The sequence below is a fragment of the Panthera uncia genome, chromosome D2, assembly GCF_023721935.1.
Source record: "Panthera uncia isolate 11264 chromosome D2, Puncia_PCG_1.0, whole genome shotgun sequence".
Lineage (NCBI taxonomy): Eukaryota > Metazoa > Chordata > Mammalia > Carnivora > Felidae > Panthera > Panthera uncia.
In genome coordinates, this window is record NC_064818.1 from 53563659 (window position 1) to 54122953 (window position 559295).

The 559295-nt window shown below is 43.0% G+C and overlaps 8 protein-coding genes, 1 long non-coding RNA gene and 1 pseudogene across 15 annotated transcripts in view; 4 read left to right on the forward strand and 6 right to left on the reverse strand.

The window, feature by feature from the left end:
* The window catches only part of BLNK (B cell linker), a 75159-nt gene extending 55844 nt beyond the window's left edge, over positions 1-19315 (reverse strand). Inside the window, exon 1 of one of the 2 annotated variants that reach the window (XM_049646459.1) lies at positions 18998-19315. In XM_049646459.1, the coding sequence (XP_049502416.1) occupies positions 18998-19044 (47 nt within the window). In that variant the 5' untranslated portion in view covers positions 19045-19315. The remainder of the gene's footprint in view (positions 1-18997) is intronic. The other variant, XM_049646460.1, reaches the window with a different exon arrangement.
* Positions 19316-45940: 26625 nt separating this feature from the next.
* DNTT (DNA nucleotidylexotransferase) lies at positions 45941-76288 on the forward strand. The gene is made up of 11 exons (XM_049646465.1): positions 45941-46158; positions 57335-57506; positions 58446-58571; positions 60066-60236; positions 60545-60616; positions 61807-61930; positions 63792-63924; positions 64983-65091; positions 69496-69741; positions 73914-73997; positions 75873-76288. Exons 1-11 carry the CDS (start codon positions 45956-45958, stop codon positions 75957-75959), a joined length of 1527 nt encoding a protein of 508 aa, XP_049502422.1. The 5' UTR covers positions 45941-45955; the 3' UTR covers positions 75960-76288.
* Positions 76289-77226: 938 nt separating this feature from the next.
* On the reverse strand, positions 77227-89886 carry OPALIN (oligodendrocytic myelin paranodal and inner loop protein). Of its 2 annotated transcripts, none has more exons than XM_049646468.1 (6): positions 89499-89881; positions 86785-86820; positions 82970-83005; positions 81817-81936; positions 80392-80448; positions 77227-78003 (listed from the first exon to the last, which is right to left on the reverse strand). In XM_049646468.1, the coding sequence occupies exons 1-6, from the start codon at positions 89499-89501 to the stop codon at positions 77827-77829; spliced, it is 429 nt and encodes a 142-aa protein (XP_049502425.1). In that variant the 5' UTR covers positions 89502-89881; the 3' UTR covers positions 77227-77826. The 2 variants fall into 2 exon arrangements, 1 of the variants encoding a protein (XP_049502425.1); XR_007460949.1 differs by lacking the exons at positions 77227-78003; positions 80392-80448 and adding exons at positions 82734-82877; positions 83748-83909 and having other exon boundaries at positions 81856-81936; positions 89499-89886.
* A 3620-nt stretch (positions 89887-93506) lies between these two features.
* TLL2 (tolloid like 2) lies at positions 93507-215717 on the reverse strand. Its single transcript, XM_049646453.1, has 21 exons — positions 215249-215717; positions 190080-190190; positions 163368-163445; positions 147895-148050; positions 145013-145130; positions 140534-140712; positions 139421-139526; positions 132030-132154; positions 129430-129545; positions 124012-124114; positions 117059-117175; positions 115904-116049; positions 115289-115484; positions 107760-107885; positions 106863-107023; positions 106050-106230; positions 105054-105179; positions 102617-102744; positions 99422-99635; positions 96808-97058; positions 93507-95238 (listed from the first exon to the last, which is right to left on the reverse strand). Exons 1-21 carry the CDS (start codon positions 215454-215456, stop codon positions 95104-95106), a joined length of 3081 nt encoding a protein of 1026 aa, XP_049502410.1. The 5' UTR covers positions 215457-215717; the 3' UTR covers positions 93507-95103.
* Positions 215718-220023: 4306 nt separating this feature from the next.
* Positions 220024-289609, reverse strand: TM9SF3 (transmembrane 9 superfamily member 3). Its single transcript, XM_049646456.1, has 15 exons — positions 289318-289609; positions 278063-278258; positions 267961-268083; positions 264669-264829; positions 263363-263440; positions 257024-257155; positions 255301-255467; positions 249948-250042; positions 246494-246624; positions 235836-235975; positions 233189-233257; positions 230069-230215; positions 229474-229557; positions 229069-229145; positions 220024-224131 (listed from the first exon to the last, which is right to left on the reverse strand). Exons 1-15 carry the CDS (start codon positions 289414-289416, stop codon positions 224064-224066), a joined length of 1767 nt encoding a protein of 588 aa, XP_049502413.1. The 5' UTR covers positions 289417-289609; the 3' UTR covers positions 220024-224063.
* LOC125933598 (uncharacterized) lies at positions 286376-286532 on the forward strand (annotated as a pseudogene).
* Positions 289610-294989: 5380 nt separating the features above from the next.
* PIK3AP1 (phosphoinositide-3-kinase adaptor protein 1) lies at positions 294990-413209 on the reverse strand. The gene is made up of 17 exons (XM_049646455.1): positions 413083-413209; positions 404320-404736; positions 354300-354436; positions 351466-351610; positions 349349-349491; positions 348835-348967; positions 346708-346904; positions 343894-344083; positions 327245-327340; positions 323886-324083; positions 321531-321596; positions 319278-319483; positions 314964-315036; positions 307537-307692; positions 305463-305533; positions 303444-303562; positions 294990-296468 (listed from the first exon to the last, which is right to left on the reverse strand). The coding sequence occupies exons 1-17, from the start codon at positions 413093-413095 to the stop codon at positions 296411-296413; spliced, it is 2418 nt and encodes an 805-aa protein (XP_049502412.1). The 5' UTR covers positions 413096-413209; the 3' UTR covers positions 294990-296410.
* LOC125933421 (uncharacterized) lies at positions 359788-367627 on the forward strand. Its single transcript, XR_007460954.1, has 3 exons — positions 359788-359875; positions 366945-367076; positions 367553-367627. It is a non-coding gene; the product is annotated as an uncharacterized LOC125933421 (long non-coding RNA).
* Positions 413210-461255: 48046 nt separating the features above from the next.
* On the reverse strand, positions 461256-461798 carry LOC125933416 (selenoprotein K-like). Its single transcript, XM_049646464.1, has one exon. It carries the CDS (start codon positions 461759-461761, stop codon positions 461477-461479), a length of 285 nt encoding a protein of 94 aa, XP_049502421.1. The 5' UTR covers positions 461762-461798; the 3' UTR covers positions 461256-461476.
* Positions 461799-506853: 45055 nt separating this feature from the next.
* LCOR (ligand dependent nuclear receptor corepressor) overlaps positions 506854-559295 on the forward strand; it is a 156369-nt gene continuing 103927 nt past the window's right edge. For 2 of the 5 annotated variants that reach the window (XR_007460946.1, XR_007460945.1), the window contains exons 1-2: positions 506854-507005; positions 508036-508109. The gene's annotated coding sequence lies outside the window, so the exon portion shown is untranslated. Of the gene's footprint in view, positions 507006-507450; positions 507746-508035; positions 508110-559295 lie in introns of those variants that run through there. The other 3 variants (XM_049646443.1, XM_049646447.1, XM_049646444.1) reach the window with 3 other exon arrangements.

The window sequence follows — 559295 nt, forward strand, 5'->3', positions numbered from 1 at the left end:
CCCCCCCCCCCCCCCCCGCTCTTTGCTGTGAGCCTTTTAGTTGTGCCTAAGTTAAGCAAATAGAAGCTTGGGAAAAGTTCTCAAGCATTCAAGGGTGAAGTTTCAGACAAATAAATTGAGTGGTCAGTTCAATAACTTAATTTGGGTGTGGGTTTTACTAGACTGTCCCTCCTCTGTGAGACTCTGGACTTTTCTCTGTGTGGATTTAGACTACCCCATGCCTGTGTATTTTTATTTATTTTATAGTCACGTGCTTTCTTCCTGAGCCATAGTTTGCTAAAGCAGAGTATCAATGAAGGGGGTGCAGGACAGACACGCCCCTCACATTTGCAACAACGTAAAAAGGGACTGGATCTGCTTGGCACAGAGCCACATGGCCAGGACCATTTGGTGACGTTGGGACATGACTATATCCCTGTCCCTGGCTGTCCTTGCTGCTACTCAGCCTGCAAAGACTCTAATCCAGGAAGTGAGGAAAATGAGGATATGGTATATAGGCCTTGGGCTTTGCTACTGGATGTTTCCTGTCTTCTGGGGCCTCCTGGTTGTTGGTCCCTCTACAGGTTGACCTCTCCAGGGATTTTTATAGTGCAGAGGTGAGCTGGCCCTTGAAATAGTCTATGGCTGGGAGCAAAGCACGGAAGACCTGAAGAAGGATCCAGGAGGCTGAACGAAACCTTGTCTAGGAGCAAATATAAATCGTTCTCTGTGTTGTGCTTCCTTCCGTTATTCCCCAAATTTCAGCAAAGTCTTAAATATGTATAACTAAGTCTGTTAGGATTGTGGGGGAATGAGGAAAGGGTCTGTGGCCAAAGGTGAAAGAGCCTGAGAAATTCACATGGTGCCTGGAGGATGCTGTCTGCTCCACAGTGGGGGGAAAATGACTCCAAGAAGACGGGCTCATGGATCTGGAGACAAGCAAGAGCCAGTATGGAGCAGTGTGGGATGTGTATGCAGCCCTGGGAGTCCCAGAATGCCAGGGGCGGGAATAGGGGTACTGTAATTTGAACGGCAAAGAATGATGTGACTTTTTTTCTTTGGAGTCACAGGTAAATAGTGACTGGTCACATAGGTTGTACAGTTTTTAATTTTATAACTTTATTTCTGATAAAAAATGTAATCTATGCTAAGTGAAACAATCCTGAAAGCCTGAAAAGGCTACATACTGTATGATTCCAACTAGACTCTGGGAAAAGCAAAACTATGAAAACAGTAAAATGATCAGTGGTTGTGATTTCAGGAGGAGGAAGGAAAAGATGAATAGATGGAACAGGATTTTTCCGCAGTGAAACTATTTTTGTATGTCACTATAAGGGTGGCCACATGTAACATGTTCATTGTATCAAAATTTGCAAATAAAACTTAAAATGTCATTCTTACTTCCAACCCCCACTATTAACATTTAATTAAATAGCCTTCTAGGGGCGCCCGGGTGGTTCAATAGGCTAAGCGTCCAACTTTGTCCAACTTCGGCTCGGGTCATGATCTCATGGTTTGTGGGTTCGAGCCCCCCCCCCCCCCCATCGGGCTCTGTGCTGACAGCTCAGAGGCTGGAGCCTGTTTCGGATTCTGTGTCTCCCTCTCTCTTTGCCCCTCCCCTACTCGAGCTCTATCTCTCTCTCTCCCAAAGATAAACATTAAAAAATCAAAAGCCTTCTAATGTTTTACTACACGTGTATAGTATGTATAGATTTTACATAATTAAGATGATACTTGACATTTTGTAATCTGCATTTTTCACTTATATCTCGAACATTTTCACGAGTAGGATCCGTAGACTTTGTTTGCTTAGCTAGCCAGTCTTTATCTGCAACTTTTCTCCTCCTGCAAACTGAAAGGGCTTTTAATTAGCTGAAACTCTGATCTGGGTGGGTGTGACAGGGAGCAATGAAATGTCAGGACCCCCCCCCCCCCCACAGCCCATGTGCTTGAGGGAGTGGAGAGAGAAGACCAGACCAGACCTGAGCCCAGCACCAGCAAGAGCTGTTGACAAGTCCTGGATGCATGGGGGCGGAGGGGCAGGAAAGAGTCCATCTCAGGTTCAAACCCAGATCACTCTAAAACAATGTTTCTAAACGCTAGCATCTGTTAAATGAAGATATCTACCTTGCAAGGGTTGCTGTGAAGATAATAGACAATGGATGTAAGGTGCCTGCCCACACAGGAAGTTTTGGTCCATTGTAATGGCTCTTCTTGCAGAAGACCCTCGGGACTGGTTTGGACCAGGAACAAAACTCAAAATCAGTGCCCTCTGCTAGAGGGAAGTGGGGGTGGGAGGGCGTTACCACCTGGGTTGATTTCCTCCAGGCCAGAAGGTGCTCCAGAAATGGGTTTGGTTGTGGGGTGTTTTTGTTGTTGTTCTTGTTTTGTTAGTGTTTTTTTCTGGGGGGGAGGTGATGGGTGGTTGCAGGGAGAACGCTCCCAACCTGGTGTGGCTGATTGGTACCAACACGTGGGAATCATCTACTAACCACAGTTCTGCATAAAACCGGGCATTATGTGCCCTGACCGGAGTGGCATTTTGATCTCTAACCTGCAGGAATACCTTTGCAAAAAGATGAATTATTTTGGGTTCTTAGGGTGCCTTTAGTCCCAGCAAATGCTTCCATAGAGCCAGCTGTATCCAAGTGTAAGAAGAGAGCATTTTAATCACCACTAAGTTTAGTACAAGGCAAAATAATGTGCCTGCTAAAAAAAAAAAAATTGAATTAAATTAAAAACAAAAATTCAGATTGCTGGGCTTGCACCATCTCAAGGTAATAAAAAATCCCAGGTGGGGCCCAGGAATCTGCATTTTAACAGACTTCTTGGACTGGTCATTCTTATGCACACAGAAAGCTGAGAAGCTTTATTAAAAGAAGCAAGGCAGATTTATCTGCTTCTAGTCTAGGCTTAATTGCACAGAGCACAAGGGAAGACCCCCAACTTCCATAGTATTTTTGCACCTGCCTGCATTGCCTGAAATTTCTTTAACAGAAAAGCTTTACTCCATATTGGGATGCTGAAGGCTTACCCAGACACTCTCTCTTCCCAGGAAAGGAACATTGGAGTTTTAGTCAATAGTGTGATGTCTGCTTGCAATAGGGGAAAAGAGCAGAAAGAATCAGATGTGGGTGCGGAGGGCCAGGCTCTTACCTTCACCTATGCTCAGATCAATACAAATTTGACACAGAGCTACTTTTCATCTGCCTGCTCTCTGTTCCCTGGCAACCGGCACCAGAGCAGGGACTCCCAACTCCAGGAGCTGAATACAAACAGCCCAGCCTTTTTCAAGGGGTATTTTTTTTAATTGGAGTTAAGAGCTTACATCAATGGGCAGTCTCTATACGTCTTCTTCGTAGAGGAGGTAGTCTTGATTTGGGCTACACATTAGAGTCACTTAGGGTGCTTTTAATAATCCTCATACCCAAGGCTCCCCACCAGACCATTGGCTCCCAGGTGATTCTAATGTGTGGCCGAGGTTGAGAACCACTGGCCAAATTATCACTGTAGGAAAGACCCACGGCCTAAGAGAGCACGGGAGAAGAATCCATAGATGCTGGCTGCCTTTCAGAAAAGTGTCTACAGGCTGAGAGCAGCCCTGGGATGTAGAGGGACAGAACAAATCCAGAAGGGTGGACTGGTGGACACAGAGCTCCACCAGGGCCAAGGGAGCACCGAGAAGGCACTGCACATGTGTAGTTTGGTCCCATCATCAAAAAGTAGTCCAAGATAATTTTGTATCTTTTACAAAATATCTTTCCAATAATTTTGCCAAATACAGGAGATGATTTCAAAGATGGTATTATCTGGTATTATTTTTAGTAGAAAAAATAAAAGGATCAGAAAACATCTTGCTTTCCTTTCAGCTCCTTAATGCACTCACAGAGGACCATGAAAGGCAGGTTTTAGCAGGCTTTTGCACTTCGGTCTTTTCCAGGAAAGGTGGAATGCAGAGCAAGTTAATCAGAGAAAATCCATGTTTGCTTTGGGTTTAGGAATGGATTGAAGAGGGTCTCAGATGAAAGAGACTCTTTGCAAACAAAAAGAGCAGATAAATCCTTCCTCCTTCTTCACCCCCCACATCTTAACCACGGTCCGATCCGGGTCTAGAATTTTATTTTGTCAGTATCTGTGGGGCTGGTCCTCTGTGTATGAGGGATTTTGTCAGGGCCCTCGTCAGCTACTGTTCCTAAACCCCAGCTTTCACCAGGCCACGTCCTCCTTAAGAGTCTGCAGCAACTCCTTGGGTCTCCTGAATAATCCTGACTTTTCCTCTTGGCTGAGAGTTATTCACTGTTGCCCTGAGCTCCTGGAACCCCCGCTGACAGTGGGCTTGGATCTGTGAATTATCTGCATCTACTTGGCTGGGTACCTTAGAACATCTGCACTCTCCTCATATCCGGCTGTTTCCTCCAACATATATGTTCCTAAGATCGTCTGGAGTAACAATCTCTCTAACATCTTCCTTGGTATATATAGAGAAGAAGACATTCATTCTCTTAATTCCTTTCCACCATGAATGGAGTTTTAAAAATGTAACAATCATCACTGGGTCTGGCGATCCTTCATCTGACTTCCTCCTTTCTGAGGTATTTAAATGATCTTCGATCATTGAGTCTGGGTTTCTTTTTAAGATGCTACTCATCATTTTTATAGTATGTTTTATTTTTGTTGTTAAATTTCAATACAAGCATTGTGTGATAGAAAGTTGAAAGCTTCTGATACGAAAGAGAATAAGAAAACAATGGAATTTATAATCAGGTACCCTTGGATGCTCAGGCTTGAGCCTTCTGGGCTTTTTTTGACCCTCTTTCTCTTTGACTCTTCATCTGCTATCACCAGTTCAGTCAGTTCACCTCCAGATGATCTTTCCTGTCTCTGTTTCCTCATGCCCGCTCCTTCAGCCACAGCCACTATGATCTCATGGACAATGGACAACACCAAAAGCTTCCCATCTGGGTCTCCCTACTTCAGTCCCTCCCTTCCCCCAAATTCGTTTTCTTAAATTACCCCTTTGCATCATGTCACCCCACACGTGAATGTCTTCAATGTCTCCCTGCTTCGTGCATGATAAAGGACAAACTCATTTGCTTGGCATTCAAAGCCTTCACAATTTGGACCCAACCAAACATTTTAGACATAATTATGATGCCCACTGTTATGAACCCACAATTGTTCTCCTGAGCCCAAGGCCCAGCTTAAGTGGCTCCTTTCCCTTTCCAGATTATTTCTTGGGCTCAGGAAGGAGGTCACTTAGGGAAAGAGCACTGGAGCCCAGAGAAGTGGATTCTGCTCTCATCTCTGCTGCTTCCTGGCTTCGCCAATCTGAGCAATCCCCTTCATCACTCAGTGCCTCATTTTCTCTTGTAAAACGAGAAGATTGGATTACAGGGGCACTGAGGTCTTTTGGAGCTCTGCATTTTATTTCTGTATATCCTGGATTTATAGCACTTCCAGCAGGACTACTGATGGGCCATTTAATCTCCAGGGTTGATAGCAGTTTGTGAACTGTTACTTGGTTCGTGTGACATCTTTTGTATGCTGTATCTTAAACTTCGTTTCCTAAACTCAAAGTAGTTTTGTTTCTTCATTTTATGAAAGTAATACATGCTAATCCCTAAAAATCCATATGATACAGACACGTAAAAGGGAAAACTCCTCCTTTGGCCATAGGGAGGATCAGAGGGCTGTGAGGGCCCCTGAGAAGGGAGTGGCTGACCCGAAGTTTTGAGATGAAGTGTCCTGGGAACTGGGTCCTGATGGGAAAATCCAAATTCAGCAGGCAAAAGAGTGAGGAACAGGAGCCAGGTGGCAGAAACAGCAGGTGCCAAGGCCCGGAGGTGAAACTGGCTGGGATGTTTGGGGTCTGGTGAGAAGCTGAGAGCAGCAGGATGTGGGGTGGGTGGAGGGAAGGGGGGAGTCATAGATGAGGCTGGAGGGTGGGGTCAGGCAGCAAGGGCCTTGTTAGTCAGGCCAAGGAGATGGGTTATAGGCAGCAGGAAGCCCCTGAAAACCTTTCCTCAGAGGTGTGCCCAGGTTAGGGTAGAAAAAGGGAGGAGGGGACACTGGTGGCTGGGAGACCGGTATGAAAGCAGCCCTCCTGGGCCCCAGCCCCAGTCCACGGTAGGGAAATACTAGAAGGATAACATCAAGATGCCCTTTAGTACCCCAGCTGGGCAGGTGGAAGAACTGATGGCTGCACAGTGGACCATACTGGGGTCTGAGGCAGAACAGATCCGCAATACTGGTCCTGTCTTCATTTAAAATGTCAATATTTTGGGGCATTTGGGTGGGTCATTCAGAGAAGCATCTGACTTGTGCTCAGGTCATAATCTCACAGGTCATGAGTTCCAGACCTGCATCAGCGTGGAGCCTGCTTAGGATTCTCTCCTCTCTCCTCTCTCTCTCTCTCTCTCTCTCTCTCTCCCTCCCTCCCCCACTCTCTTTCTCAAAATAAATTAAACAAAAAACAAAATAAGTAAATAAATAATAACATTTCAATTTTTTGTTCATCGTGAACTATTTTTTTTTGCCTTACTTTTGATTTTTAAAGCATTATCTTGAAATACTATTTAACTTACTGATGGGTGGAGGATTTCTTCTTAAAGTTTAATGTTATCATTTTTTTTTTTTACATGAAACATATATTTGTCTTCTTTAGTCTATAAACCCTGGATGAGTGCCCACGCTGGGAAAGTCAGGTGCTGGACACAGAGCTAACTAGCTTGAGCACAAATCCTTCCCCCTGGGAATGCAGGAAAAAGGTCCTGCCACCCCCTAATCTCATGACAAAAACCTTCTGGTTTATGTGAAACCAGAGGACAAACACAGACAGAGACTGGGGGATTCTCTGATTTGCACAAAATATCTTCCTTTTGGATAATTTCTGTCTCAAAGCTGAAGTCTCTGGTTATGAACCATCATCTTGAAGCAGAATGCCACTTCTTAGTGACTAGTCTGCTATCTGCATGCGGCGGAGACTGTCCCATCCCATTGGCTGGCAGGCTTCCCTCCTCTGCCTCTCCAACCCTCTTCTAGTCCTGGCCCAGCTTCCTCATGTCCCTCCTTCCTGTGGCATCATTGGTGCTATCTTTAGATTTGCAAATTCAGCAGCAGAGGGGCCCTCTTCCTTCTAGAAAGTGAGTCCACACTGGAGATGGCACAAAAGTTTTGACAGCCCCTCTGTGGTGGAGGAAGCCCCCCCAAGGATGAGTTAGCACCACCGTCCCATTTCACAGATGCAGATACCAAGGCCCAGAGAGATCATGACGCTTGTCTTGTCTCGGACCACACAGCTTGGAAACCCTGACTCCTAGGTTTGCCTGTCATTAAGGTAGTCACAGTGAGAGAAACTTTAGTAACATCATGGATCAATTCCCTCTTGTTGTAAGGGAGGAACTAAGTTCTAGAGAAATGTTGCCACTGCCCCAAGATTGATTAGCAAAAGGGGCTCTTGGGTGGCTTGGTCGGTTGAGCATCTGACTTCGGCTCAGGTCATAATCCCAGGGTTCGTGAGTTCGGGCCCCACATCGAGCTCTGCACTGATGGTGCAGAGCCTGCTTGGGATTCTCTCTCTCCCCTTCTCTCTCCCCCTCTCTCTCCTCCTCCCTGTTCGTGCATGCTCTCTCCCAAAATAAATTTCAAAAACTTAAAAAAAAAAAAAGATTGATTAGCTAAAGATTCCCCCAGCTCTTTCCATCACACCCTGTTCTTTCCCTTTCCACACATGGCTCGGGTCTCCTGCCAGAGGCTCAGCTTTTCCGTTGTAGGGACTGCGTCTTCCACTTTCTTGTGCCACAGCCCAGAGCCACCACGAACAGTCCCTGCTCAGGAAGCCATGCCGGTGGTCAGACTCAGATAATCAATAGTTCAATAGTAAAAGCTGGCGCTTAGTGAGCCTGTGTTATGTGCCAAGTGCTTTGCATCTATTACTTCACTTAACCCTCACGACCCTCTGAGGTAGGTCCTATTATTATCCTCATTTTTTACTGTGATTAAAAATAACTACACACCAGATTTATCATCTTAACTACCTCTAAGTGTCTAGATCAGTAGTGTTTTCGCCTACACGTTGCATATTCACATTGTTGTGATTATCCCAGTTTTAATACATGAGAAAACATTCACTCAGAGAAGTTGAGTAATTTGTCCCATGTCCAACACCTAGTTGAGGACAGCTGGGATTCAAAGTGGGGCCTTTTGACTCCAGAGCCCATGCTCCCAACCACCCGTGAATAACCTATGCTCGCTTGTTTCAGCCTGACCCTTACCAGGGCAGGAGGGGCCATCACCACAGGCTTCTTTGGTCACCTCCATCTCTGTCCCTGGAGAAGGCATCCGATCCTTCCACCAAGCAAGCAGTCTTTACTGGGGACACATGTGCCCCCACCACCACCCTGCTGCTGGTCCTCAAGAGCTGACTTGTTGCTAGAAGGAAGCATGGGCTCTTAGGGGCCTGTCTCTATCTTTAAGGAGGGGCAGAAAACAAAGAGGACGGGACAGATGGCAGGAGGAGAGGCAGAGGGTAGTGCAGGCAGGTGGGGAGTGGGTAGGAACGCGGTCCAGGCCCTCCGGGGTCTGGGACCTCCTGAGAAGCAGGGTGGCTGGACTCACGGAGGGAGACCAGGGCACCACGTGCCCATGTCTTTTCACGGCATCCTAGTGACAAAGACTGCCCAGGAGTCCTGGCGTGGAGGGGTGCAGGCAGCTTAACTGTTAGCAACTTGTTTCTGTGGTTCTTAACCACCATTAACCAGAGAAATTAACTTGCAAGTTTCTCCAGACACTCTACCATTTTTCTTTCTTTTCTTTCTACCGCGATCTGCAAATGCTTTGTGGTTGTCTTTGGCATGTCTGAAGTGCTGATCTGGGTTATAAGTCCAACTGGGCTGACCTGCACAGGCAGGAGTAGGGATGATCCTATGAAGGCCCTGAATCCTTTTTACAAATCCTGGCACGCTTTACCCTGTCAGAGGCAGTTAGGCACGGGGCACAGCACCCTGAGACTGATGAGGTGACAAAGGAAATAGGCTAAACTAGACTCAAGAAGTTCTTAGATGATTTGCCACTTGCTGTGATAGTTTCTACTGACTTGCGGGGACTGCAGGGACACACTTTCCTTCCTCCCAGCACTGAGGAGGCCTTGCTGGTCCCCTCGCTCAGCCACTCACGCAGCAGGGAGGGACTGGGGGGAAGGGAAATCTCTTCCAAAAAACCATACATACATAAGCAGGTTGCAAAATGCAAAAAAGTTACAGGAGGCTCCTGTGTCCACAGATGGCACAGACTGTTGGTTTGGAACGGTCCCCAGAGGTCATGTTATTTAATCCTGTCACTGTGCTTGGCTTTGACATGCTCTTTGTTCTAACAAGGTGCAGACAGCTGACATTTTGCTATGTTCCCGGCCTCTCCTCAACCGGCATGAAAATTGCCCTGGGGAACTGATGATTCCCAAACAACATATTTGTAAGACGATGATGTGATGCATAATTCTAATCACATTTCAGAACCTTCCGAAAATGTAATTCTGTGTAATTCTAGAAAAGGAATGTGTTTTTAAGAATTTAAGCATGTTCTTTTATTTATTTATTTATTTATTTATTTTCACCGAGAGAGAGAGAGAGAGAGAGAGAGAGAGAGAGAGGTGGAGGTGGGGGAGAGAGACAGTGCGTGTGAGTTGGGGAAGGGCAAAGAGAATAAGAATCCTAAACAGGCTCTGTGCTCAGCAGGGGAGGGGGACTGGGGCAGGGGGAGGGGCTGACAGGAGGCTTGATCTTACTACCACGAGATCATGACCTGAACTGAAATCAAGAGTTGGATGCCTAACCAACTGACTGAGCCACCCAAGTAACCGAGCATGCTCATTTAAATTTAAAAAAATTTTTTTAAAAATGTATATATTTATTTTGAAGGAGACAGTGAACAGGGGAGGGGGGGCAGGGAGAAAGAAAGAATCCCAAGCAGGCTCCATGTTGTCAGCCTAGAGCCCAATGCAGGGCTCGAACCCATGAGTTGTGAGATCATGACTTGATCAGAAACCAAGAGTCGGATGCCCAACAAACTGAGCCACCCAGGCACCCCAAGCATGTCCTTTTAAAGATTAACCTTGATAGGAAAAAAGGACTCTTGCCTATGTCTACATTGGCACAATATAATATTGTCACCCACTTATCTGGGCATCCCATTTTGATAGTTAAAAGCAAAGATATTTTCAGAGAGTGAAGAGTGATTTTGAGGAATGATATTTCTAGTACGTTGAAAAATTCGGCTCAGTTAAGCTCATTTCACTGGGATCTGAGTAAAAAACCCTATTGGGGAATATCACATGTAGGGATTGAAGTGGAAAGAAGCCTTGTAATTCTTAAAAACCATCCAAAAATGCTTATTAATAATACGTGAAAACACACTTTGAAACAACATCTAATTGGTGAAAAAAAATATAGCACGGGTCCCCAAGTATAATATTTTATGGTAAGTACAGAAAATAATTTCATTGTCACTTTTTTCTATGGAGGCGAAATACACCGTGTAAAATTCACCATTTCTACCGTTTCGAAGTGTGCAGTTGAGCAACTTCCTGACGGGGTGCAGCCACCACCGCTATCTAGTTGCAGAGGTTTTACATCACCCCAAAAGGAAACCTCATTCCCACAAAGAGGTCATTAGCAATTTTAAAGCAGATTTCCCCCCATTTTATTTGGAGGTATTTACACAAATACCTTTTGTTTTAATCGTTTTAAGAGGTTGTTTTCGGCATGCATCAGGTATATTAGGCCCAATCATCTGTGGCTGGTTTGCAAATGTGATAATCTTTGAATGTGGAGAATGGTATGAAATGAAATGAAAAGACTTTCTATTTGTAAAAAAAAAAAAAAAAAAAAAAGACTTTGACCCTAAACAGGCTGTAAAGACTGCTTAAAAGGCACAATAGTCACAGATAACGACGAGGATCTGGTTTTCCAAGGATTTGGTATTTCATTTGCCATTTTCCTTTTGAAAGTGTATTTCCCAAGTTTGTATTTTATCCCACCATCGTTATTTGCACTAAAATAAGATGACTTTCCTTCCAGCCAGGTACTGAGTGTGGACACTGATATGCTTCCTGTGCCTAAGAGATTATTCTTCATCCCATAGCAGTTTACACTTTGAACCCAGTGAAGTTGTAAAGTAAACAACGACAACAAATTGAATGGGGGGGGGTGTCTCTAACCCTGTAGGGAGCATCCTTAACCACAGCCCCCCACACCCAACTCCCTTTGCTTAGGCGTGGTCTCCCTCCTCCAGACTTTCCCTCCTTATCACCTGTTCTTTCCTGAACAAAGTCCCATTCTTTCAGCTAACAGCTGTGGACTGAGCCACCTCTGTGCGGGAGAGAAAAGCCCAGCTATCTGCCCTCCAGCCTCAGGGATGTTGGTGACAGATAGTGCCTTAATGCCTTAACCTATTACCCTCAGTGAGCTTTCATTTTGAACCAGGACTCTGAGACACTGCCTTATCCCGCATGGATGCCTCTTTAATGACACAATTTGGGAAAGCCCCGGCCAGGAGGGACTTGGGGGAAGGAAGCATCCACGGATCTCTTCCTCTCTGTTTAACATATTCACTGCTACAACACCCCTGTTATGTTATATGTTATTATAATAATGTATGATATTACTTTCCAGATGAAAAGGTTGAGGCGAAAAGGGATTACATGACCCTTTCAAAGACCATGAGCTAGTAAGTACAGAGAAGTATTCAAATCCAGGCCTGCCTGATTTCAAAGATCCTATTCTTTCCAGTATGGCAAAAACACCTTTCTGAGCACTTCTTAAATTATACCACGTTGGTCCTGTATGCTCGGTCTGTGCGTGAGACCAACTCTTCTCTTTATAATTACAGCTCACTCTCAGACTACACAAACGACTGTGGGAACGTTCTTGGAAAAACATGTATCCGTAGATATCAAATGTGCTGGGTCAGCACAGAATTCAAGTGCAGACCAGGAAACCTGTAAGAGCCTGAAATACTGACGGGCATGGTTCTGTAGGGGTTTCTGGGGTTTCTCACTAGTAAATTAGTTCTTTTAGTTAAAAAAAAATGTCTAGGGGCGCCTGGGTGGCTCAGTCGGTTAAGCGCCCAACTTCGGCTCAGGTCATGATCTCGCAGTTCGTGAGTTCCAGCCACACATTGGGCTCTGTGCTGACGGCCTGGAGCCTGCTTTGGATTCTGTGTCTCCCTCTCTCTCTGCCCCTCCCTCACTCACACACTCTCTCTCTCTCTCAAGAAATAAATAAACATAAAAAAAATTTTTTTTTAATATCTAGGGCAAATACAGAATATAGACTAACCTGGACCAACCTCTATTGGTCAACACCTGACACAGGGTAAAAAAAAAAAAAAAAAAAGAGGGAGTGGCCTATGTACTCCCTTCTCCCAGCAGGCAAACAGAGAGCTACGGTTCTGGAGAAGGATCGGCTGGCTATGTGAGCTCCGACAGTGACTTCACCTCTCTGGGCCTTAGGTTTCTTGCCTCAGAAATAAAGTTGCTAAAGAGACGGCCTCCCAAGTCCTCGCCAGGAGACCTGTGTGATCTGGATGGGGGCTTCTCCGCTGCTGTCCGTGTCCTTCCACAGAGAAGGGGGAGCAGGCTCAGCTGGCGTGGCTCAGGGAACCTGTGACCAGAACTGACTACATCATTTCTAGGGGCCCAGGAAGTCCAGCAAGCGTGTGCAGTGAGAACACTGAAGCTGTCCTTGAGGCTTAGACATCAACGGCCCTGAGCAAACAGAGAGACACAGGGCCACCTTAAAGAAGCAGAAAGGCTGACACAGAAGAGGGGCTGGCAGAGGGGAATCACAAAGCAAGAGACACACGCGTCCGATGGGGAGAGAGTGGCAGCCCCTCTGACCATTATCCAACAGAGACAGAGTCTGGTTAAGCAGACTCAGATGGTTTCCCTGGCAAGGTCATAGCCATAGTGGGCAAGGGCACTGCAGCCCTTTGGCTTGGAAGCAGGATCTGGGGTCACCCATGAGCCTGAGCATCTGACACTACAACACGCAGCAGCCCCACACCAGCCTGGACCCCTTGCACGCATACCCTCTCATCATTCCCAATAGTGTAAGAGGATCACACCAACTGCTCACCTCTGGATAAGGCCAACACCAACTTAAAGAGTCATGGGAGGCTGGATAGAGGACTCCTTTCTACTAAAGCTGGAATAAACTCTTTTAAAAAAAAGTTGCACCCTCAAAACCCAGCCATCAGTTTCACAAAATATACACCAGTGGCCATGGGGAGATCAGGCAAGAAAGGGTGATTGTGCTGCAGAAACTATCCAAGGTGATGGCAGAGTTATTTGGATCCGTGCCTCACAGTGCTGCAGCATCTTCACATGGGACTGAGAAGACATTAAAGGGTGGACCGATACATAGCGTCTCATCCCCCACACCTCAACCTGTCTTTTATCCCGAAACATTCTACCCATGGACCTCAGGGCAACGCATTCTGCTCTAGGACAGACACAGCATACCCACCTCTGTCCGGTTTGGCTATAGGATCAGATCTATAAGCCCTTGGACTTCCTAATAGCTATGTTACCACTTAATTGGCTTTTTATCCCAACTCTAAGGATTTCCACTCATGGTTTACCTGGTCTGCTTACAGAGGTAGAAACAGAGACTATTCCAAGATGACCTTATGCCTGGAGATCTTTCCTGCTCTCGTTTCTCTGGAGAGAACAACATATACCCCATTGGTGCATATCATTTGTGGAATCTAGTTTTATTTGACCCTAAAATTTTTTTAAAATAGTAACTCATTGAAATATAGGCCCCAGCACCTCTAGCCCTTCTCCTTGGCAACCCCTCACCCAAACCGTCCCAGATAGAGGAATATCAGAAGGCTTATCAATTGCAAAGATATATATTCTAAACTTTAAACACATACCATCTCTATAAGAATATACAAATGAAGAGGGGCTTCCTGTTCGAGACAGAATTCATTTACTTGGCCTAAATCAGTTTCTCAACAGCAGCTCTATTGAAATTTTTGGCGATTCTTTGCTGTGAGTACTGCTCTGTAAGTGTAGGATGCTTACCAGCACCTCTGGCGTCTACCTGTTGGTGCCAGCAGCACCCCCTCCACATTTGTGATGATCAAGTGTCCCCTGGGGGACGAAAGTGCCCCTGGTGGAGAAGCACCGATCTAAATGATGCAGCCAGGCCTTCGCGGAGGGCAGCAGAAGGAGGCTTCCGTGGAGTCTCTAAAAAGCCACAGAGACCTTTCCGTTTCCCTGCTACAAGCTATCATTCAATTTTTTTTCCTATTCATATTCTTTGTTTTAAAGTTTACTTATTTATTTCGAGAGAGAAGTGAGCAAGCATGAGCGGGGGAGGGACAGAGAGAGAGGGAGAGAGAACCCCTAGCGGACTCTGTGCTGTCAAGGCAGAGCCCGACACGGGACTCCATCTCACAAACCATGAGACCATGACCCGAGCCAAAATCAAGACTTGACGCTCAACTGACTGAGCCCCCCAGGCGCCCCTCCTATTCGTATTCTTTAACCAGCCTAGATTCCTTGATGCTGCTGCATGTGGGCAAGAGGAAGATCCTCTTTGAAAATGAACCAAACAGTAAATTCTCCACTGAACAGATGAGGTTCGTCATCCGTGGGGGAAAATCAAGAGACTATCTAAATGTCTGCCTGAAGTTCTCTGGAGAGACCTACTCCAGAACTACTCTCTGGAGTAGTACCAGCCCAGTCTCCTCCAATTCCGTGATGTAGGAGTCTTGGCTGGAATGTAATTGTGGTTCAATCCTTGCGAACCTAATTAAGTGTATCACAGCCCACTTCGAGACCAGTTGCGTGAAAAGAAGGGAGTTGTTCAGCTATGGTACCCTGGCGATCACTGGATCCAGGACAGAGGGTGCTTTGGACACGTGGACTCTGGTTTAGGGTTTTCCTGGTACAACCATGCCCAGAGTGGGTGAGAAAGAGTGCCCCGAGTTTCCCTAGCCAATGACCCTGAAAGCTACAAATACTAAGCAAATTCTCGTAACGTGGCTCCAGGGTAGCTTGCCCACAAGGAGAAAGAGGCCTTGTCTGAGGAGTCCATCCATTGGTGTGACACAAGAAGTCCCAGTTGAGCAGTTTCTCGGCTGACATAATGCAGATGGGCAGTGTGAAGAGAAATACTTCCTGGGAAGTCTATCTTGTCTCTACCATTAGATGCTGTGCCTTCTTTTTCCTTCCCTCACGAGCACAGGCCTCTTCCCTAAGCTTATAAAGAATGAGAAGAGAGATGCTCCCAGACACATGTATGTTCAAGAGTTGCTCTACCCATCATGAGGCCCTGGGCACCTTCCTGCTCTGCTTGCCATTCTAATTCAAGGGGGTTGGGTCCATTACCGTGAGGAGAAAGAGAGACCGCAAATGGTCACTCATGATATGTGGGTTGAAGTACTGGCTATTGTGTTTACTTTTTATTTACTTGTTATACTGACCATGAAGCCAATGCCATTCTTGGCACGTCAGCCCATGTTGTCTTACTTCATCTTCACAAAAAGGCTGTGAGGAAGGCATCTCTAGTTTTGACACCTGAGGAAACTGAAGCTTACGGAAGTTGAGTGACTTCCTCAGGACCCATATGCTAGCAATGGGCCATTGAAATTCAGCCCTTTTGAGCTCCAATTGCATTGTCCTTCTAAATACGTCACAGCAACCTTCTAGGTGACCTTGATGGATGCTGTGTAGTTGTGTTTTCTGACCTCACTGTTTAGGGATGGACAGCTTTCAAAGATGGATGATTCAGTCAGGAAACGTCTCCTGAAGGCCTTGGGATAAAATCATTGAAAGCTGTCTATCTTTAAACAGTAGGGTCAGAGAATAGTCTCCATGCCTAAACGATCACACGGCATTAGAGCCGAGAGGGGCTTCGGGAATTGGCTCGTCCAAACTCGGCATTTGCAGATGGGGGACACAGGAGAGGGGAGGACTTATCCAGGGTGGCGTGGTAGAAAAGCCATACATGGAATATACGGAAGCTTCATTAAAGAAAGACTACAGGGTGCGGTAGGTGAATGGGGGTGCAGAGAGGGATGAATTAGAGTTAGGGTTGATGACGATGCAATTGACGGAAATAGGGAGGCTCAGAGATGGAGCTAGTGGCAGAGAGGTGAAAATAAGGTGAATTTCTTTCCTTTTTTAAAAAAGTAATTTCTACACCTAGTTGTGGGACTTGAACTCACGGCCCCAAGATGATGAGTCACATGTTCTACCTACTGAGCCAACCAGATGCCCTGGTGAATTTGTTTCTGAAGAATTGAACTTGAAAAGCCAAGTAACTGGAAATTCCAAGTGAAGATTCCAAGACCTGAGGAGAGAAGTCATGTCCCAGAAGCTGTGAAATTACATCTCCAAGTGAGAGTCCTGGCAGTGAGATCCGGACACCCAAGACAGGGCTCTGCTGTGCTCGACAGATTTTTAGCCACTCAGGTTAAGGCAGAGGAAGGGTGTTTGTCACATCTACAGTCCTTGCAAAGCTAAATGCCACACGTGTCACAATCAATAGGTAAAATAACCAAAATGGCCACAAAGAAGAACTGAAATGAACATAAACTTTACCTAGGATCAATGCAAAGTTCTGCGTTTATGTTCAGGAAATCAGTTGCACAACTACGGAATTAAGAAGAAAGAATAGCAGTGATATTAATGACTGCCAGTTTTAATCTAACAGTTATTATGTTCCAGGATCACTATGTGTCCTTGATGGACACCCACCATCTCTCTATTTTTGTGGCTAAGAGTTTAGGCAAAGTCTCATATAAATTTTGATAAACCAAAGGATATAAACACAGCTCTTCACTTATACTGTCACCTGGTACCAAATAATTGCAGTTAGGCAACTTTCCGAATCGGTGTCAGTCAGGACAGAGGCCACAAATCACAGGGATCAAGTATTTCATTTCCCTATTCTTTGACATCCCACCTAATTACAGAAAAGATTTAAGGTGGTGCTTCAAGTCCATCATGTTTACAATTTCCTGTCTTTGAAAAGCTCCGCGTCGGCAGTGCACATTTTACCAAAACAGGCCAATTCTGTAAAGACAACTGAGTAACCAAGTGGAAAAAAATTTACTTCTGCTTCAGCGGATGAGTGTAGTGTATGATTATCCACAATATAATTTTGGTTTCCCGCCCTATAATCTATGGTTGTATACTGCCTATTGACCACTCACTCTGTGATTAAGCTGGACTTTGTCCCAGGGGGCAGAGGGTGGAGCTCATATGATGATTCAGGTTCTATTCCCTTTCCTTATTTAAATTCCCATCTGGATTTCCTAAAAGAGGTTCTAAGGCTTAGCGTAGCTCCAGGTTATGGAATGTCTGGAAAGGACTATATAAAACCCTCTTGCTCATTTGAGAGAAGCCCTAATATCCATGCCTTGTTGGTTTCTTTGGCATGTCTTTCCTACACTCTTTTCCTTTCACTTCTTACTGCTGTGCCTCAAGTCCAGGCCTATGGCACTAGATGCTTAGGCTGCTTAACTGGCCCCATTACAGAGTATCCCTGCCCCCTATTACATGCTTGCTGTCATGCCATTTCTATTCCTGTAAACCATTCTCTAACTCCCTGTGGTTAGAGCCCTCACTGTCCTTTGTGAGCTGACCCCACCCTACACATCCCAATTTACCAGGACCTTCTGGTTCCATACACCCTACTCCATAGTCTCTGTTGGACAGAACACTCTCATCATCCCACCAATGGACTGTGTTCAAGTCCAGTTCCAAGTTGCGTTTCTCTATTTCCTCCCTCCCGGCTCATTGTTTTTCCTCCAATTCTCACCCTACTTTTGTCTTACTTGCCTCTCAAACCTAGCTCTTGAAGCATTTTCTCCATGAAATCTTTCTCAGCTACTCCAATTCCCTTCTTATCTTCATTTAGTCTCTTACTACTTTCATTGATTCATCTGACACCCCCCCCCCCCCCCGCCATGAGAGTGTAGTGACTCAAGACCAAGGGAAAGACTGAGGTACCTTCTTGGCCCCTGTCAGTGCAGGTCAAACCAAAGTACCCAACAACACACCCTTGAAATGGCTGACCGTGCTGATGGAGCCTACTGGTCCCAGATCAGCAGTTCATTTCAAAACACCATTTACCGAACACCTAACCGGTATAGGATCCAAATTCTCACTGTGAAGGGCGGTCACTCTGTAAATTCCAGACTCATTTCTCTTAAATTTTGTCTCAAAACCTCTAATTGTCTAGCTCTTTATTATTTGTGATAATTTACTTGTTGCACGTGTCACATCACCCATGACAAACTGAAGGTCAAAGTGGTAGTCAGAATATAAAACACTCACTGAACATTTAAAATTTCCAATCTCCAACAACCATGATGCTGTTACCATGAACTAAAAAGATCTTCAAAATAAAAAGCTGGGATACTGTCTTTTCCACAGCTCAGAGGAGTTGTTTGATTCCTGCCCCTTGGGCCACTTCTGGTTTTTAATTTCTAAGTGGCTTTTTATTAGATAATTGCTATAGTGACAAAATAACACTGGAAAAACAGATCTCATGTCCCCACACAATTGTGATATCCACCCACAAAATAAATAAGAGACAACTGCAATGAATACAAATGATTACAACCATCTTTAAACATTAAATAGTAATCCACAATGAAATGGTTGAGATTCAGATTAGACAAATGCATCCTTCGAATAATTTGTTGTATTCAGGCTCTGAAAGCTGAACTTCAGTAGAATCTAAGTCCTTGGATTTTCTTTTTTACCGTCTCCCCAGGGCTTCCTACATGCATCTTTCAATGACAAAAGCCAGCTAGAATAAGCCCACTTGTTCCTACATATTTCTTTAAAAACTCAGGGTACTTCTCTATAGCAATTGCCACCCACTGCCTTACAACTAGCAAAGTATTCCAGGATTTCAGTTTTTCTCAGAATCAGTAGATCATTAAAAAAAAAAAAAAAAAAAAAAAAGGAAGGAGAAGTATTGGATGGGGAAAATCTTACCTCAACTTCTGACTGGCAGGGACAGTTATTTTGTTAAGCTTGTCCATTCTTTTTGTTAATTATAAGAGCCACGAATAACCGTCAGTGGTAAGGTCAGCAGTCACTGGCCCTCCTAGGGAGTAGCATGGTAAGCCTTTGATCTCAAGGGTCCCAGTCACTTGAGTCTGATTTCCGAGAGAGTGCAGGCTGCTGGCAGACACCTACGCTAGGGAGAAGTAAAACTTGCTCGAGCACATAGTCAAGTTTCATGTTTCTACACAATCATGTGATCTGGGTAGCCAGCCAGCTCGGCTGATTACTCCACGTTGTGTAAACTTTAATAGTGAAACCTATTGGACATGCAAATTTCTTTCCAGCTGCTTTCTTTTATAACCAGATTTGTAATCAGGTCAGGACGGGCTTCTGGCTGGTCACTACTTCCTGTTGTCCCAAACACATATAGTCCCTGTTTTCAGCAGGTGTCATTCTGTCCCCAGTAGCTTCCTGGGCTCAAGAAAAAGCAGAATAATCAATTCTCAGGTCTCTTTGGGACTTTCTGCTCATTTGCATAAATTTATGGATAAACTTTTCCACTTAAAGAACCATGATATGAAAATAGCATTTCTGTACTGTCATTTAGCGAGCAGAAGGCAGTTTAAGATCAGGGAGGAAGAAAATGAGAGAAACGGTTCCTTTTATGCCTGGCACGCTTCCCTGTAGCCAGCAAGCACACCCTGCTCACCTTGGTGAGGAAGGTGCACATTTACCACATTTGCCCAGGTGACCAGTCCTCTTCTGGGTCTGAAGAATACAGAGAAAGGACAGAGTAGAGGTTCCAAGTTGCCTCTTCTGGTACAGACCCCAGGTCTGGCTGAAGATAGAGGGGGAAGGAGAGGAAGAGAAGAACTGAAGGAGATGGGGTGGGGGAGTGAAGAAGAGAAGGGAAAAGAGGAGGAGGAAGAGGGAAAGAGGAGGAAGGAAGGGGGAGAAGGTGGAAGGAGGAGGGGAGGAAAGAGGAAGAGGAGGAGGGGAAGGAGGTGGAGGAAGAGGGGAGGGAGGTGGAGGAGGGGAGGAGGAGGAGGGGAGGGAGATGGAGGAGGAGGAGGGGAGGAGGAGGAGGGGAGGGAGGAGGAGGAGGGGAGGGAGGAGGAGGAGGGGAGGGAGATGGAGGAGGAGGAAGGGAGGGAGGAGGAGGAGGGGGAGATGGAGGAGGAGGAGGGGAGGGAGGAGGAGGAGGGGGAGATGGAGGAGGAGGAAGAGGGGAGGGAGGAGGAGGAGAAGGAGCAGTGGTACTGGCAGAGGTGGAAGTCGTAGGTGGATTTCTTCCCTTCTCTACTTCTTCTTTGTACAAACAGAAGTTCTGTATTTCTCTAGGTAAAGCTTGATTATTCATGTACTACCTCTGAATTTCTAGTTCGACCAGATGATCAGGAGCAGAATCCTCAGAGCTATTAAAGGGTGGGGCCCTTCTGCTTGGCCAAGCCACTGAATTGGCCAGGCTAGCAAGGGAGCAGACGATCTTTCACAAGAAAAATGCAAGCACTTGCGTCTTCCAGTTGTTTATTTTCTCCAAACAAGCAGCTCAATTTGCTTGCAGTGTATCCCGAAAGAGCTCTAAACCCACCCCTGCCATCCTCTCTCCATAGTTCTTAACTGAAAGAAACTAGTAGACCAGGATGGTGAAGGCTATTGCATCATCAAGGATTAAGAAAATCAAGCTTCACTGAATGGGATGATGATAGCCTGTGTCTTCTAAATTACTGTAAAGTGCACCCCATCAGCCACTTGACTTTTCTGTCAACCAACAACTCTGTTTAGCACCTGGACTGGCAACTTCTTATTTCCCCAGAGAAAAAAAAGCAGGGGCAAGAGTCACACTTCTGCTTTTTCTTTTTACAGCCACTTGTCTTTCTTCTTTTTTTTACTGTATTTGGTCTGACATAATAAAAATGAGAGTCTGCTTTTCCAGACTGGACATTTTGCCCCATGTAGTGTGTAGTGTGACGGCCATATTGTTCCAGGCTGCCATTACTGGTCTGTAGCTGCAACCAGCTTACGCAGAAGATCAGTGAAAACATGGAAATTGAGGATACCAAGTCTTAGCTGATTACTTGTGAAAAGAATGAGGCCACACATGGTTTCCACAGCACACGGAGAACAACATAGCATAATAAACAGTTGTGACTTGCACAGCACAGTGCATATGAGTTTTAATCACTAGATGAACAGATGAAAAATGGATAGTCCCAACCAACTTTATTTTTATTTTTTTTTTTAAAATTTTTTTTTTCAACATTTTTTATTTATTTTTGGGACAGAGAGAGACAGAGCATGAACGGGGGAGGGGCAGAGAGAGAGGGAGACACAGAATCGGAAACAGGCTCCAGGCTCCGAGCCATCAGCCCAGAGCCTGACGCGGGGCTCGAACTCACGGACCGCGAGATCGTGACCTGGCTGAAGTCGGACGCTTAACCGACTGCGCCACCCAGGCGCCCCGAGTCCCAACCAACTTTAAAGAAAATTTGGAACTCTAACACACTGTTGATAAAAATACAAGTGGGTGCAATCACTCTGGGAACACTTTGGTATCACCAAAGCAATTTAGATCATAGACATGATGAAATAGTACGAATATACCATGTACACCAAGGTCACATGCAAGAATTGTCACAGAAGCACCATTTTTAATAGAAAATTCAAAAACAGTGGAAATAACACAATTGCCGATCAATGGGAAAATGAATAAATTAATTGTGGTCTATGGATGCAATGGAGTACTATTCAACAGTGAAAATGAGTGAAGTACAATTGCATAAGTATGGATAAATAACAAAATAATTTGGGCAAGAAAGGCAAGTTAAAGAAGATCACAGACCTTGACCTTGGGTGAATCACTTATCCTTGACCTTGGGTGAATCACTTAGTCTCCCTGACGTCAGCTCATCTTCCGAGGACAGAAAGCGGATTCAAGGAGAGCTCAGACTCCTTCTTGGTATCTGAACACTGGCTCATGTGCACAGAAGTTAGATTACACCAATCGCAACACCCTCATGGTGTCCAGAAGAGAAGCTTCTGATGGTCTTTGCCAGATTGCTTCTCAATGACGCACTAGATGGTTGTGGCACTTTACAGAGCCTTGGAAGTAGTCCAAGTCTTCACTGGAACGGAAAGTTCAGCTACTCTGCTCTGCCACCCACCTGCTGATGGCTTTTCCCCTGCCAGGGCTGGTTTAGACACACCGCCAGAGTAGGCAAGGGGTGATGTTGGCACTATGGTTCTGCGGTTCTAGCCGTAACCTACTTCCATGATGGTCAGCCTCACAGCAGCTAGGAGGGGGCTAACTGTTTATCATTCCCATTTATGATGTGAAGTCTGAGCCTCAGAAAGGGACATTACTTACCTAGGGCCATCTAGTCTTCCTGCCCCCTAAGCCAGGCCCCAAACACCCAAACCATTCCGTCTTTTTTCCTCTCTTGTGCTGGCCCTCTTTGTTGGGCTGGAGTGGGGTGGGTGTCTTGTAGGAACAGTGGCCCTGGTAGCTTTCTGACACTGCAGGCCAAAGTAGCTGTTGGTCAGACCTATGCCTAGTTAACTTGTGAATGTTAGTTAAGGGCCCGGATGGAAGAAGGTTTGGGGGGAAGCTAAGGGAGGAAGCCTGGCACACAGAAAGCAAGTGGAAGAAAACAGCAAAAGAGGCCAGAAAAGGCAGAGAGAGAAAAGGAAGTGTGGCAGATGCTGACAGTCTGTTCCCCTCCTTTGCGGGGAGCAGGGTCAGAAAGGAAGAAGAGAACACATCTGTGACTTGAGCAAATGGGCAAAGGCTCTTTTCAGCCCAAGGTTCGCTTTTGGTGAGACCAGTCTGCTCCCTATTTTACCTATTCAGTAAACTCAGAATTCTGTATGTCAAATTGGCCAGGAATGCAACATCTGTATTACTAGGAGAATAGCTTGGATGATAATAGCCTTCACTCTTGTATCAGTCCAAGTCCCCGGTTGGAAGGAACATTAGAGTAGCCTATTGTCAGGATGGACAACTCTTGGTCAATGTGCCATCACCTCTTCCCTTACCTCCAGCCCTCAGAGCCAATCTGACGACAAGATTCTTTGTAGCATGTGTACTGTCACCCTGCTCTCATGCCAGCCTGGGCCCTTGCTGGATAACCACTCAGCCTCCTACTGCTTCTTTGTAGCCAGATCCACCCTCATTCTCATTCCCAGCCCACGTTCCCAGCTGATGACTCTTCTTAAGGACTACAGAGGCTTTCGCCTTCTTCTAGAACCAAGTACGAATGTCATTCATGCCCCTCTGCAACTGAGTCTCCGCCTAGGAACCATCTTATTCCTCACAACTTCTGGGCAGGTGAGCATCCCTTTGGGGGTCTTCAAACTCTTTTCTCCACATCAGTCACACAGCCCAACCACGAGCCAGGAGCAGGGTGGGAGGCAGATATGTGGAGTCAGAGGCAACTAGGAGGCCAGATTGTTCCCATCAGTCAGGGCCATGATGAAGCCAGAGAATAGGCAAGGGTAGAGGGTGTGGAGTGCTCTCTCCAAGGAATGGGAGTGTCAGAGATGCGGAGAGCCAAGGTAAGGCTCACTGCCTCTAGGGGTCGAGGTCCTGGAGGCCAGAAGTCCTTGGTAGCAGATGCTCTGATTGATTACAATTTTCTGTTATCTTCTGTTGAGTGAAGCTTTACTAGTTCCTAGTCTTCCTACCCAGGCAGTCCACCTGGATTTAAAGGGCTGCAAAACAAAAGCAGACTTGAGCAAATGGGGAGACATTCCGTGTTTGTGGGTATGACTCAATATCATGCAGGTTTCCATTATCTCCAATTTAATATATAAATTCAATATGATGCCAAAAGATAAAACTAGATTCAAACCTCAAACCATTTACCAAAAACAACTCCTAATGGATCATAGAGCTAAGTGTAAGAAGGAAGAAAATATAGTTGAATTTGACAACCTTCTCTATGATTTAAAATCCAGAGGTAATAAAAGAAAAAGTTGATAAATTTGACCTGAGAAACATAAAGAAACTTTTTCACAGCATAAAAACCATCATAAGCAGCATCAAAAGACAAAGGACAAATTGGGAATAAAGTGTTGGATAATGTATCATAGATAACAAATACAGAGATGTCTAAAGATAATATTAGTACTATGTACAGAGCAAATAGAGATATGTATCTCTAATAGGTAAAAAGCTCCTAAAATTGAGATGAAAAAAATAAAATCCAACACAAAAAGTGGCCAAAACCCATGACCATGAAAGGTAAGAGGTCTTTGAGTGGATGAAAAGATGCTCAACCACACTCCTATTAAAAGAAAGACTATCACCACAATAGTAAATATCTCACATATCAGATTGGCCAAAATTCAAAAGTCTGATGCTAGGGAGCTCTGAGGACACAGACACCCTTTGCTTACAACACAGTACAGTCCTCATGGAGCGCCACTGGACGTCCCTAACAAAATTGCATGAATTTACCTTCTGGCTCAGCCACCTCCCTTTTAGGACCTTACCCTGCAGATACACATGCACACACATGCACATGCAACGTCTCCACACAGTTATTTATTATAAGTTTTTGCCTGTTTGTTTTTTGTTTTTTTGCAGCAGAAGATTGGGAAACCTAAATGGCTATCAATGGGGTCTGTCTGGTTAAAGAAATTTTGGCCCATCTTTATAGAGGAGTTCAGTGTAACCATACAAAAAGGTGTGAATTCCAGGATTTGGTAATAGAGTAGACAGCTATTTTTTTTTAAACAAGAAGGCAGAGGAAGTTTATACACACACACTTACTCTGAAAAAATAAACAAACATGGGAAGGATAAAACCAGCAGCTAATGAAAATAGTTACCAACAGGAGGCAAAAGGGAGATGAAAACAGAGCAGAAGTGATAAGGTTGGATATAGATTCTCTGGATCTTTTTATGGAGTTTTGACCTTTTTTTTTTTTAATGTTTGTTTATTTTTGAGAGACAGAGACAGAGTGTGAGCAGGGGAGGGGCAGAGGGAGAGGGAGACACAGAATCCAAAGCAGGCTCCAGGCTCTGAGCTGTCAGCTCGGAGCCCAAAGTGGGGCTCAAACTCACGAACTGTGAGATCATGACCTGAGCTGAAGTTGGATGCTTAACCGACTGAACCATCCAGGCGCCCCTGGAGTTTTGATGTTTAAACTAGGCTTGACATATCTTAAAAACAAAATTAAGGCAAAAATTTTTAAAAAAGGCAAACCTTACATATGTAAATAAACAGCAACAAATGAATGAAAGGTAACATCACAGAGAAGAGGATTATCTTGACTTTTGAACGCAGTCCTCTGTATACGCTCAATAAAATATATTCTAAGAATGGAAATAACTGCAAAGAATTCTCAAGTTCCACTTACTACTTTTACTTTTAGTAATAAAACATGCATTGTTAATTTTTAAATACTATCAAGCTCTGAAAAGGCATGGAGGGACCTCAGATTACTAAGCAAAAGAAGCCAATCTGAAAAGGCTACACGCTGTATGGTTGCAACTATGGAACATTCTGGAAAAGGCAAATTGGTGGAGAGAGTAAAAAGATCAGTGGTTACCACTTCTATAGTCGCTTCCATATTGTTTCTCCCATCCCAGTTTCAAGTCTTATCTATCTCCAAATAGATCCCTGGCCTCCCCATGGCTCACCAACATTTCCTTTACTGCTATCCCTGGAACAGTTCCTCTGGATGACGATATCCAACTGCAGGATAGGGCCCAGATTACCCAGACTGCAAGGTGCCTTGAAATTGGATTACATTTCAACCATAATTTGTCCGGTCTGGAATAGGCCTTACACAGCGAGTTACCAGATTTAGCAAGTAAAAATATAGAATTCCCAGATAAATTTTAGATAACCAACAGATACTTTCTTAGTAAAAGCATGTCCCAAATATTGCATCATGTCCTATATTTTACCTAGCAACGCTAAGATGTGGAAATCAAGGACCAGAGGGTGAAATGACTTGCAAAAGTCCATTTTAGAGAAAGACCCCAAACCAGAAAAAAAGCAATAGCAGAAAGAACTAAGATCTCCTTACTCCCAACCAATGAACGGCGTGTTCTGTTTTGCAAAGTCAACAATGTCTGTGGTCAAGACATGTTGAATCAGAGCAAGGAATCAGATTGCTTACGAAAAAATGTATAGTGCCTTTCTATTTATTTATTCTATTTATTTAACCTAAAAATTTTGTCCCCAGAGCAAAATGGCTTAAAACTCCAACGGCAGGTTACCTGAATGGAAGAATTCCAATTCCCTTTTTAGAAACCGGAAACATCCAAGCATGCGTGTGCCAGCCTGAAGTCAGAATGAAAAAGTGCAGTTAGATCACTATCATCCTCCCAGAGAGTGACTTCTTGTCTCATGTGATTTCAACATTTTGCTCTTTTGTAAGTCAGAGGACCCTCGTGTAAAATGTAACAAATATTTATAGAAAGCGACGTTCTATAAAGAAATCTTCCTAAATGTTCTGTAACAGCACTAAAGAGATCTTTCAAATCAATAAGTAAATGGCTGATCCCCCAATAGAAAAGTGAGCAGAGAGCACAAAAAGTCAACTTACAAAAGGAAGGGTGCAAGTGGCTGATGAGGAAGCTGGCGATCTCACTAAAGCAAAGAAACAAATTAAAGCAAGTATAAGTACCATTTTCTTTTAACCTATCAGATTGGTTCAGCTTTTAAAAAGTGATTGGCTTCAGGTTTGTCAAAGGCATTGTTAAATGGGTACTCTTGTGGCTGACAGGGCTCCAGATTGAAAGAAACCTCCCAGAAGACAACTTGGTCATGTGCATCAGGATTCTTAAAATGTTGACATGCTCAAAAGAATAAAATAAAATTTTAGAAAATTTTCCCAAGTGGAGAGTTATTTATAATAGTGCAGGATTAGGAATTGTATACTCATCTAACAATAATGTAGTAACATTATAAATTATGGTATGTCCATAAAATAGGATGTTCTGTAGCCACTAAAAGCACTATTTTCAAGTAAGTTACAATGATACAAGAAAATCTTCATAATGCATTGGCAAAAAAATAAATGAATAAATAAAAGTGTGACCTGAAACTGTCCATACAGCATGATTCAGGTTTTATAATTACACGCATACAAACAGAACAGACTGGCATATGATTATCTCTGGCGATCATTGCATCCACTTCAAAAATGTCCCTAAATTCTACAATGGATCTTTGTTCCACTTAGAACTAGGATAAAGAAGGAAAAGATGTTTGTTAAGCAGGTAAAATATTGCTACCTTGTATTAGCTTCCTAGAGTTTCTGTAACAAATTATCACCCATTTGGTGGCTTAAAACAACAGAAACTTATTCTCTCGCGTTCTGGAGCCCACAGTTCAAAATCAAGGTGTGAGCAGGGCTGTGCTTCCTCCGAAGTCTCTGGGGGTGTATCCTTCTTTGCTTCTTCCAGCTCTTCGTGGCTCCACGAGGTTCTTTGGAACCTTGGCTTGTGGCTGCATAACTCAAATCTCTGCCTCTGTCTTCATGTGGCCTTCTTACTTCTCGCCAGGTCTCTCCTCTGGGTGTCCCTGATAAGAACACTTGTCATTGGGTTGGGGGCCCATCCAGTTAACCCAAGATGATCTCATGTCAAGATCTTAAATTTAATTTCAACTGCAAAGACCTTTTTGGGAAAAGGTTCACAGGTTCCAAGGGGTAGGGCATAGACATACATATCTTTTGGAGGGCTACCATTCAACCCACTATATACTGTAAGTCAGTTTTACTTGAATTATAAATGTGAAGTATGCAAATACGAAAAAAAATTTGTGTCTCATGTAGGACTATTTCAATTACAAGTAACAGAAAACCCAACTCAGGCTGGATTAAGTAAGAAAGGAAATTGTTGATTTACCCAACTGTCTTGGGCTAAGCAAGCTACAGATTTCAAGGCCCAAACACTATGGTTAGGGCTGATTGTCACACTCTCCGACCCTCTTGCCTAATTCTTTCTTCCAAGGTGACCAGGTAGCTCTGGCTCAGTGGGTTGCTGGATCTAGCTCATACCAGCTCTTGGAAGACAACTAAGCTTTCAGAAATGTTGTGAACCTATTGTTAATATAGCCATTATTTGAAAAACAAATATATAAGCCTATAATTAAATAAGTTATATATAAAACCAACGTAATAGGTATTCAAAACTCATCTCATCTCTTCCTGGTTATGTTACTACATTTTGCTAATATCTACATTCTTGAGTTTACTCACATTTATGGTATTTATCTTTTATTTTATTTTATTTTATTTTATTTTTTGCCACTATATATCCATTCCCAGCTCCATCTTCAGCCACACTGTGTTGGAGCTTGAAATCAGTCATGGTGGAAGTATTTACACCGCAGGAGTTGGCAAACACTATAAATCAGGACTGGTTGAGCTTTTGTTTGGAAGGTAGTTATTAAACATTCACCAACACACCATCACTCTAGCTGCCCCAACCTCAGGTTCAAGAACAACAGGGTGGTGACAGCATCCTCAGAAGTGTGAGATCCATCCTGATTGTGTATTTTGGTCACATCCTTGAAGCCAACACCAAGGCCAAGGGGAAAGTGATACCCTGTCCTCTATCTTGGAGTTAGTTCAAAGACCGACACCTGATCCCCACGTGAAAGTCAGGGGCTGTCATTGGAAGGGAGAATGGCTACCAGAGAAACCTCACAATATAGCCACCATAGCTTGTAAAGCAGCAGCTTACTCTTAGTATCTAGGTCCCCTAACCCTCCTCAAGGTCTCCTTCTTCCATTCATCTTGGACAAGAGGACAAGAGGTTCTGGACTAGTGAAACTCCTGGTAAGTGGGGAGAGATGGGTAGGTTCTGACCTGAGACCTCTTCCCCACAGTCTTCAATCTTCCCCTTTGGTGACACGATGTCCCCATTATCTTTCCCTAGTCTGATTTTTTACTGTTCACAGCTTGCCCCAACATATACAAATGAAACACATTCTTCTGTAGGTTCCTGAGATTTTCTTAAATGAATTCAAATTATTTTTTCTTTGAAGTGTTCCTAATCAAGTGGGGGAAACATACAAACAATTACAAACAAGGTGAAGTGTGCTTTCAGAGAGAGAGACAGAGAGAGACAGAGAGAGACAGAGAGAAGCTGTACTAGTGGAAAGTTAGGAAACCAGGGGCAGCTCCCGAGAGAAGAGGACCTGTGAGCTGGAGCTTTCCATACAAACAAGAAGCTTGTGTGGTGAGGGACTTTCTCTCCCAAGGGAACAGCATGAGCTATGGCACCGCAAGGTCACCCAGTTTCATTTGCCCTCCTTTTCCAAAACTCCAGATCCCTGAAGAAAATTTCCCCTCCTCTCTTGCTTTCCTTTCCATTCTGAGCCCAAAATAGAACTCAAACATGTGAGTCACACGAAATCACTCTGTGGTACACCTTTGCATGGAGGATGAAGAACACCCAGGCTTTAAAGTGAGTATACAAAGAGTCTGGGCCATCAGAATGCCCCACAGCCACCTCGGAAACCTCCAGCTGCCCCTGCCACCTCCTTAGAGGAAATCCATTCCTCTTCAAGTGTAAGCACTCAAAGGAAACAAGTTTCTTTAGCTTTTCTCTCGGGCTCAATTTTTGTATTGCCACAAAATCGTTTTCTGTTTTCATCGCCACGGTAGACATTTCTGCAACAGTCTTTTGAGCCTGGGGACCAAAGCCCCATTTATAGCTTTGCCTCTTTGGGAAAAGTTCCAAAGCTTTCAAGTTCCAAACAACCAACTTACAAATAAATGATTGAACTCAATGAGCTTCCTGTGATGTTTTGCACACTTCAGTGCTAAAGGCTGGTGTGTGTGTGTGTGTCTCAACATTTCTAAATATGGGTGCCAGGTGTTACATTTTCAGACCAACCAAGTGTGACATTTTTTTCTCTCTTAAAGCAACAGAATCATTTCATGGGTGAACCCATACCCGTTTAAGAGAAAACTTGGCGGAAGAAACGGCTAGGGCCAAAAAATAATAATAATAATATAGTAATGCTGAGAATCGAGGGAGAAATGTATGTATTTGCAGAGTGTAAGAAAAGAGGCTAACTTATTTTTTCACTTTATTATCACAGGTTCAGGCAAAACGGTAGGGCCCCTCCAAGCACATAGATAAGTGTCAAAGCCACTGGACAGCTGTTTTTCTTTGGGTTCAGAGATCACCAAGATGAGGTTGCTCATTGGCTGCAAAGCAAATACAGACACGCCAAAATTTCTAAACCACACAGTGAAGAGAGCGCACAAGTCTGTGTCCCTGAGAAGCCAATATCATCAGATAATGCACACATCAGAAGGGGTGACCATGCAAATTGCTTTTTTTGCATCGAAAGAAGACTCTTGGGCTCAATACTTGATTCACTTCATTCTCCCACCCTTGCTTCCGCTCTCTTGGCTACACCTTTGACCTTCTCTGTTCAGCCTCTATTTCTCTCTCACTTCCTCTAAATAGAGGGGATGACGCGGTGAGAATTAATGCTCCTGAACCAAAGAAATTAATTCAACTATAGCTCTTTTTCCCTTTCATAACTATTTATTTACTGCTGTTTATTTGAGATTCATACCTTTGTCTATATATTGGCATGAGGAAGTATTTTTCCCTACAAATATCGACATGTAATCTTCTACATACCTGAGTGGCAGGCATTAAAAAAAAAAAAAATACTGATAACTACCAAACTAAACATTAAAAAAAAAAAAAAACTTCTTTGCCCTTTTGAACAAGGTCCAATATCTCATAGTGAGCAGGACTGGCTATACATTTTGTGGGATCCAGTGCAAACTGAAAACGTGAGGCTCCTTGTTAAAAAGTTATTAAGAATTTCAAGACACTGGGGGATGCCTGGGTGGCTCAGTCGGTTAAGCATCCAACTTTGGCTCAAGTCATGATCTCATAGTTCCTGAGTTCGAGTCCCACATTGGGTTCTGTGGTGACAGCTCAGAGCCTGGAGCCTGCTTTGGATTCTGTGTCTCCTTCTCTCTGCCCCTCCCCTGCTCGCTCTCTCTCTCTCTCTCTCTCAAAAATAAATAAACATTAAAAAAGAAAAAAGAAAAAAAAAGAATGTTAAGACACTGGTGGGGGAACATTGAACCAAGGACAGGACTCCTCTGACGGTGGGGCCCTTGGTGACTGCACCAGCCATGTGTGTGCCCACAGAGCCTGCCCTGCTGGAGGGTTTTTGTTAACGAGAGCACACACACACACAGACACATTCTATAGGCTGGTATAGGATTAACCAGAAATTCAAGGTGAAAATTTAATAATGTGACCTCACAAGAAAGTGCAAACCTCCTGTGGTGGTCTCCAATACCCTTCCTGAGAATTCACTCATTTACAACGACTGACACAGAGAAAATATTGTAATTCCTTACGGCACCTGGGCCAACTGATGAAGGAAGTGTGTTAGGGGACTGTTTTCAAATGTTTAGAACTTAACAAAATACACTTAAGATGTGCTAAACATGGAAGGAATTTTGAAGTTGCCTTTCCCCTGGGGCTGAAAGCGTCTGTAACAGGTATGTGGAAGAGGTGGGGATTGTGATCGCCTTAGCCACCAGGAACTGATCATCAGAGCAGGTCAAGCCAGGTTTATACGGCTGAGAGAACTCTGTAGAACAGGTTTCTTGGGTTCGAACAAATCAAATCACAGTCACGTTGCTCTTCACAAAGTGCCCCGCACCTGCAGCCCAAATGGTAGTTTCATTCTCTCCTGGTCCTTCTGCCGCTGGTCTCACGGACAATCCCCCCGAAACCCCCGCCAAGTCCCCACCAGTGTCCCCACCCCTTGTCCTCCAGGGCAATCTCTCTTCCCCTTGTGACAATGAAGTCATTGTCCCATGTCCTTTCTTGCAAACTTGGCACGAGAGCAGTGGCATCTTCCTCTGCCCAGACTTCTGCTGGTTTCAAAGTGGGGACAGGGAAGGTTGGTTGCTGGGCCTCCAGGTGCACCTGTCTCCAGCAGGATTGCGTGCAGAGGAAGCAGATTGCATTCCGTGGGGGCACTCAAGTCACCGTCATGAGATTTACGCTTTTTCCTCAGTTGCCTATTCCAGCCCCCAGTCTGGTCTCATGTGAGCATAGGGGCTGCATTTTTATGAGTGTCGCCGCTTCAGAGATGAGGAAGCTGGGGACGTTAAGAAGACAAGGGACTCTGACCCAGCATTCCACTGCCTAACATTCAGCCTTCATTCTGTACCACCCACACAACTTTGCTGCAAATTAAAAAAAACAGCAAATTTTAACATTTCCTAGGAAATAATTATATTTACAAGATGAGCTCGTAAATTAGCTTGTTCACTCTCCCTCTGGTTTTCCCTCCTTCCACCAAATCCGTCCCCTCCCCCCACTTGCTGATTCACCTCCTCCCTCAAAACCCAATGGGTGATCTAACTTCCCAGTCTTCTCTTCCTTCCTCCACTCCGATGCTGTCAGAAAACAGACAAATAAGCAAAAAATCAGCAAACCCAGAACACTCATCAGCAAGGAGAAAGAAGCTAACCATCTCCAAAGAAGTTGGAAGGATTTCCAGAAAGTTAATAAATTTAAAAATCTAGAATTGTATTGCCTAAGTTAACCGGCAATGCTGTACCGACTTGTAAAACTTCAAAAATGTGCCCAGAGACCTTTGTAGTTTATAAAGCTCTTTCACATATATTAATGCACTTGAACTTCACAATACGGTATGACATAGATGCTATTATTAGGTCCATTTTACAGAGGACAAAACTGAGGCACAGAGCAGTTAAGTGACTGGCCCACAATTACTCACCAGAAGAAGTAAAGTCAGGTTTTCTGACCTGGGAGCCCATGTTTTTTCCACTCTCCCACACAGTTGGTTGTTGAACTACATTTTCAGAACAATGCACCTGCATTTCGTTTTCCAAATGACGAGAGGCACAACTCAGAAAGAGCTACAAACCTAGTCCAAAGTTCTGCAGCTTGGACATCCTCCTGCTGACAAATTTAGAAGTCTCTGACCTTCTTTCAAAACTTAAGTAGGTTTGAAATCAGTGGAGAAAATATGGATTATTTAATAAAAGAATCTAGGACAACTAGGAAGTTACTTGTGTGGGGAAAGAAACTTGGATCCAGTACTTCACTTTGTACACAAAAATAAATTCCAAGCAGATTAAAGATGTAACCATGAAAATAAAATCATTAAAGAAAACTAAAGGAGGACACAGATTTTGTTTTCATCTCAGAGTCTCAGAATGGGAAGGTGCTTTCCAAGTCTGGCACAAAGCATGGAAGTCATGAAAGAGACAATCAATCTATTGGCTACATTAAAAAAAAAAAAAATCGTATGTTTAAAAAACACCACCATCACCACCATTCACCAAATCAAAGGTCAGAGGACAAATTGGGGCAAGAACTTGCAACCTATATGCAGAAAAAGGGCTAATTTTGTAATAGGGAACCAAATCCCAGAAACCACTAAGAAAAACACAACACGCCCAGTGGGAAAATAGGCAAAAGATAGAAATGGATGGTTTGCAGAAATAGAGCCCTTCGGGAGATGGAAAGACGCACAAACTCACTCATATCAAGGGAAATGCAAATGAAAACTGAGATACCTTTGCCACAAGTCAGATTGGCAAAGATCCCAAAGTCTGATAACGTACTGGGTGTTAAGAGGGTGAGGACACGGGTTCGTTCCCACCTTTCTGTTGTATAATCCAAGTGTGAATTAGCATATCCTCAAAGGGGAGCAATTTGCAGTTGGGCAATGTTTATACAAATTTAAATGCACATATGGAGGATTTCAGCCAATTACTTGTCACCAGGGGTGGATAGTGAACCTAGACTCGGCTCCAAGCCCTATGCTGTTGCACGGCCCAAAAGTTGGAGGAGGCCAAGGCCGGAGCAGCCCCTGTCTACACACTAAGTAGACATTCAGTTAGTACCCGTGAGTGCAAGTAACACCTAACTTTCATGGTAAAGAAGAAATTTTATAACATGCCTGTTTTATGTATGAGGAGACTGTGGCTCAGAGAAGTTAAGTTTCTTGCCCAAGGTCACACAGCTGCTAAGTGGCAAAGCCAGGCTCAAAGCCAGAACCTGCCTCTTTCCCTACAGAACTTCAGCCTCCGGCAGCCTCCTCTACCCCATTTGTGCTGCCATCTAGAATCTCTAAGCTCTGGAAAAGGAGGGACCCGTGTTACACAATGCTGATCCTTAAAAATCTATTGATCCGATGAATGAATGGTGTAATCCTGTGCTGGCCTTTGCAGATAAAGAAGATGCTGCCCTTTCTGAGCACAGAGGAAAAAAATTACCAAGCAGGAAATGAAGGGGTGAATTTCAGGAAAATACAAATATTCAGTCCATACCAATGGGCAAAAAAGAAAAGCAAAGCCAAAAACACTGTTTGCTTGGTACATGCAAACATTTCTACATAAATATTTGTTCTTGGGGTGCCTGGAAGGCTCAGTAGGCTAGCATCTGACTTCGGCTCAGGTCATGGTCTCACAGCTCATGAGTTCGAGCCCTGTGTGGGGTTCTGTGCTAACAACTCAGAGCCTGGAGCCTGCTTGGGATTCTGTGTCTCCTTCTCTCTCTGCCCCTCACCTGCTCATGTTCTGTCTCTCTCTCTCTCTCTCAAAATAAATAAACATTAAAAAAAAATAGATACATAAGAATTTGTTCTCCACTGAGAACTCTGGTTCACATTCCTAGCTACACAGTACAACTACCTGAGTTTTTAAAATGTCAGGGACCAATCTCCATCCCAAATGGAGGCTGCATCTCAGAGGGCGGTGGTGGGGATGAGCATTCAAGTTCCCACTCCCCCCTCCCCTGCACCACCATTGCCCTCCTGTGCTGGCAAGGTTGAATACCCACAGGAGGAATATTAAACATTTTTTCCATAAAGTAATTTATTCACAACCAAATGCTCCAGACTTTCTTCAACAGGAACTTTAATTTTTACCAAGATAAAAAAATTTTTTTTATGTTTTTATTTCATTTTTGAGAGAGAGAGGCAGAGTGCAGGTAGGGGAGAGGTAGAGAAGAGGGAGACACAACACCTGAAACAGGCTCCAGGCTCCGAGCTGTCGGCACAGAACCTGATGCGGGGCTTGAACTCACGGACTGTGAGATCATGACCTGAGCCGTCAGGATAAGTCGGACACTTAACCGACTGAGCCACCCAGGTGCCCCCAAGATTTTTTTTAAGATAGAAAATACTGACACCAAATGGTGACAACTAGAACTTCCAAGTATGGGGCATCCATCATTGGAAATGAAGCTCCCCCGTCTGGCCAGCTCATGGAACTACAGTGGTTCCCAGGCAAATTGGCTTGTTAACCGCACCACTGAGGGGTTTTATTTTGCAGCATTTCACATACGTGTGTGTCAGGATTCGCCCCCAAGAAGCTGGTATTCCTTTTCCGAAGCCAGAATCCCACACCGCGCTAGGGGCTGCCCACAGCTGGCCTGTACTTCTAGTTTCTCGTGTACACGGCCTTGCCTTACCTTGCCCTGCAGTGTGGACGTGTATACACACACAGGCATAAGTTCATGTATCAGGATGCAACATCACTTACCTCATGTGTACAGAGAAAATGTGAGCTTTGTTATCTTGTCTGTAGAAGAGCTGATTTTCTTTCTTCTTGTTGGAAGGTGGGAAAAGAACTAAAGTTTAGTCCCGGGTAGCCATTTCAGCCCAATCGAAATCGTCCCATTACATAACCCACTTTTGGCTCACGTAACTCCAGGAAATGTACTACTCCCAAGGTGGCTCCTGGGTATATGAGAGAAGCATGCGGTCCCGTGCCCTTGCGGCATTGGGGAGCACTGTCTCACATGGTGGTGACAAAGCGGAGCTATGACTCAAAAGGTGACAGTGCCTTCTCCCGAAGCCCTGCGTGATGCCACCTGCTAAGCGCTGAGTGGAACGAGTCCGAGTTGTCCAGAATGTTGAGAAAAACATTAAACAAATTAAAAGTAGTGATTTCATTTAACAAGTGCAAATATCAAAAGGAGTAAGAAAGGAATCTACGTCTCCGTATCTTTTGAGCTTTATCTGAAGGAAGACAAACGAGAGTAGCGATGGCAGCTATCCACAATGACCGCCCACAATGAAATCCTAAGCCAGGAGTTGCATCAGCCTCTGTTTGCCTGGGATGGAGACTGGTCCCTGACATTTCAAAAACTCAGGTAGTTGTACTGTGTAGCCAGGGATGCGAACCGACGTTCTCAGTAGAGAACAAATATTCACATAGCAGTGTCTGCAGGTAACAAGTCAACAGTGCTTTTTCGGTTTGCTTTTGCTTTTTACCCATTGTTGTGTCTCCCCAAAATTCACACGCTGAAGTCCTAACCCCCAGTGTGGTGGTGTTTGGAGGTGACGCATTTGGGAGGCCATTAGGACATGAAATGGAACCCTCACGAACAGGATCAGGGCCCCTCTGAGAAGAGACGTTAGAGACACCATCTCTCTGCCACATGAAGACACGGTGACAAGGCAGCCATCTCTGCAAACCAAGAAGCGGGTTTTCACCAGGAACCATATTGGCCAGCACCTTGATCTTGGACTCTCTAGTCTCCGAACTGTGAGAAATTAATTTCTGTTTTTTGAGCTGCCCCGTCTGTGGTATTTTTATTATAAGCAGCCCAAACTGACTAAAACACCCACTGTGCCCCTGGAGACTCTAACATCTAAAATTTAGGGCATTTTCCTCTCAGAGCTGTTGGGCTCTTCTTGGATTTTTCTGGAATTCTCCCTCTTCTCTCCCCATGTTTTCCTCCTAAGCTGTCTGAAGCAGACTTCAGCTGTAATTCTTTATGCTGGATCCTCTTCTGCCTTTTCTAATAGAGCTCAGACAGGTTTAGTTCCTTTGAGACTAAGTAACCCACTACCTTAGAAAACTTTGAAAGGAACCACCACAATAGCATAAGGTTTGTACAAGTTAAAACATCTTGGTGAAATATAATCACATCATTTGGCACACGAGGAGAAACTAAACCATTGTGTCTCTAATTTTAAACATTGAATATGAAATTTTTCTTATTTTTAGAAAGTAAACAAATGCTCACAAACCCTTATGAAAAAAGATTACTATGTCTTTTAAGCGAGTGCCTGCTCCCCTCCCCTCCGCTTAAATTATTCTCTTTGAGAAACACACATTCAACAGAAATTTCTCATTGTTACATCCAACTCAGAGCTGGGTTTCATACCATATTCACCGATGTAGGATTGTTTCTACTGAGCCTGAGCGGTTGAACCCCTTTTTCCTCCCAGGTGCTGATAAAAGACTTTCACTTCCTGGCAGGGAATAGAAGGGTTTTGGCCGCATCCCCAGCAAAACCAGCTTTAGAGAAATGGTTTGGCACGAACACTTGTGGGCCTGAGCTGTTCTCTTCTGTGCCATCCTCAGGATTCTCACTGGCCTCTCTGGATGGAAGCAGAAAGCTTCTTAAGCCTGTAACTGAGGACAGTCGCCTGTGTGCAAGGATGAGTTCTACAGCCCCGAGGGTATACAAAGGGGTCGAGGATGGTCTCCTGTATCATCACGAAGGTTATGACCTAGGTAGATAGTTAGGCAGTTAGAAGACAATCAGAATCCTTAAGTGTCCAAGGTGTGTTCTTAGGACGAGTTCCCGGGAAGCTGATCCTGAAATGTGTGCAGGGAGCCGATCGGGGATGCCCGTGGGATCCACATCTGTTGGAGGGGAAGGAAATGCACACCTCGAGAGGATAGTTGTTCCCCAGTGCAGACACGACACAGGCCTCAGCCCATCCCACAGGATGCTCTGGAGCTGGGACGGGGGGCTTCAGAGTTGTCACCCCTTGAGGCAAGATGGTCTGGCCTTCGTAACCCCCCTCCCATGTGGCTGTCTCCAGGGAGGGTCCTGCCCGCAGGCCAGGTGGCTCCCTTTGGCAGGGAGCCATCAGCTCACAGCACTCCCTGCAGCAGAGGAAACGCGTGCCTCTGAAATAAGGGGGGGCTTGTAGGCAGCACAGTCTGCAGCCACGACAGGGGACATCTGCGACTGTGGTAACGTTGGTAGCAGGAGGGGGCAACAGTTCATTCCTAAGGGACAAGGAGCATCAGGGAATATGAAGCATATTGCTGTCCTCAGCCTCCGCTGTTCCTTTCCCTCTAACATGAGACCATCTCAAACCCCTAGAGTTACCAATACTATGATAGCGTAGAATTGCCCCCATAACGTCTGGTAAAGGCACCTGGGTGGCTCGGTTGGTTGAACATCTGACTACAGCTCAGGCCATGATCTCATGGCTTGTGAGGTCGTGCCCACATTGGGCTCTGCTATCAGCACAGAGCCCGCCTTGGATCCTCTGCCTCCCTCTCTCTGCCCCTCCCACACTAGCTCGTTCTCTCTCTCCCCAAAAAAATAAATAAGTAAATAAACATAAAAAGAAGAATAACTGAACAACTCAACTGACTCTCCTCAAACCATAAAGGACAAACACATTGCAAATTTGGTTTAATTCTGTATTTTTACAGTTTTGGTTGTGATCCTATTCTCCAACTCAATGTCTAAATAATTGCGAGATTCTTTTCAATGTTGTTTCTTCATGATTTACCTCTTTGCCTTGGCCCCTTTATCCCCAGTCTCTATCCCCATGGCCAGTAGCTTCTCTCAGGCCTTTGCCCAAATGTCACCTCCTCGGTGAGGACTTCTGATCATCTCTGTTAAAATGGCCACCCCCACCCCACCCCATCCGCTCACTTTCTTTCCATAGCACTTACCATCACCTGGCCTATTCTAGTTCATTATTAATTATATGTATTGTCTGTTTCCCTTTAACAGAGTATACATTTCATGAGAGCAGGGATAGTGTGTTTTATTCCCTCTGTTTTCTTAAACGTTTATTTGTTTTTGAGAGAGAGCATGGAAGCGGGCAAGGGGCAGAGAGAGAGGAGGACAAAGGATTGGAAACAGGTTCTGCGCTGACAGCAGCGAGCCCGAGCCTGACGACGTGGGGCTCGAAATCACCAGCCGAGAGATCATGACCCTAGTCAAAGTCAGACACTCAACCGACTGAGCCACCCAGGCGCCCCGCACTCTGTTTTCTTATTGAGTACAAGAGTGCCTGGAACATCCTATAGCCACATGATAAATATTGGCGAATGAATGAATGGCTCCAGTTTAAACTTTTGTCAGCTTTTCCCCTGACCGATCACAATGGTCTCCCAGCGGGAGTCATAGCTTTGGATCTGCACATGTGTGAGGCGCCCCCTCCCTAACCACTCTACGCCTCCCACCAGGCTGACTTGACCCTGCCACTGTCCCGCTCAGAAGTTCTCCAGTGCCAACCCAGTGCCAGCTCAGGTGCTCAGCACTCTCAGAGACCCGGCCCCTCCCTCCCTCCCTCCTGGCCCTGGAGCAGCGGGCTCCCTCCTCTGTGAGCATCATTCCTGCCTCTCCCCTCCCCTCTCTCCTTGGAATTCTGCCAGCAGGAGATCAAAAGAGGTGTTGAGGACTTCATAAAGCCTGACACCCTTACAGATGACCGTGACTGCTATTCCATCGGTGTACTGTGATCATATCATAAACTTCTCAATTTTAAATTCTAGGTGTCCTGAAGGTAGGAGCTAAAGAATCAAGCTAAATTTTCCCCTTTACTAGAAATGAAGCTCATCTAGTGACTCAGATCACACGGCATGGTGGAGCCGGCTAGTGCCCGCTGACAAAAACCAAAGGCTAAATGTTCTGGAACTTTGCCAGCCAGTGTCTAACATTCACATGCTCCCCGCCGCCTGTCTGACCCCTGGGCTTCTTTGTGGTGTATCATCTAGAGGGGACGGAGAGGTTACTAGTTATCTCAGAAACCCCATCAAGTGACAAGCAGAGAACTAAAGGGGTCTGGGGAGAGAAATGAAGGAGTGATTTGGGGAGGGTGGGCGAGTAGTTTCTGTTTTAGGCATTTTGATTAAGACCCGTAAGAGGAACCTGAATGGGCCTGGCACCCCAGAGAGAGGAATGGGCTGGAGAGAAAGATCTGGAAATCACCCGGGCACTGACAGTACTGGAGGACTTCCCCACCAGGTGTCCAGGGGCCATAAATGACCCCAGGGACCCCACCCAGCGGCCACCAGCGCAGTCATCAGCTCCTGTCACTCTCATTTCACTCAGGCTTCCTTTGGCTACCCCAGTTCAGTCTTCGATCACCTCACGTCTAGATTATCACCATTTTCTCCTAATCTCTTCCCTTCCACTCATCCCATTCATGACTGCCTGATTAATTTTCCTAAGGCCCCAATTCTTTGCAGATAAAATCCCAGCTCTCTTTTCAAACTCTCCATTGAGGCAAGTACCTGTGCTTTCTCCCCTCCATGCCTGCTATGAATGCTTTCAGCCACCATTTTGTGCACAGCTGGAGTTTAATAAATAGTTTTGAATAAGGACTAGTCACAGAGTCACAAATAAGCTGCGGTTTCCATCAATTTCCTTGTTCTTGCCATCCTTTCTCACCTTGTGGGGAAAGGTGAAACCCCAAGTCATAACTAAAATGTAGAGTTTCCTTGTATTTATTAGCATGAAGGATCCATAGCTACAGATTGCTTCTCAGTGGTAAGAAGCAACGTTTCCAAGATTTTTGTCATGCGAGAAACTCTATAGGTTTTCCCAAGGAGGCACTTCTAAGCTCCAGAAAACATTTGCTGCCCCCAAACCAAACACAGCTGTTCAGGCAGCAGAGGAAGCTGGTGCTCGGTAAGAAACCAAACCAAAACAAAACCCTGCCCGCACGTTTGGGGATGGCAGGTTTCCCAGATCTACAGCTTGAAATGAGTACATGATACAAGATATTTGGTATATAAAAGAAAATAAAACTACCGGAAGCAGAAGTGTTCTCTCTCAAACTGAATTCTTCTAAAGCACGAAAACAGAGCAACGGGACTCCCAGGGACAAAAATAATGTTGTTGATGGGAAGAGACTCACTTCTCCACCAAACCAGGGAAAATATGCAACCCTCTCCCTCTCCCTCCACTCATAAAGGTGTCTAAGAATGATCAGAAGGATACCAAGAACTACCCAAAATGGAAGAACAAATCAACATTAAACTAGAAGGGCAGCCATTGCATAAAAGTGTGACAGTGGCAGTCAATGACAAGAGGTGCTCCTTCAGGTAGGCTGGCACTACCTACCCAAGCCCGGAGCCCAGGGCGTATCTGCCAGCACCTGGGAGTGGCAAGGTGAAGGTGAGCGTAGAACAGGGCCAAGTACGCCCGTAGGCCAGGTGGGTGTGTTTATGTTCTCTTGTTCCTCACTTACCATGTGATGAAGTTGGCACCGTAATTGCCATTTCACAATTAATCGCATGGGTTAAGTGACTTGTCCAAGGTCACATACCTGGTGAGTGGCAGGTGGTTACTAGGCCTAACTCCAGGCCCCAAGGCTTAGTACACATGGAGCCGTCAACACTTGCTGTGTTTGACAAGATTCCACAGGTGTTCTGGAGAACGAACAAACAAAAATACAGGCAACCTGGGAATACATCGGGCTAAACACAATTTAAGAGGTTTCTTTACTGCAAGTCTTCTTGAAAACGTTAATGTTCTAACACAAATTGTATAGTTCGTCTGGCTTTCCTAAACTTAATTCACTACAGAACTTTTTCTGACCATTTATTTATTTTGGGGACAGCGCAAATGGGATAGGGACAGAGAGGGGGGAACAGAGGATCCAAAGAGGGCTCTGTGCTGACAGTCTGACAGCAGTGAGCTGGATGTGGGGCTCGAACTCACCAACTGCGAGATCGTGACCCGAGCCGAAGTTGGATGCTCAACTGACTGAGCTACCCAGGTGCCCCTAATTCACCACAGAACTTTTCGTTTTGCCCAGAACACTTCATGAGACTTGTGTTCCTTGGAACCCATGTTGGGCATCATAGCAGGGCACCCCTTTGGTCTCTGAGATCCTGAGTCTGTTCTTGAGTGGGCCTGACACCACTATTGAAAGAGTCTAGGGAAACCAAAAGGCCAGAGGGAAGTACTCTGAGAAGATACCTCTCAAGTGTATGGGGACGCAGAGACAGGACAGAGAGGGACAGAGGAGGGAAGTGGAACAAGAGGGCTGAGCTGTTCTACTCACAGTGGACACTTCTGAGGACTTGTTGCATGCCAGCACTCTTTGAAGTGCTTATTCAGTCCCCATAATCACCGCTAAGATAGAAATCATTATAATCCTCATTGCACAGATGAGGGAATTGAGGCATAGAGAGGTTTGGTAACTTGCCCGAAGTCACACAGCTCATAAATGTCTGGGTGTTGAATTCAGGCAGTCTGGCTCCCTAACAACTATAGTATACTTGCTCATTTTGGAGAGACATTTAGTTGGGAACTTCTAGGGTGGAGAAGGGCGGTCATGGCAGAAGATTCATATCATAGTTACCCAAACAGCATAGAAGCTTAATAGTAGTAATAACATCAACTTACATTTGGTTTCTAGCTTATTCTACACTAACTGGTGCCTACTGAACAAGGTGTTGTGTTAGATGCTGGGGACTCAGACGTGAATACAACCTATATGACTCCTGCCCCACTGGACTATAGTAAGTCCAGGTACACACAGGGGATTAGAGTGTTGCAATACAGAGTGACACATGCTCTTATGGGCAAAGTGGCCCAGAAGACTGGGCAGGCAGGGAGGCACCTGATCCAAATGTAGGATAGCTTGGACACTTTATAAAGGACGTCCCTCCCTATATGCCACTTGAAAGGAGGAACAGTTGGTATGGAGGTGTTTTAGAGAGATCAGATCTTCTTGTCCCCAGGACCACACCAACAGCTTGGAATTCAAGGAAGGCCCTAGAATGGCCTGACCACTGTACAGTGTGGTCCTTCTCTTGAGATTCTCCTCTAGCAAGTGCAGGGCTCTCGTCCTCCATAAACTCTGCTGTGGCTTTAGTGCAGATGCAGTAACATCCCCTTGCTAGGGAGTCTCCAAAACTAATCAATACCTTGATCCTGGGCGTAGCAGGAACAGGAAAGCTGCCCCCAATTCCCCTGTGCCCCCCTGCATTTCCAAGCCCTGATGCATTTAGGTGGGGCCATGTGACTAGTTCTGACCAGGGCTATAAACAGCAGTCATGTATATCATTTTTGAGACAAAGCATTTAATTGCTAATGCAAGACCCCCAGTGCCCTCTTCTCTGCCACGGTGACCAAGACAACCTCATAGTCCAAGTAGTCCAGGTACAAAAATGTGAAGCTTCCATCAGTCTGAGTCTTGAGTGAAGGAGAATCCTCTACCCAAAAAATGTCATTAGAGAAAATAAACTTGTGTCGTGTTAAGCCACTGAGATTTGGAGCTGACTGACCCCATACACTGGACCAAGGGTGTGCTCAACACCTGGTGCAAATAGTTCCAGAAAATGATGGTTCAGTAAGAAGAAATTAATCAATTCTTGCCGTTAGCAATGCCAGTGAGAATAACAATAGCAATTGACCTTTGTACAGTGGTTCATGATTTCCCAGGCACTTTCGTGAGCATGATTTAATTTAATTCCTGAAATGATGAGACTTTGGTATGCTCAGCCCCGTTTTAAGGTGAGGCTAAGGGGCTTCACGCCTCCCTTCCTCCCGCCATGACAATGGCCTCAGCTCTCATAACTGTCATCCTAGCACGGGTTACATGATACCCCTGGAAGGGACCCTCAGAGGCAGGAAAAAGGACGCAGATGCCACAGATCCCCTCCCCAGATTCAGCTTCAGTAAGTTATCTAAACCAAGCAGGATAACACAGCCCCGTCCATTCCTCAGTGGGGTCTTGCCTGGTAGCGAGATAGGATTTTACACAAAATGTAAAAGCGTTTGTCCCTCAGCCCTGTGTGTAATTAGCAGAAAACACAATCCATTGCCATTTAGCTTACTCTGAGCAACCTCCTACCTTTGAATCATAGCTTGCATAAGGCCACCTGGTATCAACTCAAGGTAATTTTTCTAAGTTGTCTGTGTTTGTGGTGGCAAACGTGACTCATGTTTATTATAGAGAATTGGTAAACACAGAAAAGCACAAATAGAAATCATGCATAAACCCTACAACCAGCGATATCTACTATTATATTAAGCTTGCCATATACTTCTCTAGTCTTCTCTTTCAAAACTGATGTCATACAGTAACTATTATTTTATACACTGATTTTACAATTATTAGATTGTGAACGTTTGCCCATGTTTTACAATATTTCCTTATGACATGGTCTTAGTGGCTGCGTAGGGTCCTGTCATACTTTATCACCTCCTGCTGTTATTGGACATTCATGGTTTGTTTGTTTTTTTAAGTCTTCTCTGTAAAATGTTGTGATGAACCTCTTAGTGCATTCATATTTATGTGTCTCTCTTTCTCAAAAAAATGGAAATGCTGGCTTAGGGGATTTGGACGTCTTAAAGATTTTTGTTGTTGTTGGAGTTCCTTTTAGAAGGAGTATACCTCCAGCAGTGTAGGTGGGTCCTCATTTCCAGTGCCTCATTTAATTGGACAGTGTATCAGTTAGGGTCCAGCCTTGGACTTAGTCCCTCTAGTGCCTCCTACTGGTAGAGCCTAGCAGGGAGCCCGCTGACCTTGAGAAATGGCATTTACACAGTCCCACCCCCAACCTCATAGAGCCCAGGAGAGAAAGGTGGATTTGGGGCTGATAGACAATAGCCTGATAACCAGACAACCATCATCACATTTAAAATTTTTGCTGGTGATCTTTTCAATACCAGTGATTCAAAGCAGATTAAATAAGACAGTGGTTAACATCATATTTTGTTGATTTAATAGTTTTATAAAACATATAGATCTGATTTCAGATCGAACTGGTTCTTCTCTAAAAACAAAACCTCAAATTACTACCAAATGACATTTATTTGAAGTGCTTCCTCTGTGCCAAGCAGACAGATCTGAGTTCAACTTAGCTTGATAATTTCCTACCCATAACCATTTATTAGCTCTGTGACCTTGAGCAAGTTGTTTACCTCACTGGGGATGCCAACACCTACCAGGCAGTGGTATTATGAAAATTCAATCAGCTAAGGCTTATAGATGCTTGCCCTGGCCACTTGGTAGATGGTCAAGAAATGAGATTTATAAAGTATATTGATGAGAGACACTAATTTTTATTTTGCACATAAAATTATGAAAATGTCGTTTTATGACAGCAATCTCATTTAAAGATCATCCCGTTCCATCCCAAAAGATCCAAGTTTAGAGTTACATAATAGACTATTCTCCAGGCAAACTTAATCCACTGAAAAAGCTGAGATATATAACATTTGGAGTCCGAAAACCTGAGTTCAAGACCTGGTTCTGCCTCTTTACTCTATGATGTTGAGTCAACTGAGACTTGGTTTCCTCACTTACAAAATGCATCAACATAGCTAAAGTGTCCATCATGAACAAATTAGCACATAGAACAACATGGAGGGATCTGAAAACATAGTTTTGAATAAAAAAGTGATCAGCAGAATGAGAAACTTAGCAATGCCATTCACGTAAAATCAAAACAACTGCGTGCATTGTATAACATCCACACAACCTATAGAAATCCAATGTATTATAATGATTGCCCAAGAGAGGAAGAGAACCAAGCAAGTTGGAAGGTTAAAAAGGAATAGACGACAAAGACAAGAGGGGCCCGAATGAATAAATGAACAATAAATAGATAGGTAGATGCTAACATGGGAATAATAATGCTTCCCTACCTTCCTCACAAGGTTACTCTGAGGATCTGGTGAGATTATACATAGGAAAGCAAAGTTAACTTACTGTTTCCATTACGATCTCCACATTGAACAAATGAGTTGAACGGAGATAAAAATTCTCCATTGCTCTTCAGCAGGAAGCTATCACCAGGGCAGGGCCCAGGAAACCCTTCCCTGACATCAGAGTCTGCCAGTAAGATGACATCAGAGCTCTTCATGAAGGAGGGCGGGCTCTCCCTCACTTCTGGAGACACCGATCGATGGCACAGGCAGAAGCATCAGAAGCTTCTTCCCATGGATCCTTTGCAAATGGCCCACTCGAGCCCTCGGAAGAAGAGGCCCAGGCAGATGGGTGCCTCAATGGTCTCTCCTCCGCATGACATCAAGTTTCAGGATTTGGTTCTCTATATTTTGGAGAAGAAAATGGGAACCACCCGCAGAGCCTTCCTCATGGAGCTGGCACGAAGGAAAGGATTCAGGGTTGAAAATGAGCTCAGGTAGGACCTCACTGATTTCATTTTGTGAATAGGCAGGGTTTTTGTGAATAGCTTCTTTGGAACCCAAAGAACCTGTGTCTTCTTCCACATATAGAAGAAGTGCTATTTCTCCTGGGAAAGTAGGTTTGAAATCAAAGAACACATTCAAGCCAACTAATTAAAGGAAATAAGATGTATAACTGATACAATTATATTGAAACTAGTTGGCACCAAAAGATAAGGTGGTTTCTTATTTTTCTGTTCTTTTGTTTTTGCCTTTCACCATTATGAGATGAGGTATCCAGGGATGATAACAGAAATATAATTGGAAAATTTAATGCAGAAACCACTCAGTTTTGTTCCTGACCAAACTGAACAAAACGCTATTGAGTTCAATCAAAAAATTCAGCTACTCACGGCACCTGGGTGGCTCAGTAGGTTGAGCATCTGACTCTTGGTTTCGGCTCAGGTTGTGATCTCATGGTTCATGGGTTCAAGCTCCACATGGGGCTCCGCACTGACAGTACAGAACCTGATTAGGATTCTCTTCTCTCTCTCTCTCTCCCTCTCTCTCTCTCTCTCCCTCTCTCTCTCTCTGCCCCTCCTCTGCTTGTGCTATCTCTCTCTCTCTCTCTCAAAATAAACAAACTTAAAATTTTTTTTAGCTACTCTGAGGCAGAAAGGATGGTTTGGTTCTTTGACAATTAAGCTAAATATCTGGCTGTGGTGAGGTGACCAGTGTCTGTGATGGGCTAGGATGAGTGACTGCAGCTGGCTCTCCATAGGCACCCAAATGTGACCTTGATCATGCTTTTCTGAAGAGCAGTCCCAGCGGGGTTCACGGAGCTAGGGGTTCTGGTTAAAGGTTCAAGGACAGCTCTGTCCAGGGCTGCTAGACATGGGGCCGAGTGATGAGGTCAGAGCTCAGACAAAAGGGCAACTCTCTGGGTCATCTACACTTGTTTGCTCACAATCCCGTTCATTGCAGCAATTAGCCTTGTGGTTCATCTAACCGGTCTCCACTGGATGGAAGAGAAGACAAAACAAAATCCAGAAACAAATGGTATTAAAACCTTGAAATGAGTAGCTCCAAACAGAACGGCCACGGGGCTTGCAGTGGGTAAAGAATGACTAGCACAGTTGGCTGGCCTTGTTTGTCCAAGGAATAGATTGACCACAACTTACCTGGGAAAAACTGTAAGAATTCTAAGTGAAAAGAAATGTTTTACTTTAAAAATAGACTTTGATATTTAAAAATAAAGCTGACAAGCATTTCCTGCTGAAGAAATGCCAGCTTCATATTGCTAGAGAAACACAAGACAAAAGTCAGTAATAAGATACGGTAATTTCCAAAATACTCATAATTCATATGAAGAGTCAATGTCACAGAAACATTTTATTTTATTTTATTTTTTACTAAAATGCCCTATTCAGAAATTCCTGAGTCTCCCATGGTCTCTCTCCCATCTGATTTCTCTTTACATGAACTCCTTTCCCCCCTCTGCCTCTTTTTTTTTCTTTTTAGCCCCCTATCTCGTTTGGGATGTTAAGCTCCAAATCTCAACACTCCTTCCATGAAATTGTAGATTTCATCTAACTGTTAAGTCTACCCAATCTTACGGACTTACATAAAATGTTGGAATTGGGGGAAGAAAAGATGACATAGTTAAAGAGGGCAAACCCCGGAAATTAAAAAAAAAAAAAGGAAATTGGAAAGCAGAAATGAAAAGCCTTTGCAAATATGGAACTGCTTTTTGTGGTAAAGAAATTTGACAAGGGCCAGGCAGGAAGGCAACAGCCAGATGGTCAAGGTACCACTTACATAGAAAGCTCTCTCAGTGGAAACGGCCATACTTCCAGCAAGGGCTAACTAGTCATGGACACAGCTACGAATACAGACATGGTGGCTCGGGCAGGTAGTTGGGAAGACACAGAAGGCAGGTTTCTTCTTTTGGCAACAGAGCCAGAGAGGCAGTTCTGTGCCCCCAGATGCTTGCTGCCAAGGACCAAGCCCGGCTGCTCAGGCAACAGAGGAAACTGTGCAGGGTGAGCTAACTGCTGCCAGGCATGTGATGGTGAAGCTACCAGGCTGACAGCCCAGAAGACACGTTAAATGCAAACGTGTTCTATGGACAAAAATAAACCACAGGAAGTAGAAGTCCTAGCTCTCAAACGGAATTTCTGTACAGAGATACATAGACTGTAATTGGGAGAGACAATAGAAATTATGGCCGGGGAACATCTCTAGATAAGAAATCTAGAGAGCTCCAGTTCTGGCTCTGACCCTTTCCAGCCACGTGGTGGGGAGCAAGACCCCCTCTCTCCTCTCTGCCCTTGGTTTCCTGAAAAATAGTCTGTTCTATCTGAGGTAAGCACCAAAAGTGATGATGGATGTCAATGTGCTTTGGTGAAACAAAACAGTTATACAGATGTGAAGTGTGATTGTTTTCTTGTTAATTGGCTGGATCCATTGACAGTAAAACCCTAAGGAGAGGAATTGAACTAGGTCAAATGATATAAACAAAGAGAACAAAGACAGGAAGGAAAACCATCAAAATGTTGTGATTATCTTGTGAGGAAGGGTATAGTAGGAAGGAATTATGGTTGCTTTTATTTTCTGTGTTTTCCAAATTTTTTATGGTAAGCATATATTTTAAAAATAAAGTTAGTTTCTATACGAAAGGATACTTCTCATTAGTGAAGCCTATCCTTTCTCTTTCTAGTACATAAGATTCAAAGAAAGAGAAGATGTGTGTGTGTGTGTGTGTGTGTGTGTGTGTGTGTGTGTATTATATATATTATATATATAAGGAGCAATCTCCATAGTTTCTAGCACATTCTTTGGCTGCCAGGAGGATTACATTCGAGGAAACATCTGATTCCTACTTTACCTGGACCTGAACACATAGCTTAGAAATGGTGTGCCTCAATCCACTGAACTATCTGGAGCTATTTCATTCCCGAGCATACGTGCACTGTATCCTTATATATGGAATGAGTTCCACTAATATTATATCTTATATTAATGTTATATTTCAGAAAACATGCTATTCAACAACCATTCGAAGCTGGATCTTAAAATAGAAATCAGGGGAGATGTCAAGTCATTTGACACATTTTGCACATTCATGAAAAAGATACTGAGTTTTATTCCATAGTCAATATCCTAAATTTTAGAGCAACTTCATAATCCTTACATTATTTAGGATGAGCCAGAGAAGGATGAGAATCCAGTGCTTGTCATGTTCTTATTTCAGTCCCTGGTTCTAATACTTTGAGCTGTTTTAAAACTCTGTCTTCGACCCTCCTCCATGAACTCATTAGTTAAGTTTACTATGTCTTGACCTAAATCACTCATGTTGAAGAAGAAAGGGCTGTGGCTAAGGAGGGTCACTTTCCGGGATGACACTACCCAGTAGTTTAACACTTGCTCAGTTCTGCTGTTGGAGCAGTAGAAACCCACCGGATGGCACTTTTGTCCTGCTTAAACATCTTAATTTGTCCACAAGGGTATCTTTGGGAAGTATTGTCTGTTGAAAGCAAGATATACCCCAACCTTGAATCCCTCCTCCCTACACCTCTCTGCATCCAAGACCGAAGACCCCTGGAAACCCTCCTAGAGGACAGAACTTCCTCCCCAGAACATGGGTGGGATCAGTGGTGAAGGGTTGGTCCCAGCTCTGCCACTTGGCTTTACATCTTATCCAATTACTCCTCCCTGGCTCCATAAGGGCAAGGGCATCTTAGGGGCTATCCTGTAGCTCATTCTCAGAACTTTGACAGTTTTCTGATACACAGTGGTTTCAAGAAATATTTGCTCAGGGGCACCTGGGTGGCTCAGTGGGTTAAGCATCTGTCTTTGGCTCAGGTCACGATCTCACGGCTCGTGAGTTCGAGCCCCGCATCAGGTTCTGCGCTGACAGCTCGGAGCCTGGAGCCCATTTCGGATTCTGTGTCTTCCTCTCCCTGTGCCCCTCCCCTGCTCGTGCCCTCTCTCTCTCTCAAAGATAAATAACAAAAACATTAAAAAAGAATATTTACTCAAAGAATAATTTGACAAGTATAAAACCAGACAAAGGAACTTGTGATTACCAAGATTAATTGTTGTAATTAAATTATTTTTCAATGATGCACCAGTATTACTTTTGTAATCAGCAAAATAATAAAAACTTTATAAATTCAAGGACATGCATTGTAAGCTCCAGCCCTTCTCTGGTCCAGATTACCTCATGTTTCAAAATCTGTGGATTTTAAATTCATGTTCATAATTTCATTTAAGGTGGGATGAAAAAAAAAAAACCCAAAAACAAAAAAACAAAACAAGGCAAGACCCCTTCAGTCTTAAGTATATCAGGGCTGGAAATAGAAACCTATCTACTGGTGATAGTATAAGTGTGGAACAAAACCAAATAAAACTGCTTCGATTTTTCTGTTTCTGGGATTCTGAAACAGATCAGTTGCTAAGGGAAATTGGCAGGAGGGTTTTTAAGTGGTATTTAGCTCAGTTTAACTGTAAATTACTATTTAAAGTCATTATGTATAAGATAAGTCCTACATCAGATGGGAAGAATTGGGAATGACCTCTCTGGGGAAAGAAAACAATTTTAAAGACAAAGATAAAAGCAGGTGACCATCCGTGAAGACTGTGGAAGTCAGAGTGGGGGTCAGTCTGTCTCCAGGCCAAGAAGGAGGGCCACCTCTTTCTTCATGAAGCATTTTTCTAATTATACTCAGAGGCAAGACCAACTAGGAAAAGAAAGATGGGAGCAGTGAGGAGGTAGATACCAGAAAAAAAAAATCAGAACCAAAATTTGTGAGTGAATGTCCTAACTCAGGGCTTTCTGAACATCTGAGGGTCACATTCATGATTGTTATAATCATGTATGTTTTACCACATATGTTACTATATACTTAACGTGTTTCTTCTAATTGCCCCTAAGATGAATTGTTAAAAATAATTTAGCCTTGGGGTGCCTGGGTGGCTCAGTCGGTTAAGCGTCCGACTTCGGCTCGGGTCATGATCTCACGGTTTGTGGGTTCGAGCCCCGCGTCGGGCTCCATGCTGACAGCTCAGAGCCTGGCGCCGGCTTCCAATTCTGTGTCTCCCTTGCTCTCTGCCCCTCCCCCACTCACGCTCTGCCTCTCTCAAAAAAAGATAAACATTAAAAAAATTTTTAAATAGTAATAATTTAGCCTTGTCCTAAGGAATAACATAAAACCCATGAAACTCATAAAAAACATGAGTCTGATATGCATAAATTTAAACATGTAGATATAAACACATATGCCTTTTCAGTGTTCAGTTGTGTACCCGCTAAAATTCTCTCACGTACCTTCAGAGCAACGAGTACCACGCTGGGAAACTCTGGTACCATGGAGCCCAGAGTCTAGTGTGCGGGAAAGAGAGATTTTCTCTCCAGCACCATCTCTCAAAATGCGGTTCTCAGGCTGTGAGGTCGTCTTAGAATGTGGTGGCCCCCAAGGAGAGGCAGGGACGATTTTCCCTTTGCTTGCATCTGAGAGGGCTTGTGACTGCTTCAACATAGTGACACCGCGTGACTTTTGATGCTGGGTCATAAAGGGCCCTGGGGCTTCTGCCGCTCCCTGGATCTGCTAAACAACCTCATGTAAGGAGTTTGAGTCCCTGGTGAGAGGGGCCACGCGAGGGTGCTCAGGCTGATAGATGCGGCCCAACCCACCTCCCTGCCATCCTCACCAACGTGCCAGATGCACCGAGCCACAAGGAGCATCATGCCTCCACCGGCACCATACCCAACAGCTGCCTGAATTCTGAATCCTTGACCCCAAATTGTGAGTTATAGTCAAAGCGTTGCTTTTTTTTAAAGCCTCAAACTTTGGCATAGTTGGTTATGCACCAATGACTAACCGGAGCTGACTAGGCCAGAATTACCAAGGGAGCACATTCCCGGGCTCTGGGTAAGATTTACTGAATCTGAATCTCTGCTCATAAGGCCCAGGCATCTGAATTTTAACCCCACTTCTTGGATGTCTCTGGTGGACACGAGTTCAGTTCCTTTAGAGCTGTGGATAATTAATTCATGAATTCATTCCACCAATGGTCTGTCTATTGACTGTTCCCTGTGGCAAGCTGAGGGACAAATCCTAGTTCAGAATTGTTATAATTGGTTCAAGCCTTCCCAAACTTAGTCCAAGCCATTAGTGATTGGCCCTGGCTAAGGAACTAGGTGTACTTAAAAAACTGAATTCATGGACATTTCAGGAACAGCCATCTCAGCAGAACCTTGGAGTCTTTGGAAGGGGCTGGGGTCACTGCCCAAGGCTTCCATCACTTTTATTTGTTTATTTTAAATTTATTTATTTTGACGGAGAGAGCACGGGCAGGGGAGGGGCAGAGAGGGAGAGAGAGGATCCCAAGCAGCCTCTGCATTGCCAGCTCAGAGTCTGACGTGGGGCTAGAACTCACGAACCACAAGATCATGACCTGAGCCGAAACCAAGAGTTAGTCGCTTAACCGACTGAGCCACCCAGGTGCCCCCTCCTGTCACCTTTTAGTATGTGAAGAAAGCCCAGGACTCTGGGGCCCAGGCAGGTACCACCTCAGTCCCAGTGCCAGGTTTTGGCCTTGAAAATGACATTCATGTGTATTTTTCCCCCCTTCAGTAGAATGTGATGATAGAGGGTTCATGACAGAAAATGGGAAAATATAGAAAAAAAAAACTTGAACAGCACCTCACTCAGGGGTCTAACCACAGTCTAGTGGAACGTTAAGAGATTGCTTGAGTCATGCACAGCTGGGTTTGAATCCTGGTTTCACGGAACCTCCACAAGCCTTGGTTTTCTCATCTGAAGTTATATATCGCCCACCTCGTAAGACTCTTGTGAGGATTAAGTAAGAATATACACGTGTGTGTGTGTGTGTGTGTGTGTGTGTGTGTGTTTATTTTTTCTAATGGTCTGGAGTATTTCTCTCCAGTCTTTTCTTGGGGGTATGCCTGTACATTATATTCTTTGTGGATCCTTATCCAGCACTCCTCCCTCCGCGTCCCCGGTAGAGGGACTGTCTCTGGTAGAGGCAGGGCCGTGTCCAGAGACATCCCCGGTGAAGAGACAGTGGTGGTGCAGGAGGGATGGTCAGGGTGAATGGTGAGGGGCCCGAACTTGGAAGGTGAGCCCCGGGGCTCCACCTCAGCATATCCGCCTCTCTGCGAGGTTTAGGAAAACTCAGAGCTCAGAGAGCCTGCCAGCCTCCCCGTGGCTTCTCCATGTTGTTGTGTAGCTATGGCAACTGTTCTTTCAGATTTTCTGGGACAGTTCTGCGTGTCTTGCAGTCTCACTGCGGTCCATATGCCGTTGGACGAAAGGCACCAAACGCAAATTCCGTGTAGCAGCAGGGACACTGTGGCCAATAGGAACTGGCCTACAGAAAGTGTTATTGCCTCTCTGTTTCTGCCCTTCGGAGGGAATCAGGGTTTTTTATTATGATGCCACCCTTCCAGATGTTATTCCTTCTGTGAAAAGGAGCAGCACTCTCTACAGCCATGGAAAAAGCACGAAGTCACAGAGGGGTCGTTCAGTTTAGTCCTGCACACGGGCTTTGGATTAAAATAGAACAAAACAAGGGTCTAGCTAATCCTGCTCCACCAATCATCAGCTGGGTGAATTTTTCATGTCCCCAAGGTCTCTTCTCATCTTAGATGGGGGTGAAATTACCTACCTCACAGCATTGTTGACAATTAAATGAGGGAATGCATGAAATGTGCCTGCCACGGTGTCTGGCCAGTAATATTCCAATATTATTAATATTTCCAATATAGGCATACTCAGAGCAGAGAGAAAATTGCTCTACCAGCAAACAGACAAAGAGCTGCCACAGCACAGCACTGAGAAATTGTCAGCAGAACACATAGGAGGCAGTGGCTCTCCCAGGAGCGCTGATGCCACAGGCTCAGAACTGACAGTGAACAAACACAGTCAGAGACGGTGAATGGTCTGCGAAGGGCACGTGACAAGCCCAACACAGGAAGCACATTGTAGTCCAGAGCCAGGTGGCCACGAGGAGTCCATCGGCCAAACTCAGGCAACACAAGAAGACAGGGAATGTAGACTGGGCTAGAACAGACAGTATTCTCTAGACAGTGTTCCTTAAGTGATTTATGGTGAAGGACCAGTTTTCAAAAAATTCACCGCAGATCAATGTTTTTATCAACAAACAAAAAACAAACAACGAACAATAAGCTACTGTGATGGTGTCGAACTACCATTAAAGTTTCTAAATGCTGACTTTCGATTTCTGTGCTTACCTTGTGGGAACCAGTGACAAGCAGTCCCGAACTCTGAGTAGCTCTGTGTGAGTGGCTGAAGAGGTCCTATTTGATTGTGTGCGTGTGTGTGCTCTATTGTTGTTGTTGTTGTTGTTTTGTTTGCCAATTGCTTAATGAGCAGGGGTTGGAAGTTTAAATCAGTCTTTTTCCATAGGATGTTTGGCCTGTCATTTGCAAATATGCTTATATTAACTCTGTAAGAAATGCATGTGGTTCTCATCCAATAGTGTGAGCTCACACATTACCACATGGCCCCAAGGAAAGCAATAGTGGGGGTGGGGATGATAGGAGAGTGGATGGTGAGGGGCTTGAATTTGGAAGTTGAGCCCCAGGGCTCCTCCTCAGCATACCCTTTCCCCTTGAAGTTTAGACAGAGCCTTAATAATAATAATAAAAATAAATATTATACTACAATTAATAATAATATAATAATGAAGTTTCCCTCCAAAGGGCAGAAATCTAGATGGAATAACACTTCCTTTGTAGCTCTATTAATCCTTTTGTTGTCTTCTTAAAGTCTTCACATAAACGATCTTGCAAGAAGCTTGTTATAAAGAATTTTTGGAATGATGTGGACCTAGAATAGGGATGCAGAGAGTTGCCTTCTCCCAACTCTTGTCAGATGTGGTTTCACCACGACGTACTTCTGCTTGGCCCGCTGCACATCCTGCCATCCAGATGGTCTCAGCTCTGGCCCCCAGCCCCCAACCCTCTCCCCACGTCAGACTTAGATTCCAACTGTCAACCGGACATTTTCACTTGGACCTCTTGCCATCCTTCAAATGCAGCATGCCTGAAATAAATTTCATTTCCACTGTCCCCCAAAGAACCGCAACTTCTGAAATCCCTATTTCTACCCAAAGCGCTCTTACTTTCCTGTATAAATACGGGAGAGTAATAGTTGACTCTGTTCTCCACTTCAGCTCTTGCAGGTGAACTGAAGCCAGAGGTCCCTCTTATCTCTTTTGCCTTCCTTCCTGGTGCTACAGGAGCCAAACTGGGTGAGAATTATCCAGCTCCCAACCCTCCCACCCATCACTCTCCCCTCCAAACCATTGTGTGGACCAGATTAGTTTTTTTTTTTTTTTAAAGGGGGACAATTTATTATTTTTTTAATTTTTTTGTAATATATGAAATTTATTGTCAAATTGGTTTCCATACAACACCCAGTGCTCATCCCAACAGGTGCCCTCCTCAATACCCATCACCCACCCTCCCCTCCCTCCCACCCCCCATCCAGATCAGTTTTTAATTTATTATTATTTTTTTTACTTTATATAATAATCTGTATTTTTTTCAATATATGAAGTTTATTGTCAAATTGGTTTCCAAGATTAGTTTTTTTAAATAACATAGTGATACTATCACTGTGTCCTGCTCACGAAAGCTTTCACTGGTTCCACAACCCCAGAAAATAAGATCCAACCTCCCAAACGAGGCTTCTAAGACCTTCTGTAACCTGGTTGCCCCAACCGACTCAGCCACATCGACAACTACTTCCCAACATAAACTCTTCACTCTGATCCAGGCCATTCCCCTACTTTTCTTCTGGCCCCTGAACCTTTTCTTCCAGGAGGGCCCTAAGTTCTGCCATCTAGGTGCCTATCCCTCCCCATCCATCAGTGGACACAAAACCCTCCTTCCACAAAGCCAGCCAGCCTCTCCCAGCTCACACCGGCTCACACCAGCTCTTTTCCTTCTCTGCACATCACTTGCAGATCTTGTCCATGCTTTATGCCTTGTCATAACATATCGTTAACCATCTGTCTCACATAAGATACTAATGTCCACAAACTTCCCTTTCCTTCTTTGGAAACTCCAACTTCTTACCACTGCCACTACAAGGAACCTGGGCTGTGAATACAACAGCCAACAAAAAAATACCCAATGCATCTATGAGTCAATCAAAAAAGGAGAAGGAGCAAGAGGAAGTCAAGGAAGAGAAGTAGGAAAGAGAAAAGAATTCTATTTTTCTCTTGGATGCCCAAATATGCATCTTGCTATCTCCCAGATTCATAGATTATTTGAACTGAAAGAGACTGAAAACACATTGGTTCCAAGGATATGATGCTGACCGTGAAGACTTATTAAAAACTAGAAATAACCTACTTGACCCAAAAAAAGACAATCAGAAAGGATGAAGGGCATTTACTAGCTGTGTGGCCTTCAGAATGTCCCTTAAACTCTGTTCTTCAGTTTCCTCGTTTTTGAAGTATGAATAACATAACACGTGCCTGAGGAACTTTGTGAGTATCAAATGAGATGATGGGCGTAAGGTACTTGGATGGTGCTGAAGCATGGTTAAGTGCTCGGTGATTATTAGGCGAAAGCTTCCTGCCTACCCTCTGTCACAAGATTGTGCTTTGAAAAAACATGTAATACTTCCCCAAAGCTGGTCACCATCTATTAATGGGCTGTGAGATCAATTTAATGAGATGTTAGAAGCATATCTACATGTATCTATATTTTTATTTTAGGTCATAATATAAAACGTATTTCTAACTGTGGGTCATAGACAGTTTGAATGACACTGGACTGAAGTCCTCTACAAATAAATACGAAATGGCATACCAAAGCCTCCTGTGGAATGCTTGGTGCTACTTTAAGAAAAATTTCATCTTCTGTCATCTCTGGACTTTGGGTTTCCATTGACACCACAATTCTGTTAATGTTTTCTTAATTTTTCTCGTGTCTGACATGTAACATAGACCACTGTGGCTACACTAATTAATGTAGAATTCCCTTCCCTGGAGGCCTAAATTGTCTGTGCCTATGGTCAGGTCTAGTATGCATCTTTCTTCATCAGATGGGATGTTCTGAACACCTCAAGGTAAGAGGAGCCCTTCTCCTTTTGAAATCCCCCTCAGCTGATAGCTTTTTCTTGCATTCTGCAGTGATTCCGTCACCCACATTGTAGCAGAAAACAACTCTGGCTCAGATGTCCTAGAGTGGCTGCAGGTACAGAATGTAAAAGCCAGCTCACAGCTAGAGCTCCTGGACATCTCCTGGCTGATAGAATCCATGGGAGCAGGAAAACCAGTAGAGGTGACAGGAAAACACCAGCTTGTAAGTGTTACGGTTGATCCTCTTTGCCCTTTTCTTGACGATTAGGAACATGGGCTATAGAATCAACAGACCTGAGCTTAACCCCCAGGCGGTCTGCCTTCTCCCTGTGTGACCTTGGGAAAGTCACTCGGGTTTTCTGAGCTTCAGTTTCCTCCTCTACGTTATAAGACAGCAAAAGAAACTACCTCACAAGATGGTTAGGGAATTAGAGTAACATACGTGTAAAGCACTTACCACAGAGCCTGATCTATGACAGGCAGCTGATAAATGGTAGCTGCTTTTATGAACAACACTATGCACAAATATTTCAAAATGTGGAAGCCTTGATGTTCTGGTAACCAGAAAAGTAGAGGCTTCCTATTTTTTTTTTTTGACTGTCATCATTCATAAAGAAAAACTGATGAAAATTAATCTCTTAATTCCAAGTCCTTCACCATTAATGCTAGAACCCGCGGGAAGAAGGTTCAGACCATGAGTACCTAAGTTCGTGGAAAAGGAAAATGGTACTTAATTGATGGTTCTTTGCACGTTTGTTTTTCTCATTGCAAAAATAACACATGTTGGGGCACCTGGGTTGGCTCGGTTGGTTAAGCCTCCAACTCTTGATTTCAGCTCAGGTCATGATCTCACAGTTTGTGGGATGGAGCCCCATGTCAGGCTGTTCACTGACAGTATAGCACTTTCTTGGGATTCTCTCTCTCCCTCTCTCTGCCCCTCCCCAGCTCAAAACAAACAAATAAACTTTAAAAAATACAATACATGTAAACCGTAGCAAATGCAAATATCAGAGACGTGTGTAACATAAAATCTGACTCTCCTATAATTTTATCCTCTTCAGGGACAATTGCCATCAAACTGCCTCCAATTTTTCTCCTTCATAATATCTATGATTATGACTATTGATTGCTATTAAAAACGGATGCTTCCGCATTTGTTTAGGTGAGAAGAGATTATTCAGCTAGCCCAAACCCAGAGCTCCAGAAGACTCCGCCACTTGTAAAAAAGATCCCTCTGTATGCATGTCAGAGAAGAACCACTTTAAACAACTTTAACCACGTATTCACGGTAAGGGGCTCTACAACAACCCCTAGAGCAAATGAAGAGCTTGCAGCGTCTTTCCATGGATCTGCAAATTCTTTTTTTTTTTTAAATTTTTTTTAACGTTTATTCATTTTAGAGACAGAGAGAGAGCATGAATGGGGGAAGGTCAGAGAGAGAGGGAGAGACGCAGCATCTGAAACAGGCTTCAGGCTCTGAGCTGTCAGCACAGAGCCCGACTCGGGGCTCGAACTCACGGATCGCGAGATCGTGACCTGAGCCGAAGTCGGTCGCCCAACCGACTGAGCCACCCAGGCGCCCCCATGGATCTGCAAATTCAATTGTGTAATTTTCTGAATATCTAGGAAAATTACCCCCCACATTCACTCGCTCCCCCCCACCCCCGGCCTGATCTCTGGTTCTTATTTCAGTCCAGAATGGATCTACTTCTGTTGTAGACATGGACAAATACAATCAGAAATATATTTGTATTGTTTAGAGATGGTAAATTACTATTTGATGAGAATTGTCACTTTGGGGCACAACACTTGTGAAAGGCAAATATTTGGAAAAACCAAATACTGTAATTAGTCCAAAACACAGTAAGAGCAAGTTACAAAGAAACAGCACTAATGCATAAACAGCCTTTGCTGGGTAACCAGGCAAGTGAGAGACAGCAGGCCTGGATTCTCACCTCTCTGATCTTAACTAGCTCGGGCAAGTCAGTTCCTCTCTCTGAGCCTCGGTTTTCTCACCCGTTCAACTAGAAATTAGCCAGATTGTCTCCAAAGCCCCACCCAGGCCTGAAGTTTGGCAGTTGCGTTTCAAATGACCCTCACAGGTCCACAGCTGCTCGTTCTCCAGCCTAGAGAAAGTAGTCAGGTTGTTAAAACATGTGGTAGTGTACCAACTACAAAACTTCTCATTTCGAGACCTCCAGCCCCACATCTGCCAGGAAGAACAGGAAACTGCAGTACTGGGCACGGAAGCATGATGCCACACAGCTGTAGCTACTTCCTCCTCTGCTAGAAATGCAAATGCGCCCTACCTGAAACAACCCGCCTTGGGTCCGTGTCCTGTGATCACGCCCCTTTGTTGCCATGTTAAGTGCTGACTGTGTTTTACATACAAGCCGAGAGATGAAGGTGCCCAGTGATCCAGGCAGAGCCCTGGACACACGCTGGTGGGGAAGCCTGCAAGGAAAGAGGGCAGGGTCATGCTGAGCAATGACGAGTGGGGGTGCAGTGAGCATGCGATCAGGTTTTGGTTGAATCGCTCCTGAATATCTAATGGCAGCAAACTCAAAGTCTCCTTACGAAGCACTCTGTGACCCGTCTTTTCAGTTCAGCTCCTCTCATAGCAAGGGAGGGGTGCAAAGACATGGGAGACCCCATCCCACCCTTCGAGGAGACTGTCAGGAGGTATTTCAACACTCAAGAAGAGCAACAGCTGTTTGCAAGTGACTACTAGCTCAGGGGCTCGGAACAGGCCGTGTTTGGCTCACCTGGTTTTGTTCTTCAGGACGCCTTCGAGGTGCTGGCTGAAAACTATGAGTTTAAAGAAAATGAAGTCTCCTCTGCGACATTTATGAGAGCAGCTTCTGTGCTTAAATCTCTGCCATTCACAATCATCAGTATGAAGGACACAGAAGGAATTCCCTGCCTGGGGGACAAAGTGAAGTGTGTCATAGAGGTAAGGGTGAAATGTGATTTGTCCTGCTTCCTAATAGGAGGCAGGAGGGGGAAGGGAATGCAGTTAATATACAGATGTGGGATAGACAGACAGACAGATAGATAGATGTTATATAATGTCTATGGAAGGGGCAGGGAGACGGGAGAGAGAGAATCTCAAGCAGGCTCCGTACTACCAGTGCAGAGCCCGATGTGGGGCTCCGTCCCACAAACCGTGAGATCGTGATCTGAGCTGAAATCAAGAGTCGGGTGCTTAACAGACGGAGCCACGTCAAGTGCCCCTAACAATTTTTTCAACTATCCATGCAGGAAATTATTGAAGATGGAGAAAGTTCTGAAGTTAAAGCTGTGTTAAATGATGAACGATATCAGTCCTTCAAAGTAAGTAATTTTACAGGTGTTGGCTGAAAATGGTTTTTCAGTTAACCCCATTACTTAATGTAGGTGGTTTGTCAGCTTGGGCTGCCATAACAAAATGCCACAGACTGGGTGAGTTAAACAACAAATATTTATTTTCTTACAGTTCTGGAGACTGGAAGTTCGAGATCAGGGTGCCAGCATGGTCGGGTTGTGGTTAGGGCTCTCTTCCTGGCACCTTTTCAATGTGCCTTCACATGACGCACAGAGAGAGAGCACAACTCCCATGGTGCCTCTTCTTAGTAAGGCACAAACCCCATCATGAGGGCCCTACAGTCATGACCTCATCTAAACCTAATTCCCTCCAAAAGCCTCATCTCCAAACACCATCACAGTGGGGGTTAGGGCTTCAACATATGAGTGGAAGGGGGCACGATGAGTCCATAATAGTGGTCTAGGAAGCAGAGGCCAAAATAAATACGGGTGCACGAGCGTATTGCCATGCTGTGGTGAGATCTTCTAGGATCTTCTAGGATCTGTCACTCATGGGCACAAATAGCACTGGGACACTGGGAGCATGGGACAAAACAAACCTGCTCTTAAGGAGCAAACCTGTGTTGGAAGCTCCCCACTGTGTCCTTCTCTACTTCGAGGCAGGGCTTGGTTCCCCCCAGTGTTCCCCACCTTGGAGTTCAGGGTGGCAGAGATTTCTGCCCGTCCCTTTGGTTCCGGAGTGATGCAAAGGCCTAAAAGCTGGTTGTGGGCAGGAGCCCAGGCTTGGAGGGCAGACAGCCTGGATTTGAGTTTGGGCTGTGCTGCTTACCAGCTGGGTGACAGCAGAGAATTCATACAACCTACATGAGCATCCCTCTTAAAACCGCAGAGCATGAGTGTGCGTAAGGGACCCCTGGCCAAGGGGAGTACCTGGTAGGGAAAGCTGTGGTCACACGTGGACGGAACAGGCAAAGGGTGGTCAGATTACACGGAAGCCTATGCAGATGCCAGCCACTGTAATACCATAGGTCAGGAAAGGACCCCCCTGAAACAAAAAGCTCTGTAAAAAGTTACCATCACCCACCCACTTGTCATATTCAGGAGAAACGGGGTCAGAAGTATGCTTACACTGTTTTCCTAATCCCTTGACCTTGAAAAGTGTCACTTCATTATCATAATGGTCATGTCAGAAACTAAAGGCATGCCTTTCCCTGTTTCAGCTCTTTACTTCTGTGTTTGGAGTGGGATTGAAGACATCTGAGAAATGGTTCAGGATGGGTTTCCGAACTCTGAGTAAAATAAAGTCAGACAAAACCCTGAAGTTCACACAAATGCAGAAAGCAGGTAAATTGTCTCTCCTACGGATCTCCTGATGTTGCCATGGGCTGGCCAGGTTGCGGTAGGGCTCTGAGTTAGCTGAACTTCAAGTCCAGTCTCAGTGAGCTGGGTACCTTGTTCGTCCTCTTTTTTGCACTATGGTTAAAAGCACAAGCTTTTGGAATCAGACAGACTTGGATCCAAATCCTGGCTCCAACATTCTGTGGCTGCAAGATCTCGAGCAAGCTTGTTCAAGTCTTTGATCCTAAGTTACTTCATCTATAAAAGGGAGGTAACACTGGTAGTTAATGAGGAATAAATCAAATAACGTAGGCAAAGTCCTTACCACCTTGCGTGGCATAAGCAAAGACGCTTTGCATAGCGGCTGTTGTCATTCCTGCATCCAGATGTCAAACAGGGTTGTGCTGTTGATCTACTTCGTACTGAACTGGCTCTAGATGTTTGGGTCCTGACTGTCTCCTGTGGGTGAAAGGAGGAGTGGAGGAGTCATGGGCACGAAAGAGACATGAAGGTTGAGGAGTCAAAAATATTTCAACGAACTAGAGTCATTGCTGGAATAAATGTGGATCTGCTTTAGAAACTGTCAGATACCAGGAAATAGAAGGGAAAGTATGAAAATCTAGACACAGGGCTGACCTACCCGCTCCTGACCGACCAGCCGGAGAAGAGAACACTGTGTTGAGACAGGCAGCTGACAGCCCGGTAGGACCTCCCGCAGGTTGAAGGTGGTGGCTTGGACGCTTCCATTTATGGGGGGGCTCTGGTAAAATGAATTTGGCATTAATTGGCATGAATGAAGAAATGCCAATAAGGGGTCAAAAATTGTACACGTTTTAAACATTTATTTTTAACATGCAATATAATTTTTAACATGCAATATAATTATAACAATATAATTGGGATTCGAAAGAGCAAGACGCATCCAGCAGTGTTGGCTGTAGCCAACTTGCTGTACATGCATCCCTGGTACTTACTTATCTTAGGACTGGAAGCTGATACCTTTTTCCGATCACCTTCTTCCAATTCCCCTTCCGCCCGCACTGGCCTCTGATAACCACAGATCTGATTTCTCTTCTATGAGTTTTTGTCTTTAGATTTCACACATAAGTGACGTCATACAGTATTTGTCTTTCTTGGACGTATTTCACTTAACGTAAAGCCCTCAGGGTCCATCCATGTTGTTGCAAATGGCAGGATATCCTCATTTTAGTGGCTGAATAACCCTCCTATTTCCATGCGCGTGCACACACACACACACACACGCACACACACACTACAATTTCTTTATCCACTGACGGACACTTAGGTTGTTTCCATGTCTTGGCTATTGTGAATAATGTTGCTATGAACATGGCGGTGTGTATATTCCTTTGACGGTGTTTTCATTTCCTTCAGATGTATTCCCAGAAGCAGGATCGCTGGATCACACAGTAGTTCTATTTTTAATTTTTAGAAGAAGCTCCCTCCTTGGGTCTGTGGGAATAACCAAGTCATTATAGCAAGTAGGCCTGAGCTTCCATCGTAAATCTTTATGCATGATCTGTAAACAATTATAGGGCACAGTTTATGAAGAAGGCTGGTTCTTCAATAAGGAGCTATATTTGAACAGCTTGGTTTCTAGAGGGATATGAAATATAGTCTCTTTCTTAGTCAGGAAATTGTAAGACTCTTACAAGTCAGAAAGCGAAGAGTCATCATTACCATGAAAAATTCACAACCAAGAGAGTAGAGATTTCCCATCTCTGTGGAAACAGTTTGTTGATGCCTGTGGTCATGTTTACTCTATTTGGGGGCGGAATCACCTCCCACAGAGGGCTGGTCATCTCACGTGTCACTCTCTCCATTGACCTGTCCAATGGCCCCTCAGGATTCCTCTATTATGAAGACCTCGTCAGCTGTGTGACCAGGGCAGAAGCAGAGGCAGTCGGTGTGCTGGTTAAAGAGGCCGTCTGGGCGTTTCTGCCTGATGCCTTCGTCACCATGACAGGAGGATTCCGGAGGTAGATAACGAGGGCTGCTTTTGCCTCCCCTGCTCTAACACCTTCAGTGGCTCCCCACCTTCAGAAGTTCAGTTCAGTTTTAAGCACGGCACAAAGGCCTTTGGTGATCTGGTGACAGCCTCTCTCGGTGGCCTCATCTTCTGTAGCTCGGGTTTCCACTTCAGCAACCCCAAATGGCTTGTCTTTCTTTGCACACATGGAGCTATTTCACGCTTCTGTGACTTGCCCAGTCAGACCCTTCCGTGTTTGCACTGGCTTTCCTCAAATTGTCACCTGGCCGACTTTTCCTCATCTTTTATGACTCAGTTCAGGTGCCATGCTCAGCCAGGCACCCCTCCTCAGTGCTACCTGTCAAGTAATTTGTTTGTATGCATGCTTTCCTCACACAGTTTGTAGAAATTAGTCCTCTGTGAGAACCCGGTGCCTGGCACAATGTAGGTGCTCAAGAAATACTGGCTGAGTCGATGAATGAATGAACTCTTCACAGAGATGTGTGCAGTTGTTGGATGTTGAGGCCTCCTTTTCGGAAAGAAATTCCTTCCTTCCCACCCCTTCCTCCAGGTCTCCCTGTGGCCCTCTTACCTGTTAGCTATTGGCCATCTTGGCAAGCCAAGTTTGAAGTGAGGGAGCAAGCGGGAGAGGAAGATCAAATCTAAGAAAATGCCTTCAGTCAATACCATGATTTGGAGAGCCCTCTCTCGTATTGTGTGCATGCAGCTCTCGGTTCTGGTCACCGGTTCTGATCTGCTAGTCTGTGTGCACATGTGGGGGTGGGTATGCACATGTGAGTATGCAGAAGAGATCACTTCCTGTGTTATTTTTACCCACACATATATAATCATATACGTACTATGTGTGACTTTTTCTATGTCATAAATTTATCTTGCAAGGAGTAGAGTTGTCCCATCAAGGATATTTTGTTTAAAAAAAAATATCACGAGCATTTTGTGTTGCAAACGTTGAGCACAGGGCATAGAAACAAAAGTGAGTTGTAAAAATTGAGAGCTAAAAATCTAATTGATTTCCATTCTATACTTTTTTTTTTTTTTTTTGGTCAGGGGTAAGAAGATTGGGCACGATGTTGATTTTTTAATTACCAGCCCCGGATCAACAGACGAAGAAGGGGAAGAACTTTTACCTAAAGTGATAAACTTATGGCAAAGGAAGGTAAGAAGAAGGATCACAGGTAGATGTTTGGACACCCAAACATTACATTAATACCGTTGAATTTTGCACACTATGTATCTCGTCTTTGTGTCATGACCACATACTGGATTCTCAGCGATTTGCAACAGCTTACACATGCCACATAACACACGATAAGACTTACTCGCCTGGGGTCCTAGAGTCTGTGTTGTGAATATTTATCTTATTTATACACACCTGTCCTGTGTCCAGGGAGCGAGGGCTGTAGGTCTCGGTGTCCGACAGGAGGAAGTGTTACCGCCCCTAAATGAATGGGGCCCATGTGCCCTACAGACCTGGGAGGTGTGAGATGGGTGGTAGCAGGCTTAGGGGTGGGGCGGGACCACGGGGACTGGGATACTATCAGCCAGGAGATGTCGCTCCTGCCTTGAACTCTCTGCGGGTCAACAACCACCTTGACTTTGTGCTGAGATGGGAAGAAGGAAACCAACGAGGACCAGCTGGGCTCAGAAGCCCCCACCCACTGCGGAGATCAGATTCGCCTCGGGCTACCTATTGCCCAGCAGAGGAAGCTGCCAGAGCTGCCTGCAGGGCCCCGACCCGCGCCCCACTCCAGGAAGAGCTCCACTTCCCAAAGGGCCCAGAGGGAGCCACCCCAGGGACCTGTGGGCCTGGCCGGCGAGGATGCTGGGGCTAGTGTTTTTCTGGCACAGCTTCATCCTTCCTGAGTGATCTAGCCTCTGCTGCCCGTGGGCCAACCTTCATGATACGCCAGAGGGAGAGAAACCTCAGATAAAGTGAAAATGAGATCGGGGAACACACGATCCTGGAGCCAGGGGCACCAGAAGTGCGGACCCAACATTGGAACCAGATCCAGATTCACCTGTGAGGCCATCCCAAGCCCCCTCTGTCCTTCTCAGGAGGGTGGACCCCGGGACTGCCAGGGGCCCTGAGAGTGAACCTCATTGGCCAAGCCAAGGGAAGGCAGGACAGGGAAGAGTCAGCCCCACCTACACGGGCCCCTCGGCTCGGCTCAAGCAGGAAAGGTAGATGGTTCTCACGGATAGACAGAACAATTCATGGGCCTGCTAGCCAAGGAGCCAAGGCCGGGGTGGGGACAGCAAGACCTGGGGCCCTGTGAGGGTGGGCCTGTTTGACCTTGGTGTTTAGGCACCGCGCTCCCCAGGCTCCGAGACTGTTCCAGACTAAGATGGAGATGGTGGTGTGGGACATGGAGACAAGGACCCTTCTTTCCTTTCCTCTTTCCTCAGTTTGAGGAAACCAGACCTCTGGCCTCCAAGCAGAGAGATGGGCAGGCACGGGTGGAGGCGGACATTAAGCCCCGGGGGGTTTTATATGGGACTTTAAAAGCACAACCCTGCAGCTTACTGGCTGCATGACCTGGGCCGCTTTGCTTAATCTTTCGCCTATAAAACAGGGATAGCAAGGCTGTCTCGCTTCATTAACGGAGAGGATTAACTGAGAGAATTAGATAAAGCACTTGATGCTGTGCCCGGTAATGGTAAATGCTTAATAACCAGTGGCCATCAGTGTGATGGCTCCTGCACAAATACTCACTGAGCTCTGCGGGAGAGCCGGGCCCCGTGCCAGGTGAGGGCACCCAGGAGCCAGCAGGTGCACCTGCTCCTCTTGCGGACAAACAGGACCTCAGGGAGGAGACGCCGAGTGGCAGTTGGGTGTCCCAGCTCTGCCTGAACCCCTGCAGCCCCGGACCTGCCCCCACCACCTTGGCTGTGAAGTCCTCGTGGGTAACTTCCGTTTCTACCTCGCTCCTCAGCCCTGACATTCTTACCAGAGCTCGCATTTTCCAGGTTATACAGATGATATCCCACGCAGGACAGGCATGAGCACACTCACACAGCACGCACGTGTTACGTGAGCACGACAAACGGCCCGTAGGCGTCGGTTTGAGCCGCCCATCCAGTGAACTAAACGTGAGCCTTGGAGAAGACCCCTTGGTCGGTGGAAAGAAAAGGAGGAGAGGGAGCTTGGAAATACTGATCTTTGGTGGAGGTCCCCATCTCGAAGACTCCTGCCAGCCTGAATTCTCCCTGGTCACCACAGCTCAACCCAAAGAGGGGAGGGCTCACTGGAGTGGGGTTCACCCCTGGACTAGGGTGGGGTTGACCCCTGGTGGGTGGGACCTTGCTCGGGGCCGCTCACTGTTCACCAGGCTACATCCTCAGTTCCTAGAAGGCTGACAGACTGAAAGTATTAATACTTTAGAAGAGAGAACATATTCACTCCCACTGCAAAACAGACTTGACTTTGAATAGGGGATGTGGAGTCTTCCGAGAAGGGATTGGAGGAAATTGAAACAGAAGCGTGGATGGATCCTGGCTGTCAGAAAGGGAGAGGGCCTCACCCTCCAGCCTTGCCACCCTCCCTCTCTGTTGGGCGAGCCTAATACTAAACGTGGGGTGATGGTGCCTCCTTCTTTGTGAGAGGCAAAGCCGAGGGCTAAGCACTTCTCTCCCACCCCGTGTCATGTACCTGAGAGTCAAGTGCTCAGTCCCCGGGGGAGGAAGGGAGGGAGGAACAGGGGAAGATCCTCCCTCCTGGTCAAGAGGAGTCCCTTCGTTTCCAGTAAGAAGAAAAGAACATGCTGATAGGAAGTTTAGTCAGCTTGTGCTTATCGATGGCAGAGCCCAAAACTTTGAAGGAGTTTTCAAAGAAGAGAGAAGTCACTCAAAGGGAAATGGGGACCAACAAGGAAAGAAACGGGAGAAGACAGAGATGTCCCACAAACAGCCCAGGCCAGACGGCAGGAGGCAGAGTATCAGGGGTTGTGTGGGTTGTGTGTGTGCGTTGAGAACTGTGCCCCTGCTGCAGAAGGTGTCTGAATATGCAGACAGGAGCTTTTTATTCAAGGCATGCATTCCCAAACACCTCGCAAGATCCAAAGCAAAACCCTACAAAATGGCCCATTGTCTATGACCAGCCAATGTCACCACCATGTGGCGATAGGGTAAACACAGCTTTTTAGGAAGACAGCTTTGTGGATTTTGGAGGGAGGTGGGTGTTATTGCAGATTTAACTTCAGGGAAAGACTTGTTAATATTTTAATAGCTCACTTTTCAAAGGTACGTGATTCAAGTTTACAAGGAAGTCTGCTACGTTGTACTCATTTTTGTAAGTTTCATTAAAAAGCAGAATTGTTTTCTTGAGCTGGTTATTAGACTATTCTATAGCAATACTTGACCTCTCACCAAAAGGGTCTTCTCGACATCAGTGCTCCCCTCCCCCCCTTCAGAAGGTGTGTGTTTTCCTAATACCTTTCCTGGGGGGGGGGGGGTTGCTGAAGGGCTAGAGTTCCCTCTTTTGAGATCAGCAAAAGGAAAAGTTATCAAAGTCCGGTTGAATTGAACAATATCTCCCGGAGGGCTACAGAGGGAATGCAGAGCATTCCTAATAACAAAATTAACTGAACCAAAGTGCTCAGAGTGTGGTCCCTGGACCAGCAGCATCAGCATCTCCCGGGAACTTGCTAGAAATGCAAATCCTCACCCTTTCTCCTTCCACTGAATCACTCTGGGGAGAGGCCCCCACAAACTGCTGTGACAAACTTTCCAAATGCTTCTGATGATAAAGTTGGAGACCGGCTGACCTGAGGAATGTCTGATAACAGATCACCTACCCGCAGAGCTATGACTGAATTATTGTGAGGTTTTTTGCTTTGTTAGTTGTCACTCAAGATTTAGCAGTTGATTACACGTTTCTTTCTCTCCCTGCCCCACATCTGCCCTGTGCTATGAGGAGTTCCCACGGAGCAGACAAATTGGAGGGTCGCTGAGCACATCTTCGAATCTCTTCTTCTCGTTCTGACTCAGCATCACTGGGGGAGATATGTGTCACTAACTGTATCCCAGTCCCCAAGGCGGACCCAGTGACAATCTTAAAATGCAACCTAGAGGTAGTGACTCGTCCTGCCCAAAAGCGGGGCTGAGCCTCCGGCCACAACCCTTTGGGCCAAATAAACCAGGTCATCTATATAATATAGAGGGACACTGACTCAGAGCAGTGTCCCTGCATAAAAACAGCATAAAACTGCATAAAACAGCAGGGATTTTGTTCATGATTGATTTGTTCTCAAAGCGGTAAGGCAAGTTTCTGAGCCCTGACTTGTGATTCGGAAGTAAGGAGAAGGATTCTCAGGCAGCTTTGCCATGAAGTGGCCTTGGCCTCTCTAACTGCTAAGTTCCTCTGCTACATAGGCTAATACACCCACTTCCTGGCTTCCTCTCCCAGGGTTACCAGGTGGGCTTGCATGGCAAGGGCACAACATGCCCACCTTCTGCTCAAATCTGTAAAGCTTCTGCTAAGAGCAGTCATTAACAGCCCAGTATCAAATTGCAGACCTTGTCCACCGGGGACTCTTCCTGATGTCTTTCTGTTTGCTTTCAGGAATTACTTTTATACTACGACCTTGTGGAGTCGACATTTGAAAAGCTAAAGTTGCCTAGCAGGAAGGTGGATGCTTTAGATCATTTTCAAAAGTGCTTTCTGATTTTAAAATTGCACCATCAGAGAGTGGACAGTGGCAAGTGTAGCCAGCAGGAAGGGAAGACCTGGAAGGCCATCCGTGTGGACCTGGTCATGTGCCCCTACGAGCGCCGTGCCTTTGCCCTGCTGGGCTGGACTGGCTCGCGGGTAAGTGCTACACAGATCCAAAAGAAGTAGGCTGGGTCCACCAGGGCCCAGGAGAGAGACAACGGCAGTGGGACCAGGGAGACAGGGAGGAGTGCCCAGAAACCTCCAAATCTGGGCATTCTACCTGCACGAGGTCAGTGACACAGATTAATTTAGAGCAGTTGTTATTCTCAGTGTGGTCCCAGGCTGGCAGCATCAGATCACCTGGGGGCAGGTTAAACACACAAACTCTCCACCCACCCCCCCAAGACCTCCTGAATCAGAAACTCCGGGGGTGGAGCCCAGCAATCTGCTTTCGAAAAAAGCCCGGCAGGTATTTCAGGCAGGCATTTCGGATGTAGCTGGAGAGGGAGGACCACTGAAGCAGAGAAAGCAGCAAGGTGGCTGAGGACACAGGTTTGGCTTTTCCGGGACCTGTCAGGGGCCTCTGTTCTGCGCCTCATTGGCTGGGGGTCTCAGAGCTCCCTATGCCCTTGAAGACTTAGCTTTCCCGCCAAGAAAGTGAGGGCAAGGACTCTGTCACCTCCCTGGGCTGCAGGGGTGGGTGAGATGAAGCCGGCAAAGCCCCCAGTGCCACGCCGGCACGTGATGGGTGCTGGCCAAGAGGCGGTTCTCCCTCCCCTCCAGTCACATTCACAGCGAGGGTGCCCAGGATTCGAATCTCATTAGCACGAGCTTCCCCCCACCACCCCTGGTGTAGTAAGCACTGCCCGCTTTCATCAGTGTCCCCAGGCAGCTAGCTGTTGGCTTGAGTCTTTAGCTGTTACTTGACTCTTTAGAGGGTTTTATATGGATGAACGACATGACACAAATTAGTTGTCCTCAACCTTGAGTTAAATGTCTGGCGTCTTTGCTTGAGGCTGCAACTATTTCAGCAGAGGGTCTCGGCCCTAGAATTCCTCACCCTCATCAAAAAATGTTGACTGACATTTTTCATTCATAAAAGTTGGAAAACCTGATGAAACAATCTATCATAAATGCAGCTTGTTTGACAGACGAGAATCTTTGGGAGCGCAGAGTCTGATGAGACCGGGGAGAGTTCCAAAAACAAGTCCGAAGTTATACAAGATCGGGCCAGTTAGGTATCACTGGCAGAAACGGTGGCCTTTTACCCATTTTGTTTGAAGACAGGCATGTTTTCAGCACATTTTAGTCTCTTCTCTCGGAGTTCTTGGAAATTGCTTCTATGGGTTCTGCAGGCGCTGATAGAACACTCAGCGTTTTGCTGACTGACTTTAAACTAGTTCACCTCTTTGAGCCCCCACCGCCCCATCTCTATTGTGGATAATAGTGGTGCCCACCTCTTATTGTTGCCATTTGGGTTAAAGGAGAGGCTGCGTGCTCAGCATGTGGTAGCTACTTGTGTGACTATCTTCACGCCCTACCTATGTAACCACTGAATATGGTGTGTTTTGTCTCCGGGGGGATACCTGTTGGTGGGTGACCAGGATTAGATTTAGTCTAAAGTTTTGTAGGTGAAAAATTCGACTTCACCTTTTTACCCAAATATTTCAGGGCCCGGGAAGTGTTCTCAAGACAATTCAAGTCATCTATTAATCTCACCTCAATTTGGGGCCTACATTCCCCTATAGGAAATGGTGCCCTCTAGAGTTCTGCAGTGCACAACTTGCACAACTGTATGCAGCAGCCGTTGGCCAACTTCTGAGGTCGATTGTGACCGATGATACAGTCAGACTGTAGTACCAATGCCCCTGCCCAGTGTTCAGCTTCCTTCATTTGAAACATAAGACATCATCCTTGTCATGCCTATTTCGCAGGGTCATTGTGAGAAACTAAAGAGGGTTTAAAGCAGAAGGCTTTAAACTTGGGTAAAGTGCCTGAGTCTGGGTCCCAGCTCTATCATAGGTTGTGTGGCCTCGGGTGAATGACTTAGGCTCTCTGGGCATCCTTTCTTCACCTGAAAAATGGACTAACAACAGCCCCACCTCACAGGATTGTAATGAGCATTAAATGAGACAATGCCCTCATCTCAGCACAACTTCGAGTACAACTATGTACATAAAACTGTTCTCCTTGAGGGGTGCCCGGGTGGCTCAGTCGGTTAAGCGTCTGACTTCGGCTTAGGTCATGATCTCACAGTTCGTGGGTTTGAGCCCCGCATCGGGCTCTGTGCTGACAGCTCAGAGCCTGGAGCCTGCTTCGGATTCTGTCTGTCTCTCTCTGCTCCTTCCCCAGTCGTGCTTCCCCCTCCTCAAAAATAAACACCAAAAAAATTTAAAAATTAAAAAAATATAAACATTTTAAAAAGTCTAATAAAAACAACTGTTTTCTTTGAGGTAATTAAAGAGTCTTTTAGACTCTTCCAGAAGCTGTTAAATGTCAGCGGTAATAGAGCAGATCAAAAAATTAATATAAAGCAAGAAGTGAGCCCAGTGCCTGCACAAGGTGAGCTCTACGTAAATATTAAGAAGGATGTCGTTGCCTGTTTCTGGCCTCGCCTGGTACAGCTGAGCGATCCCCCTATAACATAAGTCAGATCAGGTCCCTCCGCAGCTCAAAACCTTGCAGAGACTCCCCCATTGAACTCAGAGTAAACGTGGGGTCCTGCCTGGCTCATGAGACCCTGCTCGATCTTCCCACCTCCTTATCCCTCTGAACTCCTCTCCTACTGCTCTCTCCCTAAACAGGCCAGGCTCGCTCCATGCTAAGGCTGTGTTCTAGCTGTTCGTCTGCCTGGACGGCTCTCCCCCCAGAGTCCACTTGGCTGACACCCGGTCCAATTCCTTGCTCAAACCCCTACCTTCTAAATGAGGCCTGCTCTGTATACAACAGTTACCTTTCCTCATACCGTACCGTTTATTTATTCCATTATTGTGCCTTGTCTGTGTCCCCTGCTCGAAGGCAAGCCCCACCAGGGCAGACATGTTCACTGTTGTATCCCAAGCACACAGGACACACACGGCACACAGTAGGTGCTCAGTAAATACTTGAGTAAATATTGTTACTCTCCAAATAAAAGACATCATTATCATTTCTTGCAGTCTATGGGGAAACGTTCTCAGGTTTCAGCAGAGGAGTCCAGGAATATATCTTTCACCACATAGAGCTGGGGAGCCAAGGGCAGCCTCTCACTGCCCCCCTCATCCCCATCCTCTCCAGCCTTTCCCAACACCCTGGGAGCAGCCATCGCTCTAAGTGCTGGGGAGTAGGGTGGGAAGAGAATGTCCCAGGGCTGGCAGGAGGCATAGTGCCAAGCGACGCTCCCATATTTTCACAGTCCAACAGCTACTGTACCCAGAACCTGCTACACCCCGATTTGTCCACAACCCTGGCTCCCCCTCTGCCACATTAATAAAACTTCTGTTTGGAGAGCCTGTTTTCTTACACAGCGGGCCGTGTTGGGAGAGGTCCCAGCCCCAGCCGGCTTTCCGAAACTAGGAAACGGCTCCTCGCCGCTAGAGGGCGCGATTATCCCATACTTTCCTCCGCGTCTCACGAGGAAAGATCAACGTTTCTAGATCTGTGCTTCACCTCAACAGCAGCTTTATTCACTGTCCTCTATCTTAGCCTTCAGTTTTCACCCCCTGCAGCCTCAGAGCCCACCCTCGATCGTAGGACATGCTATTCTGGGACAGGTGGCTCAAACCGTGAGTTTTACAGACTCTCATCCAAGAGGCTGTTAGAGCCAGAAGGGACCCTACTTCTTACGTACGGACTTTCTTCATCCTCCTGTCTGACCAGTCAAGATTCAGAGAAACGGGGTGGCTTGCCAAAAGAGGCACAAATAGGGACAGAATCCAGGCTGGAGTTTGGGTCTCTTGACTCCTCAGCTTCTTTTGGCATAATGATACTCCAAATAAAAAAACTATTATTTATCCAGCATTTGCTTTGGGACCAGGTATTATCCTGGACACAATCCTCACAGCATTTATTTATTCACTCAACAAACACTTGCTGTCCATCTTCTGTGTGCCAGGCACTATTAGAGAAGGGAATATGGTTATGAACCAAGCCAGCCAGGCTCCTGTTTTCAAGGAGCTTGCATTCTAATGTGCCGTCACAGAGCTTTGCCCTCGGAGAGAAAATTGCTTTCAGAACGTTCACTGGAGGTAAATAGGTGTTTCATTATAGGGACTTAGATATCTCTAAACGCGTAATACTGAAGACATTCTAAACTTACTAGTAATTTATTTTAATTATATCTCGTCCAGCAGTTTGAGAGAGACCTCCGGCGGTATGCCACGCATGAGCGGAAGATGATCCTGGATAACCATGCTTTATACGACAAGACCAAGGTAGAGTTGTCTCCCCAAGATGGGCTGCTCTGATCCTCATCCCTATGGCTGGCTCCCTGAGCACTTTTCCTGAACTGATGTCTGCCCTGAGTGTCCTGTTCCCACAGATCACACAGTTGAGGGCAGCTGGAAAGATCCTGATGGGAGCACGGTCCCCACCTGGCCCAGAATATACCTCAAGGGCTTTGGGCTCCAAGATGATGAGCTTGTTGGGTCTTTAGAACCAGTCCAGCGTGAACATTAATTGTGTTTGATATATCTTTGGTATTTGGAGTGAATAAGTCCAAAGAAAACCAAGGATTCCCCAAATTACAAAAACCACTCAAGTACCCCTTAAATGCGTGGGCAGTTGCATTTTGAGTGACCACTTGGGTCATTAATGAGAGCATACTGCAAGAGGGAGAGCCACAGAACTGCCCTGAGATGTAGATGAGCGGTCAGTGAGGCTCCCTCACCAGCTGTGTAACTCACTTGGTGTGCTGCACTTGGCACTGGTCAGGATCCAAATTCGTGCCTCGGCAAAAGGATAAATTACTGCATGAATTATGAGGAGTTAAATATTCATCTGTTAAATCTACATGCCAAGGTCTGCTGTTCTCCCAGGGGTCAAGGACATTAAACTAAGCTCTTAGGGGAATAAGACATAAAATAACCAGAAGTTATCTTTACCCTCTAAGAGCTCACAGCCTAAATGCGCTGTATTTGGTTAGAGCTGTCTCAGTTACAGGTGTCAAAAACCCAGTCCAAGGTGGCATAGCAAAAAAAGTATACTTGGCTTATATACTGAAGCATCTGGGGGTAATACTGACTTCAGGTATGTCTGTATCCCGGTGCTGATTGCAGGTTTTCCTCAGTGTTGGTTTCAACCTCAGGCATGGTTTTCCCATGATTCCCATCCATCCAACTTAACAGAGAAGAGCCTCTTTCCTGATAGTTCTAGCAAGAGTCCTAGTTGATGTTCATTGGCCAGGCCTGGGTCATGTGCCCATCCCTTATGGCTCTGATTGGCCAGGCTTTGATCGTGTGGCCCTCCTTGGAGATGGAATTAGCCCCACCTGATCCTCACAGACTGAGAGTAGGGAAGGGTGGTTTCTCAGAGGAAAATCAAGGTACTGCTGTCAGAGGAAAGGGCCATAGATGTCAAGCATGTGAGTGGAGGCAGAGTCACATAACACAGCGTAGGAATGCTTACAAATTAACACATACTAAATAGTTTAACATAACTGAGTGCGTCTTAAGGGTCCAACACTGTGCTATAGGCAAGAAGGGGATGAGGGAGAAGTGGTGCTTGGTCTAAAAGAGATCATGGGGTGGGGGCGGGCAGGCGAGGAAGGTCAGAAGGAGAACCCAACATATACAAGTATCCCATAATTGCCTCTCGTTACTTGGAGCAGGAGTACATAATTCTGGCTGCCCATGAGACTTACCCAGAGCCTTTACAAAGACTGGTGACAGGACCTCTCCTGAGATTCTGATTTCATTGAACTGGGGTGTCGTTCAGGCTTCAAAGCTTTTGGGGGTTTTTGTTGTTGTTAAGTTCCTTTAGGTGGTTCTAATGAACAACTGTGGTTAAGAACTACAGACCCATTGGAAAAATACCAAATGCCTTTAGCTAAATATGTAAGGCCGTCATAATTTTGTTAATTTATCAGATACCATGTTTTGGGGGCAGGAAAATAATAAAATTACAGAAGCCAGTCAATATTTAAAAAAAAGAGAAGTCAGTTCAGATGATTTTTTATACTCAGAAGCAGGGAATTATGTTTTGGTAATAACCCACTCTGCCAAGACAATTTACAAAGTAAAACTTTCACTATGTCAGGATCAAGATGTTTAAAAATATCTGAATGCACATATTTCTTTTTATGCTTTCAGAAAATATTTCTCAAAGCAGAAAGTGAAGAAGAAATTTTTGCACATCTGGGATTGGATTACATTGAACCATGGGAAAGAAATGCCTAAAAAAAGTTGTCAACTTTTTTTCAGTTTTTTTTTTCGGGTTAAATAAATTATGCTTCATATTATAGTAAAGATGCCTTAAGAAAATATGAGACTCTTTAAGCCTTATTGAAATGCAGATTGCTTTTAGAAATAGTTTTGGAAACATGATAAGGCACCGCCACCTGGTAATGGGTTAGGGTCTAATAGGCCGTTTGTATGACTGTTGCTTAGATTTCACAATGCATTTTTCCATAGAAATGTTGTAATTCGTGGCTCATTTCCAGCATAGCTTGTCGAAGCCCATAGTGTAGCTGAAATACTATATATTTGCAATAAAAATAGGAGGAATCAAGACGGTGGAGTCTTCTTTTTCACTCAAACACTATAAAATATTCTAAACAAAAATGTGACAAAATGAAAGAGTGAAGAGTTTAAGATTTATCTTGAGGAGAGAAGATTCTGGAGGGGGTTCTGGGTCCCTTCTGGAGGAGGGGGTACTAACTCACTTTGCTCAAGCCATTGTCTGCTCCTTCTCTCAACCATGGAGCTGCTTCCCTGGGCACCCAGCACAAGGCCACACACGAGATGTATTCCCACTGCTTTCATTCAGAAGTACAACTTCTTAAACGTCAAAGGAATACATCCCCTATTTTCTATCTCTGAGTCTCTCTCTGGATCTTAGTGGCCCTTTTCCTCTCAGGGAGATACTCTTTCTTGGTCTTTTCATCTTGGGACACTCCCCAGGTAAGAGAGGCAGCTTTGAAAGCACATGTTGGCATTGGCAGTAACTGGGTTTGTAGAACCTGTTCTTAGTTATTTGAAGAAGAGGGTCATGTTTCTGAGCAATCAGAGGCCCTAGGGTGAGAAAGAAATGTCTCCACAACATATCAGAGTGGAATTGGTGGATGGATCCTGAGATGCCGTGGACTCAGGCTCTCCCATTAGGAGACCCTGCCTGTTCACCAGCAATGGCCCCGCATGGCAGAACCAGGACTCCCGGAAGCTCCATCACAGAAGCAATGTTGAAGTCCTGGCCTGAGCCAGCTGATGTGTCTTCAGGCTTTCCTCAGATGGCAAGCAAATTGCTACTTAGCCCATCCCTTTGGTCCTGTGTTCATCCAGAGTCCTCTTGCCCTCTCTTCTTGCCAGTGAGTTTTTCCCCACGCAAGTCCAAGGACGTGGGCCTTTCTCTCCATTCTCACAAAATGGATATAGCCCTCATTTCTAATCTCCTGGAACGACCTTTGCCTTCACTCCACCCTATTTACCCTCAACACACACACACACACACACACAGGGAGAGAGAGTCTACTGCAGAATTGCCTTCCTTAAATACTCTTTGAGCACAGACACAAATGGGAGCATGTGCTACCCCTGTAGTCAGGGAACATATGGCTCCACAGGATTTCTACCTTGAGATGTTCAGAAATAAGAAACTGCTTCCCCTCATAATCCAATTTAAGTTTTATTTATAACCCAACTTGCACCATGCTGACCTTGGCCAACCTTCCCACAGAAGCCAGGTCTGATGATTTTTTTTTTTTTTTGAGAAAAGAGATGTGAAAAAAGATAAGGCAAAACACACAGAAATCAAGTCCCTTCCCCAAAATCATAAAGAAAAGAAAAGCATAGGTCAAGAATAGGATCAAAGGGCTCCTTCTGGGCCTCACTTGGTGCTTCACTGCTTATTAAACAACAAGATCCGAGTGTTGGAATGAACCTTTAGCTCTGTCACCTACAGAGACAAACCAACCTGAAAGTTTTCCAGATCTACACATGAAATTTAGATAGGTTAAGAAGCAGCTTGGCATCTCTCCTCATTCCGAGCAAAAATCCATGGGTTTTCAGCTCTGTTCCAGCTCCATATCTTCTCCTTGACTGAAATGCGTCATTCCAGGCTCAGTCTGGGCATAAGCCACCACAATCCCCTTCTTCTCTCCGTTTCAACAGTAGGACGGTAAGTGTCATGCATGGGTTCCTCACTTCCTGCTACAGTCCTCACATATATGTGGGCTTCTTCTGCTCCCGTAATATTCTTCTCATGTGTGGGTGACCTCCTAGGATTCTTGAGAAAACAAACAGGTTTTCAAAAATAGAGCAAAGAAAGACCTCTGCTTCTGGCCAAACAGCAACCAGATTTACCCTCCCGCCTGAACAACCAGAAGTCCAAAAAAACATTTAAAACAAGTTTTCAAGACGCTGGACATCAGGCAAGAAAGGATGTGATCCTTGAGAGACAGAAAACAAATGAGGAGAGGCCTATAATTGCCAAGCTTAGTGCCTTGGTAGGTTTTTTTCTGGCCACTCCACTCTCTTTTGTTTCATGTTAGCGTGGTGTTTCTTTTTCATTCCTTTCACCTTTAATTTATTAGTGTCTTTATATTTAAATTGAGTTTTTGCAGGCAGTATTTGGTTGGATCTTGTTTTTATATTCAATCTGATGTAAATTTTGATTTTTATATTTCTGCCTTTTAATTGGGATATTTAGACTATTTACATTTTAAAAAATATTTTGCAGATCTTTTTTTTTTAGAGAGAGAGAGAGGAAGAGAGTGTAAGCAGGGGAGAGGGGTAGAGGGAGGGAGGGAGAGAGGGGGGCGGCAGAGAATCTCAAACAGGCTCCATGCTCAGTGTAGAGCCCAATGAAGGGCTTGATCTCAAGACCCTGGGATCATGACCCGGGACAAAATCAAGAGTCAACCAACTGAGCCACCCAGGTGTCCCTATACCATTTACATTTAATGAACTCACTGATGTGGTTGAGTTTAAATGTACCATCTTCCTATTTGTTTTCTCTTCATTCTGTCCATTCATTGCTATTTAAAATTTTTTCCCTGCCTTCTTCCATACAGGTTTTAGTAGCCTTTTACTGAGTTCCCTGTAAAAAAATCTGTTGGGATTTGTATTGGAATCCATATTTATCGTATAGATTGATTTGAGGTTGTTTGACATCTTTACCTCTTGAGTCTTTCTATCCAGAAGCGTGGTATGTAACTCCCGTTATTTAGGTCCTATTTAATACCTTTTACTGAAGTTTTATTATTCCCCATAAAGGGGTTACAGTTTTTGTTAGATTTATTCCTTAGCAGTCTACATATTTTTAATACCTCTACAAAATGGCATTTTTAAAAATTACTTTTTCCATTGGTTGTTAATGATTTTTAGAAATGCAAATTGCTTTTGTATATTGATCTCATATCCAGGCAACTTGTTAAAGTCTTTCCTTAATTCTAATAATTTATCTGTAGATACTTTGGCTTTTCTATGTAGATAATCATATCATCTGGAAATAATGACATTCTGTTTCTTCTTTTCCAGTCTTACAATTTCTACTTCTTTTTCTTCTTTATTCTATTTCTTTTTTAGTATTTATTGAGGTATAATTGACAAACAAAATTGTAAGATGTTTAAGGAGTATGATGTAATTATTTGATATATGTACACATTGTGAAAGAATCTCCCCCTCTCAAGTTAATTTCTACTTCTTTTTTTTTTTTTTAATTTTTATTCATTTTTGAAAGACAGAGAGAGAGCACAAGCCGGGGTGAGGCAAGAGAAAGGGGGACACAGAATCTGAAGCAGGCTCCAGGCTCCAAGCTGTCAGCACCAGAGCCCGATGTGGGCTCGAACTCATGAACCACGAGATCACGACCTGAGCCGAAGTCGGACGCTCAACCGACTGAGCCACCCAGGCGCCCCTCTACTTCTTTTTCTTATCCTACTGCATTGACTAGGACCTAAAGTACAGTACTGAATAGAATTCAGTATTGAATAGATCATCCTTGTTTTGTTTCCAATCTTAAAGAGAATTCATTAATATTTTACCTTTAGATCCGTTTGCTGTAAATTTGTAAAAAGATGTCTTCTTTCAGGTTAAGGAAGCTCCTATGCTAGTTTCAGTTTGCTAAGAGTTCACATCACAAATGGCTGTTTAATTTATTTGGACTGTCTTCTGTTGAGATGGTCACACAATTTTTCTCTTTTAATTTGTCAGTGAAATAAATAATATTGATTTTCTTTTTTTAAAGTTTATTTATTTGTTTTGAGAGAGTGTGTGAGCATGAGTGGGGGAGGGGCTAAGAGACCGATGGAGAGAGAGAGAGAGAGAGAGAGAGAGAGAATCCCACGCAGGCTCCTTGCTGTCAGCCCAGTGCCTGACGCAGGGCTCGATGTCACAAACTGTGAGATCATGACCTGAGCTGAGATCAAGAGTCAGACACCTAACTAAGCCACCCAGGTGTCCCTAAATTGGCTTTCTAATATTCAATCAACCCTGAATTCCTGTCCAGCCAATAAACACACAGTGAGAACCTCCTTTGTGCCTGAGCTTCCCTGGGCCACCTCTTTTCCACACGTGCTCACACGGTACTTCTCCTGTACGTGGACGGCTTAAAAACCCTTAGCTTGCTTACTGTATCAATGATCTACAGTGATTTTAAACAAGAGTTCTTACCTCAGCAATCTTGGGATTGTCATAGATTTCTGAAATTTCACATGGCCTCTCACTTTCCTAAGTTGGTAAAAATACATTTAAAAGGAAAGAATAAATGAAGGATCCCAGCATTCGCCCATGACCATGATTAAAACCAATGGTTCTTAAACCCGCACGCACATAAGAATCATCAGAAAGCTTTAAAAACAAAACAAAGTAAGCAAACAGATAATAACCACCCCCTCAAAAATTCCATAAATGAGAAATATCATTGTAAGTTACTTCGAAAAGAATCCCAGGTTGAGAGTGGGGAGAAGTGGGTGGGAGCAGAGGTCAAACAAGATTGGCCACGTTTTGATAATTGAGTTCATTATACCATTCTCTTCACCTTAGTATATATTTAAAATTCTCCATGCCGTAGCTCTATTGTCCAGAGGTGCTAATTTAATTGGTTTTGGTGATTGGTATTTTTGTAGCCTCCTAGATGATTTTAAAGTGCATTGGAGAAGCTATGATTTAAATATTAACAACACCACCAACAACCATAATATGTCTTAATATGTTTAAAGTTTACAGCTTGTCAACACATCTTTACAACCATAATCCTAGTCCATCTTGACAACTTTGCCTACCTCTTAAAATAGGGAAGGCAGTTTTTCTGACCCCTATTTTGGAGTAGAGCGAACCAAGGCACAGAAAATGTGGAAGCTCTTGTTCAGGATCATATAACTCATAAAGTGGCAGAGCCCGGGGTAGAGCCTCGATTGTCTATCTCACGTTAACGTTTATTAATATGAGAACAACCAGGACTGTTCATAAATAGAGGACGGAATTAGAACCCAGAGTCCACACGACACCGTTGTATTATAACCACGGAAGCTTCTTGGATAGTGGTCTGGGGGGGGGCCTTTGAATTCTGAGCACGGTCTCCAGAGCAATCCGGCATTTGGAGGGGTGGAGTTGGTAGATTCCCTTGTGACTGATGTGTGCTCAGATGTACAAAAAGGGCAAAGGGCAACAGAGCCCCATGCCTGTGGACATGTCCTCACCATAGACATGTCGGCACCTGTTCACCTCCTATCTTTCCTGAGATTATTTCCACTCTCTTTATGAAGCCCGTGCCCTTTAGTTTCTCGACTTTAGAGAACACACCCACGGTACAGACGTGTGTTTGCCATGGCAACACACGTCCCTCTCCACTGCCACTTTTTGCCACCCCAGATACTATCCTTGTTGCCACAGATTTCCTGAAGCGAAGGTTGTGTGACACATCAGCTCTGCCTGGAGTGTACTATCTTCAGTCTGCGATAGAAATGGAGGGACAGGAACGTTCACCATCGTGTCCCCAGAAAACAGATTTGGATTCTGACACCCTCAGCCCAAAGCCAGTTCACTGAAATACTGATTCCTGCTACTACATCTAGAACCAAAGAAGCTGCTGATCACCTCGGCGGACTCCTTGCTGCTGCTTCTTCGGCGAATCAGTATAAACAGTAAAGCCACCAGCAAGGCTGTGGCCACCAGGGACGGGATGCCGGCTGCTAACCCAAGAGAAGGCCCACAGTCCTGGCAAAAGAGAGAAGGGCAGAGTCAGTTCCTCCAAGAATAAAGGGAAAGTTCCGTTGATTAAAAATAAAACAAAGCAACCCCCCACATGGCCTCTAAGTGTCATATACTAAATCAATGGAAAATAAAATACTGTGAAAAAGTGTTTGCAACATCCATGACAAATGACTCGTGGACTTAATTTACACAGTTTAAACCAATGGAAAAAGGGTGATAATCAGGTAGGAAAATGGGCAAAGGATATGAACAGGCCATTCCTATGAACAGAGGTACAGATGTCTCATCAACATAGCAAAAGCTGAGAAACAATTCAAAACAGCTATTAGATACTATTTTAACCTATCAATTTGGCAAAAAGTGAAAAGTTATATTCCACATCATTCGGACGTGAATTTTTAAATTCATTTACAGTATATGCATTAAGCAATTAATTTTCAAATGTCCATTTTGCTTCAATCTGAGTGGAAACAGCCATCCTTGTATCCACATAAGTTTTCAGATTTATAGATTATCTGGAAATATCAAAGATGATCTGCAGAATCCCTATAAACGCTCAGCTCTCATATATAACATGCATACAGGAAACTATATAAATCATAAATATATAGCTGGATGGCTTTTCGCATGATGATCTCACACAGGTAACCAGCACCCAGATGAAAACACAAAACACTGCTGGAAGCCCTGAAGCCGCCCATACTCCCAGCATGTGTAACCACTATCCTGAAATCCATCACCATATGTTAGTTTTGCCTCTGTATGCCCACATCATCTAGATGCACATGAAACGTATGTACTCTTTCGTGTCCAGCTTTTCCCGCTTAACACTTCGTGAAATCTGTCTGTGACTTTTGCATGCTCTCCTTCATTTTTAAGCTGAGTTGGTCACAAGGATAATTGTTGAGCCGCCTTCTGTGCTTCGTGACGTATCGAACTTTAATCTTTAAAACAAAGGTAGGAAATGGCTGGAACATTATTATTTCCTTCTTATAAGTGACCAAACCAAGGCTCCATAATTTAGGGATATACTTACTGCTTCTTTCCCACCTGTAACAACTGGGGAGGAAGTCTGCGTGAAAAAAGAACACACATCTTAAAGAAACAAAATCTGCACATCATACAAGACAGTCCATCAAAGGTTAAGCGATCATGCCTAAAGTTTACCCCTTTGCTAAACTTTCTATTGAAGATAACATATGGCAATAACTGCCAAATAGAACCTTTCTTGGTTGCTTTCTAGGTAAGAAGGAATGAAATTTGGCTATAAGGAGAGAGAATTCAGAAATTCTGGTGGTGTCTTTCTTATTCACCCTGTGGATGTGCAATATAGCGTTTTACAACTCAAAAAAGCTTTCTTCTGTCCCTAGCCCCCACAGCCTTTCCATCAGGCTTTGGACCACTTGTGCCCATTGCTAGAAAGGAAACAAATATTAATACTGGTGGACGCAAGTTTCTTTAAGGAAGCCTTACCTGTTTTCAAATATGCAACAAAGCAAATAGCTTTGGGGGATAGCTGAAGTTGTGAATCTCTGTGAATACATGTGACCAGTTCATAGCTCCACTCAAGTGGGGGAACCAGATTTCATCCATTTATGAGATATTTCAGGTGAGAGTCTTGCCCAGATCAAGAAATCTCAAGGGACAGAGTTCCACGTTAGCCACTAACCGGCGTAAACTACACTAAGTTGTGCCCTGTGAGGTTAAAAGCATACGTCCCTGGCTCACACGTGTCCAGAGTTAAATGGTGATTTCTCAACTCATGCGAAGGGGCCTCATTTCTTCATCTTCAAAATAAGGATGTTAGTACCTACCTCTAGGGCTGTCATGAGGGTCCAGTGAGCACCAGAAGTGTATGCTTTTGTCTTTCACTTGAACTTGGCAAAGTTCTGGTCAGACCTGTTATTTACTTCATCATCAACCTCAGTGAGCACGGTGGAGTCCCTGGGGCCTGGGCTTTTACTTACTGTCTCCATCTTGCAGAAAATGAAATAGATCTTAGAGAAGTGATGGGTCTTTTCCAAGGTTCCAGGGGTAACTATAAATCGAATCTCACTTGGGTGTTTGAATTCCAAGCCCAGGTCTCTTTCTCAAAGAGCTCCCATCAGAGGGGGGGATTTATACTTAAATGGTTACACTTTTACCTAAACACAGACTCCACCCCCGCCCCGCCCTTCAGTACCACTTTAATGCTGCTATCTGCCAAAAGTGTTCTGTTTCTCAGAGTGGTGGAAGAGTCCAATATTGTTTCAGGTAAGATGTTCTGTCTTTAGATTTTAGAAATTCACTTGGGCTGGCTTTGGCAAAAAGAAAAAAAAAGAGTTACCTCTAAAGATGCCGGGATGCCTCGTGGAGCCAAAGGCCAGCGGGCATCTGGCTTCTCTGGGGACTGGAGCCATCCCTTGTGGGATCTCTCCATCTCTCCTGGGCATCCTAACCTTTCACATGCACTCCTCTCTGCCTGTTTGCTTCCTTCTTTCTGTCTCCAGATGGGTTTTTCTGCTCTGCTAATTGTGCCCGCTAACAATTAGGGAGAACTAAATGCCTGTTCAAGTACTTCTCCTGTATTGGCTCATTTATTCTTCACAACAGCTCGTGAAGAAGGACAATAATGACTCCCGGTTTACAGATGAGAGGAGTGACGCACAGAGAAGTGAAGCCACTTGTGTGAGGTCACACAGCCCTAAGTGGTGGGTGCCAGGTGCTCTGGCTCCAGGGTCCATGCCCTTAACCGCGGTGCTACACTGCCTTCCATGACCAAATGCAGCACCCCAACCCAGTGTTTGTACTTGACCTTCCAGTACTGTTCAGCAGAGACCGACTTGCGTGTGTGCCCTGTTCCAAACCCCCTGCAGACAGGCTCTGATGAGCCAGGTGTACCTCTCCCCTACCTCCCGGGGCACCGGCACTCCGGGTCATTCACACCACAAGTGGAGCTCATGCAGGAGAATATAACTGCTGGGTAGGATGACCAACCACCTGGAGAACTTGCCCAGGATGTAGGACATCCGTGCTGAAACCAGACAGTCCCAGACTAACCGGGATGGTCGTTTGCCCTACATAGGAGGAGGGGACAGTCCTCAGAGAAATGGGCTACTAACAAAGAAAGTACTACAAAAGGTGACGACTAGCATCATAAAGGCATCCACCCTACCCCCCACTCACCACCGCTGCCCCAAGCAATGGCCTCTTTCTTCTCTGAGTTACCTTCATAGGCTAAGCCAAGCCAGGATTAGACAGAACCTGGGGTCTCTATACACCTGCTGATTTCTCTGGAGGAAAAAGCAGCTGGGAGAATGTTCCAGCGGTGATCACATTACAAGGTTTTGACAGGTGAAGAAGGAATAGGGACGTTTGTGTGAGGACAACAGGCAGAGGCTGAAGCAGGGAGCAGAGCAAGTCAGGCCTCTGCCAGAAGGGCAGGGTGGGTGCCCGGGGAGGTGAGGTACAGAGATCCAGGGCGGCCGGGAGCGGGTACCAGAAGGCAGGCCGTGAGTCACAAGGTGGCACCTTTCCACTGCTTTCCGGGCTGTGCCCCTAAGTTACAGTAAAAACGAACACTGGCCGGGGCACCTGGATGGCTCAGTAGGTTACGCGACCAACTTCAGCTCAGGTCACGGTCTCACAGTTCATGAGTTCAAGCCCCAGGTGGGGCTCTGTGCTGACAGCTCGGAGCCCGGAGCCTGCTTTGAACTGTCTACCCCTCTCTCTGCCCCTCCCTCGCTCGTGCTCTGTCTCTCTCTCTCTCAAAAATAAATAAACATTAAAAAATTTTTTTTTAAAAATGAACCCTGGCTTAGGCATCCTCCAATCAGGTAAATGCAGTTTATTCTCTTTGAATCACCATGTAACTTACCAGAAAAGTTTGGCACAGCTAAACCCACTAAAAATCTGGGCCGGGAAAGTGCCTAGCTCCATCATGGCAGCACCACTGGTCAGAAAACAACCCTGGCTGCGTTATCTCCACACAACAGGAGGACAGAAGACAGAAGAGCGGCTATGGGCTGAGACTCTACGCCATCATCAACCGACAATCTCCGTTTGACTTGCAACTACAGGCCAGACTCGAGAGCCATAAACTGTTCATTCTTGTCGCCCCAACAATGCCCCTTCTAGAACATACACTAAGGAAATGCAGACAAGGATTTAGCTATAACAATTTTTATGACAAAATTATTCCTAATTGTGGTTAATCGATTAAAGAGATAATTCACTTGAAGGAATACCATGTGACTATCCTCAGTTACGGTTATAAAGGCTGATGGAAAATTTTTATCACAGAATCTGTATAAAATCATGCGTGGTACAGAGACAACAAAAGTCAAAATATACGTAAAGTCAAACAGGACTAGAAGGAGAAGCACCAAGGTTTTCCTCTGATGGGAATTTAGGTGTTTTGATTTTTTTTCTATTTTCCTTTTAAAATGTTTATTTAGGGGTGCCCGGGTGGCTCAGTCGGTTGAGCTTCCAATTCCTGATTTGAGCTCAGGCCATGATCCCAGAGTCATGGGATCGAGCCCTGCATCAGGCTCTGTGCTGAGTGTGGAGCCTGCTTAATATTCTCTGTCTCTCTCTGTCTCTGTCTCTCTCTCTCTCTGTTTCTCTCTCTCTCTCTCTCTGTCTTCCTCTGCCCCTCTCCCCTGCTCACACTCTCTCTCTCTAAAAAAAAAGTATTTATAATTTTTATAATTGAAACATTTGTCTCAGTGCCCCCCCCCCAACTATTCATAAGTCCTCTGACAACCGTCCACTTATCCCCTGGCGTGAGCTCTGTGTGATGTGCTCTGCCCCCCTCCCCACCCCCAGTCAGATGTGCTGACTTGCCTGGTGCCCGGGGCCCGCTGCACTTACCGTGTTGGTCGGCAGTGTGAAGTTCAGTGAGAAACTCTGGAGGAGAGAAGGAAATATTAAGGCTCCAGGAATGGTCAGTCAGGCTCCAGACCCCCTACCAACTGTCACTCACCTTGGTGGGTCACAAGAAAACTTACTAATTCCACAGGCTCAGTCACCTCCCAATTTCTGCTCCCAATCTCCGTCTCCAAAGACAGAAAGGGAGCAGAGGAGGCTGGGATCGGGAGTTCCTCCCTCAATATCAAGTCAACCTCGACCCCCTCTCCCCTCCTCAGATCCCCAGCCAAGGTCAGATTAAGGGGCCAGCCAGTGATTGGCTGAGGAGTCCCAACCCAGAGGGCAGCAAAGACTGTACTAAAAATTCAGCAAAGTGCTGAAAGTTGTTTTTCCCCAGAACTCCTTTTAGGGAGGGAATTGTGTGAGTTTTTATTTTTTTACTTGAGAGAGAGAGAGAGAGAGAGAGAGAGCAGGGGAAAGGGGCAGAGGGAGAGAGAGAGAATCTCAAGCAGGCTCCATGCCCAGCCCAAAGCCCAAGGTGGGGCTTGATCCCAAGACCCTGGGATCATGACCTGAGCTGAAATCAAGAGTCAGATGCTCAACTGACTGAGCCACCCAGGCGCCCCAAGGGAATTGCATGAGTTTAAAAGCATTTGGTACTTTCTGTTGGGGGTAGGAAGTAAGACCCACAAGGGTCATGCTCCAACAAAAACACCTGCTCCTTAACCCCATTCCCAGGAGGCAGAACCTGAGAAAGACAAGGCTTTAGTTTGTGCTGGGTCTCAGGCACAGGTTGCGGGCTGAAGTGTAGCTACTCAGGACAACAGAGGAGAGGGTAAACCCTCTGCACGCCCCCTCACTCAGCACCCAGCCTCACCTCTCCCCCAAATGTGGAGCCATACTGAAAGACTGTGAGCTCACTGAGGCGCCAAGTCGTGAGCCTGCCCAGAGCCTCCAGCAGCTGCTTCCTCCTCCCTCTCCCCATGCTCTGTCACCGCAGCTTGGGCTAGCCAATGCCACTCTTTCAGGCTGCTCTTTACCGAGACCAAGATAGACACTCTTCTGGGACAATGTTAGAGCAAGGGGAATATCTGGGCCACCTTAGGTCGGGGTCTTCTTGCTCAAGGCTCCTAACCACTGCCCTTCAGGCCAATACCAACCAAGCCCAGAGATGCTGCAAGGACTCTCGGTGGTCACGGTATTGAACACAGCTGCCCAGAGCCTTATCTCATCAGTGAATACTGGGTACTGATGTCAGCAGGCCCAAGACAAAGCTTCCTTTGGGGGGAAGCAAAAGGGGGGGCAGCAAGTGGGCCATTGCATGTGCTGTTTATCAATATCTGGATGACGAAGATTTTGGCCAATTCCAGAAAGACATTCATATTTTGTAGAGACACAGTACGCTGCCCTCGTGGAAAGAAAAACATCACATACATTTGGGGGGGGGGGGGGGAGAATCTGACACAGTACCCTTCAGAGAGGCAGCTGGGTGGGCTGAGGCTTGGAGTCTCCTGATCTGGATTCCAGTCCAGACTCAGCCACTTAGTAACTGTGTGACCTTGGAAAAGTGACTCAGACTCTCTGGTCTCCACTTCCTCCCAGCAACTTTATTCTCCCAGGCTCAGTTTTTGCATCCTTAAAAGAAGGATAATGTTAACTCGCCCTGCCCATCTCGCAGGATAAGCCCAAAGGAAACAACATCTGTAACTGCTCCTTCCAAACTGTAAAATACTCTAGGTGTGTAGGGGTGGGGGGAGTCACGCGGTGTCACGTTCTTTAAGGCCTGGCCAGCATGGAGCAGGGCACAGGGAAGCCACTTGGGAAGTTCCTACTGGATGGAATTGCATGCATAGATTAGCAACATTCCAAGTACAGGGATTTGCCACAATACACTTATTGCTGGTCTAAGCACCATACAATATTTTCAGATGAAGGCACATTAGGAGCTCACCGGTCAAGTGTCACTCATTATGAGTTTGCCATTTGTGAGGGGAAGGAGGGAGAGACAGGATATACTCACTGTTATTGAGGGGACACTGTGTGTCAGACACCGCATGCATAAGTGCCCCATAAGGGGAAGGCCATCGTCCCTACATGGTGAGTGTGGGGACCGAGACCAAGATAGGTTGCTGGCAAGTGGTCTGGGTCTGGTTAGATCACAGATCTTCCTAACTCCAAAGCCAGAATTCATCTCCTTCTAATAACCTCTTTAATAAAGGAGCCACAGAAGCCTCTTCTAACTTAGCAAACTTCTTTTGATTGAGTCACGCCCAAATATGTGTCACAAGTCAGTAAGAAAATCAGAACACTTCCAATGCAACTCGCCAGTATCTATGTTGCAGATCACATAACGGAAGGCGGACTGAGCAAGTGAGAAGGGTGGGGATCACACCCCCTGCTTCAACTGGGAAATAAATTTAGCTGAAACATGTGCTTTGCGCCCTTGTTGTGTGTGTGTGTGTGTTTGGGGGGGAGGGTTTAAAGACAAAATGTTAATATTAAAATGAAAGATGAGATCAGCAAATATTAGAGGAGAATTGATTTAATGATTAGTATTTTGCTTATAGGAAAATAATAAAACACCAAGTCCCTTGAAGTCACAGCACCTAGAGTAGAGTCACGTTTGCAGTACGAGATGTGAACTTTAAATGCCTGGGAGTTGTTTTTTTATAGTGAGGAAGGAAGGCAGGGTGAGAAAAGATGCTAGCCTTACTCACCATTTCTGACAGCCTCCCAAGAACCTTCTCCAGACGCCGCCCTCGGCAAGCTCCTTTCTTGCTGGTGTTACTGGCTTGTGTCTCACATCTGTAGAGCACCCAGCTGGGAGGGCAAGGGTGACACAAGGGGTGTGTCCCCGTGAGAGCTCTGGCCAAGCCTTGTATGGCCAGGGGAGTAGCCGAGTCCTCCGCCCACCCGTCGGGGAGATGGCGTCCTGCTTCATGGTCACCGTGTATGGCCCGGGTCAGCCTCCCTCTTTGTTTTCATTTTCTCTCTTACTTTCCAGGCTCGTTCCTCAGCAAAGAACCCACGGCTGGCTTGAGAGCTTGGTGGCTTCTGCGGCCAGTGGCTCTTTATAAACAATGGGTTACACAGGCCGAGGCTGGCCGCACCCTCCCCTGCTGCAGGCTTCGGTGTTGACCGCTGTCCCGGCAATGATGGGGTCAGCACCCCACCAGCATCAACGCCGAGGATGCCCGTGTGACGGTGTTGGAGCCTGCTCTGTGTTCGAGGGACTGCAGTGAACACACTCCCTGGTCAATGAGCTGCCTGGTGGGGAGTTTGACCTCGCCCCCCTTCTGCTCTCACGTGTTGAGTGGGGACCTTCCTAGAGCTGGAGGAAGCCGCTGACATGGAATGCTTTATATTTTGTGTGAGTTCTTTGTTAAGAGTTTGCTTCCTTAAAACACTGACAGAGCTGGAGTCCCATGCCAACGAAACAACACAATTATGACCAAGACATTTGGTCACTTAAATGAATGCATTCATCATGATTCAACAAATCTTTTTGACAGCTTCTGTATGTCGAGGGGTTTTCTGGATATGGTTCTGGGCCTTGGTGATAAAGACAAATGAGGCCCCAACTCTTGAGGAATGTATGTTCCAGCAAGGGCAGGCAGACCCCAATCGGAACAAGGGAGACCCCCTAGGAAAGGAACAGACGAAGTGATCGGAGTGACTGGTAAACAGTTGTTCTAGATGGCCCTGAGAGGTGACCCTTAGGGTGCACGTGAAAGAGGAGAAGACGGTCCCAGGGAGCGGGAACAGCATATGCAAAGCCCCGGGGCTGAAGCAGGCACAGCCTGGAAGGAGGTCTGTGTGCCTGAAGCAACATAAACCAGGGGAGTGACCTCAGAAGGAGGAAGACACAGTGAGTTACACAGGTGGAGTTTCCGAAACAAAAGAAATAAACAAAGAAAAAAAGAGACAAACAAAAAAAACCCAGAATCTTAAATATAGAGAACAAACTGGGGGTGGGTAATATAGGTGAGGGGCATTAAGAGTACATTTATCACGATGAGCATCGAGTAATGTGTAGAACCACTATAATGTACTCCTCAAACTAATGTAACACTGTGTGTTAACCATACTGGGAATGAATGAATGAATGAATGAATGAGATGTCTTAACAACAGCAACAAAAACAACGACAAAAGACAGAAAGAGTAAGGGGACGGATTGGGTGAGCATGGCAGGGCTCGGTGAGATTTCCGTCGTAGAGCAGTGGAAGTCTTTCAAGAGTTTAAGGGGGAGAGGAGCACTAGCTAAGTGATGTTGACAAAGATCGTCTTCTCCGGGAGGTCTGGATTACAGCAGAGGAGTATTTTCCCGGAGACTGGCTCGTAGAGTGCAAAGAGCAATGAGCACCTTTCAGTGCTGGTGACTGCAAAAGACAGAAGGGCCCTAAAACCCTGACACTCCACGTGCAGCACAAGACAGTCGCATGAGCGGTTTGGCATTTAAGTCATTTTGCATTAAGACCAATCTGAGTGCTTTAAAAAACGTGGTTCCTTATGACCCTTCCCTGATGTGACCCAAAAAATTCCAAAACTACCCCAAAGTCTCCTCATCTGGTCATCCCGAGAAGACTGTCCTCAATTAGATGGAACCTCTGTCTTTGGGCTAAAAATGACCCTGCATCACAGGAAATGAGACACTCAATTTGCTCTGTTTGAAGAGGGCTTATTCAAAGGACCATTTGTAAAGATCCCCCTTGGGGGATAATGCAGTGCCCCAGGATTACACCTGCAGAGTGTCATCATCACCCCTGGGCCTGAAGAGGGGAAGAGAGCTACCAGCGCCCAGAGAGACAGGGCCACTTCATAGGAGCTGTGCCCTTCAGTTCTAGATGCCAGACGTGGTCCTCAGGCACACAAGCAAAGTAGAGACAGGTGCTGCGGGACAAATGGTGTCTGTCTACCACATCTAGCTCGGTCATCACAGCACCCGGCTCCACAACAAGCCTGGTGCCAGATTTCAAGCCTGTTTGGGTTCAAGAAACGTGGCAGCTTTGAAGCCATCTTGAGCTTCGCTCCTGACTTTCTGGGTCCGATAGGGAGCTCTGCTCTTGACCAGGCACTGGGTATTCACCTGAGAATACAAAGCCACTGAGATACTCCCCCTTTTCATATGTTCAAGTCCTGGGACATTGGAGAAACTATCATCAAGAGGACCAAGCTTGTCTGAACTAGTAATACAAACCCAGGACACATCAATGAAGCCACATTCTTTAATGAGACCATTCTTCCTAGACAGACATGTTAGCTCCTCTCTGCTTTTCTCTTTGAAACTAACATTTCACGAAATGTAAAATTACACAAAATAAAAAATACAATATATTTATAGAGTGCACTCTACACAGTTTTTCTTTTTTAAAAAGAAACCTTTTAGGCATTTGGGATTATTTTTCAGAGGTTCTGTCTATCAAGGGAACTTGGAAAACAAGGGAGTGGAAGTCAAGGGAACATTTGTTCGCAAACTGAACGACAATACCACGAATTATTATCAAATGGACCAGATCAACAGCAAATCCCAGTGTGAATTTGCTAGTTAACAGGGTTCTTGCACATGATTTAAACAAGCCGAGTGTTTCATGAGTAATACGAAAGTTAGCTTTAGAGGAAAATGGGCCTACGGTGAATCAATGCACAGCCTCATTTTCTCTGTTTGGAGAAACTCCACAGGCTAAAGTTAATTCCAGACCTTTTCCCCACCCTGGGATTCAGGTTCTAGCTTCTGCCAGAGAAGATCACACCAGAATTGGACCAGGCTGATGACCCAGACCCCACACATTTCATTAGGTCATCAAGGGAATTCTGTGAACAGAAGGAAGCAGGTCTCGGAGCTCCAGACATCCCCAAGGCCAAGCCCCCGACTAAAGGACAAAGCAGGCTGTAGCAATGTCCCCCTTCAGCAGGGGGCCTGGGTCTTCCTGCCCAGTGGACCTTCTCTCTTGAAGCCAGTGCGTCAATCCCCTTGTGAGCTCCCAGGGGAGCGGTCTGGCCGGCCCCAGCTGAATCAGGGCTTGTCTTGTCTGGGAATACGTCACTCACAGAAGGCCTAAATAAAGGTTTTCATAAGAGTCCCATTGTTTCAAGTTGGCCAAGTTGTGTGTTTTTGAAAATATTCATACTAAAGAGATAAAAATAAGTACCATTGTTTCATGAGGCAAATGCTGAGGCACAGCCAACTCTGTTTCTCATTTGCTCCCACTCTTCCATGGAATTCGTTGATCTTGTGTAGGCCTCTAAAGGTCGACACTACAGAATGCTCATGTCGTAGGAAAGAGACCTCTAACAGCCACCTTATATATCCTGATTTCAGTCCCAGCGTTGACAGATAAGATGAGACAAGGTAAACCCCCAGAAAATACAAAAATCTGAGAGATGGGATCCACCCTAGCGGGCGGGTTGAACCACGAAACAAGGGGCTCCCTGTTGCTGAGTCGAATTCCGCTCCACCACCCCCCCCCCCCCCCCCCCCCCGCAGGGTCTGTGATGCACCAGGATTTGAGAATGCGGGCGAAGAGAATGCGGGCGAATCTCCTTCCTGAGCCAAGAGAGGGTGTGGCGAAGGAGACACAGAAAATCAGGGCTGGTCCAGGAGGGCCCGCTCAGTAAAGCTACGATCGGCATTTGTCACACTGCATTGATTAAGGCTCTGACAGCTGATCCTTTACATACATACATATATACAGACATATATTATTATTAATAATAATACTTTGCATTTTTTTCTGTTTTAAGGAAAAAAATATATTTCCATGCATTTCTTCTACCTTTCTTTGTACTATCCTTTGTTTGTTTTACTCCCAGCTATCATTTTAATTAGGCATAGTCCTCTGGGGACATATTCTGATCTTTAAAAAATATAACTTTTTAAGATTTTACGAACACTCTGTTTAAAATGCCATTGCCTCATCCCAAAGGAATTCTGGAGCTTGGGAGCTATCTCAGGTCTCACGGAAAACACTCTCTGTGCTGTCCTGTGTTCAATACCAACCAAACAGGACTTACGGTTATGTAAACATTATTTAAAAATGATTCCAACATAAATACTCTTTTAAAGCTAACATACCACGCTTTTAGCTCATAATGCCCATAGATGCCTTAATGAAATGCCATTCAAAACTACCTCACTGTTTAAAGTCCACCTGGAGGTTCTAAAATTATGTAAACAACATTCTCTACACTTCTCTAGAACACGTGCCAATGTGGTGAATTCTGATTGCAAGTTGGTGATTGAATACTAGTTAGCCTGAGCAAAGTTACCAATGCACTCTTTAACCTGACTGCTGACAGGAAGTTAGTCACAAAGTTGACTTGTCCCACAGATGATGATTCTTACATAACTTTTAATTAACCAGTTTTCAACAGTGTTCACCCCACGAGGGACCTGAACTGGTCCTCCATAGGCTGTCTTTGCACATCTTGCAAATGCAGTTTGAATCAGTTGTCAAGAAGTCAAGGTCAACCACAGGAAGTGCCTTTAAAGCTGGAGGAGGAAATGGTCTTCTAGGCCCATGGAATCCCAAGCATGGGTGGCGTCTTCTCAAAGTCAGCCAGTAAAGGAGTATCAGGAGGATCCAGGATGTTTTCTTCTCGGCAAACTGGGGTCTCTCACCGGCAAATATGTTGCTGGAATTAATAGTGGATGCCTCAGCCTCCTAGTGCAGTTAGGGATGAGGGAATCCCAAAGTGGCAAGGAATGCCAATGACACAGACCGAAGGCTTGATGTCAACTAGTTTTGTGATGACGATTCTCATACTCAAGCTCTCTCTGTGCACTGCTTACTGTGAGTCCTTTTTTAGTCCTGACATCCATATTCTCAGGTTTCCTGGTTGACATGTCCCTGGCAGATAGAAAGCCAAAGTCTCCAGCCAAGCCGGTGAGTAACAACTCAGCCATGGCCAAGCTCTTATCCTCACTGCCCGGTGTAGACGGAAAACAGCCTGAGTCTTCGGGACACAGTCACGCTGCCTGGCACCTACAGAAGCACATCCAGAAATAGAGGAATGACCAACCCAAAGGCCGGCCTCTTGCCCCAGAGGAGCATGGGACAAAGGGAATGAGTATGACCAGGCGTAGCTTGAATGGTAAGTAACTTCAAAACCTTAATCTTAAGAGCCCATGACTGATAATGTTGTAGCCAGAATCAAAAAACATCTTCCCTCTTCCTTGTTGGCCAAACTTCATCAGAGACAGACCTCCAACACTAGATTTTGAGTTTTTGAGAAAAATACTATACACCGGTTTAGGGCAGATTCACAAGGTGCTATTGTTACAAAAAACATTCTCAGTTCCTGTCTTTCAAGAACATCGGCATTATTTCTTCATGTGCAGGGCATCCTGGAACTTGGTGCTAGTGTATCGGGCGTGAAAGCCTTTCTTATTGATGGTGTCATCCGTGTGGAATTGAATCATTAGAGAATCTCCTGCCGAGTAGATCTCTTCCAGTGGCTGAGGGAAGGGCAAGAGAAAACCAGGGGGACTTTAGGTCAGTTGGCTGTGGTTGGAGTTTTAAATACGGAGGATGAGACGGAAGTTACATGAGAACATAGGAAGGCCAGTGCTGTCATGAGGCGTCCCTGGCATTAGAGACTCTGAAGGGCATCAAAACAAGCTCCTTTTCAAAGGAGACCATTGCCAATTCTGCTCCTAAGAGCTCCCCAGGCCCCACTTTTTCAAGACAATCCCAGACGCACAGCTCACATAGAATCTACTGGTTATTACGGGTACAGATGGGCCAGGAACTGCTCTAAGTACTTTCAGATCTTACCTCATATATAAACCTTACGACAACTTTATAAGGTGGTGTGATCTCCACTTTATACTTAAGGAAACTGAAACTCAAGTTCATACAGCTAGACAGGACCCAAGCTCAGGTCTGACTGTGAAGTAGGTACCCCCCATCCGCCAGCTCCTGGGTCACGTTGTGATGTGTCTCCCAGCAGACCAAACACCAAAGCCCACGGATTCAGCCTATGTCCCATCCAAGGACAAAACGTCGGAAGGAGCCTCTACCTTTGTTAGAAAGGTTTGGCCAAGGGGGTCAATGAACGGGAACCAGGTTCCGAGGCTGCTGTCTGCCAGCTCACAGTGGGACCAAACTGGGCTACCCACACATCTCACTGTTCAGGACTCTCCAAGGTTTTCCTCCGCACACGGACCCCATAGTTTCAAAGACTTTATTAAAGGCATGGCATTGGTTACGTCCACTTTGCCATCCTTTCTTTTTGGGAGGGTGAGGGAAGATAACGGGAAATTATTCAGAGACTGATATAAATGCCATTTTGAGGTTCCGATCAGCAAAAGCAGCACTAGTGACTCCTAAATGATCTGATGCAATTTCAGCCAATAGCAAAGAAGTTTGTACAACCAGCCCTGGAGGCAGAGACAAGGAGGGGCGGGGCCAGTGTGAGCACGCCCAGTGTGGTGCAGCCAGAGAGTGACCGGGGCCCTGTACTGGCCCCTGCACACACTCGCACTAAGTGCCAACTGTATACCAGGCTCTGGGTCAGGTGCTGGGGAAATAGTGAACAAAACAGGCGTGCCCCGTCCAGGGTTGGAGGCTGAGGAAAGAAAAGGTAACGAGAAGAATGATGATGATCTGGAGCATAGCTCTGTGCTCACAGGAAGAGTGATTCGGGATATCGGAGGAGCTTGGAGTTGCTTGGGGAGAGAATTGTGAAAATACGGGATATACAAAAGCATGATTTAAAAAAAAATTTTTTTTTAAGCCTGAAGGCCAAATAAAAATGAGGATTTGGGGGAAGGGAATCCTTTGCAAAAATAGTAGGAAAATCCTCCAGGAAAACGCTCTTACATAGCCGACATTGGTGTGAGGCCCTCCTGATCTGGTCCCAGGCCACCCCCACCCCCCTCCTCTCCGACTGCTCTCCCTGTTTGTATCCCGCTGGCTGGTGCTAACGAGTGGCAGGAGTGGCTGGGACCCAACCCCGGCGCCCGCGGCACCTCACGCTCTGAATCGTCATGCTTGGTCCCGGGCCCCGCAACCGGGGCGCTCACCCCGGAGCCGCAGAAGCGGCCGAGCCTGGGCGCGGTGCTGTCGTAGCCGTCGTAGGCCTCCATGTAGTCGTAGCCACAGTCAGCCTCCTCCTCCACCTCGAAGGTGCGGAATATCAGCTCCACGCCGTAGCCGTCCTCCGCCACGATCACCCAGTCACAGCGGGCCTGGCTCGGGTAGTTGTTGTCCCCAAACTGGGCGTGGGAATACAGCTCTTTGGTGTGCACTTCGGCCTTCAGCCTGCCCCCGCACTCTGGAGCGGAGAGAGAGCCACCACGCCTCCTTGGCACCGAGAACCGTGCGGCGCCCCCACCGCCTTCCCAGCCTGGGCTTTCTCTCTCTCCACACCCGCATGCACGCAGGCCAGCTTTCTGTACGAGGCCTCGCCAGTGCCCTTTAGGAAAGTCTGGCAAATTTCATCATCCCATTTTACAGAGGCGTACATAGAGGCCGAAAGGTCTGAGTTTGAGGGCTTACTGTGAGGGTCCAAATTGGCCCTTACCAGCCAAGATCCTATGTTCCCAGGCTGGGCCGCATAAGGCCTCCGGGAAAACCCGAGCATGCTTCTGGAAAAAGCTGGCTGGCTGGATCTTTACCACTTAATAATCACCTGAAAGTGCTAGAAGCGCCTGAGAAGGGCTCCGGAGCCCCACCTACTTACTGTAATTTGTAACTGTTGCCAACAGAGGGCACCAAAAGCACATCAGACCTCCAGGTGAGCTCTCAAATCTAGAAACCTCAGATTATGGACTGACTTGCTCGTGCATCTGACAGGGCTGACTATAGCTGACTTTGAGGCTTCTGGGGCGGGGAGGGGAGGGCGCCCACAGATGAGCTGGACCGCATGCTTTGGCCTTGTATTCTGTAGCATTGGCTTCTGGGTTTTTGACTAGGATGGTGACTCTGGTTGGCCTGGGTCCCACACTATCTTGTCTAGGCCACTGGAGACCACATAATATAAATGGATACATGAGAGTGGTCAGAGATTAGAAAAAAAGCACAAGAAATTCTGAAGGTAAGTTCCTCCACTGCCTGTCCTCAGGGTGCTCCACACCCCAGGGTGGGGGATGGGGGGGGGGGCAGGCAGCTCCTGAGGGTGTGGCTGCTGTACTGTCTGGTAACACTCGCAGGCCCAGCTGGCCCCAGTCCTGCCAGACAGCCGACTCTTAACCCTCCCTGTGCTCTTGTTTAGAATTTCCTCCAGGTGTGAACTGTCTTTGGGAAATTTCGAGTCCCCGATGTGACATAGGTGGCAATGAAATGAGCGCAGCGCAGGGCAGGATGCCTTCTATCCGCCTTGCCAGATCTTCTCTCCATTCTTCCCCACCTGTTCCAGGCCTCCGGAGGCTGACCTCTAGGCCCACATGGACTAGCCCCCTTGCCCTCCGCCTTCTGGGTTGGGTTCAGCCATGGGGAACACCAGCAGATGAGAGGAGGGAGGAGAGAGGTCAGGGTGTTTAATCCCAGGCTCCCTCCCTGCCTGGTCACCACAGGTTGTGTTGTTCAACTGAAGGGCACAGCTCCAGGTGGGGGGAGGGGGGTTACTCTGCTTGCATACTCCCTCCTTGGGCATCCTGGCCTGGGGTATCACCCCCTGCCCCCACCCCCATGTAGTTCCCGGTCCTGGCTACTGCACTGCTCTTTATGGTGTCCCCACACCCTGCCTGCCCCTTTGTAAACAGTCCCTTTTAAAATTCTCCTCAAATAATGATTCATTTCCTGCTGGGACCCTGACCTACTTTTTCTGTAGGGACTAGAGGGTAGAGTCACCAGTCAATGGCTTTTAACCTTCCCTAGGGGAAGCTGGAACCCTCAAGGAGCTTGAAAGAGTTCTGCAGACACCAAAGTGTTTTCTAGGTGGGCAAGCTAAACCACCTAAGGGTGCCGGGTGTCATTTTGTTTTTCCTGATTCCTATTTTCTGGCTCTGAAAATAAACTGGGTGGGGTGGGGGCTGTTAAAGCTCACAGGGTCCCAGGATCATGAGCTCAGACTCCAAGTGGGCCACGGGCAGTCACTGCTTTGGCAAAGGGCCACAGTCTAACACCGGGATCAGAGAGTCAGTTATTTCTGTGAGTAATGTTTTAATGGCTAAAGAGCAGAGCCCGTTTTCTTACTGACATTCTTCTATTTAACAAAATAGATGTGTTAGTTATACGCATATACATTTTCCTCCAAAGGACCAAATAGAGCTATTTACATTTTAAGTGGAGGAAAAATAATAGATAAAGAACCATTTTCCATTTTCCAGAACTTGTCCTTAGAGGGTGAAAAGGGCTGCTCCCCACCGCTCAGCTCCCAGACTTTCGGATTTCACAGACCAGCCAAATTACAGATAAATTTTGAAAAGAGGATGGGAGGAAGGAAGGGAGAGAGGAAAGAAATGTGACACCAGCAACGGGATTGCCCACTTCAAATGCTGTCGATTAAGGACATTAAGAGAAAACCACCCTTCCCCTCATGGTTGCCCACGTTTCATTTTTGAAGGGACATTTGATCACACGCCTCCTACCCCCCAAGAGTCAGAATGAAAGGCAGTTCCTTCCCTGCCGCCGTCACCCGTCTGTCTCCAGTCTACATGGACATCAGCGGGCGGCTGGACATCCTCGCTCACGTACCTGTGCTGTGCACTGCCTGGAAGCCTTTCCTCTGCACAGAGGCATCCGAATAAAACCTGAGGAACAGGCTGCTGCCTGAAGCCACCACGGGGTCTGGTTTCTTGCTGCCACAGAAACGGCCAAGGATGGGCGCCAGGCTGTCGGCTCCGTCGAAAAGCTCCAGGTGGTCGTAGGCACATTCTTGGTGCTGCTCGATCTCAAACTCGTTAAATGTCTGGGGAACGGGAGAGCAGAAAGTGAGGCAAGGGCCTGGCACTCAGCTGGGGTGGGGGCCGCCTCTCTGGGGGCTGGGAGAGGATGGGGGGAGGCAGGACACTCGTCTGCCCCCACCAGCCTCGTAGGGGGCATGGCGCCCAGGTGAGGACAGCGACATCTATAGCGAGAGTCTCAACTCTGGGCCCTCTGCTGGTCCCCAGGCACCTCCACGAGGCAGTTACATGAGCGATTGCTGCTGTGAGCACTTTGCGGGTGAGATGGCTGGGCTCCCAGAGCTGAGATGCTTGTTGTCAGCCCCAACAGCAGCAATGGCCAAGTGCTCACTGCGCCGGGAGCTGTTTTAAGCGCTTCACAAATATAACCTCGCATAATCCTCACGCCCCTGTGCTGTGTCTACAACTACAACCCCCATTTTACAGAGGAGGAAACTGAGGCACAGAGAAGTCAGGCGACTTGCCCAAGGTCACCCAGTGGTAGAACTGGGCCAAGGCCAGGAGGTCTACCTGCAGAGCCCTTGCCTTTAACCTCTGCACTATACTTGAGCATGAGTGATGTGGATGAGGCTGTACGAAGTGCTCGCTGCTCTGTGTCTGCACCCTCATAGTGTCTGGCATTCGAGGAGGGTTTTTTCCATGCAGAGTCCTGTGCCAAATGTTCACGAACATTTTCTCACTTAATTCTGATGGTGCTATGAGCTAGTATTACACCCAATGTGCAGAAGGGGAAATTGAGTCTTAGAAAAGTGTCTTGCCCAAACTCACGCAGCCAGAGTAGGAGGGAGCTGGACGTGAGCCCAGCCAGCCTGACTCCAGCCCACACTCCTAACCATCACCAGGCTATACTGCCTACCTCCTCCCTGCCCCCTGAAGACCGTCCCCCAAAGCTGGCCAGAGGAGCCCCTCAATTCTAGGCCGTGCACCAGGGACTGGGCAGCTGAATGACTTATGGCCTGCCCATGGCTTCCAGGGAGATGGGACAAGGTGAGAGGGGACAGTGTTAAATGAAGGCGTGAACCAAATGGCAGAGCAGGAAGAGAGGACTTGGGGGGATGGGGTTGGTAAGGAGGGTCTGAATTCATAAGAAAGTTTCTGGAGAGACAGGACAGGGATGGAGATGGAGAGGGGTCATTAGCAGTGTGGGCTCTCGTAGGAATGATAAACACAATAGGAATGAGCAAAGCCCTTCACACCTTACAGAAAGGGAGCTGGGTGGAGGGTGGTACAGAGACAGTGGGCAAGAGCAGGAGGGGGGACCAGCGGCATCAGGGTGGGTGAGGCAATGGGAGGGACACCCATGGGACACCTTGTTGCGGTGCCCATACAGTGAAACACCAGCTTCTTGGGAAGTATTTGATTCACATTTTCTGTGTAAGCAAAAAAATGTGTAAGCATTACATTTTTACGTAAGCAAAAAGATAGAGCATGATCAGTATATCCACCATGCACTTCCCAAGGGAGTTTTTTTTTTTTTTTTAACTAGAAAACTTGTAAATTTGAGATCTGGCCTAACTCTGGCCACTGGATCAGTTGCTTTAGTTCCTTAGCACTGTAAAGAAGAGGAAGACGTTTAGCAACTGCTAAAATCTTGTGCCCCTTAGAAGCACGACTTCCAGTTGTGCAGGCTGCACATTCCCACCCCCAGGGGGCGCCATTCCCCAGCCCGCAGCCGAGAAGAATGTTGTTGGGAACCTTCCCCGCAGAAGGCAGCGTTGGGGAAGGAGTGCCTTACTCTAAGGCACTCTAGTTCACCCTCACCCAGATTCAAGGCTGTTCTGACACCCAGGAAGGCCGCCGCCACATTTCCCCCATGGGCAGCCATGCACATGGGGTGCCCGCTGTGAGCAGCCTGTGGTCATGGGCTCTGCCTTCGCCACCCCTCACTGCCCTGGGCCTGGCACAGACAGACACCAGCACCTGCGCTCTGTTCTGGGGGCCCATCGCGAACCTGTCCTCCCCTCTCTCACCTGCCAGCAAACACCCTCGAAAGTCCCCGGAGCCACTGTCTGCTTATCTTCACGACCTCCTTTGTTCTCTCCCATTCTCCCTGCATTATATTGGCCCATATTTCAGAGGAACATCTATGTGCCTTCTGAAGAGCTCACAAACCTCAGAGTCAGAAAGACCCTTTTAAAAAACGTCTGTCTGGAGTATACCTTCTCCAGCTAGCAAAAGAGTTTTACACTCCAGGATCTGGGGTACTCTGGGGGCTGAGAAACGAGATTTGTACCACAGACTAGTTTCTCCTTTGAAATAACCAAGTATGGTATGCACACGTACAATCAAATGCACGAGGGACTTTAAGGAAATGCCTGGAAGATACATATTTTTTAACTCAAGAGAGAATTAGCACAAATAACTTAATCTCTTATTGTTAATTTTTAAAAATGTAAGTTCTAGAGAAATACGGATAATAATAAGCATCCACTGGAGAAGTCTGGGCAAGAAGAAACATATATTTTTCCCATGCATGTACATACACTATTGTGTATGCATAGGAAATTTCTGGAAAGATTTTCCAAAAAGCGCTCAGAGAGGTCATTTCTGGAGTGGGCATGGGAGATCTAGAAGCTTTTGATTCCCACTTGCCAACGCTCTGTACTGGTTACTTTTTTTTAACCCTGAGAATGTATTGTTTTGTCAAAAATTACAACTGGAAACCAGCGAATCTGAAATAGCTCTACCGATCTGTGCCGTGAATGTCACCTCATACCGGTACCGCTGTGAACAGGTGCTCTTTAGAGGGCTTTTCTCACCGCCGCCCTGTGCTGAGAGCTGTGTGTGTGTCCTCTCTTAATCTGCACAGCAGCCCGCGAGGGGGGGTTCATTAGCATCCCCATTTTCCAGATAATGAAACTGAGTTCTGGAAATGTTGAGTAACTTTCCCAAGTTTCAGAGCTGGAAAGTGGCAGCACAGAGACTCACAGCCACATGCCTCTGAAACCAAAGTCCGTGTTGTCCATAAACTATGAAAATGACTCACGAGTTTCACCCTGTGGCCCGCGGTTGAAGAGATGTTCCAGGTACACTCCCTCCGACTGGGGTATTTGTCAGGCCAGTTGGGGCTCGCCAGGGTCCCCTCTGCACTGCTGATCTTGTGCGCACAGCCAGCTAGGGGCGATGGGGGGACACATGCAGAGAGAAGCAGTTCACTTGTGGGCAGCACCAGAGGCCCTCTGGGGGAGTCTCCATCTCTCCTTCTTATTTGTCATGTGGTCATTACCAAAAGTGGGGGCAGGGGTCAGCCCGAATCAAATGTCCCCTGGCTAGAGATTTGTTGACTTATTTGGTTTCGCTGCCTTCCTGTGGGCTCAGATGGCTCATCTTTCGCACTATCACCATTCAGGTCGTGGTTATCATTGGACATACGGTAGTTGGTGGTCAAGACCACAGGCACCGGCTCAAAAGGACTCGGTCCCACTGCCTTCAAGCTGTGGGACTTGGGGCACTCACCTAAGTCTTGGTGTCCTTATGTGTAAAAGGGTGCCAGCTTGGTAGGGGGATACATGGATTAAATGAAATGATACATGTAAATGGTTTAGCAAGTACCAACAGAGGTCTTCATCACTGTGCTTTCTTTTTTAAAAATTTTTTAAATGTTTATTTTTTTGAGAGAGAGACAGACCACAAGTGGGGGAGTGGCAGAGAGAGAGGGAGACACCGAATCTGAAGCAGGGTCCAGGTTCTGAGCTTGTCAGCACAGAGCCCGACGTGGGGCTCGAACCCACAAACTGCGAGATCATGACCTGAGCCGAAGTTGGGCGCTTAGCCAACTGAGCCACCCAGGTGCCCCCATCACTATGCCTTCCGCCTGTACTTCTTCCAGATTTTCAAAGCAGTTTCATTTGGAGACTACAGAGGTCGCCCTGGTTATGGTGCAATTAGCAGAGACGGGTTCCACGACTTGCTCAGTGTGTAGCATTTCGGTCAACACTTGGAATGTGTCTCCTCTGGGCTGGGCACTATGCCAAGCATTCTGAATGCTTTCTCTCATCTGATCCTTCTCACTTTCCAAACGAGAAAATAACTTGTGGGGCCGGGGCGGGGGTGGGGGGTGGGGGGTGGGGAGTGACTTGCTGGGGAGGGGCGGGGCCAGGACTTGAGCCCAGGCCTGCCTTTGCTGTAAATGGTTGGGGAACAGAGGGAGCGTGTACCACCCCTGCGTAGCCAACCAATGCCGCCCCGCCCCACGGCTGCTGGAGGGGGCAGTTGAGGGGAAGGAGAAGGGGGAGGGGGCAGGCATCAGAGGGAGGGGGTTTCTGCTCATTGCTGCCTCCACTCTGCAGCCACACAGACAGAGCACAAATGCCAGTAGGGACAGGGACTCAGCTTCTGGAACATCTGCTGCCACACCCCCCGCCCCATAGGAAGGCAGCAGCTGTTCAGTTGACGTGGCCTTAGTGGGGTTAAATCCCTCCTGGCCTCCCCCACACCACGGGAGGGAAGCTTGGTTCTGACCCAGGCCCACCTCACAGGAATCTGACAAAGACTTTTAAGTTCCGGGATGACAGGTCCTTCCAAGTTCTTCCAACCTGCCTCCCAACCAGCCCACTACTGCCCATGTCTGTGTCACAGAGCTGGGCTTGGAGGGTGGCCTGTACCCTGCTTCTGAAGCTGTCTTAGCTCATCCTGTAACATGTCAGGTAGGCCTGATCAGACTCTGTGCACCCCAGGCAAATCTCCTACCTTGAAATGTTTGTCCCGAGGGAACAAACATTCTTCACATCTTCCTTCCTCCTGATGCCCTCTGTGGGGCCCTGTGCTGGGGCCAAGGCCTAGAGGCCTGGGTGCTTATCAGAGATGCCTAAACTCCCTTCACAAGGTGATAACAGAAGGAGGCTCTTTCCAGAATGACTGGACATTCAAAGGCATCTGGCCCTGAACTCTGAGTAGTAAATGGAGCAGGGAGCAATCTTTTTCCAATTCCGTTTTATTATTAGACCTGCATATGGCAACTACTATTATGACATAGATGGTTGATATGCATTGACACTTCAAGTGCTTAATAGGTGCCAGACTGTCTGAAGTGCTTTCTAGGCATGCTTTCATTTAATCCCCATACACCTTTAAGAAGGGGGTATGTTTAGTCTCTTTTAGAAGAAGAAACTGAAGCTCAGAGAGGTTAAGTAACTTGCCCAAAGTCACAAAGCCAGTAAGTAGCAGAGTCAGGGTTTAAACCTAGATGGTCTGATTCTAGAGCCTGGGGGTGTAACCACTTTGCAATAATCACTCCAGGAGGGCCCCTGAGGGCCCCTGCAAGCCTCCTGGGGAAAGCCACCCTTCAGCAGGAGGTCAAGGAGGAGGGAAGGCAGACGCTGAGGGCTCGGCAGACCAGAAAGGCCCCTCGCTCTCACTCTTACACATGTGCACACCTTGGCGGCCAAGGTCAGCCGTGCCTCCCAGCTGCGGTCTAGCCTTACCTTCTTTACAGTCGTGCCCATTCTCGTGGAGCCGGTAACCGTTTCTGCACCGGCACAGATAGCTCCCAGACGTGTTGACGCACTCGTGCTGGCACCCGCCGTTGTCCTTGGCACACTCGTCCTTGTCTGAGGAGATCAACAGACTCTCCTAAGGGGGAATGCCAACTTGGGAATGTCCCTCCCACCTTAGAACTCTGCTCAAAAGTAGCCTCCATCAGGGAGCCTCCCCTGTGTATATATATATATATATATATATATATACATATACATATATATATACACACACACACACACACACACATATATATATACATGTATACATATATTTATTACCCCTGCTTTTTACCCCTGCTTCCTGCCAAAACAAGGAACTCCTTAAAGGATAGGCTAATATTAATAATAGTAACAATAATAAAAATAACTGCCATGTGTTGAATATTTATGTGATGGGCACTTCCCAAAGCACTTTCTGATGTTTATGTATTTTTGAGAGACAGAGAGAGAGAAAGCATGAGCAGGAGAGGGGCAGAGAGAGAGGGAGACACAAAATCTGAAGCAGGTTCCAGGCTTCGAGCTGTCAGCACAGAGTCTGACACGGGGCTCGAACCCACAAACTGCAGATCATAACCCGAGCCGAAGTTGGACACTTAACTGACTGAGCCACCCGGGCACCCCAAGTCAATTTTTGACTGTCTCTCAAAAATACATAAGTCAATACACCTTTCTGGCCTCTGGGACTGACTGGGAGAGATCCCTGTGACTTCAAGCCACCCACTTTGTGGCAGTTTGTTACGACAGCCCAGTAATAATATAACCACCAATATAAAAAAATAACAAAACAAACAAAACCTGGATCCGGGCATGCCACCGCCAAGGCTGAAATACTGTGAGGGCAGGGGCAGTGGGCAGAGAGGGGGTGAGCAGGTGCCCCTGAGGCTGAGAGCCTACACAGCCATGTCCCCCTCGGCCTGGGACCTGGCCTCCAAGCCCCCACACCTGAAAAGAAGTGGGCCCTGAAGCCCCGTTTGGAGACCGTGTTGTCTGACTTGAACTCCACACGCATGTTGTTGCTCTGGGAGGTGATGACCTCGGGCATCTCGGAGCCGCAGAACTTGCCATGTAGCCTGGCGTCGGGGGACAGGCCGCTGCGCACCTCCACAAAGTCGTACTTACAGACCTGCAAGGGAGCGCCACGGGGAGCCGCCCGGTCCTCCCGAGGCCCCACCCCACAGTCAGTGCAGGACCCCTTCCTGACAGCCACACCCTGCCTAGGGGCCAGACCGGCTCAGCCTCATCCAGAAGAAGGGAGGAGCTTTTCAACTCTTACTGGGGTCCCTCTGGCCCAACGCGTAGGCAACATGGGACTCTCGCGACTAGCACTCTGGCTGGAGGGCTCTACCTGGGCCTTGGCTGACTTGGTCATCCCATGACCACTGCCCAAAGGAGGAGACAGGCAATTCATACCATCCTGGTCCCCGGGTGCGTCTCACCCTCTCCGTTACCCTCAGTAGGACGCTAACCCCCAGACTCCTACCCCAGGGGACATCCTTGTCTTGACCGCCTCCCACCCCCAAGACCTGCCTCCTCCACTCTGGTCCTGATTCTCCTTGGGTCCGTCAGTGACAAGAGGACCAAGGCACCGTGTCTGCAGAGGACGAACAGATGAAACCGCCACACCAAACGCTCCCAGATTCTGCCCCGCAAAGGTTGTATGACTATAGGAAGCTACGTCCCTGCCTGCCGAGCCCCTCGCTGGTCTGCAGCCCCGAGCCACGTCCCCACACAAGGAATTAGAGCGCAGAAGCATACATCATTGCCTTCCAGTTCAAACACTTCAAACTGGAGGGAGATCCGGTACTGAGCAGGGGCCACCACCTGCCAGACGCAGTTTTTGTTTGTAGGATACTCCTTCGGCCACCCAGGGCTGGTGATGGTTCCGTTCAGCTTGGTAATAAAACCGCCACAGGCCACTGCACGGGAGAAACAGAAGCAAGACTCATTTGGTTTTCGTTCCAAGTGACTGTGATTTCCCCCAAGCAGCAATAAGCGGGCTGTTCTTTAATACAAAAGAAAAAGAAAGAAAGAAAAAGAGAAAGGTTGACAATCTGAACTGATTAATCCAGCAACGTTTCTCCCAGTCGGCTTCAGCTGAGCATTTGGAGGGATGAAGCTGAGGACAAGCCTTTACCGCTTTTTAAAATGATGACAACACACGCGTGCTTACCTGTCGCTCAGTGGCATAGCCGGGGACTCCACATGACTTGGACCAAAGGAGCCTTGGCAATGTTTGTACCGAGCTGTGCACTTTACCTGGCTTACACGAACAAGCAGGGTCAGCCAGGTGGGCAAGGAAAACGGAACGCCAGGCAGGTAGAAATGGAATGAGTGAAATGAGCTATCAGCTGAGTCACACCTAAGGGCGCAGAGTTTTTCTTTGCTTTTCTTTTTTATCTGATAATCATGTGAAGTGTTCACGGTCACGGAAGAAAATGAACCCGTCAGCGCCTGGGATGGAGTCCTCATAATTTGGGCAGCCCCCTCGCACGTGGGTGACTTTGTGGAGCTATTTTTCGTTCCGAGAGCCGGGGACATTACCCACCACAGATCATGTCACCTCACAGCCAGCCGGCTTCCCCCTCTCCTCCCCACTTCTCCCAACTTGTCCTTTATCCTGTCTCATTCTAGCGTGGTGGGTCCAACACCAACCTTCACACGTCTTCTTATCGGCAGCCAGCTCGTAGCCAGGGTCGCACGCGCACTTGTAGCTGCCCAGAGTGTTCACACAGCGCTGCTCACACCCGCCGTGATCTGGCCAGGAGCACTCATCCACCTCTGTGGGAGAGGAAGGGGACCCCGACTAAATCACCACAGAGCTGCCTGGTCTGTTCCCCATCCCATTCCACGCCCCAGGGTCCCTGGCAAATGACCTCTAAGAACAAGAATGGTTCCTGGTGACCACCTCCCAGGGAGGCTCATGCCCACATCTCAGACACTGGCAGCAGCCATAACCAAAGGGGAAGTCTCGAGAACATAAGAGTAACTTGTTACCCAGAGGGAAGGCTCCTCTGGAGGAGACCAAGCTTGGATGATTTTATTCTTTGAAGGGTTCAATCAGGGAATACAGTGTGATTTTTAAAAAATCTCAAAGGTTCCACACCGGAGACTCAATCAGTTTTAATGCCATGGAATTGAGGTTCCTCCCAAATATGGCACTTCTCAGGGACATTAAGTGGAAGATAAGAACAAAGGGACACATTTCTAGATGAAGATATAAAATATTTTCTAGAGACAAAACCAGAACCTGTGATTTAGCGTTTTATAAATAATCTGAAGAGGTGTGCTCAGGGAGATCTTCAAGATTACAGAAAACACTGAGCTCTCAGGTTAGCCAATACTCCCAGGAGAAACTGGGGGAGGCCACAGTGAGACTGAGTTAGCAGGGGAGTCAGATGGGATTCAGCACTGACAAGTGTCTGGTGATATGTTTGGGGCAATTAAATAACAGCAAGCAGGATGCCAGGAGAGCTGTCCTGAGGAGCAACACAGGAGTCACTGGAGAATCTGCCCGGAAATGTCAGCCCATGCATCACTGGAGAAAAGAAAAAACCCAGGCAGTGGGCATCGCCCGGGAGAGGATCAGAAATAAAAAGAAAAACTCCTGATTTTCTGTTGCCAGGCTGCGATGCATCTATCCCCGAGAGGGGAGGTTGTGGCCTCACTGAGCCAGAGAGCCCAGAGAGGGCACAAGACACGGAGGCATCTTCAAAAACAAAACAAAGCTGAACAAGTCCAATCTAGGAGGAAGAAAGGGTGGGGGTGGTATGGGCTCATAACATCATGGAACGTAGGAATAGAGCAGGCACGGTGTTGTCCACAAAATCCTCAAAGACGGCATTACACGTAAAACGAGAGAAACCAGGACATCTTGCAGTTAGTTAAGTCCTGAAAAGACCCCCCCCACCCCCAGTCCTGCCCTTAGGCGGCGATCCTTTCAGTAACATTTCTTACAGATGGCTTTGCAGGTCCTGCTTGAAATCCCCCAGAGATAGGACTCTCACTGCTTTTCAAAAGTATTTCTTATCCTTTGGAATTTGAATTGTCAAAATTCTGGCTCCTTGCAACTTCCAACCCATTGGTCCTGCAGAACATGCAAACCCTTCAGCCGTGATGTGTCCCTCTGAGCTGCTATTTTCTGACTCAAATAGACCCATTTCCTTCCAGTCTTCCTTGCCTACGATGCACAAAACACTCATGCACCTGCCCGCTCTTCACTGGGCAAACTTAGGTAATTCTTAGAGTGATGCGTTGTTGGGCTCAGCCAAACTTAAGTAAGTTGGTCAGTAGGGGGACTGAGTTCAGGAGGCATGCTCTAGATAGGGGTTTGAAGTTGTCCGTGGGCTCGAATAAATGCAAGCATTAAGTATGCCAAAATAGTAAGCATCTGGCAACCACTCATTCCTTTACAAAAGGCAAAGTACTTTCTTTGACATTTTCTAGAAAGTATAGGAGAAGAATCAATGATAAGAAGAAATGGAAAGAGTCCAGTGTTCTAGAGTGAGCCTCACAGACCTCGGTTGGATCCACCACTGGATCTTACCCCAACCGGTTGGGTGATTTAATTTTTCTGAGTGTTCCTCCTGTTTTAAAATGAGAATAGTACCTACTTTTAGGGTTGTGGGGGTTGAAAATGAAGGGTGTGAAGTACCCAGCATACAGACATCTGGTACGGAGTAGCGCTCCCTACAGACAATAGCAAGATTGCTTTTGAAATCCCAGTGGGTGGACAGATATGCTGATGAAGGGAGTGGAAAGGATAAGGTTACCTGAGCACACCTGAATCAGGTGAGAGCACAGTGCAAGCCTGAGGAGAGGAGTGAGACAAAGGTGTCAAAAGAAGGACAAGGTGTCAAAGACTGGCCAGTGATGGAAGAAGAGATGGGCAGGAAGGCAGCACAGCAGAGTCAAGAAACTGGCAGGTGAGCGCAGGGGGAGGGCAGAAAAGAATGATGGAAGAAGCTCATCAAAATAGACCAAGACAAACACAAGACCTCACAGCTGGGGGGTGAAGGGAGACTCTGATGCCAGAAGATGCTATTGGCGATGGGCAGGACACACGTTTGTCATCGGCAAGAAAGGGAAGACCACAGATGAACAAGTCTCCTGGTGCAATCTTAGCCATGTGGAGGGAGAGAGGCTGGTAGATTGGATTTGGGCTGAAGGCAACAGGAATATAGTTCCTCCAGGGACTAGAAGGGTAGGATGTTTGTTGAGCCCAGGAAGGCGGGTGAAAGATATAGGGTTACATCTGAGCTCCCTCCAGCTAAAGCAGTGGGATGTTTGGCCATTTTCAACTGTACTCCAGCTTGGGTGGATGGTGTGGAAGTGTACCAGGGCCCCACTCTCGGTGGGACACTGGGTGTCCTTGGAACCACTCCCACACTTTGATGAAGCAGCATCTGCTCCAAGCCCACAAGTTCATGCTTGCTCTGGCCTACCGTGGTCAAGAGCCAAGCCTCCCCCAAGAATCTGGGAGGCTGTGGGTGTGGGTAGGAAAAAAAAAAGGCTGAACTAGACAGGGCTCAGCCATACAGAGTGGTAGCTCTGTCTTCCTTGCTTTCTTCAAGCGGTAGTATTGAAAGAAGGTACCATTCTATGCTTAGATCATGAGATGGCTCAGAGAGGATGCCAACAATTGTTTCAGAGAGAGTTGAGGAAAGAGGAGTCAGGGCACCTCCTTAAGCTTTTGAAGAAGCACCTGAAGGAAACCAGTCCGCCTCATCGACATCCCATGGTGGTCCATTGGCACTGGGACAGAGGAGTATGGGGATCAAGGTGGGAATCATATTCTTTATGTGAGGAGTATGGGACCAAAATGGCTCTGCCAACCTTCAAATGCTGCTGCCATCTCCCAAAGTAAGCGGAGATGAGCTCTGCCTGCTGCCAGGCCAGCGGGCTCGGAGAGGACTGCCATCTGGCACCGAGAGAGGGATGCAAAGGCCAACTGGCACCCTGGTCAGTGCCATGCGCCAACTGGGCTCTGGGCAGAGGCTCGTGCCAACTGGCACCAAGGCAAGAGCTTCTTCGGCTTGGTCCAACTCCTCTGGGTGGACTTTGTAGTTAGTCTTCCAGTTTCTTTTGGTGGAGGAGTCCTGACACACGCGCTGGGTGCTGTGTGTTCCCAGGACACCCTACTGATGGCTTCTCTGGAAAAAGGCTGGGCCGTCCAGTCTCCAGACCTGCACTGACCGATGTGGTCGCCACCAGCCTGTGTGGCTATCGAACACTTGAAATGTAGCTAGTCCAAATTCAGGTGTGCCGTGAGTGTAAAAGATGCCGGATTTCCAAGACTTAGTATGAAAAAAAAAAACCCGAAAATGTTTCGTTAACTTTGTGTATATAAATTACATATTAAAATGATAGTATTGCATGTGATGGTAAATGATTATAAAATTGATATATTGGGTTAAATAAAATATATTCAAATAATTCCACCTGTTTCTTTGAGGGGGGGCAGGGTGAGGGACGAGGTTGCTACTAGATAGTTTAAGATTACATATGTGGCTCACTTTTGTGACTTGCCCTCTTTTTCTGTTGGACAGCACTGCTCTAGACTGCGGTCTCACCTCATTCTTTCTCCTGGGAACCCCGAAAAGTAAGCAGGGAAAGCAGCAGGAAGCTCAATCCACAAATGAGGAATCTAAGCCTCATTATTCTTTCATCTATTCATTCCCTGCCCAGTGAGTATTTACTGAGCTGAGTGTGGGCCAGGCGCTGGGAATATAGTGGAAAACAAAGCAGGTACGATCCAGTCTCAGAAAGGAAAACTGACCTGCCTGAGAGCAGACACCTACCTAATAAGGAATGAGGGCGGGATGAAAAGCCGAACCTCGGACACTAAATCCAAGGCCCCTTTCCCCATATTCCCATGGTATTAAGGGGGCAGAAAGGCGACAGGTGTCAGAATCAAGCCACAAACACGAATGAGAAATTCAAGCCCCCTGACTTTCCCTTGCCTGAGACTGGCAGGTCTTTGTAGTGGGAAGAATGCACTGGGGACCCTACAGAGATCCGGGGTCTGTTCTGGCTCCGCCAGTTTGGAATTTCAGTTTCCTCAATTTAAAAATGGGGGTAAAAATAATGCCTACCAAGGGGTTGTTCTGAAGACAAAGTGAGATATCTCATGCAGTTTCTAGCATACTCAGTAGACCTCTTTTCTTTCCCCTCCAAGAAGTGTTCTGAGGTTTCCAGCAATGCTCCTGCCCGTTTTCAGGTTCAGAGTCAAGTCTACTGACATCAAGAAGACATCAAGCCAGGCCTGTGCATTAAGTCAGTGTAGACGGGCCTCAGTAAACATCTTCCTGGGCATCTAAAAAAGATGTTTGCGAGCTGAGAAGTGAAATGCCCTTGAAGTGTGAGGTGGGGCAATGTGGCCCTGCCCCCAGGCTGGGGGCCTCCCGGGTCCACACGTCCATGGTCAGTGTCATCACCCATTTGCCTGCAGTTCTCTTTCACCACCTTCAGCTCCTGAGGATGACTGTGCCTTCCTGTGTCCCCAGCCCCCAGCACAGCACCTGACACATGGCTTGATGGCTGCTGAATGATGGCTAACTGCGGAAGAAGAAGAAGATGGGATCTTCTAACCAGCAAACGGAGCTGGTTATCGTGGGTACTGAGAGCGAGCCAGCTCGGTCCCCCACAAACCAGTGCAGCATCACAGAAGGAAGCACTCCTTTCCACTGCGTTGATTGGCATCTCAGGAGGGTTGCCACAAAAAAAAACACAGGATGCTCAACTACCTTTGAATTTAAGATGAACGTTTCTTACCATTTCTCAGCAAGGTATGCAATGTTTGGGACATGCTTATACTAAAGGATCATTCTTTATCTTATATTCAGATTTAACTGGGCATCCCCGCCCCCCATTTTTGGTAAATCTGGTAACCCTACACTCCAGCTTTAGCTGGTCCTCTCAAAAACATGCCTCACCGAACCAGGAATGAGGTGTGGGTGGGTCGTGGGTTTCCGACTCCCCAGCACCCAACTTACAGAGCTCAGGGTGAAAGTCAGAGGAGGAGAAGGACAGAGGTAGGATAAAGCCTCGTAATCATTTGTGACATGGGGTGAGCAAACTAAGGCCTCCCGAAGCTGTCCACGTCCCAGTCCCTGGAACCTGTGAATCTGTTACCTTACTTGGCAGAAAGGGCTTTGGGAGTGTGATTAAATTAAGGATCTTGAAATAGGAGGTTATCCTGGGTTATCTGAGTGGGCCCACTGTAGCCACACGGGTCTTATTACCGAAAGAGGGAGGAGATCAGGGTCAGAAGAAGAGATGTGACAGTGGAAGCAGAGGTCTGCGGTACAGCAGGGGAAAGACCCAAGTGGCCAGTGCTGGCTCGAAGGTGGAGGGGCACCTGAACCAAGAAATGCAGGAAGAGGCAAGGAAACCCGACCTCCAGAACTACCAGATGACAAGCTCGTGTTGTTTTAGGCCACCGAGTTTGCAGGAATTTGTTACAGCAGCAGCAAGAAAATGATACCTGGCAAGAAGAAACTGTCATGTCATTTTTGCCGGAGACAAAAATAACCACTTCAAAGACTCCTTCTTTAGCAAAGGCAGCACATGGGTCTAAACATTATACCACATGCATTTGCTTACACTGTTACATTTTCCCCTGTCAGCCCTGCAACAACACATCTGTAGAAGTGGAAGATCTGGGGCTCAGAGAGGTTGTGTAACTTGCTTAAGGCCACCCAGCGAGCGGCGCTGCTGCTAAGTCACACGCAGTCTGGGACAGGTTGGGTACCGACTGCGAATTTCCAGGCATCTCAACCACAAGCTTGAGCTGCGTTTGAATTATACCTGCTGTGGCCTGGGTTTTTTGCTTGGGAAAGAATTGATTAAATTTTTCCTCCCATTATTGAAAGCATTATGATTCTTGTTCTGTTTCTGCTTGGGTTTTGCTCTCGCAGATGCCTCAAGACAAAAGAAAAAGAATCCCACTTATCTGTGCGGATTCCAGCCTGTGGAGTCTCTCGACAGCTATCATTTTGTTGGGGCTTCACCACTGGTTAGGTAAAACGGGCAGATTTCTTCCCCTTGTTTGACAGAGAACAAAACTGAACTCTCAATAAAGGACAAAGAGCTGCCTGCTCAGGGGTGCACGGCTTGAAATGGGTTTTTCTGACACCCCTCCACTTATACAGAATCTGGGAGAAAGGGCTAAAGAGGGGGCAGATGGAGAGAGTGGGAGTAAGAGAGGGACCGGAATTTCTGGATTGGCACAGCCAGGAGTCCTTGGAGAGGAGGGAAGGAGAGGAAAGCAGCTTCCTACTGGATGTGAATAGTGCCACGCATCAAGGGATCTCAGGTGTGGATTAGATAACACCATTCAGTGGCTGCTGGTGTGCTACCAGGTGCCCGATCACAATGTGCTGGGGAGTATCCATGCTTCCCTTTGAGAGTGTGGTCTGAGGGGCTTCCAGGAGGTCCCCGAGAGCAGAGAAGGAAGACCTGCCCACACGAAGGAGTCCTGAGAAGCCCATTCTGCTGGGGCCAGGAATGCCGGTCTTCCCATGGCATTCTGGGTCTGCTTTCATGAAGACTGCAACGCAGCCATGGAGGTCTGTTCCCTGAGCACCACCCCCTCACTGTCCTCCCCACCCTGACCCACTTGAGGGTAGACTTGTAGGCTGGGGGTGGTGCCTCGGCTGCTGAAGACCGAGGCTGCCTCTCTGGCCCACACCGGGGAATGTAAAACAATGCTGCAGAAAGAGTTGGGGCTTAGGGGTCAGACTGCGCTTGGATTCTTGATCAACCACTTAACTGAGTGACCCAAGCAACCCTTCTCGACTCTAACCAAACGTGATCCAAACCCAACTCAAAGGGTTATTCAATGACATCCTGTAAACCAAGTACCTTGCACAGTTCCTGACACACAGTAGGTGCTCAATTAATGAGACTGACTGCACAAATATTTATTCTTATCAATGCTCATTCCCTAAGGTTCACTAAGTTGACCTTGTAAACTTACTAAATCTAATTTCGACGCCAAGGCTGCTCCTGCTCCTGAGTCCCTGACGGACTTTGTTAGAGGCAGCTCCACTATGGGTCACCGCCTTCTCCCGGCAGGGAGCCTTGTTTGACGCTAAGGTTCCATATGGGTTTTATGATTCTTAGGCCAGGGGGGCAATACCTCTTCCTGTGACTAAAAATGGAAACAAACTGCTAATTCATACCCTTGAAAAAATTGGCTGCAAAGCCCGCTTTATTGATAGAGCCATCGGACACAAACTTCATCCACATTCTGTTGGAGCTCGATTTCACATCTTCTGGCTTCTCGTAGCCACAGAAATGGCCAATCAGGGCACTCTCTTCCGTGGGGCCGTCGCGGATTTCCAGGTAGTCGTATGCACAGCTGTCATGCCTTTCAATCTAAACAGAGAAACAGAGGCAATGTGAAAGGTGACGGATGGTCTGGCTTTAAGGTTTTTTATGTAAGAAGGGAACTGAAATAGCACTCTCAAAAATCTAGTCTAGGGTGGACCAAATTGTGCAGACTAAGAGGTGATAAGTAGGGAAGAGCGATTCTACAAAACATCCTGGGATCCCCTCCTAGACTTTTACTTCCCCCCATCTACCCAGGCAGCCATCAGAAAGGCGGTGGAGACAATTTCAAAGCCTGCAAAGATTTTGATATCAAATGCCCAGGTACAATGCACCATGAGCTTGAAACGGACTTAGATTCCTGTTTTCAACCAAAAAAATGGAAACCCGTCTTTATAGAGCACAGAGTGTCTGGCAGAAGTTTATGTTTACTTCCTCCTGGGGAAGAAACCCTGAGCAGTACTCACCTCAAAAGCTTGGAAGGTAAGCCCCACGTGAAACCCTTCCGAAACCGTAATCCTCCAGACACATTCCTTGGAAGGTCTGTAGTCATCCGGGTAGTTGGGAGATTGAATCTGACCAGCGTCTTTGTTAATATCTCCCCCACACGTAGCTTTAGAAAGAGAATCGGGAAGAGAAGGAATGGGGTCCTTGGTCAGACCTTTAGGAAGGAAATTCATGGCCACTTATCACCACTAGGTGGCTCCACTTGGCAACATTTTCATTTCCAGCCAACCAAGACTGTGCCTCCGGAAAGGCACGATTTCGTTCGTTTGCAACTCTGAATTTTTTTCATATAAAGAAAATAACCTTGCCTTTTCTGTGCATCAAACCTTTTCTGTGCCTCTACCTTTTCTGTGCATCAAAATCACCCGGGACATTTTTTGAGCTGTGGAAGCAGGGGCCATGTCCCCAGAAATTCTGATGCAAGTGTGTCTGGGGGCAGGGGGGAGGGGGGTGCTCCAGGTAGCTGTGATGTTTGAAGTCCCCAAGGGATTCTAATGTAGAGAGTAGAGGACTGCTGGTGCGGAGGGACCCACACCTGCAGGCGTGCGTGCACGCGCACGCGCGCGCGCACACACACACGTTATTTCCTTTATAAAAACAAAATTTTGGTGTCTGCAAAATTGCAATTTACCCAGTAGGTGGGACAAACTGAAGCAGAAATGCCCTGGTGGCAGCCGCCTAGAGCCCAGACCTATGTGTTCCCACAACTCGATCACCAGGGTGGCCTCAAAGGCCCTTTCAAAAAGTGTCCTTGTAAATACCCTGATATTGTCCAAAGTCTTCTTTTCATAAATGAAACAGAGGCCCAGAGAGGTCAGGTTCTTTTCTCGGGCTCACACAGCTATTCAGAGGCTGCTTTCATTTCCCCAGGGCTCTACACCAAGGACACGCTCCCCAGCCCCACTGGAGTGGAGTCCAGCGGGTGGTAACAGGTGGACGACACCTGTCGTGACGTGAGCACAGCTGCGGACCTGAGGATCCTCAGCCCGGCCCCTGCGGTGGTTGTCCCTACCCCCCACGGCTCTGGCGGCTGCCACGCGTGCGTGGGTGCAAGAGGGTCAGCGGGCCGCGTGGGAAGGTCAGAGGTGGAACAGAGCCCCCTGCCGTGAACAAACCTTCGTACACCGCGAAGAAACCCTTGCCCAAGGTGCTGCTGCTGCTCCGGAACTCCACCCAGAGCCGGCTGTCCGTGGAGGTGAGGGGCTCCGGGGCCCTGTCACCACAAAACCTGCCTGGGAAGTGGAGAAGACCGGTCAGGCCGCCGGCAGGGCGGGAAGCAGCTCCTTACAGACACGTTTCTCCAAACGTCCTCAAGGTGAGCGGTAACCCTAGCTGTGGCGATTCTCCTGCAGCACATGCAGGAGTCACAGATGGAAGGAAGCAGTCACCCGGCCTGTGCGTCCCCCTTCAGGCTGACTTCAAGAGAATGCCAGACTCCAATCAATCCAAGTCCCCGGAGTGTAGCTCAGGCACCCCTCCTCTGCCAGGTGGGTCCCGCCCAGGTGCTGAAGGTGTGGCGGATAATGGTCCGAGACAGTGATGAGCCTTTCCTCCCCTGGTGTCTCCCACTGCATATATGGCCCTTCTTTGGGGGCAGAGCATGCCTTTAGGAAGACATTCTGCTTTACTCGCCCCAGAGAAGAGATGCCAGAGAACACATGACAAAACAAAAAAAAAAAAAAAAATCAAACCTTCTTGGCTTTTGAACTTCCCAAGCCCAGTCACAATTACTAAGACTTGGGAGAACACACGATGTGCAAGAGCACATGTTTCCATCCTGGTAGTCTTAGAAAGATTCCTAAAATAGATGAGTGAGGGAACTAGGGAGGAGAGGGTTAGAGAGGGCACAAGGGATGCTTTGGAAGGACCCTGTGCCCTGTCCCACCTTGAGCTAAGACCCTTGATGGAAAAGGATGATAGAGACCTCAAGTGGGTTTGAGGGTCTGGGAGAAGGACAGGACTGCGCCCCCAGTCCCTGGGCAGAGCCTGGAAGGGCGACAAGATCTTTGATCCCCATGCCCCACCGGGGGTCAGAACGGGAGTGTGTACATGGCTCATCCAGACATTAGGCCAGGAGACAGGCATGCAGAGTTCTTCAGGCAAAGGGATATGGAAGTGAACTTCCCATAGTCCAGAGGATGTGGGGAGCCATAGGACATCACCCACTGAATGTCTTCTAGGGAGACATGGACTTGGCACCAATCTGAACTGGCCTAGAATTGAGACAAGAAGGAGGCACAGCAGCCACTGAGGATTCTTTGCTCAGATAGAGGACCGGAGACCAGACAGGCATGAGGACACTCAGCGATGCCAACTGAGATGGCAATACGCATGCCCCCCCCGCCACCGTGCCGTGGCACATGTATACACCCCTTACTGGCACCCCCACCTCAGGGGAAGAGAACACAAACTGACCAAAATTAATTTCCCCTACCTGATAGAGAGGGGCTCATAATTGCCGTTGAAATTCTGCTATTGAAAAATACAAATACATGTGTATTTCTCTGACACTTGGGTATGAGTCTGATGCTTGGATCGAAGAGGCGGAAGGCCATGACTTCCCAATGTACGGTAATCTTTGGCCCTATAATTCCCAATGTCGTGTAAAGATGGCAGCCATGGCAAGGTGGGGATGGGAACAGGGTGTGACATGGGCTGGGTTGTACTGATCAGTTCACAACACAGACCAGTCAAGGTCTATTTGGACTGGAAGCCATGGTTCTCTCAAGCACCGACTGCGTAGGTCGCTCAAAAATCCATCTGATATGGGGGAAATGGGAGGCCGTGCCTGTTAACGAGTATGGGTTTTCTTTTGGGTGATAAAAATGTTCTACACTTGATTATGGTGATGGTTGGTTGCACAACTCTGTGAGCATACTAAAACTCATTGACCTGTACACTTTAAATGGTGAATCATATAGTATGTGATTGATATCTCGATATTTTTTATGTCTATTCAACAGATATTTAGCGGGCGCTCTCTTACTGCCAGCACCATATGAAGCACTGCATCAACCACTTGAAGTTATAATTCTGCTTTGCCCTTCTGAGAAATGGGGGAGTGAGGTTGAGGGAGGAATAAAGGCTACGATGGATGTTTCCTGATGGCCAACTGTGGACACGTTCTTTGGGGAGACTTGGGGTAGAAGTTGCTAATCTCCTTCTGCTTCCTTCCGACTCTGGCCACCTGCAGCTTTTTGGATTTGATGAGCTTAATATCAAGTGAGATGAGCTGAGACTTCTGCCAAGAATTTGGCAAGGAAAACTCCATCAGAAGCCTATAAATTTTCAGTAATGGTTACTCTGGCATGGCCAATTAGTGTCAATTAATTCTTGGAAAACAACACATAAGCATGGGCAAGTAAGTACTGCTTACCAGTGAGGAGACAGAGCTGCTGAACAGCAGTTAAACAATATGGGATCACAAAAGGAATTCCTTCTTGACCAAACTGACTTTCAAGTCCAAATTTCTCCTTTTAAAACCCCAGCTGTCACAGCCACTGGGGACTGTTTCCAAAAAAGAGAAGAACTTCCCATGTCTGCCTTGCTGCCTAAGAACGTAACTGGATGAGATGAACCACCCACGGCTGGGCCACAGGACAATCTGGGTCTACTCACTCACTACTCTGGAGGGGGTTGGAATTACCGCTTTGGCAAAGCCAGGCTTGGTTGGGTAAGTTACAAATATTCCTAAGTAACTTCTCTCCCCAAATCACCTTGTAATTCTCACCTAGAACCCTTTGCTTTGTCCCCTGCCCATTTCCTTAATATTCTTATCTTCGCCATAACGGTCCCGATGAAAGCCCCTTTTTACTGAGCATGACCCTCTCCCCAGCGCTTTGCGTGGATGATCTAACTGCTTCCCCCTACCCTCTGAATTAGGGACTGTTTATTATTCATCTCATATATGGGCAAACTGAGGGTTGAAGAATTTGAGTCGAGTTACATTCAATTTGAGTGATACTCAAAGTTGCAAGTGAAGTAGGATTTGAACCTTGGCAGTCTGAGCCCTTGACCTTCATCATCAATTTCATCTTCTTCATCACCACTGCCACCATCATCAAGAGGAACTTATCGGTTAAGGTGTGATTCTGAACACTGTACACTTTTGGGTAAACAGACATGAAATCTGCTCTCTGGGAATGTAAACATCATTCCCAGTTTAGACACGGACACTTAGAAATGATAGATCAAAGCCTCCAACCATAAAGCAAGTCTGTGGTGACGCTGGGCTTGGCTGTTTGACTCACGCTGTCATTTCTGCTCACTTGAGAGGCTGCCCCTGCCCAGGGAGCCCCGGTGGTAGGGCCACGCGACACTGATTGGCCAGCCTGGCCTTTCTGAACCTCCCTCCCCACTTCAGGGAAAGGGGGAAAAAGGGCTTTTGTGTGCAGTGAGGTGGTACAGAATACTCAAAGACAGTTCTGCATACAAAAGTGCATTGTCAGAGTAATTCCTCCTGCAGAAATAAGGCAGGGGAATCCAATTAGCAGGACAGTATTTAAAATCACTGGGTAAATTCTCTCTGTGGCCACGTTCCTCCCCACTTCAGGTGCAATCTCATAAGTAACCCCTGAAACTGAAAACTCAATTTGATAGCTCTAACTGGCCATGACATGCTCTCATTCTACTTACATTTCTCTTTAATCACTTTGTGAAAAAGTGGGACCCAAACAGCCCCTTTCCAAGAAAACTAACAGGCTGGGGAGAAATTGGACTCAGAAAAGGTGTCAAATTCCTCAACGGAATCTGGTTCCCGGCTTTGGAGGAGGAGTTTAATAAGGATATCAAGAAGAGGAAATGCAGATGAGGACACTACAAGTGGGCTCCACGGGGAGTCATAAAGGGTTCATTCATAAAAAGTTATGCATCCATTATGCCTGGGTTTTCACACACTGCCCTGGGAAAATATGCAACGCACAGTTTTTCAGAGCAAGATGCATACTTTCACAATCCGCCCTAATCCGCTCTCCCTCCTGCCAAAGGGGCATTGACCTGCCTCCTCCCAGCAGATTTCATGGCACTGACCCCTCCCAGGGACCAGTTCGGCCCACACAATGCACTTGTTCCAAACACAGAAGTGCACTAACGGCTGCATTCGGAAACATCAGAGCAGGCCAAATAGTTGGCAGAGGAGAATTCCCGCAAACGAAGAATGACGGTTACAGGCACCGGGCCATGCCTTGGCTGTGGCACTCACACACACACACACACACACACACACACACACTGCGAAAGTGTGTAAAATATGAGCCCCCAAAATAACCCAAACAAAACAAACCATCACTGACAACAAAGAGTGGCAAAAAGCCCATCTAATCAATGAAAGTGTAGCCAGGATCTGTAGTGAGAAAATTCTTGTTTCAAGTTCAAGAAAACGAAATCACTGGAAATTTGTCTGCGAGTGCCCAGTCTCAGGAACGTGTCTCAGCCCTCTCTAGGGAACTTCAGTAACTGAGAGCTTCCTTCTCCTGAACCCTCCGAGTCTACTGCGTTCCTGGCGGGGTTTAGGGTTGCCAGATTTCGCAAACAAAAGTAGAGGAAAGCCAGTTAAATTTGAATTTCATATAAACAATGAATCATGCATTTTATCTGACGGTCCTACGGGGATATCCTTCTCAGATTCAGCAGTCCCCAGTCCCCACTCCCCAGGACCAGGGCATCTGAGTTCTGGTCTGATCTCATCTGCTAGCCAGCTGTGTGGACTTAGCAAGTTGGTCCACACTCGTGGAGCGTGTGCTCTCCTGGTGAAGGTGTGGGATAAGGGACTCTAAGATCCCTGCCAGGTTAAGGGGTCTGTGATTCCATGTTGTCATCCCAAATCCTCCCACACAGCCCCTTGAATTATCTTAATTATAAAATTCTACCCGAGTGCATTCTTGTAAAAGATGTAGAACAATCCAGAAGTATACAAACCAAACCATTTCCGGGCTTCCTTTCTCAGAGGTAAACACCGTCCCCCTTGCAGTCCCTTCTCTATGTGTGCTGTATTAAACAAGTGCACACGCACATACACACGCACATACACACGCACATACACACGCACATACACTTACAGGGAAGCAGGAGCATTTCCTGACCCAACACATGGGGATTCTGACTCGGTAGTTTCCCAGGGATCTGTATTCACAGAAATCTGCCCAGCAGATGCTGATGTTCAGCCAGGTTCGGGAACCTCTGCTACCCAGAATGCCCTGCTCTCTCTCTCTCTCTCTCTCTCTCTCTCCCCCACACACCCAACACCCCCCGCCACACCCAATCAGAGCTACCTGTAAAGCCACACCTCCTTCTGGCTGCTGGCATACCCCGCATCTGCTCACAATAGAGAGGAAGCAGGAGTGCAGGACAGGCAGCCTCCACCCTGCCATCGGGTGACAAAACCCATTTGTCCTACAATATACACGCTCGTGTCCATGGTTGGCTTGCCTACCTAGGCTGTGCGCTCCCCGACTGATTCCTCCTAATGGGGGTAACCTGGTACCCCTACTCAGAGCCTGCTTTCTTCAGCACGAGTAGACACAACTTCCTATCCATCTGTAGCTCTGGAAATTTCCACTCGTGGTCCTCTGGATAGAAGGGGCGTGTGTGCTATTCCCAACGAAAGCTGGCCTGGCTGAGACCTTGTGGCCATACAGAGCCTGGTGTCTGCCAGGCCCCTCAGACCTTCTGCTCCCATCTCTTCCGACCTACCCGGAATCTGATGTGAAGTCAGGCTCGGTCTGGCCGTTTAACTCCCCAACTTAGCTCTCCCCCTTCCCTCCTGTTTCCATCTCTGGTCCGCTGTCCCAACAGCAGCTCACGCCCAGGCCAGCCATTCACAGCATAACCAGTGTGGCTGTTCTGCCCACATGAGGATATGCCAGGGACAAAGATCTCACTGAGGGCTTAGCCTTGGCAACCCGGAAGCTCACCTGGGACTGCTCTAAAAATGAGAACAGCCCCACTATCAGCCAAAACCCTTCCATCCGGCTCCTTGCAAATCTGCTTCTCTCTCTGGCTCCACCATGGCTGTCATTTCTGAGTGAGATGAGTCCCTCTGTCCATTCCCAGGACACCGATGCCATAGGCTCTCTATACACTCGTCTTTCTGGGTCACCCACGGGACATTGCTCTTCTGTAACCAGTCCTCAATGAACTGACCTTTCATCTTATGCCACCTGCCCACAGCCTCCCACTGAAAGGTCTAAGCTGCCTTTTCACGTATGAGTTCATGCACTGTGCATCTCCCAGAAAGGATACATGCTTACTGTAGAAAAATTAGAAAATATAGCTAAACCAGGAACACAGAATAAATTTTTAAAAATATACTCCATCATCCTGAAATAACCACTGTTATTTATTTACGCCTATAATTCCACTTGATATTTATACTGTAGATCACAAAATGGCTTCCTCCAGTTGAATCCAACCTACACATGTTTTAAATAATTTTGTTTTGAATAATCTGGGTCAAGATATTCACTGTCCACTCCGCCACACTCCCCACCACTCCTTATTTTAGTATGCCGACCCCATCTTACTCAGGTGTGCCTTATTTTCAAGGGCATCTGAGTTTGCAAAGCCTGCAAAATATACATATGAAGGTATTTTTATGAAAGTGGAATCCAATGGCATTTTCCAGTTGGGAACACCTTTTTGTGAAACAATGCACAGCGAACACCTTTCTGTATCAATAAGTAGTCACCTCCAACTTTATTTTTAGTGGCTGGATAGTTTTCCACTGGAAAGATGTGTCGCCAGTGCCTCAGCTAACCCCTACTGGTGAACATTTAAATTGTTTTCCATTTTTCCCGCTCCAGTGAACATCCCCATCGCTAGAACTTTGCACACTTCCTTCATTGGTTCTTTAGGATAAATTCCAAGAAGTAGAACTGCCGGGTTGAAGGGCGGTCTCAGTCCTAGAAGCTTTTAACGCGTGCTGCCAGGTGGAGTGTTCAGAGTTTTACAACGACACGGGCTCTTGAGAGCTTCCTGTGACTGCTGTCAGGACGGGCCCCTCCGCACATTAACAGCGTCCCACAGAACAAGCCGATCACCCCTCTCCCAGGGCTTTCTAAAGTCAACTCACCCAACAGGGGGGCTTTTCTCCAGTAACCATCCCGGACCTCCACATAGTCATACCAGCACAGGCGGCTTTTAAACAAATCCATGGAGGTGAAGGTTAGGACGATCTGTAAAGAGTTACCGGAAAAGTGAGTTGTGGCCGTGGAGCCCGAGGAGTTTTGAAGATACATCTTGCATGCCAGTGTTCTCACATTACCCGTTAGCATACAGCGCTCTGAGACCACAGAAGGAATGTCCTCACGAGGACACACTCACAGGAAACCTTGTGACGTTAAATAATAAACCGTAAGCAGGATGGGGAGTAAACAGAGGAGATGGGTCCTCTGGTTCTGTCTGGGGAATAGCTTGAGCTTTTGAAGTCACTAGGTGGTTTATAGAAAACAGGATGCATTAAAAAGATGGGCCAGGATGCCTTGAGACTGGGGATTTAGAAGGAGGTAAGGGGTCAGTGAAGTTCAGAGATACGGAAAGATCTTATAACATCATCAATCATTCCAAAGGGCCTGGGGTTAGCCTGAGTACATCTGAGCACCACTGTGAGCAGTGTCCCCTCGGCCATGACCTCACTCTCAAATAGCCTTCTTATAGTTAGTCTGTTCGTTCGTTCGTTCGTTCATTCATTCATCTCACCGTTGTTAGCTGAACACCTACTATGTGCCTGTCTGTGTTGGCTGATTGAGATAGAAAGATCAGCAAGACAGGGTTCTTGCCTTTAGGGAGCTCAGAGAGCACAGATGCATCAGGCCAATTAGAGCACTCTTGAAAAAAATGTTGAAAAGAGACGGATGGACAGAAAAGGGAATTCTGTAGCCCCAAGGAGGAAGACATAAATGCTGCCTGGTGATACTGGAAAAGGCATCTCAGAAGAGGTGGCATTTAACCTAAGGGGAATAGGGGCCCAGCGGACAGAGACAGGACAAGAGGGCATTTTGGTGAGAGGGACTGACATGAATAAAGGCAAGAAGACGTCTGGGGAACGGTACTGTACATCAGAGCAGGTTGTGGTTTGTGTGTCTGGAATGAAGAGGCAGGGGGGTGAGGAGGAGTGAAGGCCAGGGAGCTGGGGCTTCAGATGGACTAGGAAAGAGGTTTCAGCTCTTCATGGACATGGTGAGCCCATTCAGTGGATGCCCCCGTCCACAAAGAGTGGAGGGAGTTGAGTGGCCCTGTGGACTCAGCACACAGGTGCTGTTCCCACAAACCTGACACCCTTCCAGCTTGGGGCGTCCCTGACAGATGGCCCAGAGCAGAGCTCAGGCGTGCCCCCCCTTCACCCCCATCAAGCCCCGCCATGTAGGGTGTCCGCACCATGTCTGCTGTGCTCAGAGTGTCCCTGCTCCATCATTTCTCAGCTCTTTTCGCTCACTGGGGCCCCACCCTGGCTGCTGCAGCACTGACCCTGTGCCTTAGCCCATTCGGGGCCCTCATCCTTAGCCAGTTCATCTCTCTCCCCCATCCACCGGCCACTTTCTTTCACATTTAGACAGCCCCAGGTCCCTCTGTCTCTAAGCAAACCCCCTAGACTGGAGGGCTGCAGGTCAAAGGTTCCGGTGCCCTCCCAGCCAAATTGAAAGGACTGTTATTTATGGGCTCTGTTCTCCGTGGCCCCTCTGCTTTGAACCTCCTGTCTCTGGGTTTCACCACACCTGCCCTCTCCCCGCTCTCTGGCCTCAGCTGGCTCCTGTCTTCCCTGCTCCCCAGGGACTGTGAGAGCACCTCAAAATGGCATTTCCCTTCCAGCTTCCCTGTCCCTAAGTGGCACCGGTCAGCCAGGTGCAACCCTTCGCGCTTATCTCCACTTCGCCCTATTGTTTACCCCCTATGCCCACAGACGTTCTTCCCTTAACTTGTCTGTGTCCCCTGCTGCAAGCCAGTCTCACTGCCCCTTCAACACCGCTGCCTGTGTTGTACCTGCGGAGAGGATTCCTGAACTCCTCCCTGTCGTGCCCTGAGCCATTCTTCACAGTAGGGCTTCTAGATCCATCCTGCACTAGCATCTCATATTTATTAAACCTCTCCTACTCTCAGAAAACTTCAGTAGCTCCCCATGCCCTCATCTCATAAATTAACCTCTCTGCTTACCTTCCAGAGACCCCAGAGTCCATCCTATGGGACCTCATTTCCCAATGTGCGTTGGCATATCCATGCTAATGGAACCTTCCCCAGGCCCAGCTCAGGGCTTTCTGCCTCCTCCCGGAGTCCCTCTCTGACTGCCAAAATGGACATGGCCTTTCCCTCCTTGGGACTCCCCCCTCTCCCTTTCATAGTGACTGCAGGGCAGGTGTTTTTAGAATCAGGAAGATCTGGATACCTCAGCTCTATCACTCACTAGCTCTGGGATCTTGGGAAAATACTTGCCCATTTAGATCTTTAGTTTCCTTATCTGCGAAACAACGTGCACACCATTGGTTACCGAGGGGGCTGCATGAGAAACTGTATACTGAGTGTATAATGAGGTCTGACACATAATAGGCACTCAATAAAGGCACTTTTAAAGAATCAGGCCTTACTGAGTGTATACTTAGTGCACCACAAACCAGACACACTAAGTGCTCTTCACAGGCTGCCTGTCTTAATTAGCCTTGCGAGTTTCTCCCCGAGCTTCCTTTGGGCCAATCCCTCCCAATGTTCGGGTCTCAGAACAAGTAGCACCTTCTTCCACAAAACCCTCTGATCTCCTATGAAATGAAGAGGCAGTACCAGAAAATAACAGGCCAGCCCACCTCCTGTATTGTACAGTGTGTGTGTGTGTGTGTGTGTGTGTGTGTGTGTGATGTCACTCTTCTTTCAAACTAGACCAGTGGTTCTTAACCCTGCTCATGAATTAGTACCACCTCAGAAGTTTAAAAAATACTGCCCCTTCTTCAATTAAATCAGACTCCCTAGAGGTAAGGAGGGACCTTAACTAAACTCTAAGTCTCTTGAAGACAGGGACTGTAAATTAGATTTCTTTTGTATGTCTCACAGAGTTCACGTTCAGGCAGAGGACTCAGTAATATTTACTAGCCGGTTGTAATATAATTACTTAGCTTTTTAAATTCTTCAGAAAGAAAATGTTATTACAACTTCCTTGGTAACACATTCAGGATCAAAATGAATGGGGTAATTATTCAGGTTAATTACTTTAAATATGTTAGGGAACCATAAAGACCATAGGGGAAGAGGTGATAAACAAGAGGTGATACTTGAACCAATCAAGTTTGCTAATTACTAGCAGCTCTGGGGAAGGCTGGGAGAAGCAGAAATGGAAATAATTGGTACAGGAATTTCAATGAGGTATATTCTCTCTGCCCCCCAGTTAGCAGTAATAATTAAGACTTGATGAGTCTTATATAGTTCAAACATATCACATAGCCTCTGCTATTTAGGGAAATTCAACAATTTGGGGCTTTCTGGATCACTTCCTCCTCCTCCTCCTCCTCCTCCTCCTCCTTCCTTCCTTCCCCTCCTTCTCATTAATGCCTCCATCAGGCACAGGAACAGAACATGCACCTGAGGAAGACAAATCTGCAGTCTCTCAGGCTCAAGATGATAACCACACTGTCCTAAATTCTTAGAGCCCAGAGGAAGAGTTGTACATGTGGGTATTGTACGTGAAAATATACACACGTGAGCATGTGTGTGTGAATGCATGTTCAAATGCCTATTAGCCTGACCCCTTTGTGGAATAGTATAGGATGATGGCTAAGCATCCAGCTTCTCACCTGGATTCAAATTCCAACTTTGCCACAAACTGAGTAGCCTTAGGCAAGTCCCTTTCCTTACCTGAAAAACTAATGTGGGAATAGCACCTATCACACGAAGTTGTGAGGGTTAAAAGATAATCCACATAATAGGCTGAGAATAGAACGCAGCCCATAGAAAACATTTAAAGGGATGCTTTTTAAAGTTATGAATTAGGCATACCTGAGGATTGGCTACAAGCACCTAACAATCCATCACCCCACAACACAGTTGCAGATTTCTCACTTGGCCACCCACCCACTCACATGCCCATTCAACAAATACTTTTTGTGTGTCTATGTGCCAGGGGCTCTGTTGGGTGGCTGGAGACCTAGGGGTGAACAGTCTCTGTCCTCAATGAGTTTAGGTCTTAGAAGGCAGACAGCCCAATAAACTAGCAGTCACGATATTGTGGAATAAGTTATGGCAGGTATGACTAGAGGGAGTTAGGAACACGGGATAGAGGGGGCATCTCAAAGACAGCTGCACTTGGTCTGAGACAATCTGAAAAACCCTTAGATTTGTAGGGAGGCGTAGTAAACACACACACACACACACACACACACACACACACACACGTTTCAGGAATGCAGAAGCCCCAGTTCCCAGTTCTATATTTTACTGTGAATTTGGTCAATTTTTAAAAATGTCTGAGCCTTGGTCAGCTGAGTGGCTCAGTCAGTTGAATGTCCGACCCTTGATTTTGGCTCAGGTCATGATCTCATGGTCATGAGATCAAGCTCCGTGCTGAGCATGGAGCTTTCTTAAGATTCTCTCTCTCCCTTTCTTTCTCCCTCTGTGCCTCCCCCACTCATGCTCTCTCTCTCTAAACAAGAAAAATGTCTGAGCCTCAAATTCCCTATCCATATAATGGATATCAGGAGATGCATGTGTGGTAGGGTTGAGAACATACCACCCTTGGACCAGGACGAAAGAGGCCTCTGTCCTGACCCAGCTCTAGGGGGAATATAGAGGGTATCATGGAATCTTCTGACCCAAATGCTTGTGCTCACTCAGAGCGTGCATAGCTCCTAGACCTAACTCCAGGTGCCCTGGATCCTGGAGTCCCCCGTCCAAATAGCCCCGAGCGCCCTTCCAGAACATGCAGAGATCTCTTCCCTGAATCCATCCTCCCGAGGGCAGACAGCACACCTAACCAGTCCACTTCTGCTGGAGGGGCAGCCAAAGAATAGCTGTTTGCAAGGTAGGAGTGCAGAATGTTCAGGAGCGTGGGCTGGAGTTTTGCCACGGCTGCTCCTGAGATGAAACCGGGGGCTGAGAAGAGAAGGAGGGGCCAGCTGTGGGTTGAGGGCTAGCTTGCCCCATATTGCTACCTTCCAGAGCAGCATTCTGAGGTGTCGAGGAACCCTACACTGGACCCTCGCCTTCCGAGGCATTCTGATGGTGTATTTACCAGGGGAGAAGGACACAGTCTACTTTGATTTACAGACTGTTCGCTTGATTTACAACTCATGTGGACATTTAGCTTAGAGGCCTCCATTTGTATGGGTGATCCTGGTTGAAAGAAAAAAATAATAAAGAATTAAGAAATAAAGAACTAAAGAATGTTAAGCAACCTAGCACAGCACCTGGGTGCTCACAGCAGCTGCTATTACTACGGTTAATAATAGTACAATCCCCCACACCTCACACAACCCAAAGAAAGCTACGTCATTTCCTGAGGTGGTTTCACACCTACCTTTTCCCCTGGAGTGACCGATATCCTCCAGACACAGTGGGAATAAGAAGGATAGCCATTTGGGAAACCAGGTGCGGAAAAGTTTCCTGTTGTGTCCTGCAGGGTCTCCCCACACGCTGTGCAAGCAAAACAACAACTGTGATTCTGGCCCACACACTCCCCACCTAAGCAGCTCCCTGCACCAGGCCACTGAGAAAACACACCGCTTGACCAGCCAAAGCCCTTGGAACGCATTGGCGAGAAACCGGTCAGGCAGATTGATGATGTTTTCTGGCTAATAAAAGTGAAAATAGGGTCCGGGACGAGAACGTAATACCCAGGCGTTTCTTCTGAGGCTCCCAGGATATGGTGGGCAAGTTTCCCAGCCTTGCTGGGCCTTAGTTTTCTTACCTGTAAAATGGACAAGACCTGCCTGGAGGGTTAATGAAATGGCACATAGTGAGTGGTCCACACATAGCAGCCATTATATTATGACTGACAGGGGCGCCTGGGTGGCTCAGTCAGTTAAGCCTCCGACTTTGGCTCAGGTCATGATCTCATGGTCTGTGAATTCGAGCCCCGCGTCAGGCTCTGTGCTGACAGCTCAGAGCCTGGAGCTTGCTTTGGATTCTGTGTCTCCCTTTTTCTCTGCTCCCCCGTGCGCCCCCCGCCACCACCCCCCCCCCGGCTCCTGCTCTCTCTCTCTCTCTCTTTCTCTCTCAAAAATAAATAATAAACATTAAAAATATTTTTTTTTAAAGTACAAATAGGTGAAGCGACAAGAAAAAGAAAACACTTTGAAACACATTTCAGGTATTAGTTTGAATCTGGCCTCTTCTTTTTTTGCTACCTATTTCTGAACGAGCAACCAAATAAATAGTCAAGAAAACAGAAAAATGACCAGAGGTATGGGAAGCTGGGCTACTCTACATTAGACCATCCCACCTTTGAATGTTGGAGGGTTGTCTGGTCCTAAGTCTAGAAGCTAGTTCTTACGTATGTGAAAAATATTTCCTCCAATTTGTCCTTAAAAAGGAAGTATCTGTAGGAGTAAGCTCGGGACCCGTGGCTTCCTTACCTCCTGCCCCCTCCTGATTCCAAACCCAAACCCCTCCTCCTATGGGGTTACCCCAAAGTGTGGAAACATATGCATCTCTTCCTACATGCAATTCACCCTCCACTTGACAACTACCCCCCCTTTCAGTTACTACTTGAAATTACTGGAAGCTGCAGTTTTGGAGCCACAGGAAGGAATACTGAAGAGAGGCCCGTCATCAGCCTCAGGAAATCCTGGATATTGGGGCTTCGATATCATGTTACTGAACAACTGCCAGGCATCATGAGGATTATGCCCGGCAGTCAACACCCCCAAGGGTTCCATGGAAATTATTTTAGAATAATCATCAACATTCTGCAAGAATAGATGCATTACTATATGGCTCCATGGTATTTACCAGCTGCCTCCGATCCTTTTGGGAAGTAAGAGCCATATACATTATAACTAAATAAATACTATGGCATTTCCCAGGGAATGCTATAAGGTTTCTCTTTCAATTCAGCAAGGTTATATGATACGTGTGACCTGCATTTCAGCCCTAACACCCCCCCAGATGACTAATAGCTGGATGGACATATTTCTTAGAGTTTTGTGATGGACCAAACCCCACCCGGCCCTTTGCGTGCCCTGTGATCCCACTTAGCAGGGCAATGGGATAGCCTAGGTTTTCTAATATGGCGCCTATTTTGAACATTCTGTCCCATGATCAGACCGTGTGTCTGGTCTGGGGCATTTGGAAAATGTTACTGGACCTGTTAGCAATGAATTTCCTTCTTCCTCCCCAAAGTGCTGAATTGAATTCTCTCCGCTCAGTGGTAAAAACCTGGCTGCTCTAACTAATGCTTTGCACTGAAGCTCAACAACTTAAAGGGTCAGTGTGAGCTCACTTCCAGGGCTGCAGGCTGGGGGAGGTGGTGGTGATGCTGAACCAAGGGTATGGAAGGCAAAGAGGGCAGATTCAAGAGGAGGGGCCTTGCGGATGAGCAGAGAAACAGACGTCTCCTCAGACCCTGGTGTACTGTCCAGTCTTTGCTGGCAGATTTCTAGCCGATGACCAGAACCCTGGGAAGCCCCCAAGACCATAGACGTAACCTCATTTACAGCACTGAGTATTTGGGAAGCTGACTCCCACCCTCCTTCATTCACTGTCTTCCTGCAAAACCCTTGGTTTTTGTTTTGCCAAACCCACATCCCCTATTCCCACAGGAAGGAGAGGAGATTTTGTAGTTACAGGGTACGCACTGCATCAGGCCCCCATTCACTGTTGTTCCACTATCCTTCTTCCTCTTCAGAATATCAGGCCTTTGCCAGAGAATTCTGAGGATTCTGACACATTAAACTGTGAGCTCCAAGACCTATTATTCATGTCACTACTGACAGTCACCTCTGCACGTGGGCCTCCTACACTGTCTAAAACCTCCATATAGTAGATACCAGAAATTATAGCAGCCTCTCCATGTTCTCCAAGCTGTTTTTCCCAGCAAGGGGGAATGTTGGCAAAGGATGGCTGAGTCATGCTCCGTGGGTGCAACAGAGGCCCCGGGACTCCCCGGGATTCAGTTACCTGGGCATTTGTACAGCTTCCTGGCTTGCGCTATGTCTCCCTGACTGAGCCGCACGCGCTGACCAATGGTTGGCCTGACGCCATTGTCGTCTCGACGGGGGAGGATGGTGTCTAAGAAAACTCCTCTACAGGAAGAAAAGAGAAAGAGAAAGGAGAAAGAAAAGTCAAGGCTGGCTGGCTGGCCGGGCTGGAACTTACAGTCTTCATTTCCTTGCCCATAAGCCCGTTGACATCCCCAGCCTCTGGATGGCCTCTCTGTAGGCCAGTATGACTGAAGACGTTGCTTCACTCGTCCTGGCATGTGGGTATTCCGTTTCATGAGCGGCTTACTCACTTTCCAATGGGAAAATGACTCTGCCAAGCTTGCCAGTCTGCCCTAGTCCACTGGCTTAGGGGCTTCCTTACCGACACGTACTGTGCATTTCCACAAAACCCCTGCCAGGTCCAGGCCCTGGGGCCGCCACATCCTACAACTTCAGGGAGCACCATTCAGAGAGACTGAGGTGTGAGTGGTGCCCCCCGGAGTTGTGCAACAGGCATTACTGAGCATGGATAAGTCTTGGAGGGGCCCCACAGGGAGCCTGGGGACCAGCACAGAGTGAGGCTCTCAGGGGCTGGTCAGTAAGTGCTGCTTGACGGGCTGGTGAATAATGGGAATCAGAGTTTGGGGGCCTTTCTGGCAAAGGGGATAATCAGATGGAAAGTGAGATGAATGTAGAGAACAGAGTTGAGAGAGTCCTAGTCTAGAAGTTTCTATGTAAGGCCTGGCTCCGCCACCTGGGTGAGCTTAGACAAGCCCCTTCCCCTCTCTGAGCTTCAGTTGACTCCTCTAACAGTAAGACAGTGGCCTAGACAGTCACAGCAGCCCTTCCCAGCTCTAAGCATCCTATTCTACTCCCACGTGAATGAAGTCTAAAATGACCAAGTCAGGATGCCCAGCTGAGTACTGGCCCTATTTACATCTCCATGATGTGGGTGTGGTTGACCCCTTCCTGAGCTTCCCTCTCTGCTTCCAGACCCCCAATGAGGGACCCCTCCTGGAAGGTAGGGTCTCCCTTCAAATCAGCTCCTTCTCCAGTTACCAGTTTCTTCCCTCCCTTTTAACCAGGTTTCTGGAAACAATGGATCCCATTCTCTGTCTAGCTGCCCACATACCATTCACTTTTCAATGCAATTGCAATCAGACTGCACCAGCAACGGTCAGTGGTCACCAACTAACTGACAACTCGGATGGACACCTGTCAACCCCCACCTGCCCTCTTTTACAGCACTGCCACTTTTCTGCTCCTTCCTTCCTCAGACTCTCTTCCCCTGGTGTCCAGGGCACCACTGTCTCTGTGCGGCAAGTTAGCATCCAAGTCTGCTCCCCACTCCATGCTTTCCCTTGGGAATCTGCCCTCTTCCTCTCTCCCTTCTCCTGCTCCACCTGCAACTCTGGGCTTTAGCTGATGCCAATAGACTCACAGAGAATTCTCTGATTCTGACCCCAGAACCATCTGCTAAGCCCCAGATGCCTGGCGACCCCTCCACTACACTGTCATGTGGGTCTCATATCCATGTTCGTTCCATGACTCTTGTCTCCCAAGAGTGAATCTGAAGGCACCATGGCACCTTCTATCGTGCCTTGAATCTATGCCTTCCTCCTCATTCCAGAACACTGCCTTAGCTCAGGCAAACAGCATCCCCTTTCTGCATTCTTCCATAGCTTCTTACCTGGTCTCCCTCCCTGTAGACTCAGTCAGCTCTATGTTGCACCCACAACAGTGCAACGTGATTGTCCGGAAATGCAAGGGCAGCCTTGTGTCCTCTCCACTTAGAAGCCTCCACTGATGTCTGATCACCACCTGGATCCCCAGGCCCTTGGCTCACTGGCCTCTACCTTCCTCTTCAGCCACTTCTCCTGATACCTCCACCCCTCTTGGTAGCTTAAGCAACACCGAATCTCTGATAGCCCCAAACATACCCTTACGCAGGCTGTCCTCTGCGGAGGCTGCCCACTGCCCATCTTCTTGTCCACTAGCAAACTCCTGTTCATTCACCAAAACCCCATCAGATGGCTTTCCCTCTTAAAAGTCTTCTAGAACCCTTTTTATCCCTCCTTATCCTGAGTTATTCATTCCCTCCTCTGGGCTACCTCTTGGCCTTATTTGTCTAGTCTCTTCTTATCATACTGTATTGTCTTTTTTGAAGGGTGAAGATATTTGTCATCTCTGCTAAATAGTAAGTTCCTCAAGCAGAGAGACTGAGACTTTCATCTTTATGCCCTTAGGGACTGGAGCACAACAGGTCAAGAAATACTTTTTGAATTAAATTATGTAACCAAGGTAGGGCAGTGTCTTCAAAAAATTTTGCAAAGTAATTTACACCCAAGGGAAATGCGACAATGCATGTTACCTAGTTATTAGCTGCACTGTCCCTTCTCCTCCCTCTCACTTTCTCTCTAAAACATTTCCTTTCCCCTCAATTCTGCACTACTTTGGAAAATATATATTATTCTTATATCTTGCTGGTGGCATGTGTTACTATCTTTCTGGTTTTACATATATGTTTTCTAAATCAGACTTCAAACCCACTTTCTTTCCAACATAAGCAAGCAAGAGCCTAGATCATCTGCCGATTTCCTTTTAAGTATCCCCATCCCCAACCTTTAACCACCTGGCCTGTCTTTCTCGATTTCCCATTGCCTTATCTCTGGGTCCAGAGCCTTCTAGAGAAACTTTAGGGGAATCCTCGTTTTCCCTCACTGACTTTGCCAAGTTTTAAACTACAAGTAATGACTCTACATAAAATTCTAAATCCAATCACCTACTAGATCTAAAAGGGGGCACTTCTGCCCTATAATAAAATGGGTCCATTTGTAATTTTTTTCTTGATTCCCCTGAAGGAAAGAAATTTTCCTGCACAAAATGCAAAGCTCACCACCATCCCTTAGCAACCCAGGCCAACCAACCTTGCTGAAGACCACTGCATATAGGTGACTCTGCCAGTGTGGAGAACGTGTGCTCTCACTGAGCGTTCACAGGACCTTCTTATGTGCCAGGACCAGGCCTGAGCACTTTACATGCACCATCTCATTTTGTCCTTGTAACACCCTAGGCCAGTGCAATTATTAGGGTCTCCTCCCCACCGGTGAGAAAAAGCCTGCAGAGCTTAAGTGATTCTCCCAGAGTACAGAGCTAGTAATGGAGAGCCAGCCCTGGAACCCAGGCAGGCCAGAAGCCCATCTCCCGGCATCCTCCTCCTTCCAGCCAGTGTTCTCACTGCCCAAGGAACAATAGGCTTTAATGTGTGCTAGATAAATGATAGAGTTAGGAATGTGAGAGACTTCAAAAACTGAAACAGCAGGAACAACATCAGCCCACACTCAGATAGCTCTTTGGGGCTGGGACGCCCTCCTTGACATGTCCCTGAGCTGCCAGCAAGACGGAAGGCTCTGGAAAATATTTACTACAAGAGGCCTCCCCCGCATGAACCGCTGCAGTGACATCCCTCTTTTATGTAGGACAACTCTTAGCCCTGACACTCTGCTAAACTAAGAAAAGGTTTGGCAGATGCTTTAGGGAATAAAGCTGTCAGCTCTGAGCTCTCCAAAGATGCCCCTGTACCACAGATCTCTCTCCCCAGCTCCTGGACCCTTGCCCAACGAAACCTCCAAACACATCACTCTCCGCAGCCGAGGTCCAACCAAGGGGGAGAGGGAGGGACTGCAATAAACCAGAAAATAAAGTGGGAAGGAGTCAGATCAATTGTAAAGATACACAAAGATTGGGTTTCCCATCAGCTGGAAGAGTAGTTGCCTCCAGATGAGCAAATGTTCTATAAGCCATTTTCTGCTCTTTTTCAAACTCAAAGACGATGCACAGGCTGGCTCCAGGGGATATGTGGCCAGGAGCAATGATGTGGATTTAAGGACTGGGAAACTTGACAAAAAGTGGGCCAGGAAAGACCATTAGTAAGGATGCCACTGTTAAATGTCCCACTGAACAAAGTAGTTTCCTGAAAATCCATGCAGAAAGTTGACAGAAAAGACGATAAAGGTATCCACTTGCTACAAAATAGCTTTGCCAACATCGTTGTGAACCCTGAGGCAGGGGTGAGAAGATAGCTGTGGTAGATTGTTAAAATAATGGGAGGCACCTCCTAATGTCCATAGCCTTCACCTTGTACCTTGCTCCGACCACTGAAATGTGACAGAAGTGATGTCCTGCAAGTTCTAGAACCTGGGTCTTAAGAGTCTTGTGGCCTCCCAGCTGGTCTTTTAGGAGCTCTGAGTTCCAGTGCAGTGAGGAGCCCTGTCCAGCCTGCCAGAAGTTGAAAGGCCACAGGGAGGAACACCGGGGGGGCCCCAGTGCACAGGCAGCACAATGGCCAGACATGGCACTGGCCATCCTGGACTTCTCAGCCCAGTCACTTTGTCAAATGACTACTGCTGTGGAAATGATCCCAGGCAAAACCAGAGAAGAATGAGCCAGAGTGACCCACAATGTCACAAAAAATAAATTGCTGTTATAAGCCATGACATTTGGGGGTAGACTCTTCTGAGGCAATAGATGACATCATGGTAGCAGAAGGAGAAGTCTGCCTCCCTTCCAAGCCTTCATGGGAGCTGCTGTGCTTCTACCTAGCCGCCGATCACACCCATGTGCTGCCCCTCGCCAATCTCCCTCTGAGGGCTTCTGGGTACTCTTGGTGGGGAACTATCATTTCATGGGTTTGGTCCATGGGCTTCTACTGGTCAATGCTGATAAACTGCTCCACAATGACAACAGTGTTGTTGATGGTTATCTCTTTGAGGGGTGACAGGGATGGCATTATGAGCTAGAGATCACATGAAAAAAAAAAGATTTTTCTTAAAAGAAAAACAAGAAAAGAAATGCTGGTCCCAGAAGACACTGCATTCTTGCCTTGGCCTTTAATAACTGGCACATGGCAGGCACCAATAAGACAGTGCAGTTCCTATAGCCCATTGGAAGTAATTCATCCCCAACCCCCCCTGAACAGGAGACGCCTGTAGATTCTCCTTATGAAGTGACCACCACATTTGTGGATATGTGGACAGAAATGCAATGACGATAATGGAAATTTCTTCCCTCACCGAGTCCAGCATTGCAGATCTCCCTGTCTCCTTTGATCCACCCATTAATTTTTTCACTTAAGAAATATTTATTGAATATCTACTCTGTGCTAGGCTCCGTGGTAGGTGCTGGAGACGAGAGAAGAGGATGCCCTCAAAGATCTCAGTCTAGTGAGCCAGAGGGGGATGTAACAGGTACATAGGATTAGATTAATTTATAAGAATAATTAATAGACAACTTATAAAGCAATATGAAGAGTCATGACAGCTATGGAAACAAGACCCAAAGTACAACCTTCTCACTTGGGCCAACTTGACAGTGATTCTCTACAAAATCAATACTTTGTCTCTACTCAGCAGCCTGCCATCTCTGGGGCTGATGTACTGTGGCCCAGATTTTCCTACACCATTTCCCAAACCCTCAAGACAGCCCAGCCCCCACACCCAAGCATCCCTGCTCTGACCTTTCATGGTGGGCTGTCATCCTGCCCACCCATTGTCTCTTCGACTCCCCCAACAAACCCCCAGAGTAGGTCCTTCGAAGTCTCCTTTCCCAACATGGAAGAGGAAGCCTCAAATGTCCACATGGCAATGAATGCAAACATCTGTCAGTGCCTTGCCCACCTGCACTGATTAAGAAATTACAACAGGAAATGTTTGAGCTGGAAGGGGCTCAAAGAACATTTAGTCCAACCCTCCTATGAGGAAACCGATGCCCAAGGACGTGGAGATTTGACCCAGCACAAAGCTATCCCTAACTACTGTCTATAACTCCCTCAATAGCACAGTGCATGAGAGCATGAGGCCTGGAACCTAGTCTTTGACTCTCAGTCCAGTGGTCTCTTCATTTCATGGTGCATCTCATATCCTCTGACAAGGAGCCAGGAGAAGAGTAATGAAAACAGGGTCAGTCACTCCCATGCCAGTTGTTCAAAGATGCTGACGTTGACAAAACTCTACCTATTAGAGCTCTGGAGAGATTCCCCCTGGGTGCAGGATGGTGACCATAACTAAATCAGCTGTGTGGCCAGAGGGACAGCACCACCTTCCCGCTACAACTGGGAACATGGGATGCTGAGGTTTGGATACTCTCTCCCACAGTTCCATGACTTCATCAACAGCATGCTTTCAGCAGGCTTACCCAAGAGCCAATGAGCCCTGGGTACACTCCCAAGAGCTGTGTGTCTCCTGAAGGAATGGTTTCTTTTGATCTTTATGGACATGGCGACTCATGAAATGGATTGTTTCCTTCCTTGCAATAACTGCTAAGAAGCACAGGGCAGGATTTGCTGCCAGTGTGACCAAAGTGTGCATGACTTTCTGGCATATATTCTGAACAGGCAATTGATTCCAAGCTTCCATGCAGCTATCTACCCTTATTTTCCCCTCCCCCATCCTCAAGTTTCCTCATTTACTTGTTTCTTGTCCTGTGTACGTTCTGGAAACCCAATCGAACCTTTTGTTTTTGAGTAATTAAATAGATAAATAGAAAGCAAACAAGCTGGTTTTAAGACGAAACTGAGAAAAAAGTGGCGAGTGAGAGAACATATGCCTTGTATCTCCTCTAACTCAAGAGTGGAAACACCTACAAAACTGGGATTCGTTGGGGGACACTTCTATATACAAAACACGCATATGGTCTAAAAGCAAGGGAAATATTGGAAATACTTCACACCCAGTCCAGCACAGCAATAACTCATCAAAACAGATCCTACCGATGCCGACTGTAAATCACTGGCCCCAGCCATACTTGGGTACACCAGCTCCCATCAAGTGTGACCAGCAGGCGGGAAACCTGGACCTTTGTTCTCACTCTGACCCCAGCTACCTGTGTGCCCTCGAGCTGGCTGGAGCCTCATTTTCTTCACCTCTAAAATGAATCCACGATTTACAACTCCCCCAGCTCTCATATGGTCTAGCTTTCAATAAACCACACCTCTTTAAGGGAACTGGTTAGCACCACCAGGCTTACATCAAGGACGTGCTTTGGAAGACTCCCCCACCCACTGGAAATTTTACACAGAGCCCCTAAGTTATTATCCCGGCCAACCTCTAGATAATTTCCCCTTTCCAGTTTGCTGCTTGTGACATTAGGGCATGATGGAACACCAGCTTCACAATGGGATTCAATCTTATTAGCGGGAACCTGATTAGATTATATTTCACTGCAGCCCAGAGGCCACTGTATTTCAAGGACAGACAGGCCAACTGTGCTAAGAGCATGCAGAGACCCACTCTCTGCAGACCTCCAGGAATCCGACCCGAGCCTGCGGCAGGCACAGTAAAACACAGATGAGGCATAAGCATAGATTCCGACCTTGAGAAGGTGTTCCGGGCGTAGTGCATGATGCTGTCAAAGTCGTACGTTTCTCCCAGAGAGCTCACTTCCCCAGCTTCCATTTTTAAGAAATTATACTCCTGACCTGTGACACAACACTCTGTTAAGGCCTTTGAAAACCAAGGCAGGTACCTGAAAGGAGGCAGAGGGGGGAGAAGGAGGGCCCATAGCAACTTCTGAGAGCTCTGTTAGCCCAAATAACAGGGTTGTGGTCGTTCTCATTGTTTTTAACAGACTGGAAATTTGAAACTTCAAACAGCCCTGTTCTTCCAACCCACCACCCAACCCCTCCCCAAGTGCCCCTGGAAACTCTTATACTAAGTTTGTAGGCAGGTTCGATATTAATCTGATTGTTCAAAAACTTAGAAAAAAAAATCTCTGATCTTGCTACTAAAGAACAAAAGAAAAATCAAAGAGTTAAGTTCAATCCCAAATAGTTCACAATTCAGACCCTTGAAAGCATTTTAAGGCAAACATATTATTCAACCAGCTACTTTCATGTTCAACATAGACTTCTATATAAAATTATTTAATATAAGAAGTGGGGTGTTTTGTTTGTTTGTTTGTTTGTTTTTTTTGTTTTGTTTTGTTTTTAGTCTAGACACTAGACCTGCCTTGGGGCAGAACATTTCCAGGCCAAAATACTACTTTTACATGTATTTGTGTCCTAATTGTATTTCAGTTTCAAAAGGATGTGTTGCTGAAGTCAGCAAAAGTGACTCTTATAAAAGCAACCAGGAGAACTCTTTTTTTTTTTTTTTTTTGGCTTCTCAGCCTTGATCCTGCAACAGTTACTCTGGTCCATTCTGTTCCTTTTAGGAAATGGAGTTGGATTTCATTGTCCTTTTACAACATGAAAAGTCATTTGGTTTCTGCCGTAACCCACAAGCTATGGCAGATGACCTCCCAGGAAGGCCCACAAATAACAGTGGCAGTGCTAGCAACAAATGTCTGCACAGTAGGGCTGCTGCCTCCTTACTTAACAAATGAGCATTCGTCGGGTCCCTGAAACCCCTCTCCTTTAACCCTGCCTGACCCAGGGGATGCCACCTTCCTGGCCAGTGGCTTCCAGACTCGATACTGGCTCCTTACCTGGCTGGATGTTCTCTCTGATGATGGTGACATGCTGGTCTCTGTCGGGCCGAGTGTGTTCATGCCAGAACCCAACCACATGGCCCAACTCATGTGCCACAATGCCAAACTTGTCACAGTTTTTCCCAATGGATATGGCCTGCGGGCCTCCTCCTCGACGCCCAACATAGGAACAACAGCTGGACAGTGGCAGAAATACCCAGGTCAGCCGCTCAGAGAATAGGAAGAGTCTAATGCCCTCCCCCATGCATGTGATTGTGTGTGTGCGTGCACATGTGTGTGTGTGTGCGTGCACACACATGCACGCACGCGCACACACACGCTAATCTAAAAGAAATAGATATTCAGAGCTGAAAGCACGTTCATTTTCCAAGCTACCTCCCAATACAGAAATTCCCTCCAAAAATTGTTCTCCTTTTTGGTGGTCACGGATCCACTTGAGAACCCAAAGAAGATAAGGTTTCTCTTCTTGGAATAAAGCCCATACCCTCCCCAACCCTGCACCCCCAAGTCTCTCCTGCATCATCTCTGATGACGAAGAAAGGAGTCAGCTGAGTTTCTGTAAAGCATGGTACCCTTATCAGAGAAGCCTTAGAAATGACTCCCCTTCTGGGCAAAATTGCTTTTTCAAGTAACATTTATTCCTAACATATTATTATATGTTATTCCTAATATAGAAAGGTATAAGAAAAGAAATAAACATGGCCCACAACCCCACCACCTCTATCACCCAGCTAACCTCTATCAAACATTAAAAGAAATATGTGTTCTGGGGCGCCCGGGTGGCTCAGTCAGTTAAGTATCTGACTATTGATTTAGGCAAAGGTCACGATCTCATGGTTCGTGGGTTCGAGCCCCACGTTGGTCTCTAGGCTGACAGTGAGGAGCCTGCTTGGGATTCTGTCTCTCCCTTTCTCTCTGCCCCTACCCTGCTTGTGTGCTCTGTCTCTCTAAAAAGTAAATAAACATTTTTTAAAAGTATGTGTTCAAAAGAGTCAAGTATTAAGTCTCTCACCCCCATCTCTAATCTCTTCATCCAAAAATAACCATTGTTAACAGTTTCTTGGATATCCTTCAGAAAAATTAGATACGTATACTTTTTATTATAAAATGCACTATGTACATCATCCTTAATTTTTACCTTTTTTCCTCCTTAATGTAGAGATCTTTTTATAACAATGCATACAGACTTCCTTCATTCTTTTCAAAGCAACAAAGTACTAAATTTTCTTTAATCTGACTCCTATTAATGTACATTTGGGCTGATTCCAATTTTTATTAGTTAAACAAAGCCTTATGGGAGAGGAAGACAAAACAAACAAATAACAACAAGCAAAACAAATAAATGGTTGGACTCCTGTTTGTAGCATTGGGATTGAGAGATAAACGGGTTCACACATTTGAGATTTGATAGATACTATCAAACTGCAATCCCCAAATGTTGGGTCTACTTATATGCCCACTAATGATATATTTAAAAGCCCTATTTCCACACAACCTGGCCAACACTGGCTTTACCAGATTCTTTTTGTCAGTTGGATAGGTGAAAAATGGTATTTCAGTGTATCAAGATTGGATAGTTTTCCATGTTTTCTATGACATTTGTATTTTTTTTCTTGTGAGCTATGTGATCACCTCTTTTCCCCATCTTCTTTTGGGCTGTCCATCTTTTTACGAATGATATATAAGGACCTTTTGTGAATTAAGGAAACAAGTCTTTTGATTGTCAAATGTATTGCAAATATTTTTCTCACTATTTCTCAGTTTGCTTTTTTGTTTATGTATTGTCTTGGTTTTGTCTACACCACATATAATTTTTAAATTTCAATGTATGGAATGTCTTCACTTTCCTACATCCTGTTGGGAAAGGCCATCTACCTGCCAGGATCATAAATAAAATCCACTCTTGCTTCTCTCATAATAAAATAATAAAATTTTCAAAATAATTTTTAAATCTCTTTTCATTTCTTTATTTTTCCTTTTAAAAATGTTTACTATATTTGATCCGGCTAGAATCATTTTGATGTAAGAAGTGAGGTAGGAATCCAGCTTTATTTTTTTCACAACAAGCTGTCCATCTCAGTATTAAAATATCCCAAATGACTAATCCAGCTCTCACTCATTTAAGATGCTACCTAAATTCATGTATAGGCATATGCACTTTAAACCCTTTTGTTCCGTTCCAAATGGTTTTAATTATTACTAACTTCATTTGCATTTTAAATCCTAGATGTTTGAACAGACCATCAGACCACTCCCCATAATCCCCTCTGTACCTCCATCCCCCTGTCCCTGTGTCCTTTCTCTCTCTCTCTATGCCTCTCTCTATATATCCCTCTATTTTTCTCTTTCTTCTTATTCTCTCTCTCTCTCTCTCTATATATATATATATATATCCCTCTCTCTGCCTCAGTCTCTCTCTCCCTCTCTCTGTCTCTGTCTCTCTCCTTCTCTGTTGGTTATTTCTACATGGTTGTTCCTCCAGATAAACTCTAGTGTCATTTAAGTTGTCGAAATATATATACACATATGCCCACATATACATAAATGTAGATGTCTGAATCCAAATGGCATGCTTTTATAGGTTATTTTAGGGAGTTCTGCATCTTTACAATGTTGAATATTCCCATACCAGGAAGTGGTATGCATTTCCATTTTTACTTTTTTTTTAAGTGTCCTTAGAGTTTTAGCATTTTCTTCTTACAGGTCTGGAGCATTCTTGCATTTTTATTAGGTTTATTCTTAGAGATATTATTTATTATGTCTCTATTAAAGTGATATTTTTCCTATTACAGAAGTGTATCAGATTGTTTCATTATAAGGAAAAGTAATTTTTTGTTTACTACTTTTGTAATGAGTCACCTTAATAGGGTCTCCTTTTGTTTCTAGTAGTTTCTCAATTGCTTTTCTGGGTTTTTAGACACGGTCATATTAACTTCAAACAATGCAAACATTGCCTTGTTCCTGCTGATACCTGTCATATGTATTTCCCTCTCTTATTTAACTATATTAGCTAGTATTTCCCAAAATACGCAGAATAATTGTGGTGATCATGAACACCTTTGCCTTGTTCCTGATTCTAACAGAAATGCTTCTAGAATTATCAGTTTAATTCAATGTGGGCTCTTGGGATACACACACACACACGCGCGCACACAGACACACAGGTTTAGCCATAGCTCTTTAATTTAGAATTGCAGGGCTTTTATTATCTCGACATCTTATAACATCAATCCTGAATTCTTTATGATCTAAGAGTTGTAAACAAAAAATAGAGCTTTTCATTTACTAGGTAATGCAGGCGTGTTCATTCTACTTTTTGTTATTATGTCTAGTTTCATTGCTCTGTAATCAGAGCCTATTTTAACGCTGTTTCTGCCTTTGAGAATTCACTGAGGTGTTATTAATGTTTAATAGATGGACAATGTCTATAAATGTTCAACATGCACTTACAAAGAAAAGATGTGTTATCAGATTGCCGAATCTGATAGACCCATAAGATCAACTCTTAATTACATTTTTCCAGTCCTCAACAGATCTCTACTTATTTTTTGGTCAACTTGACATTGATCTACTTGAGTTGACAGAAATGAAATAAAGTCGCCTGCTGCTGGTGTTTCTGTCAATTTCCCCTTGCATTCCCTGGGGCTTGCTTTATGACTCTTAATGCTATGCTATTTGGTGCATAAAGATTTATGACAGTTATATTCTCACTGTAGCTTGTACTCTTTCTCATTATAAAGTGCCTCACCTTTTTTTTAAAACACTTTCTGACTTTAAAAACAAAACAAAACAGGAATGAAACAAAAAAGGCCTTGTCTATAACTAAAATTATGATCCCAATGTTCTTTTTGTTAGCATTTGCCTGTATGCCTTCTTTCCTTTTACATGTAAACCTTTCTGGGTCATTTTTCTAGTAGTCATTTCATGCATACGCCATGTAGTTGGGTTTAAGTATTTGAACCAGAACGGGAAACTTTTTCTTCCAGTGAGAGAGTATATCACACTTACATTTATTGGCATAACAGATAAGTTTAATCAAAATCCAGTCATCTTATTGTGTGTTGTGTTTTCTGGAGGAAGTCTGTAAGCCCACGGAGCCCATAAAATTACCCACAGAGTTTTGCATAAATGTATACCTGTCATGAGGAAGCCCATAGCTTCATCAGGTTCTCAGTAGGATTGCTGACCTCAAATTGGTTCAGAACCACTGCTCCATACAAAACACCCCCAATTCCTTCGATTGCTCCCATGACAGGAGATCCAGACCCCTTGTCTTCCTAGAGTCTTCTTCTTGACCTACCTACTTTGTCACCGGATTGTGAGTTCATTGATGGCAAGGGGAGTTTCTGACAAACCCTAGATTGCTACTTATTACAGCTCCTTGGAACGATTTGGTTGTACAGAGAAAACTCAAGACTCACAAGCCATCTGTCTGCCTCTGATTCCTCTGAGACGGCCTTGCTTTCACTTACTTACCCACACGTTCTGTAACTGAACACAATAAAGCTCTCTTCATCAGTCCTTTCTATGAAGGTCACACAGGTGTGCTTCTCCCAGTGTCTCATAGCCTGCTTAAAAATGGCCCTCTGGCTTCCTGAAATGACAGGGCAAGGCTCATCACTTCACTGATAGGTCCATGCCTTCCTTCGATGCTGTAAGGCGTGCTGACTTACAACACTCGTTCCAATGATCAAAAAAACTTGTTGGGGTGACACAGGATAGAAATGCACTAGGAATAAGGATTGCTCTTGCTAAAGATATAACTTTCCTGAATCACCAGAACTCAGTAAGGGCTTATGGATTGGAAAAGAGAGTAAAAATAGATGGTCAGAATATCCCAAGCTCCCCAACTTGTCCTGTGAAGGGAAAGTACTTAATTAAGCTTTAGAAAAATCTTACTCGGGTTTATTCAATTTGGAAATTTTAGGCTTTTGAAGGAGCTCACCAGTACTGCATTCTGCAGCCTCTTTTTATTTTATATCTATAGGAGTGTATGTCCATATGCTCTAAAAAGTTTATTTTCATGTACATTCATGCTACTTTTGCATGGGCGTGCAGTGTCTTCTGGTGGATCCTTGCGCCTCATTTTCTACAAAGCCTTTGAAAACAGATGGATTTCATACTTTCTCTGAACATGTCCTCATAGTTCCTTGAACGGAAATGCGTTGAAAAGTAGAACAATAAGTAAATTGTCTGGGAGCAACAACAAAGTAGCTGTAAACTGTGGCTGATAGTTACTTGCCGTCGGTAAGTATTCTTTTAAAAAAATCTGTCAGCCTGAGATAAAGAAGACTATTTTGATTTTGCTAGAAACAATGAGAAGGATCTAGAAAAAAATAGTGGTTTGGAGAGTACAAATGATGATTAGGGGTGGGTTCTGAGTTCTAGAGTGACCTTGTTGCCAAAAGCAAACAAACAAAGCACTGGGGAGGCTCCCGTCATAGCCTGGAAGACATGGGGGTGGGGGTCAAATTGTTGTCCCCCAAAGCACACATATAGAATAAAGAGTCACCTAGCTGTCCATTTTTTTTTTTACATCTTGACACTTTTAGTTCAAATTGTTTATATAGCTCAAGCACTCACCAAAATAGCAATCCCACTAATTACAGAATAACAAAAACCACCACATAAAGAAAATTCTCTTTATAAAATTAGCTGATTTTGATGAAGGTTATATACATCTTTGGTCAGAAAAGCACACCAGCTCTGAAAGAACACAGGTAAGCACCAGAGACCAAAGGTGAGTAGCTGGTCAAAATTCCAACATTCAAATCCATTAGGCATGCTCCTTTTCTCCCAGTAGGACTGGGAGCTCCTGGAGGTAAAGTCTTGGCCTTTTTGTCACCAGCACCTACTTAAGTATCCGGCAAGCATCCTGGGTTACTGTCTCATGAGTGACGCTGCCAGGAGAGAGGAGGGGTGGCCCGGAGGCACTCCGTGCTCTCTGCCAGCTCCCAGGTCCCTGTCATCTACGTCTTCACCGTGCCTTTACCCATCAGTGGTTTTCAGTGGCTCTGGGACAGCTGCCTCATCAACAGCCTCCCCCAGAAGCCACAGAACCGCAGAGAGGAGGCTGACTTGTAGGTGCTGGCAGAATCGAGAGCCTGGAAGAGGCAGCTCCGTGTGGCTTTCCACTCAGGCATTTGACTAATACTGGCCACAGGCCTGCTATGGGCATAACTGTTGAATGTCTACTACTGTTCTGTTCTAGGTGTTGCAGATACAGGAATGAAAGCAAGACAAAAAAAAAAAAAAAAAAAAAAAAGATCCCTGCTCCCACAACGATTGGGCAGAGACAAAAAACAGGCAAACAAAATAAAAGTCAAAGCATTTCAGGTAATGGGAAGTACTACAAAGACTAGAAAGTGGGGTGCTGAGAGTGAGTGGCTCGTGGGAGTATTGGGGGTATCAGGGAGGCAAAGAAGGCTTTTGGGGGGACATGCCATCTGATCTGAGGTGGCGGTGATAAGAGGAAACCATGAGAAGGTCTGGGGAAAGAATGTTCTAGGCAAACAGGGCAAGTGCAGGTGTGCTAGGGCAGCCATGAAATGGGCATGTTCCAGAAAGGAAAGGTGCCTGTGAGGCCAGCACACAGGGACTGGGGAGAAGAGAGGAGGAACAGGGTAGGACACCGGGTGGGACAGGGGGCAAGGGCTGCCTGGAGGAGGGCCTTGGAGGCCATGGTCAAGAGTTTCAGCTTCATTTGTAGTGATGGGAAGCCACTGGCTGACATACATATTTTAAAGATAATGATACCAATAGCAAATATTACTATGTGCCAGGCACTATTCTAAGTGCTTTATCTAAATTAACTCATTTAATTCTCAAAACAACCCTATGGATTAGAAAATATTATCATCCCCATTTGCATAAGAGGGGACTGAGGCATGGAGGGGTTAAGTAACTTGCCCCAGGGTGTACTGTTGGCAGGTGCCACAGCCCAGCCAGGGTTGGCCACTCTGGTTACCGTGTGGAGTGCTGCAGGGGTGGGGGGAGGTCCAGACTTCTCATCCAGGCAGAACACAGGTAAGCCTTCCTGTGCAGCCGCTCACAGCTTCCTTCTGTCTGGAGGGCTTTGCTCACATACCCATTGTGCAACCTCTGCCTATATTTCAAGAGCAGGGCCCTATGTCACGCCCTGCACGAAGCCTTGGGGACCAGGTGACCACCTCTGAAGACACAGCCCTACCAGAGAGTGCAGCTTCCCCAGGCTTAGTGCACAATGGAGCATTAGCAGGTAGGACTGCTGTGGTCCCAGCGTTTGCTTCATTCCACCTGGACTCTTCCTGGGAGAACACCGTCAACCTAGGGAGACAGAGCACCCAGCCTCAAAGGAGGCCTCATCTGGGACCACTGACCAGTGAAGTTCCCTCCGATGACGTAGGGGATGACCCCTCCAGGCCATATCCTCTCTGCCCTCGAGGTTGTGGCTCTTCGGACACGTGGAGAAAAGGTCTCAGCTCTGGCATTTGAGGTCCCGGGGCTCTGTAGAAGCATAGCATTTTCCTGGCCATCTGCAAGAGAGGCATGCTGCCATTTACTTTGCCTTGAATTCCTTCTGTACATTATGATTAAGACTGTATTATTCATGAATCCATAAAAAGGGGTGTGTGAAGAACCTGTGTTCTACAGGGGGTATTTGGTCTGTTGAGGGTTTTGAACCCCTGGGTGTTAGTAAGGGTGCCAGGCCTCTGAGGGAAGCAGGTCTGGCTTGTTGGAAGCATTGAACAGGCCCTGTGGGGCAAAGGGCAGCCAGAGACCCTCAGACTCAAGCTGCCCGGACAAGGCATCCTTTGGGAAGGAGCCGAGTTAGGGGTGTGCTCTCTTCTTAGCACTGGGAACACCCGAGGAAACTATTGAACCAGTCCCCTGCCCTGATGAAATACTCATCAGTGTTGGAAAGTTTGAAAACGATTTGGCCAGTCTGACAAACAGAGTGAACCAGTCTGTGATGCTGGGAAAATAAGCTCTTTGCAAGATAACCCCCTGGAAAAAGCCTCAGAAAATCCCCAACTCCTCCCAGTCTCTTGGCACAGCTGGACCTTTCAGAGAGAAACGTGCAGAAGAAATGGAGAGTCTGTTAAGGTCCTGAGTCCAAGGTGTGGCTCCCGGAAATAGCAGAGATAGACAGGTGGGATAAAATCGCTCAAACCTATGGCAACCAAAGAGCTGACTCCACATTCATTTTCTTGGTCATTCAGACAATGTAACGTTTTGTTTTCAGGCTGCTTGCTCAGATTCCCTCATGATTCTCACTTGGAGCATTTGCTCTCTAGTTTCTGCATCGTTTCCCTAAAAATCAGCTTTTCATTTTGTTGGTCCCTTTCATTTTTTATTATTTCATTAATTTTACGTATTTTATTACTTCCTTCCATTTTCACTTATTTTATTCTGATATTTCCTTTCTATCTTCTTCTCTTTTTTAAAAACTGGAGATATCATCCACACACCCTAATAGACACTCTTTGAAGGTACACGACTTGGTGGTTTTTTGTATATTCACAAAGTCGTGCAACCATCACCACTGCAGAACTCTACCCTTTCACCGCAGCAAAAAGAAACCTACTAGCAGTCACTCCCCATTCCTACCCTCCCCCCAACACCCCGCCCAGTCCTTGGCAACCAGTAAATCCACTTTTTGTTTCTATGGATTTGCCTATTCTAGACATTGTACATAAATGGAATCATGCAGCATGTAGCATTTTGTGTCTGGCCTTCTTTCACTTAATAGGTTTTCAGGGTTCATCCGCGTTGTAGCATCGATCAGTCCCGCATTGTAACTTACGGCTGAATAATATTCTATTGCGTGGATATACCACATTTGTTTATCCGTTTCTCAGCGGGTGGGCATTTGGGTTGTTTCTACTTTTTGGCTATCACGAATAATGCTATTATGCACATTAATGTACACGTTTTTGTGTGGAAGTATGCTTTCAGTTCTTTTGGGTATATGCCAAACTCTGGAATTGTTGGGTCACACAGTAACTTTATATTTAACCCTTCGAAGAACTACCAGACTGCTTCCCCTCAGCAACATACCAGGGTTCCAGTGTTTCCACATACTTGTCAACGTTTGCTATTGTCAAGCTTGCTGATTTTAGCCATCCTAACGGGTGTGGTGTGGCGTCTCATTATGGCTTTGATGTGCGTTTCCCTAATGACTAATGATGCCGAACAGCTCTTCATGTTCTTATCAGTCGTTTGCATATCTCCTTTGAAGAAAAGTCTTTTCAAATCCTGTGTCTATGTCTTAATTGGATTGTCTTTTTACTGTGTTATAATTATTCTTTATATATTCTGGATACCAGACCCTCATCGGACATATGATTGATAATTATTTTCTGTAGGTTGTCTTTTCACTTTTACAGTAGTGTCCTTTGAAGCATGAAAGTTTTAAATTTTGATGAAGTCCAAGGCATCCATATTTTTTCTTTTGTTTCTTATGCTTTTTGGGCCATATCTGAGAAATTACAGCCTAATCTAACCTCACTAAGATTCATATCTATGTTATATCTATTTACACCTACAGTTCTACAGTTTTGGTGCTTATATTTAAGTCTTTAATCATTTTGAGTTAATTTTTGTATATGGTCTGGGGTAAGGGTCCAATTTTATTCTTCTGCATGTGGATATCCAGTTTTTCTGGCACCATTTGTTGAAAAAATTAGTTTTTCCCCTACAGAACTGTCTTGGCACTCTCCTAACAAATCAGTTGATCATCCTTTTCTGGCTTCTTTAGGTCAGTGTTTGGCACATAATTTTCAATCCTTCTTACATTCTAATACTAACATTTTAAGGCTAAGATTTCTCTGAGTTCCCCTTTACCTGAATTCTATCATTTGACATGCACATTTCAATATCAGACATTGATATATTCTGTTAGCTCCATTTAGACTTTCTTCTTTGATCTTTGACTTATTTAGAAGTGTGACTTTTAACTTCTAAACATCTGTTTCTCTGTGGGTGTTATTAATCTCTAACATTACTTTGTGTTCTAAGAACCCATTCTCCAAGGCAGGGGCGGGGTGGGCAGCAAACTTTTTTCTGTAAAAGGCCAACAGTAAATATTTTAAGTTTTGTGGTTAATATATTCTCTGTTGCAACTATCCAGTTATGCCACTGTAGTGTGAAAGCAGCCATAGACAATATGTAAATGAATGAGTATGGCTCTGTTCCAATAGCAGTTTATTTGCAAAAACAGATGGCAGGCTGGATTTGGCCTCCTGGCCATAGATGACTAGTCCATGCTCCAAGGTATCAATTCTTTGGTATTTTGACTCTTCCTTTGTAGCCCAGTATGTGATTGATTTTTATAAATGTTCCATATGTCCTTGGGATAATGCGCATCAATTTCCATAATTGATAGTTAAGGGGTGCTACATATGTTGTTCACACATTCTGTTTACAAATATTTTGGCTCCTCGGTGTATCAGTTACCAAGAAAAGTGCTTTAAGCATCCCTGACAACTAAGATTGTGAATTGTCATTTTCTCTTTTATTCTTAACTTCTGCTTTATATTGTTCAAGGCTACGCTTTTTTTTTTTTTTTAATGTTTATTTATTTTTGAGACAGAGAGAGACAGAGCATGAATGGGGGAGGGGCAGAGAGAGAGGGAGACGCAGAATCGGAAGCAGGCTCCAGGCTCTGAGCCATCAGCCCAGAGCCCGACGCGGGGCTCGAACTCACGAACCGTGAGATCGTGACCTGAGCTGAAGTCGGACGCTCAACCGACTGAGCCACCCAGGCGCCCCAAGGCTACGCTTTTTAATACAAGTAAAATATTGTTAAAGGCTCCTGGTGAATTATTTATTTCATCATTAATGACCCTCTTTATCTGTAATAATGTTCATCCATAACAAAGATTCTTTTGGCCGATATTGATATTACTGTATCAGTTTTATTTTGATTAGTGTTTGCCTCATATAGCTTTTCTCCACTCATTTATTTTTGATCTGTGTAATTATGCTTTTTTTTAAATGAGTCATTCACGTTATTCTGTGAATAAATTACATTTCCCACAACAAACAATAAAATAAATTTTGCAATGGTCATAATAGTGAGGTTCTATTTTTTTATTGTATATGAAATAGTTTTTATAAATTGAAACTTTTATTGAGATACTTGTAGATTCACATGCAGTTATAAGAAATAATAGAGACAGATTTTGTATATCCTGTGTAACTCCATTTCCACTGGTAGTAACATTTTATGAAACTACAGTACAGTATCACAACTCGAATATGGACATTAATGTAATCCACTGATCTCAGTCTGATTTCTCCAGCATCACATATAGTTGTGTGTGTGTGTGTGTGTGTGTGTAGTTGCACGGCATTTATCACATGTATAGGTTTGTGTATCCATCAAGATACTAAACAGCTGCATTACCCTAAGGATCCCTCATGTTGACATTGTATAATCTTATTTCCCTGCCCCTCTCCTATCATCCATCCCTAAACTCTCAACTCTAATCTATTCCCCATTTAGAAAATTTTGTCATTTGAAGAATATTATATAAGTGGAATTTTACGGTACATAACTTTGGGAATTGGCTTTTCTTGCTCAGCATAATTCTTTGGAGATTCATCTGAGTTGTTTTATGTATCAATAGTTTCCTTTTATTGCTGAGCAGTAGTCCATGGTATGCATGCACCACAGTTTGTTTAACCATGCACCTGGTAAAAAGCATCTGGGTGGTTTCTTGACATTACAAATAAAGCCATTATGAACATTCATATACAAGTGTTTGTGTGAAGATAAGTTTTTATTTCTCTGAGATAAATACCTAAGAGAGGAATTGTTGGGTTATATGGTGTGTGAGTTGATTTCTGGGTTCTCTATGTTGTTCCATTGATCTCGGTGTTTATCCCTCTGCTAATATGACATTGTCTTGCTTAGTGTAGTTATACAGTAAGCCTTAGAATCTGGTAGAGTGATTACTCCCATTTTTAGGCTTCTTTTCCATGATTGTTCTAGTTATGTTTTCATATAAATTTTATGTCTGCCCATATGGATTTTAGAACAAGTTTGTCTGTGTCTAAAAAAAACAAAAACCAACCCAAACCAACAAACAAAAACAAAAAACATGCTGGGATTTTGATAAGAATTACATTAAACCTGTAGATAATTTGGAGATAATTGGCATCTTTACCATATTCAGTCTTCCAACCCATGGACATAGTATGTCTCTCCATTTACGTAGGTCTTTCTTGGTTTCTTTCATCAGCCTTGTGTAATTTTAGTATACAGTCATTGTACATGTTTTTTGAAAGTGTATATCTAGGATGGAGTGCCTGGGTGGCTCAGTCAGTTAAGCATCTGACTCTTGATTTTGGCTCAGGTCATGGTCTCACGGTTTCGTGAGTTTGAGCCCCATGTCAGACTCTGTGCTGGCAGCACGAAGCTTGGTTAGGATTCTCTCTCTCCCTCCTTCTCTCTCTGCCTCTCCCCCACTCGCACTGTCTCTGTCTTTCTCAAGACAAATAAATAAAACTTTTAAAAAGTGTATATCTAGGTATTTCATTTTCTTTGAGTGCTTACAAATGGTATTGTGTTTTAAATTTTGATTTCTGCATGATTATTCTTAGTATATAGAAATGTAGGGGCACCTGGGTGGGTCAGTCAGTTAAGTGTCCGACTTCAGCTCAGGTCATGATCTCACTGCTTGTGAGTAGGAGCCCCGCATTGAGCTCTGTGCCGACAGCTCAGAGCCTGGAGCCTGCTTTGGATTTGTGTCTCTGTCTCTCTATGCCCCTCCCCCACTTGCTCGCTCGCGCGTGCGCGTGCGCGTGCTCGCTCTAAAAAAAAAATAAACATTAAAAAATATAAGCAATTTGGGGGTTTTGGCCTTGTGTCTGCCATCTTGCTAAATTTGCTTATTAGTTCTAGGATTTGTTTTTTGTTTTTTGTTTTTAGATTCCTTCGGATCTTCTACACGCACAAACGAGTCATTTGGAAATAGAAACAGTTTTATTTCTTCCTTTCCAATTTGCATGTCTTTAATTATTTTTCTTGCCTCACTGCAGTGTCTATAACTTCCAGAACTATGTTGAATAAGAGCATGAAAGCAGACATCCTTGCCTTGTTCCTGGTTTTAGAGGAAGTATTTAGTCTTTTACTTTAAGATATAAGCTGTAAGGTTTTGGCAGATGCTTTTTATCAAGTTAATTTCTCTCTATTCCTAACTTGCTGTGTTTTTATTGTAAATGTCAGATTTTGTTAAATGCTTTTTCTGTATTCGTTGATATGATCATGGGATTTTTCTTTTTTAGCTTGTTGATATGGTAAGGTTACATTGGTTGATTTTCAAATATTGAACCTTGCATGCCTGGATTAATTTCATTTGATTATGGTGTATAATTATTTTTTATACATTGATGGTTTTGATTTATTAATATTTTGTTGAGGATTTTTGCATATAAGTGTAATTAGATTTTAGTTATGTCTGTTATAAACATCAAATAGCTACATTTTTTTTCTTATTGCTCAATCTAAGAATCTCTCTTTTTTTTTTTTAATTTTTTTTTTTTTAACGTTTATTTATTTTTGAGACAGAGAGGCAGAGCATGAACAGGGGAGGGGCAGAGAGAGAGGGAGACACAGAATCCGAAGCAGGCTCTAGGCTCCGAGCTGTCAGCACAGAGCCCGACGCGGGGCTTGAACTCACAGACCGTGAGATCATGACCTGAGCCGAAGTCGGACGCTTAACCGACCGAGCCACCCAGGCGCCCCTAAGAATCTCTCTTTTAACAGGTGAATTAGACTTATTTTATAACTGATATACCTGGGCTGACTTCCTTCTCTCTGTGTGTGGTCACTATCTGCTATCTTTTTCTTTGCTTCTTTTTATTTCTCCTTTATTGCTTTTATAGGATTAAGATATTTTTCTATATTTACTTTTTATTTCCATTGTCTCCTTTCTATTTTAGTATTGACTTTTATTTTTAACATTCATACTGGACTTAACAAAGTACAAAGAATTAGTGAACTATAAGGTAGATCTGAAGAAATCAGAATCTCCATTTTCATTCTGAGAATACAAGGATCTTAAAGTATTTTAATTTGTAAACAGAACTTCCAATTTTTCATGTTATTGTTTACTTGCTTTTAAGACCCCAAATTAGTCACTATTACCAGTGATATGGTTGTTTGCAATGCAGATTTATATCTGCCTTCATATACACCATTTCTGTGCTTACTGCTACTTCTCACATCTCAAATCTTCCTCGTGGAAATGCATCTTTTATTATTCTCTCATGATGATCATACACTCTCTCAGTTTATTTTATCTTCAGTCTATTTCACCTTCAATCAATTTATTTTATCTGCACCCTGGAAACTAAGTTTAGCTGGGAAAGTACAGAATTCTAAGCTGAGAGATATTTTTCTTTCAGCACTTCAAAGATAGCATTCCAATGTCTTTTGGTCTTTATTGTTACCAACAGAAGGTATCCTTATAGTTTAATGGTCATTCCGTCACCTATCATTGTGCCTTAGGTAATCACAGGCAGCAATGTGGCAAGTGGAAGTTTGCTATTCATTTCCCATAGTGTCTTCAGTAAGTCTCTTAATTTTCTTCTGCTGCCAACTCTCCTGTGGAGAATGGGCAGAAATAATTCTCTATTTGGGACCAACACTAAGACATACCTATCTAGTAGCTTCCTAATCTGCCTGTTTTTTTCCCCCCTCCCTACTATAGTTTCAAATTCTTCTGTTGGTTCTTTAGACACGTTACATATACTTATTTAATCTCCTTCAGACTGTTCTATTATTTCTGTGTCATTGGGTACTAATTCACCAATTTATTATCTCTGCTGATTCTCCTTCATAGATTAACTCTTTGTGTATCTAATGTTTTTATTTAAAGTTCACTTTTAGGGGAGATCATTTCTATCTGAAGGAGCCCTCGATGCCATCAACTATGAATGTGACCCTATTTTTCATTTTTTCAGGGCTGTTGGGATTCCAGGGTCCTAGATCAATTTTTAAGTTAATTTCTATGTTTAGGGTTTCCATATTTAGGAAATGTAATTTGAGAACTTACACCTGTAGAGGGAACAGGCTTTCAGATTCAGTTGCTCATAGAAGATTTTTTTTTTCTTTTTTTTAGCCACACTTAGAGCCTAGGAAAGATAGCAAGATTTCTTACCACTCCTCTTAGCCACTGGGCAGAGTTTTCTATTCTCTCTCTCTTTTTTAGTGAATATGAAGCCCTTTGACAGTGCTCATTTTATGCAAGATCTTAGTATTCACTTTCTGCTTCACATGGGACCAAGCCCACATCTCCTTTATTTATAGGCCCCTTGTTCCCCAAATCCTAGCCCAGTTTGAATGCCCTCTGTGAAGTCTTACCACCATCTGAGGCTTAATTTTATGGGTTTGTGTTCCCTATTTCTTCTGATCATGGAAATTTCCCTTTCTGTCCTTTGATCTTAACTGTGTATCTTTTATTCAGGAGGGTGGAAAGGTTTACATACTATTTTTAGCAGTTCTGTATTTGTATAGGGGTTCCTACTAATTCAGTTAGTCATATAAACAAGAAGGTTGGCATATAATACATTTTTAAACCTAAAAATAATTGTTTTACTGGTAGAATTTCTAGATCAGAAGTCACACACTTGCAGCTCTTGGGATAAACCCATCCCGCAGATGTGCTTTGCTTGGCTTGGACACTCTTGGCCCACACTGTTTTTTGTTTTTTTTGTTTAATATCACTTCAGAAGCCAACTTTTAAAAATCAAGGGATTTCACATAAGAATACAGATTTTCATGAAAAACAGAAGGATGTGGCAACACTGGGTCCATGTCCCCTCATTTATAACCCACTCGAGTTCTGCAGTACCTGCTCACCATAGCCAAGACATGTTTTCCTGGTTGTCAGAACGTCTCCCCGCCTTTCTTTGGTCCCGTCTAGCCCACTTCACCCATTGACATTACCTGCGAGGCCTCTGCAGATACTCTAATCGGCTATCCCAACCCTCGACTACAAATCGCAGCTAAGTGCCTTCAAATTGAGTTGTCCCCACAGGCAGGAACTGTGGCTGGCTTGTCCACCACTCTATTCACACCCAGCACAGTGCCTGGTTGGTGGTAAACAGTCAGGTGCTTTTGTGTTTTGAATGAATGAATTGGATGAGTTATTCTAAAAATAAACAGCCCTACAGTCCAAACAATTCTGCGGCGGAAACCCCTCCAAAATGTCGGCAGCCCTAACGCCCTTAACGTTTAAATCCTGAGAATCATCGCGTCTTAAGTAATCACAGGCAGCGATGTAGCAAGTGGAAGTTTGTTATTCATTTCCCGTAGGGTTTTCAACAAGTCTCTTAATTTTCTTCTGCCGCCAAGTCTCCTTTGCAGAATGGGCAGAAATAGCTCTCTATTTGAGGGACCAGCACTAGGACATCCCATATTTCTCAGACAAGCTGTGCTATATATACATGTGACCTCGTATTGCTAGGGCCGGTATGCAGCCGAGTCAGCATGGGCAAATCTTAAGTGCACCTGGAAAGAGACTGGGGTGTAATTTCCAGAGATGGGTTATTGAATGACAGCATCCCCCCTCGGTCCAGTGAGAAATTTAATTTGCCGAGGACTCAACACAGGAAGCATTTGCCGATTAAAAATATGTCTAAACAGATGTTCTGCTTAGCCTGGAAGAAGGATCTTAATGCAACTGTCATTATTGGATTTTCTTGGATTACTACTATCTGGAATTGGAGTCCACATAGAAGGATGTAATTATTTATTATGGCCAAGAGTCCTACATTTGAAGAGAAGCTCAGGGGCATCTGAAAGGATTTAACACACTGGGGGTTGGGGTGGGCTGGGGGATAAAGTCCATTTAAATTATCTGGCTCTGGGAGTGGACCCTATTCTCTCTGAAAAAGCACAGCGGCCACAGCCATTCAATGTTCCATCTCCAGAAGAAGGCACAGGTGTGCCATAAACAGAACCAAGCCTGACCCAGCCTTCTCAAGAGAGGAACTAGGAATTTTCGATTTTTTAACTGGCCACCCCCACACTGGACGCAACCATCCCGACAGCCAAGCCATCTGCATAACCCCCACCCCAGGGTGATGGGCAAATTCATACCTTGCCTGGGAACCTTGGAAGACTAAAGAGTAGCCCCTCGGTGAAAGCAGAGACTGGATTATTCTGCATGATGGTTTTCAAACCTGGCTGCACGTGTGAATCAACTGGGAAGCTTTTTAAAAGTTCTGGTGTCTGCCCCCTGCCCTGAGGTGGCAACTCGGTCCAACTACAGTGGAGTCCAGGCATGTGAGATTTTAAAGCTCTTAGTTCAAAAGCACAGGGACGTTTGAGAACCACTGATATAGCCCAAAAGTTGAGAGCAGGGGGTTTTAAGTTGGGAGACTTAGGCTCAAGATAAATGCTGCCATTTGCTACTTGTGTGGCCTTGGATAAGCCACTCTTCCTTCCTTCTGAGTCTTGTTTCCTGCTGCATGGTGGTGTTGTGGGCACTGAACCAGGTAATGAATGTCAAATGCCTGCAGTCGTAAAGGCTCAGTGCGAGCTTCAGTAATCACTGTCAAGGTCTGCATTCGGGGACAGGCTAGAGAGAATGCCTACAGTTAGGTTCAGTGGCTACACCCAGATATACTGACATTAGTGACATTCAGGGGTCCGGGAGCTGAGTGGTGCTTTGCACCCACGTTTGTGGTCTCCAGTGCAAACAAGATTCCATTATTATTTCCTGCAACACAAAGCCCTTCGGAACCGTTACTGAAAGTGAAAGGTTCATTCTCTTTTATGAATATGGTTCTGGAAATCAGGCTCTATCAAAACAGTCACAGCTTCATTGGAGTAGCGGTTACACACTCCATTTCATTAATCCTATTAGCAGCCCCAAAATACATGCTGAGCTCTCATTGCCAGGGGAGGGAGACTCCTCGGACCAAACGGTCTGCCAGGGGGATGCTGAGTGAGCAATTCTCTGAGCCCCCCAGCCCTCCCCAGAGCTGGGAGCACAAATCCCTGCCGTCAGGGCTGAGGGGAGCCACATAATGCCAGGAAATAAACCTGCTGCTGAAGCCAGGGGGGCCGGGGCAGGGGGGCTTCCTCAGATCCTTTCTCCTGCTTGGGCGGTCTTTTTCTGGGGGTGGTGGGAGGGGGGCAGGCTGTGATTAAAGGGGAATCTGAGATTGACACAACTTATCTTCCATTCAAACAAAAACAAGGGGCACCCCAGGCTGGCGCCTGACAGAGCCCTGGAAAGATGGAGCTGACGGAGGGAAAGCTGGGGGGGACGGGCTAGAATAGCCTGCCTTCAGCTCACCTTTGAGGGTGACGAGGGTCTCTTTCCTCGTCAGGCTTGCCCTGGATGCTTAAAGACCTGCCCATCTGCTGCTGCAATACAGAATGGAGAAACTGGCCTAGCCTTGACATTATCCACTTCCAAAAGCCCAGGGTCATTGGAGGGTTTGTGGACTATGGATTTAGCCTATTTTAGGGGTATGAGGAGGGGTGGCTGGGGGAGTATTGTCACTGTCCGCCTTAAAAACCCCAAGAAGATTTCTTGTGCAGTGTGGGTACCATGCACAGGCCAACCTGCCAGAAACAGAATTTTAACAAACCGCAACAGCCTTATTCTTTCCGGTCTCCTTTAAATGTATTTCTGTGCAGCTGTTGAACAGCTGTGGAATCCCAGTCCAGAGGTGGATGATATACTTTAATGCTGGATAATATTATTCTTGGAGGTGGAGGTAGGGAGGAAAAAGTAGACGAGCTGCATTCAGTGAGCACCTCTTAAATTCCAGAACCTGGCTGTGCACTTTGCATAAATATTACCTCTAAGTCTCCCCAAACGTCGTATGTGGAGTTTGAATACTTATCTGAGGTCCTAGCTACTCAGTGGCTAAGCTGGGATGCAAACCCAAGTGCATCTGACTGTGGAAGTTTATTTGGTTGGGTCATTTTACACCAACAACCTAGTAAATACTAAGACCCCTGACAATGCCTGTTGCTGGTGGGCAGGTAAGATGCAGCGAGAGAAGGTAGGAGCTGGTCTCTGAATATGGCCACAGCTCTCATTCCTGTGAGCTCATGCTGTTTTTCACATTGAGGGGTGGAATCTATTTTCTTCTCCTTGAAGCTGGTTAGGCTTGTGTCGACCAATAGAATGTGGCAGAAGTGGCATTCTGGGTACTCTGAGTTCAGGCCTTAAGTGGACTGGCGGCTTCTGCTTCTTCCCCCTGGGAAGCCAGCCGCCATACTGTAAGAAAAATCTCAGGTTAGACAACTAAACGAAAGTCCATGTGGAGAGAAGAGCCACGTGGAGGCACATGTGACTATAGCTTTTTTGGACCTTCCATCCGGGCCCAGCCCAGCTGCTAGAGGAATGCAGTTGGGTGAGTGACCCGGCTGATGTCAGCTAAGGAAACATCCCACTGAGCCCAGTCAACCCACAGAATCGCGAAAGATAGCAAACCACTGTTTGAAGTCACAAAGTTTGGGCGTGGTTTTATGCAACGATAAATCACTACGGAAGGAAAAATTAGGTGTGGCGTCTATGTTACTGCAGGGATAGCAACCCCCTCGAGTTGCATCCTCACACCCTCCGCTCAATTGTTAGCGCTAAGTGCTGGGTTTCTGTGGCCAAAATGAAGTGCCACTAAGATTACCAGATGTCTGGAGAGTCTGAGAAAGCACAAGTCAAAATACTTAGAAAAAGCAAAGCAGGAAACCACAGATTTTTAAAGGGAGCCCCGCACATGGTCCCAGAAGTAAATATCCTGTGAGATACAGAAACAAATGCACATTTGTCACATGGTCGGGGTGGGGGGAGGCGGGGCACCTAATGAATCTGCCTTTCTCTAAAGGAGGCCAGACTGAAAAGAGGGGGATCAGCAACCCAACAGCAAAGTGAGCAGAAGACAGGCAGGAAGAGGCAAATCACAGAAGTGCGCCCCCAAATCACTGGCAAAGTCAGGAAGAAATGTTGAAAGTCACCAGCAGTCAAGGAAATAAATATTAAGTAATAATAAACCACTGTTTACATTATTAAACACGCGGCTAGTACCTGGTGCTAGAGAGGATACAGTGAAAAAGGCACACTCCCAAGTTGCTATGGAAACGTGAATGGTTTTACCTTTTGAAATGTGTTCTAGCAACACCTGTTAAAAACAAGAGTGTGAGGATGTGTGTTCAGGAATGTCAGTGCAATGCAGCATTGCTCACGAAGGCAAAAACTTCGAATGAAGTGAATGTTAATTGACAAGGGAATGACTGGATCAATTACAGTCCATCCATATCAGGAATATTTTGCAAAATATTCAAAAGAATAAAGTTATCACAAATGCATTAGAGGAGTTTCTCATGAGGTGTTGCTGAGAAAAGTATGATTCATAAAAAGCATGTATCAAATATGATCCCACTTTTTAAAGCGATGAAGCTTGTATTTGAATATATGTTTATATCTCTACCTAAATGTATATATGAATACATGTGTGTGGAAAAAAAGTATGGAAGGATGCATACAACGTCATCAAGCTTGCGTGACAGAGAAAAGGGTAGGGGGCGATACGTGAAAAAAAGAAGTGAAGGAGGTAGCCAAATTAAAAGGAAAAGAATTTTTTTCTTTAAAATTTTTAATGTTTATTTAGTTTTGAGAGACAGAGCATGAGCATGAGCATGGGAGGGGCAAAGAGAGAGGGAGACAGAATCCAAAGCAGGCTCCAGGCTCTGAGCTGTCAGCACAGAGCTCTACGCAGGGCTTAGACACACAAACTGTGGGTTCATAACCTAAGCTGAAGTCGGACGCTGAACTGAATGAGCCACCCAGGTGCCCCAAAGGGAAAAGAATTTTTTTTTATTTCTTTTTAATGTTTATTTATTTTTGAGAGAGAGAGAGAGAGAGAGAGAGATACACACAGAGTGTAAGCAGGGGAGGGGCAGAGAGAGAGGGAGACACAGAATCCAAAGCAGGTTCCAGGCTCTGAGCTGTCAGCACAGAGCTGGACGTGGGGCTTCAACTCACGAACCTCGAGATCATGACCTGGGCCGAAGTCAGACGTTTAACCCACTGAGCCACCCAGGTGCCCCAGGGAAAAGAATTTTTAAAAACATTTAAAAAAGGATATGATAGGGTCACCTGGGTGGCTCAATCAGTTAAGCGAGACTTCAGCTCGGGTCATGATCTCACAATTTGTGAGTTCAAGCCCCGAGTCTGGCTCTGTGGAGAGCTCAGAGCCTGGAGATTGTTTCGGATTCTACATCTCCCTTTCTCTCTGCTCCTCCCCTGCTCACGCTCTCTCTCTCCTACAAAAATAAATAAACATTCAAAAAAATTTTTTTTAACTTTAAAAAAAGATATGATAGGTGTGCCTGGTGGCTCAGACAGGTAAGCATCCAACTTTGGCTCAGGTCACGATATAGCAGCTTGTGAGTTCGAGCCCCACATCAGGCTCTGTGCTGACAAGTCAGAGCCTGGAGCCTGCTTCCGATTCTGTGTCTCTGTCTCTCTCTGCCCCTCTCCCACTCACGCTTTGTCTCTCTCTCAATCTCTCTCTCAAAAATAAATAAATGTTAAAAAATATTTTTTTTAACTTTAAATAAGGATATGATAGGGGTGCCTGGGTGGTTCAGTTGGTTAAGCCTCCAACTCTTGATTTTGGCTCAGGTCATCATTTCACAGTTTTGTGGGATCAATCCCCACATTGGGCTCTGTGCTGACAGCCAGTGGAGCCTGCTTGGGATCTCCCTCTCTCTGCCCTTCCCGTGCTCGTGCTCTCTCTGTCCCTCTTAAAATAAATAAATAAAATTAAAAAAAATTATTCCTTTTGACTGGCCAGTGGTGCAATGGATAATGCATTCGACTACGGATCAGAAGATTCTAAAAATCATTCCTTTTGATACTGTGTGTCAACTATACTTCAATAAAAAATTATTCCTTTTGCTCCGCATTCATTTTAGGCAGAAGAAACGCCATTGCCAGCAGTGAGCCCTCACTCCTGTAGGCTGCAGGCCAGCCCAAAGCCCAGCAGCCTCTCTCCTCCAGCACAGCTTCCGAACGGGAAAAACTCCCCCAAACTGAGATGCTTCTAGCGAGACACCCCCACCCATAATCTCCAGGCTAGAATCTCTAGAACCAGGAAAGCACACTCCTGTGAGCATTAGTGTGCAGATAGACAGAAGTAGCACCATCGAGGCAGAAACGTGGCAGGTGGCCCTGGCCACAGACAACCCCCCCCCCCCCCTCCCCCCCCAGTGCACACACAAGGTCTCTAGTCTACACCCTCCTCCCGAGCCCCCACCCCAGCTTTATCTTCCCACCTTGCCTCCCATGCCCACTTGTTCCCTCAGATACCCAGTTCCCAAAGCCTCACGATCCCTCCTGTCAGCCCTTGGGGGCAGCAACTTACAAGCCAGGCACCAATGAGAAAGGTCAAGCCCAGAAAGCAGAGTTTAACTGAAGACCATACAGTCCCTGAGCAACCAAACACCACCCTTCTACGGCTTTCTCCGGCAGCCAGTCCACCCTCAGTAAGAGGACACACTCCCTCATGGCCACAGACCTCGGTGCTTCTAGTCTACTGTGATAGGAAGTAAAAAGTGGAATAAGAGGTTTCCAAAGCCAAGGGCAGGGGGTAAGGGACAAAAGAGGAGTGACTGCTTAGTAGGTGTGGGGTCTCCTTTGGGATGATAAAAATGTTCTGGAACAAGATAGAGGGATGGTTGCACAACATCGTGAAGGTACTTTATGCCACTAAGTTGTACACATTAAAATGGTTAAAATGGAAATTTTATATTCTGCGAAATTTACCACAGCTGAAAAAAACAAGGATGCAGAGGCCTGGTGGGGCCTCATATTACCCTTTCTGGCTTCCTCGCTGCTGGTATTCATGGCTGTAGCATTCTGCCAGCTCTCGAAAGGCTGCTCCTCGAGCCCACCTAAAGGAATGAGGAAGAAAAGAAGCATGAGGACACATTAGCCTTCTTTGTAGGAGCACCAAGAAATGAGGGAGCAAACCTGGTCACCTGAGGGATGACCAGAATCCCTGGCAGATCAAGAAAGATTTGATAACAAGGGTTGATTGGGCACCTATCACAGGCTGGGTACTGTTCTAGATGTTAGGGGCAAAAAAGAACCTGCTTTTCCATAACCACGCACATGATTCACAAATTATAAACGGATTACTCTCCTTGACCAGTTCAAGGGTATTTGGAGTCAGATACACAAAGTTAACAGGCAAATCCCAGAGTCAACCTCGAAGTCAGCTTTCTCACCCTCACCTCCATCAGGAAGCCCAAATGTAAACAGGACACAGCCTTCTGGGGTCCCCTGGTGTGGAATGCAGGGAGAAATCATCAGTGCTGCTTTTAAATATGTGATGTGGTCAGTTACGACCTTGGCTTAAATAAGTATTTTGGTTTTCTCTTTGGAGTGAGCCTCATTTTAAAGTTGCTCTGTCGGGTGCCTGGGTGGCTCAGTTGGTTAAGTGTTAGACTTCGGCTCAGGTCACGATCTCACAGTTCGTGAGTTTGAGCCCCGTATCGGGCTCTCTGCTGTCAGCACAGAACCCACTTCAGATCCTATGTCCCCTTCTCTCTTTGCCCCTCCTCCGCTTACACATGCATGAGTGTGTGTGTGTGTGTGTGCACACGTTCTCTTCCTCTCTCTCTCTCTCTCTCTCTTAAAAATAAATAAATAAATAATAAAATAAAATAAAAAGAAACTGCTCTGTTGACTTCCAGGGCGCCTGGGTGGCTCAGTTGGCTAAGCATCCGACTCTTGATTTCAGCTCAGGTCATGATCTCGTGGTTCCTGAGATTGAGCCCTGAGGTGGGCTCTACCCTGATGACTCGGAGCCTGTTTAGGATTCTTTCTCTCCCTCTCTCTGTCTGCCCCCCTCACCCTGCACTCACATGTGCGCACTCTCTCTCTCTCAACATAAAAAAATAAACATAAAAAAAAGAAATCCCTTTTGCTAGCTTCATGTATTAGACTCCGCAGACACCGCCTTGGTCAAGAACAGTGATCCTTGTATTTGTTTGCTAGTGGCCATTGGGTATAAACCTCGTTCACACCTGTCTTCACCAGGAACATGGTCAATCAGCAAATATTATTAGACCCACAGTGAGCCGAAATTGTGTGCACCGGGCGATCGCCAGGCACCAGGTGATCCAGCAGTGAACAAGACAGACGGGTGACATGGGTGGCTGGACGATAAACACAAAGTAAGAAAACAAAAGGCCACAATCGTTGTAGGTTCAGAAAACCTGAAGGTCAAAGGCGGTATGTGGTGGAGCACGGTTGGGGCAGTTGCTCAGAAAGGGCCTTCTCTGACCACTGGAGTCAAAGAAACTGACATAGAAGTCTGGGCCAGGATCAGGAAAGAATCTGGATGGGGAATGAGCTTGCCACGTGGAGGGGCTGACAGTGGTGGGCAAGGGGGAACAGACAGAGAGGGAGGCTGGATCCACAGGGATATAGTTGCAGACAGGGAAACAGGGAGGCTGATGAACTAGATACGAGGGACTGAGAGGGGCCCCTAGTGACTCCTACATTTAGGAGTTGCGAAACTGAGTGGGCTGTGACACCAGGGAGCAGATATGAGGGCAAAGCCTATGTCCAGGAGAGACTGTTATATGTATGAAACCACATCAAAGCGACTACAGGACAATCTACTTGGGCAAAACTGTTTCCTGCATTTGTTTAGAAATTTGCAGCTTGCAAAGCAGTTTCCCATATCTCCTTTGACCCTGATTAGAACCTTCTGTGGCAGAAAGGAACCCCATTTTCCAGAGGAGAAAATTGAGACACAAAATGCTTAGCCCGGGGTTGCCAGCCCGTCAGGGAAGCTGGGGGCTCAGGACACGGTCTCCTGGTAGGAAACCTGATGATCTTTGCTGTGCCCCACAGCTCACAGGCTTCCAACAATGCTCGAGGTAGGGTCCCAAACACGCAATCCAATGACCTGGCCCTGAACAAGCAAGGGAGACGACCCTGTGGTCCACCGTGCAGACCGCCTCTTTCCCTCTCCTGACTATGACACCGGCAGTGGACCAGACGTGCGCTGACATTTTTGTGTGCCTTCGCCCTGTTCATTCTGCTGCCTTTCTGGCCAACTCGGAATCCACTCACACACTCCCTGCAGCTGCCGGTGCATTCGCTGCCAGCTCCCAGCCCTCTGGGTATTCTTCCAGTTGCGATATCATTTCCTCTCGGGCTAAAGGTCAGGGGAAATCCTGATGGTATGAAAATCGCTGGCCAGCACAGGAATGTGGCATGTGTGGAGTGAAGAAGAGGCTGAAGCCAAAGATCTAGGACTAGCTTAGTCTTGACTGCGTAACTGCGGATAAGACCTTGGGCGTTTGTATTTTTCATCTGTCAAATGGGCTGTTTGTTTTGAAGACCAAATGAGGTAATGGGTTTGTTTAGGCACTAACTCATTCAACAAATATTTATCCGACACCTGCTACACGCCAGATGCTGTTTCTGCTGCTCAGGATACAACACGGAACAAACTCTACCCTGACCTCATGGAAATTATATTCTGATGGAGGGTAGGGGAGAAAACAAAAAAACAAATAGGCAACTAAGTATTTAAGTCAGTTGCCGATAAGCACTGTGAAGAAAATAAATGAGGGTGAGGGGAACAGTGGGCACTAGGGACAAGGGGTTGTTTCATGTGAGGTAGAAAAGCAGAAGCCTGAGGAAAGTGAAGGAGAGAGTCCACAGATAATCTGGGGAAGAACATTCCAAATTGAAAAAGCAACAGGGGCAAAGGCCCTGGGGTGGGAGTGTGCTTGGCGGTAGGGAGGCAGGATGATTTGTGAGGGGCAGAGTAGCAGGCAATGAGGCCAGCGGGCAGGGGAGGGTCTGGAGGGTTAGCTCATGTGGGGGCATTTTGAGGATCTGGCTTTCATTCTGAGGGACACGAAATGACAGCCCGGGGACACGAAAAGGGCTTTGTAACTGCACCGAATTTGAATATGACTGGGGTTATTAGTAGTGGTCAGGAGGGGGACTCAGGGGCTGGCATTTGAAAGGAGATTCCACATAGCACTACCCCAGCATGAAGGGATGGAAAGTTTAGACATGCTTGGCTCTTGCAAAAGGGGTGGAGGGAGGCCATAAATAAATAAATAAATAAATAAATAAATAAAATAACCTGTAAGCACAGTCTGGGTTCAAGGTTAGCTGTAGGCTGTGTATGAGGGAACAAAAGCCAGGAGAGACTGATACTCAGCTCTGCATCAGGCAGAGGAGGGCGGGGGTCAAGGACTTCTGATCCATTGGCCTCCAGGTGCTTGGAGCTATAATAGGAGCAAAAGCTCTGGAGTTGAGGGCAGAGCGGGTGCCCCCCCCCCCCCCCGTAAATAGAGGGGGAAAGAATCAGTGTTTCCTAAGTGGCAGTTATGGAGCTGACCATGCGCTGAGAACAGTGCTAAATGAGTTTCTTGTATTGTGTTTTGTAATTCTAGCCTCAAAAAGACACAATGACAAAAGGACCATAAACATCCCCACTTTACAGACGATGAAACAAGGCTCCAAGAGGTGAAGTGACTTGCTTGTCTTGAGGGTACAGAGATGGTTAGCAATGGTGATAGCTGGAGGTGGGGCCAATCTGACCCCCAAACCTGTGCTTCTTCCCCTCAGCCTCAGGACCAGAAAGAACAAGTGGGGTGCCTGGGAGAGCCTGGGGAAGGGCCCCAAGGGACCCACGGCATTTTCCAGGAGGCCTATGAGAGCTTGGAGCCCTGGGCAGTTAAGAACACAAATCCCCCCTCTGTCATCCTTACCAGCAAGAGACTAGAGAGTGTCTTTTTTTCTCAAAAGGGCAGCAAATCTCATGCTTCCAGTACAGCTAAGCCTGGGATCCACCTGGAGATAATGTGGTTTGGCCACTCCCCGTGATGAAACCCTTCCTGAGGCTCTCCACTGCCTTTGGGATGAGTTCTAACTCCTGAAAGGATTGCCTGGCCCCTGTGACAAGGCCCTGCCTGCCTCCTCCTCCTGGGGCCTTGAGGCTGCTACTTTCCCACTCCTACCCAGCCACCCCAAGCTACCTACAGCACTTTGATTTCTATTGTCTTCAGCCACACCCACGTCTTCACCAAATCCAACTGGTGCTTCAAGTGTCAGCAGGGACACTGCTTCTTCTGGGACACTGACCCACTGCTTCTCCCAAGTTTCAAGCACTCTGCTCTGTGCAGTCACAGCCTGGGCTGATTCACATCCCTTACCACAAGGTATCAGCACCTCCTGTCCATTCAGCTGATCCCTCAGTTTGGTTTCTAGTTTCTGGCATCTCAAAGAAAGGGATCTTGTCTTGTCCAACAATGAACACCCAGCACTGTGCCTAGCACATAGCAGACACTCAATAAAATATGAGATGGATGGATAGATAAGTCAGGTAGGCAGTGCTTAAAAAGAGAACTCAATCGGGACACCTGGGTGGCTCAGTCAGTTAAGCATCCAACTTCGGCTCAGGTCTGATCTCACTGTTCATGAGTTCGAGCCCCGCATTGGGCTCTGTGCTGATCGCTCAGAGCCTGGAGCTCGCTTCAGATTCTGTCTCCCTCTCTCTCTCTGTGACCCTCTCCTGCTCACACTCTGTTTCTCTCCCTCAAAAATAAATAAACATTTAAAAAAGAGAGAGAGAGGACTCAATCATTTCTAACGCAGCCTAACTGATGGGAAAATTTGTCTTCATCAGTTTTTATGGGGAGAGGAAAGCAGATATTCTCAGAACAATGGTTTTCAACCTTCAGTGCGATTTGGGATCACCTGGGAAACTTTTTAGAAAAATACTGATGGGGCGCCTGGGTGGTTCAGTCAGTTGAGCATCTGACTTCAGCTCAGGTCATGATCTTGTGGTCCGTAGGTTCGAGCCCCACGTCGGGCTCTGTGCTGAGAGCTCAGAGCCTGGAGCCTGCCTCTGATTCTTCTGTATCTCCCACTCTCTCTGCCCCTCCTCCACTCATGCTCTGTCTCTCTCACTCTCAAAAATGAATAAATGTTAAAAAAAAAAGTTTTAGGAAGAAAAATACTGATGCCTGGGTCCCACCCACCAGGGGCTTTCTTATTTAACCAGTCTGGGCCTGGGCTGGGCCTTGGGATTTTCAAAAGCTCTTCAGATGATTCTAAGGTACAGCCAAGGTTGAGAGTGACTACTCAGAGAACCTGTGAGAGGCAGTCTCATTTCATGATATTTTCTCACAACTAAACTCTTACTCCCCAAGCTTACCGGTAATGAAAGACGTGGGGCTGGAAACAGACATCAAACATTTAAAAAGTCGCTTCTCACATCTAAATCAATGAGAAATGTTGCTCTCTTTCAGTAAAAGCTAGCAAATGAGTAAGACAGGTGTGACTGTGGTTGGAACTGCGGGCATGGGTACCACAGAACAGGGAAGAGAAATACAGCCTGACACAAAGATTGGGGACAATGGGGGAGGGGGCATAGGGTGTGGGGATATATTCTTCCTTGGGTGTAATCGCAAGACAAAAAATATTTGGAAAAAAAATATGTATAAATGCTCATATTTGATCTTTGGTTAATTACCTCTTTAGTGAGAGGATATGCAAAGACCTTGTAGATTTCATTAGTCACAGGGGCTTATTCAAACGTCTCCTTTGCATAAGAAACCCAGGCTTACAGCTGGTCTCTGGGAAAGAATGCCCTCCAGGCCTTGAAAAGAGAGCTACAGGCCTGTTCACGCTCTCACTGAAACACAGCAGAGGTCAACGGCCCATGATGCATGGGGCCAGGCTGAAATGTTTCTATCCAGCATTTGCAATTCAATCCCACAGTTTCCTTTATGGAACAATTCACTAAATTCAGAGTTGTTCTTTTTTCTAATTCACCATATAATTCACCTCCCAAGTTCAATTAAGAAGCAATCTGTTAGCAACTTTGGGAGCAAGCTGCTTTTCTTTGGAAAAGCCCAATTTTCTTCCGTTCCCAACAAACAGTAGCTTAATTATATGCATCATATGAGACATTGATGTATACACAACACTCCTCCACCATAATTAATGAAATATTAACTATATACATCCAAAGACATCTAGGCAGAAAGAGATGGGCTTGTCCAAAGCCCAAGAGGACAGTCTTGTTCCATAGATCAATATTGCTCTATTGAATATATGCTCATGCATAGTGACTATGAATTAATATTAATTAATATGCTAATTATAAACAAAGCTTTATATTAATTATTCCTTCTATCCCTCATTTGTAGAGCCTAACATTTTTTAGTCCTTGGTTTTCTTAAACACCAGAATAACTACCATTTTTAAAGTGTTGACTGTTTGCAGGTACACACCTACGTTAACCTGTTTCATCCTCAAGCTAACCCTCTGAGGTGGATATCGTTCCCATTTTACACGCAGGGTAACTGAGGCTTAGAGCAGGTAAGATATCACTGATGACACAGCCATTGAGAAGAGAGACTGAGATTCTCTCCAGATGGTCTGGTGTCGAATCCTTTCGTATACATCACACGCTAAAGTAACCGGGCCGGGACTACCTCTGCTGTCCATTTACTCACTTTGAAGACACCTGTATTTACAGCTCTGGCCCGCCAGAGGTAAACTTACTATCATGCATCTGCATTGCTTTATTCTAATAAAAAAAAAAAATCTCCAGCACAAGCTCCTACAAACCACTTCATTACTAGTAACTCAATAACTCAGTAACTCAGTAAACATTGGTTGAGTGTCTGCTTGGGGTAGCACTGTGCCGAGTTCCTGAACACAGGACACACAGGACCTACCTTTATGGTGCCTTCATGGCTCTGGCGCAGAGGATAAAAATCAACAATAAACAATGAGATTGTTGCACAGCAGGATTAAGCACTTTGAAGAAATTACAACAGTTTTAAGAAAGAGCAGTGGGGGGATGGGAGCCCAGGGGAGGCCTCTCTGAGCAGATGGCATTTGGCCTGAGACCCTAAATGATGAAAAGGGGACATCCATCTAGGGACAGTATTCTAGCAAAACAGGCAAAACAAAACCAAAAAAGCAAAAACAAGTAAACAAACCAAAACCCAGCAAGTGACAATGTCCTGGGGAAGGAAAGTGAGTGCTGGAGCGTGGCCGGAGCCAGGGCTGAGGGCACCATGGCGGGCACTGGTGCCTGAGGAACGCACAGCCAGCTTGTACAGGGCTTTGGAGTGTTATCCTCACAGCTATGTCTTAAGCAGTCTTACTTTGCCATGCCCTTTGGTCATATGTAATATGCACAGCAATCCCATGAATAAGTAATATTATTCCTCTTTTACAGAAGAGAAAATGAAGGGTCATGAGTAAGTTGTTCGAGGTCACCCAGCTGGTATGTGACTGAATTTGCATTCCAAGTCTGGCCTGTCTGACTCCAGAATCCATGCTCCTAACCCGTGCCCTCTACCCCACACCTGTACAAGTGCGGTATCAGCGAGCATCTCAGGCAAGGCAGACGGGTGAAGTATCTGCACACCTCCTCTCCGTCAGTGCAAGAAACACCTGCTGAGCTGAGGTTTTAATTATTCATTAGAAAAAAAAAAAAAAAGAGGCCAAGCCCCCTCGACAGGCTGATTTAGGAATGAACTAGTCAACCACTATGGTAATCAATGTGTAATCCTAAGCAATTCAGTGCCAAGTACATTTTATATCTATGCCAAATTTCAAATGCTACAGAAGGGAAAGGGAAAATGAGTTAAAAGATCATTGCCAACATGTGTTAATGAAATGATTTAATATCAGCATGTGTATAATAAAAAGGGAATTCTTATACACTGCTGGTGGAGGAGGAATATAAATTGGCAACATTTTATGAGGTAATTTAGCAAGGTGTACCAAAATAGGCAGTAAGATGACTTTGACCCAATAATATGACTTCTAGATATTGGCACTAAGGAACTGATTGGCCGTAAAGACAAAAGACTATTCATCTCAACATTTTTATAATAAAGATTGTGATAACTACACCCTCAACGGGAGGCGGGGGCTAAAGTGAAATATTATATAAAGGGAACACTATGTAACCTCATAAACTGTTTTAGAAGGAAGTTTACCAGCTGGGAAAAATGGTCATATCGTAAGTCAAAACACAGATAAGGAAATAATGCCCAGGGTGATCCAATAGAACTGGGTATGATCCCGTCTTTTCTGAAAAAGCAGATCCAAAAAAGATGGGAGGGAAGTGCTGGGTGGACATACCCACAATACCCATTGTGATTATCTCTGGTTGGCAATTTGGGGGTGAATTTTATTTTCTTACATACTTTGTGTAATTTCCAAATTGCGCTCAACAGATTACTTTTACAATCAGGAAATAAAGGGATTTCCAAAAAAAAAAAAAGATTACAGCACATACTCACCTATGAACACGTGCTCTGCACTTTGTAGTGCACACGCACACACACATATACACACATAACGCACACACACACAGGCGGCTGCCCGGAAAACCTTTCTCCACTGGGAATGCAAGAAACGTAGCCGTGTTTATGCAGATGGAAAAGTTGTGGTCCCGTCATTTTTCTCTGTTCTGACCATGGAAAGAAAAAGTAATGAGTCCACACCTTGGCAAGATGGAGGCCAGGAAACCTCATGGCTGAGAAGGTGAGAGGGCCTGTCAGAACCTTCCCTGAGACAGTGTTCGGTGGGCAATTCTGAGGTCTGGCCCTCCCTTCTCCAGCCAGTTACCTGGCTCCCACCTGTGTCCAAGCACTGGCTGGTGAGGCCTCAGAATTTGCTCCTGCCCCAGGCAGAAGCTCATGGGAGGCTTCTTAATCATGCAGATTTGAGTGCTGCCTTCCCAGAGCCTCCAGTCAAACATCCATTTTGCTTGGCATTGGACCCTCCCCCAACCTTGAATGGCTGCACCTGCATTTTTCCTGGTCCCTGGTTATTGTTACGGCCATGCCAGATCTCTTCTCAAAGAGAAGTACCTGTGTTCTCAAAAGATCTCTTCCTTAGGTGAGTTCTCAAAGCAGAAGTACCTGTTGCTCACCTGGCTTCAAACTTCCAGCGCTCTCCTGAGCCTGGACTCCAGGCACTCTTGTCACTTGGCCCACACCTTTCATACCCAGCCTGGCCTTGGCTTCTTCGAAGGCTGTTTCCATCACTTATTGCTGCATAACAAACTATCCCTCTCAACTGAATGGCTTAAAATAACCATTTTATGCTTGCTTCTGATTCTGTGGGCCAAGAATGGCAGCAAAGAACAAATGGCGCTGGCTTGTCTGCTCCACAGTGTCTGGGGTCTTAGTTGGGATAGCTCAAATGGCTGAGGGATGGCTACAATGGCTCACGTGGAGCCATAAGTCTGGGGCCTTGGCTCTCTTCCATGCGGCCTCTACACACAGCCCCCTTGGGCTTCCTAACCGCAGAATGCTTCCAAGAGGCAGCCTTCCAAAACGATGAGTCCCAACGTGCCAGTGCTTTGTAAAAGCCTCCGCTTACATCATGCTTTCTAGTTCCCCATTGGCCAAAGCAAGTCGCTTTGGGCTGAGCCCAGAGTCACTGAAGGAGAGGATGGTACCAGCGAATTGACTGTGCCAGGTGAGGTTTGTCAAGGGAGCACAAATGTAACAGCCTACCTACTACCAACCTGATCTCGGTGTATCTGAGGTTCAGGCAAATCAGGTGGTTTGCTAGACGGACCCTACGGTGCAAGGTCCAGAGTCAGAGTGCTTACCGGCAAAGTCTTAGCTTTGCTACTGACTAGCTGTGGGACCTCAAACAAGTCATTTAACCTCTTTCTCCTTCAGTGGCCTCATCCACAGAAGGAGGATTCACCTCATAGGGTTGTTATAAAGATTAAGAGGGATAATACGTGCAAGGCATAGAACAATGCCTGGCCCCAAATCGGCACTCACTGAGTTAGCTGTTACTACTATTACGACTATTACTACTGACTCTAAACAACTCACCCTCCTTCACAAAACCCAGATAGTAAGAGGCAAAACCCAGATGCAATCTTAAGCCCATGTGCCTCCACTGATGGCCTCTATAATAAAGGGCTATTTAGGGCTTCTCCTATACATAGATTTCTAGAAGCTTCTGAAGAGGTGTGCTTCTAAAGCAGGAAGTGGTCAGGTGTGACAGCAGTGGGGCACTAGAGAGGCATGGGGGTAGAAATTCAGATCCACAGTGTTCGGGGCTGCTGGTGAGGCAGCAAGAACCGAAGAGCATTATGGGGCACCAATTAAATCCTTCTTTGAGATGCTGAGGGCCAATCTTTGGGCTTATAAGCTGAATGCATAAAAGGAAGTTTGTGGAAGAACCTCCTCCGGTCCCATTTCTTTCAGGGCTCACTGAACATTATCAGCAATGATCTTTTTTCTGTGTTTGCATGTTAACTGTCTGCATCCATGACACTCTCTAAAACACAAAGCTCCAGCTTCTTCAGTGACGTAACCCCAGGCCTGGGATGGGCCTGGAACAGAGGGAGGAAGGGAGGAAAGAACACACTGGACATTGAGGTTGGTCTCGCAGCAAGAAGTGACGACATCCTGAAGTGGGCGGGCCACAGCAATGGAGAAGAGAGTGCCTAGGTGAGCTCTTTAGGTGATGGCACAATCATTGTTCAGGGTGCAGCTGGATATGAGAAGGGGGGTGGAGGAAAGCCTTCGTCTGCTCTGAGATGTGATAAAGGCACTCCCTTTCGTGGTCATCATGCTGAAATATGCCAGCGGAAAAGAGCATTACGGACAACCCACCAGAACGGTCAACGTAAGAGATTTGGGGCAACTCTAACAGGAAATGTGTATAACTGCAATAGGAGAATTACACATTTTATTGCAATTTGTAAAAATAATAGTAAGTGAAGAAGACACATTCCATGTTCCTGGGTGGATTGAGTAAGTAATATAAATGTGTCAGTTTCTCCAAATGAAGTTATGGGTTTAATGCAACCATGACTCAAATTCTAAGAAGATTTTGTTGGGATCCTCTTGGAGTTTTGTAGGAAAGTGACCCTTACATTCACCTAGAAGAATAAACAAGTGAGGTTATCCAAGACATTTCTAAAACACAAAGAGCAAGGGCAAGGGGGAAGGATGCAGCTCACCAAATATTAAAATACATAAAGAAACTAACATAAGAAGATATATAGATGAACAAGGCGCAAACACTAACACTACTTACAAAAACACACACTATGTGATAGAGGAAACATCCCCAAACGACCAGGAAAGAATATGAAGTAGACAGTGTTGAGATTATTATTCAGAAATTAGGGGGAGAGGGAGGGGTGCCTGGGTGGCTCAGTCAAAGAGCTCACAGCCCAGGCTGGGAGAAAAGGAAAAGATTTAGCCATTTGGGTGCGAACCAGAGAAGGGGTGGTGGAGCTTGAGGGAAAGGCAGATGGGGAGGGGCAAAGACTTTGCGGGCCCTGGGGCAGGAAAGAGGACAGCTTACGGGAGAGTGTCCTAAGCCCTCAGCCCAAGTCCCACCAGAGTGTGATCCCAATGTGTCCTTCCAGCTTCTCTCCCCCACCTGCCAGCCACCCTGAACCCCTTAGTTCTTGCTGCTAAGCTCCCCCTCCTATGACTGCCTTCCACCTGCAATGCACAACCCTTCCAACTACAGCCCTAGCCCAAATCCTTCGAGGCCCAACTCTATTTCTTTCACAAAGGCATCCTCCTTCTCTGTGCTTCATTTACATCTCTCTCGTGGCCTTTTACTCATTCATTTGTTCATTTGTTCCCTCATTTAACAAACTCTTATGGGGCACCTCTCTGTGCCAGGCATTGTACCAAGGGCCAGAGATAGAAAAAGAGACCAGAGGTAAGCCTTCCTTTCAAGAAGCTCCTGGGCCCGATCATACCATGCCCATAGTATTTGTGAACCAAGGCTGTTTTCCCTAATAAGACACTTAACTCCCTGAGGACACAGACAATATCCTGTATATTTCCACCGTGCAGTGTTTGTAACAGATGCTTAACAAATATGTGCATCTGAGTTGGACTGAACTGGGTTGGCTAATGTTTGCATATATTATCCCAGCCAATATTCACTGCACCTGTGTGGGCCAAGGTATTGTTATTGTTGTCCCCATTTTACAGATGAGGAAACTGAGGCTCGATGACGTAAAGCCCTTGATCTGTGGTTACCAGTTGGTATGCAACAGAGCTGGGAGGATCTAACCTTGAGTCTTTGGTCTTTGTCTCCTTGTGTGACAGGAGAAAAGAATGAGGGAAACCCCCAGATAATGGAGAAAAGGTCATCTGGACTCAAGGATTAGGATTCTCACTATGCAGTAAAAAGCTCTTCAGAAGAGGCACACGTGTCCTCATAGAAAATCTTAGGAGGGTTTTACCACATGGCCTTTGCACAGATGACCAAATGACCAATCAAGATTTACAGATGATAGTCTGTAATGGTAATCTCCAAGGGCAAGCCCCATGAATTGGGTCACAGAAGCAGTAGCAAGGAACTCAGGAAATCAAAGAAAGGAAGACCAACCCAAACCCTCTCCAAAGACCTGGAGGAGAGAAGCAGAAAGAGGGTCACGGAATTCCATAGCCTGTCTTTGACCTTTCTGGACAGAAGTCAGCTCAGTTCAAGGAGAACTGCAGAGCAAGGGTTCCACCTTAAAAAGATAATATAGGTAAACAGAGGTTAAAGTGACTAGGGTTTTTCTGGGTGATGGCCCCACCTCAGTGAACCGTGATGGCCCCTTTGTTTCAGAGAGGTTAATATCTATGAATGGTCCTGTTGCACTGATTCACTAGCTCAAAAAGAATCTGTTCCGATGCCAATGCATTTGCTGGGCCATAAACTACCCACCCCCCAACACACTGAGTACCCTGTTTGCCTTTTTTGTGCTTTTTTCCCCAGTGCCATGCAGAGCCCAGGACATGGCATGCTGTATTACAAGGAGGTGCCAGAGACTGAAAGTTCAAGGAAGAGAAGAAGAGAGCCTCCAGAAGAAGGATCTTCTGTCAGATGACCAGGTGGTAGTTGACGTTCTGACCCTCCTCCCTTGACAGAGAAGAGAGAAGCCGCATGGCCAGTGCCATGGGACCTGATTTAGGGTCCAAAGATGGTGTCCTTTCCCCACTGGCCTGACATGCAAACTCAGATGCCTGGAGCTAGGAGGCCAGGCAAGCAACACATTGGAGTGAAAGAGGCTGGGTATGAGAGATAAATAGGGGTAGTGGGGTCTGTGGCCAACTGCAGGGCACGTGCCCCCCCAGAGTTCAACCCATCATTATGCAACTCCATTGATTGTTGCCATGTGGAAATGCCGGACCAGCATGGCCAGATCTCCCAACTTTTCAAGAGAAGCCAGAGTTCTGGATTTTTATGAGAAATCTGATTTTTTAAAATGTTGGCAGTAAGTTTAAAACTGTGAGCACTACAAAACAAACAAAACACATCTGCAGACCAGATTTGGCTGGTGGGCTGACCGCTTAGGGCCTCTGGGCTGCAGAGAGAATGGGAAAGCCATGCCTCTAGGGGGTGCCAGTGTCAGGAAAGACAGGATCTCCTTCCTCAGGCAACAGCAGCCCAGCACTAGGGGTGCAGGAGGCTGGCAGAAAACGCGGGAAGCAGAAAGCAAGAACCAATGGAAGCGAGTTAGAGGCTCAGCGCCAAGACCAGCACGGCTTTTCTCTCACAGTTTGTGGGCAAACAGCTCATTAAATGACACCAAAGAGAAAGAAGATGACCAGAAGAATGCAGGGTGAGATTCCACTGGCAACTCTACCACCATCGTCACCTCCTCTCTCTGGACCTCCTTGGAAGCCACAGATGTAATGACCCGCAGACCTCGATGTGAACAGCCCCAGAAGAAATGTGACTTTGCTCCAGCCATCCCGCACATCAGCCGCAGGTTAGCACAATGGAAGGGGGAGAGGAGTCTCATCCCAGACTCACACCGGCGGGATCCCCTGCTGCCCCTCAAGCTGCATCTCCAGCTCGCAGGGTGTGGCCCACTTGTCACTGATGCTTGTAAGACAGCCTCAGCTTTCCTTTCTCTCTCCTATCACTGTTTGTTGTCATTTTCTAAGATAGGGCAAAGGGGGCCACTGCCAGATTTCTGCCAATCTATATGGGAGCCCGTTGGAGGGCCCCTGGAAGGTCCAGGTTAGATGCAATTTAAGTAGAACATTCTGAAGTTCCATGAGGCATCAAATGAAGGAGAAGCCAAAGATACGGTGGTTCTCTAATTAGCTGTGCATGTAGCAGAAACCACACATTTAGTCTCCACACATTTATGGATTATCTTTGGCAAAAGAACCAGGAGACTCATTCTTGGCCCTCAGGAAGCTTAGAGCTTTTATAGATAAGAAAACAGCCTTTACAGATAAGAAAAGGGATGTCCCATGAAGTGAAGTGACATGGCCAAGGTCTGTGTGTTGTGCAGTGGGTAACTCTGAAGGGCTGGGGCACTGGTTTTGTCCAAGAACAAATGAGTTCATCACCATGCCCAGGAAGAAAATACTTGAGTAGTAAACTGCATTTGTGACACAGGTCTGTCTCCATCTGTACCAAAATGCACACATCTAGAAGAGGCCAAGAGATACAAAAGCAAAGGTGCTTAGCATTAAGAAAACTAAAATATTTAGGGGGTGATTACTTACTGGGTAAAAGCATCCTTTAATTCATCAAAAAGGATTCACCACAGGGTTCTCTTAAGTCACGGTGAGGAGTATTTTTTATACCTAGGCTACTGATATTAGAATAATTGACTGGAAGGCAGCATAGGTAAGATTGCTTTAAGTATGGTTTATTGCATTTCATTCTGCCTTAGAGATCAACTAACATTTAAGTTAAAAACAGGAAACAGAGAATTCCATTCAATAAATACAAATGAAAACATACACAGTTAAAGGGCAGTGAAAGTGGAATCAGACTAAGAAGAACCGGAGAGGTAAGGCATTATCTTTCTGTCGGCCAAAACTGGGAGGCAACGACTGGGTCCTCATCTGACACAGGCAGTCCCTGGCTCTCAGGAGACTGTGTTCCCAAATTCCATGTATTAAGATGGCTGATGGGAACTCATAAAGTATTTTCCCATGGAAATAACAGAAATGGCAAAGTGGGTGTGAGGTCCCCAGGCTTGGCCCCAAGACCAAGTTAACCTGAAAGGGACTGCTTCCACACCTCCATGCCTGGCGGGTCTTCACTCACCAATCAGCTCTTCAAACCGAAGGCTGCTCCATCACTCATTCTTCTCTGGAGCCACAGACACAGACCTGCCACCTGCCTCCATCATAACTATGTCTCCTCCTCTTACCTCCCCGGGGTTCTGTTGTCAGACCCGTGGTCAACTCATGTTATACTCTCTCCCCAAGAGATTCCTTCCACGCTTAGGATTTCCACAGTACCCCTACCTAGGGAGGTACTGTGGGTACCCAGCAGGGGACACTCGAGTTGAGGATCATGATGGGAACTCAGGCACGGTGGCCATGCCATGATGGGTCAGGTGTAAGAAGAGGCAAAAGCAAAAATGAGATATTTTATGATCCCTGAGAAGAGAGGCCAGCTTTGCTCCTCTCTCTCCAATTCCTAGTCCAGTCCCCAAGAGGCCGGATCTCCCCAGCTTCTGTGTGTTGGCGGCCCAGAGAATATATTGTTAAGTAAATTCTTCACTTGAGCTATCTTGAGTAGGATTCTGTATGTTGAAACGGAGAGAACTTTGCCTACAATGCCACGTACTAAATCCTGTCTGTCCGGGCTTCTCCAGCTTATCTCCCAATTTTGACTCAGGCTCCCGGATTTGAGGTCCATGAGGGGCCCAGGATTACAGCTCCCTGGATGAATCCCTGAGGGTGCTCACCGCCCCTCACTCACCCAGCTCAGGCTCCAAGTGGACTCCCAGCCCAGTTTCCGCAAATTCTGAGAAATGCAGTCATAACAAAAATCAACCTAAAGGTGAATTTACTTTTCCTAACACTTCAAGTTCACAGTGAACTCTGGCTTCAACCCAAGGTATAAGTCAGCCTCTGAATGAGGCCCCAGGGAATGAGATGATAGAATCCTTATGTTGCATTCTTTTTTCCTTCCGAAAGAACAGATGTGCATTTTATCAGATGCCTCTTTATCATCTCAAATCATCTTCCTAAATTGAAGAGTTTATGGGCAGAATAGCTGCCAGGCCTTGTCCAGTTCCCGCCCCACTGTCCTTCTCCCCTACCGGCTGCCAGCTGCGGTCTGCGGGCTGAGCCTGCCCCAACGCTGTGGCCAGCCCGGTCCTAGGTTGGGGAGATATAGGGAGTATAGACTCAACACTGGAGGGTCTCCACAGCACTTCACCTTTGACCCAGTTTGGATCTGTGTGCTCCTGCCTAATTTCTGACCCGTGTCTTCATGCCAAGTCTCCAGCTTATAGGCCCTCCCTAACACCCACACCCCAGAAGGTTCAGGGGTCCTTGCCTTGTTCTCTTGAGCTCACAGCATAAAACTGGAACTCCCCATGAGTTCTACTAAAGGTCCCTCCAATGCTATTTGCCTTGGTCTCTGCCCTGGCCCACCCAGTGGCCCTGCTCTGCCCCCTGGCAGGCCCTGTGCTCCAGGTTGGACCCCCAACACCAACTCCTGCCTGGATGACAACAGTCACCTGGGGCCTTCCCTCTAGGTGGGGGTTCTGCCTACTGGACCACACCTCCCCTGGGAGGTTGGTGGCCACCCCATACCAGCAGGGGCTTTTGATCCCAGGTACTGCCCTCCAGGCTGCCCCATTCCTCCCACACTCCAAAGCATGACCATAATCACATCCATCACTAAAACTCCATCTCTTGAATGGCAAGATAGAAAGTGGGTACTGCTGTATCCTTGGTGCTGAGCACAGAAGAGGACCCGATTAACATCTGTTATCTGAAGGAAGGAAAGAGGGAGGGGCAGTTGGTGTCAAAGGGTCAGCAGAGCTGTGAAGCGGACACATGCCAGAACAGGAGTTCAGCAAGTAAAGATCAAGGTCTCCACCACGGGAGCCAAGAAGAATTCTCATAGGAGGGCAGAGATGATTGGAGCAGTCAGCTGGGGTGGGGGCTGCAGGTCTGGGGGAAGAAAGGATGAAAGGAGCCCTGGAGGAGTGAGCAGGAATGCTGGCACTCCCTCTCTGGCATGGCAAAGACCTAAGGACTGCATTTTCCATCTGGGAATCTATGTGAAGGGCCCGGGAAAGATAACCTATTGACCACTTGGCTAAAGGATGCCTTTTTCAGACATTTCCTGCAAGGTGATCAGGGCTTGCTCAGCCTGAGGGTGCCACCCCCTAAGCATTTCTTTCATTGCTGGTCCCCACTCCCAGCTGGAGTCTGAGGCATCCTGCATTCAAGCAAACAGTCCTAACCCCAACTGGCCTCTTGGGGGGAGCAGAGGAGCAGGAAAGAACGGAGGCCACCGAGCACTCCTGAGGCTCATAGCCCCATCCACAGACCATAAGTGTTTGTCTGGCATCTTTCATGTGTCTAGCCTGATGCTGGAACGAAAAAGGATGAGCCAAGACCAAAGATAAGTCATGGCTACGATAGGCTGGGGGATGTAGCAAGGCACACACTGAATGCGACCTGAGTCAATGGAGGGCATGATGAGGTGTAGCCCCCTAAGTGCATGGAACTCTTCCACATCTTTCTTCATCACCTCTCAAGGGAGGTGATGGGGAGACCAAGTCTCTCTAGCTCAAGGGGACAGTGTCGGCAGTGATGCTGATGCCAGCAGCTATTTCTAGAAGCAATGGAGCATAGAGGGCAAAAGTAGGGCCTTTGACATCAGAGTTAAGTCCTAATCTTGGCTCTGCCTGTAATTGGTTGTGTTCGTTACCTACCTCTGAACATTACCTTTTATATCTTTGGCGACAGTACCCACCACATAGAAGTGTTGTACGAAGGTTAACTGAGATCACGTATTTAAAGTATGCGAGACGTACTCGGCCAACAGCAAATGCTAGCTAGTATTATTCTTTTTGTTGTTCTTAGAGAAGAATCAGCACCTAATCCACTTTCAGATCTCTCTCTGGCTAACTTCGTGATCCTGGAGTTTGACTCAGAACGACCAGGGAAGGCTAGGGAATTGGGTGGGTAGGGTCTAAACCCAAGGACCTGCTCAGATCACAGTGGTGCTGGCCCAGCTCCAGAGACCCCAGGGAGGTGCTGCGGAGTACGCACAGCAACAAAAAAGAATTTAGGGCATTTGGCAGTGTGGAGTCTGAGACAAAGAGGTGGGCCAGAGAGAAGAGAAGACAGAGGAGCCAGCACAGGTGTGGCCATGGCGGCTATTATTTATCAGGTGCTTCCCAGGTGTCAGACCCTGGCATAAATGCTTTACCTATCCCACTTCTCAACGCCCCTGCAAGACAGGCATTAATATCCTGTTTTACATATAGGGAACGAGTCACCCTAAATTCCCCAGCTAATCAATATGGAGCCAGAGAGGCAAACCCAGGCCTGCCTGACTCCACCATCCAAGCCTCTCTGCACTGAAGTCCTGCCGGGGCCCGGGTGTCCACATGAGGAGAACCTTTCCAAGAGTGCGGAAGCACTCAGAAAAGGGAGACCATGGACAAGAGCTTCATAACTTGGGATCCATGGAGTAGTTAAATCTCTTGAAATTCCAAGCAAAATTGTGTGTGTGCGTGTGTGTCCTTTTTTCTCAGAGAAGTGCTCATAATATTCATCAGACTCTCAAAGAGGTCTATGGACCCCCAAAATGTCAAGTACAATGTACTTAGAGAAAAGAGGTCACCAAGACCTTATTCTCTGGGCACTCCTTCCTTCAAAGCTCTGGAGGAGACGGTGGAGATGATGAGTAGATTGCTCTCTGACAGAAATATAAATCAAAACCACAATGAGATACCACCTTGCACCTGTCAGAATGGCTAACATTAACAACTCAGGCAACAACAGATGTCGGTGAGGATGCGGAGAAAGAGGATCTCTTTTGCATTGTTGGTGGGAATGCAAGCTGGTGCAGCCACTCTGGAAAACAGTGTGGACGCTCCTCAAATAACTAAAAATAGAACTACCCTACGACCCACCAACTGCACTACTAGGTATTGATCCAAGGGATACGGGTGTGCTGTTTCGAAGGGACACATGCACCCCCATGTTTAAAGCAGCACTATCAACAATAGCCGAAGTATGGAAAGAGACCAAATGTCCATTGATGGATGAATTGATAAAGAAGATGTGGTATACACATACAATGGAATATTACACGGCAATCAAAAAGAATGAAATCTTGCCATTTGCATCTACGTGGATGGAACTGGAGGGTATTATGCTAAGTGAAATTAGTCAGAGAAAGACAAGTATCATATGACTTCACTCATATGAGGACTTTAAGAGACAAAACAGACGAACATAAAGGAAGGGAAACAAAAATAATATAAAAACAGGGAGGAGGACAAAACATAAGAGACTCCTAAATATGGAGAACAAACTGAGGGTTACTGGAGGGGTTGTGGGAGGGGGGATGGGCTAAATGGGTAAGGGGCACTAAGGAATCTACTCCTGAAATCATTGGTGCACTAGATGCTACCTAATTTGGATGTAAATTAAAAAAATAAAAAAATAATAAAAAAAGATTGCTCCCTGACAGCCTCTTGTCCCTCTTCAGCTTTCTGAATCAGTAGTGGCACCAGGAGCAGAGGCCACCAGATTTTGCTAAGACAGCATTTGGCATTGCATGATGCTGGGAGACAGACTTGAATCCAACTCACTGCCCCAGCAAGAGTTTAACCTGGCATTCATCCATTACTCAGAATATTGTCTCCTCTACAAGATGTCACAGGGAGCCACCCACTGCCCCACTTCTTATCTGGACACTCCCACCTCCAATAAAGAAAATCAATGAGATGGTGAAGCCATGTCTACAAAGTTTAGGGAATGTCTCCACAGGAATGGAGGCTTTAAATCACAGCCTGTCGATGGGGCTGCTTAAAACAACCCCACCCACAAGCTCTCTCAAGAGCCTCGAAGCTAAAAATGTGTTGGGAGTAGAGACATGTTGGGTCTCCTTTGAGAGCTTCAAACCTTGGAAGGCAAGGAGAGAAAGAAACCCTATGAACCCAGAAACTCTATGAGCCCAGAAAGCCTCAGAGTACATGTGGGCATCTCATGGGTATGCATTAGCCTTGGATGCCTAATTGTGTCCCTCGATGCCCAATGGCCTTTGCACCCCCTCTTTTCTCTGGCCTGAAACACCAGTGTTTAAAGCTACGGTACGGTAACATGTGCCACTAAGTCTAGGAGCTGAAGGGTCTGCCAGGTGGGTGGGCCCTCAGGGTTCAGAGAGGAGGCCCAGAGAGGGGAGGCAAGTTATCCAAACCCATGTTTCACTCCTGCTGTTTCATTCTTTTGAAGTCAGGGGCTCAAACTCCTGGGCTCATGCAGACACTCACACAGATGGCAGGGGTTTAGGAACCGAGGATTTAGAGGAAGGATGGTTTCTTAAATAGAGCTGGACATGGCCCAGTGGCTCAGAATAGACAAGGCGGGAACATCAGCTTCCATTAGAGCCAATAAGTCATCACAACCATTTCCCCTTTCCGAGTCCTCCTTACAAAGACCAAGAAATCAGATCCACTATCCGGATGGAGATAATGCAAGGCGATACTTCTCTCCAGGTTCCCAGATATTTGCGAAGATGAGAATGCGCAACACTGGCTCCCTGGGAAGATACAAACAAATAAAAGTCCAAAACATCGACCACACTGCCCTCCACCTTGTGTGGTTAGCAGGAGAGGTGTCTCGGAACTCAGAAACAGGGCCATCAGGCTTGCACCATCACATGGAAGAAGATGCAGGAGGGCCGGAGAGTGTGTGTGTCCCGCTAAGTACTTCCTTCAGTACACAGCTAATCCGATTAGCAGCTTTAGGAAACTCTGCAATGTTAATTCAAGGGTCCCATTCATGGAACAGCTTGGCCCATGCCTGCTCAGAGCTCCCATTCTTCTTTCTGCAAATGAAATGCACACAGAAGGACTTTCTCTCCCTGCAGAATGCACTCTTGCCTCCTTGCCCCGCACACATCCAAGATGCTGCTGCCGCTTCCTCCGGCAGCTCCCGTGGCAGAGGCAGGGGCCTGTCTGAAAACGGCGAGAAAATAGAGCTCTTTCAATCCCAAGCACAACACGGGCTGATTTTAACAGCACCGTCAACCCAGGTGGCCTCCCAAACTGGCGGCCATGCCGAGTCGCGAAAGCACACCAGTTGGAGGGCCCTGGAGGAGTCACTGGCTTTCTCGGGGCCTTCCTTTCTTTCTCTGCAGAATGGGGACGTGGGGTAGAGGGCATAGCTGGGACAGAAGGCTGAAAGGAGGGAAACCGGGGGCTTGTGCAGACAATGTCATTATGTTTGGCTGGAGGACAAGGAGAGGGAAGGGGGCTGGATACACAGGTGGTAGGCAGAGTGTGGAGGGCCCAGACGAAGGTCAGACTAAGGAATGTTTCTGCTGGGTGACAGGGAGCCACGAAGGGTCTTCAGCACCGCAGTTGTGTTAATTTCCTGGGACTGCTATAACAAACTACCACAAAGTGTGTGGGTTAAGACAGCAGAAATCCATTCCCTCCCAGTCCCGGAGGCTAGAAGCCTGAAGTCAAGGTGTTGGCCGAGCCATGCTCCCTCTGCAGGCTCTAGGGAAGAATCCTGCCTCGCCTCTGGCTAACGGGTGACAGCTCTGTGGTGCTCCCTGGCCCGTAGATGCTTCACTCCGGTCTCTGCGGTCCTCTTCACACGGCCTCCTCTGCGTCTGTGTGCTCCCCTCCTCTTATAAAGACGCCAGTCACTGCATTTAGCTCTCATCCCAAGACCCTTAATTAATTACGTCTGCAAGTCCTCTGTTTCCAAATAAGGTCACATTCTGAGATCCCACGTAGCCATGAGTTTGGGGGACCCTTGTTTGGTGGTTGCAAGGTCAGGGCCAGGAAGATCACCTGGAAGCAGGATGGGGAAGGAGGGACTAGAGGCAGGGAGACTGACTGCTTTAAGCAAACAGCGAGGGGGCTCCTGGCTGGGGGTCCCAGGGTCCTCAGCAGCTCTCTTCTGTGGCCAGTGCAGCACTCTCATTGGGCTCCTAAACCAACCCAGGCACAAGGTCTTTGCTCACCCTTTGGCCCATAGAGGCTCCAGCCTACCTTCCAAGTGATGGCAAAGGAATGATTGATTACACACACCTCTGCTGCTCTCTGTTCCTTCTGACTGGCAACACGGCCGACAGGTGGGTGCAGGGGAGGACGCCTGGAGGTACAGGGGAGGACTCCCTGGCCTGGGAGTTGGGAAGCCTGGTTCCGACCCCGGTTCTGCCACTCACTGAATTTAGGACACTGGGCACATCTAGAGAATGAGGCCAACTTGGTCACTTCTAGGGCAAAGATACGGTTTCATTCTGTAGCCAAGAGACCAGCTCCAAATTCACAGGATGAACCAGGGAAAGAAGCCTTCTGGGGTTACACTGCAAGGTTCCGAACCCTCCCTGCTCTGATCCCCTCCAGGGATTCAGCGCCCCTCCCCTCAAACCTCCTTCCCTCCCCTAAAACACAGGAACACTAACCAAAGCTTGGAAATGAAATAACCTAAATCTAAGAATACATCTTTTTGCACATTGGAAGCAGGAAGACGGAGTGAAAGTGTGGTTCCTTTTTATTTAGTTAGTTTTTTAATCAAAGCAAATGTTTAAGGATCTATGCACAAAGTTGTTCACAGCCTCATTGTTTCTAATAGGAAAAAATTACCAGAAAAAAGAGGGAAACAATCTTCATGCCCATCTGTACAGGATTAGCTTGATGAATGGTGGCAGAGTTGCACATTAAATGTGATTAGACCACAATGTACCGCGTGAAAAGATGTCTATGAGGTGGTGTTAAATGAAATACACAGGCTGTACAAGACGGTGTTGAGAAAAACCCTTTCTAGGTTTTAAAAATACCTATATGCACATGGCCTGAGCCTGGCAAGGCTGGAAGTAATCCAGCAAACCGATAACAGCACGGATCCCTGGAGCTGAGAGAACAGGAGATTTTTACTTTCTATTTTCTATAATTTTGAGCTATTGGACTTTTTTTTTTCCCAAACAACTGGCAGTATTGGTTTAATCAGCAAAAACAATAAAAAGTATTCCCATTCTGAAAAGAAAACAACTATTCTAGATAGTTGCAAAGTACTATTGGCCCGCAGAGAAAAGAGATTAGGATAAAAATCACTTTCCCATAAAAACACACAGAAAAAAAAAAAAATTCCAAGCTTGGGAAGGAGGAAACACTAGGTAGGTACATGTTTCAAAGGCCTCAAACCCAAGCTGCCAAAGTTCCCTCCGGTACATTGCAAAGTTTCCCCACTCTCCATTTTAGCCCTACACCCTCCAGGTCAGTGGGCTTTCTGTAAATACTATTACTACTAATAATGAAGAGGTGGCAGATTTGATATTTATTGAGCTCTTATTATTAGCCAGGCACTGTGCTAAGCACTTCATACATATTCTTTTTGTTCTTGCAGCATTACTATTCCTATTTTATAGATGAAGAAACTGAGACCCAGCTCAAAAATCCAAGCCCAGATGGTCTGACCCCAAAGCCCATGACTGTAGTCGGTGCTTTAACCACCTGTCTGGAAGCAAAGCCCTATTGGAGATCTTGATTGTCTAAGCCCCTAGGAGATGGTTCCAGGATCTGCTGATCTCCACAGCCCTCTTCCTTCTTCCTCTCTCACCCATGTTGACCAGTGCCTTCTAGGTACAAGGGACTGGGCCACCTTCGAGGGATCTGAAGGCAAATTTGATGTGGACTCTACTTCTCTGAGTTCACAGGGAAGAAGGAAAGAGAAGATCCAAGTTCTTAGACCAGGAGGCTGACCATGCTGGCCTTGGGGAGTGCTATGAGAGAGGTGAAGGCAGGGTTTCCAGGCTTCCCTGCACTGAGCATCGTAGGCAACCTTCCAGGCAGGCAACTCTCCAGGAGCTGGCCCACATGGTGGCTGGCCACTCCTGGACTCTCTCTGGGGTCTCCCACTCACATCTGCCAAGGCTGGGCCCCCGCGCTGTGCCATGGCAGGTCCCCCCAGGACCACAAAGGATCACCGATAGGGGTGACCCTGAGCATTTGTGTTCGTGGACAAGCATCAAGTAACTGCTGTGCTGGCCCAGAGTGTGTGAGAAGGGTCCCCAAGCCAAACAGCTCCAGCTCCAGGGTCCTCCTGGATCTTGCATGGTCACCGCTCCTGCTTTCCAAGTCAGTATGTACCACACAGAGTGTGCATTGGTGCAAGCACTTTGGAAAACAGACGGTATCTACTAAAGCTTACGTACCACGAGACCCAGCAATCCCACTCGTGCTTGCCCTGTGGGTACCAGTGCTTGCGCCCATCCTAACATATGTCTAAGAATGTCAGCAGCAGCTTTACGGATCACAGCCCAAAACTGTGACCTGTCTAAATGTCTGTCAACAGAAGGATGACTTCACTAGCATTCAGTCACACAAGAGAATACCACATGCAACAATGAGAGACAAACTGCTTCACGCAACAAGGTCAAAAAGCTGAGTGAAATAAGACAGACACAAACAACGCATGCTGTGTGACTCTATTTATGCAGGTACAATAAGTCTGTGTGACAGAGGCCAGGAGAGTGGGATGGGTACTGACTGGGAGGGGGCATGAGAGAGCGTCCATGGTTCTGGAAATGTTCCATGCCTTGGTCTGGGTGGCGTTTATGTGGACATATGTAAAAGTTCACAATCCTGTGTATTTGAGACATGTGAATTTACTATTTTTAAGCAATATTGCAAAAAGAAGTTTAAAAAATGTTAGCCACACAGAGATGACAATGAGGTCAACTTCTCTAGGCCTCCAGGTAAGAACTGGTTAGTTGCAGTGGTAGAATTATGGAGATGCTTCCTTTTGTGAGAGCCCGATTAAGGTTGTGTAAATTGGTGTGAAAAATAATTTGGTTTGTAAAAGTCCATTTAAAATTCAAACAGATGGGGAGCCTGGGTCCCCTCCTCCCCCAGCCCCTGGCAGGAGCTTGGACTTGGCCAGTCCCAGTAGTTGCTTATATTTGAGCCATGGGAGTTGCCCCCTTACTCTGGGCACATTTCTACCCACCCGTCTGACAGGCATCCTCACCATCTACCCTGGCCACCCTTTCCAGGCGCATCTGTCTACCACAGCCTACCCCAAAGAGCCACCCTCCAGGGACTCACACCTTACCGCTATTCCCAGAGTAGAGATAAGCCCTCTCATACTCCCCACATGGCTTCCCCACTGCCCGAAATGTCTCTTCTCAATTCTTGACTTCAGGAACTCATACTCATCCTTCAAGACATAATGCAAGAGTTCCCATTCCCACAATGCCTTTCCTGGCCCAGCTGGGTAGGCTTCTTCCCCTCACTCTTGTCTCTTCCCACTGCTCTTGGTTCGTCAGAGCACTTGCCGTGAGGAACCGCCCTTCAACTATTTATCTGACAGCCTCATTCCACTAGACTGGGAGCACCTCAGTGATCATATCTGCCATTGCCTGAGAACTTGCTATGTGCCAGGCACCAGGCTGGTGCATTACCCTGGACTCCATCCTCCCAACCCCCTGTGGAGTGAGTGCCGGTTTCATCCCCATTTTGCAGATAGGAAAACTGAGCCTTGGAGATGTTGGACAGCTTGTCCAAGTCTAAACCCTGTCTGCTTGGCATGAATGGTTTCCTTGAAGGCAGGAGTCACATCTTACTCCTCTTTTTCCAGCACTGCATTTGGCCATGGCAGGTGCCTCCCGAAAAGGGTACAAAGCTTCAGTTATACAAGATAAATAAGTTCTGAAGATCTGCCATACCACACTGGGCCCATAGTTTATAATACAGTTTGTACACTTAAAAATTTGTCAAGAGAGTAAACCCCTTGGTTCTTACCACAGTAAGTGTTAAAAAGTCTCAAGAGAAAGGAAAGAGGGTGGGAGGAGGGGCTGCAAGTAGCAGAGGTCGTTTGGCAACAGGCATGTGTGAGTCCTGGTCACCAAATAGCAAGCCATCGTGAGCCACACCGGCCCATCAGCCTCACAGCACAGCCTCCCCTTCTGCTGCTTTTCAGAATGGGGATTCCCCGGAGCTGAGGCATCTGAGCCCAGTGGGCAGGGCAACTGAGAACTCAAGACATAGTCCCCCTACTATTCACCCGAGGGTGGAGGCAAGGAGGGAGAAGAGTACCAACGTCAGAAGCCCCATTGTATTTCCTGGTTTGTCTGCAAAAGAAGAGCACAGCACCCCACGGGCAAACATCTCCCCCCAGTGCTAAGCATTAGGAGCATCATCAACAAACATGCCCTAAATGGAGCCCATGCAGTAATTCTCTCCAGTCTGGGAAGTGCTGGACCCTGAGGCTAAAGTCCTGAGAACCCACACTGAGCTCAAGTCTGAACCCTCTGAGCTGGAGTCTGAACCTTCAGATAAAGAGGCAAATGGATGTTCTCTTACAAGGATCAGCAGATCGGAGGCTCTGGCTCCATAGCCTGTAGGGCAGAAAGAGCGTCCCTCTGGTTTTCCACAAACAGGTGTGCATGGGACTGACAGGTCAGATACTGATGTCTCATGGTCCACATCTACCCTTGCTGGAGTCCCTGACCCCTCTCCCCAGAGAAAGAGAAGTAGGGGACACAGTACTTACCTGTGCTATGTCCCCTTTCCTCTACTGACTGCTTGATCCAGTCTCTGGCTTTGTCAATATGAAATAACTTCAGGTCCTCTTCGTCCAAGGCAATGTCTCCCCAAAAGACAGCTGGGAAGAAAAAAAAAACATAAATGGGTCCATTTAAGCTGGAGATCAAGAAAAAAATGGATTTATGAATGTTTCAGAGGACATTGGATGTTGAATGGAAAACTCTAGAAATGAAAGTCCATCCAATCAAATTTCTCCCTGAACCCAACACATAGGGCTGGCAGAGACAGAGGAATGACATGTAATAATTCTGTGTATTAAAGTCCTAGGACTAGGGTCAACCACCTTGAAGATCAAAGGCCTAGGTCTGTAAAGTATTTTTTTAATGTTTATTTCTTTATTTTGAGAGAGAGAGAGAGAGAGAGTGAACAGGGGAAGGGCAGAGAGAGAGAGAGAGAGAGAGAGAAAATCTCAAGCAGGCTCCGCGCTGTTAATGTGAGCCTGACATGGGGCTTGATCTCATGAACCATGAGATCATGACCTGAGCAGAAATCGAGAGTCAGACCCTTAACAAACTGAGCCACGCAGGCACCCCCTAGAAATGACAGTCCATCCAATCAGATCTTTCCGTGAACCTAACACATGGGGCTGGTAGAGACAGAGGAATAACATATAATAATTCTGTGTATCAAAGCCACAGGTCCAGGGCCAACCACCATGAAGATCAAAGGCCTAGGTCTATAAGGTATTTTGAAAGGACACCCTGTCTTACTCTAGCTGTGAGCAGCTCTGGGCAAAACTACCACATAGAGGCAGCTGTTTCTTTCTTTGCCAGAGTCTCCAGGATATTTAAAAAAAAAAAAAAAAAAGCATAATGTGGTAAATGATACTACTGTTCACAATATTTGCTGCCTTTCCCTGGGGAAGATTATCTGTCTCTGTCCCATTAATGTTAGGACTGGCCACTTCACCTGCTCTGACTAATTAAATGTGAGAGGAAGCTTTAAGAGTTAGTGCATGATTCACACGCCCTCTTTTCCTTTTACCAAAAGACAAGCAACATTCCAGAATGCGGTGACTCTATCACCCTGGGTTCTAGAGTAAATATGATGTGGAGCAGAGATATGGCTGATCAGGATGGATACGTGGCATGAATAAGGAGGATAAAAACTGCTATTTTTATAAGTCTCTGAGATTTGGGGCTATTTGTTACCAGAGCACAATATCTTCATCCTGACTAATACAGAAGTTGCTATCAGAAGTAGTGTTCTACTGTAACAAAAATAAATTGTGTTTGGGCACAAGGCAGTGGATGTCAAGGAAACTGTTAATTAAGGCTGGAAGGAGGTGATGTATGTTACGCAGTGATAAGGTACCTGGTAAAAATATTGCCTGCATTAACTTGGAAGGCAGATGATAAACTGAATGAACTATGGCTTTGAGTGGAGAGATGGAGAATCAGAATGTTAATAGCATGCTTTGGTTGCTATTAGCTGCATTTCATAAGAAAGAAAAGAGTTTCGGGGCGCCTGGGTGGCTCAGTCGGTTAAGCGGCCGACTTCGGCTCAGGTCACGATCTCGCGGTCCGTGAGTTCGAGCCCCGCGTCGGGCTCTGGGCTGATGGCTCGGAGCCTGGAGCCTGCTTCCGATTCTGTGTCTCCCTCTCTCTCGGCCCCTCCCCTGTTCATGCTCTGTCTCTCTCTGTCTCAAAAATAAATAAAACGTTAAAAAAAAATTTTTTTTAAAGAAAGAAAAGAGTTTTATAGAGAATTAGGCAATTTACAGTGGAATGAAAAGGAATAGGGAGAGTGCAGAAATTGAGGAAGACCCAACCTATTCTCATTACTAATCAATGAAAGGAAAACTGAGAAGGTCTTTGAGTAACAAAGGCTAATTCAAACTCAGCTTTGTGGTGTAGAGAAATGGGAACCCTCATCCATTGCTAGGTGGAATATAAGATAGTATACTACCTGTAGAAAAATCATTTGGCAATTTCCTAAAAACTTAAACATAATCTTATCAAAAGACCCAGAAATTCTACTCCTAGGGAAACTTCCCAAGAGAAATGAAAACATATGTCCACACAAAGACATAAATTCAAATGTTTATAGAAACCTTATTCATCAATGGCTCCAGACTTGAAAACAACATAAATGTCTATTGCCTGTGGAGCAGATCAGCAAAAAGTGATATACATATAAAATGGAAAACTATTCAGCAATTAAAAAGAACAAACTATTGACACATGCTACAACATGTATGAATTTCAAAAACATCTAGCTAAGTGAAAAAAGCTAGATGCAAAAGATGATTCCATTTATCCTGAATGTCTAGAATAGGCTAATTTATAGAGTCAGAAAAGTGATCGCTAAGGTTGGGGTCAGGATGGGGACTTGACTATAAATGGGTATGAGGGAACTTTTCCAGGTGGTGGAAATGTTCCATAATTTAATGGTGGTGATGGTTGCACAACTATGAACTTACTAAAATCATTGAATTGTACACTTACAATGGGTAATTGTACAGTATGTAAATATACCTCAAGAAATTTGTGTGAGACAAAAAAAGAACTCAACTCTATAGCAAGGGCCAGTCAAGATGGTGCCCAGTACATTCTTTCAGTGTGAGAAGCATGGTTCGGTACAGGAGACCAAAAGTGTGGTTCCCTCACAGAGGCCTCATAAGTGCAAGGTGCCAGCCATTACACCAGACAGAGAGGCATGTCTAGGAAATGACTGTGGTGTGGCTATGGCATGTGGAGCTGAATGAAATAGGAAGACAACTCACATTTCAGAAAAGTATTGTGCGCAAAACGCCCACTAGTATGGCCTGCAAAAGACCTCAACTGTTTGAGATTTAAAATGACCCCTAGTGATCCTTGGGCCCCCAACCTTCTATGGGGAAGGAAGTAGGCTGAAAAAGATGTCCTCTTCAGATAGTGCAATAAGAATAATGAAACAGAAAAGACAGGCCTCCCTGAGTGGGGCCATAGAAGGCCATGGAGGAGAATGACTGGAGAACTACTCTCAGGAGGTGGGATCAAGGCCCTCCCCTGGGGAGCACACATGGGGAAGACACCTCTTTTCCTGCCACTGCATCCTATTCCATCTCAGGAACCAGAGAAGAGCAAGGCACGAAGATGTCAGTTTCAAAAACAGCAATAGTTCAGGGAACAGCAAAGAGTGCTGTGATTGATTAGTGATGTCTGCCATGGTGAGTGTGGGAGTAGCAACCATCAGGGATATATTGGCCCTTCCTGCTTTCATCTTTAGGAAGATCTTTAGGAAGAGAATCATCTTTCATCTTTCATCTTTAGGAAGAGAATCAGGGTAATACTGTTGCAGAAAATAAACCAGAAGTTTGGGTAAAAGCAACTGCTCTTCCTAGAAATTTAAAAGAATAAGTTGAAAAGTGTTCCCAAATAAAATAAGATACTGTAAAAACACATAAAGTCAACAATACCACTGGATCAACAATGGATCAACAATACCACTATACAGCTGTGCAATAGAACTTTCTGCAATGGCGGAAAAGTTCTATATCTGAGCTTTTCAATAACCACATGTGGTTACTGGGCACTTGAAATGTGGCTAATGTAATTGAGGAACGGAGTTTTACATTTTATTTTATTTTAATTAATTTAAATTTAAATTGCTACATGTGGCTAATGGCTATCTTATGAATATAAATAATATAAAATAAAATTTTATATAATGATATAAATAAAATAATAAATTATATTTAAAATAGCAAAGAGCACCACATTTCTAGAAATAACCTTGATATAAAAGTGTGATACTATGTCAAGAATGTAAAATTCTACTAAAAGCTATAAAAAGTGACTGACATGAAAAGAAAGACATGCTATGTTGATTTTTTTTCAAATTAATGTGTAGGTTTATTATGCTTCAATCAAAATCTCAATGTTTTTCTTATTAAGATAAGGTGGTATTAAAGTTCATCTGCATAATTAGGTGATAACAGTCAAGAAAGAGCACTAAGGGAGGACGGGCCTCATCAGACATCAAAATATGTTTTAAAGCTACAACAACCCTGCAACATGGAATAGTCCAGAAGTGATCTCTAGTCTATATAAGAAAATTCATATATAAGAAAATCTCACAAATTTGTGGAAAGAGGGGGACTAAACTATGAATTATGTATAGACAAATGGGTTAGCTATTTGAGGACCTTACACTATACACCAAAATAGATTCCAAATAAATAAAAAAAATATTGGGGCGCCTGGGTGGCTCAGTCGGTTAAGCGTCCAACTTCAGCCCATAACATGATCCTGCAGTTTGTGAGTTCGAGGCCCGCGTCGGGCTCTGTGCTGACAGCTCAGAGCCTGGAGCCTGCTTTGGACTCTGTGTCTCCCTCTCTCTCTGTCCCTCTCCTGCTCATGCTCTGTCTCTCTCTCTCAAAAATAAAAATTAAAAAAATTTTTTAATATGAAAATTTAAGAATTAAGTCAACAAGTTGGCTGAACAATAGTTAGAAGCAAATGAGCTAAGTCTATGCATTCAAAACACACAGCTTTTGAATTCTTACCAAAAGGCAAAACATGGCCCATGGCCATCTCCTAAGAGAAGCTCTCTGAGGATTCCTACCATCTGGGGAAAGTTTCCCTCACCAACTCTGGCTACTCTTAAGTGTAATCTGCAGACGAGCAGCAGCATTGTTGTCTTGGAGCTCGACAGAAATACGAGATCACAGAGTCCACACCAGACCTGCTGAATCAGAAGCTGCATGTGAACAAGATTCCCATGAACGTGTGCACACTAAAGTCTGAGAAGCACTGACCCAAGGCACCAGAGGTTGCTTCACTCAACCATGTCCCTGGGGGCACAGGCCCCCCTGCACCTCTCTTAGGCTTGTCCTGGCTATAATGAAGAGGTCAAGCAGGGTAATCTTTCACAGAAATGTTGAACTTGAATGGAGAGGCCAGAGGAAACATCTAAAATGCCCATCGGTGGAAATACCATCTGCTCCAGTCCTGGCTGAGCCCACTGGAACTCCAACCTGCAATTTAGGGAGTTGTCACAAGGTGGTGGTGTTTTGTTACGAAGCTCTGGCCAGTAACTATGTCAGGAATAGATCATGAAATACAATAGGAAAAATGCTTTCCAGAAATCAAAAATAGAAATCTTTAAAGTAGTCAGATACAATTTTAAAGTTTTTATATAAGAAACTTGCAAATACAAAAGACTACTTTCGAAGAAATACTTTCTAATGATCAGTGAGTGATGTGCTGATAATTAACAATTGGCTAAGGGGAGGCGAGAGCCCTGATTTGGCGCGTTTGCTGATTTCCCTGGTGTAAACACTCCCACCCTGGCTGATTTCAGAGTTACAGAACGTGGAATTGGGAAAAGGAGCATACAATGGGTTCTCACGAGCTTACAGGTGAGAGCCAGCTCCAGCACACTACTGTGATGAGTATCTGTAAAGTTATATTATGTTCCCCATCTGATCCCATGTGTATACCTGACCCTCAAGGCTGCAAAAGATGACCATGAGCCAGCCTTGCCTTGCAGGAAAAGGCTCCCATTGAGGAGTCTCACAGCATCCTGTCCTGCCTGCCTTTTCCCATCTACAACAGAAGCATTTAGCACTCTGTCTCAGGTACCAGGCCAAATGCATTCTACACATCAACCTCAAATAAAGGCCCAGAGAGGAGTTAGGATTCGGTCAAGGCCATGCAAGCAGGAAGAGGCTTCAGAGATGTTTTAAGTTAACTGAGGCCTCCCTGATTCCCAAGTCAGAACTCTCGCCAACAAAGCCAAGTCTTCCCAAAGTTTTACCTTTTTTAAAAATTTTTTAAATATTTTTATTTATTTTTGGGAGAGAGGGATAGAGCATGAGCAGGGGAGGGGCAGAGAGAGAGGGAGACAGAATCCAAAGCAAGCTCCAGTCTCGGAACAGTCTCTGTCAGCACAGAGTCCGACACGGGGCTTAAACCTTCAAACTGTGAGATCATGACCTGAGCCGAAGTCGGGGGCTCCACTGACTGAGCCACCCAGGTGCCACCCAAAGTTTTAAATTCTAATAAGAAATGTTGCATTAAACAGCTTCCCTTACTGCAGGACTTCTCAGAGGCTTTACAATCCTAACAAATATCACGAGTCTCCAAGAGAAAGAGAATGCAGCCTTTCCCAATGTGGTTTGCCCTGGCATCTCTTTTCACTGAATCCTGTCCTAAGGAACACCTTTTGGAGACTGTTGCACCACTCAGCATTCCTCCAGGAATTATAGACTCTGAGGGCTAGGAGGGGCCCTACTGGTCATTGGGCCCAACCCACCAACTGATGCCTGAATGGCCTCTTCTCACACACTTCCAGTGACACAGAACCCATGTCCTCCCAATGCATCCTCCTTTATCTTGGATCAGCCCTCTTTTTCTCCCAAATCTGATGTTTTAGTTCTTCTCCCAGGAGCAAGGCACTGAAGAGAAAGGGATTGATCATTCTTGAGCACCAGCCAGATGCCAAGCTCCTTTGCTCCTCTAACCCTGCCAATGGCAACTCCACGCAATACACAGCATCATTTTTCAGATGAGAAAAGCAGGCTCAGGAGGTAAGGCGATCTGCCCTGGGCCACCTCTCAAGTCCACTCTCAACTGCCATCCATCTTTGCCTCGCAATGATCCACGCTGCTCAGGGAGGGAGACCTACAGAGGAGTGACTGATGTAGTCATGGGGGTGCAATCAGGAGAAGCCTCACAGAGGGGGTGACACTGGAGGAGCAGAAGTCTGTTGAGTGGGCAACGAGAGGAAAGGGCATGTGACCGACGGAGCAGTGTAAGCAAAGGCACTGTGGTGAGAAGCAGCAAGGCGCTGTCAGGACAGGGGCAGAAGGGGCCCCATGTGGGGGGGCCCAGTTGACGCAGGGGACCCATGTGTGTGGACCGCCAAGGACAGCAAGAACAAGGTAGAACGTGAGACCACAGGAACCAAGGGAAGGCTCGGACTCCAGGAGCAGAGCTCGGGGCGGTTAGAACACCCATGGTGTGGGAGGCCACAAGGAGCCCCTCAGTTTGGTACAGCCCCTCACAGTCCCCTGCACCTGTTGTCCCCACCACTCAACCCAGCCCACAGCTCAGTGCCTGCAGAGCATTTGCATAAATGAACGAGTGAAGGCATGCTCCTCTTTGAAGTCACAGGGGACAGCAGGGCAAGAACCGGTCAGCCCCATGTTATGGGGGAAGTAAGACCTAGGGGAGTTAATGACCAGCCTACGTTTACAGCCTATGAGAAGTGGGTGGGGCTTGAAATCAGACCTTTTGGCTCTAAACTTGGAGCTCAGTTCACTGCCTGGCACAGGACCCAGTTTCTCAAATTGGGACTCCAGGTGGGGGCTGATCTCATGGTCAGCTCTGTTCCCAGAGGAGCTACTTGCAAGGGTGCTTGGAGGGGTCAGAGTGCAGGAGGGGACGGCCAGGGGGTCCCGAACACCCTTTCCTACCCCAGATTCTGAAAGTCTGGTTGGGGGATCCTGGGGGTGGTAAGTGGCCCTTGGTTTGGGGGTCGCAGAGCTGGGAAGCCCGTGAGCCAGGCAGAAGCCCAGCCAGTCAGAGGGAGACCGCTTTGACTCTGCTGTCACCCTCTGTCACCAACCACACTCTCCCCAGGACTCTGTTTCCTGGCACCCAGAGAGTAGGAGGACAGGCGGTGGGGGAGGGGCTGACATTGCTTGAGGATACCCCCAACTATTTCCCAGTCTATCCTGGCAATAGGCCCCACCCTGGGTCTCACTCCAAAACCCACGGAGACCTTGATCTCTCCCATGAGAATGACCTCCAACAGGTACTTACCTCCACTTCTCTTCCCTCCCCTCCCCCAACAAGGCTATGGCCTCACCTTCACATCTACACTTTCAACTTGGGCCTGTGCTGAGAGGTGGTTTATATTTCAATCAGCTTCCCTCGTATGGACTTCATCACAAATGTTCCACAGTAAAGCTGCATCTCAGGACACAACAGCCCAGATTAAAGCACTATGGAGCCACAGGCTTCAGCTGTATTGAGGAAGAGGGAGCGTGGATGCTGTGTGTGACATTGGACAGACAACTTTCCCCTCTGGTGGCATTTTCTTCACCCGTACAAGGAGACAGCTGAACCGGCTCAGTGCTTCCCAAGTCATGGTCCACAAACCACTTGGGTTCCAAATGTCTAAGGAGTGTCTTGCTGTGATGATCCCCAAGCTCCAACCCAGATCTGATGAAATCAGAAACTCCAGAGACAGAACCCAGGAATGTGCATTTTAAATTCATGCCCTGCCCCCACACAGGTGACTCATGCTCACTGAAGTCTGGAGACCAGTAGAGTCTGCGGCCTCTGAGGTCCTCCAGCTCTAATGTTTGATTTTCCTACAATTTCTGTTTGAGAAATAGAGGGTATCTACCCACCCAGGGCCTGCCCTTTGTCATCCCAATGACAAGCCACGAAGGAAGGATCTCGCTAGTGCTCCGTAAGGGTCGCCTAGAGAGAAGCCGAGATTTTCAGAGGAACTAAATACGACGCATTCTATAACCATCGGAATTCCTCCCGGGAAACAAGGCCAGAGGCGGAAGAACAGTTACAGGGAAATCCTACCCAGAGACACATTTAGTTCACTCCAAGTTTCCAGCAGAGGGATTGAACAGGTTTAAAGCAGTTTTCTGTGAATCTTTGTCAAGGGAGTGTATGTACAAACAAACAGGGAGGGGTATTTTTTTTTTTTTTTTTAGTAAAAAGTTAATCGGCTTAAAGTGTGCAACTAAATAAGCAAAGCTTACATTAAAGTGACCCACAGAGAAAGGACCCCATGGAAAGAAAGTTCTAGGAAATACAATATGGCCTCTATGTTCTTTTGTAGTTTCACACTATAAATATTCATGGGGCGGTGTTAATGGGGTCCACAGCTCTATGCAACCACAATAGTTTTTTTGTTTATTCTCAGGACCATGAACTTTGAAACCATGAACCTAAATTTCAGGACTCTGCATTCAGGCGCGTTTGCAGAGCACGAGGGGAGAGGTTCGGGCTCTCGGAGGACAGAGGAGAGGAAGCGGGGCGAGATGAGAATCACGCCTCCTGGATCTTTTGGTTGAGATTAAAGAGTAAGGTCTGTTTAGTATGGGAGGCCTCCTGTCTCAGGGTCTCCAGCTGCTCCAGCCTGGGGAAATGGCCCTCGCAAGGGACAGATAGCTTAGTTACTCAACATATGGCAGAAAGGAGTGGGGAGCTGGAAATATTTTAATTGGATCAGATTTGTGGCAAGTTTCACATTCTTTATAAACTAGTCTGAATCATGGAATTCCTAAGCTGGACAGAGTTTAAAAGTCATCTAAGCAATGTCCTTCTTTTCCTGGTGAGGAAACTGAGGTCCAGGAAGGTTAAATGATGTGCTCGAAATAGGTGCTCTTTCCCTACACCAGGGGTGTCAAATATGAGACAGGCACGTGTTCCCCTCTACCCACGGCGATATCCCTAATCACGGTCCTCCTGTCTATCAAACATGGACACTGCCTCCAAGTCCATCCCAACACAGTGCTGCAGAGGGCCAGCACAAATTCATAGAAATGGCACATGAGCTGGGGCCTATGTGCCATGACACCCTACACCATGCTGGCAACGTTCATTAACCTATTATTCATTTGCTCTAGCTAAGGGTTTCCTACTCAAAGCCACTTACGGTCTGAACTCAGCAGTCTGAGAGTGCACACCAAAAACACAGCAAGGCCTTAGAATCCAGAGGACTCCACATTAAAGATCAGTCAGGACCGAGGAGAGCACCACATACAGCCGGCTATGACAGAGCAACTGGGCTCTGAAAGCTGCTGATTCCAACTCAAGGGAGTTCTGCCTTGGTTGACACCATCCTATTTTACAGATGAGCCAAGGGAGTCCTCCTAGTGCCTGGGCTGGTGGCCGCCTTGCTCAAGGCAGATACGGCCTCCCGCCTCACCTCTTCATCTACATCACAATATGGCTGTATCAGTGCATATCAGAGCCACGCCACATCTTGGCTTTCCAAGCAGGACTCACTTGGCTTAAGAAATACCCATGCAGCTATTTCCCAGAAAGAAAGGATTACCCACTAGATTGGCAAGAGCAGGCAGGTAGGCCATACTTGCAAGGTTATCTAAGTCTTTATAGCTCAAAATAGGTCTCATCTTACGTACCATGCCCACTCAGTTGGTGATGTTTCTTTGAGCGCTGTGAGGTGACTTCTTGGACCCATGGAAAAGAGCTCCATGATCCATTAGCCATGTCTGCCTTTGGCATGGGGGAGGAGTGGCATCATAGTGCCACACATTGGCCATTTACATATGTATTTTTAAAGATACTAAAAGTATTCCCATCCTTGTGAAAGAATATCTGCAGCAAGTCCTGAGCTGTGATTAAAGTTATTCTTTCTGTACTTCCTCTCCACCCTCTCTGCCCTGCTCTGTGCCCGGGAAGGCTGATCCTATGGATTGCATCCGCCACGACCCCTGTTCTCTGGCTTCTTGAGGTACTCAAGCAGGAGGAAGCCTGGCAGATGAGATGGAAGGGGAGCGAGAGACACAGGCCTTTCTTCCCATCTTTCTCCCTCCTTTGGTGCTGTCTCTCATAGCAGGTGCATCCCTCGGCCACTTCCCCTCCTGCTCGGTTCCAGCTCCAACAGCACTGCTCCTTCCCTGTCCGTTCAGCCACAGGGGTGGCTTACTCGCCTCTGGGTGCCTCATGCTTTTCTTTGTTCCTTAACCCTGCCTCTGTAAGTAGTCTCTTCATGAAGGTCTCTTCACTCGAAACATCTAGGGTAAGGTCTGTTTCCTGCTGGGACCCTGCCTCACATCACTGTGCTAAGAAAATCCTTCCGTTATGTTATTTCCATAGCTAAACAGGACGGTGGCATTCAGACTAGTAAGGTGATTGGCTACTTTGGCCTAAGAGAACACTTTTCACCGCTTAATTCCAGCAGAATATGACCCACTGCTGTCTCACCTTGCTATGTTCCCACAGCCTGAGCTCACAGGCCTCCACTCAGTATTGGAGAGAAGGGTGCAGTTTAGGTCCTTAAAGCCAGAGCTTCTTGGGCTATAATTTTGTATCTTATGTGCCTGATTCCGGGACCAGGCATATCTCATAAGCCCTAATATCTCCACTGTGGAATGATCTTGCATAGAGCCACAAGTTACCAGCACAATTATGTAGGACTCATTCTGAAGACAAAGGCCCCCTGGAGACCCCAAGTAGTGCAGAGATTGGAAAGAAAGATATGCTGGGCAGAGGGTAGAGAGACCTGGCACCCACCTCCAGGCCACAGCTGCCGGTAGCTGTCCGTGTGAACTTGGACAAGTTACTGCCCCTCCCAGGCCCTCAGGGTTCTCACAGGAAACGTGAAAAATTTAGAATAAATAATCCCAATGGTTCCTTCCAGTTCTAACATTCTACCAGATTTTACTCTAAGAACTTACCTTGTGTATCTGGCTAATGTTCAACAATGAAAATGAACTTATCATCATTTTGACTAAATTTTCTTCATAAAGGTCTAGCAAGTTTAGTCTATCATGGCAGAAATTGCTTATTGTCCACCAATACCTTTTCTCACTTCTTCCATAATAATGGAAACTCTGATTTTCAGTTCCAGGCCTTCCAGAAGAAATATCCCCCAGACTCCATATAGCTATCTGTGGCCCCGTGACCAATAAGATAAAGCCGAAGTGGCAAATGGCATCTCCTGGGAAACTTTTTCTCCCACATCCTTTGTGCCTTTTTCTTTTCCGTGTCTTCCATGTCTAGACTGTGTATGTGATGGTTTGCGCTCTGGCTACCATCTTGGGCCAGGAGGACAGGGCCTCAACCTCGGGAGAATGGACGGGCAAGTTGTAAAAAGACTGCATCCTGGAGCATTTTCTGGAGCAGAGGCCATATTGGCCCTGCACTGCGGAAGCTCCAGACTTTGATGCGACGAAGAAACTTCTAGCTTGTTTAACCAATGTTCCAGCTACCAATATCTTGTTTCTCAGCTGTAAATCTACCCTTTCTTCTCATGCTTTGTGATACTGGAGTTGCACCCTGGAAACATTCCTCCTTTGCCAGCTGGCACGACAATCGGCTTTATCAGTAGAGGGCACTAGAGGGACAGAGCAAGAGGAAGGGATTTTTCTTCCTAGGCCAGTGGTCTCATCTTTCTTGTTCCTATGGAGTGGTTGCCAGCGGTGTTCAGGAGACTCACCCATGCCCACCCTTCAGAGTTTTGCCCAAACTCCAAAGGGCGATTCCTCACTCATCAGTCTTTTCTTGTGGCACCTCAGTGAATTTCTCCAACCTCCACTGGACCAGGGCCACGTTCTCTCCTATGAAATTACAAATTTTGTCTGGGTGGGTGGGTGGGGGTGCACTTTCTCTGAAGTTTACTCCTAGTAATTACTCCCCACGTCTGCTGGTTCTGTTTTCCTTAGAATTCTCCAGTAACCACTTCCCTTTTGCTAGTTCATAATCCTTTATATTAAATTTTTGAATTACTTCTCAAATTACTGGTATGATTTTAGTCTCCCAACTGGACCTTGATGGACACAGCCAATTAATGTTGGGTCCACTACTAGCAAATTCAAAAGCTTAGATGGTACAGCCATGCAATTATCACCACGGACAAAGGGAATGATAAGGTACAGAATAAACTTTCTGCTTTTTACAAATCTTCTCCCCTCAAATTATTTGTGACAAACATGACAGATAAAAGGTTGAAATTCCTAAAATTTAAGTTTCTACAAAATGTTAAAAAAACGACCATCCAATTAGCAAAATGAGCATGAATAAAAGAAAAAAAAACTCAGAAGAGGAAAAAACACAGGAAATAAACACAGCATAAACAAGAAATGCACATAGCAAAAGAAATGCAAACGGCCAAAATCAATTGTTAAAGGTTCAACATCATTTGAAAAGGAAATATAATTAACAATATAAACACAAATTGGAGAAATGCAAATCATTTTCTTATCAAACCAGCAAAGATTTTTAAAGATTTTAAAACTGGAATACAGAAAGTTAACCTTAGTGGAAGTTCAAAGGAATTAAAAAAAAACCTTAAAGGGCAATTTGAATTTTTTTTTTAACGTTTATTTATTTTTGAGACAGAGAGAGACAGAGCATGAACGGGGGAGGGGCAGAGAGAGAGGGAGACACAGAATCAGAAGCAGGCTCCAGGCTCCGGGCCATCAGCCCAGAGCCCGATGCGGGGCTCGAACTCCCGGATGGTGAGATCGTGACCTCAGCCAAAGTCGGATGCCCAACCGACTGAGCCACCCAGGCTTAAAGGGCAATTTGAAAAGAAGAATCAGAAGCTCTAAAAGCATCTACAGTTTTGCCTCGGCAATTCTACATGTAGGGATTTTTTTTTTTTCTAAAGAAATCATGTTAGGAGCGCCTGGGTGGCTCAGTAAGTTGAGCGCCCGACTTGTCTCAGGTGATGATCTCACGGTTTGTGGGTTTGAGCCTCGCATCGGGCTCTGTGCTGACAGCTTGGAGCCTGGAGCCCGCTTCAGATTCTGTGTCTCCCTCTTTCTCTGTCCCTCCCCCGCTCACACTCTGCCTCTCAAAAATGAATAAACGTTAAAAAACATTAAAAAAAAAAAAAGAAATCACGTTAAATGTACATAAAAATCTAGCAACAAGGATGACTCCAGCATCACTGTTTATAAAAACAGAAGAAAAGATTGGGGAAAATCTCTATGTCCAACAAAAGGGGATTGACGAAACAAATTATGATGCATCTATACAGTGATGTACAGAACAATTTAAATTGACATGTATTACAAAAGCAGCTTTATTATCATGGAAAGAAGTTCATGGTGCTAAGTGAAAATGAAATACCAGCAGGTTCAAAGCAGTATGTACAGCATTTAAAGAAAAAACATTATAAACATGCATGAGAATTTCTTTGGAAGAATATACAATAAAGGTTAACAATTACTTCCAGGCCATGGAATTACTGGAAATTTTTACTCTTGCTTGCTCTTTATATTTTCTAAATGTTCTCCAGTGGATGTGTATTAGCTGTGTAATTAAGAAAACTGTTTTACGTTAAAAAAAAAAAGTGTCCATTTCCTGCGCATCTCAAGGACACCCCAATGTTTACTGAGCATGCCTTGATGAACTCATTCATGTGTCAACTCTGATTTTGAGACGCAGCTCAACTTGGGGCTTCTCCCACACACAGATCTATGATCTCCCTCCCATCTTCCCTTCCTTTTCATTCCTGAGGTCACAGCCCAAGTCTGGTCCTTATGCTCCTAGGCCTAGAGCTCCTGATTGTCCTCCTACTTCCTGCTTCTACAGACCCTAAGCATATATGTCTTCACTGTAAGAGTGCTCTGCTCGAAAAACATCAATAGCTCCCCATTTTTTAAGGGACATGCTTCAAATGTCTCAGTTTGATATTCACTGTTCCAAGCTTCTTTCAGTCTTATCTCTACTGCTCTGAAAAGCAAACCAGAATAATTACCCAGCTCCAGATACATCAAAAGCATTCCTGTTGCCTCACCAGGACTCAGGTTGTTCTACCTTATGTGCCCTCCCCTGCACCCACCTCCTTCAAATCCCATCTATCCTTCTAGGCTTACTAGGAGGAAGCCTTCCTTGATTTTTTTTTTTTTATGGTGATTGCTACCTTTTCCAAATCCCTATGGTATCTCATTTGCTCAGATTCTCATTTGGCAGATACTGCTTGAGCACCCACCATGTGCCAGGCACTGCGCTGATGACCTGGAAATCAAAGGAGTCTAGTTTCTATGCCTTAGAGCTCATTGTCTCATATGGAGATAGGCAAGGAGCAAATAATCACACCAATGACTATACCCAGTAACAGATGGTAAAAGGTACCATGTAGGGAACCAAAGGTGATGAGAGATTTAAGAGATGAGATCTGATCGAGATCAGGGCCTGGGAAGCCCTTGGAGGGTCAGGGATGGGGGGAATGATACGTAAGCTGAGGGTCGTAAGCAGATCTGATTTTGTAAACATGATCAAACATGAGTTTCAAAAAGATCACTCTGCCTACAATGTGGAAAAGAGACTGCAGGAAGGAAGCTGGGCAGCAGGGGCATGGGTTCAGGCACTGTCGCAACAGCCCAGCTGGAAGCCCACCTTAGACCAGAAGGTGGCAATGGAGATGGGAGGGACGTGTATCAGCAGGGCTTGGGTTGGACTGCATGAGAGAGGAGGGGAAAGACAGGCATCCAGGATGGTGCCAGAGCTTCTGGGTGAAGCACTTGGGTGGACTCTGGTACCACATGGTACCTGCCTCCAGGGGGCTCAGCCCCAGGGAGCAATGTGAGTCCAGGGTGAGAGGATGGGAAACCACCACCAGCTCCATGGGGAGAACTGACCCAGGGACGTGAAAAGGTTTTAGGGCGGAAGGTAGCCTGCTCCTGTGGGAAACTGGCTCACACAGGACTCACATCAACTCAAGGCCAGTAACCCAGGTGGGAGGAAGGGGAGGAGGCTTGGTGCAAATTGCAGGATGAGCCGAGAGATAAGTGGCCCAGCTGGCGGAGCGGGCAAAGGCTCAGGTCTGAACGTCAACACTCAAGTGCTCGTGCAGGCGAGCTTGAGAATATTTATTGGTAATTGACAGAAGTGGTTAGAGGGTGGCGTGATCACAGATAGGTCTGTAACCAATCAGCAGGAAAGCTCGGTTCCTGTTGCTATGTTTGCATCCAGGCAGAACTGTATTATGAGCAGGCTAAGAGGATACCATGAGAAACCTGCTTATATGCATTTGGTTTATCTGTCATCCTCCCTCTGCTTCATGGATGAGAGCAAGCGAGCTGTGGAGCAATAAATTATCACTCGCCACATGCTATGGATCCCAAGAGAACTCTTTGCAGCCCTGAGAGGGAGAGATAAGCCTACACAGGCCACGGAGAGATTGTCACTTCTGGGGAAATTCTTAAATGGGGAACAGTAACATGAGTAATAGTAATCACAGCAAGGAGAAGAACTAACAATAACTGCTCACAAAACACTTCTGTTCGCTGCCTCATTTAATCCTCAAACAAACCTACATGATGGGCTTTCATATCGTTCCCATTTTCCAAATAAGGAAGCTGAGGCTCAGAGAGGTAAAGAACTTAGTCAAAACCACACAAGTAATGAGGACAGAGGCAGGCTTCGTGACATGGGCTGACTGATGCCAAAAACAGTGTCTTAAACATGATGGTTCACTGACCTGCTCTGCGACCCGGATGGCCACTCACCCAAAGCCTCCTTGGGAAACATGGGCCATCTAAGTCCTCTCCCTCGGGTGAGGAGAGTGGCTGGGCCCATCATCCTCAACCGACCTGACACCATGCACTGCCCCGGGCCTTCAGGGAAACGGATGGAGGAACAGAGAGGGACAGATGCCTTGTACCATTCTCCCCTGTGCTTTGGGACTCAGGGTACTTTGAAGGCCAGAACTGTCTCATCTTTGTTGGAGTCCCAGCCAAGGATAGAGAGAAAGGCAGAGAGAAGGTGGTGGGCTATGGTGCTCTGGGGAACAAGTGCACCAACGTGACCTTTAGACCAGGCAGCACAGAGGTGCTTGTTGACTGTGTGGAAGGGTTCAGGAGAAGGGGAGCAGCTCCAGGTTTGGAGCGGCCATGTGCTTAGAGAAGACAACAGGGGTGGGAGGCCCTGGCCCCACCGCTTACAAGTTCAGTGTTCCATGTAGGCCCCAGCCCAGCCTCTCCCGCTGTGTAGCACCCAGACCACATCTCCCAACGCCCACAGGATCATAAGAGCCCAGATCATCTTCTGTGAGTGCTCAGATCATCTCCTGGCAGCTTGAGAGACCAATGGAGAGAGGAGAGGGAAAAGAGCTTTGAAAACCATCAGGTATGGATGGTCCAAAGTTCTAAGGCAATGTTGTAACCACTGTGAAGATTAATATAATTGTAGTTCTCCTCTTGAAAAGTACGGTGAGAGGTAAGAAGGCAAAAGTTTGGGGATCAATGAAGTTACATCCTCTATTCAGATTGCTTGAGTAGGTGTTCATGGCAGAAGGACTGTGCCACCATCAAGTGTGGTGTGGTCCCAGATCCTGCTTGCTACTTGAAATCTGGAAGAATGGATGCTTTTAGAAAGAAGAGTGGCCAGAGAGAGCCACTGGCTGAATGGGGGCCCCAGCCAATACCATTCACCAATCTCTAAGCAGTCAGGGGCGGACTTCTCAGTGGGGCCTAGACACCTGGTTGGCTTGCAGGGCATGAAACCACACCCCACTCCTAACATCAGGGAAGCCAATGACCTTCACGGCAAATTTGTTTTCAGACCAAGGTTTTTGGATATGGAGGAACTATCAGCATCAGCATCATCAGGAAACGTAAAGCTCTGGAAACATCATTGTCTGGCATCAGTTGTTCAAATACTCGTTTTCCTACCATTGGAAACCTTGCTAAGTTTCTGTGGGATGATAGTAATAAAAACAATCTTTACTGAATATTTGCCATGTTCCAGGCACTATTCTAAGGCTTTGTCTATATTAACACATGTCATCTTCATAATAACCCTATGTGGTAGATATTAGTATCCACAGTTTATAGACCAGGAAATTGGGGTCTAGAGGGCTTAAGAAGTTGCGTCGGGTGCCACAGGCATTAAGTGGTATAGCTAGGATCTGAACCCGGGCAGTTTGTCTCTCGAGTCTGCTCTCTCATAGCATGGAAGGTGGTGGTGCTATTCACATGACTCAATTTAATCCACACACTTTTTGCACATGGCAGGCTCTCCAGGGCCACAGAATTACTGTAATATTTCATATTTATTGAATGACTCCATTTGCTAAGCACAGTATTGAGTGCCTTTTTTATAACAACAAGCCTGCAAAATAGGAGTTTGTATTAATCGCATTATAGAGACGACGAAAACAAGGCTTTAAAGACCGTGAGACTTGCCCAAGGTTTCACAGCTATTAAGTGACAGAGATGAGAAGGAAAACCTAAGTCAGCCTGTCTCCAAAGCTTGGGTGCAGAGCCAACAGGCTGGGGAGCAGCCCGCCCCAGCCGGTTAGTGTCATGAGAGCGGCTGGAGAAGCAGTGAGAAGCGACGGTCCCAAACTGACCACAGGAGGTGCTACTGAATGCTGCTGACCTTTCTACACCCAGCTTCCATCCGCAGCATCTTCTTGCTGAGGAGGCCATGCCCAGCCCTGAGCTGGACGCTCCCAGGGACAGGGCTAGGTCCAACTGACACTTAGATCACCATGCCCAGTGCGTGGCCCTGTGCTTGGTGGGTGCCCTGCAGATCCGGGGCTGCTGCGAATGGCTCCGTGGGTCAACTACTGCCCTGCTCCTCCTCTCTGTCTCACTGGACAGAGGATTAAAGGGCACGCTCCCAACCCATATTGCCATTCCAGAAGAGGGTGTGAGACACCGATCACTGTACAACTGGCAAGGACAAAGAAGAAAACAATGGGTTCCACTGATGTCAGAGTTGGGGATCCACCTTGGACGATGCCACTGAGGACTTCTCTGTCTGCAGAACTTGAGCTCTGTCTACAAAGACAACGCTGGAAGTCACAGGACCATCGAAGGTCTGGACAAAATGCACGGTTTCTCCCTATGCAAAATGGGAACTGACACAGCCACCTGTCTATTCCTGGGGCCAGGCTAAAGATCAGTGGGGTGGTCTTCTAGCTATCACTCAACTCTTGGAACATGATCATCCAAACGGGGCCCCTTCCTGGCCTCCCTCTCCCAGATGCTGCTTGCCCCAATCTGAGTCTTAGCCACCGTTGGGACCTCTAGGTTCTGTTGGGCATCCGATGGCCACATTCTCTCCGCCTGCTTGGTTGAGTTGCTGTGTCTCTGTATGACAGTTACTCAGGGGCCAAGACAGTGCCTTTCCTCCCCCAACTCTGCCCTGGCTCGTCCTCACCTTCTCTACTTTTTAAAGAAATCTTTGTTGAGCTATAACTCACATACCGTAACATTCGCCCTTCAATTACTTAGGAGACACTGTTTATCAGTAATTATCAGATCTGACCTTAAGAATCCCTGACTATACCACCTGAATTAAATTGTTCATTTATTACAAAAATTCAAATTCCTCTACAGCATGTCAACAAAAGAACTCAAAAACTAGCTGTGAGTACCACTCTGTGCTCTAATAATGTATACATCAAACACTGAACACCTGCCTGTACCAAAAGCTAAGCACTTGACAAACACTGAATCGCTTAATCCTTGTAGCAACCCTAAATAGTGAATATTAGCAGTTCTTTTCAAGTGAGGAAACTGAGGCACAGAGAGGTTAAGTAACTTACTCAAGGTCACAGAGCCCTGCATAGGCAGCAGATTTTGAATCCGGGTCCGTCAGGTGTCAAAGCCTATGCTCTTAACCACCTCAGGCCCTGCCCCAGTGCACTTTGCGGGGTGAAATATTAGGAACAGAGATGAGCTATATATCACTCCTGCATGGAGAAGTGGGAAAATTAACTTTCATTTCGATACAGCCCTGAAATATTTTGACTCCATCAAATCAGCACCTGCTGATAAAGGGGCATCGTGACAAATAGGAATGAAAATAAAGTTGTAAAAAGGCCAGGTGCCCTCCCCTGAGTGTGGCCCATGGCGGTGGGAGCCCGACAGGAGAGAGCAGGGGTGCCAGGGCGATGGGAACAGGGTCTGCCAGGGAGACAGGCCTCCAAGGCACCACGGAATCCTCACAACTGTGCTTAAGAAACCAGGGCACCTGCCTCTGCCATGAAGGATGGAGGGGAGCTCTGGAGGGGAGCACTTCCCAGGACCCCACGATCCCCCAACTCCTCCCCGAGCACTTTTAGGAGGGCTGCAGCCCACTGGGCTGGGTCTGCTTCACTACTTCCCAGGCGGACAGTGAGCTTGGAGGTGCCTCCAGCCGTAGACCCAATCACACAGGGCCAAAATCATCATTCCCTCATTCAGCAAATACTGACCAGCACCTACGACGTGCCAGGCGCTGCTCGAGGCACTAGGCTTATGGTAGGGACTCAAGCAGACAAAAGTCCCTGACCTCACAGACTGTGACATTCTGGCCTCGCATCAGTAATGTGAGGGCTGCTGGCAACAGCTGCCCCAGAGTGTACTGTCCTCGAGGGCTCCGGATGGCCCCGAAAATCAGGGCCTGACTGGTACGGCCACTGTGTCTGGGAGAGAAAGACAAGGTAGAGTAGGGCCCCACGTTCCGAGCAGAGGTGAGGTCTGAAAGGGTGGGGAGGGGTTGCAGGCTTCCTCATGAGGAAAGAGTAGCTCCCAGGCCAGCACCCTCACCACTGGCTCCTCAGCCATAAGCCATCAGGGGCCACTGACTATATTTATTTATGTAGCAATATACATTTTGCCATATGTCAACATAGAGCCGGGAGGAAGGCGCTGGCATTTATCAAGCCACCGGCTGAAAAGTAAAGCTGGCTGCCAGCCAGTTTCCTTGGGTTTAATAAATCCAAAAGGCTATACGGCACTTTACAGTTTACAAAGCACTTTCCCACGGTTTGAGCTTCACGTAGACAATTCTGGCGATCTGAGTCACGTACCCTCAGCTTAACTCGAGGCAGCTCCATGCATCGCTGCATGCCTCCCCACTTTTCTGCTTAAGAACTTGAATCTGTCTGACCGCGGCACTAGCACGTGCAGACGAAGGCTGGCCGTACCGGGAAGTTAATGCCTGGAGGAGCGTGGCAAGTCCTATTTTCCCAGACTGGCTGTGACAATAGCCTGCATCCCACATGCTCTTCTAACAACGTGACTTTGATACTCCTCCCATGGAGAGGTGGGTCTATGTCCCTGCCCCTTGAATCTGTGAAGGCTGTGACCATGGCAGAAATGATGATAGGCGGTTTCTGGGGCAAGGCCACATAAGGCAACACAGTTTCCATCTGGTTCTCTTGGGATGCGTGCACTTAGAATCAAGCTGCCATGCTTTGAGGAAGCCTAACTAGCCCACACGGAGAGACCACTTGTAGGTGTTCTGGCCAACAGTTCCACTGAGGTCCCAGGCGATAGCCAGGCTCCAAGCACCAGCTGTGACCAAAAGAGGCTCCAGATGATTCCAGCCCCTAGCTGTCAAGTCACCCCCTTCCCCACTGCCAACCTACAAGTATTCCCAGCAGAGGCTCAGACACTGTGGAGCAGAGACAAATTACCTCTGCGCTGCCCCTTCCAAACTCCTGATCCACAGAATCACCAAAACAATAAAATGGTTGTTGTTCTACACCACTGAGTTTCAGTGGTTTTTTTTAACACAGGAATCAAAGGAACAGGGAGCAAACGGTGAAGGACAGCAGCCTTTGGAGAAAATGTTCCAACCCCCTCTTGAATGGGTAGGAAATTCGAGGAGACTTTATGGAAGCTTTGTAGAGGTCCTGGTGCGTGCAAGACTCCATCAATGAAAGCAGTTACCTTCGCTGGATTTCCTCCTTCCTTGTTCTACTCTTCCTGCTTCTTGGGATCACCTCCCAAATGAACCAGCAACACACAAGTCCTTGTCTGAGGAATCCAGCTACAAGTAGCCTCAGGTCTGCCCTACAAGGCAAGTGGTTTATTCCCATCCCCATTTTGCAGATGAGAAGACTGAGGCACAGAGAGGTGAAGTGACTTGCTCAAGGCCACACAGAGAGTAAAAGGGAAAAGGACCTAGGCCTTCTGGTTCTGAATCCAGCTAAAGAATTGTAGACGAGGGCAAGCAGGCAGGGAAGTCCTCAGAAGCTTTGCAAAGGTTGTTCTCAGAAGCATGGTGGCTGAGAGCATGTCCTGTAACTCACTATCATTTGAACCCTTGGCCCCACTTACAGTTTAAGATGAAAAACAAAACAGCAGAGCCAGGCAGAGACCATGCCCAGAAAGACCAGCATACCTCCCTAGCCCCAGGCCAGGAGGATTGCACACACTCCCACTCCACGGGCATCTGATTTGAAAACATCCTTTTTTACAGCATTAGGTAGATTGTTTATTTGTTAAATGTTACAGTTTCAAACTTGCTTTGAAGGTCCACAGGAAGATTTCTTTCAAGTTTCTAGAAAACCTGTCTGTAAAGAATCTAACTGTAGGGGTGTCTGGGTGGCTCAGTCAGTTGAGTGTCTGCCTTCCACTCAGGTCATGATCTCACAGTTCATGAGTTTGAGCCCCACATTGGGCTCTGTGCTGACAGCTCAGAGCCTGGAGCCTGTTTCGGATTCTGTGTCTCCCTCCCTCTCTCTCTGCCCCCTCTTGGACTTGCGCTCTCTCTCTCTCTCTCTCTCAAAAATAAACATTTAAAAATTAAAAAAAAAAAAAGAATCTAACTGTATAACAGGCACTGTTTTAAGCATGTTAATCTATTAGGAATCATCCTCATTTATAAATGAGGACAATAAGGCACAGAGAAAATATGTGTCTTGACCAAGGTCACACAAGCTTGTAAATGGCAGAGGAAATGATAAAATTCGTAAATGTTAAAAGGGTAAAAATGTTTTTGAAAATGTTAAAAGCAGTGACATGGAAAATAGTAAAATAGTAAATTGTGAAACACTTACCCGTTTGGTCAGCCTCTGAGAGACTGAGCTGGAAGCAAAAGTCACAGAACCTCAGAACACTAAGTAGGAAGGAACCAGGGGCACAAATTCAAATACCCACAAGGTGGGAAGTGCACACAGGGCAAGACAGCTTTTGTGGACCAAGAGAACCAGCTCCCTGGGACTGTCAGTTTGCAACCTTAACAAATCTAACCACCTTGTCCTGTAGGTGAGCAACTGAGACCCAAAGAGGAGGGGACTTGTTTGAGGTTAACTCAGCTCCTGAGAGACCAGGATCAGATCCAAGACTCTCCTCTATGCACTCTGTGTCTGCAGCATAGTGGGGACCCCCACTCGAGAACAGGAAGGTGGGAGGTGTTTTAGATTCAAAATCCTGAAGCCCCCCTTCTTGGCAGAGGAATCAGGAGGTTAGGATTTGACTGGGATAGGGTGAGAGGCCGCCCCTAATAATTTGGTTTAAATGTGGACCCAGGAAATGCAGTGTGCCCCCTTGAGCTGAGAGGCATGTCCTTTTATTGAGGTCTCAATGCCCTGGCGAAATGCTTTTTGTCCTTCCAGAGGGCTTTTCCTAGATCAGGGAATTTCCAGGAGCACGGACAGCCAGAGATGCGACCTTTTCCCCAGGTCTCCCTTGCCATCGCCCTCTTCTGGCCGCTCTTAGAATGAGTACAGCTTAAGGAGAGGCCAAGGCAAAGTGAAGATCAAGGATGGCTGTGGAACATGCCTGGAGCAGGCTGAAACCAAGCTCCCAAGATCCTCTACTTTCCAGCCCTGCCTGCCCATCCCATCCTGTCTGCAAAGAGTCACGGAACACGCATGTCCTGGTTATCTGGCATTTTCTACAAAATTATTGGAGAAAAATGAGGCCCCAAAGAGGCAAATCTGCCTTAGGGTTATTCCACAAGGCCGAGACTGGGAGCCGGGGAGCTCTCACAGACAGACCCAGGCCTGGTTCACCCAGATTTGCAGCACCCAGATCAGCACCCAGCATACCAGAGGTGCTCAGTACATTCCTGAGCAGTCTGATGGCTTCCCCAGTCCAGGCCCCAGACGCCCACACCCATATTGCCTCCCAGATCCCCCAGCACACATCCAGTAGAGTCCAGGATCTGACAAGTCCAGGGGATGGCTGATTCACCCATCCCATTTTCACAGCCTCAGTGTCTCTCTCTTTTCAGGGCAAGGCCACCACCATTCCACCGGTGCTCCAGAGCCCCTTCTCCCTGGTCATGAGCTGGGTGGCGTGAGAACTGAGAGACCTCGGTAGGGACATGCTACCTGCTGATATGTTTTCAAATGACCCAACGCTTCTGCCCACCTTCCTAACTCAGAGGCCCCACCAGGTACAGGAATAGGTGGGAATTCTGGAGGGGTATTCCTGCAGGGTAAGACCAGGGCCCTCAAGCCTGGTTTGATCTTCAACCTTCACGAGATTCTCAGGTCTCACAACCCCTCGGCCCTCCAGCCTCCTAGTAACCTGGTTTTCCCCAGACTTCACCCAGTGCTGACCCGTCTGACCCCCAGCCTAGCCCACAGCCGCTGTAGTAACAATACAAATAATTACAGGACCACCTCATTTTTCCATTTGCAGAGAATTTTCCCATAAATCACCCGAGACCTCCTATAATTACCGTCCCCAATGAATTGAGGCTACCAGAGGTCTTCAGGGAGTGAAAGAGTGGGGCCGCTGGCCACGGTGCCCCCCCCCCCCCCCCCCCCCCCCCCCCCCCCCCCCCCCCCCCCCCCGCCGCCGGGGGGGCCCCAGCCCCGGCCGAGCACAGCGCTAGGAAAGGAGGGAGGCCGCGCTCTCCTTTCCGTGCGCTCATCTCTGCGGGCCGCTGGCCGCTGGCCGGCGGCCGGGCCTCCGAGCCCATCTCTCAGGAGAGTGAGGACCGCTCTGTCTCGGCGGCCGGAGCTCCCCAGACTTGCCGGCTCCCTGGAACCTGCGCTCTGGCCCCGGTGGCGCTGAGGCCCCGAGCGCTTGGGCTCGGAAGCCACGCCCCTCGGGACACACGAGCCGGCTGGTGGCTTCGGGAAGGGAGCTGCGGCGCCCGAACCAAACGTGCGCCAGAAAAGACCCGCGCGTCCCGGGGCGCCGCTTCCTGAGGGATTAGAGCACCTGCCGGCTTCCATCTCCGCGACCCCCAGGCCCGGACCACGCTCAGGGGGCTACAGGGAAGTTTTCGGCAACTCGGGTCACGCGCGTTCTTCCTCGGCCACCACTTTCCCTTTGCCCGCTGTGCAGCTTTCCGGTTTTTGTTTTTTGTTTTTTCTTCTTCTTCTTCTCTTCCCAAGAGCAGGCACGAGATGTCGGGAAACTTTGCGCACAACTTGCAAACGCGGGGAAACCGGGGCCGCGGCTCCATCTGAGCCCGGGAGCGGCGCGCCCAGCCCCGCGCGTCCGGCAGCGGCTCGTGCGGAGCACCTGGCTGTCAGACGGCCGGGGCGCCCGCCCTCCTCCGCTGTGGGAACGCTCCCGCGGCCGTCACCCGGGGCGCGCCGCAGGCCCGCGGCCGGGACGTCCCAGCCGGAGTGGCATTGTTTTCCCGGGGAGCCGGGGAATCTCGGGGGAAGGGGAGGGAGACCCGCCCCACAGACGGCAGCGCAGGCTGGCCCACCACTCATTTGCATTTCAAAGGCAAACTTCTGCCGGACTTCTCCGGCGGCGGCCGCGGCACCTACCGGCTTTGCACGGGTCGTGGTAATGCTCCAGCTGCTGCTCCGCGCCCTCCTCGCCTTCCAGCGCCGAGTAGTCCGGGGCGGCGTCCGAGCGCTCCGCGAGCCCCCCGGCGCCGCGGGGCAGCGGCGGCAGCAGCAGCAGCAGCAGCAGCAGCAGCGGGAGAGGCAGCAGCAGTGACACCAGGGCCCCGAGAGCAGTCGCCCGGGGCATGGTTGCGAGGGGCCGGCGGAGACCGAGGGAGTTGCTTGCGTGCACGGAAAGCTCGGCTCGGGCCAGGGACCGTGCACAGGGTCAGGTCGGCGGCGGCCGGGGCACGGAAATTACGCGCGGCTGCCCGGCATGGCTCGGGCGCGGAGCGAGCAGAGCGCGGCGCCCGGGTCCGCGTCGGGGCGCCCAGCAAGCCGCCGCTCAGAGCTACTTGCCCGGCGGCCGAGGCTGCGGCGGCTGCGACTGTGGCGGTGGTGGCGGTGGTTGGAGCAGTGGCCGCTCCGCCCCTCTCCACCCGGGCTGGACCACACAGCCCTCGCCAGGGGCCCCGGGCAGCCAATCACTCGGGCGCCCGAGGCGAGGCCCCTCCTCTTCCCGGCACCTCCGCAACTTCGGAGGAAGGGGAGCGAGGTGAGGATGCTGAAGGCAAGGGCCCGGGGCCCGCCGAGCTCCCACCGAGCCGAGGGCGCCCTTCTCCGGACGCCACCGCGGCCTCCGGCCCCGGAGAACGCTGCTTCTGACGATCAAGGCTGGACTTCCCGCCTCGTTTTAGCCTCACAACTCACTTTACAACTCCCCGATGCACACGTGGGCGAAGGCAGGCAGCGGCGGTTAAGGCTCCGAGCACACGAACCCGATGTGAGCGGTCCGCGTCGCTACCAACTGGCTGGGTGCTTTCGGACAATCGTTTCTCTGTAAGAATGAAGTTAATCTTCTGTCCGGGAGCTTTCAGCTCAGAGGGGGGAAAAAAAATCACAGATTGCGATTCTCTCAGCTTTTTCAACATCCCTCGTCCGGCCATGACGGGCGCTGGCTGCGGCACCCCACCTCACCTAACAGTAGCGGCTGGTGATACGGGTGCCTTGGGGAAGAATTATTCAAAATGACAGATTTCCCCTCTTGGTGACCCTATCCTTTAGCAAAACAGTTTAAGATGCTTCATACAGGCCAAAAGATTGACAAATGAACAGCTGTACGTGCTATTTGTGTTGAATTACTGACATGTTTTTATTAAATAAGCCACTCACCATTAACTTGATGGAATAAAAATGACCAACTCCTCAAGTCTGGTTATTTTTTTGCCAATTAAAAACATATGCCCAAATAATTTAGGAGAATAATCAAGAGATATTTGAAACCCAATGCCACATTATACCTTAAATGTAAAAAAAACTGTCAGAACTGAGCCATTGTGATTTATAGACATACAAGGTACTATTATCATGAGGCATTTCAAAGACCTTTTAATGCAAGCAAAATTGGCCTAATCAAGAAGTAAAACACACCAATGTGTAAAGATTTTTCAGCATCACACCCAGTAGAACCTCACTGCGAGCAAAAAAAAAAAAAAAAAAAAAAAAAAAAAAAAAAAAAAAAAAAAAAAGAACGCAACTTCCTTTGAGGTTTTCATAGGATTTCACAGCCACTAATGGCAAAATAGCTGACAGGGAGCCCAGAGCCAGGCTTTATACAGGACTATGAATTTCCTGCATTATGGTAACCTGCCTTCTTATCTATTAACTGGGATTACAAGTCCTTCAAACCAGTAAAGGTGTAGAAATGAACCACTGTATGCGGGCTCTTGGATATTTTGTCTTGGCCCTTAAAAAAGAAATCCAAGCTGACCCTGCTTCATCATCAAATGGGCACACACAGAGAGGAGCCAGATTGGCCAAGAAGATCTAGTTAGGAACTCACAAGTGGAAGACATCTGGGAGGAACGCATGCTACCAAATGGCAGAGAAGGCCAAGTGGCCATTAAACAGGCAATAGGTGTGGGAAGGGGTTGAATGGCATTTCTGCCTGAATGCTGGAAGGAGTCAAACCCAATGCCATTGTTCCATGCTCCCAACACAGTGAAGGTCAGCACTTGTCAATAGATGAGTCCACAAAGTCAACATCTAAGAAGCCTCACAAACTTCTGCGACACTTCCAGGTCTCCAGATGGCACTAGGCAAACAGCCAACTGGCTTCCTCATTAGCAGGAATTCCTCTGGAAAGTAGACATTCCAGGAGACCTCTTGTGCAGGCCCTGAGGCTGTGAGCTTTTATTGCTTCTAATCCCCACCCGGTGAGTAGCTAACAGGTCTCCTCACCAACACTCCCAGTCCAAATAGTTTGAAGACACTGGTCCTCCTGGATGGGCCTGCCGCACAGTTTTAGGTCAGAAGGCTTGTCATGATGCGCCTATGGCTGTCAACCAACAACTAGCAACAGAACATTTGAATCACAGTATTGAAAGGTTAGATAGGAACTGAAAAGGGATGGTTAATTTTTCTCAGTTCTATAGTTCCTGACCTCACTCACTACTCTTATAGATTCAACTCTAATCTGGGTTCACACAATGTTTAAAATATACATACTTTTAAACTTAAATCCCATGGGAAAACTAGTGGTAGATTGAAAATAAAAGGTTTTACAATAAGCTAAAGCTGCCCAGCTTAGTTGCATGGTCACATTCCTAATTATTTGTGGGTTTCTTCCCCCATAGCTCTGGTCCTGTGGAAAACCTCCAAGTGGATACAAGTTCCTGCGCACCCCCCTGCCCCCCTTGAGTCAGATGTCTGTCCTCCACCCAGCTCGTTCCCTCTACTTCTGTACACCCAGAGCAATCCAGTTCTCTTGCAGCAGCTCTCAAACCCCTCCCCAACCCCCAAGTTTTAGCCTCAGCTACTCCACACAGGCCACTTGCTCATTTTGCCATTGTAGGCCACTACACATCAACACCATCTCCTCCAGGGCAGGGAGAGAACCTCCAGAATAAAGCAGCACTCTTATCTGGTGGCTCACTCCTTCACCTACATCACTGACCACCCAGAAGGCACCTTTGAGTTCTTTGGAGGTTATTAAAAATGTTACGATTTTTAGCAGCTGTTTAAAATCCCTTGTGGCCCTTCTCCAAAATCTTTACCCGAACTCAGGCACACCACACCTTACCATCCACCTTCAGGCCTTCCTTTGGCTCCTGCCACCTCTGGCTGCCCACCCTCCACTCTTGTTGCAGTGAGCACCTTGCAGTCACCCTAACAGGGCCTTGCTGCTTCACACCTCCAGGTCTCTGCGGGGACAACTTGATAACCACACAGCCTGCATCCTCGTGCCAACACCTATTATATAATAGCTACCACACTTATGACACTTACCTATTTCTGTCTGTCCTCCCCTACTGGTCTATAACCAACTCCAACTTGGAATCACCTTCCATGTTTCACTCTCTAGACCCTCCCTTCCCGTCAATGACCTTCAAGGTTAAGTCCCATAATCTTAGTGGCTTAGACTGAGCCACTAAGAATAACCATGACACTGGCCAGTTAAAATGACTTACATCAACTTCTCCCTACAACTGTCTCCTCCATTTTGTAAATCTGAACCTGTTATCACCTTAAACATGCAAAGCTTTGAAAACAATTTAAAATGTTTAGACTGTATCACCACTGACTCCACATGTCCCACTGTAGGCACACTCCCCCTTTTTCCACTGTTAAACTGTAAATTAACTTTAATAAAAGTTCTCACTTTGAAATGCAGAAGCTGGCTGTATAAGATTCCTTTATCCTCCTAATTTTCCAACCACAAAGTGTTCATTAGTGATCAAAAGGAATCCAAATTTGTACCAACTTCAACTATTTGGCTAACAGGAATTTGTCAAGTACACATATTGACTGAGGTAGCTAATAAAATCAGGGGGAGGAGAGAACCAAGAATGTTGACAAGGATTTAAATAACTAAAGCTGGAGATGAAAAACAGAAGTAAAATTGACCTGGAGAAATTAACCTGATTTTGATGTAGCACAACAAAAATAACCTCTTCCTTGGTAGAGAACACTCATTTTCAACATGATGTCTTCCTAAATTATCTGCTCCACAGACTGGAAAGGTAATGTCCCCATTTTACAGTGACAGCGGCCAAGACAACAGGACCATGATCTTGATTACTTCAGGCCTAAAACAACACACTCTTTAGCTGTTCTAGCTTTTTTTCTATAATACGTAGTGGTCTACCCTATCAGCTTCACAGAATGGTTGTGAGGGAACATATGTGACAATGCTTTGACTAGACCATTTATTATCCATCGGGAGAATGACAGGCATGGGAGTAGTGGGGTTTGAGTGTAGGAGTCACAGCTTGTATCCAGAAGTCAAAAGAATGATAATAAAAGAAAAATAATTTTTAAATGACCTTATTTATTGTACCATTCTTTCGACTTTCTGTACATTTAGTTTCTTTTTCAAAATAAGAAGTTGGGAGAAAAATCAAATCTTAAATCCTTCATTTCAGGGGTGAGCAAACTGTGGCCCACTGGCTGTTTTTATTGTCATACCGGAAAACAGCCGTGCTCATTGGTTTATGGACTGCCTACTATGGCTGTTGTGCTACAAAGGTAGAGTAGTTGCGTCTGGCTCTCAAAGCCTCCATATTTCCTATCTGCCCTTTACAGCAAAAGTTTGCTGACTCCTGTTTGTGGAAGGCTATCAGTAACCCTTTATATCCATACCGATAATAATGAGTTATCCTCTATGTTTGGTTCACTTGTTTCAAGAAGGAAAGAAATAAAGCATCCAAGGAAAATACATTTAACTTTTTATTATTTTAAAAATTCAACTTCAGTTAGATTAACAGACTAGATTAGAACCTCAAATGTATTTGATACAGTATATACTGGGTATCTAGTACTAAAAAGCCAGTTGGAATATAACCTACACAAACCAAAGGTGTGTACAAAATGGAAGTAATCATCAAGCAATAACTGTTTCCTTCCAACTGGTACTATCCGTGTTCTGCGGGGATTTATAGCTTCAAATGTAACACAGATGAAAAGCCCAAGTGGGACTGCTTTTCCGCATATACTGTTATCCTTCAAAACAGAATTCCATGTTCTTTGTTCCTTGCCTTAAGATCTTACTTTCAAATGACCTAAACTGAGGAACTGGGGTAAATACACAAAACTCTGCCTTGTCAATTACCTGCATGCCCAGCTCACCTATACTCATACATAAGCCGCTTCCATGACAGTTCCTCTATTCCCATTTCCTGATACAGTAAAATAAGAACTTAAGTTTTACTTTTGTCCTTGCACAATTCCATCTACAGCTCCCATAAGACTGTCAAATCAGACGGCTCTCAGAAGACGCTCGTAAGAGAGAACTAGAGTTAGTCCTCACGCTGCATTTAAATCTTACAAAATTTCTACAGCTCTATGTTCGTTTTCTGATCTACCTTACCTCTAAATCTCATCTATTTCTGGACACACTTCCAAACAATCTTTATAAATTTTCACTTCTCCCATCTATTTAACATCTTGATTGTGAAAATACAGCTTCATAACCATGGAATTTTTAGGAAGATACAAAACATTAATGAATACTTGCATTTTCATACGTCACTGCTCCTATTTATTACATGTTCCCATAAATCAATAGACTGAAGCACTAAGACATGCTGAAATCTAAACTTAAAACCCAGATGGAACTGCAGGGTATAAATTACAAATAGGTTTTTCTTTCCTAGAATTCATATACAGAAGCCCTTCAGTATGTAGCTTTTTCTGAACAAATTACATTAATACATTTATTTTCTTTTTAACATTTGTAAAAATCCAAGAAATCTTAAAGGAATATTATTTGCAAGACATTTGGCATAAGGTGGCTAGTAAACATTTAGGAAACAAAACCTTTAACAAACTGAATATAATCTGTGGCTAAACCCTAAATAAAATGGGAGTTTGGAAGAACTGGAATTTGCAGCAACCACCTTTTGTAACCACTGCCAATGGAAAACACCCAATGGTACCATTCACTAAGTTGAGATATCAATCACAGTATAATAAATTCTAAGAGGATGGGGCTTGATTTGTCAAACACAGTACAATTTAGGAGCCCAACAGGATATACCAAAGAATACTTTACCATACCTCCAACTGTTCTATTTCCACCTTATCCTGGCCTTATATAAGGATAGATGAATAATGATGTTAATTACCACTGTAGCTAAATTTCAGAAGCATGCTTATAGATACAAGGAGAAAAGTTCACCCTTAGATTTTGATAGTGTTCAAAGTGTTGAGCAAACAAATGAAAGACAGATACACAGCATTAATGGAGTGTAAGAACCTCACCCTTTAATTAACTTAAATAATATTCTATTTCACTACTCTATAACCAAGAGCTAGGGAGCTAAACTGTTTATGGATTACATCTTCTTCAAGACAAACATATAGCCAGCCCCTCCATGAAGGCATAAACCAAAACAAATTTTCTAAAGGACTTTCAAGGCAATTCATATTCCTTTTAATGACATTCTTAATATATTTAGAAATTAGAAAATTATTTTTCACTGAAGATTCCAAAGAACTTGAAATAGGGCTCAATTTAGTAAAAAGAATTGGTATACCTGAAAGCAGCTAAAGCACTCATTTTCTTAAATCCCTACATCTTACCTGCAAGATTCATGAGAAACAAATTTCATTTTATTAAGACAAAAGCTTGCTGTCCAATTTATATGCCATCAGATAAGACTATACATTGTTGTAAGTACTGTACATGTAGTAAAAACTTACATAAGCCATTAAATACTGACTTTCAGTTTCTTTTCTTATAAGATCTTCAAGGCAGGTGAGAAGGAAGAGAAAATGGAAGAACCGGTAGAGTGTATTTAATATAACATTTTGGCTTGAAGAAGGATTTACCTACAGCCTCTGATCAAATTCCTGTTTGTTCAGGTCAGCCATATGTAAACGTAAGAAATCAAACTTTTCACTCTTTATAGTCCTTACATACCACATTATAGGATGCAGAGTCAATTTATAGAAATATTTTGTAATGAAAACATCTTATGTAACTATAAATGGCATGAGTTTCACATTAAAGTTTAAATACAGCGGTTTTGAGTCTTTCTAAAAATACCAATATACAGTATTGTTTTAGGTGGTCATTTGCATAGCAAACTATTAAACTAGAAACTCAATGGTTCTAGGAAAACTTCACATTATGGATAGTTCCAGAAAGATGTATTCAAAATTAAAATCAATTCTCTTAGAAAACTGTAACCTTTATTTGCTCATCCAATAGTAAGCTAACCACTTTTACCCCATACTCACTTTACACAGTACATCAACCTGAACCGATTTTTGTGCCACAATTTAATTCAAAGGGCTTATGATTTACTTTATGACTATACTGGATGATCTAGATGTAAGCAAGTTTGGGGATTTTAAACTGTGGGTCTCCTGTATTAGAAAAGCATAGCTTACAGTGTATTAAAAAATTGCATTCAGTAATATTGCCTTTTGAAAAGATATCTTCAAATTGCAAACACATCTATTTTCACAAAACAATTTGGTCAGGAAAGTTTATTTTAACATTCTAAAGCAGTAATGCTTTAGATGTTACTTAAGTGCCCCAGACAGGATTAACAAAATTAAATGTTTCTAAATTACAAATTTAGCTCCTGTAGGAGTCTCAGAAAAGAAACAGAAGAAAACAATCCCCCCTCCCAAAGGAAGTATGACACACACATTTTGAAGGAACCCCAATGTTTCATGCAGTGGTAGGCAAGATGTAAAAAGCCACCCAAATTCACACATTTCTACACCAATCATCATCAGAAAAAAGTACTCCGTAGTCAATCTGTACATCCAAATGCATTTGAGAATCTACACCTACGATACATTATTTAATGTTATATACATTTATTACCCACCCCCCTTGTTTTTAATAATTTCTTATGTAAAACCTTCATTCAAACCCAAAAAAGATGTAAGACTAACCTGGGGGAAGGAAAAAGATAATCACTTTAGACATTCAGTTAAAATGTAGTTTATCTAAATCTCAAAATGTTTAATAAAAACAAATATCTTCTCCATTTAACACTTTGCTTTCTAACTGTACAGTAAATTGCATTGTAGAGAGTACACCTCTATCTTCAGACTGTATCTTCTTTGGATGGAATTAAGAATGAACTGAAGTTTTAAGATAAATAAATGGGAAGTTGGTCCAACTAAGATGACAGCAGATATATTACATGCAGGATTTAATATTTCTTAATTTTCTCTTTTAAAAAAAATGATGCAGTTGAATTGAGGGGAAAAAAAAACAGGTCAAAAAAGAACCCAGATTCAATATATAAAAATGTCCCACAACAGGTTGACGATGACAGTAAAAATAAGAGAAAAGAGTAATCTTTCTGGAACATCATTTTTCAATAATGTAGAAACACTAAGTGCCAGGAAGATTCTATTCATGTAATTTTAGCATCCAAGTTTCCCTCTATTTATTTTATTGGAACAAATGCTTTAAATAAACTATTTGTCCTCTTCACTGAAGAGAGCTGGTCTATTTCATCTTTAATAAGCTAGTTTTTGGGAAGATTAGCCATGTACTGTAGTAATGCCTACTGCATAAAATCCAAGCATTTGCTGTGAACAGTTGGAGAAAGCAGTCAGTAAGAACCTAGGATCAATGGAAACAGATGTTACGTTAAGCCATCCACGAAAGAGAGACCCACAAAGTACCCAGTGTGAAAGCCCAAATCTCTTCTTGCGCTTTTTTTGCTGTGCAAGTCCCACCCCATGAAAGAGAAATTGATCCGAAGTTCCAAGTTTTCTTGGGTCTCTAGTCAATTTTCACATTAGTATAGATTTTTCGGACAAAGGCACTTGTTCCCATGTAACCAATTGCTCCTGCAAAGATAAAAGAAGATGTTTTGAAGTAAATACATACAGAGCAGTATCCACCACTCATAAATACTAAATGCTCTCTGCTCTGGAAAGTTAGTCTTTTTTCAAGATTACATCTTTATGTTAGTATTCACTCTGAATTTATTAAAGTTGTATCATTTGTTTTGCAAATCACCTGATACTGTTATACACCAAGTTAGACCTCATGTGATATTTTTAGAATTATCAGTTATTACATGTCTAATTAATAGCTATGAGTTAAAACACATCACTTATAAAGCAAGAATAATTTGATAAGGACAAAAATTTGTTAAATGGTTTAAAAAAAGCATGTCTTTTTAAAATTTGAGCATATATTATCCTAGGTCATTTAAACCATTTTAACATGTTCCCCAAATCATATGACACCTGATGGAAGTTAAGAAGTGATGGGATTTTCTGAGGAAAGGACCAAGAACCATGGTTCAATGGTCCGAGATTCATATCAGAATAAAAGGGGGATAAAGTGGGAATATGAGTAAGACAAGAGAGGTGGTACATGGAGATTCACTATATATAGTGAATTCATTTATATACATGTGTATATATATATGTGTGTGTGTGTATGTGTATATATATATGTGTATATGTGTATATACATACATAATTGTCCTTCTTTTTGTATATATTTGAAAATTTCCCATAACTGAATACTAAATGTATTATTTTTGAAATTAATTCTTTTTAATGTTTATTTTTGAGACAGAGGGAGAACACAAGCAGGGAAGGGCAGAAAGAGAGGGAGACAGAGGATCCAAAGTGAGCTCTGCACTGACAGCAGAGAGCCTGATGTGGAGCTCGAACTCACAAACTATGAGATCGTGACCTGAGCCGAAGTCAGATGCTTAACCAACTGAGCCACCCAGGCATCCCATTATATTAAAAGCATTCTTAAAACCCACCAAGTAACAAAGCAAACCTATTTCCAACTAATTATGCAATTAATAGACATTTATTTTATAATATGAATTACAGTACACTTGAAAATAGTGATAATTCATTTTGAAATAGTTATAAAAGAAAAGTCCTTACAAAGTAAGGGAAAATATCTTTTGCAAGTATAAACCTGAATTCTTAAAACGTTAAAAATCTGTAAAGGTTTAACTAGAAATCACAAATTTAACTGGCATAATAGAACACTAGTCCAATAACCAAATCTAATACTCCAGACTTATAAAACATTGTTCCCCTCTGAGCAGAGATGTGCTTAAAAGCAAACTAGTATCAACCTAGAGAATCATTTTTCCTAATCTTACGAGTATCTCAAGAATAAACTTATAAAAATATGACTTTATAAAAAGGAAGATACTAAATATGCACTCTAGAAAAGAAAATGTCTTGAGAAGAGATACACTTTTAAACTTAATTTCCTTAAAACTAAAAATGCTATGCTCAAAATGTGAAAACTATAACAATCTAATTATTTCTACTTTAAGTCATTTTTCTCCTGTTAAAAAAAAACAAATATTTTTCTTTCAATTACTGACTGCAAAAAAGCATTTTAGCAATATAACTTGATAAACATATATAATTTTTGTATTATGATGACATTTTAACCAGCTGATCTGAACAGCTTCCCCTGCCCCTCAAAAAACAGATTAGCACTGAAGGCACACAAACCCATTAAAGAATAAATGCTGGGACACTGCCAGAACAGCAGGGAACTATAAATGTGCCCAGATTTTCAGCAACAAGATGAAATTTCAACAGGAAAAGCACTAAAAAAACTAGCTAAATTCATTTTCTTTGTAAATGTCAAGATATTATCTCTCTAGGTCTTCCTAAGATCACATATAGAGGAAAGAAAAAAAAATCTTAACCCTCTGTATAATCCCATGATTCTACACATCACTGAATGAAAATAGTGATAATTTATTTTGTAGAATTTGGGGGATAAAGTGGGAAGATGAGTAAGATAAGACTAGCCATGAGTTGATAATTACTGATGTTGGGTGGTATGTGGGGATTCCCTATATATATATAAATAATTGTCCCTTTTTTGTATATATTTGAAAATTTCCCATAACTACATACTAAATGTATTCTTTTTTTTAATTAATTTTTTTAATGTTTATGTATTTTTGAGAGAGAGGGAGAGCACAATGCTGAATTGTGCATGCTGGTGATAATCAAGAAAGATCTCAGATTAAATAAAGAGGGATTTGAGGAACAACATTCTGAAAGAAGGCAGGCTAATAACACTAAAGGAAACTTCTGATTGATTGCCTAGAGATACACGAGGATGTTCCCATGTGATACATACCTAGTTTTAACCTTCAGTTCCTTTCAGTTCAGTCATCTTTCCCTCAAAGTTGGTTAACTAGTTAAGTATCACAAGGAAGGGTTATCACAGCAGCTTTAGTATGTGACCATAATATAAAGAACTGTCTCTCCTTCTGGCTTGTGGAGTTAGTTTTACTGCTTTACAGTCAATGTCATATGTGTTTGTGTGTGTGTGTGTGCATGTGTCCATGATCACGTACATGATTATATAAAAATGGGACAGATTTGGGGCGCCTGGGTGGCGCAGTCGGTTAAGCGTCCGACTTCAGCCAGGTCACGATCTCACGGTCCGTGAGTTCGAGCCCCGCGTCAGGCTCTGGGCTGATGGCTCGGAGCCTGGAGCCTGTTTCCGATTCTGTGTCTCCCTCTCTCTCTGCCCCTCCCCCGTTCATGCTCTGTCTCTCTCTGTCCCAAAAATAAATAAAAAATGTTGAAAAAAAAAAATTAAAAAAAAAAAAAAAAAAAAATGGGACAGATTTTAGTTGACATAAAACATTTGTTTTCGTTCAAGATGTATAATGTAGTGGTTTGATATGTGTCTATGTTGTAAAAAATAACCTCCACAATAATTTTTTTAAATGTTTTTCATGTTTATTTATTATTTGAGAGAGAGAGACAAAGTGTGAGCAGAGGAGGGGCAGAGAGAGAGGGAGACAGAGAATCCAAAGCAGGCTCCAGGCTCTGAGCTGTTAGCACAGAGCCCAGTGCAGGACTTGGAACCCACAAATCATGAGATCGTGACCTGAGCCAAAGTCGGATGCTTAACCGACTGAGCCACCCAGGCGCCCCACCTCCACAATAAATTTGATTAACATCCATCACCTCACATAATTATGATTTTTTTGTGATGAGAGTTTTTAAGATCTAATCTCTTGGCACCTTTCAAAAATACACGACAGGATTGTTAACTTTAGTCACCATACATGCCCAGAACTTACTCATCTTATAACTGAAAGTCTGTACCTTTTGACCACCCCCACCCATTTTGCCCATGCCCCTAATCCCCCTGCCTCTGTTAACCACCCATCTTTGGAATGGATTCTTTTGACGGAGGAAGAAAGCAATCTTGGCACACCAGAGGTCCACAAATGTCATACCAGAACCTAGCTTTTAACAAGATTATCATATCTTCCTTATTCTATTGCTTACTCTATAGCTAAGGGTGGAATTACCAAAAGTCAATGGCAAATAAAAGAGAAAGGAGAAGGGTATGAATTATAAACTATCTGGAAATGTTTCCACAGTGATTAGTCCTTAAGCCTGGCATCATTCCTTATGAGGTAAGTAGGGAATTAGCCTCATTTATCAAGTGAAAACCTGAACCAGAAAAAAAGTAAGTTACTTGTATGCGTTTTCCTTAAGGTACCACTATTCATGAAATTGTTTGGAGGTCAAAACACAACATGTAGAAGCTTGAACAAACTACAGAAGCAGAGACACAATCCCAGAACAGAAGGAAGCCCAAGGATTTTTAGCTCTTGTCAATATAGTAACCACAGCAGCCACCACTCACTGAGCATCAGTCTCATCGACCTGTTTACCCACATCTAATCACTGAATCCTCATCACAACCCTTTGAGGTAGGTGTTGCTTTTGTTTTGCAAATGAAAACACTGAGGAAGAAAGGTTAAATAATTTGTTCAGAGTAACATGGGTATTAAGAAGGGGCACCAGGATTTGCACCTAGGACTGACCCCCGAAAGCCCCAGCTCTTCCCACTCCCTGCCGTGTCTCGAACATAACAGGTTATCTCTTAATACTTGATAGCAGACCTGCATTACACTTGTGCTTTACACATGATACTATTACAGATAACTACTCTGAAAGATATGCCCCTTTCACCAATGAGAACATGAGATTTACAGACCTCCATATGACTTCCCCTGGCCACAAAAAAAGCAGCATGGAGAACTCATCTGGGTCTCTCAGGCTCTCAAGTCCATTACTTTTCTATTTATCATGCTACTTCCAAAAGTTCTTTATTTTCTACAGCTATTTCACACATGCTAGAGACTCTATCATATGGTAATAACTATTACTTCTTCTATTTAATGGAAGATTGTGACAGACCCAAAAAACAGTGGTATTACCCTCATTTTACACAGTTTGGAGAGCTTGCAGAATTGGATCAAGGTACAGAACATACCTGGCACAGCCAGAACTTAAGCCTAGTCTGCAGGCTCCCAAGCTGTGTACTTATAACCCAGATACTACCTCCTGGACCCTGTATCTCCATGAATGGTCCTAGAAACTTCCAAACATTCAGTCAACACCTTAATGTGTTTACGTCATAATCTTTTCCAATGAGCCTAAGTTAAAAAAATACCAAACTTCAATGTGAACGAGAAACTGTGGTACAGAAAACAGTGCTATACAGAATTATTAGGAATAAAATATCAAAAAATAATCAATGATGAATTTTTGAGGAATAGTCAAAAGGGAATCGGTGACAAGTTTTTTAGGAATAGTCAAAAGGGCTGAAATCAGATTCTTGAGTCTACTTTGTTGTTCCTGATCAAGCAGAAGAATGTAATTTCTTAATATCCAATTACTGCATTTTTCTGATTCTAAAAATCTCAAAAATTTACTCATGATATTGCAAAAACTTCAGAACTTACCACACATTATCCCCAAGGCTGTGCTAAATACCGCCATATATCCAAAGTAAAACGATGTCTGAAATAAGCCATACATCCTAAAATGAAACAAAAAACATATATATAGTATATCCACCTTTACTTTCAACACAGGACCTTAAATTCTACTACTTATTTAATTGTTTTTAAGTTGAAGTATAGTTAGTTGACACACAATGTTACATTAGTTGCAGGCGTACACACAGTGATTCAACAAGTTCACGCGTTATCCTGTGTTCACAAGTATGGCTACCATCTGTTACCACACGACGTTATTACAATACCATTGACTATACTCCCTATACCCGACCTTTTGTTCTTACATTCTAGTATTTAAACGACAGCTTTAGTTTCCTAAACACAAAATGAGAAAATGTCTCCACTTACTTTGTTTTGAAAAAATAGTAGTAAAAGGAATACATGTAAACATAGATTGCAGTTGATGCAGCAGAGAGAAAACTTGTCCATTGCCTGAAAAAAAAGGTGACTCTTTTGAATGAATGGCACTGAAACAGATTTTAAAGCAAAGAATCTTATAAGAACATTCTCTAAAATTCTGTATGTTTAAAAACAAATGCATATAGATGGCATTTAAATATATCATCAAGGAGAAAGCCTAAGAAATGGGAGAGACTCTGAATTCTGTCAGATTCCCTATTATAAATGACCTTAAATAAACCACTTCCTTTCAGAACTGTCTTCTTTTGTTTAAAATAGAGCAATGCTTCCTCATAATGTTCTTTCCACATCAAGTACTTTGTGAAAATAAGTAAAAGAGTGACCATTATGAGCACAAAAACTTTTTTTGGCTAATACTACTTTTCCTCTAAAATCTTCATCATTTTTACATGAAAATTTCTTATACTATCTTAGGTAGCAAAATTTCTATACAGATCTCTTACTCTACCTGATACACGTCAGACGGCATCTTATTTAAAAATATTATCGGCCCCTGAGGTTCTTCCCAGATAGAAGTACTTACCACCTGTAATCCTCTGCATTTAGTAGAAAGTATGTGCACACGATGGTCACACAGACGGTCACAATGCACAGGATGACCAGCACCAGCATCATGAAGCCATAGACATAATAGATCTTATATGCCCAGAAAGATGTGAAGATGAAATACCTACATAAAATGCAATAAAGACATAGTTTTGTCTTCATTTTTGAAGCTCACCCCTTTGCTAAGCCTCACATCTCAGTTCTCACTGTCATCTAACTTACATCTCAATTATTTTTTTTTAAATGTTTATTTATTTTGAGAGAGAGAGAGAGAAAACACAAGTGGGGGAGGGGCCGAGAGAGAGGAAGAGAGAGAATCCCAGTCTCTGCACTGTCAGTGCAGAGCCCAACGTGGACTTGATCTCACAAACTGTGAGATCATGCCCTGAGCTGGAATCAAGAGTTGGACGCTTAACCGACTGAGCCACGCAGGTGCCCCTCCATTATTTCCTTTCAAGTAACTTCCAACAGTTTGTCTTACCCTTTTTCATCTGTTCAATCCTCCAAATATCTCTCAAAAATATTTTTTTGGATAATCTTCCAAGAACAGATTTTTTAGTAGGGCATCCATCTCTAAGCAAACTGAATACATTAGAAGCTTAAAGGAGTAAAATATGGCAAAGAAAAATGAATACAGCTAAAAATTCCTATCTGTCGAATAAAGGCAATTCTCTCATTCTTTCGTTTTTTTTCTAGATACAACACTGTTCTAACAGTGTATTTTATATTTTATAAACACCCTACTAAAATTTTTAAAGTAGGTTTGATAGAGTAAAAATGTATAAAATTAGGAAAATAAAAATAATCAGAAAAAAAGAAAGCTCAATGAAGCTTCCTGCTATTTTTGGAGGACAGCAAGACAAAGGGCATTAACATTTTAAATGAAGAAAAAGACCCTTCACTCTAATTCCATTCCCCAAGTCATCGTTAGAAAAGGAGCCTTTAGCCTCTTTTCTTTTTCTTATTCTCTCTGTTTAGCTCACTTATTTGTCACTCATGCTTCCAATAGATATTTGAAGGCCCTACCACAAGAAGCAGCGAGAACAGAACTATGAAGATGACAGTCTCTACCCTCAAGGACACTACTGTAAAGTGGGGAACACCAGTAAGGAGGCAGTCCTGATGCACCACGTGCTTTACCAATGCAACCTAAGGGGGCATCTTGCCAGTTCCGTTAGGTGGGACTCTGGGGAGGAGTAATGAGAATAATAAATAAGGCATATGGGGGTAAGGGGAGCCAGAAGAATGTTGCAGAAATAGGAAGAGCAAAGGCAAAGCTTACAAACGAGGGAATTCACTGTATTTAGAAAAGCTCAAAGTAACTGAGTATGGCTAGAACTGCAAATGAAGGGGTGAGAGCTAAGAGATGAGGCTGGAGAAGCGAATGAGGCTGTATTACAAAGGTCCTTACTGGCTATGTTATAGCATTTGGGGGACCTTACCTCAGTGAAAATGAAAAGTCTTTAGCAAAGAAGTGACGTGATCAGACTGACACCTTAAGAAGATCACTGTGGCTGCCAAGAGGAGAACGCATGAGGGTCGTCAAAACAGAGAACTTAAGGATACAGCAGAGAGGCTGTCTAATGGAACAAAGCAGGAAGAGAGGTGATCCAGAAGGTACTGGGAACAGGGGTAGGAGGCAAAAATAGAGGTCAAGTCGGGGTGAGGACACAAAGCAGTGTATCAGCTAGAAGTATAGAAGAGGTTCCTGAACTGGCTTTATTAAACCACAAGCTAGAGTGACGTGCACTCCAGTTCCTCTAAGGTACTAATGCCCACAGCACATTCACAGCTGGCAGGTGACCAGCACAGGTGACCCAAATCTATGTCAACTGTACTTGTTAGTATAATTAGATAACTTAATTGAATGTTACATACACCAATAAATATGACAGCAAAAAGGATGCATGATTTCAATGAACATTATGTGAATGTTTTGGAGAAATTCAATAAGGTGAGTCACTTAAAAAACAACAACATGAAATTAGGTGTGGGCGAGATAGCTACTAAATTCTGGGGAGAGAAATGTACAAATCTAGAGAGATTTTGCACTTAGAATGGTTGAGACAGGTCTTTATGTTCTTGTCCCCACTTTTAAAAGGCTGGAAACACAGAAGATGCATTATGACTGTCAAAGGGAAAATGACAGAAACATCGACTAGATATAAATCAAAGACTCTGGTTCTATATTTTTAAAAAACGAGTGAAAGATGTACCTTCAGTTGTTTTAAGTTAAAATAAAATGTTATGTATGGATCTTTTTTTAATAAGCCTTACATGAGCCAACTTTCAATTAACCAATTATCCGATCCAATCCTGTCTGTTAAGGAGGTGTCCACTGTACAGGAGACAATCAGTAGTGGCACATTTGGAAAAGTATAAGGGAATTCTGTGCAGTCACAGTGACTGGCATTTTGTGGGCAAGAGCCCGAGGTGTATGACTGCAGTCCCTGAGAAAGTCCCACACAAAGAACTATCCTGCCTAAATAAAAATGCCAGAGCATTCCCATCAAGCAACACCAGAACACAAGCTGAGAAAAGACTTCTATTTTGCAGTGGTGACCAAGGATGCAGGTACGAAGCACAGTAACTGTGCACAAGGTGGCAAACCTTCGACCCCTAAACACTTACACATTTTCCAGCACTCCTGCAGGCCTCTGTGGAAGAAGACTGGAAATAACTACGTACTGAAGACATCAAGATCTACCAGACTGACTGGCAGGTAATGTTTTACTAGTTCCCTGGACCCTCAAAAATACTTCAAAAATATAATAAAACCCAGCAATTCCTTATATCACGCATGTGATCAAAGGCTAGTCTAGTACTCTTTGGTATGCATCCTGTGATTTCTAAGATCTCTTGTTAGGTAAGAAGGGTCTAGAACACAATACAAAAACGTATAAACTTCACCTGAATATTTGAAATCACAGGAGGAAATACTTTCAGATACATAATGTTAGATCCCTTTCTGGGAGCCATGAAATTAACAGACTAACTCTATTAGATGCCTTCCTGATGATTCTACACCTACCCTAACTCCTACATTCTCTTATTAAAATTACATGCCTCAAAACATAAATGCATTGCCACAACTTACATTTCAATAAAGATTGAGCCAAAAGGTAAAATTCCTCCCAGGCAAACAATAACTGCAGGCTCCATGAACCTGGAAAATATTAACATTAGCAATAAACTTCTAGTGTGATTTTCACATTACATTATATAAATCCAGATAACAGAAAGCAGAAACTTGGCACTTAAAAAATAATCTAAGGAATAGAAATAAACCAGTAAAAAGAAAAAACAAAAATTCAAAGAGGCACAACATAGAGGTAGGACTTCAAATTAGCCATAGGTTATAGTCAAAATTCTTTCCGGTAATAAAGGTCAAGATACGAATTCGGGGAATACAAATTCTTGCTACCAACGGAACTCAGGAAAAACTCTCTTAAGTGTTTGCTCCTATTCTGTCTGCATCTCTCAATAACTTCTAAAAATTTCACAGGCATTTATTTATAGAAAGCCATAGGGAAAAGAAAAGTCTTGAGACCCTTCTGTGAAATAATGTTTCCCAAATTGTAGCCTTGCCATCTCTTTGCTCATGCATTCCTTGGGTTGGCGATTCCCTTCCTTGTGAATTATACAATTATAGTATTGTGAGTCTTGAGTTATAATGGAGCCAAGAATGGATAAAAAATTAAATCCAAACCTCATTCATTCACTCAACACATACTGATGCAACTGGTAATTCTTCACCTGGAATGCCTTCCCTCGTCACACTTCTTCTCCCGCATGCACTAGCTCGAGTGTTCTCCCCATAAAGCCCTTCCCCAGTCTCCCAGAAAGAGGTGGGTTTTTTCCCCGTACTTGTACTGCCTCATGAACATAACTCTGGCAGCACTTACCTCACACTATGTGGAACTGCAATCATATACATATCATACCTCACTAGATTAGTACTATGCTAACTCTGGCAGGCAGAAGCTATTCATCTAGGTATTCCCAGCATCCGGCACAGTATCTGGCATATAAAAAATACTAAACTACTATCTCTGGGATAAACAAACTAAAAAGATGAGAGGAAATCAGTATGTGAAAGCTGGATAAAAAAAGAAAACCTTAAAAAACATTTAATCTAGTCTTCTTTCCTCCTTTTATAGGAATCCAAGACCCACAGAGGTTAAAAAACGATCTTCCTAAGATAACAAGTCACTGAGAGCCAGATCTAGTATTCAGATTTAGTGCCCATGTAACTTTATAAAGAAAATAAAGATACACACGAGCCTTCCTCCACCTGTGACCCAGGGTGTGCAAGGTCACGTGTTGTTCCTTCCTCTCCTTCACCAGTCCTAGTGACCTAGAGTCTAACCTTGATTTGAAAAAGAAAACGGACTTTAAAAAACAAAGCACGAAAGTTCTCATAATCACGATCTAAGGAAAAAAAAGAACACGGACAATCCTAACACTCTAACAGGTCACCCTCCCTTATAGGTGCTGTTTTATTCGGCCTCCATTTCAATGTCTATATACCTCCAAGTCTACAAAAGATTGTATATGTAAGTCTCTGAATATAAATTATGTCTATAATGAGGTAAACTACCTAGGAACAGAGGCTTTTCAATGTATGAATAGACAGAGTCTACTGTGCAGTTCTTTCTTATGCGATGGAGAATGTGACAGGTGTCCATACAGCAAGACTGCTCTACTTTTGTCTGCTAGTAACAATCAGGAAATGAAGAATGCAGAATAGCATAAATCAGCACTGAAACATCCAATTTGCTAATTTCAAAAGGCAAAGTATTTAGTTTTTTTCCAATGTGAATCACAAAAATTAGAAATATAACATACTAATGACATCCCATTTCATGTCCAAAATTTGAAAAAAAAAAAAATACAAATTATCTCAAGTTAAAAATCCATTAAGAATCGTAATTTCAAAGTTGACTGGTCAAATAAACTGTAAACTATGTTTACATTACTGCAGTTAAAGAATCCCTTCAGTTGCTTAACAAATACTCATCATCCTTTGTCAAGATTAATCTTGAATTCTGGGGGTTCTTAAGAACCCATTTTAGCCATAAAACAGAATGTATTTGAGAGATTCTATACTATCCCAGAAGTGAAGATAAAGAACATTAAGTCGGTAAATTATAACCGGTCTTAATCCTAATTCATCTTTCAACTGGTACAATGTATGTGGCTACAAATGTGTGTATTATTTAGAATAACAAAATATCTGGAAAGGAAAATCAAATTGTAAGCCAAGCGTTGGCAAACTTCTTCTGTGAAGTTTCAGACAGTAAATATTTCAGGTTTTGCAGGTGACAGGGTCTCACTCTCTGATGCTGCAGTGTAAAAGCAGTCCTAGATCTGCGAATGAACAGGCATAGGTATGTTCCAACAAAACTTTACTTATAAAAATAGGCAGCAGGTCAATTCCGGCCTGTATACTACAGTAAATAAAACTGTTGCAGCTCTAGTTCCTACCCACCTCTAAGCACCAGTGTACTTATCAAAGCATTTAAATTTATCTGTAAATGGCACCAATATTCAGAAAGTGAAATAAGGGTATAATTGATTACTACTGCGAACAATATAGGTTGAAGGAAAAAGTTAAAAAGACAAATTCTTAAGACAGTCATTCTTAGAAATGCATGCCAATTCAAAAAGTTATATATATAGAATAGCCTTAAGAATTTCTATATTGTGAGAGACAATGATATAAGATTTAGCATTCTCTTTACCATTTTTTCTCCGGTATGGGACGAGGCACAGCATTGACACGACAAGGAAAGTTGGGCTGACCTGACAGATTTCGGCCAAGTATTGTACCAACAAGATTTAGAGGAAGAATAACGAAAAAACAGATGCAACAAACAGCCACCTGTAAATTAAATTAAAATGTGTGTGATTACTCAGAAGAGCATTTATAAAAATAAAGGGGACACCTAAAAATTTAAACACAATTTGACCACAAAATAAAACGTTCAAGTTCAATACAGGTTAAAATTGCTTAAGATATATACAAACGAAAAGAGGTGAAGAATGTGCATTGAAACAGTAGAACTGAACTAAATACAAGCTGAACGGTTTCCCGCCTACTGCAGCTGCTCACATTCCCCACCCTCCCATCTGGTGTCTGCTGCAGCCCTTTTTCCTCTCTTGATTTCACCTTTAGCTGTCATGCTTCTAACATATCCTTTACCTACTGTCACTATAACCAACTTATTTTATTGAGCTCCTAATATACACAAGGAGCTTTACATGTTATTTCCCTATGGCACAGATGAAGAAAATGAGACTTAGAGAGGCTAAGTAACTTCCCACGCCCACACAGCTGGGAGGTGGCCAGACCACCATTTCGGTTCAGTCTCAGACACCATCCATGACCGTTTCTCCATTTCACACCGCCTTAGGATCGATCTTAACAGAAGCGGATCTCTATTTACGTATCTATGGGTCATTACTAAAATGGCATGAACATTTTTCTGCCCATCAGTGGTTCAAAGTCCAAAGTTGCAGGGAAGACCATATGAGATTCCAGAACCAAAGCAGTCAGGAAAATAATTATTTCTGTGCTTTTCTTCTTTATATAAATCTGGGTACTCAAGGACTCACTCAAGCTCTTTTCCAGCCAGCATCTGGTTAAAACCACTTCATTATGAATTCCTACAAAATGGAAGACTGAACTGCATCTAAGATCTCTTCCAATTATACATTTTAGGTTTCTAATAAAAAGTAAAAGTGAGAGAAAAGATGAATAAAAATTGTGAAGAAACGAACAATGAAGAGGTGGAGGATAGAAAATCCACAGTTACCACACGAGGGGTCTATCTTTAAGCAACATGAGTGCAAACCACATCATTCTACCCACGTGCGTGCGTGCGTGCGTGCGTGTGTGTGTGTTTTAAATAAACCAAAGGGCAGAATCACATCCCTTCCAGGTAAAACTTGTATAAACGTATGAAAGTTACGAAAGCCCTGGAATTCGATTTTAAAGATCAGGCTTAGGAACTCAAATTATTGGTATCTCAATTTGGACCTATTAGTAATATGAATTTATGCTCATATAACAAGAATATGTGAAACATGAAAAATAAGGTTATATTAGAAAACATTGCAAATTATACGTTGTCTCATACATATCTGGGAGGATGAAATTTTGTTTATTTTTGGGAGAGAAAGAGAGCATGAGCGGGGGAGAGGCAGAGAGAGAGGAGGTGGAGATCCCCAGCAGGTTCTGTACTGTCAGCGCAAACGAACCAGATCGTGACCTGAGCCAAAATCCAGAGTCGGACACTTAACCAACTGAGCCACCCAGGAGCCCCTGGGGGTATGAATTCAGTCTCAATTGTTGCTGTTGACTGCTTTCTTAATTATTCATTTGCTATCATTAAGTATACAGGACTCATAAATGTTAATACACTGTAGTAGAGACCTATATACTTTCCTCTTATTTTCCCAGGACTGTAATTTCAAATAAGAATTGAAGAGAAGCTGAAGAAAATAATTCCTTTGAGGAATGACATGCTCTAGGACAGTGGTTTTCAAACTATTGCACAGAACCCTCAGGTCTTGCTGAAGAGCTTCAGGAATTCCACAAGCATTTAATTTGAATATCCTTTGAAAACAGTGTTTAAAATATTCTGAAGTATAGGGCTGCTTGGGTGGCTCAGTCAGTTAACTCTTGATTTGGACTCAGGTCATGAGCTCATGGTTTATGAGACTGAGCCCCATGTAGGGCTCCTGCACTCACAGCACAGAGCCTGCTTGGGATCCTCTCCCTCTCTCCCTGCTCCTCCCTTGCTCGTGCACTCTCTCAAAACAAATAAATAAACTTGAAAAAAAATAATAAAAAGCAAAATATCTTGAAGTATGATTAAAAAAAATAGATTCAGAGGAGTTCTGTGTCAAACATTAATACACTGAAGCTATCATAACCAGATTAACTCATTTTCATGCAAACCTGAGAACAGTTTCTCCTGATGTGTCTGCATTTGGATTTCTCGTAAATGTGTTATTGATTAGGAAGGTTTGTAATGCTACACTGGTCTTTTGTTCTCCCTCCCCTCCCATTGATCCCATTCGGGCCTGTACATATTTGCTATTTATTAGAGTTGTACAAGCAAATGTACTATAGCACATATGCGTGGCAGGCAATTAAGTGGCAAGCAACACGAGGGCATATATTGTCTGTGTGCTCATTCAAAGCAAAACGACAATAATCAATAAAGGAATCTATAAACAGTCTCATCAAGACATTATCAACTGTTTGATATCTGTTTAATTTTTCCCCTTTGCTTGTCTGTTTTCTTATACATGACAAAAAACGTTAGTGGTTTGTTAGAACTGTTAGTGACTGAACTGTGAAACCAATTTCCGACTCCTTTATGTTCAAGTTCTGGATGAGTTTACTTGAAGAATTACTCTGAGACTGTAAGGCAAGCTGTTAAAAAAAAGCCACATGAATCAAATCATCCGTGAAGTCAGGATTTTTCTCAAGACTGATATTTAGCCAAATAAACTGGTTACTGAAGAAGATATGACTGAACTCTTACTCATACTCCTTTACATTAGACCTGTATTCATCACAACTTTACTGCTTCTCATTAAATATAGAATGTTACGATACTGAATTTGCAAAAATTTATTTATACTAAAGGATTCATGTTGATATCTATTTTCTACATTGGGCTTCCACATAGTTTCATTTTAAAATGAAATTTAGCAGTTAAGACTTAAAAAAAAAAAACAAAAACCCATTAGTCTACTACACCCATGAAAGCTCTGGGGCTCAAACAGAAACAGGGCCCTCCCCTGGCCTCCTAGCCACCGTGCACGGACTAACAGCGAAAACAGGTAGGGAAGTGCAGGGGTTGGGGGGGGTGGGGGACTTACTCAAGGCTGAGGGAGTGATCTACACTAAGAGCAAGTTGGAAACAAGTACTGCCTATCAGCACTTAATACCCCAAAGTGTACCAACTGGTCAGCTCCTCTAATCTGTCACAAACCAAGAATGTGGCTAGTACTTATTCCAGCTCTGCTTCCAAAGTGGCCTTTTATGAAATCTGTGTTGTAAATGGAATGAATGGAGAGGGAAAATGCATCCTGAGAGGAGTTGTTTTGGAATTCTACAGAATATAAATTTTATTTACGGTGATAGACAATAATTGCTTTTAGGTAAGGTGATTCTCAGGTAATAATATATTGTCTTACCAGTCATTATGTTTATGCATTTCTTCACCACACACTCAGACTAGACAATTTTTATCACTCTTTTTCTACTCATACATTTACGCCTTTATGTCTATAAGCATTTCAGTAATAGGAACTAATAATCAGAGTACCACTAGCTCAAACACAAAAGACTGTAAGAAGCCTTTCTATTTTATGAGATTATTCTCAACATGCTAATAAATAACTTCCCATTCTGCTTTTTGAGCTATGTCAGTACTCTAACAGAAGAAACATTGGACTTGAAGTTAAAAACTTATTTGATGAATCTAGCATCATCCTGATAGCAAAACCAGAAAAAAAGAAAACCACAGATCATATCTTTCATAAATATAGATGCAAAAAAACCAAAAAACAAAAAACCCGACAAATCTTAGCAAATGGAATCCAGCAATATACACAATAGATAATACATCATACCAAACAGGTTTGTTGAAGGAATAAAAAATTGGTTTAAGATTCAAAAGTCAATATAATTCACCATATTACCACACTAAAAAATAAAAATCATAGATTATCTCAAACGATACAGAAAAAGCCACTGCAAAATCCAACTTCTATTCAAAATAATTGCAACAAAAAACTCTCAGCAAACTAAGCAGAAGAGAACTTCATCAACTTGATGAAGGGCACCTGCAACAAAAATACAGGTAACATTTTACTTGATGGCACAAGACTGGATGCTTTCCCTCTAGGGGGAGGAACAAGACAAGAAAGTCAGCTCTCACTGCTTCTGTTCAACACTGCACTGGGGGGTTGTAGCCAGTGCAACATGGCAAGAAAAAGAAATAAAAGGTATATAAAGTGAAAGTGTCTTTATTCACAGACCACATGATTATCTATGTAAAAAAATCTTCAGGAATCTACAAAAAAAGAAATCAGAATAAGTAACTTTAGCAAAGTTGCAGGATGCAAAGCCAGTATACAAAAATTAATTATTTTTCTGATATTTTAAAAATACCATTTACAAGTAGCATGAAAGATATGAAATACTTAAGGGTAAATTCAATAAAAGATGTACAAAATTTAAACAACAAAATTTACAAAATGTTGCACAGAAAAATTAAACTAGGTTAAGAGATATAAGATATACTGTGTTCAATAATTAAAAGATTCAATATTGTTAAGATGTCAGTTCTTCCCAAAATGATCTATAGATTCAATACAATCCCAATCAAAATCTCAGGGTTTTTTGTATAAACTGACAAGGTCATTCTAAACTTTAGATGGAAATGCAAAGAACCTAAAAACGCCGAAACAACACTGAAAAAGAAGTGATTTCAAAAATTATAAAAAACTGCAGTAATAAAGAATGTCACACTGGCATAAAAACATGACAAACTAATCAATGGAAGAAAACAAAAAGTTCAGAAATGGATCCACCTTTATATGGTCAGTTGACGATCAACAAAAGTGCTAAGGCAATTCAGTAGAGAAAGCACATTTTCTTTTTAAGAAATGTTCGAACACTAGTCATAAGCAAAGCAAAGCAAAACAAAACCCTTGACCCTTTCTTTACTCACGCAAGATACAAATTACCAAAAAGGATCACTGACCTTAAATGGATCATATTTAAGAGCTAAAATTATAAAATTTCTAGAAGAAAACACAAGAAAGGCTAACTGATCTTTGGTTTGGCAAAAGGACAGAAAAGCACATATAAAGAAAAAAAAATCAATAAATTACACTTAATTACGTTTGCTCTTTAAAAGATACTTTTTTGGGTTTTTTTTCCCTGAGGGATAAAGAGCTCCAGCAGGGGAGAGGGGCAGAGGGAGAGAGAGAGAACCTTAAGCAGGCTCCACGCTCAGCACACAGCCCGACACAGGGCTTGATCCCATGATCTTGGGATCGTGACTAGAACAGAAATCAAGAGCCAGACGCTCAACCGACTGAGCTACCTAGGAGCCCCATCAAAAGATATTCTTAAAAGAACAAAAAGACAAGCCACAAAGGGGGAGACTAGATTTCCAAACTAAGACAAAGGTCAAGTACGTACAATATGCAAAGAACTCTTCCACTCAACAAGACAAATAACCTATAAAAAAACAGGCCAAAGATTCATTAAAAAAAAAAAAAAGATAGGGATGGCAAATAAATACACAAAAGAGCTTGAATGTGATTAGTTATTAAGGAAATGCAAATTAAAACCACAATGAGACACCACTATGTATCTCCTAGAATGACTAAAATTAAAAAGACACATCAAGTGCCAGAGATGATGTGGAGTGACTGCAACTTATCCTATACAATACTGGTGGGAATGTAAAATGACAAAATTGTTGTAGAAAAGTTTAGTGGTCTCTTCTTTTTTTTTTTTTTTTTTTAGTATAGTCAACACACATTGTTACAGTTTAGAAGTTTCTATTAAACTATATTGTATGACTCAGTCATTCCACTGTAGTTATTTGTCCAAGACTACTGAAAATATATCCAACACAAAGGCTTGTATATGAATACTCATAACAGTTTGATTTATAATAGCCCAAAACTGGAAATAATGCATTAATAATTGGGATCAATAATCCCAAGAATGCATTACTGGATAAATGGGTAAACAATTGTGGTATATCCATGGAATACTACTGAGCAATATAAAGCAATAAACTTTAATACATGCAACATCAATGAATCTCAAAATAATTTTCTGAGTGAAAAAGGACAAAAAAAAGAACATATTATGTGACTGTATTTAGATAAAATTCTAGGTAATGCAAACTAATCTATGATGACAGACAGCAGATCCATGGTTACCTGAGGAGGGAAGAAGAAGGAGGAAAAAAGGGGTGAATTACAAAGGTACACAGAGAAACTTCTGGACTTCATAAATACCTTCTTTTTTTGACTCTGGTGATCGTTTCCTAAATGTATACACATATCAAAACTCAACAAACTGTATACTTTAAATACATACAATTTATCATGTATTAATTATATCTCTACACAGCTGTAAACACACACACACACACACACACACACACACACACACACACACACACAAAAGGCATAACAGATTCTACCTTCACCAGTCTCAGCATAAAGCTAAAATTCCTTTTGGCAGAAAAGAAGGAAAGAAAATAGACAAACAAAAACAAATCATCACCACAGCACAACAAACGAAATGTGATTTGAGTCAGTTACTCTGCAAGAGTCCTGGGCTTCTGCTCTGTATGACAGGGATAACACATGTCACTAGCTCTGCCTATCTCTTTGGGTCCTTCTGAAACCAGATAAGGTAAGAAAGAGCTTTTGGCAAACTACAAAATGCAACACACATGTATCTCTCTTTATTATAATTCGTCTGGTCAAATTTGGCACATCGTTTCAGTCAGGTGAGACCGGTTTTAGATGTTGTCTTCATCATTCCACATTCCTAGTTTTCTCCTTGATCTCATGTCCTTTTTCAACTTAATCTACAATTCATTACGCCTTTATACACATCATTAACAATCATCTGAATTGGTCAAAGTCTACTCTACTGAAAGACATATGTGACATCTTATTAGTAATATCATTCTATTTCTTTAATTCTATAACTATTTACACATCTACCTGATTGTACTATTCCACCTATATTTCTCTATCTTGTCCAACAAGATCAATACTTTCCAATCTTTTGTTCTTATCTACTAAAACCTACCAAAAAGAGGAAATGAAGTTATTCTAGTATTTTTGTCTTCATAAATCCATAATAGCTCCCAATGTTTATTATTTCCAGGATTTAAAAGACAAATTTTAGTAACATTCTAGTATCTTGTGTTTCATCAATTCACCACATTTTGTAAGGCAGAATCCACTTTCTTCCTTTCCCTTCTGGAAAAGTAAATTTGCCAATGTCCAGTTTTACAATGCTTCTGTTCTCTTACAGTTATTCAGACATCGCTTATCAGCATGATCTCTCAGTATGTCTAAAAGGTCACTTACATAAGCAGCAAACTTACAGCTAAGGTAGCTGTGGAGTCCTGTACCAGGAATCCCCTTCCCTTTCTTAGGCTTCATTTCCCCCTTATCAGGGATTATTTTCCTCTTACCTTTTCTTGTTTAAAGGTTATTTTATTTAATGAAAAAGAAAAAGAAAAAGAATGGGTTAGAGCCATTTTTTCTTCTACTCTGTCACATCACCTGATCCCATGTAATAAGCCTGTGGTCACACTAGGAAAGTATCTTTACAAAATCCCAATTTGCCTTAGCATTTGTCAAAAGTTCAGGTTAGGTAACAGAGTTTTGTTTTTGTTTTTTTATATATATAGATCTTTATTATTCCTTTACACTTAGGGATATTCTACTTTCCTCATAACCTTTGAGAGATCTAAAATAGTACCTGTTCATTCGTCTTGGTCTCCATTCTTTACTGCGGTAATTTCTGATCACATATCATGAATTTCATTTTTGAGATATGATATGAGCTCAGATTATTATTACTACCCTCTACTTACATTTATCTTTATTAAGCCAGGAAGATTAACAATTGTTCAACAAGTTTAATCTGACACGGATTTAATGGCTTTTATGTGTAATTAGGTACACCTGAGCAGAGAAGTTGGGGTCTGAAGACAAATTCTGCTCACTTTCAATCTTGGGCTAGTCCTGGTGACAACAGCAGTATTCTGACAAAATTCCAGATCCCAAGTTGGCAAAACCCTATTATGTGGGTGCTTCTATTAAGGCAGGCAAAAGCCTGAAATCACTTTCACCAAAGTTGGATTAAATCCTTAGCTACAAAGTATTTGAGAAAACAGAGAACTAGAGAAAGATCATTGAGAAAGGGCTCAATGTCCACAAGATCGAAGGAATGGGGGACAGAAACAGCTAAGGCCAGGGGAAGAGCATACAGGAGTATCTGAAGACTGATTTTCAAACAAGGGTGTCCAGTTAAGTAGGAGCACACAGCTTCTCAGAAACATATGGCTTGGGAGCCTTTCAGCCGAGAGGTCCATCTCCAGATGCTGGTAACCAGAATCAGGTAAACGCTAGTGACTGGATTTAAAGCAAAACAGATTAAACTGGCTTAAGACGAAGCCATGAGCACTGAAATTACTTAAATTCCCAAGGATTCTAATGTGTACCTAGGGTTGAGAGCCATGGAGATTTTGACACTGTATAACCACTTCCTTCATAATATCGACAAATAACTAAAATACAAATTTCATTAGTTAAAATACTGAATGGACAGCTGGGTCAAACATTCATCTCAAGTTCTTAAATTTCATTTTCTAAACAAATTTTGATACTTTCTAAAGGAGAAAAAAAAATGTTAGACTACACATCTGATTAAAACTTGAGGGGGATGAATGTCCTTCATTCCGAATTTGGAAACAAATGAAGAACAAGGTACTTCAGGTGCCTGCTCGGCATCAGCAGCCAGTCTTGCAAGTGCGAAGACCACTTTTATCAACCTGCTTCGGCTCAGTACAGAGTCTGAAACTGTATTCTAATAACTAGTAATCATTAAATTATCTAAAGGCAAATTACACTGAAAATTTAAAACCCTCTTTACAAGCGGTAAAATTTAAAATTTTAGTGAAGCAAAGCAACTTTAAAATATAATTTTCACCACATCAATTCAAAACTTTGAGGAAAATTATAGCAGAATCTGAATTTTAACTTTTAAAGCACTATGAAAATAATTAATTCAGCAGATGATCTTTAAGAGATAGTTGAGGCCCTATAGATACTTTCTAATGGCCTGTAACTATTATGAAGCAAATTCTTTTCTAGTTCTGAATGTAATTAATTATGTTACCCTTTCCCAACTATCATCACTCACTTTGGATTGCAAAAAAACAAAAACAAGAATGCCAATTTTGAAGCAATTTTCAAAAATATTTCCAACTAAAAAGTATCAAACATTTAGTAAAAATGTATAATGCAGGATCTTTGAGAAACCCAGGTTATAAAACAACGAAAATCACCTGGAATTTTTATGAAACCATTTGACAGAAAACCAAAGATCAAAATTCAGAAAGAGATATGGGTCCAGTTACAGTTCTGCCAATATTTGTATGACCTTGACCAAGTTACACAGCCTCTCTGAAAAGCAGTAACCATGGTGCACCTTGCATACATGTGCATAAGAGTGTGCACATGTCTGCACAAGCGTACATTAAAAATAAGTCGGGGCACCTGGGTGGCTCAGTTGGTTGAGTGTCCGACTTCAGCTCAGGTCATAATCTCACAGCTCATGAGTTCGAGCCCCACGTCGGGCTCTGCGCTGACAGCTCAGAGCCTGGAGCCTGCTTTGGATTCTGTGTCTCCCTCTCTCTCTGCCCCTAATCCACTCTCATTTTGTCTCTCTCAAAAATAAATAAACATTAAATACATATATATATGTATATCTTTAAAAACAAAATAAAACAAAACATTGAAGTCTGCTCCAAGCCTAAAATTCTGTTTCTAGTAAAAAGGTAACAACAAGGGGCGCTTGGGTGGCTCAGTCGGTTAAGCGTCTGACTTCAGCTCAGGTCATGATCTCACAGTTCGTGGGTTCGAGGCCTGCGTCGGGCTCTGTGCTGACAGCTCAGAGACTGGAGCCTGGTTCAGATTCTGTGTCTCCCTCTTTCTCTGTCCCTTCCCTGCTTGTACTCTGTCTCTCTCTCAAAAATAAATAAACACTTAAAAAAAAGGTAACAACAAGAACAATTTGGAGGCTGTGGGTTACCTTTGTAAAGCACTGGAATATATCTGTGTTTTAGTTTTAATGTAGTTAAAAGATCCAAAATATTTCAAAGTCTGTGATTACAGGTAAGATATGAGATAGGGTTTTAATGTTTGTAGCATATCAGTATAAATGTTTTCAGTGTATACTGAAAAAAGAAAACGTATTATGGAGAAGCTTCACTTCCTACCACTACCAACGCACCCACCTATCACCTTAAAACACCCTCATTTTTTCGTATGTCATTATTCTTCCTCTATAATATATTCACTAGTTTCTCCCATCTCTGATAAAAAGTATAGTATTCTCTCATCACACTTAGAAGTCGGACTTTCACTTCACTGGTTCACAGAATCAAGAAACAGTTTTCTTCATCTAACTTTCTGTGACTGGTCAGGGACTGGCTGCAAATGCCAAAATTCTTCTTACTAAGAGGTACTTCAGAGAGATAGCAGGCCTCATATTAGAATGCTTATACTTTTCCAGCTTAAAAGCAAGATTCAAGCAACTTACCATTGTTCCAAAAGGAATGGCTCTTGAAGCATGGTAATAAATGGCTATAAAATTGATGAAGAAGGCAGTGCCACACACCATAGCTGGGATAAGAAATGCCCCAATAAACATCTGCTTTATCCATCTCCTTCCTGAAAGAGAAAGGAAATAATGAAAATCGGAGGTGGGGGGCATATATTAATGTTCATAAGGCACCAAATTATTGTTTCTTTAGTGCCAAAACATTTATTTAAAATTCTCATGTAAACATCTTAAAATCTGACACTCTAATAATTGTTTCAGGACAACAGCTATTCAAGTATGTCTAATGCAAACAGCTTTTGAAGTGGATGCACCAGAAAAGAGCAATGGACTAGTCAAATGTCCTAATTTTCTGTCGTGATATTGCCACTGAACTGCTGTGAATTTTGGTAAGCCACTCAATATTTCTGGGCTACAAGTCGGCCTACGTAGGCGTTTTCCAACTATTACTTGGAATTCGGGAGCTTCTTGGAGGTGCCCATGAAGTCACTGGTGAAAGAAGAGCCCCAAACCCTGTTTTAACCAGAACAAGTCCATTTTCAACAAATTTACACAATGGAGTTCATGTAAGCTTTCATTTGAAAAGAGGATTACACTGCTTAAAAAAAATTTTTTTTTAAATCCTTAAAGTTAACCCAAATTAAATTACCCCTAGTTAAGTTGAACTTACCCCAAATTTACTTTTAGCTGTAATTATGATTATAAATATATATTTAAATTTGTTTCAAAAGGGAAAAACAAAAGAGTGTGTTTCATGAGCTCTCTCTCTCAGCAATCAGAACCACAGATTTTAAGTTTCACTATTTCTTTGTACCTCTTTGTACTGCCAAAATTCTATACAGTGAACAACTGTTATTTAAACAGTCAAAGAAAGGAATGTTTAAACTATGTAATCAAAAATTTTAAATCGTGTGCATATTGATCAGGAGAACAAGGAGCGATCTTTCTAATACAGCAGAGTATACGAGCAGGCACACTGCCAAGAAAGCACCTGCATACTGCTTAGGAACAAAACACAAAGATTTCATACTGGATCGATATTACAATTCAACTCCACAACCAAAAGCAATCAGGACCCAAACAGAAAGTGCTATAAGTGGGGCGCCTGGGTGGCTCAGTCGGTTAAGCACTGGACTTAGGCTCAGGTCATGATCTCACGGTTCGTGAGTTTTAAGCCCCACATCGGGCTCTGCGCTGATGGTGCAGAGCCTGCTTGGGATTGTCTCTCTCCCTGTCTCTCTGCCTGTCCCCCACTCAAGCGCGCGCGCGTGCTCTCTCTCTCTCTCTCTCTCTCTCTCTCGCGCGCGCGCGCGCGCGCTCTTTCTCAAAATAAATAAAAACTTAAAAAAAAAAAAAAGTAAAGTGCTATAAGCAAAATAAGCAATACCCTAACTTCTGTTTTCTTCCATGTGAAGCTCTTTCAAACATCCATCTCATAGAATTACTATCCCAAATCTTGACATTCTTCCAGAAAAACTCCTTGATTTTGAAGTATCACCTCTATATACTCTATAGTATTTCTTTCTCAGGTAAGTTTCAAGGGCCCCTCCTTTCCACACACAGACTCAACATTCAGCATTTTAACACAAAAACAACACAAAAAGGGTGGCCATTAATTAAAGTATTATTTTTCCTATTTAATTCTCTCTCTTTCTCAGCACTATCTTTTCCTACACTTTCCATTACCTGCTCAGATTCAGAACGTGTTAATAAATTCCATATTTAATTCTCTTACTCCCTTTCCCTCCAACAGTCACAAAAAATCCCACACACATTCCACTGGGTACAATCAGTAGCCCAGGCATCTACACTGTGCTTCCTGCTGGTCCCCTGCAACCTTAGAGATTCTGGTCAAGTTCCAGGCTACCCCTAGTTTCAAACTGAGTCTAGAGGATTATCCAGTACACTGAGGACAATATGCAGACCTTCGCTGTAGTGCAATGAAGTAAGTCTGAAAAATTCTCAACTCTCTGGGTTGACTTCTTACATTAACCTGGCTTTTAGGGATCGCTCGGACAAAATTATCAGTACACGATCAGACCTCCTCAAGGCACTGTCAATCAGAAAATAACCTTTAGATTATACATGGTAACATCTGATACTCCTAGGTTTGAGTCTGAACTCTGCTTTCAAGAGTTAAGTGTAATAAAGAAAAGTGTAGCTAGGTGTTCTTAACTTGCAATCAAACTAAAAGCAAATTTCTGTCCAAGAGTGAATAAATTTCCTGTTTTAAATAATGTTTCTGCTGTGGAGACTTTTCTGAAGGTCATAAAATGTAAATTTCTTAGCCTAACTAGTTTTCACATCAAATTCAAAGCCAAAGTTGACTCAGGCATCCTGATTTCCTTAGGATGGTAATCAAGTTATGATAAGACTTGTTTCCTGTAGCTAAAGGTATATAAGACATTGAACAGTTAACAAAAATAATTAGCAATCTATGATACTCCCTCAGGCAATCCAAAGAATTATTTACACTGAAGGTACAAGTCACATTAAATCTAGTAGGACCAATAAAAAGAGCAATGGTAAACCAGGATATACTGGAGGAATTTTAAATGATCCTATGCATGCTCAGAATGCCAATAATCTATCTATAAGACGAGTCGACTAAAAAGCAGGATCCCTTAATGCTGACATTTTTTCAGATGAGCTGGGAAAATCACATGAGAAAGTCTCTATCCTTAGGAATATAATTTTAAGGTCTTTCAACAACCCTTCAGTCATAAACTGAAATACGCAAATCTACTTTCAGTACTTTTCTGGCCCCAATTACAGGGAAAACAAAAAAATGTGAAAACCCTTGAATGCTACCACAGAAAGAAACACCATGGAGCAGTACCTTTGTATCATCCCTGTATCTCCCATCATTTTCAGGTCACAAAAGTAGAGAAGCGAGGGAGTATTTAAGATGAAGTGCTAATCTTAGCAAAAGATTTTGACAAAGAATAACAAAAATCTTAATGCAGGGTCCTTTGATAAATATTTCAGAGTCAATAGAAATAAACAGCTCTCTCCTATTCTCCTTCCAGTCCAATACTTTATCCAAAAGCCAAAAAACATGCCTTTATATTCAGCTGTAACACTATATACTCTATGTGGAGGCCTCCCATGGAGGACATTTAGGGAGTAAGGCAGCTCAAAGCAAAGTAATATCAATAACTTAAATATACTCTCTCCTACATGTTCCTCAGGGCTAGCTAACTTCACAGTGAACAATGGACATAATCTATTAATTATTCCTAATTTTCAGAAATAAAATGCAAGGATTCCATAAAAGCAAAGTAGATCCCATAGCAGGTTTGGTAGACATTATGTGAAATGGGAACACAAAGTATTTTACAATGGCTGTACTATCCATTTTAAATTCCAAATACCCCACAGTAGAATATTGGCATCTATAATTAAAAATACAAAGAGATCACTTATAAGTTACCTCCTTGTCTGGCATATAAACTTCCTCCAAAATAACCATTCACTGGAGACGTAGCAGCATAGACAAATATGGCTGTACTGAGCATTGATCCCCTCCTGAAAAGGCAAAACAACATATATGGTAAGTTAAAACCAACAATTTAAAGAAAATATCATAAAGCCTATCACATTAAGGTCAGTGTAATTTCAAAGATAAATTTAACAGGAACACAAAAATATCATCCTGGACTATAAAGGATCTCAGAAGGTTGCTGAGTGAATGAATTTCTAGTTAAAACTGCACAGGCTAATACTAATTTTTTTAATCTGCAGTTAAATTTCATAATATATTCTAAACAAATATTTCACATTTCTTGGCAAAAATGTTAGAAGCTGGCACTAAAATTGTTTTGCAACCCTGTGAACCAATCACATCATATGGATAAGGATATTCATCTGTTAAGAAAAATAATTAGAATATTCCTCTTTATAAATTGATTTAATTGCTTAAGATTTTTGCCCACTGGCAAATAAAATGGAAGTAATGTAACCTATATTAGTGCTATTACTTTAAATGGTATAACACTGAGACTTTTCTTAGTTTTCCTTATACTATTAAAAAAAAATTTTTTTTTTAAATTTTTTTTTTCAACGTTTTAAATTTATTTTTGGGACAGAGAGAGACAGAGCATGAATGGGGGAGGGGCAGAGAGAGAGGGAGACACAGAATCGGAAACAGGCTCCAGGCTCCGAGCCATCAGCCCAGAGCCTGACGCGGGGCTCAAACTCACGGACCGCGAGATCGTGACCTGGCTGAAGTCGGACGCTCAACCGACTGTGCCACCCAGGCGCCCCTAAAAATTATTTTTTAAAAATCCATAGGTCCAGGGGCGCCTGGTGGCTCAGTCAGTTGAGCGTCCGACTTCGGCTCAGCTCATGATCTCACAGCTCGTGAGATCGAGCCCCACATCAGGCTCTGTACTGAAAGCTCGGAGCCTGGAGCCTGCTTTGGACTCTGCGTCTCCCCTCTCTCTATCCCTCCCCTGCTCACACTCTGTCTCTCTCTCTCTCCTTCAAAAATAAATAAACATTAAAAAAAAATTTTTTTTTAAATCCATAGGTCCACAATCAACATTAACTCAGATCAACAATTTCTAATCTCTCCTTCCACTAATTGGTATCTAGGAAATTCAGATCAACCCTCCTGTTGAATAAAGCTGAACAAAATATTTTAAATGCCTAATTGCAAAGAGAAATATTAAAATGATAAATGACAGTATCATTTGTCATAATATAGAAATGTGCTTAGGGCACCTCCTGGGTGGCTCAGGAGGTTAAGGGTCTGACTCTTGACTTCACCTCGGGTCATGATCTCGCGGGTTCATAAGATCAAGCCCGCCCTGGGCTGCAGTTATAGCACGGGGCTTGCTTGGGATCTCTCCGCTTCTCCCCTACTCACACATGTGCATGTGCACACACTCACTTCCTCTCTCTCAAGATAAATTAACTTCAAAAAGAATGTACTTAAACTACTAACAATAAAGACTGTTTTTGAAACTTAGCATAACTAGGAAGATAAAATAAAGTCTGTAGATAGATCATATAACCTTGTCAATCTGAGCTAAAGAATATTCTTTTAAAGAGAATTTACAAGAATACCACACGAATGTGTGTACTGGGATGATATACAATTTTCATAAACTAACCACCTTCTCGGTAGTAATTATTATGTTTCACTGTCCACCTATATAGAATACAAAAAGATCATAAAGTCTTGAAGTATGTAGTGCTCCTCTGCCCGAACACCAATGCTGAATTTCTCAAAGTGGATGCACAGTAGTTAAAACATTACAGTATTCAATTTCCATCAATACATAGCTAGATACAAATGTGGTAGTAATATAAGAATATGTCATTCCCATGTTTAAAAGACTGTGGGTCAGGGTGCCTGGGTGGCTCAGTCAGTTAAGCATCTGACTTCGGCTCAGGTCATGATTTCTCGGTGTGTGGGTTTGAGCCCCACGTCGGGCTTTGCGCTGACAGCTCAGAGCCTGAAGCCTGCTTCCGATTCTGTGTCTCCCTCTCTCTCTGTTCCTCCCCTGCTTGTGCTGTCTCTCAAAAGTAAATAAATTTTTAAAAACATTAAAAATATTGTTTTCTTAAAAAAAGATCATGGGTCTCCAGGCACTTGGCTGGCTCACCACTCTGTATCTCAAGGTTATGAGTTCAAGACCTCATAAGGTCTTACTTTAAAAAAAGTAGAGCTTACTTTAAAAAAAAAAAAAGTAAACAATCGTGGGTCTCAAAGTGTTTAAAATCAAAATTTGTTTTTTTCAACAACTCAAACACTCTAAATACTAACTTTTTCCTTTCAGATTATCATTAAAAAATCTGACCCATTCTCTGTTTGTAACTAGGTATGTGAAGGTTGACAAAGGCCTAGCAATACTGAAAACCAAAAGGCTGCTTTGGTCTAAGACCAGTCTATTACCAGTCAGAAGTTCTTAATGTTAGCAGAGAGGGTTCAAAAGGATTGCTCATGTGACTGAGGGTCCAAAATGCCTACCAGGGATTTAAGCTTGCAATCCCCAGAGACACTGCACTAAGTGAAGTGTAAGTATCAGTCATGGTTTTAAAAATCAGACAGACCCTTCATCTCTTCGTTCATAAATATTCTATGGGCATTCTCCACCCAAAATACACCATTTTCATCTACACTGCAAAATATGCTGAGGTAGGGAATTGTCCTCTTTGTTCATCTCGCCAAGACTGGAGGGGGGAAACATCTAAGGAGCTGCCTTACACTTGTCAACTCACCACTCTCCACCCAAAGTTATAGAGCAGCTGTATTTTTCCAGACTTTTCCACAAGTTCTCAAACACTATGCCTTCTCAGGAGTTATATCACACTCATAGGCATCCACATTGATACTGATCCTCTATCTACCTAAATAGTTTTTCTTCTCTGATTGCTGTGGTCATCACCAACACAAAATAATTTTCACATGTTACATTATCTGCCTTTCATCTTTTAGAATCATTCCTACTCTGAAGTGATTCTTACAAATTTCATGTGCAAGGTTTTTCATTTTCTCACTTTATGCTTATTATAATCTCTATTTTCATTTCCATAGCACAGCAAATTAAGAGACAAGTTGTGGCAAAAGACATATCCTTATCCATATGTAGGTTCAAATCCCAGCTTACGAACATCCCTAACAATCATTATGATCTCAGCCATGTTACTTAACCTCTCTGAACTTTACTTTTCTAATCTGTCGAATAGAGAAAACCCCTTCAAAGGATGGATGTGAAAAGTAAAAAAGCACCTAAAGCATCAAGCACCTAATGGAACACCAATAATGTTAGTCACTTCGTTATCAAAATAATACCACTTTAATACGAATTCTATAAAAAAAATATGAATCATATAATTAAGTGTGTTCACTTCAAATTAGCACAATACAGGAAAAACATTAATAATGAAGAACAATGCATGACGTGCCTGCTAAGAAAGTTTCTTATTTCTAAAGTTGAAGGTCTATAAACAAAGAGTTTCTGCAGTAAAATGAATTGTCAAAATGGTAACCCTGACATCTAAGAAGGAACAACGCAAAAACTTGAATTCTAGGAGAGGTTACCCACTCGAGACTGACTGTGCAGTGTCAATTCAGTCAGTGAGTGGGGATGAATTTAACCCAGTATTTGATGTAAAGCATGCCTTCTTGGCAAATTTGAAATGCTTTTCTTGTATTTGGGATTTAGTTCATCTGAAATACATTATATCCTAAAATATGAACTACAAGTCAGAACACTTAAGTTTAGGTTTTGAACAATTATTTTAAAGCTTATATGGTAAACAAATTGCAAAGGTTATATATTAAAGAAATATAACAGAAACTACGGAGAAACCACCTTGTTGATCAATATATTCACTTGAGTTTAACAAGCACTGAGTACCTTCCACACATTTAAGTAGGTACTTTGAGAATTCAAAGATAAATGAATGAAGATCCAGTCCTTGCTCTCAAGGAGCTTAAGGTCTAGAGGAAGAAACAGTAATTTAGTATTATTAAATATTTAACATAAAACTAAAGAGCCATTCTTTCAGCAACAATTTATTGCTTGTCCACCAAATGCCAGGCATATATAAGAAAGAATGCATTATGTGGGGCGCCTGGGTGGCTCAGTCGGTTGAGTGACCGACTTCTGCTCAGGTCACGATCTCACGGTTCGTGAGTTTGAGCCCCGCACCAGGCTCTGTGCTGACAGCTGAGAGCCTGGAGCCTGCTTCTGATTCTGTGTGTCCCTCTCTCTCTGCCCCTCCCCCACTCATGCTCTGTCTGTCTGTGTCTCAGAAATAAACATGAAAAAAATTAAAAAAAAAAAAAAAAAAAGAAAGAATGCATTATGAACTGAAATAGAGATAAAAGATCTAACTGGAAACAAGTGTCATTCTGATAGAGAACTTCATGGAACAACGTCTGAAATGCCTAAATTTATAATCCCTACGACCCAGGCTCAAAGTGTGTCTGCTTCACTCGTGGCTTTCTGAGCATAGGTTATAGGACCACTCAATAGGGATGTGAGATCTGTGTTAATTTTCTAATAATCCAAAGACCTCAAATCAAGAATTTCTTTTTTTAATTTTTTTTTCAATATTTATTTATTTTTGAGAGACACAGAGACAGAGTGTGAGCAGGGGAGGGGCAGAGAGAGAGGGGGACACAGAATCTAAAGCATCAAATCAAGAATTTCCTGCAACCAATTTTGTCCTCAAAGAAAAAATGTACCAAAAACCATGTACAGGTAAGACAGATACCCAATTATTTTTCTAACCTCATGTGCCTTTTCCACTGCTCTTTTTATTATTATTTATTATTTAACAGTTATATATTAAAATTAATAAATTGAATAAACATTAAGTATTTATTAAAGATTATTTATTATTTTTCTTCTGTTCTGTAGACAGTGTCCCAATTTGGAAGGTAAATACGAAGTACTAATTCAGAAACTGTAAAATTCTTGTGCTTTTTACAAAGATCTAATTGGATCTTCGGCTTTCAAAAAAAATGCCTATTCATTTTGCCAAACACCACTGGCTCATAAGTAACTCTGTTCATACCTCTAAATGGAACACAATGTTTATAACCAATGAAAATGTTCAGTAAGGTTAGTATGTTTTAGCATGTCACAGAAAAACATACTTATAGCTGAATATTATTATTAATTATTTATCTGCAGTAAGAACATTTATGCTATATTAAATTCTAAGATAATAGAAATAAGCAAATATTTAATTATAATTGACTTAAAATGGTCCAATGATTAACACTATTCAAGAACAAAAAAATAAAATTAAATACATGTACTTACTCTGTATATAAATCTTCTATCATTGCAACAATAATAACAATAAGAGACACGGCAAATATCTGACATCCAGAACCAATGAGAGAAGAAAAGATCAGTGGGTGACTTGATGGCCTAAATACGTCTCCATGCACCTGCTTCCATCCATACTCATCTCCTAGGTCTCTATCCTATATACACACATATGGAGAGAGAAAAGAAAAGCATTTGGAATAAAATTAAAATACATAAAGTAGGTGAAAAATTACAATTCCAGTTTTAAGTTCCCTCCTTCCAAACTTACAGCTATTTAAAGGGATTCAAAATATCGAGAAAAGACATTTCAAATTTAACATAATCACTGCAAGGGCTCCTGGTGACTCAGTCAGTTAAGCATCTGACTCTTGATTTCAGCTCAGGTCATGATCTCATGGTTCAAGAGATCTAGCACAGAGCCTGCTTGGGATTCTGTCTCTCCCTCTCCCTCTGCCCCTCCCCTACTTGAGCTCTCCCTCTCTCTCTCTTTCAAAATAAATAAACTTTAAAAAATAAAATAATCACTGCCTTAATAACTTATAATGTTAAAATATTATGGCATTTACTGAGGTTCAGGAAGGTGGCTCCCAGTTGTGTTCAGAGAATATCAAAAAATGGAAAAGAAAAGGTCTAGGAGCAAACACAAATGGTCAAAATGGGAGAAGAGCACACCAGCTCTCTGAACATTCTTATTCTTGTCATTTATATCATGCCTGTGGCTCATACATAATGAGGGGCCAGGTGGAGAATCAAACAGAAAACAAAGATTGAAACCAGTACTTAGATGCCCCAACAATGCAGAAATGTCTTTTATAGCCTGGAATCTAAGAAAATATATGAGGAAATATCAGTTAAATATTATCTGTTAAATATTAGTTAACTGCCTACAGCACTTTTGAAAAAGGATTCAATTCTTCCTTTTCAACCTGAGTAAAGAAGTATCTAAAACATTATTTCTTAAATATCAGTCCCTTAAGATAATCTGGCTTTTTGCCTGGGGGTGATCCTGGTCAGACATGTCTAAAAAGCACCAAATACATAATACACATTAACATATTAATTCAGTTTTAACCTGTGTAACTCTTTTCCAAACTTATTTAATGATGGAATGTATCTACATAGCACAGCCATTAATATTTTACAGAACACACTTTTGCTCATTTACAACATTGTATGTAATATAGTAAAAGAATTTAGAAAGTGAACCTGCCCTCTGAACCTACTAAACCAAATGTAAATTAATCCTTTCACCCACTCCCTGAATTTAATGCAGTATTTAACAGTATTAGAGAGATGTCAATACAGGTCTACAACTTCATAGCTACAATCCTGAAATCAAAAGCTCTGAAAACTGGAAGCCTGCTTCAGAGTTGGACACCAAATTAAGAAATTTGGTGGCAAAACCTGGTGCCACCAGGTGCCACCATTCTTATTTGGTGGCAAAAACAGTGAAGAGGTTATTTGTACTGTATACTTATCTCACTTAAGGTGAACATTCAACGTTTTGCTGGAAAAAAAATTAATATATTTGATTATGGGGCATGTAATCAGAATATGTAAAAACAATATATTTGATTAGAGATCCCTCAGCAACTTTTACACCTTTCTAAAACCTGAAAATTCTGAATTCTGACACTCATGTGAATTACATGCCAACATTCAAAATAAGAGTTAAATCGTTTTTATAAATAAATGTAAAACGTTTGCTCACCATATCATCCATTTCTTCTTCTTTACTGTACCTGGCATAATCTTTTCTTAGAGTTCTCATTAAAATCATTGAAACTAAGCCCACCAAGAAGATAACCATCATGAAAGAGTTGAAAATTGAGAACCAATGAATCTAAAATAACAGAAAATAACACATTACTGACATGAATTATTAGTCACAAAATTCATAGGCTGCATGATGACAACAGCATGTTAGTGCAAAAAAAAAAAAAATAATCTTTTAAAACTTTTACATAAAAATCCAAACTTGAGACTCACTGGGGATGAGTATTCACTATGCAAAGAGATCGGGTTTCTTTACAGTAAACTTCAGATGCATTAAAAACATGATATTGTATACGGATTTTCACAATCAATTTTACTGTACAAAGTACAATCTGACCCACAGCATATGCTAGTTAGCATTACACAGAAAGAACACAGACTTTGGAGTCAAACAGGCCTCGGTTTTAACCCAGATTCTGCCGATTTTCTAGCTATGTGACCCCAGTTCTCTATATCAAAAAGGAAGCCAATAATACTATCCTGATTTGTATGGTTTAACAACATGTATAAGAAGTATGATACCATGTCTGGCACAGAGCAGCAAATATTCAAAAAATGTTAGTTCCCTTCCCTCTAACTGAGCAACAACGTGAAAACCTCCTTAGGACACCAAGACTGAACCATCACAGTTGGCTGCCCTGGATTTAGTCCACCTTCCTGAATGTACGCTTCACTTGCTCCCAGTTCATCTTCTCCACCCCATCACCTTATCCACTCCCTTGTAATGCTGCTACCCGCGGGAGAGAGAACGAGATACCCCATTGTGTCCCGATGTTCCCAAGACTCTTGACTTTTATTTCACCCACACATCTGTCACAGATTTATGTCCACACTCTGCTTTTTAATCACAAGGCACCACTGTATCTCTGAGTGCATCTCAGAACTCGAAGCATCTGACTTCAAATTCCTTTATATTTTAATTCCCATAAGTTCCTTAAGGATGGCTTCAAAATTTCACCTCTCTCACCAAGGCCCCCATTTCCTTTATTTTTCTGCATTTATCTTCCTAGCCTTTCACTCCTTCCATCAATTTCCTAGATGTTGCCTCCTCTTAAGTCAAGCCTTCCCCTAAGCTTTACACCTCTTTCATTCCTTGAGGTGTTTTTGAGGTGCTTTGTGCTCTCATCTTGCACCCCTAAATTTGCACCTTTCTCCACCATCAGCAATCTCCAAAAGTCCCTATCTATAATGCTATCTACTCCCTGGTGTGGTTATATGGCTCAAACAAGGTAATAAATGTAAAGCATATAGCTTAGTGCCTAGCTCATAGTAAAACACTGAAAAAATTGACAAGCTGCTATTTCTATTAATATCTTTTAAAGTGCTTGTTTGATCTTCTGTCCCCTCATTCTTCCCATCTTCTTCTTACCTCCCTCCTTTCAATGCCAATACTTTTCAAATGAGACGACACATACTACTTCTCCCCTCCCACCCAGCCTCCCCCAAATGATAGAATCTCACCATGTCCCACAAAATGTCTCTTACAGGCCTGCAATGAACTTTTAAACCGATTCAGCAGTCAATGAGCTGTCCACTCTCCCTGCCACATCGGACCTCTACTGCCAGTGCACCATCCTCCCTGACTGACTGCCCCTTCTCCTCTTTCATCTTCGGTGCGTGCTCCTCCCACCTTATGAACGTTTCCAGAAGCTCCAGTCTTGGTACTCTGCTGTGACTTCTTCAGACTCTCAGAACCTGTAACTAGTGTTCCAATGATGATGGTAACACCCTCACCCTCAACCCCCACCGGGACCCAAATCTCTAGCCTTCTTCCTCATTCATGTTTCGCACTTGTACTGAACATCATCGCTTTTAGTTCAATGTCTTTCTGGAATTTCAGACTTAGACTGCCCTAAAGTACACTCATAATCTTCTGCCTCACATATAACTTGCTTCTGATTTCTAACTGCTGCTAATGGTACTAACACTTGGCTTTGAAAGTTTAGAATCATCTCTGCCTCTTCCTTCTCCTTAATCCTTCCTAAGTAATAATTAGTAAGCTTTTGTTTTCCTTTGATATGTCTCTTGTATATCTATCCCTTCCTCTCCATTCCCATCCCATTACCTCACACCTGGAAGTAGCCCTAATGGTTTCCTAATTAGTCTTCTTTAATCATGGTCTCTGCCCTTCCTTCCAATCTATCCGAAAAAAGTTACCCGATCTTTCTGAAACATCATTTTCATTTACCACTTCTCTATTTTAAAACTGATGGTGACATTCCTTATTTTCTCACATATCAAATCTAAACTATTTTCCCTAATATTCTGTACCCCTTGTAATATGGCTCCCTCACCTTCTCTAGCCAACCTTTCACTCCACTGCATCCTACATTCCAATCAGGCCTATCCTTCTTCAGCGACCCACAAGTACAGCACACTCGTGTCCACCTGTATCCTTCTCATAATTTCTTCTCACATAGGATCTACTTCTATCCACTTCTGTAAATTCTATCTACTGTTTAAAGCCCAACTCAAAAACCCTCCCTTCTATAAAACGTCTCATCTACATATCCCATTAGTCATAGATGTACTCCTGCTCTAAACTCCTACAGGTACATACACAGAATATTTAACATGAAGGATGTACTGTCTTGTACTTAGGACAGATTTTAACTTGGGCCAGTATGCTGAGTATGCGCACTAGGGTGAAGGGCAGCCTTGGCTCTTTTACCCACCCTGACATTTCAGGCAAGTGACACACTCTGTGGCTCTCCCTGAAGAACAGGAAACGGTCAACTGCCTCTGCCTCTTCATAAAATCATTTTTTCCTCCATTTAATAATTTATTTATTGAATACCTACTAAAATTATAAAGGAAATAATGAATGTATTGTTTTGAAATATGTGCAATAAAGGATTATATAAGATTTAACATAAAAGTATCATTCAAGATTTTTTTTTTTTAATTTTTTTTTTTCAACGTTTTTAATTTATTTTTGGGACAGAGAGAGACAGAGCATGAACGGGGGAGGGGCAGAGAGAGAGGGAGACACAGAACCGGAAACAAGCTCCAGGCTCCGAGCCATCAGCCCAGAGCCTGACGTGGGGCTCGAACTCACGGACCGCGAGATCGTGACCTGGCTGAAGTCGGACGCTTAACCGACTGCGCCACCCAGGCGCCCCTCATTCAAGATTTTTAAAAGGAGTCTGCAATTATAGGTTTCTCCAAAGATTTGATTTTCTTCCACCCTGAGAAATTAATGACCCAGAAAAGGACAAGAGAGAAAAATGATACAGATGTTTCATATCTTCTTTCAGTCAATTTACCAAATTTTTGAAAAGAAAAGAAGTTTTATGTAGTTACTATTTAGTAGTAAGAAAAATACACCTAAAATGCAAAACTTTCAACAAAGCTCCCTGCTATTTTCTTATCTAAGATACAAATTTTAAACCAATACCTATTAAAATGTACTATCAGCCTGACATTTTATAATATTCTGATTCCAAAAACTACAAAATACTATTACGATTTTGAAATTATTGTAGCAAGAGAAATATTTCTTAAAAATAATAAAGAAACTAGGGGCACCTGGGTGGCCCAGTCGGTTAAGCATCTGACTCATGATCAGATCAGGTCATGATCTGATTGGCTCAGATCATGATCTCACGGTTTCATGGGTTTGGGCCCTGCATTGGGCTCTGTGCTGACAGCGTGGAGCCTGCTCGGGATTCTCTCTCCCTCTTTCTCTCTGCCCCTCCCTAACTTGTGCTCTCACTTTCTCTCAAAATAAGTAAGCATTAATAAATTTAAAAAAAAACAAAAAAACTAATAAGGAAACCAGATGTCACAAAGGGGTTACTGTGAACGGCTGACTCCAGCACCTCCTATTGTTGCTAACCCTAAAGCAGCACCCCAGGTTTGCCATAAATTTTATAACACTGGAGAGAAAGAACTAACTGTACCCCAGTACTACCACTTATTAAGCACCTGCTATGTGTCAAACACTGAACTAGGTGCTTTATATGCACTATCAAATGGACTATCACAACTCTGCACACTATGACGATCCTTGCTTCATTATTAAGGAGACAGAGCTGAGGAACTGAGTAATGTGACCACAGTTATAGTGGGTGGCAGAGACAGAATGTGTATCCAGCTCGAGCTCCTAAGCCTGTGCTTGTAGTCACTGTCCTGGAAACAATCCCTGCTCTTACACAGTAGATCCTACCCCTCCCGCCTACTGAAGGAACATACTGCAGTAATTCTCCTCCCTCTTTGCTGCGCTGTTAGCTTTGCACTCACTGCTGAACACTTCCACGCATGTTTCTCTTTATCTCAAAAGAAAATCTCCAGACTCTATCCTTCCTACTACTACACCATTTCTTTGCTCCCTTTAGCTGCCAAACTTACAGTCTCCAAAACCTCTCCTCCATGCTCTCTTATACCAGCTCTGTTCAGATTTTGTCCCACCCCTATACCAAAACCGCTCTTTGTCAAGTTCACTGATGACTCCAAATGAATTCAACAGTCACTTTCACCTTACCTGACCCAGCAGCAACAATCCAGAACCAATCTCTCTATCCTCCATGATACACTTTCTTCATGTGGCTTCCAGAACACCACACAAGCTTTTTTTTCCTCCCTCCTCTATTGGTATCTCCTCAGAACCCTGAGGGGCTACTCCTACTCTTCCCCTAAGCTTTTCTTACTGCCCCCAGGACTCAGTCCTTGGCCCTCTTCTATTTATACATACTCTTCCTTGGTGATTGCATCCAATCTCACGGCTCCTTCAAGGTTGTACTCAAATGTCCACATCAGAGGCTTACCCCGAGCACCATATTCAAACCACAACTAGCCTTGCCTGTGGCATTCTTGCTCACTGCTCTTTTCTGATGGACATATCTTTGAACACACTATAGCCTTAACTTACCATGTTTATTACATGTCTCCCCCTACTAGAAGGGTAAACTCCAAGAGGGTGCAGATCTTTGACTTTCATTCTCTAATGTATTCCTCTTACTCACTGCTGTGCTTGACACATAACAGGTGCTCAATTAATAACTGCTGAAAGGAGAAATATGCTACACCGCTCTACTAGTGAAAATGCCAAATGGCGACCTTTCCCCCAAGTTACCAGTACCCGATGGCACGAGAAACAAGGCAGGCTCAGGCGTTCCAGTAGGGAATGTTAGTTGAGAGCCCTCATATTTTCAGATATTATCTAAACGTTGAAGTTATTTGTGCCTCTACCTTCAAACATGTTCAGAACTACCTAAACACTGTATCTGAAAAGAACACACCAGGAGTAGGGAAGTGGAGATTGGGGCGGAAATTTTAGGTCCAGGAGTAGCATGCTAAATCATTCAGCAATGACTAAATCCCAAATAGCTTAATTTTTTCTCCTAGGACCCAGACGAAGATTAGAAGTAGTGACAGGTTCTGGTGAAGTCTGGCAGCAATGATACAAATTTCAAACCACAAAAGCTTCGGAGCCATCTCAAACACAGATTACTAAGAAACTTCAGAATTCCAAATCTAAAAGATCAGGTCACAAGGTGTAAGCTGCAACTCAGGAAAAAAGTCAGGAGAATGGATACATCTCCTTATATCATGTTGTCCTTTCATCTCCATCCTTGAAGGAGGGAACCACTAAGATAAAAACTTTTTTTCCTGTAAAAAACCAAAGCTACCACCTGTACAAAACCAGCCAACAATGCCACTGGACTAGACTTACAATCTGAGCTCCATCTTGTATGTACTGGTGGGGGATGAGGGGCATTTCTTCCCATTCTTGATGTTTCTTTTTGTGTGGAAAGATTTCCATCAGCAAAAGCTTTTGGTCTTACTCCACTCTCATCCCTTCCTTCCTTTCCTAAAGGATACACACATTCTGCTCTGTTTCTCCAAATTTAAGTTTCCTAAGGGCAGGTGCCCATATACAGAAACTTGCAATAGTCCAGCACTAAGTGCGAGAAGAGGGTCTAATTCTGAATTTCAACATTAAGAAGCCCACCTGTCCAAAGACAGAAGTCACATTTTCCAATATTAGCCTCATTAATAATAAAAGTGATATCCTGGCTTTTGGTATGTTGTATCCTTCCCTGGGGTTACTCAAAATCAGTTTAAAGCACAGGCATGATGAAGAGGGCTTTTGACTGCTTCCCTTCAACTCTCTGTCACCCTAGGACTCTAAGCTCACCTGTGAAATCACCACTAGCCCAATTTTGAACTCCATGGCCTTAGCACAGTGCCTTGCATATGGCAGATGCTCACTAATGTTTGTTAAACTGACTGAAACACATAATGAATGTCTTAAAAGATACAGTTTACCTACCCTGTGTTGAAAAAAGGATGGATCAAGATATTTGTCAAATCGATCCTCAAATTTTACATCTGACTTTTTCCACTTGACCTGAAAAAAATTTTTTCACACGAAAATAAAAGCCAGTAAACAAATTAATAAGCTAACAAAATTCTGAGCACAATTAGGGAAGATTTACACAATTGGAATAGGAAACTAGAGAAATGGTGGAAAGTTACTGCCAATTTGAGAAGCTGAAACACGTATGATAAAAAACCAACTTTCCTCTCTGTGTATTAAAACTTCCAACTTTACCTAGAGGGATCATTTCAGTTCTCAAGGACATTAATATAAGTATTTGCTACTTATATACTCTGACCTGATAAATTGATAAGAACTGAATCAAGGGGTCCCTGGGTGGCTTAGTCAGTTGAGCATCCGACTTCAGCTCGGGTCATGATCTCACAGTTCGTGAGTTCAAGCCCCGCGTCAGGCTCTGTGCTGATAGCTCGGAGCCTGGAACCTGCTTCAGATTCTGTGTCTCCCTCTCTCTCTCTCCCTCTCCCACTTGCTCGCGCACTCTCTCTAAGATAAATGTTAAAAAGAAGAACTGAACTAATTAGACCAATTAAAATAAGAATCCACCCACCTTTGACATTAGACTGCATTAGTTTTATTACAATTATCAAACTTCTTTATAAGTTCAGTTCCGGAAATATCATTTGCACTAAGTACATATGCATAAGCTTAAAAAACTTAAAAACTGGCTACTACCAATGGACTCATTCCAGTTATCAGGGAAAAAACCTGGCAAAGAGAGAGGCTACCTACATCAGATTTTTCTTCTTTCCACTATTTTTAATCCTAATGGAACAGAATTAACTTGACAGTTGCAAAGGGCTCTGACAAGCTCTTACTCTGCAGGAGTATCTTATTCCAACTGATAAAGCAAAACATGGTAAACTATACCCATCCAGCAATTTTCAATACAGCATCATCTCTATCTGCAACAGTAAAAAGGAAAGAGAAACAACAAGGCATACTACAATCTAAAAATGTAACCATGAGAATACATGGCTGGGTTAGCTATAACTGCTCAGTTATAATGGTAAACTCTGCCATAGCCAATGAGAAGTCCTGCATATGCATACCTCTATCTCATACAGACCTGAGGCAAATCTTCTCCCTGCTTGTAGGAGGCTTACTTACATGCATTAAGGAAATAGTCTTAATAATATTCTGTTGCACCCTACTTTCATTTACTAAAGTAGTAAAACACACTTTACTGTTGCTATCAGGTCACAAACACTCATTAATGTATAATTATTTTAATACTTACTGAATATGACATCTGGATTTTAGTATTGGGAACAAGTTTCACCTTTCCTTCACTAGTTAGATTAACATCAACAATTCGATTTCCATTAAAACCTATTTCAAGTTTTTTGTAGGTCCAAAGATAGTAATCTTCTCCATTTTCATCTGCTTCACCAACAATACCTACAAAAGAAATAATACTTTATACAAGGTAATATCACTTAATATTTAAAATATATTAGAGGCTAAAAGCTCATAAAAAAAGTTCTTATAAACGAACAATATTTGAGGAATATTACCATTATTCCTCATGTTTAGAAAAAGGCAAAAGTATAGGCTGGAATTCTACTCTTTGTTAACTACTTGGCAAACATAAACCATAGCCACACCATGAACAGTTCAGCATAACCTGTCACTACTGATACTCAAAGTTCATGCTTTGTTATGAGTATCACCTTCATTGTAATAATTATCACCTTACATGTATATACTTCCTAACACCTGAAAATTTCAGGAAGTACTATGTCATCATCTGGCACAGTCATCCAGTTAGTAGTGGCCAAACTAAAATTAAGTTTCAGTTCCCCAGAGGCCCAATCCAGTACTTTCTCTAATAACCTACACATTCCTCAATAAGCTTCACATAGGTGTTTATGGGTACCAAAACTTAAAATGTCTCTTCTTTATGCTTCAAGCACTGGCCCCATCTCTGGGAAAACATCAAAATGAAGAGTGTTGAAGATAAATGCTAATGAAGCACAGTTTAAAATGATCATTCTGATCACAATTTCAGATACTGGAGGAAGACCCGAACAGTGTCAGGGCAATAGGTGGTAGCTAGGGATCTCTCTCGTGTGCCCTCATACTGTCAGCTATTTATCTAACGTTCCCTACCAAAACCTATATACTTCCCAAGAGCCTTATACTCTAAAAGTGACTCCTTTCCTCTATGGTTAATGCATCTCATTAAAGTAGTAGGGGAAAAAAAGATCCTTTCTTATTAAGGAGTATTTGCTTATTAACCAAAGTTGTTCTCTCAAATTGATACAAATTCAAGGAATATAGTTTCATTGTATTTGGGGTTGCAGAGGGATAATGAAATCCTTCTAATAATTAATTTCATCAAGGTTTATTTACCTAGGTACTCTGAAAACTCTGGGGTAGAGACAATTACACCAAATAAGCTATTCTCTGAGGGTTGGTTTTTTTTGTTTTTTGTTTTTTTGAGAGAGAGAGAGAGAGAGAGAGAGAGAATGTGAGTCGGGGACAGGGGCAGAGGGAGAGAGAGGGGGAGAGAGGGGGAGAGAGGGGGAGAGAGAGGAAGAGAGAGAGAGAGAGAGAGAGAGAGAGAGAGAGAGAGAGAGAATCTCAAGCAGGCTCCATGCTCAGTGCAGAGCCCAACATGGGACTCAATCCCACAACCCTGGGATCATGACCTGAGCCGAAATCAAGAGTCAGGCACTCAACCGACCTGGGTTGAACCACTCAGGCACCTCTCTCTAAGGGGCTTTAAAAAAAGATTGTGAAATACTTACCCCAAGAAAAAGCTAAATAAGAATTTTTTTCTGACAAGAATTTTTGTAGTTCAGACGTTCTAGGACACCCAAACGTATCTTTCCTAAACACGACAGACCCTGGAATCCCAGGGCTAAAAAAGATTTATTTTAACAGGAAAGCACAATTGCCATGTTGCTAAGGAAATCCACAGAAATGACCAAAAAAAACTATGGTTCCATAAAAGAAACCCAAAAGCAATGGAAAAAGAACAGGAGAGGAACTTGCTCTCCCACCAAAAACAGAGAAAACCCTGACTAATGGGTTCTTCTGAACTACAGGCTCACAAATCTTGAGCGACTATTCAGCACATCTTCCTGCTACCCTCAGAGCTGATCACAGAAATGTCTGTGTTAATGTAACGCTAATTATAGTCATTAATATGAAATGCTTACTATTTATACCTAATTAACATGCAACAGAGTAGCAATGATGCATACAATTACATCTTGAGATTGACTTTCTTACAAATTTCATCTTAGAACCACGTTAGACTCTGGTCTGATATGTTCAGTATTTCAGTTTGCTGCTCAAGAATATAGTGGTCTGCCAACAAATTAAAGAATCAGAATGTTTATTATATATAAGAACAGGTGTCCAAAGGGGGAAAAAAACCCACCAAGAGAATAATATGATCAAACATGCTGGTTATCATAGCATAATGATTTAATTTCATCATATTCTTAAGAAGTTCACCACCTTCACGTAGCTCAACCAGCTATGGGACTCTCCCCACCTCGTCAGTAGCATACATATCTGGCAGAGCTCTGTGCCTTGCATGCTGTCATTCATATGAGACACAAAGGGACACAGAGCAGCTGTGGTCCCCAAATGCCCTGCCAATTGCAGTAAGTACTCAACTACTCTTTCGAATAGTCACTTCCCACCCTCTTTAGAATACTCACTTACTTTATACTGACTTGCAATACTAACTCATTTCAACAGTACATAGATGTGAATTCCTTTACCTAATACTGATGTTCTCCTGCAAAGCTGCATGTCAATATATCCTTCAAAGAAAAAAACCAACTAAAATAACCTAATCAAGCCCAGCACAAGCAGAGTTTGGATTTTGTATAGGTTTATATTAACTATCCATCAATACAGAAAAATAAGAGCTAAAACACTAAAATGTTTTTAGGGGTGCCTGGTTGGTTCAGGCAGTAGAGACATGACTCACGATCTCAGGGCTGTAAGTTCGAACAGGGTGTAGAGATTACTTAAAAATAAAAATCTTAAAAAAAAAAAAACATGAAAAAAATTTTAAACATACAGTGTTAAGAATCTGCAAAACAAGTCACTCAGGAGACTGTCTTATCTAAAACCATACTACCACAGTTCCACATGAGAGAAAGCCCAAATAAAACTTCAAAATCCTATTTAGTTCCTTTGATTATATATGACAGAATAAGTTAAAATAAGATATACAAAAATGGGGGAAGGGAAGATATTTCAGATTGTTCAAAATGCCTTTTAATTCCTTAAATCTGAAAAGTTATACTATATAAAAGTTGTATTTTGAGGGAGTATCATATAAGGTTTGGCAACGTTAAAACCCCTTCAAGCAACAGGGATCATAAAGAGTCATAAACTGTATGATCAACAAGGGATCATAAAATTGATGTTAAAATAATTTCGTGGAAAATAATGAAAACTCATTTACTGATTCAGTGTACAATCAATCACCTTAAGAGTCATTACATAAGTCGTGCTTATTATGCAAGTATGCCCAAACTTTAAATGGAATATATAATACCTACCCCATATTGGTAAGTCATCTATGTACATCTGGTACCAGTAGTGATTTTTAATAGCATACACAAATGCATCTCTCTTTTCTTTATCTAAGTCAATTTCACAGTAAGTGGCTGGCATCACATCATCTGCATAAAATAAAAATTGTGAATTAGCACACTGGTTTGCAAAATAGAGGAAAAATTACACAAGGAAAAGCCAACATTTCCTTAAGTTAAAATTTGTATTCATAACAGTTGAATTTGGATGATAATTATAGGAGGATTCATTCAGTTGATAATTCTTTCCTTTTTAATGAATGTTTTAAGATTTTTCAAAATAAAAGAATTTAACCATCTTTATTTTCAAAGACTATCTAATTACATGAAGAAATTTTCCCTTGTATAAAGAAAATTATACAAAAACATTTACAAAATAATTTTAAAATGAACAATTTGCTTTTACAAACAAAAATAAAAAAGCTTACAATACACAGGAAAGTTCTCATTTAATGTACATAAAAACTCAAAAATATGATCCTAAATAGAACAACTTCTAGCTGTAAGATCTCTGAGATAAATATTCATTTTAACATTCTTGGAAATGCAAGTCACTGGAGGCCATAGATTCTATGAGGAATTCTAAAGACTCTTCATAATTAGAAAGATTAAAATACAACCTCCATCTAGCAGGTGTCACTGTTTATTAATTACCCAAAGGTCCCATAGAGATGAGTCCTTTCCACTTGAATGCTTTAAAAAATACTGCTACCACAATACTGTTCAGATGGTCTCTAACCTATAAACCTTTCAAAAATGTGCTTTCAAAATGGGCTTATAAGTAAGTGCTAGGGATACAACGTACAACATGATGACTATAGCTAACACTGCTGTATGACATAGGAAGGTCTTTAAGAGAGTAAATCCTAAAAGTTCTCATCACAAGAAGAAAATTTTTTTCTTTCTTCTTTTCTTTTTATCTATGTGAGAATATGGATGTTAGCCCAACTTATTTGTGGTAATCATTTCACAGTATGTGTGAATCAAACAATCATGCTTGTATGCCTTAAACTTCTACAGTGATATATGCCACTATTTCTCAATAAACTGGAAAAAATGTGCTTATGGTCATTAGTTTCTAAACAAAATAAGACCAAACCCAAAAAACCTGCAAACACTCTAGATGTCCACTTAAATGATTAAATTGTTTTTGTAGATTACTTAGGCAATTAGAATAAATGATAAATCCTAACAACAACAACAACAACAACAACAACAACAAGAAAGCACAGTTGTTTAAGGTCTCCTGTATTGTATTATATTATTGGTTATTTTGAACTTGAAATGCAATTCCCCCCAAGAAACAATGTTAAATTTCTTAAATCTTGATTAAAACTTCTTAAACATAAATTGCAGCTGAACCATGATTAATAGCCAGCTATATTATTTCCACAAGAAACAGCAATCTGAGTTATGACACTAGCAACATGTCTTCCCAATCCTCAACAAGAAAGAACAGCTTTCCCTTATTAGAGCTCAGTCCAGAGTGGGTACCCCAAAACCATAACACCAAGACGGCAGGAAACACTGAAGTCCATGAAAGACAGATAGGGAAATACTCTCACTCCCAAAGTAGAAGAAGAAAATTGCTGTCGCCTCCAACAATGGCTCCCACACAGACTCCTTTCCACCGAGGCCCTTTCAGGCGGCCAGGAATTTAGGATTTTCATAATGGCAAAAACTGAGAGCAGAGAAGGGCGGGAGGGTTAGGACCCGAGATTGCTAGAAAGGGTTCCTACAGCAGGAACTAGAAGAACTGGTAGCAAGAGGTCTCCAGATTTCCAGAGTGTGATAATGCACAAAGGGCAGCAGGAGACTACCGCAATGAGGGGAGAAAGAACCACAGGAAGGTGCAGGCTTGGGCAGCAGCAAACAGCTGTGAGAGACCTCACAGCAAATACTGCGAAGCCACCAAATTCCTTGCTGTTAAAATCAGACATTCACAGATAATCTCCATTAACAGTGTGGAGGTCTTATGCACGAAGTTCTGAGATATACAAAATGGCATTTACCTGCATAAAGCTTTTAGGATTCCTCACAGTCTGAACTTCAGTTCAATTCTCTCTTGCCCAACTATCTGTCATCTTCTCACCCTATACTCTAGCCAAACCCAACTACCTGCAGTTTGCACACATCTTGTGCTCTCTTGGCCTCTGGACTTTCTGGCCTATGTTGGAAAGTCTACTACAAATGTCTATCCTAAAATTTTTCCCATCTCCTACCCTCTCCTCTGTAGAGTAATCCTGAATTCCCCACCCCTCACACCTCTCAAATACCAGAGCCCACCCCTTTCTGTGAGTTCCATGGCTTTCTCCCCATACCTCCCTATGATACCTAAGCCTATACCACTTACAACCTCATACCAGTATCTTACCTCCTCAAAAAGACTGTCAGGCCTTGAGAGCTATGTGTATACTGATTATATATCCTTTTTATCCCCACCTATGCCTGTTTCAGTACTCTACACAGAACAGGCACTAAACAAACAAACAGAACATTTTAGCAAATTTTAAGAGCATGCTTTTACATTTATTCAGCAAAGGAAAACATGAAGTATATGACAGTACGCACATATACACTCATTTGTGTATTAGTGTGCGTGTGTGTGTGTAAGGAGAAAAATGCCAATATAAACAAATGAAATTTTTGAGTGGAGTATCTCAGAATGATTCACAAAGAGGTCTTGAAGAGTATCTTTCACTGATGTAAAATCTAGTAAAGAAATGGGTCAAAGGGAAAACCTATCTTTATCGTGGGCTATAAAAAGGACCATGTGAGGTCATATTTTAATGAAATTCCTCTTGCAGACATGTGGGCAAATACAAACATCACAAATAATTGAAAAGTCTGGTTGCTCAGCTAAAACAGCACTTCTCTCAGGAGGGAGCCGCTTTGAAAATAACTAATGTAAAGTGTCTAAATGTGCCAAATCATTGTTCAGCATTTAATTGGAAAACAATTCTGAAAAATCTATCACCGTAAGTCACTACTGTAAAATTATAAAAGGACATACCTTTTTCGGATGAAATACACACCTATGAATTCTGAAGAGGAGCCAATTAAGATTTCACCAATGTAAACACACATTATATGGCGGGGATGGGGGGAACAAAAGCAAAGTTATAAAGTGGCAATGTTAATACTGACTTTTCAAGCAGACAGCAGGGGTAGATTCTGGAAACTACATACCAGTATATCTGTCATCAATTCACAACAACACCCCAAACTAATAACTGAATGGACAATGAAAACATTGCCAAAAGAATATGGAAACTATTTGAGTTCTCTAGGAACCTATCATGCCTAGCTTTATTAGCTTTCTCTTTTGATAGCATTACTTAACTGGAAATCACAAATGCTCTAAGTCAAATTCAGCAGCACTTGGCAGTTTTTCATGAAGTCACCATAGACAAATTTATAGACAGAAACTTGAGTTTTAGTCTGGGTTCTACTATTTACTAGCTATGTGAATAAAAGCCAGTCATTCAACCTTTGCAAACCTCAGATCCCTCACCGGTAAGAAAGAGATAACATCTATGCTATCTCTTTTCCAGAGTTGTTTTAAGAATTAAAAGTGTCAATATATTCACAGTGTTTCCTTGGGCCACATATCCATTTGAGAATCCAATGAAAGTGGTGTCTCCCTTGTCCCCCCAAAATGCACATTCACACAAAACTAAATGTACAATTTCAGAAAACCCATGGACCCCTGAAGCCAGAGTTTCTGGTTCAACTTTGTACACCCAGAGCCTACTGTAGTGCTGGAAAGCACTAAACACTCAAAATCTGCTGAATGAAGAAAAAAAAAAAGATCTGGAAAAACTGGTATAGTCACAGTTAATCAGTATATATATCGAAAGCATTATATTATATATTAAAGCATATATATATTAAAAGTATTGATTAACTGATCAAACTATCTGGAATGTAAACTGTACAATTTTTTCCTAGATGACTAATTGGCAACATATATCAAGATTTCCCTTTGGGGCTCCTGGGTGGCTCAATCAGTTGAGCATCCGACTCTTGATTTCAGCTCAGGTCATAATCCTGGGTCATGGGATTGAGACCCTTATGTTAGGCTCCGCACTGAGCATGGAACCTGCTTCAGATTCTCTCTCTTCCCCCTCTCTGCCCCTCTCCCCTTCTTATATGATCTCTCTCTCTCTCTCTCTCTCTCTAAAACAAAAAGAAACAGAGAGAGAGAGAGAGAGAGAGAGAGAGAGAGAGAGAGAGAAAGGCCTTAAAAATGTTTATATCCTTTGATTCAGTAATTCTAAGAATTTACCTTAATAAAAGATTCAGAGATGCATTAAAATACTTAAGTGCTAGGGTAGCCAAATGCATTATTATTTCTAATAGAAAAAAAAAATCAAAAAAAGCAAGGAGGGGGGGCACCTGGATGGCTCAGTTGTTAGAGTGTCTTTCACTCAGGTCATGATCTAGCAGTTCGTGAATTTGAGCCCTATATCAGGCTCATTGCTGTCAGCACAGAGCCTGCTTTGGATCTTCTGTCTCCCTCTCTCTCTGGCCCTTCCCCACTTGTGCTCTCTAAAAAACAAAACATTAAAAAAAAAAAAAAAAAAAAGCAAGCAAGGAAGAAAGAAAACAGAAAGGAAGGGAAGAGAAGTAAAGGAAAAAAAGAAAGAAAACAATCAGAATACCTTATCATCGGGAAATGGGGAAAATTATAATATCCAAGTTATAGAATACAACATAAACACATTTTTAAAAAAGTAATTAACAGGGGCACCTGGATGGCTCAGTTAGTTAAGCATCTGACTCTTGATCTCGTATCAGGTCATGATCTCATAGTTCATGAGACTGAGCCCCAGGTCAGGCTCTGCACTGACTGTGTGGAACCTGCTTGAGATGCTCTCTCTGTGCCCCTCCCCCACTCACTCTTTTTTTTCTCTCTCTCTCTCAAAATAAATATTAAAAAAAAGAAAAAAAAGAAGAGTAAAAACTATACATAACTTATTAACAGTAAGTTAAAAATATTATGTATCTGACACATAATAAACACTATATGTTACACAATTTTTTGAAATCATATATATAACAGGAACCCAATTTTTTAAAATTCTAAATAATGTGGGTGAATGCAAAGAAAGAAGGATGGAAGAAAATGTTAATGATAATTATATCCAGGTGATTTTTTGCTTCTTTATATTTCTCTGTAGTTTCTAAATTTTGTACATTGATCCTGTATCATTGTCAAAATCAGAAAAAAATATATACACATACATTCTTTTGAAAAAAAAAAAAAGATATCAATCTGGAGTAGAACAATGTTATCAATGGTTTGAAAAGGAACTTATAAAAAGCCCAGGCTATTCAAATTTGCAGTCAGCGCAAGGTTTAAGGAACTGCTAACACCAAGAATTCAAAATACCTAAATACAAGATTCAGTACGAGATTCAAATTATTTGGTCTGGCTAAAACACTCTGGTTGAAACCAACAGGACAAAATATGACATTAAGTTCCCAGACTTCCAATTAAACAAGGCAGATTAACCACAAGTATGTGTCCTTTCCCTCCTGAAACTCCATTAAAATGTCAATAAAGGAATAAAAAGGATGTAGGTACACAAGGACAAAAAGAGGACAGTAAGATTTCAAAGCATTTTTGGAACGCTGAAAATTAACAGAAGATGGTAAATGACTAACAAAGCAGAAGAAACCATAACAGAAGAAAGGGGGTTGGTGTCACAGAACACAAGAGACACTTGAGATTCTCAGGACTTGAAAGGCACCACACACGTCAAAAATTAGGGGACAGGATCTAGGGCTGAACACATAGAGGAACTGTATAAAAATATGTTTATGGAAGGCTTAGATGCCCAAGTTCCCTTTTCCACTCACCACAAAGCTAGATGAATAACCTCAATCCCCCCTCTCCAGTAGACCAGAGGCACCTTCCCCTAGAGAACTCCAACAAAAAGGCTGCACAATTAGGGAGAGTAGAATCCAGGGACTGAAAACAGGGTGGGGGGATTAACTTAAGTAAAAATCTTTAGGCAGAATGAAAGGACCTGCCACTTTTCCAGACTTTTCCCCAGTCTTTGGCAATCAGGCCCTTACCACCCAGACAGGTATCTGGAAGGACATACTGCACTGTGGTTAAAAGCTCAAACTCTAGCCCTTCGCTCCCTAGGTTCAAATCCTTACCCTGCCACTTTGCATCTGTGAACCCTTGGACAAGTTACCCAACCTCTGGGCCCCAACCTCCTCACCTGAAAAACAAGGATATACACCTCATAACATTGAGGATGAAAACTGTCAAGACTGAGAATCACTGAATTAGAAATACACAAGACTCAGAGTAGCCTTTGGCATTTCCCTTTATCTGTAGTTCTCTTATCATTTCACTCTAGAGAAGCAAAAGAAATACTTCTATTTCTTTTATAATTTCATCTCTCTGTTAAGTTGGGATATTCAAGAAAAAGAAAATTCAAAAGAAGATCAATAAAACAAATGGGAGGAAAGAATCCTCTAGAAGCCATCAATTTTTCAACAATATCCTTCATTATGCTGTAAGAATTCTCAAATGAGGGAGAGGGGGAGTGGACAGTGACCTCCCCTGGTTAGGAATTACTATTCCAGATCATCTAAAGATCATAGTAGAACCAATTATCATAAAGAACAGATAGGCACAGGGGTGCCTGGGTGGCTCAGTCCATTAAGCGTCCGACTTTGGCTCAGGTCATGATCTCACAGCTTGTGGGTTTGAGCCCCACGTCCGACTCTGTGCTGACAGCTCAGAGACTAGAGCCTGCTTCAGATTCTATGTCTCCCTTTCTCTCTATACCTCCCCCACTCTCACTCTGTCTCTCTCTCTCTCTCTCTCTCAAAAATAAACATTTAAAACAATTTATTTTAAAAGAACAGATAGGGAGCGTCTGGGTGGCTCAGTTAAGCATCTGACTCTTGATTTTGGCTCAAGTCATGGTCTCATAATTCGTGAGATCAAACCCAACATCAGGCTCTGCACTAACAGCACAGAGCCTGCTTGGGATTCTCTCTCTCTCCTATCTGCCCCTCCCCCACTCACAAGTGCGCTCTCTCTCTCTCTCTCTCAAAATAAATAAATAAACTTAAAAAAAAAAAAAGAGCTTACGTCTTAATAGCTAAGGATGCAAGAGTGAACAAGAATGCCACTGTCCCTGCCCTAGCAGAACTAACTAAAACTACTTAGCAAGCTAGTACAATAGTTTGAGGATAAATCAAACCCTATAATCAATAAACTAATTTAACATTTCATAATTGCTAATACAAAATTAAGTTGGAACTACAGACCCACACTATGTGTGATTAGTATTCCTATCAATGGCCATTTTTAAAATGTAAACTATGTATCAGGAACTTTGATAAATGCTCTACACAAACTACCTTATTTAAATCAAACAATTCTGTCAAGTAGATATCATTTCCTTCATTTCACAGATGAGGAAAATGAGATTCAAAGTGTAAGAATAACTTGTCCATGACTAAACAGGTAGGCAGAGGTGGCACTGGGATGCATCAAGTCTCTCTGACTCTAAAGCACATGTTTTCTCTATTCTGCAATGGCAGGGTTCCAAGTGGTACCCTCTAAAATCATAGGGTAATGCATTCAGGCCTGGTTCAAAGATACCCAACTTAATTCTGCCCTTCTATTTTTAATCTTATTTAAATGTTCTTGGTTCAGTATTTTGTCTAATGGTAGTATATAACATTATTAGGAGGAAAAAAAAAGCTGTACATAAAATCTCAAGTGAGAGGCATCCTACATTAGACTTAAGACTGTCACTCGTTCCCTAAAGGTCAATTTAGTGACCTTTATGATATAATACCAATTCATTTAACCTGGCAGAATCTACTAAATTTTTAAAAAGGCACGTATATTTATCTGTGTGTGCATGTATGTGTGTGTATATATATATATGTACAGTCTTTTCTAGTTTTGAAATATTTCCAAAACTTTATGTTCTTATTTGAATACGCCTTTAAGAAGAACCTTTAAAAACCGAATACTTGAGAGATGAAAAGATTAACAATACAAATGTTTCTATAATTCACATAGGGACAGAAGGCTCGAGTTTCCGTGGCATTATTAGTATGCCACGATACGCCTTGGGCAAATCATTTCATCTCTGGGCTTCACTAAGGGGAAATCAGATGACAATCTCTAAGGCGCATCCAACCTTTAAAATTCTATGACACTATAAATAACAACCAGGAAACCTAGTAAAACATTTCTCAAAGCATGATCAACTATGTCTTTGAACAGGGCAAGCAAAAGAGAAATCTAATCAGCATTTACTTTTTCATTGGGACCACTTAATTTAGCAGCTCCCTTAGCAGCACATCCGCCTGCGTTGGAGGTGCAGAGCTGAGAAGACTCCAAGGAACCGCCAACTCTCCGGGAAGAACACCTGGCCAATCCTTGTGCTTTTCATCAAAAGGTGCTTAGTCGGAAAGGAAAATAAAGCCCACTTTTACAGCCAACGAAAACGTTCCCCTCTATCTAAACAATCTACCCATTTCAGCCTCAAGGAACGAATAAAAGAGGACAAGTGAAAATAGCTGAAAGATTACTCTTCTTTAGTAAACAGGGTGAGGACTTCAAAAAGTGATCAAATATGTCCACGGCAACAAAGCAGGACTCAGAGTTTTTGCCTATTCTCTCTCTCTGGTTCCTCCTTGGTACACTAGAAATGTGCACCAAATATGTAAAAGGAGAAAGTTATGTGAATAAATGTAGGATTGGAATAAATGTAGGACTGGTGTTCTCAAAGATCCCACATGCCAGTCCAAGTTTTCTCCTTACTTGCAATTAAGTAGTTAAGTTGCCTGATTAAATTAAAACTCAAGCCTTAGGGCATGTTTACAATAATTTATAAAGTTACAGGCAGGTCACTGTGGTTTAAATTTACAACTTAATTTTATAATTAAGCCCCAAAGAACACAGTGTGGGGAAAGGGTGGGGAGAAGAATACAAATATGTACACCTATTTTCAACAATAACAAAAAATATTCTGAAAACAAGAATGAAATTTAACCAGTCAAAATTAAACATTAAAAATCTCAATTCACATCCGTTTCTCAAAAGTGCAAAAATAGCAGCAATTACGGTTCATTTTACACTTGTAGACAATGAAGTCACAATTAGAGTAAAGAGCTTCAGTAAAATCAATGCAGTAAAAAACAGGATTAAAATTCAGAGTTCCTGATTACAAGATCCAAGCTCTATTCAAAAATCAGGACACCTAATCAAAGATCCTGTAAAAACTCAATTGCTCAAGCTTCTGTTCACTGGGTTAAAAATGTCTATGCAGGAGGAAATATACTCTCTGGCTAATTTCACAGAGAAAAATTAGAAGTTTAAACACTTTAAACTCAAAGGGCCTGATAAAATAGATACCTGCATAATAAATAGATGAGGATTTTTTTCCAATTTTAACAAGTCTTTGACCTAAAATTTAAAACCACACTATCTTACAAGAATTGAAAGAGTAAACTAACACCCACTGATAAATACATTCTGAGCCAATGGTACAGGTCTGAATTTGAGGCTTTACACAGAATTTTAAATATCCATATACCCCATGACATTCCTGCACCTCCAGAAATTATGAAATCTCCTGACAGCCTTCCCTAACCACATATGTCCAATAACTAGAAGGTTTACTAGAAATCACTTTTCAGGAAGAAATAGGTTAGGGAAATAAAATTTTAACAAATATTTACTTTATTATTTTACAAATATTCAAAATAAACCTTTGTTACTTACTAACATACTTTTCTCAATGCAACTTAACTTACAGATTAAAACATTTTTTAGAGTTTAAAGCAGTGGTTCTCTAAGGTCAATCAGCAATGTCTGATGACAGGTTGGATTGTCACAACTGGAAGGTGCTACTGGCACTTACTGGGTAGAAGCCAAGAACTTTGCTAAACATCCTACAAAGTACAGGACAGCCCCCCACAAAAAAGAATATCTGGCCCCAATGTCAATAGTGTCAAAACTGAGAAACCCTAGTCTATAATCTGACTTGTACTATAAGGACTATTAAGGTTTACTTACCTTTGAATTTAATATCCAGACCACTAAATTCCAATTCAACTCCTTGAAGTGCTTCTCCCAGAGTTTCATGGTAATGACTGATACTTTTTTTTGACCCCACACAAAATGGAAGTGAAAAGTACTTATATGTCTCTTGGCGATTATGGTAGGGCCCAACAGTATTCATCCATAAGACAACTTCCTCTTTATCATGATACTGAAACAAACAAACAAAAACAAATTATAAATTTTTTAATCTAATTTAAATTAAGGGAATATTTGTTATATGATCTAAACAAAAGTGTACTGTGTTTGGGAAGCTATAAAATACTGGAAGTTTATTTTATTTTAATCTGATGATCAATGTCCATACCTTACAAAGACACTTGTTGAATATTAAAATTATATCTTCTGATTGTGATCTCAGGCAGATCCATCTTTTCTAAACTTTGTTTTACAGAAGGTATTGTTTAAACAAAGTCCAACAGCACATGAGAGTTCAACAGCACATCAAATAATGGTGAACCCAGAACCAGTATTATTCACCATGCTAACATGGACAAGGAAGGAGGAAAGAAAATCAATAGCTTACCCAGAAACTCATGCTAATCATTAGAAACTAAAAAATCTAATGTTGCCAGCAAACGCAAATAAAATTTCATCTCCTTTCTGATCTTTTCCGTGGCCATTGGTCAAGGTACTAGAAATGACTAAACAAGAGGAAGAGAATCCCATGCTATGGAAATCTCCACAGTCCACTCAAGCCATCATTCTATCTTCCCCCTTTACTAGCCTGAAAGACATGTACTGTATAAATACTTCTTTGGATAAGTAAAAATGGTTCTCGCCATCAGTAAATACCATCTGTAGCTAAATCTGGAGTGTGGTCCAATGACTGTGGGTAGGTGACTCCACCTTTCCAGGGTCCAATTGGGGAATGTGCCAAAGATTTCTAAAATCTTAAGTTTAAAATTCCAATGATTCTATGAAAAGCAATTACCCATAGCAACATAAACTGAAGACAAGATAGGATACAATTTAAGTCAACTAACAGTGCAGACATTAAATCACTGATCAATTATTTACCGAGTGCCTGTTACATCCAATAATTGTGTTTATAGCTGAGGATACAGCTGTTAACAAGACAGGTTCCCTGCCCTACTGGAGCTCAGAGCCTAAAGGGAAAGATGGACATTGAACAAGTAATTATAATAAAGTAGAGTGCTAAGGAGCATGTACTAGAGAAAGCTAACCAACTAACCAACTACCAAATTCTTCCCTCCAAAACTAATATAAAAACATTTTTTAAATCAAAATCCAACCTCTCCAAAAACAAACTCATGCCACCCAAATCTACCCTTTCATCTTTGTTTTTTCTAATGGTATCACCATTCACTCGCACATGGAAACTCAAACCCCAAGTCTCTCTGCATTCCAAAACCACACTGACTTGTCTACTCTTACCCAAAGCATCTACATCTTCCTTTTGATTCACACCACCAGCATCCTAGGAGTTAGATATAATCACCTCATCTTCAAATATAATAAATGTCTCAATGTCATATAAAACATCGTTTAGGTCATTAAGAAAATAATAAACTATCTTATTTTTTGAATACATGAGACACGTACCAAGCATAGTGTTAGGTGTTAAGGACACACAGTTGACCCTTGAACAATGCAGGGTTAGGGTCACCAACCCACCATATAGTCAAAAATCCATACGTAACTTTTGACCACCCCAAAACTTAACTACTAATAGCCTTGTTGATCAGAAGCCTTACCAACAACATAAACAATCGATTAACACATTTTTGTATGTTATATGTATTATATACTGTATTCTTACAATAAAGTAAGTTAGAGAAGAGAAAATGTTAAGAAAATTGTAAGGAAGACAAAGTACATTTGTCATACTGCACTGTATTTACGGAAAAAAATCTGCATGTAAGCAGAACTATGCAGTTCAAACCTGTGTTGTTCAAGGGTCAATGTACAGATAAATAAAACACTGTCCTTTCCTTTAAGTTCACAATCTATAGTGGAAGACAAGTAAATGATTAATGATGAAGAAATAGCGTTAAAACTAAGGTAATAAAGGGCTATCATAGCAGCGACAAAGGAATTATTAATTCTGCTTTGGCAGAGAAGAAAATTCTCTAACAATATAGAAAATCATAAACCATTTCAAGTGAACTCAGAAAAACAACTATAGATAATCTTCACGTATGAAGGAAGGAATCAAAGGTCTGAATATATCCATACATCCCCATTCAGCTGACAAAGCTATTAGGCCACCACTCTTCATCTGATGCTCATGGTCACACAGCACTAATCAATCAAGGCACTCCTTTACAGAGCCAGTTATAGCATAAGAATTCTCAAAACAGTGCGCTAAACCAATCAATGATCAACTGACCACAGCTGGTATTAGAATTGAAACCTGCTCACTTGGCAGAAACCTCTCTGCATAGTATAATCTACACAAAAAGTATTTAATAAATACAACGGGAAAACAATGAAAAAAAACACACAAAAAATGCTGAAATGTAAAGTTCATTAACAACTTACTAAAAAAAAGTTTGAAGTATGCGTACTGACTGATATGTGCACTGATTGCAATAGTTCCCTTTTAGAGAAAAAGGGAAGGTAACAAAATACATCTATTTAAGATTAGAATGCTGAACAAGAGGACCTATCAATGAGGACCTTGTCATTAATCCTGCCGAGTCCGCAGAAATGTTTAAATGTTACTTGGGAAAATAAGCACAAAAATATTTTTTCTATCAATTCCAATACTCATAATTCCTTTAAAAATAGACAAAAATTTGAACTTAAATACTTATTTAAAAAGGGCATTCTTTTTTTTATACAAACTGAAACATAAAATAACTAAAGGGTCACAGCGTGTGTTAAACGACACATTCCGAAGTCACTTATTTTAATCATTCATGAAACCTGAATGGGGCAGTACAGCTGTGGCCACATGATGGAAATTGCACTGTAACAAAACGTACACCGCTCTGTAACCCTTCTGGGAAGAGGACTGAAATAATAATTAGAAATACATATAGATGTGAGGGGCGCCTGGGTGGCGCAGTCGGTTAAGCGTCCGACTTCAGCCAGGTCACGATCTCGCGGTCCGTGAGTTCGAGCCCCGCGTCAGGCTCTGGGCTGATGGCTCGGAGCCTGGAGCCTGTTTCCGATTCTGTGTCTCCCTCTCTCTCTGCCCCTCCCCCGTTCATGCTCTGTCTCTCTCTGTCCCAAAAATAAATAAAAAAAAAAAACGTTGAAAAAAAAAATATTAAAAAAAAAAAATGCTTCTTTTCCTTTACATCACTCCTTATGCAGACCATGATCAATATAATGAACTTAATTAAAATGTTACTTTTCTTTGCAGTTCTTGATTACCCCTGAGAGTAAGTGCTCCCAAGACAAGGTCAAGACAAGAGTTCTTTTTCAAGAGAGAAAATGTGCCTTAAAAATATCCTGAAATTAGAAAATATCAAAAGGAAGACTTTACACAATGTTTTTTAAGAGAAAAAACACTTTTCCTTTCCCTAAAGCTGCTGAGAAAGTCCCTGAGCTCCACCAATCCATGAGCAGAAAGCAATAGAGGGAAGGCTCTTCTCTCTACTCTGGCCAAAAGGCTAACCTAATTCACTTTCAAAACATTCCATGAAGTCCCAGCAAGCTCATTTTAAATCCTTTCCTTGGAAAAACTATGAGTAGGCCAATGGCACTGAGAAAGACAGAGATTTGCAACTTACCTGCTGAGTGTAACCAGGAGAAGGGGAGAAAAAGCAAGGAAGCATAGCAGGGGACCAGGGGACCCTTGAGCATGGCAGTAGTAGTCCCTTCCGTGAGGCCTACCTGGGAAGTAGCCAAGTGAGAGGAGGCCAATCCAGACCACCTGCATTCTTCACCTCACCGTTCTGTTCATTTTCCAGTTCTCGGAAGAGTTTCAGTTATACTAAATTTTTGAGCCACCCCCTCCAGCCCAAATGGTTTATAATATTGTCTTCCCTTACTTTCCTTCTCCACCTTGTTTCTCATGCCATTCCCCCAAATCTATAATGCCCTCCTTCTCTCCACTTTGTCAATTTCTACTTATCCTTCAAAACTACTCAAATCCTTTCTCAAACCCTCTAATCCTCAGCTAAAGCCTTAACAGATCAATCCCTAACATGATCTCGCCATCTTTTCTGATTGTATTAGCTAACACTTATTAAGCACATACTCTGTGCTAGGCAAACTAAGGTCTTTACATGAATATTTAATCCTCTCAAAATTTTATTAAAACAGATGCTATTATTTTCCCCATTAAAAAAATTTTTTTTACTGTTTATTTTTGAGAGAGAGACAGAGCGTGAGTGGGGGTGGGAGGGGGGGCAGAGAGAGGGGGAGACACAGAATCCGAAGCAGGCTCCTTCAGGCTCTGAGATGTCAGCACAGAGCACAATGCAGGGCTCGAACCCACAAACCGTGAGATCATGACTTGAGCCGATGTCGGATACCCAACTGACTGACCCAGAAAGATGCCCCTATTTTCCCCATTTTACACATTAAAATAAAGAACAAAGATGTTAAATAATTTGTCCAACATCATATAACTAATTAGTATCACATTTACAAGGTTAGGACTACACTTTTGCTAATCCCAAGTCAGTTTCATTAACTAAAGAGCAAAAACTAAATGAAGAAAATATGATAAAAATACAGCTGTACAAAGCAACTAAAGACAGTTACTGAATACTGAACAATTTTTTCATTTGAACCTTTAATCTGCCTTAAAGAAGAAAACCTTCCTAAGAAGTGACTTGTGTTCTAATTTCAAAAGGCCTGACCTTTATTCTCAAGATGTCACCAATGTTAGGCCTCTCTTAAATACTGTTTATGTGCTGGGGAAGGAGAGACACAGAAGTTTCTCTCCTTGATAGAAATCATGAATTAATTTTTCTTAGGAAGAACACTTTAAGAGATAGTGTTACTGATGTACTCATGTAAAATCTGAATAAAGAAATGATACTTTGGGGGAGTCTGGGTGGCTCAGTCGGTTAAGCATCCAACTTCAGCTCAGGTCACGATCTCATGGTTTGTGGGTTCGAGCCCCATGTCGGGCTCTGTGCTGACAGCTTGGAGCCTGGAGCCTGGAGCCTGCTTTGGATTCTGTGTCTCCCTCTCTCTCTGCCCCTCCCCTGCTCATGCTCTGTCTCTCTCTGTCTCAAAAATAAAATAAACTTTAAAAAAAAAAGAGAGAGAATTTATACATACAGGAGAAGGACTAAGGGCTCAGAATAAGCACCCAAATGCCACCACTTCCACAGAATGAGGTAAAATATACAATGTTTGCTTTCTTTTTTTTTTAGATTGAAGTAGAGATTTGGGGAAGATTTTTTCCACTCTTTATATAAATATATTATTTTAAAGAGTTGCATATTCAAGAACAGGAATCTGAGTATGACCCACACCCAGATAAAATTAATAAAAGCATAAACTTTGCACCATTCTTCAGGTAAATTCACTTAAGTGCCTTAAGTGATCTGAGAAGAAATTGTGGTTGAGCCAACTAAGTAGCCAAATTTCTGAGATGGAGTATTCTAGTAATGTATTTCATTGAGTTTGTATATATACTATGCACACCCTTTATTATACATATATATGTATAATATATGCATATTACACATGTTTGCTTTAAAATACGTATCAGAGTGGGGTGCCTGGCTGGTTCAGTCAGAAGAGCATGAGACCCTTGATCTCGGGATCGTGAGTTCGAGCCCCACGCTGGATATAGAGATTACTTAAATTAAAAAACAAAACAAAACAAAAAAAACTTAAAAAAATTTAAAATACATATCTGAGAAAGCAAAATTTAGTTCTCAAAGTGTTTCAGAAATCGTAATTTTTGATGCCTTTTATTTATTTAAAACACACATCAGATTCTTAATATAAATAAATATAATTATAAAATACAGAAATAGATTTTTAGATAATCTCTTGAGATAACTGTGCTCTCTATCTCCCTCTCTCTCAAAATAGCTTTGTACCTAAATAAACTTTTAGTCTACCACAGAGTACAGCCGAAAATAGGACAACGAATTATGGCATTCCTAAAACTAGATCTATATTAAAGCACTCACAAATTCACCTGCAGTAAAGTTTATTCTCTTTATAAATCTTCAAAGAAGTTTTAAGAGTTCCCAAACTCCCAACAGAGACGAAGACAAGAAGCTGCCATTTGACAAAGTAAAGCAAACAAACAATTTCTGAAATCACTCGGTGGTGTGCTAAGTGTTTATAGCAGAGGCTGAGTGTATGCTACCCTAGGTACAGATTGGGCCCCTCTAACATCACCTACCAGAGGTACAATGGGCCACAAAGAAATGCGATTTTAGATTAGTTAGGGCCACTAAGTCATAACAGCATCCCAAAGACCATGCATCCTACATGAACAATGGTCTGGATTTGTTCACTGTGCTTTAAGCAATGGGTTTCATGCTTCCAACACTGCATATTTCTTGTCTCTAGCAGCTCCCTCATCATTCAAGTCACTCAACAAGCACTGATTAAATGCCACTGTGCCAAGCACAGAGCCTGGGTATGTAACAGACAACAAACAAAAACAAAAACAAAAAACCTGACTTTGTGATCCTGAGGAAACAGAACCCATAAAATTTCAAGGCTACAGTATAAACCATAAAATGCATTGAGATTCTTGAGCCCTTCATTATTGGTTTTTGGTGCTGACATCTTTACATATTATTCCTGTGGAAATTTTACTTACAAGATAGGTAGAAAAAGGAAGAACTAGAGAGTCACTAGGCCTCTTCAGGCCTTAGGAAAATGAGTGTGTTGGATTAAATGATCTCAAATCTTTCCAGTTCTAAAATTCTGGTTCGCAATCTGAAATATTTTTAACAGAGTCCTTTGGAATCTGGGGAGACATGGTACTCTAACTGTAGACCTTTCCAAGTCCTCTTGGTTTCAGAAAACAAAATAAGCACAAACCACACCTTATACATCCTTCACTCACTCTGAAAAGTCCTTTTTATAATCCTTGAATCACATATTAAGTGCCTTTCAGGGAAGTTTTCTTTAACTTTTTATTCCAAACAGTATGCGCTGCATATATGATTCAACTTTAGAAAACTGAAAAGACACATCTTTATATATTCTAGATGTGTACATACTTTACAAGTCAACAGCACATTTCCTTCTCATTATTCTTATGAGAATATTAAAAGGACTCTGCATAAATAAGCACTTAAAAAATAACATGACAAATAGTCAGCTGAATCCTAATTTAGTAGGTAAAACGAGAAATAAGAGGCTTTGTGAAACTATATAAACTAGTTACCCCTTCCTAAGACCAGCTATATAACTAGTGGGGCCCAGTACAAAATAAAAACGCAGGTCTCCTTGTTCAAAAAGGGGTGCCTGGCTGGCTCAGTTGGTGGAACATGTGACTCTTAATCTTGGGGTCGTGAGTTTGAGCCCCATGTTAGATGTAGAGATTGCTTTAAAAAAATTATTAAAAATTTCTAGATGGTGGGGCATCTGGGTAGCTCGGTTGGGTAAGCATCCAACTCTTGATTTCAACTCAGATCATGATCTCATGGTTTTTGAGTTTAAGCTTCGCATCAGGCTCTGCGCTGACAGTGAGGAGCCTGCTTGTGATTCTCCTTCTCTCTGCCCCACCCGTGCAGAAAGTTTTCGCACTTTCTGTCAAAAATAAATAGGGGCACCTGGGTGGCTCAGTCGGTTGTCTAACCGGCTTGGGTCAGGATCTCACAGGTCGTGAGTTCGAGCCCCCCCCATCCGACTCTGTGCTGACAGCTCAGAGCCTGGAGCCTGCTTCAAATTCTGTGTCTCCCTCTCTGTCTACTCCTCCCCCACTCACTCTCTGTCTCTCTCTCTCTCTCAAAAGTTAAAAATAAACTTTAATAAAAATAAATAAAACACTTAGGGTTTTTTTTTTTCATTTTTTAAAAATATTTATTCATTTCTTTTGAGAGCAAGCGCATGCCTGAGCAGGGGAAGAGTAGAGAGAGGGAAAGAGAGAATCCCAAACAGGCTCCAAGCTGTCAGCGCAGAGCCCAACGTGGGGCTCAATCCCACGAATGTGAAATCATGACCTGAGCCAAAATCAAGAATCGGATGCTCAACCAAATGAGGCACCCAGGCACCCCAAATAAATATTTTTTAAAAATTTCTGGATAGTAACGGCAGAGCATCAAAGCAAGCACAGTATCCACATGCTTGCACAAGTTACTGACTGCACAGGTCAAATGCCCGTTAAGGGGACCTTATCTCCCTTTAATGCTAAGCAAACCTAGCTTTGCGCAGTGGCAGTATCGTAGCCAATGAGGTTTATCCGAGGCGCGATTATTGCTAATTGAAAACTTTTCCTAATGCTAAGCAAACATCTCCTCAGTAACAACCCATTATGGAGTTAGACTTACACAAAAATTTCTTTAAGCAGCTAAAACTACTATCAATACAGACAACTACTCAATTTAATACCAAGTGTCTGTCCTATTTTTAGGATAAAGGGCTGCAGAGTATATCCCCTAATAGTGTAGAGGATGATTAATTTACACTGCCTGAGCTAAAATCCTACCTCCATCCCCACTGGCTGTGTGGTCTCAGACAAGTAACTTAAACTCTCTGATGCTGGTATACTCATCTATAAAAAGGGTATAATAGGATCTTCCTCACATGATTATTTATATTTAAAGTAAGAGTTAATATACGTAAAGTACTTAAAATAGTGCCTCACACATTGTTGCCACAAAAGTTCTATTAATTATTATTCCTACCTGGAAATTGTCTTCACAGAAAGCTAACCTAAAGGGCAAACTTTAACTTCTGAAAATTGCTCTTTAATTAATAATTCAGTCCCACAAATTTTTATTACACAGCTACTCAGCAACCTTCCCTTGGCAATTTTTCTCTTCCTTCAGTATCATTCTCTCTTACTACCTACTTCTGCCTTCTTGGTGGGAAAAAAAATTCACTTGACTATAACTTTTCCCGTATTTTTATCTGGTTAAGGTGAATGACCAGTTTCAAGAAATATTTTCAAGACACTTAAGAAAAATAAAAATTTTGGCTAATAGCCAAAAAAAAAGACACTTATCTAAATTCTATACTTATAGCTTAATGCTAGTCTTCCTATACCCTTTTTGCTTTTTAAATAATGTATATTAATAACAGGTAACCAAGTGAGACCAATTCAATGTAGATATGAATAAAATGAAGTAGATTCTAAATTTTTTGTCCAGCAATTATCTCACACATACTATGTCCTCTCAAAAACCTTTTCTCATATATTTTATATTCAATTACTGGCATAAAAAATTGAATTCTCCGCAATGAAATTTCAATGAAATTTGTATTTGCATTTTAAATCTGCAAATTAAACTCAGGCCTTTTTATATACCTCCAATTTGTGAAATTTTAATTAAGTTTTCCCTATTTATAGCAGTTTATATAAAACACAAGATCAAAGAGGAGGATACTCATCTTAAATTTGTATGCCGGTACCGTGGAACTATAGTTAAGAGAGAGTTTTGAGTTTTTATTTGGTAACTTTCCTTAAGTGTTCAAAAAATTGGAAAAATATTAGTGACAGTACAATTGACTAAAAGGATGCCCACTGCAAATGAACAGTTCTTACACTTCAATATGTTACCTGACAGAGAAAATGACAGGAAACAGTTTTTCAATTTAACTGTTTAAACTGTGAACAGGGGCGCCTAGGTGGCTCAGTCGGTTAAGTGGCCAACTTCAGCTCAGGTCATGATCTCGCGGTCCGTGAGGGCTGTGAGTTCGAGCCCCGCATCGGGCTCTGTGCTGACAGCTCAGAGCCTGGAGCCTGTTTCAGATTCTGTGTCTCCCTCTCTCTGACCCTCCCCTGTTCATGCTCTGTCTCTCTGTGTCTCAAAAATAAATAAATGTTAAAAAAAAATTTTTTAAAAAATAAACTGTGAACAAAATTATCTTAAGGTGAAGTCACAAATAAAACACAAAAACATGTCAATGATTTCAGATGTGGGTCTCTAAAAAAAAAAAAAAAAAAAATACAGGAAGTTTCTGGCTGTGACTGAAGGTAAAATAGCCAAAAGCTTAGCGCTTTCATTAGCTAAATTAAAAGCTCAGCCAATCCAGCAACCAGAGAAAAGAAGTGTGGTTAATTACAAATAAAATCTAAAGGACGGTCCACTGAATATTTTAAGAATGATTGCTTCACTTCTTCACTTATCAAAAATGACAGAAGATTCCCCCCAAATCTTTCAGATTTAGGACATACACAACCTCTCACGCAAAATCATGTCATTACTGAGTTACAGAATTAAAAAAAAAAAAAAAATTACTCCCTAAGCAACATCTCTATTTACAAGACTTCCTGCGTGGCTCACAGCTACCACTCTGAAAACCATCGAGTTACAGCCCTAAGTGAAAGTCACTTTTAGAGTCGTTAACATCCACGCTTTGATGTGAAAAAGCCAGTTAAATAAACAGCCAACCAATTTTAAGCCAAATGCAAAAGGGACTATCCCCGGCCTACAGGAAGCACGGGAAACTCAAGACCCTTACAGCCAGAAGCTGCCTGGAGACCACCGGGATGGGAGCCTCATCCAGGGGCTAGAAGGGTGAGCAGAAAGTTACAAGAAAGGCCCAGAACTGAGTGCGTGTAGACTGAGTGCCCGCGTGTACACGTGTAACCTGCTCTTCACCCCAAGTTTATCAGTGCTGTCCCCACGCCAGGGTTTTCATCCGGTTTGGGCAAGAGAGAAAATAAAGGCTGGTGAGGACCATAAAAGTGGTGGATATTTCCTGGTCGGTGTATGACGGGTAATCGTAACGCATCCATCTTCCGCTGTGTCGCAGACCCCAGTAGCCAGAGCACAGCTCCCCTCCCTGGGGGCACCAGCCCCGAGCCCCGCAGCCCGCGCCCCTCCCCGGGAAAGTGAGCGCCGACCCTCACCACGCTCCCTCCCAGACCCCCAGACCTCAGAGCTTGGCGCCATTTAGGTGCGGGTAGGGGAAGGAGGCCCAGGCACTCGGGAACGGAGTCTTGCCCGGGAAGCGCACACAAACGCCTCCTCCCAGCTCCCGGGGTTCCTGCTCCACCAGGCCCAACCGGAAGGCGCCCTCGGCGGCCGCGGGGCTCTGCCGGGCCGCCCAGCCCTCCAGGCCGCGCCGAGCCGGACGGGGCGGCGGGTCGGGTCGGCAGGCCGAGAGCGGCCGCGCCGGCCGGGGGCCCCTCTCACCGTGTGCTCGTGCTCGTCCGCCCGGGCCCGGGGCAGCAACAGCAGCAGCAACAGCGCGGCGGCCGCCGCCACGCCGGGAGCGCCCGGCAGCGGCCTCATCCTCCGCGCTCCCACCGGCCCGGCGCCGGCCCACCGACTCCTCCTCCGCCGCCGCCGCCTCCGCCTCCGCCTTCGCCGCGGCCGATTAGCATCCACGGGGCGCGGACAGACGCACGGGGCCCGGGCCCAGCCGCTGGCTCCTCCGCGCCGCCGCCGTCACCGCCCGCTCCCGAGCCTCCCCCGCCCCCCGGCGCCTCTCAGCCTCTTCCTCTGACTCAGCCACGTCATCCGGCCACCCCGGCACACGCCGGAAGTGCCTCGCGACGCGGGGCCGCAACCGCTGCCGGGCGCCCCACCCGGGAGGCGCGAATTGCGGCCTCCGAGGGCCACATCTCCGGTCACCTCGCGCGCCGCCGGGTCGCCCGGCCCGCTCGGACCTCCGGGCCGGCCTCCGTTGGGCCTCGGCAGCGGTGGCGCGCACTCACGGCCTCGGCCTGGCGCCCCTCGCGGGTGCTGGACGCGCTCCTCGGGCCGCTCCGGGCCGCATCCCGGCACTGGAAGCCGTGTGACCTTGGCCAAAACGTTTTAAGTTTTCCTGGCCTCGTTTTCTTCGGCTGTGAAATGGGGTGCGACCCGCAGCCTCTGGAGCTTGGAATCCGTTAAGATACCCCTTGCAAGGCTCCCGTCCCCCGCCGTGAATTGAATGACTCACGCGCTCCCCTCATCATCATCTTGGGGGATTGTTGGACAGGGGTAGATAAGTGTTTTAGAGTCACTTCATATTTGTCGGGCCCCTACTATTTCAATCTTGTTGAAATTCTTGTTCATTTGTCTGCCCACTTATATTGTTGGTGTCCCGTCCACAGACATAAACACCTCCTGGAATCTAAGTCCTTTTGTAAGCAGGGAACCTGTGCGCCGCCGCCCTAGTTTCTGTGCCTAGACCAGTGCCAGACCTGTAGTAGGAACTAAAAAATTGCTCGTCCTAGGAATATGGATCCACCATCTACACAGTCCTCTGAGCCAAAAAGCTGGAACTTTAGTCGGATGTCTCTATCTTTCAGCCATCAGCAGTCAACGAGTGTTAGCATTTGGTATCTTAGAAATGTCTCAAAAACGTATTTTTCCTTTCTTTCTTATGCCAGTAACAGCTAATCTCCATCTGACTACATATTGCAACAGCCTAACAGGATCCCTGCCACCAATCTTCCCTCCCTATTTATCCTCCCCAACAGGTGCCAGAGTGATCTTTCTAAAAAGAAACCCGATTATATCATGCTCTTGTTTAGAACACTCCTTAAATATTGTTTAAATAAATCATGGAATCAGAGCTAAAATTTTCAACTCCCAGGCACTGTTCCGAGCACTTTACACGTGTTGACTCTTAATCTTCACCAAAACCCTATGAAAAGGCACTCTTGGTGTGTTCATCTTACAAGTATGATAACTGAAGCACAGAGGAGTTAAGTGGCTTGCTGAAAGAGCAGTTCCAAGCAGTTTTGTTCCAGAATCTTACTACTAATGGACTTCTATCTGTACAACCATTTCTAAAACTGAAATAGGCCTGTTTGTACTGGCATGCAATGATATTAACAGATACTCTAAATAGAAAAAGTTGACAGAATATAATCCCATTTTAAATGGTACTATATTAGTCTACCCATAGCAAACGATCTGAAAGATAGTAATTCAAACCATTGACACCAGGTTCAGTTTCTTCTTTGTACATGCCTGTAAATATTTGGATGGTTTTTACAATGGCCATGTGCTATTCCCATGTCATTGGGAAAAGTTTCTTGCTAAAGGAGAGCCCTGTCAACATGCAGCTGCACAGACCCCAGATTATCAGATACCAACTTTACCTTCTACCAATCTCTATGCCCTGGCTTCATTCCTATATTTCCCAAATATACCTTTTTTTTTTTTTTTTATACTTGTACCTTTGTCTAGAATGCAAATAAGTGGACGATTAGATACTCTCCTTCCAGGGCTAATTGAATGATCACCTCTTCAGTGAAACCTTGCATGACACCCTGGGAAAGCTGAGCAGCCCTTCTTCAGGATTCCAAAAGCATTAGGCATGTTATGTCATAGTTACCATCTTTCATCTCCTCTTCTGTAATACATTCTGACCTTTTTTGATGGCAAGGACTATCATTTTTTCATCTTTGTATCTGTCCCAGCTGCTGGAATAGTCATTGTCACATCATATACATTCAAACTATTTGCTGAATGAACAAATGAAGACATTAATAAGTGAAAAGCCAAATAGCATAGAGGATTTACACAATATTTTCTAGCCAGTCTAAAAGACATCACAAGGCAGTACATGATTAATTGCTGAATGAATCCTACGCCAGTGATTGCTATAGAAATCGGAGGGGGCGTCTTATACATCTTTGTATATCCCCTAGAGCACCTAGCGCAGTGACTTACTCATAGTGAAAGCTCAGTAAATGCTCTGTGAATGAATAATCACTGCTTTTGAATCAAGTGATGATGTGCAATTGAAGAACAAGCAGTGTAAGTGTTGAATTAAGATGGATGAGTAGTTCCTTGCTTAAACATCCATCACCAGCCTCCACAGATCTGAGGCAGTGAGCATTTGCTAGGTGTTGTGGGGAGCACTGGGATGGCAATTACTTAGGGGTGGGGAGGACACAAGAAAAAGTAAAAGCAATCATTTAGGGAGTGTAGACTTAAAACCAGGAAATTACACACACAACAGAGAATAGGCATGACAGTGTAAAAAACAGAACTGCACAAAATGTGACCAACTGTGCAAATGTTCAAGAGGCAGTAAAAGCAATGGGCAAATAGAAAAGAGGAAACCCTATTTTGGTGGAGAATTTGGAAAACTTTAATGGAGGGAAGAGCATGTAGGGTCATTAACTCAACAACTATTTATCAAGCATCTACTATGTGCCAGGAATTCCAGGAGGCACTAGGATATGATGATAAATGGCTTTAGGTGATAGAAGTCTGATGATAGGTATAGAAAGAAGGAATAAGAGTTAAATAATAGGCTGGGGGGGGGGACTGTAGCTTCAAATATCTTTGGAAACTGATGACCTCAAAGCTAAAAAACAGAACTCAGGGGCATCACCCAAATCAGGGCTGTTCTGGTAGACTGGAGAGTGAAAAACACTGATGTATCTTATTGCACCAGTTTCTGCATCCTGATTAGTGACCTCATTCCCTGACACCAAAAGGCATGGGAGAAAACATGCTAGTGAAAGGAAATACCTACCCCCCCCCCCCCAATGGCTATACAGTCTTTTTTGTGGTAGTCCTAATAAGACTCAGTTGGTGAAAGGGCTTATGACTAGTAAATGACCCAGAAACCCACAATTTCCATCTTTATTCTCATTCTTGATAAACATGATCTTCAAAAATCGTGCTCTATAAATAACAACATATCTTCTGACTTCCAACCTCAGCTACTGTTGGAGAAGGTAACTGAGAGGATCTGACTGCTAATTGGCCCTCGAGCCAGCCTGAACCCTGGCTATTTGAGGATCCTCACCCCCTTCCCTGTTTTTGGAATATGTACTCCGCCCACCATTCCCAAAGTGGGAGCCATTCCAAGGACATAGCCTTGAATGAGTAAGGTGTTGTTGAGATCATCTGGACAGTGTATGTGACTGTACCCAGTTAAGGCCTCTCTATATGAACTTTTAAGATTCTGGCAGGCAGGTGAGGAAGATCTACTTGCCTTATGACCGCCCAGGACAAGCCTTGTATGTAAATTTCCTTGCTTATTAAAACTGCTACCCTATCAACCTGGAGTGGTCTGCCTCTTTCTTCACTCTCCCTGCCTTCTGTGTACAGTGGCCGGTTTCAGATCACCTTTTCTTTGACAGTGTATTCCTTCTTTCTACTTTGTTATGTTGTCTTTCTAGTATTGACTTCCGGGGTGGGCCAGTCCTTCCATTGCTATTTATCACTTTGCACCTCTATCTTTTCTGTTTTTGCTTGAAACGTTTTAATCACCGGAAAACTTTATAATTGTTCGAAGTTCTTTCTTCAGGAAGCAATCACTTAAAACATTTGGTTCTCAGACTCAAATGAGTCGGTATTAATGCTTCCTCAGCCAACCAGCTGCAAAACCATACACTATTCTTTGACAGAGAAGCACAGAAAACCATCTTCTTTTCTGGTGCGTATGGGAGAGGGATCTAAAAATCCCAACTACTGAGGTGATATAGGATAGGCTAAAACCTCTCTTTTTTAGCAACAAAGCCAGAAAAATGGAGATGGAGAGTAGGTACTTAGCTCGACTTGTAAAACCACTCATTGAAGTAATTTACATCCTATCACTTTGCCTAATTATGGCCAAGCATTAGGGATTATTCACATCATTAAATACGTCAAGTTAAATGATTTGATTGCAACACCAACCTCTTGTTCATAATCTTTCATTCTTCATGCTTTGTTGCTTATATTGTTGGGTTACCTGCTCTCAGGTTTTCATACAAGATGAAGGAAGAATACTAGCCTAGGAACTGGATGACAGCATACTTTGCACAGTTAGAAGGAGAAGCAATGGCAGTGAATATGACTAATATGACTAATAGCTTCCCTTTCTATTGAACCAGCTCATAAAATCTTGGGGAAGGATGGTGGCAGCTGAGTTGTCTCCCAAAGCATCACACAGAGAGCTTTTTAACAGTCTCTTTGGATACCTAGTTACAATCTAGTTTCTGATCCTCACTGTATTGGAACCCATGATTTTGTTACATAACATATTCCTAAAAATGTGTATAAATGTTGAGTATGGAAGGTGAATAAATTCACGTCATAATGGGTAGTACTGTTTCTAAAAAATGCAGAATTTCACATCAACATTAGAGACATTCTTTGATAACATGGAGCAGTTCAGATGTGCAATGAACTCTGGACCATTTCCACCCGTGTCTCAAGTGTGTCATATTTATCAGACCCAAGTTTCTAATCAGCACTTTCAATTTTATGTTTTCCACTTACTTTCACAGAAGAATAAAATGTAATAAAATATTCCAATATTGCACAAACAGTGATGTGCACACAAAGATGCTAACACCATTAGCTGGCAGTAAGTTCTGTCATGTTATTGATCAAAATGCTTATTAGAGGGGCGCCTGGGTGGCGCAGTCGGTTAAGCGTCCGACTTCAGCCAGGTCACGATCTCGCGGTCCGTGGGTTCGAGCCCCGCGTCAGGCTCTGGGCTGATGGCTCGGAGCCTGGAGCCTGTTTCCGATTCTGTGTCTCCCTCTCTCTGACCCTCCCCCGTTCATGCTCTGTCTCTCTCTGTCCCAAAAATAAATAAAAAAGAAAACGTTGAAAAAAAAATTTAAAAAAAAAAAACAAAACAAAATGCTTATTAGAGAACTATAAAAATCTAAATTTGGCAATCCAAGAGGGAGCTTAGAGATATTGAATATAAAAAAGTGTAGCTTTTATCAAAGCCAAGTGTGCTTAAGAGACCACCTATAAATAAGAGAAAAGACAACAATACCAAAATTATAATTTCTTGTTCTCCTTTTATCCCACATTACCCTCTTTCTCCCAAATAAGTGACAAGGAGAGTAAAGGGACCACTGCAGAATGGCTACTATGTGCCAGGCATTGTGATAAGTGATTTGCACAAAGACTGTCTTAATGGCCACGGCCAATAGTGTATTTTATGTCAGAAAAAAGACCCACGACCCAGAAGCTATTAACTCCAACAAGAGTCCTCGTTTGCTGGACTGATGAATGAAATTGAAAAAGAACCTCGAATCATTAGAAAAGGACACAATAAAACTGTAATTAAATAGATCATTAATAGTGTGGCTTATATATGTCTTTCTGGGACAAAGAATATATTTCATGAAAAATCACCAGATTTCTGGTATTTTTTAAAGAAATGTGTCTGATACTAATTTTACTGTGTGTTTAAGTATCAAATTAAGGATCTGTGCTTTGAAGGTAGATTTCTGTACCAGTGACTCAAAATTAATCACATATTAATGACATATGACAATCATGATATACTAATGGCTCTCTATTCTCTGCACAGATTTCCTAATCCTAGTGGTAATATTACATTTATAAGAAAATATATAACTGTTTCGATTTTACATTCTTCCTTTCTCTTCTAACCTCTTGGCAGAGAAAAAGTCAAGGATCCTTCTCTCTCCTTATGGCCTGAACTTATAAGATCTATAAAGACTGCAGAACAATAAATGGGGTCGCTGGCATCCCAAGCTTCCGGTTCCCAACCATTTATAGATGTTCCTTGGTAACATCACTGTTTTGAAAGCATAGTGAAGTATAAGTGCCCAAATTGAAAAAAAAAAAAAAACAAAACTTGATAGTCCCATGCCCGGGAGATATGGAGGAAGGATATTTCTAGAAGGTCAACGGTCAGTGACTGAATTTCTACATGCGGGCATTTCTTGAGGGAGAGTGACTGGCTATCTAGAGATGGTTCCGGACTTCTGTGGAACCTCAGATTTGTATTCCACATACAAGGAATTAGGACTAATCCCTCTCTAAAGTCATTTTCGGTTTGTCTTGTGTGACCAGCTCCAACATTTAGACACCCTCCTGAATCTACAGAAAAGTTGAAGAACTATTTAAAAGTCAGGACATATCTTCTTACTTGAAAGCTGTAAGTCTTAAATCATAACCACTTCTAGAAGTTATGCTGGACTAGCAAATAAGTAAGGCCTAATATAAGTGCATTTCAGTAAAATCACTCATAAAGTACATTTCTGATCAATCTTTTCAGGCTTCTGACATGCCAAATTAGAGGTAAGTATTCCCATTAAGTCTTTATCCTTTTGGCAAAGAAGGATGTGGATCAATATACTTGGTGATGGTGAATAAAGTCCTCAGTTTTTCACTTCTTCATGCCTTAATAATATCTTCTTCAAGGAAAGCCCAAACCAGCAGGGCCACAACAATATCAGCCATGAGAGTAGGTCTTAAGGTCAATACTCATGCCATCATACTCAACACGAAGACATCATTAACAGGCTGAAACTGCAGGTCTCAAAGTCCCGAAGTAGGCAGGTTTTAGGAGGTGGAATCAGCGACCTCTGGGTGGAATAGGTGGAGGAGAATGGAAGGTCTCCCTGGTTGCAGGCCTGAAATGAAAGATAAAGGTCACTATTTTAAAATGAGTTTGATTAACTAGTTCTCAGGCATCCATGGTCTGTGGCAAACTTGGTAAACTATGCAAAGAACACGTTCCTTAGTTAATGAAGCCATATGGACCTCAGGAGGACCTCAGCATCCACAGTGCTGGCTGTGGATCACAACCTTAGCTGCACATTAGAATCACCAGTGGACCTTTAAAAAATACCAATTCCCAGGCTCTCTCCTAGACCCATTCCATCATAATCTCTAGAAGATAAGGCTCAAGCATCACAACTTTTTAATAGTGTCCCTCCCCCAATGAGTTATATTAACCATGTCTTTCATTTTCTGATGCTTTGACCCCCAGAGACTTGCTGATCCTGGAGGGAATGCCCCTCCCAAGGTAAACTAGTTCCTAGAGATAGCAACTTACTAAAGAGCGGACCTTTCCTATGCAAACTAACCAATCCCACCCTATACCCTTATACTACTTTCTTCACGGTTTCTCACATTTGGGCCACTACCCATCTGCCCTAATCACTTCAGGACCAGGTACCAGACAACTAAGGACAGCTAGGGACTTTTGCCCCAGAGCCCACTGAAATTATTCAAACTAGCCAATCCTAAATCTGCCTACCCTAGTTGTACCCTCCTGCAGAAATCACAGTAAAAGTTCTTGCCCACTTCACTGCCCACTCCACTGTTCCCCCCCACTTCACTGCCTTTCTCCTGACTAAACCTGGTGCTTCCCAGTGAGCCCCCAGAGCCACCAGGGCATAATGTGCCCCCTCCTCTTGGGATCTAGGAGTACACCAAACTATCTTCTCAAGAGCAGTTGTCTTCTGATCTGTTGACCTTGCCGTATCTAAATAATAAAGCCTATATTTTAAGACACCAGTGATTCAAATATGCAGCCAGGCAGGAGACATATTGTAGTAGGTGGTCCCTTGAGAAAGGAGTGAAGAATTTCTGAAGTCTGCTTCTCACAACTATGCCCTCATGGGATCACTAAGTGTGTTATCCCAACTCCACATTTGCTTTCCTAGAAGCCCCCCTCCATGTTATTCTGGATGGTTTTTAAACAGTCCTAAATGCCATTCCAGATAGACCTGGGTGAGTCTATTTACAGAGAGGTTCAACAACGGTGGATGGTATTTCCACATGTGTGCTGTAAAACCAATATTTAATTCTCTTGGAAGCAAGTCAATAAGTCAAGAAAGAGGGCTTTGTCAGGTGCCATAATTGAACTGTGCTATCCTGGAGTTGCACAGTCAAAGATTGAATGAATCAATGATTAAATATTTACTAAATGTCTCTTGAACGCAAGTTTTGCATAGGTCAAGGAAATAACAAAAGAGTTGAGAAAAAGAGGGGCCATCTCAGGAACAAGATAGAGAAGCAGGAGTAGAAAAGAACAACCACAGACATCCTCAGAAGGTCCTGCTATGGCCCCTGGGAATAGATGGCTTTGTGTGGTTGTCTCTTTATCCAGAAAAAAACAAATGGACAGTCTCCTTCCACCTCCCCAACCTGACCTATGAACCATGGGCTTATAGAAGAAGGCTGAAGGCCAGTCAGCCTTACTTATTAGCTGAGTACATTTAGGCTTCCCGGCTGCCTCGCTGCCTCCCTCCCTTCCTTCCTATCCATCTCCCTCCATCTCAAAAAACATTTATCTACTATGTGTCTACTCCTGGGTATGACATATAACAAGTAAAATGGGAATGGATTCAGCCCTCACAGTGCTGAGAATGTAATGGATAAGACAGACAACAGGAAAAATCAGTAAACTGCACTGTTTGGACAGGGGAAGTTCAGAACCTATGGGAACACATAGCAAAGGCAATTATGCACACATCTGAAGGACAAGTTCAACTTCTCTGAATGTGTTTCTCACCTACCAAACAGAAGTACCTACAAACACCTACATTAGAGTGTTGTGTGTTGCTTGGAAATGACAATTGGTAAGTGGGTAGCACTGTTTCTGGCCTTTACTCTAGAAGTAAAGAAGTACTCAAGAAGTACAGCTAATAATTTTAGCTTTATTATGAATAAAGATTTTTCCCATGTATGCCCCATGAGCCTTACAATTTACCATCCACCACAAAGATAGTCATGATTCCCTCTTGGACCCTCTTCCTCTCTCTGCTGCCCCATTCTGCATTTGGGGTGGGTCTGCAAGCAAACAATTTCTGTAGTTCATTCTGATGAATAATCCCAACCGAGGATTGGAAGTCCCATCTCAGGGAAATGGATTTGTGATTATAGACATATCAGAATCATGAAAGTAAAGAGTATTAAATCAGACTCAAGGTGTGGTCTGTGGGGAGACAGCCTCTCCAGGAATCTGAGAAGCTGGAGTTGGGAGACATGAGTGCCCAGAGATACCTAAGAACTGGCTGCTTTCTCCTCCCTGCTGAAGGTAAGGTCTTGCTGCTGATGAGTTTTGTTCAAGAAACCAGCAACCTTGGGGCGCCTGGGTGGCTCAGTCGGTAAAGCATCAGACTTCAGCTCAGGTCATGATCTCATGGTTCATGAGTTCTAGCCCCACATTGGGCTCTGTGCTGACAGCTCAGAGCCTGGAGCCTGCTTCAGAATCTGTCTCCCTCTCTCTCTGCCCCTCCCCAACTCGTGCTCTGACTCTCTCTCTCTCTCTCTCTGTCAAAAATAAATAAAAACATTAAAAAAAAAAAAAAGAAACCAGCAACCTTGATGTTGATTAATGTTCTTTTAAAGTAGGACTATGGGGGGCGCCTGGGTGGCTCAGTTGGTTAAGTGGCCGACTTCAGCTCAGGTCATGATCTTATACTCCGTGAGTTCGAGCCCCGCGTTGGGCTCTGTGCTGACAGCTCAGAGCCTGGAGCCTGCTTCAGATTCTGTGTCTCCCTCTCTCTCTGCCCCTCCCCTGCTCATGCTCTGTCTCTCTCTGTCTCAAAAATAAATAAAAACATTTAAAAAAAATTTTTTTTAAATAAATAAATACATAAGGTAGGACTATGGAGCCCCTGCGTGGTTCAGTTGTTTAAACATACAACTCTTGATTTCAACTCAGGTCATGATCTCACGGTTATGAGATTGAGCCCTGTGTTGGCTCTGCTGACAATGTGGAGCCTGCTTGGGATTCTCTCTCTCCCTCTCTCTCTCTGCCCCTCCCTCACTAGCACATGCTCTCTCTCTCTCTCTCTCTTTCAAAAATAAAAAATAAATATTAAAATAAGTAGATTTGTTATTATGCTTTTGTATGATCACAACATTGTTGAAAATATTTTTAAACTTCCCTATTAATAAATAGCCTCTGTCCCAAGTACCCTTACTCCCTGACCACTCCAGCCCCTCCCAGGGACTTCACAGACCTCTTTACAAGTCTGCATGTACAGGATCAACTTCTGGCACCGCAAGAGGCCTCTAGAAGTATGTTCTGATTACACAGGACCTTGGCTATGCCTTAAAGGGGAGTGTACAGATTGCTAGTGATTGACAAATCATTTGTAAATGGCAAAATATGTTTAAAAACAAAGCAGCAAAGGCTCAGTAAGATTTGGGGTGTGTTTTTTGTTTTGTTTTTGTTTTGTTTTGTTTTGTTGTTATCAATTGGCAGGACCTTACTTGTGAGGAACGTGACATTGTCAGCTGCCCACTCTATAAGGACTAATGCCCTGCAAGGAAAATGCCATACAAAGATATAATGCATCTTCTCCTGTTCTTGTCATCATTTCCTTTCCCTGACTTTGAAATACATTGGGAACTTAAAGGTGGGAGAGTGAAACTTCTTTCCACTAATCTATGAGCTACCTGCACTGTGGAAGATGACTGATGGCTAACTGTTTAAGAGATGGGTAGTCTAACACAAGCAGTACCAATCTCTCCATCCATCCATTAACTCACTTACGTGATAAATATTTATTAAGTTCTTACTCTGTTACGGCTATTATACTAAGCACTGGAGACAGTAGAAAAAAACTTTTTAATCAAAAATGGTCTCTATTCTTTTGGGGCTTAAATTCCACTTGAGGAAACAGATGTGTAAAGAGGGGCCATAACATGGAATGAATTATAATAGAGATATTTGGGGAGCCACAAGAAGTTTCATCATAGGAACATAGGAACATCAGGGAAGGCTTCATAGAAGAGGTGATGATAACTAGACCGAATCCTAAAGGATGTGTAGGAATTTTCTAAGAAGAGATTGGAAGGGAGGAGGGAGACAGGCATCCCAGGCAACAGGAGCAGATTGAGCAAAGACACAGTTCCAAATGGCACAGCCCACTGGGAATCCTTAAGGGGTGGTGCATCCGTGAATACAGGAGAGGGTGGGACTTGAGGCTAGACAGGGCCACAGCGTGCTAAAAACCACAGCATTCAGTGGGAAGGCTTTTACACCAGGAAGTGACATCATCAGCAATTTGTGATCTAAAGTGCAATGTGGCGGCAGCGTGGAGGAGGGAGGTGAGTGTGGGTCTACAAGGATGAATGTAGGCCCTGGCAGACGGAGAGGGGGTGGATCCGAGAGCTGAAAGGGCAGCAGAATGGACAGAGTCTGGAGACACACTCTGTGGGAGCTGTCAGGGAGGGAGGGTTGGAGGATGACGCCTGGGTTTGGTGCTCTGGGAAGTGAGAGAACGGTGCCCTTATCTCAGGCTGGGAACTCACCAGAGGAAGGCAGTTTGGGACAGAGAATGGCAGACGGGATGAATTCAGTTCTGCACAGGCTGTTTGAGACATCCGTGGGGCATCTGGGTCGAGGGCCCCCAGCAGAGAGTAGGAAACAGAAGGCCCAGGTGGAAGTGGAGACTCGGGAGTCCTCACTGCCAGCTCAAGCTCTGAGGACGGCATGTGGAGTGAGTAGAGGAAGGGACCAGGACTGGGAGGGGGTGACAGGCATTGTAGCCCTAGTGCTGTTTGGGAGGGGGGCTCAGGAGACATGGGCAAAGAACAGTTGCTGATTCCCAGATCTGGAAGTGGAGAGGAGACCCTCAAGGTTGGCCTCCCCTCCTGTCCGTCAGTGGGTGGAGCACGGAAGCCATTCAGGAGACAGACAGGCCTGCTTTATTATTTGCTCAAACATCTCCTCGTTTTATTATGCAAATTGCATACATACTTACAAAACAATCACATATTTGCAAATCTTTCTTCACACCAAAAAGGCACCCAAATGCCAGGCTCTATCAATTACAGATTTCCTTGCAAATACCATTTCTTTAGTAAAAAGTGTTTTCCTCCTGTTTGCTCCCATTTTTATCACAACATGCTTCCAGACTCCCCCCAGAATTCATTTGCCATCTCTGTTGACACATTTAAATGCAGCCCAATTTCTATCCTTTAATTTCTGGAACCCGTTTCCCTGGCTGTTCTCTTTTTCTCTCCCATTAACAAAATCCCACAGAGTCTTGCAGCTATAGTTTTCAAGCTTGACAACCCTTTCATCTTGATGCAATTAGTTAACTGCCCCCAAACTCCTCAATCTTCAGGATTAGCAGGCCTTAGGTCTTGGATCTCCTCCTACTGATACCTCGACTTTCTTGCACAGGTGTCACAAAATGACTAAGACACTGGAGGCCTCGAGTCAGGCACAACCAGGGTTGCCACACAGGGTAAGTCTCAATCCAGTCCAAGCCCCAGTGCTTGGAATAATGGGATAATCCTAAATATCTAACTCTTAGAGTTGTGGATGGAGTTAAGTGAGATCCTGCATTCACTGTGTTTAACATACTATCCAGTATATAGTAAGCGCTCAGTACAGTTTAGCATTTATTACCATAATCATTCTCCGTAAACACCCCTCCCCAGTCACCAACTATATGATTTTGAAGCAACAGAACATTATGCCAATTCAGGCAACTGGACTCGATTATCGCTACAGGTCCCCCCAGGATTAGTATCCTACTATGTGACCTCTGGTCTATACCAAGGAAACATGCCAGTGAATGTGACACCGTCTGCGATCACAGGAGGTCTGTGTAACAAGTGTCAGTATGTGAATGTTACTGGGAGCACACGCAAGAGTGGTAAGCAGCAAAGAGAGAAATGGAAAGACGCCTAGCTCAGAGACAGCTTTTCTTTCCAGAAAATCAGAAGAAAGGCCTCCTTGTTGCACTTTCTCAACGAATCGCACTGATGAGATTCATTTGGGTTAAAAGTTTCAATATGAAACAACAAAAAAACCAACCCTGGTTGAAAAAAAAGCTTCCACCTTTTAATCATTTTCCCCCCACATTATACTTTAGACATCAAAGAATTAAACGCCTAAAACAAGCCTAGGCTTTCATTCCCCAGGCCCCTTTCTGCATGAGCAGACAAGTGAGCTTTGACTACTTTTTCTGTCCATGAGACCTTGAAAAAGTTCCTACCAGAGGCCTGAGTACCATTATAAACAAAGACAGACATCAGACTCCTTTGCCTGATGTCCATCTCCAAATCTCCATCTGCTCAGTCTTGTCCCGAATAAGAAAAATCACTCATTCTGTTGAGCTCTTACTATGGACCAAAACTCCACTCTTACGACTCTGTGAGGACATTCTACTCTTATCCCCATTTTACAGATGAAGAAATTGAGTTACATGAAAGTGAAATAATTCATCCAAGTTCACTGCTCCCAGAGAGTGTGGCGCTAGAGCCATGTCTCCCACCTTTATTTTCATCCCCCAGTCTTTCTTATCTCCTGGCCCCCAAAAGGCACTGTCCCCACAAAACAGCCAAGGGAATTACTATTAGGGAGCTGAATTTTAACCAAACATGACAATTACTAAAAAAGTTGATGTTTACCAATGTACTTCATTGATGAAATACTGCAATTGCTACTTAAAGTATTTGCCCTCGAATAGAGCATCAGTTAGCAAAGAGTCCACATTAAAACACATCAAAACTAGGCATTTCAGTTAGCTCTGCACGCATTCTTAGGTCATCTTAGGTGCCCCCAAATCCTACTGTCTTCCCACGGGAACTCAGAGAATGAGAGACACATTTCTTGTCAGCATCAACCTTACCTCTGTGAGGCAGCTCTTGGAGGTACCCTGGGGGGCCTCTCAAGGGGCACAGTGGGTGTTCCGTCCACTTGTGGGGGGCATGGGCTGCGGCTTCTGGTAACCTCGGGGACTTCATTATCCTACAGGAAAAAAGATGATAAAGAAAGGTGAACGTTTCTTTAAGCAACCACCATAGTTGGGCCCGGTGAGCCCAAAGTCTCCCAGGCTTTGCTGAAGGTTATTCACAAACGGAATGAAGCCAGTGGGGCGCCTGCATGGCTCAGGGTAGGACTCCTGATTCCAGCTCAGTCATGGCCTCGCGACTGTGAGACTGAGCCCCATGTCGGGCTCTGCTCACCATGTGGAGCCTGCTTGGGATTCTCGCTCTTCTCTCTCTGCCCCTCCCCACACCAAAATAAATAAACTTAAAAAAAAAAGAACAAGAGTGAAACCAACAACACCAGGGCAGCTTTCTATCGATTCCTAGAGTCACTGAGGAGACAACGGGGCCCAAATTCTCATTAATGCTCCTTGTTACTCAGAGCGTCCTCTGTGGACCATCAAATTAGCATCACCTGAGAGCTTGTGAGACCTGCTGGATCTCAAGCTCCTCCTCAGACCCACTTGGTCAGAACCTGCATGTTAACAAGATCCTAGGTAATTATTAATATTTTTTTTAAGTAGGCTTTACGCGCAGCATGGAGCCCAACACGGGGCTTGAGCTTAGGACCATGAGATCAAGATCTGAGCTGAAACCAAGAGTCAGACACTTAACTGACTGAGCCACCCAGGTGCCTGGGATCTTAAGGTTCTTATGGATCTTAAAGTTTGAGAAGCATGCTCTATTTAACCAGGTAGAGCCGGAGAAATTTTGTTTTTAAACCAAAGTCCCTTTTCGGGAGAAGAGCCTTGAGTGGCCCTCAGTCAAGGGGTAATGAATATAAGCTGTGCACTGGAGGGCTGGCCCACCTCAAGGGCCCTATCTCAGGGTCTCCCGGGTTGGCAGTGACCCATGTGACACCTCCTGCTCATCCCAGCCACTGGATTGGGGTAGACACCCTGACCAAAATTGGGCTTCAGTCTAAGGCAGCAGCTCATCCCCTCCTGAGAGGCCTTTTGGGACTCTTCGCCACTATAGGGACTATTCGCCACTATACATGCACAGGAGGAGAACAGGTCAGGGTACAGTGAGACAAGAAAGCAGGTCCACACAGGGGAAAAGAGACGAGAGCATATGGCCCTGGGGAAACATGGAGCACTGGCCTTGGCTCCGGCATTTCTCACTGCTCCTGATCCCGGCCCCAAGATGGGATTTCTACCCCTGGATTCCCTGGTATTCATCCAGCTCCTTCTCACACATGCCCTTTATGGCTTAACTAGTCAGAGCGAATTTCTATTTCTCTCTCCCTCCCTTTCTCCCTCCTTCCCTCCCTTCCTTCTTTCCTTCCTTCCTTCCTCTTTTTATTGAGGAGAAATTCATATAAAATAAAGTTAGCCATTTTAAAGTGAACGATTTGGGGCGCCTGGGTGATTCAGTCAGTTAAGCGTCTGACTTGGTTTCGGCTCAGGTCACGATCTCACAGTTTCGTGGGTTCGAGTCCCGTGTCAGGCTCTGTGCTGAGGGTGTGGAGCCTGCTTGGGATTCTCTCTCTTCTTCTTCTGTCTCTGTTCCTCCCATGCTCACGCTGTCTCTGTCTCTCTCCGAAGTAAATAAACTTAAAAAAAATTTTTTTAAGTGAACAATTCAGTGGCATTTAGTTCATGCACACTGTTGCACAACTACCGCCTCCAGCTAGTCCCAAAACATTTCCATCACCCCAAAAGGAAACACCGTACTCCCCATTTGCCTCTCGTCCCAGCCCCTGGTATCCACCAATCTGTGTTCTGTCTCTCTGATTCTACCTATTCCGGATATTTCCCATAAATGGAATCCTGTAATATGTGACCTGTGTGTCCGCTTCTTTCACTTGGATTTCTATTTCCTGCAATGAAATGACCCCGTAGGACAAGCCATATGGGAGTGGAGTCCCCAGCTCTCACCTCATTGTCCCCCTCCATCCCGCTGCTCACACTGAGGAGGCTCCGAGTGCTGGATCGGTTACTCGTGCTGCCTGAAGGGTACGAACAAAATTAGCTGGGCTGTGGATTCTCTCAGGCTAAAATAAAATGCAGAACTCTGGCACATACCTTAATTTTAATAGTAGAAGCAATACATAAGCTGTGAATATGGGATCTTCAAAATGCTACCATCTTACACCATTTTATTAGAGTTTAGTTTTTTTCTTTCAGCATAAAATGAAATGGTTCACCTTTTTATTACCTATTTATTTATTTATTTATTTATTATTTATTTATTTATTTTTCTGTATAGCTACCATTTACTGAGAGCTTATCACACGTTACATGCTTTAAAAACACAATTACAAAGGGGCGCCTGGGTGGCTCAGTCAGCTAAGTGTCCAACTTTGACTCGGGTCATGATCTCGCATCCGTGTGTTCAAGCCCCGTATCGGGCTTATGCTTTCCATTCTGTTTTCCGTTTTCACCTCAAGGTAAAACACACACAAAAAATCACTGAAATTAATCTGAACCCGAAATAAATGCTTTGCATTTGTCTTGTTACATTTCCCCTCCTCTCCACACCGGAACGCACTGCCCTCACCCTGAAACGATCTATACCACTTCTCTCCTCCACGACACATCCGAGAGACTGCCACCTGCCTCATGTTTCCTCAGCCACCTGTCATCACTGGGAAAATCTCTCCCATTTTTGAACTTGTCAGAATTCTCTAAAATGCCTCAAGAGGGTTTTGAATACACATTACCACCCCCATTATTTAAGAGAAATTTTCTCCTCTGCCCTGTCTAGACTTTCCCTGTGGTCGGTCGTGAGACAGGCTTGGGGTCTGTTTCAACAGGTAGTGGTGGCAGGAATGTTGAACCGAGAGAAGAGCAGGGCCTACTCCCACCTTTCCTTCACTGGCCAGGTGACCTTGCATAAAACCCTTTCCTTCTCTGGATCATAAATACCCCATCTATAAAGTCAGAAGCGAGACTAGTGCAGGGTTGTTGACCTAAGTCCATGGACGGGAAAAATTGTATGTCTATGTATGTACACATACACGTGCATTTTTCTGGGAACCACATCCAGGGCACACATCAGATTCTCAAACGGGTTTGTGATGCAGAAAAGATTAACCCCTGGGTTTAGATGACCTTCCTGGGGGCTCTCTGCCTGACATTTAAGGAGACACGCGTCCTAAAATTCAGCCAAGTCTCCCACTCTTTCATGGCTCTCCTAGCTGTTTTGATAACACTAAAATGTGTGAAAGAAAAGAAACTCCATCTATTCTGCTTGTGAAGCCGGTGTATCCGAAGTCAGCTAACACCGCCCTGGATACGGAAACAAAGCCCCCCACCTCCTGCGTGTACCTCAGCGGGTACTGTCTGTTGCAATCAGACTCTATCAAGCTCTCAAGCCAAAATGTCTTCCACATTTCCTAACTAGATCCTCAACTCATCTATAAAGTTGGAATTCTCAAATTTGAGTCCATCGTTTTCTAATGTTTCTGACTTCATGCTCTTTCCTTCCCCTTACCACGGTTGAGGAAGCAGAAAGAATAGTCTGGGCCCTAGATCCAGACTGCCTGAGCTCAAATCCTGACACCACCACTGATTAGCTATCTTACCTAGGGCAAGGCACTAAGACTCCAGTTTCCTTCGCAGTGAATACAGGTCGTAGTGCCTATCCCATAGAGTTACTGTGAGAATTAAATCTGAGATTCTATAGAAGAGGCTTAGCATACAGTAAACGATCAATAAATGTTAACTAGTGTTATTACTAGGTTTTTCTATTTGTAAAAGGAACAGTGTAATAAGGTGGTATGCAATCTGGCTTCAGGGGATATTAGAGTAAAGGATCTTCGGCCCTCTAAGAAAAGGCAAACTTCACAGGCTAAATGTTCCCCATGTCTTACACCTCCAGACCCAAATCAGGCTCCAGCTGGGATCTGCTGGGCTCACAAGAGAGACTGTTCTCAAAGCTCCAAGGCCCCAGCTGGAGTGCAGATGTGAAGACACCGCCCCCCACACACACCCCCTACCCCTTGCTCACTTGCGGTGCTGGAGGTACTGTCTGTTTTCCAGTCTCCTCGCCGTAGCTCTGTCCTTGGGGGGAAGACGCTTTTCCTAGGGCCACTCTCATAGACTCCAAACTCCACTTTCCCTGGCAGGTGCTGTGAGTGCCGAATTGGGACCGTGATCTCCAAGTCTAGAATCAGAAGAAAGAGGGAAAATCTTCAAGGCACCAGACTACAGCCCACCAAACTGCTCAGGCTGCTCCCGCTCCACCTGCATCCCTGGCCTGAACCTGGCAGGGAGAGGAGGGAAGGGGAGGGGAAGAGAGATGGGTAGGAGCGGGGAGGGGGCTCTGCTCAACTCAGCACTGAAACTCCACAGACTCCTGTGTAGCCATCGGTGGGTGACAGACGAGAGGGACGGAGGCACAGATGCTCCACGTCAGGCAGACAGCCTGAGATCAGGGAAAGGTCTGGGGCTCTGCCACTCCCCTGCTCTGGGACTTGAGTCAGCCAGTCAACCTCTCTGCATTACTTCCCTCTCACACGGCAGACTCGCGAGTGCTGTTGATCCTAATAACTGGTTATCCTGTGCACCAAGTGGGGTTCCACAAGCTTCCCAACACCCATGGAATAAATACTATTATCTTCATTCCCAACAGAAACTATTACAGAGAAGTGAAGTAGCATGCCCCCGGCACACAGCTGGCAAGTGAGACAGCTGGGATTTGAACCCAGGCTCCGGAGTCCAGGTGCTTAACCACTACTCATACTGCCCCTGAATCCCTCAATAAATGATGGATGCTGGGTGCATGGTCTGTAACTGACAGAAGTGACCCAGACTGGTAATGAAAGGAGGTCCATCAGCCCCATGAAAGATTTTGTGACTTGCAAGGCTGATCAGTGGTTTTGGACACCACAGACTTAAGAAGTGATGCCTTTGCCCTGTGCAGCATTAAACTGGTCTCTTTCCTGACTTAGCCCTGCCCAGTAGTTGGGTCTTTAGTCCTCCCTAGATTTCCATCCCCGGGGTTCCTGAGCAGAAAACAACCCCTGCTGACAAGCAGAACAAAATATCTGTGGGTGTCCATACCCACTTTCTCCCCAGGGAAGTGCAAACACCAGGTGAGCTCCTGACACAGGGCTCCCTTGATGCCTGGAACATTCCCAAGCCCAGGGGCAGGGCCTCTGGAAGAGGTGAAAGTTCCGTGTACTGTTGGGCCACGTGCTCCCATCTTAACAGCACCACTTCCTCCTCTGACTCTCCTCTTCTATGGGGTGGGTGTGGCGAGAAGTTCAGGGAGTCCAGGACCAGAGGTGGCTCCGCTTGCCAAAGCCAGAGTCCGCTGAGAAGGGCGAATGGGTAAACCACAACAGGAGGAAAGAAGTTCAAGGGCAGGGTAGACTGAGTGTATGGTAAGCACACAGAAGATGTTAAAGTTGGACTGGGTGGCTCAGTTGGCTAAGCATCTGACTCTTGGTTTCAGCTCAGGTCATGATCTCACGGTTCATGGATTCGAGCCCTGCATCAGGCTCTGTTCTGACAGCATGGAGCCTGCTTGGGATTTTCTCTCCCTCTCCCTCTGCCCCTCGCTGGCTTGCTCACTTTCTCTCTCTCTCAAAATAAATGAGGTTTAAAAAAAAAAAAAAAAAAGGTTGGACTGTGGTTTACTAGATGCCACAAGTGCCTCACACTAGAGACTGGCTCCAAGGGCAGTGTTTGGTCCTAGTATTAAACCACCTTTCTGGGTCCCTGTGTAGCACAGACCTTTCTCACACCCTCAGGCTCTCCTAGTGACAACTGAGCAGTGCAAGCAGCTACCCGAGCCCGCAACTACTTGGGCAGAGACCAGCCGTACCTGCATGTGGGCGTGGGCCCACAGTTGGTCTCAGAGCCCAAACAGGTGTAATGCTTTTGTTTTCCCCCTCAGCTTTGACCTAGTTGTTTTTTTTTTTTTTTTTTAAACAACACTCTTTTAAAGGGAGGTTCCTGTCTGCTTAACTCACTTCAGTGAGTCAATTTTCTACCCTCAACTGGTTCTATGAGGAAGGAAAATAAAAAACACATGAAAAAAAATTGGGAGTCAAAAGTTCAAAAAATCAAGTAGAGTGAGTCTACAAAATCCTGATATTCTTGGAAGAAAGGAACAATGCTGGGAATAGTAATCATCATTAGATCGCACAGTACTTTCCCCAAAGCGTGTCCACGTGGGTCATTATACCTCCTTTGAACTTCCTTCCTTCTCCATGAAGTTGATTAGTCAGGTAAAACCATGGATGAGGAAACTGAGGCATAGAGTGGTTAAAGTCTTGGATCACAAAGTGATTCAGTGACGAAGTGGGGATTGGGACTCAGGTTTCCTGGCACCCTGCCTGCTCCTCTCTGTCCTGCCCCAGACTAGCCCCAGACACACCCAGAACACAAATATTGACTGCCTTCTGTTAGGGTGTTTTACAAGTCACGGGCTACACCAGCTCCTCTGACTTCCTACACTATCAAAGTTCTGAACCATCTCAGCAAGAACAAAACAACTCCCCGAAGCTGAAGAAAGACCAGTGAGTTATTATGAACAGAATCTTACTTTTTAATTACCCTTGGTGTTATAACCCAAATTAAAGCAAAATAATCATCGTTTCTCTTTTCTAAGGCAAGTGAGATTTCTAAATAAATAGTCAGCCCTTATGTTTAGAATGGGCTTCATTCCTAGAAAAGGTCCTTTAAACAGAGATGTCATTTGTCAACCCTAATTTTCCTACAGATTGATGTTACTCTGTATCAATGGGTTCCAAATGCTTTTTCTTTTTCTTTTCTTTTCCTTTTTTTGGAAGCAGAGTTCTTTCCTCTGTTGAAAACAGAAGCTCAATGTGGAAAACAGATTTTTTTTTTTTTAAAGGAGTTGCGATGGTCAAAGAGTAGGTTGCCCTAAACACTGTCCCGATCTGAATCTACCTCCCCAAGTGCCAAACCTCTACTCCCACAAGCACACATACAGCAGCACTGAGGCTACTCAGTGTGAAATGGGTAATTACAGGTTAGTACGTCATTAAATATACAATCGAGTTTTATGGAGTTAAATAATATGCTATATTTAGTCAACCATAAAGATGCCCACTCTTCGGAAGATGCTCTGATGCCCTTGGGCCTCACTATGTAGTACAGGGCCCCACTCCCAGACTACCTGAGGCTTTCTCTGCTAACTGGTTTACAAGCACCCTTCCCCCAACAGGCCTCACCCAGACATGGGAGCTGGGGAAGAAATGGTCAGCTCTCTGGCCCCTCGGGAGGGATCACTCTTCCATAGTGTTCTCCATTGACCGCCAGAGTCTCCAGGGACATAAAGTTCCATCTCTACAGTGGTGACTGTACTTTGCTGGCCACTTTTCCTTCCCTCTCTCACTTCCCCACTCCCACTGTGTCCCTGGGATCATGTCCCACATCAGCTACTTGCTCTCAAATCTTTGTTGGGGAAGAAAAAATTCTAGAAATGGATTGTGGTAATGGTTGCATGATATTGTGGATGTATTTAACGCCACTCAGTTGTACATTCAGGTCCAATGATAAATTTTATGTTATGTGTATTTTACCACAATAAAAAACAAAAATGGGGGTGTCTGGGTGGCTCAGTCAGTTAAGCATCTGACTCTTGATTTTGGCTCAGGTCATGATCTTACAGCTCATAAGTTCAAGCCCCGCATCAGGCTCTGTGCTGACAGGGCAGAACCTGCTTGGGATTCTCTGGCTCCCTCTCTCTCTGCCCCTCCCCAACTCGTGCTCGCTCTTTCTCTCTCTCAAAAAATAAATAAATAAACATTAGGAAAAATGTCCTGGGGCTGATGAGTAGAACTTTCTCTCTATGGTGGTCCCCAGGCATTCTTGTTTCATGTCAGATTATATATAATTTAATCTTTTGATAGTTACGACATTAAAGCTCCTAATGTAAAAAGTAAAAACACTGGGGTGCCTGGGTGGCTCAGTCAGTTAAGTGGCTGACTCTTCATTTCAGCTCACGATATGATCTTGTGGTTCATGAGTTTGAGCCCTGGGGTGCAGAGCCTGCTTGGGATTCTCTCTCTCTGCCTCTCTCTGCTCCTCCCCACTCATTCTCTCTCTTTCTCTCTCTCTCTGTCTCTCTCTCTCTGTCTCTCTCTCTCTGTCTCTCTCTCTCAAAATAAAAAAAAAAAAAAAAAGGAAAAGTACTTAACATTCCCCCCCATAAAATTCCTAGTCAGAGGGCCTGCTTCTTGAAGAGTAGAGGGTAAGGGTAGGGAGGGCATTTAACCATGCTCCTTTGAAAAAATGTAGACATTGACCACTCCAGTGCAGAGCATAAACACTGGTGGGTATCACTTGTCCAGAGTCTGATTAGCTTTGGGTGAACTTTGGAAAACATTTCTAAACCCAGGATTTCAGCTCTGGATCCTGGATGGCAAGTCCCAGCCCAGCACATGCACCCTGGGTGGTCCTGCCCGAGAGGTCACCAGCTGCTGTATGGGTGGTTTTTAAAGTGCTTCCATGTGCCAGGCACTGTGCTAGGTCCCAGCCAGAACTTAACTGGTTCAATCCTCACAGCAACCCTAATAGGGTAGGCACTTTTATTTGTGTCACTTTGCAGATGAGGACTGAGGCTCAGTTGGGTGACTTATCTTGTCCGTGGTTCCCAGCTAGTTAGGGGTGAGCAGTGGCTAGGAACTTGACCCCAACCCTGACGGCCTCAGGGCCGATGCCTGTACCCCTTTACTCCTCAACATGTGTATGTCTTGCTTCAATATCTCCATTGATTGGATGGTAGAGTTGTCATGACACCCAGTGGGTTCAATTCTGGAGCCCAGCTGCCCAGCACTCATGACTTCAACACAGCGACACCCTGGCCTTCAAACACCTCATGTACCACCAAATCACAACTTTCTTGAGGCTGCCTATGTGTAAAAGCGTGAAATGTTTCATTTAATCAAGAGGCTTCTATCTTTGGGTTCATGTGCTCTAGTTTTAAAAAGCACCTCATCCCTTTTACCACCTAGAACCTATTGTCTGACCCTAAGATGACCATGCAGATCTTGAACCAGATTTTTTGCCTACTCTCCTTTCCCTTCCCTTCAGCCAGGAGGGCAGACAAGTGTGAGCTTGGGTAGTGAAAGCATACATTTAAAATCTAGTCACCCAAGCAGATACCTGCCCTTCTGCCATGGTTATAACCTCTTTATGCCTCTTTTCCCAAACAGTCAAAATCATTAATATTCACTAAGCTAGTACCATATGCAAAACACTGTGCTAGAGATTGTAGGGCAGGCTCTAGCTGGGAAAATCAGACCTACACAAATAAAAGACTAATTCGTAAGCTACTAGATGGTGAAGATCAGGCCTTATGGGTCTCTGTATCTGGCAAAGAGCCTGGTGCTCAATTAAGTATTTGTAGAGTGAATGAATGATGTTACCAAAAATTTTCCTGAAATCGACCATTCCAACGGAGATTTCTTGAGCCCAATCAATGTACTGTCTTACATGCGGGGGATTCAGCAGAGCACAAAACATACAAACTTTTGCCCCCATGGAGCTTGCAATAGGAGGCAGTGGGAGGATGGGCCAGAAAATACGGAACAGAAACTTAAGGTAATTCCAGTGTGTGTGATGTGAAAAGAAGGTAAGCAAAGCTACTCTGGAGAGAACGCAGAGAAGGCCTCTCTGAGGAGGAGAATTTACAGCCAAACTCCGAAGGATGAAAGGACAAGTCAGTAAAGATGTGTGAAAAGTGGAGGGAGGACAAGTGCCAAGGCCCTGGGGAGGGCTGCTCTTGATTTGTTAGAGCAAAAAAAGGGAGTCCTTTGGTACTAGAACTCGGGGTTGAGGGGGAAAGTAAAGGTGAGCTCAGAGGTCAGAGGTGAGACCATGTAGGGACTCTCAGACCACAGTGAGGAGTGTGATTTTACTCTGGGTAGGACAAGAGCCCCTGAGGGTTTTGAGCAAGTGACTGGCACCATCTGATTTCTTATTTTTAAAAGGTGATTGGCTGCACTTTGGAGGATTAACTGTAGAGAAGTAAGACTGGACACAGGGAGACAATGGAAGAGGCTCTTGCATTCATCCAGGAAGAGAGGATGTTCGTTTGCCTGAAGCTGTGGCATGGGAGATGGTCAGAAATGATCAGATCTAAGATGCATTTTGGAGACAGAACCTCGGGGAATTGCTGATGGTTTGAATAAAGGAATGAAGTCATAGCAATCAGAGGCAGCAAAAGAGAAGTGCCAGATGGGAGGGATAGTGGTTCTACAAATGCTCAAATGAGGAAGGGGTACAATGGCCTTGAGTGGTCCAGGAAGGCCTCACTGAGCAGGGGCTGATGGGCTGGGTCTTGCAGTCCTGTAGTTTTCATGCAGGTGAGAAAGAACAGGCATGAGCAAGGGGCCTATGGCAGGAAGATGTCCTTTTTAAAGACTGGGGTGTTACCAGCTTGACCAAGGTCATGAGAAGTCAGGCTCTTGGCGGCAGCTGGAGACAGACTATGGACGTCATGCACAAGCTTAGTCCTTTATTTAATGGGGCTCTACTCAAGATTGCAGAGCCTCTGAAAGCCTTTTATTGTCAGCTCCACTTAATAAACCCTGGCCAAAATAAATCACAGAGACCCACCATGCCAGAGGCTTTCGGTGGGAATATGCAACATAGGCAAATGCCTATCAACGCTCAAGGGTAGTGGTGCCGAGAAGCCTGGTCCTCAGTGTAAACACTGGAATGCATGGCCTTGCTATTGGACTGCCACTACACATGGCAGGAGCCCTGCTATACCTGGAGTCCTGGCTTCTGAATCATTGTATGGTATAGACACCAATGACACAGTTCCCTGCTTCAGTGAAAAACAGATACTATGTGAATGAGATTTTCTCCTTTCTCTGCTCAAAAAACATGTCTTCCTGGGGCACCTGGGTGGCTCAGTCGTTTGAGCATCCAACTCTTGATTTCTGCTCAGGTCATGATCCCAGGGTCGTGGGATCAAGCCCCGTGTCAGGTTCAGCATGGAATGTGGAGCCTACCTAGGATTCTCTCTGTCTCTGTCTCTCTCTCTCTGCCTCTCGTCCCCCCCTTTCTCCCTCTCTACCTTGAAAACTAACAAACAAAAGCAAAAACAAAAACAAAACAAAAAACATGTCTTCCTAAATGCTAAGGGGAGAGTCAGATGCTTGGGGAGAAAGTTTGATCATCCTCTTTGAGTGAGAGGATGAAGGGATGCAGGGGTCAGTCCATTTATTCATTTGCTAACAAGTCTTCTGTGCCAGGTACTAGGTATGCAGAATAAACAAGACAAAGTCATTGTCCCCAAGAACCTCACAGATCTGGGGGACCCAGATCTGTAAACAGGGTGACAGGCACTGGGCAAGCTCTCTGCCCACTCAGGCCGCAGCAGAAAGGAGGGTCAGGAACAACAGATCACAGCAGTATCCCACAGTGAGGCACCCCCAAGGAGCTACATACCTGCCTGCTTTCCTGATTTTTGCTTCTCTCTCTGTCTTCGGGTGATGCTATCTCTTAGCCGTTTAAGATTTTCCTGGAAAAGATTTAGTTCATTTTAAAAGTAGATACCAGAAATATACCCTCTGGACATTAGAGTTTCTTTCTGATTTTATGCTGTTTGCACGATGTATCACGTTGCAAAAACATGCAAATGAGGTTGAATCCATTTGCAATCAGCCCCCAGAGAAGTTCAAGTACTCTTAGAAGTTGTGCCTGAGAAGAAGACATCTTTCCCACAACAACAAAGCGTCTCCCCTCCCCTCTGTTCCTAGCTCCTTCCCAGCCTTAGAACTCACTGCCCTCCTTGTGCGTTCCTTTAGCCAAGCCAGTCTCTTACATGCTAACAAACACTCCGTGCACACTGCCTCTGACATTGTTTTCATACCATTCCTCTGACTGTGAGGGACAAGGATTCCTCTCCATGAATCTGTTCTAGGTCTGGGTCAAGGCTCACCTTCTCTGTTAAATCTCCCCCCAGTGCTCCAGTCCTTAGTGACCACAGGTGCCATCTGGCACTGAGCTATGCTGCCTTGCCCAGCGCATTTGTGTGTGCGTGTGGGTTTGAATATGTGTGTATGTTGTCTCTTCAGAGGTACTGTGCCCTCTCAAAGGGAAAGACACCAGGTTTACACCTTTCTGAAACTGTGAAGTCTGGTCTATCGCAGTCATTCAACAAATGTTGAATAGACACATGAGAGACAAATTTTGTTGCTATTTAATTTATTTTTAAAATTGTTTAAAGTTTATTTTTATTTATTCTTGAAAGAGAGATAGAGAGCAAGTAGGGGAGGGGCAGAGGGAGAGGGAGACAGAATCCCAAGCAGACTCTGTGCTGTCAGCCGTGAGATCATGACCTGAGATCATGAACTGTGAGACCATGACCTGAGCCAAAACCAAGAGTCAGATGCTTAACCAACTGAGCCACCCAGGCGCTCCTGTTGCTATTTTAGTCAATAACAACTACCTCAAAAGTGTGTGAACATTCTAGAGAAAGTGCTCCAGGGACTAACATCCAGACATCTGGAAGGGTCCCATGAAGGAGCTACAGGAGGCCAGACTGGGAGGGTGTTTGGGTTGTGACCATAGGTGAGACTGAGCTGGGTCCAGGAAGCACCAGGGGAACACTGGAAGGTATGGGCTGGCTACAGCTTTAAGGTCTGACAGAGTGCAGGCAGAAGGAGTTGGCAGAAAAGAGACCCACCTGGAAACTAATGCTAGGTTAGATGAAGGTGACAGAAGCTGGCATGGGGGGAACGGAAAGAAAGGAGCAGATGCAGGAGGAAGAATGTCACAGAGCAAGGCCAGGCATGACATGCAGCTCACTGGGTACAGGGAGTGAGGAAGAAGAGCCTAAGAGATGTCTGTCTAGCCTCACTGTCTGGAAGATAACAGTGCAGTGAACAGAAGCAGGGAGCCGGGGAAAGGAAGCAGCCTCAAGGTACAGTTTGTTGCCGGACATGAGGCGAGTCTTGGGCACCTCAGAGGGACACACCCAGCTGGTGGCTGGAAAGGTGGAATGAGAAAAGAGACACGGCGAGCCCTCCGTTGGGCTCTGCAATGACAGTGTGGAGCCATGAAGCCTGCTTGGGATTCTCTCTCTCCCTCTCTCTCTCTCTGCCCTTCCCCTGCTCATGCTCTGTCTCTCAAAAATATATAAATAAACTTTAAAAATTTGGGGGGTGCCTGGGTGGCTCAGTTGGTTAAGTGTCTGACTCTTGATTTCAGCTCAGGTCATGATCTCATGGTTTGTGAGTTCAAGACCCGCATCAGTCTCTGTGCTGAGAGTGAGAAGCCTGCTTGGGATTCTCTCTCTCTCCCCCTCTCTCTCTGCCCCTTTCCTACTTGTGCTCTCTTTCTATCAAAATAAATAATAAACTTTGAATTTTAAAAAATTAAAAAAAATTTCAATCTCCAAGTGGTCTGAGATGTGGCTTGGTGATCTGCATTGGATAAGGTATAATGGTCTTTTCTTTCCCTCTTCATCCAGTGCCCTTCCAGGGTCAGGGAAGAGGAAGAGAAGTATAGAGAAATACAAATAAAAGTATATATTAAAAAAAAAAAAGAGAGAAAGGAGACACGGACTCAAGAGTCACCTGCACAGAGAAAAACATAACGGGAGCCTGGGTAGTGCCCACTCATGGGAGGAGAAGTGAAGGAGACACAGGGGTGGACAGTGGCATGGAGGAAAAGGAAGATGGGGCAGCCCCAGGAATGGTCTTCATGCCCACCGGTCGCTGGACAGGGGATGCTCTGGAAGTACCAAGAGGCTCTCAGAGCACAGAGTAGTGTCAGCTCCCATGGATCCCATGGATTCTCTGCCATGTCAAATATGAACCCCAGTTGTCTGCCACACCCAAGAGTTCCGGGTAAGCTTATGCGACCAGGAGAAGCCTCTTGGATACAGACAGAGACAGACAGCTAACATTTGTTATACATTTATTGGGTGCCAGGCATGCCAAGTCCTTTACATGGTTTACATTGTCCAGTGTTCTCCCTTCACATGTGAGATGGGAAACGGACACACAGAGAGGCCAAGGTCATCCAGCCCCAAGCGACAGAATGAGGATGTGACTCAGACTGCCTGGCCCTAGGGTCCTGGCTGCTCTTAATACTGTGCTATGTGGACACGTGACCTGGCTGGGAGAAAGAAAACCATTGTTTGCCCAGGGCCAGGCTGTCCCAGCAGGACTGCAGCCCTCTGGGGCTCCTGAATGCGGAGGACCCTGGGTTCCCATACTCAGCACTAAAGAGTGCCTTCCCAGCCATCAGATCCCCAGGAGGAGGGAGGCAGTCCACCAGAGTGGATGACCCTGTTTTAGGGAGCACTAACAAGGCAGAAAGTATAGTGAAGGGAGCACAGGCTCTGGTGTGAGAAAGGGCTCATTTGAATCTGACTCTGCCTCTCCGCCCCTCTGAGCCTCAGCGTTCTGTAAAATGGGAATGGTGATACTTCTCTCGCATGCATGCTGTGAGTGCAGAAGCGGTCAGGTCCATCCAACACACTGCTGCACAGCTGGACAATTACTGCCTGATGGCTCATTTCCCCACTTGTCGCCACCGACTCCCCCTCAAAGAAGACACGACTCCCATCTCAGTGTTAGGTGGTGCTGCTCCCCACCCCACCCCCTCGCCCCCAACAGCAGGTGTGTCAGGTCCTCTGAGGACAGACGTTAGAACACACACCTTCTGGGAAGTACTGTGGGGAGGTGAAGAGAAAAAGCAACGACTCTGTTCCTACCTTTCCCTCCACTTACTAGGTGAGTGATCTGGACATGTCTAACACCCTAGGCTCAACATCCTCTTTTTTTTTTTTTAATTTATTTTTTGAGTTTTTGTTTTTTTTTTTCTTTATTTATTTATTTTTTAATTAATTAATTTTTTTTTTTTTTTTTGAGAGAGAGAGTGTGAGTGGGGCAGGGGCAGAGAGAAGGGGACAGAGGATCCGAAGCAGGCTCCATGCTTACAGCAGAGAGCCTGATGTGGGGCTGTGAGATCATGACTGGACTCGAAGGCAAACATTTAACTGACTGGGCCACCAAGGCACCCCATCAACATCATCTTTTTAATATGAAGGAGTTGGACCAGGGATATGCTTCCTAAGGTCAAGTTTGAGTTCTCCTCATCGCTTTAAATTACATATGAAGTACATGTATGGAGTTATAGATTCTTATATATAAATAGCAAGAGTCTCCTCTGACAGCCCAGTCCTCCAATCACCGTCTCTGAGTGGCCACCCTTCGGATGGCCATGGGGTGGCCTTTCCTCACCTTTGCCTCTGCATTGGTACACATGCGTATAGAAATACAGTTTGTATGTGAGTGTGCTTTAACTTGCATGGTTTCATGTCTGAGACTTGTTTTGTTCTCTTAATCATATTTCTTGGAAACTGTCCAAGTTCTCTGAGTTCAAAAGTGTGATTGTTCTGTGGGAGTTTTGGCACTAGGAGTAGAAAGAGGGACTCAGAAAAGAAAAAAGCTGGAAAGCAAAAGTATAGGGCCATATGCAGAGGGAAGTGGCAGCTGAAGAATCAGGGTTTACAGTCATGTCTTTGTTCCTGATCTCTAGCCTCATGACAACCAGCAAAGCCATCCAGCTCTTGGCCAAGGAGCCGTGTGGTTACAGACTACAGGTGACAGATATACATACACATCAATCCACAATGACACTCAAAAACCCAGTATCAGGCCTGGCTCCAGGTGCTCAGTTATAGGACCCTGCCCTCCACTTTGTTCAATGGAGAAACAGACATGAAACAGACCATACAGAGCCGATTACCTGCTGGAAGCGGAAGGACTCGGACCGCTTCTTCTGGTTGAGCTGCCACTCTTTGAAGTGGAGCACAGCCTCATCCACATTGACGATGCCCAGCTTCACCTGCTCCTGGAGGGTAATCAGCTGCCGCTGGCCTGGTGTTTTCATCCCAGCAAAAGGGTCATATATACTTGACTGGGGCCTGTCCCTCCACGGTCTGACGAGAGGCTCTGGAAAGGATGGCAAAACTCAGTGTGATAGCTCCCCAACTGGGAAGGGCAGGCAGAGGAGGGGGGTTAATGTGGCTGGTCATGGGCTCAAGAGGACGTGTCTCAAAAGAAAAATTACATGTGGAACTAAGAAGGGAGACATATGACATGGAATCAAAGAGAGGGAAGCAGCTAATAATTCCAAAGCCTATTACACTAAAGTAGACAAGGCCACAACATCTTAGGAAAGCATTTTATGAATAGCATCCACTGGAATCAACAGAATCCCTCAAGCCTGAATTACTGAGAAGCCATTGACCAGCATTTCTCAACTTAAAACACCATTGATGTCTTAGACTGGATAGTTCATCTTCGTTGGGGGTGGGGGGTTGCCTCATACACTGTAGGATATTTAGCCTCACCCCTGACCACTATCCACTAGATGCCAATAGCATCCCCTACCTCAGCTGTGACAACCAAAAACATCCCAGATATTGCCAAGTATCCTCTGGGAGGACTGGAGAAATCGCCTCCAGTCAAGAACCACTATATTAGACTAAAATCCACTCCCAGAAAAGAATATACAGAAAATTCTAGGCAGGCTGCTTCTCCCAACACACTCCATCCCTCCCTATTCTCCCTGCCTCTGAGCAGCATGGGCACAATGGCTGTGGACCCAGGTCATGAAATGCCCAAGAATACTGGAATGCCAATGGAACCACGATCTAGCTCCAATGTCACCAGGTATACATTAAGGACTGGGTCCCAACTAGCTCTCATTGGGTTGTTCCTGTGCCAACTTCTCCTCCACATTACAAATTTGTGGTTCTCTGCTCTGGAGATTCTAAGGAAATAAGAAGGCAACCCCTCTCTTTCTCTAGGCTGTGACTCCACTAAGTTCTGTGGAGAACAAGCTACTTGCAGAGGTGATGCGGTCACTGGGGGCTTGTGAGGACTTGAAATTTTACTGCTCATTTCATGGAGATCTATCTTAGATTCTAAATTTCTCCAGCAGGACCCCATTTGAGCACCGTGACTTAGAGAGAAAGCAAGATGGACAAAGAGAGATGACTTCAAAGTTTATCTGTCATTCTTAACACCCATTCACTCGTCTGTCTACACACACCCAAAATGCTTTCTTCCAGATTTGCCTTCTTCAAGGCTCTCTTTAATTGTGTTGGAAGAGGGATTTTGGGGGGAAAGCAAAACGCATAAGCCATCAAAGCCTCTCTCCTACTACCTAAATCCTTGGAATGCCTTCAAATGCTTAGATGATGTCATGTCTCCTTTTCTTTTCAATTTTTTAAAAACATTTATTTATTTATTTTGAGAGAGAGAGAGACAGAGAGAGAAATCAGGGGAGGGGCAGTGAGAGAGTGAGAATCCCAAGCATGCTCCACACTGTTAGAGCAGAGCCTGATACAGGGCTCAAACCCACGAACCCTGAGATCATGACGTGAGCTGAGATCAAGAGTCAGAAGCTTAACTGACTGAGCCAGCCAGGTGCCCCTCACATCTCCTTTTCAAAAGAATCATCAGTGGGATAATACTGAATGCCTCTCTTTAGCAGAAGGAAGTTAATCAAGAAAAAAGGAGTACTGATCTCCTCAAACTTCCTCAAAAGGAAGAAAAATGTTACCCAATGGCAAGCAAAACATCTCTTAAATAAAAGTTGAACGAAAGTATAGTTTTCTAATACAGATAGGGTAAGTAAATAACATGATCGGGCTGTGCCATTAGGTAAAGCCTGGGTGCCAGGCCACCCACTTTCATCCTGTTGGCATCAAACTCGGTATTTACGCTGTACTTTTGTGTGCTGTCGCAGACACTTCCCCGTGTGTTCATGTCCTCGGTATGATCAATTTGTACACTCTTCTCAGGTACCCCAATTTCTCTCTTCTCCTCTCCCACTCCCATTGGTACAGCACCACCTAAGGTATCCCCTAGACTTCTCTCTGTCTCAATGCTAAGGAGCTGTTACACCTGAAATTCAATGAAACATGCATGAACACATCTACCTCCCGGAAGTCCGGGTCATACAAAAGGAAGCTGTGGACGTGTGGCTTACCTTTCCTGATGCTCTCTGAGGAAATGTAGAAATTCCCAGGCCGCTCTTGACTTTTTTCTGCAAAAACTATGAGATAAAGAATATTCTAGGTAAAAGTCAAATCAGATCTCTTTCTAAGGGGCTTTACAATATTTTATTTATTTACCAGGAAAATTACCAAAATCTTGTACAAAAATATAAGGGATGGATCGCACCTTGGACCACTGTCTGCAGTTCTGTAAATCAAAACTCCAGGAGGCAAATAAGGAGCTAAAGCTAGAGGGATTATGAAATGAAGACAGCCCAAACAGACAAGGTCTCAAAAGCAGAAAGACAAAGCCAATCAGAGGACACGGTCAGCACTTACAAGATCATTAAAGAAAAGGGTAATGTGAACAAGGATGTGAGCTGGATCCCAGAATACCTGAAGCTAGCCGTGGAACACCTTGAAACTTGAGAGTAAAAAGAAGTGCCACTTAGCATGCCAACAAGTGCCATAAGACAGAACTCAGAGTGGAACAGATACAATGTGTGCACAGCTCCAAAGGGACTTAGATGAAGTCACTCATAAGCAACAGACCCCCACCAATAGTGCATCCATGTATACATGTATTATTATGATACCCATTTTACAGATGAGGAAACTAAAGCTAAAGAGAGTGAAATGACTAACCTAATGTCCTAGGCTGTACGGTTGGAAAATGCAAGAGCTGGGACATGAACCCAGGGATTCTGGCCTCCAAACCACGGTCCTTTTTGTCATCTCCTGCCTCTCCCTTTCCTTTGCTTCCCCAGTTTCCTAGCAAGTCCTTCAGTGATCTTTAGGAATCACCTGTGCCCCGTCCTAGCTCCCCAAAATGAGCCATGCCACTGACACTCTCTCCTCCCCTCCTGCCATTTAGGAATTATCAATATTTGCATGCTTCTTCATTTGGGTTCCCTTAGAAGCAGTCCTGGAGACAAGGATCCAGATGCAAGGAGTCAATGTGGGGGGTGAAGGAGGTGAGACAAGGAAGTGGATAAAGCAGAACATGGTGGGTGTCCAGTAAGTTCCAGGGTGGGCAAGCTGGAGAGCTCTGGAAAGCAATGTAGAACACGCACCTTAGAGTTCTCCCAGCAGAAGGGCAAGTACGCTGGGGTACTCACTCAGCCATCAACCCATCCGTCACTGGATGAGGGCTCAGGAGTGTTCATCCCCCAGCTCTTCCAATCTGACTTGCAAAATGGCAGGGGAGACTGGCTGCCAGAGAAAGTGGTGAGACCAAGAGACACGGGTCCTGACAGGCAGGGTCCAGCCAGTGGGCACAGAAATGTAAAGAGGTAGGGGGATGTGGCCAGGGTACCAATAGTGTCTGTGACACAGGCCGAAGGACATGTTACCCAGGGGAATGGCAAAGCACGTAGAGCACTTGGCCAAACATGATGTCCCTCAACTGCATTTCTACCTGGCTTAGGGTTGCCAGGCTTAACAAATCAAAAGAAGAAAGAGAGTGCAACTTTGGGACTTACACTAAGAAATTGTTTGCTTTCTGTCTGAAGATCATGCTTAACTGGGCATCCTATACCTGGGCTCTGGTTGAGGGCTACCTTCTCCAATTTGTGATCTCCTTTTGCCACACGTTTTACAACTTTCTTATACTATTAAAAATGGAATGGATGTCAGGCACACAGATCTGGCAATTCTTAGCTCTTACAGTATTTGTAATCATATCAATACAATGGGGTCCTGAAAGAGGGTGAAACTGATAATGCATCAGCATCTAACTGATGTCCTAGGGATCACTATGAAGATAGTGGTCACCAGTTTGTATTAGTGTAGGCAGGTAGATAGCCTGGCCTAGGGGCTGAAAGCCAGAATTGTGGAGTTGGATTCCTTGAGTTCAAATCCTGGCTCTGCTATGTGGTAATAGAGTGACCTCTGTAAGTCTCCTTTTCCTCATCTGTACAATGGGGATGATAACAGCCCTTACCTAACAGATTACTGTAAAGATTAAATGACACGTTCCAGATGGAGTACTGTTGGTAGATTTCAATAAATGTTAGCTCTTAAATAATAATAATAATAATAATAATAATAGTTTCAGGAGATAAAAATGTACCAGGGTTCTGGCCATTTGGAGGAGAGGGAAATCTTGTTTACCTCCGTCTTCGTACTGCATATGAATGCTTCCAGGAATGCCAGAACTGAATCTGATCTTTGTCCACGGTCCAGCTCCAAAATATGCCCTGAGCTCTAACCCCATCTCCTGGCACTGGTTAGATACCATTCAAAAGCAGACAGTCTCTGAGCAATGGTTTAGAAGTTAGGAGGAACCAGGGAATTCCTGCTGAGAAGCCCTGAAGACCCTGCTGAGCACCATTCCCTGCCATACTTGCCTTTAGAAATGTACGGTTCATTGTCAGGCAGGTAGTGAGTGCCAGGAGCACTGGCCTCCGGCCTGGGCACTGGGATGGGGGGCCTGTTGGCCAGGTCCACGGAAAAGGCCTCATCATTATCCACTGTGTGATAAACATCTTCTGCCTGACCACCAGGGTGCAGGTCCCTCTCCGGACTGCCCATCCCCATGCTGTTACCTAGAAACACAGACAAAGGTGTCTGAAAGCAGTGGCCAAATGAACTGGATGACCGACGGTCGTAAGAGCAGAGAGCGGGACCATAGCTTATTTGTACAGTACTGCCCTTTGGCAAAGATCTTTCCTCTACAGTATCTCTTTTATGATCTGCTAAGGGATCACTGCAGGCAAAGCAACTGAGAAACACTGATGTCACCTTCATTTGCCACCCATCATGGTAGCAAAAGGGAGTGAGCACTAGGCTCTATCAGCTTAATTTTATTGCTAGGATTCAGTTATTCATCCCATTAGAACTAGGGAAAAAGGAACATAGCCCCCAAAGCCAAAGGACCCTTAGAACCACCCCCTGGTGCTGGGGAAGCAGTGTGAGAGTGGCCAGGAGTCCTCACCACCAATGGCCCCAGCATCCTCATCCCCAGCATCCAAGTGACTACAGCAAATCCTTCCCGTGGACTTCCTCTGTGCCAAGGACTGTTCCAAGAATATTACCCACATTATCTCCTTTGATTATGTAACGACATTGTGCAATAACTACAATCATTATTCTCATTTTGCAAATGAAGAAACTGGGTCCTTGGGCATTTAAATAACTTGCCCAAAGTTACTTAGAGCCAGACTGGCATCCAGGAAAGCTGGCTCCAGAACTTTTGCTCTTAACCTCCATGCTCTACTGCTTTTTTACAACCTTTGCTCCCACTCTGCTCTCCATCGACCAGAAAGATAGAGGACAGAAGCCTGCCTCTCCCCCTCTGTCCCTGGAGACCCAGAGCCACCATGTTTTCACTGCCCCCTTCCTGGTGACAGGGTGCAATGTTCTCTGCTGGAACCCAAGTACAGCATCCCCTTGGCTTCAAGAATCTCAGCAGACTTTTGTATGCGATCCGCCAATCATATACGTGAGCTGTGGTGACCTCAGCCATGTTATACAACCTCTCTGAGCTTGATTTCCTTCTGAGACCTGCTCACAGGAGTACTGTGAGGAAAAGCACCCAGCTCAGTGCCTACACATAGTAGGTGTTCTTTCACTTCCTTCTTTTCCCTAGCACCATTCAGTCAACAAATCTTTATTAAAGTCCCGTCTGAGATACAGGAATGACTAAAGCTTAGGCCTTCTTCCTGCAGAATTTCCAGTCCAGTGACTTAATGGAAAATTTTTAGTTGCATCTTTTCTGAGCTGCAGGGAGACTACTCTTGGCTTCCCTGTGTCCTGGATCCAGAGGACTAACTGACCAGAGAGTCCCAGCTCATCCAGGGGCTCAGAGTTCCAAGGCTCTGCCCTTGAGAAACTTCCCAGTTAGTGGAGAAGTTCCCATCTGTTCATCTTTAAACACAAGGGCATGATGAAATTCTGGAGAGGCTCGTATGATGTTAACAAAATGAGGTGTCCTGAGAGAGCTGCTGGCTACTCTACCAGTGACAGTGATCCCCACAGTGCCTGCCCCCGTGTGAGTACACACACAAGTATGCAATCCTGCTTTTATAGTGTGAAAGCAGCTAGAGAAAATACTAAATGAATGGGTGCAAAGTGTGCGGATAAAACTTTATTTACAAAAACAGGCAGCTGGACAGGCTATGGTTTATCTACCACTACACAGAACTCTCCTTTCTTCTTCACTGTCAAAACTACTTCTCCCACCCTGAATCCCATCCTCTTAGCATTCTGCTTCCTATGCCTACTTCATCAGCAGACCTCCCCGCCCATTAATTATAAATGATTGGACAGAGTGAAGGAATTAACCACATAATTTAACACCCTCCATCTCTGACCTTCAATAATAATAATAATGACAACAACAACAACAATCATCATAAACTTTTATCACTTGCTCTGTGCCCAGCCCTGCTCTGACGCCCACTGCACAATAACTCATTCAATTCTCCCAACATTCACCTGAGGAAGTGGAGACAGAGGAGTTGAGAGCTTGTCCAGCTAAGTGAAGGAGGAACAAAATACAGATCATAGTTTATGTTCTTAACCATGATGCAACACAGGCTCAACTTAACGATGTTTGTGTGGGGCACCTGTGTGGCTCAGTCGGTTAAATGTCCAACTTTTGGCTCTGGTCATGATCTCACAGTTCATGAGTTCGAGCCCCACATCAGGCTCTGTGCTGACAGTGGGAAGCCTGGAGCCTGCTTTGAGTTCTGTGTCTCCCTCTCTCTCTGCCCCTCCCCCACCCCTGCTTACACTCTTTCTCTCTCTCTCAAAAATAAATAAACATTAAAAAACAAAGCAAAACAATGTTTGTGTATATTCCTCCATGTTCTCCTCCTTCACCAGAAAGTCATCTCTTGAGGGGCGCCTGGGTGGCGCAGTCGGTTGAGCGTCCGACTTCAGCCAGGTCACGATCTCGCGGTCCGTGAGTTCGAGCCCCGCGTCAGGCTCTGGGCTGATGGCTCGGAGCCTGGAGCCTGTTTCCGATTCTGTGTCTCCCTCTCTCTCTGCCCCTCCCCCGTTCATGCTCTTCTCTCTCTGTCCCAAAAATAAATAAAAAATGTTGAAAAAAAAAAATTTAAAAAAAAAAAAAAAAAAAAGAAAGTCATCTCTTGAGAGCACTGGTCACATCTTATTTTTCTCCTTGTCCCCCAGCCCAACATCCAGAGTAGCACTTTGCTCATAGTCAGTAGTCAATAAACTTTGGCTAAATAAAAATAAACATATGCATTTAAAAACAGGTCTTGTTGGGGCGCCTGGGTGGCTCAGTCGGTTGAGCGTCCGACTTTGGCTCAGGTCACGATCTCACGGTCCCTGAGTTCGAGCCCCGCGTCGGGCTCTGGGCTGATGGCTCAGAGCCTGGAGCCTGCTTCTGATTCTGTGTCTCCCTCTCTCTCTGCCCCTCCCCCGTTCATGCTCTGTCTCTGTCTCAAAAATAAATAAATGTTTGAAAAATAAAAAATAAAAAATAAATAAAATAAAAACAGGTCTTGTTGAAGGCAGCTTGTTTAACCTGAATGAGTGACTCCAGTGGTGGGAACTTCTGGCCTACCTGTAACAAGCTGATGGGGGAGCTCACGGCGACAGAGTGCCTTTAATCATGCCATACACCAAGTATATGGCAGCCCATTCCTTTAATGGATCAACCATCATATGGAACCAGGGAACATCTTACATTTATTTTTCTTTCCCTCTTTTTGCTTCCCTGCTCACAGCTACAAATTACCTTCCAAAAACTTGCGGATCATAGAGTCCTTAGTAGCCCGAGGGAAACCATCTCCAGGGATTGGATTAGATGTACTGGCCTGAAGCATTTCAACATCTAGAAGAAAAGGAGACTAAGAGTTTATTTGTTGTTCTTCCACACAGGCAAGGAGACTTTACAGATGGATGTATAAGGTTTGAGGAATCAAGAGATCTTGAACCAAGAGATTCAAGAATTCATTAATCCATCTACCTTCCCACCCATGCATCCATGCTTCCATGGATTCAGGCATCCATCCACTCATCCAACTATCTATCTACTTAATAAGGACCCCTGTGGGGTACCTGGGTGGCTCAGTCAGTTAAGCTTAAGCAGGTTAAGGGTCCAGCTCTTGATTTCAGCTCAGCAGGCAGCACAGAGCCTACTTGGGATTCTCTCTCTCCCTCTCTTTGCCCCTCCCCTGCTCACACACATGCTCACTCATATACTCTCTCTCTCTCAAATATAAATAAATAAACATAAAAAAAATAAGGACCCCCCCCCCCCCCTTGTAAGTGTGAGGTATGATAGAGGGCAACACTCACAACTCTCAGGCCCTTTCCTGGACCACAGGACTCAAAAGGTATAGATATTATGCTTATTTGCATTTGAAATAATGGGTTTAATTTTTATTTTTTTTAAATGTATATTTACTTTTGAGAGAGAGAAAGAGAGAGAGAGAGACAGAGGTCAAGCGACAGAGGGGCAGAGACAGAGAGGAAGACATAAAATCCAAAGCAGGCTCTAGGCTCTGAGCTGTCAGCACAGAGCCCTTTGTGGGGCTCAAACCCACAAACCATGAGATCATGACCTGAGCAGAAGTTGGACGCTTAACCGACTGAGCCATCCAGGCACTCCAGGCTTAATTTTTAAATGTATAACCATAGCATTGTTTATGACAGCCAAAAAACAACTAGAAGCAAAAACAATAAAGAATAGATAAAACTGTGGTTTACTCAAACAATGGAACAGTATGTAACAGTTACAAAGAACATATTGGAGCCAGTTTTATCAATATAGTGCCACCTCAACAACATAATAGGACCAATTCAACAACTTAACAAGAAGAACCCTAGTTCTAGGTTACTAATGGAATTATTTATAAGGAAGAAGCATATTGACCTTTGTTTTTCACTTTTAAACATAAAGACCCATAAAGACCAAAACTCTGTGTGAAAACCATTCAGTTACCACAGCAGCTTCTAGTCTAACCCAAGTAAGCAACATATTACTTTACGACTCTCAAGTATGCTTTTGGGAGCAAAATTTCAGCCTTGTATTAAAAATAGAGCTTTGATATTATCAAGAGATTTCACTTAGTAATTCTTATCATACAATTATTGAGTACTTATTTGCTTAGGCAAAATACATAGTTTGAAGTTGAATAGTATACTTTGAGAAAAAGTGGTTTGAATTTAATCAATATACACACATATGCCATTTCCTTACTACTGTAATCTTTGGGGATCAGCTGAATACATCCTGGTGAGTTTGTATGAAGACTTCTATGCAACTAGAATATTCACTGAAAAAAGGTTATGGTCATGAAGTAATGATAAAGATGATAAACTTCATATGACATTACCCTAGTTTTGAAACAAAATATTTGTATATACATAGAAAAAAAGACTGGAAAGAAATACACGAAAATGCATATAGTGGCTATTTCTAAAGTAGTACAGATTATGAACATTTTATTTTCTATCTTATACTTTTCTTTGTCTTCCAAATTATCCCACGGTGACTTGTATGGCTTTCATGAAGGAGAAAAATCTTATTAACACTTTTTTTTTCAAAAGATCTAGGTAGATATGATCAACTATGTACAATTAGATTTTCAAAGCAAAAATAATTTCAGGTTATTAAAAAATAAACTGTGGCTCACCTGCAATTCCCAGATTACTTGATTTTTTTAAATACAAAAAATGACTGATTTCAAACTTTCCAGGGACCAGATATTACATTATTACATAGCATAACTCTTACTGGACCTTGTTTCAAACTTCAATAATCCTTTGACAACCAAAATATAAGTTTTGTGACCATAAACAAAAAAAATTACATTGAATGAAAAAATTGCAGACTTTTCAGTATTTTCGGTATTTTCGGTGGCATATTGTGTATATAACGTTTTAAGGCCTATAAAACAACATCACATGCTGGGAAGTATAAATGTTGAATTCATGGTAATGGTTACTTCTGGAGAAGGAGGGAGGAAAATTGGATTCCAGAAGGGATTCATAGGGTGCTATAATATGTAATTAAAAAAAACCCTGAGACAATTAAAAAAGAAAGAAAAAAGAAATACATAGAAGTGTATTGATGAATCAGAATCTTTAACAAATACAACATTAAAAAAAATCAATATAGTATCAATTGCCCCAAAAAAGGGGAGAATAAGGTTCTATTTTTATATTTGCTTATATATGCAAAAAGAAGCATTGGACATAGATGTAAGAAATTAAAATCACTTGGACAAAAAAGATGAGGGACAGGAATGGAGAAAGATATTTCACTCTTCACCCTTTTATAGTTTAGTTTTTAAGGCTATTGAAAAAAATAATATAAAGAAATACGGGGCTTGGATTATGTTTGTGTCACCTTAAATATTATCCAAAAAAGAAGAAAAACCAACTACTTTTTTCTGCCTTGTCAGTTTATTGTTTCCTTACACAGTGGAGACATTACACTGACCATAATATGCCTTGATACTCTAGTCCAAAGCCCTACGGTTCCAAATGAGGAATCTCTCCTGTCACCGCTGAATTCTATAAACTGCAGAGATTAGGGAGACTGAACTGATCCTGAAACATACCTAGAGGTGTTTTAATTTTAAAAATTAAATTTCTGAGGTGCCTGGGTGGCTCAGTCAGTTAAGCATCCGACTTCGACTCAGGTCGTGATCTGATAGCTTGTGAGTTCGAGCCCTGCACAGGGCTCTTTGCCGACAGCTCAGAGCCTGGTGCCTGCTTTGGATTCTGTGTCTCCCTTTCTCTCTGCCCCTCCCGTGCTCACACTCTGTCTCTGTCCAATTTCATGTATCCAAATCCAAAAATTTCACATATTTTTTTTAAATTCAAGACCAGAAAAATTCCACTTATTTGAGATTTCCTGTTCAATTCACTTAGCAGTGTTGTTTGTTGTTTTCTTTTTTAAGTTTATATATTTTGAGAGAGCGTGTGCGTGAGCAGGGAAGGAGCAGAGAGAGAGAGAGAGAGAGGGAGAGAGAGAATCCCAAGCAGGCTCTGCACAGTGCGGCGCCCAACATAGGGCTCAAACCCACAGAACTGCAAGATCATGACCTAAGCAAAATTCATGAGGCAGACACTCAACCAACTGAGCCACCCAGGTGCCCCTCACTTAGCTGTGGTTTTATGGAACACTTTCCCCATAGAGGTAGAAAATTGGAAAGAAAGGTGTTTTCTACAGATGTGTGCCTTGCCAGGAGCAGGACCCTCCCCTATCTGATGAATACCCTGTATTAATCTCCCTCTAAACACCCACACCACATACCTCACCCCCCGCAAGCCACCTGACGCTGACCCAGCCAACTTTTGAAACCCCTCATTTAAACAACAGTAAAGCACAGAGGAATACACCCCAAAGTAAAGACTTGCTTGAATCAAACACTCCTAGAGATGAGGGGAGGGAGAAATTTCACAGGTCTGGTGCTATACCCTCCAGGAAATCACATCCCCCTCAGGTTCCAGCATCTCCAAGAAGCTGGGCAGAGCAGCGCCAGGAGGATTTCAATCACCAGTAACCAAATCTCCCAGGCAGGCAATGCCAGGGTGCAAGTTTCAGTCAGTCACCCCTGCTGACAATGGTAAATGGGTCATAAAACAGCCTAGCTATTTTCACTAACAAAGGTCAATTTGAGAGAACTGATTTTCAGGTCCAAGAGGTAGATGCACAGTTAAAGAAGCTACAAAGAGTATTAGAAAAATAAAATGTGGAAGAAACAGGGAGCGGCAAGAGCGGCCCTGGCTGGCCCTGGAGTGCTAACATACTAAGAATGCAGGCAGCTGCCCCTGGTAACCAAGGGGGTCTTAATATGCTGTCTTAATATGCTGGGGTTTTGTGGGTTAAAGAATTTAAAAAAAAAAAAAAAAAAAAGAATGAGCACTAGAAATAAGACATATCAATATCAGGATCCCTTGATACAGTGCACCGAGGAGGACACAACACCATTTCTATGGTATTCTTGCCAAAAAGTTACCACCTCAGTCCAATCACAGAAAACATGACAAACCAAACCGAGGAGCAATCTATAAAATAACTGATCAGTGCTTAAGTCAAGGAATGACTGAGGGACTTTTACAAATTGGAAGAAACTATGGGGCACCTAGCTGGTTCAGTCAGTGGAGCATGCAACTTTTGATGTTGGGATTGTGAATTTGAGCCCCGTGTTGGGTGCAGAGATTACTTAAAAATAAAATCTTCAAAAAAAAATTGGGAGAGACTAAGGAGAAATAACTACATGCATTGTGGAATCCTCTGTAGGCTCAGCATCTAAGACCCCATCAGCATCTAGCATCCTACCTACAGGGGAAAAGCTGAACAAGGCCTAGAGGTCACTTGGTGGTATTGCACCAATGTTAATCTGGCTTTACTAACTATGCTTCAGTTGTACAAGACACTGATATCAAGGAAATCTAGATGAAAGGTATACAGGAGAACTAGCATTTTTGCAACTTTTCTCAGGTAATTCAAAATGAAAAGTTTTTTTAAAAAAAAAGGAGAAGGAGATGGAAGAGGGGAAAAGATTTGAAAAGCAGAGGAGGAAATGCAATGGGAAAATTACAGAAGCACAACCCCCAGGAATGACCTACACTGACCCTTCCCTGTCCCCCAATGCCACCAAATCACCTTCCAGTGACACCTGTGAGCCATACACATTGGGAATTATGATCAACGTGGGGTTAAATGAGCCACCAATGACAAACATATCTTTTTACTTTGTAATCACGTCTTGACCAGATCTGCTAACTATCAGTCCTGTGGTTTCTTAGTAGAGTTATTTCTCCTCCTTGAGCTGTCCTAGCATCAAAATGCGTAAGTCCCAATTTTGATTCTTCTATTCCTGGCTGGAGGACTACAACACCCACGGGTCTGACACCAGACAGACTTCTTAGATCCACCTGATTATTCAGGCTCACAAGATGACCATGGTCATCTATGCAGGATGGATGGTCTGTTCAGGAGAATGTAGGACACAGGCCAGGAGGACACTGCCAGGTGGCATCCTTCCTCAAGAGCAGTCTTGAGTCCAGTCCAGTAGCTCATGTGCAAGGAGACAAGACCCAGGTCAGGCAGGTGGAGGGCCCCCCCACGGAGTGAAAAGCCTCATGGCCCACAGGAGCGGTATGTCTCGTGACAACCCCTAAGGCATCCTTCCAGGGGTCCCCATGAGCATGTCAGAGTCAATGCTCTCAGGGAAGCCCAGAGTGTGCTGCCCCTTTCAGGTACTTATAGTCCATATATAGCTCCTCCCAGTTCCAGATGCAATTTACCAACCAATTAGGGGTCATTTTTATCATAGGCATATGTTGCCTAGAAACACAGTTGACATTTGACTCTTATCAGGTTACCAGGGTAACAGCTGGGAAGTCAACCGAAGGTCAAATTCTCTAGCAGAAGGGGAAACGATAGCTGTTACATTAACTTCACTCACAATTATCTTGGGTCAAGTTGTTTGAATCCTCTCAGCTTCTCTTTACTTGTCTGTAACATGGTGATGGTAGCAGTATGTATCTCATAGGTTTGCCATGAGTATTAGATAAGAAGCTGGCCAACTGCTTAGCAGAGCGCCTAGCTCGGAGAAAGTGCTAAATAATGCTAATTGCTATTACTATTAGTATTACTGTTACTAGGACTATCATTACTGTGGTCTTTATTATTAAATTATATATCCAGGCTAATGTCCTAAGCAGAGACCAGTTTTTTAAAAAGAACTCAATTTAGGGGCGCCTGGGTGGCTCAGTCGGTCAAGCATCCGACTTTGGCTCAGGTCATGATCTCATGGTTTATGAGTTCGAGCCCCGCGTCGGGCTCTGAGCTGACAGCTCAGAGCCTGGAGCCTGCTTCAGATTCTGTGTCTCCCTCTCTCTCTGCCCCTTCCCCCTCACGCTCTGTCTCTCTTTCCTTCAAAAATAAATAAACATCAAAAAAAATTAAAAAGAACTCAATTTAATTGAGGGGACATTCAGGGGACAATCGTAAGTCCGAGAAAGGCTGCCACTGAAGCCAGGCAAGCAACAGAGGCGAGGACACCAGTCACTGAGCGACCAGTGCAGGTGGACATCATGGTCAAAGGTGGCAGTTACCTGCGTGGACTTTGGTATCCTGGAGAACTGGGTTCAAGCCCTGGCTCTGACTGGCTCTATGTCCTTGGGAAAGACACCTGATATCACTAAGCTTGTATATCTCCATTTATAAAGTGGAGATAAATAAGAAAACTGTAGGGGCCAATGGAGACAATGCTTATAAAATGTTTAGCAATAGTGCCCAGCACTAATATTAATGGATACTATTATTATATTGAAGCAACCTAGATAGTGTATTCATATTTTATTGTGCTGTAAAAAATTATCCCAAACTTAGTGGCTAAAAACAACATAAATTTATTGCCTTATAGTTCTGTAGTTTGAAAATCTGAAAAGAGTCTCACTGGCCTAAAAATTTTGAGAGGACCGCCTTCTTTTCCAGGAGCTCTAGGGGAGGATCTGTCTCTTTGCCCTTTCCAAATTCTAGATGCTACATGCATTCCTTGGCACTAAGCTCTCTTCCTTATTTGAAGCCAGCAATGTCAGGCAGTGAACTTAGCTGAATTGAGTCCTTCTCATGGAGCCATCTCTGGTCTGTTTTCTGATTCTTTCTTCTACTTTTTTTAAAAAAATGTTTAATGTTTATTTATTTCTGAGAGAGAGAGACACACACACAGAGTGTGAGCAGGGGAGGGGCAGAGAGAGACAGGGAGACACAGAATCCGAAGCAGGCTCCAGCCTCTGAGCCGTCAGCCCAACATGGGGCTTGAACTCACGAGCCATGAGATCATGACCTGAGCTGAAGTCAGATGCTTAACCGACTGAGCCACCCAGGCGCTCCTCTTTCTTCTACTTTTAAGGATCCACCCCAATAATCCAGGACATTAGCAACCTTAATTCCATCTACAACTTTCATTCTCCTTTGCCAGATCGTCTAGCCCATTCACAGATTTAGGGGCTCTATTCTGCCTCCTACAGATGGAAGCAAGCATCAGCACAGTCAGCCTGTCACAAACTTCCTCCCCATTCTGGGCTGACAGGGGCATTAAGGGTCAGGGATTAGGGCCCATGCAAGCAAGTCCATCGTGTCCACACTGGACCCAGCAGCCCTGGCGTGATGGAGGCATTGCACACTACCGTAAGTGAAGTTACCCAAAAATGACTTTCTTTCCATTTATATTTGAAGCAAAATGATTCTTTTTATATGTAATTGAACATATATGGTTTTCAGTTAGACCAAGAACAGCAAATATATACATCGGCCCCCGTGTCCCTATTCTGTACTCAAGGCAAACATCACTAGTTAGTCATAGCATTCTTTGTGGTCTCACAATTCTCAACATAGCCCCCTCAGGCACTCAGTACCAAGTAACTGACACTGGCATATGAAATGATTTTTCAAACACTATTTGCCCTATCTGTATTAGGCAGTAAGTCTTAGCAGTAACGATTACTACCTTCCTAATGATAAAAAAAGAAAGTGTCCAATTGTTTGGAGCTCATAAGTAAAAAGACCCTCTCAGACTCTAAATTTCCCAACCCTATGTGTGCATACAACTCAGGTATACAGTGAGCACCACATGAGGGGCTGAAACACATAGAAAATTCTGGAGGTGAAGGCAGTGTGCTTGCAGACAAAGGACATTTTGTAAAGAAAAGCAGAACAACAAATCCCTGCATTCCTGGATGCTCAGTGTTTGTACTTCAGATTCTAAGCACTTAACCTTCACCACGTGTCAGTTAAAAATAAACTAAAAAGCCCTGAGACCTGCGGCTCTAAGGAGAAAGTGCAAAGTGCTTTCATTTCAGCAGAGACAAAAAAGAAAAAAACATAAAACAAGAAGACTCAGGGGCCACGGTCCTCAGGGAAGAGCCAGCTGTAGAGTTACACTGTACTTCATTTAGGGAATCAATCAGAAAGAACCCATTCCTGGGAAGAAAGAAGCTTGAACAGATGAGAGAAAGCCTAGGCAGCCACTTAATTAAGGAATGAGTCAAGAAAAATAATGAATTTTCAAAGAAGCCCATACGATACTCCTCAGGGGACATAAATCTAGATCGCTTAGCTGCAGTGGAAACTCTATCTGGATTATGTGTTGCTAATTTAATATAAAACCTAATCTGAGAATCTAATACAGTAAAATGTCAGATACTAAGAGGCTATTCTTCTGGAAAGGCTCTCAAACCCTGAAAGCGGTCCAAAAGTAATTTTTTTTTTTCTCCAGCAAGTATTCTTATAGCCAAAACAGACCCTTAGAGCAAGGAGCAGCGTGGTAAAGCATCTGATGACCTGAAGCCCGGTGTGCTCCGTATGCACTCAGGTGGGATCAAGTGCTTTCATTGGCCATGTCTGTAGGGCGGTCCAATCTCCCCATACCTTAATGGAGAAGTGATGGAAAGGAGGGAGACACACACACACACACACACACACACACACACACACACACCCACAGACTGAGAGACAGAGAAAAGGAAAGTGGCAATCCGAAATTACAGCAGCTAAGGAGAGGTGGGCAATGAAACGAAGGGGCTGGGGCATCCGGGTGGCTTGGTCGGTTGAGCATCCGACTCTTGATTTCAGCTCAGGTCATGATCTCACGGCTCAGGAGTTCGAGCCCTGCACCGGGCTCTGCGCTGGTGGCATGGAGTTTGCTTGGGATTCTCTCTCTCCTTCTCTCTCTCTATCCCTCCCCCACTCGTTCTTTCTCTCTCAAAATAGATAAATAAACATTAAAGAAAAGAAAATGAAGGGGCTAAGGATGCAAGGGTTAGGCAGCAACAAGTCTCACGGATTTCTTATGCAGACAAGTGCCTCCTTGCAGCACTCCTGGCAAGCACACAGACCCTCTGCAGGGCAAGAATCAGTCTACGAGATGAGTTCACAGTGGGATGCGGTGGGTACCACACTTCCTCCTCCCCTCATTCTCCACATCCATAGCTGCCCTCTTGGGGCACCGTGTCCTTTTCCTCCATGGCACTGTCACGGTTTTGTAGTTATATATTTAGTTATGTGGCATTTTTATTTAATATTCAGCTCTCTTGCTAGAAGGAGGGCTCTAGGAGGCAGAGATCATGCCGTCTTGTTTATTGACTCTCTGCCACCTGACACGGTGACTTAATCACATGAGAGGTTTGATTAATATTGTTGAATGAAGGAATGTGTGAATGGACAAATTAATGAGGCATAAACACATGAATATGAACACGAAGGTATCTGGGCTTAGTGAAGGAATCTGGGCATTTTCCACACTGAGAAAAGAGAAGGGCGATCCAGGCAGCAGGAACCGCATGAGCTAATGTAGAGGAGACATGAAAAGAAAGGCAGCCCCGAGTGCCGGAGGAGTCACTACTGCCGGAGATGTCCGCGCTCAGGGACGTCTAATAGATGTGTCGCTAGCACCTATCAGGAAAGGTCTTTGCACTGGAATATCAACCACTCCACCCCACCAAATCCGGGATGACTTTCTATTTTCTGGTACTCTCAAATTCAAGAAATAGTTGAGCACCTATTGTGCACATCATTATGGATGACACATGCTTCCTAAACTGAGGTAGGAGCAGGTCATCAGAGAAGCATATACACAAACCAGGGTGCAGAACGATGTGGTTGCAGTGGCCCCAGGAGAGTGTGAAGCACGGCTATACAGGTCCAGAGGGGAGCAAGGTCACTGCTGGTGGTGGGGATTTTTATCTTCTTTGCTTTTAAAAGTCTCAATCCACATGCTTTCACTAAGTGCCTACATCCCTGACACAGTTCCTGTACATCTGGAGGAACCAAAAGCCACAGAAGTCAGGAAGTGCCTTGAGCCTCCCTTTGCCCCACTGGGTCACTTTCAGCCCTCAACAGCACAGCACCAGCCCTACCCAGAATGAGCTTCTTGCTGGTAAGGCCCCATGACTTACCCTAGCCCCACTGCCCACAAGGCATTTCTTGGCTCCCAGCCAGTCTTTCCTAGATGGATTAACAGGAGGATGGCAGTCTCAGTAAAGTCAGGAAGGAAGACTCCTGAGAGAAAAAGGTGCAGGGAGGAGAGGCAGCATGTTCCAGAAGCAAATCGGTAACTTAACAGCTTTGCTTACAAATGGTCCTTCAGCTGGGCTCAGAGCTTCCCTGGCTGGGCTGCAAGGCCCCGGCTCGGAGGGGACCCAGATCACAGACAGGGTCACAGATGGAGGTGACCTGTACAAACATGCCAGCTAGCAAGGAGGTTGCTAAGGGAAGGCAGCAAGTTAGCTGGGGTTGAGTCCGCTCTGCACCATACACAAATTTGAGCCACAGAACCAGGCAGAGGGAGCAGAGGCACGAGAGAAGAGTGTAACACAGGAGTCACCTGAAGCAGAACAGCCTTCTAGAAGGGATTACAGACTCATATGAGTTTATGGTTTCCACTCTCAAGATATTTGCCTTTCTCTTTTGGCTCTTTTCTCCTAATAGAAGACGAGTCTCTGAGATTTTTCTTTTTAACATGTATTTTTTTCTAATTTTTAAATTAAAAACATTTTTTTAAATGTTTATTTTTGAGAGAGAGAGAGGGCGAGCAGGGGAGGGGCAGAGACAGAGGAAGACAGAGGATCCAAAGCAGGCTCTGCGCTGACAGCAGAAAGCCCAATGCGGGGATTGAATTCACAAACCGTGAGATCATGACCTGAGCTGAAGTTGGATGCTTAACCACTGACTGAGCCACCAAGGCGTCTGAGCCTCTGAGACTTTTAAGCAGAGTTAAATCCACAAGCAGATCGTGTTGGAAACAAATGGACAAGGGCCTCTCAGGAATGGCTCCCAAAGCTTTAGAACCCAGAGTCTCAGGGAGGTGACCAGTCCCTGGGAGAGGCTTTCCATATGAAATGTATTACCTAAGTCAGAGCAACACTAGGACTACAGTGTCATTCTCTGAAGGCAAGGACAGCGGCAAAAGAACTGAGAAAAAGATTGGGTGATAGAGAAAACACCCAAGAGAGATGTGCCTTCATTTCTATTTAGTGTTTGCATAAGCTTACCCTTAATAGAAATATTTATTTCTTATATGGTAAAGTTAGGAAACTGATGGTTTAATTCTGTCTCGAACAAAAAATTCTCAGGAGTATTGGGAGCAAAGTTGAATATCTGATATCAAAGGCATGCAGTTACCACCTGGTGGCAGCATAGCTAAACTAAAGACCATGAGTGTGAGGGGTGTGAGTGTGTGTGTGAGCACGCGTGTACACCCAGGCAATTCCAGGGAAGGAGAGTCAGGAGTGGAATCATAAAATCTCAGGGTCAGAAGCCAACATCACTCCCCTGCCCCACTTCATTCAACACGGCGAGTCTCCCTCACAAACTTCCTACTTAGTGGTTGTTTGGGTTCCTTTTGGAGAAGGAGTTAGTAATGATACTATCCCTTCTCCAAAACTCAAGTCAGAAAGAGGCAGATTTGTCCCAACACCGTTGATGACCTCCACTGAAAGCCTTCACTCCATACTGCTTGTCCTGTGACTGAATGAACACAGCCCACAGTCCTTAATACATTCACTTTCAGCTTCTAGGGTTGAATGGTAACAAAGGTGGGGCACTGATAAACTCGGCTACTTAGACATTTAGAAATAGCTCCATGTCCCTTCTGTCTCAGTGTCCCTTCTGGGGCTGGCAAATGCAGATCCTAGAAGAAGGGCAGGCCAGGAGAGTCCTCTATCCCAGTTGGGGGGCAGACAGACTTGTCCCCGGGAATGTACTGACCCAGAGTCCTGACCCAGTTCTCCCTCCACGGGATTTAAGTAGGCTACTAAATCTTGGAGCCTCAGTTTTCTCCCCTGTGAAATGGAGGTAATTCTACCCACCAAGCCCAAGGACGATGGGACGAAATAACAGATGAGATAAAAGCAGTCTGTTTGTCTGAAAGGGCTGTCGGATGGTACACCTTATCACTGTGCTGGGTGCTATTGCAAATACGCATGTTAGATTTATGTTTGTCCTGCTTGTTTATAAACTAAACCGCTTTCTCTCCTAGCAAGTCACTGGTAATAAATGAATGGTTTCTTCCCAGTGCGGCTCCTTGTGGGCCAGCAGGTAAGTGGTCCTTCTCAAAATTAAACCACAAAGACAGAAACACAAACCAAATCATGTCTAGAATCAGAAAATTCAGAGCTTATGTGATCTGGCAAATGAAAAATACAGTGGGTTTCCTTTCCCCACCCACAAAGCAGCCAAATTCTACAGCCAGCCTATTGTATTAGTGGCCTCCTTCTAGCTCCAGGGCAACCAGAATCCCCCTGACCCATGTAACTTTACAAGTGGCCAAGGGCCACAAAGCAGACTAGTCCCAGAGCACTCCGCTGCCTTGGGCAGTGCTGGAGAGGTTCACTGTTCCTGCTGTGGCTGCCTTTAGCATCCCCTGCAGCTTTCTGCTGGTGTGAGATTTCTTGTGTTGGAGCATCCAGGGGGATAACAGGTGTTAAGGCTCTCTGTCAACACTAAACTGCTAGTTAAGTGGGGGACTCGTTAACTGTTCAATTGCCCCATAACAAGGACACAGGCAGACATGATATACACAATCTCTGGCTTCCCAAGTAGGCATTGGTTTTCCTCCAAATGTTCTGTGTGAATGGGTCTCTGTTCCATACTGGAAAGGACTGTGTGTTGGCCCCTCTTGTCTCCCCAACACCCAGAAGAAGAGGCAAGTAGCTAAAACATGTTCCAGTAGATGTTCCAGAAATGCTTGTTGTGGCCATGGAGAGACAGATGGATGTACATGTGCAGAGGGTACCAGAGGTGAGCTGACATTTGTTTGGTGAGCTGACATTGGGGCAATGGCTGTAGCTGCTAGATGGCTTCTTTAGAAGAAACTAGGACTAAAATTTATGGCATTAGATGGAAAATTCAGACAGAAAATAAAGACTACGATCCTAGAGACAGATTTGAGCTCAAATGTGAGTTCTATCACTTATTAGGTGTGAGACTTTGGGAAAGTTGCTTAACCTCTCTGAGCTCAGTTTTCTCATTTGTAAAGTGCAAGTTAATCAAAACATCCTTATGCGGCTTTAAGGATTCAGTGAGATAGAGGATGTGGATGTGGGGGTGATGCCTTCTCTCCTCGCCCCTCTGCTGGGTCATGGCTCATTCGGCAAGAGCTTCTATCAGCACTTCCAGGCCTCTCAGTTAGGCGTAGGAAGGGAGCTTCTACTGAGCTTTCCCTCATTCTTGCTGCACCCCACAAGGGGCAGCCATTCTAACTACCAAGCACCTAGTAACGACTGGACCACAGCTTCCAGGTGCTGGGGGTGCCTTGTCAAAGGCCCTGCTGGCATCAGGGTCTGCCTCTGGCCACCGACCTGTCCACATCCCCTACTCTAAGGCACCTTCTTGGCACCCGCTTTTCTGTTCATGAGTGGGAAACTCAGGGTCACTTCCCCTGTCGTCTTCTCAGACTAAAGGTTGGCAATACTCGATCTAGCCCATTCCAGAAGCCCTCCATCAATAAAGCTGATACACTGATAGGAATTTGTTCTGCCTTTCTTTCTTTCTTTTTTTAAGTTTATTTATTTTGAGAGAGATTAAAAAAAAAAAAAAAAAAAACGTGTGTGTGCACGGAAGCAGGGGAGGGGCAGAGAGAGAGGGGGAGAGAGAGAATCCTAAGCAGGTTCTGCAGAACCCAACATGGAACTTGACCCACACACCATGAGATCATGACCTGAGCCAAAATCAAGAGGCGGTCACTTAACCAACTGAGCCACCCAGGTGCTCCTTGCCTTTCTTGAATCTATTAAATAGACCAGAAGGAAGGAAGGTAAGCTTTAGGCAGTGTTTCAGACTGCTTAGCCTTTGATAGCAAATGGTAGTAACATATTAAGAAAGCTCGTTGAGGGCCCCTTGCATGTTGTCCTGCTTCAATACTGCTTTGAAGTCCAGGGCTGGGGTGCCTGGGTGGCTCGGTTGGTTGAGTGTCCGACTTTAGCTCATCGGTCCATGAATTCAAGTCCCATGTCAGGCCCTGTGCTGATGGCTCGGAGCCTGGAGCCTGCTTCGAATTCTGTGTCTCCCTTTCTCTCTCTCTCTGCCCCTCTCCCGCTCATACTCTGTCTCTCTCATCCTCAAAAATGAATAAATGTGAAAAAAAAAAATACTGCTTTGAAGTCCAACATTATTTAGACCAGTGAGTCTCAAGGGCAGTAACACTGCCCTCTAGGGGAGGTTTGGAAAATCTAAGAGGGGGTTTTAGGTTGTCATCATGATGCAGGGACACTATATTAGTGCCCCTTATCCTCAGAGATACCTTCCAAGAAGCAGATACCTGAAACCACAGATAGTACCAAACCCTGTGTGTGTGTGTGTGTGTGTGTGTGTGTGTGTGTGTATACACAGTATACTTTCCCTACATACACACATACCTATAATAAAGTTCAACTTATCAATTATAGTAAGAGATTAACAACTATAACTAGTAATAAAAGAGAACAATTGTGACAATATAGCATAATAAGAGTTAGGTGAACATGGTTTCTCTCTCCCTCAAAATATTTTATGGAACGAACCCTTCTGGCGATGACAGGAGATGATAAAACACTACTTGATAAGATAAATGACGTATGCACTGACGTAGCATTAGGCTACCATCTACCTTCTGAGCCTATGTCAGAAGGAGGATCATCTGCTTCTGGGCCACAGCTGCTCATGGGAAACTGGGGAAAGTGAAATAAGTGAAATATCAGATAAGGGGGGACTACTGTACTGGAATTTAGCAGAAGGGAGAAAGACGTAGACACCCTGCAGTGTACAGGGCTGTCATGGGCAATGGAGTGATTTGTGCCCCTCATGACTTCTAAATATTTCACTAGACACACATATAGGTTAAAAAAAAAACCTGCTTATGACATGTATTTACACATATATGTGCATTTGTACATATCTATATATTTATGTGTGTATATTTCTCAATTTAATATCGGCAGGTACAAAGAAAAATATAGACAAGTATCCCAAACTATTAGGAGTGCTTGGGGTAGAGTCATATGGACTTTTAATAACTCAGTTATACATCTTTATTTTGTTTCAAATTTTATAAGAATGTATTACCGTTGTTACTGGGAAAAAAAATTAAGGTAACCAAAAACTAGGCAAAATTTGTTAAGCAACTTACAGGAAAAATCCTGTCCTAAAGATATTTTAGAAATAAGTTTATTATATATTAATCCATTAAAGGTGGGTTAACAAAAAAATCTGCTTATAATTTTCTGAGCCTGGAAACTAACCCCATATCGGGCTCTGTGCTGACAGCTCAGAGCCTGGAGCCTGCTCTGGATTCTGCGTGTGTGTGTGTGTGTGTGTGTGTCTCTCTCTCTCTCTCTCTCTGACCCTCCCCTGCTCATGCTCTGTCTCTCTCTCTCTCTCAAAAAATAAAATAAAATGTTTAAAAAAAGTAAAAAATAAATAAATACAACTTGTATTTCTGCATGGTTTTGATATGTACTGAATTTTCCAGGAATTCAATTACTATGAAAATGGAAAGGAGAGTGTGAAAAATCATTTACCACTTAGGAAAATCCATTGCTGCCGGTATCCGAGTCTCCCATACAACAGACACGTATCGGTCGGTCAGCATGTGAGGCCATGACATTGGTACTGATTCTGAGTGTAGATGCCTGCATCTGACTATTTCATTATGTCCTCATGTGCAGGCAGACTGAGCTGTTCCTTTCCTTTTACTTCTCGTTTATATTTCATTTAGGGCATATATTTGATTTCTAAATTTTCATATGTAATGGGGCGCCTGAGGGGCTCAGTCAGTTAAACATCCGACTGTTGGTTTCAGCTCAGGTCACGATCTCATGGTTTGTGGAATCGAGCCCCATGTCGGGCTCTGCACGGACTCTGCAGAGCCTGTTTGGGATTTTCTCTCTCCCTCTCTCTCTGCCCCTCACTCATGCGGGCACATGTGCTTGCTCCCTAAATAAATAAATAAATAAATAAACTAAAAAAATTTCTTTTAATTTTCATATGTAGGCAGATTATATTGTATATAAGTGGCATGTCAAGGTACTAAAGAGAAGCATTATGAAATGTTATAAGAAGGGCTCGTTGGGACTGATAGGGTTGAGAGCCACTGATTGAGCCTCTCAGATCACAAGACGATGCCTCCATCAATTCTGACCTCCAGGCACTTGCCTACACTTTTCAGTCGCTCAGCAGTCACAGCGGAGGAAGTCTGGAGAAGGACTGTGCTTGTCACAGCACATGATGACAAGATCTAACTTGTGTAAAACAGGATCTTCATCTCTTTGGGGCAGAGTGGGGGTAGGCGAGGGACTTCTCCCCACCCCCACCACCACACACCAGAGTGAAGAAAGCTGTGTGTCAGCAGAAGGATGGAAGCAGAACTGGGCTGTGCTACTTACAGAGGTCTTCGGTGGCAGCTGGGACAAAGGCAGCCATGGACTCATATAGCTCCTCGTCACAGCCGGGGTTGAGGGAGCACTTCATGAGCAGGTCTGTGGAAAGGTGGGCCATGGACTCATACACGGCGTCAGCCTCCTCCCCTTGCATCAGTTCCTCTTTAATGTGACTCTTCAGCATGTCCACAGTTTCCTGAAAGAGAAGACGGGAGTCACGGGAACCCTGAGACGGCCTGGCCCTCTGGGGACAGTTAGGCCCTCAGGGGCTCGTGACAGGCAGAGTAAAGGTGCACATGGGTCAGGGCTCAGCTGTGTGTCTGTCTGTATTTCCCACCAGCCTGAAAGCTCATGGCCAGGCTCCAAGCCTTCTTCTGTTTGTTTTATATTTTTTGTTTTAATCTTTCTATCTTCTCCCAACACGAAGCAGAGTCATGCACACAAGAGACTGTCATTAAGCATCCGATGAGATGCATGTATCCACAGGAAACAAATTAAAGACTTTCTCGTGAGCACCTATTACGGGTCAGGTACGATGCTGGGTGTTTGCCTATACATTCCCTCATGCCATCCCTTCCACAACGGCTTGAGAAACTTGTAATATTCCCTAGTTCAAAGATGAGAAAAACACAGCTCAGAAAAACCCAGTGCCTTACTCAGGGCTGTGCAATCCTACCTTCTGACCTTTCTACTACACCCTGGTTTCTACTTAGGGAAGCAAGTGACACCCAAGGGTGTCACTCTTGCTGACCAGCCAGATGGAAATCCAGATGGGCTAAGCAGGGCTGCAGCTAAGATGTCCTTGAGCTAGCATGCAGTCAGACGTCCCTCAGATGCTCGGGGCCTCGTCCCTGTCCCTTCTAGCAGGCTGCTCTGAGGTACCTCCCTTGGTTTTCTACCCTGTGTGCCCGACACAAGAGGTGGTCTTGGATGAAGTGCCCTGCAGTCGGACAGGCGGCCCTCGTCATTCTGCCTGTAGGTGGTGGTGAAGCCGGAAAACTGGCTTCCCTGAAACCTCCACACAACTTTCCTGGTAAGAAACTTTGATGTTTCACAATCCTAGTTCAGCACCAACCCGCAAAAATCCTCGTTTTCATCATCACTACCCCAAGAGAGCTAATCTGCTATTGACACAATGTGTTCGTTTCCTGATGAGACCTAAGGAGTAGCCCAGGTGACAGCTGGGAAGTGGTAGAGACTCAAGGTCTGGCATTTGGTTTTGATGTGGTGGAAAGAGGAAACAGGACAGTTCTTAGAGGTCATAAACAACACGCGGAGGCAACCTCTTGGTAGCAATGCTGAAGATGCATCGGCTGAAGGTGATTTTTGGTCGGAGAGCTAAGATTGGAGAAATGTGAATCAGATGAATTTCAGTGCGAACTGAAAAGGCATCTCAAAACTTCCCTGTTACACAGACTAGAATAACAAGCCCCGGAATTAGCATCAAACTAGGTTTGCATCCCATCTCCACCCTTACTAGAGTGTGACCCTGGCACAATTACCCTGTCTTGCTAAGCCCTTCTCCTCATTTATTAAAGAGAGATAACAATACTGCCAACTTCAAAGGATTGTGGTGATGATTAAATGAAACACTGCCTTTTGCCAATCAAATAAATTCAATAAGCAGTAGTTATGACTATGAACACAGTATGTCCCCAATAAAAACTGTTGGCATGGAAATGAAACCCTGCATTTGATACATTTGTGACTTCAAAGGAAAGCCAAGTAAACAGTCCTGGACTGCAAACACCTTTTAGCCTTATTTATGTAGACCGTGCCCCAAATGGGCACTCATGCTATTCCACTCATTCAACGTACTTAATCACTCCCAAACTGTGGAGAGCCCCCATACATGCCTCAGTGAGTCACTGACCTGAAAACTGTCAAATACTGAGCACAGAATTAAGTTTCTGGGGAGGTGTAGGCTCACCTCTGTATGGAGACAGAGAGTAAGACTAGATTGTCTTTGTTGTTCCTTTTGAGGTCACAGCCCCACGAGAGAGCCTGAGAGTCCCAGCTGTGACTCATGAAAATGAAGGAAAATCAGAAAAGGGTCCAGTCAGGAAAGGTAGGGGCCTCCAAGACAAGAGAAGCAATATTGGGGCATGGAATAAGGCCCAGGCATGGATGAGATTACACTCAAAGAAGGACCCAGAAGTCAGTGATCAAGGAGGACCTGGGGGTCTAAAACCAGATGAGCAAATAAACAGGGCCTATGTCTCTTAGACAGAGGCTCAGAAAGAGAGACAGGCCATTGGCATAAGGTGGGTCCTCACAGGTGGCCTCCCCAAAGCATCAAGTGCAGAGCTTTGTTGTGGTCTCTGCTAAGGAAGAAACCAATCCTAACAGTTCACAGTGGGACCTGACAGTGGGAGAGGCAGCTGGGAGCATCCCATCAAAGTGCCTTGGAGGTGGAAGAAGAGGGATCAGCATCAACCTCTAGCAGATTCACTCTCTGAATGTCTCTGTAAATTCTTTGAGGGTAGACCTCAGTGCTTTACATACATTATTTCCTTTTATCCTGAAAACAACCCTATGAGTAGGACTGGTGTTACCTTCCTTCTGCATCTTAGGACACTAAAAGAGAGAGTATACATGATCTGTCCATGTCATCCACTGTGGCTGACAAGTGTTGGCACAGGAATGTGGACTCAGGTCCATATGACTCCAGGGCTCAGTTCCACACACACTGGCCCTGCCAGAGAAGAGGCACATGAGCCCCTGCTAGAGATGAAATCCAACCATGTCTCGAGTGCAAAGGCAGCCCTTGGACCACACAGTCCATTTCCATTCCTGGGGCCTCCCCCGCCTTGACCTTACCACATACTCATCGATGAACTGCCGCAGGTCTCTGAAGCCATGTTTCTCAGCAATGGTGTTGGGGTAGTGGCCATGCTTGTTTGCCACACTGTATGCCTGTAGGGCTCCTGGGCAGGTGAGCAACAAGGCAGTGAGGTTCTTCAGTCCATACTTCGCAGCAAAATGCAACAAGGTGGGCAGCTCCTCGTCCCTCTGATCTGAATAATTGTTAAGGAAAACAATGGACAAATGAAAATGAAGGCAGAAGCACCCTTATTCATAGACACAAAGCTGGGAAGCCTACCATGGCATCCAGCAGGCACTCAATCAATAGTTCTTGGCTGACTGACCTAACATCTGGCAGCTTCCTTTGAGGTACCACTGAAGATTATATGCCCTCAGATGACAGAAGAAACATGTTAATTAATTTGCAAATCTAACAGTTAATATCCTACCTTTTTTCTCTAAAAGGATCAAAGAATCCTGAAAAATAATACTAATTCAAAATATGCTGATCTTCTAAAGGCTTAAGCAGCAGCTACAAAGTACAATGGGAATCTGGTTTTGACCTTCTCTGCAAATTTCATAGCACTTTAACACAATTTCTTCGTGCTGATTAAAAAAGAGAAGTCCATCTTCTTAGCTCTTACTCCAAATTTCATAAAGTATGCCAAGTAATCCTAGGTATGTTAATTAGCCTTTCCATGGCCCTTAGTTTTGAATGAGGAGATATTCCCAAACTATCTCAAAAGGGCTGAGAGGATTAATAAGAGGGTATTCAGTGAGTTCTTTGTTTAGGACAGGTTTTGAATGTTGGTATTAATACACCTGAACTGCAGGATGTCCATTAACCCTCTGATTCATGGGAAACAAAGTATTCCTTTGGTCACTGGATCCCTATGACCCCCTCCACCTACTAATATCTGGATGCAGCAAGTTAAACTCTACCAAGAAAATAGACAGTTTGTGTTGTGGAGTTGGGGACCAATCTTTCTTTTGTTTGTTTTCATAAAAATTGATTTCTTTTTTTTCTCAATGTTTATTTCTTTTTGAAAGACGGAGAGACACAGAGTGTGAGCAGGGGCAGGGGAGGGGCAGAGAGAGAGGGATACACAGAATCTGAAGTGGACTCCAGGCCCCGTGGTATCAGCACAGAGCCCAATGCAGGGCTTGAACTCACAAACCGTGAGATCAAGACCTGAGCCAAAGTCAGACACTCAACCAACTGAGCCACCCAGGCACCCCATAAAAATTGATTTCTAAACCCAATAGTGATAGATAGATAGATAGATAGATAGATAGACAGACAGACAGATAGATAGAAAGAAGGGTCAGACACAGGTAGAGGGTAACTGGGTTCTACTGGGCCACATGATGGAAGAGTGGTGTCCACAGAAGCACCCTAACAGGCACCCTGTCCAACTGGCCAGTGACCATCGCCACATAAGCAGTTCATGTCACACGTGCACACAAGACTGTTCCTCCCTCACTGAACAAATGTTTTGAGCCTTTAATTAGCCACCCAGGCACTGCCTCTGCCCTCACTGAGCTGACAGCCTAGCAGAGAAGACAGACACAGCTGAGGAGAACTAGCACAGAGGACAGCTGACATGCCAGGGGAGCCCCTGGCACCTAGATGGAACACCCTGCCAAAGGTTCGGGAAGGTCTTCCTGAGGAAGTGCTACCTAAGCCGCTGCAGGGGGGGAGAACAGAGGGCCACCAGGTGAACGGTAACCAATGAGGAGAGGAAGAAACTGTATTCCCATAAGTTGAGTTGGCAAGAGGCAGGGCAGAATTTTCATTAGGTGAAAGAAGCTCATACTTTCCGTAGAGCAGAGCCAAGGGATAGAGTGGAGAGAGATAAGGGCAGAAATGCAGCAGGAACCCCTTGGGAAGTGCTTGCAAACATGTTAAGGAGTTTGAACTTGATCTGAAGGCCAATGGGACCACAAAGGGTTTTTAGCAAGGGGTGGAGGTATGCAGATTGACAATTTGGAAGACCAGCTAGCCAGTGAAGGAATCATTCCCCAAGGATGAGCTGCAGGGAGGGAACCAGCGAGGTTTGAGCACAGGCTGACTGGATGCTGAAATCAACAGAGTGGAGTCAACCCACGGCTGGTTTCCTGAGGTTTGACCTTTTGACTTACTTGTCATCATATCTTCTTCTTCCAGTTGGTTAATTCCAAAGAGGTGCAATCCACTCGCAGGGATATTGTTCTTCAGAGACTCAGTTAGCAGTTTATCAAGGGTCTCTGTGTTGTAGGGCACAATTTTAAAGGCCTGAACACAAAAGGGAAGAAGGTCAGACTTTAACCCCAGCTATCTCCCATCCAGCAGGTTAGAAGCTGAAGAACCATGAGCAGAAACTACACACCCAGGGGTGCCTGGGTGGCTCAGTCAGTTAAGCATCTGACTTCAGCTCAGGTCATGATCTCGCGATTTGTGAGTTCGAGCCCCACGTCGGGCTCTGTGCTGACAGCTGAGAACTTGGGAGTCTGCTTTGAATTTTGTGTGTGTGTCTCTCTCTGCCCCTCCCCTGCTCATGCGTGCTCTCACTCTCTCTCTCAAAAATAACTAAAAACATTTTTTAAAAATTTTTAATTAAAAAATGAAAAGGAACTACGTGCCCAGAAAACTCAGGTTTCCTTTCAACATCCTTACCTGACACATGAACTCCACAGGATTTGCAGCATTGGACAATAAATTCCCAATTTCTTCCATGTCAGTATAGTAGCTGATAACAGTTTCACACACCACTAACTCCCCGGAATAGATCTTTAGAGAAACATTCCCAGATGAAAGGTCTAAACAGAAGAAGAAGAAAAAAAAAAAAAAAACAAAAACAAAACACCACCATGAATGCACCCAGGAAGAACAAGGTTTCCAGGGAAAAGTGTTCATGGATTCGCCTTAATGGTAAAGAAATTAACTGGGGGCTGGAAGAAAGATTTTGGAGGTAAGGTGGAGGACAGAGAAGTGAGGGGAAGGGGAGAAGTAGGAAGTGAGCAGACCAGTACTTGGGAGGCCTCTGAGTCAAAGGAATTGTCCTCACTGGGTCTGCAATTGAGTTTTTGGAAGATTTTCCTCTGTTTTATTCACTACACTAGGCCCAGTACCATGATAAACAGGAAGAGGAGCTGAGTTTAAAGCACTTTATACAAAGGTCAGTGGTTGGCACAAGGTGGGATAGATCCTGGCAGGTGGAACTCTGCCTCCACGACACTGGGCCAGGAGAATTGATTCACTTGCTCTGTTGCTGTCATTACTACGTCCTCTCTCTCTTCGGCACCACAGGAAGGGGTTTTGAGGAGGAAAGAAAAAATTAAAAATACACCAACCACAAAGATTCGATTCACAAAAGAGGAAATGCAACAAGTACAGAACATGGAAAAATATTCAGCCTCTTTAATAATCAAAGAAATGCAAATTAAAACAATGGGCTACTCTTTAAAAAGACATCAAATTAGCAAGGATATTTTAAATGATAATGTCTAGTGTTGGTGATGATATAGCAAACTTGATAGAAGTAATATTTCAGAAAGCAATTAAACCCTATTTCCAGGATCCTTAAAAATGCCCATCATTTCAAGGGATTCCATCTTGAGGAAAAAAATCCTAAATGCATGCATGAAGATGCTCAATATATCATAACTTAAAAGAATAAGAAGACAATAAGAAATCAGAAATTATGCAAATACAGAACACAATGAGGAAATGGAAAATTGAAAGATGACACTTCTTTTCAATGGAGTATTATGCAGCTTTAAACAATATGGATTATAAAATATAGGTCCAACACAAGGAACTGGCTTTAAAAACTATGATACATCTGTACAATGGATTACCTCGTAACCATTAAGCATCATGTTGCAAAAGAATATTTATTAACATGGGGAAATACTCAAAGGTATTTTCCAGGTAATGAAAGTGGCCGATGAGACTGTACAAAGCTATGTACACAGGGGTGCCTGGGTGGCTCAGTCAGTTAAACATCCGACTTCAGCTCGGGTCATGATCTCACAGCCTGTGAGTTCGAGCCCTGCGTCAGGCTCTGTGCTGACAGCTCAGAGCCTGGAGCCTGCTTTGGATTCTGTATCTCCCTCTCTCTCTGCTCCTCTCCTGCTCATGCTCTGTCTCTCTCTGTCTCAAAAATAATAAATAAAAACATTAAAAATAAATAAATTAAATAAATAAAAAAACAGAGCTATGTACACAGATTCAGAAAAATACAGAAATCACTGATTTCCTTTGAGGTGGGCATATAGGCAATTTTCTATTTACTTTCCTTTATGGTGGTTGTATTCCTCAACTTTTTGGTACTGAGCTCACATTACTTTTGTAACAGAAAAAGTATGTTATAAAATGGTAAGTTACAAAGTCCATGTAACAGCACAGGGTAAAAGAATGCTAAGAGAATAAATATAAGATTATATAAAGAAAAACAGAATATTGAAAACAACTGTTGTTAAAACTTGTGAACAAAGGCCAAAAGACAGTATAGTAGTCTGATGACTTTTTTCTACTTTCCTCTAGTTTAAAAATTTTTTAATATGTTTACTTCATAAGGATAAAAATTTTAATAGATCTATTTTTTCCCCATCACACATGTACATTTCTGCAACTTCCTTTTCCTTCAAATAGAACATGACAACCAAATCCAAATGTTGGCTGTCACTTTTCTCAATTGCTGAATAAAGACAGGACAAGTAAAAGAAAGTAAGAGTGGGCCTCTTCCTGAACAGGATGCCTAATTTCCGGAGGTAGATGGGGCTACTTACTGGGGGCCTTCACGGAAATGGTGTACTCATTCTCCAGCTTGGCTTCCACCCTTAATGAGGGAGAATCCTCAGGAGAAAATTCCGCTTCTGTGGTCACCCTCTCATCCAGCTTACATCTCACGATGACGTAGACAGTGGTTTCCGCCTGGAACAGGAGACCAGTCAGTGTCCCCTCTTCCTCCTGGGTACCCTATTAGGGTGCTGGGCAGAGGGTCTCCTGGCTCCCTGATCCCCAGCTCTATCTAGAGAGGCTGTCCCAGAGCAGGGTGGGGTCTGGAGTCTAGCACTGGGCACAACTGCTGTGGGTCTCAAAAAGACAAGTTACAAAGACCGAGAGTGAACATTTATAAGCCTTTACGGCAATTTGATGGAGTAATTTTATGTCTGTTGAACTTAATGTAATAATTTAAAAACCTGGGGCTTGTATTTCATACATACTTTTATTTCATTTTTACAGCATTTCTTTTTTATTGTGTTTTATAAAAGCATTAGCCCGTGGCAGATTTAGAAAATTTAAAAAGCAAAATAAAAAGGATCTTCACAGATAGTTTAAGAAGCACTATTCTGAGAGTAGGCTGGCTACTCAAAGTGAGGCCAGCAGACTAACAGCACTGGAAATCACTAGAAATGCAGAATCTCAGGCCCTTCCTGGATCTACTGAACCATCAAAATCCGAATTTTACCAAGACACCCGAGGTGACTCACATGCACCTCACAATGTGAGAGGCAACAGCCAGAAGAAGCCCTCTTGGCTTCTGCTCTTTATGCTGTTCTTGAATGGGAAAAATGCCTTATTGGAGGACTGATTTTCCTAAGGCATGGAGCAACCTATGAATAGCTATTTTACCTTGCTTTAAGATCTCTTGCTGGGCCAGCCACATACGATTGTCTTGTTTTACTGTGCTAGTTAAGTGGGTAATGGGCCTCTCAAAACTTGAACTGGTAAGGATAGGCCCTCCAAAGAGAAGCAGAGAAAGAAGAGATTTCCAGTCATTGCTAATCCCCAAGTGTTCATCCTAAGATTCTATTATAAAGTCCTTTGGGGCACCTGGGTGGCTTAGTAGGTTAAGTGTCCAACTTTGGCTCAGGTCATGATCTCACGGTTTGTGGGTTTGAGCCCTCAACCGTTGGTTGAGCTCTGAGCTGACAGCTCAGAGCCTGGAGCCTGCTCCTGATTCTGTCTCCCTCTCTCTCTGTCCCTCCCCCTCTCACACTCTGTCTCTCTCTCTCAAAATGGACAATAAAATAAAATAAAATAAAATAAAATAAAATAAAATAAAAGTCCTCATAGTAGCCCTTCATGATGAAGGCCACTATTTCACAACAGGTGAAGGAGAAGCATGGTTCTGGTTTCTGGAGGCTGTTGAGGCTGAATGTGGATGTGTTTGTGGTTGACCTGGCTCTGGCTGCAGCCAAGGCCCTGTCCCACCTGCTCCTTCTCCCAGGCAACATGGGGAGTCAGAGAGAATGAGTGTGTTCTTCTCTGTTGACAGTCAGGACCCAACCCCAGTCCAGCCACCCCAGAATCCAGAGACCAAGGACAGGCCACAAGGAGAATCCTGGAGGCCAGGATGGGAGAAGGAACAAAAGTCTGGAGAATCAGGGAGGCATGTCAAGGGCACCATTCTTCAGTTCCAAATGCCTTCACCCACAAGTGTCCACTAGCCTGGTCTCGGGAAAAGACCACAGGTCTCAGGACGAGAAGAGTGCGGGGAAGACAGGCGGGCATATGGACAGCCTAGACGCTGGAATGCCCACCAAGAGCTAGCCAACAAGGAGGAAGCATGAAGTGGGCTGAGAATAAAGAAAAGTGAGTGGTGGGAACAGTGGACTGGGGGATACATGCCCCATCTAACGGGCTGCTAGGCCCAGCCACTCACCTCAGGCCTGGTATTACCAGATTCTGATTCAAAGGAAGCTGGGAACAGATTCTCATGCCTAATTGCTAAAACACTGTGCAATCTAAACCAAACATGTCTATGAGCTCAAGCTCACCCAAAGCAGGGGTTTGCAATCTCCACGGAGGGAGTCCTTGCTCAACACCTCGTGGCCTCAGGCTGCACGGAAAACCACTCACTGGTGCAAGGAAGCTAGTACTTCCCACTGCCAAGGCTCACACACCCTCTTGTCTCTAGGAGACCATGCTGGCAAACTTAGCAAAGGGCTTGTATCCACAGGGAAGTATTTTACTGCCCTGAACTAATTATCACATATTTTCCATAAGGAAATAAAAAACTACCAATAGGATGGTAGGATTCAAAGGACAATGGACTATCAATTGTGCCATCACATTCAAGTCACCTGTTAACACATGTCCCACCCTGAAAACGTGAGTCACATTATGCTTTGGCATTTATCTTATCCCTTTAGCAATCAGCCTTGGCAAGTTTCAGCCAGCAAGCTTCAAGGGACTCATGTGGGGCACAGCAGTGGTCGGTTGATGGAGAAGCAAGCTCGCAAAATGCCCCTCATCTCCCTCCTCCCAGCACTACCCTGGCAGGAATAGACCCAGGCCTCTACCTCCAGGGCTGGCATAAGTGTCCGGTAATGCTCATGTGTGCCACATGCTCTATCTTTTTGATCTAGGAACTCACAGTCTTAGATCGATGGCACATACATTCCTGAGCTCACCTCTGTTGGACTTAAAGGAGTGAGTTGTGCTCAAGGCCCAGGTCCTGGGGTTCTCAGGGCAGCTCATCTACAGAGGAATCCCAAGGGAACGCTGGGATTACACTGAGGTGCACCAGGAAAACCCCACTCCTTTCACTATGACAACTGCATCCACTGAAAAGGCCATGTTCTGACACTGATCCACCAGCCCCAGGAGCGCCTACCCCACAGCGAATGCGGTCCGGCTGCACCACCATCAGGTTCCCAGGTGAAGTCTGCGGCGGTAGGCTCTGCTGCTTCAAGTAGGAAGGCCCCTTCTCGTCTTCAGCCTCTGTGTCAGTGACTGAGTCACAGCCAGAATCTATGGAACAAAGGACACCGCTGAATGGGAACACAAGGAAGGAGAACTATTGGGCACGTTCCACCCCCCGAAATCCCCGAACGTTACCAAATAGGAAATGGCTCTGAACGTCAAATAAATACAAGCTGAAGGGAGTGACTCAGGAAATCATGAAAGAGGACCTAATGAGGAAAAGCCAATGACCTGGTAGGCCACAAGGGTAGGGTGACAGCAAGAGGAAGACTGCTGAGAAGAAGGCCAAAAAGTCTGAGACAGGCTGCTGCCCAAGGCTGGCAAGTCTAGTCTCAACCGGTGGGCTTCTGGAAGCTTTGCCTCCAGACTTCCTGCACTGCTGGCTTTAGTGGCTGTGAGGAAAGGAGAACCCTTCTCCTCAGGTGGGGTCAAGCATCAGCTGTCCATTTAAAGGCCATCTTTTGAACATCAGGTAAAAACTGTGCTGTCCAGGAAGCCACTATTCCTCAGGGTTACGACGAGCCGATGTGCCCACTCTGGAGTAACAGTGACAAGCATTCATTTTCAACAAATCTCCGGTCAGTGTAACCGGGTTCCAGATAGGTGCCACAGCCAATACCTCTACTGTGCACGGGCTCAGGCAGGTGAGGAGGGGTGTCCTGGTGTGTGGGGCATGGCACAGAGTGAGATGATGCTGAGATGGTGTAAGTGGAACCTACCAGAGCTCTAAGGCAGGGGCTCTTAACCAGAATCCATCAATTGATAGGCTGTGTGCAAGATTTTTATTCGGGGGGGGGGGGGGGGGCGTGCACGCACATGCGTGCGCACAGGCCTATACTCTCTGGAGATAGTCCAAAGCTTCTGTAAGATCCCAAAGAAGGACAAAATGGTTAAGAATGGTTAAGAGGAGAAGGAAGGCTCATCCAGCCCCTTTCTTGGGCCATCTCTTCTTCACTCCTAAATCACTTACAGAGCAGCCGAACATGTCAGGCACTGAGAGGACATGAAGATGAATAAGATATCGATCCTGCCTGTGGAGAACCCACAGTCTAAAAGGGCAGGTACAGTGAGAGGTAAGGGTTATCTTGGCTGATTCCTGCAGGCTGACCTCCCAGGGAAGGAGGTGGCCTCTCGCAGAGCTCACGGCAATCAGTCCTAGTAGAATGCTGGGCTGGTACATCAGGCCACTAATACGTCCCACAGAAAGCTCTACCCACGGGCTTGCATGCTAGACCTCAGGTCATACAGGGGAAGAGGCTGTGCTCCCACAACCGCGAAGGCTGAGATGGGGGAGCTGGGTTAGGGGACTAGGCACCATCACGTCCTACTGCTGCTAACTGTGGGGCAACGACCTCCAGGACCCGCTCAGGCTGGGCAAAGGGCTGAGGTTTCCCAGATAGGCAGCTTAAAAACCCCACAGCCTTGGCCAGCGGTCTCATCCTAGAGCCTGACATCTGTGCTGACAGATGTCTATGCACGGCCCCAGACTGTGACAGTGAGGCAGATTCCTGCTGCTCTTCCCCTCTCTGTGATTTCTCTCAAGACTCACTATTCCACAAGGTCTGCCGGAGGCGGCCAGATCTCTGACCTTGCTTGCACAACAGGAATCGAAGCAGAATTTAGTGCTGACAGACGAGGCAAAGGACTCTGGGTGTTTTAAGCGGGGTGGGGGGGTGATACTATTTTTCACTAGCCATCAGAGCCAACGATCTTCTGTATCTCTCCTGTCCTTGCCAATCCTACTGACTCCCTTCTCAGTGCTAATTATCCTCCTCCAAGGCTAACTGAAGTAATGTCCCTGCCTCCCTGCTCTCCAAGACCCATTAACTCAGGCTGCCATTTTCTCCACTGGATCTGCCCTTCCTGATAGCCTTCTGTCCTTGATCGGCTACTTCTAGAACAGCCAGGACCCATTCCCATGAACGGAGTTGTACATGCCACCCAAGCAACTCTCAGCCACCAAGGGACCTTGTGAAGGAAAGAGCCGAAAAGATCAGTGATGATTAATATTCTTCTTCTGAGTAATTATATAATATCACCTCAAGCTTCAATATTTTATTATTAGATGCCTGAACCATCCCATTTTTTTTTTCATTTCTGAGGTTCTTCTTGGAAAAGAAAATAACCTCATTGAGTTAAAACACTCAATCAGCTACTTTATTTTTATTATTATTATTATTTTAATATATATTTATTTTTGAGAGAGAAGGAGAGTGCAAGCAGGGGAGGGGCAGAGAGAGAGGGAGACACAGGATAGAAAGCAGGCTCCAGGCTTTGAGCTGTCAGCACAGAGCTGGATGCGGGACTCAAACCCAAAAACCTGGAGATTGTGACCTGAGCCGAAGTCGGAGACTTAATGGACTGAGCTACCCAGGCACCCCTCCAATCAGTTACTTTAAACTGCAAGAAGCTCCCCAGAATTGCTCCAGAATTATTTAGATGCTACCCTGAGCGGCCGAGTCCCAAGCACCAACTTTTGCCAATTCTCTATTCTAATTTACAATGCAGGTACAAGCTCCTTGGGACAGACCCATTGTACAGTCTACCAGTGCTTCAAGAAAGAAGAACATGTCATTTCTCCCAAATTACTGATCTATTATTAGCCAGCTAGCCAAAGAGTCAGAGCTCTAGTAAATAATATTAAGGAAAGAGCAGAGAAAATACAAATATGCCAATGAGAAAGACAGGATAATAAAAGATATGGAGAATTTTAGAAACACACTGATGTGAATTCCATGCTAAGAATTTTTTAGATTTCAGTACAATTTTTATAGAAAAATATTAATTGCCAAAATGGTCTTAAAATAAGAAGAAAATCTGACTAAATCAATAATCATAGATTATATATGTTTTATGTCTCTTACTAAAGTTAAAGAAACAATAAAGTGTATTCCTATTTTAGATTACATTTATAAAAAAAAATTAAACAGCAATTAAATTCAATGGATAACCCAAAAATCAAGCTTCATTCTCATAAAAACTTAATATGTGATAAAGAAAGCATTAAAAATCAGTATAAAGAAAATGGTTGGTGAGAAGAATGACTCAGGAAATGGTGCTGGGAAAATTTAGCTATTTTGGGGCGGGGATGGGAAAACAGAGGGACTATTGCGATGCTTTCTAATTCTCACATACCTCCAAATAAAGTTTATATGGATTATAGACTGAAGTGAACAATAAAACAGATTTTTAAAATTAAAAAGATGAAAATATGGGTGAAAATTTAACATTGGCTCGAGAAAAGACTTATTAATCTTAAACAACAAAAGAAATACAATCCAAACAAGCAATAGGGTTGGTATGAATTTAAAACTTCAGTAAAAAACATTTTAAAAACCTAAAATCTAAATCATATTGTTTTGGTGGCATTAGTCATAATAGTGAAATTGGAAACAACCCAATTGTCCCTCAGCTGATGAATGGATAGACAAAACATGGTATATTATTCAGTCATAAAAAGGAATAAAATATTGACATTGAAAACATACTGAGTGAAAGAAGCCAGTCACAAAAGACCACATATTTTTTTATTCCAAATATATGATATGTCTACAATAGGCAAATCTATAGAAACAAAAAGTAGATTAGTGGTTGCCTAGGGCTGGGGGCTTGGTGGGGGCTAGGGAGTTGGGGGAGCATAGCTAAGGGGTATGTAGTTTCTTTTTTGAGGTAATGAACATATTCTAGAATGAATTGTGGTGATAGCTGCAAAAGTCTGTGAATATACCAAAAAAAGCCTCGCTGAATTTTACACTTTAAATGGGTAACTTGTATATTATATGAATTACGTCTCAATAGAGTGTTACCAAAAAATCCAGTGGCAAGTCACAAACTGGTTTAAAATTAGAAATAAACAAGCGAAGGGGATAATTTCCTTAAGATATGAAGAGATCACAGAAATGTCTTTTAAAATACCCAATAAGTAGATAATTCACCAAGGAAAAAATACAAATTAACTCCCCATCTAAAAAGAAATAAACCATCATTCATTATCACTAATGATCATGAAAATAAAAATAACATTTTACATTTACTGCTATTTTACCTTTTCAAGTTAGGAAACTTTTGAAGGTGAGGTAATATACTCACTCTCATTTGATGCTGAGGGAAGTATAAACTGGTAAGACCTTTCTGGCAAGGCATGTGTTCATATGCCGAGAAAGAGAAAGGTTTTGGTTTTGGTTTGGTTTGGTTTGATGTTTTGTTTTGTTTTGAGAGAGAGAGCATGAGCAGGAGAGGGATACAGAGAGAAAGAGAATCCCAAGCAGGTTCCAGACTCAGCGCAGAGTCCAACACAGAGCTCGATCTCACAACCAGATCATGACCTGAGCCAAAATCAAGAATCAGACAGACTCTCAATTGACTGAGCCACCCAGGCGCCCCTGAAAGAGAAAGTCTTTAAAGTGTTCATACCTTTGGCCGCATAATTCTACTATAAGTCTCTCTTAAGGGGGAAAATAAATGTTCAAAATGTAGAGAAAGACAATGAACAAAGATGTCTGCTAAATCACTCTTCGTATCCATGAAAAGTGGAAAACAACCTAACTGATGAAAGAACATTTAAAAATATCATTTTAAAAGAGTTTTAAGTATGGGGCCCCTGGGTGGCTCAGTCGGTTGGGCGTCCAACTTCAGCTCAGGTCACGATCTCGCGGTCCGTGAGTTCGAGCCCCGCGTCGGGCTCTGGGCTGACGGCTCAGAGCCTGGAGCCTGCTTCCGATTCTGTGTCTCCCTCTCTCTCTGCCCCTCCCCCGTTCATGCTCTGTCTCTGTCTCAAATAAATAAATAAATAAATAAACGTTAAAAAAAAAAGTTTTAAGTAGAAGCTTATGATATTATGTTAAGCAAAAAAGCAGGATATAGAATCATATATCTTATAGTGTCGGATATCAACTATATAAAGAAAAACGCATTTAAAAGGTCAGAAAAAAATCTGTCCTTGGATTGTGTATGGCCCCTCTTCCCTCCCTCCCTCTTTTCCTCCTTCCTTCCTACCTCCCAACCTTCCATGTGTTTTCCTATTTTATACAATGAGAAAGCACTTGGATAATGGGGGTTGGGGTACAGAGAAAAGCAGTAACTGACTCCGTTGGCTAATCGTGTCACTAGCTTGGCATAAATGAGATTGACCCTAACAGTGCGGCACTTGGCAGATATTCCCCAGCATTCAGATGGGGCATATAAACAATTCCTTCCAGTAGGTCTATTCATTTAGTCACCTGAAATGAATTCACTCCCAGCAGCTAATTCACTTCAGGAAGTCAGGCAGGATGCCATTCATTCTGCCGGCTGATTCTGGAGCGGCTGATTGACAACACTATCGCTTGCGTTTCTTCAGCCACATCTGCCTCTTCCACAGCGTACTACAGACTGGGCCAGGCCAACCACTTCAGCAAATCCAAAGTTTCCTTTGAAGGAAATGCCAACCCAGACATAAGCACCCCTGAAACCCACCTGACAGAGTGACATGGCACCAAGCTTTGCCACGTAAGTATGCAGATCCCTTGTGACCCCCTCCCCACCTTGAAGATAATACCACCTTTTTTTCTAACGTTTATTCATTTTGGAGAGACAGAGAGAGACAGAGCATGAGTAGGGGAGGGGCAGAGAGAGGGAGACACAGGATCTGAGAGCCTGATGAGGAGCTCGAATCCATGAGCTGTGAGATTATCACCTGAGCCGAAGCCGGATGCTTAAACCAACTGCGACCCAGGTGCCCTCATAATACCACCTTTGCTGTCCTGAGACTCAAATAATAAATGTTTGAGTGAAGGCATTCCGAAAACCCCAAGGACCCCCCCACAATGTAAAGTACTATTAAGACACCAATAGTATCCTCACTGCTTTAAAATTGAACAATATTTTCTCAGCTTTTATGAGGTCCACAGGAACTCTGGAGAAATCATAGAAAAAAAGACTTCCTTTGTACATCTGCCCCCCTACACACACACACAAAGTCTTATCTATAAAGGATCCATGTGGCAAATACTCCTAGGATTCAGTGGCAGGAAAAGTCTGTCTCTTCAGAGAACTTGCCTGTTTTCTCTTACTAGACCACAAGAACAGGCTAACATGGTGCATTTCACTTTTTGCCCTTACTTCCAGACAGTTCGGTCATCATTTTAGTTCTTAACTGCTGTTAACACTCTCACCCAGGTCCTTGGTCATGCCTATTTGTCTTTAATATTGTGTTTAATTTTGGAGGCTGCTCCAAATTCTTTGGGGATCTAGGGAGGATGTGAATCAATGTTTCTCAAACTGGTATCTGCCAGAAGTCCTCCCCTATAGTCCTTATGAGAATCTGTGCTTGGGCTTTAAATTTAGATGATAATGTCTTTAAAGTAAAAGGCAAACACGTTCCAAGTTATCTAGATGACCATGTTATAACTGGGTCCTGCCATAGGATTGTGGTGTCTGTGTGTGTGTGTGGAGGGGGTGGGTTGCAATCATTTTGCAGCTAGATTGTGCTATTCTGAATGTCAGAGGCTAATGAGCAAAGAGGAGAGGGGGCAGGGCAATGTGCAGAGGAGGCATTTGTGCCACATGAACACCAGAGGGTCTCCCTGTACACTACTTCATATAGAGAAATGCAGTGGGAGATCCAAGTCCCAAAATAACACAGGGGAGCTGCAGCAACCCCCTCAATGGAATCAGTGAGCACCACAGCCTCGTGCCATGTTCATGATGCTTCCTCAATAAACCAGCATCGTCTGATGAAATAAATATAGTCAGTATGCCTTTTATTTGTTTCATACCTATATTTGTATCTTGCCCATGTTCTGCTTTCAGAGTTGGGAAAGAATACTAAGCGTAAGAATACTGAGCCTAAGAGTAAAGAATATGTTAATACATAGTTAAACAACATCAGAATAATGGGTTTTTTTCCCTCTGTGAAGGAGTCTATACATTATTTGGGTCTATAAACACCATGAGTTTTAGGGGCACCTGGGTGGCTCGGTCGGTTAAGCATCACATTTTTGATTTCAGCTCAGGTCATGATTTCACAGTCATGAGATCAAGCCCTGCCTTGGGCTCCTCATTGGGCCTAGAGCCTGCTTAGGATTCTCTCTCTCTCCCTTGCTCTCAGCCCCTCCCCCACTCACACATGCTCACACATTCTCTTTCTCTCTCTCCAAATAAATAAACATTTTTTCAAGCTATAAATTTTAAATGAAATGCATATATGTATTCACCTGTACCCCCACTGCACCACGTGGAGCCACTCATACTAGGTCAGAGGATTGATTGGTGACAGACTCCTTCCTACTAATAATAACAATAAAAGTTACCATTCATTGAATACTGTGGTGACTGCTTAACAGTCTTAATCTCATTTAATACTTACAACAACACTAGGAGATAGGAATCAAGACCCTATTCTCATTTTATAGATGGAAACATGTGCCTGAAGGACTCAAGTAAGCAAGCAAGTGGGAATTCACCCCCAGGGGTCTGTGTCTGGCCTCGTGTTTGGATGGGTCCAAGGCAGGAAGCAGCTGTCACCTGCTATTCCTGGTGTGGGGTTGTGGCTGCAACTCATGAGACACAATGTGGGCTTTTGCTCACCAATGCCTGGTGATGCTGTCTTGTTCTGAGCCATGCTGCCTTGGGTTAGGTGTGCTGTGACCTGCAACCGGGACCAATAGGCACATCCTGAGAATGGGGTTTAAGTCAAGAGACACTGAACATCAATGGAACCAGCCAGGATCCTGCAAGTTCAAGGGGTCTCTGACGCAAGGCTGCACTCTCTTACTTCCCAATTAAGTTTTCAGACCATTAAGTTTGCTGTCTTTTTCCTGCACATTGTCTGGCACTCAGTCAGGACTACGGCATTTTGATAGTCTGCAGGAGGGCCAGAGAATGATGTTTGCTGATCTTGGAGAGTTTCTTCAGAATACACAAGCTAACTTTTCTTTGTAAGGTAATGCTAAACTTTGGGAGAACTATAAACAAGGATCATTCTTAAAAATAATCGCATTTGGGGGCACCTGGGTGGCTCAGCCAGTTAAGTGTCCAACTCTTGATCTCAGCTCAGGTCATGATCTCACTGTTCATGAGTTTGAGCCCCACATCAGCCTCTGCGTGGATGGCGTGAACAAAGCCTGCTTGGGATTCTGTCTCACCTTCTCTCTGTCCCTCCCCCACTTGTGCTTTCTCTATCTCCCTCTTAAAATGAATAAACTTAAAAAAAAATACACATTCGTTGAGCATTTACTATACGCCAGGAACCAGGCAAGACCCTTAACATATAAGATTCCATTTTATCACAACTAAGAGATTGATATGACTCTGCCCATTTCACAGATGTGAAAACTAGGGCACGGAAATTTAAGCAAGTTGTCCAAATCATTCAAGTGCTTGCTGTGTGAAAATTTAACCCCCAAATCCATGCTCTTGTGCACTTTTACAGTGTTTTCCACACTGTGACCCACATAACCTGGTGTACAGGAGATGATTCCAAAGTGAACAGCAAATATTCAGTGACACTGAACCACATGGTAGAAAGCAATCCCCTTTCAATTCTTTCAATCCCACTATATCAAGAAGACCTGGTATGATAAGAGGATGCCTTTAATAGCTCTTTCACATGCTTTTCTTTTTCTCCCTTAGTACAATGGTGAGAACAAGGCCTTAACCCCACAGACTTCTGTAGGCTCAAGTATCCAGTAAAACTTAATACCATTGTTTGATTTTTATTGTCTTTATTTTTAAAGTTACCTTTTTCAACATTAAAAGATTCTGGTTTTTCAATTATAGTGGCAAAGCTTCATTTTTTTTTTTTTTAATCGATAGAGAGAGGGAACAAGTGAGCGAGGGCAGAGAAAGAGAGGGAGAGAGAGAGAGGATCCCACAAAGGGCACAGAGAGAGAGGAAGAGAGAAAGAGAAAGAAGTTTGGCTCACCCAGTGTGGGACTAGAACTCACATAATGACATAATGACCTGAGCTGAAGTCAGGTGCTTAACTAAGCCACCAAGGCACCCCAAAATTTCCTTTTAAAATAAATTTACATAGGGGCACCTGGGAGGCTCAGTCGGTTAGGGGTCTGACTCTTGGTTTTGGCTGGGGTCATGGTCTCGAGGTTCATGGGTTTGAGCTCTGCAACAGGCTCTGTGCTGACAGTGCAGAGCCTGCTTGAAATTCTCTCCCTCTCTCTGCCCCTCCCCTCCTCATGTTCTCTTTCTTTCTTTCTCTCTCTAAATAAAAACTAAACTAAGAACACCCTTTTTAAATAAGATAAGTTTACTTAAAAAACATGAAATGACTCAAAGACAATATTGGGGTTTTTTTTGTTTTGTTTTAAAGTAGGCTCCATGCCCAGTGTGTGGCTTGAACTCATGACCCTGAGATCGAGTCACATGCCCTACCAATTGAATTGGCCAGACACCCACAAAATAGTGTTAATAGTACAATGGAAATAGATAGCGGTTGAACATTGTGAATGTCATTAACGTTGCTGAATTGTATATTTAAAATTGGTTAAAATGGCAAATATATATCATATTTTGCCACATTTAAAAAATTGATAATGTAATATACCCAAACCAAAAAACCCATTGAATTTTACCCTTTAAATGGGTGAACTGCATGGCATATGAATTATATCTCAATAAAACTGTTGAAAAAGATAAATCAAAAGCCATGTTGATAATTCTCACGTGACTGAAGTTTGAAGAAAGGTGAATTATGCTGTACTGCTCCCATTTTGTTAAGCTAAATTCATCAGTAATTTTTAAAATAAGGTAAAGTAAAGGGAGGAAGAGAGGAAGAAGACCTGAAGTATGAACATACTGAATCCAAGTTTTGGATGAGAAGGAAAAAGAAAGTGAACAAAGAAAGAAATGAAGGCGATACATTTCAGCAGAGAATGAAAAGCTTTCTACCAATATAGCCCCAAATGGCATGAAACAGAAATGATCATTAGGGCGACTCCAATTGTGGTCACCGGGGAATGTGTGTCCCTGGGCTAGAATGAAATAGGAGAGGATCGTCAGTTATGTCCAAGATTTCCAGTGCAGCTGTTAAAAGAAAAGAGTGAAGAAACTCAAAGATTTCTTGGAAGGATGCAGACATGAATAGCCACGAAACCCAGGTAGCGGGGTCCGGGAATGAAAGCGGCCATATTCTCTCTGCATTTGCATCCTGGGTCAGGGACGCAAATTTAACCATCACACAGGTGAGGCAGGAATATAGAGAGTTGCCTGAAGTCTGGAGAAACTTCCAGTGGCTTTTCTAATGTCAGGATGACATTTCTCAACTATTATGATTTTCACCCGTCCTACCTAAGCTACAATGTTGAAACCATAAAACGACTATGCCTGAAAGCCTGACATAAAGCTTTCCGAAGCCTGAGCTTCCAGATGACCTAGCAAGCACCTACTGAACATGTTAGACATGGGTCCCATTGGGGACTATACAATGTGTCCTCCACAGTCTTGGCCTTCAGCTTACAGCTGAACTGGGAAGAGGAAGCTCCATGGGAAAAACATGACAGAACTATGGAATCCCTTACCAGCAAGCAGCAGCCTGTGTGGTGAGACCATAACCACAACAACATGAAGTAAGTTATATTTTAAGTGTTTAAAATGTGCTGGTGCAGGAAAAATAGAACAGAAGTTTCAGAAGTTGAGAAAACCTTCCCGAGGGATGAAGAAGGCAGATTAACTTTCTTTAATTGATTCAAATAGTAGCTGGATGCTGAGATGACTCTTTGGTGAAGAAGGTACATTTTCCATTTAAATTAATAAAATAATTCATAATTCTTTCCTTTATTCCTTCCACATATAGTCATTGCCTATCAATGAATAATAAATATTCAAAGCATATCTTAGGACCCCCAAGAAATGCAGCGGTGAGAACATTTCTGTCTTCCCTGGCAGTGGGGGGATCACACAGGCAAAAAACACAGGACAGCTGCTCTCAACCTCCAGAGACAAATGAGAACAGGAATAACTTAAAAATAAATAAATAAATACATACATACATAAATACATAAATACATAAACCTCATGAGGGAAAAGCAGGAATTTATCAATAAAACACAGTTTATGGCCACTAGAGGATCAAAGCAGAAAGGACATCCCCAAAGAAATGACAGGTATGGAGTTGAAAGACACAGAGAATGCGGACATGGGGGCAGGGGAGTCAGGGCGACTTTCCTGGCAGAGGTAAAGGCATGATTAAGGACACAAAGGCTTCACAGCAAATGATGCGTTTGAGCTACAGGAAGCACTGTGGGGGTACCTTCTATATGGGGTAAGAGGGGAAAGGGAATGAGAGGGCCCTGAATGCCATTTCAGGGACTTTGGTTGTGTATCAAAGACCTGTCAGCAACACTACTCAGGAGAAAAGGCCATTCTGTAAAATACAGATTGAAAATATAGTTTCATTTTTCTAAAAGTGGACGAACTTTGCTTGTTTTTCAAAATAATTCCAGACACACAAGCAGAGTATGTCAGCTCTTTTGTAAATCTTGGTCAGAATCAAGAAGGGGAGTGGCTGACCACCCAACACACAAACAGTGTGGAGCAAACAGTGCCTCCAAATAAATAAGAAAACACAAACTGGAGGCTAACAAACTGTTGCCAAGCCAACATCCTGCTCTATCGCTTTCTCGAACGAATGAGATGCTATAATTAACCTGATGTCTGAGAATATACCACAAGCATGGTTCACAAAATGCTTACAAAAATGATTCTCAAGTAGACTAAACATTTCTCCTACCATGTATTTTGTTTCTACGCTATGAGCTTAGAAAATTAGGGTTATGGTTATTATGTCCTTAGAAAACGCAGAGGGAGACCTGAGGCCTAGCCTCGTCCCCAAGTTCCAAATGTGTGCATCCAAATAAAGGAGGCTTTGCTCCCTGCAAGAGCATGTGGATTCTGGGGCGAGGTGAGAGGCTTGTAATGGCGGGACTCAGGTTCTGGGTTTCTGTAACCCCCCGCTTCCTGGCAAACATCAAGAGGGCTTATTCATTTTAGTCATCACCCATGGGTCTTTCTCCCCACTTGTTCACCCACCTTGGTTAGTGGGTACTGAATTTCCTGTCCGATGAACCCCTTTCTCTTAAAAAGCTCCCAGCCCAGTAACAAGTATACCCAAGCTACAGGTCACCAACCCCCCGACAGAGTCACATACAGTCATCAGTCTGAATGGCGGTAGGAGGAGTCGGAGGAATGCCTTACCCACCACATATCTTACTGGCATTAAAGTCGGGTGGGGGGAGGTGACCATTGTTTAGAGATTATTTAGAGTTAGAATGAGTTCATTAAAGTGATATCAATCGTTGGCCATGTCGCCTTCATCATCTCATCCTCGTGATGTTAAAAAGGGAAGGCAGGGAGTCCTGCAGGCATATCCCCAACTCAGACTTTCAATAAACTCATGGTGGCCACTCTGCCTCCCTGGAAACAAGGAGAAAGCAATAGAAAGGAGGAGCAAGAATGAGTCCACTCCTCCCATAAACCCAGGCTGACTTCCTGAGGTGGTCGGTGTTGCTGACTTTCCCAACACAGGCCAGCTCACCTGTCGCATTCAACCCGCTTTGCCATCCAGATGTTCTGTGCCAGCCGCAGATTCCTGAGGTGGCCCAGGTTCATTACACGCCGGTGGATATGCAGTGCAAGGTAGAGGGTTCTGATCAGGACTCTACTGTACATCAACGCCAGTCTTCTCCAGCTCACATAGGTAAGGAGTCCTTGTTCCTTCCTTCACCAGGTTAATTCCCCTGGCCCCCCTTCAAGTTCAGGATAAGGGTGCTGGACGGGAGAAGAGGAGACCTCAGGACTCTCAGATCTCTATCCAGCCCCCACCCAGTGACTCTAAATGAACTGGTCAAAGTGTTAGTTTTGTTTTGCTTTAAAGCGAAAGATGACGGCTCTTTCCTTCCCCTCCCCAACACACCCTACCTGCTCTTCAGCTTGAATAAAAATAGCCCCACAGATGAGGCTGCCATGACAACCAAAGTGAGCTTGACAGCCTCTCCTGCCCCCCAGCCTTGCTGGGCCTCTCCAGCCCTCTCCCAAGTTCAACCTGCAGGAAACCTCCCTGAGTACCAGACCCAAACTGCTCCGCCCTCATCCAAGAAGCCAAGGGTTATTTGGAGTTCTCGCACCAGCCAGTGCCTCAGAAGTTTTTAATTTGTTCTCATTTGTTCCTTTCAGTGTCCTCAGCTACCTGTGCCAGACACGACTGTCTCCACCTTGCAGATGGAAAACGGAGGGCACAAGGACATGAAATGACTCGCCCTAGGTCATCAGCAGTGGGTTTAATGGTAGAACCAGATTTAGAACTCAAGGTTCCCGTTTCCTAACCAGTTCTCAGTCTGAAGGAACAATTGATCTCACGAAAGATGACCCCAGGAGAGGAATAATTCCTCCGGGGTGAGCTTCTCCCTGGCCACAGACAGAAGTCCCTCAACCAGTCTCTGAGATAAATCTGGGAAGGGTTGCAGAAACCCACCTCTACCCTGGATCCAGCATCTCTGGGGATGCTCCAAGCACAGCTTTCATGGGCCAAGTTTATCAAAATCCTTAAGAAGCGTCATCCATACCTGCATTCCAAAATCCACCCCTGGGGAGAAGGCTCTCCACCAGGAGGGCTCTCAGGGCTGGAGGCCTGTAAGCCCCTGTTTCATCCTTCAGGAAACCCCAGTGTTGCTAACAAAGCAGGAGGTACCACAGCCCCCATGAAGGCTTCCTCTTTCTTCACCTCTTTCCGATACTTATAAATGTGCTTCCTCTCTCTATGTAAATTTCGTTCAAATGGCAGGACATACGCTTGTAATGAGGCCATTAATAACTACTCTTTAAACAGCCTCTTCTGAGTTTCCTGGTTCAGAAATCAATTCTAATCTAAACAGACATTGATGTCTAGATTTACTGGTGTGAGGACAGACAAATGGGCTTTGTCTGGCGCAGGCCACAAAAATACAGTTTATTTTCACCCGGCCAAGAACTGGGAGACCAAAGGAAAAAAAATTTTTTTTCATGTTTATTTCTTTTTGAGACAGAGTGTGAGCTGGGGAAGGGGCAGAGAGAGAGAGGGAAACACAGAATCCAAAACAGAATCCAGGCCCTGAGCTGTGAGCACAGAGCCCGACACAGGGCTAGAACTCAAGAACCATGAGATCATGACCTGAGCCGAAGTCAGACATTTAACCAACTGAGCCAGCCAGGAACCCCAGGCAACTTTTGCTAATAGAAATGAGCTTAGGAAATTGTGAAGAAAACTCCTTTTCTTTTTTCTACCATTCCACTGTCACACTTGCAGGAAAGGCTGAGGTGAGGTTTACTTGCCCCCACTGTGGCTGACAGCGTCCTAACCAGCTAAAACTGGGAAACTGGACTGGTCATTTTCACTTTCCGTTTTTAGGAAGGGTAACTTTCTCTCCCTCCTCACCCCGAAACGCTGCATCTGAACTCACAGTAGGGTCAAGCTGAGGGGGGCGCATGCTTCTCAGCGATCAGCTTTACAAAAACTACACGGGGAGCCTGGGTGGCTCAGTCGGCTAAGCATCCGACTCTTGGTTTTGGCTCAGGTGTTGATCTCGTGGTTCATGAGTTCAAGCCCTGCATCGGGCTCTGCAGTAGAGGTGCACAGCCTGCTTGGGATTCTCTCTCTCTCCCTCTCTTTCCGCCCCTCCCTCCCTCCCTCCCTCTCTCTAAACAAAATTTAAAAAATTTAAAAAAAAACAACAACAACAACAAATGGGCCAAAATAGAAACTCAGCCCAGGGGCTGCTGTTTGCCCCTCACCCTAGTAATTAAAACCTGTGCTACTAAAGGCATGGCTCTATAGATATTATATACTATTTTCTAGTAACATAAATGCAGCTGCTGGTGGGGTTCTGGAAGAGTGTAGTCAGCAAAACTGCAGGGGCCTAGATTCAAGTCCCACTGCTCATTGCTATCATTGACTGGGTAATCATGACTTTTCTAAGCTTCAATTCCCTCTCCTTTAAAATGAAAATATTTATACCTGCCTGGCCTGGGCACAGGCTTATTGGGATTGACAAACACAGAAGCCCTTAGAAAACTGAAAGTCCTAGACAAAGGTAAGTATTTGTTATTTTTGTTACTACTCATTTACCGAATGAAAGTTCCTACAAAACAAGTCTCCATGTAGAAATGAGTAGGAGTGTTACCTCTGCATCTGTCCAGAGCCAGACAATCAGATGTGACCCAGGAAGTGAGTGTTAGGTGGCCCAGGGATACTCCAGGTAGCCAAGGAGACAGGAAACAACAGAGACTCAGCTACTCCCAGGCACGGGCAGCAAGCCATGAATCTCCACAACAGAACAGGCATCCTGCACCCACCAGCTTGCTCATGAGATTGTTCTCACTGTGGTGATCGATGGAGATTTTTTATTACGGGGGGAGGCCTGCGCTCCCCAGGCATGGTCACACTCTCAGAACAGGTGGTAAGGTCAGGGGCAGGTGTAGCAGAGGAGTGAGTGCAAGGGCTCTGCTTGCGTTCAGACCCCAACTCTGCCACTTCCCATCTGCCACTTACCTCTCTGTGCCTCAGCTGTCGCATGTGCAAATGGACAAAATCATACCACCTACTTCACATAGTAATTATAAGTATATGATTTGATTCATATAAAACGCCTAGAGAGTGCGTGACAGAGAGTAAGCACTGGAGAGTCATTAGCAATTAATGTTGTTTATCTGTTGACCAAATTGTTCTTCTACTAGACTGTGATTCCTTTGAGGGCAGATTCCCTGACATTCATCTTTGGATCCCCAGAGCCTAGAATATAGTGAAAATCAATAAATGCTTCTTACATGAATGGATGAATCAATGAATAACATAAGATTGATCACCTAAGTAACTATCAGGGGGAAAATACAGCAGGGAGGACCAATACAGGGCTTTGTGCCATGGGGCTTTTAGTGTGGAATCTGGAAAAACAGGAAATTGTCTGCCCCCACCCCCACCCCAGTTTATGCTAGCAGGCTGAACCAAGCTGCCCTGAAAATTCGACATGGTACACTGTGTTAGTCCAGGTCTTCTGAGAAACAAACACTAAAATGGAATTAAACATGCAGGGAAAGTACCCATGGCAGAAAAGTGGTGGCGGGGAGGGGGGGGGGAGGGCTGGGAAAACCGTCACATGGTCTGAGCCCAAATAAAGATGGAGGAGGGACGGGTGGAAGCATCCTAGACCACTGAGCAGTCTAAGGAAAGTTCTGCAAGCCTCTCAAGGAGTTCTTGAGCTGAAGGTGGCCACTGGAAGAGTTCCATGTCTCCCAAGAGCCAGACTGCCATGCTCAGTCATTGGCTGGGAGCAGCCAGTGGGGGAGCAGAGCCTTGGTCAAATGTCGTGATGGGTTCACGATGTAGCCCTGGGGCGCTTGCTCAGTTGCACTCAGCTGGAGGTCTGCCAGGTGTGTTCTCATGGCTGCCACATATATGGTAGTTCTTAAGAGCATTGGATTCAGGGTCCAGACAATCCAGGCTGAATCCCAGTTCTCACCTGCTGGTTACCTTAGGCAAGTTATTTGACCTCTCAAGGCCTCATTTTCCTTATTTGCAAAATGGAAATTAGAATTCCTATCTCTCAGGATTGTTACTGTCGTACATGGTGCCTGACACATAGCAAGTGCTTAAGAAGAGGCAGCTGCCATTTCCCTATTATTACTATTAACAATGAAGTACTTCTATTTACAATTAGGACATGAAAACAGCCCCCACTGTTGCATACTTGTATTTGAATCTTGTGAGCCTACTATAAAGGACGAGGCACATAAGTCTAGAACCATGGGTAGGCGGAATCACAATTTAAACAACCAAACCAGTTTGTCTACAAATGAAAGGTCACAGGGACTTCCCCATTTGGCTATTTCCTGGAGGGGAAGCCAAGATGGGTTGTAGCGTGCCAGAATCCATCTATAGCCACACACCCCTCTCTTCTCTTCCACTTGCTGTGGTTTGTCTGCAGTGTCATCCCCTGTCCCCTGCCAGCTGTCTGCCCCTAAAGGAAAGTATGGCTAGCATACCTTCTCCCCAAGAACAGGATCACCCCGGGCTCTGAGAAACATGACTCTGCACTGCTACATACATTCTGAGCACCTGTTTGGGGGACTCCTTGCTTGCCTTTGACTCTGTGATCTTAATTGTTATCTTAAAACCTTGGCCAGCTTTCTGGTAGTGGTCATTGCCTGGCTACTGCTGGTTTCTGGCCCCTACATCTGATTGGGGTCACAGAGTGTCCACGTGTTGGGCTGTCTATGACCTAAGCACATATAGCTGTTGTGGCCCCAGTCCTTTGGTCTCTCCCAACCTTGCTGACCCTTGTGCCTTGGTGGCAGTAACAACTAAGAACCAACAAGGAAAGGAGCCCCCAGACAAATAGGAAACCACCCTCTTACTTCTGCCACCACCACCTCAGAGGTCTTTCACCAACTCCTATTTCCCAGAAGGTCACCAAAACCACACATTAGGATTTCTGGGGGGGTTTGTCTTTGACCGCATGACCTTCAGTTTTTCTAACTGAAAAGAGTCAAAGTTAAGCTAAAAAGATATTGATTTTTGTTTAATAATTAACAGTGTGATACAGCTGATCAAACTGTTATGTTCCAGCATGATAAGTTTCTGTTTTAAAGAGACTTTTTCAGGAAATGTTAAGTTTCTGTGTTGGAGCTAGAATCCAACACAGCTGTCTTGTTTCCGCCAGAGGTTGGAAAGTCAAGGGTGCAACATAAAGGAATCATTGAACCTTCCCCACCAAGACGAACTAGGCCTTCCCATCTGAGGGGAGGGAAGGTCACTCTCTGAAGTGGAAGTAAAGAAAGCCTCACAGCAGTAAACAGGCTGGCCACTTGCTCATATGGCCTCCAACATGAACACTGAGCCCAGCTCTGAATGTGGCTTCTTTCTCCCTTCTGGTTCCTCAGCCAGAGCTACAAAAGTGCTGGGCCAACCTGGCACCAGGCATACCCAATGTCCAGGACAGAGAATTCCCATCATCAGGAAAAAAATGCTGGCTGGACCATCTTCTGCTCCCATTACACATAAAAATACTTACAAGCTTAGTAATTAGCTTCTCCACATCATCTTTGGCTCTTGCATTGCCTTGATTGCCTTTGCATCGATCACTCTCATCAACTGAAAAATCAATCAGATTTGGTGTCCTTGCAAATCAAAATGCTTAAAAAATGATACCCTGAAGTAAAACCTGGGCATTCTCACACTTCCAGCCTCAGATCAACGATCCATTAACCACCTGGCCCCAATGAGTCACATTCGCAGTCCCAGTTGTCCTCCTCTGTGTTAAGACAGAGGAGGACAACACAATCTGATTTCAGGGGCCCTGTCCAGAACTGACACTCTGAGTGACATCCCACCGGCCTTGTGGCCCTCTGACCCCCTGGGAATATTTCTCCCCCACAAACCCAGTCTGGATAAGTGCAGTACGAGGTATGCAGGATCAGAACACACTTCCTGGTTCAGAATCACAGGCATGAGTGCAAAAGTACAGTTTCCACTCTTATTTTATATTTAATTATAGGAACCACTAGAAACCTAATCAACACTGAGATACGAATCAAGAAAAATCTACCCAAGTGATTCACATCTCCTCAGAGGGGAGACAGGAGTGTTTGCAAATGGCCTGCCACGGGGATAAATTCAAATGGAGAAAGTGTGTTGCTTTTAAGGCACAGTCAATCTTCTATTACAACTTTTATGTCAAAATAATAAAACTATTATTTTTATAATATGGACTACAGAAGGTGGGTGTCAAAAGGGGTTACAACAGATTGAAACTGCTTCCCTGTAATCCAAACACCCTTGTGTCCACCACTTGGCTATGCCCCTCAGCCTCTGTGCCCCTCCCACCGGCAGCTGGCAAGCCACCAGACCCTGCTGTTTTTTACTTTTCCTCTCCATACTGGAGGCCCTTTGTATGTTGTGCTTTGCAAATCCAGCAGTCACAATATGGTTTATTTCCCCTTTGGTCAGGGTTCAGCAATTTTCCAAAAGTGGGGGTGGCAGACACAGACCCCTGTAGGGGAAGAGAAGAATGCTCACTCATATGAAGTGGGCAAGGAGCACCTGGAAGGTTCTCATGCACAAAAACCTCCCCCACCTCCACATTCTACTAATAAAAACTTCATCTGAGTTATCACACTGGGGATAATGCAAATGTCCTGAGAAAAGGTTCAGCTTCATGGTCACTCACATCTTACAAGAATTATTTTTGAATCTTAGATCATCCACATTTGAAAGACACTAAAGAATCATTTAGAGCAAAACCCTACTGTTTAAATAAAGGATTTTTATTTTAATTATAGTCATCCTCTATTTAAATACTCACAGTGACAAATACTTCTTGTCTACTCCATCAGTGGGCATTTCAAATGATCTATGAAATGATCTATGATCATCTATGAATGATCATCCTTATCTTCAGCACAACCCTGCAGAATCTGTTAAGATGGTTCTGCTGCATGTAAAGGAAATCCCAACTCAAAAGGCCTTAAACAGGTAAGGACATTTATCTCTCAGTAGAAAGCCCAGCAGTTTGGGCAGATTTGAGGGTTGGCTGCCATAAGAGTTATGTCACATCATCAAAGCCCCAGGTTCTTCCTATTTCTCTATCCTATCATCCTTCAGCATGAGCTTCATTCTCAGGCTGGTAGCATGACGGCTGTGGTGTCTGCAGGTTCATTTCAGCCACAAAAAGGTCCAGAGGAAAAGAGAAATATTTCCCCAAGCATGGGATATAAACTCTTCCCTTCACTCTGACTGTTCCAACTGATATCATATGCATAATAACCATCACCAAGAGAATGCCATCCACTCATGGGCTTCACTAATCATCCAGGGTGGAAAGAATGTTGGAAATTCCACCGTAATATTCATCCCTCCTGCCAGGAATTTCTACCTCAAATAGAGTTCTCCCTTACGGGGCAACTCAGAACACAGTCACAACCCCTTCCACAAAATGGCTAATCCACGTTTCTAAACCCCAGGCTTGTCCTTTGCTGGACATATTCTAGTTGGCCAGTTTCCTCCTAAAAGGGTGGCACCCAGAGTGAAACACCATTCTTGGCGGAATATAGCGAAATTACAATATACCAAGACTGGGGAGCTGTAGGACTGTGGCTTAATATCGTAGTAGCTTTTAATGGCAACATCATACTGTTGCTTCCTAATCAGTCAAGTGGTCAACTGTAACCAGCAGTTAATTTTCACACATTGCCACGCTGGATTTCTGCCAAGCTGCACTAGTTGAATTTTTTTTATGGACCGAAGTGTAGAACTTAAGATCATCCCTACTGAACTAGACCAAGATAATTTTGAATAATGCTTCTGCCACTCAGTGTAATGACTACCCAGACATCTATACATGTTATCTGTCTATAAATCTATATTAGTTTGTGTTCTGTGCTGGTCTCAGACTATCTACAGCCATGCTGTCAGCCAGAAATGCCTGGGGGCACTCACCTGGGCCCCGGGAGGGTCCCACCGACCTCTCCCTTTCCAAACCAATGTTACAATTAGATGGACTCTTACGGATTCTATTATGATTGCAAGATGCCCTTCAGCAATAAGCATCAGGAAACTTTGAAAAAATGAAGTTTTATTACTTACAAGACCTGAAAATTACTTAGCACACCTGTGGCCACACAGTGAGGTCATGGGAAAGGGGAGAGAGAGAAAGAGACAGCACAGACCTGGGGTTCTGCTTTTACTGGGGCTGAGGGTGGGGCCTTGGGGTTTTGCAGGCTTACTCTTTAATGGTGAATTTAAAACCTAAGAATGGAAATTTAAAGCAGGAAGAGAAAAGACAATGGTCAGTTATTGAAATCAACCAAGATCTTTAAAACAAAGGAGACTCCATGTGGGGAGGTGGCCTGGCTCTTCATCTAGTCCTGTGTTTATTAATGTGTTTATTCCAGACAGCTATCTTTGAAATGGATGCCATCTTTGAAATGGATGCCTCTGCAATCAAAGCTTAAAGCAAGCACTTGAAAAACTGTCAGAGCTTACATTACAGTTTGCTAGGACTGACATAACAAACACCACAGACGAAGGGGCTTAAACAACAGAAATATATTTTCTCACAGTTTAAGATCAAGGCTAGAAGTTTAAGATCAAGATGTCTGCAGGTTTGGTTTCTTCAGAGGCCTTTCTCCTTGGCTTGCAGATGGCTGCCTTCTCCCATGTCCTCACACGGTCTTTACTACATGCATGTACTTATCTCCGTCCTAATCTCTTCTTCCAGTCATATTGGATTAGAGCCCATCCTAATGCCTTTACTGATGAGGGAGCATAAAGCAGGCTGCAAACACCTCCCTCACCCCCAGGTGTGATATGTGTGATATTCCTCCGGCAGTTCTGGCTGCCCAAGAACAAAGGAAAGGGGAAAAACAAATGGTTAACTGATAGAGATCTTAGTCTTGGACCGAAGTCTCCATCACCCCTCAATAGTGATGTGGGGAACAAAGGCAGAAGGAAATGGTAGACAGAACTAAATTTCCTTATAAACTGCAACCCATTGACAAATACTTGAGGCTGGCAGAGTTCCTCCAGGAACTCCCTAGGGTCTTAAGGCTAATGATTTGCTGGAGGGAAAACAACCTTCACTTGACAATAGCTAGGCCTCCACTATCCTAGAAGTCTTCTTTAGCATATGAAAATCTCACTGGAAACTTCCCCTGGACTTTACCTTCTCCCAACTCCATAGTATAAAGCTAGTCTCTCCTCTTGGTCCCAGGGCAGTTCTTCCTGCCCAAGGGCCCTGTCCCCATGCTTCAGTAAAATTACCTTTTTGAACCAAAGACATCTTCAAGAATTCTTTCTTGGCCTTCAGCTCCAGACCCCACAAACCCTACTGCCACCCCAAAAACCTCATCACTTACTTTAATTATTCCTAAAAGACCCTATGTCCAAATACAATTGTATTATGAGCTACTAGGGGTTAGGATTTCAATAAATGAATTTGAGGGGAGAAATAATTCAGCCCCTAACAAATTTGATGTCTGTATATGCCTCCAGGTCAGAGAAAAATTAGACAGGAAATCTAAAACCAGAGGCTCTGGCAATCTACTAGCCCCTCCTCCAAAGAGGACCATTAAAGAACAACCATTAGAGTGCCTGGGTGGCTCAGGTGGTTGAGCAGTTGGGCATCTGGCTTCAGCTCAGGTCATGAACTCACAGTTCGTGAGTTCAAGCCCCACATCAGCTGTCAGCACAGAGCCCACTTCAGACCCTCTGTCCCCCTCTCTCTGCTCCTCCCCAGCTTGCTCTCTCTCTCTCTCTCTGAAAAATAAATTAAAAAAAAAAAAAAAAAAGAACCATTAATTCAGTTACTTTCTCATTTTGGAGAAAGGATTTTGGGTTTTTTTTTTTTTTTGATGTCACTATTAATATATGAAATTTATTGTCAAATTGGTTTCCATACAACACCCAGTGCTCATCCCAAAAGGTGCCCTCCTCAATACCCATCACCCGCCCTCCCCTCCCTCCCACCCCCCCATCAACCCTCAGTTTGTTCTCAGTTTTTAACAGTCTCTTATGCTTAGGCTCTCTCCCACTCTAACCTCTTTTTTTTTTTTTTCCTTCCCCTCCCCCATGGGTTTCTGTTAAGTTTCTCAGGATCCACATAAGAGTGAAACCATATGGTATCTGTCTTTCTCTGTATGGCTTATTTCACTTAGCATCACACTCTCCAGTTCCATCCACGTTGCTACAAAAGGCCATATTTCATTCTTTCTCATTGCCACGTAGTATTCCATTGTGTATATTAAACCACAATTTCTTTATCCATTCATCAGTTGATGGACATTTAGGCTCAGGAGAAAGGATTTTGAAAAGGAATGTCGAAGAGAAAGATTGTTCTAGAAACTGGAGCATTTCTAGTTGAGCAAAAAGAAGACTCTACAAGGGTGTTTACACAGTCACAATGGGTGACTTTGGATATGAAGGAGCTGTATCAAGGGACTGCTGATCAGAGTCATCATGGAGAAGGTTGAAGGAAAAAGAGCCAGAAGGTTATCAAAAGGCAAATTCAGTTATCTCCCAGTTTCACTTAGGACACGCACAGCACTAACTCCAATCAGTACACTGAAAATGACCGTGAATGCCCACAGCATAGATTGATATGTCTGTCTTCATTATTTTGGTCTGCAATTAGCCAGGTGGGCAGCAATAACTTGGCATTTTGCCCAGGGACTTGATGTGATGAATGGAAAGCAACTGGTATGCTTTCTCAATCTTACCCTCTCTAAAAATTATACACACACAATATAAATCACAAATGAATATATGGAAGGGGTTACTATTAGAGCAACTACACATAAATACTAAAGAGTTAAGTAGGTAGCACTAAAGAATAAGATTGAGAGAAACAAACTAGTTTGTAATCAGCTTGGTTACTCACCAATCCATAACTGTTCCTTCTTAGATTAAATCACTTAAGTGGAAAACCGCCTGCCTTCCAGGTGGATTTACAATTCTAATGCATGAAAGCTTTAGGGTAACACGATGTGATTAACCTTTCTTCTGTTTTTTTGTTTTGCTTTGGTTTTCATTGTTGTTGTTGCCTTTTTTCCCCTTCTTATTGCTGCGTACAAGTACTCAAACATTGGAAATTGAGGCTGGAAGGCCTGCAAAAGTCATTCCGCCCAGCTCCTATATCTGGTGCTTGAATCTCCTTTCCCACAAATACCTACTTAAAATCAATGAAGCAAGCACAGGGGAGCTCAACTTTGCAAGAGCTGCCTCCTCTCTAAGGACTCCCTCGGAGAAATCATCAAGGGAGAAGAGAGGCACGATTTTTTGTTCCACGCTCCAATTTGTACCGCCTTGCTCACAGTTCAGAGATTAGTCAGTGACTGGATACCTGGGTGGGGAACGAGCTGTGTGATCCTGTCTTTCCCTCCTCCCCCTCATTAATGGATGCTTTTTAGCCACTTCACCAACTGACACCAAGCCTCACCTCAGGTCTCCAATCAAAACCTTAGCAGGGTTTTACATAAACTGAAATTTACATTCAATCATCACCATGGCAACCATCACACAGCATTGGATGCAACTTTTTCCCCTCTGATATAATCTTTTTTTTAAGAGCTTTTCTCTTCAGTTGCAAATCCAAGCTATTCGAAAAATAAACATTAAAAATCTATTTTGAAAAACTACATTTAAAGAGACTGCAACAAGGCTCCGAGAACAGACATAAATGGTTTCTAGACACTAAGCACCATATGCTTTCTACCTCAGCTGATGGCTGTACATTGAAGTCCCAAGGATTCGGCCCTAAGCTGAGAATTGTTAAAATAGAAACAAGGCTTCACTCGTGTGGCAAACATTCCTTGAGAGATGCCCCAAGATAACAACCATGAGCTTGGGCAGAAAATTCTGCTAATTTCCACAGGGATATGTGTATTGTGTTTAAATAAAACAAGGTTTGGTTTGACTATACAATGTGCAATTGGCAAATCTGAAATTTTTAGGATTCACATGTTGACTAAAGAACAATCACTCAATTAGAAATGGGGTTCAAGGCCATGTGAGAGAATGCAAAGGTACTAGAGACTAAGCTAGAGATTACAGGATATGTCCCCACCCAAGAGGCCTAATTTTTCTTATTCTAGAGGACAATGCCACAAGAGGCCCTGAAGATTTGCAGATGTCAGAAATAATATTTCAGATTTAGAAAAAGATAAGAAAAGAGACTTTTCTGAAATTTTACTAAGACAAAAAAAAAAAAAAGCTGACTTATGACACTAGCCCCACTAACAAATTAGTGAGCCTTCACCTCACCACTCCTATATATCTTATTCTTTTCTACTTACCGTCCCAGAAAATGAGCAACTCGGATGTACTGACAATTGAGACAATGAAATTAAGTCATTTTCCAAAAACCAAATAATGTGATCTTGTTTATTTAAAGCCAAACCACAAAGTATGACACTCCAATCATTCATTGACTCATTCATCAAATATTTATCGAGCACTAGATGCCACCATATGAGAGCTGCAGCTCATAAAGATGAGTAAGACTTTGTCCAAGACCTCAAGATCTTTACTTTTCTAATTCCATAGTATGGCAGATGGTTTAAGCCAAAATGTCAAGGAAATCTTAACACATTTTCTCAAAAGGAACATTCAAGCTTGTATCTGTATATAGGAGGTGATGCCATCCATGGCTGTGCCACTCATTTTAATGACCCCAGTGTCTGGACACAAGAAACAAGGCTAACGGTTAATAGTTGATTTTATGACTAAGATCTAGTAGAACTCACCAGAGGACATTAATTTTAACATTTCTGAAAATTCTGTGACTTTTATTGAATCTAAAATGATGCAACTTGGGGCACAGGGTGGCTCAGTTGGTTAAGCATCTGGCTCTTGATTTCAGCTCAGGTTATGATCTCACAGTTCGTGAGATCGAGCCCTACATTGGGCTCTGTGCTGAGTGCGGAGCCTGCTTAAGATTCTCTCTCTCCCCCTCTCTCTCTGCCCTTCCCCTGCTTGCTCCCTCTCTCTCTCTCTCTCTCTCTCTCTCAAAATAAATAAACTAAACTAAAATAAACTAAACTAAACTAAACTAAAATAAAATAAAATAAAAATAACACAACTTCGTCATTCAGGAAATATGGCTGAATTCTACCCCAAATGATAAGAAAGCTCCCCCAGATGCTATTAAAAATCAGATGTGAAAGGGAAAGAAAGGCAACTCTTGAAGGTTCTCAGTCATTCTTTTTTCATGCAAGACCAATGACATAGCTAGTTAGGCAACTTGAGCAAGAGGGAAAATGGGAGTTAATTTTCAAATAGTTGCTGAATATTTTATATGCCTAGAAGCAACAAATACTACATATTAAGGAAGAGAAGGTGTGGGAAAGGTACTAGAGCAGGAACAGGATACTGGTTTCATCTCAAGTGTCAACTCCAGTGGAATGAGGGTGGATGCCTAGAACCCTGGGTAAGGACAATGCTGAGTCCAATCCCAGCTCAGTGAGAAAAAATACCTTGATCCTTTAACAAAGTCTGATCTGGGATCAGGTAGTCTGCATGGTACAGTATGTCCCACTCTATGAGACTATGGGAAGCAGGGAGCCTAGGCTGTGCTGGAGGGCAAGTGGGGAGATATATGCCATTGAGTTACCTGGGAAAATACATAGAAACAATAATAATTTTAAAATCCCAATGCATTCAAAGACCAATGAACCTGTGTCAGAAATCTTTTTTAAAAAAACTTTGAGGCACAATTGGCATAATTTAAGACAGAAGAATGGGTACCTTCCAAATGGCTGACAAAGAGCCAGTCAAGTGCATTCCATATTAGAAAAAAATGTGCCAAGGAACACGAAAAAAGAAAAACCTAAACATGATTACAGAAATCAGAGATCAGAGCATTTGAGGTGACACCCTGGGATAGATATGCCGTGTTGCCAAGTAACAAGACAAGCTGAGAACAAAGTAAAAATCCTTTGGTGAAAGTTAAGGAATCTAATCAATATATGCACGGCAACCAACACAGAGTTCTTGGCTTGTCATTTGTTTCTGCTTTTTTAAAAGATCAGTAGGAAGATCACAATCTCCCTAACACAACCTCCTGGTAATGACGTAGACATGTGGCTTCTGTGGTCAAAGGAAGCAAAGAATGTCATTTTGAGTATCTTAGACTCACTGCTTTTGAAAAGTATAAATAAATATATCCACAAAAGCCACAAATTCAGCTTGTGAGCTATTTATGTCTTGATTTTTTTCAGAGTTTCTTAGATGACCAGCATCGAATCTAAAATGATCCCAGTGTGGTCATTGAGGGGTCATTCCAGTGGTCATCAAACTCAAGATGCACAAACCTATAACTGATGTGAATTAAGCAGAGAGAGAATATCCCCAGTCGCCCCCATTCCGTTCAGGTCCTTGCAACTGGGAGAAGCAGAGGCTGCCAGGTATTGGTTCATCAAGAAAGGATGCTGACTGTCCTTACCTGCACACGTCCCCTGGTAACACTTCCAAAGCTAGACTGATGGCAAATGATGGACCCCATATCATGGGCGATGGAAATACCTGCATCTCTTCTTTGCCCCAATTGCAGACGGAATTGTCCTACCTGATATACTTTCTAAGGATGAAAAGTCTATTGAGCATTCCTGGTGGGCCAGGCACTGAGCTAGATACATGAGACGACCCACCTGGATACATTCTGTTCTGCAGCTTGTTTTCTATCTTAGCTCATGAACACAACTATCACCTACTCGGTCTGCTTGCTTCAATCCTCAAGAACCTCACAGTCTTTGGGTCCTGGAGATCTAAACATAATAATAACTCCAGAGCAAAGAAAAAAGGTCAGCAATAGGAGAATGCCCAATATGTTCACCATCGAAAAGGACAGAAAAGCAACGAAACTGAGCTCTTCAAAACTGGCTCTCCAAATGTCCATGTCTGAAAAAGGGCAACTTAGAATCTGAGTGGGCTCATTCAAGACATGTCAACAAAGAGTTAATAAGCTTATGAAATTCATTTCCTCTAGGAAAGAAGGTTAACAAAAGGCTCCCAATAGTTTTAAGTATTGCATTGCAGGCTCATAATGAATAAAGAGAAACTGAGAAGTGTGCATACATCTCTAACTTTTTCAGGCTGATCTCAAGAAAGACCAACATGCCTTGAGATAGAATATGAAGTAGGATAGAGAACAGGGCTTGTGAGACAGGGAAGGGTGCCTGAGCAGGCTGGGATCTAGAGGCCCCCACATAGGTACACATCAACCCCAGGAGCCCAACGTTTATCTACTTAATATATAGGGGGTATACATAGGTTTTGTTCAGAGGACAAAAAGCTTCTGCCACTAACGACAACAAAAATCTAAGAAATACTCCAATCAATTTGCAAATCCACTGGGGCTAGATAGTAGAGAGCTTTGAATTGTCACGTGAAGGAGTTAGGACTTCACCTTATAGTCAAAGATTCCCCCATCTGGGTTTAAGGAAAACCATTCTGGCATTTTGGTGGAGAGGTATGAGATGGAAACAAGAAGCCCAATTAGGAGACAGTTGTGTATGAGCTAAGATAAAAGGCTAGCTGCAAAATAAAATGTACACAGTAACCTACTTTATGAAAAAATTCTCATGTGTGTATATGTTGTAAATTCACAGAAAAGGATTGATTGAAAAATCAAGGCGCAGAAAAATATGTACACAATGATTCTATCTAGAGTGGAAAAATGTCTCTGTGTGTTTTATAAACTTATAAAAATATACACACCAAAATGCTTATGGCAGTTACCTCCACAGGAGTGAATGAAGATTTGGGGAAGTGGACCGAGATTGATACATTCAAGAGATTTCTAAAACTTAAAAAAGTAAAAGATTACCACAAAATAAAAGATGTAGTTTCTGTGACAAGAAATGATCAGGACTTCAAACTAAAGCCATAGCCATGAGAACAGAAAGCAGGGAACAGACCCAGCAGACAGATGCTGACAGCACGGCAGACGGGAGCCTGAGTGACGCAGGTCAGGAGTGAGGGAGGCAGATGGGGCCATATGTTTCTGTTCACCTTCTCAGTTACATTTCCTGAGAGTCCTGGGAGGTGGGCATTTCCACCACATCTTAAAGACAACAACGTGGAGCCCCCGAGAGCTCAGAGAAACTAGAACTCCCTCTCACCTGACGCTGAAACAGATTTCCTACATGTCCACAGCCCTCTTCACTGCCTTTTCTGCACTCAAGTCCTGGTCTGATGCAGCCGTAAGGAACTAGGGAGCTAGCTCTGACAACATAGGGTGGGTCATGGGGAGACTGGCAAGGCTGAACCCTGTGCCCATCTCTGTTGAGTAGTAAGTCCCAGATGCCAAAAGTGACCCTTAACAGACGAGTGCCCACTGGCCAATTTAGCTCAGGAGGATTCTCCAGACAGGACCTATATTCTTGTTTCATTTTGTTTTTTGTGAAAGTAGCCTTCACGCCCAGCATGGAGCCTGATGCTTGGACTCACGACCCTGAGATCAAGACCTGAGCCGAGATCAAGAGCTGGATGCTCAACCAACTGAGCCAGTCAGGTGCTCCAGGACCTATGTTTTCTACAGAATCTGTAATGCCTCTGCAGTGCCTAATATAGCACAAGTCCTCACCAAATTCACTGAGAGTTTAATGCACATATGTATTAATGGGAAGACAGCAGGATCACCCGAAGTCAATGTGAAACTGCATTTAAGCCCTCATTTAGATCATGAGTGTTCTGAAAGCATTTTTTCCCTCAACAATTCAGGATGTAGGCAGTCAACGCACATTTGTGACAAATAATAATTGTGACCCTACTGAGAGAGAGCAATTTAGTCACTGTCATAAAGCTCCTTCAGCTAAAAAGTAACTATACTATCTGTGCTCCAAGACTTCAACCAAACAGCTGAACAAGCAAATAGCACTTACTAAGATCTCCATGTGCCCACACTGTTATAGGCACAATGCAGAATCCCATGGAATGATAGTCATGGGCCCTTTTCCTAAAGAATTTACACACTAGCTGGAGAACCAAATGCAAATTCAGGAAGCAATTAGATAAATGAGTGTAATCTATGGATGTCCTGCAAATGAGTTCCACAGGAGTCCAGAGAAAGGAGAAGCCATGAATACTAGAATCTAAGGAAGAGGGACTTGGCCTGTGGGGTGAAGGATAGAGACAAAAAAGACAAGGCTTCTCCCAGCCTCCTAGAAATATAATGATTCCACAGTATCCATAAAAGCACCCATACCTTTTCAAGCTATTCGCTCCCCAGCACAAGTGGTTGCCGGCCAAGACTGTTTCATGCCCTGACCACCTCTTTCCATGTCTGTGTTCCAGGGAGCTATTGCAAATCTAGGGACGGCCCCACTCCACCCCAATACCCCTTAGCATTTCCACTATTTATTCAATAGGCAACACTGCACATCAGGGTCTTTGCTCATTCTAGCCAGCCATCATTCCCCACCCACACCAGAGATGAGGCCTGTTATAAACACACCACCTGACATGTCTAGGGGACATAACTACTAATAGTAAAGGGGGGGTTGGTGGTAAGAATCAAAAAGTGAAGATAAGATGTCAGAGGAAATTAGGGGCGCCTGGGTGGCTCAGTTGGTTAGGTGTCTGACTTCAGCTCAGGTCATGATCTCACAGTGTGTGAGTTCAGGCCCCACATCAGGCTCTGTGCTCACAGCTCGGAGCCTGGAGCATGCTTCGGATTCTGTGTCTCCCTCCCTCTCTGCCCCTCTCCCCCTCATGCTCTGTCTCTGTCTCTCTCTCAAAAATAAAAATAAATATTTTTTTAAATTTCAGAGGAAATTAATGCTTGACACCATCTCAATAAAATACTTTTGCGAGCCTACGGAAATTTACTAATATTTCATCAGAAAATCAGGTTGTAATAGGGGTTCCATTTCCTTTTTAAGTAGGATCTATTAACATTTAGCTCTACATCCAACAGACACTGGGGAAAAGACTGCCTCAGAAACTAGGGTCGGCCCTTAATGAAGGAATAAGCAAACAAAAAGCAAAAACAGACCTATATATTTATCCAAAGGATATAGGTATGCTGTTTTGAAGGAACACACGTACCCCAATGTTTATAGCAGCACTATCAACAATAGCCAAAGTATGGAAAGAGCCCAAATGTCCATCGATGGATGAATGGATAAAGAAGATGTGGTATACATATACAATGGAGTATTACTCGACAATCAAAAACAATGAAATCTTGCTATTTGCAACTACATGGATGAAACTGAAGGGTATTATGCCAAGCAAAATTACTCAGTGAGAGAAAGACAAATATCATATGACTTCACTCATGTGAGGAATTTAAGATACAAAACAGATGAACAAAATGGAAGGGAAGCAAAAATAATATAAAAACAGGGAGGGGGACAAAACATAAGAGACTCTTAAATATAGAGGACAGAGGGTTGCTGGAGGGGTTGTGGGAGGGGGGATGGGCTAAACAGGTAAGGGGCATTAAGGAATCTACTCCTGAAATCATTGTTGCACTATATGCTAACTAACTTGGATATAAATAAATAAATAAATACAGACCTATAAATAAAGACGGCAAACTGATTGTGGCCAGAGAGAAGGGGGATAGGGGAATGGACAAAATGGGTGAAGGGGAGTGCCTTCCACTTATGGAAAGAATAAGCCATGGGGATAAAAGGTGGAGCATAGGGAATGACATCAATGGCACTGGAACAGCGCCGTATGGTGACAGATGGTAGCTACACTTGCGGTGAGCATGGTATCACATATAGACTCCTCCAATCACCGTGTCGTACACCTGAAACTAATGCAACATTGTGAGTCAACTGTACTCCAGTGTAAAAACAAACAAAACAGTAGGGTCAGTCCTTTAGCTGGGCTGAGCGATCTCTCCAAATGTCATTTTGGTCATATTGCCGCCCCAAGAACAAGCCCTCAAGACAAAAGGGGCAAGGCTCTTCATACTGATGTCGAAGGTCCTTATCCCACTGACTCAAGTTGATCTTTGTAATATTTGCCCCCACTGTCCCTCCCCAACCACTTCTTAGCCCAAATTCAAACACATCCTGTGCTTTCCTACCCCTCTGCCTTGCCCGCAGAGCTCCCTCTCTGGGATGTCGCTCCCTCCCATTCTCACCAGTTCCTCCTAAAATCCAACTGTCTGTCTGTCTGTCTGTCTGTCTGTTTATTTATTTATTTATTTATTTATTTATTTATTCCAAGTTGGAAGCTCAACAGACTGAGCCACCCAGGCACCCCTCCAGCCATCTATTTCAGTGCTATCTCCTCCATCAAGTTTTCAACTGGCCACCTACTGAAAGTGCTTTCTTACTTTCGAAAGTCTATATGCAGACATCTTTCAGTCCTGTGTACTGAACTCATGCACTAGGCTACTTCCTCTCCCTCTGCTCCACAATCAAGCACCAAGTCCTGCTGCTTCTGCCTGCTTTCTGCCCCTCCAGGATGTCCCTTCCTCTTCATTCCCACTGCCTCTGCTCTGCTCAGGCCCAAATCACCTCTCCCCTGGAAGATGCAGTCACCTCCAGCCCAGTCTCTAGCCTCCAGCCCTGCCCACACAGCCACTGGACTGAATTTATTGAAGATGAATTCCTGTCATGTCAAACCCCAACATTCCGCCCTTCAATGTTTCCCCGTAGCCTTCAAAGCAAATCTCAGCTGTTTAGATAAATATGAGAATTTTCAGCATCTGATCTCCCCTCCAGCCTTCCCCTGAAAGCTCTAGACCAGTGGTTCTCAAACTTTAGTACCCACCAGTATTAAAAAATACATATTCCCATGGGGTGCCTGGGTGGTTCAGTCGGTTGGGCGTCCGACTTCAGCTCAGGTCATGATCTCGCGGTCCGTGAGTTCGAGCCCTGCGTCAGGCTCTGGGCTGATGGCCCAGAGCTTGGAGCCTGCTTCCGATTCTGTGTGTCCCTCTCTCTCTGCCCCTCCCCTGTTCATGCTCTGTCTCTCTCTGTCTCAAAAATAAATAAACGTTAAAAAAAATTAAAAAATAAAATAAAATAAAAATACATATTCCCAGTCTATCCCACACAGACATTCTGGTTCATTGGGTAGCAGGGAGGGCTGATATACATGAATATTTACAAATAATATGAGGTTCAAATATATGGGGAACGTGACTATTTATAATGATATGAGGTTCAAAATATTTGGTTCTTCATCAAAACCAAAAGTATATGGCTCTGGGCACCTGGGTGGCTCAGTCAGTGAAGTATCTAACTCTTGATTTCGGCTCAGGTCATGATCTCATGGTTGTGTGATCAAGCTCTGCAATGAGCTCCATGATGAGTGTAGAGCCTGCTTGGGATTCTCTCTCCCTCTCTCTCTGCTCTTTCCCCACTTGGGTGTGTGCGCTCTCTCTCTCAAAATAAATAAATAAACAAACAAAAAATAATGGTTCTGATGCAGATATTCTGAGCATCACATTTTAAGAATACCTGAAAGAGGGGTGTCTGGGTGGCTCAGTTGGTTAAGCATTCGACTCTTGATTTCAGCTCAGATCATGATCTTGTGGTGTGTGAGTTCAAGCCCCACAGAGGGCTCTGTGCTGATAGCTGACAGTGTACTATCTGCTTGGGATTCTCTCTCTCCTTCTCTCTCTGCTCCTCCCCCACTCATGCTCGCTCGCTCTCTCTCTCTCTCTCTCTAAATAAGTAAATAAACTTAAAAAAAAAAAAAAGACTACCTGAAAGAGGCATTGTAAAAATGGAACTGGAAACAAATAGTTTTTAAGAAGCCATTGAATACAGGGGTTAAGACTAGAAGTTTGGGTGCAAACCTGAAGTTCCCACATGCCTCTGGGAAACGATGCTTCTGTGTCTCATTTGCACAATGAGACAGTAATAGCATCTCTCTTCTAGGTTTAGATTAAATGAGATAACCACTGTAAAATGGTTAGCACAGTATTTAGCATTGCAAACATTCTACAGCTGCTGGACACTGAAGGAAAACAGTAAAAAGCAGTGTAGTCCAGATCCAAGTTTGTTATTAAAGTGTCTCTGGGTTGGAAGGGACTTTAGGGATTCCTTCTTCAGCATCCTTCTTCAGCAGATGTTTATGCAACTTGAGCCTGAAGGGTTCCAGTGACAGGGCCTCTGGCCACCACCTCCTGGGACAGCCTCCTCCTTTGTTAAGCCTGTCCCGGAGTTAATGTTCTTCCTTAAATGTAGTAGAATTCTGCTTATCAGTCAATCCTGTCCACGAATCCTAATCTGCCTCTGGAGAATCATCAAATACCTTTCTTATTTCCACATAACAGTCTTTCAGATGTTTGAAGGTAGTCCTCATGTCTTGGTGTTTTCTCCTTTGGGAAGATAATAAAGCATGGTGGATGGAACTCTGAGTTCAGTGCTGGAGGCCTGGGCTCTTGTCTCTAACTGGCTGGATGGCCCTGTGCAAGTCATCTGACAGTGCTGAGCCTCAGTCTCACTCCAGCCCCAAATTCTGTAATTCTATGACTAAGCATCCCCAGTTTACTCCTACTCATCAGGCATAGGTATGTTTCCAGATGCCTTGGTGTGCCAGTTCTCTTTCATACTGCTGGACAAGGACAGGACAGAAATCCCCCCTGGGGAGAATTCCTGATCCATTCCCTCTCACCAAGTGGTTTGAATGGAAGCTGCCCAGCTCCTAGAAACCCCACACCCCAGGCTATCAACATGGGCCATTTAGAGTCCTCCAATCCCCTGGCCACAGATCATTGGCCTCGAGTTAGGCACCTGATCCAAATTCAACTACTTAGTCCCTAATGTGGGATTTTTAAATTTTGGACCATTGAGAACAAGTATCAGTTCCTCTCTGGAGTTGGGGTTGGAAGGAGTGAGGGGGGACAGCTCCTAGGGGCTGCACTTCTTCCTGGAGAGGACTCATCAGAAAATGACACCCAGATGCAGAGAGACAGAAAGGTGAGGTGAAGAGGTAATATGGAGTTCGAGTCCTTGGTTCTAGGCTATCTCTGAGGACCAACTGCACTCTTGCCCTTCCTCTTTGTTAACTCCTCTTTTGCCCAAGTTGGGGTCCTCTCTGTATAAACAAACAGGTCCAGAACAATACTCAGCTTTCTAAGTAGGCCTTCAATGAAGATAGTTCTGGCTTATCTGTTCTCCCTATACCGTGCCCCCCCCCAAACCTAACTGTCCACTTCCCCAACCTTCTGCCAACAGCTACTCCAGATGGGTAACTAGAGTCTGTGTATAAGAATGGCTGTCACTTCTTCCCATCTGGCCACTGTTCAGAAGGGTAGTTCAAGACTGCATCTTAAAGCAGTCGTGACAACTTGCTGATTCACACAGAGCACGTGGCCACCTCAAACCCCCAGCTTTTTTCATGTAAACCAAGGAAGCCAGGATTTTCTCTCTGCCATGCCACAATTGAATAATTCCATTTGTTTTGGTGTGTGTGTGTGTGTGTGTGTGTGTGTGTGTGTGGAGGCGAGGGAATGGGGAAGGGATGAAGTTTGAGACCTAATTGCAGATAAACACTTAGTCTTGTCAAATATTACGTGTTAGCTTGGGGCCATTGTCCCAGCCTGTCTGTGACTGTGGTGACTCAAGATTCCATCATCAATAGCAAAGCTTCCCAACTAGTCTACCAAATGGAATGGGTTACAGATGTGCCAGAATATTCATTCCCTCAGTTCTCTGCTTGGTGGAACAAAGCTTAGAGCTCTGAATCCATGTCAGTGGCTTTCAACTCTGACAGCTTTATCATCTTCTGAGTATTCCTATTTCAAGTCTCCATAGTTCTGGGGCGCCTGGGTGGCTCAGTCGGTTAAGCGGCCAACTTCGGCTCAGGTCATGATCTCGCAGTCTGTGAGTTCGAGCCCCATGTCGGGCTCTGTGCTGACAGCGCAGAGCCTGGAGCCTGTTTCAGATTCTGTGTCTCCCTCTCTCTGACCCTCCCCCGTTCATGCTCTGTCTCTCTCTGTCTCAAAAATAAATAAACGTTAAAAAAAAATTAAAAAAAAAAAAAAGTCTCCATAGTTCTGGTAACACAGGAAATTAAATTTTTCATAAAATAAAAGTATTTCCTGGGGCTGGGTGGCTCAGTCAGTTAAGCATCTGACTCTTCATTTTGGCTCAGGTCATGATCCCAGGGTTGTGGGATCGAGCCTCACCTAAGGCTCTGCGCTGAGTATGGAGCCTGCTTAAGATTCTCTCTCTCTCTCTTTCTCTCTCCCTCTGCCCCTCTCCACTGCTTGCTCTCTCTCTCTCTCTCTCTCTCTCTCTCTCAAGAAAACAAAAGAATTTACTAACAAAATGATCATTTACGAAATTGGTCTCCATGTAAACATCTCTGCTTGCTTAATCACAGTATATATTTTTATCCAGTAAGTCATGTCTTTATTGCTTGTTCTCTTCCAGATTTAGGATTTCTCTACAACAAACAATACATGCAGTGTGATTTGGATATATAGGGTTATTCTAGATTTTGGAAAAGATACAGAAATTTATGAGGCTGATAAAAGTAATGTTGGAAAACTGAATCACAAGTAAAGCCACTATCCATTGGAAAGGTTACCAACCGAACAGGAAAAAGTCCATAGGAATGCAGCCTGATAATCAAAACTGAATTATAGGAATACATAATGATTGAGAAGAGGCTTTGAAAACTGTAAAAGTCAATTATATTTCAATACAACTGTTTTTAAAAAGTCAAATGTGAAATAAGGAATGTTTTCTTTTGTTAGCATAAAACTGTCACAAAAATGCACTCAACCCCTCTTGCATAAAACCCAGCAACAGCTGATTCAGTCTTTGTATGGATTAAGAATTAGCATACAGCTGAAATTATAATCAAAACTGTATTATGCAACCAAATTAACTTATTTTCTTTTTCTTTTTTTTTAATGTTTATTTATTTATTTTTGAGAGAGAGGGAGAGCACAGTGGGGGAAAGGGAGAGAGACAGAGAGAGGGAGAGAGAGAGAGAGAGACAGAGAGAGAGGGAGAGAGAGAGACAGAGAGACAGACAGAGAGAGAGAGAGAGAGAGAGAGAGAGAGAGAGAGTGAGTCTGAAGCAGGCTCCAGGCTCCAAGCTGTCAGCACAGAGCAAGATGCAGGGCTCAAACCACGAACTGTGAGATCATGACCTGAGCCAAAGTCAGACGCTCAACCGACTGAGCCATCCAGGCACACCACAATTAACTTATCTTCTTAATGTTTAGTTTTGCTTTTCAAATAAAGCCCAATTTTTTTAACTTTTATTTTATTTTATTTTTTTAGTATTTACTATGAAATTTTGACCCCTGCTTAAGAATATCCACTTTCCCTGACCTTTCCCCAGGACAACCTGTCTTTAAATTATGAACCAAACTCATGTTATTGCCGTCACTGCAACTTTCAGTCATGGTTCCCTGCTCTGTCCACCACAGAAACAGGGAGAAGTCCCACCCCTCTGCTTTATCCACATGACAGGCCTTCCAAACTTGGAAGACAGTTTCCACGGTTCCAGTGAAACTTCTTTTCTCCACAAGCTTATTTCCTTTAAACATTTATCATCTGACAGAATTTGCAGTTCTCTCTTTTACTCCATTCAGTCATTCCAGTTTCCTGAGGGCCTACTGTCTGTGAAGCATTGCTGTAGGAACTGTGTATACAGCAGTGAACAAAATCCCCACTCTCCTGGGGCTCATGTTCTATTGAAGGAACAGTAAACAAAATGATTGAATGGATGGATGGAGGGATGGATGGATGGATAGACAGATATCCTTATATGCCTCCCATTAGAACAGTAAACACTTTTCCAGATAAGCCGACTAGATGCAGGGTAGAAGAGGAGCCTCTCCTCTGACACCAATATTTCTGTTCATAAACCTTCATGTGGCATTAACTTTTTTGAAGGTGACATTGCTCTGTTGACCACGTTTAGCTTACCTCCAGCTAAAACCACTAGATCTCACAAACCCTACTCTTAAAATATTTATTCCTTCACTGTTTCATACAACTGTTTGATTATTTTCTTGGACCCTGTGCTGAATTTTATATTGATCCTTATTAATTTCCAACTTATCTTTAGCCCATCCTTCAAACCACACATTTAGATGAACTAAAATGTGAAACTTTCAAATTGTGGGAACATATTAATATATACACCCAACATCACTGCTTGTCCTCAAGTTTAAGGAAGAAGCAAAATGCTCATTTTAAAATTGAGTGCTTAAATAAAGCTACTCTCAAATTTTAGACAGTTCTAATCACTACTCTGAGAAAATGACTAACTTGCCTAAAAGCCATGGTTAACTTGGGCTCTGTGTTAGCATTAGGTAATCATTTGCACAACATTTGCCATCAGTGTAAGACACACATTTTCTCCTCTTTTCCAAGATACATCATTCTTTCCTAATAGATGCTGTGAGGAACTATCAAAGGGGCCCTCAGGATATCTCAAGTCCCCTTTATTATTCAAAGGGAGCTCCCTGACTTTGGCCTCATAACACTGGACATGCCTGGCATTAAGTAATTAACAGGACAACTGGCTGCTTAATGGCTGTCTCCTAGGACACATACATTTTGCAAGGGCAGGAAGTAAGTTTACTTTTTCATCAAGTCTCCTCAGGACCTTGCAGAGTGCCACCCCCAGGACAGGCACTCCATAAACTCAATACATGTTCATTGAATATAAACATAAATTGGCTCTCATCTCCTTCACTAACTGTGTAACATTGGGTAAGCCCTCTAATTCCTCTGGGTCCTTTGTTCATTTTAAACTAAATGGGTTGGGCCAGATAATCCCAAAGTTCCCTTTTCTGATGTTAATATTCTATCTCTCCATCCTGTGGACTCCATGGCTCCTAATCCCTGTTGTCCCATCAGAGATTCTAGATTGTTTCCAGAGGATGGGCAAGTTGTAACCACATGAACAACCTGGACCGTGGAAGGGACAAGGGAGGAACAATGTTGAAGGGTTTCTATAGCCTCTGGGACTCTGATTTCAAGGTGAACACTAAACAAAAATAAACATTTAGGCTGCCAAAGTAGCATACAATCATTTCGGTATTACATTTTTTCTGAAAAACTTCTAACACAACAACACTTCACAATCACAGTCAGAGACCGCTGGCTACAAACCAAGGCTTTGAGAAATGATAGTCAGAAAGTTCTAGAAAATGAAAGGGGGAATTTGTTTCAGAACAAATAACAACAGGTAGACTCTGTCTGGAATGCTAAATGCCATATCCTGCAACAGAAATGTTTTCCTACATTTTACATGCTCGAAAAAAATGAGTCAATAGCTAACGTTAATATTCTTCTATATGCTAGCATTGATGGGTGTCTTAATGCAAGCCTTAGCTACAACTATAGCCTCAAACATTAGCTGTACATGTAAAAGGAAACTTATTTAGTCCAAATTTAAAATTAGAGCACTTTCATTTCATCATCAGCCCCCCATCCGTTTCCTGTGTTATCAGATGTTAGAGAGCGAGCCAGCAGTCTGTTTGTGAACCTGGCAATTTGGCAGACAAAATATGCATGTTCAACCAGCATTCTTCTCAATAAGAACCTGATATGAGTCTAGCCTTGTAAGAGTGATAGGGAAGATACATACATGCAGAAGGCATAAACCCAGAAGAAAAAGTACCAAAGAATTTCCAAAATGACTAAGTCAATTCTAGAGGTCGCTTTTGAACTCTCCAGATGTCTTCACTTTAATGATCTCCTTTAAACAGGACACACCCAATTTAGTCTCTGCTGCAAAAAGACCCCCCACACCCCCCACTCATGGAACAAACAATTCTCATTGTTAGTTTCTATAATAGCATACTGATTCTTTCGTGGGACAGGATGTCATACCTGGTACGTTTTTAAGTATGGACACAGTGAAAAAGACATACTCCATCATCCTGTCTTGCTTTGAATCAACTCAAAGTTTCTCTTTAGATGCATCCTGACTACATGACACAAGACAAATCTGCTCCACGGAAATGGCTGACAATCCAAATGACCCCAGCAGCACAGACCGCTAGGAAGGATACTCTCGAGAGGGGTATCTTTCTCTCTAACTGGGGCATTCGAAATGGGCCCAAGAGTAAGGAAAATGGACAACAATCCGCGGACGCACCTTACACAGCCAGTATCCATCCACCCACCATCTATTAGGCACCTGCCACACATAAAACAGCGTTAGTGGAGACCAGTATTTTCTTTAAAAACATAAACACAGTGAAAATGAAATAGCCTCCAAGGGTTTTTTCCCCACAGAAAAGGCAATTTTATCAGTTTTTGATTTTGCTTTACTGTTCAGTGTCTTGGAAAACCTTCAACCACTGTTTGTCTAAATTTTACTAAAATTGCTAAATTAGGAAGTCTTCTGCTCAAAAGTCCATATGACAAGCCTACTGTGGTTTCAGTAATTTCTCCAAAGTGTAAAGAGTCATTTACAGCAAAAATCATCCTATTTCATTGGCCGTCTCAGACACACTCTCAGTCATGTGAATGGCAGTGGAAACTAAATTGAAAAGCTGTCAAAACACCCTGTAATAATAGGGAAATTAACAAACCCATTTTGTCATGCATATTTGCCCTCATTTCCCCTGTCCCATTATCTTCCTATAGACTCACATTCATAAATTTGCACATAGACCATAATAAACAGTACATGTAAAATGTTAGATACACACATTCTTTCATTCCCACGCATATAATGGCATCATGTTATATTCTCCTAAGACTGAACTTGGGGTACTGTCCACGAACAGAAAGCTATTATTATGTCATTTAAGGTTCTGTTTAAAATTCTGTTGTGGGGCGCCTGGGTGGCGCAGTCGGCTAAGCGTCCGGCTTCAGCCAGGTCACGATCTCGCGGTCCGTGAGTTCGAGCCCCGCGTCAGGCTCTGGGCTGATGGCTCGGAGCCTGGAGCCTGTTTCCGACTCTGTGTCTCCCTCTCTCTCTGCCCCTCCCCCGTTCATGCTGTGTCTCTCTCTGTCTCAAAAATAAATAAAAAACGTTGAAAAAAAAAATTAAAAAAATAAAATTCTGTTGTGAAGGAGAACTTGTTAGCTGAAATAAAACACTATCTTGTAATGGGGTTTTGAAAACTATCAGCAACGCAATGTAAGCCATGTAAAACCACACACAGTAAAACCACATACAATTTCACAGCCGTAAAAGTCTCAGATGCCAACGTGTACTCCTCCCAGCTTTTTAAAAAGGACAAGAACAGATGCAGAATGACCTGCCCAAGGTGGCAAAAGAAGTCAGTATCAGAGTCTGTGAAATATACACTCATATTCTCTCACTTCTTGTCATCAAAATTGTAGTACCCTAAGACATCAATCCAAATTTGATTTGACAAAAGTTAAAATATGACTCAATGAAAGTAGCAGGCATTAGCCCATACAGGGTGAGTGAAGGTGCAGACATCACAGAAATAACACAGACCAATACCATAACACTCCCCCTAATCCAGAAGATCAACCCAATGAAGCTGAGAAAACGGGCAAGGAGTTTATATAAAGGAATTTAACCTGAAGTCCAACCTGTTTGGATTAGCTGGGTACAAGTCCAACTCCTTCCTCTAGATCCATAAAATCCCCATGACTCCATCATTTTTCTCTTTTAAAATGCCTAACTGAAAGTAAAACATGAACATGGTAGAAAAATGGAAACATGGGAGAAATGTCTGAGACAAAAAACCCTCCATCCACCCAAAAGCAACTACTATCAAAAATTTCTTAGACAGATACCATATGTTTTCACTCTTCTGTGGATCCTGAGAAACTTAACAGGAACCCATGGGGGAGAGGAAGGAAAAAAAAGAGAGAGAGAGAGAGAGAGAGAGAGAGAGAGAGGTTAGAGTGAGAGAGAGCCAAAGCATAAGAGTCTCTTAAAAAATGAGAACAAACTGAGGGCTGATGGGGGGTGGGAGGGAGGGGAGGGTGGGTGATGGGTATTGAAGAGGGCATCTTTTGGGATGAGCACTGGGTGTTGTATGGAAACCAATTTGACAATAAATTTCATATATTTAAAAAAAAATTTTCTTGGGGCACCTGGGTGGCTCAGTTGGTTAAGCGTCCAACTTCGGCTCAGGTCATGATTTTGCAGTTTGTGAGTTCAAGCCCCGGAATCGGGTTCTGTGCTGACAGCTTGAGCCTGCTTCAGATTCTGTCTCCCTTTCTTTCTGCCCCTCCCCTGCTCACACTCTGTCTCTGTCTCTCTCAAAAATAAATAAACACTAAAAAAAAAATTTCTCATGTATCCTTCTAGGAAAAAAGCTCTCTATGCATATATGGGTATAAATATAACTTTTGCTTGTAGATATATATATATATATATACATACATACATATATATACATATATATATACATACATATACATATACATACATATATATACATATATATATACATACATACATATACATATACATACATGTATATATATACATACATATATAGAGATAGATAGATAGATATATCTACAAGCACCCTGATTTGATTGTCTTCACAGAGGCTGCCACAAGCTCATTCTCACTAGTCCAGATGATAAACTGGTCATTTCAAGGACAGAAATCCTGTTGTTAATCAAACCTAATGTTGTCTTAAATGACACTGAACTTCTGGAACCTGGGAATACAGCTAAATAGCTAACACAATGTAGAAATGGAAGAAAGGAAATAAAAAGATAAAGAGGTGTTGTATACCGACCAGCACCTGGCAGATAGATGCCCATTCAGTACTTTCTGAATGACTGACCAAATATATGAACGAATGTTGAAACCAGGATAGGCATGTTGTTGATACATACGACATTCAACATATTAAAATGTTAACTGATAGGGCCCTAAATCTCCAAAACATAAGCACCCTTCTTGATCTATACCATCCAATATCGTAGCCACTAGCTACAGGTGGCTATTGAACATTTGCAATGTGTTCTCTAAGTGTAAAATATGCACCAGATTTCAAAGACTTAGTACTTTAAAAAACTATAAAATATCTCATTGATAATATTTATATTGATTATATGTTGAAATGACAATATGTTAGATACATTGGCTTAGGTAAACCATATTATTAAATTAAGTCACCTGTTTCCTTTTATTTATTTCTTTTCTGCTGCTACAAGTAAACCTTAAATGTTACGTGTGGCTCACATGACACAGTTCTTGGATAGCACTGCTCTAAAACATAGGCACCATTACAACAGTGACTAGGTCCATCCTTCCCTGCTTTATCCCAGCACAGGACTTTGGAAATAGTAGATGCCCAATAAATACGTACCAGGTGAAAAGCTGTTTATGGTATGTAGATAAGGACATGAGTAGGCCTTGGACTACATGGCAGGAAACCCTTGCTCTCATCCTAGTTTTATGGACAAGCAGCTGTGTGACCTTGGGCAAGTCATTGAACCTGCCGAGGCCTTGTTTTGCTCATCTTTAAAAAGGACATGATAACAACGTCTTCCTTATAGGAAAATTGCATGGACCAAATGAAATAGTGTCTACCAAAATGGGTAAAAAAGATGTCAGGTCCCTCCTAAGTTCTAGTATTCTCTACTACCAACAGTCCCAGGAGAAGCAAGATGCAAAAAACACGGAAAGAACAGGTTAAGAAACTAATGGATGAAATTCCTGTATCTAGCATTTCCATTCTGGCACATGACAGAAAATCGAGACAAAGACAAGTGCAAACAAGATTCTCCCAGGAATGGAAACTTGAACATATATCACTCCCTCTTCACTGCATCTCACCAACCAACCACGGCTGACAAAGGGACTTGCAGATACATTCCTCAAGAGGCCACAGAAAGGCTCATGAACTGGGAGGAGACAGCCATCTCTGGGTGGCTGACGAAGCAGCGGGGTGGCCAATTGCCCTATGCCACATGGGGCTCACAGCTCTGTGGGAAAATTCATAACCCTGGGGGGGGGGGGGGGCCTCACAGGCCTCAGGGGGAAAGTTCCATGGGCCCAAAAATCTATTAGTCCTCACTAATTGCTTCAGGCGTAGCTAGGGGCATGAACTTACCTTTTTCTACAAGGCAGTCAGGGTACCTGGCAAGGGAAATCCAAAGGGCCCTGGGACAGGCTGTGGCTTGTTAGTGAACACCAGGATGGACTTCAGCTATCCCAGCCGGGGATCTTCTTCCCCAAATCAAAGATTATTGTAAAAAGGGAAGACTGTATTGAAGAAAGCATCCTTCTGCAGGAGGCATTTAAGGAGCGTTCAGGAGCCAACTGCAGAGTGGTTAACCCACAGCAGAGAAAGAGCAGTCCAACCACCCACAGCCTTGAGGCAGAAGAACAGCAGAACAAAAATAGTCCATTTCAAGAGGCCAAAGGTCAGTTCTCCCCTCAGCCTCTGCAAGGAACCACAGAAGCCCCAGAAGTAAATGACTTACCATCAGTAAGGCCACCGCACTGAGGAAAGCAAGGAGGGTGCAGTGACTTCCCCTTAGCTACAAGGGTCTGACTCTCCTCCCTTCTCTAAGGGCTGCTCCCTGTGACGCGGAAGCGAGTCTCGCCTTGGCCAAGCTCTGAGCTCCTGAGACGTGTGCCCTGTGACTTGCCTCGAAACAACCCACAGGGCCGGAGCCGCTGACTTCTCCTCTAACCAGAGCACTAACAGGGCACCAGGCATGGAGCAGAGCCTCCAGAACATGGCTGTGCAGCAGAACCAACGGCAAGGCTTGTTGAAATTCACATTCTAACCCCCCTGAGATTCTGGTTGGGCAGCTCTGGGGTGGGGGCCCACACACGTGCACTTTAAACACAGCAGAGGGGCAATGCCAATACCCAGCCTCACTTGTGAACGTGTGGTCTAGCGAACTCTGGGAAGCTTCACTGTCCCTGATTCTTCCACAAGCTTTCTTCATCCCTCTTGTCTCCACGTGGAAAAGAAGGGTGGTGAGAGCAGACTTGGGGGAAGGCAAGGCAAAGTGGAGAGCCTGAAGGTTCTAGAGTCTGAAGGCCCTCAGTTCCAAAGAGAGCTGTTCTTGGTCTTTACGCAAGTCAGTTAACCTCTCTGAACCTCAGTTTTCTTATCTGAGGAATGGCAATAAAACCATCTACCCACTCTGGGTCAGGGGGTTGGTGCACATAAAGTGCCCGCTGTATTACACTTAATAACAGTCACAGAAGCATTCGTGTTATTATTAGCTCTTTCAGTAAGGGGAAGGAACAGTGCATGGCAGCTCTCCATGAGTAGCTCTGCAAGAGAAACTGCACATGAAAATAACTGACTTAATGAGGCATAAAGGGAAAGAAAAAAATTAAACTACAACAACAAAAAACTGTAATAAGAGGAGCCATGGATTCAGGTCACAGGGAGACGCACGGAACAGGCATGTCGTCCCATCTCTGGGAACTCGACAGAGAGGAGACTGGGGACATCGACAGAGACTCATGAAGATTTGGGCACAAGGCTGCAGGAAGATATACTGCAACATTATTTATAAAAAGGGAAAATTGGCAATAACCTACAGGCATTAAAAAAATTTTTTTAAACATTATGATGAACATATGTTACTTCATTTCAGAAAAAAAAAGTTCCTTTTTCATTTTAGGAGGAGATTTTGGAATCCGCTTGAAGAGCTGAAAGCATTTTTAAATACCCAATTGTTTTTCTTTTAAACTCCAGTATAATATTCAGATTAGAACATTCATATCAACAAAGGAAGGCCAGAGGTGGGCATCTAAATTTTCCCCGTGGAAACAAAAGGCAAAATACATTATAATTTTGGGTACCATCAAAACTTCTAAAGTACGAACAACATGAGGACGGATGGGGAGAGGCGAAAAGAAAACAATGCATATAAAGAAGCAGATAAGGTCTCTGGTGGAACACTGGATAATATTAGAAGAATTAGGTTTAGTGCTTCCCTTCCCTCTACATGCACACACATACACACATGCATGCAACGATGAGGATTGTGGAAATAAAACTCAGTATCACCTATCAAGCCCTTTCCCACGCAGACTAACAATCTATTTTTATATTCCAGTGAGGTCTGCAGCAAAGAATAAAGCTCCAGTTAAAAGAGGAAATAATTTCTGTACTGTACCTACGTTTTCTCACTTCCTTATTTTAAAATAATCGCCCAATAAATCAAAAAACAAAATCCAGAACAACAGTCCAGTGTTCTATGCACTGGGTATGTATCACTGCAGACATTTTGGAACTACACAAAATCAGCTCAAGTGTTCTGAGTCATTTGCCATCTTCCTGGAAAACTTGTAATGATATATTACAGCACTGGGGGCTGGAACAAACCTTCCAAATCATGTGGTCCAACCCCATCATTTTACAGATGTAGATCTTGGGAAACAAACTGGCTGCTCCAACACACCAAAGGCTCTAATTAAAACATCTGCTCAATTTTAAGGTGGCTGACAAATTTGAAGAGAGGGGTGGGAAATAAAATAAAACCTCCAAAACACTTTTTTAGTGGAATAGTAATGATGATCAGCAGGCCTATTAAATGAAGAAGCGGTAAGGATTGTGATGGAAGTGTACCCCCACTCCAACGTCAGGACCACTTATATCTGGAAAACTGAAATTAAAAGTTGCCAGAGCTCACACATCACATCTGTGAGTACGGGCAGAGGAAGAGAACTCCAGAGCTCTGCCCTGAAGTCTATTGGCCTAAGCACCGAACACTGACCTAATTTTATACTTAAACTGACAGGTATCCAGGAGTCGTCCTCATGTGATGGTGCTTCTATTTACAGAAAAGTGAAGATTTGAGAAAATGGCCTGTGCACAACGGAGGGACATGACCACTGACCTGGCAAAGGAAGCGGGGCTTGGACCCTTGCTCACATACTCAGTGGACCCTAGACCAGCACAGCATCACTTGGGCACTTGTTAGAAATGCAGAATGGTGGGCCCCACCCAGACCTCCAGAGTCAGGATGTGCATACTGATGAGATCCCCAGGTCCTCCCACACATGTTAAAGTTTGAGAATTGCTTATTTAGATAACGTGTTGGCAAAAGAAGTGTGACTACCTATAACCCCATTTAATCTAAGTTTCTAGAATAATTACCTTATTACCAATTCTACTCTCTAAAGCTTTTGATCTTTAAGCCTTACTTTAAATTCTAAATGGTCTAAATTTTAGCCTAAATTTCAAATGGTCTCAGCGGATATCTTAGCAAGTAGTCATGTTTTTTTCAAAAGGCACACATGCTGGGAGCTTTACCATTTTTAAGGATTACATTTTAAGGATTATAAATTAAGGTCTTTTCTTCCTGCTGTTTTCTGCTGAGCTCATAGTAGGAACATGACCAGTATTTCTTCAGGAGGAAGTTAGAAACCTTGGGGAGACCTGGTGAGGAGGAAGACTGGATTCAGAACAGAAATGTGTTCCTGGTGAAAAAGAGGAATTTCATGTAAGGGAATTTTATGGCCAAGAGGCTGTGAAGGTCACATGGTCCAACCACGGTTCCAAAGCTGAATCCCTTTAGGCCACATCTGCAGTCTCCACTCACATACTTCCAGTGATGTGGAACTCACCACCTCCAAAGTCAATCCATTCCATCTTTGCACAATCTAATTGTTAGAAAGGTTTCCTGAAATTTCTCTCCCTATAGCTTTCAACAGCCCTATAATCAGTAACCCCATAATTATGGTCCCTACCATCAATTTAATCCCATTATCAATTTTCCATTACAGTTCCCACCGGGATTTTTCTTTCTTACACATTTCATATATTTATTTCTATGAGAGTAGAGTATGTGTAGTAGAGGGGTGTATGAAAATTTTATTTTTTGCTTTTATTTTGAGGCACCTTAGGAAAACCTCATGTGTACAAGAGAAGAATTAAAATAAATTATTTTGGGGTGTCTGGGTGGCTCATTCAGTTAAGTGTCCAACTCTCAATTTCAGCTCAGATCATGGTCTCACGGTTTGTGAGATCAAGCCCTATGTTGGTATTGATGCTGACAGCACAGAGTCTGCCTGGGATTCTCTCTCTCCCTCTCTCTCTGCCCCTCACCCACTCACACATGCATGTGTTCTCTGTCTCAAAAATAAAGAAACATTTAAAATAACATAAATGATCACAAGTTATAGAGAATATAACTAAGGACATAATTATATAAGAAACCTAGCTTGGGGTAGTACTGTTCTTCAACACTGTTTTAACTGGAAGCTTCCTGAGAGTCAAAGCAGGTATGAAATGGGATAAGAAAGTGAATGCTTCAAAATGTTTGAGACTTTTGCCTGGGTGGCTCAGTCAGTTAAGCATCCAACTTCAGCTCAGGTTGTGATCTCCCAGTTTGCGAGTCCAAGCCCCATGTCAGGCTCTGAGCTGTCAGCGCAGGAGCCTGCTTCAGATACTGTGTCTCCCTCTCTCTCTCTCTGCCCTTCTCCCACTCACCTCTGCCTGTATATCTCCCTCTCTCTCTCTTAAAAATAAACATTAAAAAAAAAATGTTTGAGACTCTCTGGCCTTGGGGAGTCCTAGATTATTAACCCTGGAAAGTATAGTAGATCAAGTCTAATTCTGCCACTTCTCTGCCGCTTATGGAGAAGAAAACTGAAACCCAAAGAGGGTAAGTGATTTGCCCAATACTGGGCATCCAGTTAGCAGCAGAGCCAGGCAATAGGGTGTCCCTACCCCTCTTCATTGTCCTGTTTGGCATACTGCCAGACTCTGAGTCTTGAGTCTGTTACAGAAGTTTTCCCAGCATAAAAATCAGAGCACCACATTACTGGGCCAAGCAAAAGGCTAAGCGTACCTGAAAAGCAAACCCAAGCCATCCTGCACACACAGGATACCTCAAATCCCAAAGCTCACAAAGTCTAACACCAGATCAGAAAGTTATACTGGAGCCATAAGCCATCCTCCTTCTTTCTCTTTCCCAGAATTCCACTTGTCCCTCCATATCCATTGATTCTGAACCACAGAGTTGCCACTAAGAAGCTTATTTTAATCTCCCATTAAAATAATCTCTTTCTGATGACAGGTTAGTTGTTCTCAGAACAGAAACACCACTGTGAAACACGTCATTTGTCCTGAAACACTTAAAGCTAAAGGTTCATAGCATACTGAACCAGAGTCATTAGTAAAAAGTAAATGATTATAGGCAATCAATTTCAGGCACTACACATTGGATGCATTCAAACAATGTTAAAAGAATCCTTTTTATCATGTAGTTTTTAAAATAACACCACTGGAATTTTTATTTATTTATTTATTTTTAAGTTGTTTCTTTATTGAGGGGGAGAGAGAGAGAGAGAGAGAGAGAGAGAGAGAGAGAATGAAAGTAGGGGAGGGGCAGAGAGAGAGGGAGAAAGAGAATCCCAAGCAGGCTCCACACTAGCAGATGCAGGACCCAAGCCCACGAAGCCCATGAGATCATGAGCTGAAACCGAGAGCCAGACGCCCAACCGACTGAGCCATCCGGGCGCCCCCACCACTGGAATATTTTAAAGAACCATCTGTTAGATCACGCAGCATGAGATGCCAGTGCAGTGCCAATACATCCATGGAGCTCTGAATGACTGGCCTTCCCACGAGATCATAATGGAGCACTGCACTGACCTAAGCACATCCACAGAAACAACCATTTGTGTTTCAGTTCTTTGGTAAGTGTAGGCAGATCAAAAATCCCTCAAAGGGACGACCTGCAATCATGCAAGATTGAATTATGTGCTTTTTCTATCATTGTGTCCTTCTGAAGTCAAGAAAAGCAAACCCTAGAAGGATTAGTTATCCAGGCCCCAGGCATTTCAGGTGAGACATCTTTCATATTAACACTAGTCGTATTACAAATTAGCCAGGATCCCACGATGCTGAAAGATCTAGTCCTATTTATTGGTTTAGAGCTAGCAGCTTAGTCCTAGATAAAAAGTATCTAGGAAGCTATATTAGCTTTTTAAGGTCACTGAGTATTAGTGAATTCTTGATTCAGTTCATCGAATGAGATGGGGTGGATGAGCCAAATTAATGCCCAAGTCATAGCAGGGATAATTGAGCATAGTTAAATCAGCCCATAATTTTCCAGGCTTCTTGGCTGGCCTCAGGTATAAGAGATCTCAAGTGGCAAGAGAACAGAGATAAACACAAAGCCCACTCATAGCCCACAGTGGGGCAAAAATAGAAAACAAAAGAGGAAGAAGAGCTGTGACAGGCCTCCATCCCAGAGCACGTCTTCCGTTACTGTTAATCGGAGTGTATGTCACACTTCCTGGGGCCACTGAAATCATTAGCCCCGGCAGAGAGGATCGGAATTGTCCCACCTTAAAAGGAGAAACAGGGCAAAAGACAGAAGCTAGGCTAGCGGGAAACTGAGAAGGATATTTCTCTATAAACATGTTATCCGAAATACCACATTTTCAACAAAAATCTTAAGGTCGGTGACAATAAAATGGAAGTGGCTTACAAGCAGGAAGTCTGTGTCATCTGAAATGTCTGGTGGTGGGGGGGCCTGGACTGGTCATTGTTTTAGGGCTTGCTTATCTTTACTTGAGAAGACACCCTTACCTTCCGAAATGGCCTTCTTCACGGCCGCCACGTAGGTCTCGGGCTCGTCCTCGCAGGTGAGCTCCTGCCAGTGCGCCCAGTCTGGAAAGTAGTCCAGGAACTCCTCGCTGTCCTGCACTCCACAGAGCAGGCGCACCACACGGTGGGGGGGATGGAGGGCTCTCTGCAGCAGGGGCAGCAGGGCCGGCCGGCAGAAGCACTGCACCAGCTCCGCGGACAGCAGCACCACGATGCAGCGCGAGCTGAGGAAGAAGTTCAGGTCCTTGGCCGAGAAGGAGGCCTCGGGGCTCAGCCTGTAAGTCAGCGACTTCTGGCTACGGACCTGCCGACTGGACAGAAAGAGGTCCTGGAGGTACTGGCACCATTCCTCGGCATCTGGGCTGTAGACGATGAGGATGTCACAACTTCCAACCGCCCCTGAGCAAGAACGAGGCACAGAAGCATGTTGACATACCTGCTCCTTCTAGGGCTCCCATCACTCGCGACATAAACCACCCAGACCGGGGTCCTGGCACCCACAATCTTTCATAGTCTGCCCCTGGCATACCTGTCAAGCCTCTTTCCCTACTTAGAGCCTGCGTTCCGGCCCCGTCTCTGCCCAAATATACCATGCCTTTTCAGATCTTTACATAAGCCGTCACTTCTGATGTGTGCCCTTCCATCCACAGCCGATGCAGTATAAGATGGTGACGAGGAGGGGGAGGACGACAGCAACAGCAAGCTCTTTGTACAGAGCTTACTAGGTTCCAGATGCTCTTCTAGCACACTGCCCAGCAAACTCATTTAATCATCACAGCAACCTTGTAAGGTAGGTAATATCATTAGCCCCATTTTACAGATAAGAAAACTGAGGTGTGGCAGGTTACCTAATTTACCCAAGGTCCACAGCAGCAGAGTCAGAACTTGAATTCAGACAGTTTGGCAGAAGAACCTGGCTCTTTCCTAAATGCAGTGGTTATAAGCACAGGTGTACAATCAGGTGGCCACAGTTAGTATCCTGGCCCTGTGAATTATTAGCTGTGCAGCCTTGGGCAGGTTGCTTAAATATTCTAAACCTCAGTTTATTCATCAGTAAACGGAAATACAATGGCAATACTTGTCAGTGTTTTGTCAGAATTAAATTAGATATTTCATATAAAGTGTGAAGCATAGTGCTTAGCATGTGGTAAACCCCCAATAATGGGTCCCTGGTGTCATCATCCTCACATTAATAGAAACCGTTAATGTAAACAGCAACCGTGGATGACTGAATGCTGTGATCAACATAAAACCATTCGTAAAGTGTCCCTCACCATACTGTCTGTGACATAGGCTTCCTTCTTCTTCTCATAAAGCATAAATGCCAGAAACAGAGCCCAAAGCCTCAGAGAAGCAGGGAGTTAAAAAAAGCTTCTGGTGGGGCGCCTGGGTGGCTCAGTCCGTTAAGCGTCTGACTTCAGTTCAGGTCATGATCTCACGGTCCGGTCCGTGAGTTCAAGCCCCGCATCGGGCTCTGTGCTGACCGCTCAGAGCCTGGAGCCTGTTTCAGATTCTGTGTCTCCCTCTCTCTCTGACCCTCCCCCATTCATGCTCTGTCTCTCTCTGTCTCAAAAATAAATAAATGTTAAAAAAAAAAATTAAAAATAAATAAATAAATAAATAAATAAATAAATAAATAAAATAAAAAAAGCTTCTGGGAATCGCTTGGTCCCAACTCCTCATTTACAGATAAAAGAAACATTTCATCTGAGAAGATGAAGGGACTTGCTTCAATTCAAACTAAGCCTATTAGTCACAAAGCCAGGACTGAACCTCAGGTTGTCCCCTGGTCCCCTGTCCAGTCCTCTCATCTGTCCACCTGCTACCTCCCATCAGGGATTCTGTCAAGAATTTTATGAGTCTTAAAGCATATCTTCCAACTACCCAAAGTTCAAAGAAGCTTGTCTCTTCACATAGCTGTTACTAATGTTGAGAAGCCTCATCGCCCACTAACTCAACAAACTGGTCTCTGAGTTGGAAGGGGTGAGCACAGAGGAATCTCTAAGCATCCTCAATACAATATGATATAAAACAATACAACAGGGATCCTTCCTCCCACTCAGAGAAGGCTCAAGTCTGAAGAAGCTTGGGAATCATCTAAGTTGGGGATTGTCACAATTAAACTACCCCTGGGCCACATTTCACTGAGTGGTTCCCGGCAGAAAGGCCAGAGGAGGGACTGGGGCAAGACCTGAGGCTGTAAACGCTGAAAATATCACGGGACGACTCCCCTTTCCTGTCCCATGAACACCACATTCAGAGTAAAAACAATGACATCTAATACTAACCCAACACTGTTCTCATTTCCCCCAGGATGATGCTACCAAAATCTTTAAAGTAACAAATCAAAAAAAGTTTGTAGTTTCTTTTCGGAGTGTCTGCTTTTCTGGAGCCCTAATCCATGGCTAATATAAAACCCAACAGACTCGCAATAGGAGCACATTGATCACTCAAGGAGTACTTTTGAAGGGAAGGTGTGCAAATTTTAAAAGAAGTCCGTTTAGAAGGCAACATGGAAAAAAAAGGGGGGGGTGCAGTCAGCAATTCTGACGACACCATGGACCTTTATGGCTCTACAGAAGACTCGGTTCTGAGCATCGTCTATTTCCTCAACTGTGAATAAAACCGTCCATATTGGGCATGCTTACACTGGTCCCAAAGCTCAAGAAGATTAAACACAAAATTTTAATGTATAGAAGGCAGGGTGACAGCCTTCCATAAAATGAAATCTTTGCTGATTGATCTTTTTTTTTTCCCTGGGTAACATAGTTCTTTGTACCTCAATGGAGAAATAATTTCAGGACTATGGAAGGGATAATATTGGCAAAGCACCAGAACTATGGAGCTCACCCTGAGAAAAGTAGATTTAAGGCATCATAATACTTTTACCTTCTTTCCGCCCCTCTTTTCTACATGATTGATTTCTCCTCTGAGGTAAATGTTCTTCTAAATGTAGGGGTGCCTGGGTGGCTCAGTTGGTTGAGCATCTGACTTCAGCTCAGGTAAGGATCTCACAGTTCGTGAGTTTGAGCCCTGCGTTGGGCTCTGTGCTGACAGCTCAGAGCCTGGAGCCTGCTTCAGATTCTGTGTCTCCCTCTCTCTCTCTGCCCCTCCCCTGCTCATACTCTGTCTTTCTTGCTCAAAAATAAACATTAAAAAATACATTTAAAAAAAAAGTGCAAAAGTAAAAAGCAGTAGCCACTAATACCCCCCACCCATGCAGACAAATATACTAGCAAATATCATGTCAACAATTTTTACAAATGGACTAGAAGGAGAATAAAATCTCAGACAGGGCTGGCTGTGGTCTCATACATTAGCGATGAAGCCACTGGTGATGTTTCCAATAGATGGTAAGGCAATAAGGAAGAGAGAAGAGAACTTCTGAGAACATAATAAGTACTCTTTCGATGGCAACTCAGCTCTTGGAGCACTGACTGACTTAGCAGGAAAGCAGCCCTTCTTATAATCCCTTGACCCCGTGCCCATGAGCAATGTATGCCACTTCTATGAGGAGACAGCGATCCAAAGCAAACCAACAATTTCAATGACAAGTTCTGGGGTCACTGAGGGAGCGAGTATACTTTACACCCTGGATCCTGCCTCACCGTCACCTGCTCCTCTGTTAACAGCACAATGCAGTATCTACTGGGCATTAATAGACCTCTAGTCATTAAGGAAAGTGTAAATATTAATAATCAGGGAAACTGGGTGTGGAGTACATGAGAACTCTACTATCTTCACAGTTTTTCAATAAATCCAAAACTTCTAAAATAAAGATTTTTAAATACAAATTAAATTTAAAAAGTACTTAAGGGGTTAAGCTCTTCTATAAGGAAAACATACAGAAAATGTCTCATCCCTGGGATTCTGGTGTTACATTTGGCAACCCCCCCCACCCCTACCCCGCACGCACACGCACACACACACACACACACACACACACTCCTCTGAGCAAAAGTACTTGAAAAGGAAGTGGTTAGTGTTTCAGACTCATTAATATCACAGCCTACTTGGTCACCCACTTATGGTGTGACTTGAGACGGGTATACGAAGTCTAAGCAAATTTTGCCTCAACGTAAATGAGGACAAAGAAATGGATTGCCTTCTTAAATTTTGCTCTGCTACAGAAACTGAAGCTGGGGAAATTCTAAAAAAGTTCCAAAGTGGAAGTTAAAGTTCCTCCACAATGTGCTAGATAACAACACAGGACCAAACGCTTCATCAGCAACTCTCTCTTGTATGGGGAACAGCCTTTTCTTCAAGGATAATTCCCTTCCTGTAACAGTAGATCACTTCCTCACATGTGCCAAATCAATTCTTTCAGTTTTGTTTGTTTATTATGAGAAATTAAATACATGGTCCAACAGGAGTCCATAAATCCTAAACAGGGGTGCCTGGGTGGCTCAGTCGGTTAAGCGTCCGACTCCTGGTTTTGGCTCAGGTCATGATCTTGTGGTTTTGTGGGTTTGCACGTCACGTTGGGCTCTGCACCGACAGCGCAAAGCCTGCTTGGGATTCTCTCTCTCTCTCTCTCTCTCTCTCTCTCTCTCTGCCCCTCCCCCCACTTGCACTGTTGCTGCCTCTCTCAAAATAAATAAACTTTAAGAAGATATTTTTTTTTAATTTTTTTTTTCAACGTTTTTTATTTTATTTTTGGGACAGAGAGAGACAGAGCATGAACGGGGGAGGGGCAGAGAGAGAGAGAGACACAGAATCGGAAACAGGCTCCAGGCTCCGAGCCATCAGCCCAGAGCCTGACGCGGGGCTCGAACTCACGGACCGCGAGATCGTGACCTGGCTGAAGTCGGACGCTTAACCGACTGCGCCACCCAGGCGCCCCAGAAGATATTTTTTTAAAAAGCAAAAGAAATACAGTGACTGAAAGAGAGGTTCCTTAGAAAGATTCAGAATCCACCTGAGAAAAGAACAGGGAGGAAGTGCCAGGGAGCTTTTCAAATGACCAGTCCAGACCATTTTAGTCTATAGGTGATTCTGGCTCCCTGTTCATCTGTCTTAATAAGCACCATACTGAAGAGGGATGTGAACTAGGAAGGTGACTAGGATAAGGAGGGATCTAGATAATGATTCATGTGAGGAGCTTCCAGACTCTAAAGGTTTCAAGTTCAGAGACTTGACAGGAATATTAAGGGACCTCAAGAATCAGGTGAGAATTAAGATCACAAAAAATTAAAGGTACCTTCAAACCCTCTTATCTTCTAAGTCTAGAAGTAGTAGAAAAGTCTGGAGATGAGAGAAACCTCAGAGAAAAAGAACAGGAAAAGGTATGCAAGCTTTCTTCAAATATCTGGAGGCTGGCACATGGAGGAAAGGAATCTGGTCTTCACTCAGCCACAGACTTGAGTCACTTTGGAAAGTCACTTATGGCCTCTCTGTCTCCTCTCTCTCTCTCATGTGTAAATGCAAGAGATGCCATCAGGAGCATAGAGATATTCCAGGGTAGGTTCATTCCATTTTATTTTATCTTGCTTCTCAAGCTCTTTCAAAAACAGGGAGCCAAGATTCTCCTTGATTTCAGCAAGCAAAGATGTCTTTCAAAAAACAAAATCCTGGGGCACCTGGGTGGCTCAGTCGGTTAAGCGTCTGACTTAGGCTCAGGTCATGGTCTCACGGTTCGAGATTTCCAGCCCCTCGTTGAGCTCTGTACTGACAGCTCAGAACCTGGAGCCTACTTCAGATTCTGTGTCTCCCTTTCTCTCTGTCCTTCCCCTGCTCCCTCTCTCTCTCTCAAAAATAAACATTAAAAAAAATTTATTAAAAAAATTATAAAATAAAATAAAATACTAATGCTTACCCTTTAGTAGAAGGAAATTTTATTTTTTTTTCAATATATGAAATTTATTGTCAAATTGGTTTCCATACAACACCCAGTGCTCATCCCAAAAGGTGCCCTCCTCAATACCCATCACCCACCCTTCCTTCCCTCCCACCCCCCATCAACCAAGTAGAAGGAAATTTTAAAAGACCACACAATTCAGCCTTCAAAAGGAATGTCATGCTGAGACATGCTACAACTTGGATGAACCTTGAAAACATTACGTTATATGAAAGAAAACACAAAAGACAACATACTATATGATCCCATTCATACAGAAGTCCTGAGCATGGAAATCTATAGAGACAGAAGATAAAACATAGGGCTGGGCAGGAGGAGGGAGTGGGAGGGTGATAGCTAAAGCATACAGAGTTTCTTTCTCCCTTTTTTAAAATTTCTATTTCATAATTTGTACCTCCTTCGCTCATTTCTCAAAATGAGTTTCTTTCTGAGGTGATGAAAATGTTCTAAAATTGACCATGGTGATGCTTGCACAGATCTGTATAGATACTAAAAAAACCACTGAACTGTATACTTTTTGTTTGTTTTGTTTTTAACTGTATACTTTAAATGGGAAAATTGTACGGTATGTGAATTATATCTGAATAAAACTGTTTAAAATAAAAAGGAGGAGGAGGAGGAGGGGAAGAGGAGCGGGAGAGGGAGGAAGAGGACAAGAAGCAGAAGACCATATGGAAGAGTGCCCTAGATGACTCCAGACCCTACAGTAGTTTGGCAAGAGGTAGTCGGTCTCACTACCACCATGGACCCTTGTACCTCCAGACCTCAGAGAGCCCCAGGGACCCACCCCAGAGGCCCAACTCCTACTTACAGAACCTAAAGTGGGTCTCACCACAGAGTGTGCTGACAGCAAGAGAGTCTGAAGCCCTAACCATCACAGATGTCTGCAGAAGCCATTACAGAGCCCATAAATAGCCCCAGGTTTGGCCACTGGGTTACAGTCCCCATCTTCTAGCCCCTTTGGCCATGCCCAACTGGAATCATACACACAGGACACTGGAAGAAGATTTGCTCTGTCTCCTCTGTCCAAAGGTTCTCTCACTTTGCTGCTTCTTGGACTTAACAGCCTAGGGCCTGTTCTCAGCCACGGCAGGAGGTAGGAGTTTCAGCGACCTCATCTCCTACTTGTCCCCAATCACCCACCTATTCCACCACTTGCTCTCTGTTCCTTAAATACACCATATACCCCCATCTATTGTTCCTCTGAATGGAGCACTCTTCCCCCACATGACCCCTCCTTTCAGATCTTTGCTCAAATGTCCCTTTCTCCATAAGGCCTAACCTGGCTACCTCGTTTAAAATTATAAACCCAACAGTAGAGGGTAGAGTACCCTCTCTACTGTTTTCCCACTGCTCTTAATCATATCATGCGCTTTCCTTATTAAGCACATTGCCTGCCTTTCCCCAGCATTCCATAAGCTCCATGGGAAAATGACTTATGCCAATTTTGATTATTGAATATACACCTGACACCTAGAAAGTGCCTAGAAACCATAGGCATGCAACAAATATGAGCTGAATGAATGAATTTCCTCTAGATAACTGCTTCAGCTTTCCTATGTAACTGTGGACTATGACCTCACTATTACCACAATACAGCTTCTTCTAACCTCCAGAGCCCCAGTTGAGAGCCAGAAGGCTAAAAGCTAACTGCTTTCCCATTCCCTTTAAAGAATGAGCTTATATTACCAATCTAATAAAACTGCTACCATTGGCCTTCTCTCCTGCTTCCAAAACACCATTAATTAGAAGGCTGAACCTCAGGGGATATGGGGAGAGCTGGCTCTTCATTCAAGCATCTGCCCACATCCTTCAAGAACAGTGTCTTCTCCTGCTGACTAGATTTTAGTTTTCAAGGGGCGTTTACATCCTGTTTATACATGTTATCTCTACTAAAACATGACAAAGTCGTCTAAGAAAATACAAGTAAACCTATTTGCCAACACGGTAACTCTAGTCTTCTCATTTAGTAATTCCCTGTTAACTTACTGATTTCTTGTGCAAGACTGTACACTCCCTGAGAGCAGAGACTCGGCTGTCCTGGTCACCACTGAGAACACACTTAGGGGCACAATAACCATTACAGTGCATAGTAAGTGCTCCTTAGTCATCTTTATTCTTTTTTTCTTTTTTTTTTTTTTTTTAGTCATCTTTATTCTTATCACCACTATGTGGTTGGTCCTGGATATCAGAGGCTAGCATTGACAAGTGTATACACCCATGAATGACAGAAGAACCCAAAACTAATGGAAAATGACTCCTGCCACCTTTCGATGGGTAGATTACCCAGTGGCCTCCACTCTTCCCCATTCCCCAAAGTTCTGCAAAGACACAAGAAAAGTAAAGCCAAAAGAATGTTGTTTCTAGATTCCTATCAAAATTCCAGATGAAAAACAAAAGCCTAGGAAGGGCAAGTGGCCCAAGCCACCTTCAATCACACAGCGCCCACCAGGGACAGCCTGAGCGCCCCCTATTGGTCCGGTGCGGCCCTCAGAGAAGTATTTCCCAGGCGCAGACAACGCGGCTGGTTTCTACTGGACGCCGGTTCACACAACTGCAAGAGCCGGGGAAACGACCGTCAGAAGCAACTAGAGCCAGTGACGGCGGGAGAAACGGAGACCTAGAAGACGGGAGACAGGAGAGGTGCAGATGGGGACTGAAGAGAATCGCGCGACAGGCCGGGAAGGGGGATGTGGGAAAGCCAGGACGCGAGGTTTGCGCCGGGGAAGCGGGAAAGAGCAGAAAGCACGCGGGAAAGAGCAGGAAGCACACAGTCCCGCACCGACGTAGCAGAGTCGGGAGCCGGGTGGCGCTCGGACAGCTGTCGGGGGGCGAGACGGCCAGCCAGCGGGGAGGCTCGGGAGAAGGGCCCGGGCCTGCCTACGCACCTGAGGCTGCCATGGCGCGGGCGCAGCTCACCTGCCCCGCTCGCTGCGTGCGCGGGGCCGGGCCGGGCCGGGCGGCGTCCCGGGGCGCGGGGCGGCAGGGGCGCCGGCTCGGCGCAGCACCAGCCGCCGCTCTGGAGCTTCCTCCGCACGGGCTGGGAGGGCCGGTCGCGGGGGCGTGTCCACAGGGCACGCCCCGCCTGCGGGGCACGGCCCGCGCGGCACCTGCACCCGCGGCCGTTGGGGAGGGGAAGTGAGAACCCCCACCCCACACTGGCCCGGCCGCGGGCCGGCTACCCGCGCGGCCCTCGCTGCTGTGTCCCCAGGAGGTAGGGGGCGTCGCGCCACGTGCGCCCCACTCGCGGCGAAATCAGCCCGCCGGCCACCAAAGGGCTGCCTAAGCTGAAGAGAGTGTTGGGGGAAGCGGGGGGGGGGGGGGGGTGAGGGGAAGGTTGACCTGCCTCAGTGACCCTGGGCGGGGGTGTATCAGCACAGCTGGCCAAGCCATCTCCCCATCCCCTGGGGCTTTCTCCCTGAGCTGCTACCAGGGCAGGAAAGGGGAGGGCACAGGAAGGGGAAGAAGCACCTTCCCTGGCACCTGGCCTTGGGTGCTTGGCGTTGCCCTTGATTACCCTTCAGTGACTTTTCTGTAATTCCTTGGACCTGGTCTCCTGATGGCACATAAGCATTCATGATTATCTCCTGTGGTAAATGCATGATACAGTTACTGCCTTTCATGGCTTTGAGATGGCACCTATGGCTGTCTTAATGTTTGAGCTGAAGAAACAAGCCAAAGGCCTTGAGTGGATGCCCACAGGGAGTCAGTGCTCCCCAAGGTTCCAGCAGGCCTGAATCCCGAGCTAGAGCTCTCCATTCACCCCTGCACTCACTTGCTGCTCTTTGCTCTCCTCCCTTTGCCTGCTTCTATAATTGATTTGAACACCTGGAGTTCTGTGCCCTTGGAGTCCTCAAAAATGCAGAGTCTAGAAGACAGATCCAGAGAGCGGAGATGAAGGAAAGATAGGACTCAAGTATAGATGGAAATAAATGAAATGGATTTAGGAGTGGAAATAGGGCTGAGGCCTATAATTATAATTTTTTACTGCTGCCATAACAAATTACCACAAACTTAGTGGCTTAAAATAACACAAATTTATTATCTTCCTGCTCTGGATTTCAGAAGTCCAACAGAAGTCCCACTGGGCTAAAATCAAGGTTATCAGCAGGGCTGGGTTCCTTTCTAGAGGCTCTAGAAGAGATCCATTTCTTTGCCTTTTTCGACTTCCAGAGTCTACCCACATTCCTTGGCTCATGGCTCCCTTCCTCTATCCTCAGAACCAGAAACATAACCTCTCTTTGACCCAGCTTAGAAGATCACATCTCTCTCTGACTCTCTGACCTCCTCCCTTTTCCACTTTAAGGACATTGATCCCACCCAGATAATCCAGGAAAATCTCGCTTTTTTAAGAGACACTTAAAATACCTTAATATTTTCTTAATATTAATTAAGAAATTCTTAATACTAATTACTCAGCCTACCACAGGCCTGAAATTCTGAAAGAGGAAATGAGCTCCAAACCTGCTAAGCCTCACACCTGTTCCCCATGTTCAGGACTTTCTGGCCTCCAGATCAGGTTAGCTGCACCTCCTCCCCTTACCCCCACCTCCCATCATGCACTGTCACAGCCCTGTACTGTTCTTTTGCAGAAATTATATAGCTATTTTTCTGCAACTACTTATGTTAGTTTGTGTCTCCACCATTGAACTATAAGCCCCTCAGAGGCAGAATCCAAGTCTGTCTTTTTCACCATGGAACCTCTAGCACTTGGAGCCAACTCTGGCACAGAGAATATTAATATGCTCAGAAAGTATTTGATGAGCGAATTACTGAATATGGCCAGGAAAGCCTTAAATTTGAGGCCCAAGGATAGAAGGGAATTTTCAGGCACTGAAAATCACTGAACTTGGGGGAGGGGGAATATAAGATGTCAAAAATAGGCTGTATATAATAATAAAAGCCATCAGAGTAAGGAAAACGGTGAGCTGAAGTTGGAAATGTTGAGATTGATGTGCCCATGGGATGTCCTAGGGGCTCTGTCATTGCAGGAGAGATGAGTGCCTGGGACTAGCCAGGATGTCAAATACCCATGGAGCTGAAGGTGCATGAGTGGATGGGGGAGAGAGGATAAAGACCAAGAGCCTGGCCTCAAGGGCAGAACTTGGGGTGAGAGCCATGCTCTGGGACCACAGGAGACCAGAGTAACTAGAGGTGGGATAAAAGGCAGGCCAGAATAAGCAAGAGGCCAAGGAAGAGGATTTAAGGAGAAGGTTGTCAACAATGTGGATCGCTGTGAGGAGTCTGGGAGAATGAGGTCTAATGTAAAGATCTCCAAAGTCCCCTGGTTCCTCATGTGCACAGTGAGCGCATTCCAGCTCAGAAAATGCTAGGTAGGGCTCTATGGTTCTCTCTGGAGAACCTCCCCTGAACCCTGTGTACCTGTTCTGAACATTCCTTCACTCTTCAAGAGCCTGGGGATCCAGCTAGTCTATATTTCTCTTTGGACTCATTCCTACTGAGGGTATATTTGTCCATCTGAGGTCATTTCCTCTGACAGCCCTACTATCCAAAGGTATGGTCCTCCTTCCAGGCCCAGATGTTAGGGAGTGAAAGCCCTTTTCTGCTGACCTTTGAACTGAAGGAATACTTCTATGGTTCTTATGACTCTTAGAGGGCATCCATCAGTTGTGGGTAAGGTCTCCAGTGCTGGGTCAGTAGTCCAAACTCTGAACACTCCCACTGCTACCCAACACAGGCCTCCGGAATTTGGCTGGGAAGGGGACTTAGAGGCCAACATTCCCTCAAGGCGCTAGTCCCTGATACTGGCAATTCTACCCGGTTTCTCTGTAGAGAAGGTGGGGTTGAGTTGGAGGAAGTGGTATCTGTTTTTACATCTCCACTTGACAGTTTTTATAGAATGTGGAGGGGAGGGCAGTTGCCCCTCTGGAAGGCCTTGCTCTGTCCCTGTGTGTTGGCTCTCGGGGCAAGCTGTGCAGTCAGCGTCTCCAGCACGGGATGGCTCACAGATGGCTTCTAGCCAGAATGGAGAACCCACACATGACTGCCACCCCACCCTCTTGTTGGCTTGGTAAATAGGAGAGGCCAGAGAGATGAATATATGTTATCTAAAGAACAGAAGGATGAGGAGTGGGGAAGAAATCCCTGATTCTTACATCTTCAAGATGTTATTTCATAATCTCTCAGGCCTAAGGACCAGAGAGAGCCTTTTTCTTTGGTTGTCAAGACCCACTTACTAGGACAGAAGGTAGAGATGGAGGAGTATACTGCAGCAGGTGCTTTGTTTTTAATGTTTATTTGTTCTTTGAGAGAGAGAGAGAGCACAAGCAGGGGAGGGACAGAGAGAGGGAGACACAGAATCCGAAGCAGGCTCTGAGCCGTCAGCACAGAGCCCAACGCAGGGCTTGAACCCACGAACCGTGAGATCATGACCTGAGCCGAAGTCGGACGGTTAACCAACTGAGTCACCCAGGCGCCCCTGCAGCAGATACTTTTAATTCCCCTGAATTCTCTTAACTATCCTATGAGGAAGATGTAATAGTATACCCATTTTATAGAATAGAAGGTTAAATATCTTTGCCCACGACACACAGCTAGTACATTGCAGAGCTGAGTTCTGAACCCAAACAGCCTGGCTCCGGAGTCCATGCTTCTATCTACTAGATTATGTGGTAAACGCTTGAAGCAGGCCCTGCTGTGATCTAAGAGCCACACAAGTCACTGGCCTGTGTTGGCATCACCTCCAGTTGCAGGTGGGCAGGGCAAGAGCTCTGTTACCTGCCAGTTCCCCCTGCTCTGCCAGGAGTACCTTGTGCTCATGAACCGCAAGCATCAGGAAAGGCCCCTCGTTGGAGTTCCCCTGGCATCCCCTACTTCCCTGTCCCCTTCCCTGTCTGTGTCTCATCAGACCTTCAGCCCTTTGGGAGCAGGCCGTGTCTCTGACTCCACTGCATTTCCAGCTCCTAACACAGGCTCCAGCACACAGCAGGTGTTCAACAAGCATTGCTTATTTTTAAATCATCAAGGCCAACCTGCCCATTTTACAGATAAAGACACTGATCACACAGCTAAAGCGACCTGCCCAAGGTCCCACAACCCTCATCTGAGGGGCTCATTCCTTGCTTTGTTCAAGAGTTCAGAGAGACTGTGCACATTCGTACATGTAGGGTGGAGTATGTGAAGACTGAATTACATGGGACGGGCTGGTAGGCCATCACAGGTGGGGACAGGGAGAAAGAGTTCCAGGGTACCAGGTGCCTGGTTTAGCCTTGCCAACACCCTGGATTTATAAAGACTGCTGTCATTTCTACCTGCTCAAGACAGTTTCAGCCCAGCCCAGTGGACCCAGTAAAGACTGCCTGAGGACATTGGTAGCTTTTTAGGAATAGGTAGCTTTGCAGACAAAACCTAGAAGCCTACCCTCTTCAAGAGAGAGGTCTCCTTCCCTAGTCACCAAAATGGCCACTCCCTATGCCATAGCCCAAGGGCCCCTCACCGGGCCACTTTGAGCAAAGGCCCTTGAATCTCAAGTTCTTAGAAACAAAATATTCTTGGGAATCTGCTGGGTGGCTAACTCTACTCCAAGTGCTGTCACTTACTCAGCTTTCATGAATCTTTACCTCAAGCCAGTGAGGTAACCATATTAGTATCATCCCACTTTACAGGGGAAGAAACTGAGGTTCCAATAAGGTAATTCACCTGACCCGGGGTCACTTGGTTAATAAGCATCAAAACGAGATTTTTTTTCCCGTCTTTTTTTTTTCAATTTTTTTTTTAACGTTTATTTATTTTTGAGACAGAGAGAGACAGAGCATGAATGGGTGAGGGTCAGAGAGAGAGGGAGACACAGAATCTGAAACAGGCTCCAGGCTCTGAGCTGTCAGCACAGAGCCCGACGCGGTGCTTGAACTCACGGACCGCGAGATCATGACCTGAGCTGAAGTCGGCCGCCCAACCGACTGAGCCACCCAGGTCCCCCAAAACTAGATTTTTAATTCAAATCCACTTGTTACAAAAAAGCTACCTCTTTTGCCATAGGTTACGATCCAAAAGCTATGCCAGCTATTCTGTGCTGGTTCCATGACCCCAACCCAAAATTAATCTTAGTGACAAGAAAAAGCAGTGTCATAAAGATCGCTGGTTGTCCACCCATTATTCCCTTGTTTCTTAGTAACAGTATCCTAATTTCATTTGGGGCAGCAAGGTTCCATTCCCCAGCCTCTCTTGTAACCAGGAGGAATCCAGTAAGTTGTAAACGGAAGTCATTGTCCAAGGAGGTTCTTTATAGAATGTTTAAGTCTTTCACCCTCTCTTTTTAGTTTTCCCTTTTGCCTTTCTCCTCTTTTAGTTCCTGCCAAGAAAATGAACAGGATGACGAGACCCAACGGTCCTCTTAGATTCCAAGGTGACTGTGTGAACAGAAGCCACGTGCTAAGGACAGTGGGGCAGAAAGATGAGCAATCTGGTTCTCTACTGACCGTGGAACACCCAAACAAGCCCCAGGTTTCACCCCCCTGAACTCTTTTACATGAAAGAGAAACACATACATCTCTGTCTTATTTGAGACATGATTATTTACATGTCCTGCCGTATGTAACCAAACCGAATTCTTTACTGATACGTGCACGGAAGTTAGTATTTGTTGAGCACTGACCATAATCCACCAACTTCCTAATGCTCTTGCAATTAATCCTCACAATAACTCTACGTAACAGGTGTTATCTCCACTTTGCAGATGAAGAAGCTGAGATTCAGAGATGTTGGGTAATTTTTCCAGAATCATTCAGCAGGTAGCAGAACTGGAGTTCAAACCCAGTTCAGTCAGAGTTCAAATTCCAAGGTCCATAGCACCATGACACAGTGGATGCTTTCAGAGAGTTCATTAGAAATACCTTCTGGGACGCCTGGGTGGCTTGGTCAGTTAAGTGTCTGACTTAGGCTCGGGTCGTGGTCTCACGGTTCATGAGTTCAAGCCCCAAGTCAGGCTCTGTGCTGACAGCTCAGAGCCTGGAGCCTATTTCAGATTCTGTGTCTCCCTCTCTCTCTGACCCTCCCCCACTCATTCTCTCTCTCTCTCTCTCTCTCTCTCTCTCTCTCTCCCCCCCCCCGTCTCTCTGTCTCTGTCTCTCTCTCTCTCAAAAACAAATAAACATTAAAAAAATATTTTCTGAAGTACCTCTTGAGGACACATGGTGCTTTCAAGGTGGGGAGGAGTCACCCTTGAACCCTCAGTACTTCAAGCCACGTGCAGATGGTGCCTTCATCTGTGCATGAAAGCATGTCTTGCACATTTTCTACTTCTGCCTTCTGAGGTGCTGAAGCAGAAAAGTCTAGGCAGCTGTGACAAAAATTTTAGGACTTGGCCTCATAGACTCTTAGAGTGTAACAGTTGGGAAAGACCCTGAGAGGTCATTATTGGACACGTGTGTCAACTAAGGCCAAGAGAGGCAAAGTGACCTTTCTAACATTATACATTGAATTGGAGGCAATACCAGGACTAGAATTCCAGTCTTAATTCCTAGTCTGGAGGGATTTTGGTTTTTTTGTTTTGTTTTATTTTGTTTTGTTATTATTTTTTTAAGCTATATCTGACCACTTACATTTTCCACTACCAGTAAAAAAAAAAAAAAAAAAAAAAAAAAAAAAAAGCAAATGTAGAGTCTTTCCTTGATCTGATGCTTTAACTTGGTAGTTCTTTCCCATAAATCTATCATAAACTCCTAAAAGGTTAAACCAATCTTGGATGCCTAGGATAAGCCCCATTTGATCATGATGTATCATCCTTTTTATATGTTGCCAACTTACTAACATTTTGTTAAGGAATTTTGCATCTGCGTTAAAGATGGATATTAGTCTGTAGTTTTTTTTCTTTTTTTGTAGTATGTTTTGTTAGTTTTTGGTGTCAGGGTTAATATGGCCTCATAAAACATGTTTGGGAGTATTCACTTTTTTATTTTCTAATAAAGAAAGATTGGTATTATTTCTTTCTGATAAGTGTCTGATGGAATTAACCATTAAAACTATCCAATATCAATTTCCTCAATAGTATAGGGTTATTTAGATTTTATACTTTATCTCTACCAGTATAGGTAAGTTGTGCTTTTCAGGTGATTCTTTTCAGGTGATTCGTTCACTTAATCTAAGTTTTAAAATTTTACTGATATGAAGTAATTTACTATATTCCCTATAATCCTTTTAAAGCCTGGAGGATTTGTAATGATAGCCTCTCTTTTATTCCTGATACTTGAAATTTGTGTCTTCTCTTTCTCTTACTCTCTCTGACTCTAGATAGATGTTTGTTAAATTTCATTGGTTTTTCCAAAGAACCAGCTTTTGGTTAATTTTTCTATGGTTTGTTTTTGACTTTGTTGCTTTCTGCTCAACATTATTTTCTTCTTTCTACTTACTTTAGGTTCGCTTTGCTCTTATCTAGCCCCCTAAGGTTGAAAGTTTGGTGATTGACTTTATTCTCTCATCTTTTCTTTTTTTTTTTTTTTTAATTTATTTAATTAATTAATTTATTTTTACAGGAGGAAATTATATTTAGTACAATTTTTTGGAATTCCTATTCCATAAAATTATGCCAGTACATTTTGGGAAAGATGTTTTTTAAGTATGTGACATTCCTAGTGTTTCAATATCCTTCTATCTTTTCTAATATAAAAATTTAAAGCTATGAGTTTCCCCTAATTCAATGCTTTAATTGCATCTTCCCAGTTTTGATATCTTGTATTTTCATTATAATTTAGTTCAAAATATTTTCTAATGTCCCCTGCGATTTCTTGTTTGAGCCATGGGTTATTTAAAAGTGAGTCAATCTCCAAGTATTTGGGTTTTTAACAAATACATGCCTTACTGTTACCGATTTCTAATTTAATTCCATTATGGTCAGAAAACAGACTCTATCTGACTTCAACTTTTCTAATTTATTGAGATTCATTTTATGAATCTATAGTCTATCTTGGTGAACATACAATATGATTTGAAAAGAATATGTATTCTGCAGTTGTTGGATAGATTGTCAATTAGCTCACGATGACAGATAGTGTTTTTCTGATCTTCTACCTCTTTACTAATTTTTGTCTAGTTTTATCAATTGCTGAGAGATGCGTGTTCAAATATCTGAGTGTGGTTGGGAAATTTTCTAATTCTTCCTTTAATTCTGTCCATTTTTCTTTCATGTTTCTGAACTTCCATTATTAGGCACTATTAGGCACATACACACTTAGACTATTATATCTTTCTGATGAATTAAGCTTTTTTATCTCTAGTAAATACTCTGAAAATACTTGTATCTATTTATGGTAATTCTCCTTGCTTAACATTTACTTTATCTAATGCTAATATACCCATCTTATCATTCGTATGCTTACTGTTTACATAGCATAATTTTCCATCCATTTACTTTCAACCTACCTGCATCTTAATACTTCACTTTTATCTCCAAAGTAAACAGCACATAGTTAAGTTTTTTGTTTTTGTTTTTTGTTGTTGTTATTGTTCTTTTTTTGTTTTTTGCTTTTATCGATTCTGGCAATCTATGACTTTCAATTGGAGTATTTAATCTATTTACACTCAATGTAATAATTAATATGGATAGATTTAGGTCTAAAATTTTACTATTTATTTGTTATTTGTCCCTTCTGTATTTTAGTTTTCTATACCTCCTTTCCTGACTACCTTCATTAATTGGATATATTTAAGAATTCCATATTTGTTTATTTGCTATTTAGCTCAACCTTTTTGAGTTAACTTTTTGTTATCATTCTAGGGATTAAAATATACATTCTTAATTTTTTACAGTTTACTTCGAGTTAATATTTTACTGCTTCTCCTAAAATGTGAGAAATTTGCCATCATTTGGAACCATTTACTGTCCCCTCAACCCCTTACTTTATGCTATAGTTGTTGTATGTATAACGTCTACAAATTCTTGATACGAACATTCACAAGACAATGTTAATAATTTTTGCATCAAACATTATCTTAATAAATATTGCTTTAAAGAAATTAAGAGGGAAAATAGTCTTTTATATTTACATATATTCTCCATTTCTGATGCTCTTTTGTCTGTCCTGAAGATTGAATTCTAATCTAATGTCAATTCCTTCCATCTTGATGAACTTCTTCTTGTATCTCTTGTAGTGCATGTTGGCTGGCGATAAATGTTCTAAGTTGTTGTTTAATTAAAATATATTTATTTAGGGGCGCCTGGGTGGCTCAGTCAGTCGAGCGGCCGACTTCGGCTCAGGTCACGATCTCGCGGTCCGTGAGTTCGAGCCCCATGTCAGGCTCTGGGCTGATGGCTCAGAGCCTGGAGCCTGCTTCCGATTCTGTGTCTCCCTCTCTCTCTGCCCCTCCCCCGTTCATGCTCTGTCTCTCTCTGTCTCAAAAATAAATAAATGTTAAAAACAATTTTTTTTAAATAAAAAAATTATATTTTTTTAACTTTCATTCTTTTTTTATTTTTTTAAATATTTTTTCAATGTTTATGTATTTATTTTGAGACAGAAAGAGACACAGAGCACAAGCAGGGGAGGGGTAGAGAAAGAGGGAGACACAGAATCCAAAGCAGGCTCCAGGCTCTGAGCTGTCAGCACAGAGCCTATTACAGGGCTCAAACTCGTGAACTGAGTGATCATGATCTGAGACAAAGTCCAAGGCTTAACCAACCGAGCCACCCAGGCGTCCTTACTTAACTTTCATTCTTAAAGAATGTTTTTACTGGATATAGAAACCTAAGTTGACTTTTTTTTCTTACAGAACTTTAATGATATTTTTCTATTGACTCTGGCCTCCATTTTTTTCTGATGGTCAGTGGACATTCAAATTATTACTCTTGTATATATCATTTTTTTTCCTGACTACTTGCAATATTTTCTCTTTATCTTTAGTTTCAACAGTATAAGTTCAGATGTAGTCTTCTTTGTATTTATTCTGCTTGAAGTCAACTAAGCTTCCCAAGTCTGTAATCTTATGTATTTCACCAGATTTGAGGAAATTCTGGCCATTATTTCTTTAAATATTTTTCTGCACCATGGTCTTTCACCTCTCTTCAGGATGCTCTTAACACATGTGTTAGACCTTTTGGTATTATCCCTCAGATCCTTGAATCTCTGTTCGTTTTTTTGTTTTGTTTTGTTTTTGTTTGTTTGTTTGTTTGTTTGTTTTTGGTCTTTTTGTTTCTATTCTTCAAATCAGATCATTCCTATTGATCTATAGTCAAGTTCGCTGACCTTTCTGCTGTCATCTCCAAAATGCTTTCAAGCCCTGTCAGGGAATTTTTCAGTTCTAGAATTTCCATTTGGTTCTTTATCAACATTTCTATTTCTTTGCTGATAGTTCTTATTTTGTTGTTCACTTTGAGTATATACTTTACATCCTTGAGTATAGCTATAATAGCTGTTTTAAAACTCTTATCTGCTAATCCCAACATGTAGTATATCTTTGGGGTAAGTTTTGACCGAATGCCTTTTCTCTTGATATGGATCCCATTTTCCCATTCTTTCATATGCCTCATAATATTGGATTGTACCCTAGTCACTGTAAATAATACTTATAGAGACTATGGATTCTACTTTGTCTCTGAAAAATGTTTTTCTTTTTTTTTTTAAAGTTTATTTACTTATTTTGAGAGAGAGAGAAAGAGAGCATGAATGAGTGGGGAGGGGCAGAGAGCGAGGGAGAGAGAAAGAATCCCAAGCAGTCTCCACATTCAGTGTGGAGCCCAATGCGGGACTTGATCTCACATTGGGATCACAACCTGAGCAGAAATCAAGAGTGGGTCGCTTTACCAACTGAACCTGAAAAATGTTTTTCTAAAGCAGGCAATTATTTTGGTTGGACTCAAACGCCCTTGTGATGGGCAGTGGCAAAATTCTCTGTCCAGTTCTGTTTGCCTTAGCTGGGCTGCTGGGAGTCTGCCCTGCACAAGTACAGTTCAGGAATTAGCAGAGGTTTGGGCAGAGTTTGGACTCTTGCTCTCTCCTTTTTGAGATAACCCTCCTCACTTTCCAGCTGCTGTATCCTTTGATTCTTCAAGACAGCTGGACTGTACATGATCTACCTGAATTTAGCTGCCTCACAGGGCAAAACTGGGGCCTGCCCTCTAGCAAAAAGGTCTAAAACTGAGAAACCCAGAGCTGTTCCCTTCTACACGTTGACTCTCCATCCAATGTCTATCTGTTTTTTGTTGCTCTCTCATGCCTTTAGCTGCTTGTTGTTTCTGTTTGTTTTGGCCAGAGTTTATCTGCTACCTGTAGGAAGGTTGGTCCCACAGAAGCTAGTCCTCCATTGTAGCGTCTCAAGCCCAATAAAAAGATCAGTTGGACAGTTGCCTGAGGTACCACTCTGTAAGGAATGCTAAAACCGCACAGGAATAAATCAGAAATATGGTGCCATTTAGCTCAATTTTCCATGGGTTACTTCTTATATAACAGATAAAGACACTAGAGTCCTCAAGTGGACATTTAAGAACTAAAAAAGCCCATTGGTCCAGACATGTGTCTCGGTCAATGCATGTATGTATCTAACTCATGTGTTTTAAGTTGCATAATACTCTATAGCACCTAATATGTCAACTGTCCTCTGATGATGGACGGTCACATTAAGCTCTTTTTCTTCAGATTAGGGGCATCTATAGTCATGCTGTAGTAAATTTTCTTGAATATATTTCTTTATATACTGGTATTATTCTTTCTGTAGAATACATTACAAAAAGTAGTATTTCTGGATTGAGGAATAGGTGCATTTTTAATACATATTATTATAATACTTTACAGAGATGCTGTAGAAATTCACATTCCATGCTCATATGGCTAGTCTTACCAATATTTTTTATTTTTGCTAATCTGATGGATCAAAATGCTATACTTTTATTGTGCTAATTTGCATTTTCTTGAATACCAGTGAGGTTAAGAATCTTTCATATCATTCATGATTTATATCTTTTTTTCTGGAAGTACCTATTGATATGCTTTGTCAAATTTTAATTGTCTTTTTTTTTTTTTTTTTGGTTTGTAGGAGCTAAGGTACATTAGCAACATTCATCCTTTATCATGAATATTTTAAGTATTTAGTCTTTTGACTTTGTTTATAGTTTCTTTTGCTATACAAAAAAAATGTGTTCATTTTTAAGAGATGATGTGACTATTATTTTAGGTGCTGATCCTTAGGGTTTCTAAGTTTTATCTTTCACATCAGAAAGTCTTCTTTACTTTATGATTTTATAAATAATTCCTTACATTTGTATCTAATATTTTTTTATTTTTCACATTTAGACTTAGAGTCCATCTGGAGTTTATTTTTGCATATGATGTGGAGTAGAAGTATCATCATATTTTCTTCCAGATGGATAGTCAGTTCTGCCAACACCATATATTAAGTAAACCATCTTTCTCCCTCTAAATTAAATGTCATCTTTATTTATATTAAGTCCTTGTTTGAATTTGTTTCTGGACTCTTTATTATTATTATTATTCTATTTGTATTGTTTATACCTATGCTATACATATGGTTTTATCATAATAGAATTACAGTAAGTTTTATTATCTGGTATACAAGGTAGAAATTGTGTTTAGCTATTGGATAGCTAAACATGGAAAACAAACAACAGAAACTTAAATAAGAAATAGATTTATTTCTATCCTGTAGAAGAAGTCTGGTATAAAGCAGCCAGGGTTAGCATAGTAGCACCATGAACCCGGGCTTCTTTAGGGCACCTGAGTGGCTCAGTCAGTTAAGCTTCAGAGTCTTGGTTTCACCTCAGGCCGTGGTCTCATGGTTCGTGGGTTCGGGCCCTGCTGGGGATTCTCTCTCTGCCTCTCTCTTTCAAAATAAATAAATCCACTTTTTAAAAAAATCACTAAAAACCCAAGCACCTTCATTATTCTGCCTAGCCATTCTTCGCAGTGGCTTTCAACCTCAGTCAGAACCTCCTTGTGCTCCAAGATGGTTGCTGAAGTTCCAGCCATATATCCCTTTATCCAGGCAGGAAGCAAACAGAGTGGGGAGGGGTCAGAAGGGCACATGCCAGCTGTCTGACACTTTTAGGGGCTTTTCTGGAAGTCACAACTAAAAAGTTTATTTACATCTTTATCTGTAAGGGGAAGAGACAGTGCTTGCTTCGGTAGCACATATACTAAAATTGTAAGGGAAGCAGAGAAATGAAGTCTTTTAGTTGCTGGATATTGTGTGTGAACCTGGTTTGTCTCAGCTACATCTAGTAAGATAAGCCCTTCCTCCTCCCCATTTTTTTAATTTGTTTTTGTTACTCTCAGGCATTTATGTTTTTTAATTAATAGACTTTATTTTTAGAACAGTTTTAGATTTTTAGAAAAATCGAACAGTACAGAGAGTTTGCATACACCCCCTTCCTATATACAGTTTCCTCTATCATTAACATCTTGCATTAGCATGGTGCATTTGTTATAATTAGTTGACCAATGGTGATATATTACTATTGACTAAAGTCCATAGTTTACATTAAGGTTCTCTGTATTGCACATTTCTATGGGTTTTGACAAATACATACTATCATGTGTCCACCATCACAACATCATATAGAATCATTTCACCACACTGAAAATCCACTATGCTTCACTTATTCATACTGCCCCCAACACCCCGAACTCCTGGCAGCCGCTATTCTTTTTACAATCTCAATCGTTTGGTTTTTCCCAAATGTCATGTAGTATGCAGCCTTTTCAGACTAGGAAAGTTTTGTAAGAAACTGCCTCCAAGTGGCTGTACCATTTTGCATTCCTGTCAGCAGTGAATGAGAGTGCCTATTGTTCTATATCCTCCCCAGCATTTGGTGTTATCAGTGTTTTAGATTTTAGACATTCTCATAGTTTTGAAGCAGTATTTCATTGTTGTTTTAATTTGCAGTTCCCTAATGATACATGATGTTGAATATATTTTCATATATTTATTTGCCATCTGTATATGTTCTTTGGTGAGGTGTCTGTTAAGACATTTTGCCCACTTTTTAACTGGGTTGTTTGTTCTCTTATTGTTGGGCTTTAAGAGTTCTTTGTTTATTTTGTATTCAAGGTCTTTATCAGAAATGTGTTTTGCAAATATTTTCTCCCATTCTATGGCTTGTCTTTTTATTCTCTGAACACTGTCTTTCACGGAAATTAAATTTCTTATTTTAATAAAGCCCACTGATCAATTTTTTCTTTCATGGATTGTGTTTTTGGTGTTGTATCTAAAAGTAAGAGCCAAACCCATGGTGACCTAGATTTTCTTCTATATTATTGTCTATAAATTTTATATTTTTATGTTTTACAGTTAGGTCTATGATTCCTTTTGAATTAATTTCTGTAAAAGGTATAAGATCTCTGTCTAAATTCTTTTTTTTCCTGTCTTTCTTTTTATTTATTTATTTATTTATTTATTTATTTATTGGTATATAGATGTCCAGTTTTCCAGCACCATTTGTTGAAAAGACTATCCTTTCTCCATTGACTTGCCTTTTCTCTTTTGTCAAAAAGATCAGTAACTATATTTGTGTGGGTTTATGTCTGGGCTCTATTCTGTTTCACTGATCTCTTTATTTTTTTTTTTATTTTATATTTTGTCAATACTATACTGTCTTGATTACTGTAGTTTTATAGTAAGTCTTAAAGTTGTCATGTCAGACCTCCAACTTTGTTCTTCTTCAGCATCAAGATGACTGTTTAGGGTCTCTTGCCTTTCTATATAAACTTTAGGATCACTTTGTTGACAATATACAAAATAACCTCCTGGGATTTAGATTGAGATTAAATCAAATCTTTAGATCAAGTTGGCAAGAATTGATATTTAACAATATTGAGTCTTTCTATCCATGAACATGTAATATTTCTCCAATTATTTAGATCTTTGATTTCATTAGAGTTTTGTAGTTTTCTTCATATAGATTCTGTTTATATTTTGCTAGAAATATGTAAGTATTTCTCTTTTTTTTCTAGTCCTAATGTAAATGGTATTTTTTTTTTTTTATTTCAAATTCATTTGTTCATTGCTGCTGTTTGGGAAAGCCATAGACTTTTGGATATTAAACTTGTTATTTTGCAATCATGCCATCATAGCTTGCTAGTCCTGGGAAGGTTTGTTTGTTTGTTTGGTCAGTTCCTTGTGGTTTTCTATATAGACAATCTTGTCATCTGTGAGCAAAAACAGTTTTATCTCTTCCTTGCCAAACTGTAATCCTTTTATTTCATTTTCTTGTCTTTTTGTATTAGCTAGGACTTCCAGTACAATTTTGTTTTTGTTTTAAGATTTTATTTTAAGTAATCTCTACACCGACCATGGGGCTCAAACTCACAACCCTCGAGTTTAAGAGTCTCATGCTCTGCTGACTCGTGCTCTACTGAGCCAGCCAGGCACCCCTCCAGTACAATTTTGAATAGCAGTGGTGAGAGTAGACATCCTTGCCTTGTTCCCAATCATAGAGGGAAAGCATCTGTTTTCCCACCATTAAGAATGATTCTAGGGCACCTGGGTGGCTCAGTTAGTTAACCATCAGACTTTGGCTCAGGTCATGATCTCACAGTTCCCAAGTTTGAGACCCACATCAGGTGAGCTCAAGCCCCGCTTTGGGTGACCTTGAGCCCTGCTTCAGGTAAAAACATGAGCCCCACCTCAGGTAAGCCCCGCATGTCTCTCTCTCTCTCTCCCTCTCTCTCTCCCTCTCCCACTCTCTCTCTGCTCCTTGCTCATTTGCATCCTCTCTCTCTCTCTCAAAAAAGAATTCTAGCTGTAAGTTTTTGTGGGTGTTCTTTATCAAGCTGAGGAAGTTCCGTTCTAGTCTTGGTTTGCTGAAAATTTTTAGAATGAATTGGTATTGGATTTTGTCAGATGCTTTTTCTGCACGAATTGATATGATCATATGGTTTTTCTTCTTTAGCCTGTTGATGAGATGGATTACATTAATTGATTTTTGAATATTGAAATAGCCTTGTAATATCTGGAATAAATCCCGTTTGGTTGTGGTGTATAATTCTTTTTATATATTGTGGCATATTATTTGCTAACATTTGTTGAGGATTTTTGCATAGATATTCATGAGTGAAATCGGTCCTGGGTTTTCCCTTCTTGTAATGTATTTATCTGGTCCTGGTATTAGAGTAATGCTGGCCTCACAGAATGAGTCAAGAAGTGTTTCCTCCGTTTCTATTTTCTGGAAGAGATTCTAGAGAATTGGTATCATTTCTTCTAGAAATGTTTGTTAGAAATCACCAGTAAGCCCATCTGATCCTGGTGCTTTCTGTTTTGGAATGTTACTGATTATTGATTCAATTTCTTTAAAAGATAGAGGCCTATTCAGGTTATCTGTTTCTCCTTTTGTGAGTTTTAGTAGTTTGCATCTTTCAAGAAATTAGTTCATTTCATCTAGGCTATCAATTTTGTGGGCATAGAGTTTGTTCATAATACTGTTTTATTATCCTTTTCATGTTCAGTAGAGATGACTCTTATTTCATTTCTGATATTAGTTATTGGTATCTTCTTTCTTTTTTTTTCTCTGTTAGCCTGACAAGAGGTTTGTTATTTTTTATTTATTTCTTTTTTTCAAAAAAACAGTTTTTGTTCTCATTGACTTTTATTTATTGTTTTCCTATTTTCAGTTTCATTTATTTCTGCTCCAATTATTATTTATTTCCTTCTGCTTGATTTAGGCTTATATCCCTCTTCTTTGTCTAGTTTCCTAAAGTGGAAAGCTTATATTACTGATTCTACATCTTTCTTTTTTTTTTAATGTTTATTTATTTATTTTGAGAGAGAGAGAGAGAGAGAGAGAGAAAGCAGGGGAGGGGCAGAGAGAGAGGGAGACAGAGAATCCCATGCGGGGCTCAAACCCACAAACCATGAGATCATGACTTGAGCCAGAACCAAGAGTTGGACACTTAACCACTGAACCACCCTCTAGATCTTTCTTTTCTAATATGCGTATAATGCTATATATATTTCTCTCTAAGCACTGTTTCATTGATGTTATATTTTTATTTAAAATATATTTTAAAATTTCTCTAGAGACTTCTTTTTGACCCATGTATTATTTAAAAGTGTGTGTTTAATCTCCAGATATTTTGGGATTTTCCAAAATTCCAAATTATTGGTTCTAGTTTAATCCCACTGTAATCTGACATCATACTTTATATGACTTCTGTTCTTTTGTATTTGTTAAGATATGTTTGTTTGCTTTAACTCATGGGGTGGAGCTCTTGGGCAATAAGGTTTCTTTTTTGAACACTTTGAAATATTGATATATTATGTAATATATAATTAATATACAGATATACCAAATAAACTGTTAAGTTTAAACTAAATCAGATAATTTCTTCTACTTGATTCTAAACAAAAACTTCATGTCAAGTAAATTATTTTTAATGTTGTGGGAAATACAACATAATATTTAATGAAAGACCTTAACACAAAACCATATATATATATATAATGCAGTGTATATATTGTCTAAAAATGTAGACTCCGCAGTCAGATCTAGGTTTGAATTCCAGTTCCCTACCTACTAATGTGTGACTTTGAACAAATTTCTTTACTTCTCTCTTCCTCAGGTTCTTTTATGGTTAAATAAAGATAATAATGCTTCTACCTTATAGGGTTATTATGAAAATTGCATGCTTCAATATCCACAAAGGGTTAAGAGCAATGCTTTGCCTTGGTAAGCATTCAAGAAATATTAAACAATAATGATAGTTAACTATTATTATTTGTAAATATATCTAAAATATATTTGTAGCAGGGGCACTTGGCTGGCTTGGTCAGCAAAAGATGAGACTCTTGATCTCGGGGTCATGAGTTTAAGCTCCACATTGGGCACAGAGCTCACCAAAAATATACATATGTAAATATATGATTGATCAATATATTCACAAAAAAAGAGCCTGAAAGGAAATATACCTAAATATGTAGAAGTAAGATTATAGATGACTTCTCTTCTTTTAATTCTTCTGATTAAAGAAAAAAGTATTAATGTTATTATAAGAAACAATATTTTTTAAAAGGGAGCTCATTCTATCTGCAAATGCAGAAAAGACTTCTGCTTTAGCTGTAGACCACCTTGGCCCAGGGTTCCACACGGCCCAGTTTAAGAACCACTGCCCTGTCACATGTCACACACATGCTTAAGCACCCCTTTTTGAGGGGCTGCTCTGACCTTCTTTACTCAGTCTTGCCTCTCAGGCAGTCCGAGGCTTCAAAGGGGCTGGCCATGTGGGTGGGCCCACATTCCCATGGAGGCCATACTAACCATGGTAACTGGGTAAGAAATCAAACTTCCTCTCCTAGGTAGTCTGCTGACTTTGCATGGGTGCATGTGGGGGAGCCCTTTATGAGTTGTGAGGGGAATGTTGCCCTGGAGGGAGGGCCTTCCTCCTCTGGGACTCTCGCTCTCTGCTTCCCTCTACTAGCAGTTAGGCTTGGGTCCTGGGAGCAGGGCTCAGGCCACACAGCTTGGAGCTGTTAGTTTTGTGGGTACGTGAGATCCTCCTCATCTGACATGTTCTACCTTTCGGTGTCTCTGAAGTTGTACTATGACTTGCCCAATCAAAAGCTCCATTTCTATTTAGTGTTTCAGCAAGTTCCTCCCACCTCCCTTCTCTAATTTCCATTGACTTACGGCCACTTCCCTTTCCAAGTCTGGCCAAATGGCGGAAGTCCCTCAACTATCAGCCAATCCAATACTACAGTGTTATATAATATCTAGAAATAACATAGATTTTTAAAAATAATTTGTACATATATCTTTTTAATACCTGGTTTTTCAACATTCTCAGAAATTCTTAGCCACTAAAAAACTATTTGTACATACATTGAAAATTCCTCCTCAAATTGTAATTTCCCTCCTCAAATTTTTCAAGCACCCAGGGAGCTGAGCAGAAAAGGGCCCCTGGTTTTGCTGCCTGTGGGACTCAGCGGAATGTCCGCAGACCCTTCTGGCACACTTCTCCTTTAGGGCCTGCACCTCACTCGGCTGCAAAGTCAGCCTCCAGTAGCCGACTCTCTGGCTTCACTTGACCACAGCTTTGCTCAACAACTTCTTCCTGGTTCTTGAAACAGTTCGCTTTTCTCTGTTTCTTACCGGCTGTCCCTCTAGCTGCTTCTTTCTTCCCGTGACCTTCCCACCCCCACCCCCCACCCCACTCCCTTCCTCACCAGGCAGTCCCCGAGGTCAGAAAAGTCTGCTTCACACCTGTTCTTTTTCCTTCCTTCCATTGGCGCTATCCACATAGACCTCCCTCGCTTTTCCCCACATTCCCACTATTTGTTTTCTGGTTTGTTGCTGTTGTTCCTTACCTTTTAACATAAAACTAATACATACAGATGAGGAAAGGTAGGTAAATCCCAGGTAAGGTTCTAGGGGCTCCATCTTCCTGGATATTGACTGTTGGGACTGGCTTAAAGACCCAAGAAAAAGACATGAAAACCCCCACTCCATCTCTTTAATTGTTCCTCTCTTCCCAGAGAAATATTTTCTTAAGGGCAGAGATGAAAATTATGAACTTGGTGCTAAGAACCTTTTGAGGTCCATGGAGCGATGCAGTAGTCCCCGTGTTAAATTTATCCAGATAGATTAAAATTCAAGAAGCTACAGGTCAAAAAAAAAAAAAAAAAGTAATGAATATTCACTGCAGAAAAATTAAAATATAACAAGTCAAAAGGCAAAGATAAAAAACAGGCTGCAACCTCATCCATCCGCAACAACATTGTAGCAATGCAATAATGCTTGCAGTCTTCGTTCTTTTTTTTTTTTTAATTATATTTTATTTATTTTTGAGAGAGAGACTGTAGGCGGGAGAGGGCAGACAGAGGGAGACGGAGGGTCCAAAACAGGCTCTGGGCTGACAGGCTGACAGCAGCGAGTCCCATGAGGGGCTCAAACTCACAAACAATGAGATCATGACCTGTGCTGAAGTCAGACGCTCAACCGACCGAACCACCCAGGGGCCTCTGCAGGCTTCTTTGCTGATGCCTGTACAGAACACGGGCCCTCGGGCCCTCATTGAGAATTCCAGGAGGTGAAAATCTCCGGAAACACAAGGCTGTTTTGCTTTAGTTTTTGTTTTCAAGTTTCCAGCAAATTTATTGGGCTGCACAACCTGACCCAAAGTGATACGATGCTATTTACAGCCTTTATCCCACTTAGTGTGAATATTCATGTGTCACTGAAGAAATTTTAGTGGGTTTGATTTTGAGTTCAGCACATTGAGGGTGTTCTGTTATCCTCAGACTACTGAGGCTACTGTTATCCTCAGCTCCCTTTACACATGAGGAAAGGGATTTTGTTATACTTACTGTTTTATCACTTGCTTTCTGCACTTAATGATATGTCTCGAACATCTTTCATTTCAGTGAATATTAATCTACAGCCTTATCTCTAGTGATTACGTTATGTCCTATCGTGTGACTGGTTTTAGCCAGTCCCCTGTTGTGTTCACACCCTTCCTTTTGATGCATTTCTCCATGAGATCGTTCAGTAGAGGATTGTCTAGTGTCCCCCTCAAACCTTTGACTCTGAGAAGCCAGCATATCCCAGTACTTACTTACTGGCTCCTTAAAAGGGAGCCCTTCCTGCCTCTTGACCATCTCCTTTTTACATTTTTTATTTTTCGTTATTCTAGCATAAAGGTTCTCAGCCTCTGTATGTCTCTGTCCAATTCCCCAGTATTTGAAAAATCCACTTTGCCATTATTGGGGCAGGATCTGAAATGGCAGATATCTCTCACTTCATCAACGTGGCCTCTTTTGCTTCCTGCCCTTAACTGACCTACTTCCCTCTCTGTGTGACATTGTTTCAGAAGACTACATTTCATCTCCGTGGTGACATCTCTTAGGTCCATATTCCTAGCCTGATGCTAAATATTTGGTCAAATGGGTCCTTTTTTAATATCATTTAATTTTGATGCTATTCCCATGGTTGCCCCTAAAATTGTCTTGTGGTGCTTATATTAATTTCCTGTGGCTGCTGTGACAAATCATCATAAACTTGGGGGCTTAAAACAACAGAAATGTATTCTTTCACAGTTCAGGGAGCCAAGAGTCCAAAACCAAGGTGTGGACAGAGCCATGCTCCCTCTGAAGACCTAGGGGAGAATCTTCCCTGCCTCTTCCGGCATCTGGCAGCTGCCAGTGTTACTTGTTGGCTGTGTGGCCAAAATTGCAGTCTTCATCTTGGACTTCTCTTCTCCTTGTGTCTCTCTTCTGTGTCTCTTATGAGGACACTCGTCATTGAGTTTAGGGTCCACCCAGATGATCCAGGGTGATCTTATCTTGACATGACATCTGCAAAGACCCTTTTTCCAAATTAGGTCACATTCACAGACTCTAGGGATCAACACGCGGACATAACTTTTGGGAAGTCGCCATTGGACTCAATGGGAAGTCGCCATTGGACACAGCACAGGTCTTCCCAAGCCTAGGGATTGATTTTTTTTTTTCCCTTCATACTTTCCAAGGGGGAATCTCTTACTTTCCCAATCCCCACTCAGGAGAGTCCATACCCATTGGAGATCTTTCAGTCATGTGGAGTTTGCAGAGGTAAAACAATGATCATGAAAAATTTGGTTCCTTTCTTCTGCTGATCCACAAAAGAATCCCAAGTCAGTCCTTTCACATACATTAAATATATCTTCTTTAGCAAACTGAGTGTTTTAACTTAGGCTAAAACTAGGAACAGTTTACTTTATCCCAAGGACCAAAGGTTAAACTGCAAGGAGGAAGGAATGATTTCTTGAGGACCTAGAATATAGTAAGTACTATTATAGTATGTCTTTTTCATGACAACCCTGAGTCTTATAGTCCATTTTCCCTACTTTAAAGAATAGAAAATTGAGGCTCAGAGAGGTTAAGTAACTTGTTAAAAATCACACAGTAACTAGCAGGACCCAGCTCTGTCAAAACCAACAGCCTTTGGATTTTGCCTCTATACCAAAATGAGTTTTGGATTTTTACAGATAAGTGCAACATATAAACAGAAAATAACTCAGAGTTCACTAATAATAGCAAAAAAACCTAGAAGCTTGGTCCTTTACTGCCAGTTCATTACTCTTTCCTTCCCACCATACTCCCCATTCAGAACAGAGGGCATCATTTGAAGTGACAGAAAGACACATGCTCTGAGCTCAGAGATAGCCTGAACGTTGGAGTTGGAGTCGGAGTCTATGCCGGCTTCACTGCTTGGTAACAGTTGCTTCTGGACCAATCATCTGTCACCTCTGAAGCTCAGCTCCCTTACCCGTAAAATGGGATGATAACGACATCCACCTCTGCATTTTTGTGAGCCATAGAGACTACGTGCTAAAGGACACAGTACAAGGTGTTCCCCGAATGGTAGCTATCACAAGTATGTGTAATGCAATCCCATGTTTCTTTAAAATAAGAGGTTTTTTATTATAAAAGGAAAAGAGTAGAAAGTAACACTTCCCTACTCCTGAAAGAACCCAGTCCTAATCCCTAGCTACTGTTAACAGTCTCTTCTTTTTTGTTTAAGATTTTTTAAATAACTTTTTTAAACTTTATTTATTTTGAGAGAGAGAGAACATGAGCCAGGGAGGGGCATAGAGAGAGGGAGAGAGAGAGAATCCCAAACAGACTCTGTGCTGCTAGCACAGAGCCCTACGTGGGTCTCAAACCCACGAACTGTGAGATCGTGACTTGAGCCGAAATCAAGAGTCAGAGGCTTAACTGACTGAGCCACCCAGGCGCCCCAACAGTCTCTTCTGTAAGGTTCCACAAATATTCCATGCATTTGGAAGTCTATATCCATTTGTTACACAGTAAGCTCATACTAGTTCACAGCTTCCTTGTTACTAAATCGTCCCAGGTGAGTTCTCCAGGAAGCCAACTCTGAGATGGACTTTAGTGTACAGAATGCTTACGAGGTGGTGCTGGTGGGACTAACATCTGTGTAAGGGAGAGAAGGAGCAGGAGTGGACAGAGGGAGAAGTCAAGGTCTTGGACAGCCTCAGCCAACCCCACAGAGCTCCAGAGTGACACTCCCACCACTGTGGGAGAGCCAGCCTGGGCAGGGCACGCTCTCAGGCAAGACGGCCATCTCTGAAAGGGATGACAGCACAGGGCCGTCTACCAAGAGTGCTCCCTGCAGCTGGACAACAAGTCCTTCTGAAGGGGGTGCCAGCAGCACCCGGCGTCCACCTCAGTAACGTCAGGATGACTTGAGAACCCTGACGAAACATGGTACCTGACCTCCCGGCCCTCTTGCCTAACAGCTGGAAGACCCAAACCCTGTAGACCCCGTGAGTCTGGACGCATGGGGCTGTGTCCACTTTAAACTCACTTTATGGAAGTTTTTACTGTCCAAGGACAGTCACCATCACTTTTTCTTCCCCTTCTGACAGCAGAGCTTCTGGTTCCTCTTTGGCTGGGATGTATGGCGAAGAGTGGGGGGGGAGTGGAAGGGGGGGAAGCAATTAAGTTTCAACGCGCATTTCTCTGACAAATAATGAAAACGGAAAGTGGCCGAGGATACCCACCCTGTAAAAGACAAGCACAGAGGGTCATTCACACAGTGACAACAGCCCTTCCCACCTACTTCCTTTTTCAGTGACCTTTCAGTGTTTTCCTTTGTTTAGCATGTGCTGAATCAACCCCCAGGGTAAGAATTTGGGGCCACTGCCCCCTAGTCTGAGAAGACAGGTGCCATTGTCTCGCCCAGGCAATGCCCCCAAGGGGGGCTGCTGTGTAGCTCGGCATACTCTGTGGTGGCCCCACAATTTCCCTGCCCTTCCCTCCCACTGCCTCCCTGAAACTTAGGCAATCACTCATCCATAGGGAAGCAAAGACTGGGAAGGGGTAGACCAGGCTCCATCCTGGGGATGGACACTTGCCTGAAAGCAAGAGTTTGGTTTTGGTTTTGGTTTGGTTTTCTTGTTTGTTTGTTTTGCAAGAGTTTGGCTTTAATCAATATTACCGGGTTTGCACCTGGCTGGCTCAGTCATAGAGCATGCAACTCTTAATCAGAGGGTCGTGAGTTCAAACCCCACATTTGGCCTAGAGCTTACTTGAAAAATATATGTCTAGGGGCACCTGGATGACTCAAGTCAATTAAGTGTCTGACTCTTGATTTCGGCTCAGGTCATGGTCTCACGTTGGTGAGACAGAGCCCTGCATCAGGCTCTGTGCTGTCAGCACAGAGCCTGCTTGGGATTCTCTCTCTCTCTCTCTCTCTCTCTCTCTCTCTTCTGCCACTACCCCCACCTCTCAAAAATAAATAAACTTAAGAAAGAAAGAAAGAAAGAAAGAAAGAAAGAAAGAAAGAAAGAAAAAAAAGAAAAGGGAAAGAAAGAAAGAGAAAGAAAGAAAGAAAGAAAGGGCAAGAAAGAAAGAAAGAAAAAATTTATATATATATATTACCAGTGGGAATGTAAAATGGTACAATCATTTTGAAAAACAGTTCAGCAATTTCTTATAAAGTTAAACAAACACCCCAAGAGCTAACCATTCCACTCCTAAATAAATGAAAACCCATATTCACACAATGACTTGTACAGGAATGTTCATAGCAGCTTTATTCATAATAGCTAAAGCTGGAGACAACCCAAATGCCCATCAGATAAAAAATTGTGATATATTCTTTTTAAAAAAAATTTTTAAGTTTATTTTATCTGAAAGAGAGAGGGAGATAGGGAACCCTAAGTAGGCTGTGCACTTGTAGGACTCAAACCCATGAATGGCGAGATCACAATCTGAGCCGAAACCAAGAGTCTGACACTAAACCAACTAAGCCACCCAGGCAGCACGTGACATATTCTTGCAATAGAATACTTATCTGCCATAAAAAGGAATTGATATACACTATGGATATACATGAAATATGAATGAAACTCAAAAAACATGCTGAATGAAAAAAAGTCAGACACAAAACACATACTGTATGATTCCATTTATATAAAACTCTAAGAAAGTCAATTTAATCTACAGTGACAGAAAGCGGAAAAGAAGAAAAAGGGGTATGAATGGACATGCTTAGGAAAAAGAAAAATATGCTCCAAAATATTAAGGTACTGGCTCACTTGGGGATGGGTGATGTTGGAGAGCATTATAAACGACTTTTACTTTAGGGGCGCCTGGTGGCTCGGTCGGTTAAATGTCCAACTTCAGCTCAGGTCATGATCTCAAGGTTGGTGAGTTCGAGCCCTGCGTCAGGCTCTGTGCTGACAGCTTGGAGCCTGGAGCCTGCTTCAGATTCTGTGTTTCCCTCTCTCTCTGCCCCTCTCCCACTCATACTCTGTCTCTTTGTCTCTCAAAAAATAAACATTTAAAAAATATTTAAAATAATAAACGACTTTTACTTTATACGATTCTGTACTTTAAAAATTTCACAAGATGGGGGCGCCTGCGTGGCTCAGTTGGTTAAGCGTCTGATTCCAGCTCAGGTCATGATCTCACAGTTCATGCATTTGAGTCCCGAGTCGGGCTCTGTGCTGACAGCTCAGAACATGGAACCTGCTTCAGATTCTGTGTCTCCCTCTCTCTCTGCCTCTCTCTCTCTCTCAAAAATAAATAAACATTAAAAAAATTTTCACCATATGATCCAGCTACTCTACTCATAAATATATACCCAAGGTAAATGAAAACATACATCCACATAAAAACCATACACAAATGTTCATAGCAGCATTATTCATAATAGCCAAAAGGTGGAAACAACTCAAATGTCCATCAACTGATGAACGAATAAATAAAATGTGCTTATATCCATATACATATGGTGGATTATTTGGCAATAAAAAAATGAAATACTGGGGTGCCTGGGTGGCTCAGTTGGTTAAGCGTCCAATTCTTGATCTCAGCTCGAGTCTTGATCTTAAGGTAGTGAGTTCAAGCTCAGCGCTGGGCTCTACACAGGGAGTGAAGCTGACCTAACATAATGATAATAATGGGGGTGCCTTGGTTGGCTCAGTTGGTTGAGTGTCTGATTCTTGATTTCGGTCATGATCCCAGCGTCATGGGATCGAGCTCGGCATCAGACTCCATGCTCAGCATGGAGATTCTGATCTTAAGATTATAGAAATTATTATATATCTCTCCCTCTGCCCCCTCTCCTGTTCATGCTCTCTCTCTCTCTAAAATGAAAATAATAATTTTAAAAATAAAATACTGATATGTGCCCCAATATAAATGATCTTTGAAAGCACTATGCTAAGTGATAAAAAATTGTCAGATTAAAAATATTTATAATAAATATGACAGGATTAATAAAAAGGTCTCTTTCTAGAAGGCTTCCTGAGTGGCTTACTCGGTTAAGCATCCGACTCTTGATTTTGGCTCAGGTCATGATCTTACAGTTGTGAGATCAAGCACTGCTTCAGACTCTGCGTTTAGTATGAAGCCTGCTTGGAATTCTCTCCCTCTCTCTCTCTCTGCCCTTCCCCCACTCATGCAGTCTCTTACTCTCGCTCAAAATAAATAAATAAACATGAAAGAAAGAAAGAAAGGCCTCATTCTAGAAAAGAAAAAAGAACCTGGTTGGTAAAGGCAAAGGAAATGAAGACAATTGCACTGAGGGAACTAATAGTAAACAAACATGTAACAAGATTCATAATTGCTAGTAATCAAAGAAATGCAAATTAAAGCAACAGCATTCTGAATGCTGGCATTAATATTATCAACCTGCATGGTTGCCTTGGATTCTGGACCCTTCAGCAAATAGACCTAGTTTCCCCTTCTCTCATTTACATAGAGGTAAATTAGTGCTCTATAATATAATATAATATAATATAATATAATATAATATAACATAATAATCAATATAATATAATGATATGATATAATAACCTCATGATCTACCCAAAGTTAAAATTAACTCCTATGGGATAACTGGGTGGCTCAGTCAGTTAAGCATCTGACTTGATACTCTTGATATTGGCTCAGGTCATGATCTCACGGTTGTGAGATCAAGCCCCGCATTGGGCTCCACGCTTAGCATGGAGCCTGCTTGGGATTCTCTCTCTTCCCCTCCTCCCAACCCTTCCCCACTCACGGGCATGTTCTCTCTCCCTCTCTTTCTCTCAAAATAAATAAATAAACTTAAAAAAAATTACCTCCCATTTTTTTCTCCTTTTTCCCCACCTCATGCCCCATATGTTCTCCGGAAAAAGAAAGTTACCAAACATGGGTAAAAACACACTGCTTCCAATCCAATAGTAATAATATTAATTATAACAATAATAATAATAATAATTCGTATGAACTTTTTTTTTTTAATTTTTTTTTTTTAACGTTTATTTATTTTTGAGACAGAGAGAGACAGAGCATGAACGGGGGAGGGTCAGAGAGAGAGGGAGACACAGAATCCGAAACAGGCTCCAGGCTCTGAGCCATCAGCCCAGAGCCCGACGCGGGGCTCGAACTCACGGACAGCGAGATCATGACCTGAGCCGAAGTCGGCCGCCCAACCGGCTGAGCCACCCAGGCGCCCCTCGTATGAACTTTTTAACCTATAAGCTACCAGATGTCTCATGATTCCTTCAGACATGGTTTAGCAGGCTTATTCGGTGGCTCTGATGGGGGTCATATCTCCCACCACTTAGAGCTTTCCCTGACTCCTCACCCTTCTGCCTTGTGTTCTTCCTAAGACCCCTGCCACTGCAGCTACACAGGATTGATCCAGGAATTCTTTCTCCTTCTTTCAACTTTGTGCTCCCCACAAATTTGCCACTTAACAACAGGGGCAGGACCTCTCTGAAACATACCCTTAAGCCTCTTGTTTGACTCTTGCCACAAATTCCCCCTCCGTTTATAAAACAAGGTACTCATTGTTTTTATTTTATTTTATTTTTAAGATTTTATTTTTAAGTGATCTCTATACCCAACGTAGAGCTTGAACCTACAACCCCAAGATCAAGAGTCACAGGCTTCACCAACTGAGCTACATTGTTGTGCTTTTAAAGTGATGCTGTTAAGTTAGCCCAAAAGCAAAAATAATTTAATTACAATATTTAATGCTAGTTCACTGGTACAGTCTTATACCACTAACAGAAGTGGAAAATGAGGGGCTCCTGGGTGGCTCAGTTGGTTAAGCGGCCGACTTCGGCTCAGGTCATGATCTCACGGTCAGTGAGTTCGAGCCCCGCGTCGGGCTCTGTGCTGACAGCTCAGAGCCTGGAGCCTGTTTCAGATTCTGTGTCTCCCTCTCTCTGACCCTCCCCCGTTCATGCTCTGTCTCTCTCTGTCTCAAAAATAAATAAACGTTAAAAAAAAAAAAAAAAGAAGTGGAAAATGATATAAGGTCATTAAATTGTGCATTTTTCTTGATTCTGTGAATGTGTGCCTGTGGGGGTACATGAAGATATGCATTACAGTAACATTGATAATGGCAAAAATATATATATTGTGTCTTCTAAATGCACAGCAACAGGGGAACAGTTAAATTGTGAGCCTGCCCCCTTGCAAAAACTAATTGGAATCAGGATAGACCACTGACCCTATCCACTAGCTGACCAGTGACTGGCCTGGCAAACAAAAAAGATGAACGGAGCCTTGCTCCCTTGCTCTCTTAAATTAAGCAATACCTATTGCCAACTGAGTAGGTGTCAGAGCTGGAACGTCATCTAGAGCAGTGGTTCTCCGCCTTTAATCTTCATGAAGATCACCTCAAGAGCTTGGTAAAATACAAGTTGCTGGGCCCAACAGAGTTTCTGATTCAGTAGTCTGGGGTGAGGCCCAAGAATTTGCATTTCTGACAAGCTCCCGGTTGATTCTGTTGCTGCTGGCCCAGGGACCACACTGGGAGAACCACTGATCTTGGCATTACCAAGGTGCCCTTATTTCTGGACTATGGGCACACAGCAGATGTGCAAATGGGGGAAGGACAGAGGTCACAGAAAGAACTAAAGACCAACTGTGGTTCCCGATTACTTTCTGTTTTCTGTGAGCCCAGCTATACTTGGTTTCCTGATTTGAGGTTCTATGTGACCTCTTTGTTTCTTGTTTTTTTAATTTTTTAAAATGTTTTTATTTATTTTTGAGAAAGAGGGAGAGTCAGACAGAGCACAAGCTGGGGAGGGGCAGAGAGAGAGACACAGAATCTGAAGCAGGCTCTAGGCTCTGAGCTGTCAGCGCAGAGCCTGACGCGGGGCTCCAACCCACCAACTGAGAGGTCATGACCTGAGCTGAACTCAGATGCTCAACCGACTGAGGACTGAGCCACCCAGGCGCCCCATGACCTCTTTGTATGTTTACACTAAACTCCCCTTCGTTTAACTTAACTTGAGTGAGGCTCTTTGCACTATAAAAAGCCTGCCTAGGGAACCCTGGGTGGCTCAGTTGGTTAAGCAACTGACTCTTGATTTCAGCTCATGTCCTGATCTCATGGTCGTGCACTGGGCTCCAGGCTGGGCATGGAGCCTGCTTAAAATTCTTGCTCTCCTTCTCCCCCCTGCCCCTCCCCAGCTTGTTTGCACATGTAGGTGCACGCAGGTGCATTTTAAATCAATCAATCATCAATCAATCAATCCTACCTAGAACAAAGTTGAATGAATATTATGTCCTTCAATGGAGACAAAGTGCATTATCTTGATTCCATTCCAGCCGCCCCCCCCATGTAACCAAGGTAATGGTTTGGTATGTATCTGTCCACATCTTTCCCTAAAGCTCCTTATATACATATATGCAAACATTTTACTATTTCTGTTAAAAAAATTAAATTGATCTGAGTTAGCATTCAGATTCTGTTATAGACATGTGTATGGCTTAGACAAGCTGAAGTTTACTTCTATTTTGCGTAACGGTCCAAAGGTGGGTGGTCCAAAACTGGTGAGGTGCTTCTATCCTCTGAGGTCATCTCAATGTCCCCAGTACCCTGGGATCATGACCTGAGTGGAAATCAAGAGTCGGTCGCTCAACTGACTGAGCCACCCAGGTGCCCCGAGAGATGATTGACTTCCTGATGCTCCTACTCACACACTTCAGAGAGGGTAGATGTTGATCCTTGATGACATCTGCTATAACTACTTCCTCCAATCTCTTCTTTCTTTATAGATTTTGTATGTAGATATTTGTAAGTTTTACTGTGTTCCAGCAGTCCAATTGCTTCCTTATTCCTGTTTCCTGATGTATGTTAGAAGGTAGTAGAAGATAGTTAGGATTGTAAGAATTGAAATTCCACCATTCTTAATCTTGCTCTGCAGCTCTGGGTGACTGAACAGATCTCACGGCCTCCTAAGCCCTCTTCCCACCTCTGAGGGCCTAATATCACTGACAGTGGCACGGAGCACACAGGGTCTGATGAGGATTAAATGACATAATGCATAGAATGCACCGAACCCCACAGGTGCAGTCACATGGACCAATATTTAGCCAGGATGCCCCATAATGGCCCTATAGCGAGACACTGAAACACATTCATTCATCTAGAACGCGCATTTCTATAAGGGAATCACTCATTGCAGGAAGAAAATTATAGCCATCATCAGGAAAGCAAGAAGCCCTCAGTTCAGCTGTTACACTGGCTGCATGAGCCCTTTCAGTTATATTTTAGGAAAATTAAAAATGAGCTCTCACACCCAGAGCCCTTCTCCCCAGCTCCTGGCCAGGCTGCACTGCCTCCTGGACCACTGAACAGCACTCAGAGCCCACTGCCCTCTGCACTGTTTCTGCACCTACCCAGCCAGCTCTAAGTAAAACCCTGCCAGCATTTTCCCACTCTATCATACTGTACCTTTGAAATACCACTGTGACAGCCTCCAGCCACACTGAGATGTCCAGGCAGTCCCAGTTAGCTCCTTACGTACAAACTACTATTTGCATTAGTGCTATGGTTACAGATTTGCATAGATCGGGAGTGACCTGCTTCTAACACTATTTTCCCCACAGGCCTATTATTTGTACTGCTTGATTTTGCAAAACAAGGTTTTTCAGGAATGTGTAGGTGTTGGGCCCTAGTATGTACAGCCTCACACCCTCTTGTTCATACCTTTGTTGTTTTGTTTTGTTTTGTTTTTTTAACGTTTATTTATTTTTGAGACAGAGAGAGACAGAGCATGAACGGGGGAGGGGCAAAGAGAGAGGGAGACACAGAATCGGAAGCAGGCTCCAGGCTCTGGGCCATCAGCCCAGAGCCCGACGCAGGGCTCGAGCTCCTGGACCGCGAGATCGTGACCTGAGCTGAAGTCGGACGCTTAACCGACTGAGCCACCCAGGCGCCCCTCTTGTTCATACCTTTGATCCAGGCATTGTTTGGGGACACAACTGCACACAGGCTTCAGCCTGCCTTCCGTGGCCGTGCCTCACCCCTGACCCCCTCAGGGTTTCTCTGATGTGGTGGTGTGGACTGCCTGCAAGAGCGTGCTCGACACTGGCTCACCGTGCAACACAGAGGCGCCAGGGTGTTACAACCCCTTGGGCAACACTGTGTCAGTGCTGGATGGGAGCCAGTGAATGAAGACCTATAAATGCTTCTCCCTTTCATCCCTCAGATGGTCACTTTGAGGCACATTCTGTGCGGTTCCTCACAAGTTCCTGTTGGCATCAAAGCCCTGTTGTCCACAGCACAGACCAATGCAACTGGCTCGGCTTTCTCCTTTCCTGGCCAGGCTGCCTAGGCCCTCATTCTTGCTTTCTGGGATCACCTCCACAGTTAAGCCCTACACACATGTCCTAGTCTCAGGCTTTTCTTTCTGGGAGAACTAAGATAGCATGGGCTGCATTAGAGTCAAAACACCTTTACTTACTGTTGGTCAACAGTCATTGCCCAATCCTTCCAAAGGCCTTCGTCATCTCTTCCCCAGGATCCCCTGGACCTCCTTATGATGGCTACCTGAAGCTCTAAAGCCTTCATCTAGAATCTTCTGTTTGGAGGGGTACCTGGGTGGCTCAGTTGGTTAAGCATCCGATTTTGGCTCAGGTCATGACCTCACGGTTTGTGAGTTCAAGCCCCGCATCAGATCCTCTGTCTCCCTCTGTCTCTGCCCGTCCCCCCTACTCAAAAATAAATAAACATTTTTTTAAAAGGGAGGTGGTGCCTGGGTGGCTTGGTCGATTAAGTTTCTGGCTCTTGGTTTTGGCTCAGTTCATGATCTTGCAGTTTCATGAGTTCGAGCCCTGTTTGGGATTCTCTCTCTCTCCCTCTCTCTTTGCCCCTCCCCACTCTCCTCTCTGTCTCTCTCAAGATTAATAAACTTAAAAAAAACCCCAAAAAACCAGAATCTTCTGTGTGATTTGGATAGAAGGAGCCAAGTCTTCAGCATATGCCCCAGTGTCTAGGTTGAACAGAAGTATCTCTTCCATGGGCACCTGGGTGGCTCGGTCGATTAAGCATCCGACTCTTGATCTCGGCTCAGGTCACCATCTAATAGCTGGTGAGTTCAAGCCTTGTGTTAGGCTCTGCTCTGACAGCATGGAACTGTTTGGGATTCTCTCTCTCTACCCCTACCTCGCATGTGTGTTCTCTCTCTCTCTCTCTCTCTCTCTCTCAAAATAAATAAATAAACTTAGAAAAAAAGAAAAAGAAGCAGCACGTATGTACGGAGACCTGGTCTGAATCCTGAACAGGGACAGACTCTGACAGCTCCAGCTCTCAGCTGTACCCCAGGATTCAGAAAAACTGCAGCCAAAAGTGGGTTTATGGATCCCAGCCCTTCCCTCCTTGTCACATTCAAGATGAGCTCAGAAGGGAGGGAGACCATTCCTAAGACCCGTACTTTCCACTGGGGCGCTCCCTTCTTACACTTTGACACTGGGTGTGTGCGTACATGTCCATGTGCGTGTGTACACGTGAGCCTGATTTTGTCTTCTTGTTCTCTGCATTCTTTGTATCCTAAAATCTAGGTTATTAACTCTTAGACTTTGGGATTTCACAGAATAGTAAATACAAGACATGTTTTTTAAATTGTAAAGCTGTCAGGGGTGCCTAGGTGGCTTAGTCGCTTGAGGGTCTGACTTCGGCTGAGGTCATGATCTCACGGTTCCTGAGTTCGAGCCCCACGTCGGGGTCTGTGCTGACAGCTCAGAGCCTGGAGCCTGCTTAGGATTCTGTGTCTCCCTCTCTCTCTGCCCCTCCCTCACTCGCACTCTCTCTCTCTCTCTCTCTCTCTCAAAATAAATAAACATTAAAAAAATAAAATATTTAAATTGTAAAGCTGTCATAATTTATTTCACCTTAGAGAGAAATTCATAACACACAATCCATGGTTCTACAATCTTCTTTCTGTCATCTGCCATAAGGCTTAATGAAGTCTCAACATTATTCTGGGAGTTCTCTTTGTTCTGCAAATGCGTTCTGTAGCTTTAATATTCAATGAATCATCACAATTCAAAAGGTCAGCAAATAGTTTGTTTAATCCCCAAACAACATCCTTGTATGTTCCAGTGGGAGTCCAGCCAGTACTGTTCTCTCGGTAAACTTAGACATATTTCACCTGCCTTGGCGATGCTGGTCAAACATTCATGCTAGGGGGTACCATGTTGTGCATGGTGGGAACTGTAGTTTCAAAGTGAAAATATCCACCCTGGTGGTTACCCTCTGAGGGGGTTACGGTTGGCTGAAAGCAATGCGGCTTGTTTGGATCAGAAAAATGCACTTGACACACACAAGGTAAATTGGCCTCAAGTTTTGCAACCTCCCTAAAAGCAGCTTGTGTCTCACAGAAACCCTGAGTGGAATCAGACTGACATCCGGAACCCTTGGGAACCGTCAGCCCACTTCGAGTGGTGACCAGTGTTAGCATTGCTGCAGCCTCCACCCTGAGCACCCAGGAACAGGTGAGGTGGGCCCAACACAATACCGTGCAGGACCTTGCAAGACATGCAGCCTCTCACAGTGGCATCGAAGTCCTGTAGGCTCTTTATCAGCCTTCCTCTCCCTCCCGCTCCCTTGCCCAAAGGAGTCTGGTTTATGCAGTTTGGCAAATGAACAAATGGTGCCCTAAATAATATAAAACAAGTTAAAAGGACAACATTGAACTTGAAAATTTGTACTTAGCTTTAATTCACACGGAGGTGGTTTTATTTGCCTGGATACAATGATCACTCTGTACTCCAAGTTTATTGTACAAAATTAGAACAAACCAGTCCCCTAATATGTAATTCCTTTCTCAGTTTAAAAAAGGCAACTCTAAAGGCTTTTTTTTAATTCTTCAGGTTCTTAAGAAAAGGAGACTATTTTTAAAAATTGATTGTTCAGGGCTCCTGGGTGGCTCAGTCAGTTGAGCGTCCAACTCTTGATTTCAGCTCAGGTCATGACCCCAGGGTCGTGGGATGGAGCCCTGCATCTGGCTCTATGCTGTGCATGGAGCCTGCTTAAGATTCTCTCTCTGCCTCTCCTTCTGTCCCTCCCCCGCTCATGGTCTCTCTCTCTCTCTCTCTCTCTCTCTCTCTCTCATAGATTAAAAAAAAAATTGGGGCGCCTGGGTGGCTCAGTCGGTTAAGCGTCCAACTTCAGCTCAGGTCATGATCTCAGGGTTTGTGAGTTTGAGCCCCACATTGGGCTCTGTACTGACAGCTTAGAGCCTGGAGGCTGCTTGGGATTCTGTGTCTTCCCCTGTCTCTCTGTCCCTCCCCTGCTCACACTGTCTCTCTCTCTGTTTCTCTCAAAAAAAAAAAAAAAAAAAAAAAGTAAAAAAAAATTAATCATTCAAATGACATTCCATGATACTGAAGTCCAAGTCCAAGTGACTTCCCAAATCGCAATGGTGAAATCTGGTGCCACGTGTGGCCAATAACTCATAACCCACTCTACAGGTAGAATTTAAATGTAATTCGATCTTGTTGCCAGTTGGAAAATATTTCAGAAAATGTTTCCAGAAAAGGCCAGCAGTTAAAAGCTATTTAATTTACCACTAACTAGTAAACTGACAGTCAATGGGTGAGATTTAACTGTATCTATGACGACAGTGGTCCTCAAACTTTATTCTGCATCAGAATCATTGGGAGAGATCATTAAACCACAAACTTTGGGGGCCCTATCCTCAGAGTTTTTAATTTGTAGGGCTAGGATTGGATATGAAAATCTGCATTTCTAACAAGTTCCCAGTTGATGCTAAGACTGTGGGGGAACCACACGCTGACTGTATTAGAGAGATGTGGAGATACTATTAGACTAACTATAAAATAGAGATAAATTCTGTTTTATCCAAGGACAAAGGGGGCCCAATATCTAGCTCTGGCCTGGAAAACAAACCAAGGTTATCTACAGAGATTTTCTTTGGGGCTAGTAGTTGTCAAGGGTGCTGCGGGTGGGGGTAGAGTCCAACAGAAGTGGAGAGGATGTACATGTCATGTTTAATTATGTGAAACCAGGTTACTGGAACCACACATTTAGGAGTGTGACGGGCAGCCCAGGGGCTGAAATCTCACCTCAATCTAGCATCGGCACCCTGACTTCTCTGCAACTTCCTCCCCCCCATGAGAAAATGAAAAAGGAATTATCTTCATTCTGATCACATCTCTTAAGGCCTAAATAAAGTGTGAACTGGGTCATTTGGTCATGAAACTTACAAAACCTTTACAAGTAACTTGCCATCAACAGGGTGTAAAGTACATTCGTACACATTTTTTTTTTAATTTTTTTTTTTTTCTAACATTTATTTGTTTTTGAGACAGAGAGAGACAGAGCATGAATGGGGGAGGGTCAGAGAGAGGGAGACACAGAATCTGAAACAGGCTCCAGGTTCTGAGCTGTCAGCACAGAGCCCAACGCGGGGCTCGAACTCACGGACCGTGAGATCATGACCTGAGCTGAAGTCGGCTGCTTAACCGACTGAGCCACTCAGGCGCCCCTCGTACACATTATTTTTGATCCTCAACCAATCCTAGGACATGGACCTCACTACCTCTTTATACCAGTGAGGGAACTGAGTCACACAAAAGATAAATGACTGGCTCAACAATACAGCTAACACAGAGCAGTGCTAGTGCTCAAATTCAGGCTCTAAGATTTTTTTAATGTTTATTTATTTCTGAGAGAAAGAGAGAGAGAGCACGAGCAGAGGAGGGGCAGAGAGAAAGGGAAACACAGAATCGAAGCAGGATCCAGGCTCCAAGCTGTCAGCACAGAGCCTGACGCGGGGCTCCAACTCACCAACAGTGAGATCATGACCTGAGCCGAAGTCAGACACTCAACTGACTCAGCCACCCAGGCGCCCCAAAGAAATAACTTCATTTAAAGGATGCAGTTTGAATAGATTTGCCATATAGCTATGCCTGCAAAACCATCATCACAATCAAGATAATGAACACATTCATCATCCTTAGAGTTTCTTTTTGCCCCTTTGTACTCTATCCCTCCAAGCACAAACCCACCCCAGTCCAAGGCAGCCACCAGTCTGCTTCCTGTCACTGTGCATTAGTTTGCATTTCCTACAATTTTATATAAATCACACAGGACGTACTCCTTTTTGCCTGGATTCTTTCACTCGGCATAATTATTTCAAGCTTTATTCATATTATAGCATGTATTAATAGTTCATTTACCTTTATTGCTGAGTAGTATTCCATTGCATATATGGGCCACAGTTTCTTTATCAGTTTACCTACTGACAGACATTTGGGTTGTTTCCATATGTTGGCTATTTCAAATAAATCTGTATAAAACAATCATGTGTAAGTTTTTGTACAGGCATATGCTCTCATTCGCCTGGGTAAATACCTAGCAACTATTAATAGTGAGAAGGAGTTCCTCTTGCTCAACATCCTCATCAACACTTGATGAGCTTTTTAACATTTTGGCCATTCTAGTGGGAATATGATAGTACCTTGTGATTATAATTTGCATTCCTCTAATGGCTAATGATGTTGATCATCTTCCCATGAGTTTGTCATTTGTATGTCTTCTTTGGTGAAGTGTCTTTGACTCTTTTTAAAAAATTAGTTGTTTGTTTTCTTATTAAGTTTTGAGGGTTCCTTTTTAACATTTTAATTCCCATATGGATAATATGCAGTGTTCTATTAGTTTCAGGAGTACAATATAGTGATTCAACAATTCTGTACATTACTCAGTGCTCATCATGGTTAAGTGTACTCTTAATCCCTTTTATCTATTTCACCCGTCCCCTCCCCTTCCCCCCGCTGGTAGCCATCAATTTGTTCTCTATAGTTAGTAGTCTGTTTTTGACTTGCCTCTTTTTTTCTTTGTTCATTTGTTTTGTTTCTCAAATTCCATTTTTAATTGAATTATTTGGGGTTTTTTGGTGTTGAGTTGTGTAAGTTCTTTAGATATTTTGGATACTGACCTTTTATTGCATATGCAATTTGCGTATATCCTCTCCCATTCAGTAGCTCCTATTTTAGTTTTGTTGGTTGTTTGCTATGCAAAATCTTTCTATTTTGATGTAGTCCCAATAGTTTGTTTTTATTTCCCTTGTCTCAGGAGACATATCTAGAAAAATGTTGCTATAGCTAATGTTAAAAAAATTACTGCCTGTGTTCTCTTCTAGGATTTTTATAATTTCAGGTCGTACATTTAGGTCCTTAACCCATTTTGAGTTTATTTTTATGTATGATAGATATAAGAAAGTGGTCCAGTTTCATTCTTTTGCATGTAGCTGTCCAGTTTTCCAATAATACCATTTTGTTGATGAGATTGTCTTTTTCCCATTGCATATTCTTGCCTCTTTTATCAAAGGTTAATTGACCATATAATTGTGGGTTTATTTCTGGGCTCATGTTTTGAGAGCTCTTTATATATTCTGGGTGCAAGTCCTTTATTGAATATTGGTTTTAAAAGTATTTCCTCCTCAGGGCGCCTCACTGGCTTAGTCAGGAGAGCATGCAACTCTTGATCTCAGGGTTGTGAGTTCAAGCCCCATGCTGGGTGTAGAGCTTACTTTAAAAAAAAGTAAAAAATGAAATTAAATTTAAAAAGGACTCCCTCCTAATCTTTTATGTTTTCGTTCTCTTAACTATCTCTTACTATGAGCAGAGATTTTACACTTTGATGAAGTCCACATTTATCAAGTTGTTCTTTTATAGCTGTACTTCCAGTCTCATATCTAAGAAATCTTTACCTAACCTCAAGGTCACAAATATTTCTCCTGTTTTCTTCTAAAAGTTTAATAGCTATAAGTTTTACATTTTGATCTATGATACATTTGGAGTTAATTTATGTGTAAGATGTGAAATATGATTTGAAGTTGTTGTTTTTTTTCATGAAGATATTCAAAGTTGTCCTAGCAACATTTGTTAAAAAGACTATCTTTTCTCCAATGAATTGTTTTTGCACCAAAAATCTATTGTCCATATATGTGAAAGTCTGGACTCTCTATTCTGTTCTATTCATTGATTTGTCTGTCTTCAAGCCAATGTCACAACATCTTTGTTACTGTACCTTTATAATGATTCTTAAAATCAGATAATGTTACTAGAATCATATCTTATAAAATATGATAATATATATGAAGGGCAACAAAAATAAAGAGAGTAAACTCCTCTTTTTCCCATATTCTACACATTTTGGGGAGTTTACTTTTAGGAAAATAATTTGAAAGAAAAAGAACTTTATTTATCTTAAAACATTTTATAACAACTTTTCCCCAGCCAGGAAAAACAAAACAAAACAGGGTTATATCAAGGCTAATAAAAATGCAAACTAGTCTTCCCCCATTCTGCATATTCCCAGGGGTTTACTTACAAAAAGTAATTTGACAGAGAGAGAGAGAGATTTATTTATTTAAAAGTATTTTATGACAAATTTTCCCCAAACAAAAATGTGGAAATGTCTTCCATGTTGAACACTAGAGAAATTATTGTCCATTGTGTCATGTCTCCAGGATGGAATTATACAGTTTTTAAAGAAAAGCTTCATGAAGAGAAAACAACTTAAGAAACACCAAATTGATACGTGTGTACATTTTTTTTTAATTTTTTTTAATGTTTATTTATTGTTGGGACAGAGAGAGACAGAGCCTGAACGAGGGAGAGGCAGAGAGAGAGGGAGACACAGAATCGGAAGCAGGCTCCAGGCTCCGAGCCATCAGCCCAGAGCCCGACGCGGGGCTCGAACTCACGGACCGCGAGGCCGTGACCTGAGCTGAAGTCGGACGCTTAACCGACTGAGCCACCCAGGCGCCCTGATACGTGTGTACATTCGATGGACTAACATCAGGTGGAAGTAGAACACAGATTGGTTTGTCCATAAACTGTCACCATAACTCTGAGAACTACGCACAGGAAGGAAGGAAAGTTGTGGCTTTAAAAGCTGGAGGCAGAAATCCTCAGAAAGTGAGCTATCTTTGCTTTCGCCACACACTTTCTAAATCCTCGTGGTCATACATTTTTCTAGATCTTCTTGGTTGTAGCAATCGAGAGCTTAGAGCTGGCTTGGGTTAGGGTGAGGTAAATAATGCAGCATTGCTCTTCCAATAAAGAAAGCCAGAGTTTTACTTTTGTAGGGCAAGTGAAGGAGGAAAGAGAGCAATGGGCAGAAGCGGGTGGAGATGAACAGAGAGGTCAGAGAGAGAAAGGTGGGCAAGAGTGGGGGAGGCTGGAGACGTCTAGAGAAAAAATGGCCCATGACAAGGTTGTAAGAACAACCATAAGGCAGAAGTGCAGGAGGCAGCTAGGAAGAGACAGAGAATACAAACAAAAAATGTGCCTGGGAAACTGATAAATTTGGGATTTCCAGGATGCTGACTTTTGTGTTATACAGATAAAAAGTCAAATTGCTATTATATTAGAGGGATGGAACATGATCGAAGAAAGTTTTCAAATTCAATTTGTACCTATTTATTAATCTATTCCTTTTGATTAGAACAGCTTTATAGAAACTTTTAGCACCCAGTGTATCTCTAGGCACAATTTTTTTCATGAATTTCTTGGCCTTTCTCTGATTTCTCAGGCTTTGTTTTTTCCATAGATTCCTGAATGATTTAATCTAGTTCCCCTTAGTATGTCCCCCCAAAGCAATGAATGAACAGCATAGCAACATAAAAAACAAATCTAAGTGTATATCCCAAACTTAATGACAAAGTTGGTATTTTAATTCAATAGAGAAAGTATGATTACTATGGCTAGAATAATTGACTCTTCATCTGAAAGAAAACAAACTAGACTCCTTACTTCATGCTCTGTACAGAAATGATTCCTAATATAACCAAGATGAAAAGTTTTTTTTTTAATCTGGTAGAAGAAAATTCAGGAAATACTTGTGTAACTTTGGAGCACACGTAGAAATTGTCTTAAATAAGACAAAAAATTGAAAAACCGTAAAAATATTCGTGGCTATGTAAATTTGAAAAGTTGAATGGAAAGCAAACTGTAGAAAAAGAAATAGGTACTTGAGAAAAAAAATTAACAGAGAGGAGAGGCACCTGGCTAGTCAGTTGGAAGCACATGGGACTCTTGATCATGAGGTCATGAGTTTGAGTTTGAGCCCCATGTTGGGTATAGAGATTATGTAAATAAATAAAACTTTTGGGGTGCCTGGGTGACTCAGTCAGTTAAGCATCTGACTCTGGATTCCAGCTCAGGTCACGATCCCAGGGTCATGAGATCAAGCCTCACGACGAGCCCCACGTTGGGCTCCATGCTGGGTGTGGAGCCTGCTTAAGATTCTCTCCCTCCCTCTCTCTCTGCCCCTCCTCAGCTCATGCCTCTCCCTCTCTCTCTCAAAATAAATAAATAATAAATAAAGCTTTTTTAAAAAATTAACAAAAGAATATAAAACTTTACTCTGCAAACACAAAACATTGCTGAAAGAAATTAAAGACCTAAATAAACGGAAAGTCATCTCATGCTCATAGGTCAGAAATTAAATATTGTAAAGATGGCAATAATCTCCAAATTGATTTGTAGATCCAATGCAATCTCTATCCAAGTCTCAACTGGCTTCTTTTCAAAAACTGAAAAGCTGATCCTAAAATCCATATGAAATTTCAAGAGCCCCCCCCACCCTTTATTTTCAATCTTGAAAAAAAAAAAATTTTGGAGGACTCGTACCTCCTGATTTCAAATTTTACTACAAAGCTACAATAATCAAGCTAGTGTGGCACAGGCATAAGGATAGACATATAAATCAAGGGAATAAAATTGGGAGGTCAGAAAAAGAACTTTCACATCTATGGACAACTGATTTTCAACAAAGATGCCAGGACCATGCACTGAGGAAAGAATAGTCTTTTCAACAAATGGCACCAAGACAACTGAACATCCACCGATGAAAGAATGCAGTTGGACCCCTACTTCATGCAATACACAAAACTTAACTCAAGGTAGATCAAAGATATAAAGTTACAGAACTCTTTGAAGAATATAGGAATGTAAAGTTTCGTGACTTTGGATTATGCAGTGATTTCTTAACTATGATACCAAAAGCATAAGCAAAGAAACTACACTGAGCGTCACCGAAGTTAAAAGCATTTGTGGCTCAAAGGACACCATCATGAAAGTAAAAAGACTACCCACAGGATGGGAGAAGATATTTGCAAGTCATATAACTGATAAGAGTCCAGTGTCTGGAATATATACATATATATTCCACATATATACTTAATTTTGTGATCATATAGAATACAGTTATGATAGCCTTAATGTCCTAACATCTGTGTCAGTTTGAGTTAGTTTCAATTGATTGATGTGTCTCCTCATTATAGGTTGTATGTTTCAGGCTTTCTGCATGCCTGGCAACATTTTTGGATGCCATATATGTGTACTTTACCTTGTTGGGTGCTGAGTGTTTTGGGATTACGATAAATCTTCTTTAGATTTGTTCTGAGGCTTACCTGAGTTACTTGGAAATACTTCAGTCCTTCCAGATTTTGCTAAGATTTGTTAGGTATTCTAGAACAGTGCTCAATCTAGAGCTAAGTATTCCACCAGGAGGCAAGACTCTTCTATGTACTCTACCCCAGGCTCTCTGAATCTTGAAGTTTTCCAGTCTGGCTGCTGGAACAGACAGTATTCTTGGCCTGTGTGAGTGGCAGGCACTCTTACCTCTAATCATTTCAGGTGGTTCTTTTCCTGCCTCAGGTAGGGAATTAGAGTCCTCACCAGTCTGCCCTGATCAGTACCCAGCCAAATAGTCAAACATATGCCCAGAGTCCCCTCTGTTTATAGCTCTTTCCTCCCCACCACTCTGTTCAGTGCCCTCTAGTAGCTTTATTCTCCCCAGACTCTCCATTTTATCTCCTCAACTCAGAGACTGTTTGCTGGGCTCCACTTGTGTTCCCCTCCCTGAGTCACAGTCTGGAAACTCAAAGCTATATATGGGGACACTTGGGCTCACCTCGTTTGCTTCCTGTTTCTCAAGGATCTTCACTGCCTTTTGTATCCTCCCGGAACTTACACAATCATACAAATGTACCCCCCCCACACACACACACCCCAAAATGATTTCATAGAAAACACGCACTTTTGCACTTTGCTTCTTAAAATTTAGTGTCTTGAATACCTTCTTTACCATGGCATATCGGGTGATCTCAATTAACACTTGCATAGAATGCCATTATATGGAGACACCGTCATTTATTCTACCAGTCTTCTATTTGTGAATGCTCATTTTTATTCAGGAATTTTCCATTACCAACAACACTGTACTACACATCTTATGTAAATATGTCACTAGTGTACATGAATATGCACACATATACTCATTTGTCAGCATGTATATATGCAGCTATATATGCAATGTGTATATTTACCTACATAAATATACATTTACAAATATATCATTTCAGCTTTGACTTTAATCATTTGTAATTGAATAATGAGTTATTATGAGCAAGAGTTCTTTTTTTTTTATAATGTGTATGTATTTTTGAGAGAGAGATAGAGAGGCAGAGCACGAGTGAGAGAGGGGCAGAGAGAGAAGGAGACAGAATCCAAAGAAGGCTCCAGGCTCTGAGCTGTCAGCACAGAACCCAACGCAGGACTTGAACCCACCAATCGTGAGATCATGACCTGAGCCAAAGTCAGACGCTTAACCAACTGAGCCACTCAGGCTCCCCAAGTTCTTCTTTTTTTTTTAATGTTCATTTATTCTTGAGAGAGAGAGAGAGAGAGAGAGAGAGAGAGAACATTAGCAGGGAAGGGACAGAGATAGAGAGGGAAACACATAATCCGAAGCACTCTCCAGGCTCCAGGCTCTCAGCCCAGAGCCCTATGCAGGGCTCGAATCCATGAACCATGGTCCTCCAATACACGAACTGAGCCGAAGTTGGGTGCTTAACCAACTGAGTCACCCAAGCGCCCCCACTAAAGTGCTTTTCTTTTTTAAGTTCATTTATTTATTTTTGAGAGAGAGAGAAAGCACAAGAAGGGGAGGGAAAGAGAGAAAATCCCAAGCAGGCTCCACACTGTCAGCACAGAGCCCAATGCCAGGCTCAAACCCATGAATTGTGAGGTCATGACCTGAACTGAAGTCAGACGCTTAACCAACTGAGCCACCCAGGCGCCCCTATGAGCAAAAGTTCCGCAGACAGACTCCTTGGGTTCAAATCCTGGCTGTATCACTCTGAAGTTGTGTAACGTTAGGCCAGTTATTTGTGCCTTGGTTTTCTCTTCTATAAAATGGAGATGTTAAATGGAGGTAGTACCTACCTACCTCTAGGGGTGTTGAGGGATTTAAGTAATATAATCAAAGTCAGGCACTTAGTATAGTACCTGGTACAAAGGATTCAATAAATAGAAACTGACATTACTACCATGTATCTTTACACATGTAGATACCCTCCCAAACATATAAAGCTATATGTTTGATTCCTTGGATTGAAAATGTTGGATGAAAGAGTATGTGGATTTAAAAGTTGTAATAATATCAAATAATCCTCCAAATATTGAACTGATTTACACACCTCTACCTACAGTGTGTGAATTGCATACTTCTTTGTATCTTTGACAATACTGGACCTTATCAAAATTTTTAACACATGCACTAACACATGCACAGTCAATATTTATGTACGTGATTTACCTGTTCATGGGTATTGCCCATTCTGCAATTGGGATATTCATCTTTCAATTATTGATGTTTAAGAAATCTTTCCATATTAAGGAAATTAACTCTTTACCTGCAAATATTTTCTCCTTTGCTGTGTATCTTTTGACTTCAATAATAACATCTAGTTCAATTGAAACTTCTTTTAATGGGTAAAATTTATCAATTATTTCATTTGTACCTTCTGGATTTTATGTTTTGCTTCAAATGGCTTCCACCTCCTAAATAATCAAAACAAAGCATACCCATCATTTTCTGACTGGACTCTTTTTCTTTTAACAATTAAAACTTTGACCTGTATGGAATATATTGGTAAAGAGTGAAGAAGGAATCCAATTTTATGTTATCCTTAGTTTCCTGTTGTCCTATCACTATTTACCAATTAATCAGTCTTTTCCTCACTTTTTCAAAATATTACATCTACCATGTAATGAATCACCTTCTGTATTTAGCATTTTATATACCTGTGAGAGTTGTTTCTGAGTTATCAGGCACTTCCAATATTATTATCATCATTATTTTAAATGTTTTATTTATTTTTGAGAGAGAGAGAGAAGGGGAGGGGTAGAGAGAGGGGGACAGGATCTGAATCAGGCTCCTCATTGACACCAGCAAGCCCAATGTGGGGCTCGAACTCACAAACCGTGAGATCGTGACCGAGCCAAAGTCAGAACACTCAATCAACTGAGTCACCTGGGTGCCCCACAACATTATTTTTTAATAAAGCTTTTCCAGGTGATAAAATCATAGAATTCTAGCACTAGAAGGATGTTCAAAATCATCTGGCCCAACCTCCAGTCAAATTTAGAAATTTCTTCTACAGCACACATGACAAAATGTCACCTAGCCTTAGCTTGAAGATCGCTAGCAATGAAAAGCTCAAACCCCATGTGACAGATGCTTCAATTTTTGGACACTTCTAGTGATTAGAAATTTTTATTATGTTGTGCTAAAATCAGCCTCCTGAAATTCCTGTCCGCTTTTTCTAGTTCTACTCTGACCGCGTATACATCTGTTCCTACTCAAACCTATCAACCTTTCAGTGCATGGAGATATCTATCCTGTCTCCCTTTGGCCTTCTTCATGGAAAAACATGAACATTGATCCCCCTACTCCCCGTAGGCTTAACAAGTTCTCTACTCTGTGGATAATTAACCAGTTAGCAATGTGATTTTTTTTACTTGATTTGTCATATTTCAAACAAAAATATGTCTATAGAATAAAAATTCATAATCTTCACCCCCTACATTCTGACCCTCTTCCAATTCTCTCTCCTCAAGGAAACCAATGATAACCTTATGATGCATATTCTTTTATGGGTTTTTTTCTATCTACACATATAAAAAGTGTTTTTAAAAATGATATGACTTGCCTTTTGCATATAACAATATTTCATGTGCTTTATGTGTTTCTAAGTCAATACATATAGAGATCTACAGCATTCTTTAAAATAACTTCAGGGGCATCTGGCTGGCTCAGTCAGTAGAGCATGCAACTCTTGATCTCGGGGTTGTGATTGGGCATAGGGCCCACATTAAAAAAATGAAAAAGAAATAGGGGTGCCTGTGTGGCTCAGTCTATTAAGCCCCGCATTGGGCTCCATGCTGAATGTGGAACATGCTTAGGATTCTCTCTCTGCCCCTCTCCCACTCTTGTGCACACCTGCACTCTCTTTCTCAAAATAAATAAACATCAGGAAAACAAGAAAAAGAAATAAAGTAAAATAACTTCAGAATATTTTTTTAAGTTTATTTCTTTATTTTGAGAGGGAGAAAGAGAGACAGCACAGAGCCCGATGTGGAGCTCAAACTCACAAACCGTGAGATCACAACCTGAGCTGAAATCAAGAGTCGGACGCTTAACTGACTGAGTCACCCATGCGCCCCACTTCAGAATATTTCATAGCATGGATTTGCCATAATTTATTCTAACATTTCCCCTATACATTAATGGTGACTCCATATTTTTTAGCCACTATAAAAGAAATGATACAATATACATCCTTACATATCGATTGTTATATATAGTGCTTTTATTTCTATAAAATACATTTCGAAAAGATTGTTGGCTTATAGGGTATGTGCGTTTTATCTATTTATTTTTAATTTTATTGCAGTAAGAACACTTAACGTGAGATCTACCCTGTTAACATATTTTTAAGTGTGTAATATGGTGCTGTTGAATATAGGTACAATGATGTACAGTAGATCTCCGGAACTTACTCATACTGCTTAACTGAAACTTTACACCTGTTATCTACTATCCTTCTGCCAAGACCCTGAGAGCTACCATTCTGTTTTTTGGTTCTATGAGTTTGACTATTTTAGATACCTCATATAAGTGAAATCGAGTAGTATTTGTCTTTCTGTGACTGGCTTATTTCATTTGCCCCATTGCCCTAAAGATTCATCAATGTTGCCTCATATGGCAGGAATCTTAAGAAGAGATGAATAATATTCCATTGTATGCATACACCACATTTTTCTTCTCCATTCGCCCACTGATGGACATTTAGACTGTTTCTAGTCTTGGCTATTGTGAATAATGCTGCAGTGAACCTGAGCTCTTCAAGATCCTGATTTTTTTTTTTTTAATTTTTTTTCAACGTTTTTTATTTATTTTTGGGACAGAGAGAGACAGAGCATGAACGGGGGAGGGGCAGAGAGAGAGGGAGACACAGAATCCGAAACAGGCTCCAGGCTCCGAGCCATCAGCCCAGAGCCTGACGCGGGGCTCGAACTCACGGACCGCGAGATCGTGACCTGGCTGAAGTCGGACGCTTAACCGACTGCGCCACCCAGGCGCCCCTTCAAGATCCTGATTTTAATTCTTTTGGATAAATACCTAGAAGTGAGATTAGCGGATCCTATGGTAGTTCTAGTTTAATTCTTTAAGGAATCTCCGTACTATTTCCATAGCAACTGCACCATTTTGCATTTTGTTTTTTTATTTTTTTAGTGTTTATTTATTTTGAGAGAGAGAGAGATGGAAGGAGGAGGGAAAGAGAGAGAATCCCAAGCAGACTCTATGCTGTCAGCCCAGACCCTGATGTGAGGCTCGATCTCATGAACTGTGACACCATGACCTGAGCCAAAACTCAGAGTCAGGCACTTACCCGACTGAGCCACCCAGGCACTCCTGCATTTTGAACAATGGTATAAAAGGGTTCTAATCTCTCCACATCTTTACTAACACTTGTCATCTTTGGGGGTTTGTTTGTTTCTTTGTATGTTTGCTGTTCTGTTTTTATTTTTTAAATTCTTTTTTAAGTTTACTTTTCAGAGAGACAGACAGAGTATGAGTGGGGAAGGGGCAGAGAGAAGAAGACACAGAATCCAAAGCAGGCTCCAGGCTCCGGGCTGTCAGCACAGAGCCCGATGTGGGGCTCAAACCCACAAAATGTGAGATCGTGACCTGAGCCAATGTTGAATGCTTAACCGACTGAGCAACCCAGGCGCCCCTGTTTTGTGATGATTAGTGACAGTGAGCATTTTTTCACATATCCATTAGTCACCTGTATGCCTTCTTTGGAGAAATGTCTATGTACATCCTTAGCCCATTTTTTTAATTGAGTTATTAGGGGTTTTTTTGATATTGAGTTGTAGTAGTTCCTTATTTTTTGGAGCTTATTCTCTTATCAGGTGTATGGCTTGCAAATATCTACTCCCATTGTGTAGATTGTCTGTTATTTCCTTTGCTGTGCAGAAGCTTTTTAGTATGATGTAGTCCCATGTGTCTAGTTTTGCTTTTGGTGCCTGTGCTTTTGGTGCCACATCCATGAAGTCATTGCCAGGACCAGTTCCATGAGGTTTTTACCCTATATTTCTTTCCAGGATTTTTGCTGCTCCAGGTCTTAATTTTGAATATGGCATAAAGGTTTAATTTCATTCTTTTGCATGTGGACATCCAGTATTTCCAAAACCACTTGCTGAAGACACTGTCCTTTCCCCATTGTGTATTCTAGCCATCCCTGTCAAAGATCAATTGACTGTATATGCATTGATTTATTTCTGGGCTTTCTATCCTAGTCCATTGGTCTGTATGACTGTCTTTGTGCCAGTAGTATAATGTTTTGATTACTGTAGTTTTTTTTTTTTTTCTTCAAATTTGGAGTTTTTTAATTATACAAAGATGACAAGTCAAGTTTTGTAACCTAAAAATATTTACTTATTAAAACTATATTAATACTTTCATAAACTATACAAAAAAGAATGAGACAAACATGTGCATTTATAGAACTGCATGTCAGTCATGCCAGATCCCTGGGGAGGGAATTCCCAGCACGACCTCATCCGTCTGTGAGGACACAGAGCAATTCTCGTTTAGACATACACATTCATTTGCTTGTCCAGCACGGTCAGTCCTCTACCTCTTGATGGTTTCCTTCTTCTATGAATGTGCATGTCCAGTTGTCTGCTTCTTAGAGCAGACATTTACCTTCCTCATCCACCAGCCATTGGAGGAGGACTAGGGCCACGCAGATGATTAATTCGACCCATTCTTCTGGGAGGGTTTCCTGGTGGCCCTCTTCCATCATCATATCTGGAATCAGAGGAGTTTCCGTAGCCTCTTCTCTTTTTCACATCTTGCTGAAGCAGAGTCTTGAAAAACAAAACCACGAACTCAGCTATTCCCCAAAAGAAATCTGTTATCAAAGATAACCTCCATGGGGACTGACTCCGGCTGTCCAACACTTGTCCATTCGAGATGTAAACCATCTTTGCCCCTTGTTCCCCGCCTCCGTAGCGACTGAGGGCTGATTACTGTAGTTTTGTAATGTATTTTGCATCAGAAAGTGTGATGCCTCCAGCTTTGTTCTTCTTTCTCAAGATTGAGTCAACTCTTTGTGGTCTTTTGTGATTGGGTGCCTTTATTTCCCTTTCCTTGCCTAATTGCTCTGTTACAACTTACAGTATTATGTTAAAAAGAGGTGGCCAAAACGGGCATCTTTGCCTTGCCCTTGATCTTAGAAGAAAAGCTTTCAGTTTTTCACAGTTGAGTATGATGGAGTATGTGGAGTTTTCATATACGGCCTTCATTATGTTAAAGCACTTTCCTTCCATTCCTAATTTGTCGAGAGTTCTTATCATGAAAGGATGTGGAATTTTGTTAAATGCTTTTTTCTGCAACTATTGAGAGGATCATATGCTTTTTATCCCTTATCTTATTAATGTGATGCATCACATCAATTGATTTTCATGTGTTAAATCATCCTTACATCTCAGGGATGAATTTCACTTGGTCATGGTGTATGATCCTTTTATTTGTTTAGTTATTTTGAGAGAGAGAGAGAGAGAAAGTGTAAGCAGGGGAGGGGAAAGAGAGAGGGAGAGAGAGAATCCCAAGCAGGGTCCGAACTGTCAGCACAGAGCCTGATGCAGGGCTCGATCTCTGAACCATGAGATCATTACCTGAGATGAAATCAAGAGTCAGACACTTAAGGGGCGCCTGGTGGCTCAGTCGGTTAAGCGGCTGACTTCGGCTCAGGTCATGATCTCGCAGTCCGTGAGTTCGAGCCCCGCGTCGGGCTCTGTGCTGACAGCTCAGAGCCTGGAGCCTGTTTCGGATTCTGTGTCTCCCTCTCTCTGACCCTCCCCCATTAATGCTCTGTCTCTCTCTGTCTCAAAAATAAATAAACGTTAAAAAAATTAAAAAAAAAAAAAAAAAAAGAGTCAGACACTTAACCAACCAGTCTCACCCACATACCCCACGTATGATCCTTTTAATGTGCTGTTGGATTCAGTTTGCTAGTATTTTGTTGTTTTTTTTTTTAATTTTTTTTTAACGTTTTATTTATTTTTGGACAGAGAGAGACAGAGCATGAACGGGGGAGGGGCAGAGAGAGAGGGAGACACAGAATCGGAAGCAGGCTCCAGGCTCTGAGCCATCGGCCCAGAGCCCAACGCGGGGCTTGAACTCACGGACCGCGAGATCGTGACCTGAACTGAAGTTGGGCGTTTAACCAACTGAGCCACCCAGGTGCCCCAGTTTGCTAGTATTTTGTTGGGGATTTTTACATTTACATTAATCAGTGATATTGGTTTATAGTTTTATTTTCTTACGATGTTTTTGTCTGGCTTGGGTATCAGGGTAATGCTAGCCTCATAGAAGGAGTTTGGAAATGTTCCCTCTTCTTCAATTTTTTAGAGGAGTTTGGAATTGGCATTAATTCTTCTTTAGATGTTTGGTAGAATTTACCAGTGAAGCAATCTGTTCAGACTTTCTATTTCTTCATGATTCAGTCTTGGTGGCTTGTACATATCTAGGAATTTATCTATTGCTTCTAGGCTACCCACTTTGTTGTATATTTGGTTTATAATTGTTTGGAGTAGTCTCTTATGATTCTTTTTATTTCTGTAACATCTGTTGTAATATTTCTTCTTAAATTTCTTGTTTTATTTGAATCTTCTCTCTTCATTAGTCTGAGTGTGTCAACTTGCCTACTTTTTTTTTTTTTTTTTAATTTTTTTTCAACGTTTTTTATTTTATTTTTGGGACAGAGAGAGACAGAGCATGAACGGGGGAGGGTCAGAGAGAGAGGGAGACACAGAATCGGAAACAGGCTCCAGGCTCCGAGCCATCAGCCCAGAGCCTGACGCGGGGCTCGAACTCACGGACCGCAAGATCGTGACCTGGCTGAAGTCGGACGCTTAACCGACTGCGCCACCCAGGCGCCCCTCAACTTGCCTACTTTTTAAAAAAACCTCTGGTTTCATTGATTTTTTTTTTCTAAAAGGGTATGTGCATTTTAAATTTAAGTAGCTATAGCCAGATCACTTGGCCAAAAAGGTTGTGGTAATTAATATACTCTCTGAAAAAGGTGGAAGATGGAGTGCCTCTCCACGTAGAATAAAATAAAGTTAGAACCTCGCCTCACACTATAAGCAACAATAAATTTCACAGTAATTAATACACAAATACAAAAAATAGAACTATTAAAATAGGAAAAAAAAGATAACATTTGTTTAACCTCAGGATAAGTTTGGCCCTTTTAAGAAAGACAGGAAACTGAGAAGCCATATGGGGCCCCTGGGTGGCTCAGTCGGTTAGGCATCCGACTCTTGATTTTGGCTCAGGTCATGATCTCATGGTTCATGGGATCAAGCCCTGCATCGGGTTCCCTCTGCCTTTCTCTCTCTGCCCCTCCCCTGCTCACATACACACACTGTCTCTCTCTCTCAAAATAAGTAAACATTCAAAATAACCTGAGAAGCCATGAAGAGAAAATTGATGTATTCAACCACACGAACATTTAAAATACCATAAACAAAGCCAGAAAAAAAATGAATAGACTGAGAGAGAAACTTGCAAGATATGACCAAGTGATATCACTAATACATAAACAACTCCTTCAAATTAGTAAGAAAGAAATATATAAAAAGACAATGGGGGGTGCCTGGCTGGCTCAGTTGGTGAAGCATGTGACTTTCGATCTCAGAGTTGTAAATTCAAGACCCACCTTGGATGTAGAGATCACTTAAAAAAAAATAAAATCTTTTTTTTTTTTTTTTTACTTTTTTTTAATGTTTATTTTTGAGAGAGAGAGACAGTGAGCAAATCGGGGGGCGGGGGAGTGGGGAGAACAGAGTGAGAGGGAGACACAGAATCGGAAGCAGGCTCCAGGCTCAGCCATCAGCACAGAGCCTGACGTGGGGCTCAAACTCACGAACTGCAAGATCATGACTTGAGCCGAAGTCGGACACTTAACCGACTGAACCACCCAGACGCCCCCCCCCAAAATAAAATCTTTAAAAAATAATAATAAAATAAAATCTTTTTTTAAAAAAAGCTAGTAGAAAAATGGGCACAAGATAGGAATAAAAAGCGATAGAGAACTATAAACAGCCAATTAACTTATGAAATGTTCATTCTTCAAGGTAGTGCAAAAAACACACACTTAACCAACATCATCGTTATTCCCCATGAGACTGCCAGAAACGGAAAATATTGCTAAGAAACGGAAAATATTGCTAATAACTAATGCTGTTGAGCAATGAGCACTCTAGGTCACTCTGACAAAGGAATCATTTTAAGTAATCAATTAGTCAATTGCACTTTCACACCTCACTTTTTTTGCTTCATTGACTGTGTTTCTAAGCAAATGATATTTTATCACCAGCTGCAGAAGATAACACCTGAACGAGGTGAGAAACAACAGGATCAGAAGCTGTAGCATGTGGAAGTCCACTCACAGTGCTGGGTGACAGAAGCAATGCTCCTCCTTCCTCTTTCCAAATATCCTATAATGTAGTTTTCGGAATTCAGGGGGGGAAATTAGCAGGAAAAAAATAACATTCTCATCTTTTTCCTAAGCATGCCGCTTGTTTTAGAACCTCATTATGCAGTCGGTGTGCAACTTACACTTCTGCCAAATGCATCTTACACCTAAGCAGTCTGCAGCAGCATGAATTAACTAAGAACAAAATTCTCATTTCATAATAAAGCCTTTGTTTTATTTTCTTCTTCTCAGTTGGCTAAGCATCCAACTCTTTTTTTTTTTAAGTTTTTATTTATTCATTTTTGAGAGAGAGCACAAGCAGGGGAGGGGCAGGGAAAGAGAGGGAGACACAGAATCCAAAGCAGCTTCCAGGCTCTGAGCTGTTAGCACAGAGCCCCACGCAGGGCCTGAACTCACAAGCTATGAGATCAGGACCTGAGCAGAGGTGTGTCCCTTAACCGACTGAGCCACCCAGGTGCCCCTGTTTTATTTTCTTCTTTGCTACAAACCGAGAAAGAGGAAGTATCAGGAGAAACTTTAGAAGGGGATTTTGATCCCTATAAAGAACCATTGTCCAGAAACGGAAACTCAAGTTCACCTGGTTGCCCTTATTGTACAGAAAAGGAAACCCTAAGCTAAGAGAAGCAAGACCTCAGAAAACAGACAGTTTGGAAATATGTCGCAGTTGCCACTGGACTTTGGTATAGATTATTCCAGAGGGGTTCTTAACCTCTTGTGGTCCAGTCCCTTCCCAGCCGTCACAGGGCTTGCAAGAAGAGCCTTCCATGGCAGTGTAACCACTAGGTGGCACTGTGCACTGCGGGGCTAGTTCTGGTAAAGTAGCCCCTGTCCAGTATAGTGTTTCAGCGTCTAGGACAGGATGATTTTCACGCCTACTGGATCGTAATTCTCCTCCAGAATTTATAAACTCAGCCAATTTTAAGAGGCATCTCATTTTCTTAGAAAGGATAGAGTTTTGGGGTGCCTGGGTGGCTCAGTTGGTTAAGTGTCAGACTCTTGATTTCAGCTCAGGTCATGATCTCACATTTGTGGGATCTAGTCCTGCGGCAAGGTTGAGCGTGGAGCCTGCTTGGGATCTCTCTCTCTCTCTCTCTCTCTCTCTCTCTCTCCCTCTGCCTCTCTCTCTTTCTGTCTCTCTCTCACACACAAAATAGAATAAACATTTAAAAAAACTTTTTAAATAGACGATCTAATAGCAAGACATTTTGTTTATTTAGATGGGACAACAAATTATAAAAGTGTCAATTCTCCTTAAGTTAATTTAACTTATAAAGTTAACATAAGCCCAATAAAAATACCAATAGTTGGTAATAAAATTCATACAGAAAAACAAAAATGAAAGAATAGCCAAAAAACAGTGAAAAAGAAGTACAGTGAGGACGTAACTCTAGCAAACACTAAAACATGCAATAAAGACTCTGTAATTAAAGCATTTGGTCCTGATGCATAAATAGACAGCAGAATTGAATAGAAATCCCTAGAGAGAAGGAAATTTGTATACAACAAAAGTGGCATCTGAAATCACTGGGATAAATAAAAAAGGCCAACAAGTAGCCTTTTGGAAGAAGATGAAATTATATCCATACCTTATTTCATACACAAGAATAAACTCCAGGGGCACCTGGGTGGCTCAGTCAGTTGAGCATCCGACTTCAGCTCAGGTCATGATCTCTCAGTTTGTGAGTTCGAGCCCCGCATCGGGCTCTGTGCTAACAAACAGATCAGAGGCTGGAGCCTGCTTCGGATTCTGTGTCTCCCTCTCTCTCTCCCCCTCCCCTGCTCATGCTCTGTCTCTCAAAAATAAATAAATGTTAAAAAAAATTAAAAAAAAAAAAGAATAAACTCCAAACTGATCAGAGATCTAAATGGAAAAAAAAAAAGAAAAGAAAAGAAACCACGTAAGTTACTAGAAAAGATACGGGTAAATTCTTTTTTAATCTGAGTACAGGTTTCCCCCATTTCTTACAGTAGAATGCTCCTATGAAACCTTTCGTAAGCCAAAAATAGCATAAATCAAAGAAAAATTACCATTTTGCGGAAAAAAATCCCGGACCCAAAAAATAACGTCTCCTGGACTTTTCTGGTACCTTAAGACACATCTTGCCAAGGGGGCACAAAACAGATGGAGATAAAGCACAGATGTTCACAGACACAGAGCTATGGCGGCTTGATGTCAGAAGCTGAGACGGGGTTCCCTGGGAGGAAGGAGGGAGCTTGGCCGGCGCTCTCACTGCTCAGAGCAAACTGCCTCTGTGATGGCTTTGCTGCAAAACGAACAGTGAACGATGTTTTTGCTTTTCAGCTTTCTTCATAGAAGCAAAAATCCTCTTCAGAGCTCCTCTGCTTAGCAAAAACAGGTACTAACGTAGGGCTGTTTTAAAAGTGAAGTGGTGTAACACAAACTTTTGAAAAATAGGGAAAAGCTTTCAAACTCAAGATCCAAGAAGAGTAAAAGAAAAGACTGATAAATTTGGCTACATAAAAATAAATTTTTGAAGGGGAAAAAAAAAACCCACAACGTCAAAAGTTAACTGATAAATTAGGAGAAAATACTTACAACCTATATGACAGATAAAGTGTTATTATCCCCAATTTATTTTATTTTTTTTTCCTCCATGTTTATTTGCTTATTTTTGAGAGAGAAAGAAAAGCACGCGTGAGCAGCGGGGGGACAGAGAGAGAGAGAGGGAGATAGAGAATCAGAGAAGCAGGCTCCAGGCTCCAAGCTGTCAGCACAGAGCCCAATGCGGGGCTCAAACTCATAAACTGTGAGATCTTGGCTTGAGCTGAAGTCAGACACTCAACCAACTGAGCCGCCCAGGCACCCTATATCACCAATTTATTTTTATTTTTGTAATGTTTATTTATTTATTTTGAGAGAGAGAGAGAAAGAGAGTTAGAGTAGGGGAGGGGCAGAGAGAGAGGGAGAGAATCCCAATCAGGCTCCATACTGTCAGCGAGGAGCCTGAGGCAGGGCTCCATCTCAGGAACCATTTGACCGAGACCTGAGCCAGGAGATCAATAGTCACATCTTAACCGACTGACCCACCCAGGCGCCCCAGTCACCAATTTATTTTTAAACTCTGAAATTGAAGAATAAACTCAACAGAAAAAAATGGAGGGAAAACATATGAACAGACAATTCACACAAAAGTATAAAAATGGTCTTTAAAGTACGGAAAGATGTTCAATCTCACTCACAATTAGAGAAATGTAAATTGAAACGGGTAAACCACTTCTCACCTATCAAGATTGGCAAAAATTGAAAAAAAGCGAAGCAAAGCAAAACAAAAACCTGACAGTACATTATGTTGGTAAGGCCGTGGGGAACCAGCTACTGTCATGCATTGCCAATAGAAATAAAAATTGGCACAGTCCTTTCAGAAGGGAATTTGGCAACATCTGAAAAAAGTACATATGCAGTTAACCTTTTGGCCCAGCAATGCCGCTCCAGGAGTCTACCCTGAAAATACACCTCCAGCGGTACGAAACCACATGTGGACAAAGTGGTTCATTGCAGTATTGTTTGTACCTGCAAGGTTTTGGAACAGCCTAAACTCCCCATTCACAAGAGAATGTTTGAATTAACTAGGAGGCATCCACAAATTGAAATACTTCACCACTGTAAAAAGGAGGGGGGGGGTGGGGGGGGGGTGCCTGGCTGGCTTAGTCGGAAGAGCATGCAACTCTTGATATCAGGCTTGTGAATTCGAGCCCCATGTTCAGTGTAGACATTACTTAAAAAGAAAAAAGAATGAGGAAGATCCTGATGAACTGATATGAAGTGATTTCCGAGAGATATCGTTAAATGAAAAAAAAAAGTGCAAAAGAGCTTTAATGGAGAGACACAGAATGGTGGAATGAGGAACTCTGAGGACCCACCCTCCAGCAAAACAATCATAACTGGTGAAAGTTAAAAAGAAAAAAAAAAAGAGGGGCATCTGGTTGGCTCAGTCGGTAGAGCGTGCAACTCACGACATGAGTTCAAGCCCCACACCGGGCATGGAGCCTACTTTCAAAAAATAAAAAAATAAAATAATAGAAAAATAAAGTATCATGTGGGGCTCCTGACTGGGTCAGTCAGAAGAGCATGTGACTCTTGACCTTGGGGTTGTGAGTTCGAGTCCCACTGGGTGTAGAGATTTCTTAAAATAAATAAAATTAAAAAGAAAAAAAGTATTTAAACTCTCTGAAAATTGTCCTAAAGGCAGACAGCAAATAAATAATTATCCAAGTACACCTACTCAATCTTGATAAGATCAGCTAGAGTCTGTCACACTTGAGCCACCCCACTAGCTCAGTGCAGGGAAGCTCTACTCCAGGTGGGTAAGGCTCCTCTCTTCTCTCCGCCCCCCCAGCTCCCAGACAAAGGCTACGGTATTTCCCCAGGAAGGGCAGGTCCCTCAGCCTTTCTTATCCTTCCCAGCCCTGGGCTGCAGAGGAGAAACTCCAGGCAGGCAGGTGTGGACCAGAACTTAGAGCTCCCTTTTTATACTGAGCCCCCTCTCACATTATGGAGGTGCTACCTCAGGGTGGCAAGCTAAGGATACTAGGACCCTGATCACCCTCACCCCAGTCGCTAGTTCTACAAGAACCTAAGGGACCACAGGATACTTCCTTTGCCCAGTCCCTTGCAAGAGATCAGAGCCATCACTCTGAGGAAGCAGGCTGCTGTCCTCACTGCCAGCTCTACCGTTATGTATATTTTATGACAATTTATAAAAGAGTAATACTGGATTTAGCATTAGAAGAATCTAAATTACTCTAACATCTCAAATAAAATAATGGGCCATAATGAGCTAGGTGCTTTATGTTAAAAAACTCCGTAATGTCATGAATCAAATCATCCATTCTGGACAGTAACTTTTACACTGGTATTTGAAGGTTATTTATATTAACTATTATTCTTGTCTGGAAAACAACTGGAAACATGCCAAATATCCATCAACTCTTCATAACAAAAAGGGACGAACTGATACATGCAGCAAATGGAAACCAAACACGATGTGTGCCGAAAGCAAACACAGAAGAGTGCTCACTGGGTGATTCCATCTATATGAAGTTCTACAAAAGGCAAAACTAACTTATAGTGAAAAAAAAATTTTTTTAAGTGGTTCTCTATACGCAATTGCTGAATCACTATATTGTACACCTGAATTGAATACAACACTGTATGTTAACTACACTGGAATTAAAAATTCTAAAAATAAAGTGGCCCTGTAAAGATGAGAAATCATGTGGGAATTGAAAGGGGGTACAATGAAACTTTCTAATGGAAACGTTTTACATATTGATTGTAGTGGTAGTTACACTGGTATATACATTTGCCTAAATTCATCATACTATGTATGTAATATAAGTTCATTTTATTGTATTCAAATTATATATCACAGTTGATCAAAACAAAAAAAGCAAAAGAAAAAGAAAAAAGAAAAGTCTGGTGTCTTCCCTGTCTGCTCATATCTAAGAGAGGAACATTAAGAGACTGATTGGGAGTCACCTGGGTGGCTCAGTAGGTTAAGTGTCCAACTTCAGCTCAAGTCACGATCCCACAGCTTGTGAGTTCAAATCCCTCGGCGACTCAGTGCTGACAGCTCGGAGCCTGACGCCTGCATGGGATTCTATGTCTCCCTCTCTCTTTGCTCGTCCCTCCACCTGCGCTGTCTCTCTCTCAAAAATAAAATAAACATTAAACAAAACTTTTTTAATTAAAAAAAAAAGAAATCGATTGGAAGTCCTGTACATGAGGAGGCTTTTCAACTGGGGGGTTTCACTGTAGGGTGATCCAGGTGGGCTGTTTTGTCAGAAAAAGTTGATGTCAGTGTTTTTAGGTCTTTCCTAAAAAGAGACGGTAAGGGAATTGAGGCCAGACTACTTCAATTCAAATACAGGAACTACCACTCATTTGCTACTTCCTAACTTCTCTGGGCCTCTTTTTCTTTATCTGTAAAATCGGCATGATAATAGTGCCTACCTAGGAGTAAATGTAAGGATTAGATGAGTTAAGGTATATAAAACAATATCTGGCACTTAGCAAACACTAAATAAACATTAGCTGGTAATGTTGTCATTCTTATTCAGGCAAGACATTTCCAATCTTCTGCCTTGAAAACAATCCCGGCTGTCACTATTTTAGGAGGGAGCGTGAAAGAGAATTAGGTGATTGGAGAAGAGGGATCATACATTCTCTTTGCCCTTCTCCTGGGGGCAGGGTGGGTTATGCCCTTATCTTCCCCTCATTGTCTTTTGGTGGGATCGGGGGGAGGAGCAGAAGTTGTTGTGTGGATTCATCCCATCAGCTTTCGGGAAGGATTTGTCAAGCAAAAGAGCAGTGGAAAGTCTTACTACTAAAGAGCTGAAGAGATCTGATTACATAAATCATATATTTTAAAAAGCACCTTAAGCAAAATCATAACATCATAAAAAATGCAAAGAGAACTAAGTGTGAAAAGAATTTGCAACAAATGTAGTGTGGAAATAAAGACCTACTCAAATAAGAACTCAGAGCTTCCTGAGCAAGGGAGTCACCACCATCACATGCTTTGGTCAGAGACTGAAAGCCTGCAGGGGAGTGAGAAAGCACAGTGGCAGCGAGGGAGGGGGGAGTGGGGCGGATAAAAAATTTCAGATGTGCTGTGATTGGAGATTTTTGGCACAAGAATGTGAATGTAAGCTAACTAGACATGGGGCATCTTATGTGATTAGTTTGGGGAGCATATTTGGCTTTGTCTGGTTGACCCTAAGTTAGAAATTGGAGAGAGGGAGCAAAAAAAAAAAAAAAAAAAATAGGGAAAGTGACTGTCCTTGACCAAGTCCTTGCTGTGGGCGGGTTACTAACGAGGTTGTGGTTTGGTGGCCCGGACTGACTGCTGCAGAGGTTGTGGGACAGAATTCTAGGGTCAGATGTGGTCTGACTCTTGTCTATGTTTATACTCAGTCTGTCAGTAGTTAAGGTGTATAATACGTGAAGCTTATACGAAAGAGATAAGAAAAACTTAGACGTCCCCAGTAGATTAAATGGTCAAAAGAGGCAACGTATGATTTCTATGTGTGGAATTAGAAGTAGCTACTTCAGTAGATTCAAATCACAGTCAAGTTTGGTTTATGCACATCTGATTGCAAATGCGCAAGAAGAAAGAGAGAAAGGTGATTCAACTTTATTATTATCACCATGAGTGTGTGTCACAGGCAATGCAAACTCGGGATGGCTTTGTTTGCAAGAAACAAACTGTATAATTAATTATGATGCACAGAGAAACACCAATAAAGAGTAAGAGGAACTGATCATATCAACTACAGAAGATACGATTAATATTTTATGGATGATTTAAGACAGTGTTTTCAAACTACGGGTTATGATCCATTAGTAGGTTGTGAGATCAATTTACAGGGCAATCAGTGTTTAAGAAAAAATAGAATGGTACAGAATAGAACAGAATAATGCCTTTTCCCTTTATCGGTTAACTTGCAGAATCTAAAATTTGGGTAAGATGTGACACCAGTGTGAACACTAAAATAATTCAACCTCATAGGAGAAGTAAATAGGGATACAATAAGATATTGTTTGAGTGGAACTACATCAAACTTAAGACTTCTGTGTATTAAAGGATATAATCAATAGAGTTGAAAAGGAAGCTACAGATGAGAAAATATTTGCAAATCATATATCTGATAAAGGGTTAATATCTGGAATATAAATAGAATTCCTACAACTCGACAACAAAAACAAATAAGTCAATTTAAAAGTAGGCAAAGGACTCAGACATTTCTGTGAAGATGATATACACACGGTCAGCAAGCATGTGAAAAGATGCTCAACATCACTAATCATTAGAGAAATGCTAATCAAAAGCACAATAAGGTACCACCTCACACTCTTTAAGATGGCTACTGTCAAAAAAAGAAAAGTGTTGGCAGAGGGGCGCCTGGGTGGCGCAGTCGGTTAAGCGTCCGACTTCAGCCAGGTCACGATCTCGCGGTCCGTGTGTTCGAGCCCCGCGTCGGGCTCTGGGCTGATGGCTCGGAGCCTGGAGCCTGTTTCCGATTCTGTGTCTCCCTCTCTCTCTGTCCCTCCCCTGTTCATGTTCTGTCTCTCTCTGTCCCAAAAATAAATAAACGTTGAAAAAAAAAATTAAAAAAAAAAAAAGAAAAGTGTTGGCAGGGATGTGGAGAAATTGGCCCCATTGTGAAACATTGGTGGGATTGAAAAATAATGCAGCCACCATGGAAAATAGTATAGCGGTTCCTCAAAAAATTAAAAACAGAACTACCATATCATCCAGCAATCCCATTTATGGATATATATCCAAAACAATTGCAGGTAGGTCTCAAAAAATCTATTTGCACACCCATGTTCGATAGTAACATTATTCACAATAGCTAAGAGGAAAAGCAGCTCAAATATACATTGATAGATGAACAAACTATGACATACACATACGATAGAATGTTCAGCCTTGAAAAGGAGGCAATCCTGTCAAGCCTTGGATGAACTTTGAGGACATTATGCTAAGTGAAATAAACCAGTCACAAAAAGACAAATAATGATTCCACTTGCATGAGATATTTACAGTAGTCAAATTTATAGAAACAGAAAGTAGAAGAGTGGTTACCTGGGGCTTAGATGAGGGGAAATAGGGAGTTGTTCAATAGGTAGAGAGTTTCATTTTGGCAAGATGAAATGGTTCTAGAGATTTGCTGCAAAACAATGTAAATATACTTAACACTACTAAATTAATACTTTTTTTTAATTTTTTTTAACATTTATTTATTTTTGAGACAGAGAGAGACAGAGCATGAACGGGGGAGGGTCAGAGAGAGAGAGACACAGAATCTGAAACAGGCTCCAGGCTCTGAGCTGTCAGCACAGAGCCCGACGCGAGGCTCGAACTCACGGACCGCGAGATCATGACCTGAGCCGAAGTCGGACGCTTAACCGACCGAGCCACCCAGGCGCCCCTAAATTAATACTTTAATTTGTTACCACAATTAAAAATAAAATTTGAAAATTATTGTTATTTTAAGATTTTATTTTTAAGTAACCTCTACATCCAAGTGGGACTTGAACTTACAACCCCGAGATCAAAAGTCCTACATTCCACCGACTGAGCCGGCCAGGAGTCCCTAAAAATGATTTTAAACTAAAACAAGATACCATTTGCTATTCAATTCCCAAAGGATTTAAATGATAATGTTGAATGTTGGTGAGAGTTGAAGGAGCGGTCTTGCCACTGCTGGTAGAAGGCATCTCTTATAAGAAAGCAATTTGGCAATAATCTTTCAAGAGACTTGAAAGGATTGATACCTTTCAGCTCAGGAGCTCTATTCCTCATAATCTCTCCTAAGGAAGAAAATTTTAAATGTGGACAAGGAATTGAGCACAAAGACGTTCACTAGCCTTTTCTTTTTTAAGGGAAAAATTGTAAACAATGTAAATATTGAACACATAGGAACAGTAAAGAACATTTGAACATTAGGAAGCGGATGAACAAAATGTCTTAAATTCACACAATAGCCTTAAAATGTCTATTCATGAATAATTGTTAATTGAGGGGCGCCTGGGGGGGTTCGTTCGGTGGGTTAAGCATCAACTCTTGATTTTGGCTCAGGTCTTGAGATTGAGCCCCACACTGGACTCCGTGCTGGGGGTGGAGTCTAGTTGGGTTCCTCTTTCTCTCTCCCTCTGCCCCTCCCCCGCTTGTGCACACTCTCTAAGTAAATAAATAAATTGTTAATGGAAAAATGTTTATGATACAATGTTAGTTGTGTTAAGGATAATTTTTTTAAAGATAAAATCATGACTGTCACATAAATATAAAGATAACATTCATCAAAGATTTAACTTAAAAAACCCCACAAAGATCTAATTTAAATCATTAATTAATGAGGGAACCAGTAAGATATTAAAACCTATCAAACAAGAATTCAGAGAGTTGTGGGAGGGGGGATGGGCGAAATGGGTAAGGGGCATTAAGAAATATACTCCTGAAATCATTGTTGCACTTTATGCTAACTAACTTGGATGTAAATTTTAAAAAATAATTAAATTAAATGGTAAAAAAAAAAAAAAAAAAAAAGAATTCAGAGAATCCTACAAGAATAGGTCAACCAGGAAGACTGTAATGAATTTCCAAATAGATACAAAACTGACTTTATCTACTTAGGGATTTGGAAATCTTATCCCTCCACCTACAGAAATCATTTGCATATCTATGGGCCAGAGTAATTTGCATTGCTACCTCTGGCGAAGATGTGTAGTAAACAAACACTAAGGGCTCGTTTTTTTTCTTTTTTTTCTTCCTCCTATTTCAAAGTCTTTTACAGCTTTTCCTGACAGTTGAAGTAGTCAGAATATAAAATGGAATGTATAGCATTGTCTCAATTAAGGAAGAAAAAAAAAGAGAGAGAAAATATAGCCTAAATATTAAGTATGGGTTTTTTTCTTAATGGTGGAGTCAGTAATTGTTTCCTTAATCTTTTCTCTTTTCCAAGTTTTCTACAATAAAAACATAATCCTTTTATAATAAAAGTTTTTAAAACTATAATCATAGTTTACCTAAGGCAAAAATACCCAAATAATGGTACCCCTAAAATTCAGTAATGAAAATTTATATCTAAATCTAAATAAATCTATATAAAATCTAAAAATTAAGGGAGTCAATACGAAATACTTGGGATTAGCTATTTGTGGCAATACTCCCTAAAAGCAATCTTCCTCTGAACAGATTTGATGATAAATATTTTTGAGGAGGCAAAGCATGCTTTCAAATGCCTTAGGGAAATCACAATCTAAGTCTAAGAGGAAAATAATTAAAAGTGAGTGTTTTTTTTAAATTAATTCTAACATGAATTACACTAGGAGTGAGATTTGGTAAAGGTAGATTTTGGTCTGCCTGGAGTAGCATGGGAAAACTCTAAACATAAATGATTTGCCAGTGTTTCCTCAATAGTTCTCAGAGGAAAGAATATACTGATTTGAGATGGCTAGTCCTAAGTACTTCAGTAGAAATACGTTTTTTTAAAGTAGAGAAGGACAATACATCTGTTTACCATGCTATGGTTTAAGAGCAATACTTCTAAAAGAACATCCAACTCCTTTTGTTCTCTTGAATACAAACTGGAGACCAATCTTGAGAATTCCTTGAGCCAAGTAAACAAAACTAAATCTAGCTTGTTCATAAACACAGGTGAAACCTAGGTTATTTCTTATAAGTGTGTCTGACACTGTAATAGAAACTTAAGTCATCTTCCTAAAAATGACATAAAATAATCACCCCTAACTAACCCCTGCTTTCTGGAAACCCCCAACTGTAATAACCATTGTCAAGGTTAGACAACTTCCTCATTTTCTCATTATAAGCTTTACCTCTTTGATTTGATCTCACATAATCATATCCACTAGAATACTTACAATCTCCTATTACATGTGAACAATGAACCCCAGGTATATTGGTCAGTAGAGTCCACCTTAGAAACTCATCCTGGACCTACCTTCAGTCCATCTTGGCTGCACCTACAACAGTGAAATTCTGGGAGGCACCTGAGCGCAGAGTTGATTCTGTATGGGAGAATTGCTTCCTTCCTTAGGAGGCTCATGGGTCACATCAGGTAGCCAAACTTCCCTGAAGACAGAGCAAGCTCTGGGGCGCCTGGGTGGCGCAGTCGGTTAAGCGTCCGACTTCAGCCAGGTCACGATCTCGCGGTCCGTGAGTTCGAGCCCCGCGTCAGGCTCTGGGCTGATGGCTCGGAGCCTGGAGCCTGTTTCCGATTCTGTGTCTCCCTCTCTCTCTGCTCCTCCCCCGTTCATGCTCTGTCTCTCTCTGTCCCAAAAATAAAAAAAAACGTTGAAAAAAAAAATTAAAAAAAAAAGACAGAGCAAGCTCTATCAGATCCCAAAAATACGCCTTGGGCAAATTAACCCAAATTGGGTTAATCAGGGAATCATAGGCAAACATGTATTTCCTAAGTCATGACAATCATTTTCATCTACGACTAGACTTTAACTGCTCTATCACCAGACAAATGGTCCCAGTAAAATCATTTCTTTCTTTGTATTTACAATATTATGCTATTGTTTGCATTACATAGTGAAGATTCAAAACACGCTTATCTTGAGGCACCTGGGTGATTCAGTTGGTTAAGGGTCCAAGTCTTGATTTCGGCTCAGGTCATGATCTCATGATAGTGAGACTGAGCCACGAGTCAGGCTCCATGCTGAGCTTGCTTGGGATTTTCTCTCTCTCTCTCCCTCTCTCTGCCTCTCTCTTTCTCTCTCAAAAACAAAACAAAACAAAACAAAACAAAACAAAACAAAAACAACAAAAAGACCCCACTCTCTATCTTGTCTCAGGAACAATAGAAGGAAAAGGGTTTCTCTGGCCTCCCTAAATCTTTTTCAACATAGAGAAGGACCAGGTGTTCCTCTGGGACGATAGTTTTCAGACATGATGAGATTAAGGATGATAGAGTATATCCAAAATGAAGATTTCCCTCTCCCAACCCCTGAGATTCTGATCTTTTAAAAGCTCCTCAGGCAATCTGACTGTACAGCCACCCTGAAGAGCCCCCGATGCATAGGGTTTTAAAGTGCTTGCACAGGCCTTTCTCAAAAGTGTGTTAAATGGCCCTCTCCCTAACCCCAACAGTTGAGAGTGTGAAGTATGACTTAGCACAGCCAATTGGTCAGCCTGGAACATTGACTCTTGAGAGAATTACTGCAAAGTCTCTGGGCCAATTAGAAATTATTCATGAAATTGTGGTGGCATTGAGAGTCAAGGACTGCAGCACCTGGTGGTGTCCCAAACAGACCTTCCGTATGTATGTGCTAGCCTTCCCAGTAAGTCTCTGAACTATCCAGTTCCTTCTAATAAATTCCCTTTCTGGGTAAATTAACTAGAAGTGGTGTCTGTTGTTTGCAATCCAGAACCATGGCTAGGCTAGTTCAGTGAGGTAGGTCTTATCATTACCATTTTGAAGATGAAGAATCAAGGTTCAGAGAGATTGCGTTACTTGTCAGAAGTCACTTGATAAGGGACAGAGCCAGGACGCAAGTCAAGATCTTTGTTCATTGCTCTTACCATCACAATATGAGTTGGGGAAAACCATAGAGCAACCATAACATACTTTCTTGATCAACGGAAACAGTATCAGTGGTTCTCAGCCCTAGATGCACGTTAGCCACACCTGACCAGCTAAGGTGACCTGCTTGACTCACCTGGAGGTGTCCTCTTTTTAGCACTGGAAGTCTCAGTTCCAGGGAAACCCTGTAACCCTGAGGAATTTGAGACAGTGGGTGACCCTACCTGGAAGGCTTAAAAACAACAACAACAACAACCACAACAAATGCATAAGCCCTCCTCCAGAGATTCTAGTTTGGATGTTTTGTATGGGATCTAGATACTGACATTGTTTAAAGTATCCCAGTTGATTCTAATGAGCAGCTAGGGTTGAAAGCCGTTAGTCTATATGAAATCTTTTAGTTTATCAGACTCCAAATCAGTCTATCATATTTGTCTATCTAAGCCTATCTCTGTTACTGTGGTTGATATCTACACTAACAGGCGTTTGATCAAGACTGAAATAATAAGAACACGGGGCGCCTGGGTGGCTCAGTCGGTTAAGCGTCCGACTTCAGCTCAGGTCACGATCTCGCGGTCCGTGGGTTCGAGCCCCGCGTCGGGCTCTGTGCTGACAGCTCAGAGCCTGGAGCCTGCTTCCGATTCTGTGTCTCCCTCTCTCTCTGCCCCTCCCCCGTTCATGCTCTGTCTCTCTCTGTCTCAAAAATGAATAAAGGTTAAAAAAAAAAAAAAAAGAAATAATAAGAACACAAAGCATGGCAAATGGTGTCCAGAGCCAAAGTGCTAGTTTCGATGGCTCCCTCCCTGACTCCTTCAAGAAAGAGCAAATAGGGAAATATCAGGGGCACTTGAATGGCCTTACAGGCAATAATTATGGCTTCTGGGGTGAATCTGGCTTCTGGGGTGAATCTAGTGATCTAGGGGAGGATAATGAGCTCTGCAACATTTATAAGTAGTGGTGTATGTGGGAGAAGGAGGTGTGGGGAAGGCTGTATGGGTCAATGAGGTTGAGTTATAAATTGGTGATGACGCAAACGTCTCAGGTCATTTGGGGACTGAGGTCTGGTTGTACTACACTAGTTGGGAAATTCTACAGCTTTGGCTCTAATCTTGCTCCTTGACTTTGTTACTAGGGGCCAAGGAGAAATCCAGAGGACCAGGTCATTCCTTTAGTCATCTGTTGTCTTGTTGGCCCTGAAAGAAATGCCTAGAGCCTTGGCATTCCAGAATTCTTTCTCTCTCAGAAGTTCAACAGTTCATTTATTCATTCACTTAACAAATGCATGCTGAGTACCTATCATGTGCCAGACACCAAGACCAGGATGCAACACCAAGGAAGACTAACATGGTTTTGCCCTTCTGTGGTGTGGTGGTGGGGAGACTGATGCATAACCAAGCTGCTGGAAATAGTGTGGTCATTGCCAAGAAAGAGAAGTACTGAGTGCTAAAGGATCAGGAAAACTTCCCAGAGGAAATGTCACCCAGGCTGGGGCTCAAGGATAATCTGGGCTTAGCCGGTCAGAGGAAAACCTCTCTCAGGGAGAGAGAACAGCAAATGTAAAGACCCCAACTGGGCAGTGTGAAACACTGTGAATAATGGCCCCCAAAGATGTTCACATCCTAATCCCTGGAATCTTCAAATATGTAACCTTACATGACAAAAGGGGTTTTGCAGATGTAATTAAATTAAGGATCTTGAGATGAAGAGGTTATCCTGGATTATCTGGGGGGCCCGATTACATTTGGCCTTTTACTTGAAAGAGGGAGGTAGTAGATCAAAATCAGAGAGAGATTTGAAAATGCTACAGTGCTGGTCGTGCAAATGGAGAAAGAGGCCATGGACTAAGGAATGCAGGAAGCCTCTAGAAACTGGACAAGGCAAGGGAACTTACCTAGAAATTCTTCCACAGAGCATCCAGAAGGAGCATAGATAGCCCTGCTAACACTTTGATTTTAGTCTAGAAAAACCTATTTTGAACTTCAGACCTCCAGAATTGTAAGATAATACATTTATGTTGCTCTAAACCATGAAATTTTGGTAATTTGTTACAAGAACAATAGGAAACTAATAGAAGAACCTACAGGAAAATAGTCTAGTATGACTAGACCATAGAGTATAAGGTGGGAATAATATTGGAAAGGTAAGCAGAATCAGGAAGAACCTCATAGGGCTTATTAAGGGTAAGCCTAAAATCTGCTTCATCCTTGGGATACACTGAAAGATTTTTTTTTTAAGTTTATTTATTTATTTGGGCGGGGGGGGGGGGAAGCATGAGCAGGGGGAGGGGCAGAGAGTGAGAGAGAGAGAGTGAAGGATTTTTAAACTGAGAAACGATAAAATAAGGTTTACATTTTAGGAAATTACATTTGCTCTAATCTATGGGTCAACAACCTTTTCCTGTTAAGATTCAGATAATAAATACTTTATGCTTTATGGGGCATATGGCCTTTGTTGAGTATTCATTTGTGTTTTTTTGTTTTCTAACAGCCCTTAAAAACATAAAACCTGTTCTTAGTTCAAGGGCCACACAAACACGGGCAGTCCCCTGCTCTGAGTCAACCTATGTCCCATTTCTCAGCCACCCTTGTAGCTAGGTGTGGTGATCAGAGTCAGGAACCCAAATTTGGGTAAAGAGACCTAAGGAAAAGTCTCCCAAAGAATTCTGGGAAAACTTTGGCTATACTAATGACAAGATAGGGCACTGCCGGTTTGCTTTCTTCCTGCCCTCTGAACACTGATGTGATGCCTTATATCGTGAAATGAGCCTGAGAAAAAAAGCCAAGATTAATGGAGATGACAGCCCTGGCAGAGATTACTGAAGCAAAGCCACAAGCATCTATCTCTAGATTTTTTTGTAATATGGGGGGAAATCAGTTCCACTTTATAATCCATTTTGCGTAGGGTATCCTGTTACTTGCTGCTGGAAGAATTTCTAAGCGAACAGATGGATGCTGGGAGATTGGTTAGAAGGCACTGAACTGCTCAGGGAGGGCTGACAGTTGCCCAAACTAGGGCTGTGGCAGTAAGTGTAGAGGGAAGTGCATGGACTTGAGACATGTTTAGAAGGCAGTATCAATAGGATACAGAGATTGGATGTGAAAGGAGAGGCAAGAAGAGGGAACAAGTGATGTCAAGGATTCCTCCCAGATCACTAATCATCACGGTAGCATTTTTTACCCAAACAGAGAAAACAGGAGAAAGAGCAGGTGTTGGAAGGGGAAAAAATGAATTCTGGAGTCTGGTGTTCCTGTGGGCCATCTCAGTGGAGTTGTCCTTAAGCAGTTCTATGTGAGAGACTGATGCTCAGAAAAGATGTTGCGATGGCTGTCATCAGCATTGATCCATACTTCTTCTTTTAAGTCGCTTATCGAGGTGTGATTCACATAATGTAAAATTACCCATCTTACGGCATTTGGTACATTCAGAATGCTGTGCAATGATCACCTCTATCTAGTTCCAAAACATTTCCATCGTTCCAAAGTAAAACCCATATATATGTATATATTCCCTGCAATAACAGTTTGTTATGAATTATGGATCTCCAAAAGAGTATTCAATTAAAGTTATGAACCTTGTTTCCCCGAATACAAACATGCTCAAAATAACACATATGACCTTAGAAAGCATACCCCCAAAGTCCATCCATGGACCTTCTAGGGTCTCATAGACCCCAGAGTATGAACCCCTGATCTAACTGAAGCTTTGGAAGTGGACATAGGGGGCTTTCTTGGTGAGAAGCAGGGATGACCCAGCTTCCTCTAGATTGTTCCCTTTCTCTCCATCACCCACGTATTGCCCACTCTTGTCCACACCCTTGGCCCATTCTTTTCTTATCTGGAGAACACTTATCTCTCCATTCTCCTTCTCTAAAACCTCTGAAGCTTTCTGCCTTTCACTTTGGGACTTTCATTTCAGTCTATTTTGGGTCAAAATTGAGAGGTATGGGATAAAAAGAGTAGTTATTTTAAAAATATACAACATGTGCAACTTTAAAAATATATATGTACAACATGGATGAACCATGAAGACATTACGCTAGGTGAAATAAACCAGACACAAAAGGACAGATATTGTATGATTTTGCTTATACGGGATACCTAGAATAGTCAAATTCCTAGAGACACAAAGTAGAATGGTGGTTGTTAGGGGCTATGGGGAGGGGAGAAGAGGGATTTATTGTTTAATGTGTGCAGAATTTCAGGTTGGGGATGATGAAAATTTTGTAGAGATGAAGAACGGTGAAAGATACACCACAATGTAAATGTACATAATGCTGTTGAACTGTACACTTAAAAATAATTCAAATGGTAAATTTTATGTTATGTATATTTTGCCACAACAAAACCCAAATGCTTTATAAACATTTACTAAAACAATCTTCTACACAATGTGATAGGTGCTTGACTAAACAGGTGGGAAAGGCAACAAGACAGATACGCAACATCAAAGAGCTCATAATCTAACCGGCAGGTGAACCATATACTAGAAGGTTAAAATAATACTTTTCAGCCTATTACCATTTGGAAGTATTGCCTCTGATACTTTCTTATTTCAGGATTAACTATAGTACTGTGGGGTTGGCAAGGGTGAGAATATTACCACCCCTCACTTACCCCATTATTCACCCACCCAATAGATAAGAGGTCTAACCCAAGATCAGTAACTGACGGGAGGACCACCAAAGTTTAACCTTGCAAATGACTGGTGAGATCTTTTTTCTGATTTTTATATTTCAGAACGAGAATGAATGGATGGCACTGTGAGCAGCAGTTACCTGAGAAGAAGTGTATTTTCTGCTACTCATTTTACCCAAAATTTCTTTATTTGATGAGTCCACAGGTTGAGTCCATTGACTTTTGCTGAGCCTAAAAGATGCTTTACAATACCTTCTTTTGCAAGTTGGATGTGACACTTTGGACTGTCTCAACTCTTGCAATTCCTTGAGATACAGATATCTTTTCCCTAAAATGCAAAACTGTAGTCAATTTAACTGTAAGTTCTTAACTGTGGTTGCTCAGCCACACAAAGAGTGACTTTCCTTATATGTAAAAGTTCTGGCAATACCTACTCCATAGTCTGTCCAGAGCATTAAGTAAGAATCTGTATATGATTCTTTGTGAACTGTAAAAAACTACATTAAGATTAGCTGGGTGTTTATTTACACATAGTAATGTATATACAGACATCATAAGAGTAACAGGATTTCATTTGATCTTTGTGGAATGAGTAGGAGTTAAATTGGTAGAAAGGAGAACAATGAATTACTGTGTGGGAAAATGGTATGATATGATAAAGAACAGTTCATCAAAATCAAATAAAATTAAAGGGGAAAGATGAGAGGCACTCTTTTTAAAATAACGATCATAATGATGATGATGACTGTTATTGTCATCATCTACTATTTTGAAAATTCTTCCTAATTCAGCAAGGAAGAAACAAAAATGTTTATTTGTAGATGATACAGTTTTAGTACTAGGAAACTAAAAATAATTGGTTAAAAGTATTGAAATTAATGAGAGGGTTTGGTTAAATAGGTAGAAACAAATTAATATATAAAGAAGCAATAGAATGTCTCCAAGAAGTTGGAGAAGACAGTGAAATCTTGCCTATATGTTATTCTGAATACACTTATATTTACTTGCCAGTCAAGTGCATTGTCCAAACCAGGTTTTCCCATTGTCCTTCTCCTTCCTTCCCACCACACTGGCGCTAGCCTGAGAACAATCACGTGATTACATATATCTATGTTAATTAGTATTGATGAGAAGAGGTTTTATCTTGAAAATTCTGTGTTAACATTTTAGGTGGACCAGGATTCTCCAAGAAGAGCACTTAAGAGAGGGCCTTCATAAAATGTATTTGTTGTTTCTGTTGATGCTTATCTCCCTTTCAGTTCCCCTGAGGTCTCACTTTCCTTCTCTCCCAGCAATAACTGTTTGTTATGGAATATAACAACTTGTAGACTTTTGTGATAAGCCTGTAATAAATGTCAGTGTCTGTCTGCACATGGAAGTAAGTGGGTACTTCCCTCTCTTCTCCACCCATTCATCACCTAGACACAGGCTCTGGAAAGGTTAGCAGAGTTACAGAACCACCCCCTCTCTCAGCCAGAACATTCCTCCCTCCAATCTACCTGCCTTGTCCACCAACCCCACTGATGACTTTATGGCCAAATCTGACTGTAGCTGTCCACTAAGATAGGTGAGCATGCTCAGGTCCTTGGTCTAGAAAATTTTACCTTCCCTGGCCCCAACGGGACTGTGGCCCTAAATTTCATTTGAAGTTGAAGATTGGTGTAGGGGATAGGCTGTGTCTGGGAGGGCTGAGTAATCAGAACAGAATGTGGGAGAGAAGGGTGGAAAATGCCCTTCCTTTTGTCGGTTCCAGGGCCTCCTTTCTGGGCCAAACTTGGTACCAACAAAAGCACATGAAAGTACCTAAGTTAGAATTTGGTGAGTGAATGTGATTCCTCTTGCTCTTGAGCTCAGCCTAGTCCTTGTCCTTTCAGGCAGAGCAGCACAAGACCAGGCAAAGGAGTAGGAAATGTTACGGGGCTTAGCGGCTTGGCCTATTAAGCCCCATAACTCTATTCACAGCCTACTGACACAACTCCTAGTTTCCCCTATTGTTAACATCTTATATTACTTAGTACATTGTCAAAACTAAGAAACAACCTTAGTATATTTTTATTGATGAAACTGTAGACTGCATGTCACTAGTTTTAACTAGTATTAACTAAACGCCAGATTTGATTTCAATAGTTTTTTTGTTTTTGTTTTTTCCCCAGCTAATGCCCTTTTTCAGTTCCAGGATCCAGGATACCACATTGCATTTAGGGGCTAATGTGCTTTTAACCATTTTGTAAACCTCCCTTAATGCCCATTTCTAGCCCCATCCTTGAACTTTCTGCTGAGACTTAACATCAAACATAGGGGAGAAGGAGCCAAGATCCTAAAAAGGTCTGATCTAAAATTTTTTTTTTTTTTAACATTTATTTTATTTTTGAGACCGAGAGAGACAGAGCATGAATGGGGGAGGGTCAGAGAGAGGGAGACACAGAATCTGAAACAGGCTCCAGGCTCTGGGCTGTCAGCACAGAGCCCGATGCGGGGCTTGAACTCACGGACCGCGAGACCATGACCTGAGCCGAAGTCGGCCGCTTAACCGACTGAGCCACCCAGGTGCCCCTAAAAAGGTCTGATCTAAAAGCCACCTCCACTTTTCTCATCAGGATTTCCTGAAATGAAATCTCCAGATTAGATTAACAAGACACCCTGTTTTGTTTTGTTTTTTCAAGAAAAGAGAGATTCTATAGTCAAATGAGTTAAAGAAATGCTTGATGCCAAATCCCTTCTTGAAGAGGCAAAATATTCAACATGACAAAATTACTGAGAAGTCTTGTAATAACCAAGTTTGATTTGGTTTAACAGAATTTTTACCAAATTTCAGTCACGTGTGTGTCACCTTCATATCTTTTGCCATATTTTCAGACAGTCTGTACTATTATTGACTTATTCTTTTTCTTTAAATCCACTCACCTTTTAAAAAATACATTCTTTTTTTTTAATGTTTATTATTTATTTTTGAGAGAGAGAGACAGAGTGTGAGCAGGGGAGGGGCAGAGAGAGAGGGGGAGTCATAGAATCCAAAGCAGCTCCAGGCTCCCAGCTGTCAGCACAGAGCCAGATGCGGGGCTCGAACTCACAAACCACAAGATCATGACCTGAGCTGAATTTGGAAGCTTAACCAACTGAGCCACCCAGGTGCCCCTTAAAAAATACATTCTAAAGAGCATTTGATATCACTACCATAAATGGAAAATTAAGACCATTTACCAAAATTAATTAGAATGGAAAAAATGTTAATTTCATTCAAGAACTTCCTAAAGTCATCCCATCTAACACCAGTCGTTCACATATGATAGACTGGGAAATATTGGTTAACCAGAACCATTTTTTCCATAACGGCTGTTAACACCCTGGGGAGATCCTTTGGGAAAGGCCCAGAACATCAGGAAATGTACACAGGGAGCTAGTGTTAAAGTCTAAACTAAAACTGAAGCCCCTTCCTGTCTCTCCAGTGCCTTCCTCACAATCCTCCTCTGCTTCTGAGTCTCAGACATCTCTTGGGCATGGCCAAAGGAGATTCCATGAAAGTTTGTAACACAGAAAGTTCAGATTCCATGTGATCAGGTCTTGATCCTGTGTTTCGGATTCTAAACAGATTCCCATATCTAGCTCTGAAGGCACCTTATCTTCCTCCACTCTAGAGGAGGAAGTTGGATCTGATTCTTTGTCAAACTAAATGAGTACAATTTTTCAGATTGTTTTCCGATTCCCAACGATAATTGTTGCTTATACCCCACCAATTCCCACCTACTGACCACTGACTACCTGCACTTTGTCCAGTTCTTCCTAAAGTCATGTTATTTTAAAATGTAATTGTGTTTGAGCAAGAGGGTGTGGCAAGAGGGGTGCCTACTGTTAATCAGTAACAGAGAGCAGAAGATAAACAAGGTGCTTCCAGCTGGGCTGGGCACATTTGGCCCTTGATTCTCCCTACAGTGACCTAAGCAGCCTCCATGTTCAGTGTGGAGCCCAACTGGGGGCTTGATCACACAACCTGGGGATCATGACCTAAGTCAAAATCAGGAGTCGGACTCTCAACCGACTAAACCACCCAGGCACCCCGACAATTATATTTATGTATATTTCAAGTACACTCTATTTCTATTTCAAAAATTCCCAGTCACTTTTTATAGTCCCAATCATTTATGGAATTCCACTTTAAAATTTCACACAAAGTTATTTTTTATTTTGATTTTATAGTTCCAATATCTGAAAACCATGGAGGTCTAAATCTGTCTTTTGTTGTTCTCATTATCAGTCATAGTGCCTTATTTTCTCTTATGTTTGTCAATCTCCAAGTGTAGGATTATATGTATTTGTCTTTGGGGATCCCACAGGCCCAAACAGGGTTTTGTTTTTGTTTTTGTTTTTTGTTTTTTGATGCTTCTACGAGGAGCCAACAAGAACTGTCATCTTGGGACTACTTTAGCTTTTTTCAAATGTCTCTCCTTATTTAGGAATCTCAGGTTGGAGAAGTCTATTTGGAACTAGCCCAAAGTTTGGTCTCTGATCAGTTGATACACAGATCTGTATACATTTACCCTTAGGGCAATACAAGCTCCAAACTTCTTGCTACTCATACTCCCATCCTGGTTTCAGCTTACTTTTTATTATGGACCAGTTGAAGATTTTCTTGATTTCTTGCAATCCCATGATGTATTTAAAAAAATTAACCTCTTCCAGAATCTCCTTGTTTTGGAGTCATGGAATTCTTTATAGTGTCTAGCCTCCCATACTGACAGAAGTCAGAGTCCTGAAAGCTGCTGCTTTTTTTTTTTTTTTTTCAAGTGAGCTCTATGCCCAATTTGGGGCTCGAACTCACAACCCCAAAATCAAATAAATAAACTTTAAAAATTCTTAAAATAAAATAAATAAACATATATATGTATAATCATTGATATTTTAAAATTTCATGAAGCCATGTGTCAAACAGCAGATTAGGTGAAGATGTTAAGGATGTAATGGAAGTTGGATCTAAATAAATCACCCAGAGTGTAATGCAAGAAAACAAGGGTCTGGACATTTTGAAAGTGAGATTGACAAACATAAGAATAATGAATCTAATTTATGGATTTCTGGGGGATAAATGAGTGAGAACAGAGGAGAAGAAATCACTGCTAAGTTAATAGATGATAATTTTTCAATTCCAACAAAAGATAAAAATCCATAACTACGCAAACAGGATTTATAGCAAGCCTTATAAAAAAAAAAAAAAAGAACTTTGCACCTAGATCCTTTATAGGAAAACTCCAAAACACAGGGTAAATGTATTTTGAAAGTGACTTAGGAGAATAAAATGATTTAGGAATGAATGACCATCTGACTGTGCAGATTCCACAGCAACAATTCAGGTTAGAAAGCATACTGATCAATAAATCTCTTCCAAGTGCCAAAAGAACCTATTAACCTGGAATCAGAAAACATTTGTCCACTCTAAATTATGTACCTAACAAAATTATCTTTCAAGATTGAAAGCAGAATAAATCTGTTTTGAGATTAATATCTGAGAGAATCTTCCACAGCAGAACTTCTCCAAAAGAATATAAAAAAAAATTTTTTTAATTTTGAGAGAGAGTAAACATGAGCAGGGGTGGGGCAGAGAGAGGAGAGAGAGAATCAGAAGCAGGCTCTGTGTGCCGTCAGCACGGAGCCCTTTGTGGGGCTAAACCTCACAAATCATGAGATCATTGACCTGAGCTGAAATCAAGAGTCCACAGCTTAACCAACTGAACCACTCCGGTGCCCCTAAATTTTATTTTAGAGAGAGAGAGAGAGAGAGCACTCGTGAGCAGGGGAGAGGGACAGAGGGAGAGAGAGAGAGAGAGAGAGAGGTCGAAAGGAAAAAGATGGGTACACGCTGCCTCAGTTGGTAGAGCATGCAACTCTTGATGTTTCCTTTCATTTGAAAAATGATTTGTGGGCTGTGTGGGCTATTAATAGTAAATAAGGTAAAATATGCATTTGAAAGTGGATTCAGATATATATTCCCAAAACAGTGAAATTACAGTAAGCAAGGAAAAGTATACATGTGAGTAAAGATTCAGATCTAAATCTGAAAAGAAAGCAGCACACACACACACACACACACACACACACAGAAAGGAAAAGAAAAGAAAAGAAAAGAAAAAAGAAAAGAAAAGAAAAGAATAACACAGTATCTACCAGTAGCAGGGGACTGAACCAAAATAGATGAGTTGATGACCTTAGAGGGAGTACCGAATGACACTGAGGACTTATAGATACATTTGCCCTAGGGGACACTTACTGACTAGCTGGAGGCTGCGAATCCAGGATTGACCCTGGAGCTGAAGGTCCCAGGGAAGCAAACAGGTAAATCAGCAGAGATTTTGGTATGTAGAGTTCTGGAAAGACATTGGATATTTCAGGGGTCAGATGAAGGCTTCTAGTCTCCATATCCCCTTAAGGTATGGGCCAAATTTTGAAGCTGCTGGCCGTGGGAGGCCGAAAACCTCTTTTGGGCAGAATCCAACCTCCAGAAAACCTCCCAGAAAACAAATTTCTGTTTCTCAATTAAAAGCCCTGGAAGGTCTTCCTCTAGGAAAGATAATAAATCAGACATAGGCTAACTCTAAGCAAAACTGTAACCCACTTCCACCATGCCCCCCCTACCCCACACTCAGTCCCAGTTCAAAATAAGACGATTAGGGGCACCTGGGTGGCTTAGTCAGTTGAGTGTCTGACTCTTGATTTCAGCTCAGGTCATGATCCCAGAGGTCATGGGATTGAGCCCTGAGTCGGGCTCCATGCTGAGCATGGAGCCTGCTTGAGATTCTCTCTCTGTCCCTCTGCCCATCTCCCTGGCTCACGGGCTCTCGCTCTCTCTCTAAAAGGAAAAACAAAAAAAGAGAGAGAGATGATCAACCCCCTCCTCTATCAGCCCAACAAATGAAAGGGTGAATTCTCCATGATGCATGATAACACCACCTGGAGCATATATTTGGCCCTTTATATACAATAGCTGGCATAGTTAACAATTTCTGGGCATGTAAAGACCATGAGACAAATGGACAAATCCACAACTGTAACCAGAGATTTCAATAATCCTTTAGGGTACCTCACTCTGAATTCAATAATTAGGTAGATTCAATAATTAAGGAGACAGAAAATAAGCAAGAAAATAGCTGAACTGAGCAACACTATCCACCTGTTTGACTCCGCTCAATGGCAACAGAATATGCATTCTTCTCAAGAGTGCATTGAACCTAACCATGACTGACCATATTCTGGATCATAAAGCAAGTCTCAATAAATTACAAAAATTCAAATCATACAATATATTCTCTGACTACTATGAAATTAAATTAGAAATTAGTAACAGAAAGATCTATAGAAAAACTGTAATTTTTGGAAACAAAATAACACACTTCTAAATAACCTACAGGTCAAAGGAGGAATCAGGGGTGCCTGGGTGGCTCAGTCAGTTAAACATCCGGCTTTGGCTCAGGTCATGATCCTACAGTTTGTGGGTTTGAGCCTGGTTTCTGGCTCTGTGCTGACAGTTCAAAGCCTGGATGGAGCCTGCTTCAGATTCTGTATCTCTGCCCCTCCCCTGCTCATGCTCTGTCTCCGTCTGTCTGTCTCTCTCTCAAAAATAAATAAATATTTAAGAAAAAAAGGAGAAATCAAAAGGTAAATTAGAAAAGGCTTTGAACATAGTCAAAATGAAAACACAAAATATGAAAACTTGTAGGATGCCTCCAGAGCTGTGAGAAAAAATTCTGTTGTGTGAGCCACTCAGTCTGTGGTATCTTGTTATGGCAGTCCAGGCAAACTAATACGGCTCCAAACTGGAAATAACCTAAGTGTCCATGAACAGATAAATTATTAAATAAATTTGGCAGACATCATCTTAACGAAGTCATCAAGTCTAGCATCATCCTGTGATTAGTCATATTATGACTTCATGCAATGAAAAGAGTACCTCATCCTTATGGTCTCCCTCCCCAAGTCCCGTACCCTCAGTCTAATCACTAGAACACATCAGACAAATCCAAACTGAGGGGCATTCTACAAAATATTTGACCAGTACTCTTCAAAAGTTTCAAGGTCATGATAAACAAGGAAAGACCATCATACCCTAGAAGAGACATGACTGAATGCAAGGTAGTATTCTTTTAAAAAAAAATTTTTTTTAATATTTATTTTTGAGAGAAAGACAGAGTGTGAGCAGGGGAGGGGCAGAGAGAGAGGGAGAGAGACTCCAGAGAAGGCTCCAGGCTCCAGGCTCCAAGCTGTCAGCACAGAGCCCGATGCGGGGCTCGAACTCACGAACCACGAGATCATGAACTGAGCCGAAGCTGGATGCTTAACCAACTGAGCCAGCCGGGCACCACTGCAATGTAGCATTCTTCATTGGACTCTGGAATAGAAAAAGGACAGTAGTGGGAAAACTGCTAAAATCTAGATAAAGTCTATAGTTTAGCTAATCATATTGTTTTAATGTTAATTTCCTAGTTTTGACAAATGCACCGTGGTCATGTTAACATCAAGGTAAGCTGGATGAAGGATATTACCTTTGCAACTTTTCTGTAAGTATAAAATTATTCCAAAACAAAAAGCTTATATTAAAAAATTGTATTTACATACCAGCGTTAAACAAATACAAAATGAAATTGTTTAAAAAATCAACAACTACTTTGGAATAAGTTTAATGAATGATCTGTGAAACCTCTACATTGAAAACTACAGAATATTGTAGAGTCCATTTCTAAATAGCTAAATAAATGGAAGGATAGATTATGTTCATGGATTGGAAGACCCAATATTGTTAAGACTTAGTCAATATCCTTAAATTAATTTGAAAATTTAAGCAATCCTAATCACACCCCAGCAGGTGTGTGTGTGTGTGTGTGTGTGTGTGTGTGTGTGTGTGTGTGTGTAAATCAACAGTCTGATTCTAAAATTCAGATGGTGGGGCGCCTGGGTGGCTCAGTTGGTGGAGCGGCCGACTCTTGATATCCACCCAGGTCTGGTTTCACAGTCGTCAGGTCACGCCCTGCATCAGGCTCTGTGCTGAGTGTGGAGCCTGCTTGAGATTCTCTCTCTCCCTCTGTCTCTGCCCCTCCCCCCCCCACATGCTCACATACACTCTCTCCCAAAATAAATAAATAAGCATTTTAAAAAATAAAATAAAATAAAATTCAGATGGTATTCAAAGGGCTAAGAATAGCCAAGGCATAATAATTCTAGAGGACTCACACTACCTGATGTCTAGACCTATTATAAAGGTATAGTAATCAACACAGTATGTATTGTGTACAAAGAAATTGAACAGTGGAACATAATTGAGAGGTCAGAAACAGACCCACATATGTATGGCCAGCTGTTTTAGGACAAACATGATACTACAGTCAGTGAGGAACAGATAATCTTTCACTAAGTAATATTTAGGCAATTGGGTAACAACATGGGAAAAACCATATCTTGATTGCTATCCCATACTACACACAAAAATCAGTTCCAAGTGGCTTGTAGATCTAAGTGTGAAAGGTACGATAGAATTCTGAGAAGAGAACATCTCCTTCATCTTGGAGTAGGCAAAACTTTAAAAACTAAGACATAAAAGCACAAACCCAAAAGAACAAAAATGGATACATTGGGGCTATATTAAAATTGAGAACTTATGTTTAACAAGATAATACCATTATGAGAATGAAAATGCAATGCACAGAATGAAAGAAAATATTCACAATACACGTACTCCACGACTCATACCCAGAATACATAAAGTACTTATGTGTAAAACACAATTTCACAAGGAATAAATATGTAAAGAAACACAAAGGCAACCCACTAGAAAAATAAGCCAAAGCTGAACAGTCACCTTACAAAAAAGTACTGAAATGGCCAAGAAGTATGTGAAAAAGTGATCAACGTTGCCTGTTATCTACAGAATGGCTAAAATGGGGGGGGGGGGAGCCAAATGGAGCACCCAGAACATTCCTACACTGATGGTGAAAATGTGAATTGGTGCAAGTATTTTTGGAAAACTGTTTGGCACTATCTAGTAAAGCTGAACATAAGCATACTCTACGATCCAGTAATTCTACTCCTAAGTATAAACCCAACAAAAATGCAGAAATATGTTCAACAAAAGATAGATCCCTGGGGCAACTGGGTAGCTCAGTTGGTTAAGCATCTGACTTTGGCTCAGGTCACAATCTCATGGTTCAGCGCATTGGGTTCTGCACTGACGGTGCAGAGCCTGCCTGGGATTCTCTCTTTCTCCCTGTGTCTCTGCTCATCCCTGCCTCTCTCTCTCTTTCTCTCTCTCTCTCTCTCTCTCTCAAAATAAATAAACTTGAAAAAATGTCCCAGAATATTCACTGGAGGGTTGTTTGTAACTAATCAATTGTTGGAAACTACCCAAACACCCACAAACAGTAAAATGGATAGCATTTAGTGCATTCACACAATGAACAGTACTTATCAATGAGAATGAATGGACACAAACCCATGTTGCAATACATATGAATCTCACAAGTGCGATATTCATCAAAAGAAGCAAAAAACCCACCAAATGACATACTGTATAATTAGTTTTCAATGTATAAGAACGAGTAAAACTAATCTATGCTGTTAGAGGTCAAGATAATCCCTTTGTGGAAAAGGGTGTGCAGTTACTGGGCCCAAGCTTGACCTACATGTTCAATTTGTGAACAGGTGTGTTCAGTTTGTGAAAATTTAACACACCATGCACTTATGCTGAGGTAATAACCAATCCCAGAATTTCAGTGTTTTAAGAACAACACTTGTTCATACTTATATGTTCATTGAAAGTTAGCAGAATGCAGAATGGCTCAGCTCATCAGACTCACTCAAGGACCGAAGCTGATGGGGTAGCTGCCACCTCCAATGTTTCTGGCTGCCATCCCAGGGGGGAGAAAATGCCCAACGGGGTGTTGCATCTATATTCAAATGACCTGGCCTGAAAGCGTCCTATGTATCACTTCTGCTCACAATTAGTTCATTCACCAGAATGAGTCACATGGCCCCAACCAACCACAAGAGGTCCAGGAAATGCAACACTACCATGTCCAGAAGTAGAGAGAACCAGAAACATGCAGTAAACAACATATTACGCCATACTGTCAAACAATATTCTTCTAGAGCATACTTTCTAGAGCTATATGGTTATCCATTACAGGGGGCCTCATTATATACATAACCAATTCTCTTTGCCAAACAATTTGGTTTTATTTTTTCACTATTATTAATAATCTATATTAAAATTTTGTTCTTTGTGTCCTCTACCTTAGGAGTTTTCATATGGTCTCAAATGTCTGCCATTTTGAGAACCTTGTGGGGATCCTGTAAAAGCCTCCTCTGTTTTGGTGATACAACACCTGCTATCTGGATATGCGAAGTTTATTTTATAATTTTATTGTTTTGAAACTTATTTCACTAGGTTTTATTGCTGTTCATTGCCGTTTTGGTATTACTATTGGTGTTACTGAGTTAGATGACTTTCACCAAGAGGTATGCATAAATTTCCTACATATATTACTTCCTTCCTAGAAAACTCCTAATGTCTTAAACTCTGAATGTGTTACACATGTATGAAGAACAAATATCAGTTACTATAATATTAATTATATTACTATAATTATTATTATATTACTATAATGTTAATAACATCAAATTAAAATGTGTGGGTTCATCCAAAGTTGAATCTACTTATTTTACATAATATGTCATACTACACAATTTTGCGATCTTTTTTTTTTTTTTTTGCATTTTTTTTTAAACGTTTATTTATTTTTGAGACAGAGAGAGACAGAGCATGAACAGGGGAGGGGCAGAGAGAGAGGGAGACACAGAATCTGAAACAGGCTCCAGGCTCTGAGAGGTCAACACAGAGCCCGACGCGGGGCTCGAACTCACGGACCGTGAGATCATGACCTGAGCCGAAGTCAGACGCTTAACCGACCGAGCCACCCAGGCGCCCCTTGCGATCTTTTTTTATGTACTGTGGTATTTTATTAAAATCTGCAGATGTAAAATTGTTTGAAAATTTCAAGCACTTAACTTTGATGTATCCTAACAACCTAAGACAGCTCAACCTTGAAGGAAAGTTGGGAGTACCTAGTACAACCTTCTCCTTTTAAAGAAGTAAAGAATGAGGGTGCTTGGGTGGCTCAGTCGGTTGACTGTCCGACTTTGGCTCGGGTCATGATTTCACGGTGTGTGAGTTCAAGCCCCACGTGGGGCTCTGTGGTGACGGATCAGAGCCTGGAGCCTGCTTTGGATTCTGTGTAACGCCTTCTCTCTGCCCCTCCCCTACTTGTGCTCTGTCTCTCTCTGTCTTTCAAAAATAAAAAAAAGTAAAGAAGTAGAGAAAGAGGGCCTGAAGAATCAGTGACTCGTTGAAGGTCATAAAGCATTATCAAAGCAGAGTCCCACAGATTTCAAAAGTATAATGATGACTATGGGTCTCAAGTTTCTTGAAGGGTGATAGATCAAAGAATTGACCAATAGAGTTTGCCAGAATCCACAGTGTCACACAATATGAAAGAGCAATTTGTGCAGCAATGTCACTGTCTGTTTGGAACACCTAGAGTTTATTGGCATCCTCAACGCTGCATCTAGGAGAGCATCTGGGGAAGACTCTGATGGAAAGAATGAGAACTTTCAGAGAGATGTTAGAGAGTAAATCTGAAAATGACTTATAAGGGGGAATTTTTTACACTAAGGTTACGTCAATTGCAAACAACTAGTGGAGATTTTATTTTTTAATGAATGTGTGAAAAAGATCAAAATGTCATTCATCATTTGAGTACTTATTCTCCTTCTCTGAATGTGAAATGTCACCGATTCCATGAACAGAGGAACTGTCCTGTTTATGGTGTATCAGTTTATCTACAGTATTTCAAGTCTTCCATGGTGAATGCTTTGGAATTTGTTAATTCTGCATTTCAACTGATTTGGAAAGAACTCTTATAGATCAATAAGACAATGCTTGAGAAGAAATTACAGACCCGTGCTGTAGGCAAAATAGTAAGTCATAAGCAAATGTAATTGTATAAGACATTCTGTATTAACACGGCTTTGGTGACAAATGACAGCATTTGAACTTATGAAAAGGCATTTCAAGGAGAAATCACAAATCAAAAATATTAATGGGAATTTTTTTCAATGTTTATTTATTTTTGAGAGAGAGAAACAGAGTGTGAGTGGGGGAGGAGCAGAGAGAGAGGGAGACACAGAATCTGAAGCAGGCTGCAGGCTCCAGGCTCTGAGCTGTCAACATGGAGCCCGATGCAGCTTGAACTCACGAACCATGAGATAATGACCTGAGCTGAAGTCGGATGCTTACCGACTGAGCCACCCAGGTGCCCCATAATGGGAATTTTTTTTTAAAGAGTGTGGATCGGTTAGTGGAATTATCAAATATATTTGAATGCTTTTATCATCTTTCAAGGATAACTGTATTTAGTTATTAGTGATTAGTTATTAGTCAGTCCAGGAGCTTTTATTCTCTGAAAATACAACCATTCCAATTAAATGATGTAGAACTTCAAAGACTTAGTGGGTAAGCATTTGTTAAATGTCAATAGCACAGTGTTTAATTGATATAGACTAAGTAAAAAGGAGGTTTGGCTATCTTATAGTTACATATGAAGCCACACTAGCATTTACCTTGATCTGTGAAACACTACAGTGAAAAAGATAAAAACCAAATTACTAGAATCTCTTGAGTTCAGATTCTTCCATCTACCATCTACCTGTTGTGTAAGACATTTACACCCTGTGTGCTTTATTCTCCCCATTTCTAAAATGAGATTTTAAAATAGTACCTATTTTGTAGAATTGTTTTAAATATTAAATAAAATAAAGCAGGTAAAGTGCCTAGCTCAGGATTTAGCTCTGAATCCTCACTCAATAAATACTACCATTATTTCACAAATTCATATAAGTAACTCTGATTTTTTCCCCCTACACTGATAGGCACTTAAGACACCTGTTTTGTGGCTTTTTTTTGTAGTAATATTCACTGTATTATCTGAAAAAGATAATTAAGATTCACCTACAATGATGAAACTACTTTTTATAATAACCTAGTATGATATGATGTGATATGATATATCATATCATGATATATCATATCATATCACATCCAGTACTCTTGGAAGCCAGCATTGGAAAACCATCGTAGGGGTGCCTGGGTGGCTCAGTTGGTTAGGTGTCTGACTTTGGCTCAGGTTATGATCTCTTGGTTCATGAGTTTGAGCCCTGCATCGGGCTCTGTGGTGACAGCTCAGGGCCTGGAGCCTGCTCTGGATTCTGTGTCTCCCTTTCTCTCTGCCCCTCCCCCACTCGTTCTCCCTCTCTCTCTCTCTCTTTCTCAAAAATAAATAAACACAAAAGAAAGGAAGGGAGGGAGGAAGGAAGGAAGAAAGACCATTGTATAAGGAGTGAGTAGATGTGATTCCATACCCGGCTCTAACTGCTCTGGTTCCACACTTCAAGATAATTTAAATCTCTAATGACTCTGCACCTGCATTTTCAGACCCATGAAAATAACTGGCTTGGAAGTCGTGTGGATCACTTCTTCTTACAATCAGTTCATTGACCAGAACAAGTCATCCATTTGCTTGGGTAGCTGGTACACAGTGGGCTCTGTATAACCAGTCTTTCAAAGATGAAATGAAACAAATTAGATGATTGCTCAGTAGGAAGGAGCCATTTTTGTTAGATGGCAAAAGTGTCAGATATGGATTTTGCACATTTTGCTGAAGCTCAGTGAGGACTTTCTGTGATTTTAGCAAACTTTCCTTTTATTACTAAACCTAAACTTTTCTTTGAGGATTTCCTTTGGTTTTAAACACTTTCATTTTGCTTAACTCAGATGCATTTTATACCTTTACATGCTTAAAAATTGAAAAAAATTTTCCATGGAAACAACCTTCATTTGCTATCTAGTTATAAATAACTCCTTTCTGGTGATTCTTTTTTTTTTTTTTTTTTTTTTTAATTACACTCCCCTAACAAAGACAATAGTGAACTGTTTGCTTGTTTGTTTCTTTCCTGAAAACCAGATGAACAAAATACCATGTGTTCAGGTAAATAGATCCGCATAAAGATCAACATAGAATATGATTCTACGGGCTTATGGAAAAAAGGCTCTTCTTAACATTAGTGGCCACAAATACACTATTTTCCATGCTTTCCCTCTTCCTATGCTAGTGCCATGGTAATTTTATTACTATGGCTTTATATTATAATATCTCAAAGTGAATGTCTCCTTGTCACATGTCAGATTCTCTGGAAGCAGAATTGGAGATGGACTTTGGGATGCAAAAGTTTTATTAGGGATTAGCATCTATGAAAGGGAAGGCGGGGTGGGGTTGGGGGAGCAGAATTGAGTAAAGAAAGTAATCAAACTAAGATGGAGGTCGACAAAGCCTCAGCCAACCCAGTGAAGTTGACATATGCTAACTGTCAGTGTCCAGCATCAGGCTGAAATGGCCAGGTTATAACCTGCTAACCCTTAATCACCATATCCTGGCAGCCCCAGTAAAATGGGACCTTGGACAAGATAAGTCTCAGCAGCTGAGGCTAACCCTGAAGCTGGAGACTATGTAGCGATCACACTCCTGCAAGGCAGGCCAAGAGTTCTTTCTCAAAGGAGGATCAGGTTGCTCATCTCCTTGTCTAACATACTCTCCTTTGCTCTTTTTTTAAAAACTGACATCATAATTATTCATGGATCTTTGTTTTTCTTTATAAATTTTGGAAAGTTTTTTCTTTTCTTTTCTTTTTTTTAAGTTTATTTATTTTTGAGACAGAGAGAGACAGAGCATGAACGGGGGAGGGTCAGAGAGAGGGAGACACAGAATCTGAAACAGGCTTCAGGCTCCGAGCTGTCAGCACAGAGCCCGACATGGGGCTCAAACTCACAAACTGCGAGATCATGACCTGAGCTGAAGTCGGCCGCTTAACCGACTGAGCCACCCAGGTGACCCCATGGAAAGTTTTTTCTAATTCCTTTTGGAATTTTGGTTAGAATGCCACAGAATGTATGCCACTCAATGTGGGGAGAATTGACATCCACTGGGTAGTGGTGTGCCACGTAGACAGCATTTGGGTAGTAAGAAGATGACAATCTTGGAAAGGGTTTGTAGAGGTAGCAGGCCAAGGAGGTAGCCAGCGTGATCAGGAGATTGCCAAATACAGAGGGGATCAAGCAAATAAATAGACTGAAGTCAATATAAAAAAAATACGGGAGCCTAGAGGTGCTTGGTTGGCTCAGCCAACCAACTGAGCGTCCCAACTCTTGATTTTGGCTCAGGTCCTGATCTCACAGTTTGTGAGTTCAAGCCCTGCATTGGGCTGTGCGCTGATGGCATGGAACCTGCTTGGGATTCTGTCTCTCCTTCTCTCTGCCCCTCACCTGCTTGTGCAGTCTCTTTCTCTCTCTCAAAATAAATAAATAAACTTTTAAAAAAGTTACATTTAAAAAAAAATATGGGAGCTTGGTTTCTCACTGTCAAGGGGGAAAGGCTTGCAAGTATTCAGAGGTACTGGATTGGAATTAAATGCATCAGTGTAAAGTCGTGGTGTTTAAATATATTTAAATATAGATACGGAAGTGGAAATAACTGCATATGTGAGTACATACAGATGATTATATATATATATATGTACATAACATATGTATATATATATATATATATATATATATACATATATATATATGTATTTCCTAGCGCCGACAATTAATAAGACCTAGTAGCCATGACATCCCAGTAGTAGTGAACACATTGAGCCCAAATCTTGATTTCTAAATACTATCCTCCACCAAAAGTAACCAGGGCTCTGTGGAGAAATGGCTGATTCCAGAGCTGAAATGAGCCTAGAACATTGAGTTGTACCTGAAAATAAGGAAATTGTTTGTAGTATGATGGGGGTATACCAACAGGACAAAGAAATCACTGGCAAATCTGGGACAAGTAGGGCATGAAAATAAATAACTATAGCAATACATTACAACCCACTGAATGAAATAGGAGACCATGAGTCTATATTGAGAAAGTAAGTAATGAATAAATAAGTGAAAGGGGAAGAGGGAAAACTTTTTCTTGTATTAGAATGTAAACTAGAAAACACAAAAGAAATGACGAAGTAAAGAAATCACTTCTTGATCATCATCATTGTGATGATCAATTCAGGCAATGATTCGTAGACGTTAAGGCTGATGGGTAGGGCAAGGGACAGGATATTTGCAGAATCTCAGATTATGTCCCTACAAAATATTTATCAAGTACAAAGGAAACAATGGTGATTTTTGGTGGAGGAAACCACTTGACCAGATGAGCAAAATTCTCATCACATTGGTGTGAAGAGTTGACATCATCAGCCCTTGATGAGATACATAGAGAACCCAGCCTCATTTCTGTGCTTTTTCTTTTTCTTTTTTTTCTTTTCTTTTTTTTTTTTATTTATTTATTTATTTTTGGGACAGAGAGAGACAGAGCATGAACGGGGGAGGGGCAGAGAGAGAGGGAGACACAGAATCGGAAACAGGCTCCAGGCTCCGAGCCATCAGCCCAGAGCCTGACGCGGGGCTCGAACTCACGGACCGCGAGATCGTGACCTGGCTGAAGTCGGACGCTTAACCGACTGCGCCACCCAGGCGCCCCAATTCTGTGCTTTTTCTTGTCCAAATGTATGTCTGACTTGAGTCTAGTCATGAGGAACACTGTTCATGATCATCCTACAGAATGAAAGACCTGTCCTTTTTAGGACTGTCAAGGTCATAAAAACAAACAAACAAACAAACAAACAAACAAGGAAAGACTGAGGAATTGTACAGGAATCAAAGACACTGAAAATACATGCAGTTGTGAGAATGCAAGCTGGTGCAGCCACTCTGGAAAACAGTACGGAGGTTCCTCAAAAAACTAAAAATAGAACTACCCTACGACCCAGCAATTGCACTCCTAGGCATTTATCCAAGGGATACAGGTGTGCTGTTTCGAAGGGACACATGCACCCCCATGTTTATAGCAGCACTATTAACAATAGCCAAAGTATGGAAAGAGCCCAAATGTCCATCGACGATGAATGGATAAAGAAGTGGTGTATATATACAATGGAGTATTACTCGGCAGTCAAAAAGAATGAAATCTTGCCATTTGTAGCTACGTGGATGGAACTGGAGGGTATTATGCTAAGTGAAATTAGTCAGTCAGAGAAAGACAAAAATCACATGACTTCACTCATATGAGGACTTTGAGACAAAACAGATGAACATAAGGGAAGGGAAACAAAAATAATATAAAAACAGGGAGGGGGACAAAACAGAAGAGAGTCATAAATATGGAGAACAAACAGAGGGTTACTGGAGGGGTTGTGGGAGGGGGGATGGACTAAATGGGTAAGGGGCACTAAGGAATCTACTCCTGAAATCATTGTTGCACTATATGCTAACTAATTTGGATGTAAATTTAAAAAAATAAAAAAGAAAAGAAAAGAAAATACATGCAGTTAAATTCAATGTAACTTCCTGGACAGGATTCTGGACTAGAAAAGGAAAAAAGACGTTGTTGTTACAGAGAGTGAAAATGTCATGGGGTCTGTATTGTATCAATGTTGATTTCCTGACGTGGATGGGTCTTTTGTTCTGTGGACATACACACTGGATATTTAGGGGTAATAAGGAATCAAGTTTGTAGTTTTCTATCAGATTGTTCATAAAAAGACTCAACAACAACAACAAAACCATATACTGTATATAGATACAAAGAAAGCAGAAGCAAATGTGGTAAGATATTAACAATTGGGGAATCTGTGAGAAGGGAATATAGGAGTTCTAGCAACTTTTCTATAATTTGAAACTATTTCAAAATAGATATGATACAAATGAGTATTCATATTTAATTTTTGGGACAGGGAGAGACAGCACGAACGGGGGAGGGTCAGAAGAGAGACACAGAGTGGAGACACAGAATCTGAAGCAGGCTCCAGGCTCTGAGCTGTCAACACAGAGCCCGACGTGGGGCTCGAACTCACCGACCCCGAGATCATGACCTGAGCCGAAGTCGGCCGCTTAACCGACTGAGCCACCCAGGCGCCCCGAGTATTCATATTTAAAATAAAAGTGAAAACATATGTTCACACAAAAACTTGTACACAAATATTCATAGCAGCTTTACATATAATAGTCAAAAAGTGAAAGCAATAAAATATCCATCAACTGGAATGGATAAACAATGTACATCCATATGATGAAATATTAATTGGCAATAAAAAGGAAGTATTGATACCTGCTACAACGTGGATGAACTTTGAAAAACATCGTGCGCAGTGAAAGCAACCAGTCACAAAAGACCACTAACTGTACAATTCCATTGACCTGAAATGTCCAGAAAAAGAAAATTCACAGACACAAAAAGTAGACTAGTTGTTGCCAGGGGTTGAGGAGAGCAGGGAATGGGGAGTAACTGCTAACTCATACGGAGTTTCTTTTGTGCTGATGAAAATGTTACAGTAGTGATTGTGGTGATGGTTGCACAGCTCTGTAAATATACCGAAAACCACTGGCGGGTAAATTTGACAGTATGTGAAACATATCTCAATACAACTTTATAAGGAAAAAAATGTCACAGACAAACATATAACATAAAGTCAAAAAGTTTTCTGGGCACACAGGCAGACTGAAAAGGAAGGAACTTTGAAAATCTGTACTAAGCAAGAAGAGCCACTCCCTGAGTAGTTCCACCAAAGATCAGAGCTTCCCTTCTGTCCACCAGGCCTTGTCCCTCACACTAGGTCCCATATCCCCTATAGTACAGGAGGCAGAATAATGTGAAGATTAGGCATCTAGCTCTGCAGTCAGATTGCCTGGGTTTGAATCCAAATCTACTATAACCTATGTGACCATGGGCAAATCGCTTAACTTCTCTGTGCTCTGTTGTAAAATGGGGATACTTGATTGGGTTGTTGTGAGGAATAAAAGACCTAATCCATTAAGAGTGCTTTCAAAAGTGTTACTTATTGGAATTCATTAGAAGCTATGGTCCTTTTGTTTTAGCTTACTTTTATTTTAATTTTTTTTTTTAACGTTTATTTATTTTTGAAACAGAGAGAGACAGAGCATTAATGGGGGAGGGTCAGAGAGAGGGAGACACAGAATCCGAAACAGGCTCCAGGCTCTGAGCTGTCAGCACAGAGCCCGACGCGGGGCTCGAACTCACGGACCGCGAGATCATGACCTGAGCCGAAGTCAGACGTCCAACCGACTGAGCCACCCAGGCGCCCCAAGTTTTAGCTTACTTTTTGAGAGAGAAAGAAAGAGAGAGAGCATAAGTGGAGGAGGGGAAGAGAGAGAGTGAGAGAGAATCCCAACCAGGCTTTCACAGCATCAGAGCCCGTCGCAGGGCTTGAACTCACAATCCGTGAGATCATGACCTGAGCTGCAATCAAGAGTCAGATGCTTAACTGACTGTGCCACCCAGGCACCCCAGGAGACATCTTTCTTTAAAAGGCTCCAATCCATTTTATCCTCTCATTTCTCTGACATCACTTCCCTATTAAAAGCCACCTACAACCAATCAGACACAAGCTTGATATAATTCTGACCAATGAGTCCTATGGTTCACAGAGGCTACCCCCTACTCTCTGATAGTCACTCTCTGTGCTCCTTGCCAAAACTCACTCCGGGAATGAGGATATGCCTCAGGGAATGTTGTTTTCAGAGGCCAACGTCATAGCTGTTACTCCTTCATGTTCTTATATTGTAACAAGCATCTTGGTTTCCTGTCATCCTGTAGACTGGACAAACAGATGGGAGCCTAATCATGAGAGTTGATACTCATTTCATGCTAACAACGTGTCAGTCATGGTACATGATTGTTTCATTTCATCTTCACGCAACCTCCATCTTGTAGACTATTATCCTCTGTCACATGAGGAAACTGATGACCAGAAAAGTTGTCAAGGCCACACAGGTTCTAAGGGCTGGAATGAAGATTCTAATCAGTCTCTCTGTATCTTCAGATTCTACTCTCTTAACCAATGTGTTGTATTGCTCGATCCTCCCCAGAATGGGAAAAAGCTTGCAGCTGAGATTCTATTCCAGGGTAGCCAAAAGAGTTAGAGGTCAGAAATTATGTGTTAGATATATTTGTGTCCTAAGTGTCTAGGACACTGCCTGACACATGACAGGAGCTCAGATTTTTGTCAAACTGCTCAACTATGCAGTGGAACATCACCTCTCACATGGAATTAAATGAATCTGCTGCATGCAGAGTCCTGCTTCTACTTGCAGGAAAATGAGAGGGTTTGGGAGGCAGAGAGAAATTAGCTAGAATTCTGGTTCTGCCATTTGGTAATGTTGTGATCTTGGTCAAAGGCACTTAACCCCTCTGAGTCTTGAATCTATAATCTGGAAAATGTGAAAAGTAGGTAAAAATAATACCTACTTCATGGTATTGTTATTCAGATGGAATGAAATAAAGTTGCAATGTTAAACATACTCAATAAATGATAGTTATTATTAGTGCCCCCTCATCCTTTTTTCCAAATAGGCCTTTGTGAGAGGTCAACTATATGTTGGTTCCCAACTTAAATAAGTGAAGCAACAATTGCAATTCAAAGTGGAGTAGTAGAAATAGAATTGAATTAAGAATTGGGAAATCTGGCTTCCTGCCCCCCCCCCCCCCCTTCTGGCTTTTCTTGTCCACCTTCTACCCAGCAGCTATGCAACCTTGGTCAAGTCACTTTATTTGTCTGGGCTTGTAATTCCATACCTCAAATTAGAGTTGATCTCTGAAGTCTCTAGGATCCTCTTAATCTGCGTGTCTGAGACCCCTTAAGAGATTATGTTAAGGAAGTATTACCCTTGGCTCAATCATTTTAAACAGATTATATGGGTAACTGGAAAATATATTCACTAACTCATTTTAGAATTACATGTTGTTGTTCATTTATTTGAAACTTTATGAAGCATGCTTCCTCCCCAAACCATAGAAACTTGGTGAAAAGCTGCAAGACGCAAACCTACCACCTAGTGGTGAGGAAAAGAAGATTCAGATTGAAGATAAAAGATGTCCTGCCATCCATCACAAGTGCAGGGTGCCTGTCCTCAGCAATCTTTGATCTCGTATTTGTCCTTTCCCCTCACCACTCAGGATAGTTTTGTGTACACAGAAATTCAATATTTCCTGACTTAATAGTTTGCTCATTTGACAGCACTCTTTAGCCAATGAAATAACGTGGACTTTTGAAAATTGTGGAATAATCATTGGTGTTAGATTTGGGAAGCAGTGATGCCTTTCTACTCATACATCTCAAACCAGTTCTGCCCAAGAGTCCCAAGCAGTCCACCTCTTCTTTTTTTTTTTTTAATTTTTTTAAATGTTTTTATTTATTTTTGAGACAGAGAGAGCATGAGCAGGAGAGAGAGAGGGAGACACAGAATCCGAAGCAGGCTCCAGGCCCCGAGCTGTCAGCGCAGAACCCGACGCTGGGTTTGAACTTACAGACTGTGAGATCGTGACTTGAGCTGAAGTCGGTTGCTTAACCGACTGAGCCACCCAGGCGCCCCCAGTCCATCTCTTTATGGATAGACACAACATTCCACAAGTGCCTGGTTCAAGGAACCAGGACCGCTGCTTTGAAAAGACACAAATCAATACACCAATGGGATTCTTGCAAGTATTTAATGACTTTGTTTTATCTACTACAGTAATTAAAATTAAGTCTTCATGTTTAAATTTAAATATCTAAAAGCAGGAATGCACCATCTTTAAGCTTAAACCCAAAGGTGAGGAGGAGGCCAGAATCCTAGGGTATTGGGCTTATTGGTAAAGAGGAATCTATTTTCCATTTAAAAATTTTGCTTTTCTAGTCAGCCCCCGCTTTCTCCTTTCGTTCCATTTTCTCTTTCTTTCCCAAATAACAGCCAAGTAATTATGATCAGAATTGTTTAAACGGAACAGGTAGCGTCCTAAGTCCTGGGACTTAATTATCCCAGGTTTTCACCTGAAAATCTCTTTGGTTACTGAAAATATTTCTCGAGCCTTTCTTGAAATATGGAATTATGCTATTTTCCAACACTCTGCTTTACGTATTGTTAATTTAGCCTTATTTTGAAATACTATTTTCACTTTAGTACGATTTTCTTTAACTTCTCTCCACACACGAGGGGTTCCGAATATTGCCACTTTGAGAATTTCGCCTATGATCAATCAGCCTTGCTAGTAGAAACCTCCTCGTTTTTCGTTTAATTTAAAACGCCTGGTTTCCATTTTTACTGTGTTTACGAACGTTGCCCAAGACTTCCAATGACTTAATGAACTACACCCTTCTCACGTTTTACAACTTTGGGGCTATGTGATTCCACGGGCATCCGGGCATTTACTCTTAACTCGGCTTCTTTAAGCAGGCTCCCGAGAGGAGCCGTTTCGGCCGAGAAGTTTAGAGAAGCAGTTACCACGGAACTCGCAACAGTTGGTGTCGGGCGATAGGCAGGTTAGAAATGATAGCTGGGGCTAGTTTAAGAAACACAAAGTCCAGGGAAGGGAGAGGAAAGGGCAGCCGTGGCCTTGGGGTACAGTGCGGAGGGGGTGCAGGGTCGCGGGGGGGGGGGGGGGGGGCGCGCGAGTTCCTGCTCCCGGAAGGGGCATTCCTGGGCCGCCAAAGCAGGCGGCGGCTGCGGCCAAGGAACGCAAGGACCGCAGTCGAGCGCCCGCGCCGTGCCAATTGCTGGGTCGACGCACTGCCAGTCCGCCCCCGGGACGACGCCGGGGCCACGGCGAGGTGAGGCCGGCCCTGCCCCCGCGCCGCCCCCGGCGGGAGGCGCGACGCCCAGGCCGCGGGTGCGTGCGCGGCCCCGGGCGACGCGGCTGGGCGTGCGCGGGGCCGCGGCGGAGGCAGGGCCGGGCGGGCGGCAGAAGATGGCGAGGGTGTGTAGGCGGCAGCAATGCTCCGTTGAGAGACGCGGCTTTCGGCAAGAACTGGACTCGTGGCGCCACAAGCTCATTCACTGTGTAGGTGAGACCCTCCCCCTGCCGCCTCCGGCCCTCGGGCCGCCACGCCACCGGCTGCCCCGGACAAGGGAGGGAGCCGGGACAGAGGGAATTGCTGCTCCGGCCCGCCCGCCCTCTTTGGCTCGGGCGTCCCCCTCCCCCACCCCCCGGAGTGCGGGCGCGCGCGACCTCCGGGCGGGATCTCCCCCGCTCGGGTCTGAGCGCGCGCGCCAGCCCCTCCCCTCCGCGCGCCTTCCCCGGGGCGGGCACTCGGGCGGGAGCGCGGGCCCCCTCCCTCCCCCGCCTCCCCTTTTCCCCGCCCGGCGTCCCGGCGCCGCCGAGGGCTTATTGTGGAGACTCGCCCCGCGGCGCTGCCGCCTGACTGGGGGCGCCGCCTCCGGTCCTGCGGAGCCGGGCGCGCGGGGGGAAGCGGGGGGGGGGACGGGGGCGTGCTGGGCCCTGGCTCAGCCCCCTTCTCCGCTCTGGCCGGCGCCTTCCCCCTCCTGCGCTTCCCCTCCCCCACGCACGGCGGCGCGCGCCCCACTCCCCGCGTGCACGCGCGGCGGCGGGCGGGCGGGCGCCCGGCGCTCGGGCGTGTGCGAGGCGTGAGGTGGAGATGGGGGCGGAGGGAGCCGGAGCTGTCACAGGCCCCGGGTCCGTCTGACCGAGCCAAGTAGGGTGTCATGGCCGCGGGGGGCAGCGGCTGCACTTCCTCTGCGGGCGGCGGTGGCGGCGGCGGCCGGGGAGTTAATCCTCGACGCTCGGGTCGGTGTGTGTGTATTTGTGTTCGGTGTGTGCGCGGCGGGGAGGAAGGGGGTGGGACCGGTCCGACCGGGAAGCTGGAGCGGGGGTCGCTCTTGTCCCCTTAGGGGATTTACCGGAGCCGCCGCCTCGCCGAGAGCCTCGCCGCACCCCCCCTCCCCCCGCCTCCCGGGCCTCGGGTGGCTTTTTCCCCCACGGGCAGGAGGGAGTGTGGACGGGGGCGCCCCGGGAGGGGCCGGGCGGCCGAGCTGCGCCTCTCACACTGTGTGTTTTGTCTGTTTTTCTCTCCCAAGGTCCCGTTTCCCTCTGTGCGGCGGCCGGCGGGACCATAAGGGCTTAACTCATATATTTAACCCCCCTCCAAAAAGTAAGTGGCCCGTGTGGTGTCTCCGCTCCGCCCGCCGCCCTCTAGCCCCAGTCCATCCTTGTGTCTGACTCTCCTGTCCTCCAGCATTGTTATTTCCCCATCTTTGCTTCTGTGCTGCTGCTGTGTGGGGAAATGCTCTCTCGTGCGTTTCCGTCCCCCAGGCCCAGTTCTCGGGGAGGCGCAGAATTCCAGCCCCTTCCTCCCCCTCTCCCCCCGTGGGGAATATTCTTGGGAACCAGGTCTTCCACAGCAGAATCTAGGAGATTTTGTCCGTTCTCTCGGGCCCCTCATCCCCTCCTTCCCGACAGGGTTTCGTTGGAAGGAATTATGCAAATCCTGCTTTCTGGTGTCCATTCAGCGGCAATTTCATGCGGTGAGAAGTTCTCTTTGTTGTGCGAGGGGGAGAACAGACACTGATTTAATAGACATATCTGTTGGGGGGAAGGGTGGAGGGGGTGTGGAGAGGCTCAGTTTGGAAGAATTACAGCACTTGGTTAGCTCAGTGTCTTTGTGTTTGAGCTTTCTGGCTTGACAGGAGGGTATGTCCTTTACAGTGTCCCATAAGAGACGTTTTCTGTAATAGATTAAAAAGCAAAACTGAAACTTTAAGTAAGTGAAACATAAGGTAACCTTTACCTAGGGAATGTAAGCCCTTCCATCTCTGCAGTGTTTCATTATAAGGATACATGTGAATTTTGTTAAGAATTTAGACTGTAACGTCAAAATTAACGTAGGTAACAATGCTTTAAGGTATCTGATATCACTTTGGTTGTCCACAGGTTAAAAGTACATCTTAAAACGTGCCTGTGTAAGTAATAAAGGCACGAATCAATTTTTTGGTGTAATTTGACTTGTGGATATATTTTAAAATTTTCTTTCTGCTGATCCAAGCCTACCTCTGCCCTCTAGAAAGCCTTTTGGTTGTCATTTATCATTTATTCTGTCTCTGCTTGTGTTTTTTCAGACCTATCATACGTTTGCTAAAATTTTATGTCAGATGAAGCACTTTATGAATTACTTATTAGTTGTAACCATCATATGAAAGGCATGTGGCTTTTGAGAAGCGTGAAATTAGTGAATTTTCAGAATTGTGAATATACTGAAATCATTTTGAAGACTTTTTCATGTTTTTGTTTCACTTTTTTCATGATTTTTTCAGTGGGGCTTTTTAGGTTTTAAAAGATTACTGTTTTAAAAGTTACTGTTAGTTAAGATGGTTTTAATGAGTTGTTTATCTTATTCTAATTCTGTTTGCTTTGAATCCTTGCCTTCTGCCTCAGGCTCCCTTTTTATCCGTCCTTGCTAGTGTTTGTGGTTACTTACTGCTGCTTGACAGGATCTTTTTTTTTTTTTTTTCTTTCAATGACTAATAAAGTCTGGTAAATATCTGAATTGAATATCAAATTTTGATTCATTTTTTGAGGGAGGATTTTAATCTGGTCATCCGTTTTCTTAAAGCATAGTTTTAAATCCAAATTTCCACTTTCAGTGTAGTAAAGTTCAGGAGGTATTTAAAGTCCAGAGTGCAGAGCAGTAATACACAGTTGATAGTCTCCCAGCTAAAATCAATTGGGATTCATATTTTCTTTTTTATTATATGTAATTTCTTTAAGAGAAGTGTTCTAAGTAAATCAATTGTAGTGTTAACTTTCTATACTTAAAAGGGCCAGCAGTGATTCTTAGTGCAAAAGGCAACTACTTTGTCACTAGCAAATGTAATAATTCCTCGTTTCCTTGTTTATTTTAATGAGACTGGTTCTGAACAGTTAACCTTCTATGTGATTCTGTTGACTGATTGTCTTAGTACTTTAGGGTCATTTGGTTTCTAAATGGTATTTAATTGGTAGCAATCTTTGGGTTAAAAATGAATTCTCATTTATTTCCAAAATCAAATTCTTCTATTTTGGGGGGCTATTTGGTGGGATGCATTGAGATTGTGGAGGTGTTTTGTTTCTATTATTAGGTTTCACTTGTATTAGAATTAGTAGCAGTTTCAGACAGTGATTATGATCAAAATGGATATTTGGTAACCAGGTGATTATTGAGATGTCTTCTGGGACTTTGGTAGTCCATATTCCAGGAAGATTGAGGTTCTCTCTGCTGCTTGGTGTGTTGTCAACTATTGCTTGGCTGCTCCTCATCCTTGCTGTATTCTCAAAAAGCTCTTCCCAGTGTAGGGAAAGTTTTGTTGATTTCAGGTTAGCTCTGGCTTGGCTGAAAAAGGATAGCATAGTAAATCTTTTTAACTTACACAGTCGTTTCAAATTGTCCTGATTCCCTCAAATGTGCTTGTAGCTGGAGCAGTTAGTTCTAGGAAGTGTCTGAATAATGGCATTTAAAAAACATTTTTTAGCCTTACGGGGCTACACTGGATGACCTGTAATTTCTTTCAGAGAATTAAGCATTCATCGTGTGTGGGGACTTGCCACTTCGGAGCACCCACCTAATTCTGTAGCTGCTTGTATTAATGCTGTTTTTAGGAATGAAAGGCAGTTAGGTGAGTACTTATTTGATTTAAATTTGTACCTGACACTGGGTAGACAAAAGTATTGGGTAAGCTACCCTGACCTTCAGGAGCTTTTAGTACATAGAGAAGATCTGGTGTATTCAATAATAGTACAAGGTAAAATATACCATATTGTTGCGCAAGAAAGTTCTAGGAGTGTTTAGAAGTGAAAAATCTCTTGAGATGATATAGGAAGGCTTTATGAAGAGGGTGGCAAATTTTTGCTTCATTTTGATGTGATGGGCATTTCTTTCATGAGAAACAAGTAAAAATGGCAAAGGATGAGAATGAATTTAAACTGTTTAAGTCTATTTAAACTACAGTCTGTGATTCATGTAGCGGATGTATAGGTGATAGTTTTGCAAAGGTAGGGTGTAAGGTTTTCTACTGCAGGTTAAAGTGGGGTCTCTTTGTTAGGCACCTTGGGGTTTATAATACATTTCTGTCCTCAGTTCAGAGGAGGAATGTTTCCTTTATTTGAGGATTCCATTGTGGAACTCACCAATGACTATAAAACAACTATATTGTTTTTTAAATCACCTTAACAGGGATGATATTGTTATCCAAAACAGTGTCTCTTCTGCATAAACTCTTTTGGAGGCTATACTTTATTTCATCACACAAAACCTATTTTTGGAATTGCCTAAAACCAGTGGTGTGTGTATGCTTTGAATATCCTTACTATTGACAAATTTTCATCCTTAGAGGGTGCATTTGGTATTTGGAAACAGTTGAAAAGTATTTTTTTGTGGCAAATAAAGGTGTATGTGAAATAACAAGATTGATTTTCTTTCCTGGTTTGCAAACTGGCTGTGAAGCTCAGCAAAGGGGTTTGATTTGTTTTGATATGCCTCAGAACTTCTCTTTTTTTTTTTTTTTTAATTTTTAAGTTTTAAGTTTTTTTTTTTTTTTAATCTCAGAGAGAGAGACAGAGCATGAGCGGGGGAGGGGCAAAGAGAGAGGGAGACACAGAATCCGAAGCAGGCTCTGAGCTGTCAGCACAGAGCCGACGTGGGGCTCAAACTCAGGATCCGCGAGATCATGACCCCAACCGAAGTCGGACACTCAACCAACTGAGCCACTGCGCCCTTCTGTTGATTCTTAATTCTTTTATGTCTACCCATATGCTATATGGAATCTGGACATTGGATAGATGTGAATAAACAAAGCTGTTGTTTTGTAGTTTGAAGTTAAAAATTTACCATCACTAACCTCCAAATTATCTTTTACTCTTTGTGAATATTTAAAAAATCTTTTTACTATTCCTTATAGTTGCACATTGCTTTTGGGATTATTCCAGAGTGAATTATTAGCTCATTTTATTGATTGTCTCTTGTCTGCAGGAAGTATCCCAAGTACAGTGGCTCATACCCTGAATTTTGTTTTCAATTGACATATAATTTATGTACCATAAAATTCATTCTTTTAAAGTATACAGTTCAACGAATTTATTTTATTCACTACATTGTGCAAACATCACTAATTCCAGAACACTTTTCAATACCCAAAAAAGAACCCCCCCATACCCATTAGCAGTCATTTTCCATTTGTCCTGTGCCTCAGCCATTGGCATCCCCCAGTCTACTGTCTGTTTCTGTGGATTTGCCGATTCTGGACATTAAATATAAATGTAATGATACAATATATAGCCTTTTGCGTCTGGCTTCTTAGCATGTTTTCAAGATTCATTCATGTTGTAGCTTGTATCAGCACTTATTTAATTTTTTTTTTAATGTTTATTTATATTTGAGACAGAGCATGAGCATGAGCAGGGCAGAGGCAGAGAGAGAGGGAGACACAGAATCTGAAGCAGGCTCCAGGCTCTGAGCAGTCAGCACAGAGCCCGATGCGGGGCTCAAACTCGTCAACTATGAGATCATGACCTGAGCCGAGGTCAGATGCTCAACTGACTGAGCCACCCAGGTGCCCCTCACTTTTCTTTTTTATGGCTAAATAATATTGCATCGTGTGGACATACTGTGTTTATCGTTTATCAGTTGATGGGCATTTGAGTTGTTTCCCCATTTTGCCTATTATGAATTATGTTGCTGTGAACATTTGTTTTCACTTTTCTTGGGTCATGTGAAAACTGTTTTAACTTTTTGAGGAACTGTCAAACTGTTTTCCAAATTAGCTGCAGTATTTTACATTCCCACCAGCAACATAGGAGGATTCATTTCTTCACCTCCTTGCCAACACTTGTTATTGTCTGTCTTTTTGATTATAGTTCTTGTAGTGGGTAGGTCTGAAGTGGTATGTCATGGTTTTTATTGGCATTTCCCTAGTGATCAGTGGTATTGAGCATTTTTTTAAAGCTTAGAGAGTGACACCGTGAGTGGGGGGTGGGGTGCAGAGAGAGAGAGAGAGAGGGAGAGAGAGAGAGAGAATATGAATGAGAATCCCAGGCAGGCTTTGCATTGTCACAATGGAGCCTGATGCTGGGCCTGAACTCATGAACCATGAGATCATTGACCTGAGCTGAAACCAAGAGTTGGACTCTTAACCAACAGAGCCACCTCGAGGCACCCGGAGCATTTCTTCACATGCTTGTTGGCCATTGGTATATTTTCTTTGGAGAAATGTGTTTTTAGATCCCTAGCTCATTTTAAAATTGAGTTATTTTTTTATTGTTGATATATAAGAGTATATCCTGGATGCTAGATCCACATTGGTGTATGATTTGCAAATATTTTTTCTCAAAATCTCAATTTAAGAATAATTACTGATCAGGGGCGCCTGGATGGCTCAGCCAGTTAAGCATCTGACTGTTGGTTTCAGGTCAGGTCATGATCTCCTGGTTTGTCAGTTCCAAGCTCACATCAGGCTCTGTGCTGACAGTGCAGAGCCTTCTTGGGATTCTCTCTCTCTCTCTCTCTCTCTCTCTCTCTCTCCTGCTCCCTGCCTCCCTCTCTCTTTTTCTGCCTCTCTCTCTCACTCAAAATTAAAAAACAAAAAAACTGAAAAAAGAATTACAGATCTGAAGGGAAACTGCAGTATACCTTGTAAAAGGAATAAAGTGAAAGGAGAGAACTAGAATTACTCAGAAGGCTGCTTTAACATTCTTTTCTATGAATTATTAAAATTGTGCATGGCTTTTTAAAAGTAATCTCTGTACTTAACAAGGGGCTTGAACTCCTGACCCCAATATCAAGAGTCACATGCTCTACCACTGAGCCAGCCAGTCACCCCAAAATTGTTGGTTATTTTGTGTCATAGCACAAATATACTTTGCTATCCTAATCTTCAAAATTCTTGCCTGGAATTTCTGGGGCTTGAATTCACAACCCTGAAATCAAGACCTGAGCTGAGATCAAGAGTAGGATGCTTAACTAAGCCACCCAAGTGCCCCCAAATTCCTGCTTTTCTATAGTGAGGGTTCATATATCAAGTTCACATAATGTGGCAAACCACATTATTCAAATCTGTTCTGTACTTGAGTTTTAGATAGTAAATAACAAAGAGGGAAACCTCTGTATAAATATTGTGTCTGAATTTATTGTTTCTAAGTTTGAGTAGTGAGAGAAATCTATACAGTAGCAGGATTTTTGAAATTTTAGATTGCATTAGTTGGTTGCGTTTTATGAGACTCCTATTCGATGGGTTGTATTTATTGTAAGTTACTACATGATTTTATTTTCTGGTGCTAAATATTTTAAAAGACTGTTTTGAGTTTTGTGATTAGCGTCAGTTTCTCAGATTTTTGAGTTGGTTAGATATGGTATCATAAAGTGTCAAGTGTAATGATGTCTTAAAGATGAAATTGAGGGGCATCTGGGTGGCTCAGTCAGTAAGTGTCTGACCCTTGATTTTGTCCCAGGTTGAAATCTCATGGTTTGTGAGTTTGAGCCCCGCATCAGGCTCTGCACTGACAATATGGAGCCTGCTTGGAATTTTCTCTCTCTGTGCCCCTTCCTTGCTTGTGTGTGTGCGCCCTCTCTCTCTCTCTCTCTGTCTCTGTCTCTGTCTCTCAAATAAACTTAAAAAAAAGGGGGGGGGTGAAATTGAGAAGCTTAGAAGGTAGGTGGCAGAATTAGTCTGAGAATTGTTTACTTAATGGATTGTGAGGGGTATGTTAGGAAGGCTGTATGGTTGACACCTTGTAATTTTTGTCTTTTTTTTTTCCCCCTTTAGTTCCACATGCTTATTTATCTTTTGTTAAAGAGAAATATGGATTCTTTGGATTTATCACATAATCAGTTTTCTGAATGTTATGCAATCCAAGGAGGTTATGTGGTTATGTGTAAAGTTATGTGTAAAGTTAGGAGTTATGTGTAAAGCCAGTTTTTATTGAGTGCCCTTATGATAATGAAGTTCTTATCCAGTTTTGGGTAATGTGTATCTGAAAATTAAAAAAAAATTTTTTTTAAAGCTTCATTTATTTATTTGAGGGAGAGGGAGGGAGGGGCAGAGAGAGAAAAAGAAGAGAATCCCAAGCAGGCTCCACTCTGACAGTGTAGAGCCAGACACGGGGCTCCATCCCACAAACAGTGAGATCATGACCTGAGCCAAAATCAAGAGTCAGACGCTAAACAGACTGAGCCACCCAGGGGATCCTGTGCATGTGCACGTGCGCTCTCTCTCAAAATAAATTTAAAAAAAATAATAGTTGGGAAACATTGAGTAACAACTCTTGTTGAAACAATCAGGGGATTTCCCTTAGCATAAATGCTTCCTTTTACCCACCGAAATAATTGTATGATATTTCAATTTTTGAAATATTTACCTAACTTAACAGGTAAAAATAAAACAGAATTAAACTCTTCCAGAAGCAAACTTTTTCTTTAACTTGCTTCAGTTGCTGTTGGAAGTTACATAGTAGTTTTCTGCCTCTGTTAAATACCGTAACACATCAAGACTTATTTTGGGGTTATAGGATGTGAACACCATATTACTTCATGAGAGCTACTGTTATTGGAAAACTATTGTGTGATGAGCATTTTCATTCACATTGGTAATACTAGATAGTCTGTGACTGTTACTTGGTATCTCTGTTAGCTTTTCATAAAATCTGAATCTTTTTTTTTTTTTTAACGTTTATTTATTTTTGAGAGACAGAGACAGGGCACGAGTGGGGAAGGAGCAGAGAGAGAGGGAAATACAGAATCTGAAACAGGCTCCAGGCTCTGAGCTGTCAGGACAGAGCCCGACGCGGGGCTTGATCTCAAGAACTGTGAGATCATGACCTGAGCCGAAGTTGGAGGCTTAACCAACTGAGCCACCCAGACACCCCATATCTGAATCATTTTATCATCATCATAAATAAATGGCTATTTTGTATGTTTTTCTTAGTGACTTTTTTAGAGGTTTCCAGAGAGTAAAGGCATGTTCTACCTCCCCTAAACTCATCATGTAAAGGGGAAGAAAAACTAATTTTAAAAGGATCTATAGGGTGTATCTTGCTTGGTGAAAGAAAATCCTACATGTGAAAATGTGACTTTACCATAATGAAATATATTTTATTTTACAACAGAATTCACATCTAGTTTATAAGTAGCATGCTCCACTAGTATGTTTAGAAGTATTCGTTTAGGGGCCCCTGTCTGGCTCAGTGAGAGGCGCATGTGACTCTTGATCTCTGGGTTGTGAGTTTGAGCCCCATACTGGGTGTAGAGACTACTTAAATAATTATTGGTTTATACAAATTTCAAAAGTAAGTGTACAATGTATGTAGAAGAGAGAATTGTTGAGTTTGCTAAACTAAGATATGTTGGATGATCCTGTTTTTAACATTTTTGTTCTCTCCGTTGTATGGGTATTTGTGGGCCCCTGCCTGAATCCTTCCCTTCCTCACAATCAATGTAGGCATATATTCTAGGTCATTTGTAGGTATTTACCTCTGTATTTCTGTTCTCCTGCTCTTTTTCTTTTCATCTTCTAGATGCATGATTTGCCAAAGGTAGAAAGGATGCTAGAACTTGTTTTCTTGTTCAGCCATATTAATTACAGGGGAAAGAATTTTTAAAAAATCTTTCATTGTGGAAAACTTCAAACATATACGAAAGTAGAAAGGACAGTGAATACCCCAGCTACATCATTTAATGGCCACTGTTTTATTCCCACTGGATTATTTTGAAGTAAATCCCAGGCATCATATTTACTGTTGAATCTTTTGTTGCACCCTTTTTAAAAAATTTATTTATTTTTAAATTTACATCCAAATTAGCATATAGTGCAGCAATGATTTCAGGAGTAGATTCCTTAGTGCCCCTTACCCATTTAGCCCATTCCTCCCCCTCCCACAACCCTTTTAGCAACCCTCTGTTTGTTCTCCATATTTAAGAGTCTCTTATGTCTTGTCTCCCTCCTGTTTTTATATTTTTACTTCCTTTCCCTTATGTTCATCTGTTTTGTATCTTAAAGTCCTTATACGAGTGAAGTCATATGATATTTGTCTTTCTCTGACTAATTTCACTTAGCATAATACCCTCCAGTTCCATCAACATGGTTGCAAATGGATTATCTTGCAACCTTTTAGTATGGTCTCCCTCTTCCCACCTCCCATCCCCAATGTAAATTTAAGGAAATAAGGTATCTAAGTGTAGTGGAGACAAGTTTTTGTTCTTTTACTGTTTTTTATTAATTTAAAAATTTTTTAATGTTTATTTTTGAGCAAGAGACAGACAGTGTGCAAGCGGGGAAGTGGCAGAGAGCGAGGGAGACACAGAATCCGAGGCAGGCTCCAGGCTCTGAGCGGTCAGCATAGAGTCTGATGCAGGGCTCCAACTCGTGAGCGAAGATTGCAAGATCATGACCTGAGCCGAGGTCGGATGCTTAATTGAGCCACCCAGACGCTCCTACTAATATTTTTTAAAAGCTAACAGATACTGAGCTTTTACTGTGCCAAACAAGATCCCTTTGATGTTAGTATCTGTTTTACAGGTGGAGAAACAGATTTGGAAAGATTAAGGGTTTCATTCATGATCACTTAGCTAAAGAGTGGTAGACCCAGGATTGGAATTCAAAAGCCTGTGCTCTTTAATCTTTTTTTTTTTTTAAACATTTATTTGTTTTTGAGACAGAGCATGAACAGGGGAGGGTCAGAGAAAGAGGGAGACACAGAATCTGAAACAGGCTCCAGGCTCTGAGCTGTCAGCACAGAGCCCGACGCGGGGCTCGAACCCACGGACCGTGAGATCATGACCTGAGCGAAGTCGGACGCCCAACTGACTGAGCCACCCAGGTGCCCCCTGTGCTCTTTAATCTTAAACATTCAAGCATATGCCCTTCTTTTAGATTTTCCTATTTGGTTCCACCAAGTTGTCCCCTCTTTCTTTGTTTACAACTACTGATTGCTTATTTGATTTATATTACATTAAAGAATTAATGGTTTCTCTGCCTGCAGTCTTACCATAAATGGTAACATAACTTCTCTTCCAGTTCTCTGTCCTGGAATGCCTTTCCCCTTTCTCTTTAGCATTATCCTCCTGTTTGGCTTTTCTTTTCCTTCTTGATTTTTTTAGTTTTGTCGGTGGTATTCAGAGCTAAGTAGGTTTCTACAGCTGAATGTTTCCACTGGCTTAGTTTTTCTTCATATGTTGCTAGACTTGGCCTTTCTTCACCATTGGCTGAGATTTGAGCATAGGCTGACGAGAGGAAAGGCAGCAAAGTCCCAACAATCAAAGTGATACTGATTCTAGGCCTTCAGTTTGATGAGGCTTCCATGTGGACTGGCCTTGTTCAAGGCACTTTGAAGTTTGTAACAAAAGCCTTACAGTAACAGTGTGTAGGTGTCTGGCCTTTTCTTCTATACATATCCTTCCTAGAAACCTCAAGGGTTGTGGGAAGGGCAAACAGGGTAAAGCAGATTGGGATTCTGGATTCCTGGATTTTAGTCAAATGCCTTCTCAGTTTTAACCTCCTGTAATTTAGATTTGATGCAGTTGGCAATAAATATTTTTAAATGTGTGCTAGAAAGGGAAGTTGCTGAGTTGTGTATAACTACTGAGAAGGAGAAGGAATGATTTGGCAAATTTTAAAAATAATACACTGTTTAGGGGGTGCCTGTATGGCTCAGTCGGAAGAATGTGCAAACTCTTGATCTCAGGGTTGTACGTTTGAGCCCCACGTTGAGTGTAGACATTACTTAAAATCTTTTAAAAAACACTCTGTTTTGGTAATTCAAACATCACTGATCTTAGATAGAATTCTTCATTAATAGATGTAGGAAGATGTTATGACAAAGGTAATTGGGAGAAATTCCCATCAAAATAAAATGGGAAGCTCCTTGCCTTCACTAAGAATAAAAAATGAGAGGAATGGGAATGTTTGTGACTGTGTCCCTGTGTTGAAATGAGGCTTTTTTTATTGCATGATTAATGGTATAAATTCTAATCTTGTCATAAGTGTTAGGTAATGTGAATTTTTATTCAGCTAGTAAGTGGACAAAGTTTAATTTGTATAAATGAGCATTGATTAGCTTATCCTGATCACAATACGATGGTATTTTAATTATGGATAGGCAATAAGAAGTTCATAAATCTTTGTGATTAGTTACTGAAAAAAACTTCTAAGTTGGTCATTTTTCTATGAGTGTTTAATAAAGTCTACGTCTTTTAAAAATGACTTAGTTAATATATCACCTTTGTTTAATGGCTGGAGTACTAAAATTTTACTTATTATTTACTTATTGATAAGTTATCTTTGACAGTACTATTTTTAGGATACTATGTTAGCTACTCTATCTAGATTGGTTTCTGTTCTGGAAAGAGAATACATCAGGATAAAAGTAATAATATGGGTTAATTTCCAACAGTTTTTTAAGAGGTACTAGAATTGTGCTCTATTGGGGCGCCTAGGTGGCTCAGTCAGTTAGGCATATGACTTTGGCTCAGGTCATGATCTCGTGGTTTGTGGGTTCAAACCCCGCATCGGGCTCTGTGCTGACAGCTCAGAGCCTGGTGCCTGCTGCGGATTCTGTGTCTCATTCTCTCTCTGCCCCTCCCGCACTTGTGCTCTGTCTCTCTGTCTCTCAAAAATAAATAAATGTAAAAGAATTAAAAAAAAAAAATTGTGCTTTATTGACTTTTTAAAAGACAAACACATATGATTAAAGTGATAGTTATTTTCCATGTGAGACTTGTACAACTATTGGATTTATTAAAATAGATTTTGGAATGTTAAATAGACCTATACGGAGTCAGAAACCCACATATATATATCTATCTTCTGAAAACAGTTTCAAGACTCTTTGCTGTGGCTACCAGTGCATAATCTTATCTAAAAGATAACATTCCTTTTGGTCCCTTTCTCCTTAGGCAAAGAATTTCTGTTTAATCTTAAATGACATGTCCATATCAAAGATTAGTACATTTTATTGGTGAAACGGAAGAATACATTCATAAATGGGTGAAAGAGGAGAGAAACTAGAATTTTCCACATTAGGTGAGAAGATAGGTAGGAGTTATCAGGAGCTATAAAACTTGGGGCTTAATTTTTCTAAGAAAACAGTAGGCTACCGTTTGCAGTCCAACCTGAATGAGTTGGTGTTGGTTAAGACTGTTAAACTATTGTGGGGCACCTGGGTGGCTCAGATGTCGGACTTTGGCTCAGGTCATAATCTCGCCATTCGTGAGTTCAAGCCCTGCGTTGGGCTCTGTGCTGACAGCTCAGAGCCTGGAGCCAGTTTCAGATTCTGTGCACCCCCCCCCACCCCGTCTCTCTCAAAAATAAGTAAACGTTAAAGAAACTGTTAAACTACCAAGAAGTTTAAATTATCCATAGATTTTCAACTTTTAAAATCAAGAGAATGTGAATTAATGGAGAAGAGTTTTTCTAGTGTACTTTTATAAACTGACATTGTAGCAATGACAAAGGACCAGAGATATTAATGACCCAGACAATTTTTACCCTTTTTTTCCTTTTCTAAGGATTTAAACTTTACTTTGGAAAAAGTGGAATGTTTGTTCTTGTTAAATGATTAGTAAATGATTATGTGTTACCTCTCAGATATTGTTTCTAGGGGCGCCTGTGTAGCTCAGTCGGTTAAGTGTCCAACTCTTGATTTTGGCTCAGGTCAGGATCTCACAGTTTGTGAGTTTGAGCGCGGAGCCTGCCTGGGATTCCTTCTCTCCCTCTCTCTCTACCCGTCCCCTGCTCACATTCTTTCTCAAAATAAACATTAAGAAAATTGCTCTTAAAAGTGTATAAAGATGTTAAATATACCTCTGATAATTATTGTACCTAAGTCAGCCAATCCAGATTTTGTCAGATACTGTTTAACAAGTAATCCAGATGAAGTCAACTGTTTGAGGAGTATGAATATATAAAAAAGGTACAGAATAAAGGTTGTATTAGGAAACAGGAAGGAAGGATCTGTTGTTAAATCATGTTCCTGCCAGCTTCTGGTTTTTGTGACTCAAGAACAGAAGTATAAGCAATAATAGTAATGATACTATTGCTGTTATATTTGACTGGAGTATGAAAACTTTAAAACTTGATGGTTAAAGGATGTTTGTTCTCAGCAGAATATATAGGATCTTCAGATGTTTGTTCCACTAATGCAACCTAGGATTCTGCAGAGAATGTTCTTTTAGGAACGAGTACCTTGCTTTTTCATGATAGTTTTCATGCATTTTTCTTCCCTACTCTATATAGCTCCATCTTTTCTTTATATTTCTTTTTTTTTCATGTGATAAAATAATTCAATACGTTTGGAGAAAAGCATCAAAATAAGTAAACTGAATTTTAAAATAAATGTACACACGTACAGATTCCCCTTTCTTATCTGAAAGTAGTGCATTCCTGTGAAACCTTCTGTAAGCTAAAATGGTGTAGAGCAAAGAAGCAATTATCAATTATTTATGTAGAAAAAATTTTGCGCATTCCCAGACCCAAGAAATAACCTCTCCTAGGTTTTTCTGATAACCTAGGATGCATCTTGTTAATGGATGCAAAAAATACATTGAGATTAAGCCCAGACGCTCACAGTTCAAAGTTATGGTGGCTTGATGCTGAGTGTAGTGTAGGGGAGGGAGCTTGGTGCCATTCTAGCTGCTCAGGGTACACATTGCCTCTGTAACAGCTCACTGGCGAAATGCTGACTGACCACGGTTTCACTTTCTGCATAAAAGTGAGGTGGTGTAATGCAAACTCTTAAAAAGTGGGAGATACGTGTATTTTAGTCTACAGATGAAACATCTCTTCAGAAGCCCACGGAGGTAAGAATGACTTTAGAAGTAGAAACAATGGTGGTCATAGTTAGAATGATATTAACTGCAGAGTTCAGTAATGAAATATACATATATTCAATGAAGTCTTTTTCCTTTTTAGTGACTATTTTTTGCTCTATTTGCATCATGATTTACGTGAAGCGCATAGTTTTATTTATTTTCTTACGTTTATTTATTAGAGAGAGAGAAAGTGAGCGTGCGAGCAGGGGAGGGAAGACAGAGAGAGAGAGAGAGAGAGAGAGAGAGAGAGAATCCCAAATAGACAAACACGAGATCATGACCTGAGCCAAAATCAAGAGTTGGATGCTTAACCGACTGAGCCACCAAGGCACCCTAAACAATTTTATTTTCGTATAATACAAATAGTTTTGTCTCTTCTGGCTTTTGTCTACAGTTGCAACCTTTTTTGAAGTTAACCATTGAGTCTTTTTTTTTTTTTAAACACCAAATAATATGAAGAACATTTGTACTTGTAGAGAAAGTACATCATGTACAAAAATAATTTTAGACATGAATTTGCATGCTTTTCCAATATTAACCAAGTATAGCTAATCCTTTAAAGATTGTATCTTAATGGGATGGAAGAGGTTGTTAAATGTATTTTGCATTGACAAGTTTAATTCTTCTTATCTTTTCTCTGCTTGTTTATCACATTTCTAAAGCCCATTCTGGAAAGCACTTGCATATAACAACAAAATGTGGCTTTGAGTCAGGCTGACCTGGATACAGATTTTCTTCACACTTAACCAGCTATGGGTTGTAGAGAGAACTAATTTTAGTTCATTGTTATATGAAGTAGTATTAATAGTAAATACTATGTAGGAGGGTTGTGAGAATTGACTAAGAGGCAAAGACCTTCATCTTTGCTTACTAAATAATAGATCACTTGAAAGAAAGCTGTTGAAGCTGGTTCACAGAATTTGCTTTTTAGGCATAATCTTAAAATTATAGTTTCTTTTAAATATTTTTGTAATAAAAACAATGATTCTTCTCTCTGGAATTTAATTGCATTGTGTTTGGTCTATTTGAAACTTTAATATATTTACAACTTCTGTGTAATGATTTGGGTAATGGCAATTTCCACATCATTATCACATTTATTGTTAGATTCTATGGGATAGGGTGGCAAAAATACTCATTTGTTTGCATTTTGCCAACTAACAGAACAACTACATACTTTTTCTTAGTAAAAAATAGTTCCGTTTAGGCAGTGGTGTGGAATGGGAAAAACCTGGGGCAAGAGCACTAGGTTCTGATACAAGTATGACTATAGCTGTGTGGTTTTGAGGAAACATACTTAATCTTTCTGCATCTTGGTTTCCTTATCTATAAATAAGAAGGTCTTGCAGAGCCTTCTAATTATAATGTTTTGAGAAAAATTGTGTTTTTCATTGTTGAATACCTACACATTCCATGACAGAACAGTTGACATGATGGTAGGAAGTATTGTATATAATAGGGCTTGAGAACTAAACTAAATTATGTCCTCAAAGATGTTTGCCTTATAAAATGTTCATGAGAATAAAGGCTGTTTATTCATCTTCAAGGACAAAGGATGTGTAGGGAATGGCCAATAGCTCCTCAAACTCATGCAAAAATATAGAACTGATTTTTCTCACTAAGAATATATAGCTACTTACTCATAAGGTGGGAGAAAGCCTCATTTAGCTAATGATAATTGTATCTGTATTTTTCATAAAATGCAAATGCAGGTTTTTCTTTTAATACAGTTTTCCATAGTGGCTGCACCAGTGTACATTCCCACCAGCAGGAGTTCCCTTTTCTCCGCATCCTTGCCAACACTTAACTGTTTCTAATTTTGATAATTGCCATTCTAACAGGTGCAAGGTGATAGCTCTTTGAAGTTTTGATTTGCATTTCGTGTATCTGTTACCCATCTATATATTTCCTTTGGAAAAATTTTTAATTGGGTTGTTTGGGGGGTTTTTCTTTTTGACTCCGGAGCTCTTTATGTATTTTGGATATTAGCTCCTTTTCAGATACATCATTTGCAAATATTCTTTCCCTTTCAGTAAGTTGCCTTTTCACTTTGTTGGTGGTTTCCTTTGTTGTGCAGAGGCTTTTTAGTTTGATGTAGTCCCCATCTTGTTTGTTTTTGCTTTTGTTGCTTTTGCTTTTGATGTCAGATTCAAAACAAATCATTGCCAAGATGGATGTCAAGGAGCTTATTGCCTATGTTTTCTTCTAGGAGTTTTATGGTTTCAGATCTTACATGTTAAATCATTAATCTATTTTGAGTTAATTAAAATTTTTTTGATGTTTATTTATTTTTGAGAGAGTGCGCGCACAAGTGGGCGAGGAGAGGAAGACATAGAATCCGAAGCAGGCTCCAGGCTCTAAGCTGTCAGCACAGAGCCTGATGGGGGCTCAAACCCACAAACTGTGAGATCTTGATTTGAGCTGAAGTTGGATGCTTAATGACCTGAGCCACCCGGGCACCCCTGTGTTGAATTAATTTTTGTGTATGGTGTAGAGTTGTGGTCAAGTTTCATTTTTTGCATGTGGTTGTCCAGTTTTTTGGTTTTTTTTCTTTCATGTTTATTTATTTTGAAAGTGAGAGAAAGCACCTGAGCTGGGGAGGGGCAGAGAGAGAGCAAGGGAGAGAAAGAATCCCAAGCAGGCTCTGTGCTGTCAGCGCAGAGCCCAACGTGGGGCTCGATCTCACAAACCATAAGATCATGACATGAGCCAAGATCGAGAGTCAAGATGCTCAGCCCACTGAGCCACCCAGATGCCCCAGTTGTCCAGTTTTTCTAACGCTATTTATTGAAGAGACTGTCCTTTTCCTATTGTATATTCTTGGTTCCTTTGTCGTAATTTAATTGACCATGTATACATGGGTTTATTTCTGGGCTCTCTGTTCTTTTCCACTGATCTGTTTTTATGCAAATATACTGTTTTAATCTGTAATAAACTTTTTGTAGTATAGCTTGAAATCAAGGAGCATGATGTCTCCAGCTGTGTTCTTTCTCAGGATTGCTTTGGGTATTCAGGATCTTTGATAGTTCCATGCATACTTTAGGATTGTTCCGTTTTTGTGAAAAATGCCATTGGAATTTTGATAAGAATTGCATTGGATCTGTATATTGACTTGGGTAGTGCGGACATTTTAACAATACTAATTTTCCCAATTAGGAGCTTGGAATATCTTTCTATTTATATCTTCTTCAGTTTCTTTCATTATGTTTTTCAATATACAGAGATTTCATTTTCTCGATTAAGTTTATTCCTAGGTTATTTATTCTTTTTGGTGCAGTTGGAAATGAGATTGTTTTCTTCATTTCTTTCTGGTAATTCATTATTAGTGTATCATTATTAGTGTATACAAATACCACAGATTTTTGTGTATTTGTATTCTGAAACCTTACTGAATTTATTCTAACAGTGTTTTGACGGAATCTTCTGGGTTTTCTATATATAACATGTCATCTGCAAATAGGGACAGTTTTATTTCTTCCTTTCCAATTTGGATGCCCTTTCTTTTTTCTTAATTGCTCTGACTAGGATTTCTAATACTGTGTTGAATAAAAGTGGTAAGAGTGGGTGGGCATCCTTGTCTTGTTCCTGATGTTAGAGGAAAAGCTTTCAGCTTTTCACCATTGAATATGAAATTGGTTGGTGGCTCATCATGTATGGTTTTTATTATGGTGAGGCATGTTCCTTTTATACTTGATTGTGAGTTTTTATCATAAATGGATGTTGAGTTTTGTCAAATGCTTTCTCTGCAGCTGTGGAGATAAGATTTTTATCCTTCATTTGTTACTGTGGTGTGTCACATTGATTTGTGGATATTGAGCCATCTTTGCAAACCTGGAATAAGCCCCATTTGATCATTGTGTATGATTCTTTTAATGTATTGTTGAATTCAGTTTGCTAATATTTTGTTGAGGATTTTTGCATCTTTGTTCATCAGGGATGTTGGCCTGTAGTCTTTTCTTGTGGTATCCTTGTCTGGGTTTGGTTATTAGGGTAATGTTGGCATCCTAAAATAAGTTTGGAAGAGTTCCCTCCTCCGTGTTCATTATTTTTTGCATGTTACAATTCACCAGTGAAGCTCCATGGTCCTGGACTTTGTTCATTGGGAGGTTATTGATTACTGATTCATTCTCCTTATTAGTAATCAGTCTGTTCAGTTATATTTCCTCATGATTCACTTTTGGTAGGTTGTATGTTTATAGAAATTTATCCATTTCTTGTAGGTCACCCCGTTTGTTGGAGTATAATTATTCATAGTAGTCTCTTATGATCCTTTTTATTTCTGTGGTATCAGTTACAACGTTTTTCATCTCTAATTTTATTTGAATCCTCTTTTCTCAGTGAGTCTAGCTAAAGGTTTGTCAATTTTGTTTATTTTTTCAAAGAACCAGCTCTTTGTTTCATTGATTTTTTTTTTTTTTCATTGAAACAGTCTTTATTTTCTTTATTTTTTTGCTCTACTCTGTCAGTTCTTTCCTTCTACTAACTTTGGGCTGTGTTCTTATCTAGCTCCTTGAGTGTACAGTAGGTTGTTTATTTGAGACTTTTCTTGTTTCTTGAGGTAGGCATTTGTTGCTATGAACTTCCCATTTAGATCTAAATTTCTTTTAATTTATCCCATAAATTTTGGTTTCTACATTTTCACTTTCTTTGTTTCAAGGTATTTTTTTTTATTTCTCTTTTGATTTCTTTGACCCATTCGTTGTTCAGTATTATGTTGTTTAATCTCCACATAATTTTTGAATTTTCCAGTTTTCTTTGTGTAGTTTCTAGTGTCCTACCATGTGGTTGGAAAAGATGTATGATATGATTTCAGTCCTCTTAAATTTATTAAGAATTGTTTTGTAGTCTGTCTTGGGAAATGATCTGTCACATGATCTATTTTGGATCTATGTGCACTTAAAAGAATGCGTATTTTGTTATTTTTGGATGGCATGTTCTCTAAACATCTGTTGAGTCCATCTGGTCTAATGTTTCCTCATTGATTTTGTATGGATGATCTGTCCATTGATGTAGGTGGGTTATTAAAGTCCCCTATTATTATTGTATTGCTGTTTATTCCTCTCTTTAGGTCTGTTAGTATTGGCTGAATATATTTAGGTGCTCCCAAGTTGAGTAAGTATTTACAAATGTTTTCTCTTTCTGTTGGATTGACCCTATACCATTCTGTAACATCCTTTGTCTCTTATCACAGTCTGCGTTTTGTCTGATTTAAGTATAGCTACTCTACTTACTTTCAGTTTCCATTTGTATAGAATATCTTTTTCTATCCCTTCATTTTCAGTGTGTGTGTGTCTCAAGTGAGTCTCCTGTACACAGAGTATAGATGGGTCTTTTTGTTTTGTTTTTTTTAATCCATTCAGCTACCCTTTGTCTTTTGATTGGAGGATTTGTTCCATTTACATTTAAAGAATTACCAATAGGTATGTGCTTACTGCCATTTTTAAATCATTTTCTGACTATTTTTGTAGTTCCTGTCGTCCTTTTCTTTTCTTGCTGTCTTGTGGTTCATGTCTTTTAGTGATATGTTTATATTACTTTCTGTTTTGTGTATTACACATTTTTGCTTTGTGGTTACCATGAGACTTACATATAACAACATATAACAGTCTATTTTAAATTGTTAACTTAAATTTGATCTCATTTTAAAGCTCATTATTATTCCTCTCCAACATTTTGTTTCTGATGTCACATTTTACATCATTTTCTCTTGTTTATCCCTTAAATAATTATTGTAATTGTAGTTATTTTTACTGATTTTTGTCTTTTAGCCTTCATATTAGCTTTAAAAGTGATTACTCCATTACCTTTATTATATATTTACTTTTTTAATGAGATTTATCCTTTTTCTTTTTAATTTTTTTTTAAATTTTTTTTTTAATGTTTATTTTTGAGACAGAGAGAGACAGAGCATGAACGGGGGAGGGTCAGAGAGAGGGAGACACAAAATCTGAAACAGGCTCCAGGCTCTGAGCTGTCAGCACAGAGCCCGACGCGGGGCTCGAACTCATGGACCGCGAAATCATGACCTGAGCCGAAGTCGGCCGCTCAACCGACTGAGCCACCCAGGTGCCCCGAGATTTATCCTTTTCTTGTTACTCATTAGCACCCTTTCTTTTCAGTAAAGAATTCCCTTTAGCACTTCTTGTAAGACCGATTGAGTGGTGATGAACTCCTTTAACTGTGGCTTGTCTGAAAAGCTCTTAATTTCTCTTTCCCTTCTGAATGAAAACTTTGCTGGGTAGAGTATTCTTGGTTTGAAGTTTTTTTTCAGCACTTTGAGTATATCATGCCACTTCTTCTGGCCTGCAAAGTTTCTGCTGAAAAATCTGCTGGGTATTCCCTTGTGCATAATAAGTTTTTCTTTTACTGGTTTTAATAGTTTCTCTTTTTTGTCTTTAACTTTTGACATTTTAAAATGTCTTGGTGTGGATGTTTCTCTTATTTGGAACTCTCTGGGCTTCCTGAATCTGGATTTCTGTTTCCTTCCACCGGTTAGGGAAGTTTACAGCCATGATTTCTTCAACTCTGCCCCTTTCTTCTGGGAGCTCTGTGATGTGAATGTTAGTTCGTTTGATTTTGTCTCATAAGTCCCTTGTGCGGTTTACTTTTAATTTTTTTTCTTTCTGCTGCTCTAATTGGTGAGTTCCATTGCTTTGTCTTCACAATGACCAGTCCATTCCTCTGCTTCATCTAGTTTGTTGTTGAATCCTTCTACTGTATTTTTCAGTTCAATTATTTGTATTCTTTAACTCTATAACTTCTGTTTGGTACTTTCTTATATTTTCTGTCTCTCTGTTGAAGTTTTCACTGTGTTCATGCATTCTTTTCCCCAGTTTAGTGAGCATTTTTAGGACCATTTGAAATCTTTATCAGGTTAATTACTTATCGATGTTAATTATTAAGGTTTTTTTCTAAGGTTTTTGTGTTGTTCTTTTGTTTGGAACATATTCCTCCGTGTCTACATTTTGCTTGGCTCTCTGCATTGGTGTTTATACATTAACTGAAGCAATCACATCTTCTACATCTTCTTGAAGTAGCTTCATGTAGGAGATGAACCCTGTTGTTCAACCCTCCTCAGCTCTTGGTTATTTCCCAAAACTTGGTGCATGTCCAAGCAGCCTATCATATTTTTCTTCCATTTCCAATGGTTTAACAGTATGCTCAGATAGTAAATTTGTAATGATAATAGGAATAAATTTTATTTAGTTAATATTACCAAGTCACCTTCTTACATCATGAAAGTGTAGAAATTATTCTTTTCATGGACCTACCACCATAAGATGATGTTTTCAGTTATTTATTGCCACAGTCATGCTGCATATCAAATGATAATGAAACTTTAGTGACATAACTGGAAGCATTTATTGAGTTCAGCTGATCTGGGCTAGTCTTCCTCATATAGTCAGCTGTGAGTTGATTAGGCAGCTCTGTTGGACTGGTTAGGCTGGACTTGTTCCATGTCTGGCTGATGTAGGTTGATATAAGCTGGGATGACTACGGTGAGTAGACTCCGTTATTCTCAACTTTTGGCAAAATACTTTAGAACCGTGGCATGGCAAAAGTACACAACTGTACAAAACGAGGAATAAGGAAGCACTTTTTCAGGTCTCAGCTTGTGTAATATCTGCTAATACCTGATTTGCTAAAGCAAAATACATAATTGAGCCCAAAGTCATGGTGGGAGGTATTATAAAGTTACATGGTAAAGGGAATGTATATATGGAGGGATGAAGAATTGGAGCCATTTGCAATCTAGTTTAGAAAACATCAGTTTTCACTTTTTCGTATGAATATTTGTGGCAGTAGGTATTTGTCAAGCACACAGTATGTGCCTAACAACTATTTTTCTTATTTAATACGTACAGTCAGCCTGCAAAGAGTGTTTGTTTGTTTGTTTGTTTTGGTACTGTGAGGAAGCAGAATTAGAATGATTAATGATTAAATGAGTCACAAATGTGATGGAGCTGGTGGTTTGAATTTGGGACTGCAGAGTCTGTATGCTTTCACATGGTTATAATCATGTAAATTATGTTTTTAGTCCCCCACCCCAATTTTTTCTCCCTTATTTTTGGGAAGAACTGTGTTTATAACTTTGTCTTCTGAGCAACAGTCTTGTTTTTGTTCTTTCAGAATCTTTCCCTTCTTTTGGTAGTGGCATCTTGATTTTCCTTTAGGGAGTTAACCTTTCATAACTTTCTTGAGTTCCATATGGTTTGGATGAGTCTGACTTCCTTATGTGACTGATGCCTGCCCATTGGTCACAGTGAGTAGTGAGCGGTTCAGGGATCAGCCTTGAGACTGGCTAGTGGTGTTCTTGGGAAAGAGCTCTCTTTTCTGTGGGGTAGCTAATAGCCTGTAAGCAAGAAGCAGCTTACAGGGAGAGCCTGCCTGTGAGTGAAGCAGTGTGCCCTTGTTTGAGACAAACAGTGATTCATGGAGGGAGAAATACTGCTGTATACTTGAATCCAACTGCATGAAGGGAACTCTAAAAAGCCTACTTGATCCAGTAATTATCCTTTTTTGCTATGGCCCTTTAGGTTGGATTTTTTATCAGAAGTCCTAATACTGTATTTAAGTCTGGGAAGATTATATCCCTGGAAGCGGGACAGAACATGAGTAGCTTAGTATAGGTAAACAATGTAAAAAGAAATTCTCTGGCTTTATGGAAATGGGGAGGGCAGATGATTTCACTAGGATGATACTATACCAGAAAGGAACATAGGATGCAGCACGGGGATGATCTACTGAATTCAGTAAGTTGCAGAAAATGGATTCACAACTGCAAGGCAGTTTCTTCTTTCATCTTTCTTAGTGAATTCTTTAATCATCTTCTTTAAAAAAAAATTTTTTTTTTAATGTTCTTATTTATTTTTGAGACAGAGACTGAGCATGAGCAGGGGAGGGGCAGAGAGAGAGGGAGACACAGAATCCGAAGCAGGTTGCAGGCTCTGAGCTGTCAGCACAGAGCCCGACGCAGGCCTCGAACTCACAGAGTGTGAGATCATGACCTGAGCTGAAGTCCGATGCTTAACCGACTGAGCCACCCAGACACCCTTTAATCACCTTTTTGAGTACCAAGTACGTTATTAATATATAGTGACCATTTGGGTGTTGAGTTTATTTATCTTATATATTCTTGGTTATTTCTATTTCATGAGACCTTTAAAACAAAGGAACGGTGTTAAGATTATTGGTTATGATACCAGGTCAACCCACAAACATGATTTAAGTAAATTGTGAAGAGTTTAAGTAGTGTATTCTTGAAATAATAAGAATGGACATCTAGTCCCAACATCTTTTTGTTACCTAAAAATGTTGAAATCTTGTATTTTAATGTGCCTTTATCCATCTGTTTTATATCTGTTATCACATGTAATTTAATTCTTATAATAATCTTACCAGGTGGGTATTATTTTAACGTTATAGATAGAGGGACATCTGTGTAAATTGATGTTGCTACAGATTTATGGTGTTCAGCCTCAACCAGACCCTCATCCAGCACTGGGATTTTTGTGTGTGTATATTCTTGTTCAGCTTCTGCAGTTTACTGTAGTAGCTTTCTTTTAGCCCCTGTGTACTCATACTTTCTTCTCAGCTGATCTTGTCACTTACAGAACAGTGAAAATTGAAGTTATCCAAAGTGAACTCTCCAACAGTCTCCTCACCCCAAGGACTACTTGGAAAACTTGAGAAAAGTAACCTACCTAGTGTTGTTTCAACGCATTACTCACTTGATGAAAACCATTGACCTTTCTGTAAAAATTGAAAATTTGGGGCCCTGATTCCAAATCTCAGGGATGGCATGGGAATCTATATTTCTAACAAATACCTCAAGTGACTCTTAGGCACACTGAAGTTTGATTCCCATATAGAATAAGGTTACTTTAATTTTTTTAAGTTTATTTATTTATTTAGAGAGAGAGCACGCATGCATGAGTGGGGTAGGGGCAGAGAGAGAGGGAGAGAGAATTCCAAGCAGGCTCCACGCTGTCAGCACAGTCTGATACAGGACTCAACTCCTAAACTGTGAGATCATGACCTGAGCCAAGATCAAGAGTCAGACACTTAACCACCTGGGCCACCTGGGTGCTCCTAGAATAAGGTTACTTTAACCAGCATGTAAGATCCTCCAACATCTCTGATACTAGCCTACTATTTTAGTCTCAACTCTGTATATCCCGCCCAGTCACCACCTTAATCCCTCAGGTCCTCTTACACAAAATATAAGTCTTCTTGTAGTGTGCAATGCGCAAGCATTATTATACTGCTTTTTTACCTTCCCTTTCTTTCTCCAGTTGTACCTCATCTAGTTTGAGAGACCTTTGAATTCAGTGACATGTTCTGTTTTTCTTTATTTTTTGAGTACTTGGCAGAGTGGCACACAATGGATGCTCAATAAAGATTTGTGGAAAAGGTAGAGAGTAGTACTTGACATATTACAAACTAAACAAGTGACTAAGAGTTTTATCTGTAGTGATTTAAGTTATTTAAGGAAAAACAAAATTAATATGAGAAAGAGGGAATGTAGATATTTTGGACACAATATGTGGTACCCTTAATGGCTTTAGCACGGTGATTTTTTTTTTTTTCAATACATGAAGTTTATTGTCAAATTGGTTTCCATACAACACCCAGTGCTCATCCCAAAAGGTGCCCTCCTCAATACCCATCACCCACCCCCCATCAACCCTCAGTTTGTTCTCAGTTTTTAAGAGTCTCTTATGCTTTGGCTCTCTTCCACTCTAACCTCTTTTTTTTTTTTTTTTCCCTTCCCCTCCCCCATGGGTTTCTGTTAAATTTCTCAGGATCTACATAAGAGTGAAACCATATGGTATCTGTCTTTCTCTGTATGGCTTATTTCACTTAGCATAACACTCTCCAGTTCCATCCATGTTGCTACAAAGGACCATATTTCATTCTTTCTCATTGCCACGTAGTACTCCATTGTGTATATAAACCACAATTTCTTTGTTCATCAGTTGATGGACATTTAGGTTCTTTGCATAATTTGGCTATTGTTGAGAGTGCTGCTATAAACATTGGGGTACAAGTACCCCTATGCATCAGTACTCCTGTATCCCTTGGGTAAATTCCTAGCAGTGCTATTGCTGGGTCATAGGGTAGGTCTATTTTTAATTTTTTGAGGAACCTCCACACTGTTTTCCAGAGTGGCTGCACCAATTTGCATTCCCACCAACAGTGCAAGAGGGTTCCCATTTCTCCACATCCTCTCCAGCATCTATAGTCTCCTGATTTGTTCATTTTGGCCACTCTGACTGGCATGAGGTGATATCTGAGTGTGGTTTTGATTTGTATTTCCCTGATGAGGAGCGACGTTGAGCATCTTTTCATGTGCCTGTTGGCCATCTGGATGTCTTCTTTAGGGAAGTGTCTATTCATGTTTTCTGCCCATTTCTTCACTGGATTATTTGTTTTTCGGGTGTGGAGTTTGGTGAGCTCTTTATAGATTTTGGATACTAGCCCTTTGTCCGATATGTCATTTGCAAATATCTTTTCCCATTCTGTTGGTTGCCTTTTAGTTTTGTTGGTTGTTTCCTTTGCTGTAGCACGGTGATTTTTAAAGGAGATTGTGTGGGAGAAGTTGCCCTTTTGGAAACCACTGTATTATATGAGATATTAAGAACTAGTTTTCTGTGTCTGTGTATTGTGTGGAGACACTGGTGAAACTTGGCCTTTAACAGGTGAAACATACTTTTTAATTTTGTCTCACTTCAAAATGTAATTTTTCCCCATTTTGTTCAGAATGTGTGTGCTACACACATTCTGGGAATTTTTCAAGAGCTAAATGAGTAAGGGCTGGGAATTTTCAGGAGATAAATGAGTAAAAGTTGGAGGTGGGCAGCAGGTGAAGGAAGGGTGATTAGATTATATGTGAGTATAAGATGATGGTCTTTCCAATTGTCTGGGGCCATATATTAACATACTGTGTGTGTGGCACATCTTGCTTCAGATAGAAACAAATGAACCATGAACAGTGATAGCTATATTAAAGGGCAAGACTGTCATGAATCTTATTGTGGTGATGTGGAGAGAAAGATGTTTCAGTATGACTTGGTCATCACTTGTTGATCTAGGGCTGTCGTTGCTTTAGGGATGGTAGTGATGCGGAATGGCATTGGGGGGAAGATTTTATTAACGCTTTGTTTTTAGATATTGGTATTTCGGATTTTATAATTCTGAGAGTTCTTTATATTTTTCATGTTTTGCTATAAGGAGCTTGCAGATCCATACTTTAACAAGCATGAATGAATTTGTAACAAATTTGTAACTTTTAGAGTCTTTTTTTTTTTTTTTTTTCTTAACAAAGGGGGTGCAGAGAGAGGAAGACAGGATCTGAAGCAGGCTCTGCACTGACAGTAGAGAGCTGGACTTGGGGCTCCAACTTCAGAACTGTGAGATTATGACCTGTGTGGAAGTCAAACACTTAACTGACTGAACTACCCAGGCACCCCTGTAACTTTTAGATTCTGAAACTCTTCTTGGAAGATGGCTTGGTGAATAGGGAACGGAAATGGATACAAAATTTTTTTCCCCTACTGGCTCTTTGTGTCTCTGCCATGTTTGAGAAAATAACCTGAAAAAAGTGAGGCACTGTTTTCAATCATATGGCACTTTGCACTCTCCTGCCTAAATCTATTCAGGACTGTTTCTTTCTTTTTTCTTTTCTTTTCTTTTCTTTTTTTTTTTAATGTTTGTTTATTTTTGAGAGAGAGGGAGAGGGACAGAGAGAGAGAATGAGTGGGGGAGGGGCAGATAGAGAAGGAGACAGAATCTGAAGCAGGCTCCAGGCTCCGAGCTGTCGGCACAGAGCCCGACGCGGTGCTTGAACTCACGGACCGAGAGATCATGACTTGAGTCAAAGTCGGATGCTTAACTGACTGAGCCACCCAGGCACCCCTATCAGGACTGTTACTATTGCAGGTTCAGAAAACCAGTTCAAATTAAGTCAGAAAGGCCATTTTGTAGGTTTATGAGCTGGGAAGATCACAGGGTAAAACTACAGCTAAGATCTGACATAACTGGATCCAGAAGTTTGATTGATGTCATCAGGAATGTCTCCTTATCTCCCTTTCTAAGCATTCTTTTTCAGTTTTGGTTTCCTCCTTCAGGTATGATGGTAAAGATGACCAGTAGCAGCTCTAGACTTATGTAGTTCTTTGTTTTTTAACATTTAATTTTGAAAGACAAAGAGCACTAGTGTGGGGGGAGGCAGAGAGAGAGAGACTGAGACACAGAATTCGAAGCAGGCTCCAGGCTCTGAGCTGTTTGCACAGAGCCTGATGAAGGGCTCGAACCCATGAACCGTGAGATCATTACCTGAGGTGAAGTCAGAATGAGCCACTCAGGTGCCCCTAGACTTATGAGATTCTTTTTTTGTTTGTTTTTAAATTTTTTTTAATGTTTGTTTATTTTTGAGAGAGACACACACAGAACGTGAGCAGGGGAGGGGCAGAGAGGGAGGGAGACACAGAATCCAAAGTAGGCTCCAGGCTCTGAGCTGTCAGAACAGAGCCGGATGTGGGGCTCAAACTTAAGAACCACAAGGTCATGACCTGAGCTGAAGTCAGACACTCAACCAGTTGAGTCCCCAGGCGCCCCTAGACTTAAGAGATTCTTTTTTTTTTTTTTTTAGTGTCTAGCGCAATTTTTTTTTTTTAATTTGCATCCAAATTAGCATATAGTGCAACAGTGATTTCAGGAGTAGATTCCTTAGTGCCCCTTACCCATTTAGCCCATCCCCTTTCCCACAGCCCCTCCAGTAACCCTCAGTTTGTTCTCCATATTTATGAGTCTCTTCTGTTTTGTCCCCCTCCCTGTTTTTATATTATTTTTGTTCCCTTTCCCTTATGTTCATCTGTTTTGTCTCTTAAAGTCCTCATGTGAGTAAAGTCATATATTTGTCTTTCTCTAATATCACTTAGCATAATATCATCCAGTTCCATCCACATAGTTGCAAATGGCAAGATTTCATTCTTTTTGATTGCCGAGTAATACTCCATTGTATGTGTATACCACATCTCCTTTATCCATTCACCACCCATCGATGGACATTTGGGCTCTTTCCATACTTTGGCTATTGTTGATAGTGCTGCTTTAAACATTGGGATGCATGTGTCCCTTTGAAACAGCATACCTGTATCCCTTGTATAAATATCTAGTAGTACAACTGCTGGGTTGTAGGGCAGTTCTGTTTTTAGTTTTTTGAGGAACCTCCATACTGTTCTCCAGAGTGGCTGCACCAGTTTGCATTCCCATAGACTTAAAAGATTCTTAAGTCCATACGTGTTTCTCTATAGCACCAGCTAAATTGGTGGATGGAAGGCCAGGCTTGGGTCATGCGGCCTGTCCCTGAGCCAGTCACTGTAAGGCTAGAGGAGTGTGATTCTCTGACCTGACTGAGGACAGTTGCCTGGTTTTGGAGAGAGGCTTAAGATCAGCCCTCTCTTAAGGCTTGAAGGAGGAGCAGATTGAGTCTTCAAAAGAAAATTACTTAAGAAAGGGAAGTTTGTGCTGGTTAGGCAAAATGTATAAATATTGCATATATGAATCTAGATCTACTTTTGAAGAAATTGATTTGGACCATGTTTAGTTGAATTGTGTTCTACTTGAAGTCCTAACTTCCCCATATCTTTGGATGTGACTTTACTTGGAAATAGGGTCATTGCAGTTGCAATGAAGTTAAGATGAGATCATATTAGATTAGAATGGGATCTAATCCAGTAACATGTTTTTATAGAAAGAGGGAAATGTGGATACACAGAGATTGGGGTTATACTGGCATAAGCCAAGTAATGCCAAGGATTGCTGGCAACCACCAGGAACTACGAAGAGGCAAAGAAGGATTCTTCATTATAGCTTTTGGAGGGAGCATGACCCTGCTTAACACCCCATTTCTGCCTTCTGGTCAGTGTCCGAAACTGTAAGAGAAGATATTTCTGTTGTTTTAAGCCACATGGTTTGTGGTAATGTTAATAGCAGCTCTAGGGAATGAATATAGACCATATTTGGTACCTGTAAAATTGATTTTTTTAAGTTTATTTATTTTGAGGGAGGGATAATGTGAATCCCAGGCAGGCTCTGCAGTGTCAGTGTGGAGCCTTATGTGAGACTGGAACCCAGAAACTGTGAGATCATGACCTGAGCAGAAATCAAGAGTCAGACTCAACCCACTGAGCCACCCAGGCGCCCCTAAAATTTATTTTTTTTATTCAGCTGATCTTCTTAAAATACTAACTGTAAGTTTTCTGAGTGAATCCTTTTACAGTTTAAGTGGATTTTGTGGGAATTTTGGATGCCTTTGGAAATTGTGGGTTTGCCATTTAAAGATATGTTTGGTTAAAAATTTCTTCTATCCATAATGATGTGAGATTGTACTTTGTAATTGATTGTTTTTATTGAACGCTACGTTTTACAGAATCTGTAGTTAAGTTTAGGTGAAGCCATTGTCCTTATTGATGTACAACTAAATGTTATTTCACAATGTGTTTGACTCCCAAATAGCACAGTGCCATGTGAGAATCAGGAGTAGAAATAATTAAGTGAAATTCCCAGAGTAAATATGTTCTAGTAGACTGAATATAAAAGAAAAGAATATGTCTCAGGACAACTAGCTATCATACTGGGAAAATTAGTATTTTTTTTGGTGAGACTAAGCAAAACTTAACAGTAGCTTGAACAGTATTTCTGGGCTCTTGTTCATTTTCTGCAGACTGAGAGAGTCAGATTAATACCTCCAAAGTTTGGTTAAACTTAGAAAAAAATAGTATCTTATGAATATCCTTCTAGTTTCTAATTTGTAGGAAGTGAGTATTTTCCATAGGTACTGTAATTCTTACTCAAAACCTTTGCAGTATGAAAATTCATTATTTTAAAGAACTTAAGACTATTGGAAAAATCGTTTGGGGGACCAATGCAGGCACTTTTAAAAATATACCACCTCAATTCACTAAATTTTGAAATAGGAACAATAAAGAAAATGTCATATCTTAAACTAGCAATGTTGGATGTAGTACAGTTAATTTCTGTTTAAGTAAGCTGCACACCCAGTGTGGGCTTTAAACTCATACCCCAAGATCAGGAGTTGTATGCTTTACTGACTGAGTGAGCCAAGCACCCCATAATTTTCATTATGGATTTTTTTGACAGTGGTACCTTATTTTAAGTTTAGTAATACTTTCTCAATTCAGAATTCAAATGTATATATCAAGTATTGCTTCCACCATGCCCCATCTACTCTAGTTTTACTTTCTTCCTGTATCCATATTTATTATGTATTCTTTCAGTGTTTCTTTATAAAAATAAAAGCAGATGCTAATATTTTTCATTTTCTCCTTTCTTCCATATAACAATTCATTAAAAATACTTAGTTCTATATTTGCTTTTTTCAGTTATATATCTTAACTGCCTTTCTATATCAGTATATAGAGACCATGCTCCTCCTTTTTCACAGGTGCATTGGGTTCCATTGTAATATATTTAAGTAGGTGGTTATGAGCATCAGAGTTGTTACTTTTCACTTGTTACTAATCATGTTGCTGTAATAATATTGTACATAAGTTACTTTGTATGTGTGCTGGTATGTGTAAGATACATTCCTAGAAAATGGTATTGTTGAGTTAAAGCGTAAATATATTTGTAATTTTGCTAGATATTGCCAGATTGCTCTCTATATGAGTGATAAAGTTTTGTAGTCCCTCCAGTATTGTAGGAGAGCACCCATTAGGAGAATGTTTATATCCCCCCAGCCTTATCAATATAGTATTGTATCTGACTTGTGGATTTTTGCAAATTCGATAGGTAAAAAATACTCTCAGTATAGTTTTAGTTAGCATTTCCTTTATGAGTGAGGTTGAGTCTCTTATTTTATTAATTTTCCTTTTTTATTTTATTTTTTTAAGTAGATTCCATGCTCAGCAATGTGGAGCTCGAACTCATGACCCTGAGATAAGATTTGAGATGAGATCAGGAGTCAGACACTTAACTCAGTGAGCAGTCCAGGAGCCCCAGAGCTTATTTTTAAGGAAATTTACATTTGATCATGAATTGATTTCCTGCAGTAATGATTATGATACATTATCAATGGTGAAAGTAATAATAATGTTTTAATAGGGGAGGAAGAGAAGAGGTAATTGTTATTAGAAGAAAGACTTCCTTCCTGGAAGTCCTAGGTGGCTCACTCCATCAAGCTTCCAACTTCTACTCAGGTCATGGTCTCATGGTTCTTGGATTCAAGCCCTGCATCAGGCTCTGTGTTGACAGCTCAGAGCCTGGAGCCTGCTTCTGTTTTGGTGTCTTCCTCTTTCCCCCCCGGCCCCCCCCCCCCCCCCCAAGCTCACACTCTTGTCTGTCTGTCTTTCTCTCTGTCAAAAATAAATATTAAAAGAAGTTAGAAGAGGGGCGCCTGGGTGGCTCAGTTGGTTGGGCGTCCGACTTCAGCTCAGGTCATGATCTCACGGTTCATGAGTTCGAGCCCCGCGTCGGGCTCTGGGCTGACGGCTCAGAGCCTGGAGCCTGCTTCCGATTCTGTGTCTCCCTCTCTCTCTGCCCCTCCCCCATTCATGCTCTGTCTCTCTCTGTCTCAAAAATAAATAAACATTAAAAAAAATTTAAAAAGAAGTTAGAAGAAAGACTTCTTGGGTTCTTTTTCTTCAACTCAGGAATTTTCACAGATTCAGAATTGGTTCTTACAAAGCTGATTTTGAATGTTCAGTCGCTTTGTTATTGCTTTAGGAAGCCTGCAATGTGTGATTGGTAGAGCATAGCCATCTGAGTTTTTCTGATGGTGGAGAAGACACATCCTTTTCAATAAAGTATAGGTTGGTGTTATGCAGTTTCTTTAAACTGCTTCAAAGAATTGTAGAAAAATTTTCAAATTTCCCCAAAAGACTTTGTTTTGTACTTTCCATGGACGTTTACTGAAGTAGAGCTTTCATCTAGTTGGTATAAGTTGATTTCTGTAAATGTCTTTGCTTTCATTTAGTGTATTCAACAAAATGCTAGATGCCTTCTTTTATAATGCTGTTTTTCGTCTTCAACTTGCCTGTTGTTATCTGTTCTTTTTGGCACTTCTTTCTGTGTTAGCATTCTGTTTACTGAATGTTGGGAGAACTGTTTTGAGCATTTGGGATGGTAATGTCACTTTGCATTCTGAACTGAAACCCCCTTCCCTAAGCAGTTATGTTTCTTTAGCTAATTAATACCATTAAATATTGTCTTGACAGTATTTGGTGAACATTGTTTAATGTCTTAAAGTTTGATATCTTAGAAACTACAGGAGAAACATATAGTAAATACACAACAGAAATTAAGGATAGTAAGGATACATATGCCCAGTTAAGAGATCACCACCAGGCAAAGTAAGCGTAGAAATCAGTGACTCAGAGGAAAACCTATATTCTGAGAGCCAGGTTGACAAAGGAAGTAGATTCTCAGTTACTCATAGATACTGATCCAAAATAAATGTCTCTGTCAAATAAATGTGTATTGACTTACAATGGGTTTCTCAAGCAAGGACAGCCTCTTTGCTTTGGGGACAATCACTGTTTAGATGGTTTGGTTGAATTGCATTTTTAACTTATTCATTGAGCCAAATGTTCTGTGAGTAACTATGTTAGCTACTAAGCACTATGCTAGATGCAGGGATACAGTGATGTGCCTAGTAGACTGTTCCTGTTCACATGGTACTCAGCTTCTAATGGGAGAAATAGGGACATTAATCATAGGAGGAACCTATAAATACACACGAGAGCTCTGAAAGGAGATGTGGCAGTTCTGTGTGTGTGTGTGCAGGCGCGTAATTTTGTTTGTGGAGGTGGACAGATTGGAATGATAGAAAATTAGAAGGATTTCTAAGAAAAGAAATTTTCATTTGAGAGGTGGAAGGTAAGTTAACCAGGGGAAGGAAAAGAAGGGTGGTAGGTGGAGAGGATTCTTCTGGACAGGGTATCAATATGTTTTCAGAAGACAGAAAAAGAAAAATTAGATCTTTGTTTTCCTCTTAGGATCTGGTTCATAGTAATATATTTCCTTTTCACCACTTGGTGGCACTTAAACATGCTTTAACAAGCCTCAGTTTTGGCTGTGGAATAAATATTCTTCGACTTTTTTTTTTTTAATTAGGGAAACTGATATGTGAAAATTAAGGGGGTGTGGAGCACTAGATGAGGTTATTATTAAAATGTTATGGGAAGAAAAAACAGTGTACTCAGGCACTGGATATTTCTGTAAATGGACATCTGTGCAGTCCCACTGGGGAAGTATGAAGGCATTCTTTTTGTCAGGTACTCTTAGTTGTTTGTTTAGCCTTTTTTCTTCCCTAGTTCAAATAGGGGTGATTTTTCAAATTAAAATGTACAGCTCTTAAATTGTGACAGTTGTGTACAGCCCTGGATCTCCATCCAAAACAAGATATAGAAAATTTTCAGCCTCCTAGCAAGTTTATTCATGTTCTACTCCAGCCAGTTTCCCATCACTGCAATAACGGATTTCAGTCACCATAAATTAGCTTTGCCTGCATCTGGATTTCATATAAAAGGAATCATACGGTATGTACTTTTTTGTGTCTGGCTTCTGTGTCTGACTTCTTCTTTTGTGTGTGTAATGTTAATAGTTCATTCCTTTTTTAAGTGGATTTATTAATAATCAGATTTTAGAATATTTTCGTTACCCCAGTGGGTGTCATATTCAGTTTGCAGATGAGAACCCATACCCATTAGCAGTCGCTCCTTATCTTGTCCCCCTCTCGTTCCATTCCCCACCATAGGCAATGACTAATTTACTTTGTATATAGATTTGCCTATTCTGGACATGAGTTCATTCTTTTTTATTGCTGAGTAGTATTCCATTGTATGGGCACACTACAGTTTGTTTAATCTGTTCATTGCTGATGGACATTGGGTTGTTTCCAGTTTGAGGTTATTATAAGGCTTACTCATAAACATTTTTAAATGAGTTGTTTTTCATTTCCCTTGGGTAAATACCTAGGAATGGAGTTGCGGGTTATAAGGTAGAGATGTACTTTCATACTTCATAAGAAACTGCCAAACAGCTCTCCAAAGAGGCTATTTCTACTTTACATTCCTCTCCCACATGGATGGAGGGATCAGTTACTCTGCATCTTCACAGATGTTTGGTGTTAGTCTTTTCTATTTTGATCATTCTAGCATCTGTGAAGTGATATTTCATTGTTTTGTTGGAATATATGAATTTCCTTATGACTAATAATATTGAACAGCTTTTCATGTGCTTATTACATATATGTTCTTTTTTGAAGGGTCTAACTCTTTTGTCCACTAAAAAAAAAATTGAGTTTACCTTTTTATTGTTGATTTGTGAGAGTTTTTTATATAATTAAGGTATAATTATATTAACTGACATTTGCTCTTCAGTAACCGTGAAGATAGAAATAGATATCTGTGGAAGATTTATTGTAACATGAGGTTTTTTAGTCTCAATTTTTTTTAAAGAATCAGAGTAGAGAGGTCCCTAGGTGGCTCAGGTCATGATGTGACTGTTTGTGGGATGGAGCCCCGTGTCGGGCTCTGCACTAACAGCTCAGAACCTGCTTGGGATTCTCTCTCCACCCCCCCTTCTTTCTCTGCCTCCCCCCCATGCATCTGCGCATGCTTGCTTGTTCTCTCTCTCAAATAAATAAATAAACTTAAAAACTTTGAGTAGGAAAAAAATCACTTTATTTAGACATTTTCTTTTTTTTTATGGTTTTACAGAAATGTCACTTTATTTTATTTTTATTTATTTATTTATTTTTTAAAAAGATGAATCTCCTCCGGCTGCCTTTTTATTTTTTTTATTTTTTTTGAATTTTATTTATTTGTTTATTTTCAATATATGAGGTTTATTGTCAAATTGGTTTCCATACAACACCCAGTGCTCATCCCAAAAGATGCCCTCCTCAATACCCATCACCCACCCTCCCCTCCCTCCCACCCCCCATCAACCCTCAGTTTGTTCTCAGTTTTTAAGAGTCTCTTATGCTTTGGCTCTCTTCCACTCTAACCTCTTTTTTTTTTTTTTTTCTTTTTTTTCTTTTTCCTTCCCCTCCCCCATGGGTTTCTGTTAAGTTTCTCAGGATCCACATAAGAGTGAAACCATACGGTATCTGTCTTTCTCTGTATGGCTTATTTCACTTACCGTAACACTCTCCAGTTCCATCCATGTTGCTACAAAGGACCATATTTCATTCTTTCTCATTGCCACGTAGTACTCCATTGTGTATATAAACCACAATTTCTTTATCCATTCATCAGTTGATGGATATTTAGACATTTTCTAAGGAGATTGCTATAGTAGTTGGTTCCTTATTGAACCATGAAATGATTCCTTGCAAGCAGGAAGGAACAGCTTTTAGGAGGTATAAGAAAACAAGAACACCAAACAACCAGTTCAGTAATTTTCAGAAGTCACAATACCTATCACTTCAAAGAGCTCAGGGTAGAACCATGGTCTTCAACTCATCTTCTCCATAAGAAGTTTTGTCACTTTTGGTAGAGTCTCAAATGGACCCCGGTAGTCCATGCCACATAAAAGCAGTCCTTCCTGACCTCTAAAACACCTCAGATGAGAACTGTCAGTAAACTGGTTCTATAGTTTGCCTTTCAGAAGTTGTCCCACATTCTGTGTAGCTCACATCCCATATCTCATAGTCCACATAGCTGGAGTTAGGTGTGAACTCTGTTAGGGCACATGTAGCTCACACTGTTACTGCACTTTTTACCGCAGTAAAAAGTATTGCTGAGTTTGCAGAAATTTCAGAGACTGGGCCAGGGTACCGTCAGCATCAGCAGCCCTAGTTTAGCTTTTATTATATCATGGAGTCTTTAGAAAACCAGCCTTTTGGTTGACTGGGAGACATTCATGAACTTACATTACTACTCTCTTGCTAATGGAAAAGAGAACATGGGGCATTTTATGACCCTGAAAGAGTTTTGTTGAAAATGATTTACTGGGTGTGTCTTTATTAAAATGGAAAGCATTACAGGCAGTCCAAGAATGTTTACTCTTAAGTGTATGTAACTCTATACATGCTGTTAGGTACCTTGTACCTTTTTGGTAAAAATCAGTATGCTGACATCTTAGGTCTTGCAAGAGGTTCACAGATTTCCCTCTCTTTATAAAAGTTTTTATCATTTCTGCATTCTTCATCATTAAAGATTCTTTATGATTCTTGCCTGTCTGTGTTCCATCCAATCTTTGATCCACACTGCCAGTGTAATTTTTCTGACACTTGCCATTGTCCTGGCAAAAATCCTTCAGTGACTCCCCATCATCTTCAGGATAAAATTTAAACTTTAACACTCCAGGATCGTCTTAGCTTACAAAGTTTTACCTGATTTATCTCCATTTCCCAATAATCAGCATAGTAAGAGCAAATGTTTATGTAGTACTTTATATGCCAAGCACTGGCTTAGGCAGTTATAATAAACTTCTCTTAATTCTGCAAATAGATCATGTACCCCCACTTTTCATACCTTTGCACATCCTGTACTCTATGACTGGAGCTATCAATCTCTTTATCAATTTAATACCTACTTCTTCTTTAAGATTCCATTCAGACATCACTTCTTGGCAGCTCAATTTCTGTATTCACTTTCTGTGCCCCAGCCCCAGTCTTCACCTTTTAAAATTGTAGTGAGATGTTCAGCGCAGTGCATGTATAATCTAATATAAAGCAGAATATTTTTTCTCCCTGTTCAGAACGCTTTTCTCCTACAGTGAGGACAGTTCAGTAGGAATGAGTGAGTTGCCCCAGTTTAAGAGCAGAAAAAAGATTTAATGATTCATCATCACCACCACCTTTCTTAAACCCTGTATTTGGGTTTAAGGATCCACAGGCAAGATACTTAGTCTTGGTAACAAAATGAGTAAGATAGTCCTTGCTTTTGAAGACCCCAAATTCTAGTGAGAATAGACAGACTCATCCACAGCTTATTATATCTTGCTGGGTCAGAGATATCAAAAATTTTAAAAAAAGAAATCAAAGAATTAGCTTAGGCAGATTTTAAATTATAATCTAAACTGAAAGTTATAAAGGAAATGATTGTTTTATTTAAAAATTCAACATTTTACATGACAAAAAAACCCAAAAAATAATAAAAGCAAGTAGAGAAAAAAAATTGTAGCTTTTATTAATATATAAGCTCTGCCATATATTAAAATGAACTCTTAAAATTCAGAAAGCAAAAAGGATCAACAGCCCACTAGAAAAATAGATAAGAAAATGAATAGGGAATTGAGAGCTCAATAAACACATGAAAATTGTCCAATCTTCATTATAATAGAAGAATTGCAAATTTAAACTGCGAGTTAAAATCTGCCTGTCCTGTTGGCTAAGATAAATTGAAGTGTCAAAAGTTCACAGAGGCCATCTCAAAGGTGTTTCCCAACTGGGCTAAGATGGGAATTTTGAATATAAAAAAGTAATTACTCCAATATCAGACTGTATCAAAAAAATGAAAATCCATGGGTCGCCTGGGTGTCTCGGTTAAGCGTCTGACTTCAGCTCAGGTCATGATCTCACCAGTCGTGGGTTTGAGCCCCATGTCGGTCTGTGTGCTGACAGCTCAGAGCCTGGAGCCTGCTTCAGATTCTGTGTCTCTCTCTCTCGCTGCCCCCTCCCCTGCTCATGCCATCCTCTCTCTTTCTCAAAAATAAATAAACATTAAAAAAAATTGTTAAAAAAAATTAAAACCCAAGAGTGTAATAAACTTTAAAAAACAAAATATTGATCACCTTTGGAGGTTTCAAGGTTCTCAGCTCATTGTTGTGAAAATTTTGTGCATAGAGAGGATGAGGCACTTACACTGCATTTAATTGTGAAATGGGTTTCAAGGTAACCAAATAGTTGATGGTGGAAAGCTCTTTTTTCTTGAAGAATTCCAGTTAATAAATGAAGAAAGAATGAAAGTATTAGAGAAGATACCATTTTGTGCCAGTAATGCAGTAATGGATCTAGACAGATTTTGATGTATGCTAAAATTATAGATGAAAGGTGATTATTGACTTCATAATGGTGGGATCAGTTTAATATCATTAATTCATTGATCAGCCTTAGCATCACTAAAAGTTGAAAAGACAGACATATGTTTCTTGATTTGATGAAATAGGAGGACAAAGCACTACTGTATTCTATCCTAAAAAGATTGATGAATGTAATCAAGAAAAGTAACAGCAAGCAGGTAGATCATGTAGGTGTGTAGGCTGTTGTGAGGATTTTGCTTTGTGTGTGTATATGTATGTAGGTATCAGATATGTCTCTAATGGTCTGTTTCTTTCCTTCGTGGTATAAATACTTGGAGGAGAGCTCAGCTGCATTTTGATAGTTTAAACCTGCTTCTTTTCATTCATTTTTTTTAAGACTTATTTTAGAACAATTTAAGGTCCAGAGCAAAATTGAAAGAAAGGTAGAAAGACTTTGGCTTTTACTATGATTAAAATAAGGAGCATTGTAGGCTTTTGAGAAGGAGAGTGACGTGATCTGGCTTAATACACCAACTGGCTGCTGTGTCAAGAATGGTTCAGGAGAAGGAGGAACAAGAGTATTTGCACAAACGCCAAGGTGGAAGCCATCACATTAGTTCATGTGAGAGGTGAAAGTTGCTTGTACTAGGTGCCAGAGAGGAAGGGAGAAGTGGTTAGGACCATGACCATATTAGATTGTTAGAAGATTGGTTAGGATTGGTAGATCTAACATAATTACCTAATGGATTAATGTGGGGAGTAAGACTAAGAAGATAAGGAGGATTGTAAAGTTTTTGGTTCAAGCAACTTGGTGCAGAACTGTCTTTAACCAAGGCAGGAGTGACTGTGGGTATAGCAGGTTTGGAGGTGAAGACAAATAATTTAGTTTTGAATATCTTTTACATAGAGGGTCCCCATTGTGAATATAGATAGTACTGCTGAATATTAAGAATCAAGGATGTGAGACAGCTGCCATGAGAAGGTATTCATTGTCAGTCTCATGTTCATTAACCGTGTGAGTTCTCATCAGCTTGATGTTTCTGTGTTGTGTATTTATTTTGTTTTTCCATTTACGATGTATATATATAGTACCTATTTTATGCTAGGCACTAATTTTTCAAATACTTATTTAATTCTCATAAACCTTACAAGGTAAGAATGTCACTGCTATGCCTGTTATGCCAAAGAGGCATTGAGAAATCAAGGAACTTGCCCAAGTTTACATAGCTAGAAAAGGGAGAATTAAGACTCATACATGCACAATTTGGTTCTAGAGTCTGTGTTCTAAACCACTATACAGTGCTGCTTTCCTTTTAGCTCCTGCGATTGATTGATTAACTGAAGTACGGTAAAACCTTGGGTTGTAACTTGTTCTGAGTGTTCCACAAAATGAGCAAACATTTCTAATAAATTTTAACTTGATATAAACGAGCAATGTCTTGCAATACAAGTAGTATGTCACATGTGACGCCAAATGTCACATGGTCACAACTGAGCCAACGGTTTTACATTTGCTTTGATGTACAAGTGCTTTGGATTACAAGCATGTTTCTGGAACAAATTATGCTTGCATGTATAGTTGATAATGTTACATTAGCTTCAGGTCCCCGTGAATTTATTGTAGTTGTAAACAGAGACTTATTCAAGCAGAGGCCCAGAGCTTATTTCAAGTCATCTACACAGAGGTTTTGGCTAAAGGGGATTTCCATAGCTTTAAAAATTGTAGTTATTTTTATATCATAAAATAAAGTGACCTGTGAGGCTGCAAGTGCTGATTACAGAAACTAGGTGTGCCTGGGTGGCGCAGTCTGTTAAGCATCTGAGTCTTGATTTTGGCTCAGGGCATAATCTCACGTTTTGTGAGATTGAGCCCTGCATTGGGCTCCACACTGACAGCACAGAGCCAGTTCGGGATTCTCTCTTCTCTCTCTGACCCTTCTTCTCTCTCTCAAAATAAATAAACTAAAAAAAAATTGGGGCTCCTGGTGGCTGCATTGGTTAAGTTTCTGATGCTTGATCTCAGCTCAGGTCATGATCTCATGGTTTGTGAGTTCGAACCCTTCCTTGGGCTATGTGCACTGTCAGCATGGAGCCTGCTTGGGATTTTCTCTCTCCGTTTCTCTCTGTCCCTCCCCAGCTAGTGTGGTCTCTCTCAAAATAAATAAGTAAACTTAAAAAAAAAAAAGCCACAGAAATTATATCCTGAGGTGCTTTTAACCTGTACAGATTTTTTTAAATTTATTTTTTTAACGTTAATTTATTTTTGAGAGCGAGAGAGCGTGAGCAGGGTAGGGACAGAGAGAGACAGAGACACAGAATCTGAAGCTGGCTCCAGTCTCTGAGCTGTCAGCACAGAGCCTGACACGGGGCTCAAACTCACAGACCGGACCATGAGATGATTGACCTGAGCTGAAGTCGGACGCTGAACCGACTGAGCCACCCAAGTGCCCCTAACCTGTGCAGGTTTTCATGCGAGACTTTGTGGAATGTAATAGTTACATAAGTTGAGAAATATCTATCAATACTGCATCGTTATGATTTTATTTACATCTCTGACATGTCACAAGAAGTGTTGGTTTGGAATTGTGAACTAATGGTATTCCACTTGCTTCATATATTCTGTTTGATAAATGTTGCCTCAGTTACTTGACTGCTAATAATGTTGAAATTCCTTAAGGAGTTGGCTTTTTTGCATTCAGGTCTTGGTTATACTCTATGTGGCTTAAACTGTCAATGCCCCAAAAGGCAGTGTAGCTTTGTAGTTCGGATTCCTCTTCAGTATTCTCAGTTATCTTTATCAGTGTTAGTTTGAAATGATACAACTTTGCAAAGTGTTTTATATCATTTGTTTTTCCTTGAGGGTATGATTAGATTCTACCAGGAGATATTGGTAGCTGACCTTTTAAGGCCATCTTTTTTAAGTTACCAGTATTTTTTTAAGTAAGCTTCACGCCCAGCGCACAGCCCAGTAGGGGGCCTGAACTCAAGACCCAGAGATCAAGACCTAAGCCACCCAGTGGCCCCTAGGTTATCAGTATTCTTTTGTTTTTGTTTTTGTTTTTTAGGTTATCAGTATTCTTAATGAGGACTGTGTAAAACAACACTGTAGGATTTAGTTCTGCTTCTCTTTGTTGGCGTTAGTGAGCCATCAAATACAGTTATTCGAAAAAATCCTTATTTTTCCAGATGGAGAAAAGCAATAGTTGGTATTTGTTTCTTGTATTTAGTGCAAGTGAACCAATTTAATGCAAATGAACTACTGAATACAGATAATTGAGTAACTGTCTAAATTGTCCTAAAGTTTCTATTAGTGAATGAATTCCATTCTAGATGGCCTAGGAGGGAAGCAAATTCATTACATACAAAGACTGCCATAGGGCATTTGGGCTTAATTCTTTCAGGGAACCTGGTTGAGAAAGGCTGATCTGGGCTGTGGTCTGTTTTTGTAAGGCTCAAGAGCTAAGGATTGGTTTTGTTGTTGTTGTTTGTTTTTTAAGGGTTACTAAAAAAAAATAAATAAAAAGGAACAGAGACTGTATATGGCCTGCAACACCTAAAGTACTTACTGTATGGCCTTTTATAGAAGGTTTGTCTAACTGCCCTCGAGATAATACTTAAATTTGAATCCTAGCTTCTCTCTCTCTCTCTTTCTCTCTCTCTCTCTCTCTCTCTCTCTCTCTCTCTCTCTCTCTTTTTTTTAATAGCTTTTTGTCCTCAGTATCTGATTCTATAAATGGGGGATAGTAAGGGCGCCTAGATGGCTCAGTCAGTTAAGCGTCTGACTTCAGTTCAGGTCATGATCTCATGGCTTGTGAGTTTGAGCCCCACATCAGGCTCTGTGATGACAGCTGGGAACCTGGAGCCTGCTTCGGATTCTGTGTCCCCCTTTCTCTCTGCCCCTCCTCCGTCTGCATTTTGTCTCTCCCCTTCAAAAATAAATAAACATTAAAAAAAAATTTAAAAATGGAGATAGTAATACTACTTACCTCAGAGTTGTGAAGAGTACATAAAATAATGAATGTCCTGTTGCAGCTTAATGAATGTTAGCTAGTATGTAATATAAAATGATAATGATATGTACACATGTTATTAATATGGTGTATAGCAGATATCAAGGCCATTCTTATATTGTGATATGAAGCAATGTAAGTTTCAGTTGAGAATATTAGCCAGTATTATTGGTGCCATGATATTTTACAGATTCTTACAGTAGGAGTGTCCTCTTAAACCATCTAATGTTACCCATTAAGTGTTACCACATTTTGGTGTTTGGTAATTCAGTATTTCTCAAGGTAGTCTCTCTCTTTGGATAACACTAATCTAATCATTTTATTTGGTGTGCTGACTTCTCTCTTCCTATTGTTTGAGTTTTGATGTCTCAGAAAAGCGGTTTTCAAACTTTCTGGTCTTGAGACCCCTTAAAACTTTTCAGTATTATAGCTTTTCAGAGAGCTGTTGCACTAATAATTTCTTTGAAAATAACAATAAATAGCCTATTACATGTTAAACAACATTTTAGTGAAAATCATTGTTTTCTAAAACAAAAACGTGCGAAACGGTGCACTATTTTTACATTTTGCATATTTCTTTAACGTCTGGATTATTAGAAGATACCTGCCCATTGTATCTATGTTTTTATTCAGCTGTTGCATAATATTTTGGCTGAAGTATATGAAGAAAATTCAGTCTTATATACAAAGGTTGTTAGAAAAGGGAAAAAACACAGCCTTTCAAATAATTGTTCAATATTTTTCTTGTCTGAGAGAGAGTGCGAATTGGGGAGGGTAAAGAGAGAGGGGTACAGAGGATCTGAAGCCGGCTCTATGCTGATAGCAATGAGCCCCATGTGGGGCTCAAATTCCCTAACCATGAGATCATGACCTGAGCTGAAGTCAGATGTTCATCCCAAGTGCACCCTTTCCCCCTTTTTAATAAACTTTGTTTTCAGAGTAGTTATAGATTCACGGCATAATTGAGCAGGGAAGATAGAGAGTTCCCATATGAGCATAACCTTCCTACTATCCACACCTTGGCCCCACAGTAGTACATTTGTTACGATGGATGAACCTACGTTGACCCATCATTGTCACTCAGAGTCCGTAGTTTACATTGTGGTTCACTCTTGGTGTTGTTTCTATGGGTTTGACACCTGTCTCTACCATTGTAGTGTCATACAGAATAGTTTCACTGCCTTTAAAATCCTCTGTGCTCTGCCTGTTCATTCCTTCTTCCCTTCCCCAGTCCCTGGCTGGACATTTTGCATTGCTGTCAGCAACAAAGGAGTGTTGCCCCAGCCTCAGCAGCATTTGGTGTTAGTGTTGTTTTTTGTTGTTGTTGTTTTTTTGTTTTTGGTCCTTTTAATAGGTGTGTGTAGTGGTATCTTCTTTTAATTTGCAGTTCCCTAATGACATTGTGATGTTGAACATCTTTTCATATGCTTTCTTGCCATCTGTATTTTTTCATACGCTTACTTACAATCTCTTTTCTTTGGTGAGGTCCAGGTCTTTTGCCCATTTTTAATCAGATTGTTCATTTTCATACTGTTGAGTTTTAAGAGTTCTTTGCATATTTTGGGTAAGTCCTTTATCAGATGTGTCTTTTGCGAATATTTTCTCCCATTCTGTGGCTTGTCCTCTTATTCTCTTGAGTGGTAGGTTCTTAAGTGCTATGTGGAATTTTATTTTATTTTATTTTTTATTTATTTTTTTTAAATTTTTTTTTTTAACGTTTATTTATTTTTGAGACAGAGAGAGGCAGAGCACGAACGGGGGAGGGGCAGAGAGAGAGGGAGACACAGAATCAGAAGCAGGCTCCAGGCTCTGAGCCATCAGCCCAGAGCCCGACGCGGGGCTCGAACTCACGGACCGTGAGATTGTGACCTGAGCTGAAGTTGGACGCTTAACCGACTGAGCCACCCAGGCGCCCCGCTATGTGGAATTTTAAAACCATGTCATACATAGCTCACATATAAAATAGTAAATATATATATATGTACTATGGTTATCTGTATCACATAAAACATTTTAAGTGTTTAAATATGCTGTATTCTTATTAAAATGTTATAATTTATTCTATTTGTAATAACTTAAAAACATAATTATAACATTTTATGTTCTTGGGGTTTAATTCTTCTGTTTACTGTCTGCTTATTCTTTTGATAAATTATTTTCTATAGATTTTATGGTTTTTTTTTTGTTGTTGTTGTTTTTTTGTTTGTTTTTATTGTGTGTGGGCTTGTGTTTGACATGGGTTGTTTTTTTTCCCCTGTAGGAATCTTGTGTGGGCAGATGGTGAGAGCTTCTACGGAATGTCTGAATTTGCCACCCCTCCCTTTCAGAAACCTGGAGAACCAATTTTATGTTAATTTTATAGTTAGGGGATTCCTAAATAATTCAGATAGTGCAGTGGTTCTCAAAGTGTGGTCCAGAGAGTCCTGGGGGGGGGGGGGTCCTAGAGGTCAGACTGTTTTCATAATAATATCAAGACGTTACTTGACTTTTCATTCATCATTCACTCACTAGTGGAGTTTTCCAGAGGCTATGGGATATGGTATCATTACTCGGATAGCTAATACAGTGTGAGTCTTGTGTATTCTTGAGTTTTAAATTTTTGTTTTGTTTTTCTTTTATTTTAAAGTAAACTCTGTGCTCAGTGTGGGGCTTGAACTTACAACCCTGAGATCAAGAGTTGCAAATCCTCAATAATTTTTAAGAGTATAGAGTGATCCTGAAACTAAAATGTTTGAAAACTGCTGATGTAGTGTGTATTTGGATTCCAAAACTATGCAAGTCACAAGCTGGGATTCATCTTCTCCAATATAAGGAGAGTACCTTATATTCTGTCTACCTAGGAGGAGGAAAATGAGGATTCTTGAGCCCCATTCACAGAGATTCTGATTCATTAGGTCTGGGTTGTCGTTTAAGAATTTTCATTTCTAGGGAACGAGTTGCCAGATGTTGATGTGATGGGTCAATGGACCACACTTTTGAGAAGTGTTGTTTTAAGTCCTCATTAAAAAAATTTTTTTTAATATTTATTAAAAATATTTTATATATTTATATATATAATATATATTATATATATTAATATATATATTTTAATATATATTAAAATATTTAATATTTATTAAAAAAATTTTTTTTAATGTTTATTTTTGAGAGAGACAGAGCACAAGTTGGGGAGGGGCAGAGAGAGATGGAGACACAGAATCTGAAGCAGGCTCCAGACTCTGAGCTGTCAGCACAGAGCCCCATGTGGGGCTTGAACTCCAGAGCCGTGAAATCATGATCTGAGCTGAAGTCAGACGCTTAACTGAGCCACCCAGGCACCCCAATGTTTGTTAATTTTTGAGAGATAGAGAGAAAGAAAGAGAGAGACAGAGCCTGAGCAGGGGAGGGGCAGAGAGAGAGGGGGGCACAGAATCCGAAGCAGTCTCCAGGCTCTGAGCTGTCAGCACACAGCCCGATGCGGGGCTTGAACTCATGAACTGCGAGATCATGACATGAGCCAAAGTTGGACGCTTAACCGACTGAGGCACCCCTAGAGTCCTCAGTTTTAATCTCCTTAAGGCCTTTCTTCTCTTGTCCCTGCATGAGTGTTAAAACCCAAGTTCCCAGATTACCTATACTTAATCAGCACCCATTCAGTGTGTCAGCATACTCTCAGCTCTGTCTTCCAGGTTCTCTTTCACTTCTAGCACCGAAGGCCTTTCCTGCCAGCCTTTTGAGCTTAGCTATGCATTGAGAGAGAATGTGTGTGTGTATTTGGGTGGGAGAGAGAGGCAGAGACAGAGGAGTGTATATAGCCTTTATACAAATTTTACTCATTATGGATAAGATACCCACATATTTTATCTACGATTTTATAATAACAGGACTTTTTTTTTTTTTTTAAGTTTATTTACTTGGAGAGAGAATTACAAGCAGGCTCCACTCTGTTAACACAGAGCCTGCTGTGGGGCCAGATCCCACAAACGGCTGAGATCATGACCTGAGCTGAAATCAGGAGCCGGATGCTCAACTCACTGAGCCAACCAAGTGCCCCAGTAACAGGAGTTTTAAGTTATCTTTATATATTTCCCTGAATAGTTCGGTCCCATCTGTAAACCTATCAGTGAGCAACAACAGGAAGTTTCCTATAAATCCTTACAGGCTTTTTAGGGAAACTTTCTTAAACATTACCTTGTCATGGTTTCAGTGCTTAATTTAAGGAAGTGCAATGCTTTATAGTTATTTAGAATATCATTGTTCATTTAAATAGAAAACTTTCATGGGGCGCCTGGGTGGCTCAGTCAGCTGAGTGTCTGACTTCAGCTCAGGTCATGATCTCCTGGTCCTTGGGTTTGTGCCCCGCGTTGGGCTCTGTGCTGGCGGCTTGGAGCCTGGAACCTGCTTCAGATTCTGTGTCTCTGTCTCTGCCCCTCCCCCGCTTATGTTCTGTCTCACTCTCAAAAATATATAAACATTAAGAATTTTAAAAAATATATAAAACTTTCAGAATCGGCCTCTGTTTTGAACTTTATAACTAAATTTTTCTAAAATGACATTTTTAATAGCTTATTGACTTGTATTTGTTTCTTAGCATTAGAATGTTAAGTTTTTCTTAAAAGGGATTCTAGTTGAGAATTTGGGTTGATTAGGTTCTTCTTAAAGTTGTACTATGAAGTATTTTAAAGTTTATTCTACATCATTGTCAAAAGGAATGCCTTGTGGGGCGCGTGGGTGGCTCAGTCGGTTAAACTTCGGCTCAGGTCATGATCTCATGGTTTGTGAGTTCAAGCCCCACGTTGGGCTCTGTGTTGACAGCTCAGAGCCTGGAGCCTGCTTGGGATTCTGTCTCCCTCTCTCTGTGCCCTTCCCGTACTTGTGCTCTGTCTCTCTAAGATGAATAAATGCTAAAAATGTTTTTTTTAAAGGAATGCCTTGTTAGAATTATGTCTGGATTATGTGTTCCTCTTAATGATTTTAAAGACTGTCCTATATTGTTCTAGTCCTTTGTATTTACTGTTCTTGAGTTAATATGCATAATTTTAAGAAACAGTTTATCACTATGTAGTTGGGATACTATTTAATATATAGCACTCTTCCTAAAGACATCCAGGAGTTTTGGCATTCTCAGTTATTCTCAGTAATAACTCAGTTATTTCTTTAGTAATTGTAGATTCAGAGAATATTATACAATGATACCTAGTACTAATGATTACCTAGGGTCAGTCATTGTGTAAATAGGGTTTTTTTCTTTAAATGTATTAACTTGTAGTTATTCACTCAAAATACTAGTTTCTCTTCTGCACAGCCTTAAGAGATTTTACTGAACTGTTATTCAGTCTTTGGACTTTTAAAAACTCCCCACTCTGCATCTTTCTGAACACTTGTAGTAATTAGACTGAATGCTGAAGTATGCTACTGCTTCTCCAGTCAAAAGTACCCATTTGTTTCCTATTTTAAAACCAGTCCTCTAGCCATATTACTTTATATTCTTTTCCTTAGCAAACTGAGAACTAAAGAAATGTTACAGTATTCTGAAAATATAACTATTAATTCCAACTATAACGGGGCAAGAAAACTGTGACAAAGATAGATTGATTTGATCATTCTCATTCTAAGTGTGATCCATGGTCCTCCCTGATGGTTCCTGAGACTTTCTGGGATCTGCAAGTTCAAAACTATTTGCATACTTAAACTAAAATATTATTTTCCCTTTGCACTATGTTGACATTTGTACTTAGGTTGTAAGAATGTGGTGGCTAAGACTGTTGGCGCACAGATCAAGGCAGTGGCACCAAACTATTATAGTAGTCTTTATAGCCTTCCACTGTTATACACACATATTTAAAAAAACACCAGTTTCACCTAAGAATGCTCTTGATGAGGCAGTGAGAATTGCTGCATTTACTATCTTGACCCCAGTACATGTCTTGGTAATAGTCTATCTGATGAAATGGGAAGTATGCATAAAGTGCTTATGTGACTGAGTTATGGGCTAAACTAGATACTACTTTTTCCATGGAACACCATTTTACTTGGAAGAACGTCTAAGCAGCTGTGGTTTTTCATGCTTCAGTATTTACAGACATTTTCTCAAAAATGAAGTGAGCCTGTCACACATCAAGGAAAAAAATTTAACAAATTTGTTGCCAGTGTAATGGCATGGAATGATAACATTCCAGCTTTCAAGAAAAAATTCAGAATATTAAAAAATGTATTATCCTCCACTGTGAGTGTGACAACTTCCTTTAAAAAAAAAAACCTTTCTGTTGAGGTTGGTGGTGATATTAACAAGTGTAATTTTTTTGGTGAGATATTGTACAATGAAATGTCATTTGGAAGATCCACACAACTCAGTGAATTATTACTTTCCAAATGGCCACTACCTGATGTTGATTAATCAAAGATTGGTCAAAGATCTTTTCCAAGTGCAAAACTTGAATTTTTTTGGTAGCAAAAATTTTATTTACAAATTAACATGTAGAAAAATTGATCACGTTTGGGTACAGTTATAGTAATTTTATTACATGTATAAATTTGTGTACCCACCGGAGTCTAGATACAGAATAGTTCTATAACCCCAAACAACTCCCTTGTGCTCTTGTGTTGTAATCACCCCTCCTCAAACCTCTGGCAACCTCTAATCTGTTTTTCATCACTATAGTTTTGTCTTTTTGAGATTGTCATATAAATAGAATCATATGGAATATAACCATTTGAGACGGGCTTCATTAACTTAGCATAATACCTTTGAGAGTCATTATCAGTATTAATTTTTTAAAAATTAAAGTAAAACTTGTTTTAACCATTTTAAAGTGTGCAATTCAGTAGCTTTTAGGACATTCACAATGTTGTACAACCATTACCACTGTCAGACTTCATAGCATTTTTATTATCCCCAAAAGATACCAATACTCATTACATAGTTACTTCCTATTTCCCTCCTTCGTCCTCTTGCAGCCACTTAGTATTCTTTCTGTCTCTGGATTTGCCTATTCTAAGCATTTCATATAATCAAGAGTCATACAGTATGTGGCCTTTTGTGTTTGTCTTCTTTCATTTAGCATTATATTTTTGAGATTCATCCATGTTACAGTACATTATCCGTATTTCATTCCTGTATTAGTCAACTCGGGCTGCCTTTACAAAATGTTGGGTGGTTTAAACAGATAACTGATTTTCTCACAGTTCTGGAGGCTAGAAGCTCCAGATCAAGGTTCAGCAGGGTCAGTTTCTGGTATGTATTCTTTATATGGCTTGTAGAAGCCTACCTTCTCACTGTGTCCCCACATGGCCTTTCCTCTGTGCTAGAGTGTAAAGGAGAGGGGAGCTCTCTCTGGTGTGTGTCTCTCTTGTTTTTAATGTTTATTTTATTTTTGAGAGAGCGAGCGAGCGAGCATGAGTGGGGGAGAGGCAGAGAAAGAGGGAGACAGAGAATCCCAAGCAGGCTCCAGGTTCTGAGCTGTCAGCACAGAGCCCGGTGTGGGGCTTGAACCCACGAATTGTGAGATTATAACCTGAGCCAAAATTGGACGCTTTAACCGACTGAGCCACCCAGGTGCCCCACTGGTGTCTCTTTTTTATAAGACACTAATCCTGATGGGAGCACCTGGGTTGCTCAGTCAGTTAAGCGCCCAACTCTTGATTCTGATTCAGGTTATGATCTCATGGTTTCATGGGTTCGAGCCCTGCATGGGGCTCCATGCTGGCAATGAGGAGACTGCTTGGGATTTTCTGTCTCCTTCTCTCTGCCCCTCCCCCCAACACACTGTCCTGTCTCCTTCAAATAAATAAACTTAAAAAAAAGATATCCTATTGGATCATCCCCTTTTCCCTTACAACCCCAGTTAACCTTAATTAAAATATACAGGTATATTGGAGGTTAGGGCCTTCAACATAAACATTCTGTCCATAATAAGTCCCTTTTATGGCTGAATATTATTCATTTGTATGCCTTTACCCCATTTCGTTCATTCATCAGTTGATGGACATTTGGGTGTTTCTGCTTTTTGGCTGTTGTGAATAATGCATGTCTGAATCTTCATGTACACATTTTGAACACCTGTTCTAATTCTTTTAGATTTGTACTAAAATGGAATTGCTAGGTCACATGGTAATTCTGATTTATCTTGAGGAACCACCAAACTGTTTTCCACAACATCCACACCATTTTGCATTACCACCAGCAGTGTGTAAGATTCCAATTTCTCCACATCTGCACCCACACTTCTTACTTTTCCTTTTTTTTTTTTTTAAGGTTTATTTTTGAGAGTGAGACAGCACGAGCGGGGGAGGGACAGAGAGAGAGGGAGACACAGAATCTGAAGCAGGCTCTAGGCTCCTAACTGTCAGCACAGAGCCCAGCACGGGGCTCAAACTCACAGACCACGAGATCATGACCTGAGCCAAAGTTGGGTGCTTAACCGACTGAGCCACCCAGGCGCCCCTCTGTTTTTTTGTTTGTTTGTTTGTTTGTTTGTTTTTTTAATAACATCCTAGTGGGTATGAAGTGGTATCTCCTGGTTGTGATTTCAGTTTCCCTAGTGATAGTTAATGATATTTAATGATGATATTTAACATCTTTTCATGTACTTGTTGGCCATTTGTAAATCTTTGGAAAAATATGAATGTAAGTCCTTTGCCCATTTTTAAATTGGGTTACCTGTTTTTTGTTTTTTGTTTTTTGTTTTTTTTGAGTTTTAAGAGTCATTCACATACTCTGCATACTAAACCCTTCTTGGATGTATGATTTCAAAAATTTTCTCCTATTTTGTGGGTTTTTTCACTTTCTTCATAATATTCTTTGATTCATAGAAGCTTTTATATTTAGAAAGTTTAATATTAAAATTTTTTGTTGCTTGTGCTTTTGGTGTCCGGTAAGAACCCATTGCTACATCCAAAGTCATAAAGATTTATCTCCCTATGTTTCCTTTGAAGAATTTTATAGTTTTCTCTCTTACATTTAGATCTTTGATAAATTTTGAGTTTTTATGTATGGTGTGAGATAATAGTCCAACTTCATTCTTTTGCACATGGTTATTCAGTAGTCCCTGTGTTGTTTCTTGAGAAGGCAGTTCTTTCCCCCACTGAATAGTCTTGACATCGTCGTTGAAAATCAGTTGACCATTGGGGAGCCTGGGTAGCTCAGGTGGTTAAGTGACTGACTCTTGATTTCAGCTTAGGTCATGATCTCACAATTTGTGAGATAGAGCCCCACATCAGGCTCTGGGCTGACAGTGTGGAGCCTGCTTGGGATTCTCTCTGTCTCTCTCTGTCTCTGTCTCTCTGTCTCTGTCTCTGTCTCTGTCTCTGTCTCTCTCTCTCTCTCTCTCCCCCCCTCCCCCGCTTGCTTGCATGTGCACACACACTCTCAAAATAAATAAACATTAAAAACAAAATCAATTGACCATTGATGTGTGGTTTATATCTGGACACATTTCTGTTGGTCTGTATGTCTATCTTTGTGCCAACACTGTGGCTTTATAATAATTTTTGAAATGAGGATGAGTGAATCCTCCAATCTCCCCCC

Bases quoted from the DNA above. Each gene is read 5' to 3' on its own strand.
- TM9SF3 (XM_049646456.1), bottom strand. From the start codon at position 289,416: ATGAGGCCGCTGCCGGGCGCTCCCGGCGTGGCGGCGGCCGCCGCGCTG. The intron at 264,830-267,960 runs GTAGGTATTATA...TTTCTTTTGTAG, and splicing joins AGATGACTTACCAATATGGG to GTATTGTTGGTGAAGCAGAT. The intron at 233,258-235,835 runs GTAAAGAGAATG...AATATTTTCCAG, and splicing joins CCCATACCGGAGAAAAAATG to GTTCATGGAGCCTGCAGTTA.
- PIK3AP1 (XM_049646455.1), bottom strand. The intron at 344,084-346,707 runs GTAAGGTCAAGG...CTTCTCTTTCAG, and splicing joins AGTTCATCGATGAGTATGTG to GAAACTGTGGACATGCTGAA. The intron at 319,484-321,530 runs GTAAGCCACACG...CATCCTTTCCAG, and splicing joins CTCAGAGAGCATCAGGAAAG to AGCCTCTCGTCAGACCGTGG.
- DNTT (XM_049646465.1), top strand. From the start codon at position 45,956: ATGGATCCTTTGCAAATGGCCCACTCGAGCCCTCGGAAGAAGAGGCCC. The intron at 61,931-63,791 runs GTAAATTGTCTC...ATGGCCCCTCAG, and splicing joins CACACAAATGCAGAAAGCAG to GATTCCTCTATTATGAAGAC. The intron at 73,998-75,872 runs GTAGAGTTGTCT...TTATGCTTTCAG, and splicing joins CTTTATACGACAAGACCAAG to AAAATATTTCTCAAAGCAGA.
- TLL2 (XM_049646453.1), bottom strand. From the start codon at position 215,456: ATGCCCCGGGCGACTGCTCTCGGGGCCCTGGTGTCACTGCTGCTGCCT. The intron at 107,024-107,759 runs GTTGGTGTTGGA...TCTCCCGTGCAG, and splicing joins CGATAAGAAGACGTGTGAAG to TGGCCTGTGGCGGTTTTATT. The intron at 106,231-106,862 runs GTATGCTTCTGC...GCTCCCTTGCAG, and splicing joins TTGAACTGGAAGGCAATGAT to GTCTGTAAGTACGACTTTGT.
- OPALIN (XM_049646468.1), bottom strand. The intron at 83,006-86,784 runs GTAAGTGCAGCG...TTTTTCACGCAG, and splicing joins TCACACTGCCGACCAACACG to ACTTCCTCCCCAGTTGTTAC. The intron at 81,937-82,969 runs GTAAGTATATCC...CTCTTTTGCCAG, and splicing joins TTACAGGTGGGAAAGAAGCA to GACTGTGGGCCTTCTCTTGG.